Below are 492,099 nucleotides of genomic sequence, written 5' to 3'. Positions count from 1 at the left end.
ACACGCACGCCGGTTCAGAGTAGATCGTACTAAACCTTTTCTGAGGACATCTCCAATTTGGTTAATATACGTCCTTCTACGTAAGCTAAAATATAACACACACATAAATAGCTATATACGTCCCACTGCTGGGCACAGGCCTCCCCTCAATTAACCGGAGGGGGTATGGAGCATACTCCACCACGCTGCGAAAAATTAAGATGATTCCGTGCTTCGGAGGGCCGTTGATCCCGGCTATTAGCCGTAAAAACACCTCCACCAACCCGAATTGAAGCTAAAATATACTTAAGAAAAACTTCAACTTTCAAAATGAATCTCTTAAGAAGGCGTGTCTGTGAAACACTTGGAAATTAATTAATTAACTCGTCTAAAGCCGGCACACGTCTGTAGCATACTCCAGCTCACTGGTTGCATGGGACTATTAATCAAACTCGCGGCTATTGTGACGGCGTGATCAGCGATTTGCCGTTCCCGGGAAAGTGATCGGGAATAAACGTATTCTCAATCGACAAGCGTTTCAACGAGCGACGAATGGGCAGGAAGCAAGTGAAGTATGTCAATATCGAAGTAAACGCATTTCCATAGTCGCAGCTTATCCCGATCTTACAAGGTATTAGTGACATCGTAACGAAAACTGTGAAGGATGGCTCAGGCTATGATTCTGAGATGATATCAAGTGGAATTTTCCGTCACAAAATTCATGACTTTTTTAGCTTTTTTAAATTATTTTCAATTCTATACTTTTGCGATATACTTTTGGAAAATTCCACTTGATATTAACTCAGAATAATCGGCTCAACCATCCCTCTTAGTATTCGTTACGATGTCACTTACACTACACCCCATACAAGTACGTACAGGTAGCCATACAAGTAGGTATGGGTGTTAGTGACACCGTAACGAATACAGAGCGGGATGGACTATTAACATAGAATAAGGAGTAAATACTACGTATAAAACGGCAACTCTCCGCTCCCCACCGGCGTCTGAGCTAGGTTTACCTCACCCCCTCGAATATAGTTTAGACTTGAATCCTATGGTGTCAGACGTCACACACACAGATGCGCGTGTTCGATAATGTCAATGTGTGGTGTCTGTGTAAAACGAGGTTGTTTGTATGAAGTGACCGGGGTGTGCTATTCAACTTGTGATAGAATGATATATGATGACCGGATGTTGTGCATGTTTCGCGTCTGGTTGCTTTCAGGCATTGATCAAAGGAGGGGCATTGTGGGTAGGGTTGTACCAATACTAAACAATTACGCAATGAGGGATTAATGATTACCTAAATGATAAAAATGACTGGTATTAAATGTGTTCCTCTAGTTATTAAATAACTTGTAATGTATTGATTTAAAAGATGTGTTGCTGTTGCAGTTTCTTCTCATTTCTTCTACTCAGCCATAACACCTTGCGAAATGACGTAAATTCAAAAATGTTACATTGACCCTCAATAAATTCATCCATGATAATTACGTTGAATAAATGATTCCGATTTCTTTCCAGGCTACGTTCACCAGAAACAATATAGATTTTCACAATCCTCGCGCACATAATTCTACCTTCAAAAATAGGTTATTGCGGCACGATATTTGGATCACATTATGTATAGAATTACGTTGCTACCTATATTGTTTCTCTTTATTTTGATCAGAATAATATATAAAGGGTTATTTATGCTCAGAAACGAAGATGAAAGATGCAAATGTCTGTTATCGATGAAATTAGAAGGTTAATCAAAGAAACATATATACAGCGCCATCTATGTATATTGTTTTTAGAGAACATAGCTTGGAAAATCCCTCATTGTCACTGACATCCTATAAGCAAATAGACTTGTAGCAGAGTACAAACTCTGCACATACTGGCCTTTTGTTCGGACCATCATCATTTTAAATTACGAAATTCTCACTCCATTCCATTCGCATTTCCTTTCATTTTACTCACTTTTGACTCACTGCATCCCCGACCTTCATAAAAACAACAAGTATATTATACTGTTTAGGGCCGTGCCTTCTAATTCCTAAGTCTTGATTCTTTTGTGAAGTGTGTAATATTGTGAACTATGTATATTCCTATCCTGTTTGTGAAGTGTTTTTAATAAACTATACACATTCCTGCTTGCTGTTGCTTCTACTTTATCATCGTCATCACCAATCATTCCCCTACTCTGCCGGCACGTCGGGATACCATATCCTCACCTCTCAGCGTGCCGCAGACTCCCATTCGCTAAGGAGTTTTTCTAAAAAAAGCGTCTTTTTTACTTATTGTAGATTTGCCGCAAATGGCATACACATACATACATAAACAGCCTAACGTCCCACTGCTGGGCACAGGCCTCCCCTCAACCGGAGGGGGTATGGAGCATACTCCACCACGCTGCCCCAATGCGGGTTGGTCGAGGTGTTTTTACGGCTAATAGCCGGGACCAACGGCTTAACGTGCCCTCCGAAGCACGGAATCATCTTACTTTTTCCGACAATCAGGTGATTCAAGCCTGAAAAGTCCTTACCAAACAAAGGTCAGTCTTACAAAGTGATTTCGACAATGTCCCCATCGGGAATCGAACCCGGACCTCCAGATCGTGAGCCCAAAGCTCTAACTACTAGACCACGGAGGCTGTAAATGCCACAAATGGCATTAGTAGTTAATGTCATCTGCGACAAATCTACAATCTAAGTCTAAAAAAGGCACGTCAATGAAAAAGAATAATTCACAACCCTAGAGGGAAGTAACGACATCACAGCTGGATACCCTTGTATGGCGCCGGTTCGATGTCTGCTCCACACACCAGACCACTGCGATAAACAACTACTTTATGTTTTGCCTAGGTACCTACATTATGGAATTTATGAAAATGCCCATATACCATCATCACTAATTTAAGAGCCAGAGAATGGAAATTGTTTTGAGAATGGAAATATACTGACGGTCGCAAGTTAATATATTTATGAAAACATTATGTATGTGCGTAAAAATGTATCTCTCCTTCCGAGAAACTGTGAAAGGCATACTTACAAGGAATAAAAATAAAATTGTTGTTCAAAATTCTAGATTAAGTAAATTAAATTCATCTTTTTTGGGGTTATGTATACGTTTTTACAATAAAATACCAGATAATATTTTAAATTTGTCAGAGAACAAATTCAAAGCTCACGTGAAGCTTACTTTATGTAAAAAAGCTTATTATAAGATTAATGATTACCTAAATGATAAAAATGTCTGGTATTGAATGTGTTCCTCTAGTTATTAAATAACTTGTAATGTACCCTCATTGATTTAAAGTCATCTCGCGACACCAAACACTTCATGACCCCGATACCGATCCCGCCGGCGTCGTCAATCGCTATCGATTCACTAGGGTCGATTAATTCTTTCAAATATTTTTCCTCTCAGACGACGCCCTGATCCGAGGTTCGCGCTCAACTGGGCACCCTCAGGCCTGTTGTCTTAAATGTTGTACCGGGTGAGAGCCTTCAGCGCTCCCCATTTGTCCAGCCAAGTAGTTAATGCCATCTGCGGCAAATTTACAATAAGTCACGTCAAAAAAGAACCAGTTGCGACTATCATACTGGCCTACTAGGTGCTTCTTCACGCTTCGCTTAAAGAACCCCATATTGTAAGAAGGAGGGAATACTTGAGCCGGCAACCCGTTCCACTTTTGAATGGTGCGGCAGTAATAGGAGTTGCCGAATATTTTTGTGCGCGACAGAATTTCTTCTACCGTAAAGCGGTGGCATCGTTGGCGGGCTCGTGTGGTCCTGTGACGGAAGGGGGAGGGGGGATAAGGGTGTCTGTATAAAAGGACGCCACACACAAAAACAAGGCCCGCGCCTAAACGCAGGCGGCTCACTGGGCCTCCCCCAACGGGGTCTCACCCGGTGGGCTAGACCGCGAAGGCGGGGCCTAAACCCAGGGACCCTTCCGTAGTTGCGGAAGGCGCAGACAACCACCTTAAGGAGCAGGAGCTCCAGAAGGTTTCCCCACACTATTGTGTGCGTGAAGAAACAAGACAATAAAATTTAAAATTTTCACAAAACAATTACAACGAAGCTGAAAGGATGTTCGTCGAAATGATCATAAGGTGGTGGTAGTTAAACAGAAACTTTACAAAAAAGGTTATTATAAAGTTAGTGATTACTTAGAAGATATAAATGCATGGGATTAACTATCTGAGAACTGATATTAGGCTACTAAATTACTCAATTGTATAAAAATAGTTTATGTTTTGTTTTTTAAAGAACGTCTAGAGCCCTGTGCTGAGGTTTTTCTTGCAGCGTCTTTTCCCCGGCTATACAGGTTGTGAGAAGCTGCAGTAGCTTTAGGCGGATGAGAGGTTCGTTATGTAAAAATTGACGATTCAAAGTGTAACTGTGTTACCTACTGAATAAAGATATTTTTGAATTTGAATTTGATCATATGGTAAGGTGGTCCTGAAATAAAAGGGCCTAACTCAGCACGCTGGTATTATGTGGACACAGAAACTGTAAAAAAAAAAATGTAAACAATCGGCTAGGCTGATCCCTTATCACCATAAGGTTCATCATATCCAGCTTACGACATCGTATCAACAGTGGCTGCAAGTTGTCTTTGATTACTTGTGGCTCTGCCCACCCCACTAGGGATTACGGGCGTGAGTTTATGTATGTATGTATGTAAACAATCGGTCATCCCGTGAAACCTTTGCCTGTATTTCGGCGAACGCGTTTCGGATTGCATGCTCGAATTGAATTGTCCGGTATAGTAGACTTGTGACAACCGGACGGTCGCCGGACGGACGGACGTGCGAACGTCACACCAGTAACCGGTGAGCAATGTTTAATGTGACGAAATTATGACGAAACAGTATTTCGCTATGAACCTTGATTGCGTGATTTAATCAATTAAGCTCTCTACGTACAGGCCGGACGTTCCGAGCCGGTTTTTTTTTCATCCAATATTTACTTTATTCTTAATTAGTGATTTCATAAAGTAACATTATGTAGCCGCCCTTCAAATAAAAATACTTTGCACTGTTTATTTATTTAATTATTCCAGTTTAAAACTATAAAAATAAAAGATATTGTTAATTGTTGTCTATTGAGAGCTCCAAGAGTTGATTATTAAGGTTAATTGGATCTGACGAAGGCGGAGCCAAATAAAAAAAACTGTCGACTCGACTATCCTATATCCTTTTAGCCGTATTCCGCCATGGCGACAAAGCGATAAGTCTCCCATCTAGGAGCGCCTAAGATGTTTTTATATGTACGGCAACATCCAATGCACGTCAGTTACACCTCCGATATAGCTGTAGGCTATGGCCGCAGGTGGTCGTGCCCTCAGCTCGTCGCGTTTTGAATCGAGCTCTTCTCGACGCTTCTGTTTGATGTCTACAGTATGTATCTCCATTGTGGCCGATTTTGGGCCAGTAACTCCCACCGCGATGGGGCCTCATCTATACAGGGTGTTAGTGACGTCGTAACGAAAACTTTGAGGGATGACCCAGACCATGATTCTGAGTTAATATCAAGTTGAAATTTCCGTCGCTGGTAGCTGAATCATCCCTCTCAGTATTTGTTACGATGTCACTTAAACCCCGCATTAGTATGTACAGGTAGCCAAGTACAAGTAAGTACGTATGGTTGTTAGTAACGCCCTAGCGAATACTGAGAGGGATGATTCAGACAGACCATGATTCTGAGTTGATATCAAGTGGAATGAATTTTCAAATGCAAAATTTTAAGGCGTTTTTTTATTATTTTCAGTTCCCTATATTTGCAACGGAAAATTCCACTTGATATCAACTCAGAAACAGTTTTCGTTATGATGTGACTAACACACTGTATATAAGGGGATATATTGAAAGGGTGAACCCCATTTTCCCAGTTGTCCTTACGCTCCATGCATCTTCTCACATTTTAAATGGAGATTAACAACGCACCATTAGAGGTAAGAGGAGGAATTAACAGCTTCGGACGGACAAAGGGAGGGCTTTTTAGGCGGACTATGCCTGAGAGGTAATCGTTATACAAAACTGTAAATTATGAGGAAAATTTTATAAATAATTTCAGTAAGTACATTTTACATGCATAAATAAACTCACGCCGGTAATCCGTAATGGAGTGAGCAGTTCCACGAGTAATCAAAGACAACTTCCAGCCACTATTGACGTAGTCCTAAAACGGATATGATGAAAGTTAGGGATCAGCCTATTTCCCATAGAGAAACCCATAAAGAAACTTGAATATAAAGAAAATTTAATTTTAAAAGGACTTTACTTGTCTTGGTCTTCCCGGGCATATGCCAACAGACAAGCAGACAGCCAAATAGACAGAAGACAAAAAGAAGAAGGTTATTCTTCTTCCTCTTCTATCGTGTGGGTTGTGAGGTGAATTACCAATCTCATCAACCCTGGTGTCAGGGTTATAATTGAGCCGCCAAAGGCGCCTGACATGGCTCATGTAACGACTACTTACTTACATCAGTAATTAGTAACTAGTGATGTGCCGGATCGTTAAAATGTATATCCGCGGATACGGATCTGAATACGGATATTTAGTGTAAAGATCCGCGGATACGGATACGGATCTTTATTTTCTTAAAAAAAAAGATTAAATTTATAGTTATTTCATTGTTATAACAGTAATATTTTATCTTGCTTTCATTATAAAGATCTATCTATCTAAATGTTTGCAATATATAGGTGCCAAATATTTGATTTTAAGAAATAAAAACAATCTGAATGGAATTTTATAGGTTTTTATTTAATAAATGTACTTAATCACCTGAAAAAGATCCGTAAAAGATCCGCGTGAAAAGTAACGGATACGGATACGGATACGGATTTTTCTTTTATCTCGGATATCCGCGGATACGGATACGGATATGGATATTCGGAACATCACTATTAGTAACCAAAACCAACGGCTTAACGTGCCTTCCGAAGCACGGATCATCTTACTTTTTGGACAATCAGGTGATTAGTCTGTAATGTCCTAACCAAACTAGGGATCACAAAGTGATTTTTGTGATATGTCCCCACCGGGATTCGAACCTGGGACCTCTGGATCGTGAGCCCAACGCTCAACCACTGGACCACGGAGGACGTTAATTTGTATGTATGTAATGATTCTGTGCTTGGGAGAGCACGTTAAGCCGCACGTAAAACACTTCCACCAACCCGCAGTGGAGTATACTAGAGTATACTCTATCACGGATGATCCCCTGTCATCATACTGTTCATCATATCGTACAGCTGCTTACCCCATTACGGATAACTGGCGTGAGTTTGTTGTCTCGTGACAATAACGCAAGAAGACATTTAATCTTATTTCCCGCAAAGAATAACCCTGCCCCTCTTATTGTCAACTCGCACAAAAAATGATTACTTTTTTCCTATAATGCTGAAATCACTCAGGATATTATTTTTTTCCGATAATCACTTATCCTCCCGGGGTGAATCAGAATGCTGTTATAACAATAACTTTGGGTTACTCCTCTTTAATAAAATCAAATTACTAACAATACCTACTTACATAATATAACATAAATAGCCTATATACGTCCCACTGCTGGGCACAGGCCTCCTCTCAATCAACTGGAGAGGGTATGGAGCATACTTTTTTTTCAAAGTCAAAAAATTCAAAAATATTTATTTTTCAAAATTGGCTTACAAAGTTAGCGCTTTTTGAACGTCAAAAAATTTAATTAGAATATTATGTAACTAGCTGTAATACTACTACCACATCGGAATCTGTAACGCTGAGGGAAAGACGTGGCCAGAAAACCTCCCAGCACAGGGCCCTAGTCCTACTGTTTCATGTTTTCCTTTCTTTTCTTTTTTTTACTCCACCACGCTGCTCCACTGCGGGTTGGTGGAGTTGTTTTTACGGCTAATAGCCGGGACCAACGGCTTAACGTGCCCTCCGAAGCACGGAATCAACTTACTTTTTCCGACAATCAGGTGATTCAAGCCTGAAAAGTCCTTACCAAAGGTCAGTCTTACAAAGTGATTTCGACAATGTCCCCATCGGGAATCGAACCCGGACCTCCAGATCGTGAGCCTAACGCTCTTACCACTAGACCACGGATGCTGTTAATACCTACTTATAATGAATAAATAAAAATCGTTTATTTCGGACAAAGTCCATGATCCAGAATGTTAGTATACAAACGACTTATAAACTAGTGTTAGTAAGACATTGTAGCGGACCCAACTAGTTGGCCACCTAGTTCCGCTCACATGTAACAGATGGCGCCACATTCAATAATGCAGTCTTCAAGCGGTCGTGAAACGCGGTATCGAAGTTTACACGGCAAGACGCATATATACAACTTCCAACACAACACTGTTGGATCGTCGATCCCTAGTCACACTACCAACTTGTGGCTAGCGGGGTACTGTGCTCAGTTCGGTACCCCGAAAACATCCTTTGGCGGTAGCACACCCTCGCCGCCAAACTGGTGACCCCGACGTGATATGAACACAAACATTATTCGGGCGATTATAAAAACAAACTTATAAAGTATGAAGCTCCATCCACCGTTTTAGAAAGGGGGAGTCCCACTTATCACATAACGTCTTCAGGATACTGTTGTTACTGGCTCGAGGTCGCGTGAGAAGCGACGCACAACGTTTCCGCATGATTGCTGCAAAACCACCTGTGTGTGCCTCAGCGAACATGCCAGAGGCGCTGCAATATCGCGGCAACCTCAACAATATCCTAAAAAGCGTTATTATACTGTTATTATAATGACTAAGTATTTTTGATTACAATTTTGATTGTATAATAATTATAACGTAGGGATTTTATAAGCCAGAGTATTTATTAATATCGGTTAATTTAGTCTCAAAATTGGGTCGTGTGTGGGTCGGGTAGATACATTGAGATGATTGGACACTTAATAAGACACGACGAATTTATTAAAAACATCATAGAAGGGAAGAGAGGAAGGGGAAAACCAAGAAGAGCTTACATGGAACAGATTAAAGAAATTTTCTTTTGGCCCATATCCGATATTATAAAACATACTGCGTACTAGATTATTATATAGCTATCTATATTTATCTGTACGCTATATTTAATTAATTCAAGCCCCCGACCATTTTAAAAAGGCGGGAAAAACGTTCCCGTTCGAAAAGAAGAAATCAAAAGTAAAAACAAAAGAAATTAACTGCCAGTGTCAAAATACAAATAATAAAGTCGTCACACAGATTCACGACTTTCATTTTCAATACAGTACAGTAACAATCGACATAAGTCAATTGTTACTGTACTTATTTGTCTTTTTGTGGATTCTAATAAACTTTACTAAAATACAAATTCCTCCAACAAACCTCACAACATTATATCAACACAACAATTTCAACGAATCCGCAATGAAAATCTTAGCAAACTTCCAAGTTTACGATATTACTTCCGCCATCGTTGAAACATTTCTAAAGGGGCTGAAGATTAGATGCTCATTGGCACACCATTCACACAGATTCAAAAGTACCTAACAATTCGAGAACTGTAGTAACTCCTGTTTCACAGTTAATACAAACGACAATCATTTTCAATGAGACTGAGAATTTGGCTTAATTGACAATTCTAACAATAAAATATTATGAAATACCTATGTCGGATATGGTAGTTTATCATTTAAAGATAGCCAATAGTTTTTTTTATCAGATCATTTTTAAATATTTTATTTTCACAAAATAAAAATGCGTTTTTTTATCTGTGTATTACAAGACCCGAAACACGGGCCGCCATATGAGCTTCGTGTGACGTCACATATCACAAAATAAACAAACACTATTTGTCAGGTTTCAAGTTATACTGTTTGACAGTTTCATATTTCATTGTTATAAACAACGACGTAACGTTCATTGTTATGATAATAACCGCGTAAACTTAAAACAATGTAGTTTCATTGTTTATTGAAATGTGACGTCACTGGGTGAAATGTCAAGTGACCAACCATTTTCGCGCGAAATTTGAAATTATTGAAGAAAAATAATGTTTCTTTCTATTAATATTGTAATTATATTATACGTTATTTTAGTTGTAGATTGTTCTTGTTCTTTATTCGTGAATTATTAAATACTTATCGAGAATGGCAAGAACATTATGTTCTTTATTTGTTATTATAATTCTTTGTTTATATGGTCTAAGTCCACCTTAAAACTGCAAGGAAAATTACGTGTTTGAAGCTTTTACTCGCATTATCATTCTAGCATTGTGCACAATTAATATTGAATGTGTTAGGAGGGTTTCTCAGTGTAAGTACTGTTATTAATATTTTATTAAAGGAAACGGAAATTAAAATGCTAAGCTTTAGGGCCTGACAGGGAGCAGTAGTAACTGACAGTACTATTCAGACGCGGAGGACAGGAGTCCTAGTACGGCTTTGAAATAGACTACTCTGGGCGCCATCCCACTCGCGTCAGACAGAGTACTGCAGAGCGGAAGGCAAGAGGGAAAACCACTGCTCTATTTTCCCCTAAAAAAGTAGAACGAAGAATGCTACACCAACCAGAGCGTGGCTCTTAAATTAGTGATGATGAGTGGCAAAACAAGTGTGGTATGAGCAAGCAAGCTTATTTTTTGTTTTCACTAAGTCAAATCTACAGGTTCGGCATGGGACTTACACATAGCAGGCTAGAAGTGGGTACTGGTCATTCCAGCCTACCGACTTCCGGGATACAGGCGTGTAGTATATCTATAGGTGACGCGTAGGTACATCTTTTATAGATTTTCGCTTGACGAAACTTGACAGAGTCATCGAGATTGAATCTTGCTTGTCAGATATAAATTGACTTGCCGTGGCCCAAGAGAAAACCTATTGTGTTTCAAGGTAGAAGTTATCGTAAAGACTCCTTAAGTGGTTTTCGTGTTGACTGGATCGCTGGGACGAGCGATAATTCAATGTAATCTTGGATGGAATCCATTTTGAATGCGGTTCTTTAGGCTCCTCTCCCACTCCCAAACGTATGCTACGTTTGCATCAAATACATTTTATTGTACGGTCACGAGCATTAAAATGTATACACTTTGGCACCATGTCACGTTAACTTTTTTGACAAATTGTACTGTAAGTCTCACTAAATGTCATATATGTTAGTGCGACAGAGTCCTAAAGTGGGTACATTATATTGCTCATGACTGTACAACCCTTTATGTTATATCGTCATCTTATAGTGAAAATAACGTAAGCGCCTCTTTGAAAACTGTTTTTTGAAAAATGATGTGATTTGACCGTTGAGGTCTTCACCCGTATCCCTGGGCAAGGGTTTTAAGCAATGTCAAGAAAAGGTAAAATTAAAATTCAAAATGTTTATTTCGGAAACTTGTCCATATTATGTTAGTAACAGAAAGCTTAACCTATTTATTGCTAATAGCAGATTAACATAAAAATAAGCTACATGGGACATGCCCGAGTCACCGATGCCGCGGGCAGCTATGTGACTGCGTGCAATCGCACCCAGCGGTTCAGCAGCGAGTCGTACCAGTTCACCAAAGCGCTCATGATGGCGTTGGGGCTGGCGCGCGCACGGCGCAACAGAGACGCATAGCGCTGAGGGCATAAACACGATACGACGTCGCTCACGATGCAATCCTGCGCAGTTGTTATTAGAAATTCAAAGATGACGGATGATATTGAAGTCGATCATTTAATTACCCCAGTCGAGCACCGTCCCGTACTATGGGACAAAACAGCTGAAGAATATAAGAATAAAAATTTGTTTTTTTTGAATACTTAATTCTTAAACTAGGAAAAAATATCCGCACACCTCTTTCCATGCTGTTGTTATTGTATTTTTATTATTGTATTGTCATGTCGTAGATTTTAACGACGCGACGTCGTATCGTGTTTATGCGTGAGAGCCTTACGCATGATCGCGTGGAAGTCGTCTACACACGCCGCGCAGAACATACAGGAGGCGCTACAGGGTCACGGAAGCCCCAGCAGCGCCCTGAATGCTTTGTTGTTCAATAGCGATATTACTTTTTTAATTGATGGATGTGAATCGCTTTTATGTGGCTTTTTACTAGATAAAGCTATTCGAAACCGACAAGCGTTGTAGGCAAAGCACCACAGCAAATAAATGGAATCAGAGTCATTGTGATCCTGTGGTTAGATCATCTTGCGATGGATGTTCCTTTGATTACCCCAATGGGGAATGGATGAAAAAATTAAAAGTACTTACTCGAATATTTTTCTATGAGCAGGAATAACTCTTTTCATGAAAATAAAAATGTTTCAGATTGACGTAGTAATAGGCCTAATGGCGGGAAAAAAGTATTATAATTTTTTATAACGATTTGACGCAACCGAAAAATCTGAAACATTTTTATGTTCATGAAAAAGGTTATTCCTACTCATAGAAAAAATTCAAGTACTTTTATTTTTTTCATCCATTCCCCATTGGTATATAGTAGTGAGTTTATGTTATGTTTGCAAAAATCCATTCCTGCGATGAAATGGAATGGTAACATCACTGTGGAAATATCCTTAGGCTTAATTTCGGTCTCTCAAAGAGATACAATTGATTCGCCATGACTCTGCTTTTTCTGTAGGTAATACCATTCAAAGATATATACTTTTGATGGATATGTAAATGGAAACGATTTATTTATAATGTGACAGATATAAATGGTTTGAGCAGTTTAATGGACATATCTCATAACGTAGTTTAGACTTGAATCGTATGGCATCAGACGTCACACACACAGATGCGCGTGTACGATAACGTCAATGTGTGGTGTCTGTGTAAAACGAAGTTCCTTGTATGAAGTGTCCGGGGTGTGGTCTAAGTGTAGTGAATTACGCTACCAAAAACCCCACAGACACGAGCGACACCGAATCTCACGGCAGTTACATAAAGTACCTCTATCCATCTCATGTTTTTTAAGCGTGAAAAATCCTGGCCAGTGGATCTATCTACCGGTGTGTACATCGCAGTGAGGATATTTACTTAGCTGTACATTTTTCACATTACGTGGTCGTCGCACTCTGTTAGCCGCGTGCACCACGAAGACGATTCACGTTCATGTTATTGTACTTACTTATTACTTGTACGGTCACGAGCATTAATATGTATACACTTTGGTACCATGTCACATTAACTTTTATGACAAATTGCACTGTAAGTCTCACTAAATGTCAAATATGTTAGTGCGACAGAGTCCTAAAGTGGGTACATTATATTGCTCATGACTGTACTTAATAAAATTAGTTTATTTAACTGTGTAACAATTCCTTATGCTACTTGTATTTTAATTATAAGCAATATTTTGTTAGGCAATTGGGCAGGCGGTTACTGCAGAGGTCTCCCCCCCGCCAAAGCGTACCTAGTGCAGTAAATTCCGCTGGCAATCCAGCGCGGAAACGCCGGCAGCGTAATGAGCACTTTCCCACCGGGTGCGGTCGAAGAGGTCTAGTTAAAAAACTAGACCTACACATGCAAAATACATGTAGACCGCATGTCGGTTAAATTACAATTTAATTTTTTTGTATTTTGCATGTTGTAATAGTCGAAAAATGAGTAAATATTATAAGTAGTTGATGTACGTTTTTAAAATAAATAAAACTAAAAAATATAAAAAGTGCCAGCTTGTTGGGTACTGTGCCTCAATATGACGCATTGGTAAAAGTGTTTCATTTACAAGTGTGAGCCTTATGTATTTTACAAATTAAGTGTTTTTTAAATAAAACTACTACTTTTTTAGGAACTCTCAACAGTGCTGCCACCTACATTTGGGCTTCTAGTTATCCTCATTGTTTTTAAAGAATGTATGACACTTTTATAAAGATCTGGCAATATTTGCGAAAAGAAAATATTGGGATAGCCAATAAGTCAAATAAAAAGAAATAAAATATATTTTTAATTATTTTATGACATCGTAATACATTATTCTCATTGAATAAAATCTCCTTTGCAATGTGAGACAGCTTTAAAAATCTATTCCGTTAGTTTTTTAAATATTTGTTGTTCAAATAATCACTTATTTTTTAAGTCCACAAGACGGAAGCCATACATGTATTCCTTCCTCCGGACTCCAGAATCGATTATACTCTTTACATTTTTATTTTTTTGATATATTGGATAAATGGCTACTGTTTTTCAGTTATTATTGTTGTGTTGTGTATCTTATTTGATACGAGATATCAATATATTTATTTACCTAGTGATTGTCTATTATTGCAAACATTTCAGGCATGACAGGAAATTAAAACCAATTTTGGGGTTAAAATGCCAGATTGAAGTAATTCATCTAAATAACAATATTGCAATTTGACATTTAATTTTATTTGTAAGTGCGTAATGCAAACAAATGTCAAATAGCAATATTGCTTTTTTAGATGAATTTCTCTGATGAGGCCTTTATAACCCCCTCGTCACAATTCATGCGGGATAAAGGCTGCCTTGTATGCAACAACACCCCGGACACTTCATACAACACACCTCGTTTTACACAGGTACTACACATTGAGGTTATCGTACACGCACATCACGTGACGTCTGACGCCATATAGATTGAAGACTAAATTAAGACCGAGCGGGGGTGAGGTAAACCTAGCTCAGCTGCTGGTGGGGAGCGGAGAGTTGCCGCTCCATACGTTATTATTCCTTATTCTATCATAAGACTAAGACTAGTCCAAACCTAAACCGACATGAGAATCCGACCGAGAAAGCGAGTACATTCTGTGTGGGCGAGGCAATAAATTGCGACTCACAGGCGACAAGCTAGCCTTTGCCTCGGTGCCTCGCCTGCCAGTGACATAGCTGGGGCAGAATGGCCTGGACAATAAACGTGAAAAAATATTCAAACTTACACAAACCAACATAATAGCTTTCATAGCAAAATCTCAATTTTTATTAAAGTTTTATACTCCGAAATGTATATTTTTTTGTCGATAAGTACATGAGTTGGAGAGAGGTGTATAGTATGTACACTTACTCCTCTCCAGCTATTTAAATTATCGACTTGACACACTACAAATTGACATTATCCTACACGCACCTCGTGGGACATCTGACGCCCATACGATTGAAGACTAAACTAAGACCGCAGCAGGGGGGTTGGGGTTATGTAAATCTAACTCAGCCGCTGGTGGAGAGCGGAGGGTTGCCGTTCTTTAGGTAGTATTATTCCTTATTCAGTCTCCGTAGTTCCGGGTTGGAATCCCGGTGGGGACATATCAGAAAAATCAGTTTGTGATCCCGTATTTGGTTAGGATTTTACAGGCTGGTCACCTCATTTTCCAAAAAGTAAGATGATTAGTGCTTCGGAAGGCACGTTAAGCCCTTGGTCCCGGTTACTACTTACTGATTGTTAGTAAGTAGTCGTTACATGAGCCAAGTCAGGGGCCTTTGGCTGCTCAATAATAACCCTGACACCAGGGTTGATGAGGTTGGTAATTCACCTCACAACCCACACGATAGAAGAAGAAGAATTCCTTATTCTATGCTTTGGGGTGACATCCTGTTGTCCGCACCGGGTGTCACCCCTAGCTACGCCACTGTCTGCCTCAGCTCGCGACACTTCTCGTAAAAACTCGAGGCATCCGTATAAAAATGTCCGGTGCCGCAACATATGTTGTGGCCCTGTTTTTACGCTTTCCTTGTATTTATTCATTGAAAAACTTTACTTTATTTCTCTTTGAGCAGGATTTTATGTCTGTATCCAGCTGGGTTTATGTTATGATTTGGTTGGGTTGTCTTACATACATATATAAAAGACGCAGGTAAGTTTATTTGTATGTACAGGATTATCCTGCACCTCAAAGAGGGGCAAAATGTTGTTTAGAATAGGATAGAATAGAAATTGTTTATTATAAAAGGGCGTCACACACAAAAACAAGACAATAACATCATTTAAAATTTTCACAGAAAACATTTACAAAGATGCAAAACGGATGTTCGTCGAAATGATCATAAGGTGGTGGTCATCCTGAGCAGAAGTCGCGGCGTGACCCACGACGCTGGTATTATGTGGACCCTGCTGGGTGAGGCACGAACATCAGCTTACGGTTCATCATCACCAGCCCATTAACGTCCCCACTGTTGGGGCTCGGGCCTTCCCTATGGATGGATATGGAGATCGGGCCTTAAACCACTACGCGGGCCCAGTGCGGATTGGTGGTTATTAACGACTGCTAATGCAGCCGGGACCAACGGCTTAACGTGCCTTCCGAAGCACGGAGGAGATGAAAACTTTTTTTTTGTGGTCACCCATCCTATGACCGGCCTTTACGAAAGTTGCTTAACTTCAACAATCGCAGACCGAGCGCGTTTACCGCTGCGCCACCGAGCTCCTCCAAAAGCTGTTATTCAGCAAAAATGAAACATTTACTGGTGCGCGACGTTGTTTCCGGTTAAAACCGGATTTGTGTCGCGCGGTCGACCCTAAACAGAGTCATTTGCAATCAGACCCGATTCCTCCTCACTTGTCTCAACACAATTTATTATTTAAATCACTTAGTAACCCGTCAATGAGGATGTGTAAAGGAATGGTTTGTGAATTGTGTGAGAATGGGGTTAAAATATATCTAGTAAAATAAGGTTTATCACCATAAGGTTCATCATATCCAGCTTACGACATCGTATCAACAGTGGCTGCAAGTTGTCTTTGATTACTTGTGGCTCTGCCCACCCCATTAGGGATTACGGGTATGTATGTAAAATAAGGTTTATACTTTGGCGCGATTTAATAACAATGGCAGTATATTCATGTTTATCATTCCGAACATCTGTCTGCGTGTTTGTGTTGTCTAATGTAAAAGCTTTTTACGCAATGATATTAGTGTGTCATCATCATCAATTTAAGAGCCACGCTCTTGTCGGTGTAGCATTTTCCATTCCAGTCTATCAAAGGCCAATTCCTTAACTTCCCTATAAGACACGACGTTAACCTTTTCTTTAATCTGTTCCATGTAAGCTCTTCTTGGTCTTCCCCTTCCTTTCTTTCCTTCTAGCTTTCCTTCTATGATGTATTAGTGTCTATGCCATATATAAAATCTCATTCTTACCGGGTGCCACCTTACTGCGTAAGCGCAAGCGAAACAGATAGTTCGCGTGCGCTCCCCCTTACTCCTAGCGATTTACGACCATGTAGACTAAAGTAAATCCCAGAGGGGGTGAGGTAAATTTCGCTCGGCGCTCAATACGAATTGGTGCGGGGCAAAGAGTTATCGTTTTATTCGTAGTGTAATTCTTTATTCTATGACATAGGTACACTGGAAACCTAAGGGAAAGACATATACAATGACTATCTAAATGATAAAAATGTCTGGTAAGTATTGAATGTGTTCCTCTACTTATTAAATAACTTGTAATGTATACCCTCATTGGTTTTTGAAAGATATGTTGCTGTTGCAGTTTCTTGTCATTTCTTCTCTTCAGCCATAACACCTTGCGAAATGACGTAAATTCAAAAATGTTACATTGACATTCAATAAGTTTATCCATGATAATTACGTTAAATAAATGATTCTGATTTCTACATAGAGCACTTTTCCAAATTGCGTTTCAATAGTCACGTGTACGGGCGAGGTAATAAGAGCAAACAGCTAAGTAGTAAGTATGTATTTAAATTAATTCCGCCATTCATAATTCCTTGCTAACCAGGTTCTTTCAATTCCCGGCTCGCAATGTAGGTAGGTGAAAGAATTCAATTTAAAGTACACACTACTACAGCATGTTACTTGGAACGTTCTGGAAAATTCAATTTAGTCTACAAAACTGTTTAGAGAGAGGCCGCATAGGTGCCTGCCGTTACGTCGTAGCAGCGCTGCGATTGCAACGCATTGAGTTGCTACTCATGACGTCATGTTTGACGTCATAACGCGCTGTGGACTTGTAAGGGGCTGTCCATTAACCATGTGATGTTTTTTTGGCATTCAAGAAAGAAAGAAAGAAACATTTATTACTTGCGGACACCACAGACACAGACAGACATGTACATTACATTTAACACAGGACAGAAACCACACGGAAATCAATAAGTACATAGACAAAAAAAAATAAAAAATACCTAAACAAATAGAAAAACAAACCAAAATCATAAAAACAATAATAATAAAACTAAGTATTCTAAATGCAACGCACTGACGGCCCGATCATCTGCGGTGGAGTCCGGAATAAAAGGACCTCGCTCAGCATAAGTCGCGGCGTGAGCTACGACGCTGGTATTCTGCGGGCCCTGCCGAGTGAGGTCAAGACTACCCCCCCATCCTATACCTATCTACCTATTAGTACCTACCAAAATAATTGCACGAAACGCCGCTTTTCGGTTCAGTACCGCGCGTTTGCCGAAAAACTAAATACTCGTGATATATTACTACACCCCCCCTCCGCCCTTATGATATTTCGTGATTTTTTCATGGACCCCTCCCCCCTCTCGAGCCTCGCATGATTAATGGACGGCCCCTAGTGAGGGACTTTCCAGGCTACGTTCACCAAAACCAATATAGATGGCGTTGTTCAGTTTAAACGTCATAATTATCTATTTTCTCATTATTCGGGTAAGTATTTAATTTTTAATACAATGTAATGGGAGAAGCTCGGTGGCGCAGCGGTAAACGCGCTCGGTCTGCGATTGTTGAAGTTAAGCAACTTTCGCAAAGGCCGGTCATAGGATGGGTGACCACAAAAAAAAAAAAGTTTTCATCTCGAGCTCCTCCGTGCTTCGGAAGGCACGTTAAGCCGTTGGTCCCGGCTGCTTTAGCAGTCGTGAATAACCATCAATCCGCACTGGGCCCGCGTGATGGTTCAAGGCCCGATCTCCCTATCCATCCATAGGGAAGGCCCGTGCCCCAGCAGTGGGGACGTTAATGGGCTGATGATGATGAATGGGAGAAGCATATATAAAAATAATTGTTGTTTGATTTTTGGATCACATTATGTATATAATTGTGTTGCTATCTGTATTGCTTCTCTTTGATTCAATGTGGCCTCTTTAACTCCAGCGCCTATGGCTCTACTCACCTCATCCAAGATTACGCCTTGAGTTAAGTTTATGTATGTATTTATCTACGACGAGCGTCAGAGCTTACATGTTACATCGTATAACGATTCGTGTGGCCGCACTCTTATATTTGTTAACTCAATGGCTAACTTCTAGTTCCACAACACGTTTAAGCGAAGTTTAAGCGTAATAATGTTTATTGTGTCAGACGCGGCTGTTTTCTCAAGCGAAAAACGTTAAGATAATATATTTAGGTAAGTACGTTTGTTTGCGTTCCTGTCGTATCGCAATTGTGGTACTGAATAGTTTGCCTGAGATCATCCGTGTCGAACCAAACAAAAGTAAATTTAAAAAATACTTAATAGGACATGGGAAGACAAGCAGCTGAATAGAATAGAATAGAAATAATTTATTTTAGATATAAGTAGGTATTGGTACACAGTAGGAGTGAACATAGTAATTAAAAACTTATTTCTAAAAAGGGACGTCAGCTCAGCAATATGTTGTGACACTCCGACATTGAGGGAGTGCCATAACACTGATTTTTTAGCTGTGCCCCAAAAACACAAAAAAAATATATAAATGCTTAAATCTAGATAATAATCAAATCAAATTAAAATTAATGAACTGTGTTAATAAAGTGTGCATGTAGAGGGTGTATTTGAGTGTGTTTGTTAGGATGTGTGTGCGTATGTTCGTTTAGAGGGTGTGTAAGAGTGCGTGTGTGTATGTGTGAATAGGGTGTATGTCAGTATGTGAGACGTATAGCCCGGATAGTTAGGATAACTATAGGTAAATTTTGGTCGCTTAAATAAATTGTTGCTGGTTGTCATACAATTATGAAACCAGTTAAATATGAAGATAAGGTTTTGCGTATAGAGAGTAGGAGGTAAAATAACAATTAAAATTAGAAGATAAGGGTATTTTTGTTAGTAAGTACATTCATTTTTAGTGCATCACGCCTGTGCTCTCAGAGGGGTAGGCGGAGGTTAATAGTGCACCCACTCCTAGCCAGCTACGATGTTTAAGTCTCATGCAAAAGGGGGCGAACCTGTTGCCATTAACCGGGTACAAATCCTGAAAACCACGTGATATCAAGTATCTATGCTCCAAATATGAATTCAATCTGATAAAGTCGAATTCAGTGGTTTAGAACCTTACGATATGTCATGCGTTCCGAACGGAAGCCTTATTTTTGAATCGCCTTTTGTTAAAGAAGAAAGTTATTCGAACTCTGGTTTATTTCAATCATAAAGGGTCGATTTTTAAACATCCTTTTTCATACAGAATGCAGCGCACAATGGAATGTTGTTGATTGACAACCGTGCATTTAAAAGCACTACCCTTACTCGATTTTAAAAAAGGAATGCCCCGTGAAATACCGCGTTCGTCGAACAAAGGTCTGTCAGGTCTATGACGGGACTCACAACACGCTCAGCAAAGGGTTTGTGATGTACAAAGATATCCGAGGTCAGGATAGGCTGTGCTTATGTGCTTTTTATAACTTTAGAGGGATTCAAATTGCATTATAGTAACGTATTTTAGCAATTTTAATAAAAGTCACTTTTGATACTTTATACATACTTAGTACATACATACATACATAAACTCACGCCTATTTCCCACCGGGGTAATAAGAAACTATGGAATTCCATTTCCTTCGTACCTGACACATTTCTTTTGCTTCCTCCACCTTCATCAAGCGTTTCACGCCGGTTCAGAATAGACCGTACTAAACCTTTTCTAAGGATATGTCCAATTTGGTCGATATACGTTCTTTTAGGTCTTCCTCTGCCAGCCCTACCATCAACCTTCGCTACATACATACTCAGTAAACTATTTTTATAGCCGAGGTTTGGGTCCAACTAGGGACCCTCAGGTTTGTTGTCTTAAATTTTGTACAGGGTAAGAGACCTCCTCATTTCGCGGTTACCTGACGTATTTCTGAGGGCAGGAGACAGTCGCTTCAAATCTGCAGGTTAGGTAAGCGGATCCTGTGAAAAACGGGATAATGCTAAGGGGATGACATTGCTATTACGTCAGAATAGAAATTCGACTTTATCTTTTCTTTTCTCTTAGTGAATAAAGGGGATATGAGCTCCGCGTGCAAGTGCCGAAGGGCATATGCTCTTAATGGAGCAATAAATATGGCGGACAGTACTTCCCGTCACTTACGGTCGCGGGTGGTTTTTGGCAGAGCTGGAGTTTCGGGTTGAAAAACGAAATAAAAATTGAAAAAAAAAAACCGGTTAAGTGCGAGTAGACTCGCGCACCGAAGGTTCCTAAACTGGGCTTTGACTTTGCCGTTGAAAAAATATTGTCTTCATACATCGACACGGGACGTGGTTAGTTTACCAACTGCAAATTTATAATCGTGAAAACATGCTTTTTAGGGTTCCGAACCTTAAAAGTAAAACCGTTTGTTGGACGGACAACAAATCCGTCTATCTGTGAACAAAGTGATCCTGTAAGGGTTCCGTTTTTCCTTTTGAGGTTCGAAACCTTATAAACAAGTCATGTAGGCAGTACTTTACAGCTTTGTAACACGTTGGCCTTCCACTAAATTTTGAATGCGAAAGTGAAGTTGTTTGTTTGTACTCATGAGTATTATCATGTACCCACTTTGGAACTCTGTCGCATAAACACATTATTTAACGTTTAGTGAGACTAACAGTTCAATTTGTCAAAAAAGTTAATGTGACATGGTGCTAAAGTGTATTTCATGATGTTACCTACCAGCGAGGGAAAAATGTGGAGGCGTACGTTACCTTAGAATTTTTAAGTTTTTAGGTCGCTGGTTGTTTCTCCTTGGTAACTTGTCCAACAAGAGCGAATTGTTATATTTGCACTGCACTCACTTCACACAGCACTTTTGCAGTTTATATTTGCGTTTTGTGTTATGTATTTTATAGTTCAATGAGTTTATATTTGAGAAGTCAAAACAAATGCGCGCGCGATGACCCTCTTGTACACAGTTGACGACACATACTGATTTGACAGGTGACAGTTCGTATATTCTCTTTTTTTGTTTTAAACATGCGCCGGAAAAGGAAGGGTTTGTGAGTGATTGAGTTGTGTGTTCGAATACATATATAAATAATAGTTTAAAAATAAATATAAACATCGGCGCAGCCAAAATGTATACGCATTCACGTCTTAAATATCAAACAAATTATGCATACATGTTGGCAGATGTACAGAAAAGATCGTGGATTTTGCAGAGATGAGAGGAAAGTGTACTTTGGCTGTCTGTATCTAATCTTTTTCTTTTTGTATGCATGTGTGTCTGTAGACCAAATAAATGTTTTTATCTATCTATCTACTTGCCCCTACCGCTATAACCGAAATCCTCGCGAACGAAGTCGCAGACGGGGTTAGTCCTAAACAAATAACATGTTCAATATGAAAGTAGTTTACATAGTTTTTGACTGTGAAGAAAGCCATTCCAAATCTGTTCTCAACATCAACCAAATTTTATTTTTTTGACGTGACTTATTGTAGATTTGCTGCAAATGGTATTAACTACTTGGCCGGACAAATGCCATCTCAATCGGAGATGATGACGTGTGGTGTTGAGGCCTTTGGCCTTTGGCCTTTTGGCCTTTGGCAAATCGGAATCGGAAATCTTTAGGCTAGTTAGGTCTGCTCCAGTTTTTCACCCAAAACCATTGATACCGTAGATACAGCGCTTGATACAAAAATGCGGCGAAAACTTGGCGCTTGTTTAGCTATACATTCGTACACAGCGGTATATACATTCAATAAAATCGTATCAAATTAAAAAAGTACGCATCGTCATATTACGTATATTAGCGCGTCGTGCTTCGTAACGCGGTCGGGTTATACTGCGATTCGGATTGACCAGGAGTACTTGTTTTAGTGTATTTTAAACTAAAATAATAATTTTGGTGGGTTCTACTGCGAAAATTAAAATGTTTATACTATGATAACATGCACAATGTCATATTTTTTACAAATATGATATTATTATTCCATCCTTCTTTTTTCGCTTTGAGCTTCTATTTTTGCAAATTTTTACCACGCACTTCCCGTGTTGCCAGTTCGGCGCCTAATCGCGCACTGAGGTAAAGTACTGTCAACGTCGCTGTATTAACAGTAACTTTGCGTCCCATCTACGGTAGTAGTAAATCTATGCCCAAAACGGACAAATCTTCTATTTAAAAATACCTACATCACCTCCAGATCTAGATATATCTATTTCTTAAATAAAATATAATAATTATTTAAATAAAATATTGGAAACCCCTTTCATTGCTAAACCGATATCAAATCTCTGTTGAAAGGTTTCCGACAAAAAAACAGCTGACAGGCTCCCTATCTTGTTTGCCTTTTCAGAGTTGAAAGGTCTTCAAAGTCTAAAAATGTCAAAAATATTTTTCCCCCTATCAATAGTCCATCTATAAACAAGAGACCAAGTAAGGCTGGTCACTCATTAAACTTGTTTACGTACGAATTCATCACGTACTAACACGTACGAACACGCTGAAAAATTCCAACCTTCCAACTACCTACAACACAATACAAAAACGCTTTATTGCACATACGTATAAATCCCGTTTTCGCAGGATCCGCTTATCTGGCCTGAAGATTTGACAGGTCCGGTTTGTTACAAAAGCGACTGCCTGTCTGACCTTCCAACCCGCGAAGGGAAAACCAGCAGAATACAGGTAGGTCACATACCTCCGAAACGCATTTCTCTGGTGATGTGGGTTTCTTCTCGATGTTTTCCTTCACCGCTGAGCACGTGATAAACATTTATTGCACATATAAATACCACATACAAACCTCATCGACTCTGGTGTCAAGGTTATTATTGAGCTGCCAAAGGCCCCTGACGTGACTCAAGTACCTAACGACTACGTACTTATATCAGTAAGTAGTAACCGGGACCAACGGATTAACGTGCCTTCCGAAGCACGGATCGTCTTACTTCTGGACAATCAGGTGATCAGCCTGCAATGTCCTAACCAAACTAGGGATTTGTCCCCACCGGGATTCGAACCCGGGACCTCCGGTTCGTGAGCAGGACGCTCAACCACTGGACCACCGAGGCCGTTATTGTCATAGTCACGGGTTCGAATCCTGGCTTGGGCCCTAAACCATTGAATTGTTGAGTTTGAATTTATGTTTGGACTTTGGATCATAGATAAATTGATATCATGAGGTTTCTTGGGTTTGTGCCGGGTTAAAGGCAATAGGCTCTCTCCTATTACATGGGACTTAAAATAGCTGACGAGGAGTGAAGTATATAATTTACTCGCGTGATGCTTATGCTATGTATCTTCTTTACTTTTTACAATATAATCTTTTATTTATCATTATTTATTTGCGCAAAAACGACACGATCTTAGTGGAATTTCGTGGTGTCTACCTACTGCAATGGTCCCATTTTCATTTACTCACGGAATTCCGGAATTTGACTTAGGCGTATGAATTCAAAGCGCGACCGACCTAATACTTTTCACCAGTCAGGTGTGTTGATAGAGGCGAGTCGAGGCTCTTAGACACTCGGGTTACTATGTTAAGTGGTTTCCATTATGACATTTGATGTTCTGGAACCTTCCGCCACAGCTGTTCAGAGCACTTATGAATTTATTTTACCAGCTTGCAACTTGGAACAGTCATTATTTGTAACTGCATCTTATGGCAACATTTGGTTGGGATATCTAAGTACTTAGTTAAAGTTTTAAGCCGGGTCTTTTGTTAAGAGGAAGTAGGCAAGTGTCTTTAAAATTCATCTCGTGAGTTACTTAGTTGAGTATTGTAAGAAGAAAGTGTTACTAATGAGAAAAAAATTGAAAAAGAAAAAGAGGAAAATATTGAGAGTTATTGAGGAAAGAAGAGGCAAGATAATTGGACACTTAATAAGACACGTTGAATTGATTAAAAACAGCATAGAAGGTTAGCTACAAGGAAAGAGAGGAAGGGGGGAAGACCAAGAAGAGCGTTGAAGAACTTACATGGATCAGATTAAAGAGAAGGCGAACGTCATGTCTTATAAAGAAGTGAAAGAATTGGCCTTTGACAAGAATGGAGAATGCTAAATTGACAAGAGCGTGACTCTTAAATTAGTGATGATGATGAACAAGAAAGTAACGAACTGGGATCTTAGCCAAGTTGCAAGCGATTACGAAAAACGACAGTGTAAGTGAATAACATATTTATATTTTTGACACTGTAACGACAAAAAAATTAACGCATCTACTTGATTGTACTAAAAACTATGATAGATGTTTCTTGTCGCAAAATAATAATTAAGATTTAGATTTTTTGCTGCGCCGCAATGTAAATCGAACAACGCGCAACATTCTGGCTTTCTGTATTTTAAATAAATTAACGAAACAATTTTGTGAGATGATTTTAATTAATTACCCTCGTGTTTGTAAGTAAAGATTAAAAGTGTCACGACGCGACAGCTGATCACGTCACGTGACGTGCACGCTCCACACACTGGTTTGAAGAAACGCAGCGTTTTTTAAAACGCTTATTGTAACAGAAAATCAGCGTCATAGTCTAGCTACAGCTAGGCCGTGACATTTGCTGAGCTGAAGCCGTTTCGGCACTATGTATAATTATTATTATTTTTTTGTTAATTAGTGTTAAGTATGCCGAATAAATATTTTCTTTCTTTCTTTCTAACATAACGACCCATCTATAGCTACACTTTCATCTCGGATGGACAGCTATTCTGCCTCCAATGTGACCAGGTGTTTAAAACAAAGTTTGGCTTTGTCGGTCACATACGAGCGCACGAGAGAAGAGACTGATGTCGCCGTTATCGGATACGACAAGGAATATTGTTATTGTAACATTACATAGTATCACGCCTATGTTTGCGAAGGGATAGGCAGAGGTGTATACTATATACACTCACTCCTCGCCAGCTGTTTTAAGTCCCTTGTAATTGATGGTAGGTCAGCCTATTGCCATTAACTAGGTACATGATCTAAATCATTGTATTCAAACTCATAAAGTTGAATTCAGGGGGGTTAAAAAGCCACATCGAAGAAAATCATTTAAAAAAGGAATGTTGCAATTTGACATTTGCGCATATAAAAGTACGTAATGCAAACAAATGACAAATAGCAATATTGCTTTCTTAGATGACTTGCTTCGATGTGGCCATTTTAACCCCCCTGTGGTATAAAGTCCCAACTGGGAATCGAACTCGTGTCACTGCTCGTGTCTGAAAGTAACGATGGTTGGATGGTCATTACGGGCCATCATTAGACTAGCAACTGTTGACTTAGGTACAATAAATGTTTTCTAAATTGTTAAAAACTGAAGTCCGTTTGTACCCGCAATCATTCAATTAATTTTTTTTACATTTTTCCTCACCTTATGGTTGTCTGGAAGAAATCGCTTTAAGCGATAAGGCCGCCATTTGCCATGTACTTAATTAAGAGACTTTTTGTAATTATTTCTTTTTATTTTGGTGCAATAAAGTGTATTTGTATTTTGTATTTGTCGGTCAAACTGTTATCCGACAAGATTTAACTTCGGCAATATGAAAATCCGACACTTCTTTATTCCGACAATACATAATTATGACACAACTTCGATACTACCCTACTCCCACAAAACGTTTTTTTTTTGACATGACTTTACTAAGAAACGATGCGAATTAGACGGCATTCTACCTCGACAGTAATGCTACACAGACATGAAACTATTTCGACATACTCTAATCAGATATCATTTACTACGACAGTATCTTAGATAGAACGTACCTCACAACCCACACGATAGAATAGAGAAGATAAATTGTTTATAATTTCCTCTTTTACACAATGTGTCGAGCACATTCTCATTTCAACATTAGTATTTTGGTAAGTAAATCAACAACGGATTTACTGTTACCTGGATAATTCAAAAATTCAAATTCAAAAATTATTTATTTACCAAAAATCAATACAATACTCGTGTTTGGGACAACTTTTAAGCAAATATTTACTTGTGTTAGTAGCCCCGAAATAATAAATGCGTACATTGTAATGAATTAATACATTGAAATAGATAAATAAAGAATGGCTACTTACTGACGGACGTTGCTGCAGAAACAGGTCCAAAAGAAGATGGAAAGACGATCTGGATGCCTTTGAAGGGGATTGGCAAGACATCCGCCTGGATAGGGAACTGTGGAAGAAAAGAGGAGATGCAGCACCAGCCCGTGCTCCAATACATAATCTTCTTTCACCCTAAGGTTGCCTGGCAGAAATTGCTGGTTATCAATAAGGCCGCGTATTGTGCTTATGTTTTTATTCGTATGTTTATGTCCTTTATATAGTCGTTGTGCAATAAAGTATTATTGATTGATTGAGACACCTTTGCTCAGCAGTGGGACACGATAGACTTTAAAAAAGGAATCGTAAAAAAAATAAAAACGCAGCGTTTTTCCAGCTAGTCTGTCGAGGATGCGGAGGCGGCAGGGCCCACGTAATCCTTCAAGATTGATGACAGCCCGCGTCTGCAGCCCCGGATAAATTACCCCCGACCAGCTCGGGACAAATATCACTTCCACAATACTTTCACAAGATGCATTGTTTTTACTTGTTTATTGTGTTTGGGTTTTGGTTAACATATAAGAAATACTTGTAAAGTTGGCAAGATGTCAACAAAACCAGCACACTCCATTTTCCATATTTTGGTATGGGTAATTGGGTATCCTATCCACCAACATGAGTGTAGCGGCATGGTGGAGTATGCTCCATACCTCCTGCGGTTGATTGAGGGGAAGCCTGTGTCCAGCAGTGGGACGTATAGGCTTTTTATGTTATTTAATGTTACCAGTAAGTTAGATACAATTGATATTGGACCATTATAATGGTTATAATTTTAGATGAGTTTAATAAAGAGAAATCTGTTCATAAAATAAACAGAACAAAACTGTATTTTAGTTAAGGAATTATAATTAAAAACGCATTTTTTTATTATAATTGGGTCGTGTACTAGGTTCAAGATAAATTATGAAATTCTGATTACTAAATAAAGACACATCTAAAACTAACGAAAAACATTTTCTTTTTTCTATTTAACTTATTTATGAATTTTAATCAAGAAAAACGTAATAATAAGTCCGACATTTTGTCACGTTTTTCTATGACGTCACAGAGTGCTTTTTCATACAAATTCCATAGTAATTTCGTGTTTTGACGTTTAGTAAAAAGTAACTGATTTGACTAGTTGGAAACTAGCCTATTCCTATCTCTATAATTATTATCTCTATAAAAGAGAGATGTGATGTAAAAGAAGATATAGTGACTAAGATTGAGAAAGGAATGTTAAGTTGATTTGCACACGTAGAGCGAATGAAGGATAATAGGATTACGAAAGCGGTATATAAAGCGAAGGTCGTTGGTAGGGCTGGCAGAGGAAGACCTAGAAGGACGTACATTGACCAAATTGAAGATGTCCTTAGAAAAAAAAACAACAGTATGATCTACTCTGAACCGGCGTGCGTGTATGAAACGATTGATGAATCTGGAGGAAGCAAGAGAGGAATGTCAGGATCGAAGTAAATGGAATTCCATAGTCTCTGCTTACCCCGGTGGGAAATATATATTATAGCTTTACAGTATACAAATGTAGGGTCCTCCTATAGGTACTTTAATAAAAAAAATACTACCGCATAACTTGTAACTGACAAAATACTGCGAATAAGGTTCCAAATAGTCAAATCCGTTACTTTTTAGTAAACGTCAAAACACGGAATTACTTAAGTACATGAACTTTGTATGACAAAGCAACCTGTGACCATCATAGAAAAACGTGACAAAATATCGCATTTATTACTACATTATTCTTTATTAAAATTCATAAATAATTTAAACAGAAAAAAGAAAACGTTTTTTGTCACCTTTACATTTGTTCAATCATCATCATCCCATTAACGTCCCCACTGCTGGGGCACGGGCCTTCCCTATGGATGGATAGGGAGATCGGGCCTTAAACCATCACGCGGGCCCAGTGCGGATTGATGGTTATTAACGATTGCTATTGCAGCCGGGACCAACGGCTTAACGTGCCTTCCGAAGCACGGAGGAGCTCTAGATGAAAAATTTTTTTTTGTGGTCACCCATCCTATGACCGGCCTTTGCGAAAGTTGCTTAACTCCAACAATCGCAGACCGAGCGCGTTTACCGCTGCGCCACCGAGCTCCTCTATTCTCTATATTTAGCAATCAGAGTTTCATAATTTATCTTTGATCTAGGAGATTACCCAATTCATTGCATTCAACTAAGCGAATACATACAAAAAAAAAACAAATGAATAACAAGCAAAAGATTCTCATAGACAACACCGCATAGAAAATCGCAGTTTCAACCGAGTCGTAAATTCGGCCATACGCTGGCATCTGCTGCGGTGGCATAATTTTAACCCCTGCACAATAATTAATGAGAGCCAAGGTCCCATAGGGTCTCGTGCCACAAAGCCGACATAACGAACACTCAAGAATTCTCTCACAAACGCGGGTAATACATAAATTACAAACCGGCAAACGTGCGATTCTTTGACCACTGCTTGCTGGTCGCCGGGGGATGGATTCAGGGGGTGTCTACCCCTGAAAATCCTGTACGAAATATCTTTACCACCACAAAAACTAAAACCATAAAAATATACCATTACTTTAAAACCATATATGTACAATGGTCGACAAATACAACGGTCTTCTGTTTCCTTCAATTTCAAATTTAAATTTCAGAGATCAATAAATTGACAATTATGTTGTTTTGTGCAACAGTTTAAACTGTTAAAAGACGCCCTTAAAAATTAAAGAGCGTTTGTGCAACTCACTGCAAATTTTTAGATAGAGTTAGTTCCGCACACGAAAGTGTCGGTGGATTGGTCATGTCCTTAGAAGACCTGTGGAGCATCAGTCCCGACGATCAGAGCGCCTTGTGTGCGCGGAGAAAACGCAAAAGGGGGCGGCCAAAAGAGACCTGGCGATGCTCGGTTGACCGGGAATTAAAAACTCTCGGCATGTCATGGGAGCAAGTAACAGAGACTGCAAAAGATCGCGAGGAGTGGAAATCTGTATTTGAGTCCTACAGCCGAATAGGGGATAAAAATTAGAAGAAGATGATGAGTTAGATCTGTCAAACTGTAAAAGCTGGTGTGACATTCATTAGCATAGTGTCGTATTAGTCGAGTACTAAACCACTGAATTCGAATTTATGAGCTTGAATTCATGTTTGGATCCTAGGTAATTGATATCACGTAGTTTCCAGGATTTGTGCCCCTTTAAGAGTATTGTTGAACATATCTCTAGTAGATTAAACTTAAAAAAACCTGTCGCTACGGGAGCGCTCTTCTTCGATGTGGCGAAAGCGTTCGACAAAGTCTGGCACAACGGCTTGATCTACAAGCTTTATTCACTGGGAGTGCCAGACCGTCTCGTGCACATCATACGAGACTTCCTCTCAAATCGAACCTTTCGCTACCGCGTGGAGGGGACGCTCTCGTCACCGCACCCGATACATGCCGGAGTCCCACAAGGCTCCGTCCTCTCCCCTTTACTATTTTCATTATATACTAGTGACATTCCCAAATCCCCTAATACCGAATTAGCTTTATTTGCGGATGATACAGCCATCTATTCTTCGTGCCGTGGTCGAGTTATGATGACCGGAATCCTCCAACGCGCGGCCAATGCCTTGGGCAAGTGGTTTCGCAAATGGAGAATCGAGGTAAACCCGGAGAAAAGTGCAGCGGTGTACTTTTCAAAGGGCTATTATAACACGCCACGGTCACGCCGTCAACTTAAAGTCATCACGATGTTTGGCAAGCCGATCCCTTGGGAGGAGCAAGTCAAATATCTCGGCGTAGTCTTAGATAGACGTCTTACTTTCAAGGCCCATATCAAACGAGTGCGCGATCGCGCCGCGTTTGTAATGGGCCGTCTTCATTGTCTCCTTAACAAGCGAAGTAAATTGTCCCTTAGGAATAAGGTGAAAATCTACACGACTTGCATCCGTCCGATCATGACCTATGCAGGGGTAGTTTTCGCTCACGCGAGCCCCTCTCAAATTCACCGTCTACAAGTAATACAAAATCGTTTCATGCGGAAAGCCACGGGAGCTCCGTGGTTCCTTCGCAATGAAAATCTGCATATTGACCTAGGTCTGCCAACCATTGCCCAATGGCTCAAATTAGCTTCCAAACGTTTTTTCGATTCTGCTCCGCACCACCCAAATCCCCTGGTAGTTGCGGCTTCCGAGTACATTCCGCTTAAGGACGGTACTGAAAAGTATCGGCGTCCGAAGGACGTAATATACGATCCCGACGACCCGATTACTCTAGCCATAGAGGCAGCCAATCAGCTCGCGACACCAAACACTTCAGGTCCCCGATACCGACCCCGCCGGCGTGGTCGACGATTTCCCTCATTCAGCGCTTATCGCTATCGACCCACTAGGGTCGATTAATTCTTTCAAATATTTTTCCTCTCAGACGACGCCCTGAGCCGAGGTTCGCGCCCAACTGGGCACCCTCAGGCCTGTTGTCTTAAACGTTGTACCGGGTGAGAGCCTTCAGCGCTCCCCATTTGTCCGGCCAAGTAGTTAATGCCATCTGCGGCAAATCTACAATAAGTCACGTCAAAAAAAAAAAAAAAAAAAAAAAAAAAAAAAAAAAAAAAAAAAAAAAAAAAAGCCCCTTTAAGAGCAATAGGCTCGCTCCCTATTCTAAACATAGCTAGCGAGGCGTGGATGTATATACCTTACACATCTGCCTACCCCTTCGGGTATACAGGCGTGATGCTATTATGGTATGTTGTATTATAATGTCATGAGATAAGATTCTATCAAATCAACAATACTTTATTGCACATACGAGTACATACACGAAACATTCTATCTGTTAAGATACGTCCCTCTGCTGGACACAGGCCTCCCCTCAATCAACCGGAGAGGGTATGGAGCAAGCTTAACCACGCTGTTCCAGTGCAAATTGAGGCAGTAGCCTTTGACCAAAGGGGTTCAGGGAGTACCTAGCAACACAGTAACAAAGCTGTTTAGTCCCTGAATCCGTCTCTGGAGTATGTCCTGGCTCTTCGGAAGCACTTAATCCCGAGGGCAGCAAGTACGTGTGCGACATGGAAAGGGTTTTAGCAATATTGCACGACTTAATTATTTCTAATGGCAATACTGAATAGTTCCAAGTAATCAAGTCGGAGACAAACCTAGAATTTACTGTTACGTGATAAAATTATCGATCGAATTAATAACTTTGTTTTTTCCCTAACACGGGTGGCACGTTATTTTGTTCGCCCAAGTAGTTAATGCTATTTGCGAAAAAAAAAATGCATTCACCTAAAAAAAACCGCGGTTCAAATAAGTCAATTTTGAAGCTAAGCTTTATAATGGTTCTTTCATTACAAGATTTCATCTCCTCTTTTGTAATACGAATATTGTGTTAAAATTACCGTCATCTCTTAAACGCCTTCTACTGGATACCCGAGCTGATAAAGTAATTGGAACATTCTAGTCAGAAACTACTATCTTTGCAATAAGGCACTACCTGTTGTGCCTTTTTGTTTTATGTCACGTGATACTTGAAGTTATACCAGACCCCGAACACTTCGTACAAACCATGGTAATAAGAAAACCAGTAGGCTCTGCACGCCAACCGCGGCGCGAATTATATCGAAGCCGTCGACCAATAGCCGTCTGACGTCCATCTACGTAGATAGCATGCGTATCGTTGGTTGGTCAAAGCGCTCGATATAATTCGTCATTCGTCATTCGGATATCATGCAGCCCCGGCAGATATGCTCAAAACTGACAGCTAACATTTCAAGGTTAGCTCAGCTGACGTCATCGCGCCCTGTATTGCCATTCCGCAATAAATAAATTACCCACGATCAATGTTTTTATACTTACTTTGCAAGGAAATTTTGAAATTTTAGTAAAAGATTTAAGTACTTACAGTTTTAATAATGTTTATAAATGTGACAAGTAATATTAATTAAATATATTAGTCAGTAATTCACTTAATTTTCAATAATAAAATTTACGTCCTTGGAAGGTTGGAGATATTAAAATGGTAACACTTACGTCATCAATGGGCTAGTATTTAACAGTGAAGTTTCACAATATGAATAAATAGGATTGACACTTGACTTTAAAATTTACTGCACTGATTATTAATTGCATTCACATTATTTTTACACTAAGCACTTAGCCTAGGTTGAATTTTATTGCAAATTATTAGCATGTTTTGATGAACAACCACCATGAAATGTACGCAGGCGCGCCGGCGCGCGCAATTTCTGTGAGATCAAATATTCGAATCAGACAAAGGAACGTCGGCGTCCAAATTTAAAATTCGAACGTATGAAGTAAACTGATAAAAAGTAAAAACAACGGTCGGTGTTATTATTCCTTATTCTAAGTTAACCATTGCTCAATAAAGTACATTTCGTATTATAACTATATGAGTTATCAATCCGCCTTTTAAAGCCTACAACCCCATGCAAAACAAGAATAGAACATAAAAAAACAAAAAAGATTGATTCCCGTTTCCATCCAAGAGAACAAAGGAATTCCATCTCGCAGCTGACCAAAGAGTAAAAGAACACAGCATACTCATCAAATACAAATTGATGACCACAGAGCAGCGATCAATATCTAGTGATAGATGGCAAATAGATTACACTGCAAACAAAGTTGAGCTTGGTGTGAAGAGTAGAGCATTTTGAACAGCCTCCGTGGTCTAGAGGTTAGAGCGTTAGGCTCACGATCTGGAGGTCCGGGTTCGATTCCCGATGGGGACATTGTCGAAATCACTTTGTGAGACTGTCCTTTGTTTGGTAAGGACTTTTCAGGCTTGAATCACCTGATTGTCCGAAAAAGTTAGATGATTCCGTGCTTCGGAGGGCACGTTAAGCCGTTGGTCCCGGCTTTTAGCCGTAAAAACACCTCCACCAACCCGCATTGGAGCAGCGTGGTGGAGTATGCTCCATACCCCCTCCGGTTGATTGAGGGGAGGCCTGTGCCCAGCAGTGGGACGTATATAGGCAGTTTATGTTTATAAGTGATCTAGCTGTGTTAAAAGATAAGCTTGTTGATAGATCGCAAAATCAAATGAAACTTCTTTATAAATCTTGTTATAAAACATTCTTAAAATAGTTTAGAACAACAGTTCGTCAGGTACGGTCACGAGCATTAATATGTATACACTTTGGTACCATGTCACATTAATTTTTTGACAAATTGAACTGTAAGTCTCACTAAATGTCAAATATGTTAGTGCGACAGAGTCCTAAAGTGGGTACATTATATTGCTCATGACTGTACGATCTCCACTAAAAATATGATACGTATATTTTAGAGCGCTTACAGATCAGCGAAATCGCCGACGGGGCCACGACGTCGCCGACACGCCAGCGACAGTGTCGACGACGTCGCCTACACCGCATCGTCGTTTGTCTATAAGCGCCCTTAGAAAAGACAAGGTTCTAAACAGAGATGCGCCGAATATTTATTTGGTATTCGGCAAGTTAAATATTCGGTTTTGGTGCCGCATATATTCCGCATTTTTTTCACACAAGAATAAAATATAATAAATATTTTAAAGAAATCAACAAGAAAATTATTGTAGATTAAAGTTATTAACTGACCTGAACAGGGGGGTTAAAAAGGCCACATCGAAGCAATTCCCCTAAAAAGCAATATTGCAATTTGACATTTGCGCATGTATAAGTAAGTGCGCAATGCAAACAAATGTCAAATCGCATTATTGCTTTTTTAGATGAATTGCTAAGATGTGGCCATTTTTACTCCCTGAACAATATTTTTATGAAACCTGATAAACCGTTGAACTTCATGCTAATGATTTCATCAACGATTCTTTGATCTATTTCTTTTTTGTTACATCTTTTGATGGTTGCAATAAAACGGGGTGTTCTTTGAGGAATTACCATGAATATAGCACAAAACCGGATAGTTCGGTAGAGTATACTGTTGAGTTATATTCAGACTGAATAAAATTCGGTTAAATCACTATTCGACGCATCTCTAGTTAAGCATATTTCTAGAGACTGTCTGTCTGCACGGCAATTGCGCCGTGTGCGGCGCGAATTATTTATTTATTTATTTATAAAAGTACATACAACATTACAGTGTAACCCAATGCGCTGTATGACGAGAAAAAAAAAACTAATATACAAATATATACAATGAATAAAAAAAGAAACAAAAAGAAAAACAAAACTATAAATATCATGAAAAACACAAAAAAAATACAATTTCAAAAATAAAAAGTAAACTATCACACAAAAAAATAAAAATTATAATAGAAAAAACAAAAACAGTAAATCATGAATAAATCTTCTCGCAAAAAGCCAAACACTCTCTCCATACACTCCACCATCTATCAGCGAACACATCACATTGTGGTGTCGATTCCAACATCGCTGAGAGGAGGCCTTCGGCCAATAGCCGTTTGATGGTAGATAGCATTCGTATCGTTTATTGGTCGAAGCGCTCAATATAATGCGCTTGTCATGCAGACTGCAGACCCGGCTGATGCGACTATACACTGACCCGACCGACAATTTAACCCATGAAGTGACTACTAAAGTGCTTCTATAAGGTCAAAAGGTTACCGTTCCTCGTTTCTTAGGATAAGCTAAATGATAGCCAATAGTTTCCGGCTCTTCGATAACTAATGTTAATCCTTTAATACTTCCTCTTAATAGGGCTTTATGACGGCTAATTGCTTCTTAGTTAAATTAATTACTATAATACTATCGAGTGCCTGCACGATTGGGTATTAAGCAAGGTATCAGAACGTTTGACTCACGATCTAGACGACCGGGTTCGATTCCCGATGGGCCAATGCCAAAATCGCTTTTTGAGTTTATCCTTTGTTTAGTTAAGACAATGGAGGTTGAATCACCTGATTGTTTGAAAAGGGAGATGACTTAATGTAGAGCTATATTAGGGGTTTCTAACGGCTCATTATCCCCTCACAACCCACATGAGAATAGAAGAAAAAGAATAAGTAGTTCTATACAGGGTGTTAGTTACATCGTAACGAATATTAAGGGGGACGATTCAGACCATGATTCTGAGTTGACATCAAATGGAATTTCCTGTCGGACAATCATGAAAGTTTTAGTTTTTTTTATTATTTTCAGTTCTATACATTTGCGACCGAAAATTCCACTTGATATCAACTCAGAGTCATGGTCTGAATTATCTCTAAAAGTTTTCGTTACGTCACTAACTATATACTAGCTATTATGCTTAATATAATTGTATTTGTCGGGGGCCTGTTGTATTTCCTAATGTTTATAGTCCTAAAGTAGATTTTCCGAACATCATTTTCCTAATATTTAATTGTACTAATGTTCGATCATCCTAAATATTGATTATCCTACCGTAATACTTGTCCTAATATTCTTTAGTTCTAATATTAATGTCCCTAAAGTTTGAAATTCCGAATTTTTCATTCCCTATATGATCTATTTGACATATTTTGGTTAGTTGTGACCATCGAGGCCCGAAGGGCCGAGAGGCGGCGGTGAAGATTTGTTTCGTAACGACAGCAGTCACGGGTGCGAGCGAAGCGAGCACGGAAATTCGCGGCACCCCGACACTGTAGATATAGGTTACGAAGGCTGTATGGCAGGGGGCGAGCAAAGCGAGCCCCCTGCCATATAGCCGAGTGGGTTAGGTTACTTGTGACCATCGAGGCCCGAAGGGCCGAGAGGCGGCGGTGAAGGTTCTCTATTGTATTCCCTAAAATTTCTTATCCTACTTTTTATTTTCCTTCACATTTTATTTAGGACTATACATTTTAGGAATATAAACGATTGTAACTATGGACATTAGGGCTTACCATCATTAGGATGAAAAAAAATAGGGCAATGAACACTAGGAGTTAACAAAATTGGACTAGGATCATTAGGACATTCGATACTTAGGACTAAAATGTGAAGGAAAATAAAAAGTAGGATAAGAAATTTTAGGGAATACAATAGAGAACCGTATTTGTCCTATTTTATTTTTTACACTTTATGTTTCACAATTTGTTTTATGTGTTGTGTTGTATTGGTTTTATTGCCTTTAATAAAGATTACGGAGACGGCGATACGGCGCACGGTTCTGACTACCGCATGAGCATGAAGCGGTCAGGTACGCAGGATATATTAAGGTGCGCAGACGTTCGCGCAAAACGCAGGCGCACACACTCGTCTTACCGCTCCTTGCTTTAGTGGAACGGAAAACCGATACGACTGAAGGAGAGGTCAGATGATGTGTCTGGCCGACGATAACTATTTGCCCTCTACCGTCGCCCTAGGCCATCCACCACAATTAACGAGTCAATTCAGTTAATTTTTGCTAAACGTCAAAACATAAAATTACTACGGAATTTGTATGAAAAAACAACCTGTGATAAGAAAACGCGTCATAGGAAAACGTGACAAAATGTCGCACTTATTATTACATTTTTTTTTCATAAAATCAGTTTTTGGCACCTTTAGATCTGTCTTTATTTAGTAATCAGAATTTCATAATTTATCTGTGACCAAGGAAACTACCCAATTTGTGCTAATCGTTATTATAAGTAAAAAGAAAATAAATTGAACAAAAAACCTCTGCTATAGGATTGTCAACAAATGAATATAATGGATATTAACTTTACCCGTCTAAAAGTCGGATGAGATGGCTGTAAATCCGCCATTTTGCTCCAATCGTTTACGTTCGGGAACGGTCCGCTGTGACCGATTACACTCAATAGGGAATGGAATATTTCAGAACGAAATAATGTTGTGGTAAAACTTTTAAGATGGCTTTAAGTTTGTTGATTTTCTTTTATTTTTTAAATTTATTTATTGTTGAATACATTTTACATAATGATGCAATTTAGTCGCATTGTTAACCCTTGCAGGTTTGTCTCAATGCAATATTCCGCTATTGTTACAGTTTGTATTTTGGAAGTATACTACTACTTAATTACACAATTGAATAAATAAAGTATACGTATACTTATAAGTCAAACGCATACTTCTGTCGTGAGGGCTGTAAGGAAGTTTAATCTCACCAGCCACATCAGGGTTATTATTGAGCCGCGAGGAAAATACTACGTAATAAAAAGCAATGCCGTGTTATTCAAAACTTACAAGTCTACACGTTCACAAGCTACAAGTTACTCAAAAGCACGTGTAAATTACGTTCATCAAAAAAAAGTAAAGGGATTGAAAAATATACTTGTACAATAAATATTGACACTTGTAACATGTAACCATGTTACATTCAGGTCCGGTACGAATGAGGGATTTAATTAAACTCATGATAATCGAATCAGTTGCTAAGTGTGGGAAGCGAAGGATTTAGTGTGAAGGATGTCAGGTGAGCTGTCGTTAGCTCAGACAAGGGTCGCGTTGCTAGAGGCTGTACGTTATTGATTGCTCTCCTTATTCGCAACTTTTTTTTATTACTTATTGGTGTTTTCTTCTAATGGGATCGGATAGTTGTCAGTGTTAAGCGCAGTGTTAGTGCAGTACCAGTGTCATGTTTCGTGATGTGTTTGAGTGTCACGAAGTTAAGTGAAGTGACAGAAACGGAGTGATAACGCGAAGCCTTGAGCGAAAGCTGTACCGGGTGTATAGTGAATAAATTTGTTTCTTCTTGGAGTTTCCTTACAATCCCGAAACCCACTTTCGTAACAATAGCATCGTGCTTGTATCCCCGAAAAGGTAGGAACAGATATACACTACACTTCGCCAGCTATTCAGTAAGTATTGATAACACGAATAAAGAATATAGGTTCTTGTTTTCATAGATACTGGCTTGGGAGTCTGCGTACGTGGAAAGACAACTTTTAATAATTCGGAAAATCATTGGCTTAGGCCCGTGCTGGGAGAATTAAGCGTTCTTCCAACTGGGCTATTCAAAAATATCTTTATTCAGTAGGTAACATAGTTACACTTTGAATCGTCATTTTTACATAACTAACGTCTCATTCGCCTAAACACTACAGCTTCTCACAACCCGTATAGGGGAAAAGCTGCAAGAAAAACCTCGGCACAAGACCCTAGACGTGGATCTGGGGTCTTAGCTAAGTTATCGGTTGATAAGGTTGGTAATTCACCTCACAACCCATACGGTTGAAGAAGCTAAGTTGCAAACGGTTACAAAAACGACAGTGTAAAATCATGTACAGTCACGAGCATTAATATGTATACACTTTGGTACCATGTCTCATTAACTTTTTTGACAAATTGGACTGTAAGGCTACGTTCACACGGAGTCATTTTTCACGTATATCGTATACGAGATTTTATCGAATATCGTAGTGACAGCCAAATTTGTATAGCAATTTTTAAAATCGTTCACACGGCGTCTATACGAGAAAATCGCGTATTCGAGACATATTTTTTACCGTATACCGTAGGGTCTTACCACCGGGAATGCGAGATTATCGAAACGATTTTAACGAATGCGATACTCATTGGCGCTTGCGTTTACGTTGAGAAGTTCACACGGACAAACTGGTTTCTCGTACACGAGACGCACGCGGGGGCAGGCAGCCGCCAGTCGTGTTCGGAACGTCGTTTGCTAAGGCAAGGTTGTCTGCTCCAATGTTGATAGTAAATTGTCAAAGCTGGCTATTGACATTCGAAAATAATTAAAAAACACACGCTCATCATTTCTGAGCTCTTGAAAAAACGATGCAAATCTTCTTTCTCGGTGTAATCCCGTTTTTAATAAAGGATGGACCCAGTATTTTCTAGGGCGCCGAAACCTCCTCCTCAAATACCAATATAAAAGAATTGGAACACGGAGATCCATGTCGGTGTGCACTCAACGACTGGCGGCAGGTTGCATCGAATACGCCGCGCGCCGCGGCGGCTGTCACGTGTACGGGATGACCGTATACGAGAAAAAACCGTGGGCCTCGCACCGTGTGAACAGCCGTCCCGTATACGGTACTCCCGTAAGCGAGAAAATATCGAATCGAATAGTCGCCGTGTGAACGTAGCCTAAGTCTCACTAAATGTCAAATAAGTTAGTGCGACAGAGTCCTAAAGTGGGTACATTATATTGCTCATGACTGTACGCTAATCTCATCACTCACTACATACGAGTTGAAAACGTTTAAATTATCATTCCAATATTTTAGAATGAATACGCCTTACGTTTATTTTAAGGCTCAAATCACAAAAGTCATTGCTATTTATCCTATGAGGATTGTGGGGTTATAGCTCTACCAAAGTGTTCAGGGAAATCGAGTGTCATTCACGAGTGCGCGACGCGGCGCGGAGCGTCGAGCGGTAAAATCAATTGTATGACGATGTATAAAAGCGTTCACGCAAATTCTGAATTTACATTATCTTCTCTTTTTCTATCGTGTGCATTATACACATTACATTACACTGCACACACCTTTACATTATTAAACATCATACACCATAGCATCGCGCCTGTATTCCCAAACGGGTTGGTAGAGGTATAGTACACCCACTCCTCATCAGCTATGTATAAGTCCCAGGGGCCAGCCTATTGCCATTAACCGGGGACAAATCCTGGACATCATGTGACATCGACTATGTGTGATCCAAATATGAATTCCACTCGTGAAGTCGAATTTCGAGTCGAAGACCCGGGATTCGAAAATTCGTGACACTAAGGTGTACCTAAGGCATGCGCTTTCATGGATTTAATACGTAAGGAGATTTTTCTACTTCATATCATTATCATATTCACTAGAATTTGACCCATCACTGCATCTATTTTAGGAATTAGGTAGGTACTCATCATCACCAGCCCATTAACGTCCCTACTGCTGGGGCACGGGCCTTGCCTATGGATGGATAGGGAGATCGGGCCTTAAACCACCACGCGGGCCCAATGCGGATTGGTGGTTATTAACGACTGCTAATGCAGCCGGGACCAACGGCTTAACGTGCCTTCCGAAGCACGAAGGAGCTCGAGATGAAAACATTTTTTTTTGTGGTCACCCATCCTATGACCGGCCTTTGCGAAAGTTGCTTAACTTCAACAATCGCAGACCGAGCGCGTTTACCGCTGCGCCACCGAGCTCCTCACGTAGGTACTCTTATAGGTAGGTAGGTAGGTAGGTCCTCAGGTAGGTACTAAACGTAATCAATTACGGAAGGGGTGCGCAGAGCCACAAGTTAGGGGTTTTACAGATGCGGCGGACCTTCAGTGTGAGTGTGGAGCAGCTCCGCAGACCATGTCTCATCTAATCGCATGTCCACTGTGCTCTAAAACCTGCACGCGGGAGGACTTGATGGGCGCTTCCGCCCGTGCTATTGCCGTGGCAGAATTTTTGGCTGATAAATTATAAATTACGTTGTTCGACTTGTCATTGACACGAAAGAAGAAGACAATACGCAGCATCGTGGTAAATGGATTCACTTATTTATTTCGATTCGTATATTGCCTAGGACATTTTCGGAGATTGCGCTGGAGGAGTCTGCTACTATCCACTTAGCCAAGTTGACAGCAAACTCTGAGAGTAGGGAAATTTGATTTAGTAGGACCATTCTGAGACTTGCCGCTACCATTTCTTTAATTTATTTGCTGCTCTTGCTGTCAGATGTTTTGAAATAAGAAGTATAAATATGATTTTGAATAACTTTCATTTGTTCACGGTATATACACATAACTTGTAAATATAAGCTAATATAACAGTTACATTACAGTTACAGTTACATATTATTATACATTTATATTAAAAAGTTTTAAGCTTGCAAGACTGCTTTTGAAAATTGTCATTAAATAGAAAAAACAAATCACTTTTCTTATTTTACTCTTTACAAAAATAATTTAAAATTAGAACAACTAAGCCAGTCTGCTTTATAAAAGTCATCATTCACTAATTGAAATGATGTTTCTAATTTTGTTGTGATATTCTCGTAAACGAAATAATTTTCTTTATGTCTCTAGTATTGTAACAATTTTATCTCTTCATAATAATTTCGTTTTATTTCGTCTTTCGTTTATATTTCGGCCAGATTTCTTAATAAAGTGAGAGAAGACGTCGACGGCGGAATGGCGCGATTACACGAACGCTCGTAATTCCTTCCCATAACGGGGTTTATGTTTCCTGCCTAGCAACGACTGAATAAAGTGATACGGAATGGCACTTGCCTTAAGGTATATACAGCCATAAGGTTAGATGAGATGTAGTCGTGGTAGCCCAGTTGGAAGAAAGCTTGACGTCGGAGATTCGGATCCCAGCACGGGCCTAATTTAATGTTTCGAATTCATGTTTGGGTCATAATGATTATCACATGGACAGCGGTGAAGGATAACAGAAACCCACATTCCCGAGAAATAGGTACGTTTCTGGTACTTACCTGTTGGCTGGATTTCCCTTCGCGGGTTGGAAGGTTTGACAGGCAGTCGCTCCTGTAAGAAAGCCGAACCTGTCACATCTATGCGGACAGCCTGGTCAATTTTTTTTTGTTTTGTTTTTCCCCGAAGGGTAAGGCAAAGGGAACTATGCCCATACAGCCATGTCTGACGTATTTTTTTCTTGATGATTAATGAAATGATGAAAGGTGATGATGATGAAACCTAAGCCCCCACCCTCGGAGTAGACTCCTACTCCGAACCCCAAACGAATTAACTCAAAAGTCCGCATAAACTTTTGAGTTATGAAGCGGCTTCCTGACACGAAGCGAAAATAGGCAGATACACTTTGTTTATTGAATACTCCAATATAATAACACTCGCGAATGTCTTCCGACTAACTTAATGCGATCATTAACCACAAAACACCACTTCGTATTAATTATTTAGATTATTCAATGAAGAAAGCAACTGTCCCGTTCCGGTTTCCCGCTAAAAAGCCCACAGCCTGGTCAAATGAGATACTTTTTTCGAAACGTCAAAATGGCGCCGTCATCAATAAACATAGTCAAAATCGTACTCGTTCCTAAATAAATCAAAACCTACTTAATGTATAACTGATCTTTGTCTCTAGCATCTACCCTAATGTGTCACTATCTAAAGATGACGATAAATACAATAAGTATATTTGATATGATTTTATTTGATGAAAGCCGCGTAAGCGCGAGTAAATTCTATGGATCACCATCTTCATCTATTTTGTTCATTATGTACTGGCCGCTTAGATACGAAAAAAGTTTAGAGAGCGCGGGAAAAAGAAATGAAACTAATTTCGTTCTTCTTTCAAACGCGACACTGTCAAATCCAGCCAGTTTTTATAATTCACGCCGTTCACTCTCACAAATTACTTGATGATTTTCAATTAGTCGTAAAGTTTTGTTCTTTTAATGCCATCAACTGTTGTTATGCGGAAAATTAATACAGAAACAACAAACTGGCAGTGAAATCTAAAGACAGTGTTTTGCACGAGTATAAACGACTTTAATTCTTAAGTTTATTAATGAGGGAAGTTGATTCTTGTTACAAACTTTGGACTCGAGGAAGTTGGGCCGGTGAATTCAATTGGGAATGCCAAGTATTAAATACCTGTTTTTTTTATTATTTTGTCGAAAATATAGACATATTCTACATATAATGTTATGTATTTTTATTATATTGTTCAAAATTACTTTTAATGTAAGTATTCTTTTTTTTATTTCCTAGGCATTTTGTAAGGAACCCCATTGCTTAATACGTAAAAAAAAAAACACTGTAGTTCATAATGATGTCTGTATTGTGTATTTTTGTATGATTGATTTTGAATCACACCTTATCGCATGCATCCAACTGTAATTCAAATTCAAATATCTTTATTTTCTGACTATTGTCCATAGATGTTAGTAACATAGTGCATAACACTAGTTTTAGTAGACAAATATTATTAAAAGAAAGTTACAAATTAGAGCCGCCTAGCGGGAGGAGGAATGTGTGCGTGTAGACGCAACCATCGCGCTATCAATGGCAACTCCCAGCGGTCCACCCTCACACCCTTGTTGTAATACTGCACGCCAATTCTATAATTCCTATATCACACAAATTACTTTTTGTCTTGCCCTTGCCATCCATCTCCATGAAAGATTAACTTAATTAAGACATTCACATACCTATGTTCACGACTATATCCCAATGAGGAAGTCGCACTTACACTCATCGTAAGATGAACTAAGTACCCAACACCTCACCGAGTTTTCTGTCAGACCAACAAGATAGGTGCTGAGCTGTATCGTCGTCTGTTTTGGCACAAAAATAATAAAATATATTTGTAATGTTAACCACACATTCAGAAAACTCCGTAATATACTCTTTTAAAAGGCATTTCCCTAGTCAATTTTGAGCTGGAGCTGGAGCAGTGTGCATACAAATATTCATCACATCCTTTGTTCATAGCTTGCTGGCTCATGCTCCGTCGAGCAAAGCAATCGCATACTGACGCGTCAGTGCATAACCACGCCTCTCGTGAGCTGTTTTCTTTTCAAATTCAGAACGTTATTTCGTGTGTTTATCTTTTGTTTTTTTTATTGCTTTATGATGTGAGTAGAGCAAGGAATATAAGCTTACTTTTTCCGTATACCTAAAGTCGAATAGTAGATTTATAAAATGAAACTGTCACTCTGTCACCTCAATATTTATGAAACTAAATTCATCATCTAAATTACCCCGTTTTTCATGGGGTCCACTTACCTTTGCCAAATCCAGTTTTTATAGTAACGACTACCTGTTTGACCTTCCAAATCAAAATCATTTCAACTCACATACTTAAAAAAAAATGTTTTCCAGTTTTTTTAAGACACGAAAGAAAATATAGCCCTATACCCTACAAATAAATAACTTATACCATATCTGGGTGAATATCAAAATGTGCCAAGTTTGGTGGCGAACTGTCATATAATTTTTTCGTGAAAAATTGGGTTCCTTTTCCGGGGCTTTTTCTTTTTTTTGGGGTTTTTTTAACTGAGGATCCTTTTGGATCTTTTTCATGTCGGAACCCAATTTTTCACGAAACAATAATATGAAATTTCGCCACCAAAATTGAAATTTTGATATTCACCCATCTACCAGTCCGGTCACATACCTCCGAAACGAATTTCTAGGGAACGTGGGTTTGCTCACGATGTTTTCCTTCACCGCTTTAAACTAAATTAAACTATTTTTTTTTTAGGTAAGTAGTTACGAGATTAGTATTCAAGTAAATAGGTACATGAAATAAGAAGGGACTGTTCGTTAAAATATATCATATAGGTTTTTGTAAATCTATAATATTTAATATTTATTTATTATGTTTTTTGGCATTAGATTGCCGGGTTAACACGTTTACTGAGTAACTGAAAATTAGATATTAACCCTTCACGTGCAATGTTATTTTTCGATAAACATTGGAATTATTTTTTATATGTACATAGGCACACTATGGCAAGAAAAAATGTGCCCCACATGGGACATGCACGTATGACTTTTAAAATGTTTGCCTCATATGTGGTTCTTCTTCTATCGTGTGGGTTGTGAGGTGGATTACCAACCTCATCAACCCTGGTGTCAGGGTTACTATTGAACCGCCAAAGGCTCCTAACATGACTCATGTAACGACTACGTACATACATCAGTAAGTAGTAACCGGGACCAACGGCTTAACGTGCCTTCCGAAGCACGGATCGTTTTACTTTCGGACAATCAGGTGATCAGCCTGTAATGTCCTAACCAAACTAGAGATCACAAAGTGATTTTTGTGATATGCCCCCACCGGGATTCGAACCTAGGACCTCCGGATCGTGAGCCCAACGCTCAATCACTGGACCACGGAGGTCTTTATGTTATGTCACATTGAACGTGTTAATATTATCATATTCATTTCGCTTCAAGTCCGATTAAAAAAATTCAGAATCCACTCCACAAAGCATGTGGCGTGAAGTTCACCGGTACTTGGGTGTCCATACCCTATGTTATTCAAATAGCTGCGAAAAATTCCACATTGGGGAACGAAAGTTAGGAAATTTGGTGCCATATGCAACTTTTATGTGTTCGACGCATATTCACTGATGTCAGCATAACTTTTTATGCAAACTGGACTGCGAAATTTTGAAAACTTAATCCGCTTTTTCGTATGTGAGAGGGTGGCTTTGGAGTTGTAATACTGGGTTAGTCAAAAGCCTGAATTTGGACAAAAAGGCGTTTGGGGAAATAACGGTCCACTTTAATATATGCAATAAGGTATCCACATTAATAATTAACCAGGTATCACTTTAAATGAGACGGTATTCAGGGACACACACACACACACACACACACACACACAGCCACACACACACATACAAGCATTTATAGAATTGTTATTTTCTTTTTAAGAAATGTTTTATGATTTAGTCTGTGTTTAATCCAAGTTAACTATTTTTATTTTTTTATATGTTGTTATTTTCTCTTGACCATGACTTTCTGGAGGTGGAGGCCTGGAGTCCTAAAACACAGGGTATCCTAGTTTAGGGTCCAGCCTCTACAAATATTGTATTTTTGTATGTATTTATCCATGTGTTTTTTGTAGAGGAAAAAAAGATTTTACTTACTTACATATTAAAATACCTACAAAAAAAGAATAGGTATGATTAATAACGAAGGACTTTCCAGGCTTCGTTCCAAAAAAAAAAATTGATGGCGCTCTATAAAGTTGCCTTTGCTTACCCTTCTAATGTCATTATTATTATTATTGCGTATGGCAGACAAACATAAAATATCCTGCATGGATCACCAAGTCTCTGCTGCATCCGTCACACAATGCAGCTCGGCTATACCACCTGGGAACTGGTGCAGAGGGCACTCGTTCACTATGTGAGATATGGTTTGATTTGGGTGACCACATTCACAGTATGGCGACTCCTTTAAGCCCCATTGATATAAGTGATGGTTTGACTTTCCATGGTTGGTCCTACACCAGTTCAGTCGTGTCCAGATTTTTCGCTTGGAGTCAAAGCCAGGGACCCTCCGCGAGGGATCCTGAATAAGGTCCGAATTTGTGCCGTCGAACATGTTCTGATGTCATGGATAACAGACATGCATCTTTTATCTTTGTTTTTGGGTATGAATATCTTCCACCCATTATTATTCTGATCAAAATAAATAGAAACTACGTAGCAATACGTGACTCATAGACGTGACTTATTGTAGATTTGCCGCAGATGGCATTAACTACTTGGCCGGAATAGGTAAAAAATGACTGCAAATTTCAGAATATTGTACAATCAAAGAGCAAAAATGCAGTCACTGAGTTCAGCGAATTATTTGTAAACAGTGGTGAAATTATGAACCCTTAATTGTCATAGTTATAAAATTTATGTTTTTGTATGTGTTTTTGGTCTATTACAAAAACGACATGTAACCAGGACGTCTTAAGTGAAACCAGTTTGCAAGGAAATGATTGGACTTTTGCACCTTATCCTACATTCTCCTCTTCTATCGTGTGGATTGTGAGGTGAATTACTAACCTCATCAACCCTGGTGTCAGGGTTGTTACTGAGCCGCCGTAGGCTCCTGACATGACTTCATCACCAGCCCATTAACGTCCCCACTGCAGGGGCACGGGCCTTCCCTATGGATGGATAGGGTGATCGGGCCTTAAACCACCACGCGGGCCCAGTGCGGATTGGTGGTTATTAACGACTGCTAATGCACCCAGGGCCAACGGCTTAACGTGCCTTCCGAAGCACGGAGGAGCTCGAGATGAAAACTTTTTTTTTTGTGGTCACCCATCCTATGACCGGCCTTTGCGAAAGTTGCTTAACTTCAACAATCGCAGACCGAGCGCGTTTACCGCTGCGCCACCGAGCTCCTCACCTGACATGACTTATGTAACGACTACGTACTTACATCAGTAAGTAATAACCGGGACCAACGGCTCCCACATTATAGAGGTAACATAAATCCAGACATGTACTCGTACAATGCAATGTGTAACGTCGTCTAGTATGCATGAAGTCTGACAATCTCGCACACACTGCACTGCACTGCACTGCACTACACTGCACTAATCATATAAATTGTTTGCTGTTGAATAAACTATCGTTGTCATCTACTCACTTTAGCTTTATTTACCTACCCACCCTGCTAGTGCTGTTAGCTTATTTGTTCTGTAAGCTGTGCTGTGTCTGTGTCAGAAGTTTTGAACAATGTCGTGACTTGCAGCGTAGAATAAGGAATATTATATAGAACGGCGGTTGAGGAGCTCGGTGGCGCAGCGGTAAACGCGCTCGGTCTATGATTGTTGTAGTTAAGTAACTTTGGCAAAGGCTGGTTATAGGATGGGACCACAAAAAAAAAGTTTTCATCTCGAGCTCCTCCGTGCTTCGGAAGGCACGTTAAGCCGTTGGTCCCGGCTGCATTAGCAGTCGTTAATAACCACCAATCCGCACTGGGTCCGCGTGGTGGTTTAAGGCCCGATCTCCCTATCCATCCGTAGGGAAGGCCCGTGCCCCAGCAGTGGGGACGTTAATGGGCTGATGATGATGATGATGATGCAGCCAGCCTCTTTGGTCTAGTGGTTAGAGCGTTAGGCTCACGATCTGGAGGTCCGGGTTAGATTCCCGATGGGGACATTGTCGAAATCACTTTGTGAGACTGTCCTTTGTTTGGTAAGGACTTTTCAGGCTTGAATCACCTGATTGTCCGAAAAAGTAAGATGATTCCGTGCATCGGAGGGCACGTTAAGCCGTTGGTCCCGGCTATTAGTCGTAAAAACACCTCGACCAACCCGCATTGGAGCAGCGTGGTGGAATATGCTCCATACCCCCTCCGGTTGATTGAGGGGAGGCATGTGCCCATCAGTGGGACGTATATAGGCAGTTTATATTATGCAGCCAGCTTCCAAATAGGTCATTAATAATATTTCCGACGGCGATGTCACGTAGTTAAGTGCAAAGTTTGTACGTTAATGCATCGTTAATATAGTTACCAGTAAGTGCGCAATATGCAACGTGAAACGAGAGATGCAATTATTATGAAAACAAAATGTTATAGCCTCTACCGCCTCCCTTCATGGAGAAAATTACCACGGCTCACAACTAAAATTTCACAATTAAAATAAATAATATATTGGTGCTAATTCCTGTAAATACCATCTAATTTTATTTTAAGTTATATCTGTCATTTTCTTATCCGCCGAAAAGGAAAGGGACAGGTAATTGACAAGCATAAAATTTATGGAACACACGTCAATTTTAAGCACAAATCTAAACCAACCGTCTAAAAATTTTACATCAGTCAATAACCCGACACATTCATTTACTCATTCTTCCTAAAATTAAGAGCTGTGAATCATCCGTCCCTTTCCTTTTCGACGGATATGAAAATGACGGATATAACTTAAAATAAAATTAGGCGGTGTTTGCAGGAATCGGGGCCATTATGTTATAATGTTTGTTTTTACGTTGGCAAACCATACAAAAATCTCATTCTTATCGTGTCACACCTAACGCGTATATGCGAGACAGACAGTCTGCGCGTTTTCCCTTATTCTTTAGCAGCTTACGGTCATTTAAGGTTAAGGTATATGTACCTTCACGCACACGCACACACACACACACATACACACACATTTACCAAAATTCATTCATTCATTGTCGTATATTGACCAAATTGAAGATGTCCTTAGAAAAGTTTCAGTACGATCTACTCTGAACCGGCGGCGTACTTGTATAAAACGATTGATGAATGTGTCACATGTAAGTGACATCATAACGAATACTGAGAGGGATGATTCAGCTCATTATTCTGAGTTAATATCAAGTGGAATTTTCCACCGCAAAAGTATAGAATAGATAATAATAATAAAAAAAAAACATGAGTTTTCCGACGGAAAATTTTACTTACTATTAACACAGATTCAGAGAGGAGCTCGGTGGCGCAGCGGTAAACGCGCTCGGTCTGCGATTGTTGAAGTTAAGCAACTTTCGCAAAGGCCGGTCATAGGATGGGTGACCACAAAAAAAATAAGTTTTCATCTCCTCCGTGCTTCGGAAGGCACGTTAAGCCGTTGGTCCCGGCTGCATTAGCAGTCGTTAATAACCATCAATCCGCACTGGGCCCGCGTGATGGTTTAAGGCCCGATCTCCCTATCCATCCATAGGGAAGGCCAGTGCCCCAGCAGTGGGGACGTTAATGGGCTGATGATGATGAACTCAGAATCATGGTCTGAATCATCCCCCTTACTATTCGTTACGATGTCACTAACACCCTGCATAGCAATGGCGGTGAAGTCGGCGACAGGTACGAATTGGTGCGGGGCGAAGTGTCCGTTCTACACGAGCTGAACGTGTTCTATATTTTTTAATGCATACTGTAACCAGCACAACGATTCTTAAAGTCTGCCAAATCTGGGCTAGTAACTAAATAATGCATACTTTCAGCCTCGTAATATCTAATGCAAGCACGGTGGGACGTGTATTACTTAACATTAGTATGCACATTGCACCGCGGCGCACCGGGCTTTCCGTTTTATTAAGCTCCTTGCGCGAGTATTGTAATATTAAAAGGTTCTAATATGTAAGTATGTAAGCTGAATATACTTACTTAACATGGATTAGGGATTACGGTCGCTTTTTGGCCGCGTTTTCGTACGAATTTGCATCGTACTCTTTTTCATATGGCTTCCGTCCCCGTAGTAATCTACGCTGGCGAGTCAGGCCTGCTGGGCAGGCATGCGCAACGTGATATAATTATCGATCGATTCAATTTTGTCGAAATCGATAAGTTTGTTTTTTCCTTAACATGCGTGCCTATGATCTTGTTCATATTTTGACAGAACGATGTGACTTATTTGGTTTCATAATATTAGCACCAATCGACAAAACGACATAATTATATCGTCAGATTACCGTGATAAAATTGTATAACGTCGCGCATGCCCTACTGTCTTAAATTTTGAACTAGGTGAGAGCCCTCTGCGCTCACTTTTTGTTCGGCTAAGTTAATGCCATTTGCGAATCTGCAATTCGTCACGACAAAAAAAAAAAACTTTAAAGTCAAATAATCCATAGGTAACATTTCCCTGCCCCTTGACTTTAGTATTTTCAGTGGAACCTCCAGATTATCATTAAGCTTGTTAAATCCTTACCAGAAATATAGATAAATAAACAATGAAAGTAAGTAAAAGTACCTTATCACGGACTATAAAACTACCCGCAGATCTACTGGTATTTTGGTGTTGAATAGTGCGGGTGTATGACATGATTGGCACACATACTAACTGTATATTAAAACCATCGTGGAAAAATATCATTCTTACGAAAGCTGTATTTCTTTCTGGCCATATTTACAACAGTATATATATATGTCCACTATGTATATCGCGTCAACCAAAAGCGATGTCTATTTGTAAAAATATTATATTCATTTTTGTTTTGTATAATAAATATTGGTGCTGTTTCCAGTAAACACCATCTAATTTTATTTTAAGTTATACCTGTCAGTTTCTCATGCGCTGAAAAAGAAAGGGACGGGTAATCGACAGGCATAAATAGAACACACGTCAATTTTAGGCAGAAATTTCAAAAACCCTTCCAAAATGTTATATTGACCAATAACCCGACAGAATTAAGTTGACAGCACACGTCAAACGAGTTCATTATGCAACCCGAGATGCATATTTTATTTATTCATTTAAAAATTAACATTTATCAATAATCCGGCCCCTTCCTTTTCGGCGGATAAGAAAATGACAGGTATTACTTAAAATAAAATTAGGAGGTGTCTGCAGGAGTCGGGGCCAATAACTTACTATATCACATACTTATTCATAACAGTGTTTGGGCAGTATACTTTAAAGTTAGGTACTTTTTAGGCCAGAGTGAACAGGCACCTTCTGGGCGAGCTCCATCTTAGGCATCGTCGATGCCTTCGGGCAAGTCTGGGGCCAAGAGCAAACCCATCAAAGGTAAAAAGTCACATACACCTATTTATTTGCTTTATCAATATTTGTGTCAATATTGGAGGAGCTCGGTGGCGCAGCGGTTAACACGCTCGGTCTGCGATTGTTGAAGTTAAGCAACTTTTGCAAAGGTCGGTCATAGGATGGGTGACCACAAAAAAAAAGTTTTCATCTCGAGCTCCTGCGTGCTTAGGAAGGCACGTTAAGCTGTTGGTCCCGGCTGCATTGGCAGTCGTTAATAACCATCAATCCGCACTGGGCCCGCGTGGTGGTTTAAAGCCCGATCTCCCTATCCATCCATAGGGAAGGCTCGTGCGCCAGCAGTGGGGACGTTAATGGGCTGGTGATGATGTGTCAATCCCGTTCCGTTAAACAGTGTTATACTAAGCTGCGAGACATAGTTTTCTTACAGAGATAGATGTGTAATATAATAAAAGTGTCATAGTGACATGCTTTTAGCTTTATGGAAAATGATATGCCCGAGCTTGTCTCGCCGTCAGAAAAATATGTTTTTAATACTATGTAAATATTATGAAGACGGATCGGGTATACCTTCTGCTTGAAATTTTAAATGTAACGCCATATTTTGTTTAGAAATCGGACGATTATTATATTGCTTCTTCTTCTTCTTGGCGTGTGGTTTGTGAGGTGGAATACCAACCTGATCAACGCTGGTGTCTGGGTTATTACTGAGTCGCCAAAGGTCCCTGACAAGGCTAATGTAACGACTACAAACTTACATCAGTATAAGTAGTAATCAGGACCAACAGTTGATCAGCCTTTCGGACAATTAGGTGATCAGCCTGTAATGTCCTAACCAAACTAGGGATCACAGTGATTTTTGTGATATGTCCCCACCGGGATTCGATTCGGGCCTTCGTGGTCCAATGGTTGAGCGTTGATCTCATGATTCGGAAGTCTCGGGTTCGAATCCCGGTGGGATATATACAATGCTGGCTGATCACTCGATTGTCCGAAAGTAAAGATAATCCGTGTGTTGCCGTTGGTAGGCACGTTAAGCCGTTGGTCCTGGTTGTTACTTACTGATTCAAGTACGTAGTCGTTACTTGAGTCATGTCAGGAGCCTTTCCAGGTTACGTTCACCAAAAATAATAAACACGGCTTTGTATAGCTTTAACGTGATAATTGCCTATTTTCTCATTACTCGAGTACATAATTATTTCAAAATACAATATAATGGCAGAAGCGTATATGAAAATAACTGTTGCTTGATATTTGGATCACATTATGTATAGAGTTATATTGCTACCTATTGTTTCAAATATTTTTCCTCTCAGACGACGCCCTGAGCTGAGGTTCGCGCCCAACTGGGCACCCTCAGGCCTGTTGTCTTAAACGTTGTACCGGGTGAGAGCCTTCAGCGCTCCCCATTTGTCCGGCCAAGTAGTAAATGCCATCTGTGGCAAATCTACAATAAGTCACGTCAAAAAAAAATGCTACCTATATTGCTTCTCCTTATTTTGATCAGAATAATAATGGGTGGAAGACGTGTTGAAACTAGATGTAATAAAAAGGGTCATCATTTATACCCAAAAACAACCATATAAGATGCATATATCTGTTATCCATGAAATGAGAAAGTTAGACGAAGGAAAATCTGTACAGCGCCATCTATATTGTTTTTGAGGTACGTAGAGCCTGGAAAGTCCGTCATTGCCAATTCAAAAACCTACTAAAACTGTCGCTTATAGTAGGGGAGCCCAAACGGGGATTTCGTATGTGACTCGAGCTCAGCAGTTTAGTATTAGAAGAGAATCTTTGTGCTATGTTAAGTACTAAACATGAAAAAAAAATATATAATTTTGAATTGTCAGATTAAAAAAATTCCTTCACAAAATCATCAGATTATGTATTCACACCCTCTAGAATGTCGAGCTGAACCACCTGTATAATATTCTGACGCGCCCGAGTATTTCGATGTCACGATTTTTTTTTGCATTTGCAAATATCTATATAAACTTTTGGTCACGTCCAAATTGTCAGTCTTTATAATAGTATACTTTTTATAGTGAATTTAACCTCTCTTATGAGTTTCTGACGAATCCGAGAAAAAACATTTTTTCCTTAATTTCTACGTGGTAGTACAGCTACGTGTCACCAGCGATTCGTCAGACTAATATTTTTCTGTAAACAGGAGTTCGTAGACCGTTCACGTTATTGAACACTGACGCGCTTGAAGATTTTTTGTAACTGTTTTTTTTTTACATTTTTGAAAATTTATACACGCTTCCCCCACCACTAAACAGGTATACATCACATAAACTTTTTCTTTAGCATATAATCTTTGCGATCCAATAGGTCTTCAAAGTGCTCGAGTAAAAACGCATTTAGCCCTCTGGGCTCCCCTACCTATTAACCACGGCTTTGAACAAAATACCAATTGAAGTTCCCCCCTAATCTGCATACTTACTCCTACATATCGAGGGTTTAAAAGTGGGTTCCCAAACTGGGGGTAAAAACGTTTTTCATGTAGCAATGGCGGATTAGTGCACTCTGGCATGAAGCCGTCTACTGAAATGCAGCATTATGCAGTTATGCACCAGCCGTGATGAATTTGACGCCCAACAGAATTCAAAGTGGTTCGTACTCGGATTTTAGATGGAAAATGAACTTGTTTATGTAGTCTGTTGCGGAATTCGGAAATGTGGGTAAATAATGTTGTGCGTAGTAATTTTGGGATGGGACTTACTTCTATAGCTATATATATTAAAAAAAAAGAAATATAGCGCTAAGAATGGCATTTCATAAAAAAAATAAAAATATTTAAAAAAAAAAGATTCTTCGGGGCAGTCTTTATAGGGTGTTAATGACATCCTAACGAATACTGAAGGGAATGATTCAGAACATGATTCTGAGTTAAATCATATCATATTTTTTATGTTTTATTTTATTATTTTCAGTTCAATCTATTGCGACGGAAAAATCGACTTGATATCAACTCAGAATAATGAGCTGAAACATCCCTCGAAGTTTTACGATGTCACTAACACCCTGTTTTATTGTCATCTTTATCATTCTAAACGAAAGTCGGGTTAGTTCAAATCATTATTTACTCAAGCATAGCTGGACCGATTTCAATGATCTTTGATTTTTCAAATTTGTCTCAGCCTCGCCGGAATAGTAAAATAATTATAAAAAAATGACAAAATGGAAAAGTCATATAGGGCGGCAGGAAAATGGCCCATATCTGCTAGTTCATAAATAAATAACATATAAACAGTCTATATACGTCCCACTGCTGGGCACAGGCCGCCCCTCAATCAACCAGAGGGCTATGGAGCATACTCCACCACGCATCTCCACCGCGGGTTGGTGGAGGTGTTTCTCGGCTAAGAGCCGTGACCAACAGCTTATGGTGCCCTCCAAAGCACGAAGTCAATAAGTACATTAAAATTCCGATTTTATACTGATTGTACTGAAAAGGTGCACATTTGGCGCGTGCGCAAATAAAAGAAAGGTAATATTGAAGAATCCTACCTTGTGGCGTATTGTTACGTTGCTGGTGTTGAGCGCCAGTGCTCACCACCTGGCCGGCGGGGTCACGAGCTCTACTCCAGTAGGAACGAGACAGTTTACACACACACCCACATACACACACACACACGACCCACACCGTTACACAGTTGATAATTTAGTTTGTAGTTTAGTTCAGTTTTCGTTTAGAGATGGTTTAGAGTTGAGCGATTGTCACTATACCACTTGTTTGTACTATTACATTATAATAATGCTGTTATTATCACTCACGTGACGTTTCTTTCTGTATTTTCAGAGAAATTACACTTCTCATCATAAAAATCGAAACACCTCCCGAATTTGTTTTATAAGAATTGGCAAAAATATTTAATTCGTGTACCTACTTAATTATAAGGAATAAATAAAAACATTTTATTGCCGGTATCTTTCGTAATGTTCCAAATTCAATATTTATAATGAATTAAAACTCCTTTTACCTAGTTGAATAAATATTGGAAAGTGTTTTGATTTTTGTAATGAGAAGTAGGTACTTCTTTTCTTTTCTAGGCAAATCGTCTTGCCTCCAGAAGACCGGTGAACGAACTGCAGAGGCGCCACAATCGCCGCAGACGCAAGCCAATCCTAGCTCGTGATTGGACGGAACGTAAGCGTGCAATGACACCACACGCTATTGGTCCAATTTCCATCAATAAGACAGAAAGCTTTAATCGATTTATTTTCAATTCTATACTTTTGCGATGGAAAATTCCACTTAATATTATCTCAGAATAAGGAGCTGAATCAGCCCCCTCAGTATTCGTTACGATGTCACTTACACCCCGTACCAGTACATACAGATAGCTAAACAAGTAGGTATGGGTGTTCAGACCGTCTGAATCATCCTCCTCAGTATTCGTCAGTAACTGTCTGAGAACCGATATTAGGCAGCTAAATTACTCAATTGTATAACAATATTTTATGTTTATTTATTTTTTTAAAGAACTTCTAGGGCCCTGTGCCGAGGTTTTTCTTGCAGCTTCTTTTCCCCGGCTATACAGGTTGTGAGAAGCTGCAGTAGTTTTAGGCGGATGAGACGTTCGTTATGTAAAAGTTGACGATTCAATGTGTAACTATGTTACCTACTGAATAAAGATATTTTTGAATTTGACCATGATTCTGAGTTGTATATCAAGTGGAATATTCTGTCAGAAAATTCATGAAATTTTTTTTGTTTTTTTTTTTTATTATTTTCCGTTTCATACTTTTGCGACGGAAAATTCCACTTGACATCAACTGAGAATCATGGGCTGAATCATCTCTCAAAGTTTTCGTATGTCACTAACACCCTGTATGTACGCATGCGTATGTAGTGATCACGCATATTTCCCATCCGGCCAAGTAGTTAATGTCATCTGCGGCAAATCTACAATGAGTCACGTCAAAAAAAAAAGAAAAAAAACACATATTTCCCGTCGGGGTAAGCAGGTACTACGGAATTCCACTTACTATGATCCCGACACACTTCCCTCGCTTCCTCCACTCTCATCAAAGACTTCATGCATGCTCGACGGTTTAGGGTGCTTTTGACCTGGGGCCTGTTTAATAAAACTTACAATTGTAAATTACTATGACAATTTGATGTACATTGCGGAGTGTGCGATCACGAATATTTTGCAGTTTCATATTAGCTACGTAATGTACATCAAATTGTCGTTGTAATTTACAATTGTAAGTTATAATAGTAATTTATTAAACAGGCCCCAGGCCTTTCTTTCAAACATCATGGATGTGATCGCGGTATGAATGTCTAGACCTCCCTCTTGCAGCTCACTTACGGTCACGAGCATTAATATGTAACATACACTTTGGTACCATGTCACATTAACTTTTTTGACAAATTGAACTGTAAGTCTCACTAAATGTCAAATATGTTAGTGCGACAGAGTCCTAAAGTGGGTACATTATATTGCTCATGACTGTACACCCGCATCGTAAATGTTTTTCGTAAGTCTACTTTCATTCGTTCTCTCTTCATGTCCGAAGCATCTAGCCCTTTCTCAGTTCTCGTCAGTAAGTATATTTTCTAATTATATTTTATGATTTTTTCTTAGAATGTTTTTAATAGGAATATGAATTAAATGAAACAAATGATTTTATACAACAAATAAATATATTTTCCATTAAGTTCCATGTATAAATTTTAAAATTACTTTTTAAATAACATTCATGACAACAATATATCAATAAGTTATTTTACAATACCTGGAAGATGAAAACTTGAAATCACAATGTTTCTATATAATTTAATATAATAGTAAGTTATATCCCTTTCTATATAATCAAATTCATTAATATGTATAATATGGTATACAATAATTTCATAATTTGGTATAATTTAATGTAGGTACAGTCAACTACACTTATTATTTACATAAAGATGGTCGGTGCGGCGAGATTAATTTTATTTTAAATATTTTACTTTAATTATATATTATAAAAAGGAAATTCATATTGTTCACGTGTTAATATTGACTATTACTAAAAAAACATCGAATAATGGTCCACATGAAATTTTAACTTACCATAAAGCATTTACAACACGTATCTATAGTACAACACCGAAAGGAAATCTCACAAATAAGTAGTTACTTACGTCCAAAATTGGTGACTTGATTCGAAATTAGAACCGTTTCATTTAAAATTAGAATCACTTTCGATTTAAATGTAAAAAGTTAAATATTCAGCAAAACAGAAGGTTACCATCGCTGCACACGTTAGTATTATATGATTTGTGGTTCTGTGGCATATTTCTAGGCGATGGCACAGATCATATAAGAACATACGGAAAGAGGAAGGAAAGTAGTGGTAGGACTAACTACAATGGACGAAGAAATTATTGTTGAGGAGTAATGATTAGAGACGCATGCCATGTCAGTAACGAACCTTTATAAGTAGGTATGCTAAAATTTACACACCTATCAATATATACGATATATCCCTTATCATGTCTGGGATAATCTGGAGAACCACTGAATGGATTTGCATGTGCTTTTCACTGTCATAATCTTGATTTGTTTGAGAATAAAATTGTACCCAAGCAAAGGTTGAGTAGCAAGTCTTTCGAACAAAAGTCACCAATTTTGGTACATAACCTCAAAACAAGATGCCTGCAATATCAATACAAGGTAAAAGTAACATTTAGATTTATTTAGAACTATCTAATAATGGTGTTGATTCCAGTATACACCATCTAATTTTATTTTAAATTATACCTGTAATTTTCTTATGTGCCGAAAAGGAAAGGAACGGATAATATAATTGACGGCTGTTCATTTTAAAAGGAATGAGTGAATGAATGAATAACCCGGGCGAATGAAATAGGTATTTCGCTGGTACGTCACCCGTTTGACGTGTGCTGTCGGGTTACTGGCAGATGTAAAATATTTAGACCGTCGTTTTAGATATCTGAGCGTTTTCAAAATTAAGTGTACTACGTCTGAATTTTAGCTATAATTAAAAATATGACATTGTTGGAGATATTTTGATTTAGATATTATTAAGATACGCGATAGTTTATGAAATTATGTGAAGTTGTTAACAGATTAATCTATTTTACGAAAAATTATTAAATTATAGGGCGACGGGCGAAAAAAATGTCAGTTTTGCGACTATCTTAAAAAATAATTGGTCTGTAACTATAAGAAAGATATAAATATGATTTTAGTTGTGTTATGAAGATTACCAAAGATATTTTATGAAAAAAATATATACATAGTCATAAAATCTATAAAACACGAAATATGCTAGTTTTTCGTTCGGTTTTGTCACAGCTGATACCAAGGCAACCATTATATTTACGATTTAATTTCGAATATTAGTTTAATAAACAAAGTAATTATTGTGATACCGAATATTAAAATCATTTTAATAAATAATATAAATTATTAGCAACTCTCCATATTGAAAATTAGAAAAATCTAAGAATTTCTTCGTCGCAAAATGAGGGACTGTCGCAAAACTGACATACGAATTTTTCTAAGGGTGGGCTCACACAGGAGAAAACCGAACCCAAAAATGTAAGTGAATAAAATAAAAGATATACTTACACAAATTTTAAGTTTTTAACCAAATAATTATCAATTCTGAATGGGAACAGTCTTTTTGAAAATCAAGATTACTTAGTTTAACAAATAACAAACTTGTCTTCTTTTTTCAGCTTCTTCTTCATTCATTTCAGATATTTTTTTCTTCTTCGATTTTATTCTTTGTAAATTTTTTAACCTTTGGGCGTTTAATTTCTCGGGATTTTCTTTTTTAAATTTTTCTCTATATCTCCGAGACCGTTCTGCACTAGTTAGTGGCATTGTTAAGCCTAAAAAATTTAAAACCTTTTCAGTATGTAGTCTCAGCTTTATAGTGTCGGTTTTGCGACTTTACTAGTCAGCCTGTAGGTCACAGGGAAAAATGTCGCAAAACTGACGTGACGCTCTGTTCCCATTTTGTATTCAAACCGATATTTAAAAGGAAAAAAAATACCTAGTCTTGTCACCAAATGTAAATAATTTTGCATTATAATATAGTTCATCTTCTGAATAAATTAATAAAATAAAACTCACCTGAATCTGATTTTATATCGTTTCAAACCCGACAGATAAAATTTTGACGGCCGTGGAATACCAGAAAACACGTCTCGCGTCACAAAATATATTTTGTCACTAGTCTTTTTTTAAATGGCGACCGGTAAATTAAGGATAATTTTGCCATTATAAAACGAAAATAGCTACCGTAAATAATTTCAATAGGCAGTTTTAGTCGTGACAAACCCGACATGTCCGGTCGGTACACTTTTTAAGACTTTTGAAAAAATTTAACTATATTTAAATAAGCACAAGATTTAAATTATAAACTACTGGAAATGAGAGAACCTTTAGAAAACTTCAACCAATACCAAACATCAAATGATACCCTAGTACAAAAAGTTTTAAGAATCTCTTCAAACATTTATCAGTTTGAGTGGGGGACACGGCAAAATCTAGTACTTAGTGATAAAAAATTACATTTTATTTAAATAATTCCTCATAACCATGAAAATTTTGTTAGAATTTAATTAGTTTAGAATATATTTAATGTATCTCAATAATTAAAATAATTAGCTAGAAGTAAATTTTACTAGTTATTAGACTTCAAACACGAGGGACAACGTGAAAATGGGAGGTACACTTATTTTTGAAAATGCTCATCTGCCTAAAACAGACGTGTGTTCCATTTTACGACTGACGATTACCCGTCTCTTTTTTCAGCAGATGAAAAAATTAGAGGTATAACTTAAAATAAAGTTAGATGGTGTGTACAGGAATTAGTACCAATAGCTTAGTGAACGAAGCTAGATTAAGCTAGAGCTACTAAAGACATTGGTTTTACCAAAAAATAATAATGTCTTAATCTAAGTTTCTAGATGTCTTTTCAGTAAGCTGTACTATTGAGTACAAAGTAGGTAAGTAAGTTTGCTAAACACCTAGGGGAACTAGACAAACGATTATGACAATCTTATCACAATTGAAATGTATGGGAAAATCGCGATAAAAATGTATGGGATTGACTTTTAACCTTATGTCAACCCCATACATATGTATGGGAAACATTTCACCTCATGCGAATCCCATACATTACTACTTGTGTATGGAATTGACAAGTGAAAAGTCAATCTCATACATCTTTATCGTGACTGTCGATTGTCGTAAAAGTTTGCAACTTAGCTAAAGCCCCTATTGTACAATCGCTTGTAGGTATAAAAGCAGTACAGACAGCTTTTAGGCGACGTAAAGTGCTTTTAAAAACATTTTTTATTACATCGGAGATAATTCAAAGTCGCATTACCAGTTTGGTTAAATCTAAACGTTACTATCTAGTTATAAAAGGAAATATCAGACAATACACTCTAAACCAAATGGGAAAATTCCTTTTATGATATCGCAAGTTCTTTGAAATCTTTTAGAAAGGCAAAACAAAGGATTGAAAAAATCACTGGCAACATATAATCGAATTTCCAAAAACAAAATTTGAATAGAGTGAGATTTACATGGAAAATGTAATTTTATTTTTCTCTGCGTCTGTGTTTTACCGGTGCCAAAACCCTTTTCCGACATCATATTACTTGTATTTTCGTGGTGTTGAACCATCTCCGATGTTTGCAAGAACAACAATTAAGAATTCAATAAAATATACATATACATAAATATAAATATATACTTAAGGCTTACCAAATATATAAAAAATAGCAATATCATTATAAGTAATTTACAAATTCCCAATTGCGCGTAGATAATTAACATTGGTTTTTATTATGAAATAAAAACACGAATTGCCGTATATATAAATAATATTTAAACACCATTGAAAATAAAACTTATTTTCTCAATAAGTTTTATTTAATAAATTCACTAAAATAGGAAATTCGTAGCCCGAAAATTGCCACTTAATTACTCTTAGGAAAGCATAATTCTCTAAAATATAGGACTATCAAAACTTACAGTCGTGGGGTGCAGGGCACATAATAATTATTATTTTATTAATATTATTTAATATTAATAATAAATATATACATAATAGTACACTTTAGGATTGTTGAAGGTTGTGCGTTAGTATTCGTTAAGGTAATTTGGGATGAAAGTGAAAACATGAAAATGGCAATAGTGGCATTTAACATTAGCCTCTTTAAATAATTAGAATCATATTGTACGTGTACAAAAATCTGCAGGTTACTGAAGACACCTCAACAAAAGGCGGTGTGTTATGGAGATGAATGTGAATCAGCATTATGATAGTTTTGACAGCTTCAGATGAATAAATAATATACATATAAAACATGTATGACGAACTAACTGTTACAATGTTTTCAGTTTCATTCCATTGTAGGTAGGTATTATAAACACAGCCTCTTAAAGGTGTCTCTGTTGAAAATATCAGAGGCGCAATTAATATATACTACATATTTATGACATTATTTGACACATAAAAATAATATATCTATTTACATTATTTCATTCATATAAATAAATGTTATACCTTAGTAAAACCGAGGAAAAACACAGATAAATATATATGTGTAACACAGCTAAACTAGAAAGCAATACACAGTTTAAGTATTTATATCCACTAAATAAATATAATTTATATATATTAAAATGTTTCATATTTAACGTTAAAATATAGAATATTAGGGATAATATAATAATATAGAATATAATATAATGGAAGGACAACAACATTTACAATGTGAGCTTTCAGGTTAAAAGAAAAAGATTATTTATACCTTTATAATACCACATCCCGGACTCTTCATATAAAAAAATCCTCGTTTTACACAGACATTACACATCAGCTTCGTACACTGTATGTGTGTGTAACGCCTGACGCCCATACGATTGAAGACTAAAGTAGGACCGAAGGGGAACCTAGCTCAGCCACTGGTGGGGAGTGGAGAGTTGCCGTTCTATACGTAATATTGGTATTCGCGGGCCGGTTTCCGCAACTCGACGTCTGTGCGCCTATTTTGCGTGATAAATACGTAATATTATTCCTTATTCTATGACAATACTACTAGACTAAATAAAATCACGAAAAACTGATAAATTAAGAAAAATCGAATTGAACTCATAAACTCATTTTCACTTTACACACATTTTGTAATAGGAAAATAGGCAAATTCGCTTTCGACAAAGATAGTTTGCGAGCTTGTCGAAAGAAGAAAATCCGTTTTAATTTTTTTATTGTTTTTCGGGGTTCGGTTATTCAATGAATGAGCCTGTCCCACAATCTTTTTCTTTTAGCCTGAGTGTGAGCTATTTCATATTATCAATTCTAAATTAAGTACCATTGGAAGTTCACTTATTCGCTAAAAAGGACTCAAAGTCCGTACACAATATTTAAAAGCTAAACTTTTAGGAAAATATATTTTTTACAAATAAACAAAGGCTTGGCACATATCGTTACGAACGTAAAGGTTAAATGATTTAACAACAATTAATATAATATTTGCGGCACTGACTAAGATATAAACATTTTACACATAATATTGACTTGACTAGTAACAATTGGAATCACTACAAACATATATAACACCGAGTAATTTGCGATCCACAATATATATATTTATAAATAAATAATATTAATATATTTAAATATTCATTTTACAAATAGTAAATATATTCTGATTTTGTAGACGGTAGGTACTCCTATTTTTGCAGTTGCATGGCTATTTACTGCATAGCAAAATCTATAATAAAAATCTTCACAAGCAAATAATTACTTTGACAAATAAAGTAAATATATTTTGAGAATTACTTAATTGTAATTGTAAAACTAGCTAAACATACATCGCTTACTAATTCTGCGATGGCTAAATAAAAGTGGTGCACACTGAAGCTTATTAGACTATCTCGCAATAAGTCTCAGTGTGGAACCCCATAGAAGCAAGCATCAAACAGATCTTAAACCACTTTTGCGTAAATATAGCATTACTAGTAAGTACATTTCAGAAGAAACAGGATGACAAGGTGAACACATCCCTGGGAATATTTATGAAATATTCGTAATAAGTATATTACCGATGACCGAATAAATGTGTAGGTACTTACCTAATCTCGTTTGATGCTCACTTCCGTCAGTATAACGTAATTAGCTAAGGGTGACCCTGTGTCAGTCGTGGACTGGTACCGAGGCGCGCGCGGCGACCTCGAGATCAACACTATCTAAGAGATTTAGAATCTACGCTCTACGCACGTAGTCGCTTCAGGCACTGCCTACCTAAAGATACCGACAACGCGACGCCGCTAATATAATAGTTGAAGTATTCATACATTAAAGACGATCATTTTAGAAATTTGGCAGTTACGGTTAGGCGAAGTCTAGGGTTCCGCTAAGTCGACTCACAGGGAGAAGTAAATTCGCCGTCACTAGAGTACGGGCGGGGTCCACTAAGCTATACCTACACCGGACCCGCCGAAGTACCTACCTAATTTAATTACGATACGAGTGTCTAGTTCATCGAAGAGGAGGTGCAATTTGATCGCGTCCGTCGGAGAGAGCGCCGGCGGGGGCGGGCGGGGCGCGCGGGGCGGGCGGGGCGGCTCGGCGGGCGCGGCGGCGGCGGTTGGCCAAGGCGGCGCGGGGGCCGGCGCCGCCGCGCGCCATCAGAGCGGGAAGCAGCGCGCCGCGCGCCGCGGCTCGCTGGCGCCGCGCCGCCGTCGCGACGAGCTGGCGCGGGACCGCACGCTGCTCGCGTCGCCTTCGCTGCCGCGCCCGCCGCACAGCCGCTCCGGGGACAGCGGCTCCAGCTTGTGCATCGACGGCCGGCTCGACATCTTCGTGCTGTCGGCGGCGGGGGTCGACGCCGGCCGGTCCGAGTCATCGTCGTCGTCGAGCTCGATCCTGCCGAGTTTCAGCGCCAGCGCGTACTCGGTTCGCTCGATGACACTCGTCGGCTCGTCGTCGGCAACCGTCGTGTCGGCTATCGTCGTCGAATCCGCCGCCGCCGAGTCGGCCCGCAGCGAGTCGCCCTGTGCGGTCAGGTAGCGCCGTGTATCGGCCGACGACGGGGACGTGTCCGGCGCCCGCTTTTCGGGCGTCGCGAATACGGAATCCGACGCCCAACTCCGCGACTCCGAGTTTTGGTGCAGGGTGTCGTCCATGCTGCGCTGTGAAGTGCGGCGACTCGTTCTCGGACTCTCGTCGTCGATGGCGCGAAAGTCGAGGTTGGCCAAGTCGACGGGCCCGCTGCGGCGTCGCGAACCGTCGCGCCGGAATGATGGCCGGTGGGACGTGAAAGCGGCGTCGTACAGCTCGCAAAGACTAGTGCGATCCGAGTGGGGCTCCTCGTAGAGCGTTAGGTTGCGAGTCTCTGTGGCGTCCGAAGGAGTCTCGTCCCGATTGGATGTCACTTCGCTGCGTTCTGAGATGTCGAAAGTGAATCGAGCCTCGAAGCGATTGGGGCTAAGGAGCGGCGCGGATCGCGAGCAATCGTCCGGGTGCGCATCCTCTTGATCGTCCACAGGTATAGCGCGGGGCATCGATCGTCGCGGGGAGATCTCCTCGGAGTCGGTGGAGCGGTCGGAACGCGGTGCATGGCACACGTGGCGGCGGGTGAGCGCGGGCTGCGAGCCACACGGCACGCGGCGGCAGCACGTGCGCTCGTGACGCACGTCCGAGCCGCTGCTGCCGGTCGACTTCGAGTGCGGCGGCCGCCGGCGTCGCTCGTCCTCGCGCCCGTACAGTGACGTAAACTCTTCCGAACAAAACTTTTCGAAAAGCTCCTGCGAACTGAGTCGGGTCGAGCCCGTGGCGTTGTAGAACGCTTCCGTCGGCGAACGTTCGCGTTCCGTCCTGTCGTACAGGGCACTTGAACTCGCCCGTTTCGACTTATCCATTAGACCGAATTTGTATATCCTCGGCAGGCGGCGTTCGAATACACCTTGAGAGTGGGCGCGCGAAGGCGCGCGTTGAGCGAGAGCGTCGCGGCGGTCGGCGAGCATCCGGTCGGACGAGACTCCGCGCACCGGGGGCCGAGAGTCCAGCGGCGGCGGCTCGAAGGGGGGAGGGGAAGCGACGAACTCCGGTTCGTATTCGTCCTCATCGGGAGTGTCGGCGGAGGGTTCTGAGCGTTCGAGCGACGTACGCACACAGTCGCACTCGTGGTCGTCGTGGTCGCTGACGTCTCCCTCGTCGAAGGACGGCGCTCGGGGACCGTGGCCGAAGACGCGGCGGCGCTCCTCGGCGGCGGCTTCGTCGTCCTCGAGGCGGATAGAGCGGCGCAGCGGCGGGCGGTCGCGGCGCGGGCGGCGCGGCGGCGCCTCCAGCGTGACGGCGTGCGGCAGCGAGGGGCGCGCCGCGGCCGGCAGCAGGCGGTCCAGCGACAGCCCGCGGCGGGGCCGCAGGGGCCGCGGCAGCTGCCGCTTGTTGTCGCGCGGCGCCGCCGCCGGGCTAGTCTCCTCCGGCGTGGTGGGCAGCGCCGCGCCGCGACCGAACTCGATGAACCAGAGCTCGTCCTTGAGTTCGCACTCTCACTTCTTTTCATTCATGTCTTTATTCAAATAGTGCAGCACGTAGTGGAGCACAAGATCGTAGCAGTACTTGTATTCGGTCTGTGGACAAGATGACTTTGTTAGTAATACCTTTGACCTAGACGTCGGCGTTTCACCCATTCGTCGTAGATATCAATTAGTATACAAAGCGCTTCGTATCATCATTCATAATAAGAACGGCAAAGGAATGACCTGCCGATGTATCCCCATTCAATTTTGGAATCTTTAAAACTAGATCTCACCTTAGGCGACTCTTCACTTTTACAATTAGGTGACTCACCATATTCTCGACGAGTTGCGGCCGGTGCCGGCGCACGGTCTTGACAGCCTGGAAGACGTCGACCTCTCCATGCTGTATCACCTGCTCGATGCACGCATTCGCTGCGCAGTACACGCCGGCACGGCTGCGCCCATCCCTGGTAAACCATAACATAAGCTCACGACCATATCCCAATCAGTCAGAGTTACATCCATCCCAAGATGAACCAACCTCAACGAGCTTTCTGTTAAACCAACATAATAGATGAGCCGTATCGCCGTATGTAATGGTCGAGCCAACTGTGTTAGTGAACACTGCACTTAAGATAATTAATAACCTGGAAAATTCCTCATTTCGATCAGGATACTCATTAAGGCTACAATTGCGGCTCTTGTTAATTTTGTTATTACTCAAGCCACGTTCATTACTATAATATTTAATTAGCATAATATACAGGGTGTTAGTGACACCGTAACGAATACTGAGGGAGATGATTCAGACCATGATTCTGAGTTGATATCAAGTGGAATTTCCTGTCAAAAAATTCATGAACATTTTTGTTTTTTTTTTAATTATTTTCCGATCCATACTTTTGCGACGGAAAATTCTACTTGACATCAACTGAGAATCATGGTCTGAATCATCCCTTAAAGTTTACGTTACGATGTCGCTAACACCCTGTATATAATAATATAAAGGTTTATTACTTCTACAAACATTATTTTCATTAGTACACAGGTCTACTTACGGTGAAACGACGCAAACGGGTCCATAGTCCGTGCGCTGCCGCCATCGTTCGACCATGTTCATGAGCTCCACCAAGGAGTTGGTGGATGATGGCACTTTATGACCCATCGGCCAGCATGTCAGTTGGAACAGCTGAACCGTCTTCGGAGGCGCTTTGACTCCTGCCATCAGCTCCGTTAGTGACACAATCTGTTCACAAATGATTGGTTAAAGTTTAAGTTGCTGCTGGTTTAATTGTGACGTGAATTATTGTAGATTTGCCGCAAGTGAGGCTTTAACTACTTGGCCGGACAAATAAGGAGCGGTGAGGGCTCTCATCCGCTACATAATTTAAGACAAAAGGTTTGAGGGTCCCCGGTTGGGCGCAAAATTCGGCTCAGGGCGTCTTTTTTGAGAGAATTATCTATATAGGGAAAAATAATCGACCCTAGTGGTCCGATGGCGATAAGCGCTGAATGAGGGAATTGTTGTTGGTGCAATAGCTGGGGGCTAATATTATAGAGGAATTCTAACTACCTAGATTTTAAATTACTAAAAATGGCACAAATCAAGATGTTTGATATGAATCCTAAAATGGATTACATACTTAAACTTGCGCCTATTTTCCATCGGGGTAAGCAGATACTATGGAATTCCATTAGCGCTGATCCTGGCACACTTCTCTTGCTTAACACACGGCTCATTCATCAATCGTTTCATACACGCATGCCCGTTCTGAGTACATCTTACTACACTTTTTCTAAGGACATCTCCAATTTGGTCAATGTACGGCCTTCTAGCGTATACATATACCGTTTTCGTAATCCTGTTATCCTTCATCTGCTATACGTGTCCAAACCAACTTAACATTAGTGGATTAATTAAAGTTAATTAATATGCAGCATTCATAAACTTTGAACGACTACTCTATATCTATAAAATGATGCATTTCTATGATCTAATTATTTAAAACTTACCTTTTTGTTGATTCTAAATATCCAGGTCTTGATATTGGTATAGTGGTTGTGAGAAACATGGTCGATTGTGAACACTGGACCGTATTTCTTAGAATGCCGACCTTCAGGCCAGAACGGTGGAAATTGTTGCTGTAAAAACATATCTTCTGTTAATTACAATTATTTGTGGTTATGGTAGCCGTGATAGCCCAGTTGGTAGAAAGCTTGCCTCTCACTTTGAGGTCGCAAGTTCGAATCCAGCACAGGCCTAAAACAATGATTCTCGAATTTGTTTTCGAATTCATGTTTGGACCATAAATCATTATCAGGTGCTCAGCGGTGAAAGAAAACATCGTGAAGAAACCCACATTTCCGAGAAATGCATATTCGGAGGTATGTGTTCCTATATTGGGCTGGTTTTCCCTTCGCGGGTTGGAAGGTAAGACGGTACTGTAAAAATCCGGACCTGTCAAATCTTCAGGTTAGGTAAGCGGACCCTGTGAGTGGTTATGGAAAGAGGAAGGGGAGGCCCTTTCCCAGAAGTAAGGTCTTGTGGGCTAGATTAGATTAGAACTATAATTGTTAAGTAAATTCTTATCACAGAAAAAGTATGGGCTAATAAGTATAAAGAAAAAAAGTATTATTACTGCAATAATACTCACTTTTATTGGAAGAGATTAAAGAGAAGGTGAACGTTGAGTCCTATAAGTAAGTGAAGGAATTGGCCTTTGATAGACGTTTGAGCGTGGCTCTTAAATTAGTGACTATGAATGCTTTTATAAGTGATATTGTTGACGGTGGTTATGGAAGAAAATAAAATAGAACTTGAGAAAACTGTAGAATTATAAAAAAATAGAAGAAGATATTGACAACAATGATTTAAGTTATAGTAATGATATAAATCCGCGCGGAAGCCGTTGGATGCGGGCAGCGCGGGACCGATCGTCGTGGAGATCCTTGGGGGAGGCCTATGCCCAGCAGTGGGCGTCGTACGGCTGATGATGATGAATGATACAAATCAATTGGATGAAAATACAAGACTTACTGAGTTTTTAGGTGGAACACATAAAACGACGACAGCTGCACACTCATAATCATAGACTAAAGACCAGAATTCTCCTTGAGTCCTGACTAACGGCCATTCCGTCACTATGTACTCCCGAGGTTTGGTATAACCCTGGAAAATGAAAACGTTATTATTTATGATGAAGAGTTGGGAGATAAAGATTATGCTATATTTGGTCTACTTACATCTACGAACACAGCGTTGATATAGTCAGTGAAACTGTTTCCTTGGAAGGATGTTAAGTATGGCCGGAAGTTGTCAGCTGCAACAAAAAGGAGTAACGATTGTAACTTTTCACACCAATAGCATTATACTCAAAAAGTTAATACCATATGTTGTTGTCAAAATTATTTACAAAAGATAGACATACAACATTACAGTGTGGCCCAATGCGCTGTATGACGCGAAAACAATAATAAAAACTAATAAGTACCTACAACAAAAATAAACATTGAATGACAAAAAGAAATTTCAAAATTAAAAAGTAAACTATGGCACAAAAGTCAAAATAATAATAGAAAAAACAAAAACAGTAAATCATTAATATGTCATACGTTGATCATAATGTTTTAAGTAAGTATACTTGATAACGTACTTCTTATTAGGACCTTTACACGTATCAAGAATATAGAAAGAAACATTTATTACTTCGGGACACCACAGACACAGACAGACAGGTACATTACATTCAACACAGGACAGAAACCACACAATATCTCAATATCGTTGGTACTCACGAGGAACAACCAAAACATCCCGGTTTTTCTCCCGATTGTCACCTCTGTGACCTCCAGCGCAGTCGCCTATAGTGAACCGGGGCGTCTGCTTGCAGATCTGCTGGTACTCCTTCTGGTACTCATTTAGCTTTGTCACTGGGTCCCTCTGTGATTTCTGCTTCAGTCTTTGGGATAACTCTGATACTGGGAACCACGACACTCCGCATACCACGTGCTCTTCTAATGTGTCGTAGACGAATTTGTATTGTTCCTGTTGGTGTTAAAAAGAAGTGTTAAATAGTTCAAGGGTGTTTGATTTCAGTTTGATATTTTTGTTAGATGTCAGGATGGCCTCAAAGAGTATTAGCGCTCAAAGATTTTAAGTACAAATCTTCATAATCTTAGCACATTTTAGCTCAAAATGCGTACAATCTTTCTGCATATATATTTTATTAAGATATGTGATACTAAATAGGCGGTCCTGACGTTCACCATTTTGCTGCTCTGATATTGTTATTTATTGGTAAAATATTTTTCTACAAAGATTGTAGATTGTCTTAGAGTGGTTGGGTTGTTCACGTTACTCTTTCCTGAACTGTATATTTTCTGAATAAGTATAATTGTATGCTGAGAACTAAAGGACGTGAAAAAATTGTATTATTGTGGAACTGACGTTTCACAAGTTGTTATACTGGTTTCAAAGAAGTGCTTACATAAAATTGTATATTAGCAAAGTTACCTCGTTTTCTATAAGGCCTTTTCTGGATTGTCTGAGCTTCTTCAAAAACCCAAACACGTCAAAACAGTCTTCTTCTTCAGCCAACTCGAGGTTTGCGTCGATAGCTAGGTATACTCCTGATCGGCCGCCTCCGTCACTGAAACAACAGGTTTTTTATTTTACTTACTGATAAATATAAGGTATTCAGGCAACTTTCTTTATCCACTTTCTAGATACAATGAACTGTTTGAAATTTAATTGAAATAACAAAGGATAGGTTGGTAAGTTTATGTTTACATTAGGTACTATTTGCATCGATGAATATTTTCGGAGGAATCTCTTCTTGTTATCGTGTGGGTTGTGAGGTGGAATACCAGCCTCATCAACCCTCGGAGGAATTTTAACCGAGGTATGTTAATGTGTGTTGGGCTGGTCATCCTTTTCGATTGTCTTATGGCGGGATTTCAGGCCAACTTAGCAGACCCCGGAATAAACGCTATGGAGATGATGTTTATTTCATGGTCTCCGTTTTCACCAAATGCCTTTTAGGGATCTCTTAGCAGCATTCATGGGTCCTTAATGAAGAATTGCCTTTCGCCAAAGTCTTGGCATCAATGGGTTATCTAAATGGTGGAATTATGAACAGGGACACTTAAAACATTGGTGAAAAACAGGCGCAGCTGATGAAACTTGATGTTCATCTACTTACTTGCAATGCACGATCATAGGCCCAGCGGCTGGGTTCGTCGCTAACCGCCTGCCGACCACGGCGCGCACGCGTCGCCTGAACTCTAGCAGAGCGTTGCTGAACGGACACGTGTGCGAGTGCCACTGCGTGTAGTGGAACTGCAGGATGAACCTCTCTTCTACCACCACCTGGGGGAGAGGGGCAGAGTAGTATAACATCACGCCTGTATCCCCGAAAGGGCAGGTTAGTGTTGACACCGTAACGAAATTATCTATGATTAGGATTATGTATGATCCAAACATGAATTCAAGGTCAAATTCAGTGGTTTAGAGCCTGAGCCGAGATTTGAAGCCGTAACACTACTATAAGAGAAGTAAAAATGGTGTCTTTAACAGTATCTCTAATAGGAATCGAATTCTCCAGATCGCTCGATGAATTAGACTGTTACCGGTCATCACCACCATCACCAGCCCATCAACGTCCCCACTGCTGGGGCACGGGCCTTCCCTATGGATGGATAGGGAGATCGGGCCTTAAACCATCACGCGGGCCCAGTGCGTATTGGTGGTTATTAACGACTGCTAATGCAGCCGGGACCAACGAATTAACGTGCCTTCCGAAGCACGGAGGAGCTCGAGATGATATTTTTTTTCTGTGGTCACCCATCCTATGACCGGCCTTTGCGAAAGTCGCTTAACTTAACAATCGCAGACCGAGCGCGTTTACCGCTGCGCCACCGAGCTCCTCAGATGATCAGCTGTTGGCGTCAAATCTGGCAACCCCTGTTGCCTAGGTATTGTTGATTATATGGCGCATATCAACGGGGGTGTAATGTTATAATTAATTATTATAATTTTGTGATCTTTTATTTTTATTATATGTTAACACTGAGTTGGTCATCTGTGATTTCGCTGGCCAATACCAGCAGACATAAGTACATACATCTTTCTCGCTCTTGTACAGGCGGAAGGTACGTATGTGGAAGTTGGCCAGCTCCTCTTCCTGCACGATGCCGACGCTGATGTCTCCGTAGGTCTCGTCCTTGTCCTTGTTTGGGGGCCAGTACTGTACGCACATCACCTGTGGACAACAAATATTGCTATTGAATGGCATACACACATACATATAAGATCATGCCTATTTCCCGTTGGGGTAGGCAGAGATTACGGAATTTCACTTACAACGATACTGACATACCGTTTTGCTTCTTCCACTCATGAAACTTCATGCAATCTCGCCGGTTTAGGGCACTCTTGACCTGGCCTTTCTTTAAAACATCCTGGATCTGATCGCAGTATGTACGTCTAGACCTCATTGAATGGCATGATAATTTAATTCTTCTTCTTTATTACACACAAAAGAAACATTACCATCAAGACATCAGCCATCGCGGCACGAATACCGCGCCGCGACGTGGATTATATCGAGGGTTTTGACCAATATCCGCACGACGTCTATCCACGTAGATATCATTCGCTGCGTTTATTGGTCGAAATGATTCGATGATGATGATGAGCAGTATCTGTATACTGCTGGTTAGGAAGCGTTTATACAACTGTATACATTTTATAGTTTTTTTTATCGTGTGGTGGATTACCAACCTCAGCAACCCTGGTGTTAGGGTTATTATTGAGCTACAGGCCCCTGTCATGGCTCATGTAACGATTACCCACTTACATCAGTAAGTAGTAACCGGGACCAACGGCTTAACGTGCCTTCCGAAGCGAATGGGCGTTGGGCGACTAGATGTCAACAAAGTAAAAATATAATACGTCGATAACGTAACACGCGACAACCTCCGATACCCTATAAACAAGCGGGTAAGTAGAAAATAACCTTTTCCATATAAAATATGAAGAGAAATTTTCTAAGCGCCATCCAGTTTATAGGCGAACATGCAGCCAATTTTATAACCTCAACGTAAAATATTGAGGCCACCGGAGATAAAGTATGTAGGTCTTAGTAGTGTGATCGGGAGAAAAATTGTTTTCAAACTGCATCTTACTATTGCAAGAGGACTTTCATAACCGGTTTTTCTAATCATGGTTGCGCCCTTGCAAGGCCCCAGGCTAACACTAACCAGGTACATAAAGGATTTTATTATTTTACATTTATTTTTAACTCAATATTAATTAATTTTTCATTTTAATAAATATTATTTTAATTTTATATTTTAATAATTTTTAACTTTATTTCATTTTTTTCCATTGTAATAACTTTTAATTTTAAAGGGACATAATTATACCTTACAATATGGGTACCTACCTGAACTAATTGCATTTTATAAAGTGACATCAAATGTAATTAGGAAGACTACTTTCAGCCATTTTACTTCGTATAATCTAAAATCTTACGACTTTAAATAATGATAGGTAGAGAACGAGCCTATCGGATACATTTATCCAACAGTCCAAAATAATGGAGTGGATACAATCCTGTAATGGTCTGAACATGATGTCATGAACAGAAACCACTTACCTATTATGTATTGTGATATGTTATTTACCTATTTTGTTTTTTTTTTTGGTGAAAACCTGTAATTGGCTTTTTTGTTTCTATTTTTAAATCGAAATTGTTTTGTTTTGTGTCTGTTGGTTTTCCAAGTAGTCATAAATAAATAAATAAACAGCTAAGCAGATTTATGATTTTTCTTCGTTTCCAAACTGCAAGGAAGCAGTATTTATCTTTACTTCTTCTACAGCCGGGGTGGCCAATTAGTGCCCATATCCGGCCCGTATAGATCTCCAAAAAGCCACATCAAAAAAAGCTTCAAAATTTAATCACGCCTACGAAACGAAGAGACCAAACTAAAACAAGAAGTAATAATAATATGTATAGCTTTTCATGTACGCAGAAAAAAACCAACTCTAAAATTCGTATGGTCTACAAGGAGCTTACATCATGCACCTTTGCACCGCGCACCGTGAACAAATAGGGCACGAAATATTTTCCTACTTTCTTCGACCGATAACAGTTGCCAACCTTCATCATAGTGTAGCGATATGGTATGAGAAATATTTTCTGGTGAATTTAATTGTATTTTAAATTTGAATATTCTTTGCCCTTTTCGGTGCACGGAATAAAAATTGGTGTAAGTAATGAGGCATTTTCCAGGCTACGTTTCTCAAAAATAATACAGATGGCGTTGTAAAGATTTTCCTTCGTTTAACCTTCTAATTTCATGGATAACAGACATACTCATTTGTTTACATCTGTTGTGCGTTGTGTTGTGTTATCTGATTCCTGTGTTGTTGTTGTGTTGTGTTTCTGGTGTGTTGTGTCTGTTATCTTTGTTTTTGAGTACAATTGATGACCCTTTTTATTACACCCAGGCACAATTACATCTTCCACCTATTATTATTCTGATCAAAACAAATAGAAGCAATATAGATAGCAACATAATTATACGCCACATCTGATCGAAATATAAAGTAACAATTATTTTTATTTATACGTCTGCCATTAGATTAACTTTTTGAATAATTATGTACCCCGAGCAATGAGAAAATAGATAATTGTCACGTAAAATCTAAACAGCGCCATCTATATTTTTGAGGAAAGTAACTTGGAAAGTACCTCATTTGATTTTGAATAATTTTATGATATACTGTTATAACAATTTTATTTACTTTATTATCCACGTTATTATTTACTTTATTATTAATTTTTCATTTTAATAAATATGATTTTAATTTTAAGTTTATATTTTAATAATTTTTAACTTTATTCCGTTATTTTTTTTTCATTGTAATAACTTTTAATTTTAAAGGGACACTTTAGGCTAGATAAGGTAAGATAAGATAAGATTATCCATATATGTGGGATAATGAAATAGCTCGGATAATTTTTAAATGTTTACTTTACTCCTTTTTATACACACACACACCTTATATTAAAAACCGAAATCATCCCTCCCGTCCGACATCGCACCAAAGACTCTCTTACTTTTAAAAACTCACTACGTCCCATTCATTAACCATCCTCCTTTCATACCATAAACAATCAAATTCCCATTCATTTTCCTTACATAGCATTCTTACTTTCCTACATATAAAACTATGATTTATGATTTTGAACATTTATTTACAGGTATATATAAAATTCTCCACCAACCCGCATTGGAGCAGCGTGGTGGAGTATGCTCCATACCCCCTCCGGTTGTTTGAGGGGAGGCCTGTGCCCAGCAGTGGGACGTATATAGGCTGTTTATGTACGTATGTATATAAAATTGGTCGTATTTCTAAGTTCTTGGACACAAATAATATGTTGCATCCAAGGACTTCGTCTCAAGAGTGGCTGGAAGTTGTCTTCTAATTACTAGACGCTCTGTTTACCTTATTAGGAATTTCGGGCTTGCGAAGCAAATGCCCCTGACAGGACTTATGTAACGACTACGTCTTTTCATCAGTTACTGTAACCGCGACCAACGGCTTAACGTCCAGAAGCGCGAATGATATTACTTTCAGACAATTGCGGATTCAAAGTGATTTTTGTGATATTTCCCTACTGGATCAGGAGCCCAACGCTCAGCTACTGGACCCCGGAGGTCGTTAGTTACTCTTTCAACTAGAAAGCACTAACCAGTTTGACCTGTGAAATAATTTCTCGAAATTTGCTCGCACGCTTCTGCCGCGTCGCGATGACGGCTCTCAATCGCCCTTTACCGTCGTAACACGTAAAATATGTGCATGAGGACTCCGAATTTATTTCTAAAAGCCTCTTTGTTTGCCTGCAAGTGCTTTAACGGCGTCGTGAAGTCGTGATTTAGACGGAGGTAGATGGGTTTGGATTTGCCTAAACTTGGTGGTTTCTCCTTAGATTTTGTTTTAAAATTGGGTTCATGACATCACTAATGTAAGGTGAAGCATTTTCCGTGCTACTTTATAGGGGAAAATAAGGCAGTGATTTCCCAGTGAAGTATTAGTTACGGTGTCACTAACACTCATACGTACTTGTAGGGTTACTCGTACGTATTTATACGGGGTATAAGTGACATCGTAACTAATCATCATCATCATCATCAGCCCATTAACGTCCCCACTGCTGGGGCACGGGCCATCCCTATGGATGGATAGGGAGATCGGGCCTTAAACCATCACGCGGGCCCAGTGAGGATTGATGGTTATTAACGACTGCTAATGCAGCCGGGACCAACGGCTTAACGTGCCTTCCGAAGCACGGAGGAGCTCGAGATGAAAACTTTTTTTTGTGGTCACCCATCCTATGACCGGCCTTTGCCGAAGTTGCTTAACTTCAACAATCGCAGGCCAAGCGCGTTAATCGCTGCGCCACCGAGCTCCTCCGTTAACCGCTGCGCCACCGAGCTCCTCCGTAACTAATACTAAGGGGAATTATTCAGCTCATGATTCTGAGATAATACTAAGTGGACTTTTTCATCGCAAAAGTAAAGAATAGAAAATAATTTTTAAAAACACAAAAAGTTCTGACGGAAAATTCCTGAATTATTCTCCTCAGAATTCTTTACGATGTCACTAACACCCTGTATACAGTATAGTAGGCAAAAGCATATAAGTACGCCTAATTCTCGCAGCTCAAAATTAATTTCCTATCGTTTTAGTCCCAATAATCCGCTTACATTTAATTGTCCAACGGATTTAAGCATATTCAACAAAATGTTTCCATTTCGTACTGTTCAATTCAGCGCTGCAACGAACAGCATAGCATCAGCTTAATATAATTATGCTGAGGTTTCTACTGCTTGTCTGGTAATTGTGTGCATTCCCTAATTGTGGACTTCTTGTTTCTTTCCATCAAGTAATATGGTTGATTTGAACAGCAGCAACAGCTCGTAATTTGTCGGCGTAAGTAGAAATGTGCATTTGAGTTAATTCAATTTGTGCATATAAAAGTGTTAATAAATGTCAAATACACGATAGGCTAAGAGGAGAGGAGAATGTACAAAAGGCGGCCTAATAGCTAAGTTAGCAATTTCTTCCAGGCAAACTTTTGGTGATATAATATCAACGTAACATAAGCTCATGATTATATTCCAATTGGGGTAGTCAGAGATACATTCATCGGAAGATGAACAAGGGGGTTAAAATGGCCACATCGAAACAATTCATCTAAGAAAGCAATATTGCTATTTGACATTTGTTTGCATTGCGAACTTATTTTTATATGCGCAAATGTCAAACTGCAATATTGCTTTCTTAGATGAATTATTATTGCTTCGATGTGGCCATTTTAACCCCCCTAAGTACGCACACCTTATGGAGCTTTCATATTATACTGCCGACTCCTTTAGGGTTTAGAAGCGTGAGTTTATTTAAATACCTTGATGAAGTCGAAGGTCTTGGTGAGCATGACGATGGCAGCGGCGCGCTCCTGCCATACCATCCGCCAGAAGTTGACCACGGTGTCCTCGGTCGGGCCCTGCGTCACTATGTACGCGTTTGGCTTTAATATACTCTGTGGACAACGATACATTCACTATTAGAAATAAAAAAAACACAGAATAAAATAATAAAAAAAAAATCGATACAAAAAAACGTGTCTCTGTGTCTGTAAAAAAAAATTAAGTAAGTACTGTACTTATTTTTAATAAATAATCACTACATAGTATAAAACTTGATTTATCACTCAAGATTTGTCATTGGCGCATCGCTAGCCGCGGAAGCCAGAAGAAAAAAAAAAAAAAATATAAAACAAAGTTGCTTTTTCTGTCCCTATATCCCTATGTAAGTTTTTTTTATTAGATTGTGTGTTTGGTATTGGCTTAAGTTTATGAAGCTCAAATTCCTTTGACCGAAAACATTTGCATAATCAAACTAATAACAAACATTCCATCAGACATTCTTTTCCTTAAATTCACTGAACATCCAAAACTTTCCTTGCAAACTCGAGGGACCAAACTTTAAATAGAATCTTAGACCAACCTTTGTAAAACAATCAAGCCACGAAAGGGAACTCAACTCGAATTGGAAATCAGATTTGGTTGGAAACAATAAACATCTGAGGGCTGTTTCAATTCGAAGGAGGTCGATTATTGACATTATACCTACCTTGGGGTCCAATAATGTACGAGGTCAGTTGGGACAGGATTACCGTACAGTCACAGTGTGGCAAACTACAGTAGAACGACTGGCTTGAAGCATGGAATAAGGAATAGTACTACGTATTAGAACGACAACTCTCCACTCCCCACCAGCGGCTGAGCTAGGTTTACCTCACCCCCCATTCGTCATTCCGTGTTTTGTTTTTATCTCGTCTGTGGTGTCCCTTTATAATAAACTTTTCTATCTTTCTTTCATCGATCTTACTTTAGTCTTCAATCATATGGCGTCAGACATTACACACACAGAAGTGCTTGTACGATAACGTCAATGTGTAGTGTCTGTGTAAAACGAGGTTGTTTGTATGAAGTGTTAGAGGTGTGTAACTTAATTTCTTATATCTATGCGTTCCGTTCCGTGCATGCGTCCGTGTGTGTTGTGTTGCTTCGGAAGGCACGCTAAGCTGTTGCTTCCGGTTACTAATTACTGATGTAAGTTTGTAGTGGTTACATGAGTCATGTCAGGGGCCTTTGGCGGCTCAATAATAACCCTGACATCAGGGTTGAGGAGGCTGAAGTATTCGTTAGTTTAGAATCCTGACACAACTTTTGTAGGAACTGTCTCCACTGTTTGTCCCCACACTGCCGTCTAATAGCCAGGATCAATTGGACCCTTCCATTTCTGGCCAGAAGTGCTTCGGAAAGGTTAATTTTCTTTATTTCAGGCCAAGTGATTGAGAGATTGTTCGTGTAATGGGTACTTACAGAGTATCCAAAGGGTCAAATACATGATTGAATTTTGGTGTTCGATAATTTGGGCGATAGGTGAAATTGGGTTAGAGGTTGTTTAGTTCGTAGTTGACAATGTATGGAGGTTTGGTATGTTCAATTAAAGGAGATCATCGGATTTCGGCCCAGAAGCCAAAGGGCCGGCCAAAAAATATTTTTGCTATATTCCGTTACATCTTATTCGCCTGAGCATTTATTACTATGGCGCCAAAGCTGTAGGGTCAATATTTTCGGTTCGGTTTTCGGTCATATCTTGGGTTTTATTCGAATTTAAAAAACAGTATTTTTCATACATTTTTGGTAAAAATGTAAACTGGCGGCAAAGTAACAATATTGGTATATATGCTTAGAACTTAACCGTCTGAGCATTTATTAATATTGCACCAAAGCTGTAGGGTCAATATTTTCGGTTTTATTCGAATTAAAAATACCCTGCATTTTTCATCTACGTTTCTAACCTACGTTTCCATACACCCTTCCACTCTTACACATACACTACACACACTCGCACGTAAAACGTTTATTTTGTTGTTTGTTAAACTCTTATTATTCTTCTTTGATATTTTACTTTACTTTTATAATGCGTAAAATGCCGCGGCATAAGCTGAGTGAGGACCCTTTATACGGGACACCATCCGCTACACATGGGTAAGCCGACACGACGTCACATTTAATTTAGGTATAAGTTTCTGTGTTCTCCATGTTCTATATAGAAAATATTTCACATATGCGTTATTTGTCTTTTGATGATGTGATGTCATTGTAATGTATATACATATATATATATATAGAAACGCAAGGAACATTTATTATTTAGGACACCACAGACACGGATCACATTAAATGTTTCTTTCTTTCTTTCTAAAAAAAGTATTAAAATACCGTAACCGGTACCGTTAGTAATAAGGTTAGCGGTTTATCCACAGACCAGGGGTTAAAATGGCCACATCGAAGCAATTCATCTAAGAAAGCAGTACTGCAATTTGACATTTGCGCATATGAAAGTAAGTGCGCAATACAAACAAATTTCAAATAGCGATATTGCTTTTTCCAGAGCAATATCGCTTCCAGAGATAATAAATAAGGTCGGATTTTCTGTAGTTATATCTATCTGAGCCCTCCTTGCCTGCTCCACGTAACATTCATTCAACAATAAGCGCCCTCAGAGGGATCATCCCGGGAATCACACGCCTTTACGCGGATCGCTCACTGAATACAATGGCATATTCCATCCCTAAGCGATCTACCACACAACGCCTGAGACGCGCGCGCTATCGATGCGATGTCGAAACATCGCATCGATAGCGATATTAGGGTACAGGGAGTTAATGACATCGTAACGAATACAGAGGGGGATGATTCAGACCGAGTTAATATGAAGCAAAATTCAAGATTTCTTTAGTTTATTTAAATTATTTACAATGCTATACTTTTGCGATGGAAAATTCCACTTGATATTAACTCAGAATAATAAGCTGAATCATCCCTCTCAATAGTCGTTACGAAGTCACTTAGGTACACCCCGTACAAGTATACGTACATACAGGTAGCCATACAAGTGGGTATGGTTTTTAGCGACACCGTAACTAATACTGAGGGGGATGATTCAGACCATGAATCTGAGTCGATGGTAAGTGGAATTTCCTGTCGGAAAATTCATAAAAAAATTAGTGTTTTCTTAAATAACCTCTATACTTTTGCGACGGAAAATTCCACTTGATATCAGCTCAGAATCATGGTCTTAATCATCCCTCAAAGTTTTCGTTACAATGTCCACTCTCTGTATATGATGGCATATTTCATCCATGCGATGTCGTAAGACGCCGTTTGCGATGAATTTATCTCTGACTAATTCAATTAGCGTTGTGAGCTTTTGTTATGTTATGTTAATTGTGTCGATATCGCATTGCGCTGTGGGGAAGGTCACTAAGGCTTCTCTGTGGAATTACTGGTAGATACTTTTATGATGTGATACAATGGTTTGATGGGAGGGCTTATGATCGTCCGCGCTTTGCTTCGAGTTTCAAATCGGTGGGTATCAGTTTTGCATCCCTCTAGGCTCTATCTTGTGGGCGGAATAATATTCTACACATGCACATAAGCACACGAATATATATTCAAATTCAAAAATATCTTTATTCAATAGGTAACATCGTTACACTTTGAATCGTCAATTTTAACATAATGAACGTCTCATCCGCCTAAAACTACTGCAGCTTCTCACAACCTGTATAGCTGGGGAAAAGAAGCTGCAAGAAAAACCTCAGCACATGGCTAGACGTTCTTTAAAAAAAACCCGAATGAGGTAGTCGGAGGCACATTCTCCACAATATGAACTAACTCACGCCTCATGGAGCTTTATGTTAGACCAACATTATAGGCGGTGAGCCGTATCGCCGTTTATAATCGACGAATTGTATTAGTGAAAACTGCACTTCATCAACACCATAACCCTAACACATCCCGTTTTTCGCGTAAACTGAAGATTTGTCAGGTCCCGTTTTTTACAGAAGCGATTGCCTGTCTGACCTTCCAACCCGCGAAGGGAAAACCAGCCCAATACAGGTAAGGTTACATACCTCCGAAAATGCATTTCTCGGGTATGTGGGTTTCCTCACGATGTTTTCCTTCACCGCTGAGCAGGTGATAATCATTTATGATCCGAACATGAGTTCGAAAGAAAATTCGACAATCATTGGTTTAGGCCTGTGCTGGATTCCAACCTGCGACCTCAAAGTGAGAGGCAAGCGTTCTACCAACTGGGCTACCACGGCTCTGAAAACTAACTCATTGGTGCAAGTTTGGTACCGGGGTTCGATAAGGCGATGTGATTGAAAACTAAGATCACTCAAGATTTGTCATTGGCACATCGCTAGCCGCGGAAGCCAGAAGAAAAAAAAAGGCGCTGTGATATTTTTGACAGTTGTTATAAATGGCGGAGAAGGAAGCTGTCATGGAGGCTTTTTGGTGGGAAACGGGAACGGGACAGTTGCTTTCTTCATTGAATAATCTAAATAATTAATACGAAGTGGTGTTTTGTGGTTAATGATCGCATTAAGTTAGTCGGAAGACATTCGCGAGTGTTATTATATTTAGGGTTTAGGTTTCATCATCATCACTTTTCATCATTTCATTAATCATCAAGAAAAAAAAATACGTCAGACATGGCTGTATGGGCATAGTTCCCTTTGCTTTACCCTTCGGGGAAAACCAAAAAAATAAGAAAAAAGGAAGCTGTCATGTCGTCCGCGCGCCAAAAGATCCGTCTGCACAATGGAATAGGAGAAAGAGGTTGGAAGGGCCAAGTGAGCGAGAAACGCGCGCCATACAAGTATGAGCAAATATTTCTTACTTCGACTTTGCGCTCCACTTGTTCGCAAATTTTACGAGATACGGAGCTCCGCTATAGTATATTAAAAGGTCGTTTTGTGTATTATATATAACCTGGAAGGCAATAGGTAAGTCGAATATCAACCATCATGCAAGGAGATTCCTCCTTATCACAGGAAAGCTGAAAACCTTAGCAAGATCGACTATTTATCAAAATAAATACTCGTACGAAAAGTAATGATAAAATTGCAGCCTATTACATAAAATGAACATTGCCGGTAAAGTGGCTACAGCATTTGAGAAGCATCATCATCATCATCAGCCCATTAACGTCCCCACTGCTGGGGCACGGGCCTTCCCTATGGATGGATAGGGAGATCGGGCCTTAAACCATCACGCGGGCCCAGTGCGGATTGATGGTTATTAACGACTGCTAATGCAGCCGGGACCAACGGCTTATCGTGCCTTCCGAAGCACGGAGGAGCTCGAGATGAAAACTTTTTTTTGTGGTCACCCATCCTATGACCGGCCTTTGCGAAAGTTGCTTTACTTCAACAATCGCAGACCGAGCGCGTTAACCGCTGCGCCCCCGAGCTCCATTTGAGAAGCAGAGAGCTATAATTGTACGTAGATATCTGTTTGCTCCTGCAAGTAGTAGTAAAAGAGTGTGGGGTTGAACCGGCGACAGCGGTTCTCATACAAAATGCGCATTAGGGTCTTTTCAACCTCTTCCTTCTATTCCGTGGTCTACACCTCTCATTCCACCGGTTTCTGAACCTTGACAATAGGCGTGAGAAACATCGTATGTTCACAATGGAATACGCATTTTTCCTCTTTTCAACATTCATGTTTCTGAGTAGGGTTCGTGTGTGATTGCGTATATGAATAAGCGAGTTTTTCTCAGGAAGATACGAGTACACGGATGTGACTTGAAAGAATATAGCGATAGAAGAATGGAAACGTTGGATTTTTTTTTATTATATTTTATCGAATCAAGCGTTACTTTGCGGCAGTACGATACTGATATTTTTATTTGTATTCATTTAATTTTATTGTACCCGTTGAAAATATAGTAAATGTGATGTGATGTGTTCGCTGATAGGTGGAGTGTATGGAGAGAGTATTTAGCTTTTTGCGAGAAGATTTATTAATGATTTACTGTTTTGTTTTTTCTATTATTATTTTTATGTGATAGTTTACTTTTAATTTTGAAATTGTATTTTTTTTTGTTTTTTTCATGTTATTTATAGTCTTATTTTTCTTTTTTCATTCATTGTAATTTTTTTTGTATTCGTTTTTAAATTGTTTTTCTCGTCATACAGCGCATTGGGTCACACTGTAATGTTGTATGTACCTTTATAAATAAATACATAACATAACATAAACAGCCTACGTATATACGTTCCACTGCTGGGCACAGGCCTCCCCTCAATCAACCGGAGGGGGAATGGAGCATACTCCACCACGCTGCTCCACTGCGGGTTGATGGAGGTGTTTTTACGGCTAATAGCCGGGACCAACGGCTTAACGTGCCCTCCGAAGCACGGAATCATCTTACTTTTTCGGACAATCAGGTGATTCAAGCCTGAAAAGTCCTTACCAAACAAAGGACAGTCTCACAAAGTGATTTCGACAATATCCCCATCGGGAATCGAACCCGGACCCCCAGATCGTGAGCCTAACGCTCTAACCACTAGATCACGGAGGCTGTATAAATAAATAAAATAAATAAAATCATGCAACACTCAAAATCGTGCTTAGAAGAGCCGTGTATTTAGTACCTACTATGTACATAGTACATAGTGCCTTGGTAGCCCGGTTGGTAGAATGCTTGACTCACACTTTGAGGTCACAGGTTGGAATCCCAGAATAGGTCAAGTGGTTTTAGAATTTGTAATCGGATTCATGTTTGGATCATAAATGATTATCATGTGCTCAGTGGTGAAGGAAAACATCGTGAGGAAATCCACAATCCCGATGCATTTCGGACCTTTTTTGCCTATATCTATTTTATATTTAAACCTAATCTTCTTCTATTGGTTGTGATGTGGAGTACCAACCTTATCAACCCTGGTATTAGGGTTACTATTGAGCCGCCAAAGGCCCCTGACATGGCTCATGTAACGACTACTTACACTTACATCAGTAAGAAGTAACAGGGACCAACGGCTTAACGTGCCTTCCGAAGCACGGATCATCTTACTTTCGTACAATTTGGTAATCAGCCAGTAACGTCCTAATCAAACTAGGGACCACAAAGTAATTTTTGTGACATGTCCCCACCGGGAATCGAACCTGGGACCTCCGGATCGTGAGCCTACCGCTCAACCACTGGACCACGGAGGTCGTTAACTTAATAAGTGATATACTTAAAATACTTACATCTATATAGGAAGCATTAATGTAATCGGAGTCAGGTTCCCGGTCTATAGTTTCTAGCACCACTCTGTTGTAGTCGTCTGTGGACAAAAGGAAAACATTAACATGGTACACTCCAGATGTCTTGCTAGTATGTATTTATGTAGTTTTTATTTTTTTACGTGACTTATTGTAGATTTGCCGCAGATGGAATTAACTACTTGGCCGGAGAAATGGGGAGCGCTGAAGGCTCTCACCCGGTACAACGTTTAAGACAACAGGCCTGAGGGTGCCCAGTTGGGTGCGAACCTCGGCTCAGGGCGACGTCTGAGAGGAAAAAGATTTGAAAGAATTAATCGATCCTAGTGGGTCGATAGCGATTAGCGCTGATTGATGGAAATATTTATGTAGGAAAGTGGGTAGAAAGTAAGAGAATACTATGGAAGGATAAAGAATGGGGATTTGGTTGTTTATGGAAATCAATTATAGTATGAATTGATGATGGTTAATGAATGGGATGGTTACTGTTTAACTTCGTGGGTGTCCTCCGAAGCACACGAAGGAAAATCAGGCGATTCAAGCCTGCAATGTCAAACAACAGACAGTTTCACAAAGTGATTTCGACAATGTCGGAAATCGAACTCGGACCTCCACATTGTGAGACTAACGCTCTTACCACTAGACCACGGAGCCTGTTCTACTAGACCACTTTATTTAAGATGTGTTAATAACACTAATATTATAATACTATTATCCGCCGCCTTTAGTAAATAGTCTTCCCTGTTACAAATAAATATCTTTTTTGTTTGTAATTTTGTATTTCTTGTGTGTACAAAAGTGTTTGTGTTTGTTTTGTGAGATGACAAATATTTTGTAAATTTATTATCTGATTGAAAAAACAAACAAACACTTGAATTTTATAAAGAAATAAATTTGTTTCACATTTTCACGTTCAATCGAAACGCTAAATAAATATAATGTCAAACGAAGCGAGACTCAGAATACCTTAGTTGCTAGTGCAAACTAATTATCCTGGACAAATTAATTAGTTAATAACTAATTAGCAGTTACTCCGTCTGCCATGTTAGTTTTAGTACATAGGTAATATATTAGTTTAGTAGGTACTAATAGCAATCGCAGACGGATTGTTTTTGAACTGCAAGTGTGCATTGTGACCATAAGTGAGGAAACCTGCTGTGCTGTCTCAGATTACACAGTAGATACTCTTATTGGGTCGCAAATAAAACCACCATTGATTTTGCAATGCGCTTGCGACACGTCTGCTCGCCGCACCGGCCTGATAGCAAGTGCCCGAAGTACGGTGTGGAACATACATACATAAACTCACGCCTATTTCCCACCGGGGTAAGCAGAGACTATAGAATTCTATTTGGTTCAATCCTGACTCACTTCTCTTGCTTCCTCCACATTCATCAATCGCTTCATACACGCACGCCGGTTCAGAGTAGATCGTATTAAATCTTTTCTAATGTGGAATGTTTATTAAAAATACCTATATAGGACTTATACACAGAGTGGCCCGGAAGTTCACGTTCAAAATTAGATAGAGGGGCTCATTAGCTACCAGAAACATCCCCATGTTCAGCGATTATTTACGGTTTAGAAGATATGGACCATTTTGTACCTTTTCCTAGATTTTCTGGGTCACGCTGAATATACATGGAGGTGTTTCTAGTAGCCAATAAGCACCTCTACCTAATTTTTCATTTTGAACCTGAACTTCTGGGCACCCTGTATATAGGTCCTATATAGGCCTGTTTAATAAACATTACAATTTAAATGCTATAAATAAAATAAACACTTTATGATACAAAATAAAAAAAAATACAAAAAAAATACAATTGTTAAATAAAATTACATTTTGGCGTTAATTGAGACAACCACTAAGCTACAATTTTTTTCTCTGACCAAGCTTCACGCCCACTCCGATAGTATTCGAACTGCAAGTTTGCATTATGACCACAAATATTACAAGTGGAATAAATAATCATGACAGAAACATTTTGAATAAAAGATAAATTAGCAATTTATTTAAAGCTGGCAGAAACGTGGGTTCATTACAAGCCATACAATAAATGGTCCATCATTACATAACTCGTGCACGATATTTAAATACGAACTTCAATTAAGGTGTGTGTACACAGGCGCGGTGCGGTAAGTAGTTTTTTTTTGACGTGAATTATTGTAGATTTGTCACAGATGGCATTAACTACTTGACCAGACAAATGGGCAGCGCTGAAGGCTCTCACCCGGTACAACGTTTAAGACAACAGGCCTGAGGGTGCCCAGTTGGGCGCGAACCTCGGCTCAGGGCGTCGTCTGAGAGGAAAAATATTTTAAAGAATCAATCAACCCTAATGGGTCAATAGCGATAAGCGCTGATTGATAGAAATCGTCGAGCACGCCGGCGGGGTCGGTATCCGGGTCCTGAAGTGTTTGGTGTCGCGAGCTGATTGGCTGCCTCTATGGCTAGAGTAATCGGGTCGTCAGGATCGTATGCGGTAATTAGCGGATGGTAAGTGCCGGTATGGACGAAGATTTCGCTCATTTAGCGTTTATCGCCGGACTCGACAAGCTAATTGTTTCAAATATAATCCTCTCAAATGATGCCATAAGCCGAGGTTCGTAACTGGGCACCTTCAGGCCTGTTGTCTTGCCCCGCGTCCGCGACGCATTCGCTGCGTAGCCGCGGCGTGTCCGCAACGCATTCGCCGCGCGCCCGCTCCGCTCCGCAACCGCTCCCAAACCGCTAGTATGATAAGTGCCGGGTGAGAGCCTTCAGCGCTCCCCATTTGTCCGGCTAAGTAGTTTATGCCATCTCTGGCAAATCTACATTAAGTCACGTCAAAAAAAGACGGATACTGAGGCGGGTGATTCAGGCCATGATTCTGAGTTAATATCAAGCGGAATTTTCTGTCGCAAAATTAATGGTTTTTTTTTAGTTTTTTAAAATTATTTTCAATTCAGTACTTTTGCAATGGAAAATTCCACATCTTAAATTTTGTACCAAATGAGTGCCCTCAGCACTCGCTATTTCTCTGGCAGACTAACTCAAACCTAACTTACTTCAGAAAAAAAGTTTGTCTTCGCGCGGTTAACGCGTGAGATCAACTTACACTGGATGATAAACAAGTTTGTTAAAGAACCCAGCATAACTTGGTCTTGCCCACGCCGAACCTGAGCTTATCGTACGTCCGTATAGAATGTGACACCCGGAATGCTCCCGGCGCTACCACTGTGTATGTTGAGCTTAAATGCGAATATCAATTATATATTCTGCGGAATTATTTTGCATTCGCGGTCGTGCGATAATTAATCTGAACATCCACTGATTTATTTGCTTTTAAAATGTTGTTTTTTTAATGAGAGTGTTTGGGGAATAACGGTTGTGAAGTATCATCATTTTTGTATTAAACGTAATAAATTGTAGCACTTATTATAATTTTTTTCTTTATTTTATAAATAAGTTAAACAGAACAAATTAATCGTTTTTTGTCACGTTTACATTTGTCTTTATTTAGTAAGCAGAATTTCATGATTTATCTTTCTTCTTCTATCGTGTGGGTTGTTACGTGAATTACCAACCTCATCATCCCTGGTGTCAGGGTACTATTGAGCCGCCAAAGGCCTCTGACATGACTCATATAACGACTGCGTACTTACATCAGTAAGTAGTAACCGGGACCAACGGATTAACGTGCCTTCCGATGCACGGATCGTCTCTCCGGACAATCAGTTGATCAGCATGTAATGTCCTAACCAAATAAGGGACCACAAAGTAATTTTTGTGATATGTCCCCACCGGGAATGGAACCCAGGACCTCCGGATCGGGAGCACAACCACTGACCACGGAGGCCGCTATTTATCTTTGATACTATCCAATTGCGCGCATGTTGTGTTTTTCGCGGCAAAATAAGTGTTATTATTTCGAAGTAGTGTACTGCCAAGAAATGTTCTGAAAGCACTTTCATTACTCACATTCAGCCTACTTTGTAAGTGTAACAGAACTTGTAAAGTTTTCTCTTTGTGGCTCACTTATGTATTGGAATCACCACGCGTTACCTTAGGCATTGTATATTTTAGAATAGAAAATACGAAGTGAAACAAAAGCCTTTAGCGGCTTAGTAATAACCCTGACACCAGGGTTGATGAGGCTGGTATTCCACTTTACAATAAGAAGAAGATGGGCAATAAATTTTAGAATAAAAAGTAATTAGTGAAAGTAAATAGTTACGTCAGTTAGTAATTTATTTAATGTTTAATAACAAAAGTTTTGTTTTCTTATAACACAATGTAACCCTGGTTGGTTGTATCGCTCAGTGAATACAGGATGTAGCCACAATGGCGCTCACTTGGCGGTAGTTCGCTTTGTCCACCACCCTGTATTAGCGGCTGTAACTTTCCTAAAATGGTTACTGCTCCACTTGCTTTGTATGTAAATAGTTGGGAAATTGACAAGAATATGAGGATAATGTTATTAGAATGGGCATCTTGGTATTTCAAATTTAGTCAGTTAATTCTTAGGTTGTTTTACATAAAACATAATAGTAGAGGCTCCTTAACACAGTTTAATCGACACCAACCGGCGATTATCCCTGGATGCACTATGGGAGTGCACCCAAAGACAATCCCCGGTTCGTGTAGGACTATTGCAGATTATAAGAACAAAGGGAACTGGGCTATTGGGTTGGGGGTTAGTGGACCGGGATACTGGAGCTAAGGGGGATTATGGCGCCTGCTCGACCAATGTTGGTAAACATGGATAAAATGAGCAGGCGGTGACTCGCCACTCACTGGATGGGCCACCTATCTAGCCGACGCGACTGGACGGCAAGGCAGCAACATGGTTGTGAGCAGCTCAGGGTGTCGAGATATCCTATTATTATTTCCCTATTGTTAGGGTCGATTAACTCTTTTAAATATAATCCTCTTTCATAACGCCCTGAGCCGAGGTTCGCATACAACTGGGCATCTTTAGGTCTGTTGTCTCAAATTTTGTGTGAGAGTCCTCAGCGCTCCCTATTTAGTAGTTAATACTATCTAAGGCAAATATACAAAGTCACGTAAAAAGAAATATCACTATTGTCATGATTCAGACAATTAATCAAAAGTTAAGTGTGTCCCAAACGACATTGAGCATTGTATTCCTGGGTTCGATTCCCACACGCCTAACAAAAAGAAAAAACACATTGTGAGACCGTTCCTGGCTAGCAGTGACTCATGACTATGAGTCATGTCAGAAGACTCTGGCGGCTCAATAATAACTCTGACACCAGGGTTGCTTTGGTTGGTAATCCACCTACAACCCGCTGGAGGGAAGAAAAGATCTCACTACACATAAATAGTGTAAAGATAAATAATAATTCGTCGCTGGAAATTTCAATTGCTGTAAGGGACATTTGGCCAATTTTTTTTTATTGCATTATTCGATAGAGCTTGTTTTTCTCCATCGATTGATACATTTGAAATACCAATAGCTCTCATATTTTTTATTTTATTAACGATTGAATTTTCTGATATTTTTGAATAAAACGGCGTAAAGGACCCAAGATTTTGAAAGTATGACGTATGTTACAATTTTTTTTTACTTAAGTGATGTAAGGGTCTTGATTTATAAAAAAGTTATTTAAATTATGACAATGTCTTTTACGACACTAAAGCTAACATGAAATTATAACAAATAATATTGATATAGGGACGTAAGTAACTGTGGTTATTTATTTTGACATTTATGTCTACACGTATTAACACGACGTAACTAGCAATGAGTCCGCTGTCTTAAAAATCTTGTAGTTTTATATTTACCATACAACCTAAACTGGTATACTAATTATTATTCTTTCATTTAGAAATAAACAAAGATAGAACTTCGCTTAAGACCTTATTACACTACTCAACTCTTTCGCCGTACAATTTATGCCTACGCCCACGTGTACGTGCACCGAATCCCCTCCACACCCTTTTTTTGACGTGACTTATGTTGATTTGCCGCAGATGGCATTAACTACTTGGCCGGAAAAATGGCGAGCGCTGAAGGCTCTCACCCGGTACAACGTTTAAGAGAACAGGTCTGAGGGTGCCCAGTTGGGCGCGAACCTCGGCTCAGGGCTGAGGTCAGGTCTGAGAGGAAAAATATTTGAAGAAATTAATCGACTCTAGTGGGTCGATAGCGATTAAGCGCTGCTTGAGGGAAGTCGTCGACCACGCCGGTGGGGTCGGTATCGGGGTCCTGAAGTGTTTGGAGTCGCGAGCTGATTGGCTGCAACTATGACTAGAGTAATCGTGTCGTCGGGATCGTATATTACGTCCTTCGGACGCCGATACTTTTCAGTACCGTCCCTAAGCTGGATGTATTCAGAAGCCGCAACTACCAAAGGATTTGGGTGGTGCGGAGCAGAATCGAAAAAAGTTTTGAAGCTAATTTGAGCCATTCGGCAATGGTTGGCAGACCTAGGTCAAAGTGCAGATTTTCATTTCGAAGGAACCACGGAGCTCCCGTGGCTTTCCGCATGAAACGATTTTGTATTACCTGTAGGCAGTGGATTTGAGAGGGTCTCGCGTGAGCAAAAACTACCCCTGCATAGGTCATGATCGGAAGGATGCAATTTACTACGCTTGTTAAGGAGATAATGAAGACGGCCCATTACACACGCGACGCGATCGCGCACACGTTTGATATGGGCCTTGAAAGGAAGACGTCTATCTAAGACTACGCCGAGATGTTTGACTTGCTCCTCCCAAGGGATCGGCTTGCCAAACATCTTGATGACTTTAAGTTAACGGCGTGACCGTGGCGTGTTATAATAGCCCTTTGAAAAGTACACCGCTGCACTTTTTTCCGGTTTTACCTCGATTCTCCATTTGCGAAACCACTTGCCCAAGGCCGCGCGTTGGAGAATTCCGGTCATCATAACTCGACCACGGCACGAAGAATAGATGGCTGTATCATCCGCAAATAAAGCTAGTTCGGTCTTACGGGATTTGGGAATGTCACTAGTATACCATGAAAATAGTAAAGGAGAGGACGGAGCCTTGTGGCCCTCCCTACCCGTACCCGCTCGCGGGTTCGCGACCCACGGTAATGGCTCGGCTCCTCAGTTGCGTTCACAGTAGTTGTGTTCAAGCGCCATCAGAGTAGGACACGTTTTGTTATTAGAATTCAAATCGAAGGGGCGATACTTTTTAATGATGCCGAAAGCTAAAAAGAAAAATGTGTCTGTGAAGTGCGATTCTGTCAATTCTGTTGTATGTTGTTCTCAATCTGATAACCTAAGACTATAGGTAATTTACCTGCATTTCAACAAAACTAGATACAATAAGTTTAAAATGACACAAATGTTTAATAAGTATGTGTTTTTTAATTTGCTTATTATTAAAAATCGGCAAACATATTCAAGCACATGGTGTTTAGATGTCTCAAAGTAAAATTCAACTATAACTTCAATAAATATAAGTGATTTTAACCAATTGTTGTGAATTTTTACAGACCTTTACTTCAATATTTTACCAAAATATTTAAAAAACTGACCTTTACAACCCAAAAATACACAAAATATTAAAAAATCTGACTTTTACAACTCAAAAATGCAAAAAAAAATGTTTACCTAATAGTTGTAAGGGAAGTTTTTTAAATAACACAAGGGCGTAAGGGTTAGTAACTTTCTTATTTTGCTAGTTATTAAAGTAATTCTATTTTTAAGTGGTAGACAAGAAAATTCTAAGAATTATGGTATTTAACGTCTTTCAATACGTTTAGAATGACGAAAGTTATGAGACTTTAAGTATCAAGAAATGTTTTTTGTTTCTCCTGAAAACCTGTCATTTGTCCCTTACGTCAATTGAAATTTCCAGCGACGAATTATTATAGGCTCTACAATAATTGATACCCAATTGGCCTTAATTGAAAGTATCAAAAACTTAAAGCGCATTTATTATGAAAATGAAATGCAACTCAAAATGAACGCAGGCTCCGATTGCATTTCCGTAGCTATTTGCTACGACGTAGCATTGCTACGTAGCAAGTGCTACAAAGCTACAATAAGAAGGCATTTTATTGCACTGTCGGCAAAATACCCGTAGTTCTGCTTCTTCGTCGGATCCCTTTGTGACGTAATGGTTTTTAAAAAGAGAACTATTAAAAACTGTTTTGAATATTCTTTGTTGCTTTTAAAAAGTGTTTCAAATTTCGACTTGGTTACTTTTTAAAACAGTTGCACGTGTTCAACTGGCTGGAAATGCTGGAATGCACGCCATATTGCGAAGGGTGAAAAGAAAAAGAAACATTCACCCAAACAAAAGGCTGTCGCTGTGAATCTGTATGAGTTAGTTACTGAATGTGTACGTGTCATATTGTTGGAAGGTTTAGTGGGTCGTTCTATATGGCTCGTTGAGATAGTGTCAATGGTAACTGAGCATCTGACAATATTTTATCCCCCTAGCATTATCTCGTTTATCACAGGGTCCAAAATAAAAAGATGCAAAATAACTTGAAAGATCTTGAAAGAAAGAAAGAAAGAAAGAAACATTTATTACTTCCGGACACCACAGACACAGACAGACAGGTACATTACATTTAACACAGGACAGAAACCACACGGAAATCAATAAGTACACAGACAAAAAAAATATATAAAATAAAAAAAAATACCAAAACAAAAAGAAAAACAAACCAAATCTTGAGACCTCGGCGCACTTATAGGTATCTCTGAGAATGATTTATTTTTAAATAAATTGATAGATAATGCTTTATTGAGCATTTTTTTTGACGTGCCTTATTGTAGATTTGCTGCAGAAGGCATTCACTACTTAGCCGGACAAATGAGGAGCGCTGAAGGCTCTCACCCGGTACAACGTTTAAGACTACAGGCCTGAGGGGTAGCCTCAGGGCGTCGTCTGAGAGAAAAAATATTGGAAAGAATTAATCGACCCTAGCGGGTCGATAGCGATAAGCGCCACCACGCACGGCACGGTCGGTATCGGAGTCCTGAAGTGTTTGGTGTCGCGAGCTGGTTGGCTGTCTCTATGGCTAACAATAAAAAAATATATCTTAAAGATTTTTTCGCTCTAAGCTCGTGTGGAGAATGTTCCTTCTATTCGTAGTATTGTATATTTTATGCCAAAAGCATGGAGTTGTTAAAATAATGATAAAGGTAAAAAAGAGAGATATATATACTTACAAGGTATAACTTTCTGGTTCTGGTTTTTGTGTAGGTTGGTCTTCTTTGTTGCGTGTCGACACGAATGTGTCTCCACTTTCACTGCAGTCTGTGGACAAAATACATTGTTATTAATTTTTGCACCTCAATCTTATCTACTCAGCTTCTGTCCACCCACTGCTGGGTACGGTCACGAGCATTAATATGTATAGACTTTGGTACCACGTCACATTAACTTTTTTGACAAATTGAACTGTAAGTCTCACTAAATGTCAAATATGTTAGTGCGACAGAGTCCTAAAGTGGGTACATTATATTGCTCATGACTGTATAGATCTCCTCACTTTCACTCCATCCTCTTTTGGGTATTATTTTTGAATCGCTCGCTTTCAATTCACGTTCGAAAATCTCCTCCTGTTTCACGTAGCACATCAGAACTTGTAATATGCTAGATGAGACAGGTGCATGACATTTTATGTAGATTATTTTCATTGTGTGCCGTGTGACCGGACCTTCAAGTCTCACCCACACAACAACGACCCGGGATAGATATTTAGGAGTCGCCGTCGCCGGATACGGTTTAAACGACATGATGATGATTATTACGAGTATTATTTATTTAATCTTAATACTAAATATGCAATTTATCAATGCCCTGCAAAACTGTTTAAACAGTTTGTCTGCAGGAAAGAGTCTTTAGTAATAACATGTATATAATAATATTTTGTACGTATATCACAATAAGTGTCATGAATTAGCCAGGACACGAGACAAAAGGTATTGTTTAAGTATTTATTTAAATTTACTTTTATTTGGTTCGAGACGGATGTTATCAGGCAAATTATTCAGTATGTAGTGTAGTCGCTTTTTTAAAGTTCACTTTCTTCTAAAAAAAAATGCGTACCGTATTCGTCTATAACACACGTTCATACAAACTCACCCTAACACCTATTTATACATATAATCACATATATAGGATTGGAAAAATGCATAATTACATCCAAATTCGAATGTCAAATAGAGATACAAATATTAAAAAATAAAGATTAAGTACCTAGTTAAGAACCTAAGTTAGTTATGTACTTAGTTAAGAGCCTTTTTGTAATTATATCTTTTTGTTTCGGTGCAATAATGGGTTTTGGTGATTTTGTTTCCTTTCAGTGGTTCTCTTCTAAAATTATAAAAAATAAAGTGAAAAGTTATTTTTAAACAAACTGGTTGTAAGCAGTATTTACATCGTTTATTAGGTCAATATTGACGGGACCTTATCTACTCGTCAAAGGGATCAAAGAAAAATACAGCCAGGCCTCTGATTAAAGGCCTTTAAAAATATCCAGTAAAAAAGTAAGCAGTAAAAAAATAAAAGTATACCTACAGGGTGTAAGTGACACCGTACCGAATACTGAGGGGGGTGATCCAACTCATGATTCTGAGTTAATATCAAATGGAATTTTCCGTCTCAAAATTTTAAATTATTACTTTTTATTTCAAAGTATTTTCGCGGTAGAAAATTCCACTTGTTATTAGCTCAGAATCATGAACTGAATCATCCCGTATTCGATACGTTGTCACTAACATCCTGTATAAGCTCAATTAGGGCAGTCAGAGGTATATTTATCGCATAATGAACTAAATATCCGCATCCTATGTGTTAGGTGAACCTTACCGCCGTATAGAAGAAAAAAGTAATTAGAAAAAAGAAACCGATTTAAAAGTCTGTCAAATAAAAATGACGATATTTTCTTGAATACAATGTTAGGGCAAAATTTTGAAGTTGACGCATCCAGCAACATTCATTACCTTACATAAAGGAATATTGTGCAATTCCGACGATAATACGTACTAAGAGTCAAATTGATAATGGCCCCGATTCCTGCAGACAACTCCTAATTTTATTTTAAGTTATATCCGTCATTGTCTTATGCGCCGAAAAGAAAAGGGACGGATGATTGTCAACAATTAAATTTTAAAACGAACGAATAACCCGGGCGAATAAAATGGGCATCTCACTGGTGTGCAATCCGTTTGACGTACTGTCTACTTAACTCTGTCGGGTTGTTGGCCGATGTAAAATTTTTAGACGGTTGTTTTAGATTTCTGCTTAAAATTGACCCACGTTCCATAAATTTTATGTCTGTCGATTACCCGTCCCTTTCTTTTTCAGTGGATATAAAATAAAATAAGATGGTGTCTGCATGAATTAACACCAATCTCCTTCTAATTTGAAGTCAGTTAAAACACGCTAAGGAAAGAAAATTCTGTAAAAAATGAAAAGCAATAAATTCTCTGGGCACATTTATAGGTTTACATTCTTTACACGTGGTGTGTGCAGAGTGTAAATATGAGTTTAATGGCTTCGAAGAAAATGTTTATTCGTTGGAAAAAATATGATTACCTACAATGTAAATTGATTTATTCCTTGTCGTTTATTATCGTGTGAGGTTTTATTCATGCTTTATGGGCTAAGCGTGGCTAAGCTCTTGTCGGTGTAGCTTTAGATATTTATTTCTTTTTTAATAAGTATTAATTTAGGCTTCCTGTTCACTCCAAATATACCAAACACCATCTTTGGTCGTGATTAATACAGAGTTCTGTCAACGATTCTGGGTTGATATCAAGTGGAATTTTCCGTCGCAAAAGTATGGAACAGAAAATAATTAAAAATAACACTGAAATGTTCATGAATTCTCCGATAGGAAATTCCACTTGATATTAACTCTATCGCAAAAGTATAGAATTGAAAATAAATTAAAAAACTAGAAAAGAAACATGAATTTTGCGACGGAAAATTGGCCTTAGACAAGTTGCAAATGAGTACAAAAAGTGTCAATTTTTTTACGTGACTTATTGTAGATTTGCCTCAGATGGAATTAGTCACTTGGCTCGACAAATGGAGAGCGCCAAGGGTTCCCAACTGGGTAACGAAATACGAAACATACATACTTACGCTGCAAATGCAATAAAAGTTAAATAAAAGTGGGTTTAGTGGCACTAGGTATCCTAGACTAAGTAACGTTGCAAGTGGGTCGTGTCGGCGCTTAACCTAGAATACGGCCTCTGTGGTCCAGTGGTTGAGCGTTGACCTCGCAATCCGTAGGTCCCGGGTTCGAATCCCGGTGGGGACATATCACAAAAATCACTTTCTGGTCCCTAGTTAGTTTGGTTAGGACATTACATGTTGATCACCTGATTGTCCGAAAGTAAGATGATTCGTGCTTCGGAAGGCACGTTACGCCGTTGCTTCTGGTTACTATTTATTGATGTAAGTATGTAGTCGTTACATGAGTCATGTTAGGGGCTTGTGGCGGCTCAATAATACTCAGGACCGTATAAATCCAGGGTTGATGAGGCTGGTAATCTACCTCACGACCCACACAAAAGAAGAGCAAAGTATTTACTCATTAATCATGGACTTAATCATTCCCCTCAGTATTAAGTACGATGTCACTAACACCATTTACGGTCACGAGCATTAATATGTATACACTTTGGTACCATGTCACATTAACTTTTTTGATAAATTGAACTGTAAGTCTCACTAAATGTCAAATACGTTAGTGCGACAGAGTCTTAAAGTAGGTACATTATATTGCTCATGACTGTATATACAGGGTGTTAGTGAAATCGTAACGAAAACTTTGAGGGATGATTCAGACCATGATTCTGAGTTGATATCAAGTGGAATTTTCCGTCGCAAAAGTATGGAACTGAAAAAATAAATATATATATATATATATATAAATTAATAATAAATATATAGATAGATAGTTTATATATTATTTAATAATTGAATTTAATAATATATTTTGTTTATTTATTTTTATTTTGAAAATAATTAAAAAAAAATCAATAATTTTGCGATGGAAAATTCCACTAGATATTAACTCAGAATGATGGTCTGAATCATCTCCCTCAGTATTCGTTACGATGTCACTTACACCCTGTATGTGATTATTGTAACGTTTGCAATACTGCAGATACGGAAGATAAAAGATACCACACACCACATCACCACACTCTCATATCATCCATACCCACTGTCACAATCACCCACTTCCCCACTTTGCAAACATTGTATTCCCCACACTATTTCCCCAGTTTCCGTATTATCTCCGTCCTCATTCCGTCTGTTGGTTAATATTTTTCTATGACAGCGAACTTATCGCGGTAGTAAAGTTGATTACATTGCCTATATCACGCGTCTTGTAGCCGTAGCACGGCGCTAGCATATCGCACGAGACGCTACAAGTGAAGTCATAAACAATAGAGTTAGTAGAGTTTGTTCATTTACCGCGTCTTCCAGAAAAGCAGGTGACCATATTGTGAAGCACTGTTTATTTACCTTTTTGTAAAAAAAAAAAAAAATTCAAAAATATTTATTTTTCAAAATTGGGTTACAAAGTTAGCGCTTTTTGAACGTCAAACATAATTAAATTACATATTATGTAACTAGCTGTAAAACTACTACCACATCGGAATCTGTAACGCTGAGGGAAAGACGTGGCCAGAAAACCTCCCAGCACAGGGCCCTAGTCCTACTGTTTCATGTTTTCCTTTCTTTTCTTTTAATCCAGTGTACACAATAAAACAGACAAAAGGAATATACAAATAAATCGTTGTTGTGTCTAATGTGGGTTCCGAAAAAACTAGGTTTAAGCACACCCTGGACACTTCATACAAAAAAGCTCATTTGACACAGACACCACACATTGACGTTATCGTACACGCGCATCTGTGTGTGTGACGTCTGACGGCCCTACGATTTGAAGACTAAAGTGAGACCGAGAGGGGTGAGGTAAACCTAGCTCAGCCGCTGGTGGGGAGCGGAGAGTTGCCGTTGTATTCGTAGTGTTATTCCTTATTCTATGGTGGTAGTCCCATGTATACCATGTATCATTTTCACTTTCCTTCTACCGACTGTAATTGGAATACCATTGTATTTAAGTCTATAAATTATGTAATACAAACTGGATTAAAAAAAAAGAAAAGAAAGGAAAACATGAAACAGTAGGACTAGGGCCCTGTGCTGGGAGGTTTTCTGGCCACGTCTTTCCTTCAGATTCCGATGTGGTAGTAGTTTTACAGCTAGTTACATAATATATGTAATTTGCTAACATGCGCTAACTAAACATAATAAATGCGCTAACTTTGTAAGCCAATTTCAAAAATAAACATTTTAGAGGGTATCATGGGTTTCCGAGTAAATTATCTACACTACATGCAATAGATGTGCGGTTCGTTTATTGAATTGGCTATATTACGGACGTTGTAGGCTTTATGGGCCTTCGACTTTATGGCCTATATCAAATTAGAGCTCGGTTGGTACCAAACCCGACCACTATTCGCTTGGGTCGTAAAGTTTGGGGACCGAATCCGAGTTGGGAAGTTAGAGCATAGTGAACTATGTTTACGATTTGGTTGTAAATAATGCTTGTTTTTACGCGACCACCCGTTATTCTTATTTCGTGTGGGTTGTTTAAGGTGAGTGACCGACCTAACAACCCTAGTGGAATGGGTCCCTAGTAATTTGTACATTCATACATTTAATATGACCTTTTTTCATAAGTTTGAAGTACTTAAGTATAATGAAAAAGGCCCGACCCCCGACCCCCCGATTCCGGTGGGGACATATCACAAAAATTACTTTGTGATCCCTAGTTGGGTTAGAACATTACCTATTGCCTGATTGTCTGAAAGAAAGATGATTCATGCTTCGGAAGGCACGTTAAGCCGTTGGTCCCGATAACTATTTACTGATGTAAGTGAGGAATCGTTTCATGAGCCATGTCAGGGGCCTTTGGCGGCTCAATTAGAACCCTGACGCCTGACACCTGAGGGTGGTATTCCACCTCACAACCCGCAAGATAAGAAGAAGAGAATGGAATAGGTTCAGAAAGTAATAATCCAAATGCAGTGTATACTTCCTAATGCCGTTGGCTTTGGTATTAATAATTCCCCTGCACCTTGGTGGGAAAAAATAAAAGATTAAAAACTAAAACTCGACTACGGAAAAAGTATGAAACAAGGTAATATATTTCTCTGAAATTCTTCCGAATAATAATGTTCAGGAGATACGTGGTCGTCGCCGTGGTAAGCATACTTTAAGGAAAGATCTTAGATTGGCATTCGACAACAGCTATATCTCTTTTGTCTTTCATGTCCACTAGAGGGCGCCACATTTAATTCAGCGTGACGTCACATATCATATAACCACTGGGGGGTTAAAATGGCCACATCGAAGCAATTCATCTAAGAAAGCATTTTTTTTTTTTGACGTGACTTATTGTAGATTTGCCCGGACTTGGCCGGACAAATGGGGAGCGCTGAAGGCTCTCACCCGGTACAACGTTTAAGACAACAGGCCTGAGGGTGCCCAGTTGGGCGTGAACCTCGGCTCAGGGCGTCGTCTGAGAGGAAAAATATTTGAAAGAATTAATCGACCCTAGTGAGTCGATAGCGATAAGCGCTTACTTTTATATGCGCAAATGTCAAACTGCAATATTGCTGTCTTAGATTAATTGCTTCGATGTGGCCATTTTAACTCCCGCTGGACAATCAAAAGACGCTTCTAGCCTCACTCCTCACCTCTCCTTACCTCATTTGTTAAATTATGACAGGTGGTTTGGAAGTTAGCTGGTTACATAAACATAAACTGCCTATTTACGTCCCACTGCTGGGCACAGGCCTCCCCTCAATCAACCGGAGGGGGTATGGAGCAGGTTACATATGGATGTATTTGTGAACGACTATGTTGCGGTCAGACACATAACCCTCCTTTTGCTTCGCCGTAGTCGGGACAAAAGTGTTGCTACAGATTATAAAATAGCACCAATATAGTGCTGTTTCGTGAAACCTAACCTAACGCAATTCACGTCCACAACCTCTTTACTTTTTGTTTTATTTTATCGGGTTAACGACAGTTTTTATATTTTTATAAGTAATCTGGTCTGAACTAATTTATGAATGTACGAGGCAGAAATTCGAAAATTAAATTTCAAAATTGGATTTTCCAAAAATAAACCCATCATAATTTCTATTTACACAATTGAGCAATCAACGTTCTAATTTACGATGAAGCCGGTACAAACAGATGTGTTTAAATTGAAATCCCGAATGGCGATTATTGAGCTAACACCCTGTTATCGATGAATAATGGTTTTACATGCTAGGTAGACGAATAACGAATTTGCTATTAGGTGTTATATTAGAGGCTATACACGCGGCGGCTTGTGCAGGGGGACGCGACATAAAAAGGGACAGCAAAATTAGTTTCAAAAAATTATATATTTTTCGTCCTGCCTTTCACCATGCGGGGTTGGCTGGAACAGATCTCTTTTATAGATAGGTACACCTTTTGTACCTATTTTTTGTCATTAATTTAATTAATACATAAAAATTGTGTAAAATAATATGAAGTAACCTCTGGAACCAACCGCTAACCGATTCACAAAATTCTTTCAATAATAGAAAGCTGCACTATCTCCGAGGAAACATCAATATCATTAATTTAAGAGCCACGTTCTTGTCGGTGTAGCAATTTCCATGCTAATTTTTTAGGGTAAAATAGGGCAGTGGTTTCCCTCTTGCCTTCCGCCCAGCAGTACTCAATCTGACGCAAGTGGGATGGTGCCCAAAGTAGTCTATTTCAAAGCCGTAGGAGTCCTAGACTCCTGTCCTTCGCCTGCGAATAGTACTGACAGTTACTACTGCTCTCTGTCAGGTTTCAGATTACAGTCCCGAGCAATAAAGGTTATATTTTATTTGAAATGATAACAAGTATTCCGTTATGAAGATCATAACAGACAATGTTGCTAGAAATAAGATAAGTTGTTTGCGAGTCTAGTATATAGGTAAGTAATCAAATTGTCTGTAGATGCTGTCTTGTCTACGATAAATTATTTATTTATTTGTACACAATATAACAGATAAAAGAAAAATTCAAAGAAAACAGACATTACAGGCAAACTCATCTCTAAGAAAGAAGATTTCTTCCCGCTGACCTACGTGACAAGGAGACATGCAACGTATAATAGTTCGTTTTCTTTTTTCTATTTAACTTATTTATTAATTTTCACCGTCATCAGCCCATTAACGTCCCCACTGCTGGGGCTCGGGCCTTCCCTATGGATGGATAGGGAGATCGGGCCTTAAACCATCACGCGGGCCCAGTGCGGATTGATGGTTATTCTTCTTCTATCGTGTGGGTTGAGGTGGAGTACCAACCTCATCACCCCTGGTGTCAGGGTTACTATTGAGCCGCCAAAGGCCCCTGACATGGCTCCTGGTCTCGACTACCTACTTACATCAGTAAGTAGTAACCGGGACCAACGGCTTAACGTTCCTTCCGAAGCACGGAGGAGCTCGAGATGAAAACTTTTTTTGAGGTCACCCATCCTATGACCGGCCTTTGCGAAAGTTGCTTAACTTCAACAATCGCAGATCGATTGCGTTTACCGCTGCGCCACTGAGCTCCTGATTTATTAATTTTAACAAAGTGACATTTTGTCACGTTTTTCTGTGTCGTCACAGATTGCTTTTTCGTACAAATTCCATTGTAATTGATTTCGTGTTTTGATGTTTAGTTCAAAGTAACATTTACATCGCTACATTATTTTATTATAGAGTTGTAGTTCTAATACAGACGCTATAAAGGAGCCTTTAGACGTAACGATTTGGCAACCGACATTCGATTGAGATAATAGGTTAGTTTCCAACTAGTCAAATCAGTTACTTTTTACTAAACGTCAAAACACGAAATAATTTTGGAATTTGTATGAAAAAGCAACCTGTGACGTCATAGAAAAACGCGACGAAATGTCGCGCTTATAATTACATTTTTCATTAAGTATCACAATTCATAAATATGTTAAATAGAAACAATAAAACTTTTTTGTGCACCTTTTAAAAATGAAACGTTTTTTGTCTTTATTTAGTAAGTAATCAGAATTTCATAATTTATCTCTGACCTAGGAAACTGCCCAATTACCGTATGACCGCGGTGTTTTGAAGTGAATTGCTGCCTGTTTATCGTATATTTTGGAGGGAAATAACAAGCACTTGACGGCATTCAATATGCGTAATTTACGCGTATTATGCGCTCTATCAACGAGCAACGGTCCGGAATGAAATTATATTGAATAAGTATTTCACAACAATGGCCCCGATTCTTAGAAACACTTCCTAATTTTACTTTAAGTTATGTCTGTCATTTTCTTATCCGCTGAAAAGAACGGGACGGATGATTGACAGCTCTTAATTTTAGGAAGAATGAGTAAATGAATGAATAACCCGGGCGAAACAAAAAGGTATGTCGCTGGTATGCAAACCGTTTGACTTGTGCTGTCATCATAATTCTGGCGGGTTATTGGCCAATGTAAAATTTTTAGACGGTTGTTTTAGATTTGTGCTTAAAATTGACGTGTATTCCATAAATTTTATGCCTGTCGATTACCCGTACCTTTCTTTTTCAACGGACAAGAAAATGACAGGTATAACTTAAAATAAAATTAGATGGCGTCTGCAGGAGGCCGTGTAGAATAGTCTTAATTTGTTCTTTATGTACTTATTGAAGGTTGGCCTTAGATGGCAATAACTATTTTGCTGGACAATTGGGGAGCCCTGAGAGCTCTCATTCGGTATACAGTTTAAGACAACAGGCCTCAAGGTATCTCAACGCTAAAGATTCTAACATTGTATTCAACAGAATGTTATTAACTTACTTTTTTGAAGTCGATTAGTCGTCGTTCGTTCTAATAGCCTGCTATCGCCATCTATTGGGGTGACGCACGAACTATTTTACATAGTTGTGTTACAGTTAGTTTCTGAAAGTCGTCCCGACAAGGAAACTCCAGAATCTAATTTATATAATTGTGTTACAATTACTTTTTATTTAATATTGCTTATAAAACATCACCAACATCAGTGGGCCCTGTCCAGGATAGTCCAGTTTTACATGATACCCCTTTATAAAGCGATTGTTAATTGAATGAGTGAGGCGGCTGTATGGTTGTCCTGATAAATTACGTTCGCGTCCGGTTGTATGATATGTTTTAACCGGGCAACCGGCTCGTTTGTCGTTTATGACGGTTAATTACATTATAACCTTAGCCAAATTGCAAACAATTACGAAAAGCGACGGTATAATCGAATATTTGATACTGACATTTTTCTTTTATTTAAAGATTAAATTTTTCTTCTGGAAAGAAGGGGAGGCCTTTGTCTAGCAGTGGAATCTTGTAGGCTAGTATAGATTATATTAAAAGATTTGAGTGCGTTTGACTACGATCCAGCCTGTGCCCTGTTTATCAAAGCTTACAAGCCCTTATTACATGAAATTTTCTTGTAAACATTTTCATTATTACAAGAATGTGTTTATCAAAACTACACGTATAAATTACATGTTACAAGTGTCAATATTTATTGCACAAGTATATTTTCCAACCCTTCTACTTTTTTGATAAACGTAACTTACACGTACGGTCACGAGCATTAATATGTATACACTTTGGTACCATGTCACATTAACTTTTTTGACAAATTGAAATGTAAGTCTTACTAAATGTGTAATAATATGTTAGTGCGACAGAGTCCTAAAGTGGGTACATTATATTGCTCATGACTGTACTTAAAAAAAAACTTCCTTCTGTCCGATTCATCAACTATTCTTAATTCAAATAAAACATTTCTATTTCTATTTCTAACTTGTAGTTTGTGAACGTGTAGACTTGTAAGTTTTGATAAACACGACACAGATCTTAAGCAGCGCTGTGGTCTAAGGTGTCACCTTTTTTTTTTTTGACGTCACTTATTGTAGATTTGCCGCAGATGGCATTAACTACTTGGCCGGACAAATGGGGAGCGCTGAAGGCTCTCACCCGGAGTGTCACCTTTTATCCTAGGCATTATATTCGATTACTTTCTTTCGTAATTGTTTGTAATGTTGTTAAAGCTGACGGGCAGATAGTGTTACTTTTAATGGGGATTCAGATTTTATAGATAACGAACCTTATACAGTATTCATTCATAAGAGATAAGCTCTTGTCGGTGGAAATTTCCAGAGGGCTTAAAAAGGCCACATCAAAGCAATTCCTCTATAAAAGCAATATTGCTGTTTGACATTTGTGTGGATTGCTCATTTTGTTTTATATGCGCCTTTTTCAATCCTTTGCAAGTTTCTTGACCTCCTTATATAACAAGACAGCAGCCTTTTCTTTCATCTGGTGTAAATAGCTTCGTATACTGTACATGGGACGTCGAATAAAACGGGATGTTGTCCTTCACTTATTTTATTCCTCCTTATTATTACATTCCATCTTTTCCAACACCCACAGTCCGTCCCAAAGATAATATATCAACGCATACACAGTCTTATTTAAAAAATCTTCCTTCCGTGCGATTCATCAACCATTCTTAATTCAAATAAAACAACCAAATCCCCGTTCATTATCCTTCCATAATATTCTCTCTTTCTTTCTATCAATCTTATGTTCCGTTTTTCTCACTTTCCTCCATGTATAGTAGTGATATGATAAATTACAAAATAAAACAGCTCTATGGGTGGTATTAATAAATTAATCTCAGCTTCGAGACAGCCCAATGTGGCAGTTCTTATATAAAAACACGGACTTGAGCATGATCTTCAGTGCAGTCTCAGCTGAGATTAGTTTATTAATACCACCCTTAACTAGTGTCGTCCTTAACTTACGACGGGTTCAGTTGATGTCTGTCAGAACTGGCACCAATAAAAAAAACCATTTTAATTCAGTATCGTTGAATAGATAAAGAATATGGAGATTTGCTTTAACTGCCCTGTGGTGGTCCGGAACTTCAGTCACACTCTGTTCCGGATTTTTTCCGGGATGTCATTAGCCGGAAGTTATCCGGACACTTTCTCCCTTTGTAATAAAAAAATACGGCGTTTGGACTTTTTAACACGTTCATTCTTTATAAGGGTGTTAGTGACATCGTAACTAAAACTTTGAGAGATGATTTCGACCATGATTCTAAGTCAAAAATATATTATGGAACTGAAAATAGTTTGTATACAAACATTATATAAGTTCCCTCCTCCGAAACGCTTTCGAAATCGCCTCTATGTGAATTTTACTTAAGAGTTGATTGCTAGTACAAATTAAATAACAGTTTCCAAGTAACTTCTGGCATAGCAACTGTGATTCGAGCAGTAAGTTGGAACTGTAGTTCGTAACTGTGAATTACGATTGTTCTAGAACTAAATGGCTTCATTTCGATATAGTTTAAATAAAAGTTATAGATTTTGTAGTATATTACAGGCAGACATTGCAGGGTGATCACCTGGTTGTCCGAAAGTAAGAAGATCCGTGCTTTGGATGGCAGGATAAGGATGGCAGGATGCTACGTAGCAATCACTTCCAGGGAACAACGAGATAGGTCATCTTGAAATAAATACATAAATTCAGTCACACTTCAAAGAAATGCGATGTTAGAAAAGCTTCAGAGACTACTGATAATACCACTTTTTTCTATCGTGTGGGATATGAGGTGGATTACCAACCTCATCAACCCTGATGTCAGGGTCTGATGTTGTTATAACGACTACTTACTTACGTCAGTAAGAGTAAGTAGTAACCGGGACCAACAGCTTAACGTGCCTTCCGAAGGACTGATCATCTTACTTTCAGACAATCAGGTGATCAGCCTGTAATATCCTAACCAAACTAGGGATCACAAAGTGATTTAGTCGTAAGCTTATGTTATGTTATTTCTGCATAGAAAGAAAGAAAGATACATTTATTACTTCCGGACACCACAGACACAGACAAACAGGTACAGAAAGCCCGCTAGCTAGTTTACAACTCCGGGAAATAGACTATAAATTCATTAATTCAAAATTTAACAGCAAGGTTCTTGTCGGTGGCTCAAATAAAAGATAAGAAAAGAAAAGAAGAATGAGATTTCTGGCCTTGTCGATCGTTTGCAAGTTTTTCCTTGTATGACGAAGCGTCGGCCTATAGTTAAATGGTAATTGATGCTTCCCCACCAACTATTTTACATAGTTGTGTTACAGTCAGTTCCTGAAAGTCATCCCGACAAGGAAACTCCAGAATGTAATTTATATAATTGTGTTACAATTACTTTTTATTTAATATGCTCGTAACGCCCGGATTTCCAGACACAATAGTTAAACAATGGGATTTGGATTTTAAAAGGCATTTGGGCCTTACGACCATATTGCTTATAAAACATCACCAACATCAGTGGCCCCTGTCCAGGATAGTCCAGTTTTACATGATACCCCTTTATAAAGCGATTGTTAATTGAATGAGTGAGGCGGCTGTATGGTTGTCCTGATAAATTATGTTCGCTTCCGGTTGTGTGATATGTTTTAACCGGGCAACCGGCTCGTTTGTTGATTACATTATAACCTTAGCCAAGTTGCAAACGATTACGAAAAGCGACGGTATAATCGAATATTTGATACTGACATTTTTTTTATTTAAAGATTAAAATTTTCGCGGCCCTGTGCGTCATAGTAAATATTTCTTTACCTTTAGTTGTATGCTTATGTCTAGCTAAGATAGTTTGCTCAACCGCTATGCATGGGAGTGATACACCTGCCATGTTGGTCTAACAAAAAGCTCGGTTATGGCTACTCGGTTCATCTTGCGGTAGATGTACGTCTGACTACCGCAAATGGAATATAGAATAGAATAGAAATAGTTTATTATAAAAGGGCGCCACACACAAAAAAATGTCAACAACATCATACCAAATTTCCACTAAACAATTACAAACGGATGTTTGTCAAAATTATCATAAGGTGGCGGTGGACGTCCTGAGATAAAAGGGCCTCACTCAGCACAAGTCGCGGCGTGAACCACGACGCTGATATTATGTGGACCCTGTTGGGTGCCGCACGAACATCGTGTTCCATAAACATGTGTTAATTGTGTACATACATCATCATCATCACCAGCCCATTAACGTCCCCACTGTTGGGGCACGGGCCTTCCCTATGGATGGATAGGGAGACCGGGCCTTAAACCATCACGCAGGCCCAGTGCGGATTGATGGTTATTAACGACTGCTAATGCAGCTGGGACCAACGGCTTAACGTGCCTTTCGAAGCACGGAGGAGCTCGAGATAACTTTTTTTTGTGGTCACCCATCCTATGACTGGCCTTTGCGAAAGTTGCTTAACTTTAACAATCGCAGACTGAGCGCGTTAACCGCTGCGCCACCGAGCTCCTCAGGGGCCTCCAAGGGGGAGGGGGGTGTACATACATTATATAATAAAAAAAATAAAAAACAATACCAAATTACTTGATATATAATATACAGGTATATGTACGTAGTTGTGGGCTTATGTGTATGTTTTGTGACGCCCAGGCTGTGCTGACCCTAATAGCTAGCACGTGTTAAAGGTTGCTAGAAATACCAATAAATCCAACTATTCATCTCCAGATCCTTTAATGTTAAGTGACCTAAAAGCTTACAAAGTGACTTTCCCGAGCTTATTGTAGGAGAACTTATAGTCCAAGTTACTTGCAGACTTCAGTCGTCCCATTAAGGTGACTTATTGCACCAGCTCGCTGCTTTTGGCGGGTCACCAAGCTTTATGGCGTAAGTGATACTGTCAACCAAGATAGAGCCATAATGGTAGTGTTTTAAGCTGTAATTTATATGGACAATTGGTCATTTCCTGGTATGTTGCCAAAGGATTTGAACTTCAGCACCCGTGGTTTGAATGCCGGTCCGGACGCTAAACCACTGAATTCGCCTTTATGTGAATTCATGTCTGGAGCATAGACAATTGATATCACGTGATTACCAGGATTTGTGCCTATTACAGACTTCAATATAGCTGTCTCGAACTGTAATCAGTTCTCGTATTTAAATAATCGACAATAGCTGACAGAGATTAGGTGTATTGCATATACTAGACATCTCTGCCTACTCCTTTGGGGATACGGGCATGATGCTATTAAGAATGTTGTGATTATCAAAAACTGGACTGTCGGCACCCTATGCACAATTACCCCACACTGCAAAAGGCTTAAGAGCCGTAACAGTTTCTTAAAGGGTGTCGAACCAGCTGAATGTGAGGGTTCCCAAGCCAGATGCAGTCTTTGGCGCAGAACAGCGACGTTACCTACTCCAATTGTCCCGTCTCCGAGAATCTTCCACGTCATGGGCTGACCAGGCCGATCTTGAAATCTTTAAATAACAAACAAAGGATGGCCAAAGTAAAGATAACCTGTCCAGGTAGGGTTTGAACGGATCGGACGTGAGCTGCGAGTGAGGTATTACGACGTCGACTATGCAGTGGTGGCCCTAGGGCGGTGCGAGGTATGCCACCGCACCGGGCGCCGAAATGGGGGGGACGACGACGACAAAATCCAACTAAGACTGGTCCACCCGGAAACTAAGACTTCATCGAGTCAAATTGCGGCCACATAAAACTCATACCGGGTGGCCGCCGTAAATATCATTTTTAAGAGATTGAATTAGGTTAATTTTGGTGGTTCTAAACTGGGGGTGCCACTCTGAGGCTTGCACCACCTAAATATTTTGCTAGGGCTGCCACTGAGACTATGGCTCACCTGACGTCCTGCCCCGCGTGTCCTGACACCTATACTTTGTTTTTCAGCGGATAAGAGATGACAGGTATAAAAGAAATAGATAGTGTAGCAATTAGCAATATCGAATTGAAGTCTTAACTTGTCGTTCTTTTCTCTCTTTATTCTGTCTAAGTCTAATTTACTAACTTAATTACCAAATAGAAAGTCATTAATTGGACTTACCTGGAATTCAAGTTTGTATAAGACGGGAAACTTGCGTCGCTGCTCACACAACTTGGGGAAGTTCTTGAGCTCGACGGGGCGGTCCGGTATGGTCTCCGATATCGACCCGTTCTCGTCCGCTGTTGACATAGAAGGTCCGGTTAAACTGACATAGAATGTTGGGGAAACTGACAGAGTTTTGGGGGAAATCAATATTTAAGACTTTGTTCTATTTTACAACAACAATATTCAAGACAAATACTAGACCACAATATATAAGTATTTTGAATATTTGACTCTTAGCCATTGAACTATGCTTTCCTGATTTCCGTCACCTACTTTTTCTTCTCTCTGTTCACTTTCATTTTCATTACAAACGTTCCACTGCCCTTCTACTCTTTTACAGATCTGTTCTGTTTCGTCATTTTCAATGTCTCCCCCGTGACTTTTCCGTACAGTATGAGGTGTAGAATCATAATTGAGACTCAATTTATTATCTTTGCTCATCTGTTTGACATAATTATCATTATCACCAGCTTCTAAAATACTTACATCTTTCTGCTTTTCTCTACACAGTTTTGGGGGAAATAGACATAGAATGTTCGGGGATATAGATTATTCGAGATATAATGAAATTTGTGAAATGTGAAACGCTTAATGTACTTATCTATCAAAAGCGTAAAACCTGGAGAGATTAATTTGTTTAGATACTTTATTGCATGACGTAAGTTTACAATATTAAAATGGCATAAGAAATGTTTACAATGTCCCGAAATAACATAAATAGGTACCTCAGTACCCAGTATGTAAGTTTGTACTTTTATGTAAAGTTTTCTCTTCAATATTTTCCTCAAAACTTAATTACGACACATAAAAATGTTGGTCGTTTAACATGTTGGTCTAATAGAAAGCTCGGTGAGGCGTAGGTATTTATTTCATCTTACGATGGATGTACCTCTGACTACCCTATTTGGGATATAGTCGTGAGCTTATGCATTGTTATGTTGTTTGTTATACTGCTACCATTTATTGGAAATTTATTTACGAAATTATACAACTTCAAAGACATTAAATATGTTCAAACAATTTGGAAAGTTTAACTTACTTTTCAGAATGGAAAAATGATCGATGCTATTTGTTTGAAAGTAACATTTTTGGCGTATTCCCAAATGTTGTTGAGTTTGATTGATTTTATCACTTTCCAACCCGTAAATGTGTTTTTCTTTGCCATTTTGTAAGATAATATATTTCCTAAAACGTTTATAACTTTTGTCCGTATCACGTAACAAAAAACAAGGTTCTTCTGTACAAGTCACACCGCATTGCGTTATTCACAAATTAAAACATTTTATATCAATATTTTCTTTTGAGTTAGTACCTATTTTTAATTAATTTATTACTTTGTACACAATGAAACAGACAAAAGTAATTTTATGTGTTCTTGCAAATAAATTGATTTGATTGATTGATTGAATTGTATAAATACCACATAAATACCAAACCAAATTGCTCAGCTGCAAGTTTAGTTGATAAGGGCATATACAGGGTATTAGTTACACCGTAACGAATACTTAGGGGGATGATTAAGACCGTGATTCTGGGTTAATATCAAGTTGAATTTTCCGTCGAAAATTCATGAAAATGTTTGTTTTAATTATTTTCAGTTCCATACCTTTTCGACGATGTTTTTAATAAATTCGTTGCGTCTTATTAAGTGTCTTATTAAATCGAGGTTTTGCCGAAGCAAAACACATCAGAATGTGTTTTTTTTTTAATCTCTTATGTGTTTTTCAGTATAAGGTGACCACATTATTTTATTTTAGGGTTTTGTTAGAAGTTTTTTTTTGTACAAGACAACTACATAATTATGTACGTTAAGTACTTTTCTACTTATTTTGTTGTACAAAATAAATGTTGTTTATTGCAACGTAACAAAACGATAATAACAGAAAACTAGCCAGTTTTCAACTAGTCAAATCAGTTACTTTTTACTGAATGTCAAAACAAGAAATTACTACGGAATTTGTATGAAAAAGTAACTTGAAAAACGTGACAAATGACGTAAATATTACATTTGTTTTAATTACAATTCATAAATAAGTTAAATAGAAAAAAGAAAACGTTTTTGTCACCTTTAGATCTGTCTTTATTTAAAAATCAGAATTTCATCATACGACCTAGAACACTATTCAATTCTACCTCAACTTACTTACGTAAGCACTTTAAAAAATGATTGCTTATTCGAAGCGTGTTAAGGTTGAGAAGAAACGGCACAAGAAACTTCTCAACAACGCGATCAACAATCACAAATTATCAAACCAATAAAAGAACCATCTGAAAACGAAGAAGTTGACCTCCCATAAGGCTCAAACACCATAAATCAAAAGCCAGGAAACAATAAGAAAAACTTCCCATCAGCCTTCGAAAGATTCCTCAGCATTTGGAAACAAAAGGTTTGCGAGGAAAAGTTACGTTAAGTCATCGATTCCCGCTAATAATTCTTCCTTTAGGTACCTAATAAAAAGCCTGGGCGAAAGTTAGTTTGGAAATTAAAAGTAGGATGGAGTATTGATATAGGAGGGGATATAAAATTGAGTCGGAAGGTAATTTCGAGTAGACCTGTATCCAGCAGAAGAGAAACACATGTCGTGGTTGACTTTGCGAACTGACTTATCTGTGTTTTTTTGCTAAAGTGATTTGCGTCTTATTCTCTTTTTATCGTGTCAATGGCAAACTAAATAGCGGCCCCGATTCCTGCAGACACCGCCTAATTTTATTTTAAGTTATATCCGTCATTTTCTTATCCGTCGAAAAGGAAAGGGACGGATGATTGTCAACAAGTTAATTTTAAAACGAATGAATAACCCGGGCGAATAAAATCATCTCACTGGTATGTAATACGTTTGACGTGCTGTCTACTTAACTCTGTCGGGTTATTGGCCGATGTAAAATTTTTAGACGTTAGCCGTCCCTTTCTTTTTCAACGGATAAGAAAATGACAGGTATAACTTAAAATAAAATTTGATGGCGTCTGCAGGAATTAGCACCAGTATCTGCCCAAAACTTAGCAATAAGTATGGCGCTATCTGCAGCGCTCATCAGATCCTCCAACGACCTCCGTGGTCTAGTGATTGAGCGTTGGGCTCACGATCCGAAGGTCAAGGGTTCGATTCCCGGTGAGGACACATCACAAAAATTACTTTGTGGTCCCTATGTTGGTTAGGACATTATATTCGGGATATTTCTGAATTTGAATTAGATTAGCATTATGTAATTTATTTTTGACCTAGTCAAATGCCCTATTAATATAAGGACAGCAATTTTCTTAATGTGTTTTCTAAGCTGCCGACGCGTTGCGTTGGACTGGAGAACAGCGCGAAAAAATGGACCAACTACTAAGTAAAAACAAAATATAAACCACTGCAAAGAGCACTCTCATAGGTTCATTCCTTACCCGATGGAGCATAAAAGTGAAAAATAGTTGTGGCTGCACAGCACAAGATACAGTCGTAAACAAAATGACTGTAAAAGTCCATTGTGATGAAAAGAGTACTCTGCGCATTTAGCGTTAATGGTTCCGCATTCCTACATTTATAGTAATTTCTTTAAATAAACATTTTGTTGGACTTTTACTGTTTTAACTCTTTTTTTATTGCACCATATTTTGTCATTAGGTTTTGAAATTGCGCGTTCTTTATTTGGATTTCACATATTTTGTTTTGTTATGCCGTAGAAATGAGGTTGTTGCGTAGCACCCGCGGTGTTAAATTGAGTGATAGAGTGACAACATACATACATATACTAACGACTATTTCCCACTGGGGTAAGCAGAGACTATGGAATTCCATTTGCTTCCTCCACATTCATTAATCGTTTCATACGCTCACGCCGGTTCAGAGTAGATCGCACTAAACCTTTTCTAAGGACATCTCCAATTCATAATTCATACCCAATAACAAAGGTAAAAGTTGCTTATGTTTGTTATTAATGAAATTAGAAGGTTAAACAAAGGCAAATCTGTAGAGCGCCTTCTTCAGATTTTTTGGGAACTGGCCTGGAAAATCCCTCATTCGAGAAAGAAAGATCGAGGTTTTGTTAAAGAAAATCACACCAGCGGGCCTAGCACCGTAAGCACGCGACTCTTTCTAGCCGCGACAGAGATCGTCTGTCTCTTTCTGTGCAGTACTGTGAGAGAGGGACGGGTGACGTATGTCGAGGCGAGAAAGAGTCGCGCGCTTACGGTGCTAAGCCCGCTGAATGTGATTTTTTAAAAAGGCGTTTTCGTAGTTTCCTCTATAAGTCGACAATATGCAGAGCCATTTGGCTGCGACGAGCCTATCATTTTCACATTTGAACCCTTATCGGCAGGTTATGGGCACTTCATCTTATTTGATGCCTAACGACTCTCGCATTTTGCGATATAGAGCTTTCTTCAATAAAAAAATATCTGGTAGGCATTTTAAATGTAAAAAACACTGTGTGTCTATGTTTCATCATCTCCCTAGCATTATACTGTTTTTCAGAAAATCTGCTTACCTAACCTGAAGATTTGACAGGTCCGGTTTTTTACAGAAGCGACTGCCTGTCTAACCTTCGAATCCACGAAGGGAAAACCAGCCCAACAAAGGTCAGGTCACATTCCTCCGCAAATACATTTCTCGGAAATGTGTGTTTCCTCACTATGTAGTCATGATGTGTGTATATGTTTAAGTAAATGTTAATATTGAAATCATTATCGTCTGTCTCCCTAGCGTTATCCCGTTAGAAGATTTGACAGGTCAATATTCAATATTCTTTATTTGCATGTCTAGTCTTTTATGCAATCGACAGCCTGTCTAACCTTCCAACCCGAAAGAAAATCAGCCTAATACAGGTTAGGTCACACACCGAAACGAATTCCTCAACGATGTGCTTTCTCACCGCTGCTGAGTATTGGAAAAAAAAATTGAAAATCATTGGTTTGGAAAATTATTGGCCCGTGCTGGTTTCGAACCTGCGATCCCACAGTAAGCGACAAGCGTACTTCCAACTGCCACTACGGCTCTAACTTCGACTTTGAAATAAACTTCGCTAATAGTAGAAAACACAGTGAGTAATACATGAAATCTCTCAGCATAATAAATCTTATTGTGGGTTTTTCAAATCATCTTGTTATTTACATGGATTTCTCAGAAATCGTTTGCTGTGTGTACAGTTGGTAGGTTTTGTAATGAGTTGGGATCGAGTTGGTTGGGACGTAGAAATGTTTGGTCAAACGCCAACTGCAATAACAGTCAGCTGTTCTGCCGCCAAAAAAAGGTTCTATGTAGATAGTTGGATACAAACTGGATTTACTGTAACAGCAGCATTTTCGAAATGGGTATGTAAAACTTGCCTTTGGTTTTGGTTTCATACAAGACCATTAACCCGGTTCCAGAGGGGGACAAAAAACGGCTACAATGGCCTCCGCGGTCCAGTGGTTCAAGCCTTCGGCTTCGGAGGTCCCGGGTTCAAATCCCGGTGGGGACATATTACGAAAATGACTTTGTGATCCCTAGTTTGGTTAGGACATTACAAGCTGATCACCTTACACAGTAGTCGTTACATGAGCTAAGTCAGGGGCCTTTGGCGGCTCAATAGTATTACTGACACCAGAGTTGATGGGGTTGGTAATCCACCTAACATTTACATGAGTGTAACGACTACGTACTTACATCAGTAAGTAGTAACTGTGTGCCTGCCCAAGCACGGAACTGTAGGAGTGAAAGCGTTCTTTGTTAATAATATTAATTATTTATTTTGACTATTCATCATCTCCCTAGCATCATCCAGTTTTTCACAGGGTCCGCTTACCTAACCTGAAGATTTGACAGGTCCGGTTTTTTACATAAGCGACTGCCTGTCTGACGTTCCAACCAGTGAAGAGAAAACCAACCCAATACAGGTTAGGTCACATACCTCCGAAAATGCATTTCTCCGAAATGTGGGTCTCGTCACAATGATTTACTTCACCGCTGAGCACGTGATAATCATTTATGATCAAAACATGAATTCGAAAATAAATTCGACGAAAACGAATCATTGGTTTAGACCCGTGCTGGATTCGAATCTGCGACCTCAAAGTGAGAGGCAAGCGTTCTACTAACTGGGCTGCCACGATTTCCCGGAATTTATTTTGACTATTATTATAATTTTATTTTGTTTATGTGCAATAGAGTGTTTTGCATTGTATTGTATTGTATTAATGAACAGTGAGCCAACGTTCCGGCAACTTTAATATCCGAGGCTGGCTATGGCAACAATAAATAGCTTAGCGAAACTTTGCTTCTCGGAAGTGTTCCAATTTCCCTCCTTATATGAGGTTGAGTGTTATGTTGAACATGCAATTCTGTGGATTCCAGTTTGACAATATATTGCTTACTATATTTTTACCCGAATGCACTCCGTTCTACTTGCGTTGTATCCCGCCCACTGCCACTTCAGTTTAGCAAATGGGACGTGTACTAAATATTATTTAAATATATTTAAATATTATTGTTTGTATTGCTTATAATTTAAATGTTGCAGTCAGTCTCCGCAGGCCAGCTTGTGGCGAGCTGTTGGTGAGTGACGACACCACGGAGCTGAGATCCCCCGAGAGTCGGTCAGGCCCTCCGTCTCCGGCTTGCCTTCACTGGCCGACCGGAGTGGACCCCAGCGGGGGCCGCAGGACTCTCACCTCTGGCTTGCCTTCATTGGCCGGCCAGAGTGGGGCGTTAGAGCTATACGCTCGCAGGGTGGAAGTGAAAGATGCATAAGTCGCGAGTTGGTGAGGCGGGTAAACCGCCTCGCAGAAAGCGGTGTACACCTCTCGACACCCTGAGCTGCTCACAACCATGTTGCTGCCTTGCCGTCCAGTCGCGTCGGCTAGATAGGTGGCCCATCCAGTGAATGGCGAGTCACCGCCTGCTCATTTATCCATTTTTACCAACATTGGTCGAGCAGGCGCCATAGTCCCCCATAGCTCCAGTATCCCGGTCCAGTAACCCCCAACCCAATAGCCCAGTTCCCTTTGTTCCCATAATTTGCAATAGTCCTACACGAACCGGGGATTGTCTTTGGGTACACTCCTATAGTGCATACAGGGATAATCGCCGGTTGGTGTCACACCACATTTAGATTAAACTGTCTTAAGGGGCCTCTACGTGTTGGCTTCGGCCCCACGCACGCCTTCCAAAAGTCCGGGCCTCCATAGGCCCGAGATATGAAAACGACATACAATAATAATAATAATAAAACACTTTATTGCACACAAATTCACAAAACATTAACAGGGAACTTATTAGTGTATTATATATTTTTTTAATAATCAGAATTTCATAATTTATCGTTGACCTAGGAAACTACGCAATAGGCTAGTTTCCAACTAGTCAAATTAGTTACTTTTTACTAAACGTCAAAACACGAAATCACTATGGAATTTGTATGAAAAAAAAAACACACTGTGACGTCATAGAACAACGTGATAAAATGTCGGACTTATTGTTACGTTTTTCTTTTTATTAAAATTGAAAAATGAGTTAAATAGAAAAATGGAAATATTATTCGTTATAATTAAAGCACATAATAACGGGTTCTTACCGCGTTTAAATGGGGATGACGGTCCATGATCAGTCATCCCGTGATCATGGCACTTGCAACAGTGTCGAAATATCGGGAGTCTCATATCCCCATTTAAACGCGGTAAGAACCCGTTATTATGTGCTTTAATTATGATAATAACCGCGTAAACTTAAAACAATATTATTCGTTAGTTTTAGGTCTGTCTTTATTTAGTAATAATCAAAATTTCATAATTTATCTTGCACCTAGTACACGACCCAATCGGAGCCAATATGGTAATATACGATCCCGACGACCCGATTACTCTAGCCGTAGAGGCGGCCAATCAGCTCGCGACACCAAACACTTCAGAACCCCGATACGGGTCGGTATGGTCGATTAATTCTTTCAAATATTCTTCCTCTCAGACGACGCCCTCGGTCTGTTGTCTTAAATTTTGTACCGCGTGAGAGCCCCCAGCGCTCCCCATTTGTTCGGCCAAGTAGTTAATGCCATCTGCGGCAAATCTACAATAAGTCACGTCAAAAAAAAAGGAGCCAATACGTACTACTCTACAAATATATTCATGCCTTCTTCTTCGTCGTTCCCTCACTGCTGAGGATCGCGACCACAGGTTATGGTTTTCCACTCGGTACGGCTATATGCTGCGTGGACCGCCCTCTGTATGCTGCCGCCTACCGTCTTCTTGAGGATGTCAGACCACCTCATAGGTGCCTTTCCTCGCGCACGTTTGACATCCATTTGCCCAACGATGGTCTGCTTCTCCAGACTGTGCTTCGCAGACCGCATAATATGTTCGAAGAAGCTTAGGGCACGATTCCGGCATATTGAGGAGAGCCGCGTCGTGCTCTCGAGCTCATGCCAAATACTCCGAAATAATAATCGCAACTTACCAAAGGCGTTACTTATTATCCTTTCCACTTGATATTTCGTGTTCTGGGATCCTAACTGTCCGGTAAAAGCTATCGACGAAATTTGAAGCAAAATTGAATGGATAAAGGTCAGTAATAGCCGTAATGGTTTAGGCAACTTATTCTAAGTACCTACATTGCTTTTGTGATCAGTCTCTTTTCTTCTATCGTGTGGGTTGTAAGGTGAATTACCAACCTCATCAACCCTGGTTTTAGGGTTATTATTGAGCCGCCAAAGGCCCCTGACATGGCTCATGTAAGGACTACTTACTTACATCAGTAAGTATTAACCGGGACCAACGGCTTAACGTGCCTTCCGAAGCACGGATCATCTTACTTTTTGGACAATCAGGTGATCAGCCCGTAATGTCCTAACCAAACTAGGGATCACAAAGTGATTTTTGTGATATGTCCCTACCGGGATTCGAACCCGGGACCTCCGCATTGTGAGCTCAACGCTCAAACCTAATATAGCCTAATAAAGTAGGTATAATTTAGTGGTTTTGGGGTAGGCCTTTGGTGGCTCAATAGTAATCTTGACACTAGGGTTGATGGGGTTGGTAATCCACCTCACAATACCCACACGATAAAGAAGAAGAAGAAGATTAGGCAATCACTAGGCTCGCTCCCTATTACATGGGACTTAAACAGAGATGGCGACGATTCGGTGTATAACATACACATAGGGTTGCCATCTATGAAATTTGGAAAACAGGACAAGACGCGTGAAAACCCCGGATTTTAGAGTTCGAAAGCCGGACATGTCAACAAGATCTTTTAAACATATTCAGTGTAATAAAAAACAGTTGAAAATGTCATAAATCACCTGTTTTATTTATTCATTATTTTAACAAAATCATTATTACAATTTGTTACCAATTGTTAATATAAATCAGCTTTTTTAATTCTTGAAATAAGAAAACAAAACCTTATTAAAATATTAAACAAAAACATAAAAAAGTACTTGGTTGTGAATATACTTGGTTCGTCGGTTGATCGTCGTGTGCGTGCGAGCATAGTGCGTGTTTCTTTTATTTATTTATTTTTTAAATCGGGTCTACAAATGAAACCTTCTCTCCTGTCTAAGCTAGGACAAATCCGAGGAAACTCGGACGGATGGCAACCCTACATACATAAACTCACTTCTCTTGCTTCCTCCACGTTCATCAAATGTTTCATACGCGCACGCCGATTCAGAGTAGATCGTACTAAACTTTTCGAAGGACATCTTCAGGTCAATGTACTGTGGGTACATGACTTATTTAAATTAGGAACTTTAAAGTAACGTCCGAATAATAAATTAAGGCGATATTTTGCTCTACCTTACAAAGGAAGTATGTAATTTTAACGAGCTCGTTTTATCTATAATAGAGAAGTTAGCTGTAAAAGAATTTCTACAAAGACCGTGTTAATGTTTGTTTCAACAACTAGGTTAGGAGTCAAAGTAATGATACAGGTATCTTGGAGGCCTTCTCATGAGAGCCTACGATCAGACAATCATATTTGATTTATGCTTTCATTCTCAACTGCGTCTTAGGCTGTTGTGGGTGGAAGAATGAACTAAATACGATTTTATATCAGTTCTAGATAGTCTTGAACGATGAGGTTGGCATAACAAACTATGTTAAAAACCCCTAATAACAAGAAAACAAAGCTACCCCGGTAACGGTTTCCGTGGTCTAGTGGTAGAGATAACTCTTCTAACGACTACAACTTACTTAAGTGCAAGTACTCGGGAGCAACTTCCGGAAATTCTAGCGATCAGCCTGCAATATCCTAACCAACCTAAAAATCACAAAGTGATTTTTATGTTATGTACCCACTGAGGATCGAACCCGAGATCTCCAGATAGAGAGACCAACGCTCTTACTACCAGATCTCGGAAGCCAATTTCGTGAAAACAAACAAAACACAATGACATTGTAAACAGTTCAACAAAGTACGAGAAACTTTTAACTTTTTTAGAACATATTTTACTTGTTTTAAAGGAATCTTTTGTTTTTGTTCTTTGATAGGTTTCTCGGAAGTAACTTTGAGCTTTGTAGGAAATGAGTTGACTTTCTGTTTGTATTCTAGTATCGTAACCAGTCTTGTTGCACATAAATAACAGAAGAGTTTATGTACACTTTTAAGTTCATCATCATCATCACCAGCCCATTAACGTCCCCACTGCTGGGGCACGGGCCTTTCCTATAGATGGATAGGGAGATCGGGCCTTAAACCATCTTGCGGGCCCAGTGCGGATTGATGGTTAACACTTTTAAGTTACTCAATCATAAACATAAATATGTCTATATACGCGCACAGGCCTCCTCTCAATCATCCGGAGGGGGTGTTAGTAACATCGTAACGAAAACTGAGAGACCACTGGATGAATGACCGTGATTCTGAAAAATCCAGTAAAATTTTCTATCGCAAAACTTCATGTTAGCTTTTCAGTTATCTTATCTTATTTTATCTAGCCTAAAGTGTCCCACTGCTGGGCAAAGGCCTCCCTCCATTTCTTCCAGGACTCTCTCTCCAGTGCTTCCTCCGGCCAGCCTTCCAGGAAAGCATCCAAGTCGTCGCGCCATCTCCGAATCGGTCTGCCGCGCCTGCGTCTGTCTCTATTCGGAGACCATTCTGTGGTGATCTTAGCCCACAGGTCTTTAGGCATCCGACAGACGTGACCTGCCCAATCCCACTTCAATTTGGCGCCTGCGTGGACCACGTCCGCAATTTGAGTCTTAGAACGCAGCACGGTGTTTCTGACACGATCAGTCCGTTTCACACCCAACATGCTGCGTTCCATTGCTCGCTGGCAGACCTGAAGTTTGGACCTTTGAGCCTTCGTCAAAGACCAAGTCTGAGCTCCATAGGGATTGAGTTTTAGAGATAGAGGTAAATCGTCTTTCATATGTTCCTTCATTGACCAATAGCTTTTCAGTTCCACTTGATATTTACTCAGAATCATGAGCTGAGTCATCGTGTGACGTATCTACAGCAAGCCCTCTAACATAACAAAGCCTGCTCTCCACGGCAGATAAGGCACAATCTAGACGTCACCTGATACCCAGAGAGCAGCCAATTAATGCGATCTCCATAGACAAAGAACTTGCGCGCGCGGCACTTGGTTTAATGCTGTAGGAAATAACTAGATAGGTACTTCGGTTAGAATACAAAATGCAATCTCGTAGTCGCGAGGTAAGTATGTAGTTACATTTGCTTTGCTATACTGTTTATCATACCGATCCGTGATAGGACAAGTAGGACCTTTTTTTGATATGACTTATTGTTTTGCCGCAGATGGCTTTAACTACTTGACTGGACAAATGGGGAGCGCTGAGGGTTCTCACCCGGTAAAAAAACTAAGACAACAGGCCTGAGGGTGCCCAGTTGGGCGCGAACGTCGGCTCAAAGCGTCATCTGAGAGGGAAAATAATTGAAAGAATTAATCAGCCCTAGTGGGTCGATAGCAATAAGCGCTGATTGAAGGAAATCGTCGAAACCGCCGTTGAATCTCCTTATTAGTCACGTTAAAAAATAAAATAAAAAGAAGACCAAATATGGCTGTAATTTCGGTTTACAAAAACATTATGGAATGTTTTTGAACAATGAAAGGATTATATTTTAATTCACAAAAAAATGTTTGTTAAGTCTACATTATCACATTCTATACCGAACACTAATGGTAATATTCCTATTCCATGGATATTAAAAAAAAAAAATTGAAAAAAAATAACGTGTTACTTGCACAGGCTTCCGATCAAGGACGTCTGTTGATAGCGTTCAATTAATTTCTACAGTAGATAAATAATGGCCCCGATTCCTGCAGACACCGCCTAATTTTATTTTAAGTTATATCCGTCATTTTCATATCCGTCGAAAAGGAAAGGGACGGATGATTCACAGCTCTTAATTTTAGGAAGAATGAGTAAATGAATGAATAACCCGGGCGAATCAAAAGGTACATCCCTGGTATGCAATCCGTTTGACGTGCTGTCTACTTAACTGTGTCGGGTTATTGACGGACGTAAAATTTTTAGACGGTTGGTTTAGATTTGTGCTTAAAATTGACGTGTGTTCCATAAATTTTATGCTTGTCGATTACCCGTCCCTTTCCTTTTCGGCGGATAAGAAAATGACAGATATAACTTAAAATAAAATTAGATGGTATTTACAGGAATTAGCACCAATTTGTGCTACTGACACGTGCTTTTACCCAAGCGAATATCTGGATGACCATAATCTAGCACTTATATCCACGCCGTAATTCCTAATGGGGGTGCGTAGAGTGAATTTATACGAAGTAATAAGACATTTTCTAATATAAGTAATAAACAATATATTGTACATGTTCTTTTACCTCTCTTAAGTGGGTTGTGAGGAGGATGACCAACCTCATCAACCCTGATGTCAGGGTTGTAATTGAGCCGCCGTAAATACTTCGTAATTACATCAGTAAGTATTAATTAGGACCAAGGGCTTAACGTGCCTTCCGAAGCACGGGTTAACTTCCTTTCGGACAATCGGGTGATCAGCCTGTAATGTTCTAACTAAACTAAGGATCAAAAAGTGTTTTTTGTGATATGTCCCCAACGGGTTTCGAATCTGGGAACGCCACCAATAATCCGTATAATGGTTCATCATGTTACAAAAGATATGTTCAAGAAGGCAGCTGAGCATACTCAATGATTTTTATTCTCTCCCAACCCAGCATAGAAGAAACGGCCATAGATAGATAGATAGATAAAATACTTTATTGAGCACAATGGACACAAAATACAGATATAAGGACAAAAAGAAAAAAAAAGAAAATAAGAAGAGAATTCTAAATTTAAATATCGAGTTTTTTAAATATAATGTTTCGTGTAATAATGTAATACAGTCATTTATCTTCCTTTAGGTAAAATGATTAATGTACTGGTTACACGATCTGCTGAGAACAGATGTTTCAGTTTACAGAAAAAATTATATATCTTTCATCTTACATTAGATTTTCCTGCCTAGTATTTACTATTTTTCAAGTACTCTTGTATATTTTATGTAGAAAAAGAAACCAATGGATAATTATTTCTGTATATTTATTCTGTATATATTATCATTTGGGTTGTGAGGTGGAATACCAACTTCATTAACCCTGGTTTCAGGGTTATTATTGAGCCGCCAAAGGCTCCTGACATGGCTCATGTAACGATTATTAAATCATAATATAATTATTATAATGAATACATTAAATTAATAGATTTATTTCTGTAAATCACATCTACATCATAATAATACAAATAACACATACTTACAGCTTATATACTTTTAAGTGGCGCAAAAAATGGCCAGCATAATTAATCGAAAATTATTCGTTTTTATTAATTATATGGGCTTCTCACAAAGAGACAATTAATAAATGGAAAAGTATATATACTCGTATTACCTATCAAAATAGCATGTGGAAGCCGTGGTAGCCCAGTTGGTAGAAGGCTTGCCTCTCACTTTGAAGTCGCAGGTTCGAATCCAGCACAAGCCTAAATCAACCATTGTCGAATTCATGCTCGAATCGTAAATGATTATCACGTGCTCAGTGAAGAAGGAAAACATCGTGAGGAAACCTCTCTCTCTCTCTCTCTCCTTGGCAATTATTATATTCCCATCCCCACACCCACAAAATCCCACACTCCCGAGAAAGGCATTTTCAGAGGTGTGTGACCTAACCTGTATTGGTTTTCCCTTCGCGGATTGGAAGGTCAGACAGGCAGTACCTTCTTTAAAAAACCGGAGCTGTTAAATCTTCAGGTTAGATTAAGCGGACCGCGAGCAAAAAAAAACTATCAAAACAGCATGTGCTTCCCTCTGGTTTCCAATTAACGCTGTCGCCGGGATATTATTCAGTGGTTGCTTGTAGTGGAATAATGGAACACTGCAGCTTTGCAGCAAAGCTTTGACTTAGCTGGAGTTCAGAAAGCGGTTTTCTGTAAATGTACTGAAAGGATTTTCATTAAGGGTCCTGATTAGCTTTAAATTCAATGCTTACAAATTCAAGTTCAAAAATATCTTTATTCAGTAGGTAACATAATTGAAAGGAAGTCTGCCTTTGAGAACCACTGAACGAATTTATTTATATGCAGCACTTACATATTGGTGATGATTCCTGTGCACACCATCTAATTTTATTTTAAGTTATACCTGTCATTTTCTTATCCGCCGAAAAGGAAAGGGACGGATAATCGACAGGCATAACATTTATGGAACACACGTCAATTTTAGGTAGCCATTTTAAAAACCCTCCCAAAATTTAATATCAGCTAATAACCCGACAGAAGTTGACAGCACACGTCAAACGGGTTGCATGTCAGCGAGATGCCTATTTTATTCGCCCAGTTTACTCATTCATTTTAAAACCAACAGTTGTCAATCATCCGTCCCTGTCCTTTTCGGCGAATAAGAAAATGACAGGTGTAACTTAAAATAAAATTAGGAGGTGTCTGCAGGAATCGGGGCCATTATTATATTATGTATCGCGTGGTGGAGTATGCTCCATACCCCCTCCGGTTGATTGTGGGGAGGCCTGTGCCCAGTAGTGGGCCGTATATAGGCTATTTATGTTATGTTATGTATGTTGTATCGCCACCAACAAAATGTATGCAGCGTAGATAGATAGATAAAATACTTTATTGAGCACAATGAACACAAAATACAGCAGCGTATCTTGTTGTAATACAAAATCTCTTTATTACACATAAAATAAACATTACCAACAAGACATCAGCTATCGCGGCACGACAACCGCGTCGCGCGCGACGCGGTCGCACTCTGCGTCGAGCGGCCGTCCCGAACGGTCGTTTGTTCAGAGGTCCCGAGCTGCGCCCCGCAGCTCCCCGCGCTGCGCCCCGCAGCCCCCCGCCGCGCGCCCCGCGCCCCGTGCCGCCATTGTCTGCCGGCTACCTGCTGGCGTGACCCTGCCGCCATTCATTGAGCCAACAATAGTTCTTCTCAGAACTTGCTGGCTTATCTAAGTTTCAAGGTTAAAATAACGACTGTTATTTTACAGTTGCATCGATCTTAATTTAAAACCACAGTTTCGTGGTCCTCAGTGGATACCTTGCGGTGTTAACTAAGCTGAGTGGGACGTGGCCCTGGGGCGTCCGCTTGCCTCACTTTGAGGCAGGCATATTACCCGGACGGGGCTAGAACCACCGGCCTTGGGGTCTACCCTAGTCGACTCTAGCTGTCACCCGGGGTAGAGTGACCAATCTCTACCCCTTATTCTTTTCTCTTCGTGTTTCGGGGTGTAAAAACCCTCCGCACTTAGAGCATAGGAACCCTCTTGCACAATAAGATCGGCAAAGGGATACCAGCTTAGGGCACACCATAAGCACACATCCTCTTTGTTAACCCCAACCAAAGAGGCAAAACTCACTCTCACACACCCTCGAGCAATCCCACTCGAGTTGCGAAAGTTAGCGAGCGATCGCCTCAGAGTTTCTTGCGCCGCTTATTCTCTGAGGAACGCTTTTGCGAAGCGGTAGTAATTATTCTATAGCAGATTGGCCGTCCCTTAAAAATGGCCGACAGCTCCGAGCTGTGGGCCGAAATCGGTAAACTCATTTTGACGCATATCTTAGCGGATAAAAGCAGCGCGCTTTACGCTGAGATATGCCGATTAGTACCTCAAGTTGCGGCGTTAACCTTGCCTTCCGCGCCTCGCGTTGATAGCCCTCGTGCCGACCGCGCTTCGTCACCCAGTCTCCCCGCGACCCCCTGCCCCACCGCGTCCTTCGCGTCGTTTCCCGGCCCTGCCCGCCCCGCCGCGTCTCTAGCTTTGTCCCAATCGCGCGCGTCATCTCCTTCCCCTGCTTCCCTCCTCGCCGGTGACGATGAGGTATCGTGCGATGTTCGTATGGACGTTGCCGAGTCCGATTCGTCGTCGGAGTGTGTGGAGTCGTCCTCTTCGGAGGACATATTCACGCTCGTGGAGGGCCGTAAGGGAAAACGAGCCCGCCGTCACCGTGAATCTGAGCCTGCTAAGGTTCAGAAAACGTCCTCGGGAACGTCGATCCCCCCCTCTTCCATCCCCGAGGTCCGTAAGGTCCCTTCCAGCCCTTCTAAGGCTGTCACTGAAGTACAAAAAGGTCCCACCCCTCCGCCCTTGTACATGAGGGACAAAAATAGGTGGAATGAAGTCTCCCTTCGGGCGAAAGAGGAGAACATCGTAATCACCAGCGCCCGCACGACCCAAGATGGGATCAAAATCCAGGTCCCGTCATCTTCTGAGCATAGAAAGCTCACTTCGATTCTAAAAGGTAGAGGAATACAATTCCATACCTACGCCCTCCCGGAGGAACGTATCCTCCGTATTATTCTAAAGGGAATCCCTAAGGAGTGGGAAACCACTCTTGTTAAGGAGGACCTTATTAAAAACGGTTTTCCGGTTCTCGAGGTGCACCGTATGCACCGCGGTCGTGGCCAAGTCCCGTACGACATGGTCACCGTTATATTAGAAAGGACGGATGAGGGCAAGAAGATCTTCAACCTGAAGACTTGTTGCGGTCTATCTGGCCTTAAAGTTGAAACTCCCCATAAGGGAGGCCCCCCAACGCAATGTCATAGATGCCAACTTTACGGGCATTCTAGTAGGCATTGTCATGCCAAGCCTAGGTGCGTAAAGTGCCTAGGTGATCACGCTACCTCGGATTGCCTTAGAGGCAAAAACGAGGTGGAACCCCCTAGCTGTGTGCTGTGTGGTCAGCAAGGTCATCCTGCGAACTATCGCGGATGCACCAAGGCTCCACGCACCCACCATAAGGTAGCTCAACGAAGGGCAGCCCGCGCTGCAGCTTCCCAACCCGGTCCCACTAAGGCCCATATGGCCCCTTCCTCGCACTCTACTCGCGATTTCCCGGCTCTGCCACTCACGCAGACCAAACTCGCGCCACAGCGTCCATCCGCATGGATTCGTCCCCCGGCAATCGTCCGACCCACAAATCCGCTCCGCGCCCAACCTAGTAGCAACTTAGGTATTCCTGCAGCCACTCTTGCGCCTCATCCGGTTCCTGCGATGGCCCCTCAGGCCTCTGCGTTTCCTGTCAACCAGTTTAGGGAATTTAGTATTCTCTTTAAGTCGGCCCTTAGTCAACTTGACAGTTTATTAGACTCCCTGTCCCAATTTAAAGCCTAATAATGGATTGTACGAATAAAAGTAGAGTCAAACCGCGTTCCCTTACAATAGGTTTTTTCAATGCTGATGGCATCTTAGGTCAACGTGCAGAGATTCACGAGTTTGTAAAACATCATCAGGTAAATATTTTATTAGTGCAGGAATCTTTCCTCAAACCCTCTAATCGCGACCCCAAGATGGCGAATTATAATTTAGTGCGAAACGACAGGATCTTTGCGCCCAAAGGGGGCACTCTCATTTATTATAGAAAGTCACTTCACTGTATACCTATAGACCCGCCTGCCCTCACTGACATTGAGGCTTCGATCTGTCGAGTGGGCATGACAGGACATCAGCCAATCACACTAGTGTCGGCTTATCTATCTCCTAATAACTCTAAGAGGTTACTTAGAAGTGACCTCGAAGCCCTCTTTAATCTCAGTAATTCAGTCATAATTGCAGGCGATCTTAACGCTAAACATCTTTCTTGGAGTTGCTTAACAACAAACACAAGAGGCAGGGTATTAGAAACTCTAGCCGAGCCCCTCTATTATGATATAATAACACCATTGCAGCCCACTAGATATCCCCCTGACTTGAACCACAGACCAGAAATACTCGACTTGGCGCTTCTAAAGAACATAAACTTACGTCTATGTTCTATAGAAGTACTACACGAGTTACAATCCGACCACCGACCTGTTATATTAAAACTAGGCTCCCGTTTAGACGCCCCTGATAATCCAGCAACCCCTAAGACAGTACTGGACTGGGAGAAGGTGGCCGAAGGCCTCCAGTCTTCTAGTTCAGTATACTTAGATAGTATCCCAGTAGAAATAGTCTCCTTAGAGGAGGCCTCGACAGCTATTAACTCCCTCACGGATCACGTGAGGTCGGTTTTGAATGAAAGTTCAAAACAGGTTCCGGAGATGGAAGACCATCGCTGGAAACTGCCTACCGACATCCGTGATCTGCTAACGGAGAAAAACGCAGCCACCCGCGCATATGATTCCAATCGCACCGAGGAATGTCGCCGTCATTTGCGTCTCTTGCAGCATACTGTAAGAAAACGTATTAATGACATGCGACAGAATCGGTGGGATAATCTTTTGAGCGGCATTGAGCCCCACCACCAGGCCATCTGGCAGCTGTCTAGGTCTCTTCAAAAGGATACGGTTGTTCCTACTCCTCCTCTCAATAGGCCTAACCAACCCCCCGCTTTTGACGATGACGAAAAAGCCGAATGCCTTGCCGACAGTCTCGAAGCCCAATGTTCGCCCAGTACTCTCCCTATCGATCGTAGGCACCTCTCGACGGTGAACTCTGAAGTTCAGCGTAGGGCTTCTGTACCTCCCACCGATCCTCCTCTTCCACAGGTTACTGAGGAAGAGGTACTAGGTATCATCAAAAGATTTCATACCCGAAAAGCCCCTGGCTCAGACGGTATCACGAATCGTGTCCTTAAAAACTTCGGTGCTCCCCTCATCTGCTTACTAACGGCAATATTCAACGTCGCCATGAGCAACTGCGTCTTTCCACAGCAGTGGAAAGAAGCAATTGTAATTGGTATACCAAAGCCTGGGAAACCTAAAAACGAACCTTCCAGTTACCGCCCTATAAGTCTCCTCAATACCATGGGGAAGATTTATGAGCGGCTCATATTTGCTAGATTACGGGACTACGCCGAATCCAATAATCTTATTCCACCAGAGCAGTTTGGTTTTAGAACCAAACACTCTTGCGTTCAACAAGTGCACCGTATTGTTGAACATATCTCCAGTAGATTAAACTTAAAAAAACCTGTCGCTACGGGAGCGCTCTTCTTCGATGTGGCGAAAGCGTTCGACAAAGTCTGGCACAACGGCTTGATCTACAAGCTTTATTCACTGGGAGTGCCAGACCGTCTCGTGCACATCATACGAGACTTCCTCTCAAATCGAACCTTTCGCTACCGCGTGGAAGGGACGCTCTCGTCACCGCACCCGATACATGCCGGAGTCCCACAAGGCTCCGTCCTCTCCCCTTTACTATTTTCATTGTATACTAGTGACATTCCCAAATCCCCTAATACCGAATTAGCTTTATTTGCGGATGATACAGCCATCTATTCTTCGTGCCGTGGTCGAGTTATGATGACCGGAATCCTCCAACGCGCGGCCAATGCCTTGGGCAAGTGGTTTCGCAAATGGAGAATCGAGGTAAACCCGGAGAAAAGTGCAGCGGTGTACTTTTCAAAGGGCTATTATAACACGCCACGGTCACGCCGTCAACTTAAAATCATTAAGATGTTTGGCAAGCCGATCCCTTGGGAGGAGCAAGTCAAATATCTCGGCGTAGTCTTAGATAGACGTCTTACTTTCAAGGCCCATATCAAACGTGTGCGCGATCGCGCCGCGTTTGTAATGGGCCGTCTTCACTGTCTCCTTAACAAGCGAAGTAAATTGTCCCTTAGGAATAAGGTCAAAATCTACACGACTTGCATCCGTCCGATCATGACCTATGCAGGGGTAGTTTTCGCTCATGCGAGTCCCTCTCAAATCCACCGTCTACAGGTAATACAAAATCGTTTCATGCGGAAAGCCACGGGAGCTCCGTGGTTCCTTCGCAATGAGAATCTGCACATTGACCTAGGTCTGCCAACCATTGCCCAATGGCTCAAATTAGCTTCCAAACGTTTTTTCGATTCTGCTCCGCACCACCCAAATCCCCTGGTAGTTGCGGCTTCCGAATACATCCCGCTTAGGGACGGTACTGAAAAGTATCGGCGTCCGAAGGACGTAATATACGATCCCGACGACCCGATTACTCTAGCCATAGAGGCAGCCAATCAGCTCGCGACACCAAACACTTCAGGACCCCGATACCGACCCCGCCGGCGTGGTCGACGATTTCCCTCATTCAGCGCTTATCGCTATCGACCCACTAGGGTCGATTAATTCTTTCAAATATTTTTCCTCTCAGACGACGCCCTGAGCCGAGGTTCGCGCCCAACTGGGCACCCTCAGGCCTGTTGTCTTAAACGTTGTACCGGGTGAGAGCCTTCAGCGCTCCCCATTTGTCCGGCCAAGTAGTTAATGCCATCTGCGGCAAATCTACAATAAGTCACGTCAAAAAAAAAAAAAAAAAAAAAAAAAAAAGCGCGACGCGGATTATATCGAGGGGCTTTGACCAATATCCGTGCGACGTCATTCTCTGCGTTTATTGGTCAAAATGATTCGCGGCGCGTGCAGCGTGGTTTATATACAGATACTGCTGGTTAAGAAGCGTTTATACAACTGCATACATTTGGTTCTTCTTCTTCTTGTGGGCTGCGAGGTGGATTACCAACCTCAGCAACCCTGGTGTCAGGGTTATTATTGAGCCAAAGGCCCCTGATATGACTCATGTAACGATTACTCACTTACATCAGTAAGTAGTAACCGGGACCAACAGCTTAACGTGCCTCGAAGAAGAAGAAGATGGTTGCACCATCGTGTTCTACATGGTCCGACACGGTATCTTAGTGAGATAAGGCTCTAATAATAAGTTTTCTTTTTATTTTATATATTTCAAGAGGTATACCAACAGTACACACATCGTAAAGGTAAAAAAATATCCAGCAAGCAGCGAAAATAACAACAGTCAGTTTAAAATTGCGGATTTTAACATCATCATCATCATCACGACGCCCACTGCTGGGCATAGGCCTCCCCCAAGGATCTCCACGACGACCGGTCCTGCGCTGCCCGCATCCAACGGCTTCCCGCGACCTTCACCAGATCGTCGGATTTTAACATATTTACTCTCTTTTTTTAACAAATTTATTGAGTCACGTCAGGGGCCTATAACGACTCATTAATTGACACCAGGGTAGATGTGGTTGGTCATCCACCTCACAACCCACACGATAGACGAACAAATTTACTGTCTGTAATAAACATACTTAGTTTACTACTTATAAATTCTGCATATTTTATCCGAAAATGTTTACGAACCCACAGAATTGAATTTGTAATTTAATTTTGTTATAAACTACAACGTTGTTTCACAATTACGTTCATTATAGGCTATTTTCAGATCGTCACCCATACACAATGGCCTGAAATGTGAAATTCAGTCGCTGCTATAATCTCCTGAAATATGCTGTAAAGCTGCTCCCCGGTTTTCAGCACAAAATTTCGTGTTCATTATTATGATTAAATTGTTTCATGTTTACGCGTTTTGCGAAGTTCTGAATTGGATGGCGTTAAATAAATTATTGTAAGTACCTATTGTTATCTGTACCTTAATAAAAACCTAAAAAAAAGAAAGATAGAAGGAAGGGGAAGACCAAGAAGAACTTACATGGAACAGATTAAAGAAAAGGTTAACGTCGTGTCTTATAGGGAAGTCAAGGAATTGGCCTTTGATAGACTGGAATGGAAAATGCTACACCGACAAGAGCGTGGCTCTTAAATTTATGATGATGAATAAAAACCTGTTCACATTTACGATTCCTAATCGCTCCACTTTTGGAGAGTCAGGCAGGCGCAGGCGCTGCGGACGTGATGTGTCAGGAGCAGGACGGTAGCATGTGAAATTCCGTGTTCTTTGCCTACCCCAACGGGAAATGGGCGTGATTTTATGTAAATATGTTGAACACAAGTTATTTTGCAAAACGAAACACAGAAATTCTTCATATTGCCAAAGGCAAAGTTTAATTGAAACCATACAAACCGCACGAGGATACGACAGCAATAAAGTTATTAGAATGGAGACTAACTCGTGTAATTAATTTAAATTAATATAGCGACGGGAATTTGAGCCGTATGGGAGTACAATACAATTATAATTTGATATAATATAATTACTGCATGTTTAATAATATGTGTTATCGCAATTGATTCCCGATTCGACGTTACATAACGCCCTATAGACACTGTACTGGTTAGGTAATTTTCAAATTTTTTTGCTGTTCTGTTTTTAGTTCTTATCCTTTGTTTTGTTGTATTATTTCTGTTTTGAGTTGTTATGTAACATGTGTAATATACTACGTACTATAATGCACTTAATGAATTGGTAAAGCACTGTACATAGTTCAGAGAGGGGGAGCCTGGTGAACTGTAATACGGGTTTCGACTCAGTACAGACTCCAGCTCTCTCAAAGGTATTCTGTCAAAACATTAAATGTACCCATTAGTTATTAAGTGATCCTTTGTAGAGAGAGAAATAAATAAATAAATATAGTGAGGTGACAATCACGCTTACGCCTATTTGAAAAAAAAAACTTTCGGGTGCAATTCTTGTTAATAAAACCTCGCAATAGACAAGCTAGTTTCAATCCAGGTAAAAAAATGTGGTCTCGTTTTTTACCCGGATTGGAATTAATTGAATGATATCTAGGTTTTGTTGATGAAAACCACACAACATGATTTTTTTAAATAAAAAAATAATTAAGTATTATAAAGCATAAAGAAAACATAGGAAAGAGAGGAAGGGGAAGACCAAGAAGAGCTTACATGGAACAGATTAAAGAAAAAGTTGACGTCGTGTCTTATAGGGAAGTCAAGGAATTGGCCTTTGATATACTGGAATGGAAAATGCTACATCGACAAGAGCGTGGCTCTTATATTGATGATGATGATAAAACATAAAAAAAGCCTACTGCACGCTAAAAAGAGGAAAATAAGCCCTACAAACGGCCCTTTTCAAAAAGACAAAATCAGACTTATCTTAATTAAAATTTAAATAAATTAACATCTTATATACTAAATACTTACCAGTTCTAAATCTAATAATTATTATTACGTTATCTACTCTATGTTACACATCTTTCTACTTCTACTACTACTGACATCCAGGAGCAAGTTAGCACGTTCTATAATAATCTAGAAATATTTAGAACTATAAAAAAAAAAAAAACTGTAAATGGTTGGAGCGCATATATTTTACTAGCTATTTTAAACACGTTTATCACTTCTATTGCCTGTGCTATCTGTGTAAAAACGAATATATCTTTTTAAAGCATCGTAAAATCAAATATTTTTGTATACTATATTTTATCTATGAAGCGGTCATCACACAACGCGGTCGAACAAATGCTCTTTCAAAAAAAAGTTACAAGTAGATTGAAGAACTACAGGCTTGCGAATGACACTCGCGACGCGACTAAAACCTTCAGCCAATAGATGCGTGTGGCGTATGCCATCTGCCTACCAATCCACCCACGTCGTTTATCGAAGTAGATAGTGTATGCTGCCTTTTATTGGTTGAAGCTTCGAATGCAAAATTATGAAATGAAACCTATATCGCATCGCGAGTCGCAGGTCTAGACAGACCTTTTTCTTTAATTCCTGGAGATACACTTCCTTTTGAGATCTATGGGACAGTCAGTGATTTAATCTTAATTATGTTTTGAACAAATTTTGCCCTAAATGTCCCACCTATATTGTAAACCTCAAAAACCTAGTTTAATAACGTTTTTTTTGTAGGTAATAGAGCCTAATGTTGTTGAAAACTAAATACAGTGGCGGATTTACAAATTTGCCGCCAGTAGGCTATTCAATTTTTGCCGCCCCTACTGACCTTTGAAATTCGATAGGCTGGTTTTGTTCACAATCATATTAATTATGTTTATTCTTTCTGTTAATGAAATTACAACTTAATGATTTGTGTTCTATCGTCCTCAACACATCGGCTTTTCCCGTTATTAGTACGATTGTGAACTAGGGGAAAGTTGTGTCAGTTTGTAGATTATTTTCACAGCCGACGATTTAGTGAAGTGTATACTGTTGAGCTAAAAACAGCAGCATGTACTAATTATAAGGTTAGAAAAGGTATACCTTGCACCATATGAACCTAGATTACACAAAATTATAATTAGACTGCAAACGTTGTTATTTTTAAATATTTTTTATTGCACTGAGGTCGAAAAACAATGTACTTAAGTGTTATTGTTAAATATCATTTATTGCACTTACAGTTTAAAAACAATACGAACAATATCTATTAAATAATCTGTTAACAATCCGGTTAATGGTGACAATGAAATCAATTTAGTTTTACATTATCTTTTTGCGAGACTTTAAATTTGCAAAATCATTAATTATATCGTCGTATGAAATCTTGTTCATTAGTTCTGACTCTATGCACAAAAGAGATAAGGCGTTAAGCTTTTCTTGACTTAAAGTAGATCGTAGATAGTTTTTTACCCGCTTCAAGCAAGAAAAGCTTCGCTCACCTGAACAGTTTGTCACTGGTGTACATAGTGCCATGCGAAGTGCTATATCCAAGTTTGGATAAATGTTCTCCAAATTCTGTTTTCGCAGGAACAAAGACAGACTTTTTAATGATCCAGAATCTGGTTTTATCAAAACTCTTGGAGAAGTAAGGTGGCATTGAAAGTGCACGCATTCCTGAACTAAATCACTTTCTAAATCATTAGGATACATTTTTTCCAAGGAAATGGCTTTATCCGTCAGGGTCGATGGTAACAACTCACTCATTTTGGTTAGAAATGAAAAAGTCTCGTTAAATCCATTGTAGGCCTTTTGCCGTTTTTCTAACTCGGACACGAGTCTATCTATGAGGACGAGAAACGTGTTAATCCTGAAAGTTTCACTCGCAGTCATTATAATAACTTCTTCAGATGTTTCATCAAATCTTTTTTTTCTTGTCGGTTGTCTTTTTCCGATCTCTGTAGTATACTGCTTCGATACGCTTAATTCCATCGCCTTTTCTTCGTAATATTTGAAATTCTCTCGTTCAGCTACGAAAAACTTACGGAGTGATTCGTAAAGATCGGTAACGGTGATCAAATCTACAGTGGAAGCCTGAATTTGAACATTCACTTTGTTTATTCTTTCCAAAAAAACATTCCACACGACAACCATTACCGCCGTTTCCAATTTCTCCAAATTCAAAATTATTCCCGCCGCTTCTTGTCGCGTTACAGGCTTTTCGGTACAATCATCTTTGATAGATTTCAAAGTCAAAACAACTTCGTGCCAAGAATCTCTTAAACTTTTACACGCGTCCTCTCTCGCTGACCAACGTGTCAGATTCACTCTCTTCAGCGTTTTGCCTTTCCCCATTTCATTCATTAATTTAAGCCAGCGTTGTGTCGAGCTTACAAAAAAAACGTAAATTTCCTGTAGCAGCATGAAAAAGCGACAAGCTTGTGTACACGATTCAGCAGCCACAGTTGCTACTAAATTCAAAGAATGGGCAGAACAAGGCACGTAAAATGCGAAAGGTGCTTGATTTCGAATTTTTGCCTGCAAGCCATTGTACATGCCAGACATGTTCGCGGCATTATCATATGACTGTCCACGACAGTCTTCAATATTTATGCCCAGTGCTTCGAGTTCCGAAATGATGATAGAACACATTTCTTCAGCTTTATGTCCCACTGACGGCAAAAACTTGAGAAATCTTTCACACGGTTCGCCTGATTCCAAAACGTATCTAATTACAAGGGTTAGTTGATCTACGTGTGCTATATCTGGTGTTGAATCGACGATCAGAGAAAAATATTTCGCCCTTCTTATCTCATCTCCAATCTGTTTTAAGATTTTATGACCCATCAAAAGAATAAACTCATCGCAAACGGTCTTGGATAAATAATTGGTCCTTCCTGATCCATGATTCCCAAATCGCTCAATATGACTGGCTAAAAAAGGATCGAATTCCGCTAACAGTTCCAAAATCATACAATAATTCCCGTTATGTGGATCACCAAACTTTTCATTTTTCCCTCTGAAAGCAAGGCCTCTTGAACACAGTCGCTTCACTACGGCAACAACTCTTTTCAGAACATTTCTCCAATAAGTAATCTCTTCATCAATTTGGACCTGTAGTACATTGTCGACACGGCCATCAATTGCACTTCTAGCTTTCAAACTAAGAATACTAGATTTATGACGTGCAGAGTTTTCATGCTGAGATACTCGGTGTTCTGCGTTTTTCCAGTCATTAAATCCTTCGTTCTCAAACTGAGTCTTATGCTCCAATGGACCGAATGCTAAACAAGGTCCGCAATATACAGATCTTTTACTTTCAGAATAAACAAGCCAATTTCGATCTTTCACTTCATTATTTTTCATTTTTCTTTGGAAGATGCTCACTGGCAAGAAACGACTCTGATCGGCATATATTTTCTCACTTTTAGAGAAGTCACAAGATTTGTTTTGATCGAAGCCGGACCTTGCGATAATCTCCCTTAAGGTATCGTTAATTTCCCATAAAGCTGGATCTTTGTTTTGATTTACTGTTGTTAACAGTTGATCATTACTTGTACTTGACGTCTGATTCGGAGACGCATCTTCAATTGTTATAATTATTGATGATTCCTCTACCGCTTCAACAGGCGACAGTTGTTGTTGAGCCTCAGAGTTCAAATCCGTTTCGTTTTCTTTAGATTGGACTGTATCCGTGCATGTGGTTGAAGTTCCTGGTCTTACAACACTGCTTTTACTTTCACTTGTAAGAAAACTGTCAATTCTTATCGTTTTCCGGATAATCTGTTCTTGTTCTTCTTTTTTCAGTTTGGCCTTTTTTTTATACTCAGCTCCACTAAGTCGCTTTCTTCCATCACTCATTCTAACAATTTTGAATAAACAAGAACTGAAACAAAAAAAAAACATGACATTGGTAGTTTTATTTCTCGTAAATAAATACCAGTATCTTTGTTCAGACTTCAGACCTTAAATACTTACCTAATACAAGCAAAGGAAATATATCTACAAAACAAAACGTCAACTTTACAGGACAGTAAAAAAATATTTTTATTAACTTATTATTTGAGAACGAAACTAAAGGAATCATCAATAAGTATAACAATTGAAGATGCATCTCCGAATCAGACCGGAGATACATCCGGCTTCGATCAAAACAAATCTTGTGACTTCTCTAAAAGTGAGAAAATATATGCCGATCAGAGTCGTTTCTTGCCAGTGAGTATCTTCCAAAGAAAAATGAAGAATAATGAAGTGAAAGACCGAAATGGGCTTGTTTATTCTGAAAGTAAAAGATCTGTATATTGCGGACCTTGTTTGGCATTCGGTCCATTGGAGTATAAGACTCACTCATTAAATACGTTTTGTCGTGAAAGATTTCTCAAGCTTTTGCCGTCAGTTGGACATAAAGCTGAAGAATTTTTTTTTGTCATCATTTCGGAACTCGAAACATAACATAACATAAAACATAAACAGCCTATATACGTCCCACTGCTGGGCACAGGCCTCCCCTCAATCAACCGGAGGGGGTATGGAGCATACTCCACCACGCTGCTCCACTGCGGGTTGGTGGAGGTGTTTTTACGGCTAATAGCCGGGACCAACGGCTTAACGTGCCCTCCGAAGCACGGAATCATCTTACTTTACAACAACAACTCGAAACACTGAGAATAAATTTTAATATTACCTAAAGCCTGTCGTGGACAGTCATATGATATTGCCGCGAACATGTCTGGTATGTACAATGGCTTGCAGGCAATTCGAAACCAAGCATCTTTCGCATTTTACGTGGCTTGTTCAGTCCTTTCTATGAATTTAGTGGCAACTGTGGCTGCTGAATCGTGTACACAAGCTTGTCGCTTTTTCATGATGCTACAGGAAATTTAAGTACGTTTCTTTTTTGTAAGGTCGACACAACGTTGGCTTAAATTAATGAATGAAATCGGGAAAGGCAAAATCCTGAAGAGAGTGAATCTGACACGTTGGTCAGCGAGAGAGGACGCGTGTAAAAGTTAAAGAGATTCTTGGCACGAAGTTGTTTTGACTTTGAAATCTATCAAAGATGATTATACCGAAAAGCCTGTAACGCGACAAGAAGTGGCGGGAATAATTTTGAATTTGGAGAAACTGGAAACGGCGGACGGGTTGATGAAACATCTGAAGAAGTTATCACAATCCGTCAGTTTTGCCATCAACTCGCAAAGAAGAAGATTACAATGACTGCAAGTGAAACTTTCAGGATTAACACGTTTCTCATCCTCATAGATAGAGTCGTGACCGAGTTAGAAAAACGACAAAAGGCTTACAACGGATTTAACGAGACTTTAATTACTAACCAAAATGAGTGAGTTGTCGACCCTGACGGAAAAAGCCATTTCCTTGGAAAAAGAATATCCTAATAATTTAGAAATTGATTTAGTTCAGGAATGCGTACACTTTCAATGCCACCTTACTTCTCAAAGAATTATGATAAAACCAGATTCTGGGTCATTAAAAAGTCTGTCTTTGTTCCTACGAAAACAGAATTTGGAGAACATTTATCCAAACTTGGATATAGCACTTCGCATGGCACTATGTACACCAGTGACAAACTGTTCAGGTGAGCGAAGCTTTTCTTGCTTGAAGCGGGTAAAAAACTATCTACGATCTACTTTAAGTCAAGAAAAGCTTAACGGCTTATCTCTTTTGTACATAGAAGTCAGAACTAATGAGCAAGATTTCATACGACGATATGCATACATACACAGCCTATATACGTCCCAGTTTTCAGACTTGATTCACCTGATTGTCCGAAAAAGTAAGATGATTCCGTGCTTCGGAGGGCACGTTAAGCCGTAGGTCCCGGCTATTAGCCGTAAAATCACCTCCACCAACCCGCATTGGAGCAGCGTGGTGAAGTGTGCTCCACTACCATGCTGCGTCCGGTTGATGACGATATAATTAATGATTTTGCGAATTTAAAGTCTCGCAAAAATATAATGTAAAACTAAATTGATTTCATTGTCACCATTAACCGAATTGTTAACAGATTATTTAATAGATATTGTTCGTATTGTTTTTAAAATGTAAGTGCAATAAAAGATATTTAACAATAACACTTAAGTACATTGTTTTTCGACCTCAGATAATAAGTTTTTTTACTCTCTGTAGAGTTGACGTTTTGTAGATAGCAGTGTTTGGTACTTAACTAACCGTCGATATTTAAGTATAATATAACAAAAAATGCGAATTTATATGCAACCGTTACAAAACAGCATCAAATTGAATTACTGATTCGATAATGATGATTTATTTTATTGTAATACATTCGAATTAGGTACTTACCTACTAAAAGTATGTATTGTATTCACCAGTGATGTGATGTTATGAAATTAATCATCCAATCCACTAAACACTTGAAAAAATATTAAAAATATACCACACAACCAGAAAAATGTGCCCTCGAAATGCAAATATTAATATTTACCTACTTAATTATTAGAAATTTCAGGACGCACTACCGAGGTAACTTTTCATATTTTGTTTTTGTTTTGAAGTAAATAGGTACGGGACTGAACTTCCCCGCTTGTATCGCCACTCTATATCTATCTCTCTTGCTCCCGCACTCAATGCCTATGCCGCCTACATCAGCTCCCGCGCGCGGCAGCCCGATCGCGACGCGGGATGCGCTCGTGGCTCGTGCTTTCATTTCAGTTCGTCCAGACGCTCATAGCGAACGGTCATGTCATTCGTTCCCGCGCCGCAACCCAAAAACGAGTACGCACATACATACCTACTACGTACCTAGTAGAAAATAAATATTTAAACGTTTGTCATTTGTTTCTTTGTGTATATAATAATGTTTTTATTTTATTTCTGTGAGATAAAAAAATTTTTGGACCAAATTTGCCGCCCCCTAAAATCTGCCGCCCTAGGCTCCAGCCTACTCAGCCTACTGGTAAATCCGCCACTGACTAAATATTAGTTCCGAACAAAACTTTCTTCAAAATCCTCAAAGCCAAATTATTGCCAAACTACACACCGTAAGCTTCAGTTATAGCTTAACTAAATTTAGTTTAAGTTATTTTCAATTTCTAAAAGCGTTGTGTTAATCTAAAACCACTCCTAGTAGCATAAGTAAGCGCGCGCACTATTTTGCTTCGTAAACCTCTAAAATATTTATAAGTATATCAAACAATTAAATTAAGAAGGCATTTGAGATATTAATCCTCTACAAATCGATTTTAAAACTCATAATCATAGCTATCATGGTTGATCATTAGGGTGCAATTAAGTTTATTATTTGTCTTCATAGCATTTCACGGGGTTTACACGGGTTACGTTGTCGCGCCCAGTGCGATAAAACACCGGGATTTTTTACCAGTAGACGCAGCAAATGCTGCCTACGTAGATAAACATCGTACGATTATTGGTCAAAACCGCGCAGACCGCGTTGCTTAGCATGTTTCCACAGATTAAAAGATGCTAATATAATTATTATGAACTGTCTGGGATTTCAACAATTGTTTGCAGATTAATTTTGTATAAGTTCGATACTCCTTTCTATACGTTTTTAATTTCATGATTTATAATAAAATATACTACGTTACTTTTATTTTACTGTTATTTCAATATTTATATTCCTGTTATAAATAATAGTTACTAGTCGAATTACGTAAGTAATTGCATTTTCAATCGTATACCTTAAACATATAGATTGTATGTGATTCAGTATATATTTTATTTTTAGCATCTCTGCAAAATACTTTCATGATAGGACTACTGCAAAATAATAAGTGTTCATAACTCTGCTAGAAGCTCTGCTGTAGTGCTCTCTGTATTTTGTGTCCATTGTGCTCAATAAAGTATTTTATCTATCTATCTATCTAGAAAACAACATGTCGTTGTGCATCTACTTTATTACTTCCAACTAGTGGCTTTGTTTTCGCACTGGAAGTAAACAACTTTATTTCTTTAGAGATTTCATTTGCAGTTGATATAAAGTTGAGTCGCTATAAAATCAACTGCGGTATAACTATATCTGAACTGTTTTTGCTTTTAATAAACGCAACATAGGCGGTGTTCAGATTCTTCACGACAATAAAAGTTTTCTTCATAATGTATTTTGTACCCGTGTAGTTTAATGACAGTTTGAAACTAATTTAATGTAAGTTTTGTGTAACAGTAAGTACCTCAAATGCCTTTGATATGAGTCACTATTTGTTTGACTTGTGCCTAAGTAAATTCTCTCTAGTGTTTGCTCACAAAATGAAACTACATCATTTGGTTACTTTTGCTCTTTTTTTACTTTCTTTATTTATATCTAAATAATTCAAGGTATTCGTTTAAATTCGTACTATTTTAGCTTTCCATTGATATAATTTATAATTATATGAGTTTTGCTATACGTAACTGTAGGACGACTATATTTTTAGAGCTTAAACTAAGATAGAATTAAGTTTAGTCCGCTATAAACAGCAGCAACAATTTTCGAATCATTCTAACCTAACCTAACCTAACCAAAAGCGCTCTAAAGGCGAATGAAGCATTAGTTCTAATCTAGCGAACGAAGCCGCTAACACAAATTTCTCACAACCACTTACTTTCCGGTTTAAAGGTCACTCGGTCTGAAATCATAAAATACGCCATTAATCCCGTGTCAAGCCGTTTATGGCCCATAAACCGCCATAAACTCCCATAAACTCCTATGTTTTAACCTTGACCGTGTCCGGGAAAAAATCCAAGAAGCGATAAACATCAGGCAGGCACGTAATCAGGGTATGACGGGGCGCAATATCTATTATTATTTAGCGCCCCCTATGCTAATAATACACATTATGACCAACATTATAAAAAAAGTAATGTAAAAATATCAAACCGATGTTTCGGTTCATTTCTTCAACACCATTGTTTCTATTGTAAGAGTATAAACTAGACTTATTTTAAGATTTACTTTTTAAATTCTAAAAATCATATCCTGATTAAGAATCTGCCAATATAAACCGCTTAAGTGGAAAAGTCCTAGATAATGCTAAGCACTATTCTTTATGACTCAAAATACATCTTGCTCCACCACAATATGAATTTTCTACCTACTTAAATCTAGTAAAATGTATGCCTAAAAGAAAATTAAAAAAAAAAGAACATGCAAAAGTATTGGGGTTTCCTACTACTCAAAGGTGAAAAGATTGAAAAATATTACTTTTAAACCTTTCTACAAGTAAAAAGCGCATCTACCATAAGTTTTAGATTTATATTTCGAACTTCAAACCTTATTTGAAATAAATAAGTAAAGAGAAAAATATTAAAGTTACAATGAAAAACATAATAACAAATAAATAATAGTAACATAACATAAATCGCCTATATACGTCTTACTGCTGGGCACAGGCTTCCCCTCAATCAATTGGAAGGGGAATGGAGCATACTCCACCACATTGCTCTACTGCAGTAGAGCCAACATGCACTTGACGGAGTTGTTTTTTTTTTGACAGTTTGACGTGCCCTCCGATTTATGAAATCATCTTACTTTTTCGGACAATCAGGTGATTCACCTGCAATGTTCTTATCAAATGAAGGTCTCACAAAGTGATTCCGTCAATGTCCCCATCGGGAATCGAACTCAGACCTCCAGATCGTCTGATTAATGCTCTAAACACTAGACCACAGAGATGAGCCTCTCTCATAATATGATAATAGTAAAAAAAAATGTGTTACTTTATCATTTTTTTATTTGACTTTTACCGAAAATGGCAAGAACTACTTGGTCGGACAAATAGGTAGCGCTAAGGGCTCACCCGGTACAGTCATGAATACCTATAATGTATCCACTTTAGGACTATGTCGCACTAACATATTTGACATTTAGTGAGACTTACAGTTCAATTTGTCAAAAAAGTTAATGTGACATGGTACCAAAGTGTATACATATTAATGCTCGTGACCGTACAAAATTTGGATAACAGGCCTGAGGGTCTCCAGTTGGGCGCGAACCTCGACCCAGGGTGTCAGAGGATAATAATATATGTGAAAGAATAAATCTACCCTAGTGGGTGGATAGCGATCAGTGCTGAATGAGGGAAATCGTTAACCACGCCGGCGGGGCCGGTATCGGGTTTCTGCAGTGTTTGTCGTCGGAGCTAATTGGTCGCCTCGTATCGGATCGTATATTACATCCTTAGGGCGCCCATACTTTTCGTTTAGTACTTTTACAAAATAATTATTCTCTAAGGTTTTGCACCGCGGGTGAATATTTTTACTTTTACTAAAAACTTTCCCAGCGTGTTTCATTTGGCAGGGAAACAGGAATGGCCAATCAGCCTGTTCGATAACAGCCCTCCAAAGACCATTGACCCTGGCTACGGCCCTGGTATAAAATATGAGCAAACGAAAATGACAAATGTTCAGAACCAGCAGCTATTGCTTCAACTTGGAATTGAACTGTGTATTTATAAAAAAAAACATAATCCTATTTGCTGTTTAATAAGACACGAGAAATTTATTGAAAATTCAAAAAGGGAATTAGAAGGAAAGAGAGGTAGGGGAAGACCAAGAAGAGCTTATAATTAATAAATTAAAGAGAAGACGAACGTCGTGTCTTATAAAGAAGTCAAAGAATTTGTCTTGATAGACAATAATGAAGAATACTACACAGACAAGAGTGCGGCAAATTATAACGATGCTCAGATATAAGATCTAAATTCAAAATTAGAGGGTACGGCCAGAGCTAAGCAGTATAATATATTTCTGTTGTTCTTATGAAGGTCGGGAATGCAATGAGTCAGCGTAAAATGAAAGGAAATGCGGAATGGAATGAGAATTCGAAATTTAAAATGATTGACGGTCAGAACGAAAGGCCAGTATGTGCAGAGTTTGTACTCTGCTACAAAAGCATGGATTTTAATTAATGATTTCCTGGTGAGCCGTTGGTCCCAAGCTACTAACTAGGGTGTGCGCTGGGGCAGATTGGTGGAGTATGCTCCATAACCAGTTGATGAGGGAGTGGTGAGATGTGTACAGGCTATATATGTACCTATGTTTGTGTGTGTGGTTGTCTGCATAGTGTGGTAATTTACGCCGAGTTCTAAAAATAATTTACAATTAGAAATCAATAATTACTTCAAAGGAAACTTATGGTAGGTGCGTTTTCAAAATGCGTACTTCATTCATAGGTAAAATATATTTATAGGGTTTTTTTTACTTCTACTTACCTGTCTAGATAAATTCAAATTAAATTTAGCTTAAGTGCCTACTGATTTTTTCTGATCAAACTGAAAACATTCATAAAAACTCGAGAGACATTTTTTCCCAATAATATAAGGTTCTTTATGTTTTTTTTTCTAATATAATTAGGTACTTTATCTGATATTAAGCGCTCTCTTCTATATTTTTCGTTTCTGAATGTTTTCAGGATTCCCTTTTATTAGGTATTCGATTATTACTTACCTATATTGATGAACAGCATCAGGACGAATACATGAAACAAAAATGATACAATTAGAACACCATAATATAGCATCACGCCTTTATCCCAAAACGGGTAGGCACATGTGTGACAACGAACTACGACTCTCAATGACCGTCATTCGTCTTTCAACGAACTTGAATAATCTCTAAAAGGGGTCTTAATATATTTAATTGAATTTTTATTTAAGTATAATTTTGTTTTATTTTCAATAACAATAAGTATTTTTATTACATTTTTTTAAATATTTCTACGTCAGCACGCCGATCACATCACAAGACTGTTCGCAAATAAATTGATTTGATTTGATTTCAGTGTTGTTTCGCGTGTCCCAAATTATATTTAGTATGTTTTCATTTAATATTTTAAGTAAGAAGGTATTTTTTAATGATGTCAGCCTTGCCTATCTCTTTAGGGATTTACAAGTATGGTCATGAGTTTAAGCAATTTGTACACTAATATTATAAATTCATGCGAATTTTAATCTGTCTGTCTGTTACCATGTCACGCTTAAACCACTGAACCGATTTCAGATTCTAAAGCGATCGGAGCAAGAAGAAGAAGTGAAAAAGTGAAAGTGAAGGACAGTGTTAAGTGCAGTGTCAAGTGCAGTGTTAAGCGCAGTGTCAGTGCAGTGCTAGCTAGTGTCGTGTTTCGTGATGTGTTCGAGTGTAACGAAGTTAAGTGAAGTAACGGAAACGGAGTGATACCGCAAGGCCTCGAGCGGAAGCTGTACCGGGTGTATAGTGAAATTTGTTTCTTCTTGGACTCAGTGAGTTTCCTTACAATCCCGAAATCAAAAATAAATAAATGATGAAATTTATTAATTAATTTATTTATGATACGGAGAAAGTTTGAAACCTAAGAAACTACATAGGATAAATTTTACCCTGGAAAGCACTCCTTAGGATGAAAAGATGGATAGAAAAAATAAGCGTTTTCGCATCGACAAATAATTTGTATATCAAGGAAAATATCATCAGGAAACTCGTTCAAGAACCTCTTAGAATAGTCAAGTGCAAAATTTGGGCCCCCTTAGAATTTGAACCCTGTTCAATAACATTACGACGCATCAACAAAGCTTATAACGGTAACGTATGGCTGAAACCATTCATATTTTTGAGGAATATTATTTGGAGTTTGTGAGAAATATTTTTTTTTCTTCTATTGTGTGGATTGTGAGGTGGAGTACCAACCTCATCCACCCATTATTTTTTCATTATGCCACTAATAATATTACATCTTGTCAGAATATGTTGAATGAGTTTTCAGGATGTTTGAAGGTTAATTTTATATATTTAAATAAAATTCTAAATTTTCTTTTACAAAAAAGTTTTTAGTTTCATGATTTATAATAAAATATTTTTTGTTTCAAATTCAAATTAAAAAATATCTTTATTCAGTAGGTAACATAGTTACACTTTGAATACCTAGTCATTTTTTACATAATTAACGTCTCATCCGCCTAAAACTACTGCAGTTTCTCACAACTTGTACAGCCGGGGAAAAGAAGCTGCAAGAAAAACCTCGGACTGGGCCCTAGTATTAACAATGCGCCGATCACTATTTTTTCCAAACAATCTAATGTTTTTTTTACATATCTATATTGAGTTTTCATACAAATACAATACAATAGTATTGTATTAATATTGTAATAATATATTATTATATTCATATTGTAATAGTATTGTATTATTGTATTAGTAATAATACAATACAATAGTATTGTATTATTACTTAACCGAACAATTTATATTTTTAGTTTTTCTACAAAATACTTCACGTTTTTTACACGAAAATAAACACGTTTGCATAAAAATTATCAGTGAAGTCATACTTTCAATTTCAATAGTTTTCGAAGGAAGTATAAGATAACAACCCTGGAGGAAGTTGATCCTTCTGTTTTTTGATGGCGGCGCGTCAAGGTGGCGCCTTTACGACCCCCTTCTGCCACCCCAGGGTGTGGTACAAGAAGTAAGATGACGGATCGAGAAAATACATACACGCTACGAATAAATAATAAGTTATTCGTAGCATACACGTCAAATAGAGAACCTCCTTAACTTTTTAAGTCTTTAGAGAGTTACACACAGCCAACAACTATGGAGTTACACAGGTTTGTTTTTTTTTAATTCTACTGAATTGAAAAGTACACACAGTAGTAGTTTCTGCATAGTTTTGATCACGTTTGCCAATGTAAGTCTATTTTTTTTGACTTGACATATTTTAGATTTGCTGTAGGTGGAATGAACTACTTAGATTATAAGATTAACCCATCCGGTTGATTGAGGGGAGGCCTGTGCCCAGCAGTGGGTAATCATTTTTTTTTTATGATAAAAAAGAATCCACTAATAATTATTTTAATTTCTAATAAACAATTTATTTAAGTTTGGTGTTTTTATAAACCTCCGCTGCGATCACGCTTTATTAACCCACGCGTATTTCCCTCCAGGGCAAGAAATACATAGGTTCTTCTTATCGTGTGAGTTGTGAGGTAGAATACCAGCCTCATCAACCCTGGTGTCAAGTTTATGATTGACCCGCCAAAGGCCCCTGACATGGCTCGTGTAACGATTACTCACTTACATCAGTAAATAGTAACCGGGACCAACGGTTTAACGTGCCTTCCGAAGCACGAATCATCTTACTTTCGGACAATCAGGTGATCAGCCTGTAATGTCCTAACCAAACTATGGAATACAAAGTGACTTTTGTGATATGTCCCCACCGGGATTCGAACTCGGGGCCTCCGGATCGTGAGTCCAACGCTCAACCACTGGACCACAGGGGGCGTTTATAATAAACAGGTTTAAAAATTGATATTATTCGCATCGAGTGTAGAGGACCTGAAGGTGGTGTGTCAGGATCGTAGTAGGTAGAATTCTCTTGTCTCTGCCTACCCTAATAATAGACATGTTCTTTCGTATGTATGTGTTATTCGTGTCCGTTCTAACTCATAACTTGCACCACACCCCTACACGAGAGGCGCCGCTGAGAATAAACACCCAGTTACATACAAATTGTGACTTTACACAGACGCGCCAACAAACGTGACAACTCGCCATTGAGCTATTCAACTCCTATCTCAGTTTATTGTGACACGGATAACTTCATTCTGAGGTAATTGCTTCATTTTATGACTCAATGGCGACTTTGTATAACGAATATGCGAGTATTTCTCCGTCATATTTCGCCGTTTGAGCAAAATTAAATGAACCCACCATAATCGGTAGTCGGTACCTACGTTGCGATGGATGTTCAAATTCAAATTAGGAAGAGAAAATGGCTGAAAACCAGCGCTAGATGGCATACTCTACCAACTACTACTCTACCAACGTAGACCATAATCCAGTTCAAAAATATCTTTATTCAGTAGGTAACATAGTTACACTTTGAATCTTTTTTTACATAACGAACGTCTCATCCGCCTAAAACTATTACAGCTTCTCACAACCTATATAGCCGGGGAAAAGAAGCTGCTAGTAAAACCTCGGCATATATATCACGCAGTGGACCAACGTGGTGGAGTATACTCCATACCGCTTCGGTTGATTGAGGGGAGGCCTGTGCCTAGCAGTTGGGCGACATAGGCTGTTTATGTTATATATTACGTAAGAATATGTAATGAAATATTTTATAATAATAATGATGAATCAAAACGGAGTAAGGTGATCCGGATTGGAACAAAATTAAGAGAAACGTCTCGTGAGACGCAGAACACGTCAATATTTTACGATTTCCTCGAAATCCGATTAGGGAAAAAAGTAGGATTATTAAAATCCGCCATACTTAGATTACGTGACAGTTTCCTGTTCCTGTGGAGTAGAAATAAACGTAATAATATATCGTAATATATGCGGACAATATCGTCAAGTTAACAAAGTACCTACCTGTTTTTTTAATATAAGAAAGTAAAGAAGATTGACAGAAGATAAATTCATTTATAATAATATGCTAGCGAAGCAACACGGTGGTCAAGAGGTCTAATATAACAAAAACTCCGCGGTGATATCAATATTTTTAAAATTAACTCAAAATTACAGCTTAATTCAGTCGGAAATAGACGTAAATTTATGTATGTCATTCCCCTAACATTAACCCGTTGTTTCATGGGGTCCGTTTCCTAACTTGAAGCCACTGCCTGTCTAACCTTCCAACCCGCGAAGAGAAAACTACCCCAATACAGGTTTGGTCACATACATACATACATATATAAACTCACGCCCGTAATCCCTAATGGGGTGGGCAGAGCCACAAGTAATCAAAGACAACTTGCAGCCACTGTTGATACGAAGTCCAAAGATGGATATGATGAACCTTATGGTGACCTTTTGGTCACATATCTCCGAAAATTGAATTTTTCTGGAATGTGGGTTTCCTCACGATGGTTTCCCTCGACTCTGAGCATGTGATAATAATTTATGATCCAAACATGAATTCGAAAACAAGTACGACTATCATTGGTTTAGGCCTATGCTGGATTCAACCTGCGACCTCAAAGACAGAGGCAAGCGTTCTACCAACTGGGCTACCACGGCTTACATGGCTTAAATTCATGAATAGTCATCTCTCGAAAAACCCTATTGAGATAGGCAAGGCTATTAAGGTACAGTCCATCCAATTTGATGCAGAACTAGTGATGTTTCTTGGTAAACTTTTAGTTTAGTTAGTTGGTATTATATATATACGGGGTGTAACGAATACTGAGATACAAAAAGAACATGAATTTTTCTACGGAAAATTTCACATGATAATAACTCAAAATCATGATACTCTGTCACTAACACCTTGTATAAAACACTTCCTCCATTGAATATTTATATCAATAACAAGAACAAGATATATCGATATAGTGTTTGTATTAAGCACAGCGAAGCACAGCGCAGCGTTTTTTGTATTTGGCGCGTTTTTTCTTAAGGGAAGAGAGGAAGGGGTAGACCTAGGAGAACATTTATGAAACAAATAAAAGAGAAGGTGCAGGTCGTGTCGTATCGGGAGGTGAAGGTTTTGGCGGGAAGAAGAGAGGAATGTCGATTACTCTACCGACAAGAGCGCAGCTCTTAAATAAGGAGAGAGATTAAGCGCACAAAGTTAAGTGGTACGATATAATAACGTTCTTTTAGGCGCTCCATACACCTACAATAATATAGTACCATCCTTTAAATGTGCAATAATATTGAATAACCCCCTTGATTCCAAACGTTCAATAAATTCTCTTAATAAAATTGAGAAACCAGTCTGAACAATATTTTCATGCGAGCGCAACATGTCTGACGACGAAGTACCTAAAATATAAAAAAATAATAAGTACTGTGACTGACTGATCGCGATCGCTCCGAAAACTAAAATAAAAAATATTGCCCAATAAAAATTAAGCTCGCTCAATCTTTTGTTCAATCATTGTGCTATGTTTCAATACTATCCCTAAACGGTCAATAATATTGTGCATGCAGATAAATTGTGCAATATTATTGTACAGTCATGAGCAATATAATGTACTCACTTTAAGACTCTGTCGCACTAACATATATTTGACATTTAGTGAGACTTACAGTTCAATTTGTCAAAAAAGTTAATGTGACATGGTACCAAAGTGTGTACATATTAATGGTCGTGACCGTAGGTGTATTAGGTTTAGGTTCTTTTACCCACAGAGAGTATAGTAGCTATAATATTCTGCCTTTGTCGATGTAGACCGGCCACATTGCTAATAGGTATTCCGTCGCATCATTTGTGGTGTCGAATTGATGCGCCATTTAATTTTGATCGATGTTTCCTTTGACAGCAATAATTAAACCGGTCGGAAATTTCCGTCTATGTCATAAAATAAACGAATTAAGTAAGTAGCTACAAATTAAAAAAAATTGAAAAAAAAAGGTGTATGTATGTAGTACAGTTTTTTATATACAGGTTGTTAGTGAAGCAAGAGAAGTGTGTCAGGATCGAAGCAAATGGAATTCTATAGTCTCTGCTTACCCCGGTGGGAAATAGGCGTGAGTTTATGTATGTATGTATGTATGTTGTTAGTGACTCGACGAAAACTTTGAGGGATGTCTCAGACCATGATTCTAGGTTGATACCAAGTGGAATTTTCCGTCGCAAAAGTATAGAACGGAAAATAATTAAAAAGAAAATTAAAATTTTCATGAATTTTCAAAAAAAAAATCTGCTTGATATCAACTCAGAATTACGGTCTGAATCGTCCCTCTCAGAATTCGTTACGATGTCGCTAACGCTCTGTATTTATTACAAACAAAAACTTTTAAAATACTTTTCCGAAAACTGTCAAATAGCCAATTCTTTGATCTATGTCTCGTCATTAATGGTAACACGCTCGTCCCGGCTTGACGAATGCTGCGGGTTCAAGTCCCGTTCGAGTCAGATTTTTTCTTTTTAATTTTCTCTTTTTTAGTTTCCCTAACCCCGATACCGACCCCGCCGATCGACGAATTCCCTCAATCAGCGCTTATCGCTATCGACCCACTAGAGTCGACTAATTCTTTCAAATATTTTTCCTCTCAGACGACGCCCTGAGCCGAGATTCGCATTCAACTGGGCACCCTCAGGCCTGTTGTCTTAAACGTTGTTACCGGGTGAGCCTTCAGCGCTACCCATTTGTCCGGTCAAGTAGTTAATGCCCTCTGCGGCAAATCTACAATAAGTCACGTCAAAAAAAAGAGTTTTCCTAAGCACGGGTGGGTGCTATATAAAACAAAAATCCTTTAAAATAAGTTTATTGGGGGAGGCCTATGCCCAACAGTGGGCGTCGTACGGCTGATGATGATGATGATGAAATTTATAGGCCTTCCGAAGCCGTTTTGGTCCCGGTTACTACTTACTGATGTAAGTAAGTTGTCGTTACATGAGCCATGTCAGGGGCCTTTGGCAGCTCAATAGTACCCTTGACACCAGGGTTAATGAGGTTGGTACTCCACCTCACAAGCCTCACGATAGAAGAAGTTTACAGACGACATGAGAACTCATGTAATTTAGTGTTGAGTGCATATATATCTCCCTTGTTTCTTTGATCTGTGCGTATATCCCCTTTAATCCGGCCTCCGTTACCCTTACTGTATTACGTTTACGTTAAATAATTAAATATTACACTTACTTTAGCCGCATACCAAATTGAAAACAAAACCAACCCGTTGCTAAGGAAAATTTGATAAAGTATTGTACAAGTAAGTACCTACTTCTGTTTGGGTCACAAATAATTACGTGGTTTCCAGGAATTGTGCCCGGTTAATGGAAATAGGCTCGCCTCTATTACATAGGGCTTAAACATTGCTGCTGAGCAGTGAGTGTAGTACATTATCAACAACTTTAAATACAAACAAAGTCACCAAATGGACCTGAAAACTGTTAGAAAATACGTAAAAAGCTTAGAAGACTTTGTTCAGAGAATATTACAGATAACAAAGACGCCCGACTACTCTATCGTGACCTTGTCGCCTACTCTACATGTTTTAAAAACGTCTCTATCCTACACAAGACAGTGTGCATTCAGAGGTCTCATTAAAATAGCTGTTACGCGCATGCGTCGTTCTCGTAGCTTAGCAACAAGTGGGCTCGGATTCACACGTAAAGCTCGTACATAATTTCGCAATGAATATATTACATTGCTCGCTCGGAATGCTGTGAAGAGAATAAAGATGTCTACAGCGGTTAATGGGAGATGTATTTGTCTATAATTACGTGTTGTTAGTTAGCAATGGCGGTCGTAGATCGTTATCATTCGAGGCCACGGAATTACTTTATATATTACTCTTATTTTGTTGACTTTTCCTGTTTGTTGTTTGGCTCTTGGTTTTTTTTTACTTTTGTCGAGTGGTGGTATACCCATTTTATTTATAGGCCTCAATATACCATATTTGCTTGTAATACCATAAAATGTAGGTATATTGTGAGATTGTCTTTTGTTTGGTAAGGCCTTTTCAGGCTTGCATCGCGTGATTGTCTGAAAAAGAAAGACGATTCCGTGTTCCGAGGGCACGTTAAGCTGTTGGTCCCGGCTATTAGCCGTAAAAACACTTCCACCAAACCGCAGCAACGCTGTGGAGTATGCTCCTTAACCTCTCCAGTTGATTGATGGGAGGCCTGTGCCCACCAGTGGATATATAGGCTGTTTTTTTATGTTTTGTGTTAGCCAGTGGCAAGAATTCAATAATAATCCTGACCCCAACAGTGGGACATATACACACGGGCCACGCTCTTGTCGGTGTAGCATTCTCCTTTCTTGTCTATCAAAAGCCAATTTCTTCACTTCCTTTTAAGGCACGACGTTAGCCTTCTCTTTAATCTGTTCCATGTAAGCTCTTCTTGGTCTTCCCCTTCCTCTCTTTCCTTGTAGCTTCCTTTCTATCATGTTTTGATTACTTATCTATCTAACTTTAATCTGTTAAAAAAAAAAGTTACTATAAAACCTGGGGCGGTTAAAAATGCCACATTGAAGCAAAGCTTCTATAAAACCAATAGGTACACTGCTATTTGACATTTATTGAGATTGCGCACTTACTTTTTATAAAGCTCGAAATCGAATTGCTTTTTAAAATGAATTGCTTCATTGTGGCTTTTTTTGGACCCCGATACATTTCGTGTTGTGGCAAAGACATTACAGGAACAAAGTGACAAAACGTGTTCTTGTGGGAAAATGGGGTGTCTTAGAATTACAACTGACGTCTGGGACTCGGAAAGGAGAATATATTGTCTGTACATAAAGACAGTCATATAAATAAACATGTAAATAAAAACGAAGAAAAGAAAAGAATCTCATATTTAATATAAGTAGGTATGTTTTTCGTTTAGTCATATTAATATTATTATTAATGATTTTTGTTTTTATAGCATTTACTCGTGCTTAGGGGAATTCACAAAGGAAAAAATAAAATCGATAAAAAAATCTGCCCCGGACGGGACTTGAACGCGGGTTCAATCTCTTGTCGCTCGTCCCGGCTTGACAAGACCTGCGGGTTTTGTTTTTGCCCGTCAAATCAAATATATTTTAGTCAAATCAAATCAAATATTTAATATTACACAATAACGAATCTGCCATGTCATATCACGAGAATGACTCTTTGTATGTATAATTTTTATTTTATTTCTTTTATTCAGGTAGTCAACAGTTTTCAATTATAAATGAGGTTTTAACAGTGTTTTGTTTACATCGTTAAGCCAACAACCGTCACTTACCCGTTCCCGCCAAAAAACTTCAAATAATAAATACTGGAGTCTTCAAAGGTTTTACAAAAATTTCAATAAAGAAATATTATTGGTACTGACTGTTGGGATCCGCTAAAGCTTCCGTTATGATTTAAATTCTTTAGCAAAATTTCCAACTTTGGCCGATAAAGGGCGAAGGAAAAAGGAAAATTGAATAAACTCATCGACCGCAATAAACGTTTGGGAGGTACTAACGAACTCGCGTTAAGGCGGTCCCTTACCGGGAGCTTTCGACTGTAAAGTAACAATGCAAGATTCGATTTTATTCAATTGTTTTGTTCTGCTATTTTAAATATTTTATTTTTTACATAGCCGTCATTTTTCACCTCTGCGTCTCAATTCGGCGTGGTGGTACATACGTTATGTTATGTTGTTGTATTTTATGTAAACTTACGTCCGTAGTTCGTATGTAGGCAAACAGAGCTTTAAGTAATTAGCAACCAAAACTAGACTTTTTGTAATTATTTCTTTTTATTTTGGTGCAATAAAGTGTATTTGTATTGTATTGTATTATAATTAGAAGACAATTTATAGTCCTTTTTAATGCAATATCCTGGTATAGGTATTATGATCCGTATGGTGACAGATCAGCTCATAGCCTTTATTAACATGCTAGAGAGGACACAATCAAACGGTTTTTAATACATGCGCGGGACGGTAAGCAGTTGAACGCGCGCGATTTATATATTATTTTGTTTCCTCGTAGAGCAGCGTGGTGGAGTATGCTCCATACCCCCTCCGGTTGAATGAGAGCAGGCCTGTGTTCAGCAGTGGGACGTATACAGACTGTTTATGTTGCTCGTAGTACAGCACAGAATCAATTAGAAAGATAGAAATACAGAAACGTTTATCAGATAGGGATACCATGGCAACAAATATAAAACAAAACACGAGATAACATAGAACTTATAATCAAAGCACGTAATAAAAACAACGTACACAAGAGAGACAGTAAACATTAAAGCGAATTATAATTGCGTGTATGGACTGGTCATCGACCATGTAGCGCACTGTGTTGGCAACATCCAACAGAATATTAATTTTACTATTTTAATTTATAAAATAGCAACACTCAATAACTTCTTCTACGATCGCTCGTTCATTACGTGTTATTAATTTCTGTGCCTACAATTTAAATATCAACCTTGAAATCGAAGGTTCTATTCAACATCTATTCTCGTCATCATCACACCAGCCAGCGTGTCATCAACATTTGAGTGCGACACGCTGTAATGCTCGGATCTTCTCACTGATGTAATGTCCGAATCTGAAATGTTACATTACAAACGAGTTTTGGTGAGGAACCGCCTTTATAGGGATATAAATATACGTTATGTTTACCAAATTGATTGGGTATAGATGGGAAATGGTTATGACGACATTTAATATGATTTGGCCTGTGTTGATAAAATATGGCCTTTGATGACGTATTTTGTGTAGGTTGACTTACGATGGCAAATGATTTACGTACATGATGAATTGTATGCCACGTGTAACCTTGGGAGATGCTTGATTTCTTTTTATTATACATAGGTTAATCAAAAATCTTCGAACGGCAAGACAAAGGGCACTGTGCCCGTACAGCCAAGTCTTATGTTTTTTTTCTGATAATGTTTAATTAAATGATGAAAGACGATGACGATGAATGATGAAATTTAAGCCCCCACCCTCGGAGCAGACTCCTACTCTGAACCCCAAACTATGTTTATTGAATATTCCGATATAATAACACTATCGCGAATGTTTTCCGACTGATTATTTAGATTATTCAATGAAGAAAGCAACCATGTCGTTCACTTTCCCGCCAAAAGGCCTTAACCATAGACTTTGAAAGTTACCTACAGTACTGTATAAAAACTCGCAAATAATTTTAACACAGATAGAGTCAAACTACTTACTTCACATAATGCCGTATATATTATCTATTACAAAATTTATTTAAATAAAGAACATTTTGTTGCATTTAATTAAATTCAATCTTTGTAGTATGGCTTCTGTCATCTTTGACAATTCAGCCAGTGTCGTGTTGCATTTAAAAAGAAATCGTTCTTAATTCAAAATCAAAAACAGTCCCCAAATTAAACACAGAATAAAGGACATTACGACGCAAGTATAAAACACCTTAAACGACTAACTTATGCTAGCATTCCAGGAAAGTGCATCTGTTTCTAACCCAGCGAGTTTACAGACAGTCGTTTTTAATTAAAATACTTACTCGTATAGCTAACAAAGAGGTAGGTACGTATGTTCCTTTCCTGTGCGACCCCAATGTGGAATGAATTTATATAAACAGCTTGTGTACGTTCCACTGCTGGTCACAGGCCTCTCCTCAATCAACTGGAGGGGTATGGAGCATACTCCACAACGCTGGAATAGATTTACCGAAATAGATTCAAATGTGGGTACTCCGACAATACGGCTCACCACTTATCACGTTAAGACTCTTGTTGAACAGAAACTCCATGAAACGTGGGTAAGTACTATCTGCGTTTTATCTCGAGATGGGTATACTTTGAAAAAGAAATCTTAGGCATTACCCTTTAAATCCGATTTTTTTTCTCATAAATAACAGGAGTTGTAAACAACCATTGTCAAGCGTAGCAATAAGCTACGCCGTAGCAAAGCTACGAAACATTTACGATAAACTTTTCAAAGTGCTATCAAAGTCTGCATTATTTTCCGCGAAGTTAGGAATAAAATTCATATTTCTTGTGGCTTCTTGCCATAGATTTCATCGGTTGCTGAAGACTCCCAAGATATTTGAGTTTCAAGTGCTTCGGGCCTCAGAGATTGCTTCGAAGTTGCCGTCAAGTTTAGTGCACTTGAGATTCCCGATACAATCAGAATGACAGCGCGACGGAGAACTATACTTAGATTTCATTATAGCTACATCGAAGATTGGATAAAGTTCAAAGTTCAGACTTCGTAAAGGCAATGAATGAATGAACTACAAACATACACACACACATAATCTATATATTCTTTAATTGGTTTTGTAAGTCCCGCTCTGGAACGAATAAATATATTTTAGTTTCGTACATAATCTCACGAACGTTATCCTTATGGGGTGGGCAGAGCTATAAGTAATGACAAAACAAGTAATAATAGTAATGTGATACAAGTTCTAATGATATGTGTGGATCTGATTGTGTAAATAATGTTGTAAGCTCCCCGAATAAAATAAAATAAAATAAATAAATAAAAGAATCAAAAATTCTTGGAAAAAATCAATGGAGCTCGGTGGCGCAGCGGTAAACGTCTGCGATTGTTGAAGTTAACCAACTTTCGCAAAGGTCGGTCATAGGATGGGGACATAGTCATGTCCGCGAAGGAAGCGGCGGAGAGGGAACGGGAAGACTCTGTCGACTCGCTCCCGATTCGCCGCAGGCGACCAGGAAGGCGGCGACGGGCGCACTTGGTCGCGATCGACCGAGCGCCGCCTTGATGGGGACCTGTGGACGGTGGTCGGGGGACCGCCGTCCACAACATAGGTCTCGTACTGTAGGGCCCCCCAAGTGTTCCCGGCAGCCCTCGGTGGAGGAGGAGGCGCTTGATGCGCTCCCATGGGCGCTGGGCCCTAAAGGGCATCCGCCGGCAGGGACGCGGTTGTGTGCAATTGCGTTCCCGTATCCCCGCCACACGGCGGCAAAGAGGAACACCGTTGGGTTTTAGTGGGTATACCGGGTGGCGACACCCGGGGAGTCCCACATAACCACGTCGTCCCCCCGGGCGGCGTGGTATGCGTAACGCATTTCCCAACGTCAAAAAAAAAAAAATAGTATGGGTAACCACAAAAAAAAAAGTTTTCATCTCGAGCTCCTCCGTGCTTTGGAAGGCACATTAAGCCGTTGGTCCCGGCTGCATTAGCAGTCGTTAATAACCACCAATCCGCACTGGGCCCGCGTGGTGGTTTAAGGCCCGATCTTCCTATCCATCCATAGGGAAGGCCCGTGCCCCAGCAGTGGGGACGTTAATGGGTTGGTGATAATGAAAAAATCAAAAATAACCTTGAGTCACTGTTAATACGAAGTTTTAAGATGGATCTAGCGAATCTTATCTTTGATGAATGAATACATTGCACTTTATTACCGAAATATTTACTCATGTAAATATGGCTTTCCCTTATGTACAGTGATCTTTTGCAGATAATTTTCTATACAGGGTGTTAGTGACATCGTAACGAATACTGAGCGGGATGAGTTAGACAGAATCTGAGTTAATATCAAGTGGAAATTTCCGTCGCAAAATTCATGTTTTTTTTCTGTGTTTTTGTTCGAACTTCCCACGAAATGAGCGATTCTTTATAACACAAGAAAACCCTTTATTACAAGGAAATAATTATACTTAACTAGAATTTTAATTACTAAAAACACTCAAGTTAGTGTTCGCTTAAATAATCTAGGATTCCTAGACCTGAAGCATTCATAGTAAGTACTTAGTATCTAAGTGCACTTGGGAAAGTGAGATATTACGTAGACAAACTAATTGGATTGTAAGTCTGTAGAAGATCGTTTCTCAGAAGTGGAGTCAAATTAGAATTTTATTTACTTACTTACATTGATTAATTTTCCCTGTACGTGATTGCAAATCATTATCTTCAAGATGTTCTCCTGTCGTGTGGGTTGTGAGGTTCATGACCTCTCTAAGTGTAATTATTACACAATCACTCCAGCCAGGTCTGCATGACAATCGTACCGCGCGCAGCGCGAATTATATCGAACGCTTGGACCAATAAACGATACGAATGCTATCTACGTAGTTTGACATTAAACGGCTATTGGTCGAAGCGCTCAATACAATTCGCGCCGTGCGGCGCGGTTGTCATGCAGACCCGGCTGATAATCGTTCTAAGCACGATAGGAATTCTGGGCATGAATGTTATTTTTTGCAACAAAGCTACCGCACATTTCACTCCTCATCAGTAATAAAATTATTTTTTCCTCAACCTGTATCACTGTCAGCATAAAATAAGGAATAATACTGCATATAGAACGGCAACTCTCCGCTCCCCACCAGCGGCTGAGCTAGGTTTACCTCACCTCCTCTTGGACATAGTTTAGTCTTCAATCGTATGGCGTCAGACGTCATATACACAGATGCGCGTGTACGATAACGTCAATGTGTAGTGTCTGTGTAAAATGGGGTGTTTTTTTTTGACGTGGCTTATTGTGGATTTGTCGCAAATGGCATTAACTACTTGGCTGGATAACTACTTGGCCGGAATTGTGTCACACCGTATCATACCTTTAGTAGTAACGGTCTCCGTGCTCCTGTGGCTTAGCAACCACAAACTTTAGCGTATCGTTATCAACCATCATCATCAGCCCATTAATGTCCCCACTGCTGGGGCACGGGCCTTCCCTATGGATGGATAGGGAGAACGGGCCTTTAAACCATCACGCGAGCCCAGTGCGGATTGGTGGTTATTAACGACTGCTAATGCAGCCGGGACCAACGGTTTAACGTGCCTTCCGAAGCACGGAGGAGCTCGAGATGAAAACTTTTTTTTTTTGTGGTCACCCATCCTATGACCGGCCTTTGCGAAAGTTGCTTAACTTCAACAATCGCAGCCCGAGCGCATTTACCGCTGCGCCACCGAGCTCCTCAACCAATCAACCTCTTTAATTAAAGGATTTTCCCTAAATATTTGCCAATAAACGTTTGGCGACAAGGTTGGCATTCAAGATAAACCCGTGATGTGAATGTACGGCCGATATCTAAATCCGATCGCAAAGTATTAAGATTCGATTCCCGGGGTGTTGTTCGGTTTACGGGGAAAATGGCGACTTTTTCCTTATGGTTATTCGGCTTTTGTCGAAGTGATTGAATGTTCAAAGGCGTGGGTTTTACTGTTTCAGTTATATTGTCAATTGTTATGGTTACAGACCTTACAATAAGCTTTGAGGAAAAATAAAATAAAAGAAAGTTAAGTACATGCGTTTTATCATGCCTCGTAATTTAACTAAAATATTTTTTCTAAACAGCCTTCGTAGTCTAGTGGTTAGAGCGTTGGGCTCACGATCTGGAGGTCCGAGTTCGATTCCCGATAGCGACTTTATCGAAACCACTTTGTGAGATTGTTCTTTGTCAGCTGGGACCGATTATCTTACTTTTAGACAATGAACAATCCGGAAATCTGTCGTTGGTCCCGAACGGGCCGGCCATAGACACCTTGTACTAATGTTAAAAAAGTAGTGGCATTAATTTTCATTGTTGTTTTATATTTTAATTGATTTTATTTATTTTATCTAATAAAAAAAATAAAAAAATAATAATAGAAAAGAAATTAAAAATAAATATATATTAATATAATTTTATCTATTTTTTTTTATTTTATTTATTATTTTAAGTTATTTGAATGTTTTATTATGTAAATTATGGATCATTGTTATCTGAAATAAAGAAATTTTAATTTTTTAAACATTGCTTTATGCTCTTGCTCCATACACTGACCTACATAACGTGACCCACAAGATCCCATTCTAATAGAGACATAAGTGCATGTAATGATTAAGTTATCGCCAGAGGGTCCTATGTAGATTGACCATAAACACGGGTCTCAGGGTTTTGTGGCGAATGAGAGACCTTACTCTAAAGGGCCATTACGTATTCTAATTTTGGTTGTAAATGTAATCAGACGGATTTCGTAAGTATTTTGAATAATGTAGGTGTATAATTAATAAAACAAAGAGTAATTAATGTTCTACTTAAAACAGAAGTAAGTTTGCGTTAGGCATTAGCATTTACTATTGTTTTTTATTATTATTATAAACTTTTTTTAATTGCAAAGTACATTACCATGTTTAGTACAGTACATCACAAACTTAAAAAGTTTTACCGAGCATTGCAAAAACACTATTAAATTAAGATCTGTTTTTATATTATTTAGGGTTCGAAAGACAGGCTGGTAACACTAAAAACAGTGCTACCAACATGACGGAACCTATGCTCATCGCTGTATACAGTGAGCCTATTTACATCGAACCATTTGCAAAATCATGTTTTCAGGATTTGTGCCGGATTTTGGCAATAGGCCTCCTATTACACAGGACTTAAGCATAGCTGGCGAGGAGTGGGTGTATACAACTCTGCCCTTTATGAAAAAAAAACACCCCTTATGGAATACAGATATGATGCCATGTTGTTTTGGTGATCCCTTACTGGCAAGTCACAGACTGAATGGAAATGAGCCTTTATAAAATATGCGCGCCTCTAGAGCGCTCTTCGTACCGCCCTCTGAGTGGGTAGGCCCTAAAATCCTATTTTCTTCTTACGTCTAAGTAATACGATTTCTTCAATACGAGAAATAAAAATCTCTAAATAGTTCGGTAAAGGTCGCACGTTCGTTGTCCGACGTCGATTCCAATCACATCAAGATAAACTAGAAGAATAGTCCCGACGGATTTCCGGCGCTATTCACCTGAGATCAAGGGCGAAGTTTGTTTGTCGTCACACAAGGACACGTTTATTCTTCATTTATTGTGTGTTTATGTACTATGTGTCTGCTGGTAGGAAGACATATAATATATTTAGCTACTTATTTATATATTTTTTTCACATAAGTAACTTATCTTAACTTATTTGTAAAGTAGCATGGAAAATGTTGCACCGACAAGAGCGTGGCTCTTAAATTGATGATGATGAACTTATCTACATCTTAATCGAATTCGATCGCTGGAAAATAAAAAAACAAAATTTTGAAAAAGAACATGGCGGCCATAAAAAAATTTGTTCTGTGATACAAAAATAAATAAATATTGTCGTACGCTAAACGCAGAGAGCACACTACGTACAATTTTTATTTTACAGATTTTTTTTAACGAAGCTTGTGCGTATTTTATTATGTATGATTTCAATGTGCTATTCCTTTTTTATTTTTTATTTTTAATATGCATGTAGGTACTGACGAGGTCTGTGGTGGATTTAAATTCTGTTTATTTTTACCTCTTTATTGCACTACACTTTACAAAATAAATCTTTTTTTTTCGGATTTTATTTTATGCCTTCGACATTCAATGGTAATAGTTCGTCATATTAGAGACATTTGCTAAATCTATATTCACGAATAAATTATAACTTCAAAACGCAAAATTATTTAGTCGTGTAAAAATAAACTTTTTGTTCATTTGCATAAAACCGTATCAGAATTAGGAAGTAAATTTAAATAGTGGAACGTTTTCATATTCATTAAAAAACAATTTCTGTTGAAAATAAACTTTATACCTTATCTTCTTAGGTGTAATTGTAACATTTTGTTAAAACTAATTTACTTACATTTTAGACTAATTTATATCTAAGACTCAGGAATGTATACACAGTACATCATCATCATCATCATCATCATCATAAACTGGGCACAGGCCTCCCCTCAATCAACCGGAGCGGTATGGAGCATACTCCACCACGCTGCTCCATTGCGGGTTGGTGGAGGTGTTTTTGAGCAACGGCTTAATGTGCTTTCCGAAGCACAGAATCATCTTACTTTTTAGGAAAGACCTTCCCAAACAAAGGACAGTGTCACAAAGTGACTTCGACAATGTCCCCATCGGGAATTGAACTCGGACCTCCAGATCGTGAGCCTAACTCTCTAACCACTAGACCACGGGGGCTGTTGTTGATAACTGTTATGCTAATAGTCTAAGTTCTGGATAGGCTATCAGAAAATTAACAGCAAGTCGTAAAACAGACCTCAATCGAATATTTAATTCCCGTGTTCTGGGAAAATAATGATTTTTTTTGACGGATTATGAAATTATTACTTTATACGTATACATAAGTAAATAAAAAGGTTTAGTTTCTGGAATCGACACAATTTTCTGCGTATATTATTAGAAAAACTATAGCCTCACGCATGTATCTCCGAAGGGAGTAGGCCTCTACCTATTTAGTACATTTTATGAATAAAACAAAACATCCATACACCTCGCCCGCTATATATATAAAACTACTCAACAAAAACTCAAAGATACAAACTCCAACACTTATCGTCTTTAGAAAACCAGTTGAAACCGGTATGAAAGTAGGGTGCGCATATGTTTGCTAATTGCCGGACGCGGTCCCGGCGCCCGCCGGAACGGTTGCCACCTTCCGCCGAACACCGCTTTGTGCAAATCTCACTCCGTGAATACAATTATAACTTTATCTCGGGGACTTAATAAATGGAAAATTGTTTTCAATCATAATGATAAAATAGGAAGAAAGTACATAAGCTCACGTCTATATCCTAAATAGGGGTAGCCAGAGTTTACATGCCTCGTATGATAAACTGATTAAGAAAAAAAAAGGTTTCTAGTTATCGTGATTCCTCATAAAATATAAAAGAAAGAAAATAGTTATTATTGAATTACGCCACAGTAACAAAATACAATGAAATAACGTCAAAAAGAAGACAATATGACAAAGCACAAACAAATAATCTTGTTGAAATAAACATACAAAATGTACCTCACTCAGCAAAAGCTGCGGCTAATCGATTCTACCCATTCCTGTAGAGATTGTTCTCTAAGTTTCTGTATATATGCGGTTGGAACAGGTTAGAACTAGTTCAAGCCAGTATGAAAGTACGACACACGTCAGTAAATTGCCGGACGCGATGCGGTGCCGGCTTCCGCTGTGAAAGGCTTTGTGCTTGCTACCTGTGTTTCTGAATACAATCACAACTTGTACCTTTGTGGTTACCCTACTATGTTCCTGGTAATTATTTGGTGACCACGGGGTATAACTGATATTAAATTGTGTTCTAGGGTTAGGAAGGTTATTGTGCCTTTTTCGTAGAAATTGACTTATCGCTTATGCTTTGTTAGGAGGGTTTTATTTAGGGCCACTAAAATTATAAGCCGTCATTACACAGGTTGGGGCCTTTGGCGGATCAGTAATAACCCTGACACCAGGGTTGATGATGTTGGTAATTCACGTGTCACGACACACGATAAGAAGGCAAATTCCACTTGATATCAACTCGGAATCATGGTCTGAATCTGAATCATCCTTTAAAGTTTTCGTTACGATGTCACTAACATATGACAATTACGGCGTATATAATTGTTTCACATTTAAAGGGTATTTGAGTAGGTATTTAAAAGTAAAAAATTAAACTTAGAATGAGCTTAATTTAAAACATAATTATGGTTATACATAAGTAATGCTATTTAGACATCTGTTAGGCTTGATACAGTCCAGGATATTTCCTATGGTATGGTTCGAATCCCGATAGGAACATATTACAAAAATCACTTTCTGATCCCTAGTTTGGTTAGGACATTACAGGCTGAACACCTGATTGTCCGAAAGTAAGATGATCCGTGCTTCGGAAAGCACGTTAAGCCGTTGGTTCCGGTTATTACTTACTGATGTAAGTATGTAGTCGTGACATGAGCCATGTCAGGGACCTTTGGTTGCTCAATAATAACCCTGATATCAGTGTTGATGAGGTAGGTATTCCACCTCACAACCCTCACGATAAGAAGAAGATGGTATGGTTTTTCCTATGGTTTTCTTCAGTCACATGCTATTGACATTAAAAGATTACCTTTCCCATAGTATGCCATTTGTCTGTCAAGTCACATAAATTACGAAGGCTTTGACTAATGGTTTTATTTACACGACTGCGAACGATTGTGCGCGAATGCGTAAACATTCCGACGTGATTCATAGTCTAATATTGATTTATGTTTGCTATACTCACAATCGAATATAGGCCAAGGTTTGTTGTGATCAGTTTTGTCTCTTATTTTTATGGTTAAATCGGTCCCGGTTACTGCCTACTGATGTAAGTAGGTGGTCGTTACATGAGCCATGTCAGGGGCCTTTGGCGGCTCAATACTAACCCTGACACCAGGGTCGATGAGGTTGGTATTTTACCTTACAACCCACACGACAAGGAGAAGATGTGTAAAAAGGCTTTACAAATTAATTCTCATCCAAAAATAACCGTATATATGTTTAACAAAGCTCAAGAATTTTTAACGTTAACTAACATTGAGTTAGTTGGCGAGGAGTGGATGTAACGTCTGCCTACCCCTTCAGAGATAAAGGCGTGATGCTCTGTTATGTAACATTCTTCTTCTTCTTATCGTGTGGGTTGTGTGTGAGGTGGAGTACCAGGCTCATTAACCTGACAACACACACACCAACACAACACAAATCTCTTTCTCTCTGCTCTGTTACATACATTAAAAACTTTCTGATACCCAATTAAAAATAATTAAAAATTGCATTTATTTGTCATTGTTAAAACTTGTACATATTATACTTGTCTTTGATGAGAGTGGAGGAAGCAAAGGTGGTGTGTCAGGATTGTAAGTGGAATTCCATGGTCTCTGCCTACCCCAACGGAAAATAGGCGTGATGTTATGTATTTCTATTTCATGTGACTCTGATAATCTTTACGAGCTATAATGTTGAGGTGTTTCGATTCGTTTTATGAGAAGTGTATACTTATTTTATTCGCTGGAGACCCTTTTCGCATAGTAGTGCATTTTTTAAATAGTGGTTATTGTATGCTGATGCTGTTTACACTAACAGCACAGTTTGATACGTGGAATTTCTGTAATATTGAACAATAAAATTTACTACGCAAGATTATAATCAAACTTAGGTATTTTATTGGAAAATATTCTCAAATAAATTAATGCGAGTGCAATATTTAGTTCATATGAATACATAGAACTGACCTATTTGATGTGAAAATGTTTTTTTTTTCATTTGTTTTGTTGGACGAGTGAATTTTATTTTCCACTAAAATAAAAACAAATTTCGATCAAAATGAATTTTAGCTTTGTTTATTCCGGGGATATTCAAACGAATCTTTTTATTTTTAGATTTCAAAATTGGAATGCTGGAGTAAATTGAAGTTGCTAATTTAAACAAAATATTTTTATTTCGTAGGCTACGCCGTAGCAAATGTCTACGGACGTAGCAGTATTTGACCTTTTGTAGCAACACGTTGGAATTCACGTCACACTTAGGCAGTGACAAAACCACGAATTCGAATGTATTCCACGTACAACCACTTGTCATTATGTCAAAAAGGTCCCTCCCCACTGATAACAACAAAAATAAAGTGTTCCTGTGGCTGAGATGGGCACTTGGCCCTAATGGGCTTGATCTACTCGGCACTTTACTTGTTATAAGTTGTCTGGAAAAGGTTTTTAGTACGTAAGTATTTGTTAGTGAAAAACAAAAAAGTTGGGTTAGGTCAGGTTAGGGTACGGGATGCAATCCCGACTGGAGATCGCAAATTCGAGAACCCGCAGGATTGAAAATATTAATCCCGCGAGATCCCGAAATTTTAGGAATCTCATTTAGTTTATAAAAAAAATGTAAAGTTAGGATGGCTGAAAACGATGAAAAATGCTTGTTTGTGATAATGAGGTTAATTAAAACAAAATATTTTTTGAAAGAAAACAAAAACCTTTGAATTTGTTAATGTCAGCGTCATCTATCGTAGAAAGTAAGTACTTAAGTACGAACCTAGAGGAGTTCGGTGGCGCAGCGGTTAACGCGCTCGGTCTGCGATTGTTGAAGTTAAGCAACTTTCGAAAAGGCCGGTCATAGGATGGGTGACCACAAAAAAGTTTTCATCTCGAGCTCCTTCGTGCTTCAGAAGGCACGTTAAGCCGTTGGTCCCGGCTGCATTAGCAGTCGTTAATAACCACCAATCCGTACTGGGCCCGCGTGGTGGTTTAAGGCCCGATCTTCCTATCCATCCATAGGGAAGGCCGGCCCAGCAGTGGGGAGTTAATGGGCTGGTGATGATGAAGTACGAACCTGAGTCTGTGACTATGCGACTGTTTAAAAGTAAAAGAAAAGATCTTCGTTAACAAAGATAAACTACAACATTCGTCCTAATTTACCTCACTATCAACTTTCTCAGAAGTATTTCTCGTTGCAAGGACGTGATCTTCCTCCCCACAAGAGAACCAGTACTCCCTCCTCCCACTCCCCCTTTTTCCTCCATCCTCTTTATTTACGACTTCCTAACTAAGTGTGTAGCTTCCGTTGATTTCCAAGACAAGCAGTGTTAATTAACACTGGTCGATATTGAAACGTAAAATATTGATGTTAAAGTGCATTTTAAATGAAGAAGTGTTTAGTTTTTTTAACACTGGTTTCCTTGCCGTGTAAGTGGACCTACTAGTTGTCTAAGGATACAAATATTTTTGTTAGGTAAAAAAATATCTTAGGTATTAAAAATATAGTCTAGTTTTGGAATAGTGTCAAATGAGGGACATTATAGGCTTTCTCCCCCAAAAAAATAAACATGGCGCTGCACAGATTTCTTCGTTTAACCTTTTTATTTCATACTCGTAGATAACAGACGTACATTTTCTATCTTTGTTTTTGAGTATCAATGATGACCCTTTTTATTACATCCAGGACGATTACACCTTCCACCCACTATTAATCTGATCAAAATAAAGAGAAGCAATATAGGTAGCAACACAATTATATACGTAATGTGATCCAAATGTCAAGCAATTATTACTTTTATACATGTTTCTGCTATTACCTTGTATTTTTGTGTACCTAATAATTATGGACCCGAGTGATTTTTATACATGTTTCTGCCATTACCTTGTATTTTTGTGTACCTAATAATTATGTACCCGAGTAATGAGAAAATAGGGAATTATCACATTATTACATCACAATTTTCTTTGAGGAAAGTCGCCTGGGAAGTCGCTCATTGTGAAAAAAGAACAGTCATATAACCGGTTCAGGAGTAGTTTCCGAAGCACGATAATTGCAAATCCACGCCTAGAGGTAATTAGCTACCGCTGAAGCCTCCTAACGCAAGAACTATAACGATAGTTCGTATAGCACCTTCCAAGTATTATCGACGGTAAGCCTCGTTAGTACAATTGACTTAACCTTTACTGAATATTCCAATCTTCACCTCAGAGAATTTAAACTAATTAATATAATCCACTATCGTATGGAACTGTCACGCGTCAGTGAATACTTCAGGATTGAAGAGAAATTATGTTTGAATTCAAGCCACGATCAAAGGAACAGTCAACAGACGCACAATCCTAAACAAACAGGCTGACAAAGTGGGAACAAATAATCTTGTAAAAGACATATCGGTTCTAGAATACTCTAGAGATACCGAAGGGACGCGATGTCGAGAAATATTTAGTCAATTCAGTTACTTTTTACTTAACGTCAAACAAGGAATGATGATAGAATTTGTACACCGTGATGTTATAGAAAAACATGAGAGAATATAGCACATTTTGTTGCATCTTTTTTTATTAAAATTACTGTCTTTTGAAGTCTGCTGCGTTTTGGGCGCTGTGCCTCAGTGTGGCGCGCTGGAGGAGATATTCTATAAATAATGGGCTGGTGTTGTTTTTATTGTTATTTTTTTTTATATTCCTATTTTGTATTTGTTGTATAAATTGGATTTGAATTATTATATTAAAATTACTTAATATATTAATTACCGAAATAGACAAAAAGAAAATGTTTTTAATTACCTTTAGTAATTTAGTGATAAACTTTTCATAATTATATTTTGGCCCTATTAAACTACCCTTGAAGTGGGTAGTCAAAATCAAAACTAAATTATGATATTCTGATCAATAAATTTATTAAAAACATTTCACATTTGATAGCTAGGGAAGAATGGAGAATGTTACACCGACAAGAGCGTGGCTTTTAAATTGGGTCGCGTACTAAGTTCAAGATAAATTATGAAATTCTGATTTCTAAATAAAGTAGGATCTAAAAGTGACGAAAACCAATTTCTTTTCTATTTAACTTATTTATGAATTTTAATCAAAAAAACGTAATAATAAGTCCAACATTTATCATGTTTTTCTATGACGACACTGTGTGCTTTTTCATACAATTTCCTAAGGGATTTCGTGTTTTGACGTTTAGTGAAAAGTAACTGATTTGACTAGTTGGAATCTAGCCTATTGGTGATTAAATTTTGACAGCTTGTACGCTTTCGAATAATTCTGATGCGCTTTCAGCTTTGTATAACATTTTGTCTTTACATAAAATTGAGTAATTTCCGACAGAAAGATAATATTGATTATTTCAACTTTTATAAACATCGTACCTAACTCAAGGTTTATTTTATACAGAATTCTGTTGGCGTTGTAAAAACAAACTACGATCTGAAAGACGAAGGTTCTGGAATGTCCCGGGGATGAAATGGTGAGGGAAAGCGGTCACGTACCGTTAAAATGCCAGTGAATTGATGTTCGTGACGAAATGAAAAGTACACAAGCACAAGTTGTATAATAGTAGCTTTCTAGCGAATTACTGCGATCGATAGGTACATTCTCAGTGCAATCACATGAGTATGCCGCCTTATTAGGGCACTCCTAGGATACGTAGTTACTTCTATCGTGTGGGTTGTAAGGTGAATTACCAACCTCATCGACCCTGGTGGCAAGGTTATTAATGAGGTTCCAAAGGCCCTTGACATGGATCATGTAATGATTACTCACTTACATCAGCAACCGGGACCAATAGTCTAACGTGCCTTCCGAAACACGGATTATCACACTTTCGTAGAATCAGGTGATCAGCTTGTATTGACCTGACCAAACTAGGGATCACAAAGTGATTTGCTTGCTAAAATTTATCCGACTGGGAATCGAAGATGGGACCTCTTCTGGACGACCTAGCTCGTCGCGCTTTCATAGCCTTGGCCGACGTTAGACAGCATTTGGCGGAATCCACATCATCGCAGTTTCAGCCCAAGACCGTTAAATATTCGGGCAACAAGTGCATAAAATGGGTCTCATCATCATCATCTTCATTATCATTACCAGCCGAACGACGCCCACTGATGGGCATAGGCCTCCCCTAAGGATTTTCACGACGATCGGTCCTGTGCTGCCCGCATCCAGCGGCCAAAATGGGCAAAAAAACACCTAAGCGCCTTTTTGAAAAATCAAATTCTCAAGTGATTTTCTTCGACAAAACTTCGATTTCATTCAATAAATTTCAATGCGGGTAAAAATTGAGACCACATTATTTCTTCATCACATCCAAATGTGACTTTTCAAAAAGGCACTTCGATATTCTTATCTGCATGTATACAAAGTAATACTCTATCTCGCTGTACACACGTGGACATTCGTTTGACAGCCGTTGACATCTATACAGAATAGCTTTCAGACAAATTGCAATCGTATCTCAACTCGACAGGGCGGAAACTAGATTGGCAAAGTCAATTGGCTCTCGCCAAAGCGTTTATTTTTGTATGTTCGATCTTTTGTTATGAACGATTCATATGAATCGAGTGCGGGGAATAAAATTCGTTAGTGATTCATTTGTGTTGATTCACATTCTCTTGTTCACATAACATCTCGGCATAGAGATCTATGCCGACCCCTTTAGAGATTGGCGTGAGTGGCGTGATGTAGATACATCTTTTCAGAAATTTTCCGTCATAATAGAACTGTAAATAATTAAAAAACACCATTAAAATATTCATGACTTTTCCGACAAAAAATTCCACTCAATATTAACTCAGAATCATGGTGTGAATCACCCCCCTTAGTATTCGTTACGATGTCAGTAAACAGAGTGTTACTGAAAAGTGCCCAATTCGACCAATTAATTAGTCACCAAACATTTATTAAGACTTGTTATACAAATTATACCTTAAGAAGATAAATAATATGGCGAGTTCTGTAGAGCGCGGTATCATAAAATATTAATGCTTATAATCGTTGGAAGATCAAAATATCGTAACCAAGTTTGTTAATTAACTTGTTTTTTGTAATATTAAACGGGTTTCTGTTGTGAAGTTTTTCCCTTATCAAATTACGAAGTAAAGTATAATTTATCGCCATTACTTATTAATTCGACCTGGTTTACCCTTGCCAATTTTTATACTTTATATTTGGTTTTCTTAAACCACATAAATCCAATGTAATAAATAGGAAATTACGGTACTCATCCAAAAAATCGACAAAACTTCACAATTTTTACCCGACATTGGCGAAGCAAAAAGAAGGGTTATGTGTTTGACCGCTATGTATGTATGCATGTATGTATGTATATAATTATGTATGTATGTGAGTATGCACGTCTGTTTTTTTAAGTTTAGAGAATATAATAAACGAAGAATACAGAAGTTTGACAGTTCTTAGTGAGTAGCTGTACCAAAAAACTACGGCGATTAATGATTTACATACTGCATAAATACATACATAGAATATGTACCTTATTATACTGTACTAGAGCCAACAATGCCGAGTACTGTGACCTCTCACTCTCTGCCAAAACCACGGTCTTGATTTATGATTTACAATAACTTTTTTATATATAACGTTTCACAAAATAAAACCCAGCGCTGTCACTACGATAAAAATGACAAATTGACTACTCGAGTCTCTGCCAATATTACAATAAATAAATATTTAGATAGAGCAAAACGGGAAGTCCTTCCTTATAATATGGCTGAGGTAGATATCCGCACAGAACAAATAATGACCCTTAGCCAAGTCGCAAACGAGTACGATATGATAATCGTAATCGTCCGCAGCTAGGCTAAGGCGATTATTAGTACTTATTAATAAATCTGTTTTTCATGTGTGCTTAGATGAAAAGTTATTATTTCTAATGTCTTTAATACCCCGATCAGCATTATTAGTAAGTCTAGTCTGCGTCTGCGTTTGCAAAACACTGGGATTTTTTTATTTATTTTAAAATTGGGTTTTAAGAAGCTTAAAACGCAATTTGGGACTGACAATAATTAAAAATTACTTGCATTTTCATGAATTTTGCGACAGGAAATTCCACTTGATATCGACTCAGAATCATGGTCTGAATCATCCTCCAAAGTTTTCTTTACGATGCCACTAACACCCGGTATAAGAAATAAATAATTTTATTTAATAATTTAAATTATTTTAAGGATAGCACCATCTATTGTCACCATTTCACACCAAAGTAATCGAATAAATGACAAATCACGGCATTTGTTTGCAAAACACTGGAACATTATCCCCACTAGTGCTATTAACGACTCACATTAGTCAGTTGCTATCCAAACTGGATATCGTGAGATCCCAACAGAGGCAGTGACATGTCTGAGGGCACAAATAAAGTACAGCAATATATAAACGTCGGCACTGCGATTTGAGAGTAGAGATGGGAATCATCTAGAAGCTTTACTAGGCAAGTGCAAAAGTAACAGTTACACAGTTAATATAGTATATAGGGTAACCCCACATCGAAGCAATTCCTCTAAATAACCAATATTGCTATTTGAAATTTGTTTGCATTGCACATTTACTTTTATATAGTCGTAAGACCGAATGTTCTTTTAAAATCCAAACCCTCTCGGCCTTACAAGGATATGTGCAAATATCAAATTGCAATATTGCTTTTTTAGATAAATTGCTTGATTGTGGCTTTTTTAACCGTGTATTACTAAACACAGAAAGCTCGGTGAGGTGTGGGTACTTAGTTCAACTTGCGATGGATGTACCTCTGACTACCCCAATTGGGATGCAATCGTGAGCTTATGTTATGTTACTGCTAAAAATAACATAACATAAATAGTCTACCTACATCCCCCTACTGTGTACAGGTCTCCCCTTATGTCACTTTATGTCATTCTCTTAACAATACTCTTATTTACTTCACTAAAACAGTTCCAAGATACTTACAAAAGTAACAGCATGGAAAGCCCTATCGGTCCCTATTAGACAGGGTGGTGGAGAAATCGACACGTCCTCGATAAATGTCTTCTAGTTTTAAATTTAGGTTGCTTCGTTCCGCTAGCGGTTCATGTTGATAAACTTTACCTATACCATAGAAGAACGGTGGGTAACTCCCCTGTAGGAGCCCGTTCTTAGTTTAAGACTGGACACCCACTTCTCTTAATATAGTTGATAAGGTAAGTTAATGAAAGATACGAGTGCAATATAAGACGATAATTATTCAGTTATTTAGTTTACAAGATAGAATTAAGGTAGAGTATCGCTTACGTTGAGATTAGTTATTACACTAAAGATTATTACTAAGTAAGTGAAATAGTCACGCAGCCTGAAAGTAGGTTGTGCATGACGTAGGTAAATTCTGTGCGGTTCGAGACCGTACATCCCCGCTCCCCACCATCGACTGAGCTAGATTTACCTCACCCCCTCGGTCTTACTTTAGTCTTCAATCGTATGGGCGTCAGACGTCACACATAGATGCGCGTGTACGATTACGTCAATGTATATGTGTAAAACGGAAAAGAGTTTTGTGTGAAGTATCCGGGGTGTGCCTATATACTATCTTCGTCAAACTTAAAAGACAAGCAATAGAATAAATAAGAATACTACGAATAGAACAGCCTCCGTGGTCTAGTGGTTAGAGCGTTAGGCTCACGATCTGGAGGTCCGGGTTCGATTCCCGATGGGGACATTGTCGAAATCACTTTGTGAGACTGTCCTTTGTTTGGTAAGGACTTTTCAGGCTTGAATCACCTGATTGTCCGAAAAAGTAAGATGATTCCGTGCTTCGGAGGGCACGTTAAGCCGTTGGTCCCGGCTATTAGCCGTAAAAACACCTCCACCAACCCGCAGTGGAGCAGCGTGGTGGAGTATGCTCCATACCCCCTCCGGTTGATTGAGGGGAGGCCTGTGCCCAGCAGTGGGACGTATATAGGCAGTTTATTTTATGTTATACTACGAATAGAACGGTAACGTACCGCCCCGCATCAATTCATATCGGGCGCGGACTTCACCCCCTCTGCTTTCAATGGCCGTCAGCCGCTAAAGAGTAAGGGGGACGCACGAACTGTTTGTCTCTCTCGCACTTACCCGTTAGGCGACAATACGTAATAATGAGATTTTTGTATGACGTGTCCGAGGTGTGCCGCTACTGAAGCAAACTTGATACTAACAAACCTTTTATATTGTCTGGACAAACTTTAGTGATCGATTGGATTGGTAGCTAAAGTTAAGTGAGTCTTTTATATACGGAGTATTAGTAACCGTACAAAAACTGAGGGGGACGATTCCGCTATGATTCTGAGTTCATATTAAGTGGGAATTTAAACGCAAAATTCATGAAAATTTTAGTGCTTTTCAAATTATTAGTTCTACACTTTTGCGACGGAAAATTCAATTTGTTAACTTAGAATCCTAAGCTGAATCATGCCCTCGCCACCTTCGGTGTAAATAACACACTGTATATTCTACTAGCTACCACGAATATATAGGTATCTAAACTTTCATAATAATACTGATGAAAACCAAATGAAATGCCGGACAAACTAGACACCTACGTTGTAATACATAAGAAGTAGTATGGCTATTTTCAAGCCATCAGATATGGCCGATGAAAAGCCCGGGCGTTGGTGTTGTCGAGCATCTTGCGATCTTATCTTGTTTCGACTTGAAACGTTCTCTCCTGTGCCCTGTTTGTCAATATTTACAAGTCCTGTATTACAAGAAGTTTTCTTGTAAAAAATTTCATTATTACAAGAATGTAGAGCTATTTATCAAAACTACACATATAAATTACATGTACTTATTGCTTAGTACTGTACTTATTTTTTAATAAAATAAATAATAATAAATAATAATGTTTACAATCCCTCTACTTTTTTTGATAAACGTAATTTACACGTACTTAGTTTGTGAGTAACTTGTAGCCTGTGATCGTGTAGACTTGTAAGTTTTGATAAACACGGCACTGGTCTTGTTGGACAGTTTTCGTACGACGTGTTTAAACGTGGGTACAATAAAAAAGAAAAGTAGAGTGCTCCTCTCGGCAATCATCGTAGTTCCGAATACAAACGATGCTAATTTTAATATTCATCAATTATTTGATTTATCGTGTGCCTGAATTTAAATTTAGAACTAACCTACTTTTTTGTTGTGTTGTTATTTTAACGCGGGAAATGAAAACAAACCAATTTTTTTTTTGTCTTGGTTTTTCCCGAAGGGCAACGCAAAGGGAACTGCCCGTACAGCCAAGTTTTATGTATTTTTTTCTTGATGACTAATGAAATGATGAAAAGTGATAACGATGAATGATGAAATCATACTCCGAACCCCAAATGAATTAACTCTAAAGTCTGCATATACGTAGTCGGTCCCAAAGTTCTGTCATATATGAAAATAGTGATAAAATAAAAAGTACCAATAAGTTTATAAAAATTTATATATCAATTTAAAGTATATTTATTAAGAAATGAAAATAACTTAAAATTATTCGAAATGACCTCCCTTGTTTTTAATAACTTCCCTCAAACGCCGCGGCCAGTCATCTATCGCAGCACGCACCATATTCATGTCTATTTCAGCGACGGCTTTAATTATGGCTGACTTCAGGCTCGCCAAATTTTTGTGGGGTTTAGCACAGACCTTGTTCTCTAAGACCTGTCAAATTTTATAATCCAGAGGATTAAGGTCCGGACTGAGGAATCCCAATCTTCGTGTCTAATAAAGTCAATTTTTTGATGGTCGAACCAGGCTTGAGTAGTTTTGGCTTTGTGTGCAGGCGCAGAATCCTGCTGGAACACGAAATGATGTCCTGAAAACAGCGTGTTGGGCAGATCTTTGACAAGCCGATTCAAAACCGTCTCTTGGTACACTTTTGCACTGGTTTTGACACCTTTTTCGCAGAAATGAACCTCCGTTGGCCCATAGTAAGACACCTAACCAGACCATCACTGAAGATGGATGATGCCCATGTTGAACCCGCGGAACTTTTTTTCCTGCTTCTTCAGAGTTCTCTGCGTACACTCTATCGTTTTGCTTATTGTTCTTTTCTTCTATACCAAAAATTTTTTCGTCTGTAAAAAGTATGTCACGGTGTCGGTTTCTCGCGTACCGTTTTAATAACAACCGGGATCTTTTGAGTCTAATTGCTTTCAGGCGGGCATTAAGTAAGTGTCCACTCTTTTTCTTGTATGCTCGCAACTTAAGGTCTTCGTTTAAAACCTTTTTGACTGTTTTTCTACTGACCCCCATCTGCAAAGCCATCAGTTTCTGTTTTCGGACAGGATTTCTTCGTATGCGCGCCTTTATCGCTTTGATCACTGCTGGTGTTCTTGCGGAGCGAGGCCGGCCAGTTCTTTTCTTGTCCTCAACACTTGAGACTTCATTATACCTATTTATGGTACGATACACAAACCTAAGTGTTATTTTCAAATTTTTGAGCAACTTGAAAATGGTACTCGGCGAGTGTCCACAGCGATGCAACGCTAAAATTGCGATTCGGTTTTCTTTCAAGGTCCACTCCATCGTAATAAATCACGGCAAATGATCATTTTTTTGTTTTAAAATAATTGTCAAACATTCAAAAATGGAACGCCATAAAATTTTTCTAAAAGCATGTTCGAAATTTAAAAATAATGTGCCTGTGACAGAACTTTGGGACCGACTACGTACTTTCGAGTTACGAAGCGGCTTCTTGACACTTGAAATTGGATTTTTCGATATAACAACACTATCGCGAAAGTTTCCCGACTATTTTAATGCGATTATTATAGTATTTAGATTATTCAATGAAGAAAGCAACCATGTCGTTCACGTTCCCGCCAAAAAGAACAAAACAACAATTGACTATTCAGTTCTAAATTCAAATTTTGCCATACCATAAATCAAATAATTGATGAACATGGAGATTATTCATTTGTTTTTGTAACTGCACGGATTGCATGAAGTGTCCGGACTGTAACTAAAGTAAAACTCAGAGGGGGTGAGGAAAATCTAGTTCGGCGCAGGGTACCAATTGGTGCGGTGCGGAGAGTAGCCGTTCTGTACGTAGTATTATATCTTATTCTATGCTTTGAGTAAATATCGCCATTGGAGCATATGGTGGCTGCATAAATGGCCCCAAGCTTGTCTAAATTGAATATTCACGCATGGATACATGTTGCAGTTGAGTGGGTACGGAATTTATGTAGACTTAATACCTCAGTCGCCAATGTTTACAACATGCCCGGGAAGATAAGCAGCTCAACGTGAGCTACTCATATACATGTGGGAATGAAAGATTATTATGAACGTGATGTGTTTGAAGTGAAGTTTATGAACGTGTCCTGGTGGGGTGTGAGAGAGAGAAGGAGGGGAAGGAAGATGGCGGTGGTTAGACATTAGAAGCGCGTGTTCTGGATTAGATTGATGGTGTTGTGTTAACTTTAGTTTTACTTTAAGGTATTTATTTCTTTGTTGCACCATCCCGCATCCAAGTTGTTTGTAAATGTTTATTTCGTTTTGGTGGTTGCCTGGAAGAAATTGCTCTAGAGCAATAAGGCCGCCCAAATCGTACTGTATTAATGTGTTATGTCTGATTGTTTAAATGTAGTTCTGTGCAATCTAAATATATAAAAGGAGAAACTGACTGACTGACATATCAACGCACAGTCTAAACGGCTAAAAGTAGGTACTTGAAATTTGGAAGGGACGTAGCTTAGGTACCGTAGAGGTGCACTAAGAAAGGAATTCCCGGAATTCCCACGGGAACGGGAATTAGCGGGAAAATCCTTTTGTATGAAAAATCTAAACCGCTTAAGTTAGACGCTTGAAATTTGGCATGCAGGTACCTTAGTTAACTTAAAGCTTAGTTGCAACAGGATATTGCAAAATTCCTACGGAAACGGGAGTTAGCTGGAAGAAACATTTGTATGAAAAAATGTAAATTGCATAAGTTAGATGCTTGAAATTGAATATGGGAGTGCACACACAAAGATCTCTCTAGTTAGTAAAGTATATTTGATTTGATTAATTTTTTTAAAAAGAAAAAGTAAATATAGGACTACGTTGAACTTCCAAGTGATTTTATTTTTATTCCACCACCCTACATACATACATAATAGTCACGACTATATCTCAACTGAGGAATTTAGAGATACATCCATCGCATGTTGAACTAAGTACCCACGCCTCGCCGAGCTTTCTGTTAGACCAACGTGATAGGTGGCGAGCCGTATCGCCGTCTATAATGGTCGACCCAACTGTGTTAGTGAAAACTGCACTTAAGCTAAATTAATAACTCATTGGTGCAAGTTCGATGCTGGTTTTATGCACTCAGTCCACGATAGAAGCATGATTATTAAAGTCAGTTACTTGTTACTACTAGTTGGAAATGCCTTTGTATGGATAGCCAATAACATATTCCAATACAAAGCTCGTACGTCACAGAGTAATAAAACTTTCATATTGGATTTGTTCCATATAAATATATCTCCTCTATAGTTTTTAACTGATTAAAAAATATGATGAGCCACATATGTGGGATAGAGCATGAAGGAAACGATTATTCTTTCTTTACCTTTGTTTATTTTATACGTTTAATATTTTTTTACGTTTTCTCTTATTTAAACAACCATCTGCCATTCACCTGTCATTCCGCAATCCTCTCTTCTCTCTCGCTCAATCGTCGCTCTCTCTTTCACACACCTTTACGTAACGTTTCATTCAGCCTACCATTCCTACACATATATAAGACGTTTCATGAAGCATTAGCTTGAAGGGTAGTACTTACAATTTACATACATACATACATACATAAACTCACGCCTATTTCCCACCGGAGTAAGCAGACACTAAGGAATTTTTGGAAGACATTTGCTCCGACCCTGGTTTCTCTTGCTTCCTCCACATTTATCAATCGTTTCATACACGCACGCCGGTTCAGAGTAGATCGTACAAAACCTTTCCTGAGGACATCTCCAATTTGGTCTATGTACGTCCTTCTTGGTCTTCCTCTGTCAGCCCTACCACCAACCTTCGCTTTATATACTGTTTTTGCGCGAATTTAGTTTTTCGAAATACTTTTTTAAAATGGAAAGAGGCCTTTGCCCAGCAGTGGGATCTTGTAGGCTTGATTACATTAGACAATATGTTGATACTGGTATGAGGACTTTTGCTAGTTCAATTGGAAGAACGTTCACTCTCATTATGAGATCACAGATTCGAATCCTAGCACAGGCATAAACCAATAACCCCAAACTCATACTGGGCTACCACACATTCTAACCATGTATTAAAAAAATGTAGTAATAAGGGTTTGAATAATAATAATTGATTTATGAGACTAGTGCCTCCAAACATACATAAATACAAACATAATTTAAGCTCACAACTATATCCAGTCAGTCAAACATCGCAAGATGAACGAAGTACTCACACTTCACCGAGCTTTCTGTTAGACGAAATAATAATAATGTTAATAGGCGGCGTATGGGCGGCAGACACACGTTGGGCGGGCGGCGCAGATGAAAATAGTACAGGCTGTTGCCCGCTCTAGGTCAAGAGGAATGGTCTGCGCTATTTTTTTATGTTGATATTGTATGGATTATATATATATATATATATATATATATATATATATATATATATATATATATATATATATATATATATATATATATAGAGGCATATACATTTCAAACGATGCAATTTTCGAACAAACTAAATATTAACTTTTTTTGACATGACTTATTATACCCCTGTATATAATAAGTTATGATAATAAATATAGAATAAAGATAATAAAACAAAACAAAAGAATAATGAATTTTGCAAAGGAAAATTCCACTTGATATTAACTCAGAATCATGGCCTGAATCATCCCCCTCAGTATTCGTTACGATGTCACTAACACCACCTGTACGTATTTTTACGGGGTGTAAGTGACAAAGGGTTGTAGAATTGAAAATAATTAAAAAAGAAATGCATTTTGCGACGGAAAATTACAATAATTAATTGGGAGTCTCATATCCCCATTTAAACGCGGTAAGAACCCGTTATTATGTGTTTTAATTAGGAAAATTACATTTGATATTAACTCAGAATCATGGTCTGAATCTTCCCCCTCAGTATACGTTACGTTGTGTATATTATTTACGCAAACCAGACCGCTTTTATTACTGGAGTGTGCTTATATGCAAAAATTTGAAATTTCTCTACATTTAGAACTCTAAAGGATACATTTTTAAATTAACATCTTTTCAACGAAGAATAGTTTAAAAATAACGTGAAAAAGGTTCGACGGTATATTTAGAAATGGAATTATGAAGTATGCAGCATCTGCACCATTAAAGAAGCATTTTTGAAGTCATTGTGGTCCTGTAGTACAATGGCTTGCATCTGATATGGGGAGCGCCGGTTTGATTACCGGTACCGACTTGCACCAATGAGTTATTAATTTATCTTAAGTGCAGTTTTCACTAACATAGTTGGGTCGACTATTAAAGACAGCGTTACGGCTCTTGCAGGGAGCTCGGTGAAGTCATCACCAGCCCATTAACGTCCCCACTGCTGGGGCACGGACCTTCCCTATGGATGGATAGGGAGATCGGGCCTTAAACCACCACGCGGGCCCAGTGCGGATTGGTGGTTATTAACGACTGCTAATGCAGCCGGGAGCAACGGCTTAACGTGCCTTCCGAAGCACGGAGGAGTTCGAGATGAAAACTCTTTTTTTTTGTGGTCACCCATCCTATGACCGGCCTTTGCGAAAGTTGCTTAACTTCAACAATCGCAGGCCGAGCGCGTTAACCGCTGCGCCACCGAGCCCCAGTGAGGTACTTAGTTCATAAGTAAGTAAGTACTTAGTTCATATTGCGATGAATGTACCTTTGACTACCCCAATTGGGATATTTATAGTCGTGAGTTTATGTTATGTAGTATTAAAATGATAGAAAACGTTATAAACATACTGGTCATAAAGAATAAAAGATGTTTACGTTGAATATAAATTTAGATAAATTCTACGACAGTCAGCCATGTTTGATTTCGAAGTGCAATTTGAACACGACTGAATTTTCCTTATATACTATCTGGAGGGGATGTAAACAAGTTCAGCAAGTAAACAAATTAAGCCCACTTCAAGGTGAATAAACAACTAACTTTTTACCGACTTCAAAAAATGAAGGTTTCGTCATAAGCATCGATCTTTATCTTAGATTGGTATTAATAAACTAATCTCAGCTGAGACTGCCCTCAAGATCATGCTCAAGTCCCTGTTTTTATATGAGAACTGTCACATTGACATGATCTTGAGGGCAGTCTCGAAGCTGAGATTAGTTTATTAATACCACCCTTAGTCCCAGCAATCATTGTATTTTCGAACAGAAACAAATGCTAATTTGCAGTTCATTCAAAAAGTCGAAAGACATCTGAATTTTTGTTCGACAAAACACGAGTTAAATTCAATTTTAAATTTGAATTTGGAACATTGAGAATTAAAAGCCTTGTAATACCGATTGTAAAATTACATTTATTTACACAAATTTGCGATGTTTTTCGATGACACGTGATTTCGATTCGAGTTTATTTAGAGCTATAATCCGATCTGACTTTTAAATAATCAAAATAAAATATTCAGTGCGCAACAATATTTTATTGTGTACGGCATGGATACCACGCAGATGAATATTTTGTATAAGTACCTGGAATCATTTTTAAAACTATTTATTTTACCGTGTACTGAATTTATATTGGACTAACTCTTTGTAAGCCTGGTTTGGTTAGGACCGCGGAATAGAAGGAAGACGTTGGAAGGGCTAAGGGAGCTGGCGCCATACAAGTATGAGCAAATAAATACGTATACAGGGTGTTAGTGACATCGTAACGAAAACTTTGAGGGGTGGTTCAGGCCATGATTCTGAGTTGATATCAAGTAGAAATTTCCGTCGCAAAAGTATGGATTGGAAAATAATTAAAAAGAAAAGAAAAATTTTCATGTATTTTTTGACAGGAAATTCCACTTGATATCAACTCAGAATCATGGTCTGAACCATCCCCCTCAGTATTCGTTACGGTGTCACTAACACCTATACCTACTTATATGGCTACCATATGTACTTGTACGGGGTGTAAGTGTCATCGTAACGAATACTGAGAGGGATGATTCATCTGATTATTCTGAGTTAATATCAAGTGGAATTTTCCATCGCAAAAGTATAGAATTGAAAATATTTAAAAAAAACTAAAAAAAACCATGAATTTTGCGACGGAAAATTACACTTGATTTTAACTCAGAATCATGGTCTGAATCAACCCCCTCAGTATTCGTTACGATGTCACTAACACCCAGTATAGAAGGTAATCTTGTGTATTATATATAAACTGGAGGGAAAGAAGTCACATATCGACTATCATACAAGGAGATCCATCTTTGCAGGAAAACTAAAAACCTTAAGATCAGATTTTTATAAAAAATAATACTTTTGTATGCTGTATCATACGAAAAGTAATGATAAAATTGAAAATTTAAAATATACATTACCGGTAGATAAAGGTGTCTATGGAATTTGAGAGGTAGTAAAGCTATTATATTTTTCTTTTTAAGCTAACTTTAGTTTATACTTTTTATTATCAGTGTTGTGTGCGTCTATAATTGGCAGGCATACCGGAACTTTTCCTACGTGTATTTTATATTGTGTGTTTGTGTATGTACTGCTGTTGATGTACCATAATAAATAAATAAATAAATAATCTGTTTGCAGGAGTAGTAAGTAGTAAAAGAAAGTGGGGTTAAACCGGCAACAGAGATTTTCATACAAAATGTATGTTAGTAACCCTGACACCAGGGTTAATGGGGTTGGTAATCCACCTCACAACCCACACGATAGAAGAAGAGGGCCTTTCCAACCTTTTTCTTCTATTCCGTGGTTAGTACATTGCAGGTTGATCACTCGATTGTCCGTAAGTATGATGATCCGTGCTTCGGAAGGCACTAACGAGCTGTTTTAGCCGTTCCAATTACTACATACTGATGTAAGAACATATCCGTTATATGAGTTATGTCAAGGTTCTTTGGCGGCTCAATAATAACCCTGACACCACCCTGAACCCTGGGGTTGACGAGGTTAGTAATCCACCTCGTAACCCACACAATAGAAGAAGATTTAATTTATATTTTTATTTTTCTACAAAACTGCATCTATGGATATACATTAGTTTATAAGTAGAGTTGTGATTGATTTAATTATTTTTTTTTAAATAGTTAACAAAAATAATGCTATTTACTGCACTCGTCAAAAAGCCCGCCCCTAACTATTTATATTTATATTCTACCTTACATACTAGCCAATCGATCCAAACTGGTATAAAGTAGCCTTCTTGGAGAAATGTTTTATCGGTATCGACCCACTAGGGTCGATTAATTGGTTGTACCGGGTGAGAGCCCTCAGCGCTCCCTATTTGTCCGGTCCAGTAGTTAATGTCATTTGCGGCAAATGTACAAAAATACGTCAAAAAAAATTGAGAAATATAGGTCAGTGTTCTCGAGATTAGTCCAAACCGAAAGACAGCTAATATTATTATTAGATGAGGAGAAGGACCACAATAATTTCTTCAACAACAGGAAAATATCATCCACAATAAAATAAATCAAAATAAAATAAATTCTCGATGGGAAAATTTAATTACGCTCGGGCGAAAATAAAATTAATTTTGCAAAATTGATAAAGAATTTCCCAACAACACTCTGGACGTTGGCCTGGGAATATTGTATATTGAATTTTTCAATATTCGAGTGAAATGTTTAAACTGTTTTTAAGTAATGTCTTTTTTTAATTCGATATACAGAGTTTTTTTAATAAAATTGTGCTATAAGTAATTTTATTGCAAAAATGTATACAAAAACATAAACAGCCTATATACTCAATCAACCGAAGCTCTCCATCACGCTGCTCCACTGCGGGTTGGCGGAGGTGTTTTACGGCTAATATCCAATGTCCTAACGTGCCCTCCGAAGCACGGAATCATCTCACTTTATTAGATCAGGTGATTCAAGCCTGCAATGTCCTTATCAAACCAAATACAAAGATTGATTGATTTCTACAATGTCCCCATCGGGAATCGAACCGGGACCTCCAGATCGTCATCCCAACGCTCTAACCACTAGACCACCGAGGCTGTTAAAATATATACTGTTGAAATTTAAAATTCAGTATTTTAATGTAACACCTGCAGTGCAGTGCTATTCTAGTGCAGCGTAAGGATTAAAAAAAAAAACATTCAATATTTTTAAATGTGATTACTTTTCTTACCCAGTATCGTTTCTTCGTCGCTGCCAAGGTTAGTGTTTTCCCAATGGATATTAAAATAAGAACAAAAAACTTCTTCAATCTTGTAAAAGAAATGCTAAGTATTTGATTTTTTTTATTTATAATTTATATTACAAAACCTAAAATGTCATTTTTCAATAGCATTTTTTTTTGACGTGACTTATTGTAGATTTGCCGCAGATGGCATTAACTTCTTGGCCGGACAAATGGGGAGCGCTGAAGGCTCTCACCCGGTACAACGTTTAAGACAACAGGCCTGAGGGTGCCTAGTTGGGCGCGAACCGATAAATATTTGAATAGCGATAAGCGCTGATTGAGGGAAATCGTCGATAACGCCGGCGGGGTCGGTATCGGGGTCCTGAAGTGTTTGGTGTCGCGAGCCGATTGGCTGCCTCTATGGCTAGATTTTTCAATAGCAAAACGTATTATTGTGTACATAATTAACACGTTCACTGTGTTTGAACCACTTATGTAGCAATAAATTTGAAACTCATAGTATATGTCCCATATGTGAGGCACTAGGGAAAATGAGAAAATCTGACGGGATGCTTTTAAGTTTCAATGTGTTTATCGAAAAACAACATAGCACATGAGAGGTCGATATCAAATTTTTTGTTACATAGTGGCCTAGATTCCTGCAGACACCTCCTAATTTTACTTTAAGTTATACCTGTCATTTTCTTATCCGCCGAAAAGGAAAGGGACAGATGATTGACAGCTCTTAGTTTTAGGAAGAATGAGTAAATTAATGAATAACCCGGGCGAATCAAAAAGGTATCTGGTATGCGAACCGTTTGACGTGTGCTGTCAACTTAATTCTGTCGGGGTATTAGCCAATGCAAAAAATTTTATAGGGTTATTTTAGATTGGTGCTTAAAATTTACATGTGTTCCATAAATTTTATGCTTGTCGATTACCCGTCCGTTTCCTTTTCGGTGGATAAGAAAATGACAGGTATAATCTCAAATTATATAAAATTCAAGTCCTCACTCGTGAAAAATTCCTTCGGACATAAAAGTATAACATTTTACAATGAACTTTATGACTAAAATAAGCCGGCGACAACCCTTCGTTTTGCATATTTTATTTCTGCGCGTCATAATTGTACGGATCCCTGTTGTTTCCAGTCCCACGGGTTCCAGAGGGTCGGTAAAATAAACATTAGCGGTCAAATCGGTTTTAACAAATACAATTATGTGTACATTTTGTGTCTTCAATGTGTCGTGTTCATAAATACGTTTTGTTAAAATTCAAATTTGATTTATTATTGAAATGATTTTATCTTGAAGAGATTAGGTGCTTTTTGTTGCTACTTTTCTAAGTTTATTTTTAATGTTTTGTATTTAGGGTAAAACAAACATAATCGGTTTTAACAAATGCAATTATGCGTACATTTTGTGTTTACAATGTGTCGTGTTGATAAATACGTTTTGTTAAAAGACAACTTTTATTTATTATTGAAATTTTTTTATCTTGAAGATATTAGGTGCATTTAATCGCTACTTTTCCAAGACTATTTTACTTTTTATTTTTAATCTTTTGTATTTTAGGGCTGTGTGTACCTTTCTTGGACATTTGTGATTACGGTAGGATTGAATGTTGATAGATGCTTTGATTTGAAGGAAATTAATTTAATTTGGTAACCGCAGCAGCGTGAAGGAACTGCGGCATATTAAGTATACATATAGTTTTAATATCTTCACTAGATACTAGTCGTAAACTGTAGAAATAAAGTGCTGGTTGTTTTTTCCACTTGTCAAGAACACCGTCGCATAAAAAGTAATAGAGTAATAAAGTTAGAAATTAGACCTTTTTAATATTTCAATCATTGTCAACACTAAACTAAAATAAAGATCTATTAAAGTTCCTGGGGCTAAGCTTTCTATGTAACATAGTTAAACGGGATTCGATTTTTGAAATTTGATAAAGAAAGAAATAAAAAAAAAAACTCACCAAAAGAAATGAGGCCGCTGTTAAGCATAGTGAGCTTGATGCTATTAGGTATGGACACCAGACTTGTGGTGCCCGTGGTCCGCAGGTCCTTCTTCTTTGGCTTCTTCTCCAAGTCATACCTGGTGGTAGACCTGGAGCGATGCTTCCTCTGGCTGGTAGCCACTGAGGTACCACGCTGCCCTGTTCTCGACGACATCTTACTCGAAAATAACTTCTATACACAATATATAATTTATTATTTGAAAACGGAAGCTTTCGCGGTAAAATTTTAATGGCACACCGTCATTTTTTATTAATTATTTTTACGACACTCTTTTTATTATAGAAATTTTCCACACACACTAGATTCTTGATTATATATTTTTGTAATAATATATTTTAATTCGAATATTAAAATTTAGTCTAACTAAATTCGACACTAAATAAGAAGCACAATATTTATCATATCAAAAAACATTTAAATATATACAATTTTATATACAATTTGACACTTATTAAATGAGAAAATAAAATGTTTATTTTTTAAAGTCTTGGTATCATAATTCGCGCATTATTTTGGTTTAGCCGCGGGTATCGCCACCTGAAAAGACAAAATTTTTGGTTAATAGCACATCATTATTTACATACACAATAGCGTTTAAGTTGGAGTGGGAGCGAATAAAAAACATAGAACGAAGCTTTTTTATTCATTTCTATCAAGTTGGATTGTTGTGCTAGGTAGTATAATACGTCGTTTAGTGATCTGAGTATCTGTTACACAGATACGTTTAATTTGCTGTTATTTTTGTACCTGTCAATGTCGTAAGTTGATCGATTATTTTAAGATTATTTTTTGCAATTATATTGGCAACATTGACATTGACAGACCGGATAGATAACTGACATCATATAGTACGAGGGCTTTTTGGCGGGAAACGGGAACGGGACAGTTGCTTTCTTCATTGAATAATCTAAATAATTAATACGAAGTGGTGTTTTGTGGTTAATGATCGCATTAAGTTAGTCGGAAGACATTCGCGAGTGTTATTATATCGGAGTATTCAATAAACAAAGTGTGTCTGCCTATTTTCGCTTCGTGCCAGGAAGCCGCTTCATAACTCGAAAGTTTATGCGGACTTTTGAGTTAATTCGTTTGGGGTTCGGAGTAGGAGTCTACTCCGAGGGTGGGGGCTTAGGTTTCATCATCATCATCTTTCATCATTTCATGAATCATCAAGAAAAAAAATACGTAAGACATGGCTGTATGGGTATAGTTCCCTTTGCCTTACCCTTCGGGGAAAACCAAAACAAAAAAGAAATCATATAGTACGATCGATTGAAGAATAAATCCGAGTTAATCGACGAATCCCTTGTTTCATTTCTGAGTTGAGGACTACGTCCTTCAGTTATACTCAATTGTATAAAAATATTTTATGTAATTTTTTTTAAAAAAACGTCTAGGGCCCTGTGCCGAGGTTTTTCTTGCAGCTTCTTATCCCCGGCTATACAGGTTGTGAGAAGCTGCAGTAGTTTTAGGCGAATGAGACGTTCGTTATGTAAAAATTGACGATTCAAAGTGTAACTATGTTACCAACTGAATAAAGATATCTTTGAATTTGTATTTGTTAGTAAAACATAACGCAACATTACGCCTGTAGGCAGAGGTGTATGTTATATATACACCTCTATATATATACACACCTCACCTCTGCCCTCTCCTCGCCAGCTGTGTTCAAGTAATAAGGGGCGAACCCGCCAGTAACCGGCTACAAATCTTGGTAAACACGTGATAACAATTTTGTACATTCCAAACATGAATTCAAACTCATAAAGTCGAATTCAGTGGTTAATAAAATAAAAATATCTCTATTTCTCTCTCAACAACATACAGGTGAGTAATAGAAGTACTTAAAACAAGATTTCATTAATGTGAGTGAAAGATCTGCGAAAAGAGTGAATGGGCGGTAATATTATAATTCATCATCATCATTACCAGCCCATTAACGTCCCCACTGCTGGGGCACGGGCCTTCCTTATGGATGGATAGGGAGATCGGGCCTTAAACCATCACGCGGGCCGAGTGCGGATTGGTGGTTATTAACGACTGCTAATGCAGCCGGGACCAACGGCTTAACGTGCCTTCCGAAGCACGGAGGAGCTCGAGATGAAAACTTCTATTCTAATTATAACGGCCTCCGTGGTCCAGTGGTTGAGCGTTGGGCTCACGATCCGGAGGTCCCGGGTTCGATTCCCGGTGGGGACATATCACAAAAATTACTTTGTGGTCCCTAGTTTGGTTAGGACATTACTGGCTGATCACCAGATTGTCCGAAAGTAAGACGATCCGTGCTTCGGAAGGCACGTTAAGCCGTTGGTCCCGGTTACTACTTACTGTGTAAGTACGTAGTCGTTATAAATGAGTCATGTCAGGGGCCTTTGGCGGCTCAATAGTAACCCTGACACCAGGGTTTATGAGGTTGGTAATTCGCCTCACAACCCACACGATAGAAGAAGAAGAAGAATTCTAATTATATTTATGGTCCATCAATTCCATTATATATAGATATAATGAAATTATATATGTATAGATATAATGGAATCATCGCTATTTATAATGAAATATATAGAGATAGGAGACTTTGTGCAATAAAAGGTAAAGTTTTACAAAAACAACTAAGTTGTTTTGACAAAATGTAATCCACGTGTGGCTAATTCATTATGAACAGGGGAGTAATTATTTGCGTAATAATTTCGTAATTTGGAACTGTGACACTATTATCGTATATTAATTATCTACGTTGTGTGTTATAATTTAATTAACTCCATAAACAGGCTGAATACTATTGTGTCTACGGATGATTTGCTAAGTATGCCTAGAGGATGATAGTGACATCGTAAGAATACTGAGGACGATGATTCCGGTCATTGATTCTATGTTAATATCATGTAGAATCTGCCGTCGCATAATTCATGCTTTTTGTATGTTTTTTTTTTTTATTATTTTCATACAGGCTAGTAGTATAGTATATAATTAAATACATAAATAATGAGGTGTATTAAAAAGTACATTTTACAGTAGTAATAACTTCAACAAAGCATTAAAATGTATCCCCGAAGGGGGGGGGAGACATAATTTTATAGTATACACGCCAGTTACAAATCGGTTACTTTTTATTAAACGTCAAAACAGGAAATTACTATAGAATTTGTATGAAAAAGCAACCTGTGACGTCATAGAAAAACGTGAAAAAATGTCGCAATTATTTATATGTTTCTTTATTAAAATTCATAAATAACTTAAATATTTATTTATTTATTTTATTTTATTTTATTTGGGTAGTTTACAGCTTTTTTTTACAAAATGAATACTTATAAATACTAACAAATGGCAATGAAAAGCTACCACAAGTGAACATAAAACATTTTAAAATGTCCATACAGACTCAGATACAGCCAGAAATTAAATTAGGTTCCTTGGTCAGCAAGGTTTTTACACTTTGAACGCGACTGCTAAATAGGTCAAAGCGAGTATCAGTATTAAGCTTGTTAACTAATCTTAATGTTCTAGGTAAGAAGCTATTGATTCTATAATTAGTGCGACAAGGAGGAACGTGAAGTAAAGTATTATGTCGCAAAATTCTATTAAGGACTCTAAGATTGATCATACTGAGGAGATCAATACAGTAATTTTATTTTTTTAGAGAAAATAAATCATTTTTTGTCACCTTTAGATGTGTCTTTATTTATTTATCAGAATTTCGTAATTTATCTTTGACCTAGGAAACTACAAACTTCGCACAAGTGCTTAACGGTCAAGGACATCATGAGGACAGCCATATTCTTGAGAGAGTTTTCCGAATTCATGTTTAAATTGGATCATAAATGATTATCACGTGCTCAGCGGTGCAGGAAAACACCCGTGAGGAAACTCACATACCCGAGAAATGCGTTTTGGAGGTATGTGATCTAACTTGTATTGGCTAGTTTTCCCTTCGCGGTTTATAAGGTCAGACAGACTGTCTCATTTGTAAAAAACCGGACCTGTCAAATCTTCAGGTTAGGTAAGCGGACTCTGTGAAAACGGGAAACTTAGCGCGATGATTCCGGTATTGGCAAAATGCACCTGTCGATGACGTGGGCAAGAAACATTTCCACGTCCATATTTGGTTGTAGCGATAGTACAAAAAGCTATTTATAAAGGCACCTCCACATGGGAAGGTATACAAGCCAATACGACCCATGAATCATTTTACTTCCGATGGACGCACGCCGCGCGTTTCCGACGTTGCGCGCGCGTCAGTTACATTTTAAATTTAGAATACGTAAGTGTTTAAACGTGACAATGAGCGAAAGTTGGAACGCGTTGGGAAATTTTAAAATAATTACTGGTTACAATTACGACCTCTGTGGTATACCTAATGGTTGCGTAGTTTGACCACGAAACCGTAAGTTTTGGGTTCGATTCTAGTTGGATTAATTTGGAAACCGAAATTTTGTCAGCTGATTCAAAGAAAACTGGCGGTGTCCTTAAAAAGGTTCAAAAAGTACGAACTACTGTGAACCAGCGCGCGCATATTTAACGACTAATGAATGTGGAGGAAGCAAAGTAACGTATACCAAAATTAAAGCAAATGGAACTCCATATTCTCTGCCATAGTCTCATATGAAATGTTTTGATCTGGCCTTTTTAACCCCCCCAGAAATTTAAACAATCCTCCAAAAACATATATTGGCCAATAACCCGACTGAATTAAATTGATAGCACACATCAAACAGGTTACATATCGGCTATAGATGCATATTTTACTCGCCCAGGTTATTCATTCATTAATTTTAAAATTAACAGTTGTCAATCATCCCTCCCTTTCTTTTTCGGCGGATAAGAAAACGACGGGCATGCGTGCATGCGTGCGAGTGTGTGTGTGTGTGTTTACTCACTAACAAAAAATTCCGCAACAACCATAATTCTCTGACTAAAACAAACCTCGAATGCCACTTCCATGAGTAAAGTTCAGAGGAAAATACCGATTCGCCAGTAAACATTGATCTCGGTCCAAACGCACATTTATGAATGAACACAGATGTGGGAGTGAGGCCGAAGTACCCAATATGATTACATCGACCATACAACCAGGTAGACGCCCAATGTTTGATTTTTTGCATAAATCTATCTAAATAGTCACTGTGGTCCCGTGGCACACCTTTTTTTTTGACGTGACTTATTGTAGATTTGCCGCAGATGGCATTAACTACTTGGCCGGACAAATGGAGAGCGCTGAAGCCGTGGCACACCGGCTTGCTTCTCAAACGGGGAGCGCCGCCGGAGTTGCACCAATGGGTTATTAACATATCTTAAGTGCAGTTTTCACTAACACAATTGGCTTGACCATTATAGACGGCGTTACGGTCTAACCGAAAGCTCAGTGGGTGCTTAGTTCATCTTGCGATGGATGGCTACCCCAATTCAGATATAGTCGTAAACTTATGATTTATATGTGTGGACAGAATCCCAATCATTTATTAAGTGGCTAGACGGTGTATCGACGATGAATTACATAAATAGCTCTATATCATGGACACCTCCGAGGAAACTTACTACGTGAATCAGAGTGGTCGACGAAACTGAATTGGGTACTGAACAAGCAGTCATAGGGATAAGCTTCATTGGATGGATAAAAAATGAGAAATATAGACAACGAAATAGTTGTACACGAATAAATAATATTTTAAATAATTTTCCTGTACCCAAAGGTTGCCTGGAAGAAATTGCTGCATGAGCAATAAGGCCGCCTGTTGTGCTTTTCTGTATATGTTGTCTTTATCTCTGTATTTTGTGTCTAATATCTACTACTATCTATCAAATAAGAAAGGAATGAAAATCGGAAATCAATTTTAAAGGCAAGGCAGGGCAGGGTGGGTCCGTCCAAACCTGTACTTGGCTAGTTTACCCTTTGCGGGTTGGAAGGTCCGACTAGCAGTCGCTTTTATGAAAAACTGGACCTGTCAAATCTTTAGGTAAGGTAAGCGGACTCTGTATAAAACGTTATAACTCTAGGGATGTGATAATGAAAGGCAGGTTTACCCAGTTAAGTTGATATAAAATGTAGGTACATTTTAGTCACATAGTATATTGGGTACCTAACCTGTAACACTGTATTTTATTCCAAATAAAAAAAAAACCAAGAAAAAAAGTAAGGGAGAGGATGGGGAAGACCAAGAAGAGCTTACATGGAACAGATTAAAGAGAAGGCAAACGTCGTATCTTATAAAGAAGTGAAGGAATTGGCCTTTGATAGACAAGAATGGAGAATGCTACACCGACAAGAGCGCTCGAGCGTGGCTCTTAAATTAGTGATGTGAAAAATATACGTAAGTGTCAAAGACACCTATAGTGTGGGTCGTAGCTAATGGGAGAAAGTGTTCAGCTTGGTGCCAGATTTTGTACCGACTTAAAAGCTGCCAATACGCGTGCCAATTATCGAATGGCTTTTCTCAATTAGCGTTATACCCACAACTAAGAACACAGCCCAGCAAGTCGCGACTTTTTAAAAAAATATGTGATTTAAAAAATATAATAAATATTCCAATTCAAATTATATTTTATTGCACCAAAATATTGAAGAAAATAGTTACAAAAAAGACTTAACTAGGTACATTACAAACGGCGGCCTTATGGCCTAAAGTGATTTCTTCCAAACAAGAGGGACTGACAAGGCGAGGAAAAATATGTCAAAGTGAAAGAAATTATGTAAATTATGTGAATAATTTACTCATTCCATATAAATGTACCTATATCAAATTATAAAGTAACTATAAAAAAATAAATTAAAAAAATAAAGAAAATATATTGTGGCAGGCGTACCTATTTGCAAACAATAAAGTTAAAAGTTTGCATAAGTATTTAAAATTTCCTTTTATAATGTAGGAGAAAGGTTTTGTTATATACAGTTTTGTTTATAAAAAAGTAAAAAAATCGTTAGATGCTTTTTAATCGTAATAGTAAAATTGTGGGTACTTATTTTACAAGAAATCTTAAGTAAGGACCTATAAACCCGAAATTACATTAGAATCTTTAAACCGTAAATACAGCATTAAATACTTACAAAATGTAACAAATGAAGAACACAGCAATACAATAATCACTTTACTTTACTTTACAGGTATACTTTATTTATCACAACCAAATTAAAATAAATCAAAAATTAAATCACTTTTTCACTCTAATTTTGAACGTTGAAAAATATTCTAAAAAAATAAAATCGTATAATTCGCTCCGATACGCAGCGCGTGTTCCGCGTGAGCTTTCGTCCGACACTAATCAGCTACTAGTAGAATAACCCTACCATGGGTAGAATTGGTAGAATTCGACAAAAATACAATCAGCTGTGTTGTCAATTGCAAGTCCGGTAGGATGGTTGCCAAAAATCTTGGTGACGCGACCCTGACGTCGACGGAATGTGTGGGACTCAGACATAACAATACGGGACTAATCGTTTGAGATCTGTTTGGCCGTTTAGCTTTCTGTGGGCTGTTAGATAGATAGATAAAATACTTTATTGAGCACAATGGACACAAAATACAGATATCAGGACAGCATATACAGAAAAGCACAACAGGCGGCCTTATTGCTCAAGCAGCAATTTCTTCCAGGCAACCTTTGGGTACAGGAAAATTTTGTACAAGTATAATAATAGCGGGTTAGTGCATTCTAACAAAATAAATAATAAAAAGAACAATCTACATAAAATATTATACATAAATATAATAATAATTATACATACATAAATATAATAACACTATGGAAAAAGGAAAGATGGTTTACATAAAAGAAGAGGAGCCAGAGTTCACAAAGTGCGCCTTTACTTCTCCTTTAAAGGACTCCAGCGATGGTGCCCGCCTGATACACTCAGGTAGCAGATTCCATAGCCGGCTGTTATTGTGTGAAAACATTTCTTGTTATTTATAACGACGTTTTTGCTACAGCCATTTCACCTGGCAAAACGCAACTCGTAAAGATCCTGGGGGATTAAAAAGCGAACATCTCGAAGCAATTCTTCTTCTTGTATCGTTTGGGTTGTGAGGTGGATTACTACCCCCATCAACCCTGGTGTCAGGGTTATTATTGAGGCCCCTGACATGACTCATGTAAAGATTATGTACTTAAATCAGTAAGTAGTAACCGGGACCAACGGATCGTATTACCTGCTATCTCAAAGTGAGAGAGAATGAGTCAGTGTTGATATTAATGTCGACAGTACCGTTTTTTTCTTAAAAACAATATCGTCACTGGAAAGGCAAAATTACGTAAGCGCCAAAAGGCCATTTCGAGAAAAAGCCGTTTAAAGTTTCATTTTTTCGTTTTTTTATCATAACTTTTTACCCAATTATCCAATTTAGATGATGTCAAAGTAAGGTTACATTGTTTTTTAATTTTCTATGTCCAGCAATACATATCATAACTGTTGGATTGCTATTTTAGGATATAGTGGCGCTTACGTAAAAATGACTTCAGTTTACAGTAAAGCAAATTTACTTAACCGCCATCTGGTTAAAATATTATTTGGAAGCAAAATTACTTACAGCTCTTACGACAATGCATACGAGAACGACAATATTTCTTTAAATATAATAATACTGTAATGTTAGCGGAGTAAAAGTTACTGTAACGACTTTTACACATCTGCTCTCATTATGTAAAAATTGCCTACAAAGTGATCGATTGATTATGTCAGTTCACCAAAAATTCTTTAAAGTAAGTTTTTGTAATATCTTACATGGGTAAAAAGACGTAAGAGGCAAATAATTATTCTTAATACCTCTTTATACTACTTATTACTTCAATTGATTTATAAAAATGGCTATTAAAATACTGAAGTGCCAGAAATAAAGTTTCATAAAATACAAATAATAGCGTACAACCCGTTATCTGTTTGTAAAAGTTTCTTTTTAACACTTTCAAAGACAGAACGTATACGGACGTTCCGATTCCAAGGTGCCATACTACCTATTATGAACCACCAATGACCCATGGTCTCTGTCCGTGAAAGGGTTAAACGGTTTTATTTAGCTAAACCCGTACGGTATATTTGTATCAAAATTAGATATTGCAATTTAAGTACCTTCCTGTTGTCAGATTGATCTGAAATTTGGTACGCACCTTTAATTCCGATATCAATACAATATAATAAAATCAATAACATTATAAATCTAAGATGGCAGCCGGTACATAATGGGGGATTACATATTTTTCCACAACCCCCTCAATATGGGTATCAAAGATAGGACTACACTAGTAGAATACTGTCATTATGTCAAAATTTCAAATCCAAGATGGACGATATTACAAAATGACTGAAAGAAGGATGTTGCCCTTAATTTTGTCATTGTCATCCACCGTCCATAATATGCAGGGCAGCACAGTGGATCGCTGGGTGGGGTCGCTCTGCGAAGCCTGTGAAATCCCCAGGAGGCTTCTGAGCTTCTGGAAGGAGATAGGTTGGCTTACGTAGTCAACAATTACACGCATAATGGGCCACCTTAGAGTCTAAATGCGGAAAACAGAGCCCACTAACATAACATAACATATGCAGGGCAGCACAGTCGACCATGCAGTAGTATATTTGGGCTCAAAATTGTTTGAATTAGGACAAGCATACGTGGCTCTAAGTCGAGTCAAGTCTCTGGAAGGGTCAAGTCTTTTTAATTCCTCAATAATTCCCCTTATTGTTTTTAAGAGTATTTACCACGAAGTTTAATACACTTTTCCATTCGCTCGAACCAGGTATTATTTAACATTTATTCCACTCCAAAGTAGAAGTGTTCAAAATGGCTGACTTGAAAGCGTTGGCCGCTTCTTCATCGCACTGGAACCTTTGACCGCGAAGAGTTTCTTTTTTAATTTTAGGAAATGTAAAGAAATCATTGGAGCTTAGGTCAGGACTGTATGGAGGATGGTCAAGAATTTCTACGTTTTCCTGCTTCAAATAATCGTTTGACGAGCGGTGTGTGAGCTTGCGTTGTCATGGTGCAGCATCCTGCACTCCTGCGCATCATCATGCGTCGCTTTGGGGTAGATTTTCGAAGTTCGGCGATGACTTGTGGTAAACAAATTGTGGTATACCAATTTGCATTAACCGTCCTACGATCTTCAAGTGCAATTGTCGCAACATGACCGATTTTCTCCACGAAGGTAGCCACCATCTTCTTTGAAGTGCTTCGAGAGCGAACAACTTTAGTCGGCTTTGACTCGTTTTGGAAGACCCAAACTGTGGATTGTTGTTTGGAATCAGGATAATAGCATAAATCCAAGATTCGTCACCACTGATGATGTCGTACACGTGATTTGACTCTCCTCGGTTGAACCTCTGAAGAGTTTTCTTACACCATCTGACGCGGGCTACCTTATGATCGTCAGAAAATGCGGGATGCAACGGCAAACTAGTTTTCTCACACCAAGTGCCTCATTCAATATCGTTTAAATGGTTGTCCCTGAAATGCCTAATAACGCCTCTATTCTCGGTATGTCACATGACGATTTTTGAAGATTAGTTGTCTCACAGCAACGATATTATCTTCAGTGAAGGCGGATATCCACGCTCGAATTCTAAATACCAGCGTTCGATGGCTCGCAGACATATGGCACTTCATCGTGGAATTGAGATTTTAACTGTTTGAAACACTGAAGTCGCAGTAGGCCTCTTCGAAAGTTATAGAAAATTTTTCTTTGTAAGATTCATTTTCGGACATGATCTGACAGATTCAAACCAACGCTGTGACTAAACAATTGCATTAATCCTAATGCTTTCAATTGTTTTGATATTCGAAATTCCAACAAATTTGAATTTAGAGTTCTCAATTCAAAATTGGCGCTAAATATGCAAACGACAGAACTTAAAAAGTATAACAAAGTCGCTTTTTCTGTCCCTATATCCCTATGTACGCTTAAATCTTTAAAATTGCGCAACGGATTTTGATGCAATTTTCTTTAGTAGATAGAGTGATTCAAGAGGAAAGTTTATAGGTATGTATAATAACATCCAATAAATAGTGTAGAAATACTGTTATTTTTGAGGATTTTAATGTGATGTCGTAAATAATTTCATTTTTCCTCAGCTTTGCATCCGAGCGAAGCCGAGTCGCTAATAAATTATAAAATCAATTCTAAAATAGTTTTACTTTTAGATCTATTGTTAAAAAATAACTTCCTGGGAAACTTACTGCTAGCCCACAAACTTGCTTAATAACAGCATAAAAATGCGAAGGCAAATTTACGTACACGCCTTACTTATTCTAAATACTGTAAGTCAAAATTACTTATTCGCCATTCACTGCATAAACATGCTAAGACATTTTTTTCTTATACGCCTTACTTATTTTAAAAGCTGTAAATAAAAATGACTTATACATAGTCTATTTTTTATTTTCAGTAGTCCAAAATTACTAATAAAATGATACTTTTCAAACTATAGAATGCCAAATTTACTTAAAGTTAATATGTAGTTATTATATAGGAACACAATATTACTTATACACCAGTCACGAAAAAAACACCAAAATCTTGTCGTTTAAGAAACTGGAATTGAAAAAAGTCAACTATTTTCAAATTTACGTAAGCGCCAAAAAAGTGCTCGTATCGCAATGCTACCCAGACAGATCGACGCAGAATGAAACGCTGATTCCGAATATATAAAAAACCCAAAATACCTATTTTGGCGCTTACGTAATTTTGCCTTTCCAGTGACGATATGCTAGGGTGCCTAGAGAGACGGTTCCTTAGTCCACACAATACCCTGGCATTCCTTGAAAGGATTCTGTTGAGAAGTGGGCGGAAAGCGATAAATACTAAAGAACGCGAACCCACACTATCAATATTTAAACTACATGAACCCATTCTATCACAGTTTCAACAACGTAAACCCACTCTATCATAAAAGACAATCAAGATTCAACCCTCTTTTAGTTTATTTATATGAATGCTCTGGTACGGATACGAGATTTGTGCTAGTATGTTAGTAAATACAAATGGCGATTGGCTCGTAAAGATAATGGTATTGCTCGCTATAACACGGCTATTGATGTATTGGCTGTTCTGGAACTATTTTCTCTAATGTTTTTTTTTTATACGATTTGAATTTATTGGGTTAGGTTTTCTATTTGAAATTAAAATATACTGAGAATTCTATAGGCATCTCTTAAGGTGGGTACTGACTGGTGTTACGAGGCGTAATGTAATGTGTTATACAGCGAGCGTTCGTGCTGTCAGTACAGGGAAATAAGGCGCTCGTAGCGAGCATCAACACTGATTTTAAGCACATTTAAAAAAAAGTTGTGATGTTATTGTCTTGTCTTTGTGTGTGGCGTCTTTTTATAATAAACAATTTCTATTCTATTCTATTCACATGACGTAATATATCATGCTCGCTGCGAATGGTATAATACGCCTCGTAACACCGGTCAGTACCCACCTTTAGAGAAGACAGGTAGACTGTACTATGCATGTGTGCTGATCATAATGCCCTGGTTCACACAATTGGGACAACTGCACAGTACTTCGCCCCACTACTCTCTTAGAAGAAATAGGCCACATTGAAGCAGTTTACGCATATTTCCCACCGGGGTAAGCAGAGACCATGAAGTTCCATTTGCATCGATTCTCACATACTTCTCTTGCTTACTCCGCATTCATCAATCGTTTCGTATACGCACGTCGGTTCAGAGTAGATCTTACTGAACCTCTGAACCTTTTCTAAGGACTTCTCCTTGTATGTCCTTCTTGATCTTCCACTCCCAACCCTACCACCAACCTTCGCTTTATATACTGCTTTTGTAATCCTATTATCCATCATCCGCTCTACGTGTCCAAACCAACTTAACATTCCCTTCTCAATGTTAGTCACTATACTATCTTTTACATCACATCTGAATCTTATCACACTGTTTCAGTTATTCTAAATCATAAAATAATATCTAATAAAGTTCATCTTAAATCCTCCTAAACCTAATATGCATCCGCAAACTATATGCGAAATCAAATCCAATCCGCTGCCGTTTCTCGAATAAAACTCGACAGAAAGTCGATAACGAAATATGTCGTGAGCACTCTCCAATACTTTTCCTAATACGTCACTTGTATCTTATGTCGACAGTTATCTGTACACTGTGTCATCTCTTGTGAAATAGGAGTATAATTTCGATGACGGCAGATGGTAGAACATGCGCCGGGCGAATGGAATATGACAACGTGAATGTAATAGCTTGCAGACTTATAAGGCTGCAGGCGCGTTTGAGCGGGATCGGAGTAGATGGAATAACAGAATTTCTTGCTTATTGATTCCTACAGAACTGCGGTCACTAACTGAGCAAATACGCGCCGGACGTTGCTTTGACAATTCAAGGCAAATCGTCGAAGATCGTGCTGCTCCACTCCGATTCTGGTCAAGTGGACATGCAGCTTTCAGGATTGACTTAAAAGACGGTTCAACAGCACGTTTTTAATATATTTCCTTTGGGATGAGTGCCTAGGATGCACGAAACACGAAATGCGAAAACGGAACACGAAATGACTATGGAATTTGTATGAAAAAACACACTGTGACGTCATAGAAAAACGTGATAAAATGTCGGACTTGTTATTACGTTTTTCTTGATTAAAATTCGTAAATCAATGAAATAGAAAAATGAAAGTGTTTTTCATTATATTAGATCTGTCTTAACGGCCTCTGTGGTCCAGTGGTTGAGCGTTGGGCTCACGATCCGGAGGCTCCGGGTTCGAATCCCGGTGGGGACATATCATAAAAATCACTTTGTGACCCCTAGTTTGGTCAGGACATTACAGGTTGATCACCTGATTGTCCGAAAGTAAGACAATCCGTGCTTCGGCAGGCACGTTAAGCCGTTCGTTCCGGTTACTATTTACTGATGTAAGTACGTAGTCGTTACATGAGTCATGTCAGGGGCCTGTGGCGGTTCAATAGTAACCCTGACACCAGGGTTGATGAGGTTGGTGATCCACCTCACAAAGCAAACGATAGAAGAAGATTTGTCTTTATTTAGTATTCAGTATTTCATAATATATCTAGTACACGACCCAATTATGCAACTAGTGGAAAAGTGTTTTTATTCGAGAGACGGGTATAATAGTTTACTTCATTTCATCATGGAACTATGGAACGTGTAATTCCATCATAAAGTTGAAAACGGAAGTTAACTTTCTATTCATCTAACTGAAAACGGGATCTGTTCCAATATAATTCAAGTTCATTTGAACAGTGCGCAGTATATTTATCAATACCAGTTAGAAAGTTAATCTGTTTCTTGTAAGACGTCTTTGCTGATGCAGTTTCTAAAGGATAAGATTGCTTCGTACAGATTGATAGAATTTGCTTTGCTTTCGCTATAGCGAATACTGAATTTGGCATAAAATATATACGACATATTTTATATTTTATGTGTATGATTAGTCAATGTGTAGCTGCTTCATCATCATGGTCTCCCTAGCGTTATCCCGATTTCACGTGGTCCGCTTACCTAATCTAAAGATTTGACAGGTCCGATTTGGTCTTCCAATCTGCGAAAGGAAAAGCAGCCCAATACAGTTAATACAGTTAGGTTAGGTCACATACCTCCCCGCCCTGTAGTTCCGGGCGCAAGAATAGGGCTACGGTACCCCCTGCCTGTCGTAAAAGGCGACTGAAAGGGGACACTGGAGACCGTGAGTGGTAAGGGCGGGGGCCCGAGCCGCTCTTCATACGGTCTCCGGGAGGGACGGCAATGTGACATGGCCTCGCATTGCCGTAAAACTGGGATGGCGTAGGGGTGGGGACCTACCCCGGGACGCGCTTTTTATAGCAGGCGCGAGGGAAGCACCGGTGCGTTCGTTAGAGATCCCGGAGCTTCCCGACATGCGCAGCAGAGGGCCATCGGAGGGGTTTTAGTCGGTAAGAGTCCGACATAACCTCGTCGCTCCCCCGGGTGGCGAGGTATCCATGAGGATTTCCCCTTCGTAACCAAAAAAAAAAAAAAAAAGGTCACATACCTCCGAAACGCATTTTTCTGGTAAGTACGTGGGTTTCCTCACGATGTTTTCCTTCACCGATGAGCTCGCGTAGAATTGGTGATCTAAACTTTGGTGCTCTGCGTGGAATACGTCGGATTGAAAAGACTTAGTTCTTGGAAGAAATTGAGCTTTTGTTGAATAAAATTACATCAGAATACACAATAACCACACATACAAATAGCCAGCCGTGGTAGCTCAGTTAGAAAATCGCTTGACTCTCATTAGCAGGTACGAATCCAGCACGGGCCTAAACCTATGATCTTCGAATTCATGTTTGTATCATAAATTATTATCAATTCTTAGATCACCAAACCTATTCCACGTTGAGCACCAACGGATCAGTAGCTACTAGGGTTGGGGACTTGGAGTGTATTTGATTAAATTAAATATATCGATAAAATCACTCATCAAATCTAATTTTATGCTTGTCGATTACCCGTCTCATTCTTTTTCGGCCGATAAGAAAATGACAGGTATAACTTAAAATAAAATTAGGAGGTGTCTGCAGGTATCGGAGCCACTGTTTTGAAAATAACTTTTGACTGTATCATGTGCGGACATAAAACCCAGAACAGCGCAGACGCGGTGGCGTCTGACTCGTAACTTCGGCAAACAACGGAAGTTTTCATACTTACGATTAGAAAGCTATAAATATTCAGCGGTTTGAAAATTCATACATTGTTTGTTACTAAAATAGATCAGAAAATCCGGTATCCCACTCTCTGATGATTTACTGCTGAATACATAAACGGACGCTATTTTTGGAACGCACGGACGGCCCCCGTGGTCCAGTGGTATGAGCGTTGGGCTCACGATCCGGAAATCCCGGGTTAAAATCCCAGTTTTGTTAAAAAAAAGTTTGGTTAGGACATTACAGGCCGATCACCTGATTGTCCGAAAGTAAGATGATCCGTGCTTCGGAAGGCACGTTAAGCCGTTGGTCCCGGTTACTACTTACTGATGTAAGTAAGTAGTCGTTACATGATGTCAGGGTGACTATTTACCTTTGGCGGGTAAATAGTAACCTTGACACCAGGGTTGTTGAGATTGGTGATCCACCTCGATAGAAGAAGAAGATGCCTAACATGGCGCGCTCCATAGCCAGTTGTGCCACTTTGATTTTATAAATGTGCCCATTCGTGAGCGTCCATGTTGCGGCGCCACAAGATTGCTATAAATATTAATATAAAAATATATTAATACCATCACCACCCTAGTATAAGATATCCACTTTTCAAGGGGGAGAAGAAAAAACCAGCTTAATATGGATTAGGTCACATACCTCCGCAACGCATTTTTCGGGTTTTTTTTTTTCGATTTGCCGATGCTTTTCCTTTACCATCGAGCTCGTGATAATCATTTATGATCTAAATATAATTCTAAAACTATATAAAAACCATCAAACCAATGAAATTTCTGTGTTGGATTCAAAGTTGCGACCTCATAGTGCGTGTTAAGCGTTTTTCAAACTGGAGTACCACGGCTCTACCACATCAGAAATACCAAGATATGAAAACTCAAACCTCAATAAAAACACCATGCTAAACGTTTAAATAATGAACAGCTAATAAAATACCAGATAATCACTATAAAACAAAATGTTTCCGTTTCGAACGAATGAATGATAGAGACAGTGAATGGGTAAAATAAACAATCTGACTCATTCTTCACTGGCCTTTAGTTCACTCAAGGGCAGAATTGTTATGTTTACGAGATATTCTCAATAGCTGAACAGCAATTCTGGGAAATGTTTTGTTCAAATTGATAGGTATTATACTTGAGGCAAACGATACTACTTAATATTGAATATTACAATGTGAACTTTCTATTGATTGAAATACTAACACTAGGAATTAGTATCTGCAAATTGGATAAACATAAACAGTCTATATACGTCCCACTGCTGAGCACAGGCCTCCCCTCAATCAACCAAAGGGGGCATGCAAACGATAGAGTTCTTAATATAGAGATGCCGCGGGAGCATAGCCGGTGGGACTGAAAATGCACAAAACGAGCATGTTATTATAATAATATGACAACATCGCATTACTAAACTTTTCACATCATTCATTGCTGCTTTGGTATTGAGCAAACACAGCTGGCGCTTGTTTTACTACGCAATGAATGGAGCGCAAATCGATGTAGCGGTTCAGCCAGAAATGTGCGTATGTGCTTAGTGCGGCCGATTCACACGCCGACGTGAGTTAACAGGCGCACTCGTGAAATTTAGTATTGGGCATATCTACCTTGTTTCTATGATCTGTGGTTTTTGCCTACTAGCTACCGTGAATTAATAAGCGGAGCTCAAAGAAAGCTCTCATTATTCTAGGTGTATTCCGTGGTTAGGTTAACAGAGCAAAGTATTTGCATATAAAGGGAAAAATGTTTCGCTAAGCAAAGGTTTTTCTCCCAACCTGTTTCGTATAGTTTTTATGATTTTTATTTCGTTTGCTAAATAGGATTTGCGAGCAAATCTCCTTCCGTACGGGTTGTAAGATCAATGACCGAGGTTATCATTCAGCCACCAAAGGCTCCTGACCTGCCAAATGTACCCACTGCATAAAACCCGGGACCAATTGCTTAACGTACCATCCGAAAAATGGAATGGGTTGGTATCAGATTGTCTAGGTAGTATTAAACCAGTTCAGTATAATTACTGATATATTTTAATAAAGATTTTTCTTTTATATACAGAGTGTTAGTGACATCGCAAAGAAAACTTTGAGGGATGGTTCGGACCATGACTCTGAGTTGATATGAAGTTTTTCTCCTCTCATGTGGGTTGTGAGGTGGATTACCAACCTCAGGTCATGAGCCATGTAACGACTACTTACTTACATCAGTAAGTAGTAACCGGGACCACGGAGGAGCTCGAAATGAAAACTTTTTTTTGTGGTCATCCATCCTATGACCGGCCTTTGCGAAAGTTGCTTAACTTCAACAATCGCAGACCGAGCTCGTTTACCGCTGCGCCACCGAGCTCCTCTAGTACAATACAATATAGTACAATTTTATAATATCTGTGACGTGTAATTATTATTGTGGCAGACCCAACTAGTTGGCCAGCTAGTTCCGCCCACATGCAACAGATGGCACCACATTCAATAATGCAGTCTTCAAGCAGTCGTGAAACGCGATATCGAAGTTAACACAGCAAGACGCATATATACAACTTCCAACATAACACCGTTGGATCGTCGATCCCTAGTCACACTACCAACTTGTGGGTAGCGGAGTACTATGCTCAGTTCGGTACCCCGAAAACATCCTTTGGCGGCAGCACTTCCTCGTCGCCAAATTATTATCAATAAGTGACTATGACTATAAATTTCCTGTCGAAATACCTACGCCTCACCGAGCTTTCTCTTAGACCCACGCGATAGGTGGTGAGCCGTATCGCCGTCTATATTGGCGAAGCAAACGAAATCAATAACATAAAATCCCAGCTTAAATATCCCCAGCAGCATTATTGATCAACCTCGTTAGAAGATTCATGTGACGTCACAATCACAATGTTTACCTAAGGTACTTGACTGGTCCTGAAATAGCTCGCCTGCCGCCCACGTGCGACCTTCAGCCTTATACGTCATCGAGCTTACTTTTAAATAATGTGCAGTATTTTAAACGCGAGAAACAGGAGAGAAAGAGATGGCAGGAGGTTTGTCTGTTGCTATTACAATACGTGTATTGGAGCGTGTTGTATGCTCTTTACGCCCTTCGGTCAATTAAGGGGTGGGGGGGATGTGCCCAGCAGTGGGACGTTATGCAGGTACATAAACTAAAGCTTTGCGTGGTCAATTGACTGAGTTCTATACTCACGAGACGGAAATCCTTAGTTTGAATGCCGATAGGGACATATTACATAAATCACTTTGTGATTTCCAGTTTTGTTAGGACATTGCAGGCTGAACATAATGATTGTCTGAAAGTAAGATGATACGTGCTTCGGAGGGAACGTGAACTCGGCTACTAATTACTTAAGTAAGTGGTCGTTACATGAGCCATAGTGCATTTAGTGCCCTGCCACTGAGTTGATGAGGTTGGTTATCGACCACAAGAGAAGAAGTAAGTACGTTAATAGAGAAGTTCGTCTACAACTGTCTGAAACTACTCCCTCCATATAAGTTCCCGGGATCCTTTGAGATACAACGTAACAAAGCGCTTTTCTACTCAGGTATAAAATGTCCTGGAACTCATAGATCTGAATTATAAGGGTACCTAACTGGCGAACTTTCAGGTAAATGGCGTAGTGTCTGTCGGCGTACTTAGGAAGTTGTCCGTTGCAGTGCCATTCACCCTGATCACAAAGACCAGTTTGTTTGTACTTTAGCAGTAGTTCGGAACTGATTTACTTTTCTCTTTTAGTCGTCTAGTAATTGTCACCTCCCTAGCATTATCACAGGGTCCGCTTATCTAACCTAAAGATTTGACAGGTCCGGTTTTTTACAGAAGCCACTGCCTGTCTGATCTTTGAACCAGCGAAGGGAAAACTAGCCCAATACAGGTTAGGTCACATACCTCGGGAAATGCATTTCTCGGGAATGTGGGTTCCCTCACAATGTTTTCCTCCACCGCTGATAATCAGAGAGAGCACGTGATGATCATTTATGATCCAAACATGAATTCGAAAACAAATTCGACAATAATTTGCTGGATTCTGGATTCAAAACCGCGACCTCAAAGTGAGAGCTTTTTCTTTTAGTAATTGTAAATATAAGAAAATAAAAGTTCGCAATGGTATTCTTGATTCAATTAGTCAGTGGTACGGCATCGCATGATAAACTAAGAACCGGCGCTTTGCGGAGCCTTATTTAGACCAAGTTTAATTTAATTTAAGTTTAATTTATCTGAGTATTTATAATCAAGAAGAATAACATGAGAAGTCTCATCAACAACCCCGGAAGTTTGTTTCGGAAGGATTGCTTATCTAGGGTTAAATTGTCATTTAAAATGCGTGGTATTGTAAAAAGTTTTTAATTCTTTATGTTGATGTTCCAAATTCAAATTCAAAATTTAATTAATCTCGTGTTTTGTTGAACAAATGTTTGAACCATTTCTCCGTTTCTTTTTTTTTTATTTGTTGATAGATTTGTTTATTTGTTGGTAGACTACTCGTATAAAAAGGCACAACAAAACAAAATGTGTGTGATTTTATCATTTCAGCTACAAGGGGTCTGCCATTTTGTACTTTATCTTTGAGTGCTTTGTAGGCAGTGTTTTAGACTATTATGGGCTTATTTAGCGTCCCTATTTTGTGTTTGACTAGAACATTCTGGATTTTTCTAGAATGTTCCGGTCTTGTTCCAGTAGTTTCCCGGTCGCTTTTTATTTCTCGTCTCTCATTCATTACGTGCCACCTGCCATCTAGTTTTATTTTACTACTCAATGGCTCTTTAATTTTTTACGAGAACTTTTTCTTTTAGTTTTTACTCGTTTGTTATTTTCGCAGTTACCTACTTTAAAACACAAAAGGTGGTCGGGAAAAACGGTTAAATGGAGCGCTAAGTGTTTTCTTGTTATTGTATTAGTGGTGTTAATAATTAGCCAAGATTAATGGTAGACGGGAACTTTAAGTGATAAATACCATTCAAAATAGTTTTATTTTTATATTAATAACATTGGTCGGACTGTATTGGACTGGCTGGAATAAAAATAAACTTGCTTTACATGTCAATCGAATGCATAAGATAACTAAATCTTTTAAGGAGCACTGTATACGTATATATACGTTTTTAAAATAAGATTCCCATTGACATACAGAATTTATTTTTGAACATGTTGGCAATTTTAAAAAAGGAACGTCACGTCACTTTTTAAGAGAAAAACTTTTTGGGTCCGTCTGGGACTACGAAGAAAAAAAACAAGTGAAGACGATTATTGTCGAGAGAAGCGAAAACTGAAAGACTAGTTGTTGTATTAATATTTCTTATTATTATTTGCAGCAATAATATTTGGTTTCCGTAATAAGAGTGATATTTGTGCTACTTAACATTTACTGATTAAAAAAAAATATTTACGTTTTATTGTAGAGTTTGCTAACAAACATTATAAGACAGAAACTTTTTAAGAAAGGTTATTATACCTGAGGTTAGTGATTATTTAGAAGATCAGCTAAGAACTATATTGTACTCGTGTAACTGTATTTTATGATTTTTTTTTCAACAACGTCTATACCCCTGCGCCGAGGTTTTCTTGCAGCTTCTTTTCCCCGCTTATATAGGTATTGAAAAGCAGTAGTTTTTTAGGTGGATGAGATGTTCTTTATGTAAAATGTTTAAAGTATAACTATGTAACCGACTGAATAAATTAATATTTGATTTTTGAATTGGGATGGTTTTCCTTTCGCGGGTGGGAAGGTCAGACAGGCAGTCGTTTCTGTAAAAAACCGTACCTGTCAAATCTGCAGGTAAGGTAAGCGAACCCTGGGAAAACGGGATAACGCTAGGAAGATGATAATGATTAATACCATTGGTTGTATTCTTGATAGAGATATGCTGTTACTATGATTACTAAGTATAATGAAACCCATAGATGGAGTTTTGTAGAATATAGACTAGTGACTTCATGTGTTGGGGTGGGTTGAACGGGCCACATCGAAGCAATTCTTCTAAGAAAGCAATATTGCAATTTGATATTTGTACATATAAAAGTAAGTGCGTAATGCAAACAAATATCAAATGTCATGAGATGGATGTACCTCTACCCCAATTGGGATTAGGAGCCACGCTCTTGTCGGTGTTGCATTGTCTTGCTTGTGGGTGTAGCAATTGGGATACACCGTGAGTTTATGTTGTGACCCTTTCCACAAAATAGTTAAACATTCTGATCATAAAATGGACTAGATAATCACGGGCAGGTGGCAACGGGCAACCCTATTTCCCTTCAAGATAAAACGACGTCTAATTTAGGAAGACTGTGCACAAAGTTCGCGCTCGAATGATCACAGTCAATATGGGCCAAGTAATTTGGAGCAAGCGATATTAGATGGGCTTAGATTGGGCTGTGAAGGAGTTAAAAATGGGGTTTGAGGCTTCACGATCTCGATTTATAGAGTGTTGAGCTCACAGAGGGCCAGGTTCGACTCCCGATGACAGCATAGAACAGATCACTTTTTGAGATTATGTAGCAGAGTACCATCTGAACTCGCACCAAATTCACTACGACAAGCCGCACTCACTGTGTCCTCACGTTTTGTCACCACATTAGGCCGTTTTAAGCTTTTTAATTTTAGCTTTATTTGGAATCCAGTGGTAAGTGTTGTAAAAAGATTAAAACGTTAGGCCGTTTTAAGTATGGTGACAAAACGTGAGGACACAGTGAGTGCGGTTTGTCGTACTGAGTTTGGTGCGAGTTCAGATGGTTCCGAACATTCAGATAACAAATACGTAAACAAGCGGCAAAGAAAGAGGGTACACAGTTATGTGTTTTAACCATTATTATTATTGCGTATGGCAGACAAAAATAAAATATCTTGCGTGGATCATATTATATCCAGCTTAAGCTCCCCTAACCAAGTCTCTGCCGCATCCGTCACACAATGCAGCTCGACTATGCTACCTGGGAACCGGCGTAGAGGGCACTCGTTCACTATGTGAGATAGGGTTTGATCCGGGTGACCACATTCACAGTGAGACACAAGAAGACAGAACCATAATAGTGCTTGACATATATTTATTTCGAAAAATGTAGCCCGGAAAAGCTAACGGAACTAAAAAATAAAATCGATTCACTACACAAAGACCAATTAAAAATTAAAGTTTGGTAGCTGTGCAAAATAAAGCGCAACGAACAAAAATATTTATCGGTACCTAATGGCGGACAAAAGGGTAGAATAATTGGAAGTTTTCAATAAAAGAAAGAACAAAGAAAAATATTATTTTTTAAAAAAATGGTGGTAATTAACATTTGAATTATAAATAATGCTGAAACGGCTGCAGCTCAGCAAAAGCCTGGCTGTAGCGAGATTAAGGCGCTGATTTTCAGCAGTATCGATTTATCATCAAAAACAAATAGTAGCTCTGCTTACCCCGGTGGGAAATAGGCGTGAATCTAATTGGCGTAATCTATGTAATTGTGTGCATGCAAGAACATTAGTAGATATTCGATATATAGATAGGTAAATCAAAGCAGCTTGAGAAAATATCTTAAAAGACTGCAAGGGGCTAATTTGAATAATATTAGGTATGGTAATGGAGAAAATCCTTGCGTTACAAAAAGCTGGACTGCGGAGTGATTTGCCGAATAAAATTTTCCATTATTCTATGTGTACTCGGGAGTCCTTTTCTTATTCAATTAGAGAGAAAAAGTAATAATACCCGCTACTATAATTATATCTGTTCAAAATTTTCCTGTACTGTAGAAATTGCTGCATGAGCAGTAAGGCCGCGGGTTGTATCTTTCTGTATCTGTTGTCCTTATTTCTGTATCTTGTGTACATTGCGATCAATAAAGTATTTTATCTATATATCTATGTATGTTTTGGCGGGAAGAAGGGAGGAATGGCGATTACTCCACCGACAAGAGCGCAGCTCTTAAATAAAGAGAGAGATCTATCTATACTTTTAAAGTACACTGCAGCAGATACTAATCTAATTATCTTCACTACTTGTCATAGACTGTAAAAGTAAAGTGCTGGGTGTTTCGTCCACTTTGCGTACATTCGCGTAATTTAATAATTATAGTTAACTCACAAAGAGAAACTTCAGTCGAAAAAAGTTCAGACTCGGACGGGACTTGAAACCGCTGCTCTGTCAAGCCGGGACGAACGTGTTAACCATTACATCACCGAGTCCTCCTCCTGTCATAAATTTGTCATAAAAATTATCATAAATTTTCGGACAGGAAATTCGACTTGATATCAACTCAGGATCATGGTCTGAATCATCTCCCTCAGTATTAATTACGGTGTCACTAACACCCATACGTACTTGTATGATTAACTGTATGTCAAGTAAGTACGCGACGGAAAATTCCACTTGATATTAACTCAGAATCATGGTCTGAATCATCCCCCTCAGTATTCGTTACGATGTTACTAATAGCCCGTATATATTCTTATTTAAATAAGAAAAATTTTATAGATTCGAACCTTTGACACGTTCGTTTAAAAAGTGTAGTTTAGGCTTTTATTCAGAGCGGAGTAAAAAAATATCAAATTTTATATACCTTCTAACTTTATACTCAACAACAACACTCTTACAGCTTCATTTCAAAACCTACGAAGGTGCTGGCTGATTCTGGAAAGTGCCTTATCCTGGCTACGTCCTTGTTAAACTATTTCATTACCCGTTAATCTACCTCAGACAAAAGGAATGATAAGACCAGACCGCCCTTTGAAGTTTAAAAAGATCTTTAAAAATGTCTCTCAAAGGCAATGTACGAATCTCAGCGCTTTGTAAGGCTCGGGTGGCGAAACAAGAGGTGGGAATTAGAAGAGAAAACAGACCAAGTACGTGGTAATTGCAGACTTGAGTTGTTTTGTCACTCGTATATGTATTAGCTTCTTTTGTTGAGTTGAGAAAATACTAGACATAATAATGGCCCCGATTCCTGCAGACACCGCCTAATTTTATTTTAAGTTATATCCGTCATTTTCATATCCGTCGAAAAGGAAAGGGACGGATGATTCACAGCCTTCACAGCTCTTAATTTTAGGAAGAATGAGTAAATGAATGAATAACCCGGGCGAATCAAAAGGTACGTCGCTGGTATGCAATCCGTTTGACGTGCTGTCTAGTTAACTGTGTCGGGTTATTGACGGATGTAAAATTTTTAGACGGTTGGTTTAGATTTGTGCTTAAAATTGACGTGTGTTCCATAAATTTTATGCTTGTCGATTACCCGTCCCTTTCCTTTTCGGCGGATAAGAAAATGACAGATATAACTTAAAATAAAATTAGATGGTATTTACAGGAATTAGCACCAATATGTCTTTAAGAATATAAATTAAAGTTATTGAGGTATATATAGGGTGTCAATGACATCGTAACGAATACTGAGGGGGATGATACAGACTACGATTCTGAGTTGATATCAAGTGGAATTTTTTGGTGGAATTTTTAGAACTAAAAAAATCACATGAATTCGTCGCTCCGTTATGCCGTGAAAGACGGACAAACAAACAAAGAGACATACACATATACTTACCCATTTTGCTTTTCTTAAAAAAGGTCAAATGAAGGAAAATCTTTACAGCGCCATCTGTTAAGTTTTTGAGGAACGTAGTCTAGAAAGTCCCTCATTAGATTAAGGCTGGCTTAGCTTTGCTGTAAGTTGATTGCATGTAGTTATCACCTATAATTGAGGTAACAATTACTTTGTTATTTCATCATCAGCCCATTAACGTCCCCACTGCTGGGGCATGGGCCTTCCCTATGGATGGATAGGGAAATCGGGCCTTAAACCATCACGCGGGCCCAGTGCGGATTGATGGTTATTAACGACTGCAATGCAGCCGGGACCAACGGCTTAACGTGCCCTCCGAAGCACAGAGGAGCTCGAGATGAAAACTTTTTTTTGTGGTCTCCCATCCTATGACCGGCCTTTGCGAAAGTTGCTTAACTTCAACAATCGCAGACCAAGCGCGTTTACCGCTGCGCCACCGAGCTCCTCAACTTTGTTATTTCGTTAAGTTGTTCATAGTAAGAGACTTGTTGTTTATATACTCTGATGGTGATCTTTAATAAATTAATATAAATAAAAATGCTCAGTAAATATTATCGACTACGTAACACCGCATAGCCCGGGGCAACTCTATCGCCTCTAATATAGGGTAATTTCTAATTTCCATCGAGATTGACTTTAGAACACAATTTGCCCGTCAATTCGCACTGAAATTCGTTAACAAGCAGAATATTAATAATATAGACCATTCGAAATATGAATCGGAATTAATTGATGGAACGCCGTCGCGTAATGAGACCGCATTTAATTTTATTAACGTTTTTACCATTTTATGCAAAAACCTTGAACACTCGAAGAGGCGTTTGATGAATATTCCATCTTTTTAATGGATTCGCTTCTTTTGAAATTTTCTTTTGGTTTAAAACGAAACGTATTAAAATTAGCACGCTTCATTACATGGGACTTAAACATTATAGCTGACAATGATTGTGGGTAGTCTTCGTTTTATCGTGTGGTTTGTTAGGTGGAGGTGAAAGAAAGAAAGAAAGAAACGTTTATTATAAAGGGACACCACAGTAACAAATAACAAATATATAATATAAAACACAGAGTAACACACAACTGGTGGTGGGTGGAGGGTGAGTATTGGATGTAGTGTTTACTACACACCTCTGCATACCCCTTCACAGGATACAGCCATCTTATGTTATTTTATTTAATCATGCGATTGATGTCCTAATTTAAAATCGTGCGCACCGTCTCGCTTGTCACGTTTTACCGGCTTTATTTCCAAAAAAGTTTGTATTTGAAGTACTTAGTTTCTATTTAAAAAAAATGTAGCAAATAAATCTCTCAACATTTATGGCCAAACTCGGCCAAAGATCCTTGAAATCAGGCCAAACCTTTCAAAATAAAAACATTGATATACCCACTAACCAAACAAATCACGCTACCCCAACAATATTTCCAACAATATGTTTGCTGAACTCCAACAGATTGTGGTATCTAAGAAATAATAGAATTTGTGAATTTGGCCGCGTCCCTCCATAATACGGGGACTCCCATGGGATATATCTATTGTGAACAACTTCAGCGGGCCCGCCGGCAGAGTTTATAATTGTTGTCAAACTTGTGACACCGAATAGCTAGGTGTAATCGTGTACATAATCTTGTGTGAATGTGATAGGACCAGTATTTAAAAAAAATAATTCTTACTTAATATTTCATTCATACCCTGTAACCTGACAGAGGGCAGCAGTAACTGTCAGTACTATTCAGAGGCGGAGGACAGGAGTCCTAGTATGGCTTTGAAATAGACTACTCTGGGCGCCATCCCACTTGCGTCAGACAGAGTACTGCCGGGCGGAAGGCAAGAGCGAAACCACTGCCCTATTTTTCCCTAAAAAAGTACCATGGAAAATGCTGCACAGACAAGAGCGTGGCTCTTAAATGTATGATGATGATTTCATTCATATTCTACACTACAATCGTCTGCGACCCGCAGGCGGCGTCCGGTACATTTTTGAACAGAAAATAAATTTTCCGCAAATGGCATTAACTATTTGGCTGGAGTGGTCACCAGTGGATTTTTGTCTTTTAATTTATTTTATTTAAAAATACATGTAAGTATTTGTCGTGCATCACTACTTGTAAAATACGTGCGGATCCTTGACTAGATTGCATGGACCTATGACGGCATGGCGACGGCCGATGACGTCATCGCTCCACAGACGTTAGCAAGGCGACTACGCCGCCTCCACTAGGCGACGGTCGATGGCGTCTCTGGTCTGTCGTTTGCTTACACGCTGTTATAGCTATATTATCTTTAAATACTTATTTATTTATTTGGAGAACAAACAGATATAGACTTAAATGCTAGATACAATTATTTGCGTTGTAATGTTTAGAATATGAAGCCTACATCCTTACTTACTGTAACAAAGCTTTAAAAAGCTTAACCTTTTAACTTTTCAACTAACTTCCCAGCCTTTTAATGGACTTTTTAACTGCTCTTAAAAGAAAAAAGGTAATCAGACTTCAATTCAAATAATAATTTTAGACAAGAGAAACAAAACAAACTAAGACCAACTTCCGCTAAAGAATTTTGCAGAAGATCAACGGATTAAGGGTTAGCCGTTTCAACTTTTATATTAACTGGTTGAACCTGCAACGACTAAGACTAAGTTTCGGTTATTTTTGACCAACCACCAGGGTTAAAACCAACATGAAAGACTACATTATATCACACCCGCGAACATTGTCAGGATAGATACACAAGTAAGTAATTAAGAACTCACAACCAAATTTGTTAATGAAGTTCTAAAATATGAAATGTAACGGCCTCCGCGGACTAGTCAAAAGGACAATTTATTTTTTAATTCAAAAATAATAATAAAGATGAATTTATTACTATTTATTTGTTTTGGCAGATGAGGAGCTCGGTGGCGCAGCGGTAATCGCGCTCGGTCTGCGATTGTTGAAGTTAAGCAACTTTCGCAAAGGCCGGTCATAGGATGGGTGACCACAAAAAAAAAGTTTTCATCTCGAGCTTTCGAAAGGCACGTTAAGCCGTTGGTCCCGGCTGCATTAGCAGTCGTTAGTAACCACCAATCCGCACTGGGACCGCGTGGTGGTTTAAGGCCCGATCTCCCTATCCATCCATAGGGAAGGCTCGTGCCCCAGCAGTGGGGACGTTATTGGGCTGGTGATTATAATGATTTGTTTTGGAAGGATAATTAAAAATGCATTCGATACTCTACCGCACTACACTATTATGACCATTCCGAAGTCACCTACATCACGTTATCTCGATGTGAGAAAGTAACCACATCTCAAAAGGACTGATTCCGACCAAATCTTCATAATTTATTTACACACAGGGAGTGAACGGCGTGATGTGTTTTTTTATCTTTTTTTCTTTGATTTGTTAGCTTTTTGAGCGGCAATAAGTACATAATAGGCTTTATAACAGACTTTTGGAACCGGGACCCGATATTATTACTATCGCGGATTGGTAAAGACATAATGGCTAAACCTACGTAGTTTTTGACAGTTTGTAAAGGATCAAGAAGTTGTTACCATGCTCTACAAATTGTAATCATCATCTCCCTATTCCGTTTCTCACGGGGTCCGTTTACCTAACCTAAGGTCAGCCGCGCACTACGAGTTTTTCGCCGCGCGGCAGAAAAAAGCAGCGGCATAATGTCGCACTGTAATACTGTACCAAACAGTTTTAAATTGTATTGCGCGCACTTGACGGCAGAGCCGCCGCAGCGGCGCAGTATTACAGTGCGACATTATGCCGCTGCTCTTTTCTGCCGCGCGGCGAAAAACTCGCAGCGCGCGCCTGGCCTAAAGATTTGAAGGGGTCGGTTTTATATAGAAGCGACTGCCTGTCTGACCTTCTAACCCAAAGGGAAAACCAACCCAGTATATGTTAGGTCACATACCTCCGAAACGCGTTTCTCGGGTATGTGGGTTTCCTCACGATGTTACTCATGAAAACGATTCAGAAAATCATAGGTTTAGGCCCGTGCTGGAATCGAATCTGCGACTTTACAGAGAGTTAAGCGATCTACCAACTGGGCCACCACGGTTCTTTACTCAACAAATTGCAATAAAGCATGAAAATAAACTATTCGAACTTTTTTGTCAGAAATATTGATTTCATGTAGTTAATGCCATTTGCGGCAAATCTACAATAAGTCACGTCAAAAAAAAATCATGCATATACGCATGTAACGAATACTGAGTGGGATGATTCAGACCATGATTCTGAGTTGATATCAAGTGGATTTTCTGTCAAAATTCACGATTTTTTTGTTTTTTTTTTTTTATATTTTCAGTTCCATAATTTTGCGATGGGAAATTCTGAAAGTTTTGATGTCACTAACACCCCGTATAAGGTACTTAATTCACGCCCGTATCCCTTAGTTTACAAAACTAGGAGCAAATAGAAACAGCAAAGTACGTGACAGAAGCAGACAGTCTACAAAGAAACATCAAGCGTCCAATTACCGCCGGACCCTCACTGTACATATACATCACTATTCACTACAGAGCAGCTCTCAGTGAAGTTTAATTAAATAACCGGTTTGTAACCGTAGAGTTCCTAACCTTTTTAATGTCACTACCCTTGTGAACAAGTATAGAAATCGAAATTAAAACACATAATAACGGGTCCTTAACGCGTTTAAAATGGCGATATGTGTGTGCTGTTGTGAGTGCTCATCAGTCATCCCGTGATCATGGCACTTGCGACAGTGTCCAAATATCGGGAGTCTCATATTGCCATTTTAAACGCGGTAAGAACCCGTTATTATGTGTTTTAATTATGATAATAACCGCGTAAACTTAAAACAATGTATAGAAATCGAGTTTACCCCTAATTTAAAATAATTAAAACCACAAAAATTCGAACAAATATATGTAAGTAACAGCCTCCGTGGTCAAGTGGTTAGAGCGTTAGGCTCACGATCTGGAGGTCCGGGTTCGATTCCCGATGGGGACATTGTCGAAATCACTTTATGAGACTGTCCTTTGTTTGGCAAGAACTTTTCAGGCTTGAATCACCTGATTGGCCGAAAAAGTAAGATGATTCCGTGCTTCGGAGGGCACGTTAAGCCGTTGGTCCCGGCTATTAACCGTAAAAACACCTCCACCAACCCGTAGTAGAGCAGCGTGGTGGAGTATGCTCCATACCCCCTCCGGTTGATTGAGGGGAGGCCTGTGCCCAGCAGTGGGACGTATATAGGCTGTTTATGTATGTATGTATGTAAGTAAGAAAATGCACGTTTAGGTAACTAGTAAAGTAATATATAAATCTGGGAGTTAACTAGTGTGAAGGTTGAAATTGTTTTGCATTCGCAAGTTTGACAATATTAGGTTCGGTTTCACTCAACGCGCATCTCATGCCATGCACATTCAGACGGTTTCTGGCTTTTGTTTTTAATGTAACAAGAGTTATAATATTTTGTGCCATCCCGTGTTACCCCCCTATTCTACCCCCTCAGGGGTAGAATATTCATTTTACCCCTGAGGGAGTAATTACCCACAGGTTAGGAACCACTGTCCGTCTACGGCGTAGACGAACAAACAGGAAAAATAAAGATTAGGAAACAACTTCAGATTTTCATCCGAAAATTCATCCGTGGTTGAAATTTCTATCAAAAGGACCCTCCATCTTTTAAAAACGTATAAGAAAGGTACTGGCTCTGATTCCTACAGACACCTCCTAATTTTATTTTAAGTTATACCCGTCTTTTTCTTATCCGCCGAACCGAAAAGGAAAGGGACGGGTGAAGAAGAAGTCTTCAATCAATCAATAATTCTTTATTGCACAAAGACATAAGTAAGGATATGGACAAACGAATAAAGTAATCACAATAGGCGGCCTTATTGCTAAACAGCAATTTCAAATCTTCATTTAAGAAAATCTATTATTCAGTTGGGGTGTTATGAGTCTTCCTCCTGACTTATTGTCCATTTGCCGCAGATGGCATTAACTACTTGGCAAGGACCGCCGGACAAATGGGGAGCGCTGAAGGCTCTAACCCGGTACAACGTTTAAAACAACAGGCCTGATGGTGCCCAGTTGGGCGCGAACCTCGGCTCAGGGCGTCGTCTGAGAGGAAAAAAATTTGAAAAAATTAATCGACCCTAGGGGGTCGATAGCGATAAGCGCTGATTGAAGGAAATCGTCGACCACGCCTGCGGGGTCGGTATCGGGGTCCTGAAGTGTTTGGTGTCGCGAGCTGATCGGCCGTCTCAGTGGCTAGAATAATCGGGTCGTTGGGATCGAAGGACGACCCCGACACGACGACCCCGACCCCGACGACCGATCCCGACGACCCGATTACTCTAGCCAATCAGCTCGCGACACCTAGCCTGGCCATCGCTCATCGCAACATAATATGGACAATGTATCCCGTGGCCTCAGTCTTAAACACGCGAGTAGGTATGATAAATACAACGTACTGCCTCGTACCGACTTTGTATCGACTTCCACTATATCCGTTCAGCTTAACTTCAACCGGTTAGCCATAAAAACCGATAAGTAACTCGTTACCGAAACCCGAAAGCGTCTCTGACATACGTCCCCCGTCTGATTACATTATTTGTCAGCGAAACTCTAGGCTTGTGTAAAAACTGGAACGCTTCAGAGATTTTCACGTTTTTTTTCCACTTTTTTCCACGTTTTTATGTCAGTCTGTTCTGGTCGTGATTTCCCACGTTATTGCATTTCGCCCAACTTTGTTTTTGCGGCTTTTGGCACACGTATTGAACGAAGTTTTTGGAACGGTTTGGGGTTTAACTCGCAGTGGATCAGCGTGGTGGAGTATGCTCCATACTCCCTATACTTTATTGAGGGGAGGCCTGTGCCCAGCAGTGGGATGTATGTAGGCATTCTTTTTGGATTTATCAAAAACAAAGTATAACGTGGACAAATGAGTAATGTAGGTATGACTGATATTATAATAAAAAAAATCGTGGACCTGAATTTTGCCTTTTCTAAATATCCTCGTAACGCCCGGATTTCCAGACACAATAGTTAAACAATGGGATTTGGATTTTAAAAGGCATTTGGGCCTTACGACCATATACAAAGAAAATAAAAGTGAGAAAGAAAAGAAAATCGAATCGAATGGAAGCAAATCGGCGTGATACCTATCTACCTCATTAAATAGTATGAGTACTTTCGATTTGATGTCATGCACTTTCGATGCATCGAAAGTTGTCGGTGTTCAGGGGTATCGTGCGCCGTAGAAAGTGCCGGCGCCGTGAGTTCTATCATTATCCGAAACCACAAATATTTGCGGGTACCTACCTATTTGAGCGCTCCCATCGGTACCATCGTCGCGTGCGTTTTCCTACCTCCCTCAAAGTAACCTAACCTAACAACTTAGCTAGCGCAGGACGCTGCTACAAAAAACTTGTAACTGCGCCGCAGCGCGCAGGTTGAAAAATATTGGGAACCCCAGACTTAGCTCATAAAATTAAAACGCTTCGAGAGATATTTACGAGAACAGATATTTGCTTTTAAAAGGTTTCAAACCCTTGACTTTTCGTACTCACTCCACTTCAGTATGACTTATACAAAATGTGCGAGCTTTTATAATAATTCAATTTAATTTTTTTCTATTTTTAAAAGGGTTCGCTAATTTATTTCGGTTATGGCCGCCGTGTAAACATGTGTTATAATCGTCTAAGTGCTGGTCGGGGAGTAATTAATTTTTCATCGTGTTGGGAATTCTCATCACAGTTGTTTTTTTGACGTTTTGTCAGCTCTGCCTCAGACAGTGTGGAAAGATGAGGGTATCTGACTTAGCTTAACGTTGGATGTTTTAGGACCCTCATCATTATCAGCCGTACGACGCCCGCTGCTGGGCATAGGCCTCCCCCAAGGATCTCCACGACGATCGGTCCTGCGCTGCCCGCATCCAGCGGCTTCCCGCGACCTTCACCAGATCGTCGGTCCACCCGTCGGTTTTAGGGCCCTATCGGTCGGTTTTAGGGTCGGGTAGGGTAGGTTTTAGGGACCTACGCCTTCATCGAGGATTCGGGATTCGGTTGCCGACAATAGTTGCTTGCGCAACCAGATGAGGTACCCAATACAATACAATATTGCACATATCAACACAACACTAAAAACAATTACAAAAGTGACAAAAAGCAATTTCTTCCAGGCAACCTTAGGTTGAAAGAACTCTCTACGTATTGGAGTCGGGGACGGTGCAATACAGGTATAAGTAAATAATGCAATATAACTTAAAACGATTTACATAAAACATAATTTTATTGGTGACCCCATCATTACCTGTTGACATAGCGCCTTTAGAAACTGGAAGTGTAATGTGTGAAGGAATCCTTTCATCAATTATGCGGTAAGACAGCATGCGATAAGAGATTTATGTATGGAGTGACTTTTTTTTGACGTGACTTATTGTAGATTTGCCGCAGATGGCATTAACTACTTGGCCGGACCAATGGGGAGGGCTGATGGCTCTCACCCGGTATAACGTTTAAGACAACAGGCCTGTGCCTAGTTGGGCGCGAACCTCAGCTCAGGGCGTCGTCTGAGAGGAAAAATAATTAAAAGAATTAATCGACCTAAGTGGGTCGATAGCGATAAGTGCTGATTAAGGGAAATCGTCGACCACGCCGGCGGGGTCGGTATCGGGGTCCTGTAGTGTTTGGTGTCGCGAGCTGATTGGCTGCCTCTATGGCTAGAGTAATCGGGTCGTCGGGATCGTATATTACGTCCTTCGATCGATATGGAGTGGGGTGGTACCTACTTAAAACTATTAAAAACTACGGCGCTTTTAAGTTCGACTGATAGTAAACCTGAATGGCTGAAGTTTTTTAATTAGCCCATAAGTACATGGCAGTTCATTATTTGATTCAAAAAGAGTCGACGTGATTGGAATTCTTCGGAAGTAGCGCGGAGTTTTAACGAAGCGAAGTTGGCACAAAGCGTACACGCAGTAGGTTAATTTGTCCATTGTCTCTCTTTACCTGTCGTTATTTTACACTATTGTTGCTGATTCCTGTAGACACCATCTAATTTTATTTTAAGTTATACATGTCATTTTAAAAGCTAAAGTGGGACTGGGCTGGACACGTGTGCCGCATGCATCCGATGGGCAAAGATCATCACGCACTGGGTACCACAGGACGGACACCGAGGACGACCGCGTCTACATATAAGCGTCGCGTACGTGATTCTGCACAGAATTATTATGGCTTGTCAATTAGTTTCATTAAAGTCCGTCGACTTCTTTCGCGGTGCGGATTATTATTTCAAACCTAATAGGCTAGTTTCCAACTAGCCAAATCAGTAACTTTTTACTAAACGTCAAAACACGAAATTACTATGGAATTTGTATGAAAAAGCACACTGTGACGTCATAGAAAAACGTGATAAAATGTCGGACTTATTATTACGTTTTTCTTATTTTAAATTCATAAATAAGTTAAATAGAAAAAAGTAAATGTTTTTCGTTAGTTTTAGATGAGTCTTTATTTAGTAAACGGAACATCATAATTTATCTTGAACCTAGTACAGTCATGAGAAATATAATGTACTTTAGGACTCTGTCGCACTAACATATTTGACATTAGTGAGACTTACAGTTCAATTTGTCAAAAAAGTTAATGTGACATGGTACCAAAGTGTATACATATTAATGCTCGTGACCGTACACTACAATTTAAGTTTAGTCATCGTTTTACACTGTAAAAGATTTAAAGGTGAATAAAGTATCTCAGTGTTATCTGCCAGACGCATCTAAAAGTTTATGCAGTTTATATTTATTGCCAATAAAATCGGTCGCGCAAAATTTCATACTTCGGATATTTTATAACCGAAACGACAGTTGACTGAACACTAGCGTATTTTTAGTATCACAGATATAAGAAATCTCTGTGCTTACTACTTACCAAGGACCCCGATACCGACCCCGCCGGCGTGGTCTACGATTTCCCTCATTCAGCGCTTATCGCTATCGACCCACTAAGGTCGATTAATTCTTTCAAATATTTTTCCTTTCAGACGACGCCCTGAGCCGAGGTTCGCGCCCAACTGGGCACCCTCCGGCCTGTTGTCTTAAACGTTGAACCGGGTGAGAGCCTTCAGCGCTCCCCATTTGTCCGGCCAAGTAGTTAATGCCATCTGCGGCAAATCTACAATAAGTCACGTCAAAAAAAAGACTACTTACCTCTACCAAGGTCAAATCCCGAATAATCCCCGCCAGATTGTATTTAGCAACGACTATCAGCATTTGAAAAGCAGTAAATGAAATCTAAACACAAATCTGAAAACTTTTTCACATTATCCTACAAACATTTCAAATACCTACGTACACTCCCAAAGCATTTAGTAACCGTAACTGTAATTCGTAACAAATGTTTGTGAACATTCCTCAACAAAACATTTAGTAAACTTTTGCTACAAGAGAAACAAGTTTTCAACTGTTGTAAATACCTATGTGGAAGCACCTTTACGCTTCAAATGTATCCCACGGGAAAAGGCTATTGACAGATTAGTCAAATGAGATACTTTTTTCGAAACGTCAAAACTAAAGTTTTCTTTGGAGTTTGTATGGAAATACTGTTCTGTGACGTCATTAATAAAAGCGGTCAAACGTCGTACTCATTGTTACTTAATTCATAAATAAAATTCGGAAATAAGTCGTGAAGTAAAATGAGATTGGTTTTTGATCGTCTCAGACTAGCTGCTTTTTGTAGATTACCATTTTATAATTTATCCTTGACCCAGTCAAATATATTGAGCATTTTATCGCAATAAAAAATACTGTATCACACTTTTGATTATCAATTATCTTTGTGTATAAAATCACAACGATCTATACCACAGAACAGAAATCTATATCATTTCTCTACACCGGATTAGCGTAGCGAGTGTGATTTGTACTCTTATCGTTGATACCACGTTAATTATCTATGTGGGATATAAAATTGAAAGGGATATAATATATTATCTACTTTCACTCCTTTTATATTTTCCTTTTTTCAAAAAAACAAATGCACCTATACACTTCGACCCCAATAACCATAGATCAACCTTTACATTTTTAAAACAAAAATTCCTTCCGTCTTTTTCGTTAACCAATCTAAATCGATGCCATAAACAACCAAATCCCCATTCATTATCCTTCCACAGCATTTTTCTTACTTTCTTATCAATCTTACGTTCCGTTCTACGCACTTTCCTACATCTATGATCCTTTTTGCAAACACACACACACATATGTTTGGTGCACATGTGACCGAGATGCCTATTTTATTCGCCCGGGTTATTGTTACATTTTAAAATTAACAGTAATCAACTAACCGTCCTTTTTCTTTTCGGCGAATAAGAAAATGACGGGTACAACTTAAAATAAAATTATGAGGTGTCTGCAGGAATCGGGGCCGATGTATACTATATACTTAGTTGAAAAAAAAAACATGTCATTCGACAAGATACATCTTAAGTGATTTATTAAATACGTCACAGGAGCCGTCCGCTTGGCCTTTTCACGTCATGTCACAGGGTAAAAAATGTGTTTTCCCCGGTTGAACGAGTAAGGTACCTTCTCCACGGTGCGACGAAAGAGCGATATCGGAACAGTGAGGGACTTTCCAGGCTATGATCACCAAAGACATTAGGTAAATTAATTATGAAATAATAATAAAATAATTTACAATGCCATTATTCAAATTACACATCACAAAAAACAAACAATACACAAAAAAAAAAAGAAAAACAATGACATACATCATCCAACGATTCATTCGACCGTTGTTCAGCTTTGACGTGATTATTTTTTATTAATTCTATTTATTTATTTTTTTTATTCTATTTCTCTTTTGTTTTGTATTTTGTTTTTTCCTGTTTGTGCAATAAAGTATTTGTTATGTTATGTTACCCACCATTACTCGGGTAATACATAATTACATTTCCAAAATACAATGTAATTGCAGAAGCATATAAAAATAGTTGTTGCTTGATATGTGGATCACATTATGTATAGAATTACGACGTTACTTATAGAGTTTCTCTTTATTTTGATCAAAATAATAATGAGTGGAAGATGTAATTGTGCCTGGGTGTAATAAAAAGGGTCATAATTTATACCTAAAAACAAAGATAAAAGACGCATATGTCTGTTATCCATGAAATTAGAAGGTTAAACGAGGAAAATATGTACAACGCCATCTATATTGTTTTTGAGGAACGTAGCTTAGAAACTTAAATACGAGTATATTTTTTACGATACGTCAAAACGTCTAGAGAATTGGTATGCAATAATGAACCGTCTTGCTGAGGAATTTCTTGTCCATTATACGTTCCTAAGTAGTGGTAGATTCTTTATTCAAATAGGATAAGTTTTTTTTACTGTAGGATTTAACTAAACTACATTAATGACTTTCAATAAGTGTATTTTGACGATCCCACAATATAAAAAATATTGAGTCATGCTGTTTGGGCCCAAATTGTACTGTATTCATGTGTTTTGTCTGATTGTTGAAATTTTAGTTCTGTGCAATAAAGTATATTTGATTTGATTTGATTTTGATATATAATATGTCGCAGTCGGATTGTATAATCCGCTGTATTACATTACGGCTAGCTGTTTTCAAAAACAGGGCCGTTTTGTAATGCGGCGGTTCAACGATTAGCTGTATTGAATGCGGCTTAAATTATACAATCCGATTGCGACATATACATACATATATAAACAGCCTATATGCGTCCCACTGCTGGGCACAGGCCTTCCCTCATTAAACCAGAGGGCGTATGGAGCATACTCCACCACGCTGCTCCAATGCGGGTTGGTGGAGGAGTCATGGTGATATTTAACAAAAAATGGTCTAAAGTATTGACGGTTGTTACGTGTAGTATATCATTACTGGCAACTTTATTGTATCAATGCGATATCGAATCGACCCGTGAGGAAGGTTGCTTAGAGTAATTTACGACCAAGATCGTATGTACATCATATTTGAAATATATCCTCCCACGGTGATGTTTCAGATTTCTTTACGCGTGCTAACGTTTTTTACTTATAATGACGTAATCCTTACTGATATACAGGGTGGCCCAGAAGTTCAGGTTCAAAATGAAAAATTAGATAGAGGGGCTCATTAGCTTCCAGAAACACCCCCATGTATGTTCAGCAATTATTTACGGTTTAGGAGATATGACCCATTTTGTACCTTTTTCTAGATTTTTTACCTTACTTCAGAAATCATCATTTTGTCGCTATCCCTTTCTTAATAATTATTTAATTTTACTTCACAACTACGGCTACGGACGGCTGTGTACTTTATTGATTGACACGGAAGGAATGAGATTCTTTTATGGAGTGTTCACTAAAAGCATCTGAATACTTTACCTACACCTCGTGTCTCAATATGAAGCCAACTTTTACGATTTATCGGAGAATTATTCCGACCAAAATACTTGGAAACAAGGAAGTATGGAGATTGAACTGTACACATTTATTTGACGTGATTTTTTTTTTACGTATGTGCTGTGGATTTGTTCTGCCTGGAATACACTATTTGACCGGAATACACCTACCTACATACATGGAGGACCTACTCATAGCAGTAGCGCAGCAGATCCCTTGAAAAGACGGCCATTATGGAAACTGATTCCTTATCTCCTTGTTCATTATTTTAATTATTTCTTCCAATAACGACAAGAAGACCACAGATGTTCCAGAAAATCATTTCTGAAAAGCGAAGAGAGTGAAGTAAAGTATGTCAGGATCGAAGCAAATACAATTCTTTTTTAAAATTTAAAAAGAAAATAGTTCTCAAGAACTCGTTAGATGGCGCTTAACCAACTACGTTACTGGGCCATTGTCTAGATGCCAAGGAAAAAAAAGTTTCATTTATTTTAAGAAATGAATAAACGAGAAAAAGATTTGTATTCTTATTCTCATTCTCTCGGGACATTTTCATAAGATTCCGTTTTATTTCTTCGTTATTTGTTAATTAATTTTATTTTTAAAACATAATCATCGGAAAAAATACGTTCCGTTTTATGATTTCAAAAAGAAAATCACAAATAATATAACGTCTTCTTTACCTAACCTACAAAGTTCAGCGCCATCTATCCAGCAGTTAGGATAAAAATAAAATAAAAATAAAAGAAAATCCTTCATTTTATCGTCTCTGTTTCGGTCCCTCCTAAACTAAGGAACTTACATACAATTTTTTGCTCGAAACAATGCAAGGAAAGTAATCTCCCAATCGAATCGAAACTACATTTCTGTGGCACAGTTTTGTGGAACTCATTTCGGTGGGCAGTCGAGTGGAAACTATGTCGATAATCCATCACAAGCCGAGACTTCACTTCCTTGGACAATAACAAACATTTTGCGACAGTATTATGTAACCAAACAAAAAATATTTCACGACACGTTACAAATAGTTCGCGAGTAAAAAAACATTTTACATGATAACATGTCCTGTTATTTTGTTCGTAGAGGTATTTGTGTTAAGCAACTTATGAATAAATATAAGAAGGATAGATTAAAAGAAAAACATAAGATAAGATATACAATGATGGATTAGATTTATTAAGAACATCATAGAAGGGAAACTACAAGGAATGACAGGAAGGGGAAGACCAAGAAGAGTTTACATGGGACGGATTAAAGAGAAGGCGAACGTCGTGTCATATAAGGAGGTCAAGGAATTGGTCTTTGATAGACAGGAATGGAGAATACTACACCGACAAGAGCGTGGCTCTTAAATTAGTGATGTGAGATTGAAAGAGGAAAGGGCAGATCAAAAATAGGTCACAAGTTAAAGAGAAGACGAACTAAAATCAAACAGTTGGCTTTCGATAGAGAAAGACAGAGAATAAGTAGTTTATGCCATCTGCGGCAAATCTACAATAAGTCACGTCAAAAAAAAAGCTACACCGTAAAGAACATAGAACTTTTGCCAAAAGGCAGTTTTAGAATGTTGAAAGTGTTCATTTTAAGGCCTTTATGTAAGGGCACCAAACCTGGAAACCACGTGATATCAATTATTTATGATCCAATTATGAATTCAAACTCACAAATTCGAATTCAGAGGTTTAGGCTGGATTATCAATTTTTTTTCTGGAAAAACATATATCAGAAAAAAGTTTCGATATGATAAATCAAAATGTAATAAAATGTCAGAGGACTAATGAAAAATGATGATCCACACATAAAACGAGAAAGGACACGGCGAAATATCATTTTCACACAAATGGACGGATCGTGTCGCCAGGCTGACCAACATCGTTGATCTTTGCTTGTTTGAAAATAGTACAGGACACTAGGGGTGGTATTAATAAATGAATCTCAGCTGAGACTGCTCTCAAGATCATGCTCAAGTCTCTGTTTTATATGAGAACTGTCACATTGACATAATCTTGAGGGCAGTCTCGAAGCTGAGATTAGTTTATTAATACCACCCTAGTTCACGTACCTCCACCATCCCGCAATCGCGATGGAGTAATTGAAGCATGCTCCGGTTGATCAAGGGGAAACACCTTCTGTGAAGCACAGAAGGCATGATTTTCGTAAAAAAATTCAGAAGTTATTAGAGAAACTAAGTACTCACACCTCTCCAAGTTTTCTGTTAGTCTGCCATGATAGGTAGCGAGCCGTGCTAGTAAAAACTTTTTGTAAATAAATTATTTTTTGGTTTTGCTTCCAGACCGGTATCGGGGTTCGAACGCGCTCCCCTTTTGAGTAGCAATCCGGTGTACCATAGGACCACAGTAACTAGGTACTATACAATAAATAAGTTTATATGCATTATACAAAAAAAATATATTAAAATTACGTACGTAAAACAGCACCCTATCAAAATGAAAGGTTTGACAGAGGAAATCGTAAAAGTTCTGAATTTTTATTAAGCTCCCCCCCCCTCTAAGAGTCACCTAAGGAGTTAAGTAACTTAAACTGAGTTTAAGTTGTCCGACTTGTATTTAGTTTCCAAATGTTACAGTTAAGTTTAAATTCCAGTCAGTGTCCGAAAGTTCTGAAGTTTGTGTTGAAATTCTGATCTTGTTTCTAGTAGCACTAACTCGCAAGTTGAATTTCTATGATTGTTGACGACAAGTAGTTATTGTTAATGTAAACAACAATGCAAACATCATAGACACAAATTATTAAAAGGAGGTTGGTGTCTATAATTATTTTGCTACGAGAAACCATTTAAAAATTAAAAATTAATCGTGGAAAGGGGAAATATCAAGGTAGAAACTCATCCGGTTTAGAATTTCGGTACTCGTATTTTCGGTAATAATATATTTTTTTCTTTTTATATAATATAGACTCGCGTTTGATTACAATCTCACCTGTTTCTACGTTTGATTTCGGAATGTTTGGAACCATCTGAACTCACACCTGAATCACTATAACAAACCGTACTGAGTCCTCGCGTTTTATCACCTCATTACCCCGTTTTAAGCTTTTTACAATACGTACCACTAATTTTAACGCGGTAAGAACCCGGTATTATGTGGTTTAATTAAACCTCAAACAATGTATAGAGAAACATTCCTAAAATTGTTCCACAAAAAGTGAACGAACAATTTGGCATTCTAAAACTGTCATACCGAGTTTGTCTGCAACATTATATTTAATATTCTGCCCTGCAAACCTCAAGAGACGAGCTGTGATAACGTTATCAGCATAACAAATATGTAATCTTTGCTTCTTTTGTTTTAATGTATGTGATGTGGTTGTACTTTACAAATAAATAAATAGACTATTGGTGTGTTTGTACTAGGGAATGCAATACCGACTTGAGATCGCAAATTCGAGATCCCACGGGATTGGAAATTTCAATCCCGCGAGATTCCGAAATTTTCGAGATCTCGTCCAGTTCATATAAACAATATAAAGTTAGGATAGCTGAAAACGATGAAAACCGCTTGTTTGTGACAGTAACATTAATTGAAACAATATTTTTTGAAACAAAACAAATACCTTTATTCTTCAATGTTACTAATTAAACAATTAAGTTTTCTTTGGAAATCAGCGTAATCAAAATAAAAAGTATAACTCGAGGAGATTCGCCCAATCCCGTCAATCTCGAATGAGATCTCGTCATATTCTGGCGCCATAGCATGGCTCCATCACAGCACAAGCTGAGCCATTTCCTTTTGCCCGTATTCATAATATTTATAATTACCTAGTTCTTATAGCAAATGCAAATTGTTACTGGCAATAAATTTATTTTATTTCTTCTTTTTCTTCTATCGTGCGTGTGAGTTGTCAGGTGGATTACCAACCCCATCAACCCTGGTATCAGGGTTATTATTGAACCGCCATAGGCCCCTGACTTGACTCATGTAACGACTTCGTACTTACATCAGTAAGTAATAACCGGGATCAACGGCTTAACGTGTCTTCCGAAGCACGGATCATCTTACTTTTGGACAATCAGGTGATCAGCCTATAATGTACTAAGCAAACTAGGTATCACAAAGTGATTTTTATGATTTGTCCCCACCGGGATTCGAACCCGGGAACTCCGGATCGTGAGCACAACGTTCAGCCACTGGACACGGCACGTCATTTTATTTATTTATATTAAATATGTAATATCGAGGAGCTCGATGGCGCAGCGGTAAACGCGCTCGGTGTGCGATTGTTGAAGTTAAGCAACTTTCGCAAAGGCCGGTCATAGGATGGGTGACCACAAAAAAAAAAAGTTTTCATCTCGAGCTCCTCCGTGCTTCGGAAGGCACGTTAAGTCGTTGGTCCCGGCTGCATTAGCAGTCGTTAATAACTATCAATCCGCACTGGGCCCGCGTGATGGTTTAAGGCCCGATCCCACTATCCATCCATAGGGAAGGCCCGTGCCCCAGCAGTGGGGACGTTAATGGGCTGATGATGATGTATAATCCAATGATGTATAATCAAACTTATAAAGTCGAATACTGTGGTTTCGAATTATAGATTTCTGTGTGTTAAACGAGTATTACCAATTTATTTTTATGACTAAATGTTGAGATAGTTTATCCCCTTTTACCCCTAAACTTTCATCAAATCCTCATCTGTCAATACTAAACAAGGGTTGAACAAGGCAACCCACACGTAAATTGATGAATAATGAGGTATTAACATAGAAATTACTTGCGAAATTGTAGTCTGGGATGAATAAAATATATCTGTTCTGCTTAGATAGCTAAATTTACGTATTCATGTGAAATAAACATATTTAAACTACGGTCCATAATGCCCAGTCGTCTATAACGGTCTCCGTGGTCCAGTGGTTGAGCGTTGGGCTCACGATCCGGAGGTCCAGAGTTCGAATCCCGGTGGGGACATATCACAATAATCATGACATGACATGATTTTATTGAATGTACGTATGTATATACCGCTGTGTATGAATGTATAGCTAAACAAGCGCCAAGTTTTCGCCGCATTTTTGTATCAAGCGCTGTATCTACGGTACTTCGTGGGTTCCGAATACATTCCGCTTAGGGACGGTACTGAAAAGTATCGTCGTCCGAAGGACGTAATATACGATCCCGACGACCCGATTACTCTAGCCATAGAGGCAGCCAATCAGCTCGCGACACATAACACTTCAGGACCCCGATACCGACACCGCTGGCGTAGTCGACGACTTCCCTCAATCAGCGCTTATCGCTATCGACCCGCTAGGGTCGATTAATTCTTGCAAATATTTTTTCCTCTCAGACGACGCCCTGAGCCGAAGTTCGCGCCCAACTGGGCACCCTCAGGCCTGTTGTCTTAAACCACCTGCGGCAAATCTACAATAAGTCACGTCAAAAAAAAAGGTACTTAGTGGTAAATCAATGGGTGTCACTGTCGATTGTCATAACCGTTTGCGACTTAGCTAAAGCCCGGGGCTCCGATTGTCCCGATTGATCTGTTCATTTCCGTATATAGGATCGATAATGTCGGTATAACACAATCCCTCATACGTAGCCACGGTACATAGATATTTACCTATATGGAAATGCGCGCATTACAGTTGTCACACCGGTCGTAAATACACACGTATTCCATATTCTTATATCTTATGTTAGTGACATCGTAACGAATACTGAGGGTAATGATTCAGACTATCGCAAAAGTGTATAATTGATATTTGCGACGGAAAATTTCACTTGACATTAACTCAGAATCATTTTATTTTATTTTGTTTGGGGAGCTTATAGCTTAATTCACATAATGTTACACTTAGTAGTAAGTAAAGGCCAACCACAAGTTACCACAAATAAATGAAAAAGAGTTATACAACAAGACAGAGCGGATAAGTAGAAAAAATATAAGAAAAAAAAATAGATTGAATGCGCAATTTAGCAAGAATACAAATTAAAACACCAACAATAATTAACAATTATTACCAATTACCTCTAATAAGCTAAAAATGGCTTGAATCATACCTAAAAGTTTTCGTTACGATGTCACCAACACCCTGTATCTATGGACTGTCACGGTCCACGGAGATAAAAATCAGTCGTGCGCGCTTTATAATTATAAAATAATATTACACTTAGGTAAAAAAAAAATCTTGCACAGAATAAAACTGTTACATCGTTTAACGTTAATGAGGAAGAAAGATAAAATCGTGCTGCGTTGTAAAAAAATGAGGAAAATTTAATTAAGTAGTTTTATGAGTAGGAAAAAAGTTAATTCCGCTTTGTGCCCAGTCTTTGTACCAAGTCTGGGTTTGATGAATCTCTCTTGTCTTGTCCACCAAAACCTTAATAAAGCATGCAATTAGTTTGGGAAGGTCGCCGAAATTCTGCCGGAATTATCTAAGCGAAGGACGTTAGCGTTGAAACGCTGAGATTCCCAAATTGGCTGCTTAATAATTCCGCTACATCGCAGTGCATTGGTATGTACACGTAAAGAAATAGCGTAGAATAAAGAGTAATACTTACTACGAATAGAATGGTAACTCTCAGCCTCCCACAAATGAGGGTAAAAACTAGAAGCTCAATTGTAGGCGGCGGCAGCACTTTTGAGTGTTCCTAAATTTTGACAGTTCTCCATACTGTCCAGCTAAAATTCGTGATAAATTTCTATAAAATGTGTAGCAACGTGGAGTGTATCCCGTCTGAAGGATAAGTCACAAAAAAGAAAAGCATTGAGTTGAAAAATAAAGTATGGGGAATTAAAATACAAATAAATATTATTAAAAGTATAATGTGTTCTATTCATAGATTAATAATTTTGTTTTTTGACTGACTACAAAATTCCAAGGTAATAACTTAATCGTAGCTTTCATGTAAAAAGCTTAATCAAAATCCTTATCACATTGACACGTCACAAAATAATCTAAAAAGTAAACGTGATATTCCCATTGGCGGTAACATATCGATCAGTCCTCACGCGATACGAATTGCAAATATTCACCTTATTACGTTTATATTAGGCGCTAGAATATCTAGACTTTACTATTCTAGACTTGTTTACAAAGACACAAATAGGCTTAGAAATAAGGCTACATGTTTTGCCTTTATGTATCTCATGTCGTTATTTCTATATTTTGTGTCCATTATGCTCAATAAAGTATTATCTTATATTAAATATTATTCCAGTGTATAATCATAAAGGTCGAGCCAAAAATGTAGAGAAGAATTTTGATGTGCATCCTTTTGAGTGTTAGAATTTCTTGCTTTGTAATTATTCCTATTGCAGCGCTTGGTCCGCACGGGTGGCGCTATCGCGCGCTGAACGATAAATACCGCGGGATTCGACAAACAGATGCAGCTGACGCTGTCTATAGATAAACGTCGTGTGTACCGTAATAGTCATAGCCATAAAAGTAATTCCGTTTTATGGACTTCCGATTATAGAAGTCGAAAATAAAAGGAAATAGTCAATATCTATTTGGTAATGTTCATTGTGGTGAAACATAGTAATCTAAAAGTAACAAGACAGGGGAAAATTAGAGATGTCCTTAGAAAAGGTTTATTATTATTAAATATATTAATGTGGAGGAAGCAAGAGAAGTGTGTCAGGATCGAAGCAAATGGAATTCCATAGTCTCTGAATAACATCAGATCGATCATATTTCCACGAGCCGAACACACGAAGTGTGAATATTTAACTAATACCATTCGTAGAAATGCCACTAAGCCCCTACAGACAGCTACAGTGGTTAGTTCTCACAAGTAAATCCTTAAGTCTTATTGTATTGAGTTGCGGCGTGTTGCACGAGGCGTAAAGTACACTGTCGAGCGGTGAATTCAAACATTATGTGGATATATGAGAGCGTTTCCGCAGAAGCGTTATCGCGCGCGTTACTTGATATTATGACGTGCCGCTCACGCCATGTCTCCGTAGACAAGGCTTTAAATTAGTAAACGTGACTTAGTAAATGTAGTTAAAAAAGATAATTTTGGGTACCTACGTGGGGTCGTCTGGAGGACGAAACGAATTAAGTTTGCAATAAGACTAAAAATAAATAGCTTAAAGAAAATTATATTTAGCCTCTAGACCTACTAGAGAAGTAATAAAGCAAATAAGACACTACTCGTGTACTCCATACATGGTTATTTGATTTTTATAAAAGTGACTGTCTACTGTTTGGATCTTAACGTCACGTGCTCAGCGGTGAAGGAAAACAGCGTGAGGAAACCCACATTCCTGAGAAATGCATTTTCGGTGGTATGTGACCTAACCTGTATTGGGCTGGTTGGAGTTGGAAGGTCAGACAGAAATTAGAAGGTTAGACGAAGGAAAATCTGTACAGCGCCGTCTATATTGTTTTTGAAGAACGTAGCCAGAAAAGTGTCTCTCTCAGTCATTAGAAGAGCGAAACTGAGAGTTTTTTTTTGACGTGACTTATTGTAGATTTGCCGCAGATGGCATTAACTATTTGGCCGGACAAATGGGGAGCGCTGAAGGCTCTCACCCGGTACAACGTTTAAGACAACAGGCCTGAGGGTGCCCAGTTGGGCGCGGACCTCTGCTCAGGAAGTCGTCGACCACCCTCAATCAGCGCTTATCGCTATCGACCCACTAGCTGTGTGTACGTACCTACGTATCGTATAAAAATATGTATCTCCCTGGCAACCAAAGCTTGAATTAAGAGATCGGCCGGCTTCAATCAATGAGGTACGATATTCGTCTGATATGTGTTACCATAATAGGATTATAGTCAATCAGTGCTACCGGTCGATAGATACTCAATGTGATTGCTGTTACTCCAATATTCCTATTAAAATGATTGACTGCGGGGAGGTTATTCAATGCACATATGAAAAGACTCCAGTGGTTGAGCGTTGGACTCACGATCTGGAGGCCCCGGGTTCGAATCCCTATTATAATAGGCTAGTTTCCAACTAGTCAAATCAGTTACTTTTTACTAAACGTCAAAACACGAAATTACTATGGAGTATGAAAAAGCAACCTGTGACGTCATAGAAAAAGTGACAAAATGTCGCACTTATTATTGCGTTCATTTTTATTAAAATTCATATAGGTTAAATAAAAAAAAAGAAAACGTTTCTAAAAGAAGTCTTTAGATCTGGGGGGTTAAAATGGCGACATCGAAGCAATTCATCTAAGAAAGCAATATTGCAATTTGACATTTGCGCATATAAAAGTAAGTGCGCAATGCAAACAAGTGTCAAATAGCAATATTGCTTTCTTAGATGAATTGCTTCGATGTGGCCATTTTAACCCCCCTGTTATTATTTAGTAAATAAGAATTTCATATTTTTTCTTTGACCTAGAAAACTACCCAATTGTATTGATTATTGTACAGGCTTCTAGAGTTTATGTCCCGTGTAATATGGGGCGACTGACAGGACACAAATCTTGGAAACAACGTGATATCATTTATCTATGATCAAAACATGAATTCAAATTCATAAAATCTAATTCAATGATAATCAAAGCACATAATAACGGGTTCTTACGGGCACGGGTTAACGGGTTCGGGTTCGGGGAGTCTCATATCCCCATTTAAACGCGGTAAGAACCCGTTATTATGTGCTTTAATTATGATAATGACCGCGTAAACTTAAAACAATGTATCTAATTCAATGGTTTTGAGCCCTAACCGGGATTCGATCCATGGGCACTATGTGTAAGCTACACGTTCTCTGAACAGGGTTGTCAAGGAATTTTGTCTTAGTTTACAGTAGACATAAATGTTTTAAAGCTTTTCATTTGTCAAATCAAAGTCCAACGGAAACCATTTCTTGTCAATTTTGGGTACGAAGATATTTTTAGATTCATAATTAACCTTCATTATTTGCTTATTTTTTGTTTTAAGAAATTACTTAAACAGTTTTTTATTTATTTCATTAATCCAAATACCCTTTTCAAATAATTCATTTTTATTATTTTTGAACAAATACCTACTTAATTATTAATTATTTTTTAACGCCTACCAGTGGAATTTTCCGTTGTATCTACAAGATCTCGAAAAACGGAAAAAAGGATAAAATACTATGAAATAATATTCGATCCCACCCACGCGTTCCAAAAATCCGGGACTCCGTAGGCCCGAGATATGGAAACGACATACAAATAATATTTACTTATAAAAAAGTTTATGTAGGTAAAACCTACGACACACATATATATTTACAACATTAAAATATACACACATTAATATTTAGTTGGAAAACATAAAGGTATATGGGTGCCGTAGCTCACCAAAAAAGGCCAGGTTATGTCTAGCAGAAGCATCTTAAATGCAATAATAAATGCCCACACTTATACAGGGTGTTAGTGACATCGTAAAGAATACTGAGGGGGGTGATTCAGACCATGACTCTGAGTTAATATCAAGTTGAATTTTCCGTCGCAAAATACATGTTTTTTTCTTAGTTTTTTTATTTATTTTCAATTCTATACGTTTGCGATGGAAAATTCCACTTGATATCATCTCAGAATACTGAGCGGGATGGTTCAAACAATGATTCTGAGTTGATATCAAGTGGAATTTCCTGTCGGAAAATTCATGAAATTTTTTGTGTTATTTTTTAATTACTTTCTGTCCCATACTTTTACGACGGAAAATTCCACTTGATATCAGCTCATAATCATGCTCTGAATCATCCCTCAAGTTTTTGTTACGATGTCACTAACACTCTGTATAAAATCAAAAGAAATATTTTATTTATTTTCTCCTTTTTTACCCACGACGGAACGGAGCAGGTACTTATATTTATTTAATGAACTTCTACACTCCGACCTTAATAATCATAAACAAACCCTTTTTTAAATGTACAAACAACCAATTCCCCATTAACTATCCTTCCATAGTATTTTCTATTACTTTCTTATCAATTTTACGTTCCATTTCACTCACTTTCCTACATAATTATTTTTACTCAACTAGATTAAAACGGGAGATAATCTGTTCTTCGAAAGGCACGTTTAACTGTCTGTCACAGCTACTATTTACATAAATAAGCTTACGTAGTTTATGGTGAGCTATGACGGATAAAATATAATCCTAAAACGAAGGTCGATGTGATCGGTCATCGACCTCTCGACAGAAAAATGTAAATTAATAATACACGATACCTAATGGTTTTATAATGTATAATCTTTTAAATAGGTAACGAACAAAATGAAAGGAAAAAATGACAAATAATTTTTCAATTTTCAGGACATCGAAAGGTGAAATCTAATTGAATCTTGATTGTAAGCGTGTGAATTTCAATGGAACCATCAATCGGTTTTTCAATCGTTCGTAAATGTAATTTGAATGATTGAGATGTATAATGGAGGAACACGATTGATTATCGCTAACCCACCGTTTTACATAACGCTTAGCCGTTTTCAAAAACAGCGCCGTTTTGCAATGCGGCGGGTCTACTGTTAGTCGGATTGAATACGACTGAATGAAAGTCCTCCAGTAGGTTATGCACGGTAACCGCGGCCCGAATTATATCGAAACCTTCGACCTATAGCCGTTTGACGTCCATTTACATAGATAGCACTCGTATCGTTTATTGGTCGAAGCGCTCAATATAATTCACGCCGCGCGCGTCGCTGTTGTCATGCAGACCCGATAGGATGGGATGTGTTCGGTAATGTAACACAGTGGGTCAATACTGCGCCCCTTTCGCAGTTTTTACTTCTCATTTTTAACAATCAAGGCGTGCAATTGATTACCCACATTTTTTTAAATTATATTGATAGAATTATCGACCCTATTGGGCTGATTGGAAGGAAGACAAGAGGGAAACCACTGCCCTGCCTTTTGCCCTAAAAAAGTAGCATGGAGAATGCTACGCCGACAAAAGCGTGGATCTTAAATATCAACTCAGAATCAAGGTCTGGATCGTCCGTCAAAGTTTTCTTTATGATGTCGCAAATGTCTAAGGTGAACAACCTTATACTTACTACAAAGTACGATTTAGTAGATCAATAGAAGTTTTCGAGACAAGTCGCTGACTGGTACTGAATAAACGATTGTATTTTTATTGCTATGGATTGACTCAGCCAATAAAAGTATGATCATCTAATTTGACAAACTTGGATCATGTCAATGTGACAGTTCTCATATAAAAACAGGTACTTGAGCATGATATTGAGGCCAGTCTCAGCTGAGATTAGTTTATTAATACCACCCTAAGTATATATTATTGGGTAGTTTCCTAGGTCAAAGATAAAATTATGAAAAAAATTAGAAAAAAAAATTGCAAAAGAAAGAAAATAGTATGTGTGTGTATAGTGTGTGTGTAGTGTGTGAATAGTGTTTGAATGAGTAGTGTGTATGTGTCTATTGTGAGCATTGTAAGGTCGTTGACCGATCTTACCAACTGTATTTTGTATAATGTAAGTATGTATATGTCCTACTAATCTTGAATTGATGGAGGGTGTTCTACCCACGAAATCTCCCTCGAAGCCTCCATCAGTCATTCCTATGCCGCATATCTCGCTGAATCATTTCGGCACGTTTAATCTCAATTCAAATAATGTTATATTCAACGTTATTATGCATGAACTCGCAAAAATCAAGTAAATCTTTCGGTTGGGATGTAGCAAAAAAGTAACAGTAGGTTAATTCCGTATAAACATGATGGCGATACAAACAAAATCAAATCAAATCAAATATACTTTATTGCACACAACATACAAAACAAATTCACACAGATGATGATAGATACAGTACAATCTGGCGGCCTTATTGCTAAGCAGCAATTTCTTCCAGGCAACCAGTGGATAGGAAACATTATTACAATTTGGTGCGAGACAGTGCAACATCAAGTGTAAAATAAAAACAACAACAAACAACGTAATATACGATCCTGACTGATAGGTGCTAATTCCTCTACACACCATCTAATTTTATTTTAAGTCATACCTGTCATTTTCTTATCCGCCGAAAAGGAAAGGGACGGGTAATCGACAAGCATAAAATTTATGGAACACACGTCAATTTTAGGCACAAATCTGAAACAACCCTCTATTACATTGGCTGATAACCCGACATAATTAAGATGACAGCACACGTCAAACGGTTTGCATACCAGCGAGATACCTATTAGATTCGTCCGGGTTATTCATTCAAACACTCATTTATTGCAAAATTAACAGCTGTCAATCATCCATCCCTTTCCTTTATGGCGGATAAGAAAATGACAGGTATAACTTAAAATAAAATTAAATGTCTTCTATAGGAATCGGGGCCATTCTCCCTGATCCCTAACCTGACCCATTAAGGGACTTCTCTTCATGGCTTGTTTCTTTATGAAAGCGCTAACGGCTTTCACCCGGTAGAAAATTATACTCGATTGGGCGCTTCTAAAGCACATAAACTTGCGTTTTTCTCCCTTCAGTTCTGAGACGAGAGAGAGAGAGAGAGTAAAAGAGAGGGAGAGCTTGGGGATTACATCGAAACAATTCATCTAAAAAAGCAATATTGCAATTTTTATTTTGAGTTCTGTTTATTTGTTTTAGTTTTATTTTTGTTTTGTTTCATATTTTTGAAATATTTTCGTTCTGTAACTGTTTTGTTTATGGTGTAAATAAAGATTAAACCAATGAGAAAAAAATATTGCAATTTGACATTTGTGCATATAAAAGTAAGTGCGCAATGCACACAAATGTCAAATAGCAATATTGTTTTTTTAGGTGAATTGCTTCGATTTGCCCTTTTTAACCCCCTAATTTCTATCGGCCCACTTCGGGCCGTTTGCCTCTGACACAATATACTCACAAAACGCTATCATCTTTAGTGCACGGTATCTTCTTCTATCGTGGGTTGTTAGGTGGATGACCAACCTCACCTACCCTGGTGTCAAGGTTATTATTGAGCCGCCAAAGGCCCCTGACGTGACGTGAATGCACGATATGAGCTTACTGTTTCTTTTTTACTATGCTTCGGTCCCCCAAATTGACAGTTACCCTCCTTCTCGGATTTAATTGATCAAGTTAATACAAGCGTCGCGTCGGGCCGCATGCGCAGTGGATTTTGTTGTTAAAGGGACCTAATGTAAAATTATGTCCATTCTGAATTTAAACTGTAAAAAACTGGCGGAAATAGGCTAGTTTCCAACTAATCAAATCAGTTACTTAAACGTCAAAACACGAAATTACTATAGAATTTGTATGGAAAATCACACTGTGATGTCATTAAAAACACCTGAGAAAATGTCGAACTTATTATTACGTTTTACTTGTTTTAAATTATAGTTTTCTATAATGAATGAAAAACGTATAGTTTTTACTTGTCAAATTACCTATGGAAATAATATTTCAATCCGACTTTAAAGTGAGAACACACAGTAGCACTCCATTCGTATGTTCACAAATTCGTGTTACACCGCTGTATAATAAAACTCTGTAATTGGATTCGTAATGATATGTGCTCAGTACATTAATTGCGAGGGTATTTTGTTCCAATACTTCAGCTTTATACGGAACTTGTTTCAGCTTTCAACACTTCATTAATTATCTCCACGTTGACGAACGTAACGAAAGTAAAATTCATTGTTAAAGTAACTTCACTTTTCATCTCCTTTATAGACTCTAAGCACACCCCGTCACACACAATCACAAAAATCATTTTGTAATCCCTAGTTTGGTTAGGACTGATTGTCCGATAGGCATGTTAAGCCGTTGGTCCCGGCTATTAGCCGTAAAAACACCTCCATCAACCCGCATTGGAGCAGCGTGGTGGAGTATGCTCTATACATCCGGTTGATTGAGGGGACGCCTGTGCCCAGCAGTGGGACGTAATAGGCTGTTTATGTTTTTATGTATGTTTAGTTTGTACTTGTAGTAAAAAATGTTCTAATTTATAGATATATAGTAATATCGATCTTCTACTAAACCTTCTTGGTGACATGCAGCTCTTCCTACCCCAAAAGGGATTACGGGATTAAAGGAAAGTATGTTGTGTTTGTCTGTATGTTGAAATCACAAGTTGGCACAAAGTGACTTAACCTTTTCACCGCCAAAGTCTGATATATCAGACATTTAAGTTTCGTGCCCTCGCCGCCAAAGTCTGATATATCAGACAAATATTTGTTACCAATTTAACTGTATTTTTTCTTATCGTTATAATATGTAAGGACACATGCATTAGTTTTTCAGACAGTTTATAGTTTAGTTATTTGAAAAATATAAATTTCACAATGTATTACAATGTTATTTAAATAATTAATCATTAAAAACAAACCATGTTTAATGTCGTGGCGTGTGGTGAACGTTTTTGATCAAAACTCTTGGCGCTGAAAGGGTTAATGCAAAGTACGCGAATAATTTATTTTAAGAACACTGAAGTAGCTGATGTAGCGATAGGCTAATCCCCTATCATCATACGGTTTATCATTATCCACCTTAGGACTTTGTATCAAAAGTGGCTGCAAATCGTGTCTTGATTATTTGTAGTTCTGCCCACTCCTTCGGGGAATACGGGCGTGAGTTTATGTATGTATGTAAGAACACTAAAGTACAAAGTAGAGACGTCGCACCACCCATACGAAAAAGAACAAACAGTTATCGAAAAGGTACTTTCCAACTAGTTAAATCAGTTGCTTTTTACAAAACGTCAAAACACGAAATCACTATGGAATTTGAATGAAAAGCAACCTGTGACGTCATAGAGAAACGTGACAAAATGGCGCGCACTTATGTTACATTTTTGTTTAAAATTCATAAATAGAAAAAAGAAAACGTTTTTGTCACCTTAAGATCTATCTTTATTTAGTAATCAGACTTATCTTTGACCTAGGAAACTACCCAACTGTATACATAATATATACCTCAGGTGAACGACCTGCCCCCTCCTTCCTTTAATCCCCCATCCGTCAGGCGTAAGTCGGTAAAAAATCACCGTCTCATCAATTCGCAATGTAACGAAAAGAGATCGGCTCAGACGTTTATTCTCACGCTTTAATTAATTTATAAATACTACCTACCTACTTATTAAGAGGAGCTATTTGAGGAGCTCGGTAGCGCAGCGGTAAACGCGCCCGGTCTGCGATTGTTGAAGTAAAGCAACTTTCGCAAAGGCCGGTCATAGCATGGGTGACCACAAAAAAAAAAGTTTTCATCTCGAGCTCCTCCGTGCTTCGGAAGGCACGTTAAGCCGTTGGTCCCGGCTGCATTAGCAGTCGTTAATAACCATCAATCCGCACTGGGCCCGCGTGATGGCTTAAGGCCCGATCTCCCTATCCATCCATAGGGAAGGCCCGTGCCCCAGCAGTGGGGACGTTAATGGGCTGCTGATGATGACCTATTAAGAATAACAAAATAATAGCGTACATGTTTAGGGTAATGTGTGCGTCTATGCTGTTGCACCCCGATTATTATTTTAACTACAGCTTATTTCATCCTACGGTTGCCTTGAAGACATTGCTGTTTAGTAATAAGACTGCCTATTGTACTTATTTTGTCCTTATTTAACCTGTATTGGGCTGGTTTTCCGTTCGCGGGTTGGAGACCAGACAGGCAGTCGCTTCTGTAAAATACCGGACCTGTCAAATCTTCAGGTTATGTAAGCGATAACGCTAGGGAGATAATAAATGTACTTATATTGTCATATTATCCTATTTCTAATGGTTACGTACTTTTCTTGTGAGTTTGCAATAACGAGTTTTTGTGGGTAGGTTTTCTATTTTTTTTTATATTGGAAGTACCCCAAAAATATTCTATCATTCAATGATATTTGCCTATTATTTATCTATTTATAAGTGCAGTTTTCACTAACACAGTTGGCTCGACCATTACAGACGGCGATACGGCTCACCATCTATCACGTTGGTCTAACAGAAATCTCGGTGAGGTGTGGGTACTTAGTTCATCTTGCGATGTACCTCTGACTACCCCTATTGGGTTATGTCATGAGCTTATGTTATGTTACTTATTAACTACATTATAATCTCAAGATTACATTGGATCATCTCAAAAAGTGAATAAATGAGAGATACATATGTAGCTACCTATAATATAAATCCTTATTCACTCTTTTCTAACAAGTAAGTAATAAATAATTTCCAATTTTCCTCAATCTCATCTCTTTCCCACCTCATTCGTATCCACGAGGAAACTTCAGTACGAAATTACGTAGGTAATAACACGAATCCGCAGCTCTACAGCGATCATATTTGTCGTAAAAACTTTTTGAACACCTTCGGGAGTGGGGTTGAACTGAGCGGTGTGAACGAAAGAAAAAAACTGTTTTATCTCAATGCTTATCTTCAAAATATGGTGGGCTTTTTATATCTTACGCTTTCACACGTTAACTACGTACCTATTTATTTATATGAATTCCACGACAGAAGCGCCAATGCGCGGCAAAAGATGCATATTATAAGTACGCAGACTTAACACGTTCATTGTGTAACTGAAATTCTAAACGTCAACCCCTCACGTGCAATGTCATTTTTCGATAAACACATTGGAATTTATGTACATAGACACACTATGGCAAAAAAAAAGCAATCTGCGGCGGATTTTTTTAGTTTACTCTACAATTACACCAAGTTTGACGCATTATGTGTATTATTTACATTATTGCACACGTGCACGCGTTAGCGGAAGCTGCTATCGCAAGATAGCAGTTTCTGAACGTAAGACCACATTTAAGTCGTCGGGCTAACGCAAGCACTCACACAGCCACACACACAAACACAATTAACTTACAAAAAGCATATTTATTTGTTCTTATTTAACCACAGTTTATTGTCAAATAAATTCAGTTTAATTGCCTCAGAGGAGCTCGGTGGCGCAGCGGTTAACGCGCTTGGTCTGCGATTGTTGAAGTTCAGCAACTTTCGCAAAGGCCGGTCATATGATGGGTGACCACAACAAAAAAAGTTTTCATCTCGAGCTCCTCCGTGCTTCGGAAGGCACGTTAAGCCGTTGGTCCCGGCTGCATTAGCAGTCGTTACTAACCACCAATCCGCACTGGGCCCGCGTGATGGTTTAAGGCCCGATCTCCCTATCCATCCATAGGGAAGGGCCGTGCCCCAGCAGTGGGGACGTTAATGGGCTGATGATGATGATGAATTGCCTCAACTGACGTTATAAAAGATGTAATTGCTGAATACTGCTCCCTGAGACACAGGTCTCCTATTTCAGGTAGCAGGGTTATACTTCTGTAGCATTTGTGTGCCCTAGCTATAGTATCCATTTTTGTGTCGATCTTTTTCTAAGACAATAAACATTTTTTTTTTTAATTTTATTATAAGTGAGCTAATACAAGAAGATGTTATTTTCTTGGTTTTATGTAAATAAGTACACCACTACATGTACAGTCATGAGCAATATAATGTACCCACTTTAGGACTCTGTCGCACTAACATATTTGACATTTAGTGGGACTTACAGTTCAATTTGTCAAAAAAGTTAATGTGACATGGTATTAATGCTCGTGACCGTACACTATTAGAAAGCTCCGGCTTTATTGACTCCACTATTAAGATTATTTTGGAATAAACATTTGAAATAAATTTATCTAACAAAATGGAGTCTGATTTAGGAACTTCAGGGAGAAAGAAAAAATAAATGTAAATAAAAAAGAAATATAACAAGTTAGAACCGTTATTAAAAAAAAAAAACGATCCTTACATCCCCGTAGGCGTGTTACGGAAAATTAAAAACCTCCAAAGTTACGTAAATGGTCGTCAAACAAATCTTGGAAAAAAGAAATGCCGTTAAAGCCCCATCATGACGTAAAGTGGGTAACTTGCAGACGAGTCTGTTTAATTAAAATAAATTATTTTGCCACGTCATTATGCTAATAGACACGCAAGATTGTTTTTTCTTTATAACGTATTTCCGGACTGTTGGGAATAGTCGGAGGCAGCCAGGAGCTCTTTAATGAAGCGTTTTGATTATATTTTTTTAAAATACAACGTTTATTGAATTACATCGTAAATATATTACAAAACATATGATGATCGTATGTCGATACAGAGGTCGAATGTGACGGGCGAATACAGAAACGATTATTTTCAAAAATGATCGTCTGTGTTCTAGACTTCACAAGTTCTAGGCCTACAGGCGTACAGGCGTTTATGTATTATACACCCACTGCTCGCCAGATAGGTCTAAGTCCATGTGATAAAAGGCGAGCCTACTGCCATTAACCAGGTCATCATCATCATTATCATCAGCCGCCTGCTGGGCATGGGCCTCCCCCAAAGATCTCCACGACGATCGGTCCTGCGCTGCCCGCATCCAGCGGCTTCCCGCGACCTTCTCCAGATCGTCGGTCCACCTCGTAGCAGGCCTACCCACTGAGCGTCGTCCTACACGCCTTTTCACACGACACACATTAACCAGGTACGATACATAAATTCAGTGGTTTTCCTGATCCGGGATTCGATTCCTTCACACTACAGGGTGATTCTTATTCTTACGTTTTTTTTTTGTGAGTTGTAAGAATTGTATATGTTTTTTAGGAAAATCAGTGACCACTGATTTATTTTACTTAGGTAATTACTTCTAGTATCGTGTCCGGCTATAATTTTTGCCATAAAATTATTAGATATTATATTTAAAAAAATTAGAAGTCATAAATGTCACGGAACGTGTCGTGTGAGATTGCCAGAATTGCAGATAAAATGATTTTTTCTGAAGATGTGGCATGTTATTTTTCGAAATATTACAATAACTATGCAAGACGAACCTTTGTTCTATAAGACTATTTAACAAAATATATAAATAATGCACACTTTTTATGATTTTGAACAACATACATTTTGTGAGCAGTTTTTGTGTCACGACCGTGTGCGACACTTTAAAATTGCAATACTCGGTAGAAATAAATCTATGACATTGGCAACCCTTTCTAAGTTTTTTTAGAACGGCAACAATATGTTCTTGTTAGTATTGCAAATGGCTAAGAGCGTTGAGACCAGTATAAAATCAATCTACTTTTACATTTTAAAAAAAGGACAACCTAAACTCGTCAACGCCGTGTTAGAGTTTTAAACTTAATTATCAGTGTTACACTATTGTTTGAAATATAATATGCACGTCATACAGTGTAGTTTAAAATAATTACTTAAGATTTGCAGTATCGTGGATAGCTTTTGGGTTATATCGAACACGTTTCAAATTGTCACGACCATGTAATGATAAAAATGTCACAGCCGTGGACTTTTTAAACACATGGTTGTGACATATAATGCACGATCGTGACATTCTTTTTTATTTCAATAATTTAGTGGGTTTTGTTGCTTTTATAAATTATATTATTGTTTGATATGCTTACATACGAGTACTTACTTTACTAGTCCATATAGATCCCAGTACTGGGAAGGGCCTCTTCCAAGATATTTGGAAAGAATTTATTCATAGCCACACTAGGCAGGGGTTTTTTAGGCGGTTGTATGGTATTGTTACGGAAGTGGATTTCGGGACTGGAACGAAACTCACTGAGTTCAAGGAGAAATATTTGTTGGTCAAATTGTTAGTATAAATAACGACAACCCTGATACCCCTTGCAACGCTAAATTTACTAAGAAGAAGCATCATAGCGTGATATCAGGAGACACGGTCTTTACCTGGAATAGCAACGATTCTGCAGATCTTGGCCCTGAAGTTCCCAGTACAAATAACCTCCTTAGAAGAGGCCTCGACAGCTATTAACTCCCTCACGGATCACGTGAAGTCAGTTTTGAACGAAACTTCAAAACAGGTTCCGGAGATGGAAGACCATCGCTGGAAACTGCCTACCGACATCCGTGATCTGCTAACGGAGAAAAACGGAGCCACCCGCGCATATGATTCCAATTGCACCGAGGAATGTCGCCGCCATTTGCGTCTCTAGCAGCATACTGTAAGAAAACGTATTAATGACATGCGACAGAATCGGTGGGATTATCTTTTGAGCGGTATTGAGCTCCACCACCAGGCCATCTGGCAGCTGTCTAGGTCTCTTCAAAAGGATATGGTTTTACCTCTCAATAGGCCTAACCAACCCCCCGCTTTTGACGATGACAAAAAAGCCGAATGCCTTGCCGACAGTCTCCCTATCGATCGTAGGCACCGCTCGACGGTGAACTCTGAAGTTCAGCGTAGGGCTTCTGTACCTCCCACCGATCCTTCTCTTCCACAGGTCAATGAGGAAGAGGTACTAGATATCATTAAAAATCTTCATACCCGAAAAGCCTCTGGCTCAGACGGTATCACGAATCGTGTCCTTAAAAACTTCGGTGCTCCCCTCATTTGTTTACTAACGGCAATATTCAACGTCGCCTTGAGCAACTGCGTCTTTCCACAGCAGTGGAAAGAAGCAATTGTAATTGGTATACCGAAGCCTGGGAAACCTAAAAACGAACCTTCGAGTTACCGCCCCATAAGTCTCCTCAATACCATAGGGAATAAATCTTCCCTGCGACGAGCGGCTCATATTTTCTAGATTACGGGACTACGCCGAATCCAATAGTCTTATTCCACTAGAGCAGTTTGGTTTTAGAACCAAACACTCCTGCGTTCAACAAGTGCACCGTATTATTGAACAATCTCTAGTAGGTTAAACTTAAAAAACCTGTCGCTACGGGAGCGCTCTTCTTCGATGTGGCGAAAGCGTATGACAAAGTCTGGCACAACGGCTTGATCTACAAGCTTTATTCACTGGGAGTGCCAGACCGTCTCGTGCAGATCATACGAGACTTCCTCTCAAATCGAACCTTTCGCAACTGCGTGGAAGGGACGCTCTCGTCACCGCACCCGATACATGCCGGAGTCCCACAAGGCTCCGTCCTCTCCCCTTTACTATTTTCATTATATACTAGTGACATTCCCAAATCCCCTAACACCGAACTAGCTTTATTTGCGGATGATATAGCCATCTATTCTTCGTGCCGTGATCAAGTTATGATGACCGGAATTCTCCAACGCGCGGCCAATGCCTTGGGCAAGTGGTTTCGCAAATGGAGAATCGAGGTAAACCGGGAAAAAAGTGCAGCGGTGTACTTTTCAAAAAGCTATTAAAACACGCCACGGTCACGCCGTTAACTTAAAGTCATCAAGATGTTTGGCAAACCGATCCCTTGGGAGGAGTAAGTCAAATATCTCGGCGTAGTCTTAAATAGACGTCTTACTTTTAAGGCCCATATCAAACGTGTGCGCGATCGCGCCGAGTTTGTAATGGGCAGTCTTCATTGTCTCCTTAACAAGCGTAGTAAATTGTCCCTTAGGAATACGGTGAAAATCTACACGACTTGCATCCATCCGATCATGACCTCATGAAAAGTATCGGCGTCCGAAGGACGTAATATACGATCCCGACGATCCGATTACTCTAGCCATAGAGGCAGCCAATCAGCTCGCGACACCAAACACTTCAGGACCCCGATACTGACCCCGCCGGCGTGGTCGACGACTTCCCTCAATCAGCGTTTATCGCTATCGACCCTCTAGGGTCGATTAACTCTTTCAAATATTTTTCTTCTCACACGACGCTCTGAGCCGAGGTGGGCACCTCCGATACTGACCCCGCCCAACTGGGCACCCTCAGGCCAGTTGCCTTAAACGTTGTACCGGGTGAGAGCCTTCAGCGCTCCCCATTTGTCCGGCCAAGTAGATAATGCCATCTGCGGCAAATGTACAATAAGTATAAAGGTTTTTGTTTCCAAATCCTAACTTTTTTATGACGCGATCTCAATTATTGTGATTTAGTTAAGTATCACATAATCAGAAAGAAGATTACCAAATAAATACTTTTGATTAAACCAATTCAGTGTTTGCTTACTGCCTAATTGCTCCAATCAATTGAGACAAAAAACTAAGATGACAAAAAAAATTACAGCAACAGTTACAATGAAAAATGCAAAACAGTCACATCCATGTCATATTGTGTCACAGCCATGTTTAGTGATGTCACGACCGAGGCACAAATGTCACAACCGTGTTTTTCTACCCTTGTTTTTTAATATTCCTGAGGGTATTAAGCTTGTCCATATGCATCCAAAATATGCTTTTGACATAAACTTTTGATTTGCATCATAAAAACTCATAAAAACATATATTAATTTTTTTTGCGTTCTCTGAAAACTATTTAAGAATTACCCTACAATGTATTTGTAAGAGTAAATACATGTAAGAGTGACAAGTTGTCTTAAATCTAGGTATTCGTGATGAAGATAAAGATTTATTTTAGTGGTTTTTATCTATGTGGACATGCCAACACCGTACAACACCATCGTAACTAAAATTATTACAATAGTAACTTCAAAACCTCTCAATTTGGATTGTAAGATTAAGTGTATGTTATAGTGTCGAAAAGGTCGTCTAAAGGCAAAATATTTACTCTTCAACACGTACCTTATAGGCCTGTATTTACATTGGTACTGGACAAAATCGGTGAAAATAAACTCGAATGAATACACACTGGTTGAAACGCAGTAGTTTTCAAAATAAACATTTGTAGAACGCGCTGACTTCACGGATAACGTTTTGTTAAACAAACACACAACGACTTTGTTTTATTGTCTTTTTTTATTTGTTTTATTTTATTTGCTTTGTTCTCTGTCGTTTATCAAACAGCCTCCGTGGTCTAGTGGTTAGAGCGTTAGGCTCACGATCTGGAGGTCCGGGTTCGATTCCCGATGAGGACATTGTCGAAATCACTTTGTGAGACTGTCCTTTGTTTGGTAAGGACTTTTCAGGCTTGAATCACCTGATTGTCCGAAAAAGTAAGATGATGCCGTGCTTCGGAGGGCACGTTAAGCCGTTGCTATTAGCCGTAAAAACACCTCCACCACCCCGCATTGGAGCAGCGTGGTGGAGTATGCTCCATACCCCCTCCGGTTGATTGAGGGGAGGTCTGTGCCCAGCAGTGGGACGTATATAGGCTATTTATGTATGTCGTTTATCAGATAATACGAGTAGATACGATGCGTAGGTATATCATTCATCTTTCTTTTAGTTGTACCACGTAGATTTTGGCCTCCGAAAGTAAGATGATCCTTGCTTCGAAATTCACGTTAAGTAAGTGAGTAGTCGTTGCATAAGCCGTTTCAGGGGCCTTGAGCGGCTCAATAACAACCCTCATACCATGGTTAATGAGGTTGATAATCCACCTCACAACCCACACGATAGAAGTGAAGTGAAGTGAAGTGATGTGAAGCAAAGTTACATCCTTCAAAAAAGTCTTTTCACATATAAAAAAACACTCAGTTTGAACATAAAATTTGAATAATAGAAGAGCACTCGTTGGTCTGGTAAATCATTTAATTGGAAATGTTTTCCCCGACGACAACGATCGACAATTTGTCTTCATTCAACTTGCAGGCAAATTAGGCATGCTACATCATCATTACTCGACATTACATTGTTCTGGCCTATTCACTGATACTTGCTTATTCATTGCTGAATGAGGGTAAAAACTACCTTTTTCTCCCACCTGGGGTCACTACTGTTAAGTACTTAATTTTTTTTTAAAATGTTGAAAACCTCGCAACCACCTTTTTGATTACATTTGGGTATATTTTTGTTAACAACAACCTTGCAATAGACAGGCTTAGTTTTAATACCAATTTTTACCCGGAAATTTCTAAGTTATTCTATTAAGTTTTGTTTAACAAATGTGATCGGAGTTTCTCTGTTTTCTTTTTAATATGATAATACCAAATCGGTTTGGTCTTGACACCATTTTACCTCTTAAAGAGCTGAGAAAGTGTTGACGTTGTAACGAGCTTGCTTAGACGGTGCCTATCCAGTCTTGCCTTAAAGGAGCTTAAGTTGTAAGTGGGCCTTTGGCGGCTCAATAGTACCCTGACACCAGGTTTGATGAGGTTGGTACTCCACCTCACAACCCACATGATAGACGAAGAAGAAGTTGTAAGTTGAAGGGAACACCGATAACAGAAGTGCATTTTACTCCTTCGCCGTAAGCATTATGAACGATGAAGCTGAAGCGCTTGGTATGAATTTTGGGTATTTCTGTTAGAAAACACAGTACACATTGATAGTTTTTCTCACATTCCATCAGTAAAAGTATGTCCAGACGCAAGTATAATAGTAGATATAGCAACGTAAACACACATCCCCCTAACCTTAACCCGTTTTTCACCGGGTCCGCTTACCTAACCTGAAGATTGGACAGGTCCGGTTTTTTACAGAAATGACTGCCTGTCTGAACATCCAACACGCGAAGGTAAAGCCAGCCCAATACAGGTTAGGTTAGGTCACACGCCTCCGTAAATACATTTGTCGGGAAAGTGGGTTTCCTCACGATGTTTTCCTTCACCGCTGAGCACGTGATGATCATTTATAATCCAAACATGAATTTGAAAACATTTTCGACAATTATTGGTTTGGGCCAAAGTGAGAGGCAAGCTTACCTACCAACTGGGCTACCACTGCTCAATTAATTTTGATAGTTAGTCGGCTGTTTATAGCAACGTAAACACATTCTAACATAATATCGCACTATCATAAGTAGCTTCTTCAGTGTCTAGTGTATACTTAGAGTAATGCTGTGGTTGGTTCAGACAGAGAACTTATACTACGAAGTACTTGTATAGAACTTGAGGTCTTTAATGTGTTTCAGTCTCAAAGGAAACAAGTCGCCGCACAGGCATTGTGCTTATTAACAATTATTATTGTTCTATACTTGACTGCTCGACGAAGCACAGAACAAAGACTTCAGTTGCTTACGCATTTTTGGCAAAGCCTTTGCTCTAATTACGTATTAGTGCTCATTTTAGTACACGCCGTCTAATTTTGCGCCCCCGCAGAAAAGAAAAGTCCGAATCTTCGGACCACGCTCGCCGACTAACACCACTATCGAAGACACGTGCCGCCTGGCTGGGGCCTGTTTAATAAAACTTACAATTGTAAATTACAACGACAATTTGGTGTTCATTACGTAGCTAAAATGAAAATGCAAAATATTCGTGATCACATACTCCGCAATGTACATGAAATTGTCATTGTAATTTACAATTGTAAGTTTTATTAAACAGGCCCCTGGTGTCGCTCACCAGGCCTCCCTCAACAGGGTCTCACCTGATGGGCTAACTCACCGGCGGTACCAACGGATTTGACAGGGCCCACACTTCGCCCGCCGTAGCCCAACCCCGCGCCCCGCCTGTCATGGCGGAAGAGCCAGTTCAGTTTTTAAAGCGATCAAAGCAGTAAGAAGAAGTGGAAAACTGAAAGTAAAAGTGGACGTGAAGAACAGTGTTAAAAGTAGTGTTAGTGCAGTATTAAGCGCAGTGTTTCGTGTGGTGTTCAAGTTCAAGTGTCGCGTAAAGTGCGCAATAAAGTGAAGTGACAGTGTCGGAGTTGAATTTAGATCTGTTGTGCAAATGCTGTACTGCGTATGAAGGGAATAAATTAGGTTTTCTTGGACTTAGTGAGTTTCCTTCCAATCCGGAAACCTACTTCCATAACAATATCAATACGACTAATGTATATGAAAGCCCTAAGTTTCACTGAAAAAGGGCGAATCTCCCGGTTGAATGCGCAAGCGTTTGTTCCAGTCGACTGCCGCAAGGGAATTAGGACGGAAAGTGGACAATCATCACCACACTCCGCTGGCTCCATACGGCTCTTGGATATAGTGCGATAAACAAGAAGCAGTATACACTCAGTGGCACAGGTAGCTTAGAGAAACAAGGGGGAGTGGGGGTGGGGATATTTTGTTTTATTTTCTTGTCAATTTTCACTAACAGCAGCACAAGTTTGGCGTCAGAGAGTCACCGCCGCGCGAATGCGGAGCTGCAGTTGAGGAGTGCCCTCTGGCGGTATAGATTTGTAATAGGTACGTAATACGTGTAGGTATTCGTGTTTCGTACACGTACGAAATATGCAGGTTGTAAGTAAGCCGTACGAAAATAATAATTATAATACTAACACAGTTGACTCGACCATTATAGACGGCGATATGGCTCACCTACGAGTATCATGTTGGTCTATCAGAAAGCTCAGTGAGGTGTGGGTACTTAGTTGATCTTACGATGGGTGTACCCGATTGGGTAGGTAGCGGTGGATAGTATACACAACCACTCCTCCTTATCTATGTTTAAGTCCCATGTAATAGCGAGTTTATGGCAATCGACACCATGGCACACCCCGGACACTTCATTCAAGAAACCTCGTTTAACACAGCATTGACGTTATCGTACACGCGCATCTGTGTGTGTGTGTGTGTGGGTGGGGGGGGGGGGGGGTGGGTAAACCTAGCTCAGACGCTAGTGGGGAGCGGAAAGTCACCGTTCTATAGTAGTATACCAACCTCCTCCCTTCCTTATTCTATGACCATGGTCTACTTGTAACCTAACCTAACTAAGTAGTCGGTTTGTCAGCATCGAATCCATTGGGGTTCTATTTGAAGCTGTGTTACCGTTTAAGATTAATATTGCGCGTTGGGCCGGTTCTGAAAGGCGTTTTGCGGTATCCAGGTTAGGTACAAAAAGAAATATGCCGAGTAAGATCATTGGTAGCTAATGGCCGACCGGTGCCTTCGTTTTGTTGAGTCGGAGGTAAAATTATTTTGGGTTGGCTTGTTACAGAACGAAAGGATATATCTGTGCATTTTTGTTTGAACAGCATCATTACCATCGATCTACAAGACACCAGGGGAGAAGCGATATTGCTTTCTTAGATTAATCGCTTCGATGTGGCCATTTCAACCCTCCAGATATTGTCAAATATTTGCAACAACACTTGGCATTCATAAAAGTCTTGACCTATGTCAATATTGTTAATTCGATTAAGCAAATAAAGATTATATTATAGACGTATAACAGGGATATTCTCCGCCCCGCACCGTTACGACCTTGGACCTTTTTTGACGGGACTTATTGTAGAATGTCCCGGGACGTATTGTACAAATGGGGAGCGCTGAGGTTTTTCACTCGGTATAAAATTTAAGACCACAGGCCTGAGGGTGCCCAGTTGCGCGCGAACCTCGACTCAGGGCATCGTCTGAGAGGATAATCTGAAAAAAATGAGTTTGAACCGGGGGTTTAAACGATAGTATAAAATAAATAAGTTAAGTTTTGAAAAAGTCTTATTCTAATAGAAAATTCTTAGCATACTTTTTAGAACGTTTTCAATAGTAACCCTGGCACCAGGGTTGATGAGGTTGGTACTCCACCTCACAACCCACACGATGGAAGAACGTTTTCATTTCATCACACTTAACCTTGTAATCCCTCCTGCAAGCATTATGTAGCTACGTGTGATGTAAAAGTTTCATCGCAGAAAATATCAAACAACTTTTTTACATAAATCCTTCCATTATTCCGTATGCTGTGATGAAAGAGTCTGTTTTATAGAGATTGCTGACTAAAGTTGTGTACTACGGAGACAGTTAATGTGTCTTAAGTAGAGAATAGATAGCAGTTCGTCTTGAGCAGTTATGTGCCGTTTCCGAGAATTTTTCATACCATACATACATTAACTCACACCTATTTCCCACCGGGGCAAGCAGGACTATGGAATTCCATTTGCTTCGGTCCTGACTCACTTCTCTTGCTTCATACACGCACGTTCGTTCAGAGTAGATGGCACTAAACCTTTTCTAGCAACATATCCAATTTGGTCAATGTACATCACTTGACAGACGAAAGTACAACAACGTGACCTATATGGTTTCCGTTTTTTATAAGGTTTTTTTTTTTTGGCGTGACATATTGTAGATTTGCCGCAAATGGCATTAGCTACTTGGTCGGAATGTTGAGGTTGGAAACCTTAAAAAACACATTATTGGTGGTTACGTATGTCCTGTTACTCATGGCTGGATAAACGACATATATGTGACGCCCATTCGAATTAAGAATTCTTGTACGGTTGACCTTTTGTACTGCTGTCGTTTGAATTGCAAATATACCACAGTAAACTAGTGCCTTTACCATAACTTTTTTGCACAAACAGGAAAAAACAAAAAAGAACCACCACTACCACCACCACTACCATCCATCACTCTGCAGTTAAAAACAAACAAAGTTGCACAACAAAGTTAGTTGTGTACATAGTATAAAATAAAGTCGCTTTTTCTGTCCCTATATCCCTATGTACGCTTAAATCTTTAAAACTACGCAACGGATTTTGATGCTTTTTTTAATAGATAGAGTGATTCAAGAGGAAGGTTTATATGTATTATAACGTCCATTAAATAGTGAAGAAATACTGTTATTTTCGAGGTTTTTAATGTGATGTTGTAAATTTAATTTTATTTTTTCCGCAGCATTGCACCCGAGCGAAGCCGGGGCGGGTTGCTAGTTTTTAATAAAACAAACATTAAGGGTCTACTTGGATGTGACATATAATAGAGTGTGGAAGCGAAAAGACTTCTCCCCGCAGGCGTTCACATATCGCTATTACAGTTAACTGTTATCCTGACGTGAATTCGACCAAACATAAAATAAGAATGAAGGAAAGTAAAAGGCAAAAGCAATTTCCTATCTTTATTGGGTTGTGGGTAGAATAAGTAATTGCTGTTTTTATATACAGATGGGGAGACACCGACGTTCGGTGTGGAACACAACATAACATAACTATACTTTATTGCATAAACAGGAAATACAAAATAAAAAAAGAGTACAACAGGCGGCCTTATTGCTAAGTAGCGTCTCTTCTCAATCTCTTGTACGAGTACATATAAAAATAAGATAGATACACACGAGTACATAAACTACATAATAATAATACACGTATCAACTAGTCAAATCAGTTACTTTTTACTAAACGTCAAAACACGCAATCACCTATGGAATTTGTTTGAAGCACACTGTGACTTCATAGAAAAACGTGACAAAATGTCGGATTTCTTTATTAAAATACATAAATAAATAAGTTAAATAGAAAAAAGAAAATGTTTTTCGTTACTTTTACATTTTGTTTTTTTTTTTTATTGCCGATTCATTGCTTTGTATTTCTCTTTATTGTATTTAACATTGTATTACTAATGTTCTGTTTGCACAATCAACTTTGCTTGTATTGTTGTATTATAAGATCAAATCAAATCAAATATACTTTATTGCACAGAACTAAAATTTCAACAATCAGACATAACACATGAAAACAGTACAATTTGGGCGGCCTTATTACTCTAGAGCAGTTTCTTCCAGGCAACCACCAAAAGGAAACAAACAACTTGGATGCGGGATGATGCAATAAAAAATAAATAAATAAATACCTAAAAGTAAAACTAAAGTTAATATAATAAATACTCTATACTATACGTACATATATTAATAAATACTCAATATAATATATACGTAAACCATTATATACTAAAAATATACCTAACCATAATCAGACAAAACTATAATAATAAATAATAGACTAAGATCTGTATTGTGCCTTCGGTCCCGGTTACTACTTACTGATGTAAGTAAGTAGTCGTTACATGAGCCATGTCAGGGGCCTTTGGCGTACTCCACCTCACAACTCACAAGACAGAAGGAGAAGATATGTCTTTATTTAGTAATCAAAATTTTATAAGTAGCCTTGAATCTTTTACACCTCAATTATGATCAAGTGATAGTGATAGTTGTAATTTCCACTTACTTTTAAACACCGGCATGAAAATTTGTGACCACCTCGCGTGTTTGCATATTTCTGTAACAAAAAAAAATTTAATTAGTACCCAGTGGCCTTAAAAATTACTTACGTAAGTTTATTTCTCTGAAATTCTTCCTTTTTTTTTGACGTGACTTATTGTAGATTTGCCGCAGATGGCATTAAAAACTTGGCCGGAGAAATTCTTCCGAATGTATGCTGTGGTAAGCAAACTCTTAAAAAAATGGCATACGACAGAATCAGAATCAGAATCAGAATCATTTATTCAACGTAATTATCATGGATAAACTTGTTGAAGGTCAATGTAACATTTTTGAATTTACGTCATTTCGCAAGGTGTTATGGCTGAGGAGAAGAAATGACAAGAAACTGCAACAGCAACACATCTTTTAAATCAATGAGGGTACATTACAAGTTATTTAATAACTAGAGGAACACATTCAATACCAGACATTTTTATCATTTAGGTAATCATTAATCTTATAATAGGCTTTTTTACATAAAGTAAGCTTCACGTGAGCTTTAAATTTGTTCTCTGACAAATTTAAAATATTATCTGGTATTTTATTGTAAAAACGTATACATAACCCCAAAAAAGATGAATTTAATTTACTTAATCTAGAATTTTGAACAACAATTTTATTTTTATTCCTTGTATTGTAAGTATGCCTTTCACAGTTTCTCGGAAGGAGAGATACATTTTTACGCACATACATAATGTTTTCATAAATATATTGACTTGCGACCGTCAGTATATTTATTTCTTTAAACAGCTCCCTTAAAGAGTCCCGACAACGCAGATTATAAATAGCGCGAACTGCCCTTTTTTGAATAATGAAAATAGTTTCTACATCAGCGGCTCGACCCCACAATAAAATACCGTAAGACATTATGCTGTGGAAGTAGCTGAAGTAGACAAGTCTAGCAGTGGGTACATCTGTGAGTTGTCGGATTCTCCTGACGGCATATGCTGCTGAACTTAGCTTGCCCGCTAGTGATACAATATGTGGGCCCCATTGAAGTTTTGAATCTACAGTAATTCCTAAGAAAACGGTGTGTTCAACAAAATCTAGTTTCTCGTCGTTAATTTTGATGTTATTATTTACTTTCTTTACGTTTGGTAGAACAAATTTAATACACTTCGTTTTCTTAGCATTTAGAACTAGGTTATTTACTGTAAACCAGCTTAGAACCTGCGACACAGCGCTGTTTGCTTCGTCAAGTTCCTCTAACTTTCTTTCGACCACGGGTAACTTCTAAACATCACTATTCGCGTGAATTTTAGAGAAAATATACCTACTTATTTTCTTTTTTCATACATTTTAAAGCGTGATTTTGCCGTTGTCTGGGTTTAGTTTTGAAACATTATTTTTTTAGTCTTATTGCTAAAGAGTTAATCCTATAGAGATATATAACGATTTTAAAATTCAAGTCAGCAACAAAGGCTTTTCATAGCAAAAGGTATTAAAAGTTCTTTTAGGATATTAATTATAAGAAGCTTAATTTGGTTTCAGGCTTTAAAGCTTGGGTATATCCAGTTTATTCCGGGATCCACTAATAAAATTTTTATTTTATATATTCATAATATAATATGCGTAAAAATATAATTAAGACATTATTCTGTGAAAGATCCTTTGATAATGTATTCCTATATATTATATTAGAGTTAATTAGTTAAGAGAATATGTAATTGTACTAATAAATAAATAGCCTATATTATGTCCCACTGCTGGGTATTTTTCTGTACCTCCTTATTGATTCAAAACACGAAAAGTTTTAATATACCTAGTAGAACATTTTCAAAGAATGTTTGTTCCCTTCAATTAAATTAATTTTAAAGCAAAAGTTACACGTGCAAAAGACAAATTAAGCTAATTTTACATAATATACCAAGGGTTTCTCTTAAGGGCTGTTAAAGAAAATAAATTATTTTATTTCGTAATTTTTATCGCGTGTAGGAAAAAGAGAAGAAAAATGAGAATGGAGGTTGCTAAGATAGGTTAAGTATATATAATACATTGCACGTGTAATAAGATCTTTATGTACGGAAGGTGGGAACCTATCGTCATGTAGTGAAAACCTTTTGATAGTCTGTTTCAAATATCACATTCGTATGGAGTTTTCATAAGAAAACTTTGCAATAGACACTCAAGTTTCATCCGGGCTGTGAGGTAAACCTAGCTCAGACGCTGGTAGGGAGCGGTAGGATTAAAAATGTAGAGGAGTGTATATGGTATACACTTTTGCTTACCCCAACGGGGATACAGGCGTAATGCTATATTTTGCTATGTAAATACAATGTTCTGATGCCCGGTAGTCACTCGATCTCTCTCATACCCCAAGGGTTTTAAAAAATAGATTCATAAATTGCGGTCTCAATTTTTACCCAGCTTGAAATTAGATAATTTAAACAAAAGAAATCAAATAAATTATATAAATAAATAAAATAAATAATAATTTTAGTTACATCGTGGCCGAGACCTATATCTTTTCCATCTGCATGTTATAACTACTTACTTGTCTTTATTTTCCAAACTGTATACCTACCATACTGCTTTGTTTTCAGACAATTTATTTTGTTGTAATGGAACAGCGGGGCTTCCAAACACATGCTATACAGGGTGTTAGTGACATCGTAACGAATACTAAGGCGGATTATTCAGACCATGATTCTGAGTTAATATCAAGCGGGATTTTCCGTCGCAAAACTCATGATTTTTTTAAAGTTTTTTTTAATTATTTTTAATTCTATACTTTTGCGGTGGAAAATTCCACTTTCTGATATCAACTCAGAATAATGAGCTGAATCATCCCTCTCAATATTCGTTACGATGTCACTTACACCCCATAAAAGTACATGCAGGTGGGTATGGGTGTTAGTGACACCGTAAGGAAAACTGAGGGGGATGATTCAGACCATGATTCTGAGTCGATATCAAGTGGAATTTCCTGAAATTCATGAATATTTTTGTGTTTTTTTAAATTATTTTCAGTTCCATACTTTTGCGACGGGAAATTCCACTTGATATCAACTCAGAATCATGATCTGAATCATTCCTCAAAGTTTTCGTTACGATATCACTAACACCCTGAATAATTATCGTCGCTTAAAGGGAGACCTCAACCCACCAGTAGTTAAGGCTTCATTATAATAGAAAATACACGTTTTTTTTTATTATTTTTTCATTTTCAAAATATCGTTTATTGCAATAAGATTTTCAAAATGGCGTTTACGTCGTTTTCATTGTAAAGCGACGTTATGAAATTAAAAATATTAGAAAATCTGTATCCGGACTCCAATTTATACATAGAGGCATTGAACATTGCTCCCAATATTGGTTTCCATTCCTCTCACTGCGAACGCTTTCGGTCCCATAAAAAATGCGCCAACGACCGGTTTAAACTGTCCACATTTTAATCCCAATTTGGTTTCATCGGCTTTTGCCTGTAGTAGATTGGATGTCGTCCGATTTGCTCCGTGTGTTTGGAACAAAAACCCGTTGGTTTTTTGATATCTACAACCGTATGCTTTGTAAACATTGTAACTTAGTGCCACCACACACCACCGTAGGTCTGGGTCCCTATCCGAACTCAGCCACCATCTCACTCCGGCCTACTGAAGAGGCGCCCACTCCCGCAACAAGGACGCGCCGACCAGAAATCGCTCCAGTGGAGGGCAAAGGAGATGACTCTGTCCCCATAGGGCCGGGTTAATGGTCTTGTATGAAACCAAAACTTTTTTTTTTGTTTTTTTTTGACGTGACTTATTGTAGATTTTCCGCAGATGGCATTAACTACTTGGCCGGACAAACGGGGAGCGCTGAAGGCTCTCACCCGGTACAACGTTTAAGACAACAGGCCTGAGGGTGCCCAGTTGGATGCAAACCTCGGCTCAGGGCGTCGTCTGAGAGGAAACAATTAATCGACTCCAGTGGGTCAATAGCGATAAGACCACGCCGGCGGGGTCGGTATCAAAAGGAAAGGAAACCAAAACCAAGACACACACCGTATACACGATATTCTTCTATCGTGTGGGTTGTGAGGTGAATACCAAACCTCATCAACCCTGGTGTCTGGGTTATTATTTAGCCGCCAAAGACCAATGACAAGGCTCATGTAACGACTACGGGCCTGCCACTTGTAGGAAGGACCAACGGCATCGCGTGCCTTCCATAGCACGGAATCGTCTTATTTTTCGGCCAATCAGGTGATTTCACTACGCAATGTCTTTGACAAACTAAGGACAGTAACGGCCTCCGTGGTCCAGTGGTTGAGCGTTGGGCACACGATCCGGAGGTCCCGGGTTCGAATCCCGGTGCGGACATATCACAAAAATCACTTTGTGATCCCTAGTTTGGTTAGGACATTACAGGCTGATCATCTGATTGTCCGAAATTAAGATAATCCGTGCTTCGGAAGGCACGTAAGCCGTTGGTCCCGGTTACTACTTACTTATTAAGTAAGTGAATAATCGTTACATGAGCTATGTCAGGGATCTTTGGCGGCTCAATAGTTACCCTGACACCAGGGTTGATAAGGTTGGTACTCCACCTCACAACCCACACGATAAAAAGAAGACTAAGGACAGTCTTCAAAAATATTTTTTTTTGTCAGATGTCGATGTAGATACCATATGGTCGTAACGCCGACAGTCCTTTTAAAATCCAAACAACATTATTATGAAGCGTAGTATCCAATTTATTTACAAGATATCTTCGTTTTTAAAATGTAAACTAGCATACTACGGAGGATTCATATTAAGGTAAACGCTCCTATTACCGCCAGGTTAAGCTATGCTCTGATTACCTCTCAGAAATTAAGTACTTCTGTATTTGCTAGTGCAGCTTATTTATTTTATTTGTATTGTTATGACTGTCTTCTGCTAAATACATCAAGAATTTTTAATTATGAGTGAATATTTTGGATAAAAAATAATTTTATGTCCGAAAACTCACTTTCCTCTATTACCGCCACATAAATTGCGGTTTCTTTCTATTACCGCCTTTGCTGCATCGAATACCGCCAACGAGATATCTAACCAACTATTCAGGTACAATAAAATACTATATTTAAAAAAAAAGTTGTTTTTACCACTGTTAATGTAGTTAATAGATACATAAATTGGGAAGGCACTGTCTCTCAAAATACAGGTTCACCTAGTTTGAAAGACAGCGTTCCAACAAAAACTGTAAACGAACTGTTTTCAATAATCATCATCATCAACAGCCGTATGACGCCCACTGCTGGGCATAGGCCTCCCCCAAGGATCTCCACAACGATCGGTCCTGCGCTGCCCGCATCCAGCGGCTTCCCGCCACCTTCACCAGATCGTCGGTCCACCTTGTAGCGGGCCTACCCACTGAGCGTCATCCGACACGTGGTCGCCACTCCAGAACCTTTCCGCCCCAGCGGCCATCAGTTCTCCTCGCTATGTGTCCTGCCCACTGCCACTTCAGTTTTGCAATTCTCCGAGCTATGTCGGTGACTTTAGTTCTCCTGCGGATCTCCTCATTTCTGATTCGATCAAGCAGGGAAATACCGAGCATAGCTCTCTCCATTGCTCGCTGAGCGACACCGAACCTCCTCACGAGACCCATAGTAAGCGGCCACGTCTCACTGCCGTAGGTCATCACTGGCAACACGCGCTGGTCAAAGACTTTCGTCTTGAGACACTGGTATTTTGGACGAGAAGATATTCCGCAGCTTCCCGAACGCTGCCCATCCGAGTTGGATCCGACGAGAGATCTCTTTCTCGAAGTTGGACTTACCTAACTGGATTATTTGTCCTAGGTAAATGTACTGGTCTACAACTTCGAGTGTAACGTTCCCAACCTGAACTGGAGTGGGTGCGACATGGTCGTTGGACATAATTTTTGTCTTTGCCATGTTCATGCTAAGACCCACTCGTTGGGATGCGTTACTGAGATGCTCGAGCATGGTGTTCAGTTCTTCCAGGGTCTCAGCCATTAGGACTATATCATCGGCAAATCGAAGGTGCGTCAGGTACTCACCGTTGATGTTGATGCCAAATCCAGAATTTTCAGATTTCCGGAGATTTCCAGTCCAGAAGCTTAAAAATATCCTCCAATGCAGCAGTGAACAGTTTCGGAGAGATGATATCTCCCTGTCTCACTCCTCGCTGCAGTTGGATCGGATTAGAGCTCTGGTTCTGTACTCGAACTGACATAGTGGCATTTTGGTAGAGGTCCCTTAGCTTTTCGATGTACCTATGGTCCACTTGGCACCTCTGAAGAGACTGCAACACCGCTCAGGTCTCGATCGAATCAAAGGCTTTCTCATAGTCCACAAACGCCAAGCAAAGTGGCAGATTATACTCTTCGGTCTTCTGTATAACCTGCCGCAGCGTATGGATGTGGTCTATGGTGCTAAAGCCTTTTCGGAAACCGGCTTGTTCGGGAGGCTGGAAGTCGTCAAATCTGCAAGCGAGACGATTCGTAATGACCCTCAAAAACAACTTGTAGACATGGCTCAAAAGCGAGATAGGTCTGTAGTTCTTCAGTAGGGCTTTATCACCTTTCTTGAAGAACAGGACCACCTCGCTTCCGCTCTATGCCCTCTGCGTTTTGCCCAGAAATATGACGGAATTGAAGAGCCTCTGGAGGGCTTTGAGTATTGGCGTTCCGCCCGCTCTCAGAAGTTCTGCTGTGATTCTGTCATCTCCTGCCGCTTTGTTGTTTTTGAGCTGTTTGAGGGCCATCCTAATCTCGTACAGGCTGACGTCCGGGATATCTTCAGTGTAGTGTCGGGTAAGCTTGGCTCGAGGGCCTCGAGCCATGCTTTCGCCTGATGTTTTCGTGGAATATAGCTGTCTATAGAAACTCCCAATCTCCCTCAGGATTTCAGGAGTCGACGAAATGATTCTGTATGAGGAGTTTTCAATAAACTTTATTATTATTGTTATTTTTTTATTAAATGAATTATGACATAAACTACAGAAAAATCTTTTGGTTTCATAGATTTATATACATAATTGACGTCTGTCTCTGTCCATCCGTCTGTCTCTGTCCGTCCGTCTGTCCATCCGTCTGTCTCTGTCTATCCGTCTGTCTCTGCCGGTCCGTCTGTCTCTGTCTGTCCTTCTGTCTCTGTCTACCCGTCTGTCTCTGTCCGTCCGTCCGTCTCTGTCTGTCCTTCTGTCTCTGTCTGTTCTTCTGTCTCTGTCCGTCCGTCTGTCCCTGTCCGTCCGTCTGTCTCTATCTGTCCGTCCGTTTCGGTCTGTCCGTCCGTCTCTGTCAGTCCGAAGAATAATGCATCACCCTGTCAATCATAAGAGGGAATCTATGGTGGCGGTAATAGAAACATGTATGTAATTTCTGTGTTTCAATTTCCGCCACATAAAAATTAGCCTTAAGAAAACAAATAAATATTCAAAATGAGAGCTACGTATGTAATAACCAGTTTCAAAGCATATTTTAATAAATATATAAAGTATTTAAATTAGAAATTCATAATTACTTCAACTACTTGTTCATACATTTCTTAAAAAAAATACATTAACTTATATGCAGCACAGGATACTTGAATTCCACCAAATGTGTGGCGTTAATAAATTTTAATATAGTTCATGAACCATACTATAAAATAAGATGATAACATTATGAATGATTGGGCATATTACCTTAAATAACTAAAAAATACAAATATCATACAAATATCGATCGCCGCCATAGGTGGCGGTAATAGTAACCAAACTGCAAATGTATGCTTCTATCACCGCCACATTTTAAAACTCAAATTAATCATTTAAAACTAACACAAATGTCAAATATAGCATGCTTTCTCAGTTCTTAAACGTATTAAGAAGTAGTTATAATTACTAAAATGAAGAAAAATATGTTTCATCGGACACAAAACCTTAAGAAAAAAATGTTGTATGCTTATGCATTTCAGTAGTGGCTTGTATGGAGCGCGTTGCTTGCGCGGACACTGCACACTTACAGACCAATTACGAATTAGACTGTTGTTGCCCACGCTCAGGGGTATGTTCGTTTCATGGTCAATTAATAAATGTATCTTTTGACATTTGAATCAATTTTCTATCTCAGACACAATTCAAAATATCCACAATTTAAAAAAGGTGGCGGTAAACGATGTCGATTTTTGGGTGGCGTTAATAGGAGCGTTTACCTTATGTAAAATACTATTGCGGTTCTAAGAAACAGCTTAGGAAATGTGAGAATTATACAATTTCAACTGCAAATACGATTCAAATATACACCGTATTACAAGGAGTTCAATGAACTTATATTTATTTATTTAAGAGACTTGCAGAACACCGGAAAATATGTCGTGAAAGAGAGGAGGCCTATGCAGCAGTGGGTAAATGTAGCCGGAAATAATAATAAATAAAATCAATTTATTTCCGGCATGTAACCCATATTTACATTACCAATTTTTAAATTATAAAATTAAAATTTAGTCAAATTAGAAAAATATAAAAAAAATGAATTAAAAAAAATATATCAAAAAACAAATTAAAATCAAAACAAAAAAATAATTAATACACCAACAACAACAATTATAATAATAGAGGTGAGTGGGGTATGGTGCGCTGAAGCCAGGAGCTTTGTACGCGAGTTGGGGCGGCGAGAAATAGTGGAGCCAGGTACGATTCGAGGCGGGCTTTTTAATAATATAGTTTAGTTTAAGTGTTAATTGTACATAATTTATTTTAATTTGAGTTCTGTTTTTTTGTTTTAGTTTTATTTAATTTTATTTTTGTTTATATTTCATATTTTTGTTCTGTAATTGTTTTGTTTATGGTGTAAGTAAATAAAGTTTACATACTGTTTAACAATTTTAATTATAGTTATTATCATTTTTCTTTTACTTACTTACATTTACATTTTACAATTCATTTAAAAATACACCGGCGGTTCTAGCGCTCAAAGCCTATAAGTACATTATTCATTGTCTTAGTATATTTCAGCACAAAATCCGTACAATATTTCTGCATACATTTTATTAAGATATGTGATACCAAATAGGCGGCCCTGACGTACACCATACTTCTCGCAATCTGAATATTGTATGGGCTACATAAGTAATCAATAAGAAACACGATATAATATACATTACATAAAAGGATCGACTTTTCTTCAGCAAAAAGGAATTTCTTTTACATTTGAACAAAAATTGCGCTTTGATAAGAACGTTTTCATACAAGTATTATGCGGGAAATGGGATGGCTGTCACACCGCAACGTCACGGACGTTGTAAATTTTTGAATTTTCTACACTGAAGTTGAAAACCAATCTTCTAAAAGGAAATTTCGCTTAAATTACCCTCTCTAGGAAGGATAAAAATAATTTTCTTTACGTTTCCTGCGTTGAAACTTTAAAAAGAAATATTGAAAAAATGTGCCTTCCTGGAAAGAATTCTTTTGCATGTACTTAACTGATGCCCGCTATCTCTATTGGGTTGGGCAGAGCCATAACTTACCGGAAAGCAACTAGCAGCCACAAATAAATAAGTGAAGAATGTGTAAACACACGTATTTGATAGCCAAGCAAAAAATAATCTAAATAAAAAAAAATGAAAAAAGCGTTTCCAGCGGTACGATCTGATATCGCATAGGACGATTTTAAGGTAAAGTTGCCAGCAAAGAGGTTCGATGATTGGCCATTTTTTCAGGACGACACATTTTGGCGATTTGTGAGAAGTATTACCTAGTTTCTGTAAGACAAAATCGACACTTGATTCGATATCACACGAACAACATAGCTCCACGAGGATGCTTGTAAAGTTTGCTCTCGAAATGAATAGGATTATTTCAAAGCCGCAAGATTAAAAAGGGGCTCTTATGATTTCACCGGAACCCTCCTAACCGCTTTACGAAGGTTAGTTGGTTTTCTATAAGACTCAAATGCTTTCTTTTTTTTTCCCATTATCTTCCTTCAGTTGCTTATTTTCCTTTTCAAAGTAAATTTTGGTTATACATTTTGATGAATAATAAATAGTTTTTACGAAGAATGAAGAATTTAAATAGAAATGTAAAATAAATAAACCTTTTTTGATTTTAAACTTTGAATACCTATTTTGAATCTCAAATTCATTTTTTTGTTAAGAAAAACATGTTCTTTTTTTTTATTTAGCTTTGGCGACAAGGCCGTTAGCTTAAAAAGAAACGTTAGTTACAATCCATTTACAATCTCATAAACAATACAATCATGAAACTTATATTTAAATAAAAAAAGGCGAATATAGCCATCAACTTAAAGAAAAGTAACTTAAGTTTAAATATAATACAAAAAAACATTTTGGTTTACTACTTCGGCTGTTCAGAAGACTGTCTTTTAAGATCAAAAATGCGTATCAATGCTTACATTTTAAAATAAACCGTTACCCTAAAGATCTGTTTCTATGATTCAAATGCTAATTCCGTTATTGGAAGTCGGTGTAACAAACACGAATGGTACCGTCCGATATCGCTCCGTTCGATTGTCATGCTAATCTTTATTCCCGGAGGATTGTTTACCAACACCACTTTGTGGTTCGTGTTCCCGTGAAATTGGACTTGTTTCATACCATTTATTACTAGGTCACCTGGGGTTTTGATATTAGTTTTATGTTTTTAGAACAGTAAGATCTTATAACGTGCTCAGCGGTGAAGGAAAACATCGTCAGGAAACCCACATTCCCTAGAAAGCGTTTCAGAGGTGTGGGACCTAACATATATTGGACTGTTTTTTCCTTCGCGAGTTGGTAAAAAACTGACCTGTCTAATCTTTTGTTTTTTTGATTTTGTTTTTGTAACATAATATTTATGCTTAAGACACAGCAAAAACACATTTTGTTCTGCCTTGCCTTCAAAATTGACCAAATATGCTTTACTGAGTTTTGGTTTTCTTCATATCTCAATATATCATATCGCTAGAGATATATCTTATTCCAATTTAAAAAAAAATCGGAAACCAGTCCATAATATATTAGTAGCAGAAAGCTTAACGTGTTATTAATATAACAGATTCGAAAGACGAACCACCAGCGCCGGCGACCTGAACCGGCGCGGCGTGGAGGAAGCAAGAGAAGTCTCTGCTTACCCCGGTGGGTAATAGACGTGAGTTTGTGTATGTGTATGTCGAACGACGACAACATAACAATAAGCTATACGAGACAGGCCCGAGTCACAGAAGACGCGGGCATTTATGTGACTGCACTGTGACTGTATGCGTGTTATATCAGCATGTGCCATTTATATTATGCATGTACCCGTAATGCACACTGTAATGTCTATTGACTGAAGCCTACATATACGTCGATTTTTTTGTAAATAGCGAAAAAAATCTACTAGATAATACAAACAATTAATTACCTACCAAAAAGTAACGAATTTAAAAATTTTGTCATATTTTTATATAAATAATTTTATATAAGTATGTATTTTTTTGGCAGAAACGCTCGCTTTGGTGTAACAGTTAACCTTCTCTTGTGTGTGACAAGGAATATTCTTTAATAATCTTCGCGTTATCATTCGTTTGCTACATATAAAAAGGTTTTAAGATCTTTCTCTTACTGATGTGTAGGTAATGTATCCTTTAATGTAGGTATTTTTTTTATTAACTTGTTATTTTTTACATCTAAAAGAAAGTACTTACGCGTAATAAGTTGCTTATGGATTTGGTATGTAGGTCGCATCATACAAAAGTGTGAAAGGGTGAAAGTTAAACCTACTTTGAGTCGCCGATTTTACTTATGTTTTTCTTTGTGGAACTAAGATGTTCTTTTGTTTTTATTTCCGCGTTACGTGACAACAATAAAGTAGTTCTGAATTCAAATTATGGTAGGATATTTGACTGGGTCGAAGATAAAATGCTAATCTAGAAATACAAGCCAGTCTAAAATGATCAAAAAACAATCTCATTTTACTTTCGACTTTTATTAATTAAGTAGCAGTGAGTACGACGTTTGACCGCTTTTATTGATGACGTCACAGGACAGTATTTTCATATAATAATAAACTCCAAAGAAAACTTTCGTTTTGAGGTTTCGAAAGAAGAATCTCTTTTGACTAGGTTGTCTATGACTTCTGAATTCATATTTGGCCTTTAAACGATTTCGTTTACGCTTTTCTTTTGCCACTAAAGGAGTTATACTAACTCTACAATTGGGGTAGTTTCCCATGTCAAAGATAAATTATGAAATTCTGATTACTAAATAAAGGTGACAAAAACGTTTTCTTTTTTCTATTTAACTTATTTATGAATGTCAATAAAGAAATATGTAAATAAGTGCGACATTTAATCACGTTTTCCTATGACGTCATAGACTGCTCTTTGATACAAATTCCATGGTCATTTCGTGTTTGACGTTTAGTAAAAAGTAACTGATTTGACTAGTTGGAAACTAGCCGATTCTTGCAAATATCCCCAATATTCCATGCAGCAAATAAGCTCATTCCACAGTGACAGCAGTCGTTTGCTGTGCCAATATCTGTCTGCCAGTTGTTATGCTAATCTTCTGTCCCAATGGTACTGCAGAACTTGCGCTTCGTTTGTCTGTCAAATTCATCTTGTCTCCAATACATTCCTGTGCGGCTTCCGAATACATCCCGCTTAGGGACGGTACTGAAAAGTATCGGCGTCCGAAGGACGTAATATACGATCCCGAGGACCCGATTACTCTAGCCATAGATGCGCCCAATCAGCTCGCGACACCAAACACTTCAGGACCCCGATACCGACCCCGCCGGCGCTATCGACCCCCTAGGGTCGATTAATTCTTTCAAATATTTTTCCTCTCACACGACGCCCTGAGCCGAGGTTCGCGCCCAACTGGCACCCTCAGGCCTGTTGTCTTAAATGTTGTACCGGGTGAGAGCCTTCAACGCTCCCCATTTGTCCGGCCAAGTAGTTAATGCCATTTGCGGCAAATCCTCATTAAGGCACGTCAAAAAAAACCAATACATTCGCGTCATAACCAGAATAGATTAGAGTACGCTGTCAAATTAATATAGGTTGAACTGGCGGTTTAAAAAGGCCACAACAAAACAATGCATCTACTCGTAAAACGCAATATTATAATTTGACATTTGCGCATATAAATAGCAATATTGCTTTCATAGAGGAATTGCAACAATATGGCCTTTTGTGTAGTATTATCTAGTCAATATAGTGAAAAGACGTATCAGAAAACCAGGTGTGCTCAGTCCTATGAAAAGCCGCTATTGCTAGCCGTTTGATGACCTAGTGTTACCACTGTGTTACCATTAAATTGGTATCTCTAACATTCCAAGGATGTAAATTTTATAATTGTAAACTAAGTAAATTACTAACTAATGTACTTAGTTACTATTAATTGTCTCATAAAAGTATGTAAAAATCATTAAAGCTGTAAGTAGTAGATCTTTTACTAAAAGTTCTAAATTGCATTGCAAAGTAAATTAAAAACATAAGTCGTGGGTAATTTATTTTTTACGACATGGCAACGAAAGGTGGGCTAACCTTGAAATGTTAGCTGTCACTTTTGAGCATACCGTAGGGCTAACATGCGCACCGTGATAAAATGTTGTCACGCTCATTTTATCGATTCTGACGTTATAATCATGTCGTTTTGTCGATTGGTGCTAATATGTGAACCCAATTAAGTCATGTCGTTCTGTCAAAATACGAACAAAATCAATGCCACGCATATAAGGGGAAAAAACAAACTTATCGATTTCGACAATATCATTTCTGCCCCAGGCCCGGCGCGAAAAAACTTATCTCATAATTTTCGTAAAATTAGGTAAAGTAAATCTAAAAAGCGATGCGGATCGCTGAAATATTTGGCGAACATACTGAATTTGCCTAGTGTTTTTGTAAAGGCGCAACATTTTATTTCTTTCTCATGCCGGAATTTTATGATTATGAGATTTATTATATATTATGACCGAAGCTTATTATGATTATGAGGTAGTTATAAAAAAACGAATGATGAAGAATCTTCAGAACTTTGCAATAAGTATTCTAAAATGAACTGCAGTTTAAATTTGCATTGCGCATTTACTTTTGTATGCGCAAATGTCAAATAGCAATATTGCTTTTGTAGATGAATTGGGTCGTGTATCGTGTAGAAGGTTCAAGATAAATTATGAAATTCTGATTACCAAATAAATAACATCTCCTTTTTTCTATTTAAGTACCTTATTTAAGTATAAATTTAATCAAGAAAAACGTTGTAATAAGTCCGATATTTTATCACATTTTTCTATGACGTCACAGTGTGCTTTGTCATATTTATTCCTTAGTAATTTCGTGTTTTAACGTTTATGAAACAAATAAAAGAGAAGATGCAGGTCGTGTCGTATCGGGAGGTGAAGGTTTTGGCGGGAAGAAGAGAGGAATGGCGGTTGCTCCACCGACAAGAGCGCAGCTCTTAAATAGAGAGAGAGAACGTTTAGTAGAAAGTAACTGTTTTGACTAGTTGGAAACTAGCCTATTGCTTCCATGTGTTCTTTATACCCCCCCCCCCAGCTTTTCACGAAAAAAATGTTGGTTAATGGCCTAATCTTGATCGAAATTTTGCCTGACTTTATGACTTAGTATTCTCGTACAATCTGAAATCCCATCATCACTACATAGTATAAAACAAAAGTCGCTTTTTCCGTCCCTATATCTCTGTGTACGCTTAAAACTTTAAAACTACGCAACGGATTTTGATGCGGTTTTTTTAATAAATAGAGTGATTCAAGAGGAAGGTTTATATGTATAATAACATCCATTAAATAGTGGAGAAATACTGTTATTTTTGAGGTTTTTAATGTTTTTCATTTTTTCCTCAGCATTGCACCCGCGCGAAGCCGGTGCGGGTCCTATAAAGCTAGTGAACTATAAAATTGACTATAACAAAACTATACCAGTACAAAGACAAAGGTTTATTCAGAGACAAATACTTGACACCAGAACCCATGTCGCCGTAGAATATCAGTCAGTATAGACAAAGTGATACCATTCAGCCTCCATTCATCATGATTACACCCTTTTCACAATAAATAAGCGAACACGGAGGCGAACATGATATTTGACAGATTACTTCGGGTGCGCCTCTAGAATAGAGTAGATTTTTTTTTTATAAATTTTCTCAATTTCTTACTTCAAATTCAAAAATATCTTTATTCAGTTAAAATAGTTACACTTTGAATCGTAATTTTTTACATAACGAACGTCTCATCCGCCTAAAACTACTGCAGCTTCTTACAACCTGTATAACCGGGGAAAAGAAGCTGCAAGAAAAGCCTTGGCACAGGGCATTAGACGTTCTTTAAAAAAAAAACTTTTATTCTAGATTATTTGCAAGTAAAAAAGTTAGTCCGTGCATCCAAATGCACCTTATCCCGTTGGCATAGAATAAAGAATACCACGTACGGAACGGTAACTGCAATCCATATCGGGCGCCGTGATTGATACCTCATCCCTCTATGTATTACTTTAGTCAAAATGGCCGTAAGGGAGACTTTCCGATGGTGCAATAAAAGGGGTAGGAGAACACTTCCGCCTGCAAGCAATCTAACGTGGCCCACATGGAAGTCTTTAACTAGGCTCCGGACACAGGTTGGCCGTTGCAAGGATAATCTCTGCAGGTGGGGATATCTGGTTGATGGTTACGATGATTGCGAGTGTGGAGTATCACCACAAACTATGGCTCACCTTTTGCGCTGTCCTAAGTGCCCTAACACCTGCACTATTAAAGACCTTTACGAAGCCACTGACAATGCCGTAAGCGTGGCCAATTATTGGTCAGCAAAAATTTAGTATCGATCGCCATCGACTCGCAAAGAAGAATGGCTGTAAGCTACTAAGGAGTAAGAGAAAGCGCGTACGAACTGCTTGTCTCGCTCGCACTTATGCACTAAAGCGGCACACGTTAAAAATGAGATTTTTGTATAGCGTGTTCCGGATGCGCCGTTTGTCCCTACTATAACTTCCCTATCGTATGTATGTATCAGTTATATGAGCTAGGGAAGGGGCGTTTGGTGTCTTCAAAATAATCCTGACATCAGTTGATTGGTCATCGACCTTACAAGCCACTTGAAAGAAGAATCTGACGATGCTATTGGTCGCGTTCTACAATGAATAAATTTACGCGATTTCATATTAATAATACCGTACTACCATAGACAAAAAAAAAGAAAAAAAATGAAGATGTATAAAATGGCAACTCTCCGCTGAGCTAGGTTTACCGACTACGGAAAATCACACTCTAAAAAGTATGCAACAAGAAAATAGGTATATTTCTCTGAAATTCTTCCCAATAGTGATGTTTAGAAGATAGCCGGGGTCGTATGCCAATTTGGCCTAAGATTTTGCTTACCACAGCATTCCATAAGTATCAAAATTATAATGCACCCTAAAACCGGTTACATAGAATAAGGAATAATACTACGTATAGAACGGCAACTTTCTGCACCCCACCAGGGGCTGAGCTAGGTTTCCCAAACACAGTTTAGACTTAATCGTATGGCGTCAGACGTCACACACACAGATGCGCGTGTACGATAACGTCAATGTGTGGTGTCTGTGTAAAACGAGGTTGTCTGTATGAAGAGTCCGGAGTGTGCCAGTTGTCTTAATTTTTTTACCGGGTGAGAGCCCTCAGCACTCCCTATTTCTCCAACAAAGTAGAGAATGTCATATGCGGCAATAAGTAAAATAAGTACATAGATAAAAAAAAATACTCTATTTAAAGTAGTCTCATTCGCACCAAGTATGTATTTAATAAAGTCGATATTGTACTTTAGGGAAACACGATAACCATGCCTCACTTAGCGGGAACCACAGAATACCAGCGTCGTGGCTCGCGCCGCGGCTTATGCTGAGTGAGGCCGTTTTATAAAGGAACGCCACCACCAATGATTGTTGACGTGTCCTTACACTGAATGTCAATTTTCTTTAATTTTTACTGTCTATTTATATGTACTCTTTTATCTAAATCGTTTTTATATTCTTCTTCTTATCGTGTGGGTTGTGAGATGGAATACTAACCTCATCAACCCTAGTGTCAGGGTTATTACTGAGCCGCCAATGGCCCCTGACATGGCTCATGTAACGACTACATACTTACATCAGTAAGTAGTAACCGGGATTAACATTCAAAGGCTTAACGTGCCTTCCGAAGCACTGCTCATTTTATTTTGGGACAATTAGGTGATCAGCCTGTATTATCCTAACCAAACTAGTTGTTTTTATTACGTGTTTTAATTGTAAGTTATGTGTTATTCCTTGTTTTGTTTTATATTTTGTTACTTTACTGTCCCTAATAACAAACGTCACGTCGAAAAAACTTATCCACTAAATAATAGACATGTTGGTCACCGCAGCAGCGGCATAATATGATGGGAACTACAAAGAAAGTCAAAGCCCAACTTTCTTACTAGATATGAGGTTATTATGTTCCAAAGGCTTTTGTGAGAGTAAAAAAGTTCAGCCCGCACTCAGAAGGGGGGTTACAAACATAAATCGATATAGCGGAATAGAATATTCTTTGGGAAAATCTTTTTAGTCGAGTCTGCAACAGCCTCCTTGGTCTGGTAGTATAGAAGAAACAACAATACCACGTAAGTATAGAAGCCGTGGTAACCCAGTTGGAAGAACGCTTGTCTCTCAGTGTAAGGTCGTAGGTTTGAATCCAAGACGGGCCTGAACCTATGATTTTCGAAGTCATGTTTGGACACATAGACTAATCTTTTACGCTATATCCTTGTTGGCAGTGTGTTAGAAGTGAAACGCTTAGGCGTACATATCGCGATCAAACTCAGTATGTTTTAAACAAAGGCCAGGTTAAGAGCTAAACCGACGAGCATGCATGAAAACTTTGATGAGAGCGTTTTTTTTATTTTGATGTGACTTATTGTAGATTTGCCGCAGATAGCATAACTGCTTGGCCGGACAAATGGGGAGCGGATAGGGCTCTCAGCCGGAGCAAAATTTAAGACAACATGTCTGAGGGTGCCAATATGTACTTAATTAGAAAATTCAATATGTGCTTAGACTTCGTGTCAATTTTTTTGTTTAATGATTACCTTACGGTTCCAACTGAAAATCAGCGTTATAATCTAGGCATTATGCTGAGGTGGAACCGTTTTGGCTTACATTCATAAATTTATTATTTTGTTTTAATATATATGTATAAACAATAAGTATGTCGAATAAATATTTTTTCTTTCTTTCTTTCCCAGTTGGGACTAATTACTAACCTAACCTAACCTATCCTCGGCCAGGGCGTGGTATGAAAGGATTTTTTTTTAAAGAATTAGAATCGCAGGACCACATTGACCGCGACGACATTGTATGAAATAAATAAGTTAAGTCACGAACTAGAAACAGATTAGGTAAAAGTCTTATTCTAATAGAAAATTCTTAGCATATTTTTAGAATGGTGATAGCGATAAACGCTGAATGAGGGAAATTGACGACCACGGCGGCGGGGTCGGTATCAGGGTTGATGAGAGTGAAAGACGCGAAAGTGGTGTCTTAGGGTGGTATTAATAAACTCAGGACCGTGCTCAAGTTCCTGTTTTTATATAAGAACTGTCACATGAGAGCAGTCTCAAAGCTGATGTTAGTTTATTAATACCGCCCTTAGTAAACGAAATCTGTCTACCCCATCGGGGAATAGGCGTGATCTTATTTATAATGTGTAATGAGTTAATGAGTGTGCGTGAATTTAAGGTGTAATGGCCTTGGAGTTCGAGTGTTGCCCGAAGTTTCTCTAGAAAACAATCCGCAACGAGATGAGCTGGCAAAAACAAAGTAAACATTAATGGAAGACTTAATTAATCCCCAGAGCTACGCCGAGTAAGTGGATAAGCAAACTGGAATGTACGTGCGGTGTATATACGGTCACAAGTACTAATATGTATAAACCATGAAACCATGTCACATTAACTTTTTTTACAAATTCAAACCGTAAGTCTCATTAAATGTCAAATATGATAGTGCGACAGGGTTCTAAAGTGGGTACATGATATTGCTCATGACTGTACGTACATAGATTCATATATTATGAAGCCCGACGAACGAAATCCCTAACAAAAAAATAAAAACAAATCATCATCGTAATAAATTATTTCAAATGCAAACTACTATTTACTATTCATTTTTTTTGCTATTTTTTTTATTGCAAATGGAATTCTATAGTGTCTATTTACCCCGGTGGGATATAGGCGTGAGTTGATATATGTGTATGTGTATGTAATAAATTATTTTTCACAACTTTTTTGTCAACATTATCATCTTAGTTTTTCGAACAAATTAGTGTCACCAAGTGACTTTTCTCTACACATAGAACTTTTTTGAATTACCTACATACATACCTACCCTACCTATACGTAGAACCATTGCCCAGGGATACGGGTGAAAATCTCAACGGTTGCAGACGCGGAGATGGGAGCCATCGGTATAGCAATACAGGACGGAAGGGGCGAGTCACAGGGACTGTAATCTAGAACCTGACAGAGAGCAGCAGTAACTATCAGTACCTACTATTCAGAGGCGGAGGAACGGAGTCCTAGTATAGCTTTGACATAGACTACTCTGGGCGCCATCACACTCGCCTCAGATAAAGTACTGCGGGGCCAGAAGGCAAGAGGGAAACCACTGCTTTAATTATCCTAATAAAAGTAGCATGGAGAATGCTACATCGACAAGAGCGTGGCTCTTAAATTTGTGATATGTGACATATATATACATAAACTCACGCCTAGGTACTTCCAACTGGGGTAGGCAGAGATTATGGAATCCTGACATATTTCTTTAGCTTCCTCTATAATCTTCAATCGTTTCATACACGCACGTCGGTTTAGAGTGCAACCTACATGACAGTCGAAATGACGATATTTCCACCAATTTACCAACTTTAATTGGCTATTAAAATAAATCCTAGATCAAGCTAGCTAGTTATTCTAGACTATTCTAGTCTCAGTTAAAAAGCTAATGATGCGACAAGGAAACACATTTGCACATTTTATGAGAGCCCCGTAGTTTACTAGGGATGTAAAGGAAAACTATTCAGTACGTACTAGGTAGTGATGTAACAGTTACAATAGAGACTTACTTAGTCACATATACATTCACACTTGATTGGTATTTTCTTGAGCGCAAAAAACACAAGGTAGGTACAGAAAAAAGCTACATCATCGAAAGACAACTTCTTTTGTTTTCTTTCGCATACGAAAGCAGAAAAAACAAAACTGAGACAGCTTCTAAAAGACTGTTCTAGCTTTTTTTTAAACAAAATATTCCAGCCAGCATTTTTCTAACTAAACTGTACTGGACTATACCACCTCAAAAAGTCACTTTTTCATTAACAATCCCAAGACGAGAGAGAGCGTCACACACATCCCGGACACTTCATACAAAAATCTCATTGTTACCGTAATTTCGAGAGAAACACAGTTTACGGCCCTTTAAGACTGAAGCATAGAATAAGGAATAATACTACGTATAGAACTGCAACTCTCCGCTCCCCACCAGCGTCTGAGCTATGTTTAGCTTATGTGCAAACGGGAGAACTAATGGGATAAGCTAGTTACTTTCTAACTACTATAGACCATGATTACAATATTATTAAGGAAAATTGATTCTGTGAAACAACCACGTACTCATTAGCAAACTGTAACTCGATAAAGATATTACAAGAATATTCCAACAAGAAACTTGTCTTTTCCCATTACAAACTTTGCTTAGCGACAACTTCTACCCTACTAAACATAATTGACACACGAAACACTATTATGTAAGTGGAAATATACATTATAGCTTTTGCCCGCGACTTCGTCCGCGTGGCGTGTTATAAAAAAGAGGTCTTTGTGTGTGTGGGAGTGCATATTAAATTTCAAGCATCTAACTTATGCAGTTTAGATTTTTTCATACAATTTTTTCTTCCCGCTAACTCCCAATTTTCAAAATACAGCCATAACTAAACTTTATATTTACTAAGGTATGCATGCATGCTAGATTGAAATGTTTTTTTCTCGCTAACTCCCGTTTCCGTGGAAATTTTGCAATATCCTGTTGCAACTAAGCTTTAAGTTTACTAAGGTACCTACATGCCACAAGTGTCTAACTTAAGCGGTTTAGATTTTTCATACAAAAGGATTTTCCCGCTAATTCCCGTTCCCGAGGGAATTCCGGGAATTCCTTTCATAGTGCACCTCTACGGTACCTAAGCTACGTCCCTTCCAAATTACAAGTGCTTACGTTTAGCCGTTTAGGCTGTGCGTTGATATGTCAGTCAGTCAGTTTCTCCTTGTATTAGAGATTTGCAGAATTCCCCTGTGGGTAAATTAGTGAAAATAATAAAGCCAACTCTTGTAACTTTTTTAGATTTTTTCTTTAGTGACTCAGTCAGTGGCTTTTCATCGAGTTGAAATAACTTATTAACATAAAAAAAACATAAACTTTGCGACGGAAAATTGCACTTGATTTCAACTCAAACCCATGAGCAGAATCATACCCCTCAGTATTCGTTACGGTGTCACTAACATAGTGTGAATGCGTCAAATCACGTCAAAAATATATCTACATAAAAAAGCCCTCCATGATTAAACATTCTAACATGTAAGCAATATGTACTTATATGAATCCAGGAACATATTCAGAGGATCCCCTTAATATGCAAGACACGCGTTCTCACACTGAGCCATGAAGGTTTTCCTTAAGCTCGGGCTTAAGGACTATATAATTTGCATAAAAAAGTCAGACGGTTTTGTGTGTTTTTCGAAGACGGTATACCTTTTTTCAAGAATGTACTTCGAGTCTGAAGAACTTCCTTAATAAACAGCTGTAATTGTACATTGTACTTTTCATAATAATCACTATTAGTATAAAACAAAGTCGCTTTTTCTGTCCCTGTATCCCTATGTACGCTTAAAACTTTAAAACTACGCAACGGATTTTGATGCGGTTTTTTTAATAGATAGAGTGATTCAAGAGGAAGGTTTTTATGTATAATAACATCCATTAAATAGTGGAGAAATACTGTTATTTTTGAGGTTTGTAATGTGATGTCGTAAATAATTCCATTTTTTCCTCAGCATTGCACACGAGCGACGCCGGGCGGGTCGCTAGTAAAGTATAAAATGAGCTATTCAAATCGGAAAAAAAATTAAACGACCAAGACAAAGTTTTGTTTTCCCATAATTTTGAATCCAGACAACGTTGTCCAAAAACAATAAAAAAAATATCGTATGCTTTTCCAAGCTCATTCAAGAAATTGTTTTCGCCGTGAAAAGGATTTGGCAATCTCTTCAAAATACTTTCTCAAACACGGGTGTGAATTAGTATATTTGCAACGTTACGGAAATCCAACAAAGAAGTATGTACATTGGAATAGTAAACTATCCCTCAATCAGCGCTTATCGCTATCGACCCACTAGAGTCGATTCATTCTTTCAAATATTTCCTCTCAGACAACGCCCTGAGCCGAGCTCGCGCCTATCTGGGCACCTTCAGGCCTGTTGTCTTAAACGTTGTACCTGGTGATTTTCTCCCCATTTGTCCGGCAAAGTAGTTAATGCCATCTGCGGCAAATCAACAATAAGTCACGTCAAAAAAAAGGAATAGTAAACCATCTCTCGAGGAGGCTCCTTTTGGGGTGCATGGATAGAGCAAGAACAAACAGCCTGTATACATTTGTTGGGCACAGATTTGTCCTTGATCAACCGGAAAGGAGCACGCTCTGGACAAGAGTCAACCCACTCGTTAGAGAAGTCAAGTGGCCCAAAGGCGTCAATCTTGGATTAATGGTCCAATGGTTGAGCGGTGAGCTGAAGATCCGGAGGTCCCGGGTTTAAATCCCGGTGGAGACATAATCACAAAAATCGCCTTATGATGTTCAAATCAGCTGATCCGTGCCGCGGAGGGCATATTTATCTATGTAAGTAGTAGTTAGTAGTAGTCGTCAAGATGTGTGGTCAGGGTGTCCTATGGCGGCTCTATAGTAGGTAATCCTGCTAAGCTTGATGAGCTCGGTCATTGACCTCACAACCCACATATCAGAAAAAGTAACATAGCAAAACATAAGCCACTCATCGCAAGATATCGCGTTAGACCAACACCAGAGTAAACATAAGAAGCAAATATCTATAAAAATATAGGTTCTTGTTAGTTGTGCACATCCCTACTTCAGCAGACATCAACACGGCACAGCCGTTTCAGATTCATGGACTGTAACATTCTCAGCTCACTCAGTTTATGTTAAAACCCTTCTACCAAGTATAGTGTCAACCGACAACAGATTTTACTAAATAAGTACTTAAAAGATACCGGCCCAGTAGTTAATGCCATCTGCGGAAAATAAACAATAAGTCACGTGATAAAAACATACTTGAACTATTAGCCCAGTAATTGAGTAGTTTTGCCTATTAACTTTAGCCGGAGTCGTGACCTTCTGTTTCCGAATTTTTGCCGCTCGTACCGCCATATTGGAAAAATGGCGCCCAAAATGGTATCTCAATAATATCTCTTATTTGTTGTTTTATTAATTAAGCATTGGAGTGGGTAGAAAAGTTGTAGATGACAAAATTTTCTTTACAATTGTGCCATGAGCACCGTTTGATATACAGGGTGTTAGTGACATCGTAACGAACACTGAGGGGGAAAATTCAGACTATGATTCTGAGTCAATATCATCAGGTTTTCAATATTGCAAAATTCAAGATATTTTGTTTTTTCAAATTATTTTCAATTCTATACTTTTCAGATGGATAAAGTTGGTCCCTTCAGCTCAAAAGTTTTTCTCCTCATTTGTTAGTTATGTGACTACTAAAGGCTAAGAGGGAGTTATTGTTTTTTCGGCCCTTATTTGACCCGCATCATAAAGACACTAATTACAGAGTTTCGGGTTTGAGAGCCTGAAAAGGGTTAAAGTTTCAACATATTAATTCCATACCATAGTTATAACTTATGTTACATTAGCATAAGTGTGAAATTATTATACCTAATTTATAATGTACGTAAGTAAGTTTGTGTAAGTGTTTTAAATATTCTATATCACTATTGGACTTCTAATTTTATGCCTACTGGCGTAGATTTATAACAAACCTAAATTTCTTTCAAATATTTTTCCTCTCAAACGACGCCCTGAGCCGAGGTTCGCGCCCAACTGGGCACCTTCACGCCTGTTGTCCTAAATGTTGTACCGGGTGAGAGCCATCGGCGCTCCCCATTTGTCCGGCATAATAATTAATGCTATCTGCGGCAAATCTACAATAAGTCACGTCAAAAAAAAAGGGTACAAACCTAAAATGAAATACAACGTAAAATGCGTGATCCTATTCAGAGAACGCCGAGTGACGGTTCGGGATTCGAAGCCTGGTTCAGGCTCTAAACTACTGTATTCGATTTTATAAGTCTACATTCTTGTTTGGATCATAGATAATTGATATCACGTGGTGTCCAGGATTTGTGCCCGGTTAATGGAATTTTCTTCTCATCGTGTGGGTTGTCAGGTGGAAAACCAACCTCATCAACCCTGGTGTCAGGGTTACTATTGAGCCGCCAAAGGCCCCTGACCTCATGTAACGACTACTTCCTTACAGTAAGTAGTAACCAGGATCAACGGCTTAACGTGCCTTCCGAAGCACGGATCATCTTACTTTCGGACAATCAGGTGATCAGCCTGTAATGTCCTAAGTAAACTAGGGATCACAAAGTGAATTTTGTGATATGTCCCCACCGTGATACGAACCCGGAGCCTCCGGATCGTGAGTCCAACGCTCAACCACTGGACCACAGAGGCCGTATGAACATAGGACTTAAACATAATTATCTAGCGAACTGTGGGTGTACAGTCATGAGCAATATAATGTACCCACTTTAGGACTCTGTCGCACTAACATATTTGACATTTAGTGAGACTTACAGTTCAATTTGTCAAAAAAGTTAATGTGACATGGTACCAAAGTGTATACATATTAATGCTCGTGACCGTACTAGATACTTCTAACTACCCCATTGGGATATAGTCGTGAACTTATGTTATTGTACGGAAAGTAACTCTGAGAAAGACACCTAATTAACTTACTATACTATTAGATTAGGTATATATTATATTTGTATGTATTTATTGGTAAGTTGTACTTATAGTTTGTACCCGAAATCTTTAAATTTTTACTTTTTCCTCACCAAGGCCGCCATTTGCCATGTACGGTCACGAGCATTAATATGTATACACTTTGGTACCATGTCACATTAACTTTTTTGACAAATTGAACTGTAAGTCTCACAAAATGTCAAATATGTTAGTGCGACAGAGTCCTAAATTGGGTACATTATATTGCTCATGACTGTAGGTACTTAGTTAAGAGTCTTTTTGTAATTATTTCTTTTTATTTTGATGCAATAAAGTATATATGTATTTTGTATTTGTATACTTAGAAAAGTATTATTTTACTCGATTAACTTCAAATAGAGCAACATACTTACTCAACATTGAGTAACGCAGCCGGCTTAAGAAAACGATATCCCACTTTCGCCTCAAAACACATCCCTGTTTGACTGTGGGGGTGTTTGAGGGTCTTGTGGGGTTTTGGGGGGAGTGTAGGGGATGTATTCGGTCACGTAGCACACGTCCGAACTAGTCCCTCTAGCAATTAAGACGTGTAATAAGCGGGAAGATCGCAGTGAAGGACAATGAGGGATTTTTGGGTTCACTTTCACCATATTCGGCGTGCGGAATGTTATTTCAGGTTGAGTTTGAGAGGTTGCGAAGACTTGTGTTGGTTGGTAATGTTAGAGATGCTTGTTAAAGCGACTTGTAATCGGACCTTTCAACCTAAAACGTCGGCTCTCCCATTTCTTTATCAAAATAAGTAACGCCCATAAGGCAAATATACAATGATCTCGTCAAGAGAAACCATAAAGTAAATTGGACGTAAAAAAAAGTCTAGGTCCCAGTACCGAGGTTTTTCTTGCAGCTTCTTTTCCCCGGCTAAATGAATGCCTTCTCAATGTTTCCACTATACTGTGTTTTCTGTAATAACACCTTTTTATCTGTGCCTAAGTTACCGCCTTGGGCATATGCCTGTATGGTAACTTATAGTTGTAATTATTAGATAAATAAATAAATAAATAAAAATCTTTATCATTTTAACGTCAAGTTTCACTTACCAGCAATATGTGATGAATCACGGGCCGATACTCATTCATAATCATCATTAATTCAAGAGCCACGCTCTTGTCGGTGTAGCATTCTCCATGCTACTTTTTAAGGGAAAAATAGGGCAGCGGATTCCCTCTTGCCTTCTACCCGGCAGCACTCTGTCTGACGCGAGTGTGATGGCGCCCAGAGTAGTCTATTTCAAAGCCGTACTAGGACTCCTGTCCTCCGACTCTGAATAGTACTGACAGTTACTGCTGCCCTCTGTCCAGTTCCAGGTTACAGTCCCCTGCCGTCCTGCATTGCAGTACCGATGGCTCTTATCACCGTCTCTGCAACCATTGAGGTCTTCACTCGTATCCCTGGACAAGGATTTTACGTTTTACTCCGTAGGTTCCATTTCAACTTTGTAATTAACTTTCCAACTATAATGTTGAATATTAAACAAGAGATTTGACGTTCGGACTCACATATCCATACATCTAGATACTTCTAAATTAATCTTCGAGCTTCTCCGCCTAAATAATTCCTTAGAGGTCATTTTACCGAAACAACCAAGTAACTACCTGAATAATTTATACTGGAATAAATCAATTAGCTATCAAATCCAGGCTGTACTGCGGGGTATTATCTCTTGATCCCTATTTCAATATTAAGCCGACTTTATCTTGACCTGGCTTTAGCGGATACGCTACGTTCATTTAGTTGGCGAGGTGTCTAAATATTCAAGAACAACTTGTAGCTTGGATAATGTCCTTCTGTCCTGTGGGTTAATTGTGAGGTCGATGACTAAAAAACAAAAAAAAAACATAGAATGTGTTCTGCAGCCTCTCCGCCCGTGCACGTCGTAAAAGCCGACAAAGGGAAAGCGTCCTACTAAAAATGATGAATCTATATGGGCGATAGGCCGATCCCCTATCACTATACGGTTCATCATTATCCATCTTAGGGCTGCAAATAGTCTTCTGATTATTTGTGGCTCTGCCACCCCTTCGGGGAACATGGGCGTGAGTTTATGTATGTATGTATGTCAATGACTAAATTTAAAAACCCAGTGACAAGGCTGGTCAGGCTTCGAATTTGTTCATGTAACGACGTTTTTACTTACAGACTAAATAGGATAGTTTCCAACTAGGCTAATAAGTTACTTTTTACTAACGGCTCCGTGGTCCAGTGCTTGAGCGTTAAGCTCACGATCCGGAGGTCCCGGGTTCAAATCCCGGTGGGGACATATCACAAAAATCAGTTTGTGATCCCTAGTTTAGTTACGATATTTCAAGCTGATCACCTGATTGTCCGAAAATAAGATGATCCGTGTTTCGAAAGACACGTTAAGCCGTTGATCCTCGTTACTACCTACTGATGTAAGTACGTAGTCGTTACATGAGCCATGTAGGTAAGGGGCTTTTAGCGGCTTAATAATCTGACACCAGGGTTGATGGGGTTGGTAATCCACCTCATAACACACACGATAAAAGACGAGAAGACTAAACGTCAAAACACGAAATTACTATGGAATTGATATGAAGAAGCAACTTTTGACGTCATAGAAATACGTGACGAAACGTCGTACTTATTATTACATTTTTCTTTATTAAAATTCATAAATAAATTAAATAGAAAAAAGGAAATGTTTTTGTCACCTTTACGTCTGTCTTTATTATAATCAGAAATTTATAATTTATCTTTGACTTTGGAAGCTACCCAATTGTAGCTGGCACCAATAAATTAGTGTGTCTTCCGGGATATCAAATCTTTTTACTCTCATCAGGTGATATGTTACCGCCTCGTATGGAACCCAGGGAATCCCGATTGTGAGCTTAATATTATACATAAATACTGGGTCACAGATGCTTTTGTGATTTGAAAATCGATCGATTTCTCAAAATTATAGTCTCAACTCTCTGTGTCACATATCAAAAGTTATAATATTATGTGTTTGATAAGCCAATAACTTTTAGGCGAGAACAGTTTGACTATCATATTTTTTGTGCTGCGAACCATGAAATTGGTTGTTAATTGCCAAAGTTGGAAATAATGTGCCGTGCCGAAGTCAAAATGAAATATCTGGCTATTTGTTCTGCCCAAACCAAATGTGGGGAGAGTTGTTCGTGTTTGACGAACGGTAGAGTTTAAATTACCACCACTGCACACACAATACGATATAAATCACCATACTTTATTGCACAAAAGGAACACACATATGACACATAAACAACACAAGATGTATACCTCTAGTACAAAAGGCGGCCGTATGGCTAATGTATTCAAAACACATACTTACATACATAAACCTACTACGTACCCAAATACATAAACGTATAGCGACAGCTGATCAGACCTTCGCCCGTATTAATATAATGCAAAACATCCAAAAAACAAATTAAACTTTTTTTCTCGTGATGTTCTAATCAAACGACGATACAGTTCCCTCTCGTTGGCCTAACACAAAGCTCGGTGAGGCATGGCTACTTATAGTACATCTGACTGATGGATGTAACTCTTACTAACCATCACATATTTAAGAGCCACGCTCTTGGCGGTGTAGCATTCTCCATTCAATCAAAGGCCAATTCCTTCACTTCCTTAAAAGACACGACGTTCGCCTTCTCTTTAATCTGTTCCATGTAAGCTCTTCATGGTCTTCCCCTTCCTCTCTTTCCTTGAAGCTTCCCTTCTATGATGTTACTACTCCATTGATATTGTCAAATATATTATGTATGATACGCTCCTGCGCGAGCGACTGACGAATAACCGATCAGTAGGTAATAAATTCGCTGTTCTCTAAGTCGGTTGTTTCTTTGTGTTTCCCCAAGCTAACCTTATACATTCCAGGTATATAGTCGAACTGACTATATACATATAGCTTATGTTATGTCCCGATCAGAAATACCGACCTAACCGACTCTAATGAACTGTTTAGTAATCAAGTCTGGATAAGAAGTAAAACTGAATAAGATCGTGATTCTTACAATACAATACAATACAATACAGTACAGTACAGTACAATACAATATAAATTTCACTTTATTGCACCAAAATAAAAATAAATAATTACAAAAAGACTCAGAAGATTCTTATTCACTTGCAAAGTGATAGTCGACTGTGGCTTTCCTTAAAATGTGCCCTAAGGGTCGATTCCTGATTCCGTGGTCAAATTTCCGTGACGGAGGACGGAGGGGCAAGCTGGCGGGACTAATTATTGAAGGGCACTCCCATCGGGGCCGGAAACGACGTTACAACCAATTTACATTTAAGTATTCCTCTCAAATTCACAATTAAGTCTGAAACAAAACTTTCCATTCAACTTGGGAATTAGATACTGATTTATTATTGAATATTCCACGTATTATTTAAGTACTTACTTACGTAAATTAAAATATTTCAGGCTACTTACTTAACATTCCAGGCATGATTGCTCTGCATTTATTTTATTTGTCTACTATGATTGATTTATTTTTTGTCGTAACGAAAACTTTGAGGGATGATTCAGACCATCATTCTGAGTCGATATCTAGGAGTGGAATTTTTCGCCGCAAAAGTATGGAACAGAAAATAAATTAAAAACACACAAAAAGTTTAATGAATTTTCCGACAGGAAAATCCACTTGATATCAACTCAGAATCATGGTCGGAATCATTCCCCTCAGTATTCCTTACGATGTCACACCCTGTATAGTATTTGACAAATGGGAAGCGAGAGAGATTCATCCGTCGACTGGATATTTGGTCTGAAAAGACCAAATTAAACGTTTATTGACCAAGTTAACCAGTCCTTTGGAACGTAGTTAGTTTTCGTTTACGTCCAAATGGACCGCGGTCCTTTCAATTTGGTCCATTCAAACTAAAAACCCGGTGATACCTGACCTGACCTGACCTATGGATATGAGTTGGTAACCAGTCTCTACACAGTAATCTTCTTAGAACGCCAGTACTAAGGATGTGGACCTTGTCATAGCATGACGCCTGTATGCCCAAAGGGGTAGGCAGCGGTGCATAGTATATACCTCGTTTCAAGCTATGTAAAAGGGGGCGAGCCTATTCACCGCTGAGCAGAACATACATACATACATCACGCCTATTTCCCACCGGGGTAAGCAGAGACTAACGAATTCCATTAGCTTCGATGCTGACTTCTCTTGCTTCTTCCACTTTCATCAATCGTTTCATACACGCAGGTTCAAAGTAGATCGCACTAAACCTTTTCTAAGGACATCTCTAATTTTGTGAATGTACGTGTCCTTTTAGGTCTTCCTCTGCCAGCCCTACCATCAACCTTCGCTTTATATACCACTTTCATAATCCTATTACCCAAGCATTCATTCGAAAATCATTAGTTTAGGCTTGTTAAGATTTGAACCTTTGACTTCAGACTTAGGGTCGAGCGTTCTACCAACTGGGCTACCAACGCTCCGTCAACCTCAATAACGGTTCATCATCATCAGCCCATTAACGTCCCCACTGCTGCACGTGCCTTCCCTATGGATGGATAGGGAGATCGGGCCTTAAACCATCACGCGGGCCCAGTGCGGACTGATGGTTATTAACGACTGCTAATGCAGCCGGGACCAACGGCTTAACGTGCCTTCCGAAGCACGGAGGAGCTCGAGATGAAAACTTATTTTTTTTTGGTCACCCATGCTATGACCGGCCTTTGCGAAAGTTGCTTAACTTCAACAATCGCAGACCGAGCGCGTTTACCGCTGCGCCACCGAGCTCCTCCAATAACGGTTACAGGCACGAATTTATAAATGCAAGTATATTAAAACGTTCGTGGGCACGTACAAATACGACACGAGTTATCAATCCACGCGTGCTAAATATAGGCCTCTTCAAACGTACGGTACTTCTCCGTTGAGCAAACACCCGCGCTGTGTGTTCGTACGAATACGCTCGACTTCAATAGGGGTGGAAAACGCGGTGATAACACGTCGAGTTTCTTTTTATCTTATATAGGTACATAATGGTGCTAATTCCTGCAGACGCCATCGAATTTTATTTTATGTTCGCATTTAATTTTTACGATATTACTTTATGACCTTTGGATTTTCTCCTCAAGCCGCTGCCAGCCACCTTACCGATATCGTCACTCCATCTAGCTCAAGGGCGTCGTACACTAAGTTTTGCAAGACGCGGTTTCCAGTTAACACTTTAAAGGACAGAACGTCTAATGACGTTCCGATCCCAAGGTGTCATTTACCTATTATGAACCATCAATGACCCATGATCTCTGTGCGTGAAAAGGTTAAGAATCCGTCTTTTCTTTCTCTGGTTCTTCGGCATATGTGACTAGCCCATTGCTACTTCAGCTTGTCAATCCTTTCAACTGTGTCAGTAAATAATACTTATAAATAACCAAATTAAAACGTTACAACTTTGGAAAGTTCTCCAACCCTATCCGGGATATTATCGGGCCGGCAAATGAAGAGCGAACTCATTTGCGTTGTTTACCCGAGCGAAGGTCGCACAGAGAGGCACTGTCTAAAGCCTGACCCTTGGCAAATACGCCGCTTATTAGCTCGGTTGCTTATTAGCGTGATAATGGCCTATAAAAGCCTTCAGCCCACGACTACGTCCGCGTAGACTTCGATATTTTTTTGATTTTATTTATTTTAGAAAAACATACAGATTAAAATAACATATAAAATATATAGATATAACACACTTTTGGTAGTACGTAGCAAGTTTTCACCAAAAATGAATGCATGCAATTGGGTATACAAAAAAAAGTAAAAATGAAACACATATTAAGAATATCTTTGAGTACCTACTCTTCAATAGTCAGTTTTACTATATATTATATTTTATCAAACAAAAAATACCTTTTTTATTGTTTTATTTATTGTTGAAAATATTTTACATAATGATACAATTGAATCGCATTGCTAAACTTTGCAGGTTTGTCTCAATGCAATATTCCGCTATTGTTACAGTTTGTACTTCAGAAGTATACTACTAATTAAAAAAAGATGTCATAGTTACATTATAAAAAGAAAAAAAAACCGACTGCCGAAGGAGGTGCGTAATAGTTTTCGAGTGTATTTTGTAATGCTTACGGCCAAGGAGTGGAATGCACTCCGCCATCGGTATTCCCTTCAAGTTACAACTTTAAGGCAAGACTGAAAAGGCACCTTCTCGGTAAGTTCGTTATAGCGTCGCCTCGAAACTTTTCTTATCCACTTTAAGAGGCAGAATGGTGTCAAGAGCAAATTTGAATTAAAAACAAAATAAAAAAAAAATACTGGCTGATGTGACATCAAAACGAATACTGAGAAGGATGATACAGTCCATGATTCCGAGTTAATATCAAGTGGAATTTTCCATCGCAAAATTCATGTATTTTTAAAATTATTTACGTTTCTATACTTTTGCGATGGGAAATTCCACTTGAAACTAACTCAGAACAATGAGGTTATCCCCCTCAGTATTTGTGACAATGTCACTTACACCCTTGTACGATAACATACAAGTGCGAATGGGTGTTAGTGAAACAAATATTGCGGGGGATGATTCAGAGCATGATTCTGAGTTGATATCAAGTGGATTTTCCTATCGGAAAATTATGAAAGTTTTAGTTGCTTATTAAAAAAATATTTTATCATATTTTTGCGACAGAAAATTCTGAATCATACCTCAAAATTTTCGTTACGATGTCACTAACACCCTGTATATTGGATTTATGGAAGAGCAAACAGCGTCCCGTCAGCATTTTTATGTACCACTAACATCGTTCGCAAGGATTTTCATTCCGGGAAACTTTTACATCCTTCTCTCTATCCCGGGATTATAGATCTCGGTACTTATAGGTACGTGTTCCGGTTTACATAACATAAGCTCACGACTATATCCCAATAGGGGTAGTCAGAGGAACATACACCACCACGCAAGGTGAACTCAATACCCACATTGCTTCTGTTAGTTCTGTTAGACCAACGTGATATAGGTGGTGAGCCGAATCGCCGTTTATATGGCTCGAGCCAACTGTATTAGTGGAAACTGCACTTTAGATAAATTAATAACTCACCGGTTCCGGTTTACGCATGTCAATTAACGGGTTTTTTATTGAAAAAGATGGCAATAAATAAATAATTATATTTGACTAGCGACCCGCCCCGCCTCGATCGGGTGCAATGCTGACGAAAAAATGAAATTATTTACGACATAACATTAAAAATCTCAAAAATAACAGTATTTCTCCACTACAAAAAAAATATATTAAAAAATATAAAAAAATATATGTATAACATATAAACCTTCCTCTTGAATCACTCTATCTATTAAAAAAAACCGCATCAAAATCCATTGCGTAGTTTGAAAGATTTAAGTGTACATAGGGATATAGGGACAGAAAAAGCGACTTTGTTTTATACTATGTAGTGATAACTTCATTTTAGATAGAAAGAACGCCTCATTACAAAACGAAAGCTAAAGACAATACCAGGCTTGGAATATTGTCCGCGTCACAAGAAATGTCCACGGAATTTAATGGAACTAATTGATAATAGTTCAATACAGAATACGCGACACTAGCGCCGCGGCCGCGGTGACTTCCACCTGTAGTTTCTACTGGCTAATACAAATGACAATGGGCACATTTGTATGAAACTTGGTCCAAGAACATCCACTGATGAGACTTATATGTAATGAAAGCTTATACTTTCCCTATGATTCTGGCAAAGTTGTATCAGATTCTGTCCCGGAGTTCTTTTTCTACAGACATGTTTGTCCTGGCTAAAAATGTGATAAAATACAGCGGGGGACTAAAATCGATTTGTGCTCAATAACTAAATCTACATAGCGAAGACAAACATGGCTGTAGAAAAGGAACCCCGGGACAGAATCTGATAGAACTTTGCCAGAATCATAGGGAAAGTATAAGCTTTCATTACATATACGTAAGTCTCATCAGTGGAGGTTCTTGGACCAGTTTCGCCCATTCTCCTTTATTACAATTTTACATTTTTGTGTTTTTTTGATTTTATGCTCCTAAATCAAATCAACGAAAGCCATATTAAATAAGTAGTGAAACAAAACTATGACTTATTATAATTATTATTGCATATGGTAGACAAAAAGAAAATATCCTGCGTGGATCATATATCCAACTTAAGCTCCCCTAACCAACCGAACACTATGACTAAACAAATATATAAAAAAATATAAAATGCTAAAATTTTAATTAAAATGACAACATAAAAGAAGACGTAAGAACTGGAACACATTCTTAAAATAGCCGGATAATCTCGGAATGGAATCCAAAAAGAGGTTATAAATAAATATTTTTTGTACAGTTCACAATTTGTCTTGTGTAGGTGAAGACCTGTCGTTCTAAAATTACTTCCAAATCGTTATTTTCCGGCCTGCCTGTCGCTTACCTAAATTGTTTAGAATAAAATTAAAAATGATTATTATAAAAGGACGCCACAAACAAACAAAAACATTAACATCACTTAAAATTTTCACAAACAATCAAGTAATACTTACAAAATTTTGTCGCGGTCATTTTATCGATTCTGACGATATAATTATGTCGTTTTGTCGATTGGTGCTAATATGTGAACTCATCATGTCGTTCTGTCATAAAATACATCGGGTGAGAGCCTTCAGCACTCCTGATTTGTCCGGCCAAGTAGTTAATGCCATCTGCGGCAAATCTACAATAAGTCAAAAAAAAAAGTCATAAAATACGAACAAAATAACGTGAAAAAAATCTTATCGATTTCGACAACATTTATCCATCGATAATTTTATCACGTTGCGCCTGTTAGCCCTGTTGGCGATGTTCGGTTGACCGGGAATTTAAAACTCTCGGCATGTCATGGGAGCAAGCTACAGAGGTTGCAAAATATCGCAAGGACTGGAAATCTGTTATTCGACCTCTACAACCCAACAGGGGATAAAAGGATTAGAGGAAGAGGAGAAGATTGCAACCAAAATTGTACTAGAATTTCTTTCCTTTTTCAAATACAAAGTATTATTATTATTGCGTATGCAATAGCCCCCCAATTAAAAGTGGTAGAACAGAGTGTAAGGTATCAAGCGGTCAGATTATTTCATTGTCTTCCAAAAGAATTTAAAACTATTTTTCTACTCCTCTACTTTAATCTGGCATTTAAATAACCAAAAAGTCTAATATAAGTACATACATAATTAAACTCTTTGAAAAAGTGTACGCTCTATGGCCTATAAAAGCATTGTTTACAAAGTGTTACTATAATGTCGCCAAAAAAGCATTGTTGTTGTTTTTTTTTTTTTTTGACCTGAAAACTGGCACCTTTACTTTGTTTGGTGCCATAGATATACTATAAAAAAAAAAAATACATTTGCCGCCATTTTCCCGCGCGTTGGAAAATAATTTTTATAAATAAAATTTTTCTTTGTATAATTTTTGTTTCATTTAAAATTACGTCGTCGTAGAAAAAGTATTGTATGCAACGTTGTATAACTAGGTCAAAAAATGCTCGTGGCGTCTCTTATTGCGATGTTCACCAAGGCTCACATCGCAACTCACGCCACTCGCATTTTTTGACCCTTCTTATACAACTGTTGCATAAAATACTATTATGACGCTAATTTATTTAGTAAAAAACTTAAACTCTTTTTGCTGGAGAATTGTTTTTGCAGCGTTGAGGAATATATGCAACATTGACATTGTTTTTAGTGTATAAGTAAGTTTAAAGTGTACGATATTTTTTTTGATCTTTATGTGTGCTATATTTTATAATTATATTTTATACATATTTCATAATTATATTGAATGTGTTTGTTTTAATAGGTTGTTAGGTATATTGTAAGTAAGTAATAGTCCCACTGTTGTTTTAGATTGTAATGTCTTTGAGCTTGTTTTTATTTTTATTTCCAACACAATGTAAAATAATTCTAAGGAATAAATTAATATGAATATAATATTGAATAGAATTGGCAGCCTCCGTGGTCTAGTGGTTAGAGCGTTAGGCTCACGATCTGGAGGTCCGGGTTCGATTCCCGATAGGGACATTGTCGAAATCACTTTGTGAGACTGTCCTTTGTTTGGTAAGGACTTTTCAAGCTTGAATCACCTGATTGTCCGAAAAAGTAAGATGATTCCGTGCTTCGGAGGGCACGTTAAGCCGTTGGTCCCGGCTAGTAGCCGTAAAAACACCTCCACCAACCCCCAGTGGAGCAGCGTGGTGGAGTATGCTCCATACCCCCTCCGGTTGATTGAGGGGAGGCCTGTGCCCAGCAGTGGGCCGTATATAGGCAGTTTATGTTATGTATGAATATAATATGAATATATGAAACAATCAAAAGTCTAGAAAAAACAAATGCTGTTTGTCAGGCTTTAGTCAAATGTGTCGTGTACTAAGTTCAAAATTATGAAATTCTGATTACTAAATAAAGACAAATGTAAAACTAACGAAAACCATTTTCTTTTTTCTATTAAATAATTTATTTATGAATTTTATTCAAGACAAACGTAATAAGTCCGAGATTTTATCACGTTTTTCTAAGACGTCACAGTGTGCTTTTTCATAAAAAATCTATAGTAATTTCGTGTTTCATGACGTTTAGTAAAAAGTAACTGATTTGACTAGTTGGAAACGACCCTAACGTTTCAGAAAAAAGTTCAATAAAATAAAATGAATCTATTCAATTCATGTCACTAACGTGTCCGAATAATACATTTCAATAACTTTCCAGTCAAATATATCGAGCAATAGTTAGCAGACGCACAGTTAGATAACTGGTCACACATCACTCTTGAAAAACGATTTACGTAGGGTTGCTCAAGTGAAATATGAAGGTTTTATGTTCTTTTTTTTTTAACTCTTTTCAATTCTATACTTAATTAAAGCACATAGTAACGGGTTCTTACCGCGTTTAAATGGAGACATGAGACTCCCGATGATATTTCGACACTGTTGCAAGTGCCATGATCACGGGATGACAATGTATAATTCTATACTTTTGCGATCGAAAACTCCACTTGATATTAACTCAGAATAATGAGCTGAATCATTCCCCTCAGTATTCGTTACATATCACTTATACTCAGTACAAGTACGTATATGTAGTTATACAAGTCCATATGGGTTGTAGTGACATTGTAATGAACACAGAGAGGGATGATTCAGACCATGATTCTGAGTTGATATCAAGTAGAATTTACCTTCGGGAAATTCATGACTTCCATGTTTTTTTTTAATTATTTTCATCCCTCAAAGTTTTCTTTACGATACGATACGATAATGACATCACTATCATCCTGTATATACCCAAACCCTCGCCAGCTGCCTAATCATTACGAAGGCACAAATGGAAACCACGTGATATCAATTATCTGTAATTCAAACATGAATTCCGACTCCTCGACACACATGCATAGTATAACTGGTCAGACCTCTCTCACCTAGCAGCGTCTCCAGACATCTCATAGGCATTGTCTGGATGGTAGTGACTACGGAAGCCTACCACCGGTAATGGTTGTTCGATTAGCACCAACCAGAGGTCATGTACAACCCTACGGATGTGAGTGTCTCCAACCCCCGTTAGTATTTTTCCAGCCAATAATTAATAATAAGCTCACGACTATATCCCAATTGAGGTAGGCAGAGGTACGATAAGGTGTAAAAGTCCAATCAGTTTCTTGAAAAGTAATAAGTTAACTAGTTGCACTTAAGAAATCCTGGTTACATGTCGTTTCTGTAATAGACCAAAAACACCTACAAAAACATATTTCATAATTATAACAACTAATGATTCATAATTTCACCACTGTTTACAAATAATTCTGCTCTGCAGACTGCACTTTTGCTCTTTGATTGTACATCCATCGCAAGATAAACTAACTACCCACACCTCACCGAGCTTCCTGTTAAACCAAAGTGATAGGTGGTGAGCCGTATCGATGTCTATGAAGGGCCAGCCAACTGTGTTATAAAAAATGCATTTAAGATAAATTAAAAACTCACTGGTGCAAGTCCTGTTGGAGTCGATAATGCTGTACTGATTCAAACAAACAACTAAATATTTACTTGATTGTAACCCATTCATGTACAAGTACCAACACCCGTTTAAGTAGCAGTAACAGCCGCAAAATTAGCTTTACATTTTGCAAACTATTTAGTGGTAACCCTAATCCTCCGTGCCATTCGTCCGCGGTCCCAATTCGTACACCAATGAAATATAGCCCCTATTCCCGTCTCAGCTGATTTACTTGGACACCGCTTGCTATATTTTGAATTGGATTACGAAAACGCGGCTAAATTTACCCTTTACTATCTTATTGTTGCGTTTTTATCCAGTCACTGTGGTTCTGTGGTTCACCGGCTTCAATGAGTTATTAATTCTAATTCAAATTCAAAAATATCTTTATTCAGTAGTTAACATAGTTACACTTTGAATCGTCAATTTTTTCATAACGATCGACTCATCCACCTAAAACTACTGAAGCTTCTCACAACCTGTATAACCGGGGAAATGAAGCTGCAAGAAAAACCTCGGCACAGGGCCCTAGACGTTCTTTAAAAAAAAAAAAAACATAAAATATTTTTTAATAATTTATCTTAAGTGCAGTTTTCACTGACACAGTTGGCTCTACCATTATAGACGGCGATACGGCTTACCATCGATCGCGTTGGTCTACCAGAAACCTCGGTAAAAGTGGGTATTTAGTTCATCTTGCGATGGATGTAGGTACTCTGACTACCCCATTGGGATATAGTCGTGAGTTTGGGTTATTTACGGTCACGAGCATTAATATGTATACACTTTGGTACCATGTCACATTAACTTTTTTGACAAATTGAACTGTAAGTCTCACTAAATGTCAAATATGTTAGTGTGACAGAGTCCCAAAGTGGGTACATTATATTGCTCATGACTGTATATTGCGTTTTTTCGACGAAATTTATTGTAACTATATCTACTCGTAATCGCAAATTTCACTTGTATTTTCAAACAATATACATTTTCAGACAATGTATAAGTATTTGAAGATATAGAGCCGTAGTTTCCAAATTGAGAGATAGCTTGACTCTCGCTGTGAAGTCCAAGACTCGTATCCCAGCAGCGGTCTAAATCAATGTTTTTTAAAAATGTTTGGAACATAATATGCTCAGTGGTCACGGATAACTTCGGGAAAAAACCCACATTCCCCAGTAATGTATTTTGGAAGTACGTGAACTAACCTGTAATGGGCTGGTTTTCCTTTCGGGTTAGAAGGTCCGACAAGGAGTTGCATCTGTAAAAACCAGACCTGTCAAATCTTCTGGTTAGGTAAGCGGACCTTGTGAAAAGAGGGTAACGCTAGGGAGATAATGAGTCATTTTAATACTTGTGTTTGAACGTGTAAAGGTAGTTTTTAAGAAATTACAAGCGCAGTAGAGCTTTACCTATCATTTTACAATCACGCATATGCACAATAATATGCACAATAATAATACGCACATGCATATGTATATACGCACGTATTACCTATATACAGGGTATTGGTGACATCGTAACGAAAACTTTGAGGGATGATTCAGGCCATGATTCTGAGCTGATATCAAATGGAATTTTCCATCGCAAAAGTATAAAATTTAAAAGAATTTTGCTTGATATTAACACAGAATCATGGTCTGAATCATGCCTTTCAGTATTCCTTACGATGTCACTAACAATCAGTAAGTATATGGCTTACGTAGAGATAAAAATCAGAAAATAACTTGCAGCTACTTTTGATATTCCTATTCGAAGATTTATATGGAGAACAGAATAATGACAGGCTACCCAATGCCTTTTTCATAAAAAAAGAACCTGACTGCCTATTCAACTTCAGCAATATGCACAAAGAAACATCACAACAATGAACCCGTAAAACCACTATAAGAAATTAAATATAACCTCAGCAATAAAGCAAGGAACGAGTCAAGTAAGAGAAATGAGAAAACCCAATCTCAACCAGCAACAAAGAACAGGGTAGTTAACTAAGAAAAGTCCTCACTTTTTAAGTATCACTTCCCACTTTATATTTGCTTTGTAATGGAGACCTCATGCTTCTGAATAACCTTACAATCCAGGGCCGTTAGGTAAGTTGCAAGCAGTTTTTTTTAAGCTGACATAATCCCATATTGTTGTTGCCAATTTAAATCTCCTATGTGTCGCCCTCACCAAATTTTATTTTTGTCAGGATCGAATACTATTTTGCTCCTAAAACATTCAGTACAAACTCTTGTGTACGTAAATATCAATTATATTTTAATATTTTTTAATACACAGTCATACAAAAGAAAATCAGGCGGAAGTTTTTTTTAATTTCTGTAAAATTGACCCAATTGCACATAATAGATTTTAAATTGGCATCGACGATATATTGTTTTTACCATACGGGAGCATTAATATGTACACACTTTGGTACCATGTCACATTAACTTTTTTGACAAATTGAACTGTAAGTCTCAATAAATGTCAAATATGTTAGTGCGACAGAGTCTTAAAGTGGGTACATTATATTGTTCATGACTGTAAGTAATTGAATTGGCCAAGTGCAGTGCACGTAGTGCTGTGTATAGTTAACAAATACTGAGGGGTATGATTCAGACCATGATTCTGAGTTGATATCAAATGGATTTCCCTGTCGTAAAATTCATGAAAATTTTTGTTTACTTTAAGTTTTTTTCGTACCATACTTTTGCAACGTAAAATTCCACTTGATATCAACTCTGAATCATGGCCTGAACCCCTTAAAGGTTTGGTTACGATGTCACTAACATCCTGTATAGCATAGTCGTAAGTTTATGATTTATTTTTATTTTAGTTATTATTTTTAAGCAGGATGGTAAACTAAGTACTTGAGATTGTAAAGTAACATAATTTAATAATTTCCTTACAAATAAATGTAGTTTACCCAAGGAAATATCTGAATGATTTAATTTTATTATCAAAAATATAATAAAAGGAAGATGCTGTGGATAAAGCTGATAAATTAAATCTGATATCGCCGTCATGACACATAACTCTGTCACGAAAGATTATTAACTTTCGATAAGAATAATTAAAACGTAGATTTTATCCGACAAAATCAATTTCACTTATGAAAACCAAAGATTAAAATCCAAAGTTATAACTTGTAACTTCAGTTTAAGTAATCCTGGCTTGTTCGAGGGATAAATCTATACCCCAATAGACTACATACAATATACATAAATTCACGCTTATTTTCCGCCGGGGTAAGCAGAAACTATGGAATTCCATTTGCTTCGATCCTGACACATTTTTCTAAACAAAAATAAAAAATAAAATAAAAATAAAAAAAAATATATATTAATAAAAAATATATTTATTTATTATTTTTTTTTTTGTTATAAATATATTTTAATATTTACGTTCACAAGCTTCATTAATTTATTCATCTAATTTAAAGATAATGTTGTATATTTTATGTGAAATACTACAATTCTATTATTATTTTTAATTTGTAATTTACTGCATACAAAAGTATTTTTTTGATAAATAGTCGATCATACTAAAGTTTCCTGCGATAAGAATTTTTGCTCAGCAGGTAATAAGACGACCTTTTAATATACTATCGCGGAGCTCCGTGCGCGTGCGTGGTAAAGTTTGCGGACGAGTGGATTGCAAAGTTGAAGTATTTGCACATACTTGTATGGCGCACATTTCGCGCTCACTTGGCCCTTCCAGCCACTTTCTCCTATTTCATGTGTCTATCCTCGAGCAGCAAACCTGAATACCCATCTGTATTGTCAGTCGTAGCGGAACGTCTACAGTCTCCTTTATTTGACACGTCCCACATAGGGTTGTCAACGTATTATATTATATAATACTATACATACATACATAAACATAAATAGCCTATATACGTCCCACTGCTGGGCACAGGCTTCCCCTCAATCAACCGGAGGGGGTATGGAGCATACTCCACCACGCTGCTCCAAATGCGGGTTGGTGGAGGTGTTTTTACGGCTAATAGCCGGGACCAACGGCTTAGCGTGCCCTTCGAAGCACGGAATCATCTTACTTTTTCGGACAATCAGGTGATTCAAGCCTGAAAAGTCCTTACCAAACAAAGGACAGTCTCACAAAGTGATTTCGACAATGTCCCCATCGGGAATCGAACCCGGACCTCCAGATCGTTAGCCTAACGCTCTAACCACTAGACCACGGAGGCTAACACCATAATACTATATTTGAATAATTTATCCTACAGGCATATAATAGAAAAGCAAAAAGGGACGCAAAAGTGCAATCTACTTTAATTTACCGCTGATTTAATTTAGCTCCTGTCTAGCCTGAATTTACGCAAGATATGGCTGGATGTCGATAGCCCAAGATCGTCGGAAGTGGAAAAATATGGAAGAGACCTACGTCCGAAATTGGATATGAATTTAGGCTGATATAGATAGATAGAAAGAGATGGCCTGAATTTAGTTCACCATGTCTATGAAATTATTGTTACAATGAAAAACGTATGAATACTTTTTATTGACAGGCACACACGAAAAATTTTGTATGTCATTTTTTCATTTGTGAAAAATACTATATTTCTTTAAAAAAGGTAGCAACCCTAGCCAATTCCCATATGGGCTAGGGTTGCTCCACGAAACATGCACGTACATACATATTCGTCAGTTATTTTTGTTTTACAGTGGCATAAAACACGTAAACAGTGATCGTTTCTTTTACGCGAAATTTACTGTTAAACTTTGTCGGATTCGGTACTAGAATTGAAAATTGCTTGCAGCTGTCTTCGACCTACATACGTACCTGAATTAAAAGTTTTGAGATAACATTTCAGTGTTTTATTTCCTTGTTTGTTTGTGTAGCTAAATGTTTGAGGTACTTTGTTGTTTAATATTAGCCTCTATCACAGAAATAACTACAAGAACGCTTTTGCCTTTATCTATACAAATAATAAATGAAATATGTTTAAATATGTTCAATTTGCTACCTAATAACTAAGGGAAGTCGGTAGCCATTAGTGGGCGCAATCCTTTACTCTACTTTATAGACTTAAGGGGTGTTATGCAGCAGACCTAGGAAACTATCCAATAGTTAGAAGAAATTCTATCACTATAATAGGGTATTTGACTGGGTCACAGATAAATTATAAAACGCTAACCTAGAAATAGAAACCAATCTGAGATGATAAAAAATCAATCTCATTTTACACTTCGACTTATATTCGAATTTTATTTATGAATTAAGTAACAACGAGTACGACGTTCGACTGCTTTTTTGAGAACGTCACAGGACAGTATTTCTATACACACTACAAAGAAAATTTTCGTTTTGACGTTTCGTAAAAAATATCTCATTTGACTAGGTTGTCAAGGAGCCTGTTGTGTAAGAATATTATGTGCTGTCGATACTATCGATATTAGCAATACTACTCTAAGTCCAGCTCAGATATTGATACCAGAAACACCCCCATAATAAATGAGCAAGTACATTCAAACGAGGCCCATTAACAAGACATTAGCCGCACACTCTCCATTAGGAGACTGCATACGTCTACAGAGTGTAACATTCGATTTATTCAGCATAATATTGTGTGATTGATGCTCTGTTCGTGATTGTTCCGTAAAATTCAAAAATATATTTATTCAGTAAGTAACCCAGTTACATTTTAAACCGTCATTTTTTACATAACGAACGTCTCATCCGCCTAAAACTACTGCAGCTTCTTAAAACCTGTATAGCCGGGGAAAAGAAGCTGCAAGAAAAATCTCGGCACAGGGCCCTAGACGTTCTTTAAAAAGAAAAAAATATTGTCCTGCAATTTGGTAATTTGGTTGCCTTATACCAGTTCCCATGCATTCATATCTTTTTACATGATAGCCTTTTTACAAAGTTTCAGTTTAAATACTGCCTTTGAATGTCAATAGTAAAATACTACAAGTTTGTCATCTGCTACTTTCACAAAAACCTTCAAAACGAAAGTCTGTAATAATTATGGCTTTGTTACAACAACACTTACGAATATCACTTAGTTATGTGCATTAAAGAAGTTTTATCTGGCCAAATAGTAAATGCCATGAATTCATAAATGGACACAAACTAGTAATTCCTAATGGCGTGACTTGAGTTCATGGCTACCTAATGACATGGGTAGAGTTCCTAAAGACGTGGGTAGAGTTCCGAATAGCGTGAGAGAGTGAGAGTCGCAAAAGTATGGAACTGAAAATAATTAAATATATAATATGAATTTTGCGACGGAAAATTCCACTTGATATTGACTCAGATTCATGAGCTGAATCATGCCCCTCAGTATTCGGTAAGGTAACAACCTGTATTTTATTTTATAAACGAAGTGCTTAACGACAAACAATGCGAGTGATGTAGACGAGCAATCCGTGCCAGGTTGCCGCTAAATATAGAAGTGGGGTATCTAACATATCGTCGCACCGTCTACTATACAGTATTATACCTACTTCTGAACAAATTGATAATGAGTATTAATGAGGAGCTCGGTGGCGCAGCGGTAAACGCGCTCGCTCTGCGATTGTTGAAGTTAAGCAACTTTCGCAAAGGCCGGTCATAGGATGGGTGACCACAAAAAAAAAAGTTTTTATCTCGATCTCCTCCGTGTTTCGGTAGGCACGTTAAGCCGTTGGTCCCGGCTGCATTAGCAGTCGTTAATAACCATCAATCCGCACTGGGCCCGCGTGATGGTTTAAGGCCCGATCTCCCTATCCCCGTGCCCCAGCATTAGGGACGTTAATGGGCTGGTGATGATGATTAATGAGGGACTTTCAGGGGGACTAACCTTTTTTTTTTTTTTGGTAACGAAGGGGAAATCCTCATGGATACCTCGCCACCCGGGGGAGTGACGAGGTTATGTCGGACTCTTACCGACTAAAACCCCTCCGATGGCCCTCTGCTGCGCATGTCGGGAAGCTCCGGGATCTCTAGCGAACGCACCGGTGCTTCCCTCGCGCCTGCTATAAAAAGCGCGTCCCGGGGTAGGTCCCCACCCCTACGCCATCCCGCATTTACAGCAACGCGAGGCCATGTCGCGTTGCCGTCCCTCCCGGAGACCGTGTGTTGGGCGGTTCGGGCCCCCGCCCTTACCACCCACGATCTCCAGTGTCCCCTTTCAGTTGCCTCTTACGACAGGCAGGGGGTACCGTAGCCCTATTCTTGCACCCGGTGCTACAGGGCGGACTCGGCTAGACAGCCACGGCTACTGCCGCTACCGCGCGTCGCCGACGTCGCCTTCTCCGGGCGGGATCCCTCCTCTCCCGATCTCGCTCCGCAGCCTCCTTCTGGGTCATGACGGACTCACAGAAAGTGACCATGGCCCTCCAGTGACTTTCTCCCGACAACATAGCCGCAACTACTGCTGGGGGAGAAAGATCAGCCCCAATCGTTGAGATCAGGGTGCGTCGTTCCGTGTTCCACGCCGGACATTCTTCCAGCGTATGCTGGGCATCATCCTCATCGTCACTACAGTGATGACATTGCGCTGATGTTTCGCGACCAATTCTGTGTAGATAGTGACCGAAACAGCCGTGTCCGGTGAGCACTTGCGTCAGCCGATACGAGCCGTTCCAGCACTTATCCATCCACGGGGCAAAAGATGGAAGTATTGCCCCGACGACTCGCTGTCGTGAGGGTCGTGGCCCTTCGAGTCGCACTCTCCATTCCTCGAGCGCTTTTAGGTGCTCGTGCTCTTTGAGCCTCTCCACAGCACGCTGAGGCTCTCCTCTCTGGCGGATGCTGCGAGCAAGATGGTACGTTCGCGCATCCATGTCCGCCAAGATGTCTAGAGGCGGGCATCGAGCCAGGAGCATAGCAGCCTCGTATGATATCGTGCGATATCCCCTCACGATTCTGATGGACACTCTCCGCTGTAAACTGTTAAGTTTGTGCCGTTGGTCGCTTGTCAGGCTAGAGGCCCAAACAGGCGCACCGTAGAGTGCCATCGATCGCACTACTCCGGCATAGAGGCGCCGTACTCCCTCTCTCGGTCCACCGAGATTGGGTAGTATGCGATGTAGTGCGCCAATCACCTTCTCGACTCTGGTGTTCAGGCGATTGTGGTGTTCCCAGAAATCCCACCGACCATCCAGGATAAGGCCAAGATATTTTATGTGCCTACCAACCCGTACTTGAGCATCGCCGACGCGAATCGACGAGTCTGGTGGTTCCTCGCCCCGTGAGAGGTTGTGGAACCACAGCGCCTCGGTCTTGTGCGGCGCTACCTGGAGGCCAAGATCATGTATTCTCCAGGTAACACATGCCACCCCCAACTCGGCAAGCCGAGCCGTCGTCTCGAAGCTGTCTCCATTGGCCAGCACAAGCGTGTCGTCCGCGTAACAGACAACGTGCACGCCAGCGGGGAGATCGACTCTCAGGACTGGGTCGTAGGCTAGGTTCCAAAGCAGGGGACCCAGGACGGACCCCTGAGGGACCCCGCAGTAGACCGGCCTCCGATGTACCTCTGCATCTCGTCCCACATACGTTATGTGCCTGTCCTGTAAATAGGCGCCAACTATCTCTCGGAGATAGGGAGGTACTTGGTGATACACCAGAGCCTCCCTAATCGCCTGCCAGGGCAGGGAGTTGAACGCGTTGACGATATCTAGACTTATCGCCAACGACACCCCGCCCTGGCATACGGCCTCGTCGGACAGAGAGCGGACGCGAAGAATCGCGTCCACTGTCGATCGACCCCGTCGGAAGCCGAACTGGTACTCCGATAGGTTGGGACCTTCCATCACCAGATGATCGACGATTCGGTCGGCCACTATTCGTTCGAACAGTTTGCCGACCTCATCGAGTAGGCATATGGGACGATATGCAGAGGGAGAGTCTGCAGCCCTGCCTTCCTTCCTCAGGAGAACCAGGCTCGAGTCTTTCCACCCGGAGGGGAAAAGGCTTTCGCGGAGGCAAGAGGTGTAGAGTTGCCTCAATCTGTCTCCAAGGACGGTAAGAGCCAGCACCCAGGCCCGTCCCGGAATTCCGTCAGGACCTGGGGCGGTGTTCTTGGCTCTTAAGCGTTTGACAGCTCGGTCAAGCTCGTCCTGCGACACCTCAAACTGTGCAGACCAAGGTATAACAGGGCGGATACCTAACCTAACCTAACCTAACCTAACCGAACAAAATATAGATGGCGCTGTATAACGCTGCCTTCATTTAACCTTCTAATTTCATGGATTTCAGATCCATCTGTTGCAACAGATGTATATTTTATCTTTGTTTTTGTTATACAATTCTTCTATCGTGTGGGTAGTGAGGTGGATTACCAACCTCATCGACCCTGGTGTCAGGGTTACTATTGAGCTACCAAAGGTCCCTGACATGGCTCATGTATTTTAAGTATTGTAACGACTACTTACTTACCATCAGTAAAGCGCCTAGTGAAGCACGGATCATCTTACTTTCGGACAATCAGGTGATTAGCCTGTAATGTTCTAATCGACCCTGACATGACTCATGTAACGAATACGTACTTACATCAGTAAGTAGTAACCGGGACCAACGGCTTAACGTGCCTTCCGAAACACAGATCATCTCACTTTCGGACAGTCAGGTGACCAGCCTGTAATGTCCTAACCAAACTAGGGATCACAAAGTGATTGTTATGATTTGTCCCCACCGGGATTTGAACCCGGAACCTCCGGATCGTGAACACAGCACTCAACCACTGGACCACGTAGGCCGTTAATAATAAACACTAATCAGAGTGTTAACGCTATCGCTATTGCACCGAGAGCTGTTGCGTACTAATTATCGGGAGCAAATCTCAAATTGGATGCAATACCCACTGCGTACAATTTGGATCAGACATCGTCTAGTGTCATGCTGAGTGAACAATACACACCACGATTAACACGTCTGAACAAGTGTCATTGACCGCTGTCGAGGGATTTCTGGATGCCTTCCACCATGACACTTTTTAAAAAAATTCAGACAACGTCCATATTACACTGTTACAATTTAAATCAACAACAATTAAATCGAAGTCAATAATATAATATCAAACTAGTAATCCAAGAACCAAATAGTAATGAATATCGAGATGATTTTAAATGTCCGTTTGAATCCCCGATGAAGACCTGAACCGATTTCCACCAAACATAGCTAAGAACACTCTCAACTGAGATACCTTTCAAACAAAAAAAAACCACATTACAATCAGATTATCCGTTTGGGAGCTACGATGCCACAGACAGACACATACACATTTAGACACACACACCGTCGTTTTTGCGTCGGGGGTTAAAAACAGTCAGTCACAACAGTAACAGTAAGCACGGATTTTCATATTAGACTCCGGAGTCACTCCAGCCCTGCTACTCCACATACCTACTCTCTAGATTGCGGTTTGGCGGTTTCTTTGTGTGTACTACAAAGGCATTACACTACATACAATATAAACGGTGACCGCAAGCGCACCTAACAACTAAGTACTTGTGTATTCAAATCCAATCAGCCTTCGTCGCTTTGCCTCCAATTTCAGTTCCTATAGATGCCGTATAGATGGCTCAAACTTTAACAGGAACCTTTGTTTAGTAAATTACAGACTCATATACATAGAAACTGCTTTAAATAAAAAATATTGTGACACTTAATACTAAACACTGTAATTTTATTTCATCATTACCAGCCCATTAACATCCCCACTGCTGGGGCACGGGCCTTCCCTATGGATGGATAGGGAGAACGGGCCTTAAACCACCACGCGGGCCCAGTGCGGATTGATGGTTATTAACGACTGCTAATGCAGCCGGAACCAACGGCTAAACGTGTCTTCCGAAGCACGGAGGAGCTCGAGGTGAAAACTTTTTTTTGTGGTCACCCATCCTATGACCAGCCTTTGCGAAAGTTGCTGAACTTCAACAATCGCAGGCCGAGCGCGTTTACCGCTGCGCCACCGAGCTCCTCAATTTTATTTATCCATACTAATATTATAAATGCGAAAATGTATGTGTGCGTCTGTCTGTTTGTCCGGCAAAACAGTGCGACGAATTGACGTGATTTTTCGACGTGACGCATTCTATTGAGTAATCGAGTTTTGTTTTTTCCTTTCCTTTTTTAGTTCTGCTGCAACATTTAATATCATCGTCATTTCCTTACGGAGACGTAAGTAAAACCCTGTGAAAATATGATAATTCTAGAATTCATGTTTTACTTAACTTGATGATTTAACAGGTCCGGTTTTTTACAGAAGAGCCTATCTGGCCTTCCAACCCACGAAGGGAAAACCAGCCCAATACAGGTTAGGTCTTACACCTCCGAAATGCATTTAGGTACCTATATCTGTAATAATAGATAATACTACCTAGTATTTGAAAGTTAATATTCTGGAATTTCCGTTAGGTATGTATACATATATTATTTCGAAGGCGCAGGACAGGAGTCCTAATACGGCATTGAAACAGTCTACTTTGGGCGCCATCCCACTCGCGTCAGATAGAGTACTGCGGGGCGGAAGGCAAGAAGGAAACCACAGCTCTATTTTTCCCTAAAAAGCAGCAAAGACAGGAATGCTACACCGGCAAGAGCATGGCTCTGAAATTAGTGATGTGTGATTATAATTTCAAATCATTGTGGGCTTTCCATTCCAATGCAATTAGAATAGACAGTTGGGACTTGAGATGGGTATCATTGAAGGGTCAATCCCGGGTCCATAAAAACAACCGAGGGAGAGGCTTAAACGTCCGCCATTTGTAATTTATGTTCCCGGGTCATTGAGTGGACAACGGATTTGTTAGTTTGCTCGGAAGGGATAGATTAAGCTCAATACACACCGAGAAATCTTCCGATCCGGGTCTTTTTCTCGTGCGGCTTGTGAGGTGAATGACCGACCTCATCAAGGTTATTGAGTCCACCCCACATAATAGAAGACGTGACTCATAAAACAAACAAAAAAAAACAAAACTAAAACCCAACATTCTTCTCTTCTATCGTGTGGGTTATGAGGTGGATTACCAACCTTATCAACCCTAGTGTCAAGGTTATTACTGAGTCGCCAACGCCCCTGACATGACTCAAGTAACGACTACTTACTTACATTAGTAAGTAGTAACCGGGACCAACGGCTTAACGTGCAGCCGCACGGATCATCTTGCTTTCGAACAATCGGGTAATCAACTCGTAATGTCCGAACCTGACTAGGGTTCATCAACCCTGGTGTCAAGGTTATTATTGAGACACCAACAACGCTGACATGACTCAAGTAACGACTACTTACTTACATTAGTAAGTAGTTACCGGGACCAACGGCTTAACGTACCGCCGCACGGATCATCTTACTTTCAAACAATCGGGTGATCAACCCGCAATGCCCTAACCTAACCAGGGTTCACAGAGTGATTTTTGCGGTATGTCGGAACATATGGATCGCGAGCCCAACGCTCGTCCATTGGACCACAGACGCCGTCGACCCCCGTTAAACGAGGTTCTGTATCAATCTGAACTATTACTCTGGCTGAAAATCAGCGTCGTATCTCCCCCCGCAAGCACGCAATCGTTACACGAGTCAACAAAAACAACTTCTTTTACGATGAAACTTCTTCAGTTTTTATCCCAACGAAATTCGACTTTAAAGTATTTTTATGGCAACACTCAACCACCAATGTTGCTAGAACCGTGCTTTATATTTCTTTAGCAGTGTTATTTACCCTAAGGTCACATCTAAGTAAAAACATTGTCGAGTACCGAGCACTGCAGGGTTTACGTTATGTTAATTATAAAATAACTTGAAACACTTAGGGTTCCGTAGTCAAATAATAATATTCAAGGTGTTAGTGACATCGTAACGAAAACTTTTAGGTATGATTCGGCTTATTATTCTGGGTTAATATCAAGTGGAACCTTCCACCGCAAACGTATAGATTCGAAAATAATTAAAAAATAAATAAAAAAGACACGAGAAGAAGAAGATACTTGATTTTAACTCAAAATCATGATCCGAATCATCCCCATTAGTATTCGTTAAGATGTCACTAACATGTAGGTATTTTTTGATACAAAATATATTTTTTTTATTTTTGTACGAGATCTTAATTTCAGGCGAGGTATACCTCTAATATAATAAATAGGTACCTAATTGACATCACGTGGTTTCGTTGAGCGTTGGATTTACGATCCGTCCCGGTTTCGAATCCCGGTAGAGACATTTCACAAAATTCACTTTGTGATCCCTAGTTTGGTTAGAACATTACAGGCTGATCACCTGATTGTCCGAAAGTAAGATGATCCGTGCTTCGAAAGGAACGTTTAATCGTTGCACCCGGTTACTATTTACGTACTGATGTAAGTAGTAGTTATTGAGCCTTGTCAGGGCCCTTTGGCGGCTCAATAGTAACCCTGACACCAGACACAACCCACACGATAAAAGAAGATGATGAGATGGAACGCCATGTGTTTCTGGGCGTGAGTTGTGGCTGCCTGACTTATTAAGTCTGAACTCAAAACTCACATTAATAACTGACCTATCCCTACAGTGAAACTGACATGAATTTACGCGACCCGTGCAGTCTAGGCCAGAAAGTTTGCAAATTACTGTCCATAGCAGGTATCATGGAAACTTTGACGGCATTTAATCATAGAGACATATATCTATACTTGGTAGTTTATACTCTTCAAATCAAATCAAATCAAATATACTTTATTGCACACAACATACAAAACAAATTCACAAAGATGAAGATAGATACAGTACAATCTGGCGGCCTTATTGCTAAGCAGCAATTTCTTCCAGGCAACCAGTGGATAGGAAACATTATTACAATTTGGTGCGGGACAGTGCAACATCTAGTATAAAATAATAAATACTATAAATAAAAAAAAAACAAATAAAAGTAAAATAAATAAATAAAAATAAAATAGAAATACACTTCTCATCAAAAAAATCGAAACACCTTGCAAGTTTACGTTTTGTCAGGATTATCAGAAAAATGTGTACATTTAGGAATAAATGTTAAATGTCGTTTAATAGTGAGTAATATGAGCTTATCAAATCTTAATGTTAATGTTCTAAATTTAAATGAATTTTTCATAGGTTTCGTATTTTGTTAAATGAGTCATTTTTATTCCGTATGGAGTATAAAGGAAATGGATAAAACAACACACGTAAATGAAAAAAAAAGCTGAAAAACGTTTATTTAATAACTAGTATTCCCTCCCCGAGCTCTAATTACTGCTTCCATACGGTTCTTCATCGATCGGATGAGAGTCACGATCACATGCTGTGGTATATTGTCCCATTCCTCTTGGATTGCATCTTGCAGCTGGCTAAGTGTTTCTGGGGCAGGATCTCTTGCTCGAATTCGTCTCTTTAATTCATCCCACAGATGTTCAATGGGATTCATGTCCGGGCTTCTTGCTGGCCATTCCATAATAGAGATATCGACTTCGTTAAGATAATCTCGTACGACGCCCGCGGTGTGAGCCCTAGCATTGTCGTGCATGAATATGAAGCCGTTGCCAATAAAATGTGCATAGGGCATCACATGAGGCTCGAGACACTCTTCGACGTACCGATGACAGTTTAGTGCAGGCAGACGTGGCCCAGACACGAAAGCAAGCTCTGTCTTACCGTCGGCGCTGATTCCTCCCCAAACCGTCCACGAACCGCCACCATAGCTGACCTTTTCTTCAATGCAGCATTGTGCATAGCGTTCTCCGTCTCTTCTGTAGACCTTGTTCCTTCCGTCGTTACCATACAGCATAATTTTACACTCATCAGAAAAGAGAACTTTGCTCCACTGTAGGTATGACCAATTTAGGTGCTCACGTGCAAAGTTAAGGCGCGCTCTTCGATGGTCTGCAGTTAATTTCGGCCCATTTGCTGGCTTATGCGGTACCAGTCCACGATCCTTCAACCTTCTTCTAATTGTAGAGTCACTTACAGCCACCCTTCGTACAACACGAAGCCGCTGCTGCAGTTGAAAAGCGTTAAGGCGTCGATTTCTTAAAGAAGTTGTTACAATAAATCGATCATCTCGCTCAGAAGTGACCCGATTCCTGCCAGATCCTGAACGGCGCGTGAACAAACCAGTCTCCCGATAACGTTTATAGACTCTATGAACAGATGACAGGCTTAGATGCAGTCTTGCAGCCACAACACGCTGACTAAGGCCAGAATCCAGCAATGCCACAACTTGGGCGGCTTCTGTGGGCGAAGTATCCATACGTTTTAGAAAAAAAACCTTTTTTCAGACGTCCCAAAGTCACAGTATTGAAATGAAAAACAAAAAGTTTAAGGATAGGCGCCAATTTTTAGTTTTTAAACGCTAAATGTACTCCAACCCTAAACACACATTTGTCTCAAAACAGTGATTCATTACGTTTATAAGATAAACAAATGAAATTCTAATTTAGAATTTTGAATTTTCGCTTATTACTGTAATGGCCAAACTGCCAGCTATACATTTATGTATTTTTTTTCATCGTATGAATTCTTTTTTGTGTTAAATTCGGACAGAAACAATGAAAACGGAAGTGTTTCGATTTTTTTGATGAGAAGTGTATATAAATATAAATACATACATACATATACCCATTTATATCAGACGTATATATTATAATTAAATATGAAATTACATGTAGATATGACAATAGTTTCCTATAAATACTAAAGGATAAAATACGTTATATTAATATCCACACAGCGACTCGTAATGAGCACGTAACAGATTTTTAAAACTCTGAAGAGAATTAGCTACTCTGATGGCGGGAGGTAAAGAATTCCACAGTCGCACAGATTGCACCGTAAAAGACTGCCCGTAGAAATCTATATGATGAACAGGGCCTACTAACAACATACTGTTGCAGGATCGAGGCTGTCGATGGTGAACCTCTGTCCTAAGACTAAACCGCTCTTTCAGGTAACTCTTTATAGACTAGAATGAGAAATTTAAGTATAATAAGCTCTATCTACTCATTATTAAGGAAATTCTTTCCAACTAAACATCCTGCTTAAAACTGAAAGCAGACTAAAATTATTTCGCATCATACGAGCTGTAAGAAGTTTCCTATTCTTATGGAATACACCAACTAGTCAAGTCTGTTACTGTTTACTAAACGTCAAACCACGTAATTTCTATGAGTACGGAAATGCAACCTGTGACGCCATAGAAATACGTGACAAAATATCGCACTTATTATAACATTTTTCTTTATTAAAATTCTAAAATAAGATAAATAGAAAAAAAAAAACATTTTTTGTCACTTTTAGACCTGTCTTTATTTAGTAATCAAAGTTTAATAATTTATCTTTGATCTAATTATTACAGGACAAATACGGCCAATTTTTGTTTTTCTTTTTTATTTGAAATATATGTTGATGTTATGAAAAAGTCTCTGCGAAATGTCACTGGCTGTTATTCCAATTTTTCAAATAAACAACACAAAAACTATTTAAATTGAATTAAGAACTAAGTTCTTAATTTTTGTTTTGTTAAAAAATGGAAAATGCGTTTATTTATATTCGTAAATTCGAAATTTTGCATTTTGTTTTCCATTTTACCTTTCTTTGTAAACGGATTATTTACTGTTGGATACTCCCTGGCCGGACTCCTTTAATTTGTTTATATTTAAATAAGTATTGCGATTTACTTGAAGAAAAACACGCAAATAGAAGGGTTGACACACGGTCCTCCGGCTACCTCACAAATCGCTCCTCGTTTATACTAAAATTGACTACAGACTCTTTATCAATTAATTGCCTTTTTAACGACAGTACCTAACAATTTTCTTACATAGTAAACTTTTTTAACGGGTCGTGAACCTTTAAAAGTGACTATTTCTTTCAGTCACTGACAAACTCAATACACACGCATACTCTCTCTCTCACACACACACACACACACACACACACACACACACACACACACAGACTCTCCCTCTCAAACACACACAATAGACACGTAGGCCCACACGCTCGCACATAGTAAGAGAGTGCTTACTCTCTCACAATCAATCACGCTGTGTGATAGTGTGTGGTTCACACACCAATCGCTTGTCTCTGGCAGTCGCACCTGGAGGCAGCAGGTCGGAAGGCGCGGCCGGCGCCAATTTCCGGCACCACACACAACCCGTTCCATTTGAATTTCCATCGCTCAATAACCATTGGGTACCTACATTTTGAATAAATTTCAAAGTAAATTCTCACATTTTTATTTCGCGATAAAAGTGGGTCTCGTTATTACAGACGCCTTTAAGGAAATGATGGAGGAAATACATAATTAGATGTAGATTGTATGAGAGCTGGGGGGTTAAAATGGCCACATCGAAGCAATTCATCTAAGAAAGCAATATTGCTATCTGACATTTGTTTGTATTGCGCACTTACTTTTATATGCGCAAATGTCAAGTTGCAATATTGCTTTCTTAGATGAATTGCTTCGATGTGGCCATTTTAACCCCCCTGTTGGTTTCAGGATAAAAATTAAGATAAATGTCTCGGCTTGACATGAGTCACGGGTTCGAAGCGCATCTGAGTTTAGAATTTTATAAATGTTAAAAACAACATGTGTGTTGTGTGTGTATTGTTGAGTTGTGTCGTGTTTTATGTGTATGTTTTGTTGGTTTGTTAATGTTACTTGGATTGTTAATGTGATTTTTGTGTTGTTGTGTGTTTGTTGTGTGAATGTGTTGTTGTTTTATTTGTTGTTGTGTTGTTGTTGTGTGATGTTATTTTTGTAATGTTGTTAAGTGTGTTGTGTGTTTTTGTGTATGTGTGTTTTTGTGTATGTGTGTGTGTTGTTGTTGTTGTTGTGTTGAAATATCAGGAGTCTCATATCCCAGATTTAAACGCGGTAAGAACCCATTATTATGTGTTTTAATTTTTATAAATGTTCTTTCCAAAATGATGAACTGAGTATCTTTTGGGCCATGATGGACTGATAGCAACCACAGTTGCTACAACAACAAGAAAATGTATGCAGTTGTATAAAGGTGACTGTTGCGTTGTTGTACGATTGATGAATGTTGAGGAAGCAAGAGAAGTATGTCAGGATCGAAGCAAATGGAATTCCATAGTCTCTGCTTACCCCGGTGGGAAATAGGTGTGAGATTTTGTATGTATGTATAAAAGCTATCTAAATACGAACAAGACACCAGGTGTAAACGACATGTGCCTTGGTGGCGACACGGCCATATTTAGGACATATGGCCGCGTAAAATAATTATGAACGTCTACACGAGTTCCCTGTAGACCTAACAACAGCTTGAGAATGCTATTAGAATACCAGTTAGTTAGAGTTACAGTGCGCGTCCGAAATGTTCGAAATGGCGCGTAGAAACAATTTTTACGCAGTTACGAGAAACGCAGGACTCTTCTCCCAATATCGTTTGAAAGGTTCTGAGAAGTACTTAACTTAGCTCCGGCACTGATATGATAAGGTAGTGAAGACCTGGGCGCGTCATACTCTTCGTTTTATATTATTTACCGTCTATATCTTTGTTTTGTTCTTTGAGCTTACTGGTCGATGAAACACCTACTGAAAGGGGATCTTCCCATTTTTTTTTTAAATAATATGGCTCTCGTTTAACAATCTCATCTGATGGTAAGTGACGATGTGGTCTACGGTGGACGCGCTTACCTAGCAAATGCCTATTCACTCTAGCCTTGAAGACTCCCAGATTATAACGAGTCGGAAAAACAGGTGACGGCAGACAGTTCCAGTCCTTTGCTGTTCGCATCAAAGAGGAAGAGGCAAAACGTTTAGTGCGAATTGGTTATCCACAACATCATCATCATCATCAGCCCATTAACGTCCCCACTGCTGGGGCACGGGCCTTCCCTATGGATGGATAGGGAGATCGGGCCTTAAACCATCACGCGGGCCCAGTGCGGATTGATAGTTATTAACGACTGCCAATGCAGCCGGGACCAACGGCTTAATGTGCCTTCCGAAGCACGGAGGAGCTCGAGATAAAACCTTTTTTTTTTTGGTCACCCATCCTATGACCGGCCGACCGGCCGGCCGACAGACCGAGCGCGTTTACCGCTGCGCCACCGAGCTCCTCACAACATAAGGATGAAATGCTTGCCAACGTCTAGTTGTCCGTAGATGGATTGGAGTGGGTGGAATTAACTCGTGAAGTTCCTGCGCACACTCACCGAAGCGAAAGCTTATCGACATGTGTATTCTGCCCATCCTTACCTACGGGGCCCAGACCTGCTCATTGACTGAACGTAAAAAGTCGAAACTCAAAGTCTGCCAAGAGCGATTGAGCGTAGTGTGTTAGGTGTCAAACGAATTGATCAGGTCCGAAATGCAACACTGCAATAATTGGAATCGCTGATGTGGGACGTAAAGTCGCCAGACTTAAATGGGATTGGGCCGGACATGTTTGTCGCATGCACCCTGAGCGGTGTCCACGGATCGTCATGCATTAGGTGCCTCATGACAGGTACAGGCGTCGTGGTAGACCTCGAAAGAGATGGCGCGACGACTTGGACGCTTGCCGAAGGGACTGGCCGGAGTACGCACAGGACCGCGAAAATGGAAAGAGGAAGGGAAGGCCTTTGCACAGCATTGAGATCTTGTGGGTTAGATTAGATACGTTTATTACTAACATAACTGTAATGAAATTGTTACTAACAACTAGGCCTATACATTGTTTGATTTTTACGCGGTTATTATCATAATTAAAACACATAATACCGAGTTCTTACCGCATTAATCAGATTGAGACTCCCGATATCAAGATCCCAATATCCCGTGATCACTTGCAACAGTGTTGAAATATCGGGAGTCTCATATCCCTCATTAAGGCAGTAAGAACCCGGTATTACGTGTTTTAACTGGCCCTATGTTACCATTTTATTCAATAATATATTATCAATGTTTAGATATGCATGAATTTCACTCAAAGCCACTAACAATACAGCCCACATCTGTTCAAAGTCATCACTTTTCAAGCCATCCAGCGTTACACATCTTTAACCCCATCACGGTCAGAAATAACGATCATTACAACATAACACAGCTAATTAAAAATGCTATGTTTGCCCTTGTGGCGAGATGAAGCGAGCAGACACTAAAAATGATCGGGTATTACTCATAACAAGGTGTTTCGCCTTGACATAATTGCCTTGTTTTCAAATCCAAGAATATTAAGGGCCCGCGATTAACAACTTCGAGAAATTATGTGTGGGTGGTGGAACGAAAGGATTTGGTAATAGGTATACTGTACAAACAAACGTACACAACTAAATCCCAAAATAGGTACCTATTGGGTTGTGTGAAGCTACAAGTCATCAAAACGTAATTGTACTAACATGTTTTATTCTCTTCTGTAGTTAATATAGTTTATGTACTTACATACATAGATAGCATCATGCTTATAAGTACAGGGTGTTAGTGACATCGTAACGAAAACTTTGAAGGATGATTCAGACCATGATTCTGAGTTGATATCAAGTGGAATTTGCTGTAGAAAATTCAAAATATTTGTTTTTTTTTTTAATTATTTTCAGTTCCATACTTTTGCGACGGAAAATTCCACTTGATATCAACTCAGAATCATGGTCTGAATCATCCCTCAAAGTTTTTGTTACGATGTCACTAACACCCTGTATATCCCTAGAGGAGTAAGCAGAGGTCTATCTTTAGTCTTCGCCAGCTATATTTAAGTCCCATGAAATAGGGGGCGAGCCTACCATCCAAACATGACTTCAATCTCGTAGAGTTCAGTGGTTTAGAGCCTGAACCGAGATTCGAACCAGTGATACTACAATGCAAGTCACACGTTCTCCGAACAGGGCTATCACGATTCTTCATATAATTTGTGTTGATAGATAGATAAAATACTTTATTGAGCACAAGGTACAGATATAAGGACAACAGTTACAGAAAGCCACAACTGACGGCCTTATTGCTCATACAGCAATTTCTTCCAAGCAACCTTTGGGTACCGGACAATTTTGTACATATATAATAGTAGCGGGTTAGTGGTGTGGTGTTATATATCTATTTTCTTTTCAAACAGTTGTTTACCTAGCAGTATCTAACTAGTTAGTATCCTTGTACCTATGTTTTAAAACACTATTTAGCCTAAAACAATTTAAAAATAAAAAATCTCGTTTCTTTTAATAATATCTTACTATATTGGTAATTTTATTTTATCTGTGCCCTACATAGAGGTATATAATTAGATTGGGTATAATACTGGATAACAAGTGCACCGCCTGTTGGTGATATTGAACATATGATTTTCAACTGTCATAAATTTCCGTTAGAAAGACATCCTTGCCAGTGAATTAAGTGAAATATTACCAAATACCCCCCGCCGCCTTAAAGATCTATTAAAAAATGTGAAGTGTTTCCAACCCATTTATAATTATATTAAGAAAACATTTCAAAAAATATAAGTGCATATTTCCATGTGTCTGCTGGAACCAGCTGCAAAATGAAGACGTGGCCTAAAGGTCTATGTAACCAGGCCAAAAATTCCAAAAAAAAGGTATATAATTTTAAGTCCTTCGAGTAGCTCAATGAGGGCAACATAGAAAAAAGGCGGGTTTTATAGAATCACGATACTTATTTTATGGCACAACAAATTACACCATTTTGTTATAATGAGTTTTTATAACTAACTAGCCATAGATAATCAAAACTATTCTAGTATTGCTATAGCTAAAATATTTATGGTTGACTTGGTCATAAACATTATTATCGTTATGTGTAAACTTAAATTAACTTTATTATTATTATTATTATTATGTTGGATTTAAATTTGATTATTTTATTGACATTAAAATTACATTGCATTGGTTCGGCATACTAGATACTGGATCCTAAAGTCAAATACCTATCTCGTAAAATTCCGAAGCATCTAGTATTTTTTAAGGTGGAGGCTTTGCATACCTTTCCTAGACCCTATCCTAGTAAACTCTCAAGGTACAAAATAGGGTTTTTGACTACGTCAAAGATAAATTATAAAATGCTATCTAGAAAAAGAAGCCGATAGATGATCAAAAATCAATCTCACTTTACTTTTCGACTTATTTTCGAATTTTATTTATTAATTAAGTAACAATGAGTACCACGTTTGACCGTTTTTATTGATGACGTCACAGGACAATATTTCCATACAAACTCAAAAGAAAACTTTCGTTTGATGTTTCGTAAAAAGTATCTCATTTGACTATTTTGTCAAGTAGCCTTTTCTTGTTCACATTTTATACTTACATATACTTATATGAGTTAAATACGTATACTTATTTATTATATTAAATTTAGTACTAAATGAAGATGTGGCGGTTTTTTTTATTACTTGTCCATTTACGAATTTTTAGAATAGTATGTACCTATTATATTGACCAATATTTCTATTCTCTATTTTTTGTTTTATTAAAGTTTGTTGGATAAATATGCATGTTTTTATTTCCGTAGTAGATACCTTTTTTATTTATTTAGGTTAAAATAAATTAAAAAAAAATATATTTATTGTATTATGGTTCTTCTGACTACCTACTTAAATAATAAAATATGTAAATTTCCATTGTTTCATTACTTATGCAGTAAAATTCGAATATAGAACACTATTTGGAATACCAATGTGATAAGAGCAGTAAAAGCTTCCACGTCTTATCAGTTACAATACAAATGTACCTAGTCGATACACACCTACTTACACGTCCCTACATTATATACAATTTAATCTCACATTATAACATCTGTATCGCTGAGATTTTTCTCAGCGCCGACGGACGAGAAACGTCTGTCATGTATGACCAAAATACTGAGCTATTCAAGGTTGTTCACATTCTATAAAATTACACATAATACGATTTACTTTTACATAAATCTACACAAAATGCGGTTCAATATTGGCAACACCGATTTTTGGGTGTGTGTACTTACGGGAAATTTGAAAATGGAAGGCTGTATGTAGCACTGTCACTATCACTTCACTGGTTTGCGTTGCCGGGACGTGCGGGCGCGGCGCGCGGCGGATGGCGACTGGGGCGTCTTGATGGCGCCCGCCCAGCCGCCGCCGCCGCCCAGAGATACCACACCTAATTATTTCTGCAGTTTCAGCTGATTTTTCAGGCAGATAAATTGTTATTACAAGTAGAATTAATGACTGAATATTATTTACAATGCTCATATACGTATTTGTCTTTCTTCCTTCCACATTTAGGTACCGACGGAATTATGGGTTCCACATTTACGAGATCGTGTCTCCGGCGTTTTATAATTTACTTTCGACATAATTAAACCTCCTAAAGCCTTGATTTCCAGACACAATAGTTATTAACAGAACATTCGAAATTCTCTTGTTTTTTAGTAAAATTACATTATGAAGTAATTTAAAAAACAAAATTCTGTTTATTTATATTTTTTCTTCCTTGTACGAATTCATTAAAAAAAGTTTCTTTCAAATTACAAGACACCATTTTTGTGAGAATGTTTTACGTATTTGCCCCAATACTTATATAACTGCTTCATATATAAAAAAAATAATAACGGACAATAAATAAAATTAGTACAGTGAAAGTATATAACATTTACAAATTAGTAATTTAGTAATCAAAAAACTTTTTATTACCCTAAACTGACAAATATGAATAATCTACATAACATAATATACTCACGACTATATCATTAGGGTAGTCAGAGGTACATCCATCGCAAGATGAACTAAGTACCCACGCCTCATTGAGCTTTCTGTTAGACCGACGTGATATGTGGTGTGCCGTATCGCCGTCTATAATAAAAAATAGTCTATTATTATTTATTTTCGCCAAAAAATGATTTATTTTGTTTTCTTACCGCTAGCAACCCCACCGGCGCCCTTATCGCTCGAATAAAATGTATTTAATGGATAATCGCCTGACGATAGGAGACCATTGAAGTTTACCCTTCACAATAATACCAAGATAATAACGCATTACTCACATATTCTATGTGATTTTGATTTCAGTTTACGACCTATAATATCAACGATATTAAATATTCGTTATGTCCTATTCCTCATGTCCTGGCCGTGGTGTCCGTAATTTTTTGTGCTTCTTCTCTCGTGTGGGTTGAGTGAGAGGTGGATTACCAACCTCATCAACCCTGGTCAAAGGCCCCTGACACGACTCATGTAACGACTACTTACATCAGTATGGAGGAGTATGCTCCACGTGGCTGCTCCTGTTGATTGAGGGGACGCCTGCGCCCAGCAGTGAGACGTATACGCTGTTTATGTATTATAAGATTAATGATTACCTGAATGATAAAAATGCCTAGTATCAAATGTGTTCCACATCGTGAATGAAACCTACATTCCCGAGAAGTGCATTTTCGGAGGTACGTGACCTAAGCTGTATTGGGCTGGTTTTCCCTTCGCGGGTTGAAAGGTCTGACAGGCGCTTCTGTAAAAAAAACCGGAGCTGTCAAATCTTCAGGTTACGTAAGCGGACCCTATGAAAAGTAGGATAATGCTAGGGAGGTGATGATGATAATGATTCAAGTAGAAAGGCTACTCACACCTTTGTTTGGCTAGGATATTGCAGGATAAATTACCTGACAGTTCGAAAAAGTAAGACGATTCCGTGCTTCGGAAGGCGTGTTAAGCCGTTCTCAGGCTACTAGCCCAAACACTGGAGCAGCGTGGGGGAGTTTGGTCAACACCATCTCCGACTGAGAAGGGGAGACTGTGCCTAACAGTGGGACGTAAATAGACTGTACTTGTGAAATATACAGTGGCTGTATATTTGCGTATCCCGTATAAGATCTCCTTGAGTTACATAATATTTTATAGCTGCGAATCGTAACGAATACATTAGTTCTATTGCCGTTACGATTTTAATAGACCAATAATAATTAATGTAGCATATTGTTTTTGTATTCTAACACAAGCAGCCGTACACGTTTAGCCTGTTGGTGCGGGCTATTTAGCCGTAAAAACACCTTCGCCAACCCGCAGTGGAGCAGCGTTGTGGAGTATGCTCCGTACACCCTCCGATTAAGGGGTTACCATTAAATTGGTATCTCCAACATTCCAAGGACTTAAATGTTGTTATTTAAAATTAAGCGACTTGCTGACTAACATACTTAATTACTAAAAAGTTCAAAACTGTCTTGCAAAATAAATTAAAAACATTAGTTTGTGGGCAATTATTTTTTTTCAAAAATGGCAACGGATGGTAAGGTGACGTCATCGCGGCTAAACTTGAAATGTTAGCTGTCACTTTTGAGCATACCTACACACCTACATGTTACATGTCCACGAGCCCACGTTACGGCGCCGTAGTCTAAATTTATAGAGCCCGCGATTTGTATCGGAAAAAATATACATTTTTAACTTACAATGGCCCCGATTCCTACAGACACCTCCTAATTTTACTTTAAGTTATACCTATCATTTTCTTATCCGCGCGCTGTCAACATAATTCTGTCGGGTTATTGGCCAATGTAAAATTTTTAGACAGTTGTTTTAGATTTGTGCTTAAAATTGACGTGTGTTCCATAAATTGTATGCCTATCGATTACCCATCCCTTTCCTTTTCTGCGAATAAGAAAATTACAGGTATAACTTAAAATAAAATTAGATGCTGTTTACAGGAATTAGCACAAATACCTTTTTTTGACGTGGCATTAACTACCTGGCCAGACACATGACGGAGTGCTGAGGGTTGTCACCCAGTACAAAAAGACAACTGGCCTGAGGGTGCCCCGTTGGGCGCAATCTTCGTCTCAAGGCGCCGTCTGAGTGGATAATAATTTGATACAGATTTAATCGACTCCCAAAGAGTCGATAGCGGTAAGCGCTGAATATTATACGGCCTCCGTAGTTCAGTGGTTGAGCGTTGTGCTCACGATCCGGAGGTCCCGGGTTCGAATCCCGGGGGGACAAATCACAAAAATCACTTTGTGATCCCTAGTTCGGTTAGGACATTACAGGCTGATCACCTAATTCTCCAAAAAGTAAAAACATCCGTGCTTCGGAAGGCACGTTAAGCCGTTGGTCCCGGTTATTACTTACTGATGTAAGTACGTAGTCGTTACATGAGTCATGTCAGAGATCTATGGCAGCTCAGTAATAACCCTGACACCAGGTTTGATGGGATTGGTCATTCACCTCACAACCCACACGATAGAAGAAGTAGCGCTGAATGATGGAAATCGTCGACCACGCCGGCGGTGTCGCTTTCAGAGAGTTACGATACCGGGATGTGAAGGTCCTTAGGCCCTCATGCATTAAGATAAGATTGACTTTAAAAATACACATTTAGTTTGTATCTATTCATAGCAAATCCACTCTCAGTTTTGGCTTAGGATTCGTTTTCAAACTTATGTAGATACTCTGTGACCTAGATTGAAAATAGGCGACATTATGCGTGCATTGATAAAGACGGCGATATAACCCACAGCCCACAGTGGGAACGTTCCCGCCAGTAAAAAGGTGCAAAAAGTGTGTAAAAAGAGCTTAATTAATAAAAAAGAAAAAGACTTAAGGAATAATGAGTACGACTTATGAACGATTTTATAGTACGTAGTATTTCCATACAAACTCCAAAAATAACTTTTGTTTAAACATTTCTTAAGAAGTATATTATGTTTACATCCTGACCATTTTTTAAATTAATTTTCTTATTTATTAGTTAGGTAGAAAATATCTATACAAAGGTATTAAATAGTAGCTAAAAGGTATTGGATGTTAGTAATATTTTAAAGCTGATCTGTCATTTTGGGCAGTCATTCTGATACTCTGGTGTCAGGATCGAAGCAAATGGAATTCTATAGTCTCTGCTTACCCCGGTGGGAAAAAGGCGTGAGTTTATGTATGTATGTATTCTGATACTCACTCATTTGACTAGGTTGTCAAGTAGCCTATAGGGTTTCCAAGTAGTCAAATCAGTTACTTTTTACTAAACGTTAAATACGAAATTACTATGGAATTTGTGTGAAAAATCAACCTGGGACGTCATAGAAAAACGTGACAAAATGTCGCGCTTATTATTACATTTTTCTTCATTAAAATTCATAAATAAGTTAAATCGAAAAAAATAAAACGTTTTTTGTCACCTTTAGATCTGTCTTTATTTAGTAATTAGAATTTCATAATTTATCTTTGACCTAAGAAACTACCTTTTAACCATTGCGTCGAAAAAGCGCCTCGCCCAAAATACCTAAACACTAAACAGTAAAAATGTTTGTGTGTCGTATTATCAATATTTAGGTTTCACTTGTGAAATGTTCGCGACCTGCAAAGTAAGAGGTGGAAGTTCTGAGAGCTGTCCCAGTTTCCGATTTTAGTGCCCAAGTTTCCGAAGGCAGTGTCACTGATGACCTATAAGATTGCTCCGTACATTTTCACAGGATGTAAACATAAATATATTTTCAGTGAAAAATACAATATCATCCATAAAATAGCAGTTCGCGCTATTTATAAACTGCGTAGTTCGGGCTCACTGGCTGTAGAAAAAATGTGTCACTCCTTCCGCGAACCTGTGAAAGGCATACTTACAATACAAATAAAAAAATAAAATTGCTATCCAAAATTCTAGATTAATAAGTAAATTAAATTCACCTATGTAATTACGTTTTTACAATAAAATACCCGACAAATATTTTGAATTTGAAAATAAATTAAAAGCTCATGTTAGCACACTTTATTATGCAAAAGAAAACGTTATTGGAATAATTATTATTTTAATAATTACATAACATAAACTGCCTATATACGTCTCACTGCTGGGCACAGGCCTCCCCTCAATCAACCGGGATTTTAATAATTATCAGAACACATTTTAAAACGAACATCAGAAGTGGCTGCGGTGTTGCTATTCGCAAATTTTAGCCACACCAATACATTTTCCGGACGCAAAAGTGCAAAAGTGTATGTAGCGTACTCAACCAAACTCACGGAGTTCATGCTATAATTTACTTAGGGGATGCAACTATGTGGTTTATTATGATAAACCGCCTTATTATTACACCCAAGACTGAACTGAACATACCTATTTACTGAATAAAGGTTTGTTTACGTTAATTATACGAGTTTGCAGTCAATTAGACAGTTTTATGAAATACAGTTTCTCTGGCAGTGTATGTATATGTCACGGTAAGAGTGAATAATTGAAGATTATTAATAATTATCTATTATTAATATTAATTGCCGGAAGTCGAGGTTAAAGTGATAAATTAATCACATTTGTCGGTTTTTATTAATAATTTAACCCTAGTAGTGATAAATGTAATGTGGCCAAGGTTGCATTTATAGGTGCCACATAAGATTTACAGGCAAACCAAATATGATTGTTAATGATTGATTTTAGGATTTGTGTTGATTCTGTTAATGAAACAATAATTGTTTAATTTTATTTTTGTTACAATTTTATGTACCACGAAATCTGTAATTAATATTATAATTGTAAGACTGTGTTTAATATTATAGATAAATACCTCCTGGTCAAAAAACATTGGGTTTTTATTTATTCTCCCTTCCCCACAAGGTGCACCGATGACCTGAATGTCTCGGGAAAACGCTGCTGGATGCGGGCAGGGCAGCAGAGGCTCAGTCATTGTATCGAGCTCGGTCCCTATGGTACTTAACAGGTTCACTGTGTGTGAACCACATATGAGGCAGTCAATGTGCAACTAATACGTACATGTCCCATATGTCCGAGACATTTTTCCAATGTGTTTATCGACAAATATTATTGCACGTACATAAATTCCAATGTGTTTATCGACAAATATTATTGCACGTGAGGGGTTGATATTTAAGACGTGTTAAACACACACACACACACACACACATACAAGCATTTATAGATTTGATATTTTCTTTTTAAGAAATGTTTAATGATTTAGTCTGTGTTTAATTCAAGTTAACTATTTTCAATTTTTTTTTTTAATATTTTGTTATTTTCTCTTGACCATGACTTTCTGGAGGTGGAGGCCTGGAGTCCTAAAACACAGGGTATCCTAGTTTAGGCTCCAGCCTCTACAAATATTGTATTTTTGTATGTATTTATGTACCTATCCATGTGTTTTTTGTAGAGGAAATAAAGATTTTGCTTTTTTTTTAAACATAGCTGGCGAGTAGTGGATGTATATACCCACTCCCCCCCTCCGCACTCCCCTCCCCTCTCTTTTGGTATACAGGTGGCGATGCCATGTTTATAATATTGATCTTTTTTATCTATTTTTTTAGCCTATATGATCCCACTGCTGAGCAAAGGCCTCCCCCATATTCTTCCAAGTATACCGGTTCTGTGCGAGCTCCATCCAGTCTTTTCGATAACCGTCGAGATCATCGCGCCATCGTTTCCGGGGATCATATAGGCTAATAATAATAATAATAATCTATTTTTTTATCAAAAGTGTAAATTTTACACATTTTTACATTTAACATTTCACAGCGAAACTGGAATGATCTTACAGAAATCTCATCCCGTCTATTAGAATAAGGCAAGAGTGGAAGAGCGCTGAAAGTTTTAAATTGGCAGTCGAAGTGGACCGGAGAACTTGTTTGATGTGCGCCTCCGGATTCTGAGACCCGCTAACGACGGTGAAATGATACGTCCCGTCTTTAGATGGTCTCACGTTCTCACCTGACTGTTAAAGACCTCGATACCGACCCCGCCGGCGTGGTCGACGATTTCCCTCAATCAGCGCTTATCGCTATCGACCCACTAGGAACGATTGATTCTCTCAATTATTTTCCCTCTCAGACGACGCCCTGAGCCGAGGTTCGCGCCCAACTGGGCACCCTCAGGCCTGTTGTCTTAAACGTTATACCGGGTGAGAGCCTTCAGCGCTCCCCATTTGTCCGGCTAAATAGTTAATGCCATCTGCGGCAAATCTACAATAAGACACGTAAAAAAAAACAGGTTTATAGAAGTCCGTTGCACAAGGGATAACTTACGAATGCTTCTTCTTATCGTGTGGGTTGTGAGGTGGAATACCAGCCTCGTCAACCCTGGTGTCAGGGTTATGATTCAGAAAAGAAGGCCCCTGACATGGCTCATGTAACGATTACTCACTTACATCAGTTAGTAGTGACCGGGACCGACGGCTTAACGTGCCTTCCGAAGCACGGATCATCTTACTTTCGGACAATCAGGTGATCAGCCTGTAATGTCCTAACCAAACTAGGGAGCACAAAGTGATTTTTGTGGTATGTTCCCACCGGGATTCGAACACAGGACCTAAAACTCTCAAAACAGGGAGAGTTTCGGTATACTTTCAGCTTAAATCAACTTGAATTTTAATATTTTACCTACAACATTTACCTCCAGAAACCTGGGAAAAATCTGTAAAAAGGCAACATTATAGAACATATAAGGTCGAGTTTCATAAACCTCTGGTCAGTCAGAGTGTCTGTTCACGGGTCGTTGGCGACAGGGCTCGACATCGTACTTTGAGGTCTCATAACTACCACTCGTCAATTAATAGCGACATCCCTTTCATTTGTGCGTGTCATTCTTCCCACCATGGCATAAGAAGACCAGGTATGCTCAAAACTGACAGCTAGCATTTTCAAGGTTAGCCCAGCTGACGTCATCAGACCCTGCGTTGCCATTTCGTAAAAAATAAATTACCGACGACCAATGTTTTTATATTTACTTTGCAAGGAAATTTTGAACTTTTAGTAAAAGATTTACTTACAGTTTTAATATTTTTTGTATTTGTGACAAGTAATAGTATTTAAATACATTAGTCAGTAATTCATTTATTTTCAATAATATAAGTTACGTCCTTGGAATGTTCAATATTCAATATTCTTTATTTGCATACTATGATGGTGTACAAGTTTGTAAGTTCCATATATGAGTTTCACATCATAGACCCTTTCGGGCACAACAAAATAGAAGTTTAAAAGAAAGGAGGAAGCTTTTCAAATAGTAACATCAGTATCATTAAGGTATTCACTAGTGCTGTAGTAACATTTATTAATGAGAAGTTCTTTTATTTTTTTAATAAAGATTTTGTCACTTTTTTCTTCTTTTAATATATTAGGCAGTTATTATAAATTTTGATGGACATCACATAATGGGCTACAAGAATGTAGAACGAGTCTAGATATAGGTAAAATTTAAAAAGGTTGGAGATACCAATCATAGGCTTGAGCATACCTGGTCTTCTTATACCATGGTAATATCCATAATGATAAAGGTCAAGGAGAGTGTTGACCCACGCCAGAACCAATATACATTCCTCTCCTCTAGACTATCCCAGTGACGTCATCGCATTATTATAGCTACTATTCATAATCTAAGTATAAAGTAATTCATAGTGAACGAGAATAAAATCATAAACATAAGCTCACGACTACATCCCAACTGGGTTAGCCAGAGGTACATCCAGCGCAAGATGAACTAAGTACCTACCCACGCCTCACCGGGCTTTCTGTTAAACCAACGTGATAGGTGAGCCGTGTCGCCGTCTATAATGGCCAAGGTGAAAACTGCACTTAAGATAAATTAATAAGTCATTGCCAAATGGATCTAATTGTTCGATATATATTTTTTTTTTGGTGCAAGTACGGCACCGGAGTTCTTGATTCCAATGGTATATAGATACTAATAGTTATTATTTATGAACATCCTCCGTGGTCTAGTGGTTAGAGCGTTAGGCTCACGATCTGGAGGTCCGGGTTCGATTCCCGATGGGGACATTGTCGAAATCACTTTGTGAGACTGTCCTTTGTTTGGTAAGGACTTTTCAGGCTTGAATCACCTGATTGTCCGAAAAAGTAAGATGATTCCGTGCTTCGGAGGGCACGTTAAGCCGTTGGTCTAGGCTATTAGCCGTAAAAACACCTCCACCAACCCGCATTGGAGCAGCGTGGTGGAGTATGCTCCATACCCCCTCTGGTTGATTGAGGGGAGGCCTGTGCCCAGCAGTGGGACGTATATAGGCAGTTTATGTTATGTAGTTATTCTTTATTACAGGTTATTCGTTATTGATGATTATGTTACCTAGGTACTGATTATATTGCCTTTGATTTTTTGTTTAAGTTGGTAGCCACCGGTACCGTAATACAGGACGGAGGGGGCAAGTCACAGGGACCTGGAACCTGATAGAGGGTAACAGTCAATACTATTCAGAGGCGGAGAACAAGAGTCCTAGTACGGCTTTGAAATAGACTACTCTAGGTGCCATCCCACTCGCGTTAGACAGAGTACAGCAGGGCGGAAGGCGAGAGAGAAACCACTGCCCTATTTTTCCCTAAAAAAAGTAGCACGGGGAAGCTACACCGACAAGAGCGTGGCTCTTAAATTGGTGACGATGATGACTGAATAAAGATATTTTTTGAAATTGAATTTGAATCTTCCGATTACTTACTTATGATTCTGCTTGATTTCCCAGGTGTATTTTTACGTATGTGAGAATAAAAAAAATAAGTACGGGGTTTTATACATGAAAAACGCAAAATCTGAAGTTTTCTCTAGTCTGTGAGCTGGGTGTAGACAGTAGCGGGCGTGTCCTACTAACCTGTAGCATCCCTAGAGAGTGTTTCACTCGCTAGCAATGCAACCAGCCTTATATTCTGTCTCTACTAGATTTATCTTGCAATTGAATGCATTGAGGATTCTTTGATCTGTTTTTATACAGGGTCGCTTTCCTTTACCCTAGCAAACGACGGTTTTGAGTAACAAATAAAGATAGAAGCATAGAAAAGTGTTATCACCCAAGTAGCAACCGATTGTCTTAAAAGAGAGTTGTAGATATCTTGAAGGCAAGTAGACTAAATCAAACCCTTGTCTTGGATAAGTCTTATAGGTCTCAAAGATATCCCTCAAGATATCTTGAAGATACAGTTTAGTAAAAGTGGGCACATACTTTAACTCTTATACAAGACAGACTTAAGACAACGCTAAGTCAGACTTAAACCCTACTTTAGACAATGTTCTTGCATATTCTAAACTTAGAATTCTTGTAGTATCACTTAATACCAAGAATGTATACTTGAAGATATCTACAATACTTAGTTAAGACTATAGGATTGAATTGCACTGAGTCAATTGTAACTTAACGAAGTAAAACTTCAGGTCATACTAAAACGATTTTTACTTCACGCGTCTTTATTTTAGAATATAATGGCGAACATTTATATTAACACAAGAAATGAAGACTGTAAGAAAATGGCGTCTAAAATATTTGTTAAGTTGTTTTAACAAAAGGTTATTCTGCCGTTTCACATACAGGAAATTATAAACGCATGATTGTTTCTCGTGTAAAATCGATAGAAAGTGTTAAAAAACAGAAGGGCCTTTAATATATCAGAAAAATAATAATAAAATTTGGATTGATTATTCAGCAAATAAAAAAAATGGTGACATATAGTATAGAGAAATTCATTTTCTATTAATATGTGACAGCTGAACGCAGTAATTGTTACTACAACAGAAATATATATTAATTTACTTCAGTTTTTGACGATAATATTGTCAAAAAAATATTACATGTTTTCTTCCTGTAAATGCAAAATGGCGTTAAGTAATATTTTTCTAAATGAAGTAAGACTTTAGAAACAATTGATTTCGTAAGAATCAGTTTAGAAAAGTAAAGTCAAGTTGCACTTCATCAAGTACTAGTTAAGATAAATTTTACTTCAATTGTCTAGGAGTATACCAACTTAAGACAAAAAGTATTTAGTAAATTCCTACTTAAAACTCTTATATCTAAAGTGATCCTCTATTTTGATTTAGTAAAGTAATGTCGTAAAATCTTGTTTGTTTATTCTGTGCCAGAATCATCTATGTAACAAGTAACAATTAAAATCGAACAAGCTTAAAACCTATGAAAAGTATGTTTGTTTGAGAGGTAAGTTTTTCGACTCGTGGAAGATAAAAAAATATTGTTATGCTGAGTTCTTACTTGGATAGGAATGTGATTTACTTAATTATTTAATATTTATCACAATTGGAACTAACAAACATAAACTCAATTTGCTAATGAGTCTCCGTGCATACATTCTCATAGGTACTTACATGGTTCGCTGACGCAAAGTAGGTACGATCACCGCGCTTCTAATTGCCAACGGAAACAATGTGATTATTGTAAAAATTAACGAGTATCCGTTGAATATTGTATATACGAAGAACCCTTGCAATTTGATTAACGTCGTGTGTGTGCGCGGTAGTTTCTAATCCCACCTAAAACATTATTGTTAAAAAAGGCGGCCAAATTCCCGATGTCTTTATCAAGCTAAAAAATAAAGGAATCAAATCTAATGCCCACTTTAAATGCTTTTAACCATACACAAAACTTAAAAAGATATGTTTTGTTTATGATTGTGAATAAAGCTTAGTTAAAAATAGGTACATTTTTTAAATTATTAAAAGAAAGAATGAAAGAAGAAAGAAAAGTATCTAGACAAAGTATCAGTATCTAGAACTGGCGAGCCGCACCGTGTGTATTATTACACGAACCATTTGGAGCCACTTTTGACCCCCTCATAAATCAAAAACTATTTCACATAAACGTATCAAATTTGGCTCATATATTGAGACTTGTGAGATACATATAAGTGTTCTAAATTTCATAAGCTTATCTCAAACGGTTATTTAGATATTAATGTCCAAAATCCTCATTTTTATCATTGACTGACTGACTGACTCATTTTTATCAAAACTCTAACCCAGTTCCAGATGACCTAGAGAGTTAAAATTTGGTATGCAGATAGGTAATTAGATGAATATAAAGGAAAAAATAAAAAAAACTGGCAACTTTTTAATAATTAGATTTATTCGGTTAAACGTTCATCATCATGAACGCTTAACATAAATACCTAATTAGTGCCTGTACCTAACTATAGATGTAAGAATCAGTAAGTAATCAAAACTCATGACAGCCGGTCTTTTTGTGGTAGGTATGTAGATTAACTTAACATAACATACAATCACGCCTATATGCCCTATCGGGGTAGGCAGAGCACTAAGTGATCATAAAACCACTTGATGCCACATTCGACAAGTACTTTAAGGGTAGGTAAGCAAGTTCGAACATGTGTTTAGCGGTGATAGATTGTCAGCTTTTCGCCCACGATTCAACACAACTCTCATCCATTTTACTGGCATATTATTATTTTTTAACTTAACGTGAATCTTAAACAAGTTTAATAGGTATTCAAATGTTTTATACCTATAAAGTCGACTTTTAGTTTTGAATTTGTCCTTTTAAAAGGACCCACGCGTTACGAAGATATGTACTTACCTACAATAAGACAGACCTTAGGCTACAATATATTATCTTATGTTATAAGAAGATATGATACGTTATACTGTTACTTATAAATAAATTTCAGGACTGACCATTGAACTTGGCACCCATTTAGATCTCACTTCTTTTGTCGTTGAAGTCAACAACCAAAGCATTTATCATAGTATTGAACTTGGCTCTCATTTCACATTTATGTTTTTGATGGGATTTATTTATTATTAGACTAATAGGTACCTAATTTTATATTTGAACTTAGCAGGTTTTAATATAAAACTCGATTTTTCATGGTGTAGTGTTGCGGTGCGCTTAGACTAGGTTAGACTAGCTTAGTCATTTTTGAGAAGATTTGTGCGAGACGTAGGTACCTGGGCCGCCACACGCTGGATCGGATTTGAAAAACAGGAACTTACGATTTTTTGCCAAAATTAAATGATTGTGTTATAGCAATCGATATAAAAAAAATGATGGCAATGAAGAAGATATCGCATCGCTAACAAAAACAGTGGGATGTGCATTATCACAGGTTAATTTTCTGTATTTAACAGGTTAATTCTGCCTTCGAAAACCACCAGATCCTTTTATTATTTGGACTTCATCCATCTTTCTGCTTGCTTCTATTTCGATTTTATCGTCCATTGAATAGACTTTTCTTATGTTTTACTTATTGTAGTCAAAAACGAATAAAACAGTCTTGTATAGGAGCAACAAATAATAAAAATTGCCTTAAGTATATCTAGGCAATCAATTTTTACTTTACAAGACTAAACTGATACTTCACTAAATCAATTTAGTGTTAAGTGAGCCTTTAAATAATCTAAGTAAAGTAAAAGAATACTTGTAGACTTAACAGTAGGCTGAGTTAAGACTAAATAGTTTTGTGAATACTTAACTTGGTTTTGTGTATTCTAAATTATCTAAAGTAGGATTTGTTGAAAACTATATAGTATTAAAGAAGGAAATGAATTTATGAAGTCCTAATAAGTCCTATTTGATTTGGATAAATCTCACTTTAGCTAAAGTTTAGACATATATGACTTAATCACAATTCTTGATTGCTACTTGGGCAGATACTGCTAGATATGCTTCAATTATAAATTATCCTAATGAAATATTATTTCGTCCATTAGGATCCCCTAACCCGATCTCCCAGGGGACCCCCGTGAACTCATCTGTTCATCAGAATCCCCTTAAACAAAAATACGCAGTGTGATATTTTTATGTATAATGTACCCACTTTAGGACTCTGTCGCACTAACATATTTGACATTTAGTGAGACTTACAGATCAATTTGTCAAAAAGGGTAATGTGACATGGTACCAAAGTGTATACATATTAATGCTCGTGACCGTACTTGGACGAATTGCTAAATATAACGATCACAATTACGACCTCCGTGGTCCAGTGGTTGAGCGTTAGGCTCACGATCCGGACGTCTCGGGTTCGAATCCCGGTGGGGAAATATCACAAAAATTACTTTGTGATCCCTAGTTTGGTTAGGACATTACAGGCTGATCACCTGATTGTCCGAAAATAAGATGACCCGTGCTTCAGAAGATACCTTAAGCCGTTGGTTCCGGTTACTACTTACTGATGTAAGTAAGTAGTCGTTACATGAGACACATCAGGTCATTTGGCGTCTCAATATTAACCCTGACACCAGGATTGATGAGGTTGGTAATCCACCTCACAACCCACAAGATAGAAGAAGACAGTACAGTAATAATAAGGTTAAACTTTAGCGCAGCTCGCGCGCATGTAGTCATAGAAATCACGTACGGTGCGTAGTATCCGCGCGTGCGGCGCATGAGTGGCTTGCGAACAGTTCGCGAATCTTTCGCAATCAGGCGCATTGCGAGTGTGCACGGAGCCTAAGAAAATAAATAACCTGCGTTTGTGTTTTGATAACGACGCAATGAAACTTTTTATGTGTACATGTAAGCACCATTGTTTAAAAGATCTCTACTAGCGTTTCCTTCCGTTTTACTGCCTGTTCGTACTTGGTTTTATGAGCCTACATGTTTTCATGAATTTCCAAGTAGCTTTCTGATTCAGGCATTTTGTAGTAGGTATAAGTACAGTAAGGCTGTGAAAATTCAATGACTTAATATAAACTTTAACAGCCTACGTACGTTCCACTGTTGGGCACAGGCCTCCCCTCAATCAGCCGGGGTAGCATACTCCACCACGCGCTCCACTGCGCTGTTCCATGCCTCAAAAGACACGGTAAGCCGCTGGTTCTGGCTATTAGATGTAAAAAACACCTCTAAACACGCGAGAGCGAGTCAAGCCAAGGAGGTGTTTTTTTAAGGATTTTGCTAATTCCAATCAAGATTGCCATCGTATGATGGCTTATGTTACTGTTACTAGTATTCAGATTGCAATTATTAAGATATGGATTTTAAGTGTTATGTAAAACATTTTTATTTAAATTATTTTACTAAAAAGAAAATGTTAAGTGATGATGTTTAGACTCCAACCCCCAAAAACGTTCACCATTTAACCAAGATGCTTAATTTTATTGATATCATTCATCCATCCCCCCATAACCCCTCCTCCTTCACCCCCTTCCCCTGAAGACCGTAAAGACGACTGCAGAATATTATTGAGACTATTTAGCATTCAGACAATGTGCGGTTCAATTATGACATAAAGTCACATTTAAATGCAAAGCCGCGAGTTCACAGTCTGATGGCCAGGGCGTTGAGGCATCTTTTAGGCGATTTTCATACTGCCCCGCAAGATGCAGCGTAGCGCGTGGATGCCTTGTATAGAAAACACGCACGGTCTCTCTCTCTCTATTTAAAAGCTGCGCTCTTGTCGGTGGAGTAATCGCCGTTCCTCTCTTCTTCCCGCCAAAACCTATAAGGCGATTCTCACACTGCGGCATGATGCAGCGTAGCGCGTGGAAGCGTGTTCTTCCGTTGCTTGTAAGTATCTCCGTTTGTATAGAAAACACGCACAGTGTAACACACAGAAAATGCATCCACGCGCGTTCATGCGGATGCTATTTCTATGTGTTAGACCGTGCGTGATGATTGGCCACCTGATACGACACGATTTATTTATAACAAACATTATAGAAGGAAAAATTGAAGGGAAGAGAGGAAGGGGTAGACCTAGGAGAACATTTGTGAAACAAATAAAAGAGAAGGTGCAGGTCGTGTCGTATCAGGAGGTGAAGGTTTTGGCGGGAAGAAGAGAGGAATGGCGATTACTCCACCATCAAGAGCGCAGCTCTTAAATAAAGAGAGATATTTTTGTTTACATTTTAAGTGAAATAATGAGTTTTGCATTGTATTGTATTGTAAATATAGTATTTATTATTAAGTACACATTTCTGTTTTATATATCATTTCTGTACATAAATATACGCACCTTTATCGACGTCTACAAACCCGAGTTTCTCAAACAACCTCCGAGGTTTGTCATTACCCTCCACGACATAAGCGTAAACATCATTACCCGCTTTCAATTGCTCATTTACGACATACTTCATAACATACTCCGCGTATCCTTTCCTCCTATATCCTTCTTCGCAGTATAAATGTAACAGAAAATTATACTCATTCAAAAATAGCCAAGCCATCAATTCGTCGGATTTCGAAAATAAACCGTAAGATAATCCGTTTGAAGATAGAGTTGAGAAGTAGAATTTTGAACCTGAATATCGGTAGGGCCAAACGCTGTCTATCCGTTCAATGTGGTGTTGCTTCACTGGTGCCAGATAGGTGCCGGGCGGATACCTGGAATACATAACAAGTTCAAACATGACCCGAAAAAGTCCCAAAGAATCCCAGAAACATTTCCCGCGCATTGCCGTTAGGTCCCACTGACTATTTAATTTGCGCGATTTAAAAAGTGTAAGCTTCTAACAACGTATTTGGGAACTTTCGTCAATTTGGGATTCGTCACTTGAAAACAGCAATCAAGTGTGTAGCAGCGGCAAAGGTCATTTAAAATTACGCCCTCAAGAATATAATTTTTTCGGTACCTACATGAGTACACATAAAACACCCAAATGAACACATTCTTTCTAACATACTAACGTGCAAGCAAATTCTTTGCTCCGGTGAAATTGCTCTGTTCACCATAAGCCCAGGAATGTAAACCAATTTACTGTAAATGCAAACTAAATTGGTCGGATAGGATTTAACTGGATCTTATGGCTTTACGGTTCATAATCTATTGGCTGCCTATTTTGGGGACGGTATGCAACGTTGATTCCGGAATCAATTTACTCATAGCGACGGGGAGGTCTAAAGGTCAAAAACTATTTGAAAATATGTGCTATTGTAAGCTAAAAGCAGACCAAAATTCTTTTGCATAATACGCGCTGACACAAATTTCAGATTTGTATGGAAGTGTAATTACAATGACTGAATAGATAAGGTCAATTTATGTTTTGTAAATATGATAAAATCTATAGTAATATAGAAAGATAAATAATTACTTATATATTTTTTGTGAGAGTCCCTAAGAACGGGTGAGTGCTATAAAAAAAAACTAAAATCTCATAGTAATCAAGGCACTAGAATGTGAATTTTAATAAACAACGAAAATCCGACCTTCTATGTGATAATTTATAAAACTGAAAATTCTGACAGCTCAGAAGAATTTTAATATGTTTAATAAAATAGACGCTTTGATAGGTGCATCGCTTTTCCCGCATTTGTTATTGCCTTGTATATATATGTCAGGGGCCTTTAGCGGCTCAATAGTAACCCTGACAGCATAGTTGATGAGGTTAGTAATCCACCTCACAACCCACACTTATAACTTTCGAACTTTTCAAACGCATATTGTAAAAGTGGCTGCAATTTTCGTTTGAAAACCTCCATCCTATATAGAGAAGTCACTAGGAAGTATTTCAGTACTTACTCAACATCATCAAATGGTTTCGTCTTCCGATCCAAGAAATATGTCATTACCAACCCGACATCATAGCAAGAGAACATTACACGAGGTCGAATGTTCTCTAAAGCCTTCAATATAAGCGAAGAAACCAGGTCAACGCACACTTTCTTCCTCCAGTCTATCAATTTAGTGTTTACTAAAGCTTCTTGAAGTTTACTCGTGTCTTGTGTTGTTGAGAATAGAATGCAGTCTTGGGAGTCGTTCTGTAAACAAAGAGTTATGTCAATAAGCATATACGTACCTTTTGAAGTAGCATGACTAGACTGACATAATCTCTCGTGCCTTTCGTACCTACTTAGCTGTACCCATAAGTACGAAAGAGACAAGACTTATTTTCGAACTTTTCAATCGCATATTCTAAAAGTGGCTGTAATTTTCGTTTGACAACTTCCAACGCGTCTTTTACCAACACGAGAGAAGAACGTAGCTTGTATTAAATGATAGCAGGACAGATATCTGTTTAAGAAAGAGACGAGATGTGTTTTGAGAGCTATTTATAGGTACTGTTGACCCACCAAAGACCCCTGACATGGCTCATGTACCGATTACTTATCATAAATTACAAAGCATAAGAATCATCTTATTTTTTGGACAATCAGGACATTTCCGCCTGCAATGCTGTGACCAAACCAAGCACATTCTTACAATGGCATTTTTGTTAAACGTGTTCCTGGGAATCAAACCCAGGACCATGAAGGCCGTTACTCATAGTTGGCGGGCTAATACCTGTCACCAGGCGGTCGAAAGTTTATGTATGTCAATTAACACAACTATCTGAAACACGCTCACCTAAAAAACTCAGTTAAGTAGGTACTCACCTTTACATTGATAGACACAAATCCATTGTCCATATCTCCATAAGGACAGTACACTTTGAACTGAAACGCCTCTCTAACTCCCGGATAATTCAAGTTCAAATATAGCGCGTAATAACCGGCCACGTTGAGAGGCCACAGTCTCTTTAACTTCTCTTGCAACGCCGGCCATTTTGAAATTGGTAGCTCAACAAGTGGCTCCATTGTAAATATAACCTCAAAATATTTCTTTACACTTTTTTCTTTTTACTATAAAGCTACTAGGCACAGGTATATACGAAGAAAAGTGTTGATTTTTGATTAGTGATATTACACATGAATCAAACCCATTGGTTGGTTGGCGTATTATGATTTTGTGAAATCAAACAATATTCAGGTAAGGAAAAGTACCTATAATTAACAGATAAGTTTATTTTCATTGCAATGATAAACTCGCTATATGTCACTGTTTTGTTAAATAAAAACATAGACAAGTGAGTTCTGTAAGTATATGAACAAAAAGAACAAATTATTATCAAACTAAGGAATTTACACTTAATTTTTCCGTGATTGGCCGTGTGATAAATGGAGTGTTGCCGTAATTCGAAAAAATAATTATTATCTATAGTCAAATATATTTAGTGAATATTGTAACTTCAAAAGTACGTACCTATTTATTTACCATTTGTAACACAATTAACAAATAAACGTATTCGTTGTCAAAAATTAGGTAGGTAGGTAAGTGCATTTTATAAGTAAGATCGAGTTGAAAACTTGAAGTCGAACTAAGCTACTCTTGAGAAAATGTACCTGTTGTTACGTAGGTTCCTTTAGTTCTATAAATTCAATAATATTCCAACGTTTTGGACGCCTTTCTATAAACAACAATATTTTTTTAACTCTACTCTGAACTTTGTCACGCACGTTCCATCTTTAGCAAGCCACTTCATGACGTACTTCTATTACGCGTGGCTAGATGGCGCTGTTACTTTTTTAGTGTCCATCAAATCAAATTCTGTATGAACTTTGTCATGCATGCATGAGGAATTAGGAAGACTTATTTGAAGGATGTAATATACGATCCCGATGACCCGATTACTCTAGCCATAGAGGCAGCCAATCAGCTCGCGACACCAAACACTTCAGGACCCCGATACCGACCCCGCCGGCGTGGTCGACGATTTCCCTCAATCAGCGCTTATCGCTATCGACCCACTAGGGTTGATTAATTCTTTCAAATATTTTTTCTCTCAGACAACGCCCTGAGCCAAGGTTCGCGCCTAACTGGGCACCCTCAGGCCTGTTGTCTCAAACGTTGTACCGGGTGAGAGCCTTCAGCTCCCCATTTGTCCGGCCAAGTAGTTAATGCCATCTGCGGCAAATCTACAATAAGTCACGTCAAAAATAAAAAAAAGGAAGACTTATTTGTAAGACACTATATTATATCGTCACTGGAAAGGCAAAATTACGTAAGCGCCAAAATAGGTATTTTGGGTTTTTTATATATTCGGAATCAGCGTTTCATTCTGCGTCGATCTGTCTGGGTAGCATTGCGATACGAGCACTTTTTTGGCGCTTACGTAAATTTAAAAATAGTTGACTTTTTTCAATTCCAGTTTCTTAAACGACAAGATTTTGGTGTTTTTTTCGTGACTGGTGTATAAGTAATATTGTGTTCCTATATAATAACTACATATTAACTTTAAGTAAATTTGGCATTCTATAGTTTGAAAAGTATCATTTTATTAGTAATTTTGGACTACTGAAAATAAAAAATGGACTATGTATAAGTCATTTTTATTTACAGCTTTTAAAATAAGTAAGGCGTATAAGAAAAAATGTCTTAGCATTTTTATGCAGTGAATGGCGAATAAGTAATTTTGACTTACAGTATTTAGAATAAGTAAGGCGTGTACGTAAATTTGACTTCGCATTTTTATGCTGTTATTAAGCAAGTTTGTGGGCTAGCAGTAAGTTTCCCAGGAAGTTATTTTTTAACAATAGATCTAAAAGTAAAACTATTTTAGAATTGATTTTATAATTTATTAGCGACCCGCCCGGCTTCGCTCGGATGCAATGCTGAGGAAAAATGAAATTATTTACGACATCACATAAAATCCTCAAAAATAACAGTATTTCTACACTATTTATTGGATGTTATTATTATATATACCTATAAACTTTCCTCTTGAATCACTCTATCTACTAAAGAAAATTGCATCAAAATCCGTTGCGCAATTTTAAAGATTTAAGCGTACATAGGGATATAGGGACAGAAAAAGCGACTTTGTTATACTTTTTAAGTTCTGTCGTTTGCATATTTAGCGCCAATTTTGAATCGAGAACTCAAAATTCAAATTTGTTGGAATTTCGAATATCAAAACAATTGAAAGCATTAGGATTAATGCAATTGTTTAGTCACAGCGTTGGTTTGAATCTGTCAGGTCACGTCCGAAAATGAATCTTACAAAGAAAAATTTTCTATAACTTTCGAAGAGGCCTACCGCGACTTCAGTGTTTCAAACAGTTAAAATCTCTATTCCACGATGAAGTGCCATGTCTGCGAATCATCGAACGCTGGTATTTAGAATTCGAGCGTGGACATCCGCCTTCACTGAAGATAATATCGTTGCTGTGAGACAACTAATCGTCAAAAATCGTCATGTGACATACCGAGAATAGAGGCGTTATTAGGCATTTCAGGGACAACCATTTAAACGATATTGCATGAGGCACTTGGTGTGAGAAAACTAGTTTGCCGTTGCATCCCGCATTTTCTGACGATCATAAGGTAGCCCGCGTCAGATGGTGTAAGAAAACTCTTCAGAGGTTCAACCGAGGAGAGTCAAATCACGTGTACGACATCATCAGTGGTAACGAATCTTGGATTTATGCTATTATCCTGATTCCAAACAACAATCCACAGTTTGGGTCTTCCAAAACGAGTCAAAGCCGACTAAAGTTGTTCGCTCTCGAAGCACTTCAAAGAAGATGGTGGCTACCTTCGTGGAGAAAATCGGTCATGTTGCGACAATTGCACTTGAAGATCGTAGGACGGTTAATGCGGATTGGTATACCACAATTTGTTTACCACAAGTCATCGTCGAACTTCGAAAATCTAACCCAAAGCGACGCATGATGATGCGCAGGGGTGCAAGATGCTGCACCATGACAACGCAAGCTCACACACCGCTCGTCAAACGATTATTTGAAGCAGGAAAACGTAGAAATTCTTGACCATCCTCCATACAGTCCTGACCTAAGCTCCAATGATTTCTTCACATTTCCTAAAATTAAAAAAGAAACTCTTCGCGGTCAAAGGTTCTAGTGCGGTGAAGAAGCGGCCAACGCTTTCAAGTCAGCCATTTTGAACACCTCTACTTTGGAGTGGAATAAATGTTAAATAATACCTGGTTCGAGCGAATGGAAAAGTGTATTAAACTTCGCGGTAAATGCTCTGAAAAACAATAAGGGGAATTATTGAGGAATTAGAAATTATTGAGGAATTAAAAAGACTTGACCCTTCCAGAGACTTGACTAGACTTAGAGCCACGTATGCTTGTCCTAATTCATACAATTTTGAGCCCAAATATACTACTGCATGGTCGACTGTGCTGCCCTGCATATGTTATGTTATGTTAGTGGGCTCTGTTTTCCGCATTTAGACTCTAAGGCCCATTATGCGTGTAATTGTTGACTACGTAAGCCAATCTATCTCCTTCCAGAAGCTCAGAAGCCTCCTGGGGATTTCACAGGCTTCGCGGAGCGACCCCATTCCTTTGAGGATTTTTACCCGTTGTGCTGACACTCCCGTGCATTCCAGGATTACATGGGGGGCAGTTTCTTCTGCGTCCAGACAGCCTCTGCAAAGTGGGCTGTCCGTTATCCCTAAGTTAAATAGGTGCTTGTTGAGTGGGCAGTGACCCGTTATACTGCCCACTACTATTCGGAGGTCATTGCGGTTTAAGCGAAGCAGTCGGCGTGTGAATTGGATATCATAGACATGATATCCTTCGACTGTCTGCATGTGGGCAGCTGTGCCCATCTGTCGTTGTGTAGTTGCTGGGTATGGTCCCTTACCCACGAGCGTAACTGACTAAAAGGTATCGGCAGGATTGGTTCGGGTCCAAATACCCTGGTGTCTGATCCTCTCCTTGCCAGTTCGTCAGCGGCATCATTACCCAGCGATCCACTGTGCTGCCCTGCATATTATGGACGGTGGATGCCAATGACAAAATTAAGGGCAACATCCTTCAGTCATTTTGTAATATCGTCCATCTTGGATTTGAAATTTTGACATAATGACAGTATTCTACTAGTGTAGTCCTATCATTTGATACCCATATTGAGGGGGTTGTGGAAAAATATGTACCTAGTCCGCTATTTTAGAACGGCGGCCATCTTGGATTTTAAATTTTGACATAATCACAGTATTCTACTTGTGTAGCTATTTCATTTGATACCCATATTGAGGGGGTTTGGAAAAATATGAAATCCGCCATTATGTACCGGCTGCCATCTTAGATTTATAATGTTTTATTATATTTTATTGTATTGACATCGGAATTAAAGGTGCGTGCCAAATTTCAGATCAATCTGACAACAGGAAGGTACTTAAATTGCAATATCTAATTTTGATACAAATATACCGTACGGGTTTAGCTAAATAAAACCGTTTAACCCTTTCACGGACAGAGACCATGGGTCATTGGTGGTTCATAATAGGTAGTATGACACCTTGGAATCGGAACGTCCGTATACGTTCTGTCTTTGAAAGTGTTAAAAAGAAACTTTTACAAACAGATAACGGGTTGTACGCTATTATTTATATTTTATGAAACTTTATTTCTGGCACTTCAGTATTTTAATAGCTATTTTTATAAATTTATTGAAGTAATAAGTAATTTAAGGAGGTATTAAGAATAATTATTTGTCTCTTACGTCTTTTTACCCATGTAAGATATTACAAAAACTTACTTTAAAGAATCTTTGGTGAACTGACATAATCAATCGATCACTTTTTAGGCAATTTTCACATAATGAAAGCAGATGTGTAAAAGTCGTTACAGTAACTTTTACTCCGCAAACATTACAGTATTATTATATTTAAAGAAATATTGTCGTTCTCGTATGCATTGTCGTAAGAGCAGTAAGTAATTTTGCTTCCAAATAATATTTTAACCAGATGGCGGTTAAGTAAATTTGCTTTACTGTAAACTGAAGTCATTTTTACGTAAGCGCCACTATATCCTAAAATAGCAATCCAACTGTTATGATATGTAGTGCTGGACATAGAAAATTAAAAAACAATGTAACCTTGCATTGAGATCATCTAAATTGGATAATTGGGTAAAAAGTTATGATAAAAAAACGAAAAAATGAAACTTTAAACGGCTTTTTCTCGAAATGGCCTTTTGGCGCTTACGTAAAGTTGCCTTTCCAGTGACGATATTATTCTATGATACATGAGCTGTGACCTTAATTTCACCAAACCAGACCAAAGAATGAGAAAGTTTCCAGAATACGTTCTCCAAAAACAATATAGATGGAGTTGTACAGCTTTAATGTGATAATTACCTATTTTCTCATTACTCGGGTACATAATTTTCCAAAATAAAACTAAATAGCAGAAGCATATACAAAACTTATCCCTAATTAGTATTAGTGTAGAGGACCTAATTAGTGTCCTTGACACATACATACACACACACACACACACACACACACACACACACAAACGTTTGTTTTCATATTTATTTTTCTTTATTGTTTACTTATAATACGATGTAGGTATACTTCAGGCTTTTGGTACCAACAAGTACTTATGGATATGGAGGAGCGTGACCTTCTGACACAGGTGTTTTACACTTACTAGGAGGTCACAACTGCAAATATTATTATGTACCATCTCTGTTAAAGAAATAATTTTTTTTTTTTTTTTTTATACAAAACTAATTGTTGCTTGATATTTGGATCACCAATATGTATAGAATTGTGTTGCTACCTATATTGCTCCTTCTCATTTAGATCTGAATAATAATGGATGGAAGATGCAATTGTGCCTGGGTATAATAAAAAGGGGGGTCATAATTTATTGTCTGCTATCCATAAAATTAGAAGGTTAGGTTCTAGTATTTCCTCCGGGAAATATTTTACAGCGTCATCTGTATTGTGTTAGAGGAATGTGGCCTACAAAATCTCTCATTGTTTCAAAGTATAAAATGCAAAATAAATTAAATATGATATTTTATTTTATTACAATTTATTGTTTATTTATGCAAATTAACATAGAGCATGCTAATGCGCTATGTGGCGAGAAATTATAATATTTTTTTTTTAGATTTAACATACCTACATATTCATAAAAACGTAAGTACCAACGTACGTAAACGTATAGCTATGTAGAATGCTACCCGATGATATCACAGAGCAATCCACATATCAAATTATGCGAGAACAGCACTGGAAGTGGGCCACTGGCCGCTTCCAACCTACTTTCTCTATACACTCCCAGACACAGTATAGGTACCTAACTGTGCTGTAACTGTACTGCTCAGATAAAATAAAACTGATATATCTAAGGATATGTTTCGGTTCTAAACACATGCTTGTAATCTCTAATGGAGTAGACAGAGCAAGTAAACGAAAGAAAATTTATAATTTTACATATTTTTTTGAAGTCTCGACAATTTTTGAATCAATATTATTTATTTATTTACATAAATAATATTTTAACATAACAGTACTTGATAAAATACCTATACGCTAAAAGATAAAATAACATTACATTTCTGTATACTTAATTAAATTAAATTACATTAAATGAATCCATAATAATAATTATTATAAATGCAATAATAGTATACAATTATAAATTACATTGAATAAATCTGTAATAATAACATAAAAGCAAATAATATATATTTTTTTATTATTATTATAATTATGTTTGTCAAGTGCCACAGCGCTGCTTCGCCACTGAATAGCTAAATAATGTCAGTTGATAAAGTCACACTAACACAATAATAATGTGTGTTAATGTGTGCCCTTAGCCGGTGCGTTCGAGAGTAGGTTGGCCCTGGCGACCTGTATCTCCAGTACTTATTGTCATTTAGTTCATTTTGCCGCCCGCTCTCAGCCGGAAGCCAAACCATCCATCATCATTGGTATCACAAACAATACAAGCAAAATAAATTTATACTCCATGAGTCCTAGGTACTTTACAAGCCCTCTAGCGATACAAAGTGGAAACTTTTGTTAGTTAGAAAGTACTCTGTGTTAGTTAGCCATTTTGCACTCATCTGTCAACGCGTCTCGTTCGCTCACCTTTAGCTAAATTGTAAGTAAATTATTCTATTAATTTTTCTTTCCAATTAATAACGTCTATGCTACTATTATGTTATGACATAAATTATCATTATAACATTGTTATCAGTAAAATATAATAGGTAAGGTATAGGTACCTTAATGCACAATTAATGTAGTGTTAGAAAATGTATCCTACTTTAACTATATAACAAACACTATACAGGGTGTTAGTGATATCGTGACGAAAACTTTGAGGGATAATTCTGACCATGATTCTGAGTTGATATAATTTAAAAAGCACTAAAATTTTCATTAATTTTCCGTCAGAAAATATTACTTGATATCAACTCAGGATTATGGTCTAATCATCCTCAGTATTTGGGGTGATTCATCTAATTATTCTGAGTTAATATCAAATGGAAGTTTCCATCGCAAAAGTATAGAATTGAAAATCTTGTGCGGCGGAAAATTCCACTTGGTACTAACTCAGAAACATAGCTTGAATCATCTCCCTCAGTATTCGTTACGATGTCACTAACACCCTGTACAATACACTCATGCACAATAGATAGTTTGTTCTGTTGTTTATAAAACTGGCATTTGATTTCGTAAACATCACTTACTGAATCTTGTCTAATATCATTTTGTTATCTACACACTGGATAATATATCAGCATTTTGACAGGATACTTCTACTAACGTCTTGCTCACGTATTCAGGTAGGTGTGTATTTACAATTAGCAACATATCATTGCTCAAAATTATTAAGATCACATTTTGATTCTCAAATAATTATGGTATTACACATGGTTACCGTAAAGAATATTTATTGCAGAAATAAGATTCCATGATTCGATTTTTGTCTTCAAGTGAATGTCCATATGGCCTTCCAACTCGAAAAAAAAGCCAGCCTAATTACCTGTTAGGTCACATACCTCCCTAAATACAGTTTTAACGAGTTTATATGAGTTTAATATAGGAAAATGTTTGGTATTTCGAACTTCATTAATAAGTATCTTATTTAAATTAGCAAAATGTGACTCTATTAATATCTATCAGCGATAAATGCGCTCGGTCTGCGATTGTTGAAGTTAAGCAACTTTCGCAAAGGCCGGTCATAGGATGGGTGACCACAAAAAAAAAGTTTTCATCTCGAGCTCCTCCGTGATTCGGAAGGCACGTTAAGCCGTTGGTCCCGGCTGCATTGGCAGTCGTTAATAACCATCAATCCGCACTGGGCCCGCGTGATGGTTTAAGGCCCGTTCTCCCTATCCATCCATAGGGAAAGCCCGTGCCCCAGCAGTGGGGACGTTAATGGGCTGATGATGATGACTCCATTAATGCACCAAGTGTTAAAAGTGTAACGTGTTACCCTTTTGGTAGATTTTACCTAGCAAAACTTGTATATTTTAGGTAAAGTCTGGGCAATTTTCAACATGGAACCTCTAGTAGAAATCCCAAGAGAGTCATGGCCAGCGCTCGAAGCCTTATATGCAGACAGATGGCCAGACGGGGCTGTGGCTTATTGCATTTTAAACATGCATCTCATAAAACCCAATCTCAAAGACGCCTTTGAATTCAAAGTGTATTGTCCAGAAGGAAAATTACACAATGGTATGATTGGAATATCGCTACGTGTGAGTTCCTTATAAGTTATAGTTTATTATATTAAATTACTTGTTTATACAGAGTGTTAGTGACATCTTAACGAAATCTGAGGGGGATGATTCAAACCATGATTTAGTGTGTTTTTTAATAATTTTCAATTCCATACATTTTCGATGGAAAATCCACTTAATCAACTCAGAATTATGGTCTGAATCATCCCTCAAACTTTTCGTTACAATGTCACTAACGCCTTGTACCTATTAAATTACAAAGCATCTTAAATAAAAGTATTACAAAGATCATCAAAGGAATAGAAATTCTTTATAATATTGTATAAAATGGGCGTTAGATCTTGAACCGAACTTTCCCGACATTTAGGATCAAATGAATAAATGTAAAGAAAATCTAATCTTTTAAACTTTAGTCTATAGATTCTTTAGACTTTAGTCAGTAAGAACTTCTAAACAAGACTTATTTCCTTTTCAGCAAGAATACTACCAAATAATGATACAACCGTTAGAAGACGTTGCACAAATACAAAACGCGCTACTCACCACGAAGCTTATAAATTGGAATAGAAATATAATGGTTCCATCTGCTAATGATGCCACGATTCAGTGTTTGGAGAAAATAAAAAATGAACTGGGAATTAATGTCTATTATGGCAAAGATACTATAGCCTACAAACATATTTTGAGAAACAATTCGAAGAAATTCGATGATATAATGTAAGGTTATTTAAAATCTCAACTAAAACAATATGCTTTAATTTGCATTGATCAACTTATTATGTTGTAGTATGTTATGCTGGTTAAGGCTTTTTATTTTTGGCTACTATTTTTTAAGCTTTTAAAGATGTCCTAGCCCTTCGTTTGCCACGTCGATATAATTTCTTTCCAAATTCAAAATACTCTCGTAACTTCAGTAAACTTACGATTTTTTACAGACTTCCCCCAAACACCAACATTGGTCCTTTGAAGCCCAAACACTTAGAAATCGTGGATAAAACCTGGATGTTCCACGGTGACGGGACCTGCCAGTTTTTCGATACTCTGCTGAGGAATGATATGACTTATGTCCTGTATTCATCTGAAGGGGAAACCTCAGAAACACCATTAGCCTGGGTAACCGTAGGCGATCATGGTTCCTTGACTCATCTGTACTGCTTAGAAGAACATAGAAGGAAAGGATACTCAGAATTGGTGACAAAATACGCCGCAAATGACCTTCTGGAGAAAGGTCACCATGTTTTGGCGTACACGGTGGATAGCAATGAAAGAGCCCAGAATTTGTTCAGAAAACTGGGATTCCAAGATGTTGGATATGATTACTGGGTGGTAGTAAATACGAATAAATGTTAATACATCATATCTAATACATGTACAAAAACGAGAATACATACATACGAGAAATAAAAACTCTCGGCTTGTCATGGGAGTAAGCTACCGAAGCTGCAAAAAATCACGAGGAGTGAAAAACTGTTATTCGAGCCCCAGATCCCAACATGGGTCAAAAGCATTAGAGGAAGAAGAAGACATAAGTACATCTTATACTCATGCCTATTTCCCACCGGGATAAGCAACGACTATGGAATTGCATTTACTTCGATCCTGACACACTTCTCTTCTTAATAAATCAAAATTATCAATAATGCTTCCTTTTGCATTTACAAATGTATCTGTCTACTTTAAGTGCAATATTCTAGCGCTATTTCCTATAGACACCATCTTTAAATTGCATCTGTCATTTTCTTAACCGCCGAAAAAAAAGTGACGGATGATTGACACCTGTTTATTTTATAATGTATAAATAAGCCGGGCCGACCAAATAGGTATCTAGTTACCTTAATAACAAAAGACACATATTACTTATATTTATAGATTACAGTAAAGCGTTCGATACATTAAGACACGATATACTTCTAGATAACTTAGAGGACAGTGGAGTTAGAGGCCAACTATTGGAGTGGTGCAAAAGTTATCTTGCAAACAGATCTTATAAGGTTAAGATAGGTGACTCGCTCAGCGATGCCGTCAATGTTACAGAGGGTACAGCCCAGGGCTCGGTGCTAGGACCGTTGCACTATCTGGCATATGTCAATGACATAAATAATATTGTACATAGCTGCGGAATTTACCAATATGCAGACGATACATGTATGGTATCAGCTGATTCAAATCTCAATGTTGCAATGCAAAAATTACAAGAGGATTTTGATAGAGTTTGTCAATGGTCTCATGACGCCGGTCTGGTTCTTAATGCTGAGAAGACTAAATTAGTGCACATACACTCAAGCTACAATAAAACCGCAGGCAAAGTGGAAATCAAAGTCCACAGCCATGATTGCCTACACCTCAGTTCCTCTAATAAAACATTATGTCAATGTAGAACATTACAACAAGTACCTGAACAGACATACCTTGGCCTTGTAATTGATAATAGATTTAATTGGAGTAATCACATTAATAAGGTATGTACTAAGTTACGGGCAATACTGGGAAAATTCTACATAATCAAAAATAGAATACCCTACACACTAATGCTGACTATGTACAAAGCTTTGGCTGAAAGCATCATATCATATGGCCTCAGCAGCTACGGACGGACCTTTAAATCTTACCTTGACCAAATATATAGGCTACAGGTAAGAATCTTAAAATTAATTACACCAAATAACATCAAAAATCAATTAAAAAGCTATAATGAGATCTTTATGTACAATAAAATTTTACCAGTTCATGACAAATTTAAATTGAATATGCTCGCCGAACAGTACTTTAGAACAGAAATACAGCATCCAACAACACATACTAAGATAACACGACAAGTCACAAATAAAATACTAACTAAGCCCCGTTATAACAATTATTGTGTGATGCTCTGTCGCGGGGCCACCACCTCCAATTCAGTTGAAAACGATATAGATTACTGTACGTACCATGTACATAGTGTACGTAAAAAGATTTTATGTGTACGTGCTATAATTAGAAAGAAAACAACAAATTAAAGTGGCTTCGCTGGAGAGCATACTCCCCAGCGGAGCCACTCAGTTTGCATACTTCGAGATGTTTTCTTCCTGTAAATTGAAGTATAGTTTGATGTACGTACTACGTATATAGTGTACGTGAAAAGATTTTATGTGTACGTGCTATAATTAGAAAGAAAACAACAAATTAAAGTGGCTTCGCTGGGGAGTATGCTCTCCAGCGGAGCCACTCAGTTTGCATACTTCGAGATGTTTTCTTCCTGTAAATTGAAGTATAGTTTGATGTACGTACTACGTACATAGTGTACGTGAAAAGATTTTATGTGTACGTGTTATAATTAGAAAGAAAACAACAAATTAAAGTGTATATGACGGCATGAACAAAACTTGAAGCGCTGAAGATTTTAAGAAACAATCTCCTTGCGAAAACTTTTTATCTATGCACAAACTACTAAGAGAACCTATTTCAGACGAACGTCTCTCATACAAAACAAAGAGCCTCAGAATTTAGAGTATGACACTTGATTTGACATGTAAAATTATATTGCCACACGCAAAAATAATTGTGGGGTTGCCATGGTAATGATATGGCTCGGCGTGGCAGTAGTGATAGCTTTAAATTATTTAGATTACTTTAAATTTTGATGACAAGGTTGATAAAAAAAAGACTGCAGTTTATTTGTATAACATTTTATTTTTTAATTTTGTTTTATATTTTATGGATTTTTTTCTGAAATAAAGCTTTATTATTATTATTTTAAATATGCCTTTTTGCATTAATGGCAAACTTTCCTCTAAACTCTCTAATCTAGAGACATCTGTACCCTTTAATATTTTGTTTATAATAACACTGCTAATCTTGAGAGACCCGGAAAGTTTTTAATAAAAATGTCTTTGTGCAATCCGCATGGCAAACACAATTGTTCCCAGTAGTCCTAAGCCTTCGCAAATTGTCATCATACAAACACTGTAACTTCTGCACTTCTAGAGTTCTTCCTAGTTCACTTTTGGGAAACTGGTGAAATATAGCGTCTTTTCGTCTTTTCGCTTACTTATCTTACACTCATACTGTATGGATATCACAGTTTTCTAGTTGAGAGGCTAAGTACGGAATTTATTCAACGCAAATTTCACTCGATCACTTACATTTATAAAACTACAATGAAACAATGATTGATTTTGGATTTTGTTTGGTTAGGACGCCGGGCGGGCAGCGCTTGCCCTTGTGTCTATGTTTATATCCTAACCTAAGATTGTCCCAAGATGGCGGAGGATCGCAGAGGGGTGAAATGAAGTAGGAGAGGGGTGAAGTAGCTGTCATTTTCTAAACTCGGTACGTTTCCGCTATGGTACAATTTTTTTGTATGAACATTTCCGGCCGTGTATCTATGACAGATTTGACATAAATTGTCAGTGCCGTACCGATCCGTCACAGTAACCACAGTTAGTGATGGGCAAATATGAATTATAAATAAATGATCATTCAAATAACCGGATATTCAAATTCGATTGTAGGGAAAAGCTATTTGAATTATTAAATCATAAATAATATTTTTTGAACTGGATTTACAAAAAACTTTGTCAGACATTGACAGACATCAGACATCGTTTTTTTTGGTTGAATTGTTGCCATCAGACAAGTTTTTTGTTTCCGGTCAAGTAGTTAATGCCATCTGCGGCATTTTTTTTTTGTATTAGGAGCAGTAGTAAAGTTTGTTGGGAACAAATCAGAAGGATTAGGTCATTATGTAATTCAGCACTGCCGCCGCCGTAATGCAAAGTGGGAATGTTATGACGACATGACCCTCAAAGTTTCTTGCGGCAAGCAAGAAATTGTCATTCCGTCCCATTTAATAATATATGTTCACTCGTTATTTTTTTATATAAGTAATTGTTAATTTTAAAAATAAACATAAAATAATGTTTTTTATTAGCTTGAGTAACAATGATTTTATTACTTACTGATGACAATATTTATGTTACAGTCTCTCATAACCGATCACAGATCAAAACCAGTGTTAAATATTTTTTTGCAGTCAAAAGTGAAAAGTAACATAATACATGCTTATCCAGGAAATGCGTATATACTCTAGTTTTATTTAAGATTGTAATGATTCCTAGAAATATCCTTCTTTTATTAATATAATTCTGTACATATGCGACGACACCCAAATAGCATACTGAATATTCAATTTTGGTACCGGATATCAAATACCAACCGAATATTCGGCGCATCACTATTTAAACAAGAATATAGGATCCAGAGTTATAACGAAGATTATAACGAAATCATGAGACTATTTACTATTATTTCTAAACGTACACCCAAAGCAGCGTCCGTACATCAATTTGTATTTAAAATTAGAGAGAGAAATCATTAGAAGTACTCATACTGAGTGGCTCCGCTGGGGAGTATGCTCTGCAGCGAAGCCACTTTAATTTGTTGTTTTCTTTCTAATTATAGCACGTACACATAAAATCTTTTCACGTACACTATGTACGTAGTACGTACATCAAACTATACTACAATTTACAGGAAGAAAACATCTCGAAGTATGCAAACTGAGTGGCTCCGCTGGGGAGTATGCTCTCCAGCGAAGCCACTTTAATTTGTTGTTTTCTTTCTAATTATAGCACGTACACATAAAATCTTTTCACGTACACTATGTACGTAGTACGTACATCAAACTATACTTCAATTTACAGGAAGAAAACATCTCGAAGTATGCAAACTGAGTGGCTCCGCTGGGGAGTATGCTCTCCAGCGAAGCCACTTTAATTTGTTGTTTTCTTTCTAATTATAGCACGTACACATAAAATCTTTTCACGTACACTATGTACATGGTACGTACAGTAATCTATATCGTTTTCAACTGAATTGGAGGTGGTGGCCCCGCGACAGAGCATCACACCAATTATTATGGCAGAAGAACATCCGAATATATCTTACAGACCTAATAAATAAACTACCTAATCATGCTAAATTAAAAATAAACAAAAACAACTTATCTATTACATTAAAAAATGAACTGTTAAAACAACTAGAGTATCAAAACAATAACTTATATAAATAACACATATTATACCAACAAAATACACAAAGATAAATAAACTATTTATATAATTGCTACAAAATATAAACAATATTACTAGAATAAATATAAATGTAGTTTTTCAGGTTAAATAATAATAAATAATTAATAATAAAATTAAAATATCCACATAATTTAAAAATAAGTAGGTACGTATCTAGTTAACATTATCTGGGCCTCCCTGTATATCGGTTCCGAGTACGCGGCGGCTGAGGTGAAGGCGGGAGGGTCCGGCTTAGCAGTGAGCGCAGCCACCACCATTACCGTGTTGCTATGCACATCGGCCAGTAGGCATAAGTTTTATAGGTACAATTGTAACTATGTAGTTATCATATCACTTGCTTGCGCTCTGCGATACGTAGCCGAGACACAAACTGCATAAAATGTTTGTTTACCTATTGCTTACCCACAAGTTTTTGTTACCTACTTATCTATGTATAATGTAAGACGGACATCGTAGATACCTAGCATCGACACAAACCATGGTTTAACGATGCTAGTTAGCATAATCACTGTGTGTACTAAATTTTTGAAATAAATAAATAAAATAAAATAAATAAAATAGTTGGTATGTAACCCGTTTGATGTCTGCTGTCAACTTAATTCTGACGGGTTGTTGGCCAATATAAAATTTTGAGAGGGTTTGGGATGGTTTTCGGGGTGGTAAATATCCGTTTAAAATTGACGTGCATTCCATAAATTTTATGCCTGTCGATTACCCCTCCCATTCATTTTCAGCAGATAAGAAAATGACAGGTATAGCTTAAAATAAAATTAGACGGTGTGTATGGGAATTTACACCACTGTGTTGCTAATTTTTATATTAATCGGTAAGTTTGTACCTGTTGATCTTTCTAATATTCATTAAATAAAAAAGTTGTACGTTGCTGTACCGTAGCCTAACTGATGTACTGCTTCTATATATATATCTGCTTAATAAATACCTAAACAGTAGATTAAATATTTATTATTAAAATATATTTTTTTAATAACACATTAAGTAAATCAACGAGGTGTGGGAGTTTCCCAGTAAGTATAAAAATACCTGAGGCAACAATTTGGATTAATTTTATTTAAAACTTGATGACCCCGTCAACTTCGTTTCACCCTTTTACAGTACGTTCATTTCAACGGTTCGTTTCAAATACGTTCCATATTTTATTGCCGTTTAAACCTTCCTGAATATTTCAAAATTAAAATTAGCCAAATCGGCTCAGCCGTTCTCAAATTCATTTTTTTCATATACTTACAGGTGTTAGTGACACCGTAACAAATAATGAGGAGGATGCTTCAGACCAAGATTCTGAGTTAATATTAAGTGGAATTTCCTGTCGGAAAATTCATGAAAATTTCAGTGTTTTTTTTAATTAATTGAAATTCCACTTGATGTTACCTCAGAATCATGGTCTGAATCATCCCCCTCAGTATTTGTTACGGTGTCACTAACACCCATACCTATTTGTATGGCTACACCTGCATAATACTTGTACGGGGTGTAACGGACGGAAAATTCCACTTGATATTAACTCAGAATCATGGTCTGAATCATCCCCCTCAGTATTCGTTACGATGTCACTAACACCCAGTATATAGATTCTAGATTGTCAGACACCGTCCCTTCACTTTAAATAAACATTGCGTGTAATAAACGCATAACATACGTTCTCTGCTACATTCGTTGTGTGTGACTTGTGAACAAGAAGTACATTGTGCCAGATGAAATGGTGTCATCTGTCATGCGCACGCGCAAAGAGACTGTCGCTTCTATCGGAAATTCCGATAAAAAATGACAAATACTGTATCGCTGAAATACTACTTACTCTCATAATTAGTGGCATTTATAAAAGTATATACTTAGTTCATAAATATTACAGAGATAAGGGATAGTGTAAATAATCATAAATACATGCATTGAGCGTGTTATCAAGTGAGTTTTAAATTGTGCAGTGGTTTATGTCTACCATTGTTTGCACACTTTGTGACTGAACGTGTTATTTCCAAGGTAAGTTATTTTTATTATTTTCTCCTAATTTTTTTGTACAAAGTGGTCGTAACATCTTGAACCAAATTTTCCCAACATTCGAGGTTCCAATCAATGAATTAACAAAATCATATCACATAAACTCTCGTCTATACCCCAACTGGGGTAGCCAGAGGTACGCGCATCGCAAGATAAACTAAGTACCCATACCTCACCAAGCTTTCAAATTTGTACTGGGTGAGAGTTCTCAGCGCTCCCCATTTGTCCGGCCAAGTAGTTAATGCCATGTGCGGAAAATGTACAATATGTCGCGTCAAAAAAGAAAGCTGTTTTAGTTATTTTATTTCAACAGCATCTATTCCATAATATCAAATTCCATAAAAAAAAATAGTCTGCTTATCCCGATGGGAAATAAGCGTGAATTTATTTATGTGTGTATGTATGTAACAACATCGATGCTGCATCATGACATAATCGATCAATACAAATATTTTCAATAGCCGTTGAAGCTAACTCGCGCTTTCATCGTTGCAAAAAGTGGCAAAATACAATGGCTCATACTTCTTCTCATTCCCAGATGGAGAATGATCCTCTAGTATTCTTACCGATGGAGAAATGGCACTCCTTAGAAGAAGAATTCAAAAGCGACTGGCCGCGAAGTATATCAGGATACTGCGCTTTGAAAACCCAGAAGGAATGGGAGGCCAATGGATTTGGGTATGGATTTAAAGTTTATTGTCCTTTTGGAGACGTCCGGAATGGGATGGCTGCACTCAATATAAAGGTATTTAAACTATATTCCTCCGTTATATAACTCCGCTAAAGTAATTAGTGTCATTTGAGCCAAATCCTTTATCGGGATTGATATAATATCCTTGCAATAGTATTCCAATGCGGGACTTTCCAAGCTAAGTTCCCCAAAACAACTGTAGATGGCGCTGTACAGTTTTGTTTTCATTTAACCTTCTAATTTCATGAATAACAGACATATACAAAAACGCACTTCAAAAGCGCACCCCTGATGCCGGGCAGCAGCGGTATCAGTACTGGTTGGAGGCCGAGGAAATGGATTCTGGTAGGGCTCTAGCTAGAACATTACCGATTGAGAAATTAGTCGGTGTACTGCGGAACGGAAGGCGATTGAGGCAATCACCGTTCTACACGCCCTATCTATGGAGTAATGAAGGAGATTACTCCACTTTAGTTAGGAGATTACCACACAACAAGAGCGCAGCTCTTAAATAAAGAGAAAGAGAACAGACATAATGCACCTTTTATCTTTGTTTATAGGTATAAATGATGGCCCTTGTTATTACGCCCAGGCACAATCTGCCACCCAGCATATTTCTATACGTATCTGATCAAAATATCAAGCAACAATTATTTTTATATATACCTCAGCCATTACATTGTATTTTTACCGACTTCAAAAAAGAAGGAGGTTCTCAATTCGACCGTATATTTTTTATTTTTTTCGAATAATTATGTACCCGAGTAATGAGAAAATAGGTAATTATCACGTTAAATCTGATGTAGCCTGGAAAGTCCTTCATTGGGTCAAGTTATAAAATAGGTACATCCTATCCACAAAAAAATATAAGAAAATCAAAATAAGAAAATTAGAATAAATCAAAATCAAAATTAGAATTCTATTTTAGAATGTTTTGAAACTAACAATTGAATGTCTGTTTCCGCGTCTGAACAAATGGAAATTTATAAAACAAGATGTACATAAGATATGTTTTAACTTTTTTTCTTTTTAGGACTCATTCTACGAGGTATTCATCCAATGTCCTCAAGATGATACGAGTAAATTGGAAGAAGCTCTCAAGAATACTAAACTTGTGAACTGGGCATATCAGCGGCTATTTGTGCCCGTTGCTCCTCCGCACATCTTCGATATGCTGCAGAGACTCGCTAATCATTTCGGAAAGAAGTTCACTCCTATATACACCGATAGATTTATATTGGATGACGAAAAGCCTCCGTTTGAAGTCAGGTAAACGAGGAAAAAGTATTACGACATGAATGCAAAAAACATTAATGCTTGCCGTACACAGAATCAGGGGGGTTAAAATGGCCACATCGACACAATTTATCTAAAAAAGCAATATGCTAGGGGGATGATGAGTAGCAATGATTTTAAGCTCCATTATGACCAAAGACGCATCGGGTTCGAATCCCGGTGGAGACATATCACAAAAATCACTTTGTGAGCCCTGGGTTGTTTAGGAAATTACAGGCTGATCACTGGATCGTCTAAAACTAAGATAATCCGTGCATCGGAAGGCGTGTTAAGCCGTTGGTCCCGGTAAGTACTTAACTGATTAAGTACGTAGTCGTTACATGAGTCGTGCCAAGTGCCTTTGGTAGCTCAATAATAGGTGATTAAAAATTTGATAACCAAAATGGGTATCTAGTCAACCCAACATACAATAACTGCAGATTATCTGTGAATAACATAATATAAAATATAGTTTTTAGAAGTATTTCTGACTCTCTTTTTTTATTTATTCCAGCCTTCCTCCTGGCACGGAGTTCAAACGGCTTTCTCCAGAACATGCAGAACTGGTGGAATCAAAGTGGCCTCACCGCTATGCTGGAGCAGTAGATTACGTCCTAATGATGATCCGAGCTAACTCCGCTTATGGACTCTTCTTGAAAGACCAACTAGTATCTTGGATGCTCATAACCGAAGTCGGTAACTTCAACAATCTTTACACACTAGAAGACCACAGAGGAAAGGGATACGCAGAGATAGTCGTTAAGTTAGTCAGTAATGAGATGAAAAGGGACAACAAACATGCTTTCGGTTTCGTCGTCAAAGGAAATGTGAATTCCTTCAATTTATTCACTAAACTTGGTTTTACGAAGGAAGGTTACGTCAACTGGTGTTTTTTGGACACGGAAGACAGATAAAATAAAATAAAAAAAATATTTGCATTAACAATAGCGTACATTTAGGACTAGTAGCTGGAGTTTCCTATTAAGCATAGTAATGCCTGTGCCAGAAAACTCCGCTCTTTCATAGCAGAGGTTATACAATTAAAATAAACAAAAATACACTAAGTAGGTGTAACAAATAATTGTTATTGTTAGTAGAGAGACAGCATGTACGATGTTTATTTCCTTTTGGTGGTTGCCTTGAAGAAATTGCTCTAGAGCAATAAGGCCGCCCAAATTGTACTGTATTCATGTGTTAATGTCCGATTGTTTAAATGTAGTTCTGTGCAATAAAGTTTATTTGATTTGATTTGATGACAGTTAACATGTTAATATTATGATGAATATTGTGAAATCTATTGCTAAGTAATGAAAAAATAAGTAGTGTAGTAGGTTCAGTATAGTGGTTGAAACAGTGTGGCAAGAAAATGCTATAAGGCTCTATAGTCATCGGCGGCGCTGTGGGAACCCATACTCACAAGTGCTGCAAGAATCATCAACGATAGATGCGGTGGCCAATGATGATGATGATTGCTAAGTAATAATAAAATAATAAAAAATAAAAATAAAAAGAGTTTATTTCGGACATGTTCCATAGTGGTTAGTAACAAGCAATAAACAACTTAATCTAGTGTTAGTAATAGAACGATAAAAATAAAATAACATTTACACACGACACGGCTCGACAATTATAAACAACAAGAAAACGTACACATTACTAATAAGCAGGTTCCCACCGCCTGGTCACCGGTATCTGCAAGTCCACTTCAGTATGTAAGCGCATCCAGTGGCCCAGCAGTAGGGAGTCCCACCTATCAGTCAACACGCTCAGAATGCCGTTTGAGCTGGAACGTAAGCGCCTCAATAGCGATGCACACCTCTTCCTAATAATTGCAAAGAAACAATCTGTATTGTGATCGGCAAACATTTTTGACTACTATGATTATGGTAATACTATGATGAGAACCCTAAACGTATTTATACAAAACAATGATATGATAAGCGGTCAAACGTCGTACTCATTGTTACATATATCATACATTTAATTAAAAAATAAGTCGAAAATTAATTAAGATTGATTTTTGGTTATTTTATACTGGCTTCTATTTATAGATTTATTATCACTAATTTAAGAGCCACGCTCTTGTCAGTGTAGCATTGTCCATGCTACTTTTTTAGGGAGAAATAGAACACTGGTTTTCCTCTTGCCTTCCGCCCCGCAGTACTCTGTCTGACGCGAGTGGGATGGCGCCCAGAGTAGTCTATTTCAAAGTCGTACTAAGACTTGTCCTCCGTCTCTGAATAGTACTGACAGTTACTGCTGCCCTCTGTCATGTAACAAGGTTCCCGGTAACAGTACCTGTGACTTGCCCCTTCCGTCCTGCATTGCCGTACCGATGGCTCCCATCCCATAAGCTAATCTATAAGCATTTTATAATTTATCTTAGACCCAGTCAAATACCCAATTCCGTGGTCTCTGCCTACCTTTTTTTAGACGTATTGTAGATTTTCCGCAGATGGCATTAACTACTTGGCCGGACAAATGGGGAGCGCTGAAGGCTCTCACCCAGTACAACGTTTAAGACAACAGGCCTAAGGGTGCCCAGTTGGGCGCGAACTTCGGCTCAGGGCGTCGTCTGAGAGGAAAAATATTTGAAAGAATTAATCAACCCTAGTGGGTCGATAGCGATAAGCGCTGAATGAGGGAAATCGTCGACCACGCCGGCGGGGTCGGTATCGGGGTCCTGAAGTGTTTGGTGTCGCGAGCTGATTGGCTGCCTCTATGGCTAGAGTCTCTGCCTACCCTAATGGGAAATAAGAGTGATATTTTGTACACGTGAATGTACCACGTCACAAGAAACTTTAAAATATGCTTTAAAACCACTTGTAAATATACAAACACGAGATAAGTACGCCAGTGCTTGTATAAAGAGTAAATTTAATCTTCAATTGCTTAGTGACAAGACAAGCGTTACAATTGTTGTCTCATCAGATCAAGTGACTTTAAACAAGCTCAAACAATGCCTAATAACCTTAATATAGGTACTTACAATAGCCAATCGGAAGGCATTGCATATACAACGAAAACGTATATATTTGAAACACACTTACGCCTTGTCTATCCCAACTGGAATTACGGGGGTAAGCTTTTGTAGACAATGGTGCTAATTCCTGTAAATACCATCTAATTTTATTTTAAGTTATATCTGTCATTTTCTTATCCGCCGAAAAGGAAATGGACGCGTAATCGACAAGCATAAAATTTATGGAACACACGTCAATTTTAAGCACAAATCTAAAACAACCGTCTAAAAATTTTACATTGGCCACTAACCCGACAGAATTAAGTTGACAGCACACGTCAAGCGGTTTGCATACCAGCGAGATACCTTTTTGATTCGCCCGGGTTATCTATTCATTTACTCATTCTTCCTAAAATTAAGAGCTGTCAATCATCCGTCCCTTTCCTTTTCGGCGGATAAGAAAATGACAGATATAACTTAAAATAAAATTAGGAGGTGTATGCAGGAATCGGGGAAACAATGTCTGAGATATCTACGATCTGCAACTGTGGTACGGTCTTCTTCTATCATGTGGGTTGTGAGGTGGATTACCAACCTCATCAACCCTGGTCTCAGGGTTATTATTGAGTCGCCAAAGGTCCCTGACACGGCTCATGTATTTTAAGTATTGTAACGACTACTAACTTACATCAGTAAAGCGCCTAAAGTGAAGCACGGATCATCTTACTTTCGGACAATCAGGTGATTAACCTGTAATGTTATAACCGGGATTCGAACCCGAAACCTCCGGATCGTGAGCCCAACGCTCAACCACTGGATCACAGAGCTGGAGGTCATTACGGTTGTATGGTATAGTTGTAAGACTCGCGACGCCACAAATAACGTCGACGAACTTCGTGTACTCGTATCTATCGGGTCTAATAGATGTTTGGTGAATGATTTTGTGATTTTATAGCCAAAGTCAAATTCAAATTCAAAAATATCTGTTTATGACCAAGTCAACCATAAATATTTTTATACTATAATAGTTTTTTGGATTGTCTATATGGTTAGTTAAGAAAAACTCAATGTTATAAAATGGTGTAAGTTTTTTCGTGCCATAAAATAAATATTGTGATTCTATAAATCCGCCTGTTTTCTATGTTGCCCTCATCAAGCTACTGGAAGGACTTTAAGATATATATATGTAGGGCACAATATCTTTATTCAGTAGGTAACATAGTTACACTTTGAATCGTCAATTTTTACATAACGAACGTCTCATCCGCCTAAAACTACTGCAGCTTCTCACAACCTGTATAGCCGGGGAAAAGAAGCTGCAAGAAAAACCTCGGCACAGGGCCCTAGACGTTCTTTAAAAATAAATAAAAATAAACATAAGCCTTCTATAGGTCAATAAGAAGACCGCGATAATTATCGCGTCCTAACGTCATTATCATTTTGAAAGCCGGTTTAAATGTGCCAATGCGCTGTCACTCGCCTCGTGTTCAGAGTTGTCAAAACAACTTCTTGGCGCGAACGACGACCGAGCGACACTAAGTAGTGCTGTTAAACAACAATTTCAAAATAATAGTCGATAACGGAACGCAGCGAGAGACTTTCCAGGCTACGTTCACCAAAAACAATAAAGATCAGATTTAACGTGATAATTACCTATTTTCTCATTGCTCGAGGTACATAATTATACATTATAATAATTGTTACTTGATATATGGATCAGATAGGTATGTAGCAGAGTACAAACTCTGCACATACTGGCCTTTTGTTCGGACCATCATCATTTTAAATTACGAAATTCTCATTCCATTCCATTCGCATTTCCTTTCATTTTACTCACTTTTGACTCACTGCATCCCTGACCTTCATATAAACAACAAGTGTATTATACTGTTTAGGGCCGTGCCCTCTGAAACCCTCCTCAGTGCCCTCCTTTTGTGAAATGTGTATATTGTGAACTATTATTTTTGTGACTATGTTACTAAGTTTGTGAAGTGTTTTTAATAAACTATACTACTACTGCTTGCTGTTGCTTCTACTTTATCACCAATCATTCCCCTACTCTGCCGGCACGTCGGGATACCATATCCTCACCTCTCAGCGTGCCGCAGGTATGTACAGAATTACGTTACTACCTATATTACTTCTCTTTATTTTGATCAGAATAATAATGGGTAAAACAAATAATAACGGGTTCTTACCGCGTTTAAAGTAGGGATATGAGACGCCCGATATTTCGACACTGTTGCAAGTGCCATGATCACGGGATGACTGATGAGATTGGAGTGGAGTAGGTGTTTTAATTATGATAAAAACCGCGTAAACTTTAAACAATGTATAATGGGTAAAGATGTGTTGTGCCTGGGTGTTATAACAAGGGGACATCGTTTATACCTAAAAACAAAGATGAACGGTGCATACCCTCTATTACACATAAACATATTTAAATATACACTCACAGACATACATTCAAATAAGATTCTTCTTTTTAACAATGATCTCATTTATTTTAAAGTCAAATATTATTGTTTGTTTTGCTTATAATTCAAATGTAACGATTAACAACTTATAGTGTATTATTATTATTAGTTTTTCTTTATAATGTTTTAGCAGAGTATAAGATAGTATGTTCTAACTATAATGGTAACGTTTGAACGTGACTTCTGCGATACGGGCTTTAGCCTAGTGCAGGAGTTACAGCAAATCTTGTATGAATGTTTAATAACAGTTAAAATATGTACCAATACTTTGTCTGAAGATGTTTGTTTGAAAATAGTTATAAGTACTTAATGTTTTTTCTGAATAAATTTTTATTATTATTATTATTGTATGTCTTTTTCATATCTCGGGCCTATGGAGGCCCGGACTTTTGGAAGGCGTGCGTGGGGCCGAAGCCAACACGTAGAGGCCCCTTAAGACAGTTTAATCTAAATGTGGTGTGACACCAACCGGCGATTATCCCTGTATGCACTATGGGAGTGCACCCAAAGACAATCCCCGGTTCGTGTAGGACTATTGCAGATTATGGGAACAAAGGGAACTGGGCTATTGGGTTGGGGGTTAGTGGACCGGGATACTGGAGCTATGGGGGACTATGGCGCCTGCTCGACCAATGTTGGTAAACATGGATAAATGAGCAGGCGGCGACTCGCCACTCACTGGATGGGCCACCTATCTAGCCGACGCGACTGGACGGCAAGGCAGCAACATGGTTGTGAGCAGCTCAGGGTGTCGAGAGGTGTACACCGCTTTCTATTATTATTATTATTATATATCTGTTGTCCATGAATAAAAAGGTTAAACGAAGAAAAATCTACACACAGCCATTTATATTGTTTTTGAGGACCATAGCCTGGAAAGTCCCTTATTACCTAACGTTCGCAAAAGTAATGACGAAAATGAACCCATGGTTTTAACTATCATTCATTCACATGTGGTTTCAATTGAATATTGTTATGCAATAAAACGAAATACTAGGTTTACCTACTCGATAATAATTTTGATATAAAATAAAAACATTGACGCAGTGTCGAAAGTCGATATTTCGAGAAGTTATCGATAAACAGCTATCAAGTGGCAACACTAATCTACTGTCCTACTTAAAGTTGTTCAGTCAGTCAACATTGGCCATCATGCAACAAGATTCCTTAGTCCGTTTATCAGTAGAAAAATGGTCAAACTTACAAGAAGCGTTTATGACAGATTGGCCGAGAGGTATTTCTGGATATACCATTCTTGATACTCAAAGACGCTGGTTGAAAGAAGGCTTTGACTATGGCTTCAAAGTGTTTTGTCCCTTTGGTGATCTGTGGAGCGGAATGGTTGCTATCAATGAAAAGGTAATATATTTTGGTATGTCCTTTAGGAGACAATGTTATAATATTCTCATGTTCAAATGCCTATTTTAACCGACTTTAAAAATAAGGTGTTTACGTATATACCCTTTCGATGATAACAACCCGTTTTGTACCTATTACTAAAAATATTTGAAAGTTGTTCATTAAAAATGTGTGAGCCCCCCTCACATAGTTGTAAGAGAGAAATGCTCAGAAATCAGAATCATTTTTTCAACGTAATTATCATGGATAAAACTGTTGAAGACCAATTTAACATTTTTGAATTTACGTCATTTCGCAATGTGTTATGGCTGAGGAGAAGAAATGACAAGAAACTGCAACAGCAACACATCTTTTAAATAAATAAACTAATGAATACGTTTTTTTACTTTTTTCAGGACGCATTTTACGAGATAGTAATACAATGCCCTAGAAACGACACTAGTAAATTAGAGGAAGCTTTAAAGACAACAAATGTTATAGATTGGCAAAGAAATATCATCATACCGTTTGCTCCTAGTCATATTATTGAAAGTGTTAAGAAAATCGCTGAAGATGTTAATGTGGATATAGAATTAATTCTTCCGAGCAATAGTTTTATTCTGGATAAGCAAAGTCCCCAGTTTGATGTAAGGTGAGATATTATTGTGATATTCACCCACATGTAACTAATTAATAAGACATAAAGCCGCGAGTTAGGACTAAACAGAGATAGCTTTCTCTAGTCGCAAATGACAATGCTCAACAATCCAGAATCCCAGAAATATTTTTTTTTTGACTTTTGTATTATTTTACCTTAAAGTAGTGTCAACGAATGAGTCATGTTATTACCGTTAAAATGATGGAACCAATTGCTTAATGTTAAAATTGCATATTGTTAGATATACTACCTATCTGATAATACTTTATACCTAAACTAAAAAATCTATTACCTTTCTCATTCAAAAGATATGTCTTGTCTATATCTTGAGAAAACGGCGAACCGAATCTAGATAATTGCTACATATTTATTTGCTACCTATCCAGTACCTTTTCAAACATACATACATAAACAGCCTATATACGTCCCACTGATGGGCACAGGCCCAGCAGGGGGACGTATATAGGCTGTTTATGAGCTCAATCAACCGGAGGGGGTATGAAGCATTCTCCACCACCCTGCTCCAATACGGGTTGGTGGAGGTGTTTTTACAGCTAATAGCCGGGACCAACGGCTTAACGTGCACTCCGAAGCACGGAATCATCTTAATTTTTCGGACAATCAGGTGATTCAAGCCTGAAAAGTCCTTACCAAACAAAGGACAGTCTCACAAAGTGATTTCGACAATGTCCCCATCGGGAACCGAACCCGGATCTCCAGATCGTGAGCCTAACGCTCTAACCACTAGACCATGGAGGCTGTTACTAAACAATGGTGGCTGTTTTTTAGGAATATAAGAAATATCAACATGAACTGGTGGTCACGGTTTTGACATTTGCAAAATAATCATGTTTATGTTAATTATGTTGTATGTAATTGAATGTACGTGCATTAAATACCTTATTGGTGTCTCTAAAAATACCAAATATACCTATATTAGACTTATAATTTAATTGAATCAACAGAAATTCCAATATTTCCGTTTGAAAATATACGTTAATCTCTTACTGCATGGCATACTGGTTCATATCTATTGTTTATATATTGCAGCGATTTTCGGAAGTTTTTTTACATTATTTTAAATGCTGCTTCTTATTTTTACCCCCAGACACTCCTTCTGGGAGAACAATTATGTAAGTGAGTCAGTCAGTCACCTATATTTAGTAAAAAAGAAGTAGATGTTGCGTGGTGCGCATTATATATCGTCGATTATCAGAAATACTGCCGTACTACGTAAACAAATCAAAAAGACCCATGACGATGATTAAAACTATATTTTGTCGGACTTAATTAAAAGCACCCATTAACTACTATAAATAAATCTTCTTCTTCTATCGTGTGGGTTGTGAGGTGGAGTACCAACCTCATCAACCCTGGTGTCAGGGTTACTATTGAGCCGCCAAATGCCCCTGGCATGGCTCATGTAACGACTACTTATTTACATCAGTAAGTAGTAATCGGTACCAATGGCTTAACGTGCCTTCCGAAGCACGGATCATCTTACTTTTTGTACAATCAGGTGATCAGCCTGTAATGTGTACTGTATAAATAAATATAAATTTTCATTAAATTTCAGCCTACCTTCTAGCATCACATTTGGACTTCTTACTCCTAAACACGTAGAGCTGGTGGACTCTACTTGGCCCCACCGCTACCCTGGCTCCACCTGGTATTTCCAACTCCTGGTGAAAACACGATCTGGCTTCGGGCTCTTCAAAGACCAGGACCTTGTATCATGGGTCTTTATCAATGAAGCGGGGACTCTTGGCCATATGTATACTCTAGAAGACCATAGAAGAAAAAGCTATGGAGAATTGTTACTGAAGTTAGTCAGCAATGTTTTATTGAAAGAATGGAAAGATGTTTTCGCTTTTTCTGTCAAGGGTAATGAAAGTGCTTGCAACTTGTATAGAAAAGTCGGCTTCAAGAATTTTGATGGAGTTGCTTGGTGTTACTTGAAAGGAAAGAGTAAATAAAGTATTATCATTATACCGCGAATACGAATACATGCAAAGTACATTAAACCTAAATAACTATAGGATAATATTCATAAAAAATAGAACGTAGGTACGTTTTACGTACCAAAGGACTTCATCACTTCATCTCAATTCTAACTTTCCAGACAACAGAATTTGCTAGTTTCACTATTAAAACACAGCAATAATTATTATGAAAAGGGTTCCCCTGACAAAACATTATGAGCAAAATATTCTACGCATTGTTCCCAACTTTTGCTTTTACACTTTAATAAGAAATGTAGTTTAGCCATGACACGGTGCGGGGTTGTCAGTGTAAAAATGCCAAGTAATTAATTTCCAGATAAACTATTTAGAAAATCTGTATACCATTAGTAAAACTTGCACTTAATTCATCCTAGCGTTGTTCGGAATGGCCGCTTGAAAAGCTGTTAAGTTTTTTACGTTTATCATGAAGTTAGGCATTGGTCTTGTAAAATACCTAGTGACGTCATAAGCAGGAGAATTTAGGTTATCTGTCAGTTGTGAAAACAACAACCATTTCGTTAACAAAATTGTGTTTTTGACAGTGGGACGAAATGAAATAAAGAATTGACAAACTATAAACAGTTAAGTGCCTTCTCAACTAGAAATAGGTACTTTTTAATAGACACTCATTTTGTTCATCGTCAGATATTTGACATTTAAGTAGGATCACAGTTTAAAAAAGTGAAAAGAAACAACAAAAGAAGAGAGAAATACTATGAATCAAGACATTATGCATTGTCTTTCTGTTGACCAATGGGCAGGTCTCAAAGAAGTGTTCAGAAATGATTGGCCCAGAGGTATTACGGGGTATTATGCCGTGGATACTTTGTCCAAATGGATGAATCTAGGTTTGAACTACGGCTTCAAAGTACTAAACCCATTTGGTAAACCGGAAAACGGTATGATTGCGGTTATAAAAGATGAGGTAAATGTTATTTGTTTATGGTGTTCGTTTTATCAAAATTGTAGTTAATAGTACATCTATTAACTGGTAGTATGACTATACGTATACCTAAGGCAAGAAACTAATTAGGTACCTATTTAACGTAAACTAAGTTTTCAGTAGATATTCTACAATGTTTTAATCATAAAATCAATTGATCGTCATTTATATTAGAACAACAATATTATTTCCATTAGTAGCTTCGCGTTTCCGGAAGATTTCGTTGTTAGATGTATATTTAACAATATTATAATAGTATTTATACCTTTTTAATAAAGCAGAATTTTCAGACTGAATTTATAGAAATGCTAATAGAATGTCCACAAGATGACACGAGCAAACTTGAGGAAGCATTAAAACGTACTCAGCTAATAGACTGGAGCAGAGAGATAGTTGTCCTGTTCCCTCCTCGTCACGTCGTAGAAGGAGTGAAGAGGATAACAGGAGATATTAACATGGAAGTCCAGTGGATTCACCCACTCAAGCTATATATTCTGAGCAAAGAAAGCCCTCTGTATGATGTGTGGTATGTAAGTCATAATTTCATAGGGTAAGTTATATTACTACAAAAATAGGTAGGCTCTTGTCGGTATAAATCCCTCATTCAGCGCTTATCGCTATCGACCCACTAGGGTCGATTAATTCTTTCAAATATTTTTCCTCTCAGACGACGCCCTGAGCCGAGGTTCACGCCCAACTGGGCACCCTCAGGCCTGTTGTCTTAAACGTTGTACCGGGTGAGAGCCTTCAGCGCTCCCCATTTGTCCGGCCAAGTAGTTAATGCCATCTGCAGCAAATCTACAATAAGTCACGTCAAAAATAAAAAAAAACTTGTCGGTATTGCTTTTTCCACATTTGTCGATCTTTTGTAGGTAGGTCGTTCTTTTTTATTATCGACAATGGCATGTCCTTCGTTCTGGGGGGTTAAAAAGGCCACATCGAAGCAATTCATCTAAAAAAGCTATTTGACACTTGCGCATATAAAAGTAAATGCGCAATGCAAACAAATGTCAAATAGCAATAAGTATTTGAAATAATCTAAGGTCTTGTACTATAAAATCTCTCTCATTATTTAAGAGCTGCACTCTTCTTGGTCAAATAAAAGAGAAGGTGCAAGTCGTGTCGTATCAGGAGGTGAAGGTTTTGGCGAAAGAAAAGAGGAATGGCGATTACCATAAAAACTCCAAAATTTTACCTTCCAGCCCTCCTCAAGACCTGACCTTTAAACATCTGACAGAAGCCCACATCACCCTGGTCAATGACACATGGCCACATCGCTACCCTGGCTCCACCATATACTTCCAACTCCTCATCGCCAGCAAATCAGGCTACGGACTCTTCAAAGACGGCCAGCTCCTATCCTTCGGGTTTGTTAAAGAAATGGGTGCTTTGGGCCATTTGTATACCCTAGAAAACTTCAGAAGAAAAGGTTACGGAGAAATGGTTACGAAATTGATTTGTAATGAAAGGTTGAAGGAAGGGAATGATGTGTTCTCGTTTTGTATAGAGGACAATGAGCAGTCGTGTAAGATGCACGAGAAACTTGGGTTTAAGGAGTACAGTACAGTGTTTTCTATGCAGTTGAAGCGAAAAGTTTGATGGTCTACTAAAAGTTAACTCAAGCAGAAAAAAATCCTATAATATTTCTTAATGTATTCTCAATCTTTTAAAAGTATTGATGTCGAATTTGTATAATAAAAAGGTAGGTTTTTGATAAAATATGCTAAATGAATTACTTAAGTTGTTAATAATTTAGAAAATGTAACAAATAATTTAGATATTTTAATCGCAAATAAAACTTAAATTAAATTTTTAAAACAAAACAATTGAAGTTTCATAATTCATAGCTTCCAAATTTAAATAATCATAATCAAACTACTTATTAAGTATATGATTATTTATTGCCAGCATCAAACAATAAAATAAGAAAGTTTTACTTATTTTTACATCCGGCCTGTTGATTATAAATTTAAATTAGGAACGTATATTTTGTTAAATAGCCCAAAAGACTTATGACAAAAAGGTCATTAATTATGTAACATTATGGGACCTATGACCGAATAGGCTGATCGTGGATCGTTCCGTGCTTTGTGTCATCAACAGTTAGTTTAAAAAGTATGTCGACTGTCACATTCTACAACAATTTATGACTTTGACGAGAAATTCGACTATAAAGGCCGATTTTAAATACAAATTGCATAATGTTTTACACCTGGTCTAGGCCAAATTTTATACGAATGTCAGATTACTTAATTCGGTTTATAATTACAAAATTGCGGGATGATGCCCGAGATAGATTAGAGGTTGTTAAAATGAGTGACACCTAATTGTTCCCTACCTATGAAAATCTACTTGCGTGCGGATCACAGATCATAGAAACAAAAGAAATATGCCCTCAGTACTAAATTACACGAGTCCGTATGTCGCCTGTTAACTCACGTCGGCGTGTGAAGCGGCCGCATCAACACGTTTCTGACAAAGAAAAATTTAAATCGAAAAAAAATCTGCCTCGGACGGGACTAGAACCCGCAGCTTTAGTCAAGCCGGGAGGAGCGTGTTAACCATTACACCACCGGGTCCTCCTCTTGTCCATGCGAATTCTCTCGATCTATGTTCATTAAGCCGACGCCCGACCGGGCGGGATTTTCTCTTTGTGAGTTTCAGGTAAGTGCTATAAGAATAAAAAAAAAACAATTAAGTAACAGAATTCTGACTGGACCTCTACTTAGATTTACCCGCCGTTCAGTACATAGTAACAGGAGCGCTATTTGTGATTGTATAGTACCAAATACAATACAAATACAATACAATACAAATACACTTTATAGCACCAAAATAAAAATAAATAATTACAAAAAGACTCAAAAAATTAAAAAAATGTTATATAATAAGATCTTTGTCTATAATATCCTCGTTTTATGCATATTTCGGTCCTACCGGCTATGCTCCCGCGTCATCTCTCTAAAATAAGAACTCTATGTTGCGGGTCCATATGTGAAGAATCTTATAGGTGTGCGGAGAGCTCATGACGTGAGACACGCCCTTAGGCTGAATCAGGTGAGATTGTAGGGAAACGAAAACGTATTTAATTTAGGTAGGTACCTTGGCGGCTAAAAACATAAAGTGACGTCACCTTACTTGAGTTCCACTACGCATGCTCTGACACTTATTTTTTTTTTATAACGAACACACTTATATTGTTTCTGAAAATCGAACAGCTGTAGATTCCAAGATCCTTTTTATTCCGTTCTAGGATCGACCATCACGTATATTGTAGAGCATTGATGTATAAATTATGTTACCATATTAACATAGAACGTTTGACTATTTTTGTGATTTCTGAGAAAAAAAACAAAAAGCATTCTGTTGTTGACAAACACAAAACTGTAAAAACTGGACCTGTCAACTCGTCAGGTTAGGTTAGTAGTGGGATAGCGCTAGGAAGATGATGATGTTGACAAACATTAACAGTTTGGCAAAAACAAATACAATTTCAATTCATTCGGTGAACAAAATGTTTAGCTAAGTTAATTTACTCCTACAGAATGTTAGTGACATGGTAATGAAAACTTTGATGGGTGATTCAGACCATGATTCTGAGTTCATATCAAGCCGAATTTTCTGTCGCTAAAGTATGGAACTGGTAATAATTTAAAAAATCATGACTTTTTAATCAACTCTGAATCATCCCCCTCTGTATCCGTTACGATGTCACTAACACCCTGTAATGTCAATTTGCAAAGCAGCAGCAGTAAGTAGTACCTAACTGGCCGGCATTTACTGCGAGTCCGTCACTTGTAAATTGTAATTCCCGTAAAGAGAGGGAGTTTAATCCCTCGAGCATAAAAAAACACGTAAAATCCCTCGAGGAGGATCCCTGGATCCCACCCACCCCAAGGAAACCGCGACAAATGAGTTCCTAGAACCTTTGTTACCTAAATTCTACAATGACTACATGGTTTGCAAGTTTGTACATCGTTCAGTAATGATCCCGAACGTTTAACCAAGGCGGAACTAGAACTGGGCAAGTTCCAGAACCGTTCCGAGTGAGTTCTTAGAACATCGTGGCTACTTAGTGGGTCAATTTGATGTTAACTATAACTGCTTCGGAGTACTCATTTGCTCTGTTTGCTCAAGAACTTGCAACTGTTTGACTATTAGCACCAGTATAACATACAACATTTCTTCGACTACCTAAAGGTACTTCCGTAGTATGTTAACGTTTCTGTTGGGTTTAGGAGAACAAATATAACACAGTCAAAGATACACGACTACACATTTAAAGTGTCTATAATAATTATTATACGTCGTAAGTAAGCGCTGCCCGAATTTTAATATACTTACCTAATAACAAAACAGAGAAGATTGGAGGTAGAGTTTTGTTATTGTCGATTTTTGTTTTATTAATTTTAAAAAACATAGAAAACGTTCAGCGGGTTGTCTTCCCGGGCATGTCGTAAAAATCGACAGAGGGATTGTGTCCTACGCCGATACTTTTAAGTACCGTCCCTAAGCGGGATGCGGGATTTGGGTGGTGCGGAGCAGAATTGAAAAAAACGTTTTAAAGCTAATTTGAGCCATTGGGCAATGGTTGGCAAACCTAGGTCAATGTGCAGATTTTCATGGCGAAGGAACCACGGAGCTCCCGTGGCTTTCCGCATGAAACCATTTTGTATTACCTATAGACGGTGGATTTGATAGGGACTCGCGTGAGCGAAAACTACCCCTGCGTAGGTCATGATCGGACGGATGCAAGTCGTGTAGATTTTTACCTTATTCCTAAGGGATAATTTACTAGAGTGATAATTTATTAGAGTGAGACATGAAGTTACCAAACAGTATTTCCCAGCCTGTCAAATTAGCAACAATAATGTAATGCATGCAACGCCAATTGGTTCTAGAACTGCAATCGATTGGCATGCAGTGTACGGCATAGATTAACATACGCGAATTTCATTTATATCCGACTTAGGCTACTGTTAATTTGCCTGGATATTACCTAATGTCTAGTCTAATCTGCAACGAAGGTATTGATGTGATTGCATTTAGATAAGCTGGTTTAATTGTGTGGAGGAATATCAGTAATATAATAGTCTTCCTGCTTCGTAATAAGGTAGGCAGAACAAAAGCAAGACATAAGGTAAAATAATTTGGGATCACGATACGGAGGTCCCGGGTTCGAATCCCGGTGGAGACAAATCACAAAAATCAATTTGTGATCCCAAGTTTAAGGTTAGGACATCACCTGATTGTCCAAAAGTAAGATGATCCGTGCTTCCGAAGGCACGTTAAGCCGTTGGTCCCGGCTATTACTTACTAATGTAAGTATCACAAAAATCATTTTGAGATCCCTTGTTTGGTTAGGACATTACAGGCTGTTGACCTGATTGTCTGAAAGTAAGATGATCCATGCTTCGGAAGGCACGTTGAGCCGTTGGTCCCGATTACTACATACTGATGTAAGTACGTAGTCATTACATGAGTCATGTCAGAGGCTTAAGGCCTAAGGTTGATGGGGTTGGTAATCCACCTCAGAATCCACACGATAGAAGACACCATAAACAGTCTATATCGTCCCACAGGCCTCCCATCAATCAACCGAAGAGAATACTCCTGCTTGTCCACTTCGGGTCATCATAGTTAAAATTCGAAAATAGGTAGGTAGATATACCAAAAAAAAGTGAGAGAGAATTTATTTTTAATCATCTTAAACTGTATTCTATTTATTCAAGACTGCAAATTGAATTTGATAGCCGTGACACTTATAATGAGAAAAGATTTATAAATAAATAAGTAATAATTAAAATTTTATAATTATAATTTTAACTTATAATTATGGATATTAATCTGAAAATAAATAATTTGACTTGAGTTGAGTTAAAAATATAGACTTTATTGTAGAATTTTTAACTCTGCCCAGTCTAAAAGAGTATACTGGCTTCAGTTTATCTATCTACTTAAGTATTACAACAAAGTCTAACATTTTTTTGTAACTAAAATAACAATATACAAATTGTGCTCACGGGAAAATAGGTACTAGGTACGTACCTAAACCAAACCTTCCCACAAGAATAAAGGTAGGTTGGTACCTACCAACATGAAGTTTTTTTAATTGACTTATTTTAGGTTTGCCTCGGATGCCAGTAACTACTTACTCTTTACTCCTTAGCATGTTATGGTCACGTCGTAACTGTCAACTTCATCACATCACTTATTTAAGAGCCACGCTCTTGTCGGTATAGCATTCTCCATTCTCATCTATCAATGGCCACATTTTTCACTTCCTTATAAGACACGACGTTCACCTTTTTAATCTGTTCCATGTAAGCTTTTCTTTGTCTTCCCCTTCCCCTCTTTCCTTGTAACTTCCCTTCTATGATGTTTTTAATAAATGCGTCGTGTCTTATTAAGTGTCCAATCATCTTGCCTCTTCTGTCCTCAATGTTTGCCTCTTTTCCCTTACTCTTACTACCACTTCCTCATAAGTAACCCTTTCAGTTCAACTTATTCTTTCCATCCTCCTCCAACACCATATTTCAAATATCAACTTCTCTCAACGCTCTCTCTCCCTCTCGTCTCATTGGGCTCTTAAATAGAGAGAGAGAGATCAACTTAAAATACCAAAATTCTCAGCTGAGGCCGTGTTGAGTGGAAGAAGAATAGAATGAATATCTTACAATACGGGTACTAGGACGTCAGCTCTGTATACTCTCTGTTTACTTCCTGTATATTACAATTCTATTTTCTAACTACACACTTTACATACCTAAGTACTAAGGGTGGCTAAGCGCCAATATCCATCGATCGGTTGCGCAAGCGCCGCCGATTACGTGTAATATTTAATGCTGTTGTCTCAATAGTGTTGGTACACAGCATGTTTTTCCCGCCATTCTCATGACAATCAAAAGTTTTCTGTCTCACCGCACGCACGCTATTTAATGAAATAATTACCTTAGGGCTGCGCCGTAGGTTTTCATTTTATTTATCTCAATAGGTAGCCTAGAAGTCTTCTTCTATCATGTGGGTTGTGAGGTGGATGACCAGCCTCAACAACCCTGTTGTCAAGGTTATTGTTAAGGCAGCAAAGCTTCCTGACATGGCTCATGTAGTCACTAAGTACTTACAAGAGTAAGTATCCGGGAACAACGACTTAACGTGCGTTCCGAAGCAGGTGCCATCTTAATTTCCTGATGATCAGCTGGATTACAGGTCCACAGAGGCCGTTAACCATCGGTGAAGTATTTCTCTTTTATTTATCACTTGCTGAATCAGGTGAACCTGATTGTCCGAAAAAATAAAATGATTCCGTGCTTCGGAAGACATGTTAAAACAGTGGGATGGTCATAATAATGTGCAAATAATAAGATTTAAGAAGATACTCAAGATCTAGCTAAGTACTCGTATCGCTTAAATATACCTAGTAGCTGCTGAGAAGTTAGCCTCAACAGACTAGATATTGTTTTCTTTTTATGATGAATGTTGTGTTCACTTGTAATTAGCTTACACATAAGTACTGTTTCACTTTGTTTAATTATGTCCTAACTAAATGTTATAATGTGCATAGCTGTAAGTGATCCATAAATAAATAAATAAATAAGTTAAGTGGGTGAATATCAAAATTTCAAGTTTGGTGGCGACATATTATTTTTTCGTGAAAATTGGGTTCCGACATGAAAAAGATCTAAAAGGATCCTGGGTTCCGACATGAAATAGGATCCAAAAGGATCACATCACAAAGGATCTAAAAGGATCCTTTTTCATATCAGAACCCAATTTTTCACGAAAAAATTATATGAAAGTTCGCCACCAAACTTGACACATTTTGATATTCACCCAAGTATTGTATATTCTAACCTAGGAAAGCCACGGTGACAACCATAAATGTTGACATTAGGTTCGCAGTTTTTATATTAGTTAGTCAATTGGGTCTCGTCTGTCGCCGATATTGTAATAACCTCTTAATGTTAAGCAACTATCAACTATTTTTATCGGCTAAAGAACGCCAATGCAAATCAGAGGCGGTTTTTCTTAAAATTTCGCTAAGCACATATGCAACGTTGATACACACAAAAAATAAGCTTGAAAAATATACTGTGATCTCTGTGTAACGGTTAGACACGCACCGAACGAGGGACTCCGGGTTCGATTTTTAGTCGAGCCCATTCGGAAAAATGAGTTATGTTCCTTTCATCATCATCATCATCAGCCCATTAACGTCCCCGCTGCTGGGGCACGGGCCTTCCCTATGGATGGATAGGGAGATCGGGCGTTAAACCGCCACGCGGGCCCAGTGCGGATTGGTGGTTATTAACGACTGCTAATGCAGCCGGGACCAACGCCTTAACGTGCCTTCCGAAGCACGGAGGAGCTCGAGATGAAAACTTTTTTTTTGTGGTCACCATCCTATGACCGGCCTTTGCGAAAGTTGCTTAACTTCCACAATCGCAGACCGAGTGCGTTTACCGCTGCGCCACCGAGCTCTTCCGAGATTCTTCCTTTATCAACCCGCAATGAAGCAGCAGCGTGAAGGGTCGAGTGATTACTTATGTTACAATTTATATAAACACTAGCGCCCTCATACGCCTAATCAAATCAAAATCAAAAAATATAATTCGGACAATATAAGATCCATGGGGTTAGTAACAAAACCTTACATACTAAGTTAGTTTACAAAATAAGGTGGACGACCCGCCATCCCAATCAGGTGGTACATACATACATTATATAAACAGCCTATATACGTCCCACTGCTGGGCACAGGCCTCCCCTCAATCAACCGGAGGGGGTATGGAGCATACTCCACCACGCTGCTCCATTGCGGGTTGGTGGAGGTTTTTTACGGCTAATAGCCGGGACTAACTGCTTAACGTGCCCTCCGAATCACGGAATCATCTTACTTTTTCGGACAATCAGGTGATTCAAGCCTGAAAAGTCCTTACCAAACAAAGGACAGTCTCACAAAGTGATTTCGACAATGTCCCCATCGGGAATCGAACCCGGACCTCCAGATCGTGAGCCTAACGCTCTAACCACTAGACCACGGAGGCTGTCAAATAAGTAAATTAAGGGCGAATCGTATTTATCGGCAATCGCATTCAGGATTCTGTTGGAGCTGCGCACTCGTTCCAACAGAATACCTAACAGAATTTTCGAATTTGTTAACTGACTTCATTTACTAATTCATGTTTGGATCATAACGTCACGTGCTAAGCGGTGAAGGAAAACATCGTGAGGAAACCCACATTCCCGAGAAATGCGTTTCGGAGGTATGTGACCTAACCTGTATTGGGCTGGTTGGAGTTGGAAGGTCAGACAGAAATTAAAAGGTTAAACGAAGGAAAATCTGTACAGCGCCGTCTATATTGCTATATTTTTGAAGAACGTAGCCAGAAAAGTGTCTCTCTCAGTCATTAGAAGAGCGAAACTGCGATTTTTTTTTGACGTGACTTATTGTAGATTTGCCGCAGATGGCATTAACTACTTGGCCGGACAAATGGGGAGCGCTGAAGGCTCTCACCCGATACAACGCGCAACGTTTAAGACAACAGGCCTGAGGATGCCCAGTTGGGCGCGAACCTCGGCTCAGGGCGTCGTCTGACAGGAAAAATATTTGAAAGAATTAATCGACCCTAGTGGGTCGATAGCGATAAGCGCTGAATGAGGGAAATCGTCGACCACGCCGGCGGGGTCGGTATCGGGGTCCTGAAGTAAACTGCGAGTATAAGCTATTGCTTTTAAGTACTTTCATACAAACATAAAATCATAAATACTTTAGTCTTTTGTGAAGTGCTAATGGGGTATCGGAATCTAATAGGTATTGAAACAACAAAGCTTATTAACGACCATAAAACCGATTAAAGCGTGCCTTAATCATTGTTTTCCATAACAATAAAAGAACTATAATGCAATACAATAAAAATTTCCATGAGGCGTAAGTTCACACCTATATCAAGTAGACTTTATCATTGACTCTAGGTAATAAACTCACAAATAGACAATGTTCAATTGTATAAACGAATTGAAAGTGTTCGATACTCGTTCTAAAGGGCCGTTAATACAAATCAGAAATCAGAATCATTTATTCAACGTAATTATCATGGATAAACTTGTTGAAGGTCAATGTAACATTTTTGAATTTACGTCATTTCGCAAGATGTTATGGCTGAGGAGAAGAAATGACAGGAAACTGCAACAGCAACACATCTTTTAAAAACCCATGATAGTGGTCCCGATTCCTGCACACACCTCCTAATTGTATTTTAAGTTACACTTACCTGTCATTTTCTTATCCGCCAAAAAGGAACTGGACGGATGATTGACAACTGTTAATTTTAAAATGAATGAATAATCCGGGCGAATAAAATAGACATCTCGCTCATATGCAATCCGTTTGACATGTGCTGTCAAATTAATTCTGTCAGGTTATTAAGTATTATAATATTTTGGAAGGGTTTTTTAAAATTGTGCCTAAAATTGACGTGTGTTCGTAAATTTTATGTCTGTCAATTACCCGTCCGTTTCCTTTTTTCCCCGGCTATACAGGTTGTGAGAAGCTGCAGTAGTTTTAGGCGGATGAGACGTTCGTTATGTAAAAAATGACGATTCAAAGTGTAACTATGTTACCAACTGAATAAAGATATTTTTGAATTTGAATTTGAATTTTCAGCGGATAAGAAAATAAAATTATATGGTGTGTACTGGAATCAGCATAGAGTACTTTATAACTACATTACTTTTTTCTTCATTGTAACCAAAATATTGTGCCCAATCGTTGAACTTTTCAGCGCCTCTTCACTGAACAGCATCTTGCGCCCCTCTCACCCCAACTTTGCATTCTTTTGGTAGGGCAACTGTCACCAGAATCATATTGGCACTGCGCGACTAAAATACGTCATTCATATCCCACCATAGCCATGTGGCACGTGTCTTAGTGGCTTAGTGACTTGTGACAATCACTTGTGACTAGTGAGTTACCGGTTGGTGATAAACTGACAAAGTTCGGTGGAAACAGTGTGTGTTGATGGACTTGTGAAATGTGGAGATTCGTGATTTTCGGTTAGTATATCCTTTTATTAGTATTCCGCGGTATATCTGTAACATTTAACAGCCACCGTGGTCTAGTGGTTAGAGAGTTAGGCTCACGATCTGGAGGTCCGGATCCGACTGTCTTTTGTTTGGTAAGGACTTTTTAGGCTTGAATCACCTGATTTTTATATATTATTAATTAAATAAAAAAAAGATTGTCTGCAAAAGTAAGATGATTCCGTGTTTCGGAGAGCACCTTAAGGCGTTGGTCCCGGCTATTAGCCCTAAAACACTTCCACCAACTCGCAGTGGAACAGCGTGGTGGAGTATGCTCCATGCCCCCTCCGGTTGATTGAGGGGAGGCCTGTGCCCACTGAGACGTATATAGGCTGTTTATGATGATGATGGTATATCTCTATAATAATAATGATGATTACCATTCTTTCAATGTTTAAGCATGGTATAACCTAATAGAAAATTAGCTCATGCAGGCAAGAAAGAAGAACCAGTTCTTTCCGACTTGGGTACTAAAAAACTTTTCATGTAACTTTGTATTTAATACCACATTATTTAAAAGTTAAAGTTACATTAAAAGTTTTTTTTTATACTTTCACGCTCGTACTCGTGTTTAATTACTTTGGCACTATGGATGGTAAGTTAGTCGGAAACTAAATGCAAGTACCTGCAAGTTTTAAAATGACTTTTTAAATAAAGCACTTTGTACCCTATTCTTAGTACCTAAATGTGCTACTTATAAGTTTTATCTGGGGGCACAGTAGTGTCTACGCCAAGACGAGCAAAGCGAAGCGAAAGGACAAGGCACTATCTATCTTTTCTCGAAACGTTTTGTAATTTTTTTCTATTTGTATTCGTGTCGATTTGGTCTATCTGCGCCATCGTAGCTCTAAAGCTGATGGTCCGATTTGGATGCGGTTTTTTAGAGCGATAGTGAAAAACGTGTTGTTTTGATACTTGTCAATTACCTACTCTATTTACGGGCGATGTTACCATATTTTACCATAATTCACAAGGACTGTAAGTGAACGTCAGGACCGCCTATGTAGCATCGCACTGCTATTTAACTCTCAAAGCTTTTAAGTAATCATATTGGCCCCGATTCCTGCAGACACCTCCTAATTTTATTTTAAATTACACCTATCATTTTCTTATCCGTCGAAAAGAAAAAGGACGGATGATTGACAGCTGTTAATTTTTAAATGAATGAATAACCCGGGCGAATAAAATAGGCATTTCGCTAGTATGCAACCCGTTTGACGTGTGCTGTCAACTTTTACAATTGGGTTTTTACAATTTCTTTCTAAAATTAAAATTGACGTGTGTTCCATTAATTTTATGCCTGTCAATTGCCCGTCCCTTTCCTTTTCGGCTGATAAGAAAATGACATGTATAACTTAAATTAAAATTAAACGGTGTTTACTGGAGTCAGCAGCATTTTCTTAGTTTTAGTTCGTTTAATTACAAAATCAATACATTTTTTCTGCATATATTTCATCAACATTTATTATGCTATACTACATAGGCGGTCTTGACGTTCACAGATATACCAATTATGGCTATAAGTAAAGTTGTTTATTGATAACTAGTGGCTCTGCTCACACCGATACGACCATGAGTTGTGTTTGCAGCTTTGATTTAGGTTAGCCCCTATCAGCCGATAAATCTAGTAGTCATACAAGATAGATGTGTGTTCAGGTCGGCGATATTCAATATACGACTCGATTCCGGATAGTATCTGTGGGAGATACTATATTCATTGCACATTATTGCGTAATACCGGCACAGATAGATAGCCACAAATCACGCCTGCAATTCCTACTGGGATGGTTTGACCCATAAATGAGCAGAAGGAAATCAGAAGGATATTGAAAACATAAAATTAAATGAAAATAATAGATGAATGAATAGGATGAAACGTACCTATAATTTGATTATCGTCCATCATGTTAGAAAGCATTTCCGAAAAATGCATTTTCGAAGGTAGGTATGTGACCTAATCTGTATTGGAATGGTTTTCCCTTCGCAGGTTGGAAGGTCATACAGGCAGTTCAGGACCCCGATACCGATCCCGCCGGCGTGGTCGACGATTTCCCTCATTCAGCGCTTATCGCTATCGACCCACTAGGGTCGATTAATTCTTTGAAATATTTTTCCTCTCAGACGACGCCCTGAGCCGAGGTTCGCGCCCAACTGGGCACCCTCAGGCCTGTTGTCTTAAACGTTGTACCGGGTGAGAGCCTTCAGCGCTCCCCATTTATCCGGCCAAGTAGTTAATGCCATCTGCGGCAAATCTACAATAAGTCACGTCAAAAAAAATAAAAAGGACAGGCAGTCGCGTCTGTAAAAAACCGGATCTGTCATATCTTTAGGTTAGGTATGCGGACCCTGTGTCTTACATACTACCTATTGTAAATAATAACTTAGAAATGTGTTCGCCAAAATCTTTTGGGAAATGGAAGTGCATAGAATACATCTACTTTCCTACTATAAAATCCAGTAACAAATCGATTCGATCGCAGCTATTTATAGCCGAATTCACTGATAAATATTGCAAATGTTGGTTCTGGAATTCGCCGAATAAATTCTAAATCAAATGGGATTGCATTCGAAGTACCTAACAGAACTTACAATCTTTAAGATATCAGTTATTGAACTTTTTTTTTGACGTGACTGATAGTATGTTTGCCGCAAATGGCATTAACTACTTGGCCGGAATAAACGATGTCTGAAAATGCGTTTGTTTATCTGCCCACCCCATTAGACGTAACCATCAACCCTGGTGTTAGGGTTACTATTGAGCCGCCAAAGGCCCCTGACATGGCTCATGTAACGACTAATAACTTACATCAGTAATTGGGACCAACGGCTTAACGTGCCTCCCGAAGCACGGATCATCTTTCTTCCGGACAATCAGGTGATCAGCCTCTAATGTCCTATAACCAAACTAAGGATCACAAAGTGATGTGTCCCCATCGGAACCTCCGGATCGTGAGCACAACGCTCAAATCACTGGACCACGGAAGCCATGGTTATGGTAAACGCCTTACAATCCATAACGACCTGTAGCGATTTATCAAAGCCAAATAAAAACAGCAAACCTTCACAAACACATAGTGAATCGCTTCAATTTGCACTCTGCCCATCGATATTGAACCATCAGCTCTTATTGTTTGCTCTGAAATTCGTCTGTTTGTCCATCCACTGCATTGCAATGCACAGTTAACTGGTTAAAATGTGAGAAAAAATATTTACAAAAATCAGAATTGAAATAAAGTTTTTTAAGGCTCTTCACCTAATCAAAGGCTCTTTAAAAATCTCTCTATTAAGAAATGGGGAAAGTATTTACTTTTTCTCCTTCATTGTTAAAAAAACTTGTATCTAAGCAACAATGGTAGGTAGGCACTATAGCAGCGAGTCTGTTCTTTAAAAACGAACTGATTTGATACATTCGTACCGAATTAGGGTCAGTTCGTAGAACTTGCCTCTCACTTTGAGATCGCAGGTTCGAATCCAGCACAGGCCTAAACCAATAATGTCGAATTTGTTTTCGAATTCATGTTTGGATCATAAATGTTTATCACGTGCTCAGCGGTGAAGAAAAACATCGTAGGAAAGGGAAAATTCCACTTGGTATTTTAACTCAGAATCATGGTCTAAATCATCCCCCTGAGTATTCGTTACGATGTCACTAACACCTGGTATTTACACCCAGAAAAAAAGAAAAAAACGTAACACAACGTAAGCTTAGGACCAATGGGATAGTCAGATTCTGTTTTACTGCGACGAATGGGTGCCGAGACAAACCTTTGTGGTTTATTGACATCATTCAAACCATGTATTTAGGTTAAAGATGTAATGAAAAAAAAAACAAGGTAAATTCAATTGCAACTATATCTGCTTACCACCCACACACGCCTCACAGAGCTTTCTGTTAGATCAACGAAAAAGATAAATACATCGAAAATGCGAATTTCATTTAAATTAATAGATTGTCACACTTCCGATATCATTTATCATTCAACTCATTAGTCATGTTACTCAGATATGCAAGAATTTCGTCATTTTAATGTTAGCGGTGTTATATCAAAGAATGCTTTCTATGGAATTGTATAACTTTAGAACAGTTACATGCAAATGTTCTCTTTAACACTCTTCTCTGGTGTTGGTTGTGAGGTCAAAATCCAACTTCATCACGAAAAAATCGAATATTTGCCGGAAAAACCCTAAAAAAAGCCCTTTTCTTTTTCCCTTACAAACGTTTTCTAACTAAAACGTACAGTCAATTTGAGCTTTATTGTTATTGTAAGCACTCAATGTTGTCTAAACAATTTAGGTGTGTTCCCAATATCAAAGAGTCAATTTGCGCTTTTATAATGCTATACAAAGTTGAAATTCAATCATATCTATCCATTTTTTGACAGGATGAAGTCTGTCGAGTCCGCCAGTATTAGTACAAAACTTAGGCTGTTACGAATCTTTTGGCGAGAATGTGCTTCGGAATAAATTTTAATATAATTATAAATTGACCTCACTGATGAAAGTCGAATGATTTGATGTATCGAAACGGCCTTAGGTAACCGTGGGTGGACCAAATTAAATTACTTGGGTCATAGGGTCAGTGGCATCCGGGTCAAGTTGGTGACCTGGATTTCTGTTTTTGGCTATTTTCATAATCTGTGGAATCTTTGGAATAATACTAGGCAATCTTCTTTTTATCGTGTGGGTTGTGCGGTGGAATACCAACCTCATCAACCAAGGTGTTAGGGTTATTACTGAGCCGCCAAAGGCCCCTGACATGACTCATGTAACTACTACATACTTACATCAGTAAGTAGTAACCGGGACCAACGGCTTAACGTGTCTTCCAATGCACGGATCATCTTACTTTAGGACAATCAGGTGATCAGCCTGTAATGTCCTAACAAAACTAGGGATCATGGAATGATTTTTGTGATATGTCCCCATCGGGATTCGAAGCCGGGGTCTGCGGATCGTGAACTCACCGCTCCGCCACTGGACCACGGAGGCCACTAGGCATTAGAACGGCAAATCTCCACTCCCCATCAGCGGCTGAGCTAGGTTTGACCAGTTGTTACTTTAGTCTTCAATCGTATGGCATATGCTGAACAGAATGCGAGTCAGTAGCAATGGAATCCTGGCTGCAATTGCTAATAGGTGTGACAGCGCTCTGATAATGGACCTCATAAAGCGTGTCACATCCCCTCTAGTTATAAGGTACTAACACAAGTTAAGTGAATTGTACAAACAAATAAATGGATCTGTGTTGTCTTTAATGAATAAATAAATCAAAAATCAGACGTCACCCACAGATGCGCGTGAAGGATAAGGTCAATATGTATTTTTTAAACTTGCGGCTGGACTAAAACAAAAAAGAATCCATACAAGTAAGTACGAAAGAAGGAGAACTCCCGATTTATGTTTGTACGATATTTTACTGACATGTTTTTTTGGCATCTAACTAATATCACAAACGAAAGATACTATACAAAAAATACCACAGATGTCGAATAGAAAACAATAATAAAAACTACGTTCGCTGATCAATCGTACTCGTTAAGCAACGGATGAATACAACTTGATCATTGTTATACAATAAAGCTACTTTCACACGGCGTTGGAGCGAGCTTAAGGCCGCATTGACCGCTGTTCTGGGACTGAATAAAAAACACAACACGTTCTGCTTGTCTTCCCGGGCATGTAGTAAAATCCGACAGAAAGGTTGTCCTTTCTAACATGAAGGACAACTGTTATGGGCGATATGCCTTTGTCACCATAAAATTCATCATTTTCATCGCATATCCACAGTCGGAAGTTGTCTTTGATTACTTGTGACGTTGTGGTCTAGCGTGGATCACGCTTACCTTGCAAATGCTTAATCACTCTAACCTTGAAGACTCCCAGATTATACTCGTAATCGCATAAATTCGCATCAAAAAGGAATAGACAAAACGTTTAGTGCGGATTGGTGGTATATCCACAACAAATTCAAATTCAAATATATCTTTATTCAGTAGGTAACATAGTACACTTTGAATCGTCAATTTTTACATAACGAACGTCTCATCCGCTTAAAACTACTGCAGCTTCTCACAACCTGTATAGCCGGGGAAAAGAAGCTGCAAGAAAAACCTCGGCACATGGCCCTAGACGTTCTTTAAAAAAATATGTGTAGCAACATAAGGATGAAATGCCTGTTGACGCCTAGTTGTCCGTAGATGGAATGGAGTGGGTGGAATTAACTCGTGAAGTTCCCGCGCACACTCACCGAAGTTTATCCTATAAAATGTGGTCTAGACTTTGGAGTCGGGCGTGCGTGAAAAAATGTACCTAAGTTTAAACCTACATGCACATAAGACTTTCTGCACTAACACAGTTGGCTCAACCATTATAGACGGCGATACGGCTCGCCTATCACGTTAGTCTAACAGAAAGTTCGGTGAGGTGTCGCTACCTACTTAGTTCATCTTGCGATAGATGTACCTCTGACCCCATTTGCGATATAGTAAGCTTATGTTCATCGTCATCATTAATTTAAGGGCCACGCTGTTGTCGGTGTAGCATCTCCATTCTAGTTTATCAAAGGCCAATACTTCCTTATAAGACTAATCGTTTACCTTCTATTTAATCTGTTCCATGTAAGCTCTTGTTGGTCTTCCCCTTCCTCTCTTTCTTTGAAGCTGCTGTTTTTGTGTCTTGCTTGTTTTTCTCTTTGCTTGAACTTATGACCTATGGATTATGGCTTTTGTTTTTGCCCAGCTCGGTGGTCGGATGACATTGTGAGGTAAGTCGGAAAACAATGGATGAGTACAGGACCGGAAAGGATGGCGTGGAAGAGAGGAGGCCTATACCCAGCCGTGGGTGGAAACAGGCTGAGTAGATAGATAGATAGATAGAGCTTATGTTGTGAACCCAAGAAAAATCCACCTTACCGCGTTTGCCCGCCGCGTTGTGCGGAGTCGTGTGACAATCGCCTTAAACATGCTTAGAAAATAAAAAGCATTTGACAAATGATTATTAAGTAACAATAGGACTGAGAGTAGGTCGACTTCAAAGCCACATACCTTAAGAATAAATGCCTACTATTATTTAATCAGCTTATTACAGAGATAACGCGATGTTTCTGTCAACATGATAGATTAGTATTGTTTTTCCACGATGTTATGTAATCAATAAAACATAACCTATAGAATCTATACGTTACAAAGCCGTAACCACACCCCGGACACTAAAATCTCATTCTTACTGCTTGTCTCACGTGTAAGTGCGAACGAGGCACAATCAGCCCTTTTTTTGTGTTTCGGATTCTGAAAGGTATCCTCTTTAAAATGATATTTTTGCCATAATTAGTGGAATGTAAAGGGGTAATAATAATATTTATTTCTTCTACTATGTATGACCACATTTACTACAATAAATTTCATTTCATTTCCCTCTTATTCTTTATCGGCGTACGGCCATAAACAGAAGAAAGTAAAATACAGGGGGCCCGATACCAGTTTGTGCGGGGCGGGAAAGTTACCAATCTATATACGTACAGTCATGAGTAATATCTTGTACCCACTTTAGAACCCTGTCGCACTATCATATTTGACATTTAATGAGACTTATGGTTTAATTTGTCAAAAAAGTTAATGTGACATGGTTTCAAAGTGTATATGTCGCAGGGATATGATAAAAACGGGGATTTGATCAATTCCCTAAGGGATTTGATCAAATCACGGAAGATGTTAAAATAACAACACGATTTTATCTTTTCCCTAAACAAATCTAGTGAATTGAACGAATCCCTAAATTGGTTCAGTGAAATGTCAAAAATAATTTTGCTTTGGTATTTTATAGGTTTATTTCGTAAGATATACCTACATAATTATGATAATCAGGTGAGTGTAATACAAGGAAATATTGATATAAAAATCACCATTACTTAGAACAATTTTTTATTTTTTGAAAGAAAGAACAAAAATTTTTTTTAAAATAAAACATATTTTGGTTGCGTATGATATGCTTATTTGTAATAATCACTTACTAAAACATGTAGCTGATTTGTGGCATCGTAAATTACAAAAAAAAAATTCGTGTCTAATACAATCCCTGTAATATTATTTGCATCTAGTGGACCCCTGTCTACTTTTGGTACATCAACCAAAACGGTGGAACCAATTAATACCTATATCTTTGAATTTCTTAGAAAAAGTGTCTTTCATTTTATCAGCAAATCTTTTTAAATTTTGTGAAGAATTACTAAATAAACCTTTAAAATACCAAAGCAAAATTATTTTTGTCATTTCACTGAACCAATTTAGGGATTTGTTCAATTCACTAGATTTGTTTAGGGAAAAGATAAAATCGTGTTGTTATTTTAACATCCTCCGTGATTTGATCAAATCCCTTAGGGAATTGATCAAATCCCCGTTTTTATCATATCCCTGCGACATATATATATTAGTACTCGTGACCGTACGTGGACTAATGTTATGGGCGATAGGCTGATCACTTGTCACTTAAGGTTCGTCATATCCATCTTAGGACTTCGTATCAAAAATTGTGGGATTGGGCAAGGAAACGATTATATTTCTTTACCTTTGTTTATTTTAAACGTTTTTTAAATTTTGTACATTTTGCCTTTATATTCTATGTCGTAACTATGGACAAGTCCCTCAATCAGCGCTTATCGCTATCGACCCGCTAGAGTCAATTAATTCTTTCAAATATTTTGTCCGGCCAAGTAGTTAATGCCATCTGCGGCAAATCTACAATAAGTCAAGTAAAAAAAAACTATGGACAAGTAGATACTCCGGATAACAGAGCATGTCAAAAATAGGAAGATGTCTGGGTCAAAGATAAATTAGAAAAATGATAACCTACAGATAGAATATGTTTATTCTTATTTACGAATATTATCAAGAATTAGGTAACAATGACTACGTCTACTTAACTACGTTTATGTGCTAATGATGATGATTTTCATGCTTGAATCACCTGATTGTCTGAAAAAGTAAGATGATTCCGTGCTTCGGATGGCACGTTAAACTGTTGGTCCCGGCTATAAGCCGTAAGAACACCTTCACCAACCCGCAGTGGAGCAGCGTGGTGGAGTATGCTCCATACCCCCTCTGATTGATTGAGGGGAGGCCTTTGCCCAGCAGTGGGACGTATATATAGGCTGTTTATATATGTGCCAATTATGTGCCGTTCCTTTTTTAAAAACTCTTTAATGGTAAGGATACTCGCTGCTTTTCTTTTCAGATTGTTCATTCTTTGTTTAACGTAATAAGTGTCTATTTTTACAATACTCGGGGACACTTCACTCACACAATTATAAGTTTATTAACGGCTTCCGCGGTCCCGTGGCTGAGCTTTGGGTTCACGATCCGGAGGTTCCGGTTTTGAATCCCGAGCGGGACATATCACAAAAATCACTTTGTGTTCTCTAGTTTGGTTAGGACATTACAGGCTGATCACCTGATTGTCCAAAAAGTAAGAAGATGATCCGTGCTTCAGAAGGTCCCGGATACTACTTACTGATGTAAGTAAGTAGTCGTTACATGAGCCATGTCAGGGACCTTTGGCGGCTCAATAATAACCCTGTCACCAGGGTTGATGAGGTTGGTAATTCATCTCACAACCCACACGATAGAAGAAGATAAGTTTATTATTAATCGAATATACTCTCCAGCATTATCCAATTTCTTGTTGGTGTTTTGATCTAGTTCGGAGAACAAACCAATAGTTTTGTGATGAAATTATCGGTTGCAATCCAATCAGTAGCTATTCCCAGGACGAAATACCTTTTATAGTACGAAAGAAAATACTAGAATCAAACGTTTATCTGTAAACAAATATCCCTCTGTCAGTCTGTATTATTATTTAGTACTTACCTACGAATGAGCCATGGTATCCCAATTGGTAGAACGCTTGCCTCTCACTTTGAGGTCGCAGGTTCGAATCCAGCACAGGCCTAAACCAATGATGGTCGAATTTGTTTTAGAATTCATGTTTGGATCATAAATGATTATCACGGTTTCAGCGGTGAAGGAAAACATCGTGAGGAAACCCACATTCCCGAGAAATGCATTTTCGGAGGTATGTGACCTAACATGTATTGGGCTGGTTTTCCCTTCGCGGGACTGAAGGTCAGACTAAATCTTCAGATTATGTAAGCGGACCCTGTGAAAAACTGGATAATGCTAGGGAGATCTTCTTCTTCTATCGTGTGGGTTGTGAAATGAATTACCAACCCCATCAACCCTGGTGTCAGGGTTGGGGGGGGGGGTGGAATTTTCCGTCGCAAAAGTATGGAACGGAGAATAATTTAAAAGAACACTAAATTCATGAATTTTCCGACATCATCCACTTGATATCAACTCAGAATCATGGTCTGAATCATCCCCCTCAGTATTCGTTACGATGTCACTAACACCTGTATTATGTCAATAATAACGAAGGCCAACTATTCACGTCCAATAAAAGTCTGAAAGCTGAAAGCATGGCTGGGTCGCTAGTCGGTGGTATATGTTTCATCTCGGGAATGACCTAATAACCACCAGCGCGATCCATCAAAGTCACAGCAAAAGTTCAATACAATCGCCCACAAGAAAGAGAACTTATATTGAACCTTTAAACATAAGTTTACTTACCGTGAAACTTACTTTACTAATTTCACTTAGCACTTACTTAGCACTCACTTACTTCGACAGAGCAGGCAGAGATGTACAGTTTATGTACCGACTCCTCGCCAACTATGTTCAAGTCCCATGTAATAGGAGGCAAGCCTATTGCTATTTTTGAAAGTCTTCAAAGCTAGAGTGAATAGGCATTTGCTAGGTAAACGTGATCCACCCTACACCGTCACTTACCATCAGGTGAGATTATAGCCAAACGCGAGAGTATATCATTTAAAAAAAAAACAAAAAAGGTGCCTTATGATTGGGTGCATTATTCTTTAGATGACGACGTTACGCAAAAGAATAGACGAAATAATATTATTTATTTATTTTATTTAACAGTTTATTGTGGTTTAGTAACAGTCTCCGTGGTCTAATGGTTAGAGCGTTAGGCTCACGATCTGGAGGTCCGGGTTCGATTCCCGATGGGGACATTGTCGAAAGCGAATGAAAATGCGCGTCAAAGTACAGAAGCCAGTGTTGTGATCTTATTTGCATAGTGATGTATCAGTCGAGATAAGACCGATTCAAATTCAAAAATATATTTATTCAGTAGGTAACATAGTTACACTTTGAGTCGTCAATTTTTTACGAACGTCTCATCCGCCTAAAACGACTGCAGCTTCTCACAACCTGTATAGCCGGGGGGAATAGCTGCAAGAAAAACCTCGGCACAGGGCTCTAGACGTTCTTTAAAAAAAAAAACATAAAATATTGGTATACAATTGAGTAATTTAGCTGCCTAATATCAGTTCTCAAATCGATCAAATCGAATCGATCGATTATGTTCTAACACTGAACACTTTTTAAAGTAAATAATTAATGTACTTACAACATTATTAATTAACTTATTATAAATAAATGTATAAGCTGACATCAAATGCACGTGCCTAAAATTTAAGGAAATAAACAATCCATTTTCATTTCTTATTGCACAAAACATAAACTCAGGACACATACAGACGAATAAAATTTTCCATCAGAAAGAGAGATTTATACTAGAAATAAGCTGGACCGTTTGTTAGTCTTGTGTTAGTCTAATTGTTTAATATCCTGTTCTGTGTACAATAAACTGTTAACATAAACAGCCTATACGTCCCACTGCTGGGCACAGGCCTCCCCTCAATCAACCGGAGGGGTATGGAGCATACTCCACCACGCTGCTCTAATAGGGGTTGGTGGTGTTTTTACGGCTAATAGCCGGGACCAACGGCTTAACGTGCTTTCCGAAGCACGGAATCATCTTACTTTTTGGGACAATCAGGTGAATTCAAGCCTGAAAGTCCTTACCAAACAAAGGACAGTCTCACAAAGTGATTTCGACAATGTCCTCATCGGGAATCGATCCCGGACCTCCAGATCGTGAGCCTAACACTCTAACCGCTAGACCACGGAGGCTGTTACTAGACCACAATAAACTGTTAAATAAAATAAATACATAATTTTATTTCGTATATTCTTTTGCGTAACGTCGTCATCTAAAGAATAATGCACCCAATCATAAGGCACCTTTATTATAAGACGACCTGCATTCAATAGTCTGTCAGAAAGTCCCTTGGTGATCATATGAAACTCATAGAAATCATGGGACTTGGCGTTAGCAACATTAAGTAAGAAATGTCATAGCCGTGGGATACTGATAGGCGCAGTCATTGATCCTGTTTTTGTAGTCGACTTGATTGTATTGACAAAAAGGCTTGAGAACTGGCTGTTAGTTTGCAACATAGGTCTTTAGTAACTCCAGTGAGCCATAGTCTAACTATAGTAAAATCTCCTTGATTTCGCAAAGGTAGAATCGCAGCCAATCAGCTCGCGACCCCTGTGGTCCAGTGGTCAAGCGTTGTGATCCGGAGGCCCCGGGTTCGAATCCCATTGGGGACATATCAGAAAAATCACTTTGTGATCCCTATTTTAACAGCCTCCGTGGTCTAGTGGTTAGAGCGTTAGGCTCACGATCTGGAGGTCCGGGTTCGATTCCCGATGGGGACACTGTCGAAATCACTTTGTGAGACTGTCCTTTGTTTGGTAAGGACTTTTCAGGCTTGAATCACCTGATTGTCCGAAAAAGTAAGATGATTCCGTGCTTCGGAAGGCACGTTAAGCCGTTGGTCCCGGCTATTAGCCGTAAAAACACCTCCACCAACCCGCAGTGGAGCAGCGTGGTGGAGTATGCTCCATACCCCCTCCGGTTGATTGAGGGGAGGCCTGTGCCCAGCAGTGGAACGTATATAGGCAGTTTATGTTTATGATCCCTATTTTGGTTAGGAAATTACAGGCTCAACACCTGATTATCCAAAAGTAAGATGATCCGTGGTTATTACTTACTGATGTAAGTACGTAGTCGTTAGTCGTTACACGAGTCATGCCAAGGCCTTTGGCGGTTCAATAATAATCCTGACACCAAAGTTGCTGAGGTTGGTAATCCAATTCACAACCCACTCGATAGAAGAAGAAGCTAGCGACAACAAACGCTTCAGGACCCCGATACCGACCCCTCCGGCGTGACCGATATCGACGCTAGAATCGCTTAATTGTTTCAAATTATAGCCTGCTCAGAGGACGCCCTGAGCCGAGAGTCACGCCCCCTCAAGGGCACCCTCAGGCCTGTTGTCCTAAAAGTTGTACAAAGCTTACGACTATATTCCAATTGGGGTAATCAGAGGTACATCCAAGATGAACTAAGTACCCACACCTCACCGAGCTTTCTGTTAGACCAACGTGATAGGTTGTGTTGTGAGCCGTATCGCCGTCTATAATGATCGAGCCAACTGTGTCAGTGAAAACAGCACTAATCAAACAATAAGAAAAAAAAAGACGGGAAAATAAGCGCAAATCTCGTCTTTGTTACATTTTCTGCTTTGTAGCGTTTTTTTTTCTTAAAGTTGAAGTAAAACATCTTGTTACCTTGCAAATCTTTATACAAGTCGGTGGTTAAAATAAAAAATAGTAATTTTTAAGATTCTTATGTAAGTATGAATGAAAGTTGAGAAATTTTGATGAGAGAGGCCCAAGAGAAAGAGGTGTGCAAGGATTATAGTAAGTGGACTTTCGTGTCCTCTCAGACGACGCCCTGAGCCGAGGTTCGCGCCCAACTGGGCACCCTCAGGCCTGTTGTCTGATGACGTGACTTATTGTAGATTTGCCGCAAATGGCTTTAACTACTTGGCCGGACAAATGGGGAGTGCTGAGGGCTCTCACCCGGTACAAAACTTAAGAGCCCATCATATCTAACTGAACCTCTGCCCAACATCATCGTCAGAAAATAAATTTAAAGCTCATGTGATGTGTGTGTGTGTACTCTATGTAAAATTCGTTCCTATTTGTATTTCAGTTTGCCTGGTGTCCTACGCGGGGGGACAGAGTCGCGGGACGCGGCAGCACCACGGACCTGGGTGGGACATCCGCCTGGCAGTGCCTGGTGATCCTGGAAACGACTACCCAACACTGGGCAACATTCCACGCACCTCATTCTCCTGCTCTGGAAAAACGCCAGGTAAATGAGAATCAGGAAATCTTTTGGCATTGAATTTTATATTTACTTACGAATATTTTACTTGAGAGCCGTGGTAGAACGTAGAACGCTTGCCTCTCACTTTGAGGTCGCAGGTTCGAATCTAGCACAGGCCTAAACCAATGATTGTCGAAATTGTTTTCGAATTCGTGTTTAGATCATAAATGATTATCACTTGCTCAGCGATGAAGAAAAACATCGTGAGGAACAGAGAAATGCATTTTCGGAGGTATGTGACCTAACCTGTATTGGGTTGGATTTCCCGTCGCGGGGTGAAGGGTCAGAGAGGCAGTCGCTTCTGTAAAAAACCCCGGACCTGTCAAATCTTCTCATTAGGTAAGGGAAACCCTGTGAAAAACGGGATAATGCTAGGGAGATTATGATGATGACTTACTTACTTGATACTTTTTTATGAAACGCTGTGACCTAATTATTGAAAAGTATTCATGAATCATGATAGCAGGATCTCTGAGTTTCTTATCTAAGTTCTCTCTCTTCATTTAAGAGCTGCGCTCTTGTCGGTGGAGTAATCGCCATTCCTCTCTTCTTCCCGCCAAATCCTACACCTCCTGATACGACACGACCTGCACCTTTTCTTTTATTTGTACCTTTTCTTTTCTTATCTAAGTTATGTGTTGCAAATAACGTACTTAAGTATGTTACGACACACTTACGTTATTTGCAGTTATTTGTACAAACACAAAGTAGGTACTTACTGATCTACCGAACCTGCTTACTGGTCCAAAATACGTTTCTGTATGTAAAATTTAAATATTAGCTGATCATAAATAATTCCGGGATAACTCATAATAAAAGCTAATATTACAGTTACAACATTAACCAAACTTGCACGAGAACATAACATTTTAGCGAAGTGTTCGACCAAGTTTTGAAAATCCATTGAGTTTAATTATGCTATTAATTTCTGAGAACAACGCCACTATCTAAACACCACTTAGGTAAACCCTCTAATTTGAAGCTTTTCATGACACTTTCTGGTGGTATAACTAATCTAAACTAAGATTATAGTTGTAGAGATATTAGATTACGTACACCACTTTAATAAGATTATTTTCTCGAGTCAATCTTATATAGGGTGTTAGTGACACCGTAACGAATACTGAGGGGGACGATTCAGACCATGATTCTGAATTAATATCGAGTGGAATTCCCTGTCAAGAAATTCATGAATTTTTTAAAATTGTTTTCAGTAAGTGCCATAGGGACTGAAAACAAAAACTCCGCTTCAAAAAGAAAAATCATCAATATCGGACCTGTCCCTGGCATGTTAGAAATGAAACCCTTCAGTGACTCCACTATTAATATCAACTCGGAATCATGGCCTGAATCATCGCTCAATTTTTCGTTACAATATCACTAACACGCTGTATTGTATTATAATCGACCATTCATTTCTCATTAGAATGTAAATGACTAGGTGAATGACTTTCCAATTTTCCCGAATTTTATTTTCTTTACGGCTTTTTTCGTATTTTTCTTTCAGATTATAATAAGCATTTAAAACCTACATAATAGCGAAATAAATACTTTTTGAGGAAATAATGAAAATATTTATTGTAATTAATTTACATTTTCACTTCTATTACAGGATACTACGCAGACCTTGAAACTAATTGCCAAGCGTTCCGAGTATGCACCTCAGGATCGACGTACGGCTTTCAGTCCTTCCTCTGCCCCAACGGAACCCTTTTCAACCAGGCAGTCTTCGTCTGCGACTGGTGGATGAACGTCAACTGCCAGAAGTCCCAGGACTTCATCAACAACAATGACAAGTTTGGCAATCTCAAACTTGGACCGCAGCTCATGAAGGATATCAAAAAGATGATCACTCATCCCATGAGAAACCCTTACGACAAAAGCGTCATGAAAAGTAATCTCATCGTAATGCAAGACTACAAGCCTCCCATTGGACAAATGTTTGGAGCTTTACTCTCCGGTCCTAATCCTAATAGCATCTATATCCCAGCCAAACAAGTGCAGGCTTACAATCATAACACATACGCCAATGGCAATGTTTTCGCCGCATCTACACCAAGCCCTACATACGTACCACCACCTGCATCTTTCAATTCCCTGACACCACCACGAGACGCAGAAGTCTTCCAACAACAAAGACAACGTCAAAACGGCCAGTATCAACAAAGTGGCAGGCTTCAGAGCACCCAACCCGCACAAATTCTCAACGGACACGCACAACAATTTACACAAAATCAAAACAGCTTCTCATTTAACAACAATGGTAACACCGCATCAAGGCCAACTCAAATTTACAACAGTCCTGCACAATACAGACAACAACATTTTGGGAACACTCAAACGTTCAACCAAGGAGGGCAACTTAGACAGAGCGGTCAATACACAGACAGTAGAAATCAAGCTCAACTAAATGAAAAACAGTCAGGATTTGGAATATCATTTTCGAAACAACAATACACAAACAATGCACAGCTACCTCTATCCAATGAGAACACTGGACAAATTAATAACGAAGCCAAACAGAACTTGGTAAGTCACGAAACACCCGCTACTATAATAACCAAAACATTAACATTTAACAGGATAGTTGATCCAGAGCCCGGTAAGCCTAAATCACGCATAACCATTAAAACTTGGTTTGTAAAACCGACTAAATCTGCTAAACTAATCGCTGAACCTACATCTTATACTTACGGTAGGCCTACCGGCCCTCAGTCTGAGAAGCAAGTTGCTGAAGCGACCCCTTACATTTATAACCCTCCAACGACACAGCAAAGTGCGAGAATAGTTCAAGGTGAACCTGATGGCCCTTATTCATACAGTAGGCCGACTGTAGCAGCTAAACAAGTTGAAGCTCCATATACCTACAATAGACCGACGATTGCAGCCAAGCAAGTCGAGGGTCCCTATACTTACAATAGACCAACTGTTGCAGCTAAACAGGTTGAGGGCCCGTACGTCTACAATAGACCTACAGTAGCGGCTAAACAAGTAGTAACAACGGTAAGGCAACCTTCACGTTTGTATCTGACACCGACTGCCCCTCCTCCTACTTTATCCCGTTTGTATTTGAATCCAACGACACCAGCCCCAACACTTCCCTCTAGACTGTATCTTGCTCCAACTACATACAAACCAGCAGCGAAACTTTATATACCTCCTGCAACCAACTTGATTCTGTCCAGACAGTATTTAGCCCCCAGTGCTTTACAACAGCCAGCTTATTATACGAATAATATACAAAGCGCAAAACTACAAGCTTCTCCTACATCACCTACACCGGTCTATACGACTGCTCCTCAAGAAAATCCATCATTTTCTCTCACTAAACACTCACGTATTAACGCTAACCATAACAACCTAACCTTTGCAGATATTTTAACAAAAGAAAAACTTGACATTACTGTTAACGATATTGTATCAGACACTAGCAAATATTTGAAGACCGCCACCCCTCCGCAGCAATTTGATCAATACCGACAAGAGAAGGTAGTAGATTATTCGGATGATAATTACTTACAAACTGACGTCAATAGTGAAAGTGACGAAAAGTTGACTTCACAAGCTCCTACACAAGTTTCTACAAGTGCACGCCTCGTTGCTGGTCCATCGCGAGACCTGGAACCCCCGTTAGAAACATTTGATAGTCAAAATATAATAAATGCTAAAAGCATTGCTAATCTACCATTCTACAAAGAACCGGCCACAAATACAATAGAAAGAACTGTTTCTTTGAAAATATCTATACCTGAAAAAGTTGCCTCATATTTATTCAAAAACCGTACTGAAAGTGATTATGATAAATTAGAAATTTTAAACACTGGTAGTAGTAATTATTTGGTTTTAACGAATAACTTACTGAACAAACACAGTGGCGCTAGCTTCATTCCAATTGGCAGATTAATAGCAGATAAATCTTCGAATATTTCTGATTCACAGGCACTGGTGTTTAACTTCTTGGCAGACTCACTCAACGCGGCAAAGGAATACAGCAACATAGCGAAACAAAACATCGTATCACCCACACCCGCACAGTTCCAAAGCGTGAACAGCCAAGAGCTCAGCCGCATCACAAATCAAATTTCACAACTTACAGCATCACAGTATTCCAATAACCAACAGAATAACAATTACAATCACGCCGAGATTGTCCCATCAGTGCAAACATCAACAAACGGAGCTAATCAATACCAAGCCGCCAAGTACACAAGCGGCTTTACACAAAATCAACAACAAATTAATTCCCTGCCTTCTCGGCTGACTAATCAAGGTTATAACTATCAGAACACAAATAACAGACTCACTGGTAATTTTCAGTCAAATCAAAAGCAAATATACAGCGGTCAGTTGTACAACCTTCCCGTTCCGGATGTGACGAGTCAAATTTACAATGCTGGCTCAGCTAATCTTATTCAGAACAGTCAGCAACATTTAGGCACGTCACAGATAGTCAATCAAAACGGTAATGTAGGAAATAACTTGTCGAAGCACTCGAGTACAGAAGTTGAAATAGTCCAATCGCAAACTTTACCACTCCCTGCGGCTAAACTGCAGCAATTTACACCATCTAACGAAGTCGAATCGTTTAATAGCCAGGAACATTCCGCGCAGGCCCTTCTCGGCAACTTTCTTAACAACGGTAATGGGATATCAGCTCAACTGCAGGATAAAATCGTCGGAACAATCCCCCACCCATTAGAAGACAATAAACTTGTTACTTATAAGAAAGATCAGTCTTATTACGTCTACACAAAGTTAAACAATAACGGGAATGGCCAGCAGAATAATGTGCAAAGTGGCCAGAGTGCGAAATTAATTCAAAATGGCTCTCCCAATGTAGTCTTTCAATTTGTTCCTTCTGTAAGCTACCAACTGGACGACGAGAGAGAACAGCAGAAAATTTTAAACGCATTCCAGATTGATGAATACGGTAGTCCGAAGAATACTAATCAGATTCAGGACACACGCAGACAGGACTTGATTTCTGAAGTGGATTACTCGGTGGAACATCCACAGTCTGGTAAACAGGTAGATGGGCAATTTAATGATCTGAATACTCTTTACGCGGGTCCTTCTTCGTACTCCGCTCCTCAAGCATCAGTCGGCAGTTTAGAAGCCACAGAACGAGACCAAAACCTGAACACAAGACTGGAACAACTAGAAGAAAGTAATAACGGATATCGCAAAGAAGTGCCTGCTAGGCAATTTAGTTTTTAAATATTTTATAATAAATTAAAAACAGTTATGTTGAGTGATATGATATCATGTAGATTGATATTGCGTTGTTATCAAAAACCATTTTTGTAAAGAAACTCTTGCATCTCTAAACTCTTCTTTTTGTATTTAAGTTATTATCCGTTAATAAATTATTTGATTCCTAAGCGGCGTACCTCAAAAATTCTAAAATAAAAGTAAAAATTGCGTTTGGGAAAAAAGACTTTTAGTTTAGATTTAAATTAGTTAGTCTATCTTAAGTAAAAAATAGAGGCTCTGTAAATAAATTAATTATTCCTGTACTTAGATTTAATATTTGTACCAAATGTGGTTACCATAAATAAACATTCTTTTAATTTAAGCGTTGTAATTTTATTATTGACATTAGCGAGTAATAGTCACAAGTACCCAATCAAACAAAAGACAACAGGTAAGTACTTTGAATACACATTCGTCTGATGCACTGTATGATGGGTTAATGATGTTAATTATAAAATATGATAAACGTAACTTACCTCTCATAAAAAAAATTAACATCTCGCTAGTTCCGGCCAAATCTACAATTAGTCTCGTCATAAAAAACTAGTTTATATTTTAAAATAAAATTATTAATAAAAAAAATATTTATACGTATATTAAAATTATTTTTATTTTAAAATAAAAATTATGAAAAATAAAGTAAAGAAAAATTTAAAATTAAAATTAATGGCATTTACAAAATTTCTAGTTCTTAATATTAACGTTCTAAATTCAAATTTAAAATTTTATTACACTCGTTTTTTATTGAACAACCATACGTAAGAGTTTCGATTTTTAAATACCTATATGTTTTAAATACCGTTAGAAAGGACATAATTACGACATGCCCCGGAAGATAAGCAGTTGAAAGCGATCTACGCTCCCAGTCCAGCAGATGTAAGTATTATGTAAGTATGATAATAGTACGATAATGAAATGGAAAAATTGTCTTATTTATTCCAGTATCACCCGAGACACGTATCTTATTCTACTTTTATTATCAATGTTTACAATAAACAAAACCTTGATAAAAAGTTCAAGGTAAGACCAAAAATTTACTTTAACGATATAATAGGTATTAATATTATTCTTTTTTTTCTTTTATTTTTTTCTTTTATTATTTTTTTCTTGTGGGCGTCATACGGCTGATGATGATGATGATTATTCTTTAACATACAACATAATCGAAACAAAAATATTTATTTTCCTGAATCATTTTTTTTGACTTGACTTATTTGTAGGTATGGCATTTACTACTTTATCGATATTAATGTTACAGCGAAAAACCCGTAAATGCCTTTTTGGAAATCGCATTCTAATAAAGAGAAAATTACATCGAAAAAAAATCCTGCGAGCTCTTGTCAAATTTCACCAGGTCTTCCTCCGGGTAAGAATTTCGCATGAACAGGAGGAGATCCCGGTAGGTTTGTGAATTTTCTTAAGCAAAGGTAACTGCTATAAAAACAAAAATCGCATTCTGATATTATTCTCTTCTATAAAACCTCGTATTCAGTTATTTTAATTCTGGGTAAGTATTCAGAGGACAGGAGTCCTAGTACGGCTTTGAAATAAGACTACTCTGGGCGCCATCCCACTTGCGTCAGATAGAGTACTGCGGGGTGGAAGGCAAGAGGGAAACCACTGCCCTATTTTCCCCTAAAAAAGTAGCATGGAGAGTTAGGAGAATGCTACACCGACAAGAGCGTGGCTCTTAAATTGGTGATGATGAAGAATTCAGATTTTTTTACTTGAATTGAAACTAAATTTAAACCTTCTATCTTCCCTTCTGTGATGTTTTTAATAAATTCGTCATGTCTTATTAAGTGTCCTATCATTTTACCTCAATAACTCTCAATATTTGTCTCCTTTCTTTTACTCTTACTAGCACTTCTTTATTAGTAACCCTTTCAGTCCAACTTATTCTTTCCATCCTCCTCCAACAACATATATTTCAAAGGCGAGTCTCTCTCTCTCTCTGTCTTTCAGTACCAGTGTTCAAGTTTCACCTCCACTACATACAAACGACCTCCGCGGTCCAGTGGTTGAGTATTCGGCTCACGATCCGGAGGTCCTGGCTTCGATTCCCGGTGGGGACATATCACAAAAATTACTTGGTGGTCCCTAGTTTGATTAGGACATTACAGGCTGATAACCTGATTGTCCGAAAGTAAGATGAGCAGTGCTTCGGAAGGCACGGTAAACCGTTGATCCCGTTTATTACTTACTTGTTGTAAGTAAGTAGTCGTTACATGAGCATCAGGTGCCTTTGGCGGCTCAATAGTAATCCTGACACCAGAGTTGATGAGGTTGGTACTCCACCTCACAACCCACACGACAGAAGACTATATACAATACCTATATATTATGATTTCCATATTATACATAAACAACAGCAAACCCGGTCATACCTAATATGTGCCAATTGTGTCCCCTTATCACCCAACTGAATGTTTGCCTGTACTCATGGTATAACAACACATCCATTCTCAAATTTCTGAGAACTACTGGAATAACGCGTATATTTACAGATCTTACCAATAATAAGGATAATTTTCATGTTATTTAAACTATTATGTATATTATATACCTACTTAACTAACCTACTTAACTACTACTTCTATGCTGTTCTGGGAGCAAATAAAAAACATAGAACGCGTTCAGCTGCTTGTCTTCCCGGGTATGTCGTAAAAACTGACAGAGAGATTGTGTGCTCTAACATGATGGACTAATGTTATGGGCGATAAGCTGATCCCTTATCACCATAAGGTTCATCATATCCAGCTTACGACATCGTATCAACAGTGGCTGCAAGTTGTCTTTGATTACTTGTGGCTCTGCCCACCCCATTGGGGTATACTGGCATGAGTTTATGTATGTATGTATGTACCTACTTAACTAATAATTAATTATACGAGTATATAGGTGTTTTTTTTAATAGACCGCGACACTGCTCACCTCCTATCTCGTTTAGAATTGGTAGATGTCCGGCTTTAACTGGACATGTTTGGCGTTTTGCTGTCGTATCCGGCCAAATATGTACATGTTAGGCTTGTCCTTTTTGTTAGATTTGCGATACCTACGACGACGGGCCGGGCATAGACCCGAGAGGGCACAGGCGAGCGGGGAGCGATCTGCATGTGACTACACTTACTTTTCTTCATCAGCCCAGCTGTAAAACAATGTCTGGCGTTTAGGGCAAATTGTCCGGCCTTATCCGTCCTTTATATTTTAAATCTGGCAACCCAAATCACGTTAGTCTATCAGCTCGGTGATCTTGCGATGGATGTACCAACCCCAAATGAGATATAGTCGTGAGCTTATTTATGTTATGTTATGTTGTTATACCTTTTGCATTGACGAACCGTGGTAGCCCAGTTTGACTCTGACTGTGAGGTGTCATGTGCGAATCCCCGATTTTTTGGGTTCGTTTTCATCATCGGATCATAAACAATTATCACGCGCTCAGCGGTGAAGGAAAACATCGTGAGAAAACCCAAGCCGATGTCAAACATACCCGAAAAGTGCTAACCTAACCTGTATTAGGATGGTTTTCCCTTCGCAGGATAGAATATTAGGCAGACAGAAGCTTCTGTAAAAAAAATCGGATCTGTCATATGTCAAACAGACCTGTCACGCTATATAAATAGAAATCAGTAGTGTCTCCGTGGTCGACGATTTCCCTCATTCAGCGCTTATCGACCCTCTAGGGTCGATTAATTCTTTCAAATATTTTTCCTCTCAGACGACGCTATTGAGCCGAGGTTCGCGCCCAACTGGGCAGCCCCAGGCTGTTGTCTTAAACATTGTACCGGGTGAGAGCCTTCAGCTCTCCCCATTTGTCCGGCCAAGTAGTTAATGCCATCTGCGGCAAATCTACAATAAGTTACATAAAAAAAAAACGCTCCACTCGCTTAACGTTAACGTGCTGAAAAACGTTCAAAAGTTGACAAACTTGTTTAGTCTTAAATCAACGAGCAACCTGCGTATATTTTATAAGTAATAATAAATAATTTAAAGCAGTCAATGACCAACCGCAATCTTGTATCAAAACTGGCTTGTATATATAACGTTTATAATTAACAGGAATCTTCCAAAACCAAATTAAAAATAAGTATAGACAAACCCATGCAGGGTGTTAGTGATATCGTAACGAATACCGAGGGGGATGATTCAGACTATAATTTTATTCTGAGTTGATATCAAGTGGATTTTCTGTCGGCTTACCTACTAATAAACACCGGGTAAAAGCCCTCAGCACTCCCCATTTGTCCGGTCAAGTAGTTAATGCCATATGCGGTATATATCAACTATAAAAAAGCTCATTGGTATCGAGGCGGCGTCCCAACGAAATCGAAGCATGGGGGCTCGCCGCAATTTTGTGATTTCGTTACGTTTCGATCTGCAACGCCTCGAATACGCGCGTGCGACTGTCGAGTGAACGACGCGCCTAAAAGTTCTAAAAGCTCGATACACTAAGCAACAACAAAACAGGACCAACACAAAACATTCGCGGTTGTTAAACCAAAACGCAAATTATTTGGAATGACTGCCAATAAAACATATTCTAATCAACCTAATAGTCACTTAAATAATTAGATACAGTCTACGGAATATTCTACTGCTCAGTTTTGCTATTTCGCAGTTGATGCAAAAACAGATCTTGAATGAAAATTAGGTTCCTACTTTCATACAATATAATAAAGTCACGTTCGCCTTTTGCGGCAAATCTACATTAAGTCACGTCGAAAATAAAGCGACGCTCATATGACTGTCGGGGTGAACAGAGCCGCAATTCGTCTATAAAACAATATCCAACCACTAAGTCTTCTAACTTCTGATTACACGTGGCTCTGCTTACCCCATTAGCGATTGTGAACGTGATTTTATGTTACGTACCTACCCTTATATTACTAGGTTCAGTAAAATAGTAAGTATATTAATGAGAGAGCACAGTTCAGCAAAAAAATATATTAATAAGTACAGATTAACTTTTGCCACAACTTCAACACGTGGAACTGATGATGTAACTAGACACTGAACTAGTATTTTCGCCCCAATTCCTGCAGACACCTCCTAATTTTATTTTAAGTTATACCCGTCATTTTCTTATCCGCCTGAAAGGAAGGGAACGAATGATTTACATTTGTTAATTTTAAAATGAATGAGTATTAGAATGAATAACCCGAGGGAATAAAATAGGCATCTCGCTTATATGCCCGTTTGACGCGTGCTGTCGTCATCTTAATTCTGACAGGTTATTGGCCAATTTAAAATTTTGGAAAGGATTTTAAATTTCTGCCAAAAATTTACGTGTGTTCCATAAATTTTATGCCTGTCGATTACTCGTCCCTTTTCGGTGAATTAAAAAAATACAGGTATACTTAACTTAAAATAAAATTAGATTACTGGAATCGACACCCATATCTAAATGAAATAATAACTAATTGCGAACAGCAAAATGTTCCGGTGACGTGAGTTAACTATTCATCTAATAAAATTGACTAAAAAGACCTCTTGAACTATGACACGATAAGTGATATGAGCGTGATAAACTAGAGCAAATTATAATTAAAATACGTATAAGCCAGCGGACTTATGCCTGCCTGTTTTCCGGCCATGTCACATTAAAAAAGTAGTTTAGGCAGAGACCAAAGAGTTCCACTTACTACAATCTTCACAGACAACTTTTGCTTCTTCCACTCTCATCAAAGACTTCATGCACTCATTTAATAAATAATTTAAATTTAAAAATACTAGACAAAATGCAAATTTGATTTGGACCTTTTTTTTGTTGTTGTTGTTGGATATTAACCTCACAACCAACACCAGGGAAGACTGTCAAAGAGAACTTTTTTTTTGACGTGACTTATTGTAGATTTGCCGCAGATGGCATTAACTACTTGGCCGGACAAATGGGGAGCGCTGAAGGCTCTCACCCGGTACAACGTTCAAGACAACAGGCCTGCGGGTGCCCAGTTGGGCGCGAACCTCGGCTCAGGGCGTCGTCTGAGAGGAAAAATATTTAAAAGAACTAATCGACCCTAGTGGATCGATAGCGATAAGCGCTGAATGAGGGAGATGATTTGGACCAAAGACAATTGATATCAAGAAAGAAAGAAATGGCAATAGGTATACATGACGTCACATGTTCCTAATGAGATACAAGTTACAATCAGCTACATACAAACGTCGTTTTGCTAAAACGGGACAGAGCATTTCCCCTCCACTGACTTTTATCTATTATTAATATCTCCGGCGTTAGATGAGATATTGAAAAATGGATTTTATAATAATATTTAGCCTGTTCATGTAAGTAGATAGATGAGAAGAAAAATAACAGTTACCTAACTACCCTATTCTCACTGACGACGACGCCCTCCTCAGCTGGGCCTTCAGCGCTTCTCATTTGTCCGGCCAAGTAGTAAATTTCAGCTAAGGCAACTCCACAATTCGCACAAAGCGCTTCGCATCGTCCTTCATTATGCGCACTGAGGAGTGGAATTCTCTGCCGAATTCTGCATTTCCGAATGCATATAACCAGGGTGCTTTCAACGCCAAAGTGAACAGATTGATGATGCCTTCGGGCAAGCCAGGGGCCAATAGCAAACCCATCAAAGTTCAAAAAAAGAATATACCACGACAAAAAAAAAGCTTAACCAAACTTAATGCCGCCGACTATACTCGGATGCTCATCTCAAAAACACAATGTTTAGGTATAGGTAGTATTTTGTAAATAGTTTGTAAACATGCGCATGAGGTCACTCGATTAATGGATTGATAACGAATAGTATATAAACGATATATTCCACATCTGAGACATATTCCTCCGAAGTTTCTTGCTGAAAACACGATCAAAATGGCATTCAAAGTAAGTTCATCATTTTTGAATTCTTATCTTCTCTAGCATGTCGTAAAAACCGACAGATAGTTAGACTGTGTGGTTTCTAACGTGATGGACCATTATTATAATTGTGAGCGATGGTCTAATCAAAAGCCACCATACAGTTACATCCATAATATCATGTCCATCATCATGTTATCATTGTGTTTCGTATCAAGATTGTCTGCCTACCCCATTGGGGATTACTGGCATGATTTTATGTATGTAGGTATATTCTAAAATCCTAATTAATTTAATATCCGTGCGTTTGGTAGCCTCCTTGGTGTCCGTGTCCATGTCGAGCATTTTAGCTCTAAATATACATATTCATATTATATTCTTTATTTTGTTACAATTAGGTACCAGCTTTTTTCACCTTTCAGTCTGACACGGCAATGTTTTAAAAAAATAAGACAATTTCTTAAAAAATGTTTAAGTTTTCATAAGTCTTTCGCCGCTTGGTGGTACTCCATACCCCCACCGAAAGCTATTTATTTTCATGTTTTATGGAAGTCCTTTTTAGTGTATACATATGAATACTTTACAGTAATGTTTATTTTTTCAAAGAGAAAATTGAATCGCAAATAAAATTACTCAGACGGGACTTGAACCCGCAGCTCTTGTCAAGCCGGGACGAGCGTGTTAACCATTACACCACCGGGTCCTTCTCCTAAATTCTTTCGATCTTATGTATCTGACGGCTGTCTTTTTTTTAATTTATTTTTTTCTGTGTGAGTTTGTCTAAACACGGGTGAATAAGAACAAAAATCATGTTTATTTTTTTGTTTTAGATCGCTTGTTTGGTCTTGGCACTGTCTGTGGCTTGTCACGGTAAGTCAAAGTAACATTAACTCTTTCCTAATATTTTTTTTTGCTTTTTTAGTTACTAAAATTCAAAATTACTTACAAATTTTCCGCGTTGCTGCAGATTTTTTTTGACGTGACTTATTGTAGATTTGCCTCAGATGGCATTAACTACTTGGCCGGACAAATGGGGAGCGCTGAAGGCTCTCATCCGGTACAACGTTTAAGACAACAGGCCTGAGGGTGCCCAGTTGGGGTTGCTGCAGACGCGCGACATAATTTGTACGGCAAAATGCAACGGCTAATTTGAAAGCGCTTCGAATTATTCCGTTCTACTGTCGTAGAAACCGATAAGGTTTGTCTGGTAGCCTTTTATTACAACCACCAATACACGCCAATTCACGCCAACGCACACTAAAAAAGTCCTGTCGTGGCTCTACGCACCGCTATAGGAATTTAAGTCTCCGGACCATTGAAAATCTATTGCCAAAGTTTACTTCTTTTATTTCGCAAAAAAAAATAACAAACTATAATTATCTTACAGCCTATCCTTACGGCTACGGCGGCGGAAGCCAAGATGGATTTGGAGGAGGCCATGGAAGCCATGGTAGCCAAGGAGATTTTGGCGGCGGACACGGTCATGGAAGCGATAGCGGATTCGGCGGGGGTCACGGAAGCCAAGGCGGATTCGGCGGGGGTCACGGAAGCCAAGGCGGATTCGGCGGGGGTCACGGAAGCCAAGGCGGTTTTGGCGGTGGCCATGGAAGCCAAGGCGGATTCGGTAACCAAGGCAGTCAAGGCGGATTTGGCGGTGGACATGGTCATGGAAGCGACAGCGGATTCGGCGGGGGTCACGGAAGCCAAGGTGGTTATGGTGGCGGTCACGGAAGCCAAGGCGGTTTTGGCCAGGACAGCGGCTTCGGCGGCGGCCACGGACATGGACACGGACACCAAGGAGGCTACCAAACGCACGGATATTAAATTAATTAGGATTTTAGAATATTTTAAGTCAAATAAACATTATTTGTAAAAAGTTTTCCTGTCATTTATCCACCATCCATCACGACCATCTAAAACTATCTTTTTTTTACATGACTTTTGTGGATTTGCCGCAAACGGCATTAACTACTTGGCCGAACAAATGAGGAGCATTGAGGGCTCCCGCCTGAAATTGAATCTAAAATCCTTAGGTTTAAAGCCTTAGGTTTGCTCTCATGATATGCCCAGAGTAGGTATGTGCCTGACCTGTCATAGTAACACCTTATTTACCTTGATAAGTAAATAAAGCTGTCCACATTGTCTTCGTAGGCGATTTAACTTGACAGGATAATTATGTTTGGCACGCTAATGCAAAAAGTTAAATTACCTATGATATTAATTATAATGTACTTAAAGTCTAGAAACTATTGCAGAGTATTTACGATCATCTATAAAAAACAACTACTTCTTCTGATGTGGGGATATTTAGAGCGCTAATGTGTGTCACTATTTCAGAGGAGAGACCGGACATGTATTGGGCTAAAATAAAAATTCGTGTTAACATCAAAAACCTAGATCGATCAGTCTGTGAACTATTTAAATCATAATAAATATATAAACATATACCTAAGTGCAATAATATTGTTAAAATATAGTACGTATGATAAATATAAATTGCATCACTGAGTAATAATTAAGTATGTTGTCCTCTCTACCAGTTGCAGTGCCCTTACCGAGTCCATGTTGATACTATAATACTTACTTCTGTATTTTTATAACACCACAATTTGTACAAACACATGGTCGCAATAAAACATTTATATTCTATTCTATTATATTTCGTCGTAGTATGGTATTTAAAAAAAACTGATGAGGTCAGGGGGGCTAAAATGGCTAAGAAAGCAATATTGCTATTTGACATTTGTTTGCATTGCGCACTTACTTTTATATGCGCAAATGTCAAATTGCAATATTGCTTACTTATATGAATTGCTTCCATGTGGCCATTTTAACGCCTCAGTGAAATCTAATAGATGAACCCCGACTGACGCACACACCCAATTAATTTACTTACGCCATGTAATTAATTAGAAGAAATTAATTACAATTACAACAATGTAGATTATACTTTTTATATTTTCCGTGGGAGGATCCTACAGCTAAACCCATGTACACACCCCGGACACTTCATACAAACAACCTCGTTTTACACAGATACTACACATTGACATTATCAACACGCGCAACTGTGTGACGTTTGATTTTGTTGTTGTTTTTTTTGTTTTGGTTTTCCCCGGAGGGTAAGGCAAAGGGAACTATGCCCATACAGCGATGTCTGACGTATTTTTTTTCTTGATGATTAATGAAATGATGAAAGGTGATGATGATGAAACCTAAGCCCCCACCCTCGGAGTAGACTCCTACTCCGAACCCCAAACGAATTAACTCAAAAGTCCGCATAAACTTTTGAGTTATGAAGCGGCTTCCTGGCACGAAGCGAAAATAGGCAGATACACTTTGTTTATTGAATACTCCAATATAATAACACTCGCGAATGTCTTCCGACTAACTTAATGCGATCATTAACCACAAAACACCACTTCGTATTAATTATTTCGATTATTCAATGAAGAAAGCAACTGTCCCGTTCCCGTCTCCCGCCAAAAAGCCGTGACGTTTGAGGGCTGACAATTACAATACTTAACTTAGATAGATAGTACTACTTGGGTGAATATCAAAATGTGCCAAGTTGGTGGCGGACTTTCATATTATTTTTTCGTGAAAAATAGGGTTCCGACATGAAAAAGGATAGTTCTAGCTACGAGGTAACTTGTTGTTGTTGGTGTCTTTTTGTCTTGTTGTTTGTTGTTGTGTTTGTGTAATATGAAAATTCGCCACCAAACTTGACATTTTGATATTTACCCACTTACGAGAGATGCTTTTATAACAATCAGTTAATATATATTTATTTATTTACCACACAAATCACAAACATGAAATTTTGAACAATTAAGGTTCACAATATAAATAAATAGGGTACTTGACTTAAAAAATCACTGAACTTATAAATTGCATTCAAATTACATAGCATAGGTTAAATTTTATTGCAAATTATAAGCATGTTTTGATGAACAATCACCATGGAAAATAAGTATTTAAAAAAGTAGGCGTTGCGCAAGCAAGCCAGCGCGGGCAATAGGCTAGTTTTTTACTAAACGTCAAAACACGAAATTACTATGACTTTTGTATGAAAAAGCACGCTGTGACGTCATAGAAAAACAAGATAAAATATCCGACTTTTAATTGTCTTGTTTTTCTATTCTATTCTTAGGGAAACTCACAAGGAGAATATTTACCTAAAACGAAAAAAAAATCTGACTCGGACGGAATTTAAACCCGCAACCCTTGTCGTTTGTTGTTGTTGAGTGTTGTTGCCCGGTGGTGTAACGGTTAACACGCTCGTCCCGGTTTGACAAGAGCTGCGAGTTCAAAATTCAAGTACCGTCCGAGTCAGAACTTTTTCGATTTAAATTTCTTCTTTGTGTAATCGTGTTTGCCTGCAAATAAAGACATTAATTTAATAATATATATATGAAGTTAAGCAACTTTCGCAAAGGCCGGTCATAGGATGGGTGACCACAAAAAGAAAGTATTCATCTCGAGCTCCTCCGTGCTTCGGAAGACACGTTAAGCCGTTGGTCCCGGCTGCATTAGCAGTCGTTAATAACCATCAATCCGCACTGGGCCCGCGTGATGGTTTAAGGCCCGATCTCCCTATCCATCCATAGGGAAGGCCCGTGCGCCCCAGCAGTGGGGACGTTAATGGGCTGATGATGATATTTTTAATTTAATTTCAAAGTTATCTAGTGGATACATTGGTTTAATGCAATTCAATCCGATAATAGCAGACTGCCCTGTTACGTAGGAAGTGTCATTATAGGATAATGATTTTCCTGTTAATGATTTCAATCATTATTTCCATCACGCTTGTCTTATGAGAGTATAAAGGATGGGAGGTCCTGTGGTGGCGCGAGTCAAAGTGAATCACTCAACCTGGTTCCACAGCACACGAGCTTGTAAGAAAAATGGCTAAATTAGCGGTAAGAATTAAATAATGATGTTATTTCTGGCTACTTTTTAAACATGGTCACAATGCATTACTTATTAAAATCATGCCTGGTTCTCTCTCGGAGTATAAAGCCAAAAGTCATCAATAAGTCAACCCTCAGCCACTCTTGGTATTCGTCCTAAGGTGCAATGTGGAGAATATTGGATATTATGATTAATGGCATTAAATTTAAGACAACAGGCCTGAGGGTGCCCAGTTGGGCGCAAACCTTGGCTCAGGGCGTCGTCGGAGAAGATTATATTGACCCTAGTGGGCCGTGGGCCGTAACGCATAGCCTAGCTTGGCGTAGCGTGGTGTGGACCTAGTGGGTGGGTACATAGTGGGTAGCGATAAAAGCTTAATGAGGTTAATCGTCGACCATGCCGGCAGGGCCGGGGTTCTGAAGTAAGTACGTACGTAACTAGGTATATGCATGTACTTATGTAGGTACATAAAATAGAACAACAACAATTATAGGTACTTATATTTTCCTGTAATTGACAAACAACAAAAGAATTGGATGTTTCGCCATTTTCCTCTCGAGAAAAGTTGCAGTGCCGTTTTCCTGGAATAAAAAGATGAAAGAGGAAAAGAAAAGAAAAATATTCGGCAAATAAAATACATGTTGACACATTGTTTAGTGATGGTACTTAACAATTTAATTGTAAATAATACCGAAACGGTTACACCTCAGCAAAAGCCACAGCCTAGCTGCAGCTAGATTACGGCGCTGATTTGCAGCTGCAGCCGATTTAAAACGAAAAAAAATGTATTTTTTGTTTAAAAACTCTATTAAATCCGAAGCTATTTGGAATGGAAGTGTTCGATCTCCATTATTCTAGTTTATAGAGAAAGGGCTCATCACTAATTTCAGAGCCACGCTCTTGTCGGTGTAGCATTTTCCATTCTTGTCTATCAAAGGCCAATTTCTTCACTTCCAGAGAAAGGTCTACTTATTTTTTTTATTTGTTATGGAACCTGAATGTGGACGTGTGAACGCAATGTTTTGTTATAAAATGTAATGATTGATGTGTTTGTCTACACTGTACACCATCATACCTAAATCGATATCCACATTCTAATGTGATTTTCTTCATTAAAACCTTGATTTCTTTCAATATGTTTTACATAGTTTGAGACAACCTTGTCTGTTGCGATTTGTTAGCAAAAAATATACCATGTGATATTTCAAAGAGGCGCTTACTTGGGATTCACCAAGTTTTCACTTAAAGTGTCAATATTGGAATATCAACAATGCAGCTACGGATCTCCTTATTCAGATAAGGATAAAGAAGAGAATCATCATCCAAAATCCAAGTAATCATCCAATAATGAAAAATAACTATTTTTAACTATTTTTCATTATTGGATGATTCTAGTTTCTACACTCTGCCCTAGCTCTGATCTTGACAAAACGTTTCGAAAGGGTATAGCCGTGAAAAATAACTATTTTTCATTATTGGATGATTCTAGTTTCTACACTCTGCCCTAGCTCTGATCTTGACAAGACATTTCGAAAGGGTATAGCCGTTGATTCTTTTTTATATTTCTGTATAAAATATCCTTTTCTTACTCTGTTCCTGCTTCTCTAATTCCAGATCATCCTAGTTCTTTGCCTGCTGGTTGCCATGGCGACGGCTGGTGACGACACGAAGGAGACCACGACAACTGTCGCTCCCCTCAACAACGACACATCCCCGGACGCCCCCGACGCTCCTTCCAATGACAACTCTTCAACCAAGCCCAGTGCTGACCGGAGAAGATGAGGACATCCGATTGGTCGACCGCTTTGAACACTATTAGACCTACAGCATGTTTGAAATTATCTACATCCTTACCTAACCTGAAGATTTGACAGGTCCGGTTTTTACACAAGCGACTGCCTGTCTGATCTTTCAACCCGCGAAGGAAAAGCCAGCTCAATATAGTCAAAAAAACAGCGGTCAAAGACTTAAAGACCATTTACTTATTTATAACTTCACAGAGTAGACTTTTCTTAAATATTCGAAGGTTCTGATATACACAAACAATTTCGTAGAAAGAAACCAATTTTACTCAAATGAGGAACTGATGAATCAGCAAAGACTCCTTCCGCAAAGCATTTTTATAAACGAGCGATCGACGAATTAGCAAAGACTTCGAGCGAAATGTAACGGTAATACCTTGATGTTAAGGTTACAAAGGGTCCAGAAAGTGTAACCTACAATGCAACTAGGTAGCCAAAATCACTGAACCTACTACGGAAATAATGTGTCGTGGGTTTATCACAACCAAAGGGTTTTCGTATGATCGTGAATCATATAAATATTTAAAGGAACGTGATGGACGTCAGGGTGCAGGAATGGAAAGTTAGTCAGACAACAGAATAAGAAATGGCAAGAAATGACTCGATGATGTAAAGACTTGAGTCATTTCGGTTTAGCCAATATTGTTTGTGTATTTATTTCATTGTGTTAAGTGCCATAAAAATACGAAGTAGAATTGATTTCTTTAATCATAATAAATTTAATAATATTTTATATATTTTTACCCTCTAACTGCCACGTAATTCCAATTTATCCAACTGCGAAAAAGAGGGTAGTGCGTAAACTAAGATGGTAAAGCGGGTAGTTTTATAAGCGGTCGACGAAATGTTTCGAATGTATTAATAAATGCTTAGCCATTTTAGCAAATATTGTGACTTTCATTCTGTTTTTTCTTCGTCTAAACGATTTATTTTCTTTCTTTCACACTCTTCTTCTTCTTCTACTTCTTATCGTGTGGGTTGTGAGGTGAATTACCAACCTCATTAACCCTGGTGTCAGGGTTATTATTGAGCCGCCAAAGGCCCCTGACATGGCTCATGTAACGATTACTCACTTACGTTAGTAAGTAGTAACCAGGACCAACGGCTTAACGTGCCTTCCGAAGCACGGATCATCTTACTTTCGGACAATCAGGTGATCAGCCTGTAATGTCCTAGCCAAACTAGGGATTACTAAGTGATTGTTGTGATATGTCCCTACCGGGATTCGAACCTGGGACCACCAGATCGGATGAAATATTATCTTTTAAAATTTGGAACTAGCAGATCAAATTCTATAAAATCACCAATTTTCAAGACTCGCGGAAAACTTTCCAGGTAGAACTGCCGTTTGAATCAGACTAGTATAAAATTATTAGGTATAAAATATTAACATTATGTTTTCGTTTTATAGAACAATATCCTTAGTAATTTTCCTTAGATTTCCTTCAAAACAATTTTATGAATAGACTTTTTTCCATAGAAAATTAAGTTATTTGACCAAGTCTTCAAATATTCAAACAATTTAAAACAAAGACTACTTATACAAACACAAAATTAATTGTCACCTATAGACTAACCAAATACTATTAAAAAGATATTGTTTTTTAAATTTTGGATGTTTACACAGACAGCTGGCGGTAAGTAATGAAAACTTGTTATTGTAATTCATCGCCAACGCTGTTACCATTGGCAACAAAATAGGTTTGGAAGTAAGTAAACGCATCAATCCGCACTGGGCCCGCGTGATGGTTTAAGGCCCGATCTCCCTATCCATCCATAGGGAAGGCCCGTGCCCCAGCAGTGGGGACGTTAATGGGCTAATGATGATGATGAGTAAATGCATATTTGCAAGACGTTCATGCTTCACCTTAAATCGTGGTTCACGCCGCGACTTTTGCTGAGTGAGGCCCTTTTATTTCAGGACGTCCACCACCACCTTATGACCATTTCGACGAACATCCTTTTGGAGTGTGATACCTAAAGGCGATAAACAAAACTGCAATGATCTTCAGTGCGACTGTTCATCAAATTCAAATTCAAATTCAAAAATATCTTTATTCAGTAGGTAACGTAGTTACACTTTGAATCGTCAATTTTTACATAACGAACGTCTCATCCGCCTAAAACTACTGCAGCTTCTCACAACCTGTATAGCCGGGGAAAAGAAGCTGCAAGAAAAACCTCGGCACAGGGCCCTAGACGTTCTTTAAAAAAATAAAAATAAACATAAAATATTGATATACAATTGATTAATTTAGCTGCCTAATATCAGTTCTCAGACAGTTAATCCCATGCATTCATATCTTCTAAATAATCACTAACTTTATAATAACCTTTTTTGTAAAGTTTTTGTTTAACTAGTGTCTTAAAGCAGTTGAAAGGCAAATTCTGAATGTCAATGGGAATCTTATTGTAAAAACGTATACATTGCCCCTTAAAAGATTTAGTAATCTTATGTAATCGACTGACTTGTAAAGCAAGTTTATTTTTATTCCGGGTATTAACAATGTGCCGATCGCTATTTTTTGCAAATAATCCTATATGTTTCACGTTACAGCGAAGAAATAAATCATCGTACACTCTGCTTCGACGTATCCTCTTGCGATGTGTTAACATCGCGAAAATACTAAACTGCGATGCAGGATATTGCAATAGATTAAAACTTTAGTACCTACACTGTACGGTCACGAGCATTAATATGTATACACTTTGGTACCATGTCACATTAACTTTTTTGACAAATTCAACTGTAAGTCTCACTAAATGTCAAATATGTTAGTGCGACAGAGTCCTAAAGTGGGTACATTATATTGCTCATGACTGTATACGTTTATCGCCTTTGGGTAGGTATTACAGTCTCTTTATTGCTTTGTTTTAACTGATTTGTGAGAAAGTGATGTTATTGTCTCGTTTTTGTTTGTAGATCTTTTGTGGAAACACATTAATTGCAGAATGTAAAATAAGGAACAAAACAAATATGAAAAGGAAAAAGATGAAGGAAAGGAAAACTCCTAACCACTTGCGCTTGCGCCCTACACACCTGAAAATAGCCCAGCTTAAAGAAAAAAGGGAAACACGTCCCTTTATAATAACAATTTTTTTTTTATATTCTATTTTACTCTTTAGTTGTAATAGTACTTTTGGAAGTAGTAGTACTAGTTTTAGTAAGCTGTAAAGATTTAACTTCGGCTTCATAATTGTCATCCCACATCGCAGTTGATTGAGGGACTGTGTTCTTTTCGACATAATAGAGTCCATCCATAAGGGAAATATAGATATGCTCATGTAAAGTTTACTTTATATAAAAAAGCTATTATAAGATTAATGATTACCTAAATAATAAAAATGTCTGGTATTGTATGTGTTCCTCTAGTTATTAAATAACTTGTAATGTTTATCATTGCAGTTTCTTGTCATTTCTTCTCCTCAGCCATAACACCTTGCGAAATGACGTAAATTAAAAAATGTTACATTGACCTTCAACAAGTTTACATGATAATTACGTTGAATAAATGATTCTGATTTCCGAATGAACGAAGGGTGAGGGACGGAGAGGTTCTAAAAAGGCAATTCATCTAAACGCTTTATTACAATTTGACATTTGTGCATATACCTTTAAATGTAAGTGAGCAATTTCATTTTTATATTATCATTATTTTATTCAAAATAAGTGATTAATTACTTAATTATATTTTTCATAACATACCTACAATAATGCTTTTGTTAATTATTAATTGTTATTACTTCAGTTGACCACAAAACGGAACAAACAGGAAACCAAAATCTATTTGAATATGTGGAAATACTCGTAAGTATGTATGGTATCAACACGTGTAAAAAATACCTTAGGTAAATACTAATTTAACATAAAATTTACTGCACATAATGTAATTATTATTAATAGGTACTTAGCTACTTATACTTACGTACGGTAAATATTATTGCATAATATGCAGATCTTAATATGTGTATGTATCTGAACTACATATTATATAATAAAAAAAATATATAAATCTCAGTTTTTACCCGGAATTCATCGCGTACAAGGTTCTCACTATAAGGAGAAGTTAAGTATATAGAATCTAATATAGATTGTATACAGGGTGTTAATGACATACATACATAAACTCACGCCCGTAATCCCTAATGGGGTGGGTATAGCCACAAGTAATCAAAGACAACTTGCAGCCACTGTTGACAATGAACGACAAAATGATGAATGACGATCTGTTATTAATGACATCGTAACGAAAACTTTGATGGGTGATCCAGACCATGATTCCGAGTTGATATCAAGTGAAATTTTCCGTCGCGAAAGTATGGAACTGAAAATAATTTTAAAAAGAATCATCGGAGGAAATATCCCCAAAATTTTCGTTAAGATGTCACTAAGACCTCTATATAATCTATATTACATTCTATATAACGTCTCCTCTGACTATGATGATAAAACTATGAAGGCCAGATACCAACCATACATATTGGCGAAGAGTCTCATTTCATCAGAATAGGTATTACGCAAAGTCAAACAATATGATAGTAAAGTAAAAAAAATACAGTAAAAATATAGATAGATAGGTCAACAGTGGGTATGGTAGTCATCTCATATACAGCTCGTGGTTTCAGCTTCCCTCTGGTTACCTGGAAATAATCGCTTGAAGCGATAAGGCCGCCAATTTTCCTTTTAATTACATTTCTTTTGCATGCTGACAATTACATTTTCTTTTGTGCAGTAAAGCAGGTGTCGATTATAATTGATAGATGCTAAAGTTTCCCTGAAAGAAATTGCTACCTTAACAATAAGGCCGCGTTTTGTACGATTGTTTAATTTGTATCCCTGTGTTATATTATATGTTCCGTTTATGTAATAAACAATTGTGTATTTATAGAGAACAGTTGCTTAAAATGAACACAACTGCACCAGTAGACAATGATTATTTATCTAATGACATATCATTTGTTGGTATACGAAGACAAAAAGAAATTAGTTCGTGTTTTGAATCGAATGAGAGTAAGGCGATTCTCATAAAATGGCGCGCACTAACGCGATTGGCGGTAAACCGGTTTCAGAGTCGCCTAAAAAGACTAATTTATTTTCCCATGGTGGAATTAAAACGACAAATATCAGCTGCAGCCGTTTTATTATGCTTCATTAACAGTTAATTGTTATCTTAATCTATAATTTGCCGTGATTGCTTTGGTTTTAGTTGGATACTTCAATGCGTGTACCATTGCATACCCATCGTGTCGATACCTAGACGGCTCCCTTATGGCAAACTATCAATCCGATATCAAATCGTACCAAGAATCGGTATGCAATGGTGTACGTATAGGAATCTTCAATTACTCCTGATATATGATGCGTCATGAACAAGTATTTGCCAAACCCTCATCTTAAGGTTCTCTTGATATTTGTATCAATATCTCGACAAAGGCTCTTGTCAATACTACAAACTAACAAGCATTTCATTTACGGATCTGTGGTCTAAGTCCTTATCCAGCGATATATAAAGCCTATACTTTCCCCGTTTTATAGTCCTATTACCTAAAACGCCCTAAACCTATGGTCCTTACAACAATATGGCTCCACCTATTTCGACCACATTGGCAATGCCAAATCACAAAAACAACATCGATACTCTTATAACTATAATCTCAATTCGGTTGTCATGCAAATTACCATCTTTACCCGTATCTACATTTTACTCGAGCCATATTAGCACCATCTGTGCAAAACAAATAAAAGCCATGTCACACAAAGATGATAAATCAAAGTGACAATAATAACTTGGTAAAATTCAGATAGACTTAATCCTTTACTTGACAAGTTTTTCAGAGAACCTCGTGCGCCTTGGGAGGATTAAAAAGGCGACATCGAAGCAACTTATCTAAAAAGCAATATTGCAATTTGACATTTGCGCATATAAAAGTAAGCGCGCAATGCCAACAAATATCAAAAAGCAATATTTTTAAATATTGCATGTAGCCTTTTTAACCATCTGTACACAATTGGCGTTTGCAGACGAGCAGAATCGTGTAGAGGCATACTCGGCTGTATTCGCCGTGTATCGTCTATGATCGCTTACAATCGGATGTGATCGTGCGCATCCATAATCGCCAATAGTGAGGGGGAATTAGATGGAAACATTCAAGAACATCAACTATTCTTGAAAAGATTTTCATTTATATATCAGTCAGGATCATATGCAACGCATCATCATAATCAGAAGTAAAATATCGTTCGTTGGGGTTACTTTCTCCCTAAATTTGGGAGGTCCTTGGTGTCGGGAACTTTAGGGGTGTCCGCCAGTTTGGAGGAGTCTGGCGTTTTGGGCAGGTCAACTGGGGGCTTCAGTCCCCCAGGCAGGTCCAGGGAGACCACCGCGCTCGCCAGCATCAGCAGGCATACCAGAAACTGTGAAAACGATAACTTCATTTGTAACTCATTTGTTCACGTAGCCATGTCACAGTTGAATAAAAAAAATAAGTAAAATAAATATTTATTTCCTCTACAAATAACATTGTTCTTATAGTAATTAATAATTATTTTATAACATGAACATTAATAATAGGAATGAATGAATGAACAATTTATTGTACAGCATTATAGGTATTTAAAGGAAAAAGCTTAGGAAAGCCGACCTAATCGTTTAAAGCAGTCTCTTCCAGGCAACCTTTGATAAAGGGTAATAAATAATATACAGACTGCAATATAGTATAAAGTGACGTATGTTGGTTGAATAAAAGGAACACTCTCCTGTTAAATTTGTATCAAATGACTCAAGAACAAACTTAAAAACGTTGCCAATGCAAAAAAGATTCAATAAGTATGTTTAGCTTCATCATAATCGGATAAAACTCTCACCTTCTGGTTTCATTTCTTTTGCTGTGTATGAAGAATATGAGATAAAGTCACCGCATTTGTTTAATTCTGATAAGTGTTTTAGAAGTAAGGAGGAAACAGACGTACATACATAACCGTAAGACGTACACAAAACCCTCCGTTTAGCTTCGTCATAATCGGTTAAAACTCTTATCTTCTTGTTTCTAGAGGTACTTATATGAGATAGTCTAAAAGATACTCACCACAACTCGAGACATGTTGAAATCTTCCTCAAAATCCTTAGAATAGTGCGTTTGATTCCTGCTCTAACTTATATACGATTTTTCTGAATAATTTCCTATGTTAATTAGTAGTAATTACGGTGGAAAACAATGCGTCAATTATAAATCAATATAATGGCCACGTGCGGTGACAGAAGATTAGATGCTTGTCAATCAGGATTCCTCGTGTATATGTCGCAGTCGGATTGTATAATCCGCTGTATTACATTACGGCTAGCTGTTTTCAAAAACAGGGCCATTTTGTATTGCGGCGGTTTTGTATTGCGACATATACACATGGTCAGCGCACATCTAACGTTGTTGTTGTTGTGTTGTGTTGTTGACAGCTTTTGTTGTCTAGTGGTTAGAGCGCTGGGCTCACGATCTGGAGGTCCGGGTTCGATTCCCGAGGGGGACATTGTTGAAATCACTTAAGACTGGACTTTTTTGGGTAAGGACATTGCAAGGTTGAATGAAATTATACCGTGCTGCGAAGGGCTCTGCGCGGCGCGTCGCGTCGCCGAAGCGCTAGTTCGACTTTTTTTGCGAACAAGTGCACATCACAATCCACTGTTATGGGTATCTTGATATTTTATGTCGTTCTCTTATTGCTGTCTCGGATGTCATTGACTACTAGGGCGGACAAATGAGGAGCGAAAGTTTGTATGAAACCGCAATTTTTTGTGTCATTGTGTGTAGGTAGGAACATAAAGTCTTATATATCCTCCTGTCCCTATCCCACTCTACTAAGCGGGGTCGGCACAATATGTACTACTCTTCTATCCCTCTCTGTCACTCGTCATCTTTGTATTGAATCCTTTCACACAATCCTCCACAATCGGCTAGTTTCCAACTAAGTAGGCAAATGAAATGAGTATGGAATTTCTATGAAAAAGCACACTGTGACGTCATAGAAAAATGTCGGACTTATTAAATGTTGGATGGCATTGCTGTGAGAGACATCTCTCTGTGCCCGTGCCGGAAAGGGGTTCTCATTTTAATAATTATCATCATCATCATCATCAGGCCATTAACGTCCCCAATGCTGGGGCACGGGCCTTCCCTATGGTTCATTTTAATCATTTTGATTTTAATTTTAAGTACATTTAGTTATGATTTTAATAATTTTTAACTTTACTTATTTTATTCTTTTCAGGGCTCTGCTCAGGGCGTCGTCTGAGAGGAAAATATTTTAAAGAAATAATCGACCCTAGTAGGTCGATAGCGATAACCCTCAATCAGTATTGAGGGAAATCGTCGACCACGCCGGCGGGGCTGGTATCGGGGTCCTGAAGTGTTTGGTGCCCCGAGTTTGGCTGCCTCTATGGTAATCGGGTCGTCGGGAAAAGGTCACCTACCAGGACAGCCAAAGTTGATGTTAAAAAGTGTAAAAATAAATAAAAGTCAATGTAGAATTTAAGTACTTTTATTATGTATTTTAATTGAAGGTCGCACTTTTATCGTCAGTGACTGTATGTCCTTACTTGCCGCTGCGTTCGTAGGGGTTGTTCACTGAAATCAAAAAAAGACACGTTAATACTTACATAATGATTTCGGGAACCGCTGAATGAATTTGCACGTGATTTTTTAGATATGAAAAAGTGAAATTTTTATATGAGGTGTCCGGCCACACTTCACTCACTTTTTCAGTGTCAGAAATGAGTTTAAGCTTACCAGCTTAAACCTTCCCCCCCCCCCCCCTGTACGATACCCGACCCACCCGGGTGTCCCGACCGTGATGGAGACGACTCCCGTATTCTAAGATATTAACTCGACTCAATCTCCTCTCGACTCGGCCTCAGCTAAGAATTTTGGTATTTTTAGTTGACATTTCCGTCCTCGACTTTACTCACTGGAGTCGAGCATATCATCATCATCATCAATTTAAGTGACCCATCATATGAGTAGGTACTTCAGTCTTTTAAATACAATTATTGGACGTGACGAAGTTACGTATGTTTCTGATTATGTGACAGATTGTATTATCTTAAGTATTATTGAAATAATTAAAAAAAATCTTACGTGGTCTGTGTGGGTATGGTCGCAATTGTTGGCCTGAAAAATAAAATATCATTATTGATACTTCTTCTTCTATCGTGTAGGTTGTGAGGTAGATGACCAACTCAGCCACCCTGGTGAGAGGGTTATTATTGAGCTGCCAAAGGCTCCTGACATGGCTCATGTAACGACTGCGTACTACTTACATAAGTAAGTAACAGGGATCGACTTAACATGCCTCCCGATGAGCGATGGGCCTGCATGAAGTGATTTTATGATATTTCCCCACCGGAATTCGAACCCGGGACCTCCGGATCATTCAACATTAATGATTTATTGTATCTATGTACCTAAATAATAATGATCTTTGTACTTGGCTCTTGCATTGACAATTAATTGCAATCTCAAAAATTATACAGCCGTGGCTGACAACCCTATTGAGGATTACAAAAGTGAGTAGGTTGTATGTGAGCAACTCACCTCCAGGGTTGCCTCCGTAGTAGAAGGAATCAGGGTTTTGAATGACTCCAGCTATAGATAAAAAAACATCGTTATTAATTATTATAATTATACGTAAGTAGTATGAATACCTACTGGTGACGATATCATATCAGTGGTTCCCAACCTTCCTTGACGAGGGCACCCTTTGATTTCATTTTTATTATCAGAACCTAACCACAAGGCTAAAAAATAAACTTTAACAAGAATCTTTATTGTAAATAATCGTCTTTATTCAGAAAACTTTCCTGAATCATTACAGCTCTCATGGACCACCAGTGATTCGCGGGCCACTGTTTGGGAACCACTGTATTACATAATTAATTGCATTAATGAACCACACTCCATCGGCTTTTCGAAAAGCGTAGGAAAAAGGATGTAAAAATGTAAGAAACATGCTTTATTTTCATGCATAAAAATAAATTAACATTTTATATCAAGTTTTCGTAAAAATATTTTTTTAGAGAATAATTTTACACAAAAAAATATAATAAACAAACAAATGATAACAGAATCTGACACAGAAATGACACCATGGAAAGAAATCATTCAGAATCGAGACAGATATGGATGAAAGAGGGCCTTCACCCAGCAGGGGGACAAGCCTGCATCTGACACAGAATGGACACCATGCACTGAAAAGGTGGAAACAGATCACAAATCGGGACAGACACGGATGAAACAGAGCCTTCACCTAGCAGTGGGACATACCTATGAAAAAAAAGGAGTATTATAAACAAAAACCTTTTAAATATTTTAAACGAAGACACTGAGAGACGATCACGTAAACCTATCCACTGAAAGCCCATTTTGACCCAAGTCACATGCATTTGATGGTATAAGTTTTACCTCCCAAATTTCCGCCTTGATAATACCCGGGGTCTGGGTTTTCTACCACTATTACTATAAGTAAAAAAGAAACATGCATAAATAACCAAACTACTTGCGAAGACTATGTATTCGTGTTTTTAATTTTGATTTAATAAATTTTATTCTATAAATCTTATTTATTTGATATTGACTTTTAGATTGGTAATTAATTATTTTTAAAGTAAAATAAATTATTGGATTTTATTACTATTTTGCAGTAAAGGGCATTTAAAAATATAGTCCATAAAAATTATATATTTTTTTTTTATACTAAATCTATTTTCTGTTTCAAAATCAACATTGTTTTCTATTAAAGAGAGACCGAAATCAAATTTACCTCCGTTGCTTCCGCCTTGATAAAACCCGGGGTCGGGATTTATTACATTCACTATAAATCAAAATAGTTAAATTAGGTACAGTTATGTTTAAATTTTGAAAGTTATATTTATTTGTCATACTTTATCTAGGTATTTTAGCTTCACAAAATTTATAAACGAGCATGCAAAAGCTTTTTATTTAGATTTTCTAATTTCGTTTTAAAATTGTCAATAATGTGAATTCTAAGCAAAAGTGTCATCATTTCATGATTTAATAACAGATATTTTAAATTTCTTCCAAAATGAATATTAACTCTATTACTTTATATTTAAATCTATTTATGGACCATAATATCTATTTAATCTATTTAATCATAGAAAATAATTATGATCCTGGCTGGACTGAAATGAAAACAATTTGATTACCTCCGTTGCTGCCGCCTTGATAATAACCGGGGTCTGGGTTGTCTACCACAATTACTATAAGTGAAAAAAACCATGCATGAATAACCAAACGCCATGCATGCTTTTATCAGGTCATTTTCTCAAGACAGACGCATGACCATGCATTTGCCCTCCATGCCTCACGCTTTATCGATACCTTTTTGTAATTTAGTGTCAGACGACATTTTACTACTTGAGCAGAGCAGAGAAAAATGGGAAGCATTTAGGGCTGTCACCCGGTAAAAAAATAATAAAATAAAAATAAATAAATGGTCAAACGGGCGTCATGTCTGAATATATCTGAGGTACCCTAATGCAGAGTTTACTTTATGGTAAGTACATTTTTTAAAATACACTCATGCAGCGGGCAAGTTTCAAACCAAAAAAATATGAACGTTTAAATATTAATCCCAAAAAAAATTTACTGCTTCGAAATAGGTACCTACTCAGTACGAACTCTATAAATAAATTAAATAAAGTTTATTGTAAATATATAATTTAATTACCTCCGTTATTTCCTCCTTGTGGACCATCAACGACATGAACTATCAAACGAAATAATAACATTAAAATAATCCAATCAAAATCTGATTATGACTCCACTTCATAATTTACTTATCTACTTCAAATAAAATATCGAAAAAAAATGTAATCAATCTCCTATGCGGGGTAGGGACGAAAATAAGAAGGTAGAATATTCCAGACTCCTTAATAATCGATGTCGAATCGATGTCGATGAAATATAATTTTACCTACCTATTGATGACCCCGTGTGACCTCTCTAATGTGACCTGACTTGCACAGATAATAATTAAAGGTCATCCGTCATGCTTTTACTAATTAGATACAAATAACTATCATACAGATGACTTTTGTTTGTCCCAATAGCTTTTACAGACATGTGTTTGGTACTACATGAATTGAAATTTAACTGTTTTTTTTTTTCTTGTATGTACACCTAGCTTTTTTCTTAAATTTTAATTATCATATTACCTCCATTGTTGCCGCCTTGGTAAAATCCGGGGTCTGGGTTATCAATCACACTCACTATAAAACAAAAAAATATTTAAAAAAGAAAAATGACAATGAAATTATTATTTAGGTGGGCTTTTTGGCGGGAAACGGGAACGGGACAGTTGCTTTCTTCATTGAATAATCTAAATAATTAATACGAAGTGGTGTTTTGTGGTTGATGATCGCATTAAGTTAGTCGGAAGACATTCGCGAGTGTTATTATATTGGAGTATTCAATAAACAAAGTGTATCTGCCTATTTTCGCTTCGTGTCAAGAAGCCGCTTCATAACTCGAAAGTTTATGCGGACTTTTGAGTTAATTCGTTTGGGGTTCGGAGTAGGAGTCTACTCCGAGGGTGGGGGCTTAGGTTTCATCATCATCACCTTTCATCATTTCATTAATCATCAAGAAAAAAAATACGTAAGATATGGCTGTATGGGCATAGTTCCCTTTGCCTTACCCTTCGGGGAAAACCAAAACAAAAAAAAAATATTATTTAGGTTAATTTAAAAAAAAACATAGCATTCTGGCCGCGTATTAGTCTGCGTGGACTTCAGTTAACACGTTTTTTTTATGGCTCTACGAAGTATCTATGTTCGTATCTGGACAACTTGCAGTCTTTTTTTTGTTTCAATTTTATTTATTTTTATTTCTGATAAGAATATTTTTATTTTATATTTTTACCTCCATTATTGTTGCCGCCTTGATAAAAGCCAGGGTCTGGGTTATCAACCACATTCACTATAAACAAAAAAATTAAATAATATACAATATAATAATAAATAAATAAATAACATAATAAAATAATATCCGTAAAAATAATATTTATATAAAAAGCAATATCAATGGTTGAAGAAAAGTATAAGTATTAGTAGTAAATGAAAAAATATACGAAAATGACCTGTATTGTATTTTAGTTACAAAAGTAATCACAAATTGATAAGAGCTGTCATTACACTTAATACAGAATTTTACTAAATTTACTACAAACAAATCATAATAAAAAAAGTTAAACGAATTAAAAAAAAACTAACCTCCGTTGGTATTACCGCCCTGGTAGTAGCCTGGGTCGACGACTTGAACTGAAAAATAAAAACATTAAATATATCATAAGCTAACTATGCAGCTGCAGGCCTTTGGTTTTAGTTTTATACAAGACCATTAACCCGGCCCCAGGGGACAGAGTCATCTTCTGAGCCCTCCATTAGGGCAATTCCTGTTCGACTCGTTCTTGCCGCGGGGGTGGGCGCCTCGTACTTCAGTAGGCCAAAGTGAGATGGTGGCTGAGTTCAGATAGGGACCCAGACCTACGAGGTATAACGGTGGAGAGGTGGAGATGGTAGCCATTGCAGGACGGAAGGGGCAAGTCACAGAGACTGTAACCTGGAACCTGACAGAGGGCAGCAGTAGATACTATTCATAGGCGGAGTACAGGAGTCCTAGTAGGGCTTTGAAATAGACTACTCTGGGCGCCATCCTACTCGTGTCAGACTAAATACTGCGGAGCGGAAGACAAAAAGGAAACTACTGCCCTATTTTTCCCTAAAAAGTAGCATGGAGAATGCTATACTGATAAGAGCGTGGCTCTTAAAATAGTGATGAGCCCCTACATACTTCTTCTTCTATGGTGTGGGGTGTGAGGTGGATTACCAACCTCTTCATCTCTGGTGTAAGTGTTTCTATTGGGCGGCCAAAGACCCTTGACATGGCCCATGTAACGACTAGGTACGTACTTACATCAGCAAGTAGTAACTGCATCAACGACTACGGGGTTGAGGTACAGTGATACCAGGGTTGGTAAGATCACTTCGTTTGGGTAAGATCGACCTTAGAACCCAAGCTGAAAAGTTTTAGAAATACTGGAAACTTACCTTTTTCTTGTGGTTTAGCCATTACAACCACCAGGGCCACACAAAGTATCTGAAAAGATACGTAATTCATTTTAAGTCTTATTTACTTTGTATAGAAAAACTAAAACAATTTACTTATAATTTTTTTCGGATGAAAGTGAATACATTATTATCTGGTTCTGATTCACTGTGCACCTACCTACGCAGACAGATAATGCTGTAAAAACACTGACATCCTATAACCAAAAAGGCTCACATTCGCTAAGGAGTTTTACTAAAAAACACGTCTGAATCGTGTTGTAAATACAAATGTAGAAAGTATACAGGGTGTTAGTGACATCGTAACGAATACTGAGGGGGATGATTCAGACCATGATTCTGAGTTGATATCAAGTGAAGTTTTAGTTTTTTCAATTATTTTCAATTCTAAACTTTTGCGATGGAAAATTCCACTTGATATTAACTCAGAATAATGTGCTGAATCATCCATCTCAGTATTCGTTACGACGTCACTTACACCCCATATGAGTACATACAGGTAGCCATACAAGTAGGTATGGGTGTTAGTGACACCGTAACGAATACTGAGGGGGATGGTTCAGACCATGATTCTGAGTTGATATCAAGTGAATTTTCCTGTCGAAAAATTCATGAAAATTTTAGTGTATTGTTAAATTATTTTCCGTTCCATACTTTTGCGACGGAAAATTCCACTTGTTATCAACTCAGAATCATGGTTTGAATCGTCCCTCAAAGTATTCGTTACGATGTGACTAACAACCTGTATAAGTTCATTCCCTCAAATTAAGATGCTTAAGCCTGTTCAAATAAAGTGCAATACTCGTATCAGCTGTACAGTGTCGTTACACGCCGTCGCTTGTGCCAAGATGCGCCGACACTTTTTTACAGAGACTGGTTGTCTATTTATTATATGAGGTCTATGTGTAAAAAAGATAAGTCAGAAATCACATGCTACGATAAAAGATAAAAAATAATCTATATTGACACTCTCTTCGTGTTTTTAATTTTGTGTACTTTCTTATCTGTCAAACATAATCTCACGCCCATAAATTCAAGGGGGGATTTTAGCGCGTTGCGTTGTAAAGATTTTCCTTCGTTTAACCTTCTGATTTTATGGATAACAGCATAGAATAAGGAATAATACTTGATAACCAGGCACAATTACATCTTTCACCCATTATTATTGTAATCATAATAAAAAGAAGCAGTATACGTAGCAACATAATTCTTTATATAATGTAATCCAAATATCAAGCAACAATTATATTTATATGCTTCTGCCATTAAGTAGATTGTATTTCGGTATAATGATGTACCCGAGTAGTGATGGGCAGGGAAAGAAAAAATATTGGGAAAATAAAATAAACACCCGAAAAATTCCCAAATTAGGCATACATTATTTAAATGGTCTTTGTTGAAAAACCTTACTTTTAATAAAAAAATATGCAATAAAAATATTTTCCTTTGAAATGGGGATTCGGGTTTTTTCCCTCAGAATTGGGAAAATTTCCAAAACGCGGGAATTTTCCGGGTAAGAACCTAACACTATACTCGAGTAATGAGAAATTTGTACAACACCATCTGTTTCCATCAAAAGTAAAAAAAAAAAATTATAAAAATAACATCAGAATGTGATTTTTAAAAAGTAAATATCGGCGCCATTAATGCAGACACCATTGCCATGTTTCGCTATTTACCTATTAAAAAAAAACAAGTCATTGTATTTGCTTTTCACATGAACAGGAAATCCGATGACATCATTTCAAACCTCCGCCGTTTACTTTAAATTCGGTTATTAAATGAGGAATAATACATTCGGTTTAAGGCCAAGTTCTCCAGACACAACAGATAAACAATTTGGTTTGGATTTTAAAAGGACATTTGGTCGCATGACTTTAAAAACATTTTAATATGCTTCAATTTTTTTATAAAATAATCATGTTTAAATCATGTACGCGCTTACATTTTAAACTTAAAGACATCCTCCAAACATCTAAAATATTAATCTGCTCACATTGTTATCAGAGTAAATAATTTATTCAAAATTTATTCCATAAGGGTAAGAAATAACCTACCTAATTCAATTCCAGACCCTATTTCGCGAGCATTAAGTTTACTTTTGATTCTTTCTTTACCGAAAGTTTGGAATAGTAGAGCAACTTCAGGTATAGCGACGTCAGCGGGGGTGCTCCCCAAGAAGGGAGAAAATATTCAAATTTTGAATTCTGCAACCGGAGACTGGGCGCTAATAATTATGTATAGACTTTGAAACCATGTCACATTAACTTTTTTCACAAATTAAACCGTAAGTCTCATTAAATCTCAAATATGATAGTGCGACAGGGTTCTAAAGTGGGTACAAAGATATTGCTCATGATTTAAATTGTGTACGTAATACACAGTTTATTTTTAGTTACTACTTCAATGAGATAATAAGTAGGTACATATAAGTTTATTTTGATGATACTTATCAGTTGCTGTGTACACTGGAACCTTGTTTTAAAATACGTGATGAATTCCTGTACAAATACGTTTTGTTTTAATAAGATAACTTTGTTTAATATAGCCATATTAGGAAGGAAATACAACGACTTTGAGTTGACCACGTTATAATATTTATTAATTAGGCACACACAATTTTTCATTTTTTTCGTTTCTTACAGTTGGTTGATCGTAGAAGAAGAAGAGACAATATGTATTAAAAAGTAAAAAATATATATTTTTTTGGATGTTGCCAACACAACAACTAGAAAACATTTTTGATTCTTCTTTTAAAATTACGATATAGGATGCGATAAAATTTTTCGCGCTTGGTTCTTACGCACTTACCTAACAATTTTTTTGACTTGACTAACTATCACTTGGCCGGCACACTTAACAAAACACAATAGGTATTCTTACCAATTCAACTATTAAAACACAGAAGCTCGCACAAAGTTTTCCAGAACAAAGTATACTTGAAAATACCTAATAAAGAAAACACACAATTAAAAATCTATTAGTTGATTAGTCCTGAAAACAATGGCGTAATGACAGTAATGGACTGAATAGGCATTCTGACTGGTTTATCGCGTGTTAATCGTCCACGTAGAATATAATGCAGATAACATGATAGCAAACAATCGATTAAAAAACAACCGTAATTCTAAGTAGATAAGTACGAGAGTTAGAGTAATTAGAATGCATTAAGTATAGAAAACCGAGGAGCTCGGTGGCGCAGCGGTTAACGCGCTCGGTCTGCGATTGTTGAAGTTAAGCAACTTTCGCAAAGGCCGGTCATAGGATGGGTGACCACAAAAAAAAAGTTTTCATCTCGAACTCCTCCGTGCTTCGGAAGGCACGTTAAGCCGTTGGTCCCTGCCGCATTAGCAGTCGTTAATAACCACCAATCAGCACTGGGCCCGCGTGGTGGTTTAAGGCCCGATCTCTATCCATCCATAGGGAAGGCCCCAGCAGTGGGGACGTTAATGGGCTGGTGATGATGATGAAGTATAGAAAAATAAAACGCATGTCGTGAAATCCGACAGAGGGATTGTGTCCTTTCTAACATGACGGATCCCTTATCATCACCATAAGGTTCATCACATCCAGCTTAGGACATCGTACCAACAGTGACTGTAAGTTGTCTTTGACTACTTGTGGCTCTGCCTACCCCATTAGGGATTAAGGCGTGAGTTTATGTATGTATGTAATGTGATTTTTTAAAAAGGTGCTTACGAGGTTTTTTTTAACTATAAGGCTACAAGTTTCCATCAAGTCAAATCAGTTACTTTTTACTAAACGTCCAAACACGAAATTGGGCAATAGGCTGATCGCTTATCACCACAGATAATGTTCATCTTGTCTCAGATGGCATTTAGTACTTGACCGGACAAATGGGAGGCGCTGAGGGCTCTCACGCGGTACAAAACCCCTGAAGGGCGCGAATCTCGGCTCAGAGCGTCTGCGAGGATTGTATTTAAAATAAATACGGTCGAATTGCGAAGCTCCTCCTTTTTTGAAATCGGTAAAAAGAATGAATATTTTTAATAGTTATAATTTTTCATAGTGCTCTGTATTCTGTCCGCGTGTCCATTTTGTAAGTCCTAACATACGAAATTGTAATCTGGCCCCTGCGATACAAGCTGAGCTTAGCGCAGGGAACGCCGCATATCTAGAGTAATTGGTCATATTAATAGTTGTCTGTATTTTTATTAATGTAAAATTACTTATTGACTTATTGTTGAAACACAATGTATAAGAAAACTCTGAACAGTAAAATGTAGGAAAGGAAGATTATTTCCCCGAAATAAATATAAGTTAAAGTAATGTAAGGTAAAGTTAATATAAGTATAAGTAGGTAAGTCCGTCTTTATCACAGCAAGTCGTTATTTCTTCTTCTTATAAAGACTTATGAGAAGAATAATATAGACATATTCAATAAAAAAAAATTAATGAAAGAATAGGCCCGTGCTGAGATTCGAAGCTGCGACCTCACATTGCGAGTCAAGGGCTACCAGCACTGAAATATAGAACTAATAGCTTTTGCCCGCGACTTCGTCCGCGTGGCGAGTTATAAAAGAGAGATCTTTGTGTGTGTGTTAATGCATATCAAATTTCAAGCATCTAACTTATGCAGTTTAGACGTTTTCATACAATTTTTATTTTCCCGCTAACTCCCATTTTCCAAAATACAGCCATAACTAAACTTTATATGTACTAAGGTATGCATGCATGCTAGATTGAAAACATATCTTACGCGATTTCGATTTTTTCATACAAATGTTTTTCCCGCTCACTCCCGTTCCCGTGAAAATTCCGGGAATTCCTTTCTTAGTGCACCTCTACAGTACCTAAGCTACGTCCCTTCCAAATTTCAAGTGCCTACGTTTAGCCGTTGAGGCTGTGCGTTGATATGTCAGTCAGTCAGTTTCTCCTTTTATATATTTAGATTTTATAGTGTAAAAACTGTTGGCAATTCATCAGTAGGTATTAAAAGGCAGGATGCATTTCATTCATTTAACGTGAAAGCTAGTGGACGTTGATTCATTGCTTCGATCATTAGTGGCTTCTGTACAATGGAATCACTGATGATCTGTTTACATTATCGCATTATTCGTATGCCTCGTTCTCTTGCGTCATACAAAGTTAGATAGGTACCTACTTTTTTTTTCACTTTAACATGGACTACCACATTATCCACTTTCAGTAAGTTCAAATGTTAAGTAATTTAAAAACAAGTATTACAAACACGAGTACAACAACACAACAACAAACACAAGTGTTTTAGTGTTATACAAGTATTTTTCAAAATGGCGTTTACATGGTTTTCAGTATAAGGCTTACTTTATTAAAATAAAAGTAAGATATTGATTTATTTTCCAAAAAGTCAAGTAAGTAATCCAAACTTACCACAACAGTCTTCATATTTCGTAGTACAAAAAAAAACTAAGTACTCAATATTACACGCACGATAACCAACCTCGGACAGTGCCAAATATACAAATGTGAACACTTATATACTCGCGCAAGTTAACGATAACCTCAGCCAGCCGTTGAGCACACAGATTGTTTACATAGCGCAAATAAACACTAATTTTCCTGTACATATTCTCGCTAATCCATTGTTTTTCCATCGCAAAAACAATGGATTAGCGGACTTTGTGGACTTTTTTGTTCGTAACTATAACAGCATCACGCCTGTATCCCAGAAAGGGTGGGCAGAGGTGTATAGCACCTACACCCAGTCGTCACCAGCTATGTAAGCAAGTATTCATGGTAGGTAATGTATTAATAGTATGTAAGTATTAACATTTTAATTAACCTATAGTGATAAGTATGAAAGATAGGAAAGGCATTTCATCTGCCAATAAATTATAATTTTATTATCAAAAGTAGGTTTGTGAGACTGTCCTTTGTTTAGTAAGGACTTTTCAGGCTTGAATCACCTGATTGTCCGAAAAAGTAAGATGATTCCGTGCTTCGAAGGGCACGTTAAGCCGTTGGTCCCGGCTATTAGCCGTAAAAACACCTCCACCAACCCGCATTGGAGCAGCGTGGTGGAGTATGCTCCATACCCCCTCCGGTTGATTGAGGGGGAGGCTTGTGCCCAGCAGTGGGACGTATATAGGTTGTTTATGTATGTATGTATTAAAAGTAGCTACCTATTAGAACCTTACCCGATACAGCTCAAAATATATACCTACCCTTAAAGAATCAGTTAAACAAACAGACGGTTCGCATAGGCTTAGTAAAGGGCCCTGTCACGATATGGTGTTGTATGAAACATCATCATCATCATCAATTTAAGAGCCACGCTCTTGTTGGTGCAGCATTTTCCATGCTACTTTTTTAGGGATAAATAGGGCAGTGGTTTCCCTCTTGCCTTCCGCCCACTAATGAAACATAAATAACCTAATGATGCCTGCTGTGCTGCATCTCTACATTTCGTTTTTCCTTTTGTTTATCTTGCTTGGGAGGTCACGTTAAGCCGTTGGTATAAGCACAGATCATATAATACTAACGTATAAGTATATTAATGTAAGTACGTAGTCGTTACATGAGCCATGTCGGGAGTCTATGGCGGCTCAATAATAACCCTGACACAAACGGTTGATGAGGTCGTTTATTGATCTCATTATTGAACTCACACGATAGAAGAAGAATCGTATTTTATCGGTTAACCAGGTCCACAGGTTCAGGTTCTGAGTGTATCATGGCAAGGGCGGGTTATAAATAGACAATTATTAATAATCCGTCATAATGGACGTCATTCTTCTCGTCAGGGTCTTCTCGTCCCTGACCAAAAATACGGAACATTGGTAATCGCACAATAAATATAACTGAATAATTTAAGAAATGATTTATATTTGTTGTTGTTAGTCGACCGCATCCATAGTAGGTAAATCCCCACGGCCAATGCTTGTTTGTTATATACAAATTACTACGAAGACTTTGACAATATTAAAACAATAAAAACTTTCCTGGAACTTTGCGCTGAGGTCAGTAGGTATTTTAAAAATAATGAGAATATCACTGTTTAAAATAGAGAGTTCCTTTCTTACCTATTCACATTAATATTTTGTCTTTTCTGCCATCATAAATAGATTATATAAATTTTACATCCTTCATTTTATTTAGGGGCGAAAAGCCAACCTCTTGAAAACATAGAGAGACAGTGGCCTCCAGCAAATCAAAGCCTAAAAGTTGATTACAGTAATGTCAATAATGTTATATTATTATTTAATTATCGAAACAAAAAGGCGCCATATAAATATTTTCAATTATGTCTTAATAGTCTTAAGTATCCATAGCCACGAAAAACATAGCGATTTTTATTTAAAAAAAAAAATGTCACTCGGTTTGTTGACAAACGTACACGAAGTAGGTTTTTTTGGCGGGAAACGGGAACGGGACAGTTGCTTTCTTCATTGAATAATCTAAATAATTAATACGAAGTGGTGTTTTGTGATTAATGATCGCATTAAGTTAGTCGGAAGACATTCGCGAGTGTTATTATATAGAAGTATTCAATAAACAAAGTGTATCTGCCTATTTTCGCTTCGTGGCAGGAAGCCGCTTCATAACTCGAAAGTTTATGCGGACTTTTGAGTTAATTCGTTTGGGGTTCGGAGTAGGAGTCTACTCCGAGGGTGGGGGCTTAGGTTTCATCATCATCATCTTTCATCATTTCATCAATCATCAAGAAAAAAAATACGTAAGACATGGCTGTATGGGCATAGTTCCCTTTGCCTTACCCTTCGGGGAAAACAAAAACAAAAAAAAAAAAAAAAAAAGTACACGAAGTAGTTGATTTGGGAAATTCTCCTGGTAAAGCATTTCTAGTTTGTGGCGATTATGAATATTATCATTACTTATGTGATGGTTTTGATGATAGGGTTAGTATAAATAAACTTTTGTGTACTTACAAACGTTGTCGTGTAGGTTATGTTACGTTAACCTAGTAAAACTTTTTTCTTATTTATTTCAGGGTTGGGGCTGCGGTTACAGAACATTACAAACAATATGTTCCTGGATGAAGCATAATTATAAAGAACAAAATGTTCCTTCGATAAGAGAACTACAGAAAATCTTAGTGGATCTAGAGGATAAGCCACAAAGTTTTGTTGGCTCAAGGCAGTGGATAGGCAGCTTTGAGGTAAAAAATAAATTGCATCTATCATCTAAATACATTACATACTTACATAGACTCATTATTATTAGTAGGACACAGGGATATGCAGAGGCCCATCATTTTTCTTTTTTGATGCAAGTTATTGTAGATTTGCTACAAATGGCATTAACTTATTAGCCGGACAAATGAGGAGCGCTGAGCGCTCGCACCAGATACAAAACTTAAGAGCCCATCATATCTAACTGAACCTCTGCCCATCATCATTGTCAGTAAATAAATTTGAATCTCATGTGAAGCTTACTTTATGTAAAAAACTAATTAATGACTACCTAATGTGTTCCTCTAGTTGGTTTTTAAAAGATGTGTTGCTGTTGCAGTTTCTTGTCATTTCTTCTCCTCAGCCATAACATCTTGTGAAATGACGTAAATTCAAAAATGTTATATTGACCTTCAGCAAGTTTATCCATGATAATTACGTTGAATAAATGATTCTGATTCATCCCTATGTGCTTCATTTGATAATTATTAATCTAACATTCAGAGTTCTTTGTTACTAATTATCTATCTATAAATCCCACCATAACCTGCTTATTTCAGGTCTGCCTAGTAATAGACAAATTATTCGACATACCGTGCAAGATGCTCCATGTAAACAAGGGTGATGAGCTGAAAAACATAGTGGAGCAGTTGAAGACACATTTTGACAAGTTTGGCAGCCCTGTGATGATGGGTGGTGACGTAGACTGTTCGTCTAAAGGAGTCATGGGTATCAGAGTTGACGGAAATAATGCAAGCTTACTTATTGTGGTAAGAATTATTTTAAACTGTTTGTGACTTGGTCCATATTATGGAGTTTCAGTAGGTAAGTCAGGAACTGTGCAATTTTTATCCCAGAAAAAACATATTGCAGATAAATTGCATGGTTTCTGGATGAAATATATATACAAAAACTCCAAAATATGGACGAAGTGTTAAAAAAGTATAATAGCTCAATCTACTATGCCTATACCTCAATCATAATCAAGTTGTGAAAGTGAAACAAATCTTACATACTTGTGTCTAAAATTACCAAATAATGTTCATCAACTACAGGAGTTATATGATATTGAACACAATAAATAAATTGATATTCTTTATTTTTCAGGATCCTCATTACGTAGGCAAAGAACACACTAAAGAATTCCTTCACCATAAGGGCTGGATCAAGTGGCAACCGTTAAATGAATTCCTAACTTCATCCTTCTACAACTTATGTTTACCACAAATTAAGGCAAGAAGTAAAAATTAATAATAAAACAAGATATTACTATTCAGTCTTTATTTCAAAATTAAATGTCTACAATTCACCTTAAAATTGATAGTTATTAACAACATAATTATTTTAAAATAAGGTAATATTGAGAATACAATAAAGACTAGAATTATGTTAAATTGTTGAGATCAAGTTTTAACACTTCCAAATGCCTATAAAAATTGTGGTCAAAATAGCCAAAGCTAACAATAAGTATTATCTTTGCAAATAACAGATAAGGGAGTTGTGAAAGGGTTATGTAACAATTCAAAAATGGATATCTATCGTTCAAGTAGATTTACGGCTTCAGGTCTATAGGCCGACAAGGATTTTTGGCAAGCGGATTGACATTGACGGAGGTGTGCTGCATCTCCATTTACAACAACTGCCGATGCCAACATGTTCATAGGATACGGCGTGAGTTCCGATTATGGCCAGGTCCCAAAAGATTCTTATTCTCTCTATATGAGTGTTAATAGTGCCACAGAATAAATAATAAGTAGATAGTGCCGATTCTGGCAGATACAAACTAAGTTTATTAGTTCCATAACTAGCGCTATCTCTTTCTTGCAAGTATTGTAAGGGACAGCGCTATTTTTAGTTTGCCAGTTCCAAAACTATCGCTATCTCTTTCTTGCACTTATTGTAAGTAAAGGACAGCGCCATTTTTAGTTTGCCAGTTCCAAACCTAGCGCTATCTCTTTCTTTTACGTATTATAAGTAAAGGACAGCGCCATTTTTAGTTTGCCAGTTCCAAACCTAGCGCTATCTCTTTCTTGCACTTATTGCAAGTAAGGGACCGCACTAGTTTCAAAACGGTCAAAGTAAATTAACCTCTCATATGCCGAGATACCAGACACAATAGATTTTACATTGTGTCTGGTCGAGATCCGCGTTCCGGCGTTCGAAAGATTAAAAGATTAGTTCGCAGAATCATCACCTATGCAATGTTAGGGTAGCTCAGTCAGTGTTCATAATGAGACAGACTCCTTGTAGTACCCAGTGGCTGCTGTGTTCTGTCGTGAACAAGTTGGACTGGAAGACCAGCCCAACACCCATGGCGTTGCGGCGCTGCGAAGTAGTATACACGGGGGTAGGCAGCGTATTCTGTTCAACAGACAAAAATAGGTTAGTTTGCAACTAGTCAAACCAGTAACTTATAACGTAACGTCAAAACACGAAATTACTATAGAATTTGTATGAAAAAGTGATGTCATAGAAAAACGTGATAAAATGTCGGACTACGTTTTCCTTGACGACTTCGGCCCCACACACGCCTTAACAGCGGTTAATAATTTCCATTTTCAAACGCGCTTCAAACGAATAAAAAAGGGAGGTTCGCAATTCGTCTCGTATATTTATAAATGTATTTATTTATTTATAAAACTTCCAAACTGCAAGGCCGACTTGAATCATTCTTTTTAGCAGGTAAATGTAGAAAATACAAACCTGAAGTTTGAGCTTGTGGAACTCGATAGGGATGATGTACATAATGGGCAGTTCTGTGACGAGGACTTTGGGATGAGATCTTCTCAAGCACCCGTCGTCAATGTCCCATCGCGCGCCTTCCAAGTATAGTCCTCGGACGTAACATCCCTGCACACATTGGATTACTTAGTTACTATTCGATATTGCTTTTTTTCTCCTAGCTAGTGACATCGTAACTAATACTAAAGGGGATGATTCAGACCTTGCTATTCCTTGATATTCTGAGATAATATCAAATGGAATTTTCCGTCACAAAATTAATGTTTTCTTTTAGTTTCTTCGATGGAAAATTGATATTAACTCAGAATAATGACATGAATCATCCCTCTCAGTATTCGTACGATGTCACTTACACCCCGTACAAGTACTTACAGGTAGCCACACAAGTAGGTGTGGGTGTCAGTGACACCGTAACGAATACTGAGGGGGATGATTCAGATCGTGATTCTCAGTTGATATCAAATGGAATTTTCTGTCGGAAAATTCATGATAATTTAAGTTTTTTGTCATGTGCTTTTATGAACGCGTTTTTCCGCTTTTCCGTTTTTAAAATTTTAGTTCAAAAAAGGAACAGTAGAAAAGTAGAAGATTACGATTATTTTGCTACTGTGAGTGTGTTTTATTTTGAGTGACTTTTTGCGCAATAATCAACTGCAGCGAGTATGAAGAGACTGCTTCTAGGTTTTTTCCGGTCACCAGATTTTTCTAATGAAACAAGGTAGTGACTTAGGCCGTTAGGAGACAAATTACATCTACTTACTTACAGTAAATTTACTATTACTCACAACTGTAGGTCGTTCTTCAATCTCGTCGACATGGACATAGTGTGTGACCTTGGTAAACTGCGTGGACCTGTCCAGGGGCCAGGTGTAGAGGCGGCAGGCCATCTGGATGTGTGCGATGAGGTACGACTCGGGTATGTGGAGTCCTGACAGCCAGATCACTACTGGCTCTTCATTCGTCTGTAAAGTGAAGTAGTTTGTTTTAATCACACTGGCAATGCGGATCTTTAGAGTTGTCATTAGAAAACCTTCAGTTTTTTTTTTCAGATGGACAGGGACCTTATATATCAGACATACACCTCTCTACGCTCAGGCTCTATGCCATTAGATTGTACTCTACTTGTCCTTTTTTGGGCCCTACGCTTCTCTTTATTTCCAATTCTCTCTATGGTGATACCAGGGGCCTGTTTAATAAAACTTACAATTGTAAATTACAATGACAATTTGGTGTTCATTACGTAGCTAATTTGAAACTGCAAAATATTTGTGATCACACACTCCGCAATGTACATCAAATTGTCACTGAAATTTACAATTGTAAGTTTTATTAAACAGGCCCCTGTTCTCGCTTTCATGCCTCGCGCACTTTCGTTCATCATCTTTCATTCTTGTCATTCCTAGTCTATCCTACTCTACGTTCTTAATCTTTTAGGGATTTACTGTTACACGGGTTATTTATTTAATAGGGATTGGCTTTTATTTCTTATTCTTTACATTTTATCTTACAAGCTAACAATTTGTTCCTTACGTCTAATCGAAGACCTTCAGTTACAATATAGATAGTCGACTTGAGTATTGTATTAATAGGTCTGAGACAGCCATAGCTATGGACAACACAGTAACTATCGTGGCTCAATTTTAGTATTAGTAGCCTGACCAATATTTGATTGACAATGTAGGATGAATCATCCGATTAATTTCCATGTTATTGTTGTTTGTTTGTTTCCTTCCTGGTAGTGGTTGCCTGGAAGAAATTGCTCTAGAGCAATAAGGCCGCCCAAATTGTGCTGTATTCATGTGTTATGTCTGATTGTTGAAATTTAGTTCTGTGCAATAAAGTACGTTTGATTTGATTAATCGAAAAATCTCCTTCGGAAGTCTTAACCAAACTAGGGAGCACAAAGTATTTTTTTGTAATATGGCTCCACTAGGATTCGAACCCACGACCATCGGATCGTGAGCTCAACGCTCAACCACTGGACCACGGAGGCCGTTAGAAGGTAGATACGTAGTAGTTGCTAACTTGGAAGATGTCCTCCGCGAGTTGGAAGGTCAGATTTGCAATGAATACCTTTTGCAAGCTACGCTAGGACAGTGATATGCTTACCCAGTCAATGTACTGCTTGGCCCGTCCAAGGAAGTGGTCCATCCACCCCCCGAGCCCCTTGCACGTGGCCGGGGCCAGCCCGCGCCACGTGGCCGGGATCTGTCCATTGAACAGGCAGTACGAAACGTTGTCCAGCACCGCGTCCATGCCTACTTCCCCAGCCAACGCCTTGCGGAGCAGCGTGAGGGTCTGCCGCATCCTCTTTATTAGCTTGTTGAACCTGAAAAGGATAACTTTATTATTATTATGTATGCAAACTGCTTACCTGCTCACCGTCCTGGGGGTTAAAAAACACATCAAAGCAGTTCATCTATAAAACAAACATTGCAATTAGACATTTGCGCATATAAAAGTGCCCAATGTCAATAAATTTCAAATATTGCAATATTGCTTTCTTAGATGAATTACAACAATGACCTGCTGGCCATGTTGTAAAGTCCAAGAGTGGCTTTGTCCGCATTAAGAGAATGAAGCTAACGCTTAGGATGTAAAAAGTACTAACAAAAGAAAATTGCCCAATTCAATTTTCTTTTAAAAGACGCGAAAAGCAGACCCCAAATCATGTGGGAATAATGCAATGAAGAGAGAAAGTATTAGGCAACTTAGGTACCTACCCATATTTCAAGGAAGAAAATGTACTATACTAACCTCTCCAGCTCCTGCAGCAGTACAACGAGTGATGGCGTGATGTTCATCTCGTTGGCCTTGCGCACGCGCCAGATCTCGAACTCGGCCGGCAGCTTGTCCAGCACGTCTGTCGCCACGTTGTCCACGAAGTCATCGCGAGACATGCCTCCCGCCGCCTCGCCTATGATACGCCAAAATCAAAAGCCGATCAAAATTCGAAGTCATCGTTTATCGCAGAATAATCATCTTAAAGAGAAAGGTAAATCTAGCGTAGAATGGTCCTCAGGATTTGAACCCACTGCTCTTATAAAACCGGAACGGACGAGATCATCTCATCAATAATCCTGCAGGCATCCGTTTAAAAATAATAATAATAAAAAATAATAATATAATATCCTAAGTAATACAGTTCATTCAAATATTTGTGTGGGGTTTTATTATACGTAATTACCAGCGCTCCCTACACCGTTCCATTAACCATTTAATCGGAGTTTACTCAATGCAGGAGATAGTTCCAAACCATTTGCCACAGATTTAGTTTCTCCATAACTGGCCATTTGTGTCGAGGTTTCTTCTACTCAATTGTCCAATTTGGCCAGCATATAATGTCTGATCGCGAGGTTTGTGAGAAGACTAAACGCCCGAACCGTACATTTGCTATTACCGCCATTGTTGGCTTCAAGAGCCTGTAATATACCTTGAAATATTGTCTAACTGGACTTACCATAATTCGCTAGCAGCACAGAGTGGAATTTAATAAATTATTAGATAAGAAATACACTTCAAAAATAACGTTATGATAATTAAGTACCTACTTAGATACCCAAAACCATACATAAAGAAAAACACAATGACTAAAGACTTACCGCCCAATACAGGTGCTAAGCAGCAGTGAAAAACAAATATACATGAGATTTTCAACATTATGAGGAAACACTTACCATGGCTCTACATAAAATACACACAGAGGCGATACCGCGAGAACTGCAGGCCGGGGAGTGGGAGTCTGTATAAAAAGGTACCGGGGCTCTGCGAAGGATTTCCGTGTGATTGCGTATTTAACTTTAAACATTTTAAAATATCGTTTGGCCTAACAGAAAGATCGGTGACGTGTGGCTACTTAATTCATCTTGCGATGGATGTACTTACAATCAAAGAGCAAAAGTTCAGTCACTTAGCCCAGGGAATTATTTGTAAACAGTGGTGATATTATGAACCACTAGTTGTCATAATTATACAATAGGTGTTTTTGGTCTATTACAGAAACGCCATGTCACCAGGAGGTCTTAAGTGCAACCAGTTAATTTATTACTTTGCAAGAAACTGATTGCACTTTTGCAGCTTATAGTACCTCTACTAACCCAAGGATATAGTCGTGAGTTTATGTTATGTTATTTCAAAATGTTCCCGGCCCGCCGTCGGTATCGCTTCATAGTGCACTAAGCTTTATACTAGGCTGATAATGATGATCTTCTCACTAGTTTGCGGCTGTAGTTCGATGAGGTGTCCCCATATGGACCTGACGGCTTGACTGAAGTAACCAATCTCAGCGTTTGGATGGAGTCCGAACACTTCTGGCGTGTTCACTAGAGGCAGCGTGTCGATGTATTCTGTTCAAAAAATAGTAGTTTCATCCGTATTTTAAGATAGACAGATTCAGATTCATTCAAGAAAGGAGTAAGTAGGTATGATCCACCTATCACGAGATATCTCCGACCATTATGTTGGTCTACAGAATGCTCGGTAAGATACGTAGTTCATCTTGCGATGGATGTACTTCTTCTGACTACCCTTCTTGGATATAGTCGTGTCGTGAGCGTATGTTAATGTTATATTTATCTACAAGTAGGTATGGGTATTAGTGACACCGTAACGAATACTGACGGGGATGATTCAGACCATGATTCTGAGTTGATATCAAGTAGAATTTCCTGTCGGAAAATTCATGAAAATTTACCATAGTTTTGCGACGAAACATTCCACTTGATATCAACTCAGAATAATGGTCTGACTCATCCCTCAAAGTTTTGAGTATGCAAGTGAGTTTAGTTCGAGTGTCTTACCAATGTACTCTTCCCGCTCGCCATCAGGTGGGATGACGTAATCAAAGATGGCGTCTTTGTAGAAGTGGAACGGCTGGAACTTGTCGAAGAGGAACTCTCCCAAATACTCCTCCATGTAGGTGTTGACCACTCGGCGGTCGTAGTCATCGATCACGCGGCCACCGTACATCACCTGTTTGGATACAGGATTTCCATTTTTTGAGTTGAGCGACATGTGCCCAACACACACACACACATGACATGACATGATGTGTGACATGTGTGTGTCCTGGAAATATCCAGGAGTCTTTAGAACCATCCCATTCAACTACGTTCAAAAAATTTTGCGCCAATATTAGGAACTTTACGAGGGAGTCTTTGATTTGGGTATTGGACAATCAAAATTCTTTTGGGAAACGGAAGTTTCATCAAATGCCTCTTTAAATTCGAATTTGACATCAAATGCATCTATCGTGTGGGTTGGGAAATGGATGACCAACCTCAGCAACCCTGGTGTTAAGGTTATTACTGAGCCGCCATACTCCACACACATAGCTCATGCAACGGACAGATTTCGGTCGATCAGGTGTTTAGCCTGTAATGTCCTAACCAAACTATGGATCACAAAAAGAAAATGTTTTTGTGATATGTCCCTAGCAAGATTCGAACCCGGTACCTCCGGATCGTGAGCCTAACGGTCAATCACTGGACCAAGGAAGTCGTTGACACCAAATAGTACATGTTAATACAACTGGGAGAAAGTCTTCCATACTTTTATTTCTAATCCCGTAAAAATCTTCAAGTAAGTAGATATACGCGCTAATTACCTCTCCGAAGAGATATTTCAGTGTGGCCCAAGGCACAGGGCCCTTAGCAATCAAACAGCGGTCCAGGTACGTGTTCAAGATTTGCATGCATACAGTGAAGTCTGACTCACTGAAGTCGTATGATATATTCCACCCAATTTTGTCATACTTTCTCCTCTCCTGTCATAAACATACAAACAATTCATATAAAAAGAGTTTTTACCGAGAGAAGTTGTTTTAAAATAATAATTATGATAAACTTTATTACACGCAATAAAAAGAAATACAAAAATGTTCACTAACAACTAAAAATGTGCTTATATTCTAGGATAGTGGGAGTTGCACAGGGATTCCCAAACTAGGCAAAGCTGGTGAATCTCCAGTTTTAAACTGGTGAGTCTCCAAAAGCACGTACAGAAATGGAAACACACCCCTTCCGCAGAATCGGAACAATAAGCCGAACACATAGCAATATCTGGAGCGGTTTGTTGATCTAGTAAATGTAGTCCTATAGGAATCTACAAAGAAACTCCGTATCAATTATGGTCACGTAGACGTGCAGCTTAAAAATATCGGGATAACCAAACTGTGGGTTTATTAAACTGTGATCAAAGTAGGTTTCAGAATGACAATGTTATTAATGTTGATAATAACCTGAACAACAGCATGGAAGAATGCAAGCACGTAGACCAGCTTGCGGAACGAGGGATGGATACACTCCTCCAGGGCGTGCGGCCGCATCTTGAAGTATGTATTGCGCAGGTTCAACTTCAGACCGTTTGGAGGCTCTGTTACCACTGTACAAGGAAGAAGAAGGTCATATCTGATCTCAAGCATAACAGTGATCGTACCTGGAAGTCCTAATTTCACTGCTACCCACTGTCTTAGACACAGGGGATAGAAAGAAGGGATATATGCCCTCAGCAATAAATTACACGAGTCCGTATGTCCAAGCGGCCGCACTCAGACATTTCTGACTGAACCGCTTCATCGATTTACCCGCCGTTCGTTGCGTAGTAACAAAAACGGTAGTTGTGGGTGCACGATACCAAACAAGCAATGAAAAACGTGGAAAGTTATGATACGATTGTTGTCTCACCGGCTATGGTTCCGCGGCATATCTCGTGGTCTTAGAGAAATAGGAGACTCCTGAAAAATACTACATACTTAGGTATTACGAGGAAGATCCAGCTGCCGCCAGACCTTCGCTATTTTACTGCAAAGTGCCCAATGCAATCAGCAATTCAGCACCTATGAAGTTTGAGGCTTACCTTTCAGCGAACGTTGTAGGATACCAATAGGGAAGGTGGGCGTGGGATCGGTGGTGAGCCACAGCCGGTACTCGGGGTTGGGTTTGGTCATCATCTCCAGCTGCTTCTCTAGCTCGCGCAGGAATGAAACCAACAGGTGGCAGTTCTGCAGGATCAACCACTGCCCGTGCGATATCGCGCCTTCCAGGAGTGTCAAGGCAGCCTGAGATATGCAAATAAAAATGACGACATAATCAAGTCGTACTTTAAGTTTTTTGACTTAGAAGTTTGATATTTTCACAGCTTTACAGGACCGGAGACGTAGGTAAGTATTAGGTATTAAATTTAGATACATCCACGCATTCCTGAGAAAAAGTTTTGCTTGACATCTGTCAACAAAGTGATCCTATAAGGATTCCGTTTCTCCTTTTAAGGTTCGGAACCCTAAAAGAGCAGTTATACGATTTGAGCAGTTATAGTAGAAATCTCTCCTGAAAATGGTACATGTGATGATGTTATGTATATTGCATGTTGTACGAAACTTGCCTTTTCCTGCCCTTGTCCAAGCGACAGGTACTTAAACTTGCCGCCGCCGAAGCCGCAGCGATCTGCCAACTTCATCAGATCAGCTGTGGGATCCGAACCCGGACTCAAGATGAACACCACCGGAGTGAACGGAGTCGTTTGCTCGAATATCATATCAAGACTGGAAAAAAGTAAGGTATTTTAAGATTTTAACTCCAACCTTCCTTACCAACCTATCTCAAGGTCTTCCTCAAACTCAGCTCAAAATCAGTAAACTTAGACGGTGCCTCAACCTTAACTCAAGTTTACTCCAGTAAGATATCATGTTATTACCTAATTATTTTCGTTGGCAGTATGATATGCTCGACTCCAGTGAGTAAAGTCTCCAAGTCGAGGCCGTAAATGTCAACTGACCAAAATGCACAGCTGAGACCAAAGGCCGAGTCAAGTGGAGGAAGAGTCGAGTGAATATCTTAGAATAAGGATGTTAGTTGTGATCAAATTGTGATCGCAAACCAAATTTGAATTCTTCTTCTATCGTGGGGGCTCACCTCGCCAACCCTGTGTCAGTCAGGGTTATTATTGATACTTATTTTGGCATTTTATTCAAAAAAATGTAGGCATAATAAGGATACTACCTAATGACCGGCGGCGTAATATACTCCTCGCCCATGGTAACAGTGATGTAGTCGGTGAGAGCGCGGTAAATACGGTCCACGCGGAAGCAGCGTATCAACATCAGCAACTCGAAGGGCTTCATATTGTCGCGGTACCCATCAGGGATATCGCTCGCCTCAGGAGTATCGCTGTCGAACCACTGCAACATGACAAATATAGAAGGGATTCAATAGCAATAACAAATTGCAAACATATCGCGCGCGACAGGATAAATGAGCCAATAGAATAAGTTTATTTATCGCGTAGCCAATAGCGTCAGTTCATTAGCCGCGTCGTGTGCGATATTATGCAGGCGACTTGCTACAGGGACAGGAAAGTTTGAATATGTACCTAGTCGATACATGAGCCAAGTCAGGAGCCTTTCGCGGCTCCATAGTAACCCTAACGCTAGAGTTCATGAGGTCGGTTATTAAACTCAGAACCAAAAAGAAGAAGTCGTAGTTTTTCCATCTGTTTTCCATCTATACGTATATTAGGGTTAGCACGTGAGTGCTATGGAAACAAAGTCCTCTATTGAGATTAATTTCCAACTTATTGAAGTATCGGCTGATGCATTACGAAAACCCACTTTTCCAACATGACAACTATAGACGATATGACTTAAAAAGTATTTAAAACTCACGATCTGCCAGTTGTCACCGTTTCTGGCGATGTGGTCAGGCAGTGCGATGAACGGATCCGGAAAGTCGATGCTCAGCTTTATTATATCTTGCCAACCCTGTAATAGGTACATGATTCATATAAAACCATCACTTGCCCAAGTTAGATAAAATAATAATACTAAATACCTAACATATGCTAACAATCGTCATAACGTTACCCCGATATTTACAGTGTCGCTTGCCTGCCTTGCAGATATATGACAGGTCCGGTTTTTTACGGACCAATCTGACCTCCAAAAGCACATTTCTTGGGTAAGCCCGTTTCCTCACGATGTTTTTGTTCACCGTTCATAACATCATATCAACTATTTTCGTTTGGATAAACATTAGAATTCCAAAATACAAAACGTAAGTATTTAGTGGTTTAGATAAAACTCGACCAGAGATTCAATGCTATGATCTTACGGTTTAAGTCTCGGGTTCGTGTACACATTGTAGTAAATAGATCAAAAACTAAAGCCATAAGTACCTGCGCAGGTAACCAAGAGACGGGATTGGCTCGGGCCACCTTTTCGAGAGCGACGTTACCCTTGATGAAGAAGTCCAATTGCGCCTGCGACACATTGTCCTCACTCTGCTCCAACTTGATGTCCATTTGGAATGAGAACAGCAGCTTGTGACGCTCGAATATACCTATGCATATCATCACCTTTTTACGCAATACGAAACAATTACTTAGGTCCTACGTTATAAATTTATAGTTGGCACATCCAAAAAGAGCTCAAGGTCACTCAAAGAGCGATGGAAAGGGCTATGATCGGAGTTTCTCTGCGTGAACGAATCAAGAACGTCACCGACATGGCCCAAACGATTGCTAAACTGAAGTGGTAGTGAGCGGGGCACATCGCTCGTACTTAGAACGGGCGACAAAGGATCGGCCGTTGTGGCGAGCCTTGGGGAGACTTATGTCCAACAGTGTACTATTTCCCGTTGATAATGATGATGAGTTGGCACATCCGAAAGAACCTCAGGACAGAAAAATATATGTGGGAAGAACAGACTCGTGAGACTTCAAAAACTGAAGTATGCCTGAAATGTTTCCGAATAATTTTGTATATAGAAATAATGTAAACATTACGCTTCGTTTGATAATACTAAGTCACTAGACACTTAAAAAGTACATTCTGACTTTGTTCTTCCGGATGTAGCGATTTGTGAATGACGTTAGCGTAGGACCAAAAATAATGATGCAAGATGGAGGAGAACTTTAACCAAGAAGTTGAGATGATGCAGTGGTGATGTAAATAATATAAATGTAATCTCACTAACATAATTATTTTAAGTATAATACCCAAATCATTTTACTAACCTGTGCATCCATAATCATAGACATTTTTAGTGAGCATGTCAATGATGTTGCGCAGACGCTTCGCCAGAATCACATTCGGCATTGCTTTGCGTAGTGAGAATGAGAATACCTGAAAACGGTAACTAATGTGATTTAATCGTATTTTCCGTAAGTACCCACGCATCGTGTACAGTTGGAATATTCAACCCCAGTGACCCAAATAGAAAGAAAGTTGGTCCCCAGTTTAACACACGAGTAAATATTCAATTGGAGTCTCTTACGGTTGTTTGTCGGGTTTTTTTACCCAAGCACCGTGTTCGTTCAAATCCCAATGTATTGCACTTGCACATCGATTGTTAAAGAACTTAATTAACTTGATGACTACAAATCTGAATCAAATCTCACATTATTACCCAAAGATATGTTACTGTACTGCTAAATTGCTAATGCTCTATTCATCATAAGCGAAAATCCTAAAAACATCTCTTCAGGTAACCTATTGCAACAACAACCATCTATAAAAACTATAGCAGTAGCCAATGAGGAACCATTGAACTGGTACTCACGTCAAGGTAAGAAGACAAAGAGTACTGATACATGGAATTGACTCCGGCCATGTCCGACAGCACGAAGAAGAGGATGGACCCACGCTTGGCCACAGGTCGGTATCCATCGCGAAGCTTCTCTATGTCTGCAGTCGTCCGCTCTGCTAGTTCCAGTTTCTCCATAACCTAAAGTGACGCGAATGATGCAATGTTGGTCACAAAAGTATAGCGTTATTCAGATAAGGTTGATTGTGTACAAAGAATCAGAGCCAAAGGGTACTTCAATAAAACTCAAGATTTTACGGATTAAATATTGAGCTCAGCGATTATTCCCAGTTGATTTTGGACTGTGATGCTTTAGCTTGTGAAAGATCACGATGTAAGTCGTGCTGTGCGGCCACCTAATGGCCTTGATACATAATGTATTTTTATTACCTAGTGAGATACAGTGTTCCAATAAATATACAATTTCTGAAATTCTTCTTCTTCCACTTCTCTGTTAAACATAACATGACACCTGTGTCCCTGAAAGCAGAGGTGCATAGTACTTCTCTTTTACTACGAAATTAAATGCAAAAGTACCCACCTCAGCAGCTTTAGACTTGGTATTCTCAAGCGTGTTAACGAGCTCCACATTGTCCAACATGTTTCCAGTAGACGTGGCCAACTCTCGGAGCAATGAGTCCTCAAGTCCTTGCAGCAGACTCTTGTTGGCACTGGTCTCCATAATAAGGAACTCTCGTTGTTCTTCCAAGTCCGCGCGCTCTGCACGGACCACTACGCTGAGCAGCTGATCTTCTAAACCCTAGAAATCGTAAGGAAGAAATCGTACAATATATAATTAGTAAGAGAAACTAAATGTCTACCAATTCTAAAATAAACTAGTTAATAAACTGCCTGATATCTTTCGGATAAGTGTCTGATAACAGTACTACTATCTGGCAGAAAAGTTCTAGACTAGACTGTTAAGACACTTATTTATCAACACGTGTTGAAATAGACTCTTTCCATACTACTAATAAGAATAAATTTTATGAAAATTATTAACATTGGGTTGGGTATCATACATACACTTAAGTTGTTTTACGCTTCAAAAAAGTCATATTATTTTTCCTATAAAAATGATTTTTCAGCTCTCCCTTAATGAGGATTTATCCTTTAAACCCTTTCGCATTTCCACCATCGATATAAGTGACACACACATACCTGCACGGTAACAGTATAGTTGATAACGACTGCCTTAGCATAAGCCGCAGGGTTGAACTGCGGGTTAGCAAGCTTGGTGGTAAGATACATGCGGAAATTGGGATCGTAATCCACTTCAGAACTGCCTAGCATCACAAACGAACGCCCGCTTTCAGCTGTAAGGTAAAAAATACTTAGAAACCTTAAAAAACACAATTCAATGGATGGTTGTCAACAGCAATAGATGACATAATTATTTTATCAGTCATGTCCACTCTAGTCCACTGCAGTACTGAATCTGATTGTTAGTTCAACTGGTCGGCATTCAGTCAATGTCTTTTTCCAAATAAAATCATACCTACCTATACTTCTATTACTTACCTATCTATTTACATCAACCCTTGTGTATTTAGCATGACGCTGAATGACAGCTGTCAAAATAAGCTTTTTGTTACCTACGTCTCTTTCACTACGGCTTTAGTATATTTGTCCTGAGTCCACAAAAGATAAAAAGTCTCATTGAAGCCATTCATTTTAAAAAACAATATTGCTATTTAACTTTAATTCTCATTACGCACTTACTATTATACGCGCAAATGATAAGGTTTTGATTTTTTTAGACTCAATGTGGTCTTGTCAGACCCCCCAATGTGATGCTGTCTGCAACTTTTTTTACACTTATTCTAGATTTGCCACAAATGGCATTACTTGGCCGGACAAATGGCCAAGAGCGCTAAGGGCTCTCACTCGGTACAAAATTTAATCATGATGCAACGCAATGAGTAACATACTTTTGATGTTCTTCTCGAGCACGTTATCGACTACAGGATCGATGTATTCGTTGACGTCTTGGAAAAGCACGGGCATCCCATACTTGATGGCCATCTCCAACTGTCGCAGGAATTGTGCGTCGTTGAATGATAACACCTGTGGCGGGGAAACAAATATCTTATCATCATCACTGTGGCTACATACCCTCTTTGGTTGAGGGGAGGCATGTGATCAGCAGGACATATATAGGCGAGAGAAGCATCTACCAATTGGACCTTTCAATTCGAAGGGAAAATCAGCTGAATTACAGGTTAGGTCATAATGACCTAAAATGTAAAAATGGCATGTTGACCAAGCCCAAACCGCTGGATCTAAAAGGTAAAAAAAAATTGCATAATAGTCTTTTATAAAATAGCAAATGAGCGCTAAAAGCTAGCATATTTTAAAATACGCTTTTAGTACTTATGGGTTACTTATACAAATAACAAAATCCAAAAACTAATTCCAGAACTAAAACTTGTAATCTACTTCTATCAACGATTCACCGCCTATTAAGTAAATAATTACTTTGCTAATACTTATCAGTTACCTTGAGGTTATTCTTAGCTTCTTTCTTCTTGATCCAGTTGAGAGCTTGCGTCTGAGGGTCGATACACAGAGGGAATCGAGAAGCGCGGATAGTGAGGATACCGTTTTGTACCGACAATTCATCTGGTGGCAACCCTTGAGAATTCCACCTGGTAAACGATTATTGTGGTTGATTTATTTTTAGGTTCATCAGTATCGTGCACGAAACTCATCATCATCTCCCTAGCATTATTCCGTTTTTCACAGGGTCCGCTTACCTATCCTGAAGATTTGACAGGTCCGGTTTGTAACAGAAGCGACGGCCTGTCTGACCTTCCAACCAGCGAAGGGAAAACCAACCGAATACAGGTTAGGTCACATACTTCCGAAAATGCATACGAATCGTGTACGAAACTGATATTATCAAATGGCCGACTTCGATCAAACATAGTATAAAGTTACTACGAAGTTTTATTACGATTGTATTTGTAAACAACACTCTGGAAACTTACCCGCTGACTTCAACCTCATTGGTCAAATTCTTTTCAATAGTAAACGGCGTCGTCAACGGAATCCCTCTTTCCAATATATCACCCATCCAATCTTCGTAAATCATAGTCTGCCGGAAGGAAAATGAGAATGGGCCGGAGTAACTGAGGAATGACCCTGACAGAAGACAGTTGCCGATCAATCGTGATTGCTCAGCATACAACGCTGCAAGATCATTGGTCCATCGCATCTGCTCACTCGCTAACCCGGACATGAGCTTGTCAGCAGCAATCAAACGTCGCATCATCAAGTCCGTTTCTTCCTGCAACTCCTGCCTTCTCAACATGGCTGTATCATACTTCGCATTGAGCTTTTCCAAAGTTTTTTGTATGCGAGCGAGCTCACGATTCAGAGACTCCAAGTAGTTGATTGCCTCTGTAAACTCTTTCTCAAGTGCCTCCACCTTTTCCTTTTTAGGCTTCACTTCCCTATACACGGCGCAGTACGCCAGCACGGCTTGAACAAATTTCAGTAAACCGTATCTGGGAAATAAGAAATTTGACTTAGCTGCTGCTATTGGTGTAGAATATCATCATCCAAAACATAATTCAAGTAAGTAAATGCTTACCCAGCTTTACTGATAGTCTGCATAGCCTCAAGTTTCTTGCTTTTCTTCATGTGTGCCTTGACAGCTTTGACTTGTGTCCAGGTAATAAGATCGCAGTTCATTTCCTGCAAGTTTTTCAGGAAATTTGGATCTGCCATCATGCCTTTGGCACCTTTCCAGCTGACATCCTTGATACCACGGATGATCACCACACATTCACATACCACCTGCAGTCAGAACACTAAGCTGTGAATATTTGATAAATTAAGTTACTTGTATAATTTTGAGTCTACTCAACTCTCTTACTGTATATATTTCAACGGGCTTAGCACCGTAAGTGCGCGACTCTTTCTCGCCGCGACATACGTCACCCGTCACTCTCTCGCAGTACTATACAGAGAGAGACAGATGATCTATGTCGCGGCGAGAAAGAGTCGCGTGCTTACGGTGCTAGGCCCGCTAGAGTAAAACAATTGACTTACAATTATTATATCTACTTACTTATAAGATATATTTCATTATATACGGGTACACACAGGTTTATTATATATTTTTTTTCATGACATTGGATTATACATAATTATAGTAGGAACACTTACTAATCTTCTTCAATTTGCTGGTAGCAACGATAACTAACCTGTACGGCTTCTGGAGGCGTGGCAAAAGACCGGATCTCAGTGATGTCGTTCTTCTCCAAGTCGGCGAGGGCGAGTCTCGCAGCCTCGAGCGCGGGCATCGCCGCTTGCAGCACCTCTTCAGCTTCTGCCTTCTCTACTTCAATGACTGCCTTCTTCTCCGTAATCTCCACCTGCTTTACTTCTGCCACTTCTTGCTTCTTAGTGGCCGTGTCGGTGGCTGGATAGTATAACAAAAAAGGGACATTTAATGAGCATCTTTAATGTTGAGTAGGTTATAAAAATTGTACCATAGAAATTATGTATCACCTACTTTCAAAAATCCACCCATTCAACGCACTTGCATTCTACAGTATTATCGTTAACGTTAATGGAAAGCACCTTCTAACTAAAGTGATTTTTATTAACAATCTTTTTAATAATTTTTAAAATACTTAAATAAATTGTCTGTGTGTCATTTAACTTTTTTATGAGCATCGCCTGAAACAAAAATCTACTGTCTAAGGTACACAGCGTGACCTCCTAAACCCCATATTTGCCACCACACATGCTGGAAGAGGTCTCTGTTAGAGATAAGCCCACCTTTTGTTTTATGATTTCATTGTTCAATTTTTCTTTGTTATGTGTGAGAAAATTTAAATCAAAAAAAATCTGACACGGACGGGAATTGAACCTGCAGCTCTTATCCCTCCTCCTGTCCATGCGAAATTCTTTCGATCTATGCATCGTCATTAAGCCGACGCCGGCGCCAAACTAAAATTGTTTATATTTCTTATTTATTTGAATAAGGACTTTAGCCACCCACCTTTAGAGATCTCTTTGAGTAACTGCTCGCACTCTTTGGTTTGCTCAGCAACGATCACCTTCTGTATAGCCAGCTTCTCATTCAACTCTTCCAATTGCACGTTGGCTTCCTCGATCTTCGCCAAGCCGCCTTTCAAACGCTCACACTACAACATACATTGGTATTGAGCTTTATTTAAAATCTTAAGCTTTCTTTTCATACGGTAACTATTTGCGCTACACGTGATGCTTCACATATTCAGCAATATTGCGAATTAATGAAATTTATCTAAAAATAATATAGGACAAAAACTGTGCCTACTCGAAGCCAGGTCAAGTCGCTCAGCCGTGATAAATTACAGTCAACATAAGCTATTTGATCCTTCTAGCATTGTAATAATAAAGTTAACACGTTCATTGACACAACTTGTAGACGAGGCCTAATCAGAAATGTCATAGACCTGTGAGCCCTGAAAGTGTTAAAAATACTACGCTACTTTTGTACCTGGGCAACAATAAAAGCATCCTTCTCGTTTAGAAGAGAGATGTAGTTGGTGAGGAAGTCCATGTAGTGCTTGGGCGTCACGTAGTTGTTTCTGCGCAAGCGCAACAGGAACTCGTGCGAGTACCGCGCGACTGACATGTGCACGTGGACCACATGCTCCACTATGATTGGCCGGAACTCATCAGGGATTTTATCCACCTGTATTTTTATAGGGTTTTTGATTTCTAACATAACTTTGTTTTCGTACGAATTCAACCTTCGACTTGGTCGTCGTGAACCAGTGCTGTTCGTAGTGCACGAGTCGAATTCGACGACGAGGATTGTAAAGACTTTAAGACTAGATTGATAATTGGATTCATTCGATTATTAGACATTTTTTTCACTTAACTCGACCATTAAAGACGGCGATACGGCTACCTATCACGTTGGTCTAACAGAAAGCTCGCTAAAGTGTGAGTACTTAGTTGGATCGATGGATGTACCTCTGACTACCCCATACGGTTCCAACCGTCTGATATCTGATGTATGATCTGAAATCAACCAAGATCAACCGTATGATCTGAACCGTTTGATATATATATATCATACGGTCGGTTCGGTTGGATCTATAGATCCATTGTCAGGATAGCTACAAAAATCATACAAACCTATCTATCTAAGACTTTTTGTCATCACCGAAATGTTTATGAATCTTTGCCAAACAATAAGAATAAAATAAATTTATTGCCAGTGAAATTTTTTTTCGTATTTGAAGTATACCTTACATATTCTTAAACGCTACCACACCTCGGACACTTCATACTAACAACCTCGTTTTACACAGACACTACACATTGACATTATCGGACACGCGCATCTGTGTTTGTGACGTCTGACACCATACAATTCAAGTCTAAACTATCTTCGAGGGGGGGTGAGGTAAACTTAGCTCAGACGCTGGTGGGGAGCGGAGAGTTGCCGTTCTATATTCCTTATTCTATGACGCTACTATGTAAGTATGTAAATCAAAATTTTTTTACGTCAGCGAGAAACACGTTGGCGACGGCAAGCAGGGCCTGCTTCGGCCACGGGAACTGCCAGTCGATGGTCGTGTTGTTCACAAGGCCCGGGAAACTTCGGCATCTATACACAAACAATCGCAATAACCATATAATTACTGAACGTCTACATATATGATTGTACTAAAATAAAAACGATGGGAGTTGTTTTTCTTGTCGGAAATGTTTAATTAATATTTCTAGTTTTTGCTGCGCCGCAATGTAAATCGAAGAACGCGAATAGTAGCGACGTAATTTTGAGTAGTTCCCATTTGTTCTATAGAACTGTCGTCACTAGAACACAATTGATAATTTTTTTTCTTATTCTTTTCCATAGAACTACATACAAGCGTCTCCATCGTGTCTTCATCTCCATTCACTCAAAATTTTCCAAATGGTTATATGTACAATAGGTAGTAATATGTAAATCATTTCAAGTGACTAGTTGATAATAATCAAATCACTAAGAAGTCTTGTTATCTTGTTCTATATAACTATTTGAGAAAGCAAGATATTAATAGTTCTATGGAAAACTTGAGAAATGTTTTTCCTATTTCTCCCAGTGACGTCAGTTCTATAGAACAAATGGGAACTACTCGTAATTTTAAATAGTTTGTCATTATTATGTTAAATTTGGATTATATGCATTTCAAAGATTGCATCTGAAAATTGACTGAAAAAAAACACTAGGACTGAACAAAAAAAGACAGGAAATTCTCCTTGATATCAACTCAAAAATATCCCACAAAGTTTTCATTGCGGTATCACGTATTTTTTTTTCTTTTTGTTAACCAAGTCAACCACTGACCTGTTCCTTAAAATATCCCCACTGGGCGACATCGACAGCACAACGTGAAGGTTATTGCCACACTTACTGCAGAAATAATTCCACACAGCGTCCCTAAAACAAAGTATCTCGTGAACCTCCCATCCTAAAGGAAACGAAACGTCTCTCAAAAATATTGCATTAATCGAAAGGAAAAAAGCTTGTGTAAAGTGTTAAATCAGGTTTGAAGATAGTTCGGGAAGAGAAAAACTCAAAGGATAGTTTTTATCCGTCAAACCACCCCCTAAGGGGATGAAAAGAATATGAAAAAACGTGTCGCACACGATAGACAATATAAGTCCGCGTGGTCAAAGTTGTGAGCAGAAAGCCAGTAAGAAGATAAAACGGTAATACTTGGCGACGCCGAAGCCAGCTTCATTGGACTCATTGCGCACTGAGTTGATGATAGCATCCTTATCATCATCACCAAACAGCGCCGGAATCATACCAATCATCAGGATGTTGTTGATGAACTCCAGAAAACCTTCCTCGAGGATCTAAAAATCAACAATATTTTTTATTAACTATAATTGTTTATTTTGTAATCTCTAATGAATAACAAAGATACATAATACGTAATAAGAAGATAACACATATCACACTAACGTAAATAACGATCTCTGTAGCCGTAGCATGAATCCCGCATATTGCGCGTGATGCTATTACGACAAAAGCACGCAGCTTATCCATGGGGATTACGTTAGGTTAGGTTAAATAAACCAATTCTACTAGTTCAAATATCTACGGAGATATACGGGATTCATGTTACGGCTACTGATTGCATTCTAGGGTCGTTCTCTTTTTTATCGACAATGATCTGTCCTTCGCTCTGCTATAACATAGCATGTTTTAGAATTTTATTTAATCTTTCCATTGTCCAAAAATATAGTTATCTTATTATACTTAAAATACTAGCGAAATACTAATCGGTTCCTCGATTAGTGATTAACGTAGCTTGGTTGTTTTTCACAAAATTCTGTGACAGAGTGGTAAATCGAAATGCTGTCTCCGATGAAAAGGGCCACTCTGTCACAATATATTTTGCAATGCGCCTGCAAGGAACAGTATATTACCAAGATAAAGAGAAACACTAAATACTCCTCTACAGACACATCTCTATATGATGTTTTTTAAATATTTATTGCCGTTATAATGAAAGATGTTAAATCCGATATAACGAGAAAATGACTTCTTATTGTCGATAAAAAAGAAGAATGACCCTCTACCCATTTCTTTAGCTACGGCTTCCCTCCGGTCCGTCGGAGGCCCATATTGCTCTGTGGTCCCGAGTCAACAGATAATTTGGCACTGCAGTAGCTTAGCTCATAACGATACCTGCCTGTGATGCTGTGAACAGGAAAACGGTAGGCTTCCCGTCGACGCCCAGCTGATTGTACATACGTTTCATGTCGTCCTTGAACGTGTTCTCGTTGTAATTTCGCGTTATAACAATCTCGAAAACTTCGCATCCTGGAATAGGGTCGTGTACTAGGTTCAAGATAAATTATGAAATTCTGATTACTAAATAAAGACACATCTAAAACTAACGAAAAACATTTTCTTTTTTCTATTAAACTTATTTATGAATTTTAATCAAGAAAAACGTAATAATAAGTCCGACATTTTGTCACGTTTTTCTATGACGTCACAGAGTGCTTTTTCATACAAATTCCATAGTAATTTCGTGTTTTGACGTTTAGTAAAAAGTAACTGATTTGACTAGTTGGAAACTAGCCTATTCGACCGTTTTATTACTGAAGTGCTGTCAAGGTTGACCTTTTTCTTATACACCTATTCATACATATTGTTGTATGATACTCTGGAAGCGAACAAAAACAGAAGACATTCAGCTGCATGTGTTCCCCGGAATATCGTAAAATCTGACAAAGAGATTTTGTCCTTCCTAACATTATGCAGAATTGCGATAGGCGCTGGGCTCTCTGTGCCCTCTGTATGTATATTTGAAATATCCATTGGTAACTAGGATTTCATTTTTTTATCGTGTGGGTTGTGAGATGGATAACCAACCCCATCAACCCTGGTGTCAGGGTTACTATTGGATTTGTTTTGATTACCTGCAGCAAACGCAGCGAGACGACAGATAGATTTCTTGCCGGAGCCACCGACGCCGATGATCATGGCGTGACTGCGATCCATGCGCAGGATTCGATGCGTGCGAGTCAAATGCTCGAGGCAGTCTTCGAACAGCACAACCGACATCTTGCCCACACGTTCGTTGAACTCGTCGAGTATCTGTATAAATTCAATACTCGATTTTTTATTCTTCTATTAAAATGTGTTTGTCTGTTAGGTGACTTGATACGCCTTGATTAAAACCAATGATATGGCGTGGGAACACCAAAATCAAACTCTATCGGTTGGTAAAAAAAATCTCCAGAAATAAGTGTCCCTCTAGTGACAGTTTGTCGTACCATTACGAACACTTTGGCAGTTAGTACAAATGCTCGGCACCGGTGCATTATTTGCCCTCTTGGATAGCGAGGGAAGAGAGGGTTCTGTTCGACGTAGCAAATTAGTTACTCCGTGATCCCACATTCTAAAGCATGCTTTAGTCAACAGATTATTAAAAATATATTGGTAAATACCTCTTGGAACAGGAAATATACAGCTTCGTAATCAAGAAGATCTTCGTAGTAACGAATTTCCTCCTCGTCGAGAGCATTGCGGTAGTCTCCAAAGAGAATTGGGTCCCGTAACACGTATTCTTCAAGCTGGCAACACCAAAGAAAGTTTAACAGTCAAAGCATAAAGTAAAAAAACCTGACCACACAGAAGCCATTCATCAAGAATTGAATTGAATAGTAAAAAAACCTCTATGGTTTTAAAAAAATATTAATGAATTGGTAATAATACTGGCATACTGTGCCGAACCACAGTTGTGTCGTATTTTGTTTGTTGCAAACACCAAATACCAAAATAAATAAAATGGCAGCTTAATCGATTATAGTGGGCATCCCAAAAAAAAACTTCATTCAGCATAAACCTCGGCGTGAACCATGGCTCTGGTATTCTGAGAGGATATCTGAATGTCGCGCTTTGTAAACATAATTTTACTTACATTTATAAATAAATTATATACATCCTAAATGAAATACTTAATAAATAAATCTTAACGTTTTGCTAAAATGTGACTAAGTACAATGGAGTAACGTTTACTGACTGTGAGTTCCTTTTCAACTTCTTCCTCTTCGATCTCCTCTTCCTCTTCAACCTGCTCCTCGGCAGCATCGCCTTTCTTTTTCTTCTTCTTTTTTTTCTTTTCTCCTGGCTCTTCTACAATAACATTCATGTAATTGTCAATGTGGAAATTTAAATTCAATTGGTTAGCGGAATGCGTAGAGAAGAACTACTGTCATAGAATAGGTACCTATTAGTTTATATAAACTGAAACTTGTAATCAACCCTAATACAGTAACGGGAAAAACCAGACCATATCGTTGGTTCACATATATTTTTTAGTTTCGCAATGCAGCATGCTACGGGCGGCTGGTATTCTTATCAAAAAGTCTATAAAAAACTATAAGACTACAGACTATTTACCATTCGCTAAAAATAACCTATCATTTTAGCCAGAGCGTAATATTATAAGCACGAACGGAATGAGTACGAAAACGCGTCCAAAATGTACAGTACAGATCTGACACTTTTAAGACTCAAGCGCGGAACATTAACCGTTAATTATAATAGTACGACGCTGAATTGAGATATCGCCTGTACACGATCTGTCGTTGTTCACATCGCCTATATACGTTATGGTCTCACCCTCTCCTTCAGCAGCCGCCACCTCCTCCTCTTCAACGACTTCTTCCTCCTCAGGGATAACAATCTCCTCGAGAACCACCGGCTCTGCCTCGGGGAAGTACTTCACGATGTGTGTGTGGATGTGTTCGCGCATCAGGTCGTTGTCCTGTTGTAATATCAGGCATCACGATATTTAAAAATTGCAACTTTGCATACGTACGTCACGCTATGCAAACCTCGTTAGCGCGTTCTAGGGAATTTCAATGTAGATTGATGTGCGCGCCATCTGTTGGTTATGAGCGGAACTAGCTAGTCAACTAGTTACGTCTGTCACAGGAGCTTCTATCCTAAACTGGGAGCAAATAAAAACATAGAGCTGCATATATTATGTAGAAACATGCACAGAAGCATAAGTTGCACATAAATATAGTAAATGAAACCCACACCCACCAGAAAGAAGGAAGTCCTAAGAGATATGATGAGCCGTTAATATGCTGGATGACAGATCACCAGACTACCGCTCATACAGATTGTCAATCACATCGTTGTCACGTACAATCAATTCCTTATATCAGTTTCCTCGCCATTTCCTAATATTTTTCTTTACTCCCATGCCAGCAGAAAAGTAAAACGACACATTTACCCAACGAAATTCTCGATGACTTAAAATAAACAGTAACCTACCGTGGTACTGATGAGCCTATCACAGATGACTCTGACGAACTCGTTACGCCAGCACCTGACGACTGCTCGTTTGTCGCTGAAGAAGTTAGGGTGCGTCATACAGAGGCCGGCCGCGATGCGGGACAGGTCGCGCAGGTTAAAAATGTAGTGGAACTTGGCTGGAGTAGGCGGCAACTCCACCACTATTATCTAGAACCCGGGGTAAACAAATTAGAAGGTATCCAATATCTCGGGCAACAAATGTTAAATGGTAAAATGACTAAGCAAAGCCATCTTTAGTAACAAAGTGTTCTTCATCGGTTTCTTAACTTTTAAAACCATGGAATTCACAATTTTAAACTCATACAGCCTCGGAATGCTCAATAAATACCTTGTTATGTTACTCCCATAAGTTACATAATCGTCAACCAAAATCAGTTCCTTGGAACCTACTTTAGCGGGTTACTGACATACCTTATACAAGTCCAAAGTCATCTGGACCAGCTTTTCTACTATCTCCTGGATCTCCTCGGGGAACGTGCTAAAATGTCCGGCCAGGATGGACAGGTATATGTGACGCAGTGTCGACTCCGGTGGAAACTGCAGGTTGTACACTGAGAACATTGATATGAACCGAGGATCCACCTGGGAAACAATTAGGTATATTGGGTGACATGCAACAGGTACATACTTTGCTCGCAGCAGCAATGTGCGGAGTGGATCTATGCTGGAGTGGAAGCGAATGAAAAACAAAACGCGATGTACTATCCATATAAATATACAAAGCGATATAAAATGATCGTGGGTCGTTTACAAAACATCTCAGGACTTCGTATCAAAAGTGCACAAAATTAACGCAGAGAGTATCTTGGTGGATATACTCTTCTAGATCAAGACAGAAAGCGTGTAGTGGTGTAAGACGTTTTTTTTTAGTTGGTCTATCTTTATATCTATGTCAGCTGCTTTAAACAGCGTTCTTGTGACAACTTGAATGGCTGTAAAGTCCAATGCAAGAGAGACAGTAGCGGCCGCAGGACTGGCTTTTTAAGTTGAGGGTCGTTAGATGGCGAAGCGACCCTTTAATTTCTGTCTTTTGTCGCATTTGTCTGCTAAAATCCGGAACCAACAAGATTTGTTCCAGATTTTAGCGTGTGCTTTGCAACCGTCAACCGAAGCCGTCCTGTACCAGTTTCGTCACTGGCTAAGTCCTCACTTGGGGGCATTTATTTTTTAGTTGGTAACATTCCCAGCAATACTTACATCGTTTCTTCCACCGCCAGCCTTGCCCATGGCTGCCAGGAACCCAACATCCTTAATATTCTTCCAGTTTAAGTCCTTGCCTCTGTCATAGAAGCCCTTCCTTTCAAATAGAAGTTTGAGAAGGGCGATAGGCTGTTGCGTGCCGTATGTGTCCACCTAAATAAATAAATTAAATCGTGATTTTTTAAATTCATTTTGCTATCCATTAATTATTTGAACTCTATTGTTATATATTATAGATGAAAAAATGATTACTATACCTACGTTTAGAACAGTAACTCTCCGCCCAGCACCATTTCATAGCAAGATTTACCTCACCCACTCTGGGTCTTAATTTTGTCACACCCCGGCTACTTTATACCAACAACCCCATTTACACAGACACCACACATTGACGTTATCGTACTCACGCATCTGTGTGTGTGACATCTGACGCCTTACGATTTAGGCTAAACTGTGTTACAGGGGGGGTGAGGAAAACCTAGCTCAGACGCTGGTAGGGAGCGGAAAGTTGCCGTTCTATACCATAAGCCGTTAAGGAATAAAGGGAAGCGCACGCGACTGTCTGTCTCGCTCGAGCTTACGTGTTAAACGGCTAATGGTACATGAGATTTTGGTACGGAATGTCCGAAGTTTACGCACGGGCATGTAGCTATGGTTACAAAGTAACATACGATAGGCATGTTCATATCGTCAATGAAGACCAGCATTCTCTTGCCCACTGGTGGGCCGAAGGTGTCCTTAGTTCTCTTCTCCACAACAGACTCCATGTTTCTCTGCACGTCCATTGACGAGGTTCGCGACGAGAAATTCATTTGTTGGACCAACTGTAATGGGGAATGAAAATAGGTAAATTGTGAAGAAAAATTAATGTCTGTTCTGTCCACCGCTCTTGTGTACAATTCATAATTTATGTTAAGTACGTAAGTACGGTCACGAGAATTAATATGTATACATTTTGGTACCATGTCACATTAACTTTTTTGATAAATTGAACTGTAAGTCTCACTAAATATCAAATATGTTAGTGCGACAGAGTCCTAAACTGGGTACATTATATTGCTCATGACTGTACCTACCTACATTTACGAGTTATACGCTAGTTTCCAACTAGTCAAATCACTTTTTAATAAACGCCAATGTTTTATTATACTTTCTAATATCATTTTCGAAATTACTATGCAATTTGTGTGAAAAACATTGACGTCATAGAAAACGTGACAAAATGTCGAGTTAAATAGAAAAAAAGAAAATGCTTTTTGTAAATTTTTAGATCTGTCTGTCTATATTTAAGTAAATCAATAAATTTCTTAATTCTTGGACCCAATTCATGAGACAAGCTTGGACTATCCGAGCGCTCTATTTTTTTTAAATTGATGAAAGTTCACGATAGTTCAAAATGAAAATAAAATTAAAATTATTAGTACGGTAAGTACATAAAAACAAAAAGACACTATAAAAACCAAAAAGCTATCATCGTTTGGAGGCGCCGGGTATCGATCCCGGTACCTCTCGCATGCTAAGCGAGCGCTCTACCATCTGAGCTACGCCCCCGATAAACAGTTACTCGAAATTTGCAATCACATAGTAGCAACGTGCCTTGACCTACATTTTATCCGGTTATATCTATTTTAAAATCAACATAGTCACAACGCGGAACGATTACCGTCTGCGCATGATTTAATAGTCAACTTGTTAAACATGATCTAAACATTGCATATTATGTAAAGATTTAAATTTGTCTAGATCCATTCTGATACAGTTTACTATGAAAGAAAATTAAATCCTTAATAATCCTAGTTTCTTTGCATGCTTCATAACATCTTCTATAGTGTGGGTTGTGAGATGGATTACCAAACCCATCAACCCTGGTGTCAGGGTTACTATTGAGCCGCCAAAGTCCCCTAACATGACTCATGTAACGACTACTTACTTACCTCAGTAAGTAGTCACCGGAACCAACAATTTAACGTGCCTTCCGAAGCACGGATCATCTTACTTTCGGACAATCAGGTGATCAGCTTGTAATGTCCTAACCAAACTAAAAAGTGATTTTTGTATGTCTCCACAGGAATTTGAACCGGGGACCACCTTTGAGCCCAACGCTCAAACCACTGGACCACGGAGGCCGTGAAGTCGTAAAGGCGATTTATAACGATACTAATAATACTTAATAAAGTAAGGGTTGATTTTTCAATAAACATATAAATTGTTAGTCAATGGAAAAGGAAAAGTTTAACATAACATAACGCCTATATCCCCGAGGGAATAGGCAGAGGTGTAAAGTATATTATACACCCGCTGCTCGCCAATTAAGTATGTTTAAATTAAAAAATCAGCAAAGAAAAAAGAAAATACAAATAATGCGTTCAGCTGTCTATCTTCCCGTGCATGTCGTACTCGTAAAATGCGACAAAGGGACAGCATCTTGTCGAACATGATGGATCATCTGTAAGAGCGATAGGCTGATCCCCTATTATCATACGGTTTATCATTATCCACCTTATGACTATGTATCAAAAGTGGCTGCAAATAGTTTCTTGATTATTTGTAGTTCTGCCCACCCCTTCGAGAAATACGGGCGTGAGTTTATGTATGTGTATGTATGAATGCAAAAAATCTGCAAAATTTTGTTTGAAAACCGTCTAATTTCAAAGGCTTTATTCCCTGACCATATAAATATGTTTAAAAATATTTAAATATTTCCTCACATATCTCTCGGTAGGAAGTCCATGCAGATAGTTGGTGATGATGGCAGTTTTGGACGTGCCCGTGTCTCCGACAAGCAACACTGGCCTTTCCACCTGAATAAAAACAAAATAAACATTTAATTGCTAACCAATACAGTAGGTAAGCGTGTAATATCTCAGGCTTTATCTTCACTTAACATCAAGGGAGATTCTTCTTCTTATTGTGTGGGTTGTGAGGTGGAATACCAGCCTCATCAACCCTGGTGTCAGAGTTATGATTGAGCCACCAAAGGCCCCTGACATGACTCATGTAATAATTACTCACTTACATCAGTAAATAGGAACCGGGACCAACAGCTTAACGTGCCTTCCGAAGCACGGATCATCATTCTTTCGGACAATCAGGTGATCAGCCTGTAATGTCCTAACCAAACTAGGGATCACAAAGTAATTTTTGTTATATGTCCACACCGGGATTCGAACCCGGGGCCTCCGGATCGTGAGTCCAACGCTCAACCACTAGACCACGGAGGCCGTAAAAAAACATTCGTTAGAATAAAGGTACTGTTAGGACAATTGGTTGCTTATGTTATATATGAACTAGACGAGATCTCGAAAATTTCGGGATCTCGCGGAATTGATATTTCCAATCCCGCGGGATCTCGAATTTGCTATCTCGAGTCAGGATTGCATTCCCTAGACCCTCCTGTTAAGTGACTGCGTAAAAAAAACAGTTTTGTACGATGCCTCCGGGTGTGCTATCATCATAGAGCCTTCATCATCATTTTAAGAGCCACGCTCTTGTCGGTGTAGTATTAATGCTACTTTTTAGGGAAAATAGGGCAGTGGTTTCCCTCTTGCCTTCCGCCTCGCAGTACACTCAGTACACAGACAGACACTCAGTCACTCAGTCTCAGTTGTAAAGAGCCTTACACTCTCCATAATCATGATCAGCCAGGTCATGCGCAGCGTGTCGACCGTGGGCACCAATATCTGTGAGAACTTCATGTCTCGGTCGTGGATGTACTCGGGCACCAGCCAGTCCCACGCCTCCCAGGTCTTCGTCTCCAATTCCAGGCAGTAGTCGTATAAGGTCGGGAAACCCATCGGGAAATGTTCTGATGACCAAGTATAAATATTACATAATTACCTATAAGGAGCCGTGGTAACCCAGTTGGTAGAACCTCAAAGTGATAGGCAAGCGCCTATCTATAGAATTTGTTTTTCGAATTCATGATTATCACGCGCTCAGCGGTGAAGGAAAACATCGTGAGGAAACCCACATTCCTCAAAAATGCATTTTCGTAGGTATAATCTAACCTGTATTAGGCTGGTTTTCCCTTCACAAGTTGGAAGGTCAGACAGACAGTCGCTTCTGTACTAAACAGGACCTGTCAAATCTTCAGATTAGGTGAGCGGACCCTGTCATAAACGGGATAATTCTAGGGAGATGGCGATGACCTATAAGCAAGCCAGTGATTGGACGAATCGTTGACGCTTACGAGTAATTTCCTAGGAGTTAGGGAACTCCTTTTAGTTTTATGGAACTATGACGTCATACAATAACTGTCTTATTCCATATGTCCTTAACTCCTATTTCAACACTCGGATATAACCAAAATACATTTCTCATCAAATAAATCGCAACACCTCGCAAGTTTGTTTCGTAAGGATTACCAGAAAATTTCATTTTAAAGCGTGTATAAGGTTTCAAATTTAAAAATTAATTAAACTCTCGTGTTTTGTTGAACGTAAATTCCAAAGTGTTTTGTTTTTTCTGTATAGCCAGCAGGGCTAACCTGCGCAACGTGATAAAATTATCGATCGATTAAATAAATTTTGTCGAAATCGATAAGTTTTATCTCTGCCACGTGATTTTTTCGTATTTTGACAGAACGACATGACTTATTTGGGTTCACATTATTAGCAACAATCGACAATACAGCATAATTATATCGTCAGAATCGATACAGTGACCTTGAGCTTTAGGCAGAATGTCGGCTAAATGAATAGGAAATGTAAAAGTAGTAAGAAATGGAAAACAACCTCAAAGATTGGCAAAATATAATTCTTTGAGATACCTAGTTACTTAAATCTGGATATTGAAACTGAAGATAATTTCAGGTAAATTATCTACGACCGTCAGACTACCGCAGGATGTCTAACATTGCTAGAGGAGAAAACGCAGAAAGAAGGTAGTGATTAATTTAATTATATCGTCAGAATCGATAAAATGGCTGTGACAAAATTTTATCAAGTTGGCATGTTACCCAGGTCCTTTGCCGACATTTAAAAAGCTGTTCTTAGTAAAACAGCAGCAGTACTGACTAGTGGTAGCCTTCTTCTCCGGCACATCCTCAACCAGCATCATTGGGCAGGCTTTCTTGATGTACACGTCGAAATCGAACCGCCCACTGTCCACAATCGTCGCCCCCAGGCTGTTGTACATCGACTGCCAAATATAATTCAAATTCAAATTCAAAAATATCTTTATTCAGTAGGTAACATAGTTACACTTTGAATCGTCAATTTTTACATAACGAACGTCTCGTCCGCCTAAAACTACTGCAGCTAGCTTCTCACAACCTGTATAGCCGGGGAAAAGAAGCTGCAAGAAAAACCTCGGCACAGGGCCCTAGACGTTCTTTATAAATGTCATATCATCAAATACACTGAGAGAACCCCCCGACTGAACCGGTATAGGACCAACCATGTAAAGTCAAACCATCACCTACATAAATGGGGCTTAAAGGAGTCGCCATACTGTGAATGTGGTCACCCGGATCAAACCATATCTCACATAGTGAACGAGTGCCCTCTGCACCGGTTCCCAGTTGGCATAGCCGAGCTGCATTATGTGATGGATGCGGCAGAGACTTGGTTAGGGGAGCTTAAGCTGGATATATGATCCACGCAGGATATTTTATTTCTGTCTGCCATACGCAATAATAATACACTGAGAGAAAGCTCTGTGAAGCGTGGGTATTTAGTTCATCTTGCGATACATGTCTGACTGCCCCAATTGGGATATAGGCGTGAGATTATGTAATATGAAGAGCAAGTGTCAATTTACGCATTGCGATAATCTGAAGCGATACCCAAATTAAATGGTCCTTTTTGTAGCCAATTATTTAACAAAAAAATGTCATTTATACTTACCACCATAAAGACACACTCCACCACGGTTTTGTCTATCTCTTCGTTGGTATCTTCCCTGTTGGGCATCAACCCACTGATCATGTAACACAGTTGCACCACCTGAATATATAAAAAAAACTATACAGAAGATACGTATGTAATATTATACTTACAAAGGAGGAACTGATTGACAAACCAGCAGACAGCCCAAGCCGCGTTGATGTCCAAGGCATCAATACTAAAAACGGATATCCAATGAATACCAGCCGGGTCTGCATGACAACCGCGCCGCGCGCGGCGTGAATTATATTAATCGCTTCGACCAATAAACGATACGAATGCTATCTACGTAGATAAATGGACGCCAAACGGCTATTGGTCGAAGGCCTCGATATAATTCGCGCCGCGCGCGGCGCGTTTGTCATGCACACCCTACAGCTGATACTGAGGCTGGTATTCCGCCTCATAACCCACACGATTAGAAGAAGAAGACCCATTCGAATAAACAAGATACCTCGCTGCAACGGGTCACATATTCTAGATGTCTCTTTAATTCGCAAGCGCTACATTTACCAAGTTGAGCGGCGACTGCGGCACGATGGTCCTAAGCGGCGTCTGCTGCTGCAGTCCAAACATGCCGTATACGATGTAGTTGATGGCACCGGCCACATAATGGTCGAACAACTCGCCCAGCTGTTCGCGTTCCTCTGGGTGATTACGAGCATTTAGCCATCTGTGAAACGTGCATCATTAAATTTTGTCGCAACACCTAAGTATTTTTAACGTGGCAACCGAGTTGGAAGGACTGTGAAGCAGCACAGGCTGACCAATGATTTTCTGATGATAATGATAATGAATTTGTTTTCATGTTTGGATCATTAAATGATCATCACGTGATCAGCAATGAAAGAAACCATCGTGAGGATACCCGCATTCCCGAGAAAATGTATATGACCATTGTCACCTGTCATATACCTTCGAAACGCATTTCTGGGGACATTGTCATAATAATAATAATCTTTATTGCACAAACTTACAACGACACAATGACAATAGTTAGACAATAAAAACAATTTAAGGTGCAATTACAAAAATACAGATAACAACAAAGGTTAAATAAACAGGGATCCCCAAACTAGGCTAAGCCTGTGCCTTGGGGAACCAACCAATCATCTTACCATCACTTTTATTACATTTGTATTCTACTATCTCAAAGTCATGGTATTAAACGTAGCCAGGGCAACGTTTGGCAGTCGGAATTGAAGCAGTCGCCGTAGCCGAAATCGCATCATTATCGTCATAATCATACAATCATGCTTACTTTTTCCAATACGGCTCATATCCTAAGTTCTTGGGATCGACGTAGACCATGCCAGCTCGGGAGACAGTAGCCGGCGACGCATAGTTCAGGTCTCCAACTTCGAAGAGCAGTGCGCAGTAGGGCGCCAGGCGGATCCTCTCGCCGTTCGCAAGAGTCAGGAGTTTGTTGTCGTCCATAACAGAGTTCATGTTCTCAATCCAAAGGGCGTCGACGTCACCATCGAAGAGGGAGTAGCGTCGCTCGTCGCGTTCTGCCGGCCTGGATCAAGACAGGATCATTTGGGTATAGTAGATGTATTCTCAATGAGGGGATTTCCAGGACTTTTTCTACATACATACATACATACATAAACTCACGCCCGTTATCCCTAATGGGGTGGGCAGAGCCACAAGTAATCAAAGACAACTTGCAGCCACTGTTGGTTGTCTGGAAGAAATCGCTTTAAGCGATAAGGCCGCCATTTGCCATGTACTTAGTTAAGAGACTTTTTTGTAATTATTTCTTTTTATTTTGGTGCAATAAAGTGTATTTGTATTGTATTGTATTGTATTGATACGATGTCGTAAGCTGGATATGATGAACCATATGGTGATAAGGGATCAGCCTATCGCCCATAACATTAGTCCATCATGTTAGAGGACACAATCCCTCTGTCGGTTTTTACGACATGCCCGGGAAGACAAGCAGCTGAACGTGTTCTATGTTTTTTTATTTGCTCCCAGAACAGCATAGAAGCTTTTCTACGTTTCCAAAAAAAATAGTTGGCGCTGTATACATTTAACGTATTATTTACCTAGATAGCTCCCGGTGGCGGCATCAACTCAAGTATTTCACTTTATACTTACAGTACTTACTTCAAGTAGCACCTTTAGGTGCTTGAACACAACATGCTTCTCTTTCTCTTTCTCTCTTCATCGTAAACACCGTTCTTAGACTGAATAGTAACTGTTACCTGTTCATCTCACGAAAGATCTTGGAGTACAAGCCATCAGTCCAATCTCGCGTTACGGGATCTAATATTCCGTACAGCTCTATCACAGAACAAGCCTGAAAATGAGGAACAAGTTGTTAAAAAAAAATAGATAAGCATAAGTAGTAATGCGATCTTGACAAATCATGTGATTCGTACATACGAATATATGGTACATCTCCTTAATCCCAAGTCTTGCTTCACTTGGAACATTTTCCTATAAAAGAAAGTTCCTACCCTTTAAAGTATACATACCCCATACATACACACATAAACTCACGCCTATTTCCCACCGGGGTAAGCAGAGACTATGGAATTCCATTTGCGTAGATCCTGACACACTTCTCTTGCTTCCTTCAATCGTTTCATACAAGCACGCCGGTTTTACTGATGTAGGTAAATAGTCGTTACGTGAGCCATGTCAGGGGCTTTGACGGCTCAATAACAACCCTTACACCAGGGTTGATGCGGTTGGAAATTCACGTCACAAGCCAGACGATAGAAGAAGACCGTCGAAATTGTAAAACTTCGAAAATATAACCCGTGCAAATTAAAAAGATTAACTAGACTGGATACATCTCGTCAAGGGTGATACGTTTTTTGATGAGGCTTACCTTTGGATTGAGGATAGTGAGCTTGGTTGGCAGACCGAGGTTGGTCTGCGCCTTAACGATGGTCTGCAAGATGACAGTCTTCCCCCCACCAGTCGGGCCCACCAACATCGAACAATGCCGCGTCATCATCGTCTCGTACAGCTGAACTACTTTGTCCACCTGGGGGGTTAAAAAGGCCACATCGAAGCAATTCATCTAAAAAAAGCCAATATTGCAATTTGACATTTGCGCATATAAAATTAAGTGCGCAATGCAAACAAATGTCTAAATTACTTTTTAAAGATGAATTGAAGGTAATTGTGAGAATGGTATGCTTTGTGCATGGGGTGAATTTTGCGAAAGGTACATTACGCGACTGAAGGTTACTTCGATGTGAACCCCCCTGTTCATATCAAATCAGCTTTGTAACAGATGCATTATCATCACTTATTTAAGAGCCACACTCTTGTCGTGTCGTGCCACACTCGTGTCGGTGTGGTTCTCCATGCAAATTTTAGGGAAAAATAGGGCAGTGGGTTTCCTCTTGCCTTCCATTGACGCGAGTGGAATGGCGCCCAGTGTAGTCTATTTCAAAGCCATAATAGAACTCCTGTCCTCCGCCTCTGAATAGTAACTGACAGTTACTGCTGCCCTCTGTCGAGTGTGCGTGTATAACAGTTACATATGACAATACTTAGCATCCAGCCAGTAAGTACTTAGTCGATATTGAGGTGAAAAGTATATCATGACAATCAAGGCTTCAGTGTACATTTTCGAAGATTTTCTATGCGGTTCCGTCGATCCATTTGCCTCATAAAGGCGATCAATCAACTCGGTAAGTACAAAAAATATACTCGAACCCCAAAACCGACCCTGCGTGCGTGGTCAATGTTTTCCTTCATTTCGACCCACATTATATTATATCTTCTAAAACATAATTGGGTCGTGTTACTAGGTTCAAGATAAATTATGAAATTCTGATTACTAAATAGGGACAGATATAAAGCTAACGAAAATAATTTTCTCTTTTTTATTTAACTTATTTATGAATTTTAATCAAGAAAAACGTAATAATAAGTCCGACATGTTATCACGTTTTTGTATGACGTCACAGTGTGCTGTTTCATACAATTTAATAATAATAATAATAGTTATTTCTTTAATAATAATAATAATAGTCTTTAGTTATTTCGTGTTTTGACGTTAGGTAAAAAATAACTGATTTGAAAATAACTGAGTTGAAAACTAGCCTAATCTCTCAGACGAAGCCCTGAGCTGAAAAACAGGGGACTTTGTTTAAAGTTTAAATCTATGCATTGATAACAACCTGGTTCTCAAGCACAATAAAGCCGCCCTTCGTCAGCACATCGATAACTGCTGCATTGAAGTCCGGGTAGCCCACGCGTGGACACTGCAACCCCGGGAACAGATCCTTGATCTGCCCTAAGAATAGTGGTTCATCCTCAAACACGAATTTTGGATGGTTCATATCTCTGAAATGTTAATAGAAAACTGTTATTACGCTAGAAATAAAGGACCTGGCTAAACGGAGCAAACAGTACCTAATAATGTTTGCGGATTTTTTATAATTAATAATAAATCTGACTCGGACGGGACTTGAACCCGCAGTTCGTGTCAAGCCGCTAGCCATTACACCACCGGGTCCTCCTCCAGTCCATGCGAAATTGTTTCGATTTATGTATCGTCATTAAGCCGACGCCGGCCCCATCTATCTAGAATATCACATATTTTATCATAAACAGCCTATATACGTCCCACTGCTGAGCACAGGCCTCCCCTCAATCAACCGGAGGGGTATGGAGCATACTCCACCACGCTGCTCCACTGCGGGTTGGTGGAGATGTTTTACGGTTAATAGCCGGGACCAACGGCTTAACGTGCCCTCCGAAGCACGGAATCATCTTACTTTTTCGGACAATCAGGTGATTCAAGCCTGAAAGTCCTTACCAAACAAAGGACAGTCTCACAAAGTGATTTCGACAATGTCCCCATCGGGAATCGAACCCGGACCTCCAGATCGTGAGCCTAACGCTCTAACCACTAGACCACGGAGGCTGTTAATTACTTTAGATCGACAAGTCTAAGCACGGGTAAACGATAAAAAAATCATTAGAGATATAAATTAGATTATTAGTATTCAGTAATGTATTTGTAACAAGCTTCTGAATTGGGAGCGAATAAAAACACAGACCGCGTTCTATTGTCTTCCCAGGCATATTGTGAAAAGTGACATATTAATGTACTGTGTCCTGAGTCCTGCCTACCGGGTGAGAGCCTTCAGCGCTCCCCATTTGTCCGGCCAAGTAGTTAATGCCATCTGCGGCAAATCTACAATAAGTCACGTCAAAAAAAAAAAAAAAAAAATGAGTCCTGCCTAACATGATGGACCATGAGGATTGAACAACATCTGTCAGCACCTCATAGCACGCTATCGTCTCGTTGACTCTGCCGCGAGCGCTCTCTCTCGCTCTAGCAAATTATGGTTCTGAGTAACAGAAAAGGATAGAAGTATAGGGCAGTGCGATGCGTGTTGACAAATGTAGATTAACCCTTAAGAATATTGCAAGAAGAAGCACCTCAAGGCCCTCATTAACACCATGATTTCGCTTAGCTCCGGAGAATCCCGGCGCAGTTTCCCTGCCATACGCAGTACTGCAGTGAGGGCACGTAACCCCCAGTCATAATGAGACTGTTTCGACAGCTGCTCACGAGCTACTTTGTATAACACAGTCATCTTCTTTGCGAGAACCTGAAATGTACAATTGTGTATATATACAGTATGTAGTGGAGAGGCAAGATAGTAGGATAACGAGTTCTGTTAACAAAGTCCAAAAAATAACAGAAAAGTTAACATTATTAAGCATGAACAATTCTTCTTCTATCGTGTGGTTTGTGAGGTGGAGTACCAACCTCATCAACCCTGGTGTCAGGGTTACTATTGCCGGCGCCGGCCGCCAATGGTCCCTGACATGGCTCATGTAACGACTACTTACTTACATCAGTAAGTAGTAATCGGGACCAACGGCTTAACGCGCCTTACACGGATCATCTTACTTTGACAATCAGGTGATTAGCCTGCAATGTCCTAACCAAATTAGGGACCACAAAGTAATTTGCGATTCGAACCCCCTGCTGACCTCCGGATCGTGAGCACAACGCTCAACCACTGGACCACGGAGACAACAATGTTTAATTTCAGTGACAGATATAATTTTAATTGTAAATAGTTTACATAACGAGGTATAAGCTCACGACTATACCTCTATACCAGTTGGGATAGTCAGAGGTACATGTACGAAGCAAGCCGTTGTACTGCTGAACCACAGTGACTATAAAATAGTTTAATATTTGAAGAACTACAAATAAAATATGATTTTGTCCAACCATACCTTGGCTGTAAGGAAACCATCAGAGAAGAGTGAGATCTGACAGATCATCTCAAGATCTGGCAGAATGCAAACGACAGGTCGAAACAGTGCCTTCACAGATTCGGGTAACTCCGTACGCCCAGCGTACCCAGGGTTCATCGTGATGAAGATACCCACTTTACTGTCCATAGCTATTTCTTGACCCTCAAACTGGAATTACAATCACATTTCAATAATCCGAAAGATACATGTATATAAATATACATTAAACAAAATATATCTTAATTCGCGTCTTAAGAACATGACTTTCTGCATCGAACAGCATTTATGCGGTACGAGTAAGTGATTTTCCAGGCAAACAAAGATAGGGTATTCATTCCCAGCCATTACAAAGTCCAAAACTATAAATGAAATTAAGGAAACGCCCTTCCAGATAAACTATAAGAAGCATATCAGACAGAAGAAGGTTACACTTATCAAATCAAATATTATTCTTTATTGCACACACATACACTAAACATTTTCAAAACACACACAAGAAGGCAACAACACAATTTCAGCAGGCAATTTCTTCAAAGGGACCAGATACAGGAAGTACTGATTGTACATTTAGATGAGGGATAGTCTTATATCTAACTACCCGACTGCGGCCGCAAATGAAGCAAAATGGAGGGTGATGTGTTTGACCGCTTTGTACGTGTGTTCCCTCCTAACTTCTAAACAACTTATCAGAAATTCCAAACCCGTGGTAGTATGCCAATCTGTACTAAGAATTTGCTTACCACGGCAATCGATATTCGGAAGAATTTTAGAGAAATATTTTCCTGTTTTATACTTTTTAGAGCGCAATTTTTGCGTAGTCAGATTTTAGTTTTGAAAAATAAGTATGTAACTCACCGTAAACCGCTTGAGCTTCATCAGCAAAGCGCTTCTAATACACTGCAATTGCGAAGATATGACAGAGAGCACTGAAATATCGATGCGGTTGAACTCGTCGAAACACCCCCAAGCACCGCATTGACACAGACCAGCAAGTATCTGACCCACTGCTCGGAAGTCCATACCTTCGCCGCAGTTGGTCACCACACACAGTAGACCCAAAGCTTTGGCTAGATCTTTGGTAGTTTCGGTCTTACCGGTGCCTGCAGGGCCTATAAAGATAATCGCTATTATAATATAACTTAGCTTAGATTATGGTACCGATTCTGTCAGGCACGAACATATTTTTTATTTAGCTCTGCTCTATAATAGTACCGTCCTTTTCATACCATAGGCGCAAGAAAAAGACAGCCAGCCAGTTTTAAAAATGACAAACTATATAAAAATCTGTGGTTTCAAATTTTTAAAGCAACGTTGGTTTTCATACTTTGTTAGTAGCTTCTTAGAGTATTCTTCTGAACTTCCTTCTGCCAAACTAAAAACCTACTGTAAGTAAATATTCTCAAAGAAATTCTGCGAATTTATTTAACTTAATATAACTTACCCGCCGGCGCACCTCCCAGTTGCATGGTCAATGCTTGTGTTATGGTCAGATAAATGCGATCAGTCAGCGGAGTGATCACCAGCCGACCATTCAAACCCATGTACTCGTAACCGTATTCGAACATACCTTTAATGGGAAGACGAAGGTAAAAATATGAACACTCTAATGTAGCACCGATGACGACGCAAGTACCAAATGGAAATACAGTCTCATGCAATACGGGACTTACCAAGCGACGTTACCCAAAAAAAAAATTGAACGGCACCGTACAGAGTTGCCTTAACACTCACAACACAACTTCCACCGATTCTGATCGTAATAAAGAGAAGCAATATAGGTAGGTAGAAACATAATTCTATACCATATCTGATCCAAATGTCAAGCAACAATTATTCCCGATGACGACAATTATTCGATTCCCGATGGGGACACTATCGAAAATCCCTTTGTTTCGCCAGGAAATTGCAGGCTGTCGAAAAAGTAAGATGAACATACACATATACACGCTTCGGAAGGCACGTCAAGCCATTGGTCCCGGGCCCACATACCCCCACCAAACCGCACTGAAGCAGCGTGGTGGAGTATGTTCCAGACTCCCTTCAGTTGATTGGGGGGACCTGTGCCCAGCAGTGGGACGTATATGAGCTGTTTTTATTATGCAGATGACAATGAGCTTGTATTTCTACTTATAAGGTTGCCTGGCAGCAATTGCTGTTTAGCAATAAGGCCGCCTATTGTGCTTATGTTTTTATTCGTATGTTTATGTCCTTTGTTTTTGTCTTTGTCGTTGTGCAATAAATTATTATTGATTGATTGATTGGTTCTACTTATATTTACGCAATTACTACTATCATCTCTCACCAGTACACTGCTTGACCCACAGCCCATCATACTGCTTCAGCCAGTACATCCTTAATTGGCTCTCCCATTCGAACTCCTGCGCATCAGTTACGTTGTCCCTCACGAACCCTTCTATTATATCACGCGCGTGTACATCGATAGTCGTGATCGTGCGGAACTTAAGGCGGTCGTTGGAACTTAGATCTGGATGTGGTAAAAGAGGTTATAAGACTTGACATGTTGATGTGGAATCAGAGACTTGCCAGACTACATTCCCTAAAACAAATACAGATGGCGCTGTTCAGTGTTATCTTCTTTTAACCTTCTCATTTCATGGATAACAGACATTATGCATCTTTTATCTTTGTTTTTGGCTATACGTGATGACCCTTGTTATTACACCCAGACCAACACATCTTCCATTGTTATTTTATTATTCTGATCAAAATAAAGAGAAGCAATATAGGTAGCGACTTATTTTAAACATATCTGATCCAAATATCAAGCAACACATATTTTTATGTATGCCTCTGCCATTACATTACATTTTTGAATAATGTTGAAATGAGGAAATAGGTGATTATCACGTTCAATCTGAACAGCGCCATCTATATTTTTTTAGGGAACGTAGCCTGAAAAGTCCCTCGTTGTCACATATAATAAAAAGAAAATTAATTATAAAAGTCAAATATGTATTATGTCCTTCGGGTAGGTATAGAAATATAGTTACCCAGCCGCACTTTGACGACAAGTCCGTCGAGCTGTTCGTTCTGCTGCATCAGATGCTCCTTCATTGCTCGCTTGTTCCCAAACTTAATGCGTCGGAAGGTCTCCTCGGTTTCAGCCGTCCACCACACACCATTCGCTGCTAGGCATATCATGCCTTGATACTCCATTATCCAATCCGTTCTAGAACACGATGTTTTGACTGTAGGTATTTAAGCTACATTTATATTCAGCCGCTGTTCCTGTTCCCTTTCCTGGCGGGATTAAAAGGCCAGAATAAAGTAATTCAGCTAAACAAGCAATATTGCCACTTGTAAAAGACATTGGACACTTGCTTTTTAAATGAATTGCTTTGATATGGCCTGACCTGCTCATTTTACTTGTCAACGGCAGCAACTGTTTGCCCTAAGAACACCCCGGACAGTCCATACAAAAATCTCGTTTTTACAGTATGCCACCTTATGCGTAAATGCGAGCAGGACAAACAGTTTGCACGCGCTCCCTTACTCTTTCTTTTACACTATAGTGAGATCCAGCAGGGGACAATTGGTGCTGAGCGTAGTTTCCTTCGTCCGTTCTGCACGTAGTAGACATTATTCTGTACTGTAAGTTTAATTACCCGCTTCCACGGAAACCAGCAGGGCGGTGATCAGAGAAGAGTGCAGTAATCACATATCTTTCCACATCCATAGTAAGTATAAATGAATAATTTCAACTAAGTAAACAGGTACCTTGGAACTTTCCAGTTCTTCCCATAGTAAAATATTGCCTTTTTAGTGATGAATTTATTAGTCGATCGCATTTCGTTAAGTACCAAGTTCATCCAATCTTCCACCCGTCCTTCCGTGTACACTACGTAACGGAACTCCATAATCTGATGGGAAAATTACAATTCACTTATTCAATAGGTGATTATGCGTGCTGCATCGCTACTAAACCAGCTTGACCTCATCCGCCTGCCCCGTCTGTGGGCGGTGTCATGTGAGAATCGATTCTTTAATTCTTCACTGGTTAAGAAGTCAGTTTTATTCGATATGTCCCCGTTTTATTTTATGCATCCGATTATGTTGTGTATACTTAAATTTAATTAAAAACTGGATAAAATGGAGTCACATGGGTACAACTGACGTATGGTGGTGTAACCTGTGCGCTGCCTGTGCACGCGACGAAAACATTATAGGCATGTCAAATTATTCCTATTTTTATCTACCCACATTAAAATACTCAATATTCATTTCAAATCTTAAACTCACCTCGCCTTCAGCGGAGATCATTTTGGAGGCGACTGGGCGGTTGGTGTGGTCTACGTACAGTTCCAAGGCTCTGATATTGTCGAACATCTGCAAAATAATAAGAGAAATAAAGACCTTACGATTTAAAACTCTCCCGTTTTCCAAGGAGTTCAAAATGATGGTACGATGTCCTCATTTACACCAGTACCTAAATGTATAATATACTATTTATCATAATCTGAAATAAGCTAATCAACTATACCTTGATCATATGCTCCTGCACGCAGCTACATTCACTGCTGCCGAGTATGGACAGCAATTCATCGGTGGAAATGAAAAAGAACCGTGGGAAGATACGCCTCTTCGAGTCTAAGTAATCGTTCAACGACTTTTGACACCTGAAAACATTATTTTATTTATTACATCTTGGCATCATCGTAATATCCTACAAATATTCCTTTCCTTTCTATGTATGGACTCATCATCATCTCCCTTGCGTTATCTTGATCTTCACGCGGTCCGCTTACCTAACCTGTAGATTTGACAGTTCCGGTTTCCATGTAAGGACTGCTTAGACAAAATAAAACACTGATCTATCACATCTTAATAGGTACTTGTTTCTGTAAAGTGAGTATCTTTGTTTGTCTTAACTTTGATAATCTTGTGCGGGGTGTTTTAGTTGAGTACTCGTTAGTAAAAGATTCAACTTACTTTTGTAAGCCCAATCCTAAATTGATGAACTCTTCCAACCTGCCTGGCATTGTACAACAGTCGACCACGTTGAGACGTTTAGCGGTGTCCAGCATGATCTGATAAAAACGCGTGTATTGGAGAGGAAGTAGAAAACATTTAGCAAGAACTCCTGACGCTCCAGTGAACACACAGCTTCAAAGATGGACGAGCTTACTTAGCACACAACTCCGTTTTTCTGATTAACTTGTAATTTTTAAGTACAGATTTTATATCGTTATTTACCTTTCTAAAAGACCTGTCAATGTCATCGAACTTCTGAGCTTCTTCGGGCAATTGGGTTCGAATATCGCCGCCTACAAAGATACCCTCCAGGTAGAGCCACTTGCGTTGAGTTGCGAACCATTCGTCGATGACCTCTGATATCAGCGACAACCGTCTCTCCCAAGTGTGCACAACGGAGAGGAAGGGTCCGATGAATCTGGTCGTGGAAATAAAATGTTATATTATCTTATAGACTATTTCCAGACACAATAATTAAAGAATTCTAGGTATTATATAAATTTAAATAACCTTACGATCGTACAATCATACTAATCAAATACATCTTTTACTAAATTTGCTGTTGCAGTTTTATGTGTAAGTATACACAAAGATTATGAATTCCCCGCAAAAAGAAATAACAGGCAGAGAAAACTCGATTGTCAAAATAATGGACTAATTCTGAAGAAGAAACTAAAAGAAGAAAAAAGAAAGAGGAAGAGGCTATTCATGTTATTCCAAGTATATAGGCTATTCATGTTATACAATATATAGGAGAAATACAAAGGAAGATTGAAAAGGTTGTTCATAATATCGCAAAATTGATACAAATTGAATAATATACTAACTGCGAAGCGGCCATGCTCTGAAGCGACATGGCGTCGTCGTCCAGTTTGACCGATATCTCGTCGCAAGGATTGAGGGTGTACCCTCGGTCTTCTCCGCGGTTGAAGTGTCGTGCCACCGTGAACTGAATCGCCGCCCATGACTCCTGGACTTCCTTCACTCCGCGCTCTATTGCCAATTCCTATTCAACACAAGTACACTATGAACGATTTGCTCTGGTAATAACCAGTTACTTATCGTCCAAAGATTTAAATTCCTGTACAAATACTGTAAATATTCTTGATTGCGCAGAACATAAGAGACCTTGTTTACCGATATACTCATAGGAGTAAAGTATCTTGTACTTAATGTAGATATGTTTTCAAACCTCAGTTCCCTGAAATCTTCGTATTCTATTTCCAGCATAACTTAGTAAATGTAAACTTCCTAATTCTAGTAAATAGGTTAAGGCAGTTAATGTAAAAGTTTAGCATTTTCTCTTACTTTGATAGCATGGTTCACTATTTGTTCAGCAACTTCTTGATATTTGTGCAACTCCATTGAAAACATGTTATCCAACGTGAAGCGATCAGGAGACATGTCGAACGTTTGACCTAGATATGGAAAAATAGTCGTTAAATAGTCATTTCATTTTTATATTATTATATTTTTTTATACTTTAAATTAAATTTTCCGAAAGGAAAGTTAGCTGAAAAAGATGTCTTTTACAGATAAGCTTACTTTTTGTCATACGTTTAAATTGTTTTGTTGTACTTATCTCACGTTGTGCGTATGACAGCAGGAAAATATAAATAAAGAAAAAAGAAAGATAAAGAAAGAGGCATACAAGGAAAATTTTACTGCTTTGACAGTTAGCCTATGCACAACGCAGTAACGCAAAAGGTATAATATCGAACCGGTTTTTTTCATGAGTTCCTTCCAGTGACGCTCGCGCATCGCCTCGTTCTTGAGCGACACCATGAGCGGCACCACATTCTTGAACTGCTTTAACTTCAAGTCCAGCATCAATCCAGTCGGCGTTGTGCGGATGGCCTTTGGAAGCTTCCTGGAATGGTGAAAGATTTAATCATTTTCAACACTTACCGAATTTTAATTTCGTAGAAAAATCTCATGTATTTTTTTCATAGGGGTTTCACATTTTCTCGAGCTTTCCTGTATTTTTCCACTGTTTCTTTCCACTAAAGCCTAACTTGAGCAATTATAATTCAATTCTGCTTTCAAGCATGCTGAGTAATGCGCTTACCAACGAACAAGCTCTAATTTTATTTTATAGAGTAGATCCATTTTAATCAAAGTACCAAAGGATATAACATGACAACACGACGAAGAAGAGAAAGATGGCTATCAAACCCATAAATCTATTTAAGTTACACAAAAGAGTAAACCAACCTGTACTCCTTAAAGAACGTTTCGATGCCATCGACCAGCGCTTGTGGGTTTAGATTAACCCAAAGCGTCCGCGCCCATATCTCCCGGGCATATTTCTGTGCTTTATATATCTTGTAAATCTGTTCCATTGCTTGGAAGTCACTCTTTGCACGGTTGAAATTTGAGAAGTCAGCTAGTGGATTGTCAAATAGCTGTTCGGCAGCTTGGAGCATCTTCTTCCTGGCTTCAAGCTCGTCAAAGTATTTAGTATATTCCTTTTTGAAAGAGACAGGTTTTATGGTAAATACTTCATATTTTACTTTCTTATTATATCTATTTATACTACTGGTAAACTATTCAACGTTATTACCTCCATAAGCAGCAGTCCTCTGTCCATATCATCGCCGACAGTCGCAGGACCTTCGAGGTCGAACTTTTCAATAAACTCGTCCAGTTCTCTTAGGAAGTTGGATATTTCTATTACGTTTAATTTTGAGAACTTATCCTTGGTCGCCTCCAGGGTCTTTGCTCGGAACATGCAAGTTTGGAACAGTCCCGACCACGATGCTTCTAGGCTTTTGGCGAACTCCATATCTTCATCAGACACCTATAAATACCAAAGGATTTTCATTACGATCCTATGCTGGGAAATGGTTTCGATAGCATATTGTCATGATAAAATTTGACTACCGTACCTCAATGCCATGCTGCCTTAACATCAGAAAGATCTCCAGCATGCCGCGATACTTGACTTCCGCGGTAATAGTCATCGACTGCACCTGCGCTATCGTTGCCATCACCAACTTGAAGTCTTCCAACCCTTTTATGTTCATATTCACTATCGCACGTAGATTCTGTAATGTATTTAGTATTGGACTAAGCCATGAGTCATATCTATCAGAGGCCTATGGTGGCTCAATAATAACCATGACCCCTAGGGTTGATAGGGTTAGTCATTGATCTAACAACCATCACACTACAGAAAAAACAGTGGTTAAAACACAGCTGTGATAGTTGACAAAGGCAATGCTTGCAAAAGTCGTCAAATAGCAAAGTTTATAAGTAACTTACCTCAATTTGGTTCTTCAAGTCGTACATACTCATTCTTGTTTTTGTACATATGCACCTTCCAAGTGTCATTTTCCATTCCAACGCATGTTCCTGCGTTAAATTACAAGTTGTATTAAGTGTTAATAAAGTACAAAAATCCTCTTTGCACAATTTACAGTTATGCAACCTAAAAAGGAAGAAAGGAAACCTTGAGGAAGGCCTAGGCGTACATACCGCGTTCAGACCCAGGATATTTTAAAGGAAGGCCAGGTCAAGAGAACTACTCTAAACCAGCGAACATGTATGAAGTCTTTGATGAGAGTGAGTAAGGCGAAGGTTGTGTGTCAAGATCGTAGTAAGTGGTATTCCGTGGTCTATGCCTACTCCAAGAGAAAACAGGCGAGATCTTATGTATGTATGTAGTAATATTGTTATGCAACCTGTATTTGCTTGATGATATGCCGCAGGTTGACACGAATGGCGCCGAGGTCAACGAACTTGTAGTGTTCCTCCAAATCAGCAATGATGTCTTCAAAAAAGAACAACTTTTCATCGTATTTGTGGATCTGGTCGTTCTTCTGTATGTATTTCTCGCAGGATAAATGCTTGTCGAACGCCCACATGTGCTGGTATTTGTGCCATCTAATAAAAGGTAACAATATCTTAATGTGTTAAATAGTAAAAAAAAGTCCAAAATAAAACAGCATACTCTAACAAGGAATGGGGAAGAAGAAATTGATCACAACAAATACAGAACCACGGGAGATAAAAACGTCACATTGAAGCAATTCATCCAAAAAACAACATTTCTATTTGAAATTGGTTGGCATTTAAGCCCCCAGTTGCCTTCTTAGGGTGGTATTAATAAACGAATCTTAGCTGAGATTGCCCTCAAGATCATGCTCAAGTCTCTGTTTTTATATGAGAACTATCACATTGACATTGATCTTGAGGGCAGTCTCGAAGCTGAGATTAGTTTATTAATACCACCCTTAGACTTACTTCTGCACATAAGTATGTATGTCTTGCGTGAGGCGATAGATAGTGTCCTGAATGAGGATAGTGATATCGTTGATAGAAATAACGCGCAGAATATCCTCGAAGAAGGAAAACACGTAAAACTCGTTGCCGGTCGCTTCAGCGATACGCTGTGGTGGACACGAGAGACAGGTGTCCTTCATCCAGCGGGGGAAGGCTGACAACCTGCAAATACCAACCAACTTTTAGGACTTTTTTCGGAATTGTTAAATAATAATAAAACAGACTACACATGTAAAATGACTGACTGCCTGACTGAAGGTTTAAAAAACGTCACATTAAGCTAATTGCTACAACAGCGCATAGCCAGCGCCTGCCTAACTTTGGATTCGTTGTCAAACCAAACTCGAGCGTATACTTATAAATACAAGAATCGACCAGATTATAGTAGTTACCCTTCTCATTTATAAGCCCAGTAATTAATGCAGTTTGAATGTTAAACTTTTTTCTTTTGAATGTGTAACTTTAGCTTTCAGAAAAGTCAAGAATATCAATCGACTTTAACAAAGTTTATGAGAGCTAAAATGATCCACCTGTTCAAAAAATGCTTGATGTTGTATCCGACTATGTTACAAACTTCATTGGCAGTTGGACGCATGGTGATGTCTGGTGGAACAAGAACGGCATCTACTTGAAATATGGGGTTCTTCCCTGATAACATCTCTTGGAACTCTTCTAGGTTTTCGTAAGTGAATCTGAAAATAAGTTAGTAGTAAGACCAGTACACTTGTTGTAAAAAAATTCAAAACATTATTAAAAGTCTACTCCACTAACATGATAAGCGATTTGAATATCTTCTTCTCCCAAAATGTGTAGTAGGCTGTCATGACCGGCGAATGGCCGGTGCTCACTCCAAGAATCAAATACTCCAGCTTCATGAGGATGGGTCCGATGCGGTCATACAGACGAGACAGCATCGCTACTCGCTGTAGTCGCTCATACTCCAACTCTACGAAGTACGTCTGAAGACGGAAAAAATATCGTAAGAAATGAGCTTAGCAACCAAACACCACACCGAACTGGTTAATCGAAATAGGCATGAGAGCAGACGTGAGTGTATATAAAACTATTTGTACTCTCAAATCGTTTAAAAAAAAAAAAACAAAATAAGCAAAAAGTGGATATAATACAGCAACGGCAATCTTGTGCTCCTAGCCGTTTGCTATTTTTAAAAACATGCTCTGAGATTCTATCTTCCAAAATCTCGCACCTTGCAAGGATGCAGCCATGTGTCATCAGGTAATCCAGTATCAGGGTCTTCGTAGTCCGTAGGTTTCATGACGGGAAACAGATCGAAGATCTCGATTTGGTCGACCATAAAACTTATCTCCCGTTCCACCATCTTCAACTGCTGGTAGACTGAGTTGAGGGAATTGTGGCCTAGAATAAAAGAATCTTAATTTATCACATACTAATCGTGAAAGTATGTACATATTATGTGTAAGTAAGTTTGTACTTAAAAGCTGTAATGGCATCAAATCATCAACCCATGATTTTATTCCCCTAAATTCAAGATCTGATCACGATTGAAGAACTTTTACTAGGCTAGTGAAGTTTTAAAAAAACAGAGAAAGCACAATAAGCACAGATCACAATATATGCAGATTCAAAGTCACCAAGATACTCGTATCGACTTTACTTCACACATTGTACTTACATTTAGTAATGTCAGTGATATAATCTCGAATACCAAGTGCAGTCCAGGTGATACGTGTTAGGCCAGGAAGTATGTGTTTCTCCATATCCAAAAGATGTTTCTTCATGAGATGCGTCTCCGACGGACTTAGAGACGACGCACTGTCATTGTACTTGCCAATAACCACCTCTAGCGCTTCCAGTTCGTAGTATAACCGATCCTTTTGCATAGCAACATCGCGAATATTTGCTGGTATGTCAAAACCTAAAAAAAACCGTTTATTCACAGATTTTACTATCCTGCTTTTTGAAAACGGTTCATGAAAACTAAACGCACATTTCGAGCTGTTTTAGTACATGGTATGGTCACGATGACTGTCTCATATTTCGTTAAAATAATATGACCAGAATGACAGTTGTTAGATATCTCTATATACTATCTCTCTGTTCTTCTCTAATCTAATTATTAATTTCAGGGGTAAAATTTTCCAAAGTTCTATGACAACTATAGATTCTAACAATTACCCCTGGAGAAATATCAATGTATTTAATACCTAGTTGTTCCAATACTTCAGCCTCCATCATGACCTGAAATATTTCCTTGTCGAAGTTGGTCTGGAACATTATTTCATACTCTTGTATCAGTTTGTGCACAGTCAGGTCTCGCCAGGTGACATCAGTCTAAAAAAATACCAGGATGATGAGCAACTGATTACATAACATCACATAAGCTCACGACTATGTCCCAATGGAGGGGGTTCATCCATCACAAGATGAACAAAGTACCCCTCAGCGGGCTTTATTTTAGTCCAACGTGATAGGTGTAGAGCCGTATCGCTGTCATTTAATGGTCGAGCCAACTGTGTCAGTGAAAACTGTTCGATACCAACAGCTACTGAACGCATTTTGTTTTTTCTTTATGCCCAGTTTAGTCGAGTAGATTAATAAAGCAACTAAAGGTCTCCCTTTGGTGAGTCAGAGACTGGGAGTTTGTATTAAAACACGCCGGAGCGCAACGAAGTTCTACATAAACGCTTAGATACTAAGTCGAATTACAAAATAATCCCGGCTGGGAACGCCCTTGCTTTGCATCAGTATATATCAATCAAGCTTTGAAGTAACACTTACCAGTCCCTCTTTAGCGAGTAAGGACACGGAGCTCGGAGACCTCACATTTTCGTAGTGCTGTCCAGGTATTCTCATCAGCATTACTGCAAGAAACTCGATTACTCACTATCACACGAACAAGACAAGATTTTTCTATCGTTTTTTTTTTTCGGTTAACCTATGGCTTATGATTGCCGTTTCATCGCTGTATAGCCAAAAATCTCTAAGATTTTCTGTTGTACATTTCAAAGTCTGTCCTAATCTCCGGTAAAACAAATTCTACCCTGTATAATGTACATGTAGAAACAATCAAAGCCATGATTAGTGAGGTCAATCATCCTTTGTCCCTACATGAAATAAGATATCCACGACAAGATGGCATTAACTACCGGAAGTATTATCATTGTTACAAGTAAAGACAGTACAACCAACATACGAGCTTTATCCCGCTTCCGTTTCTCAGCGATCTCGCGGTTGACAATGTCAGCTGGTCGCAATGACGTCGTAGAAGCAGCTTTCTTCTTGGCCACATGAGCTTTCCCTGCAGCAGTCAGCTGCATGCCGCCACCACGAGCCGCAGGCGGGGGCTCTGTTACAAATAACATTGCTATCATCAAATGTGACTTTTTTTTACTTTTAAGGTATCAAAGGTGATTGCTGAATACATACTTAGTTATTCAGTCAGTGATACATTCATCGCATGTCCGGTACCGGGTTCCAACCGGCGCTCGTTTGAGAAGCAAGCCGCTGTACCACAGTACCAGAGTAACTTCTGAATAAGTGCTTGTTTTAATGATTATCATCAGGAAATTAAAGCGAAGTTTGACTTTTTCATTACAATTTTACACGGTGAATTTTTGAATTTTCGTTATGTAACGGTGATAGGTAATATTTTTTTACGATAAGGTGACAAGAATTGCTCTTTAGAATATTTTTTTGCCGCTCGAATCGAATGGTCTATGATACCTTTATATTTGCATTCGAAAAATCATTAAATATTAAACACGATTATGTATATTAGAGACATTTTCACAAATTCACTCAAATATGACCAGAAAAAAAAACATTAATAATTGACTGAAACTCACCCTCCTCCTGAGGTTCCTCGTCAGCTTTGTAAGAAAATTAATTACAATTACTACTAAAGTGAAAATACATACTAAAGTCTTACTTATTTTATTAAGATTAGTGTCACAACCCTTATTGGTGATTTGCTCTACAAATTCGAATCATAAATCCGTTCTGTTGACAAAATCACTATAAACCTTTATAATATTTACATCATTTCTACTAACCATGTCCTTTCATGAATACAACGTGAAGAATATTCTTCTTCATCATGTTATCCACGAATTTGGATGCATGAGCCAACCACTCCGAATACTTTTGTTCTTCATATTCTTTGATCGTTTTAGAAAACGCCTTGTACTGTAGAAACGCTTCTTTCTTCTGTTCGCAGTTGTTCAATTCTGGTACCTTTAAAATAATAATAATGGGTGGTTATTTAGCCTGCTGTGTCCTACTGCTGGGTCAAGACTGTCTCCAATTTTTCCACGACTCCTGCGCTTCTTGCGCGAAGAAGCACGAATCACGCTATTTCCATCTTGGTCTGCCTGCATCGGACCATTGGTGCAATACGCAAAAAGAAATATAATATTAATTAAACACGTGCTCTTTATGCAATAGTTTCCGAACTTACCTTCTGGAACCTCATGATGGGTTGCTTCATTTTGTTGAAGAGCATCCTCGTCCAGTAGATGGCGCCAGCTACCGGCGGGTGGTTCCGTAGCAAAGGAGGGTTTTTGCGGAATCGCTACAACCATAATGACTATTAGAAATTAGAAACCACAGTTGCCGTAAATCTTACGAACCTCATTCCCAGAACAGTATCGTCTCTCTGTATGTAGCGAGGAGACATTCATTCGAACTAGATTAACACTTTCAAGGACACAAAATCTACAGGCGGAGTCCCGATTCCAAATGTTATACCTTATATTATGTATTAAGAAGAGTCAATATATGACCTATGGTCTGTGTCCCTAAAGTAGGCACCTATGTACAACCTATATTATGTCAACTAACAGTAAACTTGTCTTCGATAGCAGTGATCTCCTTGATGAACTGCCTCATGATTAAGTCGAACTTGGTTGAGAGCTCCTTGCGGATGGCTGGACGAGAGTCGAACTCCAGAAACTTGAGCAGCACTAGTAAAGCTTCCTCTGAAGACCTGAAATCATAATCGTTGTTAGCTTTGGCAGTCTAAAATTAGTGAAGGTGGGTTTCAATAAAGTGGAGCTGAGTAGAGACGTAAGAATCGATCAATTACTTACAGCGATAAAGCGATAGAGAAGACGCTCTACCGCTCTCTCACTCGCGGTTAATTTCGACTTCTCCGATCGTCTCCGCTCCGCTCCACTTCATTGGAAATTCACCCTAAGACGATGACTTTGTGCTTGTACTTACCTCAAATTTCCAAAGCTATTATTAATATAATTCTTAGCTTCCTCTTCGAGATAGCGTACTTCGTTCCAGAAATCATTCATAAGCACGTCCCAATTTTCCTTATTGCCGTAAACAAAGACACTGAAGTCCACAGTTCGGATCGGATAGACGAGATTGGTGACCCGTTTGCGAACATCGTCAATTTGTGTCGGGTCACTTATAATGGACTTGAGTTCCATGCCAAATATGCGTTCGAAGTCTATCATCACCTGAAGGAAAATAAATATACAGGGTGTTAGTGACATCGTAACGAATACTGAGGGGGATGAATCAGACCATGATTCTGAGTTGATATCAAGTGGAATTTCCGGTCAGAAAATTCACGAATTCATTATTTTCAGTTTCATACTTTTGCGACGGAAAATTCCTCTTGGCACCAATTCAGAATCACGGTCTGAATCATCCCTCAATTTTTTCGTTACGATGTCTCTAAGACCCTGTAAGTATATTATATATAATTTTGGAGAACTAGAACCGGCCCAAATCAGAAATGGTTTCTGTAAGTAAACTTACCACAGAGAAACATTTTTCATTATTTAGCGCTTTATTCGTTACCGCTGAATAATCATGTCATAAACTTAAATTTAAATATTATAAAACAGTACAAACCACCTCTTTCTTCTATTCCGTGCTACAAAGGGCGACTACCAGACTTTAAAAATACTCTTTATTTTTTTTTTATTGTGCGTCCTTCAATAATAAATATTTCTATCTATCCAAAAAAAAATAGTTTCTTATTGAAGTTATTACCGTCAGTCTGGTAGCGCTGTCCACAAAACAACAGATCGCGTCGTGATGCGGTGACAAGGCCGAAAATATCAAGAAAATAAAGGACTCGAAAACAAGATTTTTCTCCAAGGCATTGCTGAGTTAAGCCCATTCTGATGATCCGTTAAAGAATAGCTTACCCAGACGACATTTCCCAAGTCCTTAGCAACGTTGCCGATATAATCAGTCCGCGTGAAGAGCAGGGGCTGGTCGAACTCCCAGCGGGCTCCCTTGCCGCTGATCTCTATCTGTCTCCTCGTCTGCCGATACAGCGAGTGCCACATTTCCATGATCTTTTGACCAGCACGAGCAAGGGACAAGACTTCTTCGTTTGGTTTACTGTGAATAAAGGTCGTTGAATTTCATTTTTTGGAGGAGTACTTACAAGAAAACCAATTATTCACAAACATGGAAATTATATCAAACACGTCTACTTAAATAAAAGCAATACAGAATACAGGTGGCTTGAAAACTTGAAAACTGGGTCACTTATTAGCCCAAAACGCTGGACGCACCAAGGCACCAAGTCATGAACGATGACCGAATTCTCTAAGTTGACATTTAAGACATGCCCGATACCGACCGAATAACCGACTCTAAAATATCCACATATTTTAGAGTCGGTTATTCGGTCGGTAATCAAAACTTACTCAAACAGCTTGTGCACATTGAGAACCTTCTCAAGCTTATCGCAAAGTGCCCATGATATCCGGGACAGTAAAGGCACCATGGTTTCATCCGTGCGGTAGCCCTTAGACAACACCCATACCATGTAGATGCTCTCCACTAATTCTGGGAGCACTTCTATTACTTGCTGAAGAGGTGAGTCGTCTTCTATCACCTAAGGAGTTACAGTCACATGTGTTTATTTAATATTATGACAATAAACATTTTATGTTTACTGTGAGTAAACTTACCACAAAGAAACGAGTCAAAGTTGAGAGGAACTTCAAATTATCGCCAGCCAAGTTATATTGCTCTATCAATATCTCTTTGTAGTGTTGGAATCCCTGGAAAAATATTAGTGATGTAACCTAGCATTAGTGCTAACTCATTGAACTTTAATGTGCTTATTTATAAACTGACAAATAATCCAGTCATCATCCTGTACTCGCCTCATATCTATTTCAAAGTGGGTGAAATATAATAGCAAAATAATACGCATTACCATCTATATTTGTATCAGAAGGTTCGGAGTTTAAAAGTTGATGTTAATGAAATCATACCTCAAAATAAGTGGACTCAGCATTCGCCAGTAAGTTAAGGATCTGCACCACACTCGGCTGTTTTAGCTGCTCCACCAACAAAGATAGCTCCGCATCTCTCTCGCGCCAGTACTTGTACTCAGCCAACGGACCTTTGCCTTCACGGGTCTGAAAAATTTTGCTCCATTGAAAAACAATAGAGATAGTATATAGACTTTTAATTATTGGGGTAAAGAGGGTCCTTATATGCTTATTATATGTAGAGTACTGGCCGATTATGCTACTCACCGTTGAACAACAGGTGCTTCACTACAATATAATTGCGAACTTCATACATATAATGCGGAAATATTGGATTTCTTTTCACCATCTTAGTAGTCACTGTGGTCCTGTGTGGCTTGCGTCTCAAAAGGGCAGCTCCAGTTCGAATCCCGGTACCGGACTTACACCAATGAGTTATTAATTCGCTCGACTATTATAAACAGTGATACGGCTCACCACCATCACGTTGGTCTAACAGAAAGCTGGGTGAGGCGTGGGTATTCAGTTCATCTTGCTATGGATGTACCTCTGACTAATATCCCTAAATAGCTAATGAGCTTATGTTGTCTAAATAATTAGGAACACTTTTCCCAGTCTTACCTTCCCCAAGCAAGCCGTGATGGTGCCATCAATGTGCGCCTGCCACATCATGACAGTCTCTTCCAGCTGCGGCATGATCTCCGGAGGCATATTCTCAGGCTCGTTGTCTCCGAGCTCCGCCAACCAGGGTATGTCTGGCATCGGCAGCTGGAGGTCACCTTCGATATGTTCAATAGTCCTGGGGAGTTAAAAAGGCCACTTACAAGAAATACAGTTAAAATAAATATTGCAATTTTACATTTGCGCATATAAAAGCAAGTGAGTAATGCCAAATAGCATTACTTATTAGTTTTCTAGATGAATTGCTTTGGTAAATAACGTTTACAGATAAATTTTTGATCAATGCCTTTGTAACGTAATTTCAGTGGCGCATTTTCACGTTTTTCCAAAGTGTTGGCTAGATAGAAGGACGTATCGTTTTGTGGTAAAAATATATTTGCGCCATCGAAAGGCACCTTGAAAAAAATAGCGATTCCTACTGAAACACGTATTTTAAGTGCTTCAATAGAAACTTACGAAGTCTCGACGCGAATAAATGTAAAGGGTCCTTTCCATTCGTCACATTAATTTGTGTATTTAGGCAAAAGCAATAAAACGAACCAATCAACCATTCCTACGAGGCTTCTGATGTCGTTGGTGACTTCATCCGCCGTCGACTTCTGCTGGTCGTTGGCTAGCGGAGCATCTTCTAGAGCATCCTCGATGAATGAACTTGCCTTCAATGAAAAATATTATTTTTTTATTCGAAACAGCAGGATCTTATGGTTACTCTAGCGCGCGGCGCGAAGTTATGGCGGGTTTCAACCAACAAACCATTCTAAGTTTATCTACGTAGATAAAATTCGCTGCGTCTATTCGTCCGAACTCGCGGTATTTATCGCGCCGTGAGCAATAGGACAACCCGTGCAGACCATGAAGTCTCGCGTTTGTCTTATTTTAAAAAAGGAAATGACTTAAGTGACTATGAACTTTTTGTATTCATTTGGACTATTTATTACCTTCTCGCGTAGCACATTTTTTACATCCATTTCGAACACTCGAGAGCCAGCTCGCATACATTTGATTCTGTAAATAAATAAAATGTAGATAGAATATGTTTTACAAGAAAGCTCTTTATTAAATCGATTTTAGAATCAAAGAGAAGGAAATTAATCATTACCTTCTTTCCGCGTTTTCTCCTCTAGCAATGTTAGACATCCTGCGGTAGTCTGACGGCCGTAAATAATTTACCTGAAATAATCTTCAGTTTCAATATCAAGATATAAGTAGGTATCTAAAAGAATTATAGTTTTTTCCAATCTTTGAGGTTTTTTTCCATTTCTTATTACTTTTACCCGAAATTCTGCCTAAAGCTTTCTTGTGTTTCCTAACGCGCGCAACATGGTAAAATTTTATTAAAAATTAAATTAAATTTAATAATTTTTATTACGGGTAACTTGGACCCAGGATGTTAGTAACAATGATTTCTTACTCACTAATATTAGTATTACATAGATACACACACACAATAAAATTGAAATAAATATAAGACATTGATATACTGCTCCTGTGCAAGTGACTCATGGAGCAATGAGTCATGTACGGACAGTCCAGCCTACTTACAACGGTCGGCTACTTATTACGATCCCTTTATCGATTCTGACGATATAATTATGTCGTGTCGTCGATTGGTGCTAATATGTGAATGCAAATAAGTCATGTCGTTCTGTCAAAATACGAACAAAATCACGTGGCACGCATATTAAATTAGGGAAAAAAACGAACTTATCGATTTCGACAAAATTTCTTTAATCGATCGATAATTTAATACGTTGCGCTTGTTAGCCCTGTTGGATGAGGTCTGCAGAAGGGTGCGGTAACCCGGCCGTCAAATAGCATTGGTTTATGGCACCAACCGATCTGCGGCAAGCATTAGATACAGAAAGGATATTAAACATCCTAATGTCTAAAAAGATAGATACCTACGCTACTGAACGAACGCTGTTGGAACGAGTGCGCGGCAGCTCCAACAGAATCCTGGCGGATTTAAATGCGAATATCCTCCACCTTATTTTGTAAATTGACTTAAGTAGTAAGTTTTTGTTACTAACTCTATGGATCTTATGTTATCCGAATAAATAATTTTTGATTTGATTTTAGCTACTAGACAATTTTCCAAACACAGATGGTGCTATAGACTAACCTGGGAGGCAGTCTCGTCCATGGAATGATGCTGCTGGTCTCCGCCGGAGTAGGACATCTGTCTGGCTATCATCGACGTGGATGTGTACCGCGGCTCGTCGCTGCACATCGCTGCTATTTCGCGGAACTGCCTTTTGAACAGTGGAATGTACGCCTGCAAGACGAGTACATGAGAAAATCACTTGAGATTCTGTTACATAGCGCACACTTGTTGGCAGACGTGTATAGTATATACATCCAATTGAAATTCTCGCAGCAATTTTTAAGTCTCTTGTAATAGGGGGCGATACTATTGTCATCACCCAGGCACAAATCCTGGAAACCATGTGATATCAATTATCCATGATCCAAACATGAATTCAAACTATCCAAACTTATAAAGTCAGATTCAGTGGTTTAGAGCCCGAGCCGAAATTTGAACCATGTAAATCACGAGTTCTCCTTCGTCCGCGTGAGCTATCACGGATTCACGGACTTCATCACGGACATTTTGTTATCTTGCATACTATTTACCTACTGGTAATCGTTCAGCCAAGCGGTTGGTCTTTGAACGTATCAAAACTCAAAAATCTTGCTTGCATTTTCCTGCAGCTTAAAGTGGATTGATGATACTGTTTGAGCTGTCAAATACGAGCGAATAGAAATCTGGGGGGTTAAAATGGCCACATCGAAGCAATTCATATAAGAAAGCAATTTTTGACATTTGTTCGCATTGCACACTTACTTTTATATGCGCAAATGTCAAATTGCAATATTGCTTTCTTAGATGAATTGCTTCGATGTGGCCATTTTAACCCCCTGTATGCGTTATTAAATGCTACCATATTAACTCACCACACCATGTACCGTACCACACCACTATATTATCATACCGTATAATTGGGTAGTTTCCTAGTTCCAAGATAAATTATGAAATTCTGATTACTAAATTCTGAAAACAAAGTTGGCTAAAAACGTTTTATTTTTTTCTATTTAACTTATTTATGAATTTTCACGAAGAAAAATGGTAATAATAAGTGTGACATTTTGTCACGTCTTTCTATGACGTCATAGGTTGCTTTTTCATACAAATTTCATAGTAATTTCGTGTTTTGACGTATAGTACCTCCCCATTTGTCCGGCCAAGTAGTTAATGCCATCCGCGGCAAATCTACAATAAGTCACGTCAAAAAAAAATACGTAATATATAGTAAAAAGTAACTGATTCGACTAGTTGGAAACTCCCCTATTACTCTAAAGAAAAACTGACCTCCTTCAGCTGGATCCCCAGTGACATCAGCAGCTTGCCAGTGAGCGACCCAGTGAGAACAAACTCTGCCATCCTAGCCTTCATCTCCTCCCGCGGGAACAACGGGATCTCCTCTTGCGTCTGCCTCACGAAGTACAGGTACCGACGATCCCGCTTTATCATTTCAGGAGTGCACGCCCCAAATATTGGCACCAACTTCGGGTACTGAATTATGCGAGGGATTGATCTCTGTTGGGGAAGGTCGAACCATTCATGTATGAATTATACGACGAAAAGTTACCAAGTTAAAGATACTACCTACTCATGATACTTTCATCTTCCTAGCGTTATCCGGTTTTTTTTTCAAGAGCCTCAAGATTTGACAGGTCCGGTTTTTTATAGAAACGACAGCCTGTCTGATCTTCCAACTCGCTAAGGGGAATCTAACGCAATACAGTTTAGGTCACGTATCTCCGAAACGCAAATCTGGGGAATGTGGGTTTTCTCACGATGTCTTATTCACCGTTAAGCACAAGCTCCAATGTGTGATGGTTATCATGTGATAGATAGATAGATAAATAAAATACTTTATTGAGCACAATGGACACAAAATACAGAGATAAGGACAACCATTTATGATCCAAACATGAATTCAAAAATCATTTGTTCCGATGCGTGCTGGGATTTGAATCTGTGTCCTCATAGCGAGAACAAGCCTTGTTCCACCTGGGCTACCAGTAACAAAAAGCATAATTCGGAAAAATGTAACTGTTACGTTTATAAACGCCTTAAAAACAAGACCTCTATAATAGTAATAAAATTCTTACAATAACAGTGTAGTATTCAATAGTCCCATCTACTTCCGGATCAAGATCCTCTGGCGCTGAAATAATAAACAAATATATTTATCATTTCATTTATGTCAAGAATTCCAAACGCTACATATCGGTTTGACAGTGGTGTTCAAAGAACAACCCCCGCACAGATTCCGCGCAGCTACTAGCAACACTTACGTGGTGGAAAGGAGTACATTTCATCCACAATGGGAGGTTGTTCGTCGCTTCCACGGAGGTCAATAGATGTCTTCTCCTTGCCTTCATCGTCACCCACGTCCGTCACCGCCGCCGCTACAGTCTCTATGTCTTCTGGAGGTACTACAATGAAGATTGTAAGTATTTGCCTGTATATTAGCGTTTATTTCATTCTATGAAACATAACATAAGCTCCCATAGCATTATCCCAATCGGGTAGAAGATAAATTATGAAATTCTGATTACTAAATAAAGACAAACCGAAAGGTGATAAAATTTTTTCTTTTTTCTATTAAAGTATTATGTAAGTAAGTTATTTATGAATTATAGTGCGACATTTTAACAAGTTTTTCTATGAAGTCACAAGTTGCTTTTTGTTTGTTTGTTTGTATACTCTTTATTGCTTTAGAATACAAAGAAAATTTACATATAATTTATCGTTAGATAAAGCGTAGGCGAGCTTATCCCTAATTGGGATTTCTTCCAGCTAACCTTGGACAGCCTGAAAGAAACTCAGTGCTCTGCTTTTTCATGCAAATTTATCTATAGCAATTTCTTGTTGTGACGTTTAGGAAAAAGTAGGTAAGTAACTGATTAGACTAGTTGGAAACTACCCTATTGAGATAGTCAGAGGTACATCTATCGCCGTCACCTTATCGAACTTTCTGTTAGACTAACAGGTGAATCATAAAAAATAAATTGCTTAACAAAAAAAAACGAAAGCTTTCGATTTCTTTAATGAGAACTATTTACCTTCTTCTACTACAGGTTCAAGGGCAGCTGTAACAAAAATAAAATAATACATTAGCCCATAATGAAGATAAAAAAAATCCTGCCAAAAAAGTATATCCCTTGTACCTTTGCCCTTTTTTCCTTTCTTTCCTTTTTCTTTCGGATCTGGCGGGGGAGCTTCTGCGGCTTCTTTCCCCTTCTTTCCTTTACCTTTCTTTTTAGGTGGGGGTGGTGGCGGAGGCGGTGGTGGGGGTATGATTCCTGATAAATAAATTATGAATTCATGAAGTTTGTATGATAATAATAGTAATTGTAGTTTCATAATAATTATGTCAGTCTGTTTTCTCTTTTAACAATAAATAAAATTAATAAATAAGTACCCAATAATAGTAAAAATATATATTAAGTAAGAATAATAATAAATAATTTATTTCTTTTTTCCTTTTCTTACTTCCAATATTTTTAATTTTGTGTCTCTATCTCTCTCGTCGCATCGTTAGGAAATAATATTCCTACTGAGCAACAATTCCATTGTCTTCAGTAGCGCAGTTTATTAAATTAAAAAATAACAGACTACAACTTACTCCACTCCGTGAACTCCTTATCCTCATGTATGAGCTTGTCGACGATGATTTTCGTGACGAAGAACGTTCTCTTATGCAACGATAGTTCGTTGGGCTTCAGTGGCACCGTGATGAACTTTGCGAATCTTAATTTGTTGTCTCCTTCTTCCATCATGTTGTAGAAGAGATCAACGTCATCCATGCCTATGAAGGTCAGGATACGATCCCGGAACCATTGGGATCGAGGATCGCTGTAGATGTCTACGTAGGCCTCGGAATCAGTGTCAACTGACAGGACTTCCGATGCCGAGGAGGATATTACCGACGCTGACATTTTCACTGTAGAAAAGTTTTTTTTTTTACTCAGGATAAAGATACATTTTCTCTATTTTCTGTATTTTATTTATTTAAGATAGGTAATGTCGAATTTGTTTTCGAATTCATGTTTGGATCATAAATAATTATCACGTGCTCAGCGGTGAAGGAAAACATCGTGAGAAAACCCACATTCCATTCATTCATTCACGCATCATTATTCATTTATTTATTTTCATATTTTTTCATTTTAATAATAATAGTAACTAAATCAATTATAAATTATTTATTTTTAATTATAATTTTTTAGTTATTATTAGTCTTATTCGTTTTTTTTTGGGATAATGCTAGGGGGATGTGTGTGATATTGGCAAAAGACTTGTCCCCTATTACAGGAGACTTAAATAGCTGCCGAGGAGAGGGTGTACGAGCGTAATATGTTATAAATAGTTCACCGAAACATAGAGACCATCACATGGGCGATGGGCTGTACACAGCTGTTCGCAGTCATCAGTATTATCAGTTCATTATATCATAGAAAGTGGCTGATTTTTTAAGAGCTGAAAAGGTCCGACCTTGATATAAGGCGCGAAGTTCTTAAGGCTAAACCGTCTACAGGCATTGCCTATAACTAGATCAACGATGTCCTAACGTGTAGCCAATGTGCTGTATCAGGGCACACTTGAGAGCAGCCCAGCAAAGCTCCCAAACCTAACAAAGGAGTTACCATGAAAAGCAGTAGTCGCTGTAGCCGAAATCGGCTAGGAGTATATATATATATATATATATGTATATACGTATACTGCAATATCTGCTGCTCTGTCTATCGTGATAAGTTTCTCAAATCTGTTATTTTTTAATAAACGTCAAAATGAAAAATTACT

The 492,099-nt window shown here is 38.5% G+C and overlaps 11 protein-coding genes, 3 long non-coding RNA genes and 1 other non-coding gene across 36 annotated transcripts; 9 read left to right on the top strand and 6 right to left on the bottom strand.

The window, feature by feature from the left end:
* Nucleotides 1-66,249: 66,249 nt before the first annotated feature.
* Nucleotides 66,250-315,947, bottom strand: LOC126374161 (receptor-type tyrosine-protein phosphatase kappa). 4 transcript variants are annotated; one of them, XM_050020632.1, is made up of 18 exons: nucleotides 315,859-315,947; nucleotides 254,939-254,989; nucleotides 185,834-186,413; nucleotides 141,803-141,826; nucleotides 109,927-110,045; nucleotides 94,166-94,253; nucleotides 84,992-85,068; nucleotides 77,773-77,907; nucleotides 72,418-72,555; nucleotides 71,497-71,663; nucleotides 70,809-70,944; nucleotides 70,091-70,340; nucleotides 69,539-69,615; nucleotides 69,333-69,464; nucleotides 68,309-68,437; nucleotides 67,354-67,541; nucleotides 66,627-66,762; nucleotides 66,250-66,406 (listed from the first exon to the last, which is right to left on the bottom strand). In XM_050020632.1, exons 3-18 carry the CDS (start codon nucleotides 186,027-186,029, stop codon nucleotides 66,326-66,328), a joined length of 2,073 nt encoding a protein of 690 aa, XP_049876589.1. In that variant the 5' UTR covers nucleotides 186,030-186,413; nucleotides 254,939-254,989; nucleotides 315,859-315,947; the 3' UTR covers nucleotides 66,250-66,325. The 4 variants fall into 4 exon arrangements, with proteins under 4 accessions (XP_049876589.1, XP_049876590.1, XP_049876593.1 ...); XM_050020633.1 differs by lacking the exon at nucleotides 315,859-315,947 and adding an exon at nucleotides 281,059-281,125; XM_050020636.1 differs by lacking the exon at nucleotides 141,803-141,826.
* LOC126374251 (uncharacterized) lies at nucleotides 302,344-357,836 on the top strand. Its single transcript, XR_007567420.1, has 2 exons — nucleotides 302,344-302,426; nucleotides 356,557-357,836. It is a non-coding gene; the product is annotated as an uncharacterized LOC126374251 (long non-coding RNA).
* On the bottom strand, nucleotides 331,500-334,098 carry LOC126374209 (uncharacterized). Its single transcript, XM_050020719.1, has 3 exons — nucleotides 333,898-334,098; nucleotides 333,044-333,282; nucleotides 331,500-331,908 (listed from the first exon to the last, which is right to left on the bottom strand). The coding sequence occupies exons 1-3, from the start codon at nucleotides 334,096-334,098 to the stop codon at nucleotides 331,515-331,517; spliced, it is 834 nt and encodes a 277-aa protein (XP_049876676.1). The 3' UTR covers nucleotides 331,500-331,514.
* LOC126374202 (glycine N-acyltransferase-like protein 3) lies at nucleotides 334,146-345,640 on the top strand. 4 transcript variants are annotated; one of them, XM_050020705.1, is made up of 4 exons: nucleotides 334,146-334,270; nucleotides 342,595-342,818; nucleotides 343,276-343,517; nucleotides 343,736-344,618. In XM_050020705.1, the coding sequence occupies exons 2-4, from the start codon at nucleotides 342,618-342,620 to the stop codon at nucleotides 344,148-344,150; spliced, it is 858 nt and encodes a 285-aa protein (XP_049876662.1). In that variant the 5' UTR covers nucleotides 334,146-334,270; nucleotides 342,595-342,617; the 3' UTR covers nucleotides 344,151-344,618. The 4 variants fall into 4 exon arrangements, with proteins under 4 accessions (XP_049876662.1, XP_049876664.1, XP_049876663.1 ...); XM_050020707.1 differs by lacking the exon at nucleotides 334,146-334,270 and adding an exon at nucleotides 339,686-339,774 and having other exon boundaries at nucleotides 343,736-344,619; XM_050020706.1 differs by lacking the exon at nucleotides 334,146-334,270 and adding an exon at nucleotides 340,915-341,212 and having other exon boundaries at nucleotides 343,736-345,640.
* On the top strand, nucleotides 350,576-357,836 carry LOC126374208 (uncharacterized). 2 transcript variants are annotated; one of them, XM_050020718.1, is made up of 4 exons: nucleotides 350,576-350,869; nucleotides 351,426-351,565; nucleotides 352,612-352,847; nucleotides 353,368-357,836. In XM_050020718.1, exons 2-4 carry the CDS (start codon nucleotides 351,464-351,466, stop codon nucleotides 353,765-353,767), a joined length of 738 nt encoding a protein of 245 aa, XP_049876675.1. In that variant the 5' UTR covers nucleotides 350,576-350,869; nucleotides 351,426-351,463; the 3' UTR covers nucleotides 353,768-357,836. The 2 variants fall into 2 exon arrangements, with proteins under 2 accessions (XP_049876675.1, XP_049876674.1); XM_050020717.1 differs by having other exon boundaries at nucleotides 351,426-351,632.
* Nucleotides 357,837-359,368: 1,532 nt separating this feature from the next.
* LOC126374206 (uncharacterized) lies at nucleotides 359,369-362,294 on the top strand. Its single transcript, XM_050020714.1, has 3 exons — nucleotides 359,369-359,651; nucleotides 360,047-360,282; nucleotides 361,865-362,294. The coding sequence occupies exons 1-3, from the start codon at nucleotides 359,445-359,447 to the stop codon at nucleotides 362,262-362,264; spliced, it is 843 nt and encodes a 280-aa protein (XP_049876671.1). The 5' UTR covers nucleotides 359,369-359,444; the 3' UTR covers nucleotides 362,265-362,294.
* Nucleotides 362,295-362,624: 330 nt separating this feature from the next.
* Nucleotides 362,625-365,014, top strand: LOC126374205 (uncharacterized). Its single transcript, XM_050020713.1, has 3 exons — nucleotides 362,625-363,216; nucleotides 363,525-363,760; nucleotides 364,437-365,014. The coding sequence occupies exons 1-3, from the start codon at nucleotides 363,007-363,009 to the stop codon at nucleotides 364,831-364,833; spliced, it is 843 nt and encodes a 280-aa protein (XP_049876670.1). The 5' UTR covers nucleotides 362,625-363,006; the 3' UTR covers nucleotides 364,834-365,014.
* Nucleotides 365,015-374,225: 9,211 nt separating this feature from the next.
* LOC126374155 (putative uncharacterized protein DDB_G0289263) lies at nucleotides 374,226-393,771 on the top strand. The gene is made up of 4 exons (XM_050020623.1): nucleotides 374,226-374,289; nucleotides 388,294-388,455; nucleotides 390,083-390,999; nucleotides 392,410-393,771. The coding sequence occupies exons 1-4, from the start codon at nucleotides 374,268-374,270 to the stop codon at nucleotides 393,685-393,687; spliced, it is 2,379 nt and encodes a 792-aa protein (XP_049876580.1). The 5' UTR covers nucleotides 374,226-374,267; the 3' UTR covers nucleotides 393,688-393,771.
* A 6,684-nt stretch (nucleotides 393,772-400,455) lies between these two features.
* Nucleotides 400,456-402,422, top strand: LOC126374239 (uncharacterized). Its single transcript, XM_050020749.1, has 3 exons — nucleotides 400,456-400,570; nucleotides 401,374-401,413; nucleotides 401,931-402,422. The coding sequence occupies exon 3, from the start codon at nucleotides 401,964-401,966 to the stop codon at nucleotides 402,414-402,416; it is 453 nt and encodes a 150-aa protein (XP_049876706.1). The 5' UTR covers nucleotides 400,456-400,570; nucleotides 401,374-401,413; nucleotides 401,931-401,963; the 3' UTR covers nucleotides 402,417-402,422.
* A 2,906-nt stretch (nucleotides 402,423-405,328) lies between these two features.
* LOC126374245 (uncharacterized) lies at nucleotides 405,329-408,145 on the top strand. Its single transcript, XR_007567414.1, has 2 exons — nucleotides 405,329-405,465; nucleotides 407,072-408,145. It is a non-coding gene; the product is annotated as an uncharacterized LOC126374245 (long non-coding RNA).
* A 4,238-nt stretch (nucleotides 408,146-412,383) lies between these two features.
* LOC126374657 (uncharacterized) lies at nucleotides 412,384-414,515 on the bottom strand. Its single transcript, XR_007567468.1, has 2 exons — nucleotides 414,346-414,515; nucleotides 412,384-413,674 (listed from the first exon to the last, which is right to left on the bottom strand). It is a non-coding gene; the product is annotated as an uncharacterized LOC126374657 (long non-coding RNA).
* Nucleotides 414,516-415,773: 1,258 nt separating this feature from the next.
* LOC126374569 (variant surface antigen F-like) lies at nucleotides 415,774-426,922 on the bottom strand. Of its 15 annotated transcripts, none has more exons than XM_050021239.1 (12): nucleotides 426,768-426,922; nucleotides 421,377-421,425; nucleotides 420,540-420,587; nucleotides 420,190-420,246; nucleotides 419,484-419,537; nucleotides 418,997-419,035; nucleotides 418,473-418,526; nucleotides 418,067-418,117; nucleotides 417,709-417,762; nucleotides 416,842-416,892; nucleotides 416,364-416,418; nucleotides 415,774-416,300 (listed from the first exon to the last, which is right to left on the bottom strand). In XM_050021239.1, exons 1-12 carry the CDS (start codon nucleotides 426,780-426,782, stop codon nucleotides 416,285-416,287), a joined length of 543 nt encoding a protein of 180 aa, XP_049877196.1. In that variant the 5' UTR covers nucleotides 426,783-426,922; the 3' UTR covers nucleotides 415,774-416,284. The 15 variants fall into 15 exon arrangements, with proteins under 15 accessions (XP_049877196.1, XP_049877197.1, XP_049877199.1 ...); XM_050021240.1 differs by having other exon boundaries at nucleotides 415,774-415,875; nucleotides 416,386-416,418; nucleotides 426,768-426,921; XM_050021242.1 differs by lacking the exon at nucleotides 426,768-426,922 and adding an exon at nucleotides 424,278-424,426.
* A 2,243-nt stretch (nucleotides 426,923-429,165) lies between these two features.
* Nucleotides 429,166-430,798, top strand: LOC126374571 (ufm1-specific protease 2). Its single transcript, XM_050021258.1, has 4 exons — nucleotides 429,166-429,185; nucleotides 429,346-429,513; nucleotides 430,087-430,296; nucleotides 430,634-430,798. The coding sequence occupies exons 2-4, from the start codon at nucleotides 429,391-429,393 to the stop codon at nucleotides 430,775-430,777; spliced, it is 477 nt and encodes a 158-aa protein (XP_049877215.1). The 5' UTR covers nucleotides 429,166-429,185; nucleotides 429,346-429,390; the 3' UTR covers nucleotides 430,778-430,798.
* A 130-nt stretch (nucleotides 430,799-430,928) lies between these two features.
* LOC126374632 (dynein axonemal heavy chain 10) lies at nucleotides 430,929-491,234 on the bottom strand. The gene is made up of 90 exons (XM_050021322.1): nucleotides 490,922-491,234; nucleotides 490,464-490,598; nucleotides 490,359-490,385; nucleotides 489,588-489,728; nucleotides 489,402-489,457; nucleotides 488,596-488,823; nucleotides 487,348-487,500; nucleotides 485,766-485,881; nucleotides 485,166-485,343; nucleotides 484,545-484,691; nucleotides 484,236-484,328; nucleotides 483,969-484,159; nucleotides 483,459-483,657; nucleotides 482,512-482,759; nucleotides 482,131-482,275; nucleotides 481,748-481,861; nucleotides 481,344-481,524; nucleotides 480,485-480,637; nucleotides 480,070-480,152; nucleotides 479,496-479,622; nucleotides 478,964-479,206; nucleotides 478,517-478,686; nucleotides 478,081-478,268; nucleotides 477,840-478,001; nucleotides 477,271-477,471; nucleotides 476,709-476,910; nucleotides 476,286-476,379; nucleotides 475,914-476,038; nucleotides 475,589-475,825; nucleotides 475,240-475,493; nucleotides 474,747-474,895; nucleotides 474,334-474,443; nucleotides 473,853-474,031; nucleotides 473,248-473,443; nucleotides 472,984-473,081; nucleotides 472,535-472,670; nucleotides 472,294-472,380; nucleotides 471,772-471,914; nucleotides 471,045-471,223; nucleotides 470,336-470,518; nucleotides 469,475-469,600; nucleotides 468,889-469,142; nucleotides 468,013-468,201; nucleotides 467,200-467,372; nucleotides 465,930-466,095; nucleotides 464,624-464,782; nucleotides 463,992-464,086; nucleotides 463,040-463,297; nucleotides 462,292-462,451; nucleotides 461,740-461,838; nucleotides 460,909-461,032; nucleotides 459,514-459,698; nucleotides 458,602-458,694; nucleotides 456,565-456,717; nucleotides 455,891-456,046; nucleotides 455,105-455,275; nucleotides 454,652-454,840; nucleotides 453,989-454,133; nucleotides 453,387-453,499; nucleotides 452,812-452,937; nucleotides 452,281-452,458; nucleotides 451,545-451,675; nucleotides 450,560-450,702; nucleotides 450,188-450,280; nucleotides 449,362-449,464; nucleotides 448,343-448,540; nucleotides 447,860-448,004; nucleotides 447,057-447,274; nucleotides 446,441-446,646; nucleotides 445,836-446,354; nucleotides 445,346-445,493; nucleotides 444,777-444,912; nucleotides 444,007-444,161; nucleotides 443,387-443,605; nucleotides 442,822-442,986; nucleotides 442,277-442,385; nucleotides 441,437-441,600; nucleotides 440,928-441,023; nucleotides 440,266-440,444; nucleotides 439,649-439,808; nucleotides 439,124-439,325; nucleotides 438,507-438,649; nucleotides 437,874-438,032; nucleotides 437,068-437,239; nucleotides 436,483-436,614; nucleotides 435,026-435,185; nucleotides 434,378-434,597; nucleotides 433,054-433,230; nucleotides 432,230-432,376; nucleotides 430,929-431,887 (listed from the first exon to the last, which is right to left on the bottom strand). The coding sequence occupies exons 1-90, from the start codon at nucleotides 491,232-491,234 to the stop codon at nucleotides 431,741-431,743; spliced, it is 14,622 nt and encodes a 4,873-aa protein (XP_049877279.1). The 3' UTR covers nucleotides 430,929-431,740.
* On the bottom strand, nucleotides 457,372-457,444 carry Trnaa-agc (transfer RNA alanine (anticodon AGC)). Its single transcript has one exon. It is a non-coding gene; the product is annotated as a tRNA-Ala (tRNA).
* Nucleotides 491,235-492,099: the final 865 nt, after the last annotated feature.

Source organism: Pectinophora gossypiella, chromosome 17, assembly GCF_024362695.1.
Source record: "Pectinophora gossypiella chromosome 17, ilPecGoss1.1, whole genome shotgun sequence".
NCBI classification, from domain to species: Eukaryota; Metazoa; Arthropoda; class Insecta; order Lepidoptera; family Gelechiidae; genus Pectinophora; species Pectinophora gossypiella.
This window is presented reverse-complemented; position numbering and strand designations above follow the sequence as displayed.

Excerpts from the sequence above, each read along its gene's own strand:
- LOC126374161 (XM_050020632.1), bottom strand. The coding sequence starts at position 186,029 with ATGTCGTCGAGAACAGGGCAGCGTGGTACCTCAGTGGCTACCAGCCAG. Across the intron at positions 94,254-109,926 it reads TATACAAACTTGAATTCCAG|ACTGCAGTGAAAGTGGAGAC; the intron begins GTAAGTCCAATT and ends TTTTGTCCACAG. Across the intron at positions 69,465-69,538 it reads TCAACGCTGTGTTCGTAGAT|GGTTATACCAAACCTCGGGA; the intron begins GTAAGTAGACCA and ends TTCATTTTCCAG.
- LOC126374209 (XM_050020719.1), bottom strand. The coding sequence starts at position 334,098 with ATGGAGCCACTTGTTGAGCTACCAATTTCAAAATGGCCGGCGTTGCAA. Across the intron at positions 333,283-333,897 it reads TTGTGTCTATCAATGTAAAG|AACGACTCCCAAGACTGCAT; the intron begins GTGAGTACCTAC and ends CTTTGTTTACAG. Across the intron at positions 331,909-333,043 it reads AAACCATTTGATGATGTTGA|GTATCCGCCCGGCACCTATC; the intron begins GTAAGTACTGAA and ends TATGTATTCCAG.
- LOC126374202 (XM_050020706.1), top strand. The coding sequence starts at position 342,618 with ATGGAACCTCTAGTAGAAATCCCAAGAGAGTCATGGCCAGCGCTCGAA. Across the intron at positions 342,819-343,275 it reads TGATTGGAATATCGCTACGT|CAAGAATACTACCAAATAAT; the intron begins GTGAGTTCCTTA and ends TTTCCTTTTCAG. Across the intron at positions 343,518-343,735 it reads AAGAAATTCGATGATATAAT|ACTTCCCCCAAACACCAACA; the intron begins GTAAGGTTATTT and ends GATTTTTTACAG.
- LOC126374208 (XM_050020717.1), top strand. The coding sequence starts at position 351,426 with ATGGAGAATGATCCTCTAGTATTCTTACCGATGGAGAAATGGCACTCC. Across the intron at positions 351,633-352,611 it reads TGGCTGCACTCAATATAAAG|GACTCATTCTACGAGGTATT; the intron begins GTATTTAAACTA and ends TTTTCTTTTTAG. Across the intron at positions 352,848-353,367 it reads AAGCCTCCGTTTGAAGTCAG|CCTTCCTCCTGGCACGGAGT; the intron begins GTAAACGAGGAA and ends TATTTATTCCAG.
- LOC126374206 (XM_050020714.1), top strand. The coding sequence starts at position 359,445 with ATGCAACAAGATTCCTTAGTCCGTTTATCAGTAGAAAAATGGTCAAAC. Across the intron at positions 359,652-360,046 it reads TGGTTGCTATCAATGAAAAG|GACGCATTTTACGAGATAGT; the intron begins GTAATATATTTT and ends TACTTTTTTCAG. Across the intron at positions 360,283-361,864 it reads AGTCCCCAGTTTGATGTAAG|CCTACCTTCTAGCATCACAT; the intron begins GTGAGATATTAT and ends ATTAAATTTCAG.
- LOC126374205 (XM_050020713.1), top strand. The coding sequence starts at position 363,007 with ATGAATCAAGACATTATGCATTGTCTTTCTGTTGACCAATGGGCAGGT. Across the intron at positions 363,217-363,524 it reads TTGCGGTTATAAAAGATGAG|ACTGAATTTATAGAAATGCT; the intron begins GTAAATGTTATT and ends CAGAATTTTCAG. Across the intron at positions 363,761-364,436 it reads AGCCCTCTGTATGATGTGTG|CCCTCCTCAAGACCTGACCT; the intron begins GTATGTAAGTCA and ends TTTACCTTCCAG.
- LOC126374155 (XM_050020623.1), top strand. The coding sequence starts at position 374,268 with ATGTGGAGATTCGTGATTTTCG. Across the intron at positions 388,456-390,082 it reads CTGCTCTGGAAAAACGCCAG|GATACTACGCAGACCTTGAA; the intron begins GTAAATGAGAAT and ends CTTCTATTACAG. Across the intron at positions 391,000-392,409 it reads ACGAAGCCAAACAGAACTTG|GCACTGGTGTTTAACTTCTT; the intron begins GTAAGTCACGAA and ends TCTGATTCACAG.
- LOC126374239 (XM_050020749.1), top strand. The coding sequence starts at position 401,964 with ATGGATTTGGAGGAGGCCATGGAAGCCATGGTAGCCAAGGAGATTTTG.
- LOC126374569 (XM_050021239.1), bottom strand. Across the intron at positions 419,036-419,483 it reads CCAAGGCGGCAACAATGGAG|TTCATGTCGTTGATGGTCCA; the intron begins GTAATATGATAA and ends TTCGTTTGATAG. Across the intron at positions 416,419-416,841 it reads CTACGGAGGCAACCCTGGAG|GCCAACAATTGCGACCATAC; the intron begins GTGAGTTGCTCA and ends TTTATTTTTCAG.
- LOC126374571 (XM_050021258.1), top strand. The coding sequence starts at position 429,391 with ATGAAGCATAATTATAAAGAACAAAATGTTCCTTCGATAAGAGAACTA. Across the intron at positions 429,514-430,086 it reads AGTGGATAGGCAGCTTTGAG|GTCTGCCTAGTAATAGACAA; the intron begins GTAAAAAATAAA and ends TGCTTATTTCAG. Across the intron at positions 430,297-430,633 it reads ATGCAAGCTTACTTATTGTG|GATCCTCATTACGTAGGCAA; the intron begins GTAAGAATTATT and ends TTTATTTTTCAG.
- LOC126374632 (XM_050021322.1), bottom strand. The coding sequence starts at position 491,234 with ATGTCAGCGTCGGTAATATCCTCCTCGGCATCGGAAGTCCTGTCAGTT. Across the intron at positions 454,841-455,104 it reads TGACTTTGGACTTGTATAAG|ATAATAGTGGTGGAGTTGCC; the intron begins GTATGTCAGTAA and ends CCCGGGTTCTAG. Across the intron at positions 446,647-447,056 it reads CGCCTCCAGAAGCCGTACAG|GTGGTATGTGAATGTGTGGT; the intron begins GTTAGTTATCGT and ends TTCTGACTGCAG.